Source organism: Sarcophilus harrisii, chromosome 3 (assembly GCF_902635505.1).
Source record: "Sarcophilus harrisii chromosome 3, mSarHar1.11, whole genome shotgun sequence".
Taxonomy (NCBI): Eukaryota; Metazoa; Chordata; class Mammalia; order Dasyuromorphia; family Dasyuridae; genus Sarcophilus; species Sarcophilus harrisii.
The window spans coordinates 310824943-311401658 of NC_045428.1; the positions used below are offsets into that span (position 1 = coordinate 310824943).

General features: G+C 34.7%; 6 protein-coding genes and 1 long non-coding RNA gene across 20 annotated transcripts; 3 read left to right on the forward strand and 4 right to left on the reverse strand.

The window, feature by feature from the left end:
* Window positions 1–236: 236 nt before the first annotated feature.
* On the reverse strand, window positions 237–24457 carry NME9 (NME/NM23 family member 9). The gene is made up of 9 exons (XM_031959799.1): window positions 24404–24457; window positions 21869–21969; window positions 15162–15233; window positions 12311–12427; window positions 10837–10912; window positions 7907–7989; window positions 2746–2838; window positions 1644–1798; window positions 237–481 (listed from the first exon to the last, which is right to left on the reverse strand). The coding sequence occupies exons 1-9, from the start codon at window positions 24426–24428 to the stop codon at window positions 346–348; spliced, it is 858 nt and encodes a 285-aa protein (XP_031815659.1). The 5' UTR covers window positions 24429–24457; the 3' UTR covers window positions 237–345.
* Window positions 24458–61259: 36802 nt separating this feature from the next.
* LOC116422068 lies at window positions 61260–64219 on the reverse strand. The gene is made up of 3 exons (XR_004232655.1): window positions 64162–64219; window positions 62900–63051; window positions 61260–61709 (listed from the first exon to the last, which is right to left on the reverse strand). It is a non-coding gene; the product is annotated as an uncharacterized LOC116422068 (long non-coding RNA).
* Window positions 64220–69619: 5400 nt separating this feature from the next.
* MRAS (muscle RAS oncogene homolog) lies at window positions 69620–179839 on the forward strand. Its single transcript, XM_003763723.4, has 7 exons — window positions 69620–70149; window positions 70749–70877; window positions 132494–132704; window positions 156935–157088; window positions 166490–166589; window positions 170314–170393; window positions 175822–179839. Exons 3-7 carry the CDS (start codon window positions 132512–132514, stop codon window positions 175919–175921), a joined length of 627 nt encoding a protein of 208 aa, XP_003763771.1. The 5' UTR covers window positions 69620–70149; window positions 70749–70877; window positions 132494–132511; the 3' UTR covers window positions 175922–179839.
* Window positions 179840–214008: 34169 nt separating this feature from the next.
* Window positions 214009–290550, forward strand: ESYT3 (extended synaptotagmin 3). The gene is made up of 23 exons (XM_031959800.1): window positions 214009–214639; window positions 232078–232119; window positions 235549–235683; window positions 238982–239058; window positions 249873–249939; window positions 250871–250960; window positions 253424–253479; window positions 257715–257835; window positions 262379–262549; window positions 266216–266298; window positions 267959–268007; window positions 269498–269587; window positions 272211–272273; window positions 272363–272425; window positions 274171–274239; window positions 275437–275523; window positions 275744–275893; window positions 283354–283823; window positions 285940–286035; window positions 286999–287130; window positions 287828–287933; window positions 289050–289099; window positions 290476–290550. The coding sequence occupies exons 1-23, from the start codon at window positions 214337–214339 to the stop codon at window positions 290510–290512; spliced, it is 2607 nt and encodes an 868-aa protein (XP_031815660.1). The 5' UTR covers window positions 214009–214336; the 3' UTR covers window positions 290513–290550.
* A 1150-nt stretch (window positions 290551–291700) lies between these two features.
* Window positions 291701–327647, reverse strand: CEP70 (centrosomal protein 70). Of its 9 annotated transcripts, none has more exons than XM_031959802.1 (18): window positions 327533–327647; window positions 323623–323737; window positions 322579–322689; window positions 318534–318633; window positions 318146–318269; window positions 317626–317806; window positions 314770–314939; window positions 312620–312679; window positions 308723–308813; window positions 308547–308635; window positions 307907–307981; window positions 305764–305875; window positions 302339–302509; window positions 300203–300352; window positions 299861–300026; window positions 299121–299235; window positions 297924–298003; window positions 291701–296855 (listed from the first exon to the last, which is right to left on the reverse strand). In XM_031959802.1, the coding sequence occupies exons 2-18, from the start codon at window positions 323683–323685 to the stop codon at window positions 296794–296796; spliced, it is 1920 nt and encodes a 639-aa protein (XP_031815662.1). In that variant the 5' UTR covers window positions 323686–323737; window positions 327533–327647; the 3' UTR covers window positions 291701–296793. The 9 variants fall into 9 exon arrangements, with proteins under 9 accessions (XP_031815662.1, XP_031815661.1, XP_031815666.1 ...); XM_031959801.1 differs by having other exon boundaries at window positions 327403–327599; XM_031959806.1 differs by lacking the exon at window positions 322579–322689.
* Window positions 327648–345216: 17569 nt separating this feature from the next.
* On the forward strand, window positions 345217–365282 carry FAIM (Fas apoptotic inhibitory molecule). Of its 3 annotated transcripts, XM_031959811.1 has the most exons (6): window positions 345306–345562; window positions 355308–355366; window positions 356251–356386; window positions 357252–357480; window positions 361200–361249; window positions 364846–365282. In XM_031959811.1, the coding sequence occupies exons 1-6, from the start codon at window positions 345392–345394 to the stop codon at window positions 364993–364995; spliced, it is 795 nt and encodes a 264-aa protein (XP_031815671.1). In that variant the 5' UTR covers window positions 345306–345391; the 3' UTR covers window positions 364996–365282. The 3 variants fall into 3 exon arrangements, with proteins under 3 accessions (XP_003766509.2, XP_031815671.1, XP_031815672.1); XM_003766461.4 differs by lacking the exon at window positions 355308–355366 and having other exon boundaries at window positions 345217–345562; XM_031959812.1 differs by lacking the exons at window positions 345306–345562; window positions 355308–355366 and adding an exon at window positions 345860–345955.
* Window positions 365283–400374: 35092 nt separating this feature from the next.
* Window positions 400375–549776, reverse strand: PIK3CB (phosphatidylinositol-4,5-bisphosphate 3-kinase catalytic subunit beta). Of its 4 annotated transcripts, XM_031959816.1 has the most exons (26): window positions 549589–549776; window positions 503818–503909; window positions 491136–491244; window positions 490880–490988; window positions 472574–472760; window positions 460486–460711; window positions 456391–456614; window positions 454273–454452; window positions 452223–452393; window positions 450212–450289; window positions 447493–447741; window positions 446638–446734; window positions 443094–443224; window positions 442546–442596; window positions 432484–432672; window positions 431462–431583; window positions 428458–428601; window positions 427536–427635; window positions 418505–418683; window positions 417016–417125; window positions 416172–416250; window positions 411557–411724; window positions 407980–408103; window positions 406536–406681; window positions 405079–405211; window positions 400375–401969 (listed from the first exon to the last, which is right to left on the reverse strand). In XM_031959816.1, exons 5-26 carry the CDS (start codon window positions 472742–472744, stop codon window positions 401832–401834), a joined length of 3210 nt encoding a protein of 1069 aa, XP_031815676.1. In that variant the 5' UTR covers window positions 472745–472760; window positions 490880–490988; window positions 491136–491244; window positions 503818–503909; window positions 549589–549776; the 3' UTR covers window positions 400375–401831. The 4 variants fall into 4 exon arrangements, with proteins under 4 accessions (XP_031815676.1, XP_031815675.1, XP_031815674.1 ...); XM_031959815.1 differs by lacking the exon at window positions 491136–491244 and having other exon boundaries at window positions 401832–401969; XM_031959814.1 differs by lacking the exons at window positions 491136–491244; window positions 503818–503909 and having other exon boundaries at window positions 401832–401969.
* Between the last annotated feature and the right edge of the window lie 26940 nt (window positions 549777–576716).

Genomic DNA, 576716 nt, shown 5'->3' on the forward strand with positions numbered 1-576716 from the left:
TTAATTGAAAGTCTACAGAAACATTTAATAGTTCCATTAGAATGTCTAATGTCAATTAGACATTCTTCTAATGTCTTCTCATGCCACAAGATAGGACTGTGGGATCTTTTTTTCCTAACTTGCAACTTAAATCTCCTTTATGTTTGTGTGAACTTCTTGAGAGCAAAGACTGTCTTCCTTCTATTTTCTAATAGCAAGGGTTCTTGCTTAGCACACTAAATTAATAAATACTTTTATCCATTCCTTCCTTCCTATACTTAAATTAGTTACTAGATATTTAATATTAGAACACCTGCTTTCTCTTTCACATTGACTAAAGGCAAAAGTTTTCTGCAATTAATTACTTTATACTGAATCTGTATCCTTACCTGAAATTTTAAAATTTGGGAAAAAAAATTCAATCTCTCTGTTTGCTTGTTCTCTGTTTTCACTGCCATGGACAGCATTAAATGGCATTATTGTGCCATACTGAGCCCGGAGACTGTAAACAGTAAAATTTTGTTATGTTAATTAAGATAAATCATATAATTTTACTTGAAAAAGTGCATCTGGCTAAATCTTGATCACCAATCAATTAACTCTGAATCCCTTATGGATTATATTTACTTTTTCATGAGCAACCAAAATGAAGGATTCAAAAAACAGAGGAAATGAACATTGTGTCATTAGCTCATAGAATCTCCGTAATTAATTCTCTCTGATTATAAACAAATTGATTATTTTCATAACTTTTTTTTTTCCATTTAGGAACCAAGTTCCCAGACTCTATATTTTAATTGAAGAGAACATGTAAAACTTTAATAAACCATTTAATGATTGCTAGGAGCCATCATGAGAACAAAAAGCAAAGTCATAATACAGACTTAGTTTCCAGTTTCAGCTCTTTTATTAACTAGCTATATAATCTAGACTAATTATTTCTTATTTGTAAAATTGAGACAGTAATGATTTGCCCAGTCTGTCTAACAGGGTTGCTGAATTTCAAATGAGAATATGGATGTGAAAGTTCTCTGAATATTCTACAAATGCAGAAAGCATATTCCCCTGAACTTAAGCTAACAATTTAATTGTTCCCTTTTGATTAAGATTCTTCTTATCTTGATGACCAAGTCTAGGATAAACAGAAAAGTATTATAAATGCCATAATTGTGATGATAAGCTGAACTTTCAGAAAAGAGTACCTATGGAAGCAATTAGAAATAAGTAACAATCAGTGACTTCCAATAATTATTCATTTTTACTATTTTCACTGAAAGGAGGGATTATTGGGGAGAGAGAGCAGAATGTTAATATTGCATATGCCTCTCTTTAAATGTATAAGCAACTTGTAAAGATTTTTGTCCACTAACAATTAACACTTTCAATTTAACCATTCTTATTCTTGAACAAGTCTAGAGGAACCCAAATCAGAAATATTTTAACTAAGATTTGAGAGCCTCATCACCTAGTTTTTTAAAGGTTAATTAATTTGGGGGTCACTGTCACTCACAAAGACTATCCACTAAGAAAAGGAAGAATTTCAATATATTCCTATCACTAAAATTAAGATCCTTGAAGAATTGAAGTATAAGATGACTGGCAAAGTGTTGACACGATTTTTCATTCTGGATGTAAGTTCTGAAAATGAAAGGCTGCATCATTACCTTTCAGGATTTTCCCTCTTGGCAACTTCAATATCACTTGGACCAATGAAGTCTCTCCAGGCAGCAACTACGTCTTTATCATTTTCAGGCCATGAGATTATGAGTAACCGGCATGGTCCATCGGACATGTGCTGAACTAGCTTTTCAAATATTTCCTAAAATACAATTATGCCAAATTTACCTACCAACTTAATGGTAGTGGCACTCATTCAAAGAAAACTAAAGAAGCTATAGTTTTCCCCTCCTTTTTCTATAAAGTAAAGAGAATCATGAAAGAATGGAGTGTCCCAAAAGTCTTGGAGCAATATTAAGTCATTAAAACAAATATAGCTCTGACAACTACAGTAATAAGAAAGCTATGTAACTCACTATTTCATCCAAAGTTTATTAAAACTCAGTGGTCAAATATGTCACTCTCCTTCTAGCTCATATATTGCTTAATTTTACACATTTATGGGTCCCTAAAATTTGTGATCACAAGTATTTCAAATTTAAATATAATGGAAGAAACTTAATTTGATGTTGGGAATTATGCAGAAAATATCTATTCTTTAGATAGAAACTGAAGTAGATTATCTGTACTATCTCTGTCAGATTATGGCTTTCTAAGTGTCCCCTCCTCTGTGAAACTTATTCCTTACCATCCAACATGTATGATTTCTTAATATTCTGAGTGCTTATGGCATTTACTATTACTAAAACTTATTAGACATATCATACATGTTACTTTATATTATAAGGTATCCTTTTACTTAAAGACAATGATTGTGATTTGTACTTTTATGTATACCAGGGTCAACCACAGTGCTTTGCAAACAGTAAGCAATGATGCAAATTGCAAGAATGATGCAAACCTCATTCTTGATGGCAATGAAACAGAAATCTATTGTCATAAAATATCATCTTTTCAATCTCATCACACCATGATATCCTTTAAGCTTAATAGATTTGAAATATGTTGGATATATGTCTAATAACCTATAAGTTATTACAGTTTACAACATATTTACAGCATATTTTCATAGTATTCATGCTAATCTAAATTGATCCAAACTTTATCAAAGAAGAAGAAAAGAGAGAAAAAGAAAGAAATAGAACTAACCTCTTCAGATCTTTTTTGGTATAGATATCTTGTTTCAGCCTCTGTCATGATTCGTTCTTCATTAGTTAAAATTTCAAACCCAGCTTCCTGAACCTATGGTTTGCAAAAGAAGGATAATTTATCTTGAGGCTATAAATAAAACATAAATACATGTTCATCACAGCAGAGCAGAACATCATGTAATCTAGAAAGTTCCCTCAAAGTAGGTTGCAGTTTTTCATTTTTGTTGTTGTCTCCCCAGCACATTATATATTGTCTCACATATAGAATTTTTGCCAAGTTGAATTCATTGTTAATATTTTGTAGGGCAAGGAAAATTGAATCAGGTAAATCCTAAAATATACTGAACCCTTTATACCAAGTGGGTATGCAAGTGGAAAAAAACAATAAATTTAACATGAATTGATTTATAATAGTCCATTATGACAGTTTAAAGTCTATGTATAATCTTTGAGAATTAAATCAAATCACCATGTTTTCCCCAAATTTACCTTAATATGCTAGTAAAGATAGGCAAGATGTCTTCATAGAATACTGGTTGGACACAAGATGCATTTCTTATGCTAAGGATTTAATGAAAATTATATTGCAAGAAACCCAATCCAAGTGGGCCATGATGACTTGAGTTAAAACATCTCAGCTTCTATTGCCCTCATTTGGCTTTCCAAACTAACAGAGATTTGTGTGTTTTCATCACAACTCTATGGCTCAGTAATTGATAAAGTTTTTTCCTCCATCTGAGAATAACAAGCTATAACATCTTTTGAAATCCTAGTCAGTGTCTCTATTGGGCTTGTATCTCAAAAAGATCATAAAAAAGGGGGAAAGACCCACATGTGCAAAAATTTTTGTGGTAGCCTTTTTGTAGTGGCAAGGAACTGGAAACTGAGTGGATGCCCATCAGTTGGGGAATGGCTGAATTAGTTATGGTATATGAATGTAATGGAACATTATTGTTCTATAAGAAATGATCAGCAAAATGATTTCAGAGAGGCTTGGAAAGACTTAGATGAACTGATGCTAAGTGAAGTGGGTAGAACCAAGAGAACATTATATAATTATATAAATATGTATGCATATATTGGATTTAATATATATTTCTACCATGTTTAACATATATTGGACTACTTGCCATGTAGGGGAGGGCGTGAGGGAAAATTGGAACACAAGGTTTTACAAGGGCTAATGTTAAAGAATTGTCCATGCATATGTTTTGAAAAATAAAAAGCTTTAATAAAAAATAAATAAAAAGAGAACATTGTACACGGCAACAACAAGATTATGTGATGATCAACTGTGATAGACTTGGCTCTCCTCAGCAATACATTGATCCAAGATAATTATATAGACAATCCATAGACTTAGGATAGAAAATGCCATCCACATCCAGAAAGAGAACTATGGAGACTGAATGCAGATCAAAGCATACTATTTTCACTGGAAGTTGTTTGCTTTTTCAATTTTGTTCTAATTTTTCTTTTACAAAATGACTAATATGTTTAAAATTATTATACATATATAACGTATATCATTATTTGCTGTCTTGAGAAGATGGAAAATAAGGAAGGGAGGGAGAAAAACATTTGGAACCCAAAATATTACAAAAATTAATGTTGAAATGTATTTTTACATGTAATTGGAAAAATAAAATACCATTGAATTCAAAAAAAAAAAAAGAAAGAAAGAAAAGGAAAGAAATTCCTAAGCAGTCAAAGAGGACCCTAATAGCTGTTAGTACTATAGTACTATAGAAGCCCCAAGTTATTCCTTCAGAATAACTCTTTTCAAGCATTTATTCTCCATATCATCAAGAGTCTAATTAATTTAGTTTCCAGTGAATTTTTAGAGGAAGTGTGGAAATAGCCTGACATAATGGTGCAGCTGACACATTTCCAGAGTTGTTAATTTAGTTCAAGAGTAGTGTGGCCTAAAGCTGATATTTCCTGAAGAGGCTAAGAAATTGTTGATATGTTTGTTAGTAATTAGGACATTTGATGCCATTTAGGTTTGATTCTTTAAGAGTAGCATTTCCAAGGTTGATATTTTTCCATTCCACACCTGCAATATATATATATATATACTATTGCCATATCAATGATAACTCTTCAATTAAATATGTTTTCTACAGATATGGTTAACTGAGGATTAGCATGCTTATACCACTTTTTTTGTATTTTTTAAGACTAAATATGTAACTTCAAACTAGAAAAACTAGATAGTGCTGATCAAGTAGAACTAATCAAGTTCCAACTATGTGCTAAGCACAACTTAGTAGGCATTAAATAAATTTTTTTCCTTCCCCCCTTTTCATTAGTCCTCAACTGTTATCAAACATTTCTTTGTCTATTCCAGTTACCACTCAACTACCAAAAAATTCACTCTGCCTCTTTTTCTTGTTTATCTGTCCATGACACTGTTGGGATTTGTCTATGGTGCTGAGATTCCTAACCAGCTTTGCTAGAGGTAAAAACTTTAGTAGGATGGCAGACTTCTGTTTATCCTAATCTTTACTCTATAAAGGAAAAAAATATTTCCTGTTTATAATTTATAAGGAAAAAGGTCATGTTTGCCTCCCAAATTCTATACTTTTGCATCATTCCTTCTTTCTTCTCCTAGTCAAACATAAAAAAGAAATAAAAATAACAACATTGGAATGGTCTTTTTTTTTCAATTGGTGGTTTCTCTGGCATTTAGTGTCTAAAATTGAACTTCTATTTCTATCTGGTCAAAAGTTCTCAAGCTTCCTCCCACTCCCACCTTTCTGACAGTGTTCTGACATAAATAGTGGATCTCTATTAATAGGCTTCAAGCACACATAGGCTTAGAGTACTTGATACTGACTATTCCATTTTAAAGGGTCCATTATTCCTCTCTCATAACTTTTAATAACATATCTATATAGAACATAAAAATGTAAAAGATATTTTCTTTGAGATTTTTCCACTATTTGACAAAAACTTCTGGGAAAACTGGATATTAGTATGGCAGAAACTAGGCATTGACCTATACCTAACACTGTATTCCAAGATAAGGTTGAAATGGGTTCATGATTTAGACATAAAGAATGATGTTATAAGCAAATTAGAAGAACAAAGGATAGTTTACTTCTCAGATCTGTGGAGAAGGAAGGTATTTGTGGCCAAAGAAGAACTGGAGCTCATTATTGAACATAAAATAAATAATTTTAATCATATTAACTTAAAAAAGGTTTTGTACAAACAAAATCAATGCAGACAAGATTAGAAAGGAAGCAAAAAACTAGGGCAAAATTACATTCAAGGGTTCTAATAAAGGCCTCATTTATAAAATATATAGAGAACTGATTCAAATTTATAAGAATAAAGGCCATTCTCCAATTGATAAATGGTCAAAGGATATGAAGAGACAATTTTCAAATGAAGAAATTGAAACCATTTTAGTCATATGAAAAGGTGCTCCAAATCATTATTGATGAGATAAATGCAAATTAAGACAACTCTGAGGTACCACTACATAGTTCTCCAATTGGCTAAGATGACAGGAAAAGATAATGATAAATGTTGGAGAGGATGTGGGAAAACTGGGAAACTAATACATTGTTGGTGGAATTGTGAACTGATCCAACCATTCTGAAGAGCAATTTGGAATTGTGCCCAAAGGGCTATCAAACTGCATATTCTTTTATCCAGCAGTGTTTTTACTGAGCTTGTATTTCAAAGAGATCATAATGGAGGGAAAGGGACCCACATGTGCAAAAATGTTTGTGGCAGCCCTCTTTGTAGTGACAAGAAACTGGAAACTGAGTGGTGCTCATCAGTTGGGGAATGGCTGAATAAGTTATGGTATATAATGTTATGGAATATTATTTTTCTATAGGAAGCGATCAGCAGGATGATTTCAGAGAGGCTTGGAGAGACTTGCATGAACTGATGCTAAATGAGCAGAACCAGGAGATCATTATACAAGGCAACAACAAGATAAAATGGTGAGAAATTCTGATGGACATGACTCTTTTCAACAATGACATAATCCAGGCCAGTTCCAATGATCTTGTGATGAAAAAAAGCCATCTACACTCAAAGAGAGGACTCTAAGAACTGAGTGTGGATCACAATATAGAATTTTCACTCTTTTTGTTGTTGTTTGCTTGCATTTTGTTTTCTTTCTCAGTTTTTTTCCCTTTTTGATCTGATTTTTCTTGTGCAGCAAGATAATTGTATAAATATGTATACATATATTGGATTTAATATATATCTTAACATGTTTAACAAAAAGAGATTTCTCCACAATCATAAATTCAGTATTCATGCTCTTATAGAATACTTTTTTACATTATTACAATTTTGATTTGTTGCAAATTTAAACTGGAAACTGAAAACATTAGGCTAAGAGTCTCTTTAGGGAAGGGACTGTCTTTTGTCTTTCCTTTTTTCTCAGTCACTTAGCATAGTGCCTGGTGCTTAATAAATGTTTGTTGCCTGACTCACCCCTTAAAAAGAAGATCCTTTCAATAGAACTGAAGACTTTCAAAGCTTTGCTGGACCTTCAACATAATAAAATCATATTCTTAGAGTTGGATTTTTATATGTGGGGAAAATAAGACCCAGAAAAGTAGAATAACTTACCCAAGATCACACAAATGGGCATTACTAACTGTTTAGTCATTTTGTCAGTCATGTCCAATTCTTCATGATACATTTGGTGTTTTCTTGGCAAAGATACTGGAGTTGTTTATCATTTCCTCCCCCCACCTTATTTTACAGATAAGGAAACTAAGGGGAAATAGGGTTAAGTAACTTGCCTAGATTCCAGGACTAGAGTTCTATCTAGTATACCACCTAACTTCCCCAGGAAATATTAGTGCCAGACTTCAAACCTTGATCAATCAACTTATTCCAAATCTAGTCTTTTTTTTAAACCATACTACACTACTATTTTATCTAAAATATATGCTCATTTTACAGAAAATTAAACTAAAACCCTCAATGAACAGCGCAAAATCAAGCTGTCAGCAAGTTAAGTAATCAGTTAAGTAGTTAATTATCAGGTTAATATCCAGGTACTAGTTTTGGGGCCAATACTCTTTAAAGTATACCAATTGTCTCTCTATAAGATGGTTATAAGATTCTGATTTACCAAAGAAAATATTGCTACATTTCTAGTGGATATTTATTAGTCTTACCTTCAGGATGATGTCGTCCACCTTCCCATGGGCCACAGCATCTGGTTTTATAATTGCCAGTGTGCAGGATTTTTCAAGTAACACTAAAAATAATTTTTAAAACCCTGCACTTTAGTAAGGATTTTATGCTCTAGAATTTCAATATATTTAACAAGTGGTTATTATTCTTTTACTTGAAGACCTTGAGACACAGGGAACTCATTACCTCTTGAGGTACCTTATTCTATATTTTTTAAGAGAGCTCCTTGTTAGGAAGGATTTTTCATTCTAAGTCAATATCTACTTTCCTGCTGTTTCTACCTATTACTACTAGTTTCAGTCCCTGGTGTTTAAAATAGCAAGACTAATTTCTTTAAGGATATCCTGATGGCACAATGGATAGAGTATTCCTGGAGTCAGGAAGACCTAAAATCAAATCCTGTCTGTATGCTGTATGCTGCTGATCCTGGGCAAGTCATTTCGCCCTGTTTGGCTCAGTTTCTTTATCTGTTGAATGAACTGGAGAAGAAAATGGCAAACCACCCCAGTATCTTTGCCAAAAAAAAGCCTCAAAATGGAATCATGAAGAATTGGACATGACTGAAATAACTCAACAACAAAAATGTCTTTATATATGCCAATCCATCAAATATTTGAAGATCAACCCTCCTATTGAAAAGAAAACCCCAAAACTCTGAAAAATCTTTAAAGGAGAAAACCTTCTTCAACTCTGCCTCAGTGAGGGGATTTTACCCCAAGCACAAACAGTTTCATCTTTGTTATCTGGGTGGCAGTCGACTCAGTCTCAAAACCTATTGAATTCAATTCAAACTCTAACCCTAGCTGAAACCCAGTGAGGAACCGACTTGGGACTCCACCCACAAGCACCCTTCGCTTATAGCCAAAACCCCTGCTTATAAAAGAACCTAACTAAAGCCCTCTCTTTGCAGAGGTTCCAAATATGCCAGCTGTATTAGGCTTGGCATCCCAAGGAGCTTCTGCCCACTGGAATACTGTTTCCAGTGCCAACCTCTCTTTACCTATTTCCTTAACTAGACTTTAACCTTACTTCCAATCCCCATAATAAACTTCTTTTATCAATCTAGGTTTTTGGGTCTGTAAATTCCTTTATAGGGGACTCTTGCACGGCCAGAAGGGAATCCCAGAACTCCCTATCCTTGCGCCACCACTAGACCTCATTTAGACCTTATTTAACTCCCTGACCACCAGAAACCCTAAATTCATTTGGGTACCCAAATTTAAACCTCATCACTATATCTCTTCTAAATGTTCTTTTCTTTAAGCAGTACTCATATAGTACATGTCAGTCTATCAGCTATCATTTAGTAAGTTTATACTATGAGCTAAGCACTGAGCTAGGTTCTGGATATTAAAAAGACAATAGTCTATACCCTCAAGAAACTTACATTCTATCAAGGCAGACAACATCTTATCACTTTATCAGGAATCCTACTTACCAATCCAGTCACCTTCCTCTGAATGTAATCTTGTTTGCCAAAGTCTTTATTAAAATATCATGCCCAGAACTAAAAATAATATTATAGATATGGCAGAATTCAGCAGAACTATGACCTCTCTTGTTCTAGACACTATGCCTATCAGTGTAGCCTAAGGTGGAGTTTGGCAGTCTTTTGGTGTTTTGCTTGGTTTTGATTTTGATTCTCATGTCCTATTGTTGATTAATATTGTTTGCTAATAGGTTCAGGTGTTTTGCAATGTACTATTGTCTTTAGCTGCCCTTACTTTGCAAATAAGAAAAAATACCCAAGAAACAAAATAACTTTCCCAAGATCCCACAGAAGATTAGTGGAAAAAGAATTAGAATGAACAGTTCTAGAAACCCATGGCTTTCACTCTGTAAACAAAATGATTCATGCACATGAAAAACTGTGTGCTAATTTTATTCTATCCTTTGACTTGAATTTTCTCTCTCTTTTATCAAACTCTCTTTTCTGATCTTACCTCTGTCCTTCCAATCTAACCCAAACAGTCTTTCACTTTCTAGGAATAGGGACTTTACCTGTGATTTCATTGACATAAGAAACTTCTTAGTGAGGAAACTCCACCTTCTCTGGGAGGAAAACCACCCAACTTTACAATCTCAGAAAACTGCTAAGAGTTTAAGTGGTTTACCCAAGAACACATAGCTAGTTTTCATCAGAGGTAGTATGTGAACCTATTTCTTCTTTACTCCTAGGCAAGCTATCTATTTTTTCAACTGTTGAATAAGGGGGTTGGACTAGATAAGCTCTAAATTCCTGTCCAGCACTATATAACTCTAATTCTCTGTGCTAAAATAAATGCTAATTAAACGCAATATAGGATGAGCCAATAAATGACAAGTTTTGGCAACAACTCAGAGGAATCATGTAGATGTTCAGAGAACCTAATCCTAGAAGTATGTAATACTGTGCAGTAGAGGGACCTCATCTGGGACAAACATTGAATCTTTCAAATTTTCAGAAAAGCACTGGAAAGATTATCTATCCCAGATTCTCTTTATTGTATCTTCTGTTTTATTTAAGTAATTCATAAGACAAGTTTTTTTTCCTTTGTTTTTGATTATAAGTGTGCAGTAGGGGTGTTAATCACAATCACTTAATATTGAAGACAACCACACTAAGATGGGAATGTGATCCTATTGCATTAGAAAAGTCCTGCTGCCCTTCATGGTTTCCTAGGACCTTGAAGGGAAGAATTAGCCAGCTAAGCTATTATTTTAAATTTATTATTTCCTTTAGGATATGTGTGTTTTATCATATTATTACATTATCATATATTATGTTATATTTTTGTAATAATATATAGATTGCATAAATACATTACACACGCGCACGCATACACACACACTCACACACACACACACACACACACACACACACATGCTTTCCCAATTTCTGTTAAACCTATTGGAATTGTATTTTACTTACCTACTTCATCTTCCTCTCCATACTCCTGATCTTGGGAAACACTTTCTTCTTCAATGGAAAGAGCTGCATCTTTAATCTAATATAAATCTTTTATTTAAGCAAGTAATCAGATAAATTATACTAAATCTATCTGGTACAAGAGCAAAGATGCCCATTTCCTTAGCTTTGTTCTAAGGAAAAGAAAATTACTAAGAAAAACAAAATACAGAGTGAATAACCTAAAATTTGGACATCTGGTTTTGTGAGAATATTAAAAGGCTTTTACTAACTAGCTAATGGGGGGATTATCTTGGTTATCTTACATATTGTGTATTATCTGTTTTTTAATCAATGGGAGTAAAGAATCAATAGAATTAAAAATAAGGAAAAACAGAAGTAAAAAGTTTAGAAGATATCAAATATTCCAAAAGAAAATAATTTAAAATTTAGATAAAAATTAAGCTGATGGCTAGTTATGGCAGAAGGCAATAAAGTAAAAAATTCTTCCTTCTTGTGTTATAGAATTTGGGACACAATGGGAATTCAAGTTTCTTTCTCGACCTTATAGTATTTTCATCAAAGCAAACACCAATTTCTTTTTGGGGGATGAATTTCCTTTTTGAACGTAGTATTTTATTTTATCCTGTTCCACTAAAATAGTATGGTAATTAAATGCTTTTGAAAACTCAATATCCAATTTTAAAATGTTTTGATTTGTTGTCACAAATGTCATCAACAGCCATATGCTTTCTAATTTATAAATCATAATGAATTCAACTTAACAAAAAAAAGTTCTTGTTATTTTGAGGATTTGAAGGGTACAATTTCTAAATAAAATTATCTCTCAGTTGGATTAAATAGACACTTGAAAAATTTGGAAATTAAGCCCAGCATTCTATGGATCTACTACAAATTTCTTATTTGAAAATCTTCATTTCAAGCTTTTTTGAGTATACCTCAATATTTTGGAGTCTTCCTCTTAAAGATACTTGATTCTATAATTTTATATCCCATACTGAATTTATTAACTGTTCCAGAAATAGTTCTGATTTTTGAGGTTTAATTGGGTAAAGGGAGTTGGAACCCTATTGAATTGAAGGGAGTGGAATGATATCAGGTCCAACTGAATGGATAGAATTTTGTTGAATTAAGGATGAAAGGAAAGTTTTAAATATATGCTATGGGCACTAAGCAAGAGTCCTTCTTGATCTACTTGCTACAGCATATGCCATGGAGCACTGGGTCTGTGCCCAAGATACTTCTGAAGAAACATATAACTTCACTCCAAAAGAACTTGTTGCTTTGGTATGATGCAGCAAACATTCTATTCCAATTAGAAAATTCTAATCACTCTGAATGACTGGATTGCATGTTTTCCCATTTAAAGCTTTAAGAAAAGCAGAAAAGGAGATCATTATGTTAGAGTACATTATTGTATAATGTATTGTATAATACATAGAGTTTAGAGTTTCAAAAGTAAAAATCTTCCAATTACCACTTTCCGTTCAATGCCTTGTTCCAAAACCTTATTCTCTGCATCCAGCTGATCTAGAATAGTTTTGTGCAGTAATGGTCCATTTGCTCCTCTTACCACAGCCACTAATTCTCCACCCTAGAATAGATGGTAAAATTACTGATTGAAATAGTTAAATCATTAATGAAATAAAATGCCTTTCACTTTATTTTTATTAGCCAATTTTACATTGTTAATGCTCATTACTTTCACTTAGAATAAAACAATGTATAAGGTAAGGAACAACCTTAGGATAAATCATGAAGTTGGAGAGATACTCCTTTGGTGCGTCTTTTAGTTTCTACCCCTTTAGCTGTTGCCACTCTGCCTAGCTCCACATGTGGAGATTTATGTCACTATGAGTTCCCTATACTTGAGGCACCCTTAGCCAGAATAACTTCATGCTTTATAGTTCCCTCTCATAATAATGATTTAGGTCACTGTAGATTTTCTTGAGGCAACAACAACAAATTCTAAAGGGAAAAAAAGAGCAAAAAAGAAAAATGTCTATCTGATGAGCCTTTACAAATACATAATGAAAGAAGGAAAGCGAAAAGGAAAGTAAAAAGGGAAAGATATGCCCAAATGAATACAGAATTCCAGCAAACATCAAGGAGAAATGAAGAGATTTTCTTATATGAGAAATTCAATAAAATTAAAGAAAACAATACAATGGAAAAGATAAGAGATCTCTTCAAGAAAATTAGGGATATCAAGCAAAAGTTTTATACAAAAATGAGCATTAAAATGATTTTTAAAAATAATAGGAATTTAACGAAGTAGGAGAGATTAAGAGCTGGCAAGAATACAAAAGAATTATACAAGAAAGATTTTACCATTACTAATAACCACAATGGTATGGTTATTGATCTAGAGCCAAACATTCTGGAAATGTCAAATGGGCCTTAGGAAGCATTGATAATATTAAGGATAGTGGAAATGATAGAATTCCATCTCAACCATTTAAAACCCTAAGAGATGATGCTATTAAAGTGCTGCCCTCAATATATCAGCCAATTTGGAAAACTCAGCTGTGGCCACTGAATTAGAAATGATCATTTTCTGTCCCAGTTCTAAAAAAGGGCAATGCCAAAGAACGTTCAAATTACCAAACAATTTCACTCCATTCACATGCCAGCAAGGTTATTTTAAAGATTCTTCAGGCTAATTAAACTTAGTGTAGCATCACCATTTCCCCATCCACCACCGCCATTATCACCCTGGCTTTCTTACTCTGATATGCAAATAGTAGGACTAAATAAGATAAATACTATATAAAATATATGTGTCAGTCTAATAAACCTTTCATAAAATGCAAAAAAAACAGTAACAACAAAAAAAGATTCTGCCGGCTAGACTTCAGCAATATGTGACCTGAGAATTACCAAAAGAGCAAGTTGGTTTTCAAAGAGGAAAAGGAACTAGAGATCAAATTGCCAACTTTCTCTGAATTACACAGAAAACAATAGAGTTCCAGAAAAAAAAAAAAAAAACTCTACTTAGGCTTCATTAACTACTTTGATTATGTGGATCACAACAAAGTGTAGCAAGTCCTCACAGAAATGGTAAAACCAGATCATCTTACTTGTCTCCTGGAAACCTGTATAGAGGTCAAGAAACAACAGAACTAAACATGAAACAACTAATTAGTTTAGAATTGGAAAATATGTCTGACAAGGCTACATATTAACACCTTATTTATTTAATTTAAATGCCAGGCTGGATGAATATAAAGTTGGAATTAAGGTTACCAGGAAAAAATATCAACAATTTCAGATATGCAGATGATATCCCTTTGATGGCAGAAAGTGGAGAGGAATTAAAAAGCCTCTTGATAAAGGTAAAAGAAGAGAATGTAAAAGCTGATTTGAAATTTAACTTTAATAAAACTAAGAACTTGGCAACAGGTCCCATCATTTCCTGGCAAATAGAAGGAAATGGAAGCAGTGTCAGATTTTATATTCTTGGGCTCAAAGATCACTGTAAATGGTAATTACAGCCATGAAATTAAAAGATACAATCTATTTGGAAGGAAAGCTGTGGCAAATCTAGATAGTACTAAAAAAGCAGAGATACCACCTTACTGACAAAGGTCCAGTCAAAACTATGGTTTTTCCAGTAGAAATATATGGCTAATGAGAATTGGACCCTATATAGGGAAAGCTACAGCAGATGATGCTTTCAATTTGTGATGCTGGAGAAGACTTTTGAGATTCTCTTGGACAACAAGAAGGTCAGATCAGTCAATACTTAAAAGAAATTAATTCAGACTATTCGTTAAAAAGTCAAATACTGAAACTAAAGCTTAAATACTTTGGCCACATAATGAAAAGATAGAACTCATTGGAAAAGGCTCCAATATTGGGAAAAATGGAAGGCCAAATGAAGAGATGGCAGAGAAGATGGATAGATAATATCATGGAGACAATGAACATGAACTTGGATAGACTTTGAGAAATAGTAAAGGTTGAAAGGGCCTTGGGTACTCTGGTCTATGGAGTCATTAAGAGTTGGATACAGCTTAATAACTGAACAACAACATTTTTTTGTTGTTCAAACCATTACCATTAATAAAGAATTGTGAATTTAATTTATTCTTTAAAACAGCTTACTGAGAAAACCAATAGAGTTATTATTTTTCTATTGTGTGTATATGTGTTTATCAAACACTTGACTGAAGCTTTTATTTTTTAATCATGTTTTGTTGTCATAGCTATAGCATAAAAATGTGATTCCTATCCAAAAGAAATGTGCAAAATTCAATAGACCTTTTTTGAATCTGAATATTTCTAACTACATATAATACTGATTCTTGCTTTAAAAAAATACTCACTGCATAAAAAAGAAAGGTAGGTTCACACTTTCCCCGGTATTTCTCCAAAATATCAAGAGAGTCTGCTTCTGCCTAAATAAAAAAAGCAAAAACAAATTATCTGATGTATTTTTAGCTTTTTATTTTCAAAATATATGCATAGATAATCTTCAATATTCACCCCTGCAAAACCCTGTGTTCTAAATTTTTTTCTCCCTTTCTTTCCCCTACCCTCTCCCTTAGACTGCAAATAATCCAATATGTGCAATTGTTTAATACACATACCCATAATTATCATGCTGCAGAAGAAAAAGCAGATCAAAAAGGAGAAAGAATGAGAAAGAAAACAAAAAAGAAACAAACAATAAAAATGTGAAAATACTACATTGTGGTCCACATTCAGTCCCCATAGACCTCTTTCGAGATACAAATGGCTTTCTCCATCACAAATCCATTGGAACTGGCCTGAATCACCTCATTATTGAAAACAGTCCTATCCATCAGAATTTATCGTGGTATAATCTTCTTGTTGCTGATCTCCTGATTCTGCTCATTTCACTTAGCATCAGTTCATGTAAGTTTATTTAGGCCTCGCTGTAATAATCATCCTGCTGATCATTTCTTACAGAACAATAATATTCCATAACATTCATATACCACAACTTATTCAGCCGTTCTCCAACTGATGGGCATCCACTTAGTTTCCAGTTTTTTGCCATTACAAAAAGAGCTGCCACAAACATTCGTGCACATACAGGTCCCTTTCCCCCCTTTAAGATCTCTTTGGGATACAAGCCCAGTAGAAACACTGCTGGGTCAAAGGGTATGCACATTTTGATAGCCTTTTGGGCATTGTTCCATTTTGCTCTTCAGAATGGTTGGATCAGTTCACAATTCCACCACCAATATATTAGTGCCCCAGTTTTCCCACATACCCTCTAACATTCATCATTATCTTTTCCTGTCATTTTAGCCAATCTGAGAAGTGTACAGTAAGTAGTACCTCAGAGTTGTCTTAATTTGCATTTCTGTGATCAATAGTGATGTAGAGCTTTTTCATATGACTGAAATGGTTTCAATTTCATCTTAAAATTGCCTGTTCACATGCTTTGACCACTTATCAATTGGAGAATGGCCTTTATTCTTATACATTTTAATTAATTCTCTATATATTTTAGAAATGAGGCTTTTATCAGAACCCTTGAATGTAAAATTTTTGTTTTATTTCTCATTTTTATAGCAACTTCTCTGATAAAAATCCAACATCCAAAATATATGGGAAAATTCATTTAAATATGTCAGAATAAGAGCTATTTTCTCAATGATAATTGGCCTAAATATATGAACAGCCTGTTCATATATTAAGAAAATATACAAACTATCAACCATCACATGAGAAAAAATATTCAAATCCACTAATAATAAGAGAAATACAAATAAAAGAAACTTGAGGTTCCACTTTATAGTCATCAGATTCACAAAAATGATTAATCCTTCCTAGGGTCTTTTAATTCTTAGTTAAATATTCCTCTTTTTTTATTTCTCTAATTTTTAACATCTTTTTTATAATTCTTTTAAGTTTATTTGTTGGCTTTCTAATACCTCCTTTTATTCAATTCACTAATCTTTTCTTTTTCTATTTTGTTAATATATATTTACAGATAAATTATTTTTCTCCTGAGAACTGCTTTAGCTGTACCCCAGAAATTTTGCTATTTTTTTTATCATTATCATTTTCTTTCATGTAATCATTGTTCCTATGATTTGTAATTATGCCCAAAGGACTATAAAATCATATATACCCTTTGATCTAACAACACCACTACTAGGCATGTATCCCAAAAGAGAATTTAAAAATGGGGGGAGGATCTATATGTACAAAAACAATTATAGCAGGTCTTTTTTCAGGGCAAAGAATTGAAATTGAGAAGATATCCATCAATTGGGTAATGGCTGAATAAATTGTGGTATGTGATTATAATGGAATACTATTATGCTATAAAAATGATGAGCAGAATGTCCTCATAAGAACTCGTAAAGACTTCCATGAGCTCATGCAAAGTGAAATGTACTGTGTACAAGTAAAAGCAATATTATAAGATGACTCGCTGTGAATGACTTTACTGTTCTCAGCAACATAATGATCCAAGACAGCTATGAAGGAGTTATCAGAAAGAACTGATTGTGCATGAATATATATTGAAATACATGTTTTTTGCTTTATTTTTCTTGAGATTTTTTTTGGGGGGAGCAGAAAATCAATGTTTTCTTTTGCAATATGACTTTTATGGAAATAGATTTTGCAGAATTTGACACGTAACTTCTCTTAGTTGTGGGGGGACATTTGGGGGGAGAGGAAAGGAGAGAATCTGGAACTCAAACTTTTAAAAACAAATGTTTAAAAATGTTTAACATGTAACTAGGAGAAAATAAAATATGATTTATCCTTTGACCCACTGATAATTTGAAATTTTGTTGTTAATATCTCCCTTTGAATCAGTTTCTTTTGTTTCTGGTTCTTAAACTAATAACTATCTTTATTGTGTTATGGTCTCTAAGAAATATATTTATTATTTGTGCCTTTTTACATTTGTTTGCATTATCCCTGTGTTCCAATATATGGTCAATTTATATCAAGATTCCATGTAATGCTGAGATATAAGTATATTCTTTATCAGTTCAATTAAAAAAATTCCTTAAGTCTTTTAGCATTTTTCTTCAACAATTTGTTCAGCTCCACATTTTCATTTTTAATCTTTTAGTTAGACTTATCCAAAACTGAAAGAAGGATAATGAAATCTCTTGTAATGATTATGTTGCTGTCTTTGTTTCTTGTAGATCATGTAACATTTGTTTTATGAATTTGGATGCAAAAGCACTTAGCACTTATGTAAGTTTATTGGCTTTTTATCTAGTTAAGCTTGCTGTTTTATCTTTTTTATTTTTGAATGTTTTTGCTTTGTGAAATAACATGATTGATTTTTGGTTTTAATTGAAACATTGCAAATTCTTTTCATCCCCTCACTTTTACTTTGTGCAGGTCTTTGTTTTTAAACATGTTTAAAAGGTTTTGTTTTCTTACCCAATCTATAACCCTTTTTCATTTTATTGGATATTTTTGAGTTATGATTTTCTCTCTTCTAGAAACACAGTACTATATTATCTCTTCAATTACTTTAGCTTAATCCTTTTTTATAATGTTTCCATTTATTTATTTCTAACATTCTTTTACTATTTTTATTTATAAGACATATGCATGGGTAATTTTTCAGCATTGACCCTTGCAAAACCTTCTGTTCCAACTTTTCCCCTCCTTCTCCCTTACCCCCTTCCCTAAATGACAGGTAGACCAATACATGTTAAATGTGTTAAAGTTAAATACAATATATGTATACATATTTATACAGTTATCTTACTGAACAAGAAAAATTGGATTTAGAAACAAGGTAAAAATAACCTGAGAATAAAAACAAAAATGCAAGTGGGCAATAACAGAAGGAGTGTAAATGATAATTTGTGGTCCACACTCATTTCCTATAGTTCTTTCACTGGGTGTAGCTGGTTCTCTTCACTACTGAGCAATTTGAACTTATTTGGTTCATCTTATTGTTGAAGAGAGCCACGACCATCAGGATTGATCATCATGTATTGTGGTGGTCTTTTTCTTTTCTATAAAATATAATGGTTCTCTGTGGGAAGGTTTCTTGGGGAGGTTTCTGGAGGCAGCCTTAGTTTCAGTTCAACATAATAATCACCCCAAATGCAGCCAGCTGATAAAATCTAAACGTTTATTTTCTCCTTCCAAGTTTTGTCTCTTTCCTTGGGCCCGATTAGCTTTCTTAGAGGCCTCTTTCCCTCCTTGGCTCCAAGAGCTATTGCAGCTTGTCTGCCAGCTTCTGCCTCCAGCTCTCTCTGAATCTTCTCAACTGACACCTCCACTCACTCCTGACTCTCAGTCTCCCAGAGTGCTCTTTGGCCCTGAGAGCTTCTTGCTTATATGCTGTACACTGAGTACACACCAATCATTATATCACTAGGAAACCATTATTTGTTGTAGGATTAAATCAATGCTAAACTAGATTTAACCATCATCTCCTCAATTCCACTTAGTATCTTGTTTCAAGTTCTGGCCCATAACATCTCCTTGTAGGATCAGATCAATCTTACTGAACCATGCTAAATTAGATAATTATTGTTTCTATCGATTCTAATAACTTAACACTTTGTAAGGATTACATCAATATATTATTGTTGTTGAAATATAGTATGATCTCCTCATTCTGCTCATTTCACTTAGCATCAATTCATGTAAATCTCTACAGGACTATCTGAAATCATCCTGCTGATCGTTTCTTACAGAACAATAATATTCCATAACATCCATATACCACAATTTATTCAGCCATTCTCCAATTGATGGGCATCCATTCAATTTCCAGTTTCTAGCCACTACAAAAAGGGCTGCCACCAAACATTTTGGCACATACAGGTCCCCTTCCCTTCTCTAAGATCTCTTTGGGATATAAGCCCAGTAGTAACACTGCTGGATCAAAGGGTATGCACAATTTGATAACTTGTTGAACTTAGTTCCAAATTGCTCTACAGAATGGCTGGATGTATTCACAATTCCACCAACAATGTATCAGTGTCCCAGTTTTCCCACATCCCCTCCAAGCTTAATCCTTTTTAAAGGTGATCCTAATTGTCACTGGCTCCTTTCCCAGTCTCCTCTTCCTTTTGGCACCTTTTTCTCTTTGGAGTTTAGCTCATTGTTTCTTTTTTCTGTTCCAATTTTATCTAATTATTTCATTCTTTTCCTCTTTTTTTCTTCTTGGTTAGTCATGAAGATTCCCTCTTTCTTTCCTTCTTTTCAAATTTTCTTTTCACTAGTTATTAAATTTTCACTTTTGTGTTCTTTTCCAGAGGATTTCCTCTACTCTTTTTATAAACAAATCTTCCCTGTCTATTCTAGACTTTCATTCTCTGGTTGATGACCTCTATAATTATCTTGTCTTCTGTTTTATGTAATTCTCATAGAATTTCCAAGGTATCTATTTTAGTCTCTCCCTCTAGGCAGTTTCCACCACTCCCTTATAGAGCTTTCCTTGTGGATTCCATTTTTCTTTTTGGCTTACTCACAGAACAGTGACAATTTCTATGTATAAATAAGATTTATACCCTTCTCCTGATTATCTTTTTTCCCCATTTGCCTCAAAATCTCACACACACACACACCCCTCCCGGTCCATGCCTTCAACTTCCAATTTCCCCAAATGCTCCCCTCCTAGCAAGGTAGTAAAATAGTCTTTCCAAGTACAAAAGCCCTCAAGCAATACCCAGAATAATGTATATCTGGTATCATGTCCCTTCACAGAACATTTCTCTCCACTTATGGGAGCATTCATCAGTGGAGCTCCCTTCCCTCAAACAAAACAAGTTCTTTCATCATTGTCCCCTTGCTATCCTTGATCCATCTTCTTCACTTTTCTTCAGACTCTTCTCTTCCTAGGAGACCACAGAGATTGTCTTCTCATTGCTAGAACTTAATTTGGCCTGATACATAACATACTCCCTTCTATATCCCTGATATCTTCGCTCTTTTCATGTGTCCTCTCTTTTTGTCATGTAGTCTCTCTCTCTCTCTCTCTCTCACACACACACACACACACACACACACACATACACACACACACACACACACACACACACACACACACTAACAACATTGATTTAGCTATAGGTAGGGTGTCACATAATGCTCCACAGTCCCCTTCCACTGTTAGTTTCACCTTTACTCTTGTCTCCTTGGATTGATTTAGAAATAAGGATGTTACTTTGCTGTTACTCTGTTATTTCTGTCCTGGCTGCTACATTGATTCACTTTTCCTGCATTTCTGCTGTCTGCGGTGTTCAGGAAGCAAATAATTTCTTCTGATATGGTTTTCTTTTTAAGAATGACCCAGATGAATCTGTATTACTAGAAGTCTGTCTTTTCTTTTTTTAAATTTATGGATAAGCTCAGATTTGAAGGATTGATTGCTCTGGTCTGCATCCTGAACTTTATTGCTCTTTAAAACACATTGTTCTATTCTGTCTTGGATTTTCTGGTGTACGTAGAATAATCTTCTGTTGTTCAAATTTCCTTTCCTTTGTTTTGAAAGTCTTTCTCCTACTCACTAGCAAAATTTCATGTTTCTGGACTGAATTGTAAATGTCTGGGACCTAAACCCTCATCAGTTTATTCCCATTGCCCCTTACAGATAATAGCAAATTAAAGAATAAAATTAAGGATCCAAGTGAACATCTTTTTTTTTTTTAATGAAATATTATACAAAATCTTAAGCTATTCTCGCAAAAATGCTAGTATGTGTTGTGGTATAGTGTGGCTCTTGCAAACACTTAAAGAATTTATATGTTCATTTGAGACACTATATAGTGTATGAGACACTATAAATGCATATCACCTGTTCAATGGAGAAAATCCCTCTAAGATTAGGCAAGTGTGGAGCATCCCAGTAATTAAAGGAAGAATCTAGATATGGGCTTTCATTAGCATATGGAATTTTGATGGAAGAAACTCCTCTTCCAATAGAGTGAATATCAATTTGAAAATAAAAAAATTTTTAACTTAGTTACATGAGCAAAGGCCTCCTTTTTACACTTCGTATCCTTCATTATTTTTTATTTTCTTATGTTGAAATCTTACTTTTCCCAAGATACAATCTTACCGTGGCAAAGTGAAGGTCATCTCCAACTTCAAGTTTTATTTTCCTGAAAAGACTGACCACAGGTTTACAAGGTCCACACCAGTTTTGGTAGACATCAACCACTATATAGTAAAATATAGCCAAAAGATCACAGACAACAATATGGAATGTCAGCAGCAATATATGGAAATTATATACTTTGTATAACATATAATTATAAAATTACATAAAGGATAGGTATATTTTAATTAACTTATTAAAGGGTATTAAGTGATTATATATGCACACACAAAGAGATATGTATATAGATGAATATGGATATATATTCCAAATTTTGTATGAACAACAATAAAAATACAGATTTCTCTCATTAATTTAAAATTTAAGACATTGAATAAATTATTTTTTAAATTAATCTTTATCATAAATTTGATAACTTTCAAAAAACTACAAACCTTCAAATCATAAGTCAACTGTGTGAATACAGAACAGGACTTGGAATCAAAAAGACCAAAATTCAAATCCTCCCTCAGACTCTTGCTATGTGACCTTGGGCAAATTATTTTACCTCTTTGAACCTGTTTCCTCATCCCTAAAGTGAGAGTAAGAAAAGTACTTATCTCACAAGTTACTGTAAAAATCAAATGATTTAACATATAAGAAGCATTTTGAAAACCTTAAAGAATTACAGAAATGATAACTAATATTATAAACACAATAAGAAAAGGTTTTGAATAAAGTAATAAAAACTATTTGTAGTCTGTTCAAAAAATACTTGACTTTAACAAATGCATTGTAGCTTTAGAACTTAAATTAAAGAAAAAAATATTTTACCTTTATCTCTAGCAAATTTTATCTTAGATTTTGATCTATGGCCTACTAAGATCTTTTTGGATTGTGGCTTTGTTGTCCAACATATTAGCAATACATTTTAACCTTGATGGTTGCCTGCTTTAGTCTCTTCAACTGTAAAATGGACATCTTAATAGTACTTACTCCCAGATTTGTTATAATAACATGAGATAATATCTGTAAAGCACTCAGAACTGTGCTTGACATATAGCTATTGTTCAGTTGTTCAGTCATGTCCAGCTCCCTGTGACCCATTTGACACATAGTAATTGCTTAATAATTGTTTCCTTCATCCCTTCTCTTCTCCAGTCTCCATTCCCAACATCTCTATTGTGTCATCTGAAAATTTGATAAATATGCCAAATATGCAAGTTATTGTTAAAAATGAGGTGCAGAACCAATCACAAAACCATACGTACTGTAGTATAGACTACTTTCCAAAATAACATTAATGGCAATGAATAATACATTTTAGGTCCAATCTTTCAACTATTCCAATTCCAAATTACCAAATTCATCTAAATTCACTGTTGCCTAGCCCACATCTTTTTATCCTTTCTACAATCAAAACTGAGAAATGTTGCCAAGTGTTCTACTAACAATAAAGGTGGGTTTTTTTTACATGCTATATATACACCCGTAGATGCATATATGAAAAACATCCCCGGACAAAATTATATTTATAGTAAACCTGTCAAAAAAGTAAATGAGCTTAGTCTGGTATGACCTATTCTTGATCAAGTCATCCCGGCTTATTGTGATCAATGCTTCCTTTTCTATTGTTAAGGTCCCACCAATCATTAATAGAGATCAAATTAAGTCTGATCTTGATATTAAGTAAATATTATTGGACAATAATCCTCTGAAAATCAATAATTCATATGATAACTCTATTTTTTTTTAATATTAGGTGTCCCTATCTCATCCAGGTTAGAGATGTAGGGGCTCCTCAATGACCTGGTCCCACTCTGATTGGCTCATACTCTGATTGTGTTATGAGCCTTGATCTGTTCCTGTCTGGTCCAGTTTGCCCTTCCATAGGTTTCCTAGTTCCAGCACCCTGCCTTCTGGAGAGGTCAAAATATTAATACAGGCTTAGCTCACTGTAGCTTGGAACTTTCATAAGCTCAAGAAATCTAACATCTTTGCACTTGTATGTAGTAGGAATTGCAGTTCTGCTCTATCATACCCAGAAATATCTCTTTATTAAGCATTAAATATGACTAACTAGACAACTCAATTCTTAACTTTCCAGAGAGTAGAGAGTTCAATATTTTAGTAAATCCTTACAGTAATCACAATAGTAGGCTAATTAAAATAGAGACAATTTAGAATAATTTTTTTAAAAAGTCAATCCAAGTATTGAAGTGAATTCATTTCTTGGCTGATTAAATAGTTGATTAATCCCTAGAAATCATATGCCATAGGTAGCTAGGTGTTACACCACATATCTCTGCCAGAAAAACTACAAAAAGGGTCACAAGGATAAGACACAACTGAAAAACAAATGAATCATATGTTAAATAAGTAGCCTATTCTTATATTATGAGGTTTGAGATAATATTAAATGGCACATACTAAGCCCAACAAGTAATGCTTCAAATATAAGCACTAAATTTTGGGGGAAGGATATAAAATATTAAAAATGTTTAAGTACATATATTAGAAAAAATAAACTTACGAGTTTTTTGGTAAGTTCCTTACCTGTTAATCCTTTGGAGTTGAGCATTTCCTCCCAAAGCTCCTGGTTGTTGATATTGATCTATTTTAACAAAATGAATCAGAACAAAATAGAATTTTTTCTAATAATGATTTATATAGACTACATTGATATAAAAATCAGAAGGGATAAAATAATGGTATTTTAAGTAAAAAGCAGCATAATCATAAAGAAAGAAACTATGTCATCTACAAAAAAATGTGTCATGTTAATGAAAATGCATAATACAGTGGTTATAAGCTCAGCTCATGGCATCATTCACAAGCACATGCAGAAAAATGGCAGAAAAAATAATTTGCATAATGATTATATTTCCCAAAACAAATCTCATTAGGTAAAACAAAAGTCACTGGACTACAGAAGTTACTGTTAGCCTTTTATTAAAGTAATAGAAATCATAATAAATATGATAGTCTTAGATATGTCAACATAATTCCCCTGTCTTTGAAATAAAGTATAATTGCTTACTAAAGTAATTTTAATAATAGAAAATTTAATTGTGTTAAGTTTTGGGGTGAAAAAATTCTGAAATCACTAGTGTTTCTAAGAAATATAAGTATATATATCTATGCATATTTTTGTTGTTTAGTTGTTTTTCAGTCAAATCCACTCTTCATGACTCATTTGGAGTTTTCTTGGCAAACATATTGGAATAATTTGCCATTTTTTCTCCAGCTCATTTAATAGATGAGGAACTCATGAAGCAAATTGGCTAAGTGACTTGCTCAGGAACACATTGCTAGTAAGTATCTGAGGCCAGATTTGAACTCATGAAGATGAATTTTCCTAATTCCAAGTCCAGTGCTCTATCCACAGGTCCATCTACCAATGCATGTATGTATATACATGTGTATAATTATAATTACACATAATTGTAATATATGGTAATACAATGTAATTATTAATATATTGCTTGCACATGTATAATAATAACTACCATTAACACCCCCAAATATCCTAGATTATATTCATTGCATAGCAAGAAAAATAGTATTGACTGCAATGATATTTTCTTTAAAAATAATGTATACACATTAATCAATAAGCTGGAATATTTTTTACAAATCCAGTCGAGAGACAGAGCAATAGAGACAGAGAGAGACAGAGACACAGAGGGAGAGACAGAGAAAGAGAGACTCAGACAGAGACAGAAACAGCAAGACAGAGAGACAGAGAGATAAAGACAGAAACAGGGAGTGACACAGAGAAAGGAAGGAAGGAAGGAAGGAAGGAAGGAAGGAAGGAAGGAAGGAAGGAAGGAAGGAAGGAAGGAAGGAAGGAAGGAAGGAAGGAAGGAAGGAAGGAAGGAAGGAAGGAAGGAGCATTGTGATAAAAATGAAAAGAACATTGTATTAAGAGGCAAGGAATCAAAGTGAAGCTCTTCTTCTGGTGTTCCCTAGCAGCATTATCTTCACTAGTCTCTGGATCTTATATATGCTTCTCATATATAAATGAAGAGGGATTTGACCCAGAACACCTCCAAAACATACTTGAACACTTTGATGGATCCATGATATCTGTCTTGGAGGAGAACCTTCAGGCCAGCATTTTACTCTCCTCAAATATTTTTTAGTTAACAAATAATGAGCACAGTGGGACCTTTATTTTCTGTACTTTTCAACAAATATCATCCCTGTAATGATGTAGTCTGCTGTAGAATATTGTTTGTGAAAGCCCAACTGTTTCTTTCTCATTATATCTTTCTCAAGTATATCATTAATGTATGTCAATATTATTTTCATTTTGCATTTCTCTTCCACATAGCTTTCTTTGTAAGACATCCATTCATACCTCTTCTAGTTTAAGGTATAACAATATTGTTTCTAGCATTTTTCCTGCTTAAATGCTATCCTGGTATTGGTGGAATTTTTCAGGGCAGTTCCTGTCATTCAATAGCACTGGGTTAGATCTGTATTCAAATCTTTTTACTGCAAACTAAGGTATATGATGAAAACAATTCAACCATTCTCCATTCATTGCTCAGTTCCAAAGAAGCAATACGACCTTTAATGAGATAGACCAAATTAATAAAACCATACATTTACATAGTATATCTTTTTTTTTTTCAATACTTGATTCCTACTGCAAAATTTTGTAAGGTAGGTAGAACTAGGGATATTTTTATTTTATGGAATGTAACCTGGTCTCAAACTTAGATCATTTACATAAAATTACCCTTTTTAGTAGAGAGAATGATTGGATGCTGAATGCCTATGTGGGAAATGGAGTTGACTGTAGAACTTTTAAGAGGAAAAATTGTTTATTGATCCAGAGAGGATACCTGGATCCATGCTCTCTTTAGGGAAAGACACATGAATAAATAAAAGAAATTTTGAAAGATAGACATATTAGGGAGCAAGTTTTCCCCTTTATGTTTGCCTTTTAAAGTCTATTCTTTTTCTCCACCAGAGAGTCTAGAATTGGGTATTTGTCTCTTTAAGCAGGAAAGAAGTAGGTCTCCTCTTTACATTTCTAGAACAAACTTTTCCCTCGCACACAAAGTCATTCAGTTATCATTCTCTTCCTATTCAAATGATTCAGGCTTGAGATCTTGGTGTGCCTATAAAGAAGAAGTAGCACAAAAAAAGCCTATAGCATAATCAGATTTCCATACTCTCCAACAGACTATGCTGCCTCCTACTGGGGTAAAGAAGAAAGATTAGGAAAATAAAAAAGAAGCACTAGATAAAAACTAAACTTCATTAGAATGTACCACAAGAGAATTAAGCCGTTCTGTTTAAATGTGTTATGTATATATCTGGTAGTAAGTGATAGAGAGAGAGGATTTGATACCAAAAGAGAATCTTTTGATATTCCTTAACTCTCTACTAAGAAGCAATTACCATTTGCTAAGAACAGTAACATCAACATGATTAAAATTCTGTTAATGAAATGTCCACTAAGAGAAGCACAGATTTTTTTTAAAGGAAACCAATACTTCAATTCAACAAGCTGGAATATTTCCCACAAATCCAGTCAAGAGAGAAACAGAGACAGCAAGACAGAAAAAGAGATAGAGACAGAAACAGAGAGAGACGGAGACAGACAGGGACAGACAGGAGAGAGAGTGACAAAAGCAAGAAGGAAGGAAGGAAGGAGAGAGAGAGGGAAGGAGGGAGAGAAGGAGGGAAGAAGGAAGCAAGGAAGGATATAAATACATATAATATTTTGATGACATGCACAAAGTTTAAAGCAATAAATTCACTGGAATATAAATGGCTTTTTTTAAGCTAAATTAACTTATATTTTTAATATTGGAAACTATTTCTTTGTGTGTAGATTTTCATTTTTGATACCTTTGGAACTCAAGAATTTAATATTCTTATTTTGCTAATTTTTATTGCACATTTTAAAATGAAGTTTTTTCCCTTGTATAATTCCCATACAACCAGTCACTCGATTCAATAGGCTATTCTGCTTCTCCCAAGACTTCTCTCCTAAGGATCCCAAAACTTCAATCCAGCCAAGTTGGGATCCAGGAGTGTGGTACCTTCTACAGGATTCTTGTCTCTATCATTTCCATTGTTTTTCTGCATTCCCCAAACTCTGAAGTCTTGCTGAGGAAAACTGTAGGTTTCCCCTTTGTTTCCCCTGAAAGTAACATACAACACGTTTGGGTGTTTTCTAAAGAGTTATAAAAGCAGTGAACTTAAGGATACAACTATAGAAGAAGCATGAAGATGTGGAGGTTTACAAAATGCATAATTTTTGTCCTTTAATCCAGGAATTCTTAACTGTTTATGTCAAAGACCCCTTTGGGGATCAGGTGAAATGCATGGATCTCTTCTCAGAATGTTTTATCCTATATTAATTCTATGTTTAGTTTATTCTGTATTTATTCTATGCTTATTTTCAAAAATAAACTACATAGGATTCCAAAAGAAATAAAATTGAAATAATTAAGAAAATGTGTATTTATTTTTATACACATATAAACATTCATACACACACACACACACACACACACACACAAGCTCATACACCTCCCAGATGAGAATTTTTGTTGTAGTCAGTATACTAAAGCACTAGGTGTAGGAGAACAAGGTCTACTCTTCTTAGGTTTCTCTTTCTTCTCCTGTCCTGATAGGTCTTGATCTTGATCTTGATGTTAGCACACTTCTAACCTTGCTGTAGATTTGTCCAGTCAGGCCGTTTTACCAAGGACTTAAGTTTATTTCTCCAGACTTCATCTATGAGTTTCAATTCTTAGAAGTGAATGGGAATTTTAAGCTTCTCAAATTAGCTATTTCTCAGAAATTTCTCCATCAACATACTCATCCTGGTCTACCTCTTACTACAGATGGGAAAAAAAAAAAACTTCTCTAAATGGGTCCCAAACTTATCTTCTCTCAAATTTCAGGTTTTGCTGTCTCCTTCATTCATTTTTCTGAATATTTCCATGGTTTAATATCCCCCAATTTTTAAAAAATTTTCATTAGTATTTTATTTTCCAAATATATGTAACGATAGTTTTCAATATTCATTTTTGGAAGACTTTGCATTTAAAATTTTTTCTTTTCTCCCTTACCTTCCTCCAAGACAGCAAATAATCTGATATGGCTTAAATATGTGCGATTCTTTAAAACATATTTCCATATTTTTCACATTGTGCAAGAAAAATCAGACCTAAAGGGGAAAAAACCATGAGAAATTTTTAAAAAATGAAAATACTATGCTTTGATCCATATTCATTCACTGTAGTTCTCTCTCTGGATGTAGTTGCCACTTTCTATCACAGGTCTTGGAATTGCCTTGAATGTTCTCACTGATCATCATTTAATCTTATTGCTGTATACAATGTTCTCTTGGTTCTAAGCATAGGTTTATGTCAGTCTCTCTTGGCTTTTCTAAAATCACCTTGCTCATCATTTCTTTTTTTCTTTCCCCTGAGGCAATTGGGGTTAAGTGACTTGCCCAGGATCACACAGCTAGGAAGTGTTAAGTGTCTGAGGCCAGATTTGAACTCAGGTCCTCCTGATTTCAGAGCTGGTGCTCTATCCACTGCGCTACTTAGCTGCCCCTCATCATTTCTTATAGAACAATGATATTCCATTACATTCATATGCTATGATTATTTGCCTATTCCCCAACTGATGGACATCCACTCGATTTCTAGTTTCTTGCTACTACAAAAATGGGCTGCTACAAACATTTTTGCACATGTGGGTCCTTTTCTCTTTTTTATGATATCTTTGGGATACAGACCTAGTAATGACACTACTGGATCAAAAGTTATATATAGTTTTATAGCCCTTTTTTGCATAGTTCCAAATTGCTCTCCAGAATAGTTGGATCTGAATGTTTGTTATCTTACCTTATTGCAGTTTCCTTTCTTAAGCTAATCTAGCTAAAGTCAATATTTCAATATAATTCGTTTTCTTTGTAGTCTTAAGTATTTCACTTTATATATTTAAAAGCATTAAGTTTTTAAGGAGTTCTTAAGTTTCACCTAACTGCCAAAAGAGTCCATGACACACACACACAAAAGTCAAGAATCCCTGTCTTAAAGGGTTGCCTACGGTGATTAAATGATTTTCCCAAGGTTACTCAGCCAAAGAATGCCAGAGCAAGATTTGAACCCAAATTTTCCTGGCTCTGAGGCTTATTCTCTCTATATCCATTATACCACACTGCCCTTCTATTAATTTGCATGATAATTTGCGTCTAGATGCCATGTTTCCTGGAAGGTATGAAACATACCTTGCTTCTACATAAGTTAATAAATATCAAATTGAATTATACTTCCTCTTCCTACGATCCCAGGTTTTCTGGGTAGAGTCTGACTCACTCCAGATATCTGTTCAGTGAATAATCTACTATATATGCCATTTCAGACTAAATTATTCTTCCAATCTCATGACACAGGTCTTTATTCCCATTCAATCCAATTCGATGCAGCTATGGTCACAAATATGCACTGTAGCTATCATCTTCTTCTCCCTCCTACAAGAACGTTAAACTGTGCTCTCTTGAAAGCTTTTGTTGTTGTGTCATTTCCGTTCTGTCCAACTCCATGATCCCATCTGGGATTTTCTTAGCAAAGATACTAGAGGCTTTTATAGTAGTTGAGTTAGAAAGTAATGTAGGCCTGGATTAGAGTAGTGTTCATGTGAATGAGGAAAAGGAGGTGAATGTCATGAAAGTAGAATTAGTAAGGCCTGGCAACTCATTGGATACAGAAAGCTATGCTCATCTAAATAGCTAGGGGACCAAAAGCCTTTGAAAAGAAGAAATGCAGACTAAGAGAAGCAACAGAGCAAGGGAGTGCCCAGCTGGAGAGAGAGTCTGCAACAGACACTGGACTATCTCTAGGATAATCAAGTTATCCAGCAAGGATATGACTACTTGGTGCCCTGAGTCTTGATTGGAGTTATTAATAAACTTCTGGAGGATGGGAGAAAAGGAAACAGCATTCCCTGTAAGTTGGGCTATGACTCTTCCCTTGTTAAGTGAGCTAAGAAGTTTCAAGTTATTTACATGTCTTTTAATAAATATGTTCTATGTTTAAATGTTTATTGTCAGCCTGATGCTTTTAGGTGAACTAAAGATCCCTAATGAATAGATATGAAACAAATTCAGAAGTTCCCAGTTCCTCAAGAGCAAGCTAAACTCTCAAGATTGAACCCATATATGTAAATCTAGAACTATGGGCACTGAGCCAGTAGTTACAATAGTATAGTCTATCTTTTGTGCATTGCCTATTTGACTCATCAAAATTTATTGCTTTGTTCCTTGAAAGAATTATATGAATTGTTACAAACCGAAATGAGAGGAGCCAGGAGATCACTGTTCACAGCAAAAGGAGCCACAGTCAGGATTACCCAGGACCTAGAAGCTTCCACTTTAAAAGGATCAAAGGGCATGGAATATGATATTCTGAAAGGCAAAGGAATTTGAATTGCAGCCAAGATTCAACTATCCAGCAAAACTGAGCATTACCTTTCAGGGGAAAAGATTGATATTCAATGAAACAGGTGAATTTCATTTATTTTTGATGAAAAGACCAGGGCTGAATAGAAAATCTGATCTTCAAATGAAGAACTCAAGAAACATAAAAAGGTAAAAGAAGAAAGAAAAAAAACTTTCTTTTAAAAGTTAAAAAGCTTATATCCCTATACGGGAAGATGATATGTTTAACTCTTGAGAGCTGCATCTCTGTTGTGGGTATATTTAGAAGATGCAGATATAATCTGATTTTATTGTGGTGATATAAAAAAAGAAACTAGAGGAGGAAATGTGATCATACTGGAAGAAGAGAAAAATGGAGTTAAAATGGGGTAAATTACATCTCATGTAGAGGCAAAAAAAAAAAAAGACCTCTTTCAATTGAGGGAAAAAAGGGAGGGGGATGAGCATTGTGTGAATCATTTAGCTTCACAGAGAAGCTTGTATTTCTCTGTGGGGAAGTAGTAAGGGAAGGGGGAAAAGAAAATGGGAGGATAATAGAAAGGAATGCAGAAGTAGGAGGGGAAATGTATAAGAAAGGAGGAAGGGCTGTTTGAGAGAGGAGGTGGTCAAAAGCAAAATACTGGGGAAGAGAGAAAGGAGAAAAGGAAAGAGTAAAGTATAACTGGGGGGAAACAAGATGGCAGGAAATACAGTTAGTAATTTTAATTGTGAATGTGAATGGGATGAACTCTCCCATAAAACGGAAGCAGATGACAGACTGGATTAAAAGAATCCTACAATTTCTTGTTTACAAGAAACACATTTCAAGCAGAGTGATACATTCAAAGTAAAGATAAAATACTGGAGCAGAATCTATTATGCTTCAGCTGAAGTAAAAGTAACGGTAGTAATCCTGATCTCATGCCAAGCAAAAGCAAAAATAGATCTGAGTAAAAGAGATAAGGAAGGAAAACTACATCTTACTTAAAGATACCATAGATAATGAAGTAATATCAATTCTAAACTATATGTACCAAATGGTATAGCATCCAAATTCCTCGAGGAGAAGTTAAGAGAGCTACAAGAAAAATTAGACATTAAAACTATATAAGTTTTAGGGATCTCAACCTTGCTCTCTCAGAATTAGATAAATTGAACCACAAAATAAATAAGAAAGAAGTTAAAGAGGTAAATAGAATTCTAGAAAAATTGGGTATGATAGACCTTTGGAGAAAATTGAATGAAGACAAAAAAGAATATACCTTTTTCTTGGCAGTTCATGGAATATATATATATAAATATATATAGCCATGTATTAGGGCATAAAAACCTCAAAATATAATGCAGAAAGGCAGAAATAGTAAGTACACTTTTTTCAGATTCACAATGCAATAAAAGGCCAGGGGGAAAAAGACCAAAAATTATTTGGAAACTAAATAATCTAATCCTAAGGAATGAATGTTTGAAATAACAAATCATAGATACAATTGATAATTTCATCCAAGAAAATGACAATAATGAGACAACGTACCAAAGCTTGTGGGATGCAGCCAAAGTGGTTATTGCTTACTTGCATAAATAAGTAGTTGCTTACTTGCATAAAATAGAGAAAGAGAAGATCAATGAATTGGACTTACAATTTTAAAAAGCTAAAACAAAGAACAAATTAAAAAACCCCAATTAAATACCAAATTTGAAATTCTGAAAATAAAAGGGGAGATTAATAAAATTGAAATTAAGGAAATTATTGAGTTAATAAACAAAACTAAGAGTTGGTTTTATGAAAAAAAAAACAAGGAAATAGATAAATCTTTAGTTAATTTCATTAGAAAAAAGAAAGAAGAAAATCAAATTGTTATTATCAAAAATGAAAAGGAGAGCTTTCCACCAATGAAGAAGAGATTTGAGAAATAATTAGGAATTATTTTGCCCAACTATATGTCAATAAATTGATAATCTAGATGAAATGGAGAAATACTTATAAAAATATAGATTGCCCAGATTAACAGAAAAGGAAATAAATTACTTAAATAGTCCCATTTTAGAAAAAAAAAATGAATAAGCTATTAATCAACTCCATAAGAAAAAATCTCCAGGGCCAGATGGATTTACATGTGAATACTACAAACATTTGAATACTACAAACATTGATTTACATGTGAGTACTACAAACTACTACAAATCATTTGAAATGATTAATTCCCATACTATGAAGACTATTTGAAAAAATAGAGAAAGAAGGAGTCCTGCCAAATTCCTTTCATGAGACAGATATGATGCTGATACCAAAATCAGGTAGGGTCAAAACAGAAAAAGAAAATTATAGACCAATTTCCCTAATAAATATTGATGCAAAAGTCTTAAATAAAATATTATCAAAGATATTATAGCAAGTCATCCCCAGGACAATACATTATTACCAAGTAAGATTTATTTCAGGCATATAGAGTTGGTTCAATATTAGGAAAACTATTATCATAATTGACTATATCAATAACCAAACTAACAAAAAACTACTAGAAACAATTTATAACTTTAGCAAAGTTGCAAGATACAAAATAAATCCATCAGCATTTTTATATATCATCAACAAAGTCCAGCAGCAAGAAATTCAAAGAGAAATTGCACTTAAAATAACTTTAAAAATATTAAATATTTGGGAATCTATCTGCCAAGACAAAGTCAGAAAGTATATGAACACAATTGCAAAACACTTTCCACACAAATAAAGTCAGATCTAATCAACGGAAAAAATATCAAGTACTCATGGGTAGGCCGAATGAATATAATAAAAATGATAATAATACCTAAATTAATCTACTTATTCAGTGTCATGCCAATCAAACTCTTGAGAAGTTATTTTATAGAGCTAGAAAAAGTAATAACAAAGTTCATCCGGAAGACCAAAAGGTCAACAATTTCAAGAGAATTAAAGAAAAAAATGCAAATTAAGGTAGTCTAGCTGTACCAGACCTAAAACTATATTATAAAGCAGTGGTTATCAAAACCATTTGGTGCTGGCTAAGAAATAGAGTAGTTGATCCGTGGAATAGGTTATATTCACAGGACAAAATTCACAGGACAGCTAATGACTATAGGAATCTAGTGTTTGACAAACCCAAAGACCCCAACTTTTGGTATAAGAAATCACAATTTGACAAAAACTGCTGGGAAAATTAGAAATTAGTATGGCAAAAACTAAGCATTAATCCACACCTAACACCATATACCAAGATAAGATAGAAATGGGTTCATGATTTAGACATAAAGAGTGATGTTATAAAGAAATTAGAAGAACAAAGGATAGTTTACCTCTCAGATCTGTGGAGAAGGAAGGAATTTGTGGCCAAAGAAGAATTGGAATACATTATTGAATACAAAATAGATAATTTTGATTAAATCATGTTAAAAGTTTTTGTACAAACAAAACCAAAGCAGACAAGATTAGAAGGGAAGCAATAAACTTGGAAAAAATTTTTTATATTCAAGACCTCATTTCTAAAATATCAAATTTATAAGAATAAAGGCCATTCTCCAATTGATAATGAATGGTCAAAGGATATGAACAGACAATTTTCAGATGAAGACATTGAAAACATTTCTAGTCATATGAAAAGGTGCTCTAAATCACTATTGATCAGACAAATGCAAATTAAGACAACTCTGAGGTACCATTACATACCTCTCAGATTGTCTAAGATGACAGGGAAAGATAATAATGAATGTTGGGGGGGATGCGGGAAAACTGAGACACTAATACATCATTGGTGGAATTGTGAATGGATCCAACCATTCTGGAGAGCAATTTGGAACTATGCCCAAAGGACTATGCCCAAACTGTACATACCCTTTGATCCAGCAGTATTTCTACTGGGCTTATATCCCAAAGAGATCTTAAAGAAGGGAAAGGGACCCACATGTGCAAAAGTATTTGTGGCAGCCCCTTTTGTAGTGGCAAGAAGCTGGAAACTGAGTGGATGCCCATCAACTGGAGAGTGGCTGAATAAGTTATGGTATATCAATGTTATGGAATATTATTGTTCTGTAAGAAACGATCAGCAGGATGATTATTACAGCGAAACCTGGAGAAACTAACATGAACTGATGCTAAGTGAAATGAGCAGAATCAGGAGATCAGCAACAAGATTATACCAAGATCAATTCTGATGAATGTAACTCTTTTCAACAATGAGATGATTGAGGCTAGTTCCAATGATCTTATGAAGAGAGCCATCGACACCCAGAAAGAGAACTGTGGGAACCAAGTGTGGACAACACAGCGTTTTCACTCTTTTTGTTGTTTGCTTGCATTTTGTTTTCTCTCATTTTTTTCCTTTTTTGATCTGATTTTTCTTGTGCAGCATAATTGTGTAAACATATATATATATATATATGATTTAATATATTTAACATGTTTAACATATATTGGATTACTTACCACCTAGGGAAGAAGGTGGAGGAAAGGGAAGTAAAATTTGGAACACAAGGTTTTGCAATAGTTAATGTTGAAAAATTATCCATGCATATGTTTTGACAATAAAAAGCTTTAATTTTAAAAAATAAAATAAATTAAAAACGAATATTGACCAATTGTGAAAGACCCAGCACTTAAATCAAGACATGATCTAAGACAATTCCAAAGGACCCATGATGAAAATGCTATGCTCTTCCAAAGAGAAAACTGATAAACTCTGAGTACAAATTGAAGTATTTTTTAAACTTTCTTTATTTTTCTTTCTCTTTGTGTATATTTGCAACATGGATGACATAGAATTATGTTTTGCATGATTTCACATATGCAATTGATATTACACATGTGATTGCCTTCTCAATTGATGGGGGAGAGGTGAGGAGGAGAGAGAATTATGGACTTGACATTTTTTAAAATGAAGCTAATTTTACATGCAATTGGGAAATGTTTAACAAAATAAGTTAAAATATAATTTTTGAAATGTTTTGATTTGTAAACAGACTTACTTAGACTGATATTGTAAAAACATATATATATATATATATATATATATAGTCATGGAAAATTACTGAGGAATAATATCAGGCATGGAAATCTTAAGAAAACCAAAGAACTGGAGGCTTGTATCATAAATGAAAACCATTTATGTAATTGCTTTTGAATATTCTAGACTTTTAAGATAATCAATAAGTACTCATTAAGTGATTACTTTGTGGGTGCCAGGCACTTTCCCAAATGCTAAGAATATAAATGCAAGGAAGGAAACCATCCCTGCTCCCAAGGAGTTTGTTTTAATAAAAGAGACAAGTACATATGTAAATATATAAGGCATCAATAAAAATTAATATATACATCCCAAAGAGTTAAATATAGGAAAATTTGAGAGAGGACTCTAGAAGTTAAGGAATCAGGAAAGGCTTCATACAAAGAATAATACTTGAACTGTGTCTTAGAGGAAGAGAGCAATTGTGAGGCAAAAGTAAGAAGGAGGTACATTCCAGGCAGTGGGATACTCAATGTAAAGTTATAAAGATGTAAGATGGAGTATATCATGTGTGAAGAATGGAAAGAAAGCAAGTTTGACTGGATCACAGGGAATGAGATGGGGAGTAAATATAATATGGCCAAAAAATTGGTTGGGACTAGATTGTATAGGGCTTTAAAAGAAAAAAGAGAAGGCTGTGTTTTATTTTAGAGGAAAATGAAAGTTACTGAGTCATTTGAATAGGGAAGTGATTTGGTCAGATCTTTGCTCAAGAAAAAAAATTACTTTAGACTAGTAGTGGATGGAATGAATTGCAGTGAAGAAAAGATTTGATGCAGGAAGACCAACTAAGAGGCTGTTGAAATAAGATAAACAAGAACCAAGGGGGTAGCTGACCGAACAAGAGAAGAAATCATTTGCAAGCAATTTTATGGAGGTAACAGCACAATTTTGCAAGGATATGTGATGCAAGAAATTGAAAAGATGAGGATAATAATGAAGTTACAAGCCTGAGATATAGGAAGGATGATGATACTTCTTCAGAAACAGGGGGAGGCAGAGCCAATTTGGGCAGACTGACAGGAAACAATACTGTGATCTTGTCTCCACAAAATCCTCCTAACAGATCTAGGAAATACACTAGACCGGATCCTGATGATAAAATCAAGAAAAAGCCATAGTGACCCACTTGTCCAGCCTAGCTAAGCATACAAACAGAATGATCTGGAAACACTGGAGAAAGGGTAATATTCAGAATCCAGGGAGAAGTTGAACACAAAAACCAGAGAGTCATACAGAGCATTCCCAAACTCATACCAGGACACTGTCAAGACAAGTGTCAACAGGCAGTTTTGTTGTCCACTTCCTACTCCCAGGTCACAGATCTAAGGTGAAATTAATAGGGGACACAAACAGAGTAATTGAAGTCCCAAAGGAGGAAGGCACTGATGAGTATAAACAGAAAGAAGTTTAAAAGCCAGAAGCTGTATTAACAGTGGTATTTCTCAGAGTTCAGGGATAATACAGGGTCTCACTTTCAACATCTAATTCATCCTGCAGAAAAATAACTAGGGCAGGAATCCCGAAACAAAAGAGTTACCTTCAATTGTGCTGCTTTGGGCCAATAGAGATTGCCAACTGGCTGATAGGGGTACAGTCCAGCAGCATCTCTTCTTGTTCACCAGGTTAAAAACTAGCTGTGCCCACACTGGCAAGCAGCAAACAAACTTTGTCTTGGACTAAGACCTCCTTTGCTTTAGGAGCAAAGAGTTTGCAGATATCCAGACTGTCCTTAAGTCCTGGAACAATATAATAATACCTGACAACTTCAAAAAGTAGCAACAGTACCTGTAATGGGCTGAGGTTTGAATTGATGCACTGAGGTCCCAAGTACGTGAGGCTAAATAGTAATTGGACTATACTCTATTAATATACATGATTGGATAAAGAATGGTCCCTGCCCACTCTCTGTGCAAGTCCTGATGTGTTGTATAAGAAATGACGATTTTGAGGGGTGGAGGCAGAGAGAGACAGGAAGAGAAGCTGGGAGAGATTGGCCTAGGTTCCATACTCCTAGCTGCTGGTCGTGTGGCTGCTGGTCTAGCTAGCTTCTTGACTCAGCTACACACATTGCTATTGCCCATTCTCTTCCACCTCCGATCTTTCTTCACTGAGAATAAAGACTGACGATTTTCCCCTAACCTGAATTCCTGACTCTGGCTGATTTTAAAATACACAGTCTTCACAAATACCAGCCCAGATATTCCATCTAGAAGTACCACAGAAGTACCCTAAAGCTAGGAAGAGAGAAGAATGAACAAACAAAGAACAATACCATAATGAGCATAATGGTGGTAGGGATGATCAAGACATCAAAAAAGAAAATGACTCCAAAATGTCTACAAGCAGTACCTCAAAGAAAATCACAGGTTGGCCACAAACTTAACAGAATTCCTGGAGGAAACAAAGCCAGAATTTTTTCAAAAGAAATTTTTTTTAAAATAAATGGAATGGAGAGCTTTTTGGGGAAAAGCAGGAAAGAAAAATATAGAAGAAAGAATTGAAAAGAGAATCAAAAGTTATGAACAAGAGTTACAAAACTTTGTCCAAGCAAGAACTCTCCCCAAAATAGACCAAATAGAAGCCAATGGGACAACATAAACATATTTTTAAAAGTAAAGGAGCTGGAAAATAGAAGAAAATGTAAAGTATCTCATAACAAAGACAACTAATCTGGGAAATAGATTGAGGGAAAATTTTAGAATTATTGGATCATCTAAATGCCATGGCCAAAATAAAAAAAGACAGAGAGAGAGAGAGAGAGAGAGAGAGAGAGAGAGAGAGAGAGAGAGAGAGAAGACAGAAACAGAGAGATAGAGACAGAAACAGAGACACACAGAGAAAGACAAAAACAGAGACAGAGGAACTAGAAGATGTATTTCAAAAAATCTTAAAAATAAAACTGCGTGGATCTTTCAGAACCAGAGAGCAAAGTAAAAATAGAAAAAAACCACTGATCATCTCCTGAAAGAAATTCCCAAATGAAAACTCTAAAGAACATCATATCCAGAATCCAGAGATTCCAGGTCAAAAAAAAAAAAAAAAAAAATACTGCAAGCAGCCAGAAAAAAAAAAATTCAAATTCAAGTACTGAGAAGCCAGTCAAGAACACACAGCAGTCATAACTACAAAGGGGGCAAAAAATTTGGAATATGATATTCTGGAAGCAAAGAAGCAGTGTTTACAGTCAAAAAGAACTTACTCAGCTAAATTGAGTATACAGTCTTTTGAGGTATGTATATGTGAACTTTTAATGAAATAAAGAACTTCTCAGTACTCTTTTCCCTGATTTTATATCTTTTCCCCAAATTATACAAGAAACAATTTTAACATTCATTTCTTTAAAGTTTCCAAATTCTTTCTCTCTCTCTCTCTTCTAAACCCAGGTCTCCTGACTCAAGTTCAAAATTCTACACGTGTCTGGATTGAAAGAGATCTTAGAAATGAGCTAGTGCAAATGCCTCATTTTAATGATTAGAAAAGTTTAGAGGTAAAAATATATGTCGCTGGTGGCAGAATCTGAATTTATACTTAGATGTTGATTCCAGAACTGGGACTCTTTCCATTAAATCCCATTATCTCTACCTATCTGCAAATATGTACAACACACACACACACACACACACACACACCATCCTATTTTTCTTCCCCAATAAAATGCTTGAAACAAACACTAATTGCACTTACCTGTAACTTTATTTCCTTCTTCTTGCTCACCATGTTGCTCCAAAAAAAAAAAAAAAAAAATAGAACCAACTTTCTACAGTACAATAACACAAGACTTTTAGCAGAGTACTCCTTATGTTAGGGTGATGCCATGGGAACAGTAGCCCGAGCTAGTTTGAACTTGATAGGATGGGGAAGTCCTTGACTACTAGTCCAACCCCCTAATTTTATTTTATTTTTCCTACAACCAACTCAAGTTTATATTATTAAATATGACAATTTCTTGTTGATATTAGTAACGTATGTAACGAAGTAAAACATCTGAGACATTTTCCCCACCCTATACACTTATTTTGCAGCTTGCAGAGCACAAAAAGTTTAAAAAATGGGAAGTCGTACCCAAAGACAACTGTTACCCATGAAATAAAATAAAACTTAAGAAGGACAGGCAGAGCGAAACAGAGCATCCACAAACCAGGGGGACTACAGTGATTGTAGCTCATTGCTTTGCATTTATTAAATGTTTTTTTTAGACTTGGGAACTGAAAAAAAGCAGTGAACTTTGACCTGAAAAAGTCAGATTTCCTTGTGGGCTGTGGAGTAAAGTTTTCCATTAAGCTACGTGAGGCGCTGTTATAACGAAAGCAAACGTTTTATTATTATTAAATTTCTACTCTGAATTCCTGGATTAAAAGGACACTAGAAAACATGGACATTCACGCTGCAGGTCTGAGAACTTGCGTTGTATAGGCAATTCGAAGCTGGTTGTCATGGCAACCCATTTGTTTCCTTCTCCTTTACTTAAGACTCCTCTCCGCTGACTCCGGGTTTTTAACTAGTTTCCTCAAATTGTAATTTATTCAGCTTCATTCCCGTAAGTCCGAAACACCTGAGTTCAAAGAAAGACACGGGAGGTACCTCCGAAATCCTTTAGGGTGGTCTTGTTGCTCGAGTACCCCTTTTCCTCTCCTTATCTATGGGAACCTGGTTTTGTTTCTTGTAAACATTTGCGACCATAAGCTGGAAGGGCTGTCAGTGTACTCGGACGGGTGTGGGACTAGGTGGTGGGAGCGGGGCATGCAAGGTAGAGGGCTTTTACTTAATAGAGAGGGACTGTCAATGTTGGTAGAGAGTAAAATGGCTGGAATCAGTGTTATCCGGAATATGTAAGATAAAAGGATGGGGGTGCTGGCAAAGAGCTTTGAGTCTTTTATCCATTGGCTGAAGAAGTTGTCAATATATTACTAGTAGGCTATGGGACGGGGAGGGCGGTGGGATACTAGGGAGAGAACTTGTGAATCTTTCCATTCATTGGCTGAACAGAGGTTATCAGTATTTTTGATAACAAAGAGATGGGAGCCTTGTGATCTTTTTACCGATTGAAGGAAGTGTCGGTGCAGGGAAATGGGACAGCTATTGCAGGTGAATCCTGGTTTTAGAATTGTGCTGGAACGTAATCACTTTTCATTCTAGCCGAGAACTATGGGTAAAGTGAGAGAAATGACTAAGTGACAAAGCTTGTTCTATAGATTGACAAGGGTGCCTCATACAGGACTGGGACACAGTTTGGAAGAATGAATGGCTCTCCAGTTCCGAGTTTTTGGTGAGATCATTAATTCTATTTCAAAAAGTGTAAATGTAAATAATACAACCACCTCATGGAATTCAGTATTAGTGCTAATCAATACCTAGCAAACAGTGTATTGCTGTGTCATAGTTTAGTAGCTTTTGCCATATAGTTTCACAACCTAATTATTTTCATAATTCCTTATTGCTTATTATTTTGACTTGTTCAATTTCTTTGCCTCTCCAAGGAGAACGTATAACCATCCTTTCATTTAGCTGGAACTTCCTTCTTCTAGAAGATTTCACTTATAAAGGTAAAATCAAGACTGATTCTATTCAATTTTTCCAGTACAATGTTCATTCTCCATCTCCAACTACAAAGAACATGATGCCCTATCCCCAGGTACTGGGATGTCCCTGGGATCTGCTCTTTCTTTCCAGTTTCCTTTTATGTGTTTTCTTTCCCAAATAGATTGTTAGCTCCTTGAGCACAGGCATTGTTCATTCTTTCTTTCTTTCTGTCTTTTTTTGTTTCTTTGTTTCTTTCTCTTTTCTTCCTTCCTTTCTTCTTTTTTCTTTTTCTCTTTCCTTCCTTCCTTTCTTTTTCTCTTTTTTTTCTTTCCTTCCTTCCTTTCTTAATTTTTCTTTCTTTTTTAATTTGTATCCCCAGAATCAAGCACAGTGTCCGACTCATTTTTGTTGTTGTTGTTCAACTCTTAGTGACCTTATTTGGGGTTTTCTTGGCAGAGATATGAAGTGGTTTGTTATTTACCTCTCCATCTCATTTTACAGAGAATAGGTTCATAATAAATGTTTATTGAATTAAATACTGGATGTGGATATCACAGACTTTCAAAACTGAGCCAGTCCATCTTGCCCACCACTCTCTGATATTCTTTTTAGCCATTTTAAATCTACTATGTCCAGTGAAGATTACAGTTCACCCACAGTGTAAGTGGCATGAACTTAACCAGTGAAAGGGAAAGTACTTTCTGTCCTCAGTTTTCTGATTTTACCCATGCTCTGAAAAAAATGGGTCTGGGGGTGTTTGTTTCTATTCTGTTTCGTTTGTCCTCCTCAGTTTCATGTGCTAAAGAGGATCCCCATGGAACCCATATGTTTAAGCCATGATAATCTTTGAGCCAGAATTCTAGGAGGGTATACCTATCCAACCATCCCCACATGGGGACTTTGAGAAACCAGGGTGCTTGGGACTTAAGTCTGAGTGGGATTTTGGACCCAGAACTAGGACTGATGCTCCATTGGAACTAAGCTAAATGTGAAACTCTCCCATTCTCCTCTCCAGAGACTGAGTTGCTTATAAAGGGGTAGGGATTATATCTCCTATGATTTGGGTAAGTAAGTGATTATACCTTTTGAAATCATTCTATGTTAAAGACTATTAATGGCTAAATAAACTGGGGTACTGGAAATTCCTTCTATACTTGGATGAACACCATTGATAGAACCTAGAACTAAAGATAGACCAATATTAGAGAACACTGAATGTAGGGAGAAGGGAAGATAAAATATAATCAATTGGTGTACAGGCAGTGGGGTACGCCTATATTATATATGCTCCAATGGCAAAATCTTCAAAGATATAAGGTCACCTCCATAGTGGGCTTTGTGGAAGATAGAGATTACATATTCCAGTTGTAATATTCTTCTCTAAAATATAATGTTCTCTGGAAGCAGGTCTCTTGGTTGGGGTTTCCTTGGAGTCTCTGGAGGCAGCCTTAGTTTCAGTTCAGTGTAATCATCCCAAATGCAGCCAGGAGTTGAAGTCCAAATCCTTTATGATTTCCTTCAAAGTCTTGTCTTTTTTCCTGGGGCCCAGTTAGCTTTCTTAGAGGCCTATCTCTCTCCTTGGTTCTGAGAGCTCCTGCCACTAGTCCTTTGCCTCTGCCAGCTTCAGCCTCCAGCCAGCACAAAGGTGGAAGATGGAATGAATCTGTCTCCTCCTCCGAGAGCTTCTAGTGGACTTCAGTGTCTGGCCCTGAGAGCTTCTTGCTTATATGCTGTACACTGAGTATACATCAATCATTATATCACTAGGAAACCATTATTTGTTGTAGGATTAAATCAATGCTAAACTAAATTTAACCACAGTCTCCTCAATTCCACTTACTTAGCACCTTGTAAGAATCCCAACATCCAGTAACATACAATCCCCCATCTTCCTTCTCATTGCCTCACTTCCTGCTCCACCAACAATTAAAAAAAAAAAAAAACCTACTCCTAATTATGCTTAATATTATTCTGGTGGAAAATATTTGGGATGCATAGCAATTGCTTAATTTCTTGTGTTGTCAAGAAGGTTCATACCATTGTTATGACTAATACAGCAGCTTAAGGTGGTTTGTCTTTCTGGTACAGTGTCCTTGGAATTTTAAGCTCACAGGATTAAGGTTGTAAAGCTGATTTACCACTGATTTAGCCAATGGCAAGGTTCAGGTCATCCAAGTCTAGTTTCATTTCCTCTCCCAAGATCCTCTAGATCAGGGATTCTTAGTCTTTTGTGTGTTATGAACCCTTTGACAATCCAGTGGAGCCTGTGGTTACCTTCTCAAAATAATGTATTTAAATGTAATCAATAAAATACATAGGTTTAGGGTCCAGAATTCCACAAGCAAGGGACCGAGCCTCTCCCTCATCCCTAAGAGGCAAGCTAGGTATATCAAAGAAAGATTATATGAGTGATTTAATGATCATAATTAATTACTTATGTAGGGGCTATCTGGTGTGGCAGCCAGACTATTCAGGGGATCCCAAAAAAACCCTCTCAAAGGACCCAAGGCAATTATAGAAATCAAACAAAGGGAGAAAAAGCTGCAAAGCATATGTCATTAAGGATTTGTATTATGCTTATCAAGTAGTTCTAACTTTGGGCCTGGGTCCCAAGGTTCGGTCAATAAGCCAATACCTTTGGGTGAGTGCCTAGCCACGCAAGGTTATATGGTAGACACAGTAAAAGTTATGTTTTGATTACTGTGTCTGTGTCCTTGTTATGTCTTGTGATATGTTGTATCTGGTTAGTATATCCTTGTTATGGTTTTCAACCCAATAGGATTCCACAAAGTCATGTACTGGTCAGTTTGAGTAAGTTCTCAGGCACACTCAAGGTTTTTTGCTAGGCACAATATTCTTGTAATAGCTTTCTCCCCCCACAAACTTTGGAATGGCTTTTACCCCCAATAGTATGTTTTTTTGTTGGAATCCTAGTGTCTACTCAGCTTGAAACAAGGTGAAAACTCAAGGGTGATGTCAGGGTCCTGGTGTTAACTCAATAGAATTGATACAGTGTTTGTTGGTTCACACCTTAGAGCAAATCCTTGCAGGGTGATGGGTTGCTTATACTGATAGACAATAATGCTTGTGTTCACACCTCCCTTGAAGTTCTTAAGAACAGAGAGCACTCTGGGAGATAACTCATAATCCCTGCCTCCAGAAGGAGGTGTTAACCTTTGGGAGATCATATATATAGAGGAAGCTCTTAGAGCTTAGAAGAATTTCTCCGGAACATTGACTGGGGTCGGAGAGGAGCACTCCGGGAGGAAGCCCACAAGCCCTCTCTGAGGCAAGAGAGATTCATTGCATCTTCCACCTTGGTGCTGGATGGAGGCTGAAGAAAGCAGAGGCAGAAGCCAAGGACAAAGCTGCAAGAGCTCTTGGAATCAAGCAGAGAGATAGGCCTGCGCTAACCGGGCTATATTGAAGGACACAATAAAAGATCTGAACTTTTATCAGCTGGCTGCGATTTTGGAGTAATTATTTACTTGTAACTGAAAATAAGGCTGCCTCCAGAAAACCTCCCCGAGAAACCTGCTTTCTCCCAGAGAGAACTATTATTATTATTTTAAAGAAGAAAAAAACACCAACAGTTTTTACTAATCAGAACCCCACACTAGATACAAAACAAATGAAAAAGAAATTAGAGTAGGTTTTAAGCCGATGGTCCATTTAAAAAAATTTTTGATAATTGTATCCCAATATATTTCCAATTGTATCCCAATCCAATCCAATCCAATACAAAACAAATGTTATCCCAAAAGTCTTAGTGCAATTCTCAATTTTAAAAGGCTGACTTTTGGGACACAATGTGTTTCATTGAAACACAGGCTTAAAACCTACTCTAATTTTTTTTTTTTTTTTAATTCTCAGGATCAAGAATGTTAGGTCAAGATTAGAGAATTTCAATTTAAGTCAATTCAACAAGAAATTTTAACTATCTACTATATTAAGTGAGGAAATAGTTTCCACCTTTTGGAATTTAAAGAATTTGCTTCAGGGAGCGACCACTCTTCCAAGACCCACACCTTCCTCCTTTCATCAATCTGCATTTCCCTTGGCCAACCCTTCTACTCCGACCCTCATTCCAAAGACTGAAAATTTCAGTGAAATAGGAGCCATTCTAAACCAGGGCTTAACTTTTTCCACTATGACCCCTTTTCACCCGAGAAATTTTTATGTGACCATTTGATTCTTTGAGGCAGCTTCTTAAGAGCATCATAGTCTGAGTCCTCTTGCCCTGCTACTCAAGGACTCTTCTGGTTTTTGGTTTTATCCTTTGCCCTCATCCTCCTCCTTCCCTCACTCCATCCCCTATGTCATTAAGTATCTCTAGTATGGCCAAATAAAATGGCCTTTTGCTTTCAGTTTTGACTGACTCCTCTTCTGGATTTAATTCCTTCTGCAAAGTCCCTTTAAGTGCTAGCATAGGACCAACAGGATGATTTCAGAAAGGCCTGAAGAGACTTACATGAACTGATGCTGAGTGAAATGAGCAGGACCAGGAGATCATTATATACTTCAATAACAATACTATATGATGATCAATTCTGATGGATGTGGATCTCTTCAACAATGAGATAAACCAAATCAGTTCTAATAGAGAAGTAATGAATTGAACCAGCTACACCTAGCGAAAGAACTCTGGGAAATGAGTATGAACCACTACATAGAATTCCCAATCCCTCTATTTTTGTTCACCTGCGTTTTGATTTCCTTCACAGGTTAATTGTACACACTATTTCAAAGTCCGATTCTTTCTGTACAGCAAAATAATTGTATGGACGTGTATACATATATTGTATTTAACATATACTTTAACATATATAACATGTATTGGTCAACCTGCCATCTGGGGGAAGAGCTGGGGGAAAGGAGGGGAAAAATTGTAACAAAAGGTTTTGCAATTGTCAGTGCTGAAAAATTGCCCATGCATATATCTTGTAAATAAAAAGCTATAATAAAAAACTTTTAAAAACATAGGTTCACCTTTGGACTTTAGAAATCATTTAGTATAGCAACCTCATTTTAAAGTTAGCAAACTGGAGTACATCAATAGCAACTACACTATCAAGTTCCAAGATAGGGGTATTATTCCATTAATATAGATGTTTTCTGGACTTCTATTTTAAAAAGTTAGGAATTTGCTCCTTTGAAAGAAAGAAAAGAAAGGAATTTCAAGAATGCTCTGCACATGTGGAATGAAGTTATATGAAGACAAAAGGTTCCAAAATTTGTTCATGGTCAAAATTTCTGATTTAACCATTAATACCCCAGAGCTAATTCTTAGTCTCTAATGATACTATAGTTATAGTAAACAAGTTTACCATTCATTACTTTTCAGTACTTCATGTTTCAAGGAATTTTCAAGGTACTTATCTTTGAGAGAGAATTCAGGAAGCAATTAAGCAGGTCTAGGAAATCTAATAGAATAAACAGAGCTATGAGACATGGCGTAAGAATTGGTTTGGGGACTGAAACAGTCCAGCACCCTGGAAAGCTCCATAAAAGTAGCTCTCTCTAAATCGAAGCTATTGACTCAGGATTTTCATTCTTCCCATAAACCAGAGGTGGGGAACATCCTACTATTGTCTGTAAAAGATTTGTGAAATCATTTGCTAAGGCAACTGCAGAGGATGGTAAGCTGAAAGCTAGGTACAACAACCTCCCACTGATTGAGTTTTATAAGCTGATAATTTTATAAATGGTTTTATAAATATCCAAATGGCCTATGGCAGAAAGTTACCCACCCCTGCTATAAACCTATGTATTAAAATCTTTAAAACTCAGCTTAAGATTCACCTCCATGAATATTTTCAGTTGCTAATTCATGTTAACCTGGACTTAATTTAAATACAAAGTATATCATCTAGTTGAGAGAGTTGGCAGGTATCAGAGATCATCTAATTCATATACTTTTATTGCCTGTAATTGTGTGTGTGTTTATTATAGATGTTAATGAAGATAATATACATATATGTCAAATATATAGATAAATCCCAATAAACCCTTCCATATATATATGCCTATATAATATCTCAAATTAAATTATAAAATACATAAGAGAAAGAGCTTTTTTATCTTTATACTTCTTCCCCTCTCCCCTCTAGAATCATGACCAATATAGATGCTTAGTGGATGAAAACAATACATGTACAGAGAATTCTTGATTTAAAGACTCACAATGTAGAGATGATCCTATCCATAGAGATGTTCCCTCATTCTCTAATCTTTGGAGCTTTCATTGTCAAGAATCCATTGGGGGAGGAGGGAAGAGAATTGATTCTTTTAGAGATCAGAAGTAAAAGGGAAGAAATTATGAAAAAATGAGAACCTCTTAAGGAAATTGATTGCTAGAACAATTTTCTTGATATGTCTGGCCTGTATTAATGGAGATTATTAGGCCTCAGAATGTCTCTATTCCCCTACAATCTATGTAATACTCTAAATCTTTCAGTTTGTTACTATTACTTGAAATTCTACCAATTAGAAATGTGGTTGGTTGACAGGCATCTATTGACACAAATACCTTTGTGTGCAAGACAAGGCATTTAAAGTATCATGAAGGCACTAGGCCCTAGGGGACTTGGGCAGGGAAACATTGGAAAGTAGGTGAGGAGTCAATAAAAGGAGATAGGAGAGGAAAGGAAAGATTTGAATATTAAAAAAAAAAATTCCTGGCATCTGGTGAATGCCTATAAATAGAAATTTCCTGCACCTTACATTAAACAACCCTGGAACTTGGTTTAGTTTGTTAGTTAATTGATTGCAGGTTAAATTCAGTTCAGCAAAAAGTTATTAAGTCCCTATTGCATATAGCATATTGTGCAATAGTTTAAGGTTAAAAAGACAATAAATAACAGTCTGCTTTCAAAGTGCTTTCAGTATAGTAGAAAGGATATGAGAAATACAAAAATAAAAGGAATCCATGATTACAAAGGACCACCTCCCAAAAGAATTTATATACTAGGAGAACATAGTTTTAATATACATATTGTGTATGCATAGGGGAGGGGGACAGACAGAATGATTCAGAGAGAACCAGCTAATGAAGGAATCTGTTTTGCTTGACTGCAAATTTGTTTTAAAAAAAATTTTGTTTTTCTATACTTTTTTCCCCAATATGGCCAAGACTCATAGAAAAAAATAGATTTCTGTTCATTTTAGATTGAATAGAGAGGTAGAATAGAAGTATAAATGTAAAATGTTATATGAATTTTCAGAAGAGGTTATATTATTAGATTTGTTCGATTATTTTAATTTGTTACAAGAGACTTCTTAAACAATAGGGATACTCTGTAAATGTCTCTAATGTTTTAACAAAATATATTAATAAAATTTATAAAATTAGAGGAAGACCACAATGTATGGCAGACAGAGCAATGGATTTAGATTTAGGAGATCAGGGTTTCAAATTGTAACTCTTCTGCCTTTTACCTGTTAACTTGGGCAAATCATTCAAATTCTTGGGCCTCAATTTTTGTTTTTTGTTTTTTTATAAAATAGAGGAGGATTAGGAATTATATAGATGATATATAGGGACCCTTCAACTCCAAATCTATTATTTTCATATTTGGTTAATTCTATTTTCTTTGTGTAAATATGTGATTTACAAGGGGACACCCACATTATTTTGTGACATGCTTGCACCAAATTCCCCCTAAAACTTTTAATGGTAGGATCCTTTCTTCTGGTATCATGTGAGACTTAGAAGGCAATATAGATATCTAATTAATCAGCTAATACAGGTGTAGTTCACACAAGTTTCCAATCAATGAAATTTTGCAATAATCCCTTTAATCCACACCTAAACAACCTACATTAATGTTATGAAACTATTGAAAAAATAGTTTTGTTGATTGCCTAATATGTTAATTAGATATTCCATGATTCATGACCAACTTGGGCTAGCTTGTAAACCACACTGGCATCAACTTCTCTGAATATCAGTCTTCCTGTTATCATGTTTGAAACCTTTTTTTTTACAATAATTTCTGTTGAGGACCACCTCTAAGTGAAGAAGCAGGTCAATTCTCTGAGAGCTTCCACAGCTGTGAATCATAAACTTGAAGGGGCTGAAAAGCAGCCTTTGCAGATGTTCCTTGTGGATTGGGAATGAAATAAATTGGAGGCAAGAGGGAAGAAGAGAGAGATCAGACAATGCAACTGCCTTTCAGTGGAGAGGTCAGAGAACAGCAACTGCCTCTCAGTCTCCTTGTATCATCATCATCCTCTCATGTGAAGAGATCCATTCTATAGGTCTGAGTTAGACCTCCAGCAGCCACTAGCAGGTGGCTCCCGTACCATAATAAATTAACTCTTATAACTTTCTTTCACCTAACATTAGGGTTTTTACAGAAACAACTAAAATATTTAGAAAGAATATGACTGTGTTGGGTGGGGATAATCCTGTATATTAAGAAAATACCTTCCTATACGGAAGTAGAGATGAGAGAACATAATGGAGAAGATTTGGGTGAAGGTCAAGGGAGAGAGAAACATTCTGTCACTAGAGTATACTACAAACTATCCAGACAGAAAGAGGAAATAAGTGAGAAGATTGGGAAACATCACAAACCTGGCACAGAGGCATGGTATAGTAGTAATGGTGTTCTTCAGTTATTTATACACTAAAAGCAGACTACCTAATAACATTTTAATTAGGGCTATATGTATAGATAAACTATTGATTCTTCTTTCATTAATGTCATAGTCATAACAAGTTGGGCAGAAAACTGGCCTCAGAATCAAGAAGATTCTGGGTTCTTGGGTGCAAAATCTACCCCTGATACATGCTGGCTAATCCAAGGACTTAACCTTTCAATGTCTCAGGCAATGCTCTAAGATTATAAATGGTATATAAAGTATTGATCCACAATGACAGAGTGAATTCCCTTTTGGAACTCCTCTATGATCCATAAAATCATATCCATAACGTGTCTCTTGTTCTTCTTGTGGTGAAAATCCCCTTCCTCAAAATGGATTGACTTGGTGTTTGATCTGTACAATGTCCTTCCCTTCCCCAAAATTTAAACAACTTGTACAAGACCTAAGTTGCTTTTTTCATCTCTCTATCTCTAGGTTGCTGGGCTGATGGGTTGGGAAAGGAGACAAATGTAGAAATTGAGGTAAATGCCCACCTTCCCCTCCTCCAAAGAATCTCAGTAATGGTATGTGCATATGCCATCATTTTATTCTTTCCATTTTTACCAGTTTCAAAAATCCCAGAGCCCCCAAAAGTCCTGACCAAAACAGCACTATTGGCACTCAACTCATTCACCAACCCCAACTTAGATTCCCTTCAAAACAACTGTCCAGGTTTCCCAGTGATATGTTTTATACATTAACCTAATATAACCTTGATCAAGGCACTTCCCTTTAGTGGACTTTAGCTTCCTCATCTGAGGAAGTTAAATTATCTGACATCTAAGATCTCTTCTAGTTTTAAATCTAAGATGTATTTTATGTGTATATACACATATATATGTGTGTGTTTGCTAGGATATATTATAAGTAGAGGGAATTTCCTCATTGAGAGATTTTTATAACACATTATAGATCTTGTCCAAAAGGGGGGGGAAAAAACTCTTATAAGAGATCATTTTACAAATAACAGATTACTCTAAATATGTCTTACTCCTAAAATTAGATCTTTGATAAGAAACACATTTCTTATATATACATATACTTCTTATATATTCATATATAAAATATACCTTTTAATATATTATGATATATTTTGTTATGTAATATATTATTCATATATGTTTTATATGTTGATATATATTATTCATATATAATAGATTATTCTAAATGTCATAGTCCTAAAATTATAGTTTTTATAATAAATGTATATTTCTTTTTTACATACATATAAGAAATATATGTCTAATTTTTATGTATGATTATGTGTATATATTACATAATATATTGTTTATACATAATATATTTATTCACAAATAGAAGATTAACCTAAGTATAAATCACTACCAAAATTAGAGCTCTGATGAATATATTTCTTACATATAAGAAATATTTATATTCCTCATGTTATTTAATTATATTTAATTTTTATTCACACATGTATATATGTTCTTATACACACATATATTTTTATTATCAATTATATAATTTTAGGAATATGACCTATATTTAGATTAATTTGTTATGTGAACTGATATAAAGGTTTGTTTTTTTTTTTCTTTTGGATGATACCTATAATTTCATTGGTATAAGCTTCTTCCTATGAGTAAATCCTTCTAATGATGTATCCTAACAAATGGCTCTACAATTTCAAGTCTAAAAATATTCTGAGACTTTTAGTCTAAGTGACCTGCATGGGTTCATACAGTCAATATGTCTTCTGTTAGAGGATGAACTTAAACTCAGGCCTTTCTAATTCTGTTTAATATACCATTCTGCTTCTTTTATGAAAGAGTTATCAAAGAGAAATTTAGATTTGGAGAATGCTAAGAAAACAATTATTTGAAAGGGAAGTGGACCAGAATTCCAAAGGACCAATAATGAAGCATTCTGACTAGGTAGTGATGAACTTAAAATGCAGAATAAGACATGTTTTTGGACAGGGCCAATGTGGTAGATTTTTTCAATATTTTATGCACATTTGTCATAAGGGTTTAGTTTTTCTTTTTCTTTTCTCCAATGGAGAGGGAAGTTAGAGAAAATGTAAAAGCATTCTAATTTGAAAAATTAATTTTAAAAAAAGGGACAAATCAAATAACCTACTTGACAAGTGTGCCAAGAGAGATTCAGATGTATAACATATAAGTAGACGAACAACACAAAGTTTAAAAGTGTAAATACTTAGGTATTTATTAATTTGCTGGAACTATATGGCATATGGATAAAGTTCTGGCCCTGAAATTAGGAGAAGCTGAGTTCCAATCTGGCCTCAGATATTTACTAATCATGTGACCCTGAGCAAGTGTGGGATTAATCTAGGTTCAAAATTTGCATTCAACAAAAATAGTCTTAAAGAGGGTGGGTACAAGTTTATTACTCCTCAGAACCTTGATTTAAACAAGATATAAGAAAAAGAAGAAACATAGCATAAAAGTAATGAGCAATTAACAGACAGTGAAAACCAAGACAATATAAAAAAACAGATAATAGACAACATACATCTTCACCTCTACGAGGAGGTACCAACATCTGAATTCCAAAAGCTGAGGAAACCCAGAGTCACAGCTATCCAGAGTCTGGAGTGAGAAATGATGTTATGCAAATGGTCCCAATCCTCCTAACTTAATTCTCAAAGTTTGTTTCCACTAAGGAGTTTTTATAGGCTGAGAACAAAGAAGGCACTACATTAAATATTCTCAGTTGATAAAAGAGGTCCCTCAAAGAGAATATTTGTGATAAAAGCTCCTGGAGGGTGAGCATTCCTCCAAATGCTTCCTGAGATTTATCAGATAGCTAGGAGTGCATTTCTAAGTTCTCAGCAAACAAATTTATACAAAGGCATGCCCGAGATTCACTGGGATTCTTCACTAGAATTCCCTACAACAAGCCATTTAACACTGCCTCAATTTCCTCATCTCTAAAATGAACCAGAGAAGGAAAATATAGGTTTGAGGAATGCTAAGGAAAGAAATTATCAGAGTTTTCTTCTTCCAAGTTTCAGTCATACCTATCAGATAAAATTTGTCTCCAGGATCTCTTCTCATTTGTTGAAGAGACTTTTGGCATTTTTGCATAGAAACTTCAGTCCTTGGATTTTATTTGTGTGATTGAGTTATTTTTCAGTTGTGTCCAACTATTTATGACACCAATTGGGGTTTTCTTGTCAAGGTTACTAGAATGATTTGCCTTTTCCTTCAGGTATACCCTATTCAAAAGAAACAAGACAGTTTAAAGTATAGGGTAAAGATAACATTTTATTCTAAGACACTATAAGGAAATCCAGGAATCAGGGGGAAAATATGATGAAGAATATTTGAATGAGATTCAAAGGAGGGTGAAAACATAATTTTGCCATTGACATAATCTAGAGAACCTGTAGACATAAAAAGGAAACAGAAGGGGAAACAGATCCCAAACCTGGCACCAAAGCAGGATATGGTAGTAAAAGTAAAATACATACATAGGTATGTAGACATCTACCCAAATGCCCTTTTTGTTTCTATTTGTGTCTCTCTGTCTCTGGGCCAAATTCAGATCACCTAATAACTTGTACATTTTGACTACCATGATATAAACAGCTTTGTTTTTGTTTGGTTTTTAAAATTCAATTTTATTTTAGTCCCCTTTTAATCATTGAGAAGGGAACAAAAACAAAACTCATTACAAATTTGTATAATCATATACAACAAATTTCCAGATATAAAAAAAAAAAAAAAAGCTAGAAGACCTGAGAATCAGAAGATGAAAAGAATAGTCAGTCATGATTCCAGACTACTGATGATGAGACATGTTTCTCATCCCTTGGTTAAGGGAGAGACAGGAGGCAGCAAGTGCTAAGTAGTCATATGGTTTAGTGGGTAGAGTGCTTGACCTGAAGTCAGAAAGCATTGATTTCAAATTCAGCTTCAATACTTACAAGTTGTATGAGCTTTGGTAAGTCATTTAATATCTGCCTTGGTTCTCTCATCTATATAAAAATGGAGATAATAGCATTCAACCCCTAAGGTTTTGAGGAGGATCAAATGAAATAATATTCAAAAATCACTTTGCAAGCCTAAAAGTACTATGTAAAGCTATTATTATTATTAGCTACTAATAAGTTAAATGATCATCTCCACTACTTTGACCACTGTTGCCCTTAGGTCCCCAACAGACAGCCCAGAACACTGAGCTCAATGGTATTGGGAATAGTATTTCTATTCTCATATATATAGTGCCCACTCATACAATATTGGAAAGCAATTCCAACAGAGAGGCAACCTGGTAATTGCTCCTATATACGCTCTAGCACAACCTCAGAAAAGACCCAGTAAAGAAAGTTTTTGCCACCAAAATCCTTGATATTGTCAAATAATTTAACATCAGAAATTAATATGATTATATCATTGGAAATAACATCAAAGATGAAGCCAAGCATTTTCTTTGCCCCTGCACTCTAAATGATGTGGAACTGGAAACTCACTTATTCTCTTCCCTCATCAGAAAGGACTCTATCCAGCCATTATAAGTTATAATCAAGTCCCAGATTGTCCAGTTTGTATAGTCATTGTCTAGAACGGGAATCTCTGAGATTATCTAGCATCTTTAAATAATCTTTGAGATCTTAATTAGCATATCAATAGTCAGGTCTAGGACCTGGTCAGCCAAATGGATTCCACTTAGTTCTTTTTTAATCCCTCCTTCCCAGTTACCAAACTCTTTGTTCCTCCTTTTCTTCCCTAGACCCTGCCCTCCCCCAAGTCTCCTCAGAGCTATAAAAGATGATTTCCCCAAATCAAATACTCATTCAATGCTATTTTCATATTTCACATAATATTCATATTCTAAAGCTATTTTCATATAAAATAAATAGGAACCTTTGCAACTTATGATGGTTGCCTATGACTTAATTTCCTTATGCCACAAACCAAATCTCTATTATACTATTTTTATATAATGCTACTTTATATGTTATTTTATAATCTATTGCTCTCCAGAATCTATTTACTACTACTGGTGCCTATTTTACCTCTTCATAAAACCATGGGACCCTTCCATCTAACTTAAAGCCAAAACCTTCCATATTTCTTATCTTCATTAGAATGTGAGCTCCTTGAGAGTAGGATTGCCTGTTTCTATTTCTATTCTTATATCCAGTGTTAAGGATAGTGCTTTGCTAATAGTAAGTGCTTAATAAATACATTTTCCATTTATTTGATAAAATAAATCTTCAGCCATGAGCAATGTGTGAATTTATTTTACGTGACTATGTTTATTTGTTGCATGGAGGAATTTTGTCAGGAACAGTAGAGCAGCTAGGCGGTGCAGTGGATAGAGCACCAGCCCTGTCAAGAGGACTGGAGTTCAAATCTGGTCTCAGACACTTAACACTTCCTATCTGTGTGACCCTGGGCAAGTCACTTAACCCCAATTGCCTCAGCAAAAAAAAAAAAAAAAAAAAAAAAAGATTAAAGGAAGAGTTAAGAGAATTGTCAAGAAAGAAAAGTTATCAAGGAAGAGTGATAGGAAGGAAATAAAAAGCAGTAAGTTCAGAAAAGGACACTAACAGAACAGGATTGTATTATAGATATAAATTTAATGTTCACTTAATAAGCTGCATGTAATAAAAATGGTTTTATAGAAAGACCTTTTACTGCTCTAAATGTATATAGAAACAATTACTCCATGGTGTTCATGAGGATCATGATGTTGAGGTTCAAAAGGTTGGGGGTGCAGAGTAATGTCACAAAGTGTCTCAAAAGAATTTTCAGACTTGAACCCATCTCCAAGGCAAGGGACAAAGTTTATTGTAATTGTAATGCCATTTGAAGTGGGCCAAGTTCCAAAAGGAACTAACAAAGAGCCAGGATCAAGAAGACAAATTTATAGGAAAAGAGAAGAGATCTGTTTCTTCATGTCACTGATGTGCTAATTTTATGGCCCAGAGGTAGACTTGAGGAGAAGTCTGGTGTACATCTCACCATTGTCTCACTGACCAGCAGATTGTTAGGACATTAGCACTCTAAGGTCAGGGGACTTCAGGATCACTACTATATTTCCCCTAGAAGCTATACCCCATTGATGATTTTTAAAAAGGTAATTTTTTTTAAAAATTGCTTTCATGATCTTTTTTCCTTTAAAAGGTAGAGGAACCAAATAAGAATAAATTGTATTTTCAACCTCTTTGAAATTATGTATGCAATCTAGTATCTAGTGGTTAAATGTTTAAAATAGTTCATTTAGTTACTAGAACCATTCACTTAATTATTTTAGAGAGGCACTTTTTTGATATAAGAATTACCTTCCCTCTTTCCATACTGACCAACATAATTATAATGATAGGCATCAATCAACAAGCATGTATTAATTAAGTGCCTGTTGTATGCCAGGTACTATGAACACAAAATTATTTTTTAAAAACACAAAAAATTTGGCACTCTGATAAACACTGGGCATTAAGATACAAAAGTGAGACTGCCCTAGTTGTTAAGAAGCTTACATTCCAATGGGGGAAACCACATAAACAAAGGAATAATTCCTAAGAGTTTGAGTCTGGAAAGTCAAGGGATATGCAGGAGAAATAGAAAACAGCATGCAAACAATCTGAAACAATGATGGCCAAAGTGCCTTGATGGTGGATCTGGGTTGAAACTAAATATAATGAATACTCAATCAGAAGCCCAGAAAAACAGGATAAAAGGTGACATGCCAGGTTGGAGGTTGAGAAAAGTACTGACACAGAAATTACACGAGTCAAGAGCATAATATATAAAGAGGCCAGAGATTCCTTCATCTCGGGAGCTCAGTGGCTAGAGCACCCAGCGTGGAGTCGTTAGTGAATTCAAATCTGACCTCAGATTATTGTTAAATATGTGACTCTGGGGAAGTCATTTAATCCCATTTGCTTCAATTTCCTTATCTGTCAAATGAACTGGAGAAAACATCAAGTCACTCCAATATCTTTGCTAAGAAAACCCCAAATGGGGTTATAAGAGTTGGACATAATTGAACAACAATTGGCACTCTGAAAGCCTTGGAAATGTCCAATGCCATTTCATTTCTGTTCTCTTTGCCTGGCCATCTCCCAAGAAACAAAATGTGTGGCTATAGGGCTATGCTGGCAAATGTTTAACCAGCTCTCTGTGGGGGAAATGTGCATGTCATATTTTAAAGTTTAATCTGCGTTATTAGCATTTTCTCTATCACTTTAAGTCTATGCAATCAGTGAAATAGTAAACCAAATCTTGATCTGTAGTGTTTGCCTTTTTTTGTTGTTTTTTTAATTTGTTTTTTCTAGTTATATGTAAAAATAATTTTTTTAAAATTTTGAGTTTCAAATTCACTTCTCCTTCCTCGTTAAGTAAACGTTACACATGTAACGTCATAAAACAGTTCCATATAATCATGTTGGAAAAGAAAACAAATTTAAAAAGAAAAGAAAAATAAAGGGAAAAAAAGTATGCTTCAATCTATATTCAGATTTTCTCTGGAGGTAGCAGTTTTTTTCATCATAAGTCTTCAAAATTATCTTCAATCACTAATGCCAAGCATAGCTAAATAATTCAGTTGATCAGTCTACAATTTTGCCATTTCATAATCCTGGTTTTGTTGCCTATTTCTGAAATATAAATTCTTATATTGAAATTTCAACAATCAGCTGTTAGGAAAGCCTCAAATGTAGCCCTGGTATATTCTCTGTGCATCCATGTACAATTCTCACTTAATTATGGTCAGAAAGGCCTGGCAGTTATACCAGAACCTGCCAGGTTTGCAGGCAAAGACCCTTGAGCTAATAATGACTATGCAATCAGGCAGTGCCTTATTTTCAGTTTAAAAATGTGTTTACATAATAGAGCAGAAGAAACAAAATGGTGCTAAGGGATGGTTTTCTGGTTTCTTACTATAAATGTTGCTTGGGGCAGAACTGTTTCCAGTAATCTGTTACTTGACTGCAAATCTGAGCTGTCTGCTCATAGAAATATTATCCATTGTTCATTTGCTTCAGTCGGTATCCCATATGAGGTTTTCTAGGTAGATACTGGGATAGTTTGCCATATCCTTTTCCAGCTCATTTTACAAATGAGGAAACTGAGGCAAAAGTTTTGTGACTTCCTCAGGGTCATAGAAGTATCTGAGTGTTTGAATTCAGGTCCTCCTGACTCCAAGACTGATGCTGTATCCCCTATACAGCCTAACTGCCGGAGATATATATTGCTTAAATTTTGCCCATAATTTATCTGAAATATTATATTTTATATTGTCTTTATGAGAAGTATTGTATCATCTATAGTAAGAGACAAAATATTGTCCTTTACTCTTTCATAAAAACTATGTAGTATTGCAGTTATTCTTTGTTAAGCAAGTTCTTGAACTAGCTCTAGAAAATCTAACATGTGACTTTTTCCCTATCTGAAGATGTTTTGAACTTAATTACCTGGCAGAGCTTCCAAGTTCTATTTTTTAAACAATAGCTTTTTATTTTCAAAACATGTAAAGATAACTTAACAAAAAGCCTTGCAAAATTTGTCTTACTCTCCCCTAGACAGCAAGTAATCCAATATGTTAAACACATGCAATTCTTCTATACATGTTTCCACATTTATCATTCTGCACAAGAAAAATCAGATTAAAAAGAAGAGAAAAAAATGCAAGCAAACAACAAAAAAGGGTTTGTGATCTACATTTAGTCACCACAGTCCTCTCTGGGTACAGGTAGCTCTCTCCATCACAAGCCTTTATTACAATAGAGTTGTCAATTTTTACACTAGGATGTTTAACTTATCTGTATAAACTAAGTACTCTGCTCATTTTGAAATGTTTTATTGGTAAGAATTTCTTTGTATTTTATTAACTAGCATAATTATAGCTATATAAAGTTCTAAGATTTACAAGGTATTTTCATGTCATTTCATTTAGTCCTGAACTTGTGAAAGGGATGCTATTATCCCAGTTTAATGTATGAGGAAACTGAGGTGTAGATGTATATAGCAAGTAAATTTGAGATAGGATTTGAACTTGGGTCTTACTAACTCCAAGTAAGCACTCCTATATCATTGATAAACTCAAATAGTAAACAAAAGATCCATGTGGACTGCATATTGACTTAGACAATATATTAAAATTACCTATTTTTGTATTTTTATTTATTTTGTTAAATTTTAACTTTAATTACATTTTAATCCGATTTAGTTAGCCCTTGAAAGTATTTCCAACAGACTTGGTATTTGCCACCTTTGCCCTGTATCACCTAAGCTTACAATAATCTCCCTCTCCCAGAATTCTTCCCTTATAGAAAGTATAGTCAAGAAAATAAACATATTGGGCAATTTTGTTGCTAATAAAAAAATTTAATAGATACTTTAAAAACTCAATATCTATAACCAACTAAATATTACAAAATAAAACTGGCAATAATGACTTTGAATGCCATACAACATAGTTATTCATAATAGAAAATATCACAAAACATGTTTTGAAAATATTCTCCACTTCATTCCTTTATCACCTGTCAGTTTCTTGGCTAATTCTGAAAGAATTCCATTCCTGTTCTAGGAGGGATAATTTGAACACGAGGTGGCAGTAAAGGGTAGGAAAGTTGATAGCAAAGGAGTTGGAACTGACTTAGACAAAGGAAATAAACCCACCTATTTTGGAATAGGTCATATGATTGATTTGAAAAGGATATGAAATGTTTGAAGGAGAAATGACATCCAGGAGAATAGAACGTAAACCTTTGTATGCTGCTTTTCATTTTTAATAGTCTTCTAGGGCTTTCCTAACTGGGAAATTTGACCTTTTATTCATGGACTTGGATTCCAAAGTAAGTTGAGGTTCCTAGGAGAGACTTGGTGATAGGATTGGAGTGGGGGGAGGAGGGAAGAGAAGGGAGAGGAAGGAGAAAGATTAAAAAAAAAAAAAAAAACACAACAAAAAGGTATACTTGCAGAAAGCATTATAGTTGCACTTTCAGTGGCAGCAAGAAAGTCCCATTATTCCTTTTGTCATACAGAGGAGGATCTGAGATCTTAAACCATAGAGTTTTATTTGCTTCTTGCATCAGTTTGATTTTTAAAATGACATCCAGATCTTATTCATAAGCATGAGTTTTCCATACTACAATTGAGCATCCAGGGGTGGAGAATGGGGAAATAACCACAGTGGAAAAGAACAGAACCTAACAAGCCTGGTTAAGCCCTAAGTATTTCACAGATAAGGACACTGAAACACACAAATTCAAATCTGAATAAAAAATCTTAAACAGAACATATACCCAGACCTCCCTCTTCCTGCCCCACCCCTCATATAATTTCTTAAATGTAACTAAAATTTTTAAACATTTAGAAGTTAAGTAGTAAACTCCATCCTTTTCTTCTTCCCTCCCTTCCTACTCCCTAGAAGGGAAGCAGTCAGATATAGATTATACATGTGCAATTAAATAAAACGTTTTCATACTAGTCATTTCATATACAACTAATTTTTTAAAAAATGAAAGTGAATGGCATGCTTCAATCTGTTTTCAAACAATATCTATTCTCTCTGGAAATAGTATGGTTTATTAGTCCCTTAGGATTGTCTTGGGTCATTGCATTGTTGAGACTATTCTCAAGTCATTCCTATTCTTCAAACAATATTGTTGTTAATATATACATTTTCCTGATTCTGTTCCTTTTACTATGCATCAGTTCATGCAAGTCTTTCCACCATCCTGCTTGTCATTTCTTATAGGAGTATAATATTACATTATATTTATATACCCTTTTATTTAGCCATTCCCCAATAGCCATTCCTTAACCACTGCAAAGAGTTGCTATAAATATTAAATATAAACAATTAATCATTTTAAGTTACATGTTATCATAAGGCTATCAAATTTAACTGATGAAAATACAAGGCTAAAGACAACGCATGTACCTAAGGGACGAAGTCCTTACTGCTGAGAAGTATATTTCCATTATCTAGTTCAATTTGTCTTCAGCACACACAAATGACATGTTGAATTTATATAGACAAGGGTAAGAGCAGAGCTGAAGGCTGTTTTGGAATCCTATATCTCCTGATTAAGAATACAGTTGATTATATTAAAATCTTTGGATATAGGTTTGATAAAATAATGTAGAGCCTTCATTGATTTTTTTGGGGGGGTGGGGGGACAGTCTGTATTCTGTACTCCATACTGTATAGATATTGTGCTAGTAGAAGCACGGGATTATAGTTTAGGTAAGTTGGGTTTGCTCTCTTGGATCTGGAAAAAAAAACAAAACAAAACATGTAAGTCAGCTATTAAAATTACTCAAGATGTTTCTGCTTTTCTGCACTTGTTTTTATGCTCTGGCATACGATCAATTTTTACAAAGATGCCATGTACTACTGAGAAAAAGATACATTTCTTTCAAATCTTAGAATTGTCTCCAGATGTCTATTATAGCTATATATATATCTATATATCTATATAGCTTATCTAAGATTCCATTTAACTCCTTGACTTTTTTTCTTAAATTTTTTGTTAAATTTATTTAGTTTGGAGAGAGTGAAGTTAAGATCTCCCACTATTATATTTTATTATTTCTATCTGTAATTCATTTACCTTGTCCTCTATAAATTTGGATTCTATAACACTGTGTACACATGTTTAGAATTAATATTACTTCATTACTTACGGTACCTTTAAATATCATAGTTTCCCTGCTTATGTTATAATTAAACTTTTTGGCTTTAACTTTATCCGAGACCATAGTTACTATTTTTAAAGATCAATTGAAGCATAATAAACAAAATAAAAATAGAGTAGAATTTATCTCATTTTAAAATTTATTTTCCATGAATAACTTATTGTCTGGTTCCAGGTTTTTTGTTTTGTTTTTGTTTTTGGTATTCATTCTGCTATTTCCATTTTATGGACATGTTCATGCCATTCACATTCAAAGTTATTATTGCTAGTTGTGTTATTTCCCCTTCCATTCCATTTTCTATTATTGTTAAACCTTCTCTTTAATCCTCTTCAGATCCATTTTACTTCTGACCCCTATCTTCCTATTCTGTATATTCTAAGGTCCCTTCTTTATCCTATCCTCTATTTCCCCTATTTCTCTGTAAGCAAAGAAGGCTTTTACATGCAACTAGATGTAATAGTATATGCATCTCAGTTCCAGTAAAAGTTTGTTTCCTTTAATGCTTACCTTCCATTTCAACCTCTCTTCATGGGAAAAGTTTTTTATTCATTTTTGTGTGAGATAATTGCTCCATTTTACCTCTCCCCAAGTATTTTTTTTTTTTTTTAAGGATCATCCCGTTGTCAACTCAAACCCAAATTTTCTATGTATATTTTTTTCCTAACCACCCTAACATTCTTAAGAATTATAAATATAATTTCCCCATATGACAGTAAACACTTTAACCTTATTAAATCCCCTATGACTACACTTTTATGTTTACCTTCTTATGTTTCTCCAGATTCTTGTACTCCATTCAAATTTTTTTTTTTCAGTTCTAGTCTCCTAAGGAATGTTTAAAAATCCTTTAATTAAATGGGGTCAGCTTCTAGAAGTATTCTGGGGTCCAAAACTTTTGCCAACTTCATTCTTTTCCTAGTTATGTTGAAGGAAAGGATAAAATGAAATGTAGATAACCAGTGCTTTATGGTTCCAGTTTTCTGGGGCAGCTGAATCCACAACAGTTTAGGGCAGATGGGGTAGAAGAAATAGGCAAACAACATTTTAAACCTGGAGGGGTTCCCTCAGCCTGTGTAAGACTTGAATCTTTAAGTACATGGACACGGGGCAGCTAGATGGCACAGTGAATAGAGCACCAGCCCTGAAATCAGCATGATCCAAGTTCAAATCTGATCTCAGACACTTAACACTTCCTGGCTGTGTGACCCTAGGCAAGTCACTTAACCTCAATTGCCTCAGACCAAAAAAATAAATAAATAAATAAAAGTATATGGGCACAAATATCTTAGGCAATACACCTCCTTGATTTTCTTGGACTAACTCCAACCAATCAGTGATCCATTTGATCACAGATTTAGATAAAGTTCTTAATGTAGCAACTGTGCAAACTTATCCTTAATATAAGCTATGAACTCATATCAGCAAATATTGATGACATGAAGCTAGATCCAAATATTTCACCTGAGCTTTTTCCCCCATTCTGGCCAAATCTGGCCTTTTCCCTAACATCAATTGTTTCTCTTCCAAGAAAAGGAAGAATTAGGTAAACATAAGCTTAATATCAAAAAATAAAAAAGAGATTTACCTGTCCTCTCTATGAAACAGATTTCCATGTAAGTCTAATAGGGAACTCTATTTGCGCGCTTCCCGCTTCCCCCCCTCCCCGCCCCCTTCCATTAACACATTCAGGCAATGGAAGAGCCACATCATTGGATTGGCAACCAGAAAGTCATTATGGTTTCAGAAAGCTTTCCAACATGTAGGGATTTCATCTCTGGTTTGTGACTAGAAGTCCAACCTGGATGACTAGGACCTAGTATTTAGGTCCTTAATATCTCCCATTCTGGATCTAATAGAAGAAAAAAAAAAGTGCTTTAGCATACTAGGGTTTGGGGGGCAGCAGTAAGCCAAGAAGGTTGAAAGGTACACTCTGAATATAAGAGCATGACCTACATAAAAGGAAGGAATTGATGAGTACTAAGTAAGAGTCCAAATGAATAATCAAAGATAAAAATACTTAAGTACCAGAAGGAAGAATAAGATGTCATGTCCAAGGTCCATGAAAACAGCAAACAGGGAGTTGAAGTAGCCAGGAAGTAGGTGAGCACTTACTCAATGAATCCTGAGATGGATTTTTTGGGGTCCTAACAAAATATCTTGTCAAGAGAAAAAAAAAAAAAAAACAGATAGTAGGGCTGGTAGCCAGGAATATAAAATAGGTGAACAAGAGACTAAAGACAGCACTGAAGAGAGGAACAACTACGTAACACCTATAACCACACTCATTATTTCACTAGGCTAACCTCATTTGTCTTTATACTCCTCTGATTTGGATGAGAACCAATCCAAAAAGAATCAGCCACTAAAAGTTTGCAGGTGATGATAACTATCTATAGCTGGTTGTAAATCTTGAGCTTGGAAGAAGCTGTCGTTCTAGGGAAGAGGCATTTTTCTGAGAGATTTTAAAAAGATATTTAAAGACTATCTCATATTCCCTCTAAGCCTTATCTTCTCTAGGTTAAGCATTTCCAGATCTTTCGATCAGTTTTTATATGGCAAACTTAAGACTCTTAACCACTCTCACCACCCACTTTTGGACTTTTTCTACCTTATCAATGTTCCTAAAATGTGATGCCCAGACTGAGCCCAATAATCCAAACTCTAAAACATCAAAACTTTTTGTGTGTGAGAAGATTACAATAGAAATTAATTATATTGAAATACAATTATTAGGATGTGGGAAAATTGGGACACTAATGCATTCCTGATAGAGTTGTGAACTGATCCAACCATTCTGGAGAGCAATTTAGAACTATGCCCAAACTGTTTATACCTTTTGATCCAGAAATGCAATACTACTACTAGGTCTGTATCCCAAAGATATCATAAAAACGGAAAAGAACTTACATGTACAAAATATTCATTGCAGTCCTTTTTTGTGGTGGCAAAATACTGGAAATTGAGGGGATGCCCATCAATTGAGGAATGACTAAAAAAGTTGTGGTATATGAATGTAATGAAATAATATTTGCAATGAGAAATGATGAACAGACAGATTTCAGAAAAACCTGGAAAGACTTGTATGAACTGTTACCAAGCGAAATGAGAACCATGAAAACATTGCACATAGTATCATGTGATGATCAACTTAGTTCTCAGCAACACAATGATCCAAGACAAGTACAAAGCTCTCGTGATGAAAAATGCTATCCATATCTGGATGAAGAACTGATAGACTCTGAATGCAGATCAAAGCATAATTTTTTTCATTGTATTTATTTTTTTTCTTTTTTCATAACTGTGACTAATATGGAAATATATTTTTCATAATTGAACACATCTAATCTATATCAAATTGCTTACCATTTTAGAACAAGGGTAGGGGAAGGAGGGAGAAAGAAAATTTGAAGCTCAGAATCTTATGAAAATGAACGCCAAAAATTATCTTGGCATATAATTGGGGAAAATAAAATAATATTAAAATAATAATAAAGATTTTGTAAATGTCATTTTTAGAACATCATGTATGTGTGTATATACAACCCCCCCCACATACACACATACACACACACATTAATTGCTTATACATTTTAGATAACAAACCCTTATTGTGAAAATTTGATTTCTCCCATTTGACTGTTTCCCTTTTTATCCTAGGTGCATTAATTTTGTTTACATAGAATTTTTCAGTTTCATATAAGGAAAGTGAATTTGATTTGTTGAACCAAGAATAAAACTACACATTTAAACATAATGAATTTTATCTTTTATGATTCAGCCTAATGTCCCCCCAAAGTCATTTTAATTCATAATTCTGTCATCCAGTGTATTATATATTCTTCCTAGCTTTGTTTCATTATACCATCTCTGCCTTTATCCATGTTATCGATAAAACTGTACAAGCAAGTGCAGATCCTGATTCTACTGATAACATCATTCCAAGTTGATGCAAAAATTCTTTGGGCCCAACCATTCAACCAATTCCAAATCCACATAACTATGTTATAATTTCCCTCATATCTCTACATTCTTTACACAAGAATAGCACAAGATAATTTATCAAAAGCTTTGTTAAAATCAAGGACACATAGTAACTGTCAAAAAAAAAAAGGAAAAAAAATTTAGTCTGGCCTTATCTTTTCTAGAAATCATGCAAGTTATTTTTCTCATCATCTTTTCCCTTTCTAGAAGTTAATTAACAAGTCATTCCTTCAGTTAACAAGCATTTATTTAGTATTTACTATGTGCCAGGCATTGAGCCACTTTGTCACCTCACTGCCCATACATATGAGATATATGGAAAGTAAATAAAGAGATCTCAGAGAAACGGGATGAAGAAAAGCTTTCTTTTTTTTTTTTTTTAACAAAATGATCCAGAATTTTGTCAGGAAAAACCAGTCTCATTGACCTATGGTTTTAGATAGTATTCTTTTAATATTTTGGAAAATCAAGACAATATTTATCCTAGGTGGTGAAGCAGATACAGTGCTGTGTCTGGAGGCAAGAAGACTTATCTTCCTGAGTTCAAAGTTGCCCTCAGACACTAAATAACTGTGAGACCCTGGGCAAATCACTTAATTCCATTTGCCTCAGTTTCCTCATCTGTAAAATGATCTAGGAAAGGAAACACTCTAGTATCTCTGCCAAGAAAACTGCATATGGAGTCATGAACAGTTGGCCATACCTAAAACAAATGAACAACAACAGTCTCTCTCATTTTTCTTTCCTCACCTGAAGATGTCATTCAGGCAGGGCAGATGACTTGAATTCATCAAGAACAGACAGAACCTCTCTTACTATCTTCTAATTTATCTTGAATATCACCTCCTCACTGGCTATTTTTGTGTTGTCCTTTCCATTCCAACAATCATTCTCCTTGGCAAACAAGATAGAAACAAAATAGGTTGTGGGGCAGTTCTGTCTTCTCTCTCTCATCAGTTATAGTCTTATTATCCACTCCCAAGAAACATTTCTATCCTTTTTAAAAAAATCCTCCTCTTTTCCTTAATATAGCTTTCCATTCACACCCCACCTACCACCTCCACTTTCTCATTGTCCTTAGCTTCCCTTGCCAGCATCAGCTTATTCTGAGCTTTAGCACTCTTAACATTATTTTCACAGTACTATTCCACAGTTCTGTACTTATTCTCTGTTCTCTGGCCTTGGTTCATCTTCTACATATGTCTTTTAAAAATCTAAATTGGTTAATGATTTCCCTGATCATTCTTATTGGTCTCTTTTAACAACTCTATTTCTTCCCCAAGACAAATTATTTCTTTTTGTGTCTCCAGAATGTAATTCTTGAGGACCTTCTATTCCTCCTAGCCAGGTTTACTCTTGAATTGTAGTGGGATAAATGTACACACTTAGAAGAACCATAGATAGAAACTTCCTATCTCTAATTCATCCTTTACTTAGCTATTCAAAATAAACTTACTAATGCATTTGTCTGACTCCTTTGCTCAAAAACCTTTAGTAATTATACATACACTCAAGGATGAAGCAAAAACCTTTCCACTTGGCAATCAATGAACATTTATTAAGCACCTGCTGTGTACTGGCCACAGTGCTAAGTGCTGGGGATACAGAAAAAGGCTAAAGACATCTCCTGACTAAAGAGTTTACAATCTAATGAGGGAGAAAACATGTAAACAAATATATACAAAGCAAGTTATATATAGGATAAATAAGAAATAACTCACAGATGGAAAGTGCTAGGAAAAAAAACTTCATGGAAAAAACAGCATTTAAGTTGGTTGTTAAAATCAGAAATCAGGAGTTAGAGTTGAAGGGGGAAAAGTATTACAGGCATGAGGCACAGTCAGATATAATATCAGGAGCAGAGAGATGCTGTCTTGTTCACTGGCATTTGAAACCTCCTGCAAACTGGGCTTCAACCTACCTCTCCATCCTCAGTTGATATAACTTCACTTTGATATGCTCTTAAGTTCCATCCACATATGATTATTAGACTGCTCCCCAAATTTGACATGCTGTCCCTTACCTTTATGCATTACTATATCCTCTCTTTTAAGACTGGAGTATACTCCTTTTCTATCTTCCCCTTTCTCAATTATTCTTTCCTTAAAGGCTCAGCTCAGATATCACTTTCATTGTGGAACTTTCTCTAAAAATGTTCTTAGAGTACATTGGGGGGGGGAGATATATTTTCACTATCACAATGTACCACATGTAATATTAATTTGTGTTTATGCTGTACTTACACTGCTGCCATTTCTGCACTTCCTTGAAGGGAAACAATATAATCTTTTTTTGATCCCAAGACCTAGTACCTACAGTAACTTAAACATACTGAGACACTTAGAAAATGTTTGTGGAACCTTGAATAGAATACAACAGTGAACATATATGTAATTTGGTAAGTAAAAGGTACTAACTAGTGAAAATAGATGGGTGAAAGTGATTGGTTTGACAGGTAAATGATTTAGAAGGTTGAATGAATAAAAGGAAAAGTAAGTCAGCAGCAGAAAAAAGATCCCAGGATGCTAACCACACTACATTTTCTAATGTAAAAAGAATAATGCTAAAGAAATATAAGGAGCCTACCAGATTAGACTCGTAGGTCTGAAAGAAGCAGGGGCCAGTCTAAAAGAAATAAAGCTTAAATAGACATTTTTACTAAAAAAAAAAAAAAAAATACACCGAACTTCTCCAGGTAACTGGTATTCATAGCAATAGATCCAAAACTGGAGGCATAGAACAAATTAAGATGTGTTTTCTATAAGTACAAAGCAATGTGTCCAGAGGGGTATAACGTGGAGTTCTAATTTGACAGGATGATATTTTTTGTTATGTCTTCAATATTGATGCAATTCAATAAATATTCATTGTCTGTTCTGTGCAGCTAGATAGCACCGTGGCAAACCTTGTGCCAAACCTTGGAATCAGGAAAAACTATTCTTCCCGAGTTAAAATCTGGCTTAAGACACTAGCTGTGTGACCCTGGACAAGTCACTTAACCCTGTTTGCCTCAATTTTGTCATCTGTCAAGTGAACTGGAGAAGGAAATGACAAACCACTCCAGTACCTTGGCCAAGAAAACCCTAAATGGGGTCACAGAGTCGGACTACTGAACAATTGTGCAAGATGCCACTGTTTACGATACTTGCAAATAAAAAAAAAGCTTTACTAAATCTGTAAAAAGTACCTTTTGAAGGGAGGGAAATGATCCTGAGGGTATGCAATTTAAATTTACAGCACTGACACTGAACTTTATTAGATTATGTTAATATTTGTTTTTTGATTCGGGAAGATGTGTGCTTCAAGTTCTGGCCGATTTACTTTCTCCTTCTAAGCGCCTGGGGGTGGGGGATTTAGAATTGAAGGTTCTCTAACACAAGCTTCCCTTAAGGTCCCCCGGACAAGTTTCCCACTTTTAGTCCACCTTAAAGCCAGCTCACTGGAGCTCCAATGGCCGGATTGGGCTATTTGTGAGAAGAAAAGCAGGGGGGCGGGAGTTGGGAGAACGAAACCAGCTGGAGGTCAGCGTCCTTTCCCCAGTCTCCCAGCTGGACCCGAGGGCTTGCTCAGGCATTCCGGCTCTGTGGCTCCTACGTCTCTACCGACCACTGGGGTGCAGAACTCCACGAAGGCCGAGGGGCAATGTTGAACTCCCCCCGCCATTTCCATGCAAGGCTATTTTTAGCCGCCGCTGTTGCAATATAAAGAATGTTTGGCGTGGGGAGCTCTTTGCAGCGAGGGTGCGTTGTCACTTTAAGGAGGAGCTGGACTTCAGGGGGTGGGGACAGTTAGTGGAGGGGCTGAGGTGGCCTGGGTTTCAACCACTACCTTGGGAAGACCGAGGCTGTGTTGTGTGTGTGAGTGTGTGTGTCTGTGTGCCTAAAGACTCCTTACTAAAAGGGTTTGCAGAAGACTCCGGGAAAGCGACCATGGATTTGTTACGGGAGGCCGATTGATTTTCCTAGCGCCAGTGTTAGGCAGTGATTTCACCCGAGAAGGACTGTGCGACAGCTGGCTGGCGTGGCTTTGGGGGTGAGTAGCCCTCAAGATGGGGGGGCGGGAGGGAGAAAACTGCGAAAAGCAGCGAGAAGAATCCTTTGATTTTTGTCCTTCCATAGCAAAAAGGATTCCGAATGAACAAGCCGCAGCATCCCTCTATGAAGAGAGCTTGTGCATTGTTCAAGGGCAGGATGGGCACCGTTCACCCTATCTCTTCCCCTCTCCCTGTGAGATTGTGGTCACGCGTTTCAATCAGTGTCCTCTTGTGTACATCAGACCACAGGATTTTGCTTTACTTCAAGCGCGTGTTATGATGCCTGATTTGAGAGAAAATAAGAGAGAGGAACTCATCCCTCTACCCCAGCCCGAAAGATGCTTCGGGAGAAGCTCTAAGTTGAAAACAGCCCTAGTAGTCCTTTGCCCAAGCTGTGGGGAAGGGTGTATGTATCAGGGAGAAGTGCTGAACTTGGGAGCTCTTTTAGTGGACTGGAAGGATGAAATGGCAAAGTGCTCTGCTTTTTATTCTCTCTTTTGAAAGTGAAAATAATGATAAAAATAATAGCTGTAATTAGCCATTCCTCAGAGCAATTAACCAAAGCAATACTTTTTTTTTTTTTTTTTAAACCCTATAGCTCTGCTCGTTTTCAAGCCAGAGAAGCATGTGGCTGGCTTTTGGATCGGCTCTTTGGATTAGTGGAGCTGGTTTCCTTGTCAATCTCAAGGCCTAGGTTATATCCACGTTTTGAAGGAACCAGTCAGAGGTGAGATTCTGTCATTCTAGAATTGTTCCTTCCTTTCCCCCTTTCTTCCCAACATCAATGGGAATTTCTCCTCCAGAATCCACAGGCTTTTATTGACAATGCCAAAAAATTGGGGCTTGGAGAGGGGTTTTCCATGAAGTCACTGGAAAGAACTTTCTACCAAAGGATGCTTTAAAAAACAAACAAATGAAAAACCGCCAATGCTTCAAATAAAGGGGAGGAAAGGAGCTGCTTTTGGAGTGAATGGAACATTCCAAGTCTGGGGAAGATTAGTTGTTTGAGTTTCTAAATGGTAAATCATCTGTGGGTTAAAGCCTAAAGTTCATAGTAGTCTCCCTACTAAAGAAACCCTTAGCTAGTGAAATCTTGAAATTCTTTTTCCTTAAAATGTCTTCTGCTACCTATTCTGCCTGAATATATAGCTTGAATCTAGTTTTTTCCTATCACTTTTCAGTGTGGTATGTTTTTTACTTGAAGTGATCCAATAGATTTCATTTTTTGCTCAGACAATTATTTATTCTGGTTTGTAACATGAAGTTCTAGAACTCTACTAATGATTTTTTTTTTTATCAAGTTCTTTATTTTTCAAGATGATTCAACTTGAGAGTAGATTATGAATTGTGGAAGCAGGTCTGGCTGAAAAAGGGAAAATTAGGATCAATGGCTCCTTCTGGACAGATTGCTTAGGAAATCTCTTCTTGTATTCACAATAACAATTCTAATAGATTGTATTTATGTGGCACCATGAGTCAGGAGGCTTGGGATTTTTTTTCTTAGCCTAAGTTATTTATCCTTTCTAAAGGTTCCACTTTCTTATCTATAAAGTGATAAGACTAGAGGTCCTTCACTGTTTTATGCTTTGTCTTACTTGATCTCTGTGATGACTCTGCAAGGTAGACAGTATCAGCGATGACTCCCCATTTTATAGAGAAAACTTAGCGACTTGCTCAAGATCCTGTAAGGAAGAACCTTGCCTAAAAGCCCAGGTCTTTTGAAACTAAGCAAGTTGCTCTTCCCACTATACTGCTGCAGCTTTTCTCTTAGGTGACTGTTACTATTTGAGGTGCAGCTGAACCAGGAGGCAGAAAGAACTGAGTTCATATACTACCTCTGATTCTTTGTTATTATGGCTATGCACTCTTAGTTTCCTTATATGTAAAATATTGCTTACAAAGTGCTCTGCTTTTTATTCTTCTCTCTTTTGAAAGTGAAAATAATGATGATAAAAATAATAGGTATAATTAGCCATTCTTGTAATTTTACATATATAAAATATATAAAAGCAGAATGTAAAATGTGAAATAATGCCTAAAATAATACCTGTAGTGACCCATGAGCTAATGAGTGAAAAATGTTTTCAAAACTTTAAAGCACCACAAAGATACCATTTATTATCATTATAAATCCCTAAATCCCAATGAGACCAAAAAAAAAAAAAAAAAAAAGAAAGAAAAAAAAGGAAAAAAGACTTAACTCAGAGCAACTTCATTTCTCATGGGTACCTCCCAGCAACTCAAGGAAGAAGAGACCAATAACAACCAGGGAGATCACTGTCTATGGTTAACCCACTTCAGCTTACTGTACTTAAGTTGCTTAGACATCTGAGCTGTTCTTTTTATAAGCCCAGCCCTGTTGTGGGTGTGTTATGATGAATGTGGTTTCAGAACGAACGGACTGGATATTTTCCAGGGCCTTCTTGTTGGTGAGCTTACTTGTCTAGTCACTGAATATTCAGTATGGCTCATAGGTGGCAATGGTGCAGCTATCCAAGAAACCAAGATGTATTTTCTGCAGAAGGTTTAGATCTTGTAATCATAAATGAAGGTTGAAATCATTTCTGCTTTAGTGACCTTAAGAGCTTGATGCCATGCTTAGTTCGCTAGTGGAATAGAAAGGATTAAGCCTCTATAAATGTGCCTGATATTGTTCTAAATACTGGAGATTCAAATAAAAAATCAAGGCAACACCTTCCTGTTAAATAACTCACATTCTGATTGGGAGTTCATATTTGTTATGTTCAATTCAGGGCAGATGGAAAGCCCAGGTGGCACTCGATTTCTTGTAGGTAGAGTAACAGCTCTCATATCTTCCTAAAGGACTTGAATTTTATCAAAGATTCAAAGCTGTAAGATTAACTTTACAAATCTCATTTTACAGATAAAGAAACTGAGACTGAGAAAAACTAAGTGAAATTCCTAAAATCATTATGGCTAATACGTAATAGAGCTAGGATTAAAACCCAGGGCCTCTAAACACAAAACCAGTGATCTTTCTATGACAGCATATAATCAGTGAGTCATTGTAAATGTGTTGCCTGGAGAACCAAATTCACTCATATTTTCAGTTCTACATTTCTAGTGAAAATCTTATCCTGTGCTGCAATATATTTGCTTTGGCTTTAGAAATCACACATTCTTCTCCTTTCTACCTTTCCCCCACCTCCTACAAGTTAGGAGCCTGATTAATTTTGTTTTGTTTTGTTTTGGAGAGAAAGAAATATAAAGAACATTCACTTGTTTGTTTATCTAAAGATAGCATATTGGTTGAGGGCACTTAATTCCAGTTTCATTAAAACCATAAGGATCCACAGAACAGTTTTAAAAGATTGAGAAAGGTTCATAGCAGGGCTTTTTGCCTCTGAGATGGTTATTCCCTGGGTCATGCCCATTGGACCTTTCCTTACCTGGCCCTGTCCTCTTTTGACTTCTATTATGTTTGTAGGAACTAAAGCTGAGTGATCACTAGAGAGCCTTCAGGTGTGCCCTTTCTGGCTCTATTTTTGTAATGTGGCATTGCCCAGTGTTCCAGACTTACTCTTTCAAGTTATAGTTGTTATAAACATTGAAGATTTTTGTCCCAACTCCCACTGATCGGTTGGGTTCCCAGAGTTAGACTGGCTATATCATCCTCTTGGGATTTTTAGGAATAGCTTGAGATATCAGAACGTATCTTCTAATGCCATTGGCTCAAGTCACCACAGGTGTTCTTCCTTCCAAGATTATCAATTCAGAATCAATTTAGTCAGTTGGCCTTTAAGTACCTCTTAGAAAGGAATATTTATCAAAATGTACAATATGAAAAATTGGTCCATAATCTCCCACAAATGCATAGAGTAGGAAAATGAGGAAGCATATAAATGTGGGCAACTCCTTGCTGCTATAGACCCTTTTCTCCCATTCTTGAGGGTCTCAGAAAGGTCTCCTTGGGCATGAAGTAGTCTTATTGCTCCTGGTAGAGCTTTGAATCTAGGCTGTCTTTGATGCCAGTCAAATTCCACTAACCTGTCCCCCCAAAATCATGATTCTCATGTAGCATCATTCTTGTCAAATGCTTTTTTCACACTTAATTGAAGATCTTTTTATTGATTGAGACATGATCTTATCTGATTATTATATTAGAGTCTAAATGGAGTATAGTAACTTTAAAAACTTACCCTCTTTACAAAGTTATCATGTAGTATTTTTTTAAGGATAAAGTAGGCATGGAACTTGCCTAGAGGGATGGTGATGGAATGGAAATATACTTGAAGAGGAAAAACGAGTACAGCTATGTAATTTTAAGTAAGATTACACTGACTATAACAACTGGTACAGTGAAATGCTAAGCACCTAGTAACTTAGGGGCCAGAATTTGTTGAGTCCTTCATAAATCTATGTATAAGGTATGTTGTCAGTCCAAAGTACTTTGCTTATAAGATTCTGTATGAGTTTCAAGAGCACAATTATCCGGCCAAGACATAGTCTACATGCCTTTGTCTTTGATGAACCTATAGAATATAAGCCCCGTTGAAACAATTTATTTCCCTTTTCACTATCTCTGTTGTCTTGAATATAGTAGATATTTAATAAATCCCTATTGAATTAAATCATAAATGCACATTGAATTGAATGTTTAAAGCTTATTTAATTCTCTACATATCCCAAAATATATCCTGACTTTAACTTCCTGGTCCTATCTTCTCTATTGCATGTGTCAATTTGTACACAGGAAAGGTAGAATAAGACTTGGTCTAATACCCACCTGTTTTGATCCACTGACGAGGAGGAATGACAGTATTCAGTCTGAGACTAATCATATCCTGCAATTGTTTTAGAAAGTTAGCAGATTTCTTAAGAGCAGCCTAGTTTGCTTAATTCATTCTGTCCATAATGTCAAATTATTATTTGAAGCTGATCAAACACAATTTGGACATCTTGATCTTGTTCTCTATACATTTGCTGTGTTAGAAGTACAAAGCATGTTTACCATATTATAATCTAAAGCTAGAGTTCACTGATCCCAGAGGGATTCAAAGATAGTCTTAACTACTTCACAGACCCCAAAGAGGATTTGTCAACTTGGATAAGAAGCAATCTATTTTTATTTTCCACTAACTTCCAACCGAAATTCAGCATTTTCTCCAATTATTGAAAAAGATTCTGAAAAAGGAAGCCAGAGGTTTCACTAGGTATGCAAAAGAGTCAATGATATATATTGATATATATATATATATATATATATATATATATATATATATTTTTTTTTTTTTTTTTTAAAGTGAAGAAAGGAGAAAAAGAGGGAGGGAAGGAAGGAGGAAAATAGGAAAGGAGGGAGGGAAAGAGGGAAGACTGAGAATCCCTGGTCCAAAGCAACATTGTAGTTCTGAAGTGCCTGCTTGATACTAGAGAATTCCAGTATCTGGCTACCAATGGAGTTCTGAAAGAAGCAACACTGTTTCTCATTGAAGCTGTGGAGTTCCTTGAAATCTTACAGCATTTCTTCAGTGTTTTGTATGTTTAGAGGCATGTCTCACTAGGGTTTAAGCACAATACCTGGTGCTTAATAAGCAACTGTTAATAGTTGCTTATTGACTTGACTTGTGAGTCTATTGTCTCCTGTATTATACTTTACCTCTCTAGGGATAGATCCATGTCAAAGTCCATCTGAACTCCTTTCCAATAAATTGGCCTTGACTTCTAATTTCCTATTTTCTAGCTTTCTCCATTACCATAGAAAGAACTAGTAGGAAAGAAAAGAAAGACACAGAGTTTCCTTTTTCCTGCTTATCTTGTTCTTTCTTCTGTGCAAGAGAAAAAAAAAATCAGTTAATACAAATATCTTTGTTCAGAATATAAAATCCCCATGACATTGTTCCCCTAACAAGGAGACAATTTTCTACTTCATCCTTTATAATTTCCTGCCTTCCTATAGTTTTTTGCTTTGTAGTTGAAGTCGGGTATAACTTAATTGATATCCAAGAATTGTACATTTTTTCTTTTAAAAGTTTTTAATTTATATATATATATAATATATATATATATATATATAGTTTTTGTTGTGTCACCTTTATTTCTGAGGATACCTTTGTTCCCTATCTAGAAAACCATCCTTTCTAGTAAAGATTTTAAAAAGGAGAGGAAAAATAAGCAATAAAGCAAAACTAAACATTATATAAACAGCATGTGCAATATTTTACTTCCATAATATCCTGCTTTTTCAAAGAAGGGAGAGATATGTATTTTCTTATCTCTCCTGTAAGGGTTCATTTTTATTATTATAATTAGTAAGTATGAAATTTTTATTTTTTTGTGTTGTTCCAATTACATTGTTTTTTTATATTTTTGGGGTGTTCTGCATATTTCACTTTGCAACAATTCATGAGTCTTCTGATGTTTCTCTGAATTCTTTGTATTCATCACTTTTTATGTCACAGTAATTTTCCATTCACAGGCCACAATTTGTTTGGCCATTCCCTAATAGATGGGCATCTACTTTGTTTTCAATTCTTTGCTAATGTAAAACATGTTGCTGTGAAAATTTTGGTGTGTGGAGGACCTCTCTATCTTTGACTTCCTATTTGCTCTTTTTTTGAATAGTTCTTCCTTCTTAAACTTTATAAGAAACTTTCAACAATAACATCTGTTAAAAAAAAAATTAAAATCAGAACCAGTTATCTCACAGGCCCTCTGAGGCAGAAAAGAACTTTGGGGACAAAATCTAAATAAGATTTTTCAATAAACATTTACTCTGGTTTCATAATAGCCTCGGTTAATGAAACCCACATACACAGGTTTAGCTAGATAGCTATAAGAAATTGCGACTACCTTTTCCCAGAGCTACCAATAAGATGCAAAGCTACTAGATCTGACTATATCTTTTTTTCCATTTCCTGAGCTTTTCTTTCTTCTATGCCTTCATGAAGGTGTTGATGAGCAATGAAATAAGGAAAGGCAGAGAGAATTAAAGCACAGACTTGGAGAATTGAGACTTGCCTCTCTTTGGAAAATGTTCTGAGATTGATTTGTCAGAGATTATTTCCCGTTCATTAATATTGAATTATAGAGATTTATACAACTACCCTCTGCTAATATTTAAAAACTAGATTTTTCCTTTTCTTTAAAAAAAAGTGAACCAGTCAAATAGCATTTATTAAGCACTGACACTGTGCTAAACCGTGATATACAAAGAAAGGTAACAGACTACCCTAAATACTATTATGTTTTTGTTTTTCTTTTAAAAGGACAAGTAGGAGGATTTCAAAAACACCTGGAAAGACATGCAATCTGATGCAAAGTGAAGTGAGCAGGACCAGCAGAGGATTGTACACACTAACAGCAACATTGTGTGATGATCAACTATGATTGACTTAGCTATTCTCAGTATTACAGTGATCCAAAATAATTCCAAAGATCCCATGTTAAAAATACTAACCACATCTAGAGAAAGAACTAATAGAGTATGAATGGATTTAAGTATACTATTTTCCTTTCATATTTTGTTTTTTCCTTTTGTTTTGTTTTGTTATTTCACATCACAAGTAACATGAGAATGTTCTAAGTGATTGCACATATACAACATATAAAATTACTTACCATCTTAGGGAAAGAGGAGGAGGAGCAAGGAGGGAGGGAGAAAAAAAATGGAACTCAAAATTTTATTTTAAAAAATGAATGTTAAAAATTATCTTTATGTGTAACTGGAAATTGGAAAGTATTTTAAAAGGGGAAAAAAGACTGCTCCTTCTCACCAAGAGCTCATAGTCTAATGAGGTGGGAAGGAAAGGAGATGGGCAATGCTAACAACATGTAAATAATTTTTAAAATTATTTATATAAGTATATAAGTTGCATATAGACAAGAGATATGCAGAATAAAGTGGAAGTAAACTCAGAGAAAAGACACAAGGATTCTGGAGGACTGAAAGATTTCATGAAAAAGGTGGGACTTTGGCTGAGATTTGAAGGAGAAAAGAGAAGCCAGAAAGCAAAGATAAAGTAGGAATAAGTTCTACACCTGGAAAATCCTTTGAGTAGAGTCATGTATGAGAAACTTCAAGGAAGCAAATGTCATTGGAGGTCAGAACATCTGGGAGGGTGGATAATGTGAGAGAAGACTAAAGGAAGATGCCCCAGAAATGAAGGACTTTGAAAGCCAAACAGAAGATTTTATATTTGATCCTGGAGGTAATAGGGAGTCATAGGAGTTGATTAAATGGGGGAGTTATATTGTCAGACCTGTATTTTAGGAAGCTCAATTTGACATCTGAGTGGAAGATGGACCAGAGCAGAAATATTAAAATAGGTACACCAATAGCAGTAGTTTAGGTTGCAAAATAATGAGGACCAGGGTGGTTGAAGTGTTAAGAGAAGAGGGAGTGTCAAAATGTTGATGTTGAGAAGGAGACTCCAAAAGTTTGGGGTCACAGACAGGTGGTGGGAGGCAAAATATTTGCAGGCTCAAACTCATTTCCTTGTCAAAGGGCAAAGTTTATTGTAATTGTAAGGCCAATTACAAGCAGACTAAATTCCAAGAGAATTTAGCAGAGAAACAGAAGCAAGGGGACACATTTATCCAGCTTTGTATCACTGACATGCTAATTCTGTGGCCCAGAGGAGGGGTCTCCGGAATTTGATTATCACTGACCAGATTATCAGTTAGCAATGAATTGAGGAGTAGTCTACTCAGAATTAGACAGATTGGGCATGGGAGTTTCCTGAGGCAGACTCTAAAGCCTGAACCAAAGCCAGAAGATTTAGAATTACTGATTTATTGTTAGAACAGAAGCCCCCCTAAAATAAGGGGACCACAAAATCATTGTTATATTACATCAATAACACAAATCACCCAGGTTAGAAACGAAAAATCTTTCCACATATTTGGTCTTGTGTTTACAAAGCATTTGAACAGATTATGGAATTTTTTCCTTTCTTTGGTAGGGTGGGGGGTGGGATTGAGAGTGGTGGCAGGGGGCATTACTTTCCAGCTTTTTTGAAATTATGATAGCTCATTGTTTTTGGTTTGGGAGTTGTGCCCTTGTTTCTCAGAACATTTTTCAATTATAATTTTAAATCTTCTTAAAGCTTCTACATCTTCAGAATTTCATAATACCCTCCAGATCATTTGAGATAGCCTAAATGTCTTAAATAGAGACTGGGGAAGTTTTGGTATAGATAGCAGTAAAATGTGTGTGTAACTATAGTTTGACTTTTTAAAGCTATCTTGTTAGTTTTCTTTTTATGTCTTATTCCCTCTGGGGTCCCACGACCTGGTGAAAGCTAACTCCTGTTTCTGCACAGAACTATTCATTTAACCTTCTGTTCTGCAACATTAAATTTCATCTTTCAAGGTCTTCTCTCAATGCTGGCTTTATTATAACCAGAATGATGGAGGAAGGGTGGAGTTAATGTGCCAAAGCCTCAGGGCCTTAGTTAAAAAGCAATTTCTGTAAGATGTTTCTTCTTAGTCCTTCCTCATTGACTTTTTATCTAGTTCATCCTCCTCATTTTATGGATAGGATATTGAGGCCCAGAGAGGTTAATACCTTGCCTGAGGCACACAGCAGATTAGTGGCAGAAGTACTGATCCTAGATCCCAGCATTCCTGAGTATTAACCAGTCCAATGTTCTTTCTACCACTCTATATTGCTTTTTTTGTTGTTGTTGTTTTTTTCTTTCCTGGTTTCCAGCTGAGTACATGGAATTCTCCTTTCCCACCCCCTCTCCTCTCAATCAGTACAGACTGTGTATCTTGCTGGGATAGCAAGAAAGTCCGAGTCTACTTATCTAGGGAATGGGTGGGTGTTTCCTGCATGTTTAAAATTTTACTGAGGAAATCAAAATAAGCTTTCATTTTACCTCTGGACTCTATAAACAAGGGAGGGACCAAACAATAGAAAGGCAGGAGGAGGGAACTGATCATTTGGCAGCTCAGCAAAATAACTGTGCTAATAAAATGCCTGAATACAAAGGCTGATACCTGGAAAGTGAGGTGAGGTAGTTAGCATGTATAGGAGAGGTGTTATCATGTGCATTGGGGAAAGTTTTGGTTGCTGGGATGTTTTGATTTTAGTTTCTGCTCCCATGCTAACTAATTGTGTAATTTGGGTTAAATCACTGCTGTCAGTAAAGTGAGGTGGGGGTTCTTTCTAGCTCAAAAATTCTATGAGATTCTATAGAATTGCCTTTTTATTTGAAGGAGCATAAAGCTGCAAATTGGAGGTATATGAAGAAATTACTCCTGCTGCTCTGTGCGTTAAAAATATATAGATTCAAGTTCATTATCTGACTTTTCCTAGCTTCTGTTTATATGTTTAAAAAAAAAAAAAAAAGCAGGGGAAGGGTGGATAATAATACTTGTATTGCTCATATTTCTGAGTTGATTTGAAAAAAAAAAAAACAAACCTTTAACAGAAAGTTAAATCTCTTTGACCTTATTGTGGCTTTTCACACTGTTGGGAGAAAAAAAAGACCCTTTCTTCCAAGCCATTCTCCTCTTTGGGTTTTTGTGATGCTAGTTCTCCCGGTTCTTTTTCTACCTTCAGGGTCATGTGCAGCTCCTTTGGAGAATCATCTTTATGATTCAAATTTGGCCTCAGACTGTTATTAGCTGTGTGACCCTGAGCAAGTCACTTAACCCTGTTTGCCTCACTTTCCCACCTATAAAGTGAGCTGAAGAAGAAAATGTCAAATCACTCTAGTATCTTTGCCAAGAAAATCCCAAATGGGGTCAAAGACAGTTGGACATTCCTGAACCAAATGAACAACAAAATTTCATGTCACCCCTTATGCACGGACACACTTCTGGGTTTTGTCCCAGGCCCTCTTCATCTGTCTATAGGACAGCTTATCAACTGCCAAGAGCCATATTATCTCTATGCAAATAATTCCCATTTCTCAGTATTCAATCCTGACCTCCCTGTGTGCTGGTATTATATAGGCTTCTCAAACACAACATATCCAAAACAATTTATCTTATGCCCCTAAAGCCAGACCTTTTCCTCTTCTCCATTTCTTTTGAAGGCACCATCATCCTTCATTCATTTACGTTCAAAACTCCAAGGTTATCTTATATATTTCACTCTATTTCATCTAATATATTTAATCAGTTACCAGTTCCCTTCAATTCAGTTTTGGTGAAAACTCAAGTCGGTCACCTTCTGGCCATCCACAAAACTACTATCCTGGTTCCAAAGCCTCTTACTTCTAGTGTGACCTGCATTATCATAGCCTCTGTCTTGGCCTTCCTCATTCCAACCCCTCCCCTCTCCAATCCACCCTCTGTACAGCTGCCAAATTGATATTCCTAAAGCTTCAGTGATTTTCCTTTTCTTTAGGATAAAATCAAACTCCTTTTTTTTTTTTTTTTTTTTTTTTCTGAAATAAAGTCTTTTGCAATCTGGTTCCAATCTCTCTTTGCAGACTCGAATTACTCATCCTCACTCATGCTGCATTTCACCCAAATTGCCCTATGTGCTATTCCTTGTATATATATAAAAGTCATCTTCCACCTCCGTACCTTTTGTCCAAAATGCTCTCTCCTCTTCCTTATAGGATTCCTTTGCTTTGGTCAAATTCCATTTCAAGTACTGCTTCCTAAAAGAGGTTTTTCCTCATCTTCCCTATTCTAAGTGCTCTTCTTCTCACCCCATCATCCCCGCACAAATACACTGTACTTATTCCGTTCGTATTTTGCACATATTTATGTGCTCCTACTGTATTCTCTAGTAGAATATAAACTTGAAGGCAGAGTCCTCTTCATTTTTATATTTCTCTCTCACACCCAGCATATGCCTATCAAACAGCATCATTCACATCCAACTCTTCTTCATGACCCCATTTAAGGTTTTCTTGGCAAAGATACTTGAATGGTTTGCCTATTCCTTCTCCAGCTCATTTTACAAATGAGGAAACTGAAGCAAATAGGATACGTGATTGGCCCAGGGTCATATACCTAGTGAGTATCTGAGGTCAGATTTGAACTCAGATTCCCCTGACTCTAGGGTTGGTGCTCTATCCACTGTACTACCAAGCTGCCCTTCAATAAATGCTAGTTGAGTTAAATTGAAAGCTATTGCTGGGGTGAGGGTTATTTACATGTCAGTAAAGCCTATGACTTAAGTGGAAACCTTGAGTTGGTGAATGATTATAAAACTGACACTTCTAACTAGGTTTCCTAAGAATGTCAATCCCAATACAGAAACGGGAGGGTACATACTGGCAACTAGGAGCATCTTTCAGCCTTGGCTTGCTCTTGAGTGACTTAATGGAGAATTCCAAAAGTTGGTTAGTCCTGGCTGGTAGAAAAGAAAGGAAGGAAAAAGGAAGGAAGGAAAGGAGGGAAAAAGAAAGGGAGGGAGGAAGGGAAGAAAGAAAGAGGGAAGAAAGGAAAGAAGGAAGGGAAAGAGGGAAGGAAGAGAGAAGGAGGAAAGGAAAGAAGGGAGGGAGGAAGGAGAGAGGGAAAGGGAGGAAAGAAGGGAGGGAGGGAGGAAGCAAAGAGAGGGAGGGAAGGAAGAAGGAAGAGAGGGAAGGAAGAAGGAGACAGGGAAGGAAGAAGGAAAGAGGGAGGGAGGGAGAAGAGGAGGGAGGAAAGAAGAAGGGGAAGAGGGAAGGAGGGAGTAAGAGAGGGATGAGAGATGAAGAAAAAGGGGAGGTAGGGAAGAAGGAGAGAGGGGAAGGGAAGAAAGAGGGAAAGAGAGAGAGAGAAAAAGAGAGAATAGGAAACAGTAGAAATGAGCCACTGAGTTTAAGACTGCTTACCAAAAAGGAGTGGGGGGGAAAAAGGACAAGAATCAGCCATCTCCACAAACTCACTTGAATTGCCTGGGACTTATAAACAGACCTACAAAAACAAGTCCAAACTGCTCAGCAGCTGGGTTTCCAGTGACAGGTTACATAGCTACTTGAAGTCAAGAGCTGTGACCCAGCCCTGGCCCATTCTCTAGATAGCTCTAGCACAAGCAGTACCTCAACCTCCAGGCTATCCTGCCCAGCCCACATTAGTGGGAACAAACTGGTCTTCATGTAAAATGTTATGAAAATTGAACCAGAGACTATTGGAGAATTCAAAAAATTAAACATGAGTACCACAGAGAGCAGGGGGGTTAGTGGTATGAACAGATTGCAAAATATAAAAAATAAAGAAACTTGAAGAATTGGGAGAAGGAAAAGATGCCATCAGAGGAATTTATGAACAAAAATGATAAAATAGATTGAGGGACAACCTAGGGGAGAGGAGGCTTTTTGGGATTCTCTCCACGGCAGGAACAATGAAAAAAAGGCCTCTAGCACTTTGGGTAGAGTCCTTTGGCAAACTTATAGGATACGATGTACAGGGTTTTCACAGTTGGGCAGGCATGGAGGGATTGCAATCTGCACTATGGGGTAGAATATTCAAATGACAGATTCATTTAACTATTTTTAGAGGAAGATAGGGAAGGAGGGAGAGAAGGAAGAAGAGAAGAAAAGAGGAAGGGAAAGAGGAGAGATGAAGGAACCAACCAGGCAATTTATTAAGGACCTACTATGTTCCAGGCATTACACTAAAGACTTCACAAATATCTCAAATGAGATTGTTGTAAATGTAAATGATTCCTTACAACAATCCTGGAAGGTAGGAGCTATTATTATCCCCATTTTATAGTTGAGGAAACTGAGGTAGACAGAAATCAAGTGATTTCTCCAGGGCCACAAAGCTAGTAAATATCTGAATTCAGATCTTCCTGATTCCAGGTCCAGCTCTCTATCCACTGTTCCATTTAGCCACCTGAGAATATTAAAGAACTAGAATCTTAAGGACCATCTATCTAGTCCAGAGGTTCTTAGCTTTTTGTGTGTGTGTTATAAACTCCTTTTTCTCTCTGTTGAAGCCAGTCTTTCTCAGAATCATTGTTTTTAATTCATAATTGAAGTAAATGCTAACTTTCAGTTAGCAGTTAGCCAATCAAAAAGTATTATTAAGCACCTACTATGTGCCAGCCACATCTACTAAATGCTGATTGGGCAAAAAATACATATTTTATTTTTATCATTCAAGTTTTAATGGACCCCTGTTTTTCAAATAAGAAAACTGAGGCTTAGGTAAAATGACTCATGCAAGAGAATAGAAAGAGTAGAGCTGTGATTTGAACCCGTCTTCTATTTCCAAATTAAATACTATTTCTTTTCTATTTTAGCTGCCTCTGGGTCATACCACCCCATGTAGAAGATATTGCCAGGATAGAGATTACTGTTCTGATCAATCTATCCTATAAGCAGGTTATAGAACTTTTTTTTTTCCTTACCAAAGGGTTAGAACAAGTGAGGTAACTTATTGAACATTGTATTTTGGCTGCAGAAAGGCTCTAAATCCCTACTGCCAGCTTGGAATTTAGCAAATGGGAGGTTATAAAAGCCACTCAGCCTGAATGAGATGGTGCTCAGGATAACAATTGCAGACCTGAGACTGAAAGGGCTATGTCACTAGGAAGATAAATGGGAAAAAATGAACTCCTTGCCAGCAATAAATGCTCTCACTTCCAACTGTGTTGAGAAATGAGGGGGAAGGAGTTATACTGAAAGAAGTTGAAATTGCAAACCATCTCGAAATAGCTTTTTTTTTTTTTTAATTGCTCAATTTGGAAAGGGGAAGGCCAGGAAGACAGTATTGCTTAGTAATCTCCACAATCAAGAAAGACCTTGTTTGGGAGAGGAGCTAGAGAAAGAGATTCTGCCTAAAAGTAAGGTCAAGTCCACTCAGCCCTAATCAAATGGAATTAGCGTGATGAAATGGTATGAACTCATCACTCGGAGTCAGAAGAGCTGGCTGAGTTGTATGATCATGCAGAAGGCTGTCTCTAAGTCTCTTTTCTCATCTGCAAAATGGAGATATTTATGATGATTCAGAGTTTAAGGAAATTGCTTTGGAAATCTTAAAATGCTATGTGAATGTATTTTTTTTATTTTATTATTTTGAATACATATTTTATTCTCTTGATCCATATTGAGTCATTTTGAAATTGTAAAATTATAGATTTGAAAGGACCCCTGGAGAAATCTTTTATGCCCCTTTTGTTGAGATATAACCATATTTAAAACATCCCAGACCAATGAGAATTTGTTTAAAAAAAATACACACATTAAAAAAAGGCTGCCAAGAAAGATGTGCCAAAGCCTTTCTTGGCATCCTATTAGGATACTTAATTCTTTGTTTCATTTGACCTAAACTCCCCTTTTGTCTGTTTACCTGTATTTACTTAGTGAGAGAGCAATTCATTACCAACTTCAAGGGCAGTTAGGTTGCTTATTGGATTGAGTACTTGAAAACCAGAATTCAAATCCTACTTTAAACAGTTGCTCACTGGATGGTTAAGTGAGTGGAGCACTGGACCTAGAACTGGACCTAGAGTCAGAAAGGCTTCATGAGTTCAAATCTAGCCTCAGAGAACAGCTATGTGATCTTGGTCAAGTTATTTAACCCTCTTTGTTTCAATTTCTTCAGTGTAAAATGAACTGGAAGAGGAAATAGCAAACCACTACAGTATCTTTACCAAGAAAACTCTAAATGGAGTAATGAAAAATCAGACAAGAGTTAAAAAAAAATATAAACAATCCAACAATAAGCTGTGTGATACTAGGCAAGCCTCATCCCTCTGAGACTCAATTTCCCCATCTGCAAAATGGAATAATTATAGCACCTAATTTAGATAACATCTACAAGGGATTTTGCTAGATAGATACTTTAGCCATTGTTAATTCAACAAATATTTAATAAATACCCATTATATGCAATGGACCTTCCCACCTGAGAAGCATTCCCATATTTGAAAACTTCTTGCAGATCCTCTTTTAAGAATTTTGTTCTTCAGACTGATTCTCTTTTGTTCCACTTAAATGGGTTTAGGAATATAAGATCATAGATTTAGTGCTAGATGGGATATTAGATCATGTCAACCAGTTTCCTCTTTTTACAAGTGAAAATAATAAGAACTAGAGAGATTAAGCAATTTGCCAGAGACCACACTAGCAGCAAGGGACAAATCAAGGATTTTATCATGGTTTGCTGGCTTCAAATCCATCACCTTTTCCTCTGCATTCAGATGCTTCTCTTTAGTTTAGTTTTCATATTCTTTAGTTAGTGCCAGAACTTAGAAAGGGAGGAGGATAGTCTTGTGTATATAAATAATGCTGTAGGAGTATAATATTAAAATTTATTACTTGTCAGAGGTCATAAGATCATGTGAATCAAGCCTTTTGTTGTTCAGTCATTTCAATCGTGCCCAATTTGGTGTTTTTTTGGCAAAGATATTGGCGTGATTTGCCATTTCCTTCTCCATATCATTTTTAAAATGAGGAAACCGAGGCAAACAGAGATAAGTGATTTGCCCAGTATCACCCAGCTAGTTAAGATTTGCCTTCAGAAAGATGAACCTCTTCTCAACAATTCAGTGATTAAAGACACTTCCATTAGACTTGGGATGGAAAATGCCACGTGTATCCAAAAAGAGAACTATGGAGGCAAAATATGGATTGAAACATATTATTTTCACCTCTTTATTTGTTTTTTCTTTCTCATGGTTTTTTCCCCTTTTGTTCTAATGTTTCTTGCACAGCATGACAAATATGGAAATATATTCCAGAGAATTGCACATATTTAATCTTAAAAAAAAAAAAAAAAGATGAGCATGATTTCAGGCAGAGCACTTTATTGCAACATGTAGTTGCCCTAAGGCAAGTAAACAAGCATTTATTAAGCACCTACTGTATTTCAGGCAAAGTGGTAAGGACCAGAGATGCAAAGAAAGGCAAAAACAGTCCCTGCCTTTTAGGGGCATACAATCTAGTGGGGGAGACAACATGCAATGAGATATGCACAAACTCTACATACAGGATAAAATGGAGATAAACTCAGAAGGAAGGCAGTAGTATTAAAGGGGGAGTGAGAAAAGCTTCTTTCAAAAGATAGGGTTTTAGCTGAAACTTGAAGGAGGTAAAAATGAAGAGGAGAGCATTCTAAGCACAAGAGACCTCCAATGACGTTACATAGATTCAGGAGATGGAACATTTTGTTCTAGGAAAAACAAGAAAGCCAGGGTCCCTGGAGAGTAGGGTCCCTGGAAGGCAATAAGGTGTAAGAGGAAGTGGGAAGAGCCAGGTTATGAAGAGTTTCAAAAGCCAACAGAGAATTTTATATTTAATTGTGGAGGTAATGGGGAACGACTAGAGTTTGAAATGTGTGTGTAGCATGGAGAGGGGGAATTGGGGAGAGAGGGTAGGAAAATGGTGATGGATCAGATCCCATTCTAGGAAGAACACTTTGCTCACTGAATGGAAGATGGGCTGGATGGGGAAAGACTTGAGGCAAAGAGAACCAAGGAATTTTGGAAATGATCTAATCTAGTCTTCTGGGATTTTTAATCTTGCTTTCATACTCAGAGCCATTTCTTCTAACAACAATTTAAAAAGAAAAAAAGTACTTTATCAAAATTAATATGTCAACTGAGTCATATGTTATATGCTATAGTGATTTGCCTCTTCAAGGAAGGGAGATTTATTTTCTCAGCTTTTCTCTTGATCACTTTAGGGAGTTTGTTTTGTTTTCATAATTACATTGTAATCATTATTTATATTGTTTTTGGTGCTACTCTATTCTGTAAGAGTCCGTGTGATTCCCATGTTTCTCTGAAATTTTCTCCTTTCTTCCCTTATTCCCCTTTCTCTCTCTGTTCCCTTTCTCCTTTTTCCTCTTCCCTTCTCTTTGGACCAAGCTTTCAATAATGCCTATGTAGCAAGCTCCATGAGCAACTTTCTCTACCAATGCAGATTAATATCTTCTCTGTTATTTATAATCTCAAGAGATATGCTTAAGGCACCAAAAGGTTATTCCCAGGGTCACACAGTCAATATCAAAGATAAGATTTGAATTCAAGTCTTCCTGACTATAAAACTGATTCTTTAGCAAATATGTCATGCTGCCTCCATCCTAATTTTTCTCAGCACAGTAATACTTTTTTCCATTCATATACTATAATTTATTTAACCATTCCTCTATCAGTGGGTAGATACTTTGTTTCCATTTCTTTACTATCATTAAAAAAAAGTGCTGCTGTGAATGTTTATGCAGATAATATATAGGACTTTTCTTTCTGTCTTCATCTTCCTGTGGGGAATATTCCTATTATCACTAGATTAGTAGCTAGATCAAAGGTTAGGAACATTTTAGTCCTTTTCTGAGCATGCTCCCAAATTGCTTTTTTGAACAGTTGCACCAATTCACAGCTCCTATGTTCTAGTCTTTCTATAGCCTTCCAACATGTATTTTTCTCATCTTCTGTCAGTCCTGCCAATTTGCTGGGTGTGAATTTAAATCCCAGAGTTGTTTTGATTTGCATTTCTCATCATAGTTATTTGGAACATTCTTTGGCATAGTTATTAATAGTTTGTGACTTCTTTTGAAAACTATTTGTTCATATCTTTTGATCACTTAACCAATTGCTCTTGTCATATCTTTGGGTTAGTTAAGTCTGGATATCAGAGCTTTATCAGAGATATTTGTTACAAAGACTTTTTTTCCCCTACAATTAACAGCTTTCCTTCTTGTCTGTTCTAATTGCATTAATTTTGTTAGCACAAAAACTTTTTAATTTCATGTAATCAAAATTATTTACTTCATCTTTTGTGATCATTTCTATCCCTTGCTTAAGAGCTCTTAATAGCAGTGAAAGGTAACCAATGTCCAGATTCTCATTGAGTTTTTGTTTTAGTACTATGGTATTTAATATTCAGGTCAGGTATTTATTTTGAGCTTATCTACTTTGGTATAAATAATATGGTAAAATATGATATAAAATCTATTCCCCTCATTTTACAGAAAATAATAGTAATGATTATAATTAGCAGCTGACATTTATATAGTGTTTGCCAGGCATTGGGCTAAATACTTATAATTATCTTATTTAATCCTTACAACAACCCTTGGGAGGTAAGTGCTATTATTATCCCCATTTTACAGATGAGGAAACTAAGACTGAGAGATGAGCAATGATTTGACCAAGATACACAGGAGTAAGTAACCGAGTAGGGAATCTGAACCCAGGATCACAGATTTCAAACCCTATTTATTTAGTAGTTTAGAATAAAAGTGTGAATACATTTTTTAAAAAGACATAGATAAACTTCTAGGTGTAGAAATTATGATGGAAACTTATCAATCAGCAGAATTGATTAAACCTTTACCATGTGCTATGCCAGCCATTGTGCTAAGTAGAAAAGATACAAAGACAAAAATGATAAGAGTTTTTGCCTTCAGGGAGCTTATATTTTTATTATAGAAAACAACATGTATACATATGTAGCCTTCACTAGGAGATCTCTTCATTACCTCAAGACATGTTATTTATACCTTTTTGTTTTTGTTGTTATTCAGTTACTATGTTATTTGTTATATCTGTTATTGAGATTCTGTTATATATCAGTTATTACTGAATAACTGATTATTCATAACTCTTTGTGACCTAGTAGACCATATCACACCAAATTTATGGAATTTTCTTGGCAAAGATAGGGGTGTTTGCCACTTCCTTCTCCAGTGAGTTAACACAGAGACTAAGTGACTTGTCCAGGGTCTCATAGATAAAATATTGTCTGAGATCACATTTGAACTCTGGTCTTCATGACTCTAGCAGGACCCTTCTCCCCCCACCCCCATCCATTGCTTCATATACCAATAAGTAGATGCACTTTTGTTGTTGCTTTTCAGTCAGGTCCAACTCTTTAGGACCCCATTTTGGGATTTTCTTGGGAGAGAGAGTGAAGGGGTTTGCCACTTCCTTCATTTTATAGTTTAGTGAGACTAACAGGGTTAAGTGCTGATGAGTGCCTGAGGCTGGCTTTGAACTCATGAAGATGAATCTTCCTGATTCTAAACCCAGTGCTCTATCCACTGCACCATTTATCTACCTTCTATAAGTAGATACAAAATGTATACATAGAAGAAATTGATATACCTTAGTTTCCTCATCTCCAAAACAGGAAAACTAGAAATCCCTTCCTAATGGGGATTTTTGATTCTATACTTTGATCTATGTCTCCTCTAGGAATTTGACATGGGAGATATGACCTCTCACTATTGCCATTCTTAGAAAAAGAATTGGGGGGAAAGGGTGGGAAAAAGGGAAAGGGAAATAAATTATGGATCTGATTCAGAATCACAATTCAGAATTCCCTCCTAACCCTTACCCTGACTTTCTGGACTTCAAAATCATGCTTGTACTGCTCTTTCATCCTGGAACTTCCCTCTACATGATCAGGGCCTGAGCACCCTGGACCATCCTGACACACAATAAATGCCCTTCTGCAAGGGCTGCCTCCCCATCTTCCATTTGTGGATTCCTTCTAAAGCCTCCATTTTGTAAAGGAACCCAAACCAGTCTTCCTTCATTTCCCTGCTGGCGATGTTCCTGACTTCCTGGACTTCAGAATCCTGAGCTCAGCATCTTCATTCTTTAACCCATTCCCCTCTCTTTTCAGCTTCTTTTTGTGGTTACCTTTTCCCATTAGAACATAAGCTCTTTGAGAGTAGGTACATCTTTTGATTCTATTGGTATTTCCAGAAATTACCATGTAGCCTAACATATAGTGAACCCTTACTAAATGCTTATTTCCTTCTTTTTTTTAAATAGATAAAGCTGGATGCCTTTTTACATGAAGGGAAACTGAGACCCAGAAAAATGAAAGAATCTCTTCTACCATTGTATATAATGTTTCCTATGGATTCACCCTTAGATCATCTGCTTCTGAAATTTCACACTCCAACCACTGTCAGCAGTCCAGCCCATGGTTTCATTACATTCTGCACCTTTTAAAATGATGTGGCTCTGGCCACAGCTGCTACATCCCAAAGAATAATTACCTATCTGGCAGTCTGCTATTGTATCTGAACTGTGAAGAGTAGTTCATCAACTAATTGATATTTCTAAGGGTTATTCAGAAGCCCTCAGGTGAACAGAAAAAACAATTTACCCCATGAGCAGTTAAACTCATGCTTCAAAACGTAGAGAACCTCTCTCATCTATTTTTGCTCACTATTTCCATTTCTGACCTTTCTTTTTACTCCCCTTTAACTGGCTATTACAGGGAACTGTGTGTGTGTGTGTGTGTGTGTATCTGAGGGACACACACACACACACACACACACATATGAGCACGCATATGTAAGTGCATGTGTTAAGTTAAGAATCTATGATTTTGTTGGGTCAGCATTTGCACAAGGTTTCAGATCACTTAGGAATAGCTCTGGCTATGATCCCATCTTAAAGTATTAAAAAGGCTAGCTTCCGAGATTATCTGTACTAGTCTCTTGTCTTCATGAAGGTTAGTATGGAGCCATTTGGGACATTAACCTGCATTTTTCTTTAAATAGATTTCTTTTCACATTCTTCTATTATGTAAATCTAAATTCTTATGTAAATGTATTATGTAACTCCCAGGAAATTTTCTCCAATGATTACCAGCACTGTTAAAGTATTAATAGGTGCCTAAAACTGAGAGGTGTTTTTTCTTTCTTTCTTTCTTTTTTTTTAAGTTGCCATTGGTTTGAGAGCCACATTCAGACCCAACCTAATTTCTTAGGCACTCTCTGATGTTGATGGGGGAAGATATGAGAATGTGGCATTCTGGATGGAAAAGATAAAGCTAAAAAAAAAAAAAAAAAAAAAAAAAAAAAAAAAAAAAAAACTGATGCAAATCTAGTAAGATTTAGTCTAAGAAAAAAACAGAAGATACTTTATCATTACTGACTAAAAAGACAGTGATTTAAAAGGATATGGGGGTAGAGAAATTAAGGAAGACAACAATGGCATTCAGTATAACCTTCTGCTGAGATATAGGTGTGACGACCACACATTTTAAAATCAGCTGGAGTCAGGAATTCAGGTTAAGGGAAAATCTTCAATCTTTATTCTCAGTAGAGGTGAAGAAGGATTAGACGTGAAGGGAGATCGGAGGTGAAGGGGGATCACAATTTCAATGTGTGCAGCTGCAACAGGAAGCCAGCCAGCAGTCTCTCCCTGCCTCTCTTCCTGCCTCTCTGCCTCCACCCACCAAAATTGTCATTTCCTATACAACACATGAGGACTTGCACAAAGAGTGGGCGGGGGCCATTCTTTCTCCAAGCATATATATTAATAGAGTATAATCCAATTACTATTTAGCCTCACATGCTTGGGACCTCAGTGCATCAACTCGAGCTTTCAGCCCATTACATCTCCTGCTTTCTTTTGTTTTAGAACACAGGTGGTCATGCCATCCCTGATTCCTCAGGGAGGTCAGAGACTCCAAGGGGGAGTGATCACACATTCCCTGACTTCTCAGGAAAGGAGGTGAAAGCACGGAAAAGGAGGTGATCACGACCCCCCTGACATCTCAGGAAGGGAGATGAAAAGCATCAAAGGGAAGTGGGGGTTGCTAGTGGGTTTCTGGGCTGAAAGGGTCTTATTATGCACAAACCCATCAGCATGGGAGGTATTACACAAGCACATAGCAATAACGCAGAGGCTATTAGGGATGACCCTCCCCTCAGTCAGTGCAGGCTCGATGTGGTGTAACAAACATGAATTGTACACACAAGTAGCAGAATAGCAAACAATATAAATCAACATGGTGTTGGAAAAGATCGCCAGAAGTCCTAGAAGGAGGGTATGTAAACAACAGTCACATATATGCCTTCTTCAGCAGCCAAGAGATAGTCCAAAACCAGTCTATTGTGCATTGCTTCACATGTCAGGGAATCCAATGATCCCCCTGAGTTTTTGAAGTCCTGCAAAAGTCCTTTTATGTGTTAGGGAATCCAATGATTCCAGCAGATTTTGAAGTCCCGTAACAGTCTTATCATTTCTCAGAGAATCCAATGATTCCTGAGGGTTTTGAAGTCCAACAACAATCTTATGTCTCAGAGAATCCAATGATTCCTGAGGGTTTTCAAGTCCTACAACAATCTTATCATGTCTCAGAGAATCCAATGATTCCTGAGGGTTTTGAAGTCCAACAATTTTCGATGTCCATGAGTCAAACGCCATAAATGCCACGCTCTTTCAATGGTGAGCACAATCAGCAACAGAACCACCCGATATTTCTTGGGTCTTCTCCTTCGTTTCAAGGGTCTGCTCCGTCTCTCTGTGATGGACAAAGCAAATACGGCTCTTGGCACCCATCTGATTCCTTCTCCACCTGTAGAGATACAAGCAAACCCTCTCCCCCAAGCAGTTAGCCTATCTGGTCCCTTCCATTCACCACTTTCTGGGTCTCTCCACATCACCTGGCGATTATCTAAAGATAGTGGAGCTGCTCGCACTGGACACTGACCTTCCGGTGGGTTATAAAACCTGTCTGCCGGAGCCAGTGCATCTTTGTCAAAAATCAAGAAGTTAATAGTATAAAGGGTTAGATTTAGAAGTTCTCTAGGGTTATCTGTGGCTTCCCCTTTCTTTTGTTTTTGGAGGAGCGTCTTAATGTCTCTGTTTCTCCTCTCTATTATTGCCTGTTCTTGAGGATTAAAAAGTATGCCAGTGGTGTGTAAAATCTAATACTGTGCACAAAAGTGTGCAAAATATTTGGAAGTATATGCAGGACCATTGTCTGTTTTTATTGCTTGTGGCACACCCATAATGGCAAATGCTTGTGTGAGGAATTCAGTGACCATTCGGACTGTCTCTTTTGCTGCTGGTATTGCAAAAGTGAACCCTGAAAAGGTGTCTACCACAACGTGGATAAAAAACAGACGACCAAAAGATTTATAATGGGTCACATCTATTTGCCAGATTTCATTGGGTCTCAAACCACGAGGGTTCTTTGCTGGAGGCAGTGTAGGAGTGTGGAAAGGAAGGCAAGCCATACAGGCTTTTACTATGCTCCTAATTTCCTCTCTTGTTGTTCCAAATTGTAAATGTAAAGCTCGAGCAGCCTGATGATACTTAGAATGAGATGCCTGGGCTTCTTGGAATAAAGGAGTATTGACCAACATAGTTAGAAGGCTATCTGCCTTTGAATTACCTTCAAAAATGGGACCTGGAAGTCTACTATGAGAGTGGATATGCAAGATATAAATCTTACCTGGATGCTTTCTCACTTGCTCTTGAAGTTTCTTGAAGAGCTGATATATATTAGAGGCTGCAAATTTTATTTTGGCTGTGGCAATTCTTTGTACCACACCTACTGAATAGGCCGAAAAAGATATTATATATATGTCTCCTGGATAATAAGTAAGAGCTAGAATGATCGCATACAATTCATTTTGCTGAGTGGACTGAAAAGGAGTTCTGACTACTCTCTTTATAGTTAAATCACGAGAGTATACAGCACAAATATTATGTTTGGATGCATCTGTGAAGATAGTTGGTCCTTTAAGAGGAACTTTAGAAACTTTTTCTTCAAGAATCCATTGCCAATTATGTAATAGTCTGGTTATCTTTAATGGAAACCCATGTGTAAAATTTGGAGCCATGGCTAATAAAATTTGCCACTCTGGGATGGTCTCACAGCACACATTAATTTGTGTATTCGTATAAAAGGTATATATCTTGTCAGGTCTTGTCCCAGATAATTGTACTGCTCGCTTAATGGCCTTTAATAAAATTCTAGCCACAAGCACTGGGTAAGGAGTAAGGCTTTGTTCTGGTTGTGCTGGGAGGTTCACCCACTCTATCACACTGTTTCCTTGATGAAGGACTGCTGTGGGTGCCTCTTGCGTGTCAAAAATTGATATTTCCAAGGGTTTTGAGTGATTCTTTCAACCACATTGGATAAAGCCTCTTGAGCTTCTTTTGTAGGCTGGTGTGGTGAATTTAAAGCCTCTCTCCCCTTAAAATGTCATATAATGGTTGCAATTGATAGGTAGTTAGGCCTAACACTGGTTGCATCTATTGGATATCTCCTATCAATTTCTGAAAATCATTCAATGTGTTTAGCTTCTCTGTTCTTAAGGACAGTTTTTGTACTATAAGCACCTTAGGGTATACTTCAAATCCTAAATATTGAAAAGGAGCATGTTTTGAATTTTTTCTGGCACTATGTATAATTTGTAATTCCTTAAGTGTTTCTATGGTCTTTTGTAGACATACTTCTAACATTTGTTCCTCAGGTGCACATCCCAATATATCATCCATATAATGTAATAGCATAACTTTTGGAAATGATTTTTTTACTGGAGCAAGAGCAGCAGCAACATACATTTGATACATAGTGGGGCTGTTTTTCATTCCTTGTAGCAAAACTGTCCATTCACATCTTTTATAAGGCTCAGCTAAGTTAACTCTGGGCATTGAAAAGGCAAATCTTTTGATATCCTCCTTATGCAGAGGGATAGAATAGAAACAATCCTTAATATCTATGACCCAAAGAGGCCATTCTCTAGACAATTGAATAGGAGATGGAAGTCCAGGCTGAAGAGTTCCCATATTTTCCATCTTTTCATTCACCTTTCTTAAATCTGTCAACATCCTCCATTTTCCAGATTTCTTTTTTACAACAAATACTGGGGAATTCTAAGAACTTAGAGAAGGTTGTAAGTGTCCTTGGTCAAGTTGCTCCTGTATTATATCTAATAAGGCCTGAATTTTATTGCTACCTAAGGGCCACTATTCTATCCACACTGTTGTATCAGTTTTCCATTGGGTAGGAACAGGTGAAAGTGTTGGCAGGCCTTCAACAGCAGCCCTGTTTAAAAAACTGAAGTACTCATTTTTAACCCTAATTGCTGTAAAATGTCTCTTCTCCACAGATTGATGGGGATTTTTTCAACTATAAAAGGAGTAAAAACTCCCGTTTTGTCTTCAAAAGTCCATCTTATAGGGGCAGCCCTAACTTCAGCTGCTATTGATTCTCTTACGCCAGACATGTAGGTGTCTGCTTTAATCTTTGGCCAGTGATTGGGCCAATTGGCACCTCTAATGATGATATGATCTTCACCTGTGTCTACCAATCCTTCTAATGGTAGGCCATTTATATAGATTATGAGCATAGTTCGGTCAGCTGTTACAGCTGCTGTCTAGTATATTCCTGGATTTTGTGGTCTGGAATCAGAATCTGGGTGACTATCACCAGGTTAGGATTATTAGGATTCTGTATGAGTAAACCTGATGCTACTACTTCTCCTGGGTAATACATTGTCTACTTGTATTAGTGACTGGGATATTATCTACACATTCCCCAGTTTCCCACATCAGTGTATGGATGGACACTGTTTTGTACAAACGAAGGAGGTGAAATGGTCAAGCCTACTGTACCTGGAGGCAAGGGATCCATAGGCTGGAGAGGAACAGATTTCACCTCTCCAGGGGGTATCTCAGTTGTCCCAGCTGCATACAACTCTATTCTCCCTAATTGTAATCCCTTTCTCCCATCAGGTTGCTTCCTGGCTGATTGATTGTGTAATCCCTTTCTCCCATCATATGGCTTCCTGGCTGATTGGTCATGTCTGGGTATTGGACTTCTAGGCACTCTCTGGGTGCACTATTGGCTGCCATCATGCCCCAAGTGTTTTTGCCTAGGGCCCTGGGGCTGGGTCCCTCATCCTGTTTCCTTGAACCTGTCTACATTCTGAGGCCCAATGGAAGCCTCTGTTGCATTTTGGATATGGGGTATTGGGTCTTGTTCTCCCACCCTGTTTTCTCACTCTGTCTCTATACCAACATTGAGCTTTCTAGATGTCCTACTTTACCACACTGAAAGCATTGATGAGTCTCTCTGGAAGTCCCTTGCCAGAAGGGACCCTGTCTTCCCATGTTGGGATCTTGGGAAGTCTGCCTCATAGCCTGGCTATAAAAGGTATTGGTGCCCACTGAGGCACAGCGTCTTATGAGCTCCTCTAAAAGAGCATCCTTGTGCAGTCCTAGTATAATTCTTCTGCAAACCTCATTAGCATTTTCCTTAGCAAGTTGCCTTATCAAAATGTCTGTTGCTGCATTTTCACCATTAGTTCTTGTGATAGCAGTCTGCAGATGTCCCACAAAGTCAGCAAAGGGTTCATTTGGCCCTTGCGCGATTTTTGTGAAAGCCTCACCCTTGCCGTCTTTATTGTGGAGAGAAGCCCACACTTTGATAGCATTAACAGCAATTTGCTCATATGCTACTATGGAATAATTAATCTGTACTGCAATGTCTGCATAGGAACCTACACCTGTTAGTAGGTCACAGGTGATTGCAGCATGAACTGCACTTTGATTATTTTGTTGGGCTTGTATCCTACAGAGCTCACTGTATTCAGAAAGCCACAAGTAGTTTTATGCAGGTTCTAGGCATACCCTTGCTATAGATTTCCAGTCATTAGGGGTCAAGATTTCAAAAGCCAAATTCTGTAATAACATCTTAACATAAGCTGATGTAGCCTCATAAAGAGTGCAAGCCTTTTTCAGGTCTTTGAGGATTTCTATATCAAAAGGAGCGTATTTTCTACTTTTTTGACCTGAAGAATTAAATTGTTGAATTACAGGAAAAATGTGATGTTGGAGTTCTGTTATATCTCTCCCTTCCGCTTTGACCTTAATTAGTCCCTTTTGCAATCTAGTCATAGGAGCAGCTGGATGTTGGGGGGGAGGTGCTGGTGCTGTCACTTCCCCTCCCCCCATTACTTCTCCTCCCTCCATCCCGGAGGGTGGAGTTGATGGAGGAGAGTCAATTACCTGCTCCTTAGGTGGGACTGAAGCTGCCTCCTGGGGTGGAAAGTTACCACACCCTTGAGCTCACTTAAGTCTCCATGCCCTGTGGGGATATGGTCATTAATCTCTTCATTGCCCTCCTCCTTTATCTCAGGCTTCCCCATTTGGCTATTTCTAGAGCTTTTTTTCTTCTAGAAATCATAGGGTTCTTTAAGGCCAACTGTATTATATTGTATAAATAGAATGCCTCGATGGAAATTGAATGAGGACCATTTTCGTTGTAATATGCAGAGAGCTGTTGCCCAATTTATGTCTATCTCCAGAGATTTGCTCTTCCTCTAAGAACCAAGGGGAGGTGTGTTTTAATGTACCTAGAAGTCTAGCTATCTGTTCCCAAGTAGCCCTTGTTCTTCTATCAGCTTAAGCATGCTTTCTATAGTGCCACTCCTGGGTGGGGATGGGGAGGTTGGCGGGAAGCGGGGAGGGGGAAGGAGGGGATGGGGAATCTTTAGCTAGCATCTGTCCCATTTCAGCCAAAAAAGGTTACTAGTTTAGTCTTTAAGAAAATAAGGTCCTTGTTTGTCTATTACAATACTCACCCAAGTTTCTGGTCATTGGAGACTTTTCAGTGAAAATAGAGTCCTTGGTTCCCATGCTTGGGCGCCAAATGTGATGACCACGTATTTTAAAATCAGCCGGAGTCAGGAATTCAGGTTAAGGGAAAATCTTCAATCTCTATTCTCAGTAGAGGTGAAGAAGGCTCGGAGGTGAGGGGGGGATCACTATCTCAATGTGTGCAGCTGCAACAGGAAGCCAGCCAGCAGTCTCTCCCTGCCTTTCTTCTTGCACCTCTGCCTCCACCCACCAAAATCATCATTTCCTGTACAACACATCAGGACTTGCACAAAGAGTGGGCGGGGGCTATTCTTTCTCTAAGCATATATATTAATAGAGTATGGTCCAATTACTATTTAGCCTTACATGCTTGGGACCTCAGCTCATCAACTCGAGCTTCAGCCCATTACATATAGGTCTTCTTTTGATCCTAGGCTCTGATTTTAAACTTTATGGTACTTAAGTTCTACCCATTCAACTTCATTATATTGTAAAAGTGGCCCTAAAAAAAAAAGTGGTCTCTGGATGAAGAACTTTGATAGGCCCCATCAAATTTGAAAGACTGAGTCTAAATTATGGTCACATTTTTGTAGCACTTCAGGTTTATCTATCTATCTATTTACTGAGGCAATTGGGGTGAATTGACTTGCCCAGGGTCACACAGTTAGGAAGTGTTAAGTGTCTGTGATCACATTTGAACTCAGGTCCTCCTGACTTCAGGGCTGCTGCTCTATCCACAGCACTTCAGATTTTACAAAGCACCTCATGTATATTGTTGTTATTCTTGTTATTGTTTAGTCATTAAATTGTGTCTGACTCTTGTGGTTCTCTTGACAAAGATATTGGAGTAGTTTGCTAATTCTTTCTTCAGCTGAGGAGATAGAAGAGAAAACTGAGGCAAAAAGGATTGAGTGACTTGTCAGGGTCACATAGCTAGTGAATGCAGAAAGCCAGATTTAAACACAGGAAAATAAGTCTTCCTGATTCTAAACCTGGTACTCTATCTATTTTGCCACTTGTATATCAATAGGGTAAAATTCAAATAAAAATAGGGGGCCCTAAATTGCCTATAAGGATTTGTTCAGGCTACATAATAACATTATTCATGTTCTATTGTATTTGGGTTTTTTTAAGTATTTCAAATATTTAAATATAAATTGTTAACTATTTGCCAGTTACTTTTTAGTTTAGTTTAAGCTGCACTTGGGGGTGTTACAGGCCAGATGATGTGTTTGACATCTCTAGTATATATTATTTCATTTGACCTTTACAATGATTCTTTAAGGAAGGTTACTCTGGGTATTATCTTCATTCAACAGATAAGGAAACAGGCTCAGAGAGCATCAGTATCTTACTCAAGCTCAATATTGAATGTGGTATTTGAACCCATATTTCTTCAGATTCCAAGTCCAGTATTCTACTTCTTCACACTCTATTGTGTGACTTTATCTCAGCTTATATGGATAGTAAGAGGTGAATCTAGAATTCAAACTTAAGCCTCTAAATCTCTAAATCAAACTCTAAATCTAAGGTTCTTTCTACTATAACATATTTTTTCCCCCATTTTGTAGATCAAGTCAACATCTCAGTGTAATTTTAGGTTATTAACACTAAAAGGATCCTGCAAATCATTTGCTATGCATGTATATATAGGTATATGTGTGTGTTGTATATGCAGATACATATACATATATGTAGGAAATTTTACTTTGAAATAAAAATTTTCATCCTGCCCTCTTTATTTTCTTTTCCTTAGAAATAAAAAAAAATGCATTGCATCAATTGGTATATTGCTTAGTTCTTCAAGGTATTTTAAAATTCTGATCCATCCAATGTTAAAGCTTAAACCTACACTAAAATATTGAGGATAATTGTATTGGAAATTGGTGGGATGACTGGACCTGTAAAGTAAAAAAGAACATAATTGTGAGTTTAGAAGGGATCTCAGAAATTATCTAGTATAAGCTTTCACTTTAGAGGAGAAACTGAGGTTGGAGAGATTAAATGACTTGCCCAAGAAGTAATAGGAAGTAATTAGTACACATGGGACTTGATCTTGGGTTGCTTGACTTAAAGTCAAGCACACTTTTCCACTGTGCTGTGTTGTTCTTGTGGAGTCTATCAAATTAGAAGGGCCATCTGTTGTGTTATTTGTCCTTTATATAATGACTGTCCCAAGGTACAATGTGTCACTGTACTGTGATAAACCAAGAGGAGCTTGGAAGGGTCTACTACAGTAGAGTCCATTTGAACATTTGGGATGGAGATGTCTCTAGATTTGTGTAGTTCATCTTTTATTTGTGCTACTGCAATTCTGCTTTGCTTATAGAGCATAGAGCCTTCCTTGTTACAGGCATGTCATACTGAATGGTTCTGTGCTAGCATCTCCCGTATTTCATAATTAATACTAAAATTCTGAAGGGGCTATCCTTGTACTGCTTCCCATGATTTCTGCGTGATTCTTGCTTTATGCTGGTTTTCCATAAAATAGTGTTTTAGGTAAATTCACACCCATGGCCAGCCCATTGGAGTTATGATGTTTGCAACAGAGTTAAAGATTGGGGCAGTTCAGCTCAAGAAAGGACTTCAGTGTCCTTACCAAATAGTCTTTCACGTAGAAAGCATCTGAGCCATTGTCCAGCATCCAAACAGGAGCCTATTTAAAGACAGGGAGTGTACATCAGTTTTGAGATCTTCAGTGAAAGAGACACTAAATAATAGATTTTGATATTTGACAGTTAAGATACATATTTACATTTAATATAAACATCCCCCCTTTTAAGTAAATTTAAATCAATTTGTATAGCTCTACCCTTAATGAAGATGGAAATGTCAGTCATTATATATATGTGTGTGTGTGTGTGTGTGTGTGTGTATAAAATAACTTGAGAGACATTTAATGATTAGCTTTTAAAACTCTTCTTAACTTGATTACAATCTGTCTTTGTTGTGCTCTATGGTCCAGCTAAGCTATAATTCTTTATATTCCCCCACATAGCCTTCTATCTCCTGTCCCTTTGCCTTTGTTCTATTATTTCCTATGTCTACAATATGTTCCCTTCCCATCTCTGCTTCCCAGATTCTCTGTTTTCAAGACATATTTCAAGCACCTCTTTCTACAAAACATCCTTCCAATCATCTCAATGCCTATGCTTTCCCTCCCTAACTACCTTGTATTTAAATCTTATATTTTGTATTTACTCTGTACAGATTTATTCTGTATACAGTATGTTTATATATGAACTCACTGTCTTCTCCAATAAAATCTAAGTTCTTTGAGGGAAAGGGCTAGTCTAATTTTTTTTTCATTGTATACTCAGAATAGTGCCTGGTAAATAATGGGCACTTAACAAATATTTATTGACGATTGCTGGGATGTCTTCTTGAATTTCAGGGCCTTCTAGTCTGGTCCCATTCTTTAGTCTAATTATGCATGTCTTCTCACTTTCACTGTCCCATGCACAGTTTCCTATTTAAGTGTTTTGCTTCATGTCTATTGTTATTATTTAGTCATGTCTGACTCTTCATGATGCCATTTTGGGATTTTTTTGCACAAAGACACTGCAATGTTTTCCATTCCCTTCTCCAGCTCATATGACATATTAGGAATTGAAACAAACAGAATTAAGTGACTTAGCCACTTTCACACAGCTAGTAAATGTCTGAGACACTATTTGAACTCATGAATGTGAGTCTTTCTGATTCAAAACCCAAAGCTCTAGCCTCTGTATCACCTAGCTGCTCTACACTAAAGTTTCTTAAACTGTGGGTCACAACCCCATATAGGGTCATATAATTGAATGTGAGGGTCATGAAATTATGATTTATTATCAGTAAATGTTTGATTTGTATATCTATCATATACCTCTGTACCTGGGGTGGCATAACAATTTCTTGGGCAACAAGGGATTGTGAGTGGAAGAAGTTTAAGCAGCCCTGCTCCACGTTATTCCTTCCCCAACTTCCTTTGATCCATACAAATCTTAATCTTTTTTTTCCCCTGAGAAATAGTGTTGGAAAGATTTATTCTGTATATGAAGTGATGAAAAGAATACTGGACTTGTAGTCAGGAGAAATCTGGGTTTGAATCTCAGATCTATTCATTTCAAGCTGAGAAACTAATGATCCCTGGAAAATCACTTAAGATCTCTGAATCTCAGTTTCTCCCTCTATTAAATGGTAGTTTAAGTAAATGAAGTAAAAGATAGCATGGCATATTGGATAAAGATCAGGTCCAAGAGTCAGGGGGAAAAAAAGGATTGAAATCCTGCCTTTGACACCTACTAGTTTATGACTTGTTACGGTTATATAACTTTCAGTGCCCTGGGCAACTCTTGAAGACTTTGGATAAATCACTTAACTTCCCTAGACTTCAGTTTCCTCATCTGTAATATGAGGATTAGAGAGTCTCTGAGGTCCCTTCCAACTCAAGATCTATGATGTATAATCCTATGAAGCTACCAAGAAGTTTCAGATGTGCACTGGTAGAAGGAGTTTCTTCAAATAAGAGTTTGTCATATAGGCAGCTGGACCAAAAAAATACTGAAACCTGTAAAAGTCTATTTATACTATTTTGTTTTATACTATTATGCCATATTACTATTCTGTTATATTGTTTATACTTTTTATGCTTATTTTTATTTATTTATTGCTGAAGCAATTGGAGTTAAATGACTTGCCCAGAGGCACATAGCCAGGAAGTATTAAGTGTCTGAGGTCAGATTTGAACCCTCCTAACTTCAAGGTTAGTGCTCTATCCACTGCGCCACCTAGCTGCCCCTTTTTTATACTTTTATAGAAAAAAAATAATTGACTATATTAGATTTATTGTTGCTTTCTTTCATTTATTCATGTTGAGAGTTGTATTATTTCTAGTCTATATAATGTGTCTCAAGGCATAATAATAGCAGTAGCCACGAATTCACTGCTCATCACAGATTGATAGACAATTAGAGCTGTTAAGGAGTTTAGGATAATGAAGCTATGTAGTCATTAGGTGGGGAGAACTCAAATCTTCTGACTTAAAGTCCAATCCTCTACTACTTTATGCCCTCACCAATACTCCCACACTCCCCAAAACAAAACAACCTCATACAAAATCTACTCCTTAAAATTTCTATGTCCATTGATGACATCATTATTTTCATTCGGGCTTGAAGCCTTAAAATCATTATTTTCCTTTTCTTTTTCCATATTTAAATAAGCTCCCAAATCCTGCTAACTTTTCCCCCCCAAAGCATTTCTGCATTTTCTTTCTTTCTCTATTCACACTATTATCATTTGAGTATGACTTTCATTGCCCATCACAACAACCACCATAATAGCTTCTTAACATTTCATGCTTCCAATCTTTCATCTCCAGCTTCTCCTTCACATTGATGCCAAAGTCATCTTCCTAATTCATTGGGGTAATTTTTTCACTTCTCTCCTCAGGAATATAGAGCACCTTTTTATTACCTTTCAGATTAAATACAAATTTTTCAGCTTGACATTTATGATTTTGTCTCCAACAAATGCCTTTCATAAGACTTCTGCCCCAGTCAAGCTAATCTATTCATTATCCTCCAAATGCATCTTGTACTTCTCCATCCCTGGGCTTTTGCTTCCTCCATTCTATCCACCTGAAATGTCTTCCTTCTCCTCCCTATCCAAATTTTATCATCCACCCTAAGATTCAGCTTAAAACCTACTTCTTCTGGAAAGTCTTTTCTGATTACCTGACCTTAAGTGTTCTCCTCATCCATTACACTTATATAGCAGAGTGTTGGCTACATTTCATTTGGCAATTAGATTATAGTATAATGGATTTATAGCTAGAAAGGATCTTAGAGACCATCAAGTCCAACCCCTCAGAAAACTGAGGCTAAATGACTAGTAGATTTCATTTACTCCTAATAGGCATCTAGGTGGGTCAGGATGATAGAGTTTTGGGCCTGGAGACAGGTAGAACTGAATTCAAATCTGGGTTTAGACACTTTGTGGACAAGTTACTTCTGTTTGCTTTAACCTACTGGAGAAGAAAATGACAAATCATACCAATTTTCTTTGCCAAGAAAATCCCATGGATATCATTAGTGTTATGGTCCCTGGAGTCATGAAGAGTTGAACGTGACTGAATGACTGAATAGCCACATTTATTAATACTCAGCTAATAAATGTCTAAGGCAGAATTTATAATTATAATAAATGTCTAAGACAGGTCATCTGTCTCCAAGGCCAGTGCCCTATCTATCATATGATATTGCCTCTCAATTATGTATTGAATCTTGACATCTCTTTAGTTAATGTCTTTGAGTTGTTCTTTAAATTTTTTATCTCATAACTTTTTCTGTATGTTCTTTGTCTCTCCTTAGCAGTTTTAACCATTTCTTACGCCCCTTTATGTTTCCCATGGTAACTGACACAGGGTTAGGGATTAGCTTAATAAATATCGTTGATTTCATATGGAATTTGGTCTCCTCTTGTCTTTCACATCCCTCATATTTATAATTATAAGCCAAAGAAAACATTTGTTCTTCCCAGTAAGAACAGAAAATGTTCTAGTTACTGAGTGAGCAATGGTGAGTGAGCAAATTGTTGCCTATGGATGTCCAGGGTTACTGCATGAAGTTCTTGTCAATTTGATCAAAACAACTACTGAAAAGAAAAGTATATTTCTGAGATGCATGCTTGCCATGTGGGCATAGATAACAAGGAAAATACCAATATGAAGGAAATGGCTTTGCATTCCAAGAGCTGCCCTTCCCCTTTGCACAATTACCAGAAATGGGCAGTTTCCCCACTTTGCCATTGGAAACAAGTTTATGTGCTCAGGAAATATGATCTCTTTGGCTCTACTAGGGGGTCTAGATCATTTGAAACCTATGTTAAAGTATCCTTGCTCCTATCCCTGAGGCTTTGTTCAAATGCTTTTTCCCCATCTCCATTTTAATCCACTTTCATCAAGTCATTCAAGACCAAATACAAGAATTGTTTTTTCATAAAAGCCTTGCCTACCTTGCTCTACCCCACGTGTATGTATATGGGTGTATATACATATATATAAATATATTTTTAACACACATACACACACACAGAGTATTTTATATATGTGTGTATGTGTGTCTGTGTGTATAAAAGGCAACCAAGAAAACATTAGCAACTACTAACTTGAATGCCTACTTCCCCAGATTTCCTTAAGAATAATTCACACACATACATAAAGGATATTCTTAATGAAGGCTGCTAATAATGTTCCATAGTAGACTTTGTCTTCACCATCACACAATTGACTAAAAGAGGTAGAGAATTTAATATCCTGCTACACAGCCCATCTCTTCCACTTGCATTGTGAAAATGTCAGAAGAAAGCAAAAATAAGGAAGTCTGGTAATTTGGTTCAATCTTGAACTTTTAGAAAGACATGAATAAAAGTCCCAAGTCTGGCAAACATGAATGGATTCAATATGCATCATTGGAGGGAGTATCTACATTGATGAAATCCTGAGTCCACTGGAGAAAAAAAATGGATTTCCTATAAATGATGAAATCTTTTCATTCTCTTTTCTACAAAGACACCTGTCTGGTTTCATCAAGTCCTGGGATATTGCAGAGGATCCCAAAAAAAAGATCCATAAATTTAAAAAGTTTTAATTATCCATACAGGAAAAAACCAAGTGAGTAAAGAATGTCTATTCTATTATGACAATTTATATGACATTTTTAATTCTGCAGATCCGCTTTACATGTATGATCACATTGTAGCTTTATACAAAACCTATAAGTTAAATAGAACAGGTATTATTATCAATTGGGAATAAAAGATAAACTCTTTCTGGGACTGGGAATTTTGGTTTATCTTCCCGATTAAGTGATGCCTTTCATCACAGCTTGGGTTATTGGTAAAACTTTTCAACTAAGCTAAGGGAAGAGAATAAAAAATCCAGCCTGACTAGGACCTCATCCATCATCACTGACTTTAAACCCAATCAGCATCTTCTTACTAAATAGCCAAGCCACTGATATCACTGTCCCACAGATGAATTGTTTTCATTTCTGCCTCTATCTTTTCTGGAATGCCCTCCTATGTCCCATTCAAAATCTTATCCATCAAGATCCAATTCAAGCCCTATTCCTTCCAAGAAATTTTTTAATAATTATACAAATTCTCACTCTTTGTCTTTTCTATAACCTACTACATCACTAAGAGCCAACACTGCAATATTCAGTTCAAGGAATCAATATTGAGCACTGGCTACATGCAAAGTGCTATTCGAGATACTGAGAAAAATTAGACAAAAATCTTTTTATGAATAAGTAACTTGAAACACTGAAGACAAACAGTTCCCAGGTGATTTTCTACTTGGGTACTTAAGGGAATTACACATGGCAAGTTTGATTACTAATAGTCATTAATTGGCTTACTACCTGAGAGCTCCATTTGAACAACAGCACAATATGGATATCTGGCAATAAACTAGACATCTTCCTGAAATTTTTTTCTTAAGAAAATCCACTTCCCCACTGACCTGCATCATACCAGGAGATATTTGTTTTAAGATTATCCAAACTACATACTCATAAAGTCATAGCAGGGGTATAGCATAAAGTACAGGGACAGGGACATGGGTGAGATGGGGGCATTTCTTCTTTCTATGAAGAGCCATTATTCAAATAAATAAAAATCTTCCTTGCATTCCCAAACTGTTATTCTCTTTAAGACTTACTGATAGTTTTTGTTTTTATATTATGGTTACTCCCAGGTATATCATCTTCCTTGCCCCTTCTTACAAAAAAAAAAAAAAATCAAGAAAGAACAACCAATAAATGATTCTCTCATATAGCATTCCATATTCAAGGTATTTCAGCTTTCTACTGAAAAAACATTCTTTTATTTTAAAAATGCATGCAATTGGCTGGCCTTTGGGTTCTCAAACCATGGCAACTTTTGAAAAAGACATATGTTGGGGCAGCTACGTGGCATAGTGGATAAAACACCAGTCCCGAAATCAGGAGGACCTGAGTTCAAATGTGATCTCAGACACAACACTTTCTAGCTGTGTGACCCTGGGCAAGTCACTTATCCCCAATTGGCTTCAGAAAAAAAAAAGCCATATTTTGTAGCTGATGCTTGGTGTTTATTTCTGTTTGCATCACAATGACTGAATTAATGAAAATTAATTAAACATTTACTTATATGCAAAGCACTATGGACTACAGGTAGAAATCAAGACAGTCCCTGTTCTTAAGGAACTCATGTCCTAATAGAACGAGAAAATGCCTCTAAGAGTTTCTAAGAGACTTCACCAGCAAGTCAGATAGAAAGGGACAGTAGTCTTTAGGACGCAGGGGCAAAGCCAATGGCAAGGCATCTTTTTTTAAAATGTGATTTACAGTGGGGAAAAAAAAAAAGAAAATAACATGTCTATTTCTGATTTTGAAACCATGTAACACTATATAGGATTTTAGTGTCAATAATTTTCTTTTCTGGGTTTTTTAGTAGTTGTGGCTACTGAAGAGGCAGGAACTTTGCCAAAGATTTAACTGATTTCTCTAAAGTCACAGATTGAATCAATGACAGAACAATGTCTACAATTATGTCTTTGGATTTATAACCTCAGTTGTCTTATTACTATACTACATACCCCAAGTAGGAGAGTTGGATCTAAAAGAAAGAAACAGGGTAACAAATAGGAGAATAAGGAAATACGAGGCATTGGGTAGTTGTATATTATCTAAAGGCCCTATTTCATAGATGCTGGGACAGCAGAAATTCAAATCTCCTCTTGGATAGTTTCTAGCTATGTAATCTTGGGCAAGCCACTTAATTTCTCTAATCTTCATTAGTTTCATGTGTAAAGTCGGGATAATAACAGCATTTAAGACCAAGGGTGATCATGAGAATGGAGTTAAGATCATAGAAATGCTGGCTATCATCATCATCATCATTAGTCTCTTGTGACTTTAGGCAAATCATTTCTTTAATTCTCAGTTTTCTTTTTAGTAAAAAGAGAATGGGGCCTGATGGCTTCTGTGGTCTAGATGTATGATCCTCTGGGGCATTGAATATTCTTAGGAAATGTGAATTCAATTCTAGCAATATGGTCATGACTTTTAGAAGCTTTTTGAAATTAATTTGCACAGATTTCATCCCTACATAGTACCTAGCATATAGTAGGCATTTGATTAATGCTTTCTTGATTGCTTGATTCAAAGTCTACTGCTCTGAGTTTTAGACAGATAATGTTAGCCCCAATTTTAGAGGGAAATAAAATTCAATCAAAATGTCAGAGGATGGTGTGAATCAGAGGAAACTGGATTCTGAGCTGGAAGGCATCAATTACCATTGATCAGGATCCAATAGATCACACATCCAACCTTCTCACTTTGCAAATAAGGAAATTTAAGAACCAGATTTGCCCAGGGCCACATCAGTCTAAAGGTGAGAGCTGGGAAAGACTTTAATTGTCCACTGGGTCTTCTTTCCCTGGCATGATTTGGGTTTGTTGAAAGCTCTAGTAGCAGTACCAGGAACTAATATTGATTTGTCACTGTTTTTCTGTCTACCTGTTCATCCATCCATCCATTCATTTGTTTATTTAGTTGAGCAATTAAAAGTTTACAGAAAAAAAATAGGATTAGAGACCTAGAGTTGGAAGAAACCTCACAGGCCTTCTACCTACCAAAAATGAGATCCCAATATTCCACAAGTAATAAACATCAGAAATAGGACTTGAATCCAGGCCCTCTGACTAAAGAACCATTTCTTCTGTCCAATTTTCTGCTTCCTTCATATAAGCTGATCCCTCTCATTAATGCTATTAAAGAATGGGCCCTTCTCATTTGAGAATATCAAATATTCTACATTTAAACCCCTCCCTTTTTTTCTGAAAAGAATCCATAGCAGAGGAGTGCTAGTCTTTCTGGTATAACATTTTCCACCAGATCAACTATGGCTGGGCCAACCTCACTGGGAAGAATGGGGAAAAAAAAAGCAGAGGATTAGGAGGAAAGAACACCAAAAATAGTGCCAAGAAGCCTGAGTAAAGATTCCAAAGAATTCAGATGACTTCATTGTAAAGGTGCAGTAGAGAAGAAACAGTCTGAAGAAGGCAAGAAACTGGCTTTGACTAAAGCAAAGAGAGCCGGTTACATTAAAAGATTTAAAAAAAAAAATGAAAATGTACACTGTGGATCTCAAGCAAATGTTGTACCATCTGCAGAAAGAGAAGGATCTCCTTTTCTCTTACATTTATATAAGATGTCAAGCAACAAAATTTGATAGAAAAAAAATCTTGTTTGTGATACAGAAAGGAGTAGCTGTACTTACTGGGGCTGGGTCCTTAGACACTCAGGAATTAATGGAGGAAGTGTTGGGTACAAGAAAATTGAATCTGGAGTTGTAATCTTAAACCGAGTTAATCTGGGTTTACCATTGGTGCCAACACCCAGGGCAGGAATCTTGTCTCCAAAGTGGGGGGAGGGATTGAGGAGGGTGGAGGAAGTGAAGAATGATGCAGGTGGAGAAAATGAGAAGATGGATTAGTGTGGGTGGAAAGCATGAGAAAATAAATTAGTGCTGGACAAGTCTGGGTCAGAATTCATCCAGGAAAGTACCACAAAGGAATGGGGTTGGAACCTGGCAATGGAAATAGGTTATAGGAAAGCAGAAATAGACTGGAGTTGTAAACAAAGACCATTATAATTTCTGAGATATATATTCATGGAAAAAAAAATTTGGACCCCAAAGTGAAATAAAAATCACACCTAAGCACTAACCTTCACAATAAGGAACAGTCTGTGTATCAGCATGTGGTCTGCTTATATTTTATTTTCCCATTTTCTCTTCAAGAAAATTTAGTCAAATGGATAAACAATCTGGATGATCTTTCACAGATCCATAAAAATTATTAAAAGAGAATTAAAAGGATTTTAGTAGCTCTTCATTGCTAACTACATAAAGTTTAATCTTCTGATTAATAAGTACACTCTCCACAATTAGGCATACTGAGTCTCATGCTGGTATATCTTCCACATATTCTGGGTACCTGTTTGACTGTATTATTTACTATTCCTTTTGCCTTTCCCTTGTTCTATGTCCATATGTATTCGAGACTGGAATAAATGGCTTTTCCATCTTTCAATAATCAACTTAGCTGTTGTCTTTTCTATGAAGCTTTGCCTGATTTCCTTCCTCTCTATTTTCCCACTGTTGGAATTGTTTCCCTTCTCAGACTTCTTATAGCACTTTGGACTTCTCCTTTGTACTTACCACATTCTTCTATCAAACTTATTTATATTCATGTCTTGAAGTATTGAAGGAGACATATAGTCTATAAGTGTGTGTATATTATAAAAATATATGATATATCTATATAGATATCTGTATATATTATATATGCTATATATGTGTATATTCTAATAATATTTGACATTTTTATAAGACAAGTCAATATTATATCTATGTGACATATTTCACGTATATAGTATATGCATATATGTTTGTGTGTGTATATAATGTCTATAAACATACATCTAATCCTCCAAATGAACTACACATTTTTTGAAGGCATCAACTATGCATTATTTATCATTATAATTCTACATTGCCTTGTATATGCTACATGATAATATTTGTTAATTTATATGCCATTATTGTTTAATCATTTTCCAGTTTTGCCCAACTTCTTGTGACCCCATTTGAGATTTTCTTGACAGAGATACTGGAGTGGTTTCCATTTCCTTCTCCAGTTCATTTAACAGATGAGAAAACTGGGACAGAGTTAAGTGACTTGTCCAGGGTCACACAACTGCTAAGGGTCTGTTGTTGGATTTGAATTTAGAAAGATGAGTCTTCCTGACTCAAGACTGATTACTCTATCCACTGTGCCACCTAGTTGCCCAATATTATGTGTATATAAATAAATGTGTTAAATCTTTAGAACACAGGATCAATTAATGGACAGCACTTATTAAGTGTTTGGTCTGCACTTAAGGATATAGGAGGGAGGAAGAGAAAATACTTGCATATGTAAATATATACATATATACAAAATAAATTCCAGGTAGTGGGGAAAGGAAAGGCATTAGTAGCTGGGAAGAATCAATAAAGGTCTTAAGCAGGGAGGAGGGGGGGAGATGAAATTGAACAAAAAGTGGTAATTTTTAAAAGGCAGAAGTGAAAATGGAGTATATTATAGGTATGTAGAACATCATTTCTATAGATAAGGAGCCATAAGGGAATTTAAAGGTTATCTAGCCCCCACCCCATCTCATATTATAGATGAGAATTCTGAGACCCAAGGAAGTTAAATAGTTGCCCTATATCATCCAGGTAGTATCAGAGCTAGGATCACTAACTCCTCTGATTCTATAACAGACACATTTACTGAAAATACCCTACAGTTAATTACCATTTCCTAAAGAATTTTTATTGATTCCACTAAATATGTGAGGGGTCCCAATGATTAGGCCATTATTCTAGTTCTTCAGAAGAACTCATCAGTTAAGAGTTACCCTATCAGGTTTTTTTCAGGAAGACTAAGACAGATGGTAAAGATGAATATGGTTTCTGTTCAAAAGCCTATGGAGAACTCAGGAAAAAATGTTATCATGATTTGATACACTAACTTCTTGTTATCAGTTATGTGCAACATTTCAACAAATCATTTATAGTATTTGATGGAGCTCTTAAAACAGAAATGGGAAAATTTTTAAAATATAGGGCCACCAATTAATAGAATGAAAAAAATCAATTGAGAATCAAATTTAAGTCACAAACAGCTTATAAGTAACTAAGATTTTTTTGCATTTCATAGAATAGAAAATATTATTCAAATTTGAAAAATAAGAATCATAGAATGTTAAAACTTGATAGGACTTTGAGACTTTGTTTTAATCCCTTTTTCTTATAGATGAGGAAATGGGAGTACTGGTCTAAGATGACACACATAATAATGACAGAATCTGAATTTGCATCCAGGTCTTTTGATTAAAATCCGGTGCTCAGGGTGGGTAGGTAGTACAGTGGATAGAGAGCTAACCTTGGAATCTGGGGGACCTAAATTCAAATCCAGCCTCAGATGTTTGACATGTACTAGTTGTGCGACCCTGGACAAGTCTCTTAATTCCAATTGCTTTACCACAAAAATAAATAAATAAAATTCAATGGTCTTTCCACTTGGCTCCTTTAAATACACTAAGTAGTTGTAGCTCCTGGTAGAGATACCAATGATCATTTCCAAACTTAACCTAGCTATTTCCCATAGCCCAGCCTGGCAGTAAAATTTCTAGGGAACCTCTTGCTTGACTGCTTCATGTGGTTTCCTCTTAGTTTCCTTCTGTCCCTTCATAGTATTCCCATTCACTCCACTAATGTTAGTTTCATTATGGTGAGGAAAGAGGCAATTGTCAGACTAGCTGATTTCATAGAATCATCGATTTTTGCAGATGGGGAGAATCTTAAAGATTATCTAATGTGATAATCCTCTCATTTTATAGATGCAGAAAGTGCAGACCAGAGACAAAAAGTCACTTGTCTTTTAATTTTATCCTGGGGTTCTCCTTCACCCCATTTGGGGCCTTGGCAGTGCTTTTTGAATCTTCCCCAAGGTAAGAATCCAAAGTTTGGATTGGGGAAAAGGAAGAGAGAAGGAAGGATAATTGGAAAAAATGAATGTATGTGAGATATTCCAGTAGCAAAAATGCAATGCTTTCCCAATTTATCAGGGTCTTGAGTTGGAAACTGACTTGAATCAAGGTTCAAAATGAAGTTGACCTTAATTTGGCAGCTGTTCTTAATGGTAGAAAGCTCTGAGAGTAGAGCTCAGTAAATCCAAAATAATAAAAATGTCAAGTCATTTAGTTATTGATGGAAAAGGCACATAAACTGAATTATCTTTAACAGCTTCTGACAGCCATTGTATTCACTTAACAAGACTCTGTCCCTCTTAACATTTAGCTCAGGAGATCTCTGGGGGTAGCTGAAATAACAGATTTTTCAATCATGACTGTCAATGAGGGTGTGGGTGGGAAGCTAATGACAACAATTTTAAATGCAGACTTAGTTGGGGTTTTGTTTCATTTTGTTTCATTTTTGATTGAAGAAGAAAAAAGAAGGTTAAATTTCAACCCTCCTTAATGGATTCAGACAGGAACAGTTTCTGGGCCTTATAATGACATTGGTATTTTAGTTAGGGTGAGAACCTGCCTACCTTGTAATTCGTGGAATCATAGACTCTTAGAGGTAAAAAAAAAAAAATCTTATGGACAATCTATTTGAGGAATTCTTAACTTTTGTGTGTGTAATGCTCTCCTTTGGCAGGCTAGTTGAGGCCTTTGATTCCCTTCTCCCTTTTCTTGCCCACATTCTCACCATATACTTACTCTCTCTGCTGCTGACTAACTGTAGGTTAGCCTGAGCAAATCCTGGTATTTGGGAGAATGTTAAATGATCATATGTCAGTTCCATTCCCTAGTTTAACTCCTAAATACTCTGATTATTTGCAACTCCTGGCAGAGGTACCAACACAATCATCTGCAAACTTATCTACTTCCCATGACCTAGCCTGCTTAATAAAATTTCTAGGGAACCTCTTGACTCCTTCATGAGGTATCCGCTAAATTTCCTTCTTTCCCTTCACTATAGTACTTTCATTCACCTCATTAACCTGTTAGTCTTCAATAATCTACAAGATTTCATTTTAATGGTTCTATATAGAAAACTAGTCTTACTACCAGTACATGAAATACTTGGCAGAGTATTTGCAGTGTTGTTGTAAATCAAATTTGAAAATGATTTTCAAAATCAGCAAAACCTTTAAGGATATGAATGAGATCACTATAATAATCTTTCTTATGGGCTTGTGGGGGAGGAGGTTGGGGAACGGTTCAAGCTGGGATGTGAAGATCACATAAAACAAACTTAATTGTACTAGCAATGGAAGAAAGAAGCAAAAAGAGAATGAAAATTTTTAGCAGTACCATCTTCTTTTGGGGAACACAAAAAAGTTTCAGAATCTACCCTCCAACAAATAAACACCTCACCCAGCAAATGTTCTAGTTCAAAGGAATTGCTAGTACAGGCAAAACCAGTCTAAAAGGCCTTCTTAGGATTCCTCTCACACAACACTCACTCTCCTGAATTAGTGACCTTTCACTGGCCATCTCCCATGCCCAGAATATTCTCCCCATCTTACCTCTCCCTCTTGGCTTCCTTGAAGAATTAGTTCAACCCTCCCCCAATCCCCAACCTAATGGTTTTGAGGGGAGGAGGGGAAGAGAAGGGAAGAATACTGTTTATTTTGCTCAGACTAGAAGTAAGCAGCTATTCACAGGCCCAGTCTCACTGCTGATTAGGTCCAGCAAGTCAGAGTTTAGGAGCCAATGTGAAATGCTGATACTCAATCAGTTTTAGCCCCATCCTACATCTCTGAACTCCTGAGTTTTATACCAGAAGTAAGGTGAAACATCATTTTCTACATGAGACATTTCCCAGCCTGCCTGGCAAGTGAACCCAGTTCCCCTTGCCCCCAAGTAATTCTCAGTCATCCCAGTCCAACTCTTTATGGCCTCTTGTGAGGTTTTCCTGAGAAAGACATTACTATTTCCTTCTCTAGCTCATTTGACAGATGAGGAAACTGAGGCAAACAGGGATAAGTGATTTGCCCAGTCATACAACTAGTATGTGTCTGAAGCTAGATTTGGACTTAGAATGTTATATAATATATACTTACATTGAATGTGAGCCCATAGAGAAGAGGGGCTATATCTCCTTTGAATTTCCAGTACTTGGTATAATGCCTAGCACCTAGCAAGTGTTTAACAAATCCCTCTAGAATTCAGGGGTCCTCAAACTACGGCCATGGGCCAGATGCAGCAGCTGAGGACATTTATCCCCCTCACCCAGGGCTGTGAAGTTTCTTTATTTAAAGGCCCACAAAACAAAGTTTTTGTTTTTACTATAGTCTGGCCCTCCAACAGTCTGAGGGACAGTGAACTGGCCCCCTATTTAAAAAGTTTGAGGACCCCTGTGTCTAGATTAATTGACTCCAGAAAAATAAAATGTTTGGCAAACAATATAAAAGGATCATAGGATCACAAGAGTCAGAACTGGAAGATGCCTTAGAGGTTGGCTCATCCACCTTGCTCATTTTACAGAAAAATCTTTATCCAGAGCTTTACCCAAAGCATTTGACTTCACGTGTGCTCAATAAAATGATTGATGAACTGAATAGCAGAAATTGGTATTAATGGGCAATCAATTGAATGGCATTTCAGTTCTGTTTTTTGACTTCATGTGGGTTTTAGTTATAATGTGCTAATGATGATGTTAGAAAACAGTAAAATATAAGCTTCTTGAGAGCAATGACTATTTGGGGGGAAGGTGTTTGTGTAACTCCAGAACCTGATGAATTGCCTTTCACAAAGCTGGTACTTAATGTCCCTTGAATTAATTTGAAATTTATATGTACTAATTTATATTATATTATAATTTCATATATTATATAATGTGTTCATATGTATATATAGATGTGTATATTTTTGTATATCTGTATGTATAGGAAGCAACTAGGTGATTCAGTAGATATTAGGTAGAACACTAGTAGAATTCTAGGTCTGATAACAAGAGGGCGAGGTCAAATTTGACCTCAGATACTTCTTAGCTGTGTAATGGTGGGCAAGTCACTTAAGTTTTGTTTGCCTTAATCCACTGGAGAAGGAAATGAAGGTATCTTTGCCAAAAAAATTGCATGAACAGTGTGTCACAAAGAGTCAGATTCAACTGAATGACTAAACAACAACAACAAATATATGTGTATATATTTTTTCACTTAATAGGCTACAAATTCCTTTTTAGAAAAGATTATATAATTTCTGACTCATTATCCCTAGTACAGTACTTAGCACATGTAGGGTATCAAAAAGCATTTTCTTGACATCAAAAGGAGTCAGAGTAAGGGCAAATACTGAAAAAAGCTTCAAGTCAGGGATGATCCCAAAGGATGATCCTATTTGGAATCATAAAATTCTAGGACCAGGAGGTCTTTCAGTCTCTGGAGATCACTTACCCCGTCCTCCTGATTTTGGGCAAAGGAGGGAGGAGAATAGCAGAACTATTCAATACATCTTTTCTTTTATTCTAGTAGACATATTTATTAAATGCTTACAGATTGCCTGATTGCTATCCCTTCAGTTAAATGCTCAACCCTGTGCTGGACTTTCTCACTGCCAAAATAATGCCATACTGCTTTCAGATAAGGAGAGTTCAGGGTCTAGTTGAGGAGACAAGACATAACAATATGCACAGCAAGGTAGTCTAGTAAATAGAGCACCAGGCCTGGAGTCAGGAAGGGCTGAGTTTAAATCCAGTCTCAGACACTTACTAGCTATGGACCCTAGGCAAGTCATTTAACCTTGTTTGCCTCAGTTTTCTTATCTAAAAAATGAGCTGGAGATGGAAATGGCAAACCATGCCAGTATCTTTGTCAAGAAAATCCCAAATAGGGTCATGAAGAACCAGACATGACTGAATCACAACACCATCATGCTCTGCAAAAGTAAACAATACAAAAAGGCCAAAACCTGTGGTTTGCTGGAGCCAGCTCTGCAATATGAATATTTATTTACACCTTGGAAATATGCTACCAGTCTGGGTTTGATTTATTGTTTTGTTTATAGACCAGATCTAAGAAAGCAATGAAACATTGATAATGGTAAATAAATATAAAAAAAAATCTTGTATATATTCATTTTTTTTGGAAAGCTATTTGTTAAACATTTACCAGTATACCACTGACTATCACTATATGTCAAATTGTTGGATGTTATGGTCAATCCACCTATTTTTCTGAAGTTTTCTATGGAGATTTTTTAAAAAATGGTTTATTCTGGAAGTAAGGTTGGCCCTTTTAAAAAACAGTTTCTGTTGCTAGGACAATATCAGAAGTAGGATGGAAAAGAAAGTAAGATACTAAGGATCAGTTATACAGTGTTCCAAAAATTCACTTTTGTTTATCTTTTAGAAATAATTTGTATTATAAACTTAATAACAAGCATAACAAACATGTATTATATAAACAAAATGAGGAATAAAATCCCAAATAAAACAAACCAAAAAAGCCGACCATGAACTCTTTCATTTGATTAAAGAAAAAGATAAAAATGGTTACAAAGTAAGCATAACATAACTCAGTGTCTTCTGGTCTCTTGTCAATTCATGTACTTGTAAAATTTGCTTGTTATTGTAGTTTATAATTATGTGGGGTATTGACCATTTTTATTAGTTGTAGTTCACTGTGTGTGTATGACCTCGTAATTCTGATTTCTTTTCTCTTTATCACTTTGTCTTTTGATGTTTCTATGTATTCTTCCATATTTATCATTTTAAGGTCAGGTTCTGTTACAGTGATAAACACCAACACATTCTGTTATTCCCTAATAATTGGATATTGAGATTGGTTCTAAAATTTTTGCTACTAATAATAAGTCAGGTGTGAGTATTTTTGCCAGATAGTTCATAGCTTTGGAGCTGAAAGGATCTTAAAGGTCATCTGGTTCAATTCCTTCCTTGACAGGTTAGGAAATTAAAACCTAAAAAAAAAAATTAAATATGTTTAAGGTAACACAGAAAGTAAGCAAAAGAAGCAGGCACTGAACCAGGGTCCAAATCCAGAGTTCTTTTCATTGTTGTATGTTGTTTTTATCCTTTTAATAACATGCTTAGAATATAATACTATCAATGGATGTTCAATCATGTCCAGTTCTCCATGATCATCTTTTCTTCAAAATCTGCCCATCATCTAAATTTCTTTATCTTTGTTCTTGGCAATAGCATTTTTCAAGTTGGAGTTTTCTTGACAAAAATACTGGAGTGGTTCGCCATTTCCTTCTCTAGCTCATTTGACAGATAAGGAAACCTTGGCACACAGGGAAAAGTGATTTGTCCAGGATCATACAACTATTAAGTGTCTGAAGCCAGATTTTAACTTAGGTCCTCCTAACTCCAAGATTGGTATTCTATCCACTGTGCCACATAGCTGCTGTAGCTATGTTAAATGAGTACATCAAGTTGAAAGGTATATTCAGTTTATAACCCTTATTCCATATTATTAGTTTGTTCCCATAAATGATTGCAGTAGTTTAAATTTCTACTAATCAATCAATAACCATATATTAAGCATTCAGTACTTCCTCATCATGGACTCTATTACCTGCCAATGGCATGTGGGCTACTGGTGGAATTTTAGTCCCTTGATGGGGATGGGACTTCCAGTACAGCAGCAGTTTGGAGAGGGATGAGGGGGATAAAAAGAGAAGAAGAGAAGAGGAAGAGGGAAGAAAGAAAAGGCTACTGTGGAAACAGGTAACAGCAAAGCACAGAGCTTTGTAATTCAGATCAACTTGTACCAGTAGTCATCCTCAATAATGATGATGCCTAAGGCACAAAGCATTGTTTATCATTATTTATCACGTTCACTCTATTTTCAGTGATTTCTCAATGTTCTCAAATACGTAGGGGTCCTCAAACTGCAGCCTGCGAGCCAGATGTGGCAGCTGAAGACAATTATCCTCCTCATCCAGGGCTATGAAATTCCTTTATTTAAAGGCCCAAAAAACAAAGTTTTTGTTTTTACTATAGTCCGGCCCTCCAACAGTCTGAGGGACAGTGAACTGGCCCCCTATTTAGAAAGTTTGAGGACCCCTGATTAGAGTATAAGACTCATGAGGTATTGTGAGATTCAAATAAGATATTATACAATGTGTTGCAAAAATCTTAGTGCATTTTAAAGCTATTAAAAGTTTGCTAAAGACTTTTGAAACTCCCTCTAAATAGAATCTTTCATAAACCTTAAAGGACTATATATGTCAGTTATTAATATAAAAGGCAACAAGACACAGAGGAAACGTACAGTGTTTAATCAGAAGAAATCTGAGTTCTAATCTTGCCTCTCACACTTACTGTGTGATTTGTAGAAGCCATTTCTCTCAACAATGGTTTTCACATCCATAAAATGAGACAATATTTACTACAAGTCATGGGATGTTAAAAGGATCCAATTAGATAATGTATGTAAAGAGCTTTGTAAATTTTAGATCATTGTATAAGTCAGTTCTTGTTAGTAGTAATTATAATCACAAATGTTTATTTTGTTGTTTTCAGTCATGTTGGATTCTTTGTGACCCCATTTGGGGTTTTCTTGGCAAAGATACTGGAATGGTTTGCAATTTCCTTCTCCATCTCATTTTACAGATGAGGAAACTGAGGCAAATTGGGTTAAGTGACTTGCCCAGAGTCCAATAACTACTGTTTGAGACTAGATTTGAATTCAGGTCTTCCTTACTCCAGATACTATCCACTATGCTATCTGACTGCCTTAAATATTTTCAAATACCATCTACTGTGGACATACCACCATGCTAGATGCTACTCATATACAGCTTTCTAGCTGATTCAGACCATCTCTTTTGGATGCTAGTGGAAGTTAGCATCTAAATAGAAATACCATGATAAGATGGGCAAACATTGTTGCAAAAGAGAGGTGAGGATACTTTAGGAGGGTCCACTTTCAGCTGATAGAGCTGATGGTAAAGCTTTCAAGAAGAAGGGAACACCTAAGTTGGACCTTTTAAGGAAAAGGGACTTCAGCATTCAGAGTAAGTTACAAGGAGACTGTGTGAAGAGGAGTCCATTCCAGGCATGAGTTTTGGCTTGAGTTAATACATGAAAACTGATAAAGCTGGGTTATTAGTAGGAACAGAACAGTCCAATTTAGCACAGTCCTGAAAGGAAAAGCAACAGAAAATAAAGCTAGAAGGGAAGATTAGAGCCATTCTTGAAACCATTCAAGGAAGACCTTGAATTCCAGGATCTAAATTTTATATCATCTTTGGCAATGGGGAGCCATGGAAAGGTTTTCAGTGGAGGAGTGTTGTGATCAGAATAGTACATCAGTAAAAAGTAATTGACCAGAAAAGTGAAGATTAGATTAGAGAGATGATAGCTTATGTATATGAGAACTAGTATAGAGGCCATTATAATAAGTGAGAGGAGCTGGAGATGTGAAGTAGTTTAGTGGGTATGGTAGTAGACATGAGAGCATGAATAAGAGACAGACATTGTGAAGTAGATCCATAGGACTTGGTAAAGGTTGATTAAAAGGATACAAGAGAGAGAAGAATCAAAAGGACTCCAGGTTATGAGTCTGGATAACTTGAAAAATGCTATTGCCAAGAACAAAGATAAAGAAATTTAGATGATGGGCAGATTTTGAAGAAAAGATGAGTTTTCATTTTGCATAAATTGAGTTTAAGGGACTGATAGGATGTACAAATGAAAAAAATCATCAGATATTTAATATTTTAATGATGTAGTACTTTCTAAAATTTTTATAAATACTTCCTTATCAAAAAATAATAGTTTCATTCACCATTGGATTAGAACACTATATCATTTAGTTATTTTAAAATATAATTTTTGTTGTTCAATTATTGTCATGTTTGATTCTATATTGACCTTATCGACCATATTGTTCAATATATATATACATGTATCAGCAACATAATACTGTGGTTATTTTTAATCACATTATAAAGGATCTAATCACTGGTTTATCATTTGAAAAATATCTAATATCTTAAATTCTAAGCTCTCTCTTATTTCTTTAGTTCTATTCTAAAGGCCCTTTAAAGATTTTTTTTTAATTCACAAATTCTTTAAGGTCTTTGTAGTTTGAATTGTTCATCCTGAATGCTTACATTGCTGGGAAATTGATTCTGGAATCTAGGACCATGTTTTTAATGTTTTCAAAGAAAAATCTTTGAGATGCTCTAATTGACATTTCTTTTTAATTGATGTCTTACTTCCTAGTGATTATTAGAAAGATCCCCTCCCTTTTCATTGTAAAATTTGCCAATTGTGTGCCTAGGTGAGATGAAATTTGAGTTTTTTCTTGTTAGTCTTCTGGGAATTTTTTGTACTCAGAAAGTACTACTTATTTTTGATAATTCTGGGAAATTTTCATGCAGTGTTTCCTGAAATATAGTCATCCAATTCTTTTCTTCCATGTAGAACAGTAGTAATTCAGAGGATTTTTCCTCTATGTTCTGCCCTATGCAGCCATCATTTTCAACAACATTGCTTTTAATTCTTTTTTCCAGTTATTTTTGAGCTTTTTATTTCAACTGTTTCAATTCTTATTTTGCTTCCATTCTATTCCCTCCTATATTAATCTGTTTTTGCTTTATCTGTTGACAGATTTTCTATAATAGTTTCCATTTCCTTGAGTTTTGCCATTAGCTAGTGAGGCATTTAAAAATATATTAAATTCTTTCATTTCTCTCTAATTTTCTTAAGTTAATTTCTTATTTTATCATATTTCATGATATTTTGCAGCTTTTCATCCATTAATTTCTTGGCTTTGTGTGTTTCCTACCTTAAATTCTCTCTGGATTTCAAACATATCTATTCTTCCTTTTTATGTTCTTTTGCTATGCTTTTGTATCATTTTTCATCTTGCTTTTTTACTTCACTTTTTTTTTCATTTTCTCAACAGGTGCCAGCTCTCAGTCAAAGCTGAAAGGAACCCTAGAGATAATCCATTCTGACATCTTCATTTTACAAATGAGGAGACTGATACTAACAAAAGAGGGAGCTTTTTTGAGATCATAATGGTGGCAGAACAGAGATTTGTACTCCAAATCCAATGCTCTTTCAGATACCCTCTTGGCCTCTTAAAAAACCCCAACCCTCTAATGAGCTAGGTAATTGAGCTTTCATAAATTTAGGGGATTTAGATGAATTGGCTATGACATTTAATTTGATGTTTGGTGGAACTTCTTACTCTGTTCTGTTCAGTTGTTTCAATTGTATCCAACTCTTCATGGCCCATTTGGGGTTTTCTTGGCAAAAATATCAGTCATTTGACATTTCTTTCTCCAGTTCATTTTGCACATCAGAAACTGAGACAAAGAGGATTAAGTGACTTGCCCAGAGTCATGCAGCTAGTAAGGGTCTGAAATTAGATTTGAACTCATAAAGATGATTCCAAGTCTCTTCTTGATTCCAAGCTATGCTTGGAATCCCTTGCTCTATCCATTGAACCAAGTAGCTGTATTTTAAGACTGTTCATATCCCTTCTAAAGGAGATAATTTTCAGTTCTGAATGTTAAGCAAGATGAGACTAAAAGATACTCTAAATGATCACTAGGGTGGTCTACTCTGTTATATTTTAAAGCTTCCCATAATTGAATGGTTGCCATTAAATATAGGATACTAGTGGAACAAGTTTCTTGAAACCAGAACTTAGCAATGCAAAACTGTTTTTGTAAAAGTGATCACAAATATGTTTTATGCTAGCCATTAATATGCTTTTGTTTTCTTGAGCCTTATGAACCAAGCATATCCTCATGTATAGCTAAGTCTCCTACTAGTCATTGAAACCTAGCTTATGAAGTCTTGCCAGCCCTACACTGACAGGTCTCTAAAATCTGTCTCCTTTCCCTTCACACAAACTTTATTCTAGTCCAAGCCTTCATCACCTCTTATTCGGATTGTGGCAATAGCTTCCCATATGGTCTCTCCCTGCTCTAGTCTCTTCCTTCTTAAATCTATCTTCTGCATATCTGCCAGACTGATATTCCTAAAACAGATCTGGCCAGGTCAGCTCCCTCCTAAAAAATCTTTAATGGCTCTCAATTTTTTCTAAGATAAAATGCAAACTGGAATCCTATCTACCTTTCCATGCTTATTTTGGATCATCCCTTTTCCACATACTGGCCTGATAAGTGTTAACATTCTCCAAGAGACAATTCATCTCTCACGTCTATGTCTTTGACAAAGTGTTCCCTTATGTATTATTGTTGTTCAGTCATTTCAATCATGTCTGATTTTTCATGATCTCATCTGGGATTTTCTTGGCAAAGATACTGGAAAGGTTTGCCATTTCTTTCTCCAGCTCATTAACAGGGTTAAGTGTCTTGCCCAGATTGCCATAGCTAGTAAGTGTCTGAGGCTGTAATCAGGAGATAAGTCTTCCTCAATCCAGGCCTGGCGCTCTGTCTATTAGTTACCATCTAGCTGCTTCCTCTCTTTTACAGGGGATGTACTTACTTGCCTCTACCTTACAGAATCCTTAACTTCTTTCAAAGCATAACTCAGGTATAACCTCCTATCAAAGGATTTTTTTGGATCTTATTCACTATTGTAGGTTGGGCCTGACTCAGGACAGTGTTTCATATTCAGAAACTAAAATGAACATCTAACAAGCAACAGAAGAAAGATTATTTACCTGTAACATGGAAAGAATATTCAGGCAGGATATAGCACTGAGTCCCTGCCTCTTTGTTGACCATATTGGTCTGCTGGCCAGAAACTTCACTCCACATGTGCTTCCTTTTGTGCTTCCTCCACCAGCAAGCTATATCAAAGGTTCAAGCCTTAGCCTCTTGAATAAATTAACCACCCAAAATGATTTTTAACACCTCTAAAGGAAAGGTTAGTCTAACTACCTTTGAGTTGGAACCTAGGAAATATTGCTACTATCCCTCTCTCCCCACCCCGCTTTCCTCACCAGAGCAGAGACTGTTCTTAGCATTTTATTCTCAGTTACCTAGCCTTGCACGTAGTAGGCACTAATTAGATTTTTGTTGAATTGCAGTGTATAGTATGTTTCTGTTAGTCTTCCTGGAAGTGGCTCAGAGAAAAACCACCAGCTGCTAAATTTTACCTCTTCACTCACTGCAGTTTCCGTTAGGTATCATTTATGATAAATTGGAAAACAGTGGCTGTAAAACAGTTTGCAGGCACTTTCCCTACAAAATGTTATAATAAATTAAAAAAGAAAATATAACATTAAAAACAAGAACAAAAAAGTTCACATGTTCTTTTTACCATTCCATTTTACTACGGAAATGTCCTGATTGTCATTGAAATCTCTCTCTGTTTACCAAGTCTCAGAAGCAGAGGGATGATTAATATACCCTGGATTTTTTTGTAGCATTGTCTCACAAATAAAATTTCTTATCTTGTAAGTAAAGGTCAAAGGAAATGTTTTTGGAGATCAAGAATTAACATGGAAATGGCCAATCTTTTTGTTACCCTTCAAAGGTTCCTGACTAATTTTTACCTTCCTTCTCATCTATACAGTCTTTCCTAACTCTTTCATTCTAACTAACCAGCACTATACCATACTTAGTAAATTGTAATATCACTCTCTCCTTTAGACCCTATTATATGAATTGTACCCTTTTTTAGTTGCTTTTCATGCTCCCTTGACACTTTTTTTTTTCCAGTTAGGACTACGTATCATATTTGCTTGTGTTTTTCTTCTCACACCAGTATGAGAAAAATAAAGGATGTTTTCTCTTCACCATTTCTTCCCATACACCATTTCTGTGGGATTGTAAGAATGGCAATCACTGTCAAAAGTAGAGGCAGAATACTGGGTACTGCACCTGTAGTCAAAAGGCATGAGTTCATAACAAAGGTTTGTTCCTTGCTACTTATTGTGAACATGTGAGATTAGGGAAACCAAGTTCTCTGGCTCCTTCCAACTTTTAAAGTAAACTTTTAGATTAAAAAAAAAAAAAAAAAAAAGGAGCCTATAGGGTTGTTCTTATTCTGTCTCAAAGGGAGGCCTCTTATCTTAAACCTCTGATCTTATCTGGAACTTCTTCCCATCAGATGTTTAATTGTGATTAACAACAAAAAAAATGTATTTACCAGAATAAACCTGATCTAGGGCAACTGGTGAGACTATATGACTACTAAATTATATAAAGGTAGAAACCCTCCCCTCCAAAAGCACCTAATGTCCTCTTGCTAATATTCAATCTTCCAACTAAGGAAAACCCTAGAATTTGGCCACCTGATAGGCTAATTTGAATATTCCCCTTTTGCCACATTTGCTACAAGAACCTCTACATATACTATAACTGTATAACATACATACTCATGTATATATGTATATATAAATTTACACACATACACACATATATACAGATGTACATGTGTATGCATATACATATATATTATATGTGCACCACACACACTTATCTTTTCCTCTGTTGGTTGCCTTTATCATCCACCTGGCAGCAACCCACTAGATGGTGATTATTAAAACTCTTTATTACCTTCTAGCCTTGCTTCCTGATTTATTGACCATTAATCATATGGACCAAAGTAGGAGTAATTATTCCCTGCATGGATCTTTTGGACTTTGAGTTGAAAAATTCCCTAATATAATCTGCCTGATCTCTTGGGGCAAATCACTTCCCTTCCTCTTCATCTGTAAAACTGAGGAGGTCAGTGAGGGATAGAAGGAGGATGAGGGGGAAGGTCAGTAATTTAAAGGCATAACAAGAGGATTATGGATGCTTACTTTGCTCCCATTGAGGGGATCATGGATAAATATCAATCTTTTTGTTGGTAGAAACAGCAATTCTTCCTTTTCTTTCCTGTATTTTTTTCTCACAAACCCAACATTACATCTTTTTTTTTTAAGTTTTTTTATTTTCAAAACATACATATGCATAGTTTTCAACATTCACCCCTGCAAAACTTTGTTTCAATTTTTCTCCTCTCTCCCTTTCCCCTACCACCTCCTCTAGATGGCAAGTAATCCAATATATATTAAACATGTATTATTCTTCTATACATATTTCCACAATTATCATGCTACACAAGAAAAATCAGATCAGGAAGGGAAAAAAATGAGAAAGAAAACAAAAGGCAAACAAACAACAAAATAAAAAGTGAAAATATTCTGTTGTGATCCACACTCAGCCCCCACAGTACTCTCTCTAACTGTAAATAGCTCTCTCCATCACAAGTCTATTGGAACTGGCTTGAATCACCTTGCCCCAAAATACATCTTACAAAGAGAATATTCCTAAAATGCTAGAAGCATCATTATAGAATTATAAACATTTCCTGAATATGAGTATAGTGGAGCTACCCATTCTTCTTGGATTCATTTTTCTTCCTTTTTCACTGCCTGTTTTTTGGGGGGATAACATTTTCTTAACCATGGATTTTTATGTCCTAGGTGAAAGTTCTTCAGGTTTCATTCATTTGATTTGTCTGTTTTCTGGACTACAACACCATTTTTTTTTCTGAGTGGCATTGAATCCCATTAAGGAGATGCTTTATCCAATTAGAGAATTATGGAGAATGATTATGGGATTGCGATTTTTACTTTTTTTATCTATTTGCTTTTTTTCCCTCATGGCTTTTCCCTTTTGTTCTGATTTTTCCTTCACAACATGACTAACATAGAAATATGTTTAAAATTATTTTACATGTATAATCTATGTTGGATTGCTTCCTGTCATTAGGAAGGGGAAGGTAAGAAAGGGAGGGAAAAATTAGAACTCAAAATCTTAAAGAGATGAAAATTGAATATTGTCTTTACATGTAATTAGAAAAATAAAATACTATTGAAAAATTAAAAAAGAAGATGCTTAAATGTTTTATCAACCAGACAATAAAACCATTTAAAGGTCTGCTAAGTTCCAGGTACTGTGTTTGTTGTTGGGTATATAAAGGCAAAAATGAAATAGTCCCTACCTTTAAGGAGCTTACATGCTAGTAAGGGAACATATCATATAAATAAGCAATTATGCCCAAAATATAGACAATTAGTAATACTAGCATTTCTATAGCATTTTAAGGTTTGTAAAGTATATTACAGGTTACTTCATTTGAAATCTGCTAATTTGAAGGGAAGGCACTCCAGTAGGAAGTTGTTTGCTTAAGATCACAAAGAAAAGATCATTTAACTCATACTCACTTCGAGACTCAGATGAGGTAGAAGCCCAACTATTAGAACTGAAAAGCACTCAGAGACCATCTTGAACAACTACCTCATTTTACTGAGAAGGAAATGGGCTGAGAGTTAGTGTCAGGTCAGGAAATAGCACTCGGGTCTCTTGATTCCTAACCAGATTACAAAAAATTGACCTTGTTTGGAGTTTGTCTTTTCAGGGGCACTCTGAAAAATGCCTTCTCTTCCTCTCCTCTGCCCTTACTCAATCACATTCCACATTGGGAAAAATTGAGTAGTTTGAGAAGTCAAAATTTAGAAAGAAGCAGAGGCGTGCCCCTTTCTTTCCAGGTCTTGCTGAAAATGTATAGTCTTGGGGAGGGAAATATTTTCCTCTTTCCTAGACATCCTAGTTCTGTTTCTTTCAATTCACAGGATAGTGAACCATACTTTCAACCTGGTTTTTATACCCACCCTATTACACTGAGCATCAGAAAAGTATGAGAGGCAAGGGAAGACAAAAGTTTGAGGAAAGAAAAGTCTCCTGCAATGAGGGAGGCAAAGCACTTCAGCAGGGACTGAGATCTTCTTTCCCCAGTTTTGCCCCATCTTAAGGGCCTCCCTTCCCAACTACCAATTGTAGTCCTTGGACTATGGTAGTTCTGCTGCCTCCTTTACTAGGCTAATTGTACTTTAAGGTGAGTCCATGGGAAAAAATAAAGAAAAAAGAAGTAAGGTCAGAAAGAATAACAGAATAGATTCATTATATAACTGTCAAAGCTGTTTAAAGTGAAAAGGCTATACATTCACATTTTGTATACAATTCTCTTTTTTTTCCTGTTCTATTATTTACATGGAAATGCCCTTTTATTTCATTTGGCATTCAGGATTTTAAAAATCAAAATCTACAAATAAATAAGTTGATGAATAAATAGATGAACAAACAAAACAAATAAATAAATAGATTAAGACAAGTAGGAAAGGAAATTAAAAAAAAAAAAAAAACCCACAAAGTGGGCTTTGTGCTGAAGGGACTTGCTTATAGGAGCAAGATTGGATTTCTTTCCCCATCCCTAAACCAGGCTTTGATCTGCTGCAGCGTCTGGCCTTTTTGGCCTCTGAGTACCTTAATTCCAGCCCTTAAAGAACTCTGGGAAACTGGGAAACCCTGGAAGCAGGAAATGCAGCATCAGGAGTTTACTTTTATCCTCCACCCCAATCCCACTTCTCATCCTATCATCTTCTTCATTTCACCATAACTTCACCTAGCCATTAGGTTCCACCTCCTACCTTCTTCCTTTCTTGTATTCTTGTATAAGTTTTGTAATCAGTCCTCTAAATAGTCTTGAACAGATTCCAACCCAGGACAAAGCTGTAGTTTCCTTTCCCTAGTTGTAGCTGATAAAGGGGAGATTCAAAGACCTAAGTAAGATGGAAAGATTGAAGAGTCTATCTACAAGAGTCACCATAAAAATAATAGAGACAAAGGAAAGGGAGGCTTAAGTTTCAAAGGAGAAGTTGTTGAATAACAGTGGGAAACCAGGAGTCTGGTAGTAGAAAGGAGGGAACAAAGGGAACACTGATTCCTCCTCCCCACCCTTTAAGATAGGAATGAGAAATGTAATAGCTACTATTGCAGGGAAATTTGCTGGAGAAAGTTGTTTAGTGACTGTGAGGAAGTAAAATAAATGTAAAATAATCAAGAATGAAGGAAGGCAAAGTTGTTAATAATGAAATGGGATCCTGAAAGACATAATGGAAGGGGTGGGTGATGGAAAACTGACCCAGGGTTAGTAGACATGGATGAGAGAGCAAAAGGAAATAGAAATATGGCAGGTTTGGTATATAAAATGGTGAATCTGGGTGAGAGAAATTATAGAAAGAAGGTTGGGCCAGTAGATGGAAAGGTGTGTTAATCATGAAGGAAGTGTAATTCTGAGCAGAAAGAGATTCTGAATGGAAAGTAGGTAGGTTTTTATGGGATCCCATAGTTTCCTTTAGAATGTTGGTGAGATGATTCTCTCACTAGATGATCTTACTGAAAATAGCACTATTAGAAGTATAAAGGAAAAGCTGGATGGATGCTTATACAGCCTAGGTCCTTCCAGGGGCACAGCTTATCAAATGTTAAATGTTGAGTTTAAAAGAGTATTATCCTTTTTTTAAAAAGGCATTTCATGGTTTGACTTTAATCAGTTTTCAAACACATCTTGGTTAAATATCCATTAGTGAGCCATTTCTTAGAAATTTATTTGCTTATTGTTTTTCAGTGAGTCTGAATATAAGCTTGTTAGTAATACCTTATGACAAAACTGCCCTATAAGTTTTGTGAATCCTGATGTATCTTGGTTCTTTGGCATCTACTTTTACTCCCCCATTGGTGAACAATGACCAATCTGTCACTATTTGGCAAAAACTGCAGGAAAAACTGAAAAGGAGTCTGATAGAAATTAGTTTTGACTACCACCTCATACCATAGACCAAGATGTGCTCCAAATAGATACATATAGGTATATCTTAGATATAAAAAGTCACATCAGAAATAAATTAGAAGAGCAAGTGAGAAGTTAACTTTTATAACTCTAAATAGGGAAACAGTTCATGACCAAAGAAGATATAGAAAGGATCACAGAAGGCAAACTGGACAGTTTTTATTACATAAAATTTAAAAAAAAAAAATTTGCACAAGGGGCAGCTAGGTGGCACAGTAGAGTACCAGACTTGAAGTCAGGAGGACCTGAGTTCAAAGCTCTTCTCAGACACTTAACACTTCCTAGCTGTGTGACCCTGGGCAAATCATTTAACCCCACTTGCCTCAGAAAAAAAAAAAAAAAAAAAAAAAAAAAAAAAAAAATTTTTGCACAAGCAAGACCATTGCAGCTGTAATTAGAAGGGAAATACCTGGGGGAGTAGGAGGTAGGAAATGTTTGCAACAAATTTTTCTGAAAAAAGTTTAATTTCTAAGATAAGGAAATGATTCAAATTTACAAAAATCAGATCCATTCCCCAGTTGATACATTGTCAAAATATGTGAACAGGCAGTTTTCAAAGGAAGAAATGCATGTTATCAATGAACAAATAAATACATTCTCCAAATAATTAATGATGAAAGAAATGTAAATTAAAGCAACTCTACAATTCTATCTCATACTCATTAGATTGTTAGAGTTGACCCCTCAAAAAGGGAAAACGAGAAATATTAAGAGGAGCTTCAGCAAACCAGGTACATTAATACACTCTTGGAAGAACTGATCCAGCTTTTGTTTCTGGAAAGCAATTTTGAATTATGTCCCCCAAATTGCTAAACTGATCCTTTGATCTATCTGTAACCCCCTGGAGCTTATGTCCACAAGAGAACAAAGAAAAAGAAAAGGTTCCAGTTCAACAATAACAAAAAAATTGTTTATAATAGTTCTTTTTATTTAGTGGCAAAAAAGTGGAACCCCAGCTGATATTCATCAATTGAATAACTAAGCAAATAATGATACTTAAATATAATGAAAAACTATTGTGCCATAAGAAATGATGAAAGAAACAAGTTGCAAAAAATCTTAGAAGATTTGTATGAGTAAATGCAGAGTGAATTGAGCAGCACCAGGCAAATGATTTCTACAAAAACAATATTGTAAAGACAACTTTAAAAGATTTTAAAACTTTCATGCAATGATCAACTGTAATTCCAGAGAACAAATGATAAAGCTTGTTATTCTCCTCCTGACAAAAAAGTCATGCACTAAAACTATGGAAAAAGATCATAAATATAAATATATATATAGAAAAAAAATACACATACACACACACACACACATATATATATATATATGTAACTAAATATATTCACACATATACATATATATTTTCAGATACAGGAAATTTGTTTAGTGTGACTATGCTATGTTAGCAAATCACAAAAGGTGCTGAGGAGGGGAAGATAGTGCTACTTGTTTTCCCAGAGTCACCTTTTACTACAATCTTTGGCCCCAAATATGCAACTAGAACCAAGCAGTTGTGTGGGAAGAGAGAACACACAGGTGAGTATTGCAAATCACTTTCTTTTAACTTTCCAGGACTGGCTTGCTATCTGGAGTGAATGTGAACAACTGAAGGGAAAGTAACTGTGAGAATATAATTGTGATTTGGAGGATAGCACCTATGATTCCTTTTTTCCCCCAAATACAGGGAAAGAAGGAAATAAAGGAGGAAGTAGGACTGAATTTATCATTATAAAATTTACTTAATTTTGTTCCTCTGTACCTATTTGAAGTTTTTATAGTTTGAGTTTTTATCATGCAATAATGTACTTCCTATTATAACACTGTTGCTGTGAAACAAATTGCTCCCATATCATCCATGAATTGTTGTTTTTTCCCTCCTGAAACCAATTAATGTGTCATTAAATTCTCTATATCAGTTTAAATAAATTTTTGTCAAAGGTAGACACTCCCATGGTTAGCTATCCCAAAGCTATTCTCTCCATTAACTTTAAAATCACTTAGAAACAATTCTCTGTAGCTTTATAGCTTGTATTTAGGAATAGTTTTCCTTTTGATATGTTCTTTTTGTAAGTATTGGCCCTGTTTCCTCCAAAGAGCCTCAATAGCTAAAAGACAAGCATCATGTTAATTATTAATTTCTTATGCATTTCCTCAGTTTCTAGTATAGTCAACATGAGAGCCCTGGAGCAAATTTCATTGTAAAGCAAAAGATTCTGTCATAAAGAAAGTAATTAATTCAGTATGTGTGTGTGTGTGTGTGTGTGTATAGTGAATCTTGGTTTATTATATATTGAGTTTGCTTAAAGTAGAATTCCCTTTCATTGCAGTAGTACCTTAATTTTTTTTCTCACCAATGTCAAGCAGAAATTGCAAAATAAGCAAGTGGAGGTTTGTATGTATGTGATCATTTAAACCTTTCTGAATCTGTTCTTTTTCATATCCAGTGCTCTATTAATTGTACTTACCAATGTTACTGTGCCAAGTAATAGTTAAATGTATCATCTTATACAATCTTAAAGAACATACTAGGGAGAGCAGAGAGAATATACTGTCTACCAGTAACTCAATCAAATCTGCTGAGAATGGAGATTGTGAATTTTATACTCTGGCAGATTTTTAAAATCAAATGAAACTAAAATTGTTGTCAAAGTGGATGATTGCAATCATGTTCACTGTAGGTATTTAATTTCTTTGTACTCGCTGTCAAGTGCTATGCCTTGAATATAGTAAGTGCCCAATAAACCTTGATTCAGGGGCTGGTGCCATCCTTGCAAGTTGTCTGGCTACCTGGGCCAATTAGGGGAATGGTAACCAAATCCCTGTAGTAGATTGGGAATGTTGTAAAAATTGAGATTGTGGGTCTCATTCGCCATGTCTTTCCTCTCCAGGTCTGACTTACTAGAAACATGGCTACCAGTGCTGTACCAAGTGACAATCTCCCCACATACAAGCTGGTGGTTGTTGGAGATGGTGGTGTGGGCAAGAGTGCCTTGACCATCCAGTTTTTCCAGAAGATCTTTGTGCCAGACTATGACCCTACCATTGAAGATTCTTACCTGAAGCACACAGAAATTGACAACCAGTGGGCCATCCTTGATGGTAAGGCTTGGGAATTTTCATGAGTTCTCCTGGGAATGGGGGGAGTGAGGTTGGTTTTGAATGCTTTGGAGTCAAACTGGGAGAAATAATGAATGAGAGAGCATATAAACAATAGCATTTCATGGCACATGGTTTGATTATATTGTTCTCATTGTATTTGGGCTCAAAAATCTTGAGTTCAGATCCTGGATATGTCATTTATCATTTATGTAAATCAATTCTCTAACATCTCATTTTCTTTTTTCTACTGCAAATTTTATTTGCTTTAGAACCTTTAAAATTTGATGATCGGTTATTCTGATTTCTCTTCCCCCATCTTTTTTTGTTGTTGTCCTTAAAAACCACTATTTGTTTTATGAATTAGTTATCTAAGAGGGAAAGAGAAAAAAGTATATTCAGGGAAACTATTGTGCTAAAAAAGATATCAATAAAAACATATTAAAAATTGTAAAGAAACTTACAAATTTTAGATATTACCACTTTAAGAAATACATTCATCAAACATTCAATAAAAAGTTCACCAAATTTCTTATTTATGTTATCTTACTGTCTAAAACACAACCAGTTAGGGCCTCAGTTATCTCATTTGTCAAATGAGGGAATTGGACTTGATGACATCTAAATCTCTTTCAATTCTAAAGATATGATACCATAAATGCACTCTTTTTTTTTTTTTATAAGAGTGAGGAAAATCTCGGGGGCTTGGTTAAGATTAAAACCTTCATGGGATGGTGGAAAGAATTCTTGGAGTCAAGGGAGCCAGATTCAAAATCTGGTTCTATTGCCTTTATGACCTAGTTCAAGTTATTTCATAGCTCTCTGCCTCAGTTTCCTCATCTATAAAATGAGGAGATTGGGGATCTCATCTCAAATGATCCATCCAGAAATTCCTTCTCAAGGCTGTAAAAGCTGCCTGATTTTGTACTCTTTCAAAATTCTACGAACTTTCTAGGCTACCTATGATTTTTATTTTGTGTATCCCCTAGTCTCAAATAATACACATCTCTTTTCTACTGTACCACTCTTCTTCCTTTTCCAGAAGTTAATAATAATAGTTAACATTTCTATAGTGCTTACTTTGGGCCATAAAATAAGCTATAGAAGGAAATGGCAAACCTCTCCAGTATCGTTGCCAAAAAAAAAAAAAAAACACTCTCAAATGGTGTCACAAAGAGTCAGATATGACTGAATCGATTTGATAACAACAAATACTATCTTTCCAAGCACTGTACTAAGTATTTTGCAATCATTATCTCACTTGATTCTCACCAGCACCAAATCTGGAAGATAGATGTTTTTATTATCCCCATTTCACAAATGAGGAAACTGAGGCAAAGGGCTGAGTAATTTACTCAGGGTCATTTGGCTAGAATCATAAAATCTCATCTGAGCTGATAGGGATTTTAAAGAATATTTTGTTTAAACCCTTCATTTTAAAAATTTTAATTGATACCTTTCATTTTTTTATATCACTTTTGTTTCCAAACATATTCCTTTGCCACAGAATAAAAAAGAAAGAGGGGGACCATTCAGCAAAACTTCATCTAAACCTGGCAGTATATTCAGTGTTCCATACCCTAAACCTGACAGTATATTCAGTGTTCCATACCCATAATCCCTTACTTCTATAAAGAAACTGAGCTGGGGGTTGGGTGGGTGGGAGAGGAAATGCTAAACTTGGTCATATGGCATTCACTTTGGGGATTTGTTGGTTCTTCTACCTATTTTGTTGAGATTGGTTTGCATATTATTTCTCCAGTTATCTTGTTTCTCTCTGCATCATCTCCACCCTCCAAATGTTTCTCAAATTCTTTATAATCAGTTTCTCACAGCACTATGATATTCCATTACATTGTTGCACTATAGTTAACTTAGATATTCCTTAGCAGATACAATTGTATTTAATCAGTTCTTTTCAGTAGAGATCAGTAGGATCTCTAGGTCAAAGAGTATGGACATTTTAGTCATCTTAGGCATCATTTCAAATTGCTTTCCAGAAAGGTTGAAATAATTTACTCCTTCACAAGTAGTGTGTTAGTTTGCCTGTTTTTGTTTTGTTTCTACAGTCCCTGCAACATAGACTTTTTTCACCTTTTGTCATTTTTGTCACTTTGTTGGGAATGCCATGAAACATCTTTTGATTTGCGTTTTTTGTCTTATAATCTAGGGCAGTTTTTCATAAGATATTTAGAGGTTGCCATTCTTCTTTTGAGACCTATTTTGTTCGTATTCTTTAACCACTTATCCACTGGAAAATAGCTCTAGGACTTACATATCTTTATCCCTATATATCTTAAATATGATGTTTTATGCAAAGATTTTTTTTTTTTTTTTTTACCAATGTACTTTCTCTTCTCATAGGACCACTGATTTAGAATTTGAAAAGATCTTTGAGGTTAATCCAGAAAAGTGAAACCATAGTATTTCAAGGCTGGAGGGAACCTCAGAATCCATCTAAAGCAATTCATACTGAAACATGAATCCTTACTACAACTCCAGATAAGAAGTCACCTAGCCTGAATTGTGCAAAATCAAACAACTAAGCATCTAATTGGTGACTTTCTCATTCCTAGCTCCCACCCCCCAAATATTACTATTCCTTCTCCATTACTTTTATCCACTTGCTTTACTACAGATTATAATGAAACAAGCATTTGCAGTGCAGTTCAATATATTCCCAAATCCCCACCAAAGAACCTTCCCCTGAAGAGCTATAGAGAGCAGAGTTGTGACTTATTAAATTTTCCACCCACCTTTCAACTTTGTTTCAGGTCTTGGGTACATGATTATTTGTGTAGCAGTAGAGAATAGATGACATTTTGGTTACTCATGAGTACTAAGGTGGGAGGGATGTCTCCCAGGAGACTATGCACAAATGATTCCTTACTTAACAGCCTAATCTATGTGTTCTCAGGAGCCAGAGCAAAGGGATTCATATCGTAGATAATGTTTCTCCTTCATTTCTCCTCAAACTACAATTCCTACAGAATCGTGCCTAATGGTACTAAAATGTGGAGGAATTATTAGTCAGATAGATGTGATCTCATGCTAATTAAAGGGCTCTGTCAAAAGATCCTCATTTCATTGCTTGGAAACCATTTCAATCCTTTTTTTTTTTTTTTTTTTCTTTTTTTTTGGTGCCTGACAACTGGCAAAATCCTTGTCTTCAATGTGCCCCATGTTCATGGTGACTTAGCCTCCATTGTTCATTTTTTTGTTTTGTTTTGTTTTTGTTTTAGTACTTAACAAAGGAGAAAAGAGATAGACATTTTTTGTTAAGTTTAAATAAGGTTTTGTGGTTTTAAAGGAAAGCAGTCATAAAGAGACAGATATTATGTGAACAATAAGAATTCAGAGCAGGGGTGGGCTGTCAAAAAATAAGGCTGTTGCCCAAGACAGGCCTACTCACTCTTTTTCCTCCTCTGAAGAATGATATAATGAAAATGGTGCAACTGTCAAACAGTAATGATTACTTCAGAATAAAAAAAAATCTCAAAGTTATTAGAAAATCAGAATAAAAATCATATCAACTTTTATATTCACAGTGGGAAGAGTTGGGCTGTTAGTGAGATACTACTGTGAGAACATTGTATGGTGCTGACTTTACTAATTAGCAAAAGGCTAAGATCCATCCCTATTTTTCCTAGAGATATCATTCTAAAGCCTCTCCTCCCATTTATCAGGTCAGTTTCATGTACATGTGAAGGCAGCCAGTTGCATATATGGAGGTCAAAGTATCCTTCCCAGGCAAGTAAGTTTTAATTAAATTTTTAAGTCCAGTAACTTTTTTTAAAAGGGAAAAAATAGGCCTGAACATTGGCTTATTTCCTGGGCGGGGGGAAGGGGAGAGTAAAATCTTTTTAAGGTACTTAGTGGAGAAGGGTAGAATTATTAAATAGTCTCATAGAATGTTAAAGATGGCTGGGTCCTCTGGTTCAGTCCCCTTTTCTCACGGATAAAAATATTGAGGCCCAGAAAGGTGAAATCTTTTGCTCAAAGTCACCAAGCTGATAAATGTTAGAGCTAAGACCTGAATACCGATTTTCTGATTCCAAACCAAGTATTCTCTCTATGATACCACATTGTTATATAATGTCTCTTAAGTACAATTTCTTTTTCCCAGGTTTTTTTCTTTTCATTTTGTTTGCAATTGAATCTAAGTAGATTAAATAATAAAAAGCTATACCTTTGAGGAAAGTAAAGAGAAAGATATGTGATGTTCATCATCTTTCTATAGGGCTGGGTTTACCAAGCCCAGCATTATTTCTTCTTAGGAACTCCATTTTTTAATTTCAGTAATTTTTCACCAGAGAGGTAATGACATCTGAATTATAATCTCATGCCATTTTTAAAAAACTACAGCTTGTTTTTTTTTAAGTACATAATCAATTCAACATGTTACTTTTATGTAATGTTTATTTTACCTTTTTGAAATTATCAGGATTTTTTTCTCTTACTTCTACCTCCCTTTTTCATTCTATAATTTTCATGTCGTTGTTGTTTTTGTTTGTCTATCATTCTCAAAAAATGACTTCAGGAAGATGGATGCCATGATATGCAAATGAATTAGATTTAAATCAGAGAGATCTATGCAAGGTGCACTCACTTTCTCCTCTAGAGCCATCTGGGTCCAGTGGCAAGATATTGACCAGAACAACTGGAGATGGTCCTGGATGCAGTGCAAAATGAGCACACTTTCTTATTCAGTTATGCTTTTTTTCCTATGGGGAAAAAAGAACATTTTATCAAAACACAAACCTTACTCACTATAGTAAACTATAGTTGACAAGGTGATTCTTGATTTAGAAAAAGGCTTGGGAAAATAGAATTGGGATATTGTTAAAAGTACAGTTGACACAGTGAATCAGTGCTGGCATTAGTGTTACAGGAGCAAGGTCAAATCCTGGCTTTGCTATTTACTAGCTAAGTGACATTAAATGTCACTCCACTTCTCTGAGGCTCAATTTCCTCATTAGTAAAATGAGAGTTGGATTAGGTGACAGATCTCTCTAAATCTATAATTCTGTGGTCAGCATTCATGAAACTTCACCACTTTTCAAGTACTGCTTAATCTAATTTTGGTTTTATCTTTGGCTTGAACAAACCACAAAAACTTCCCTTGAATTTTTCTAGACTTTGTATCTTCCCAAGTCTTAGTTTCTGCACTGAGACTTTCAGAAGTTTTTTTTAAGATATCAAAACCCTTGTAATTTTCCCTATTTTTTAATTTGTCTGTAGTCAGTCAATAGATATACATTTATTCAACACTAATTATCCAAATGCTGTGCTAAAGTGCTGGAGATACCCAAAAAAAAAAAAAAAAAAAAAAAAATCTAATGAAAGAGACTCCATGTAAAGACTCATGATGGAAAATGCTATCCACATCTAGAGAAAGATCTGATGGCATCTGAATACCAATTGAAGTATACTATTTTTCATTTCATTTTTGTGAGTTTTTTTTCCTTTGGGTCTGTGTCTTTCACAACAATACTAATATGGAAATATGTTTTACATGATTGCACATATATAACATATCAAATTGCTTATTATCTTAGGTGGGGGGAAATTAGGGAAGAAGGAGGAAAATTTGAAACTCACAAAATTTTTAAATGAATGTTTAAAATTTTCTTTACATGTAATTAAAAAAACACATTCAAACCAGATAAAGATAAGATAAGTTGGAGATAATCAATAGAAGTGAACTTTTAATAGAAGTGCCCTAGAGAGAATCTTTTCTAGGATTAATCTAGGACAGTCAAAGATAACAAGCTAATTTGCCATGCACTGCACCTCTGGAGTTCTTTGACCTCAAGGTTGAGTTTCAGATGTTCTCTTTGATGAGTAGAAGTACAAAAAATGAGTACTTTGTCCTCTTGTGTCTCTTTTGCCCAATCAGTAGAAAATTCTTATTCACGGTGGCATCACTTCTCTGATATCATAGGTATCTTAAAGAATGAAGGACAAATAACAACAGCAACAGAAGAGTCTTATTCACTAAGAAACTAAGTGTTTATTAAGTGTCTTCTATTTTCCTTTCACTGTGCTAGATTTTGTGAGGAATACAATAAAAGATATAGTCTTTCCCCCTAAAAAAGTTTACAATCTAATTGAGGGGAAAGACTCTCACTTATGAAATGAGTAAATAAAAAGTTTGTGTATCATGTGTGGGTTGGCATGTAAAAGTGCCCTTCATACAAGTCAAAGATAGGTATTGGTAAGACATGGCATTTAAAGATTGCTCAGATACAATCCCTGCCATGGAGGAATTTATACTGTTTATTATGAGTCATAAGCGATGATCAAATATAATAAAAACTAGAATGAAGGTAGTTACAAAGGAAATACTATAAGAATTCAGAGGAGGAGAGATCAATAAAAATCCCTTACTTCACTGGCTACAATTTTCACATTTAGCCCTCAGTCAAGACATTTATTAAGCATTACTATATACTCTGATTCCAAGACCAATGCTCTTTGCATTTAAGCATGCTGCTTCTTAAAATCTAGTATTGAGTAGTCAGAAAAAAGAGACATGAATCCAGGATGGAGCAGTTGAAAGTAGCTTTTTTTTTTTCCTTCTATGTAACTATTTTTATTTGACTCATCTATCTTGTTCATTCTACTCCTTCTAATCCAGAGCAAAGATTTAAGTTTACTCTTTACTCTTCTGCTGATTCCTTTAATAATGACCCTGGTAAGTTTTCCACTGAGCATTTAGGTATTACAGTGTATAGAGTGCCTGGCTTAGAGTCAGTAAGATCTGAATTCAAATAGCCGTATGACACTGGGCAAGTAACTTAATATGGTTTGTCTCAATTTCCTCATCTATAAAATGAACTGGAGAAGAAAATGGTAAATTACTTCATTATCTTTGCAAGAAAATCCCAAATGGGATCATGAAAAGTTGGACACAATTGAACAAGAAAAGGTTTTCATTTGCTTATAAACCTATTCATTTATTTTCTCTTTAATGTATTTTCTTGTCATAGATCCCTTTCTCTGACTAATGAATCCTATGGATTCCTTCTCAAAATAAAGTTTTTTATAATATGTTGGATTTAAAAAGGAAACAATTAGATTGAAATCAAGATGCTATTTTTCTCCTATCCAGTTTACAGATATCCCCAAATTTATCCATGAACCCTTTCCCTGGACCCCAGAATCCCTGCTTAAAACTATACCCCTTTCCTCCATAATGTACAATAATTTCAACAGTCAAGGGATTTCAGAAGTTTTATCAAAGTATAACATGGTTCTTTTCACACACTGTTATATTTTATTCATGTGAATTGATTGCCCCATGATGTTTTATAAAGTCTTGGCTGTGAAGAACTGATTATTAAAAGAAGACAAGTTGAGGGGGTTTCATGAGCACCCTTGGTGCTGTTGCTAAAATAACTAAACTGACACTCTTTAATCACACACACACACACACACACTTCTTCTTCTTCTTCCATATCCCCCAAATAATCCTAGTCTTACAGCATCTTAAAACTCAAAAGGGTCCTTAGAGATAATCTAACCTAACGTCATTTTTTTAAAGATGAGAAAACTGGGTAGCTAGATGGTATAGTGGATAGAGCACTAGTCCTGGAGCACTTACTGAGTTCAAATCTAACCTTAGATACCTAACACTCACTAGCTGGGTGACTCTGGGCAAGTAACTTATCACCAATTGCTTTGATACCACAAAAAAAAAATTAATAAATATGAGGAAACTAAGACTTAGGTTGTAACTTTCCCAAGGTCATACAAGTAGCAAGTATCAGAGCTGAAACAATAATCTAAGTCTCTTGACTTAATAGTCCAGACCATTAGCACTCACTCAGTGCTGCACAAAGGATGCACTCTGAATCATCCATGGTATTGGAGAGAACACACACACACACACACTGGGATGGGGGGAAAAGCCAAAAATCTACCCCATCAAATGAGAGTTGCTAAATAAAAGTAAATATTTTAAAGTTTCTTTCAAAATTAAGTATTTTACTCTTTTGTTATATTTGCAACTACTTTCTTGATTTTAGGTTACAGGATTTTTACTTCAAATAATTTTAAAAGGGTTAGCCAATGAACATTGTGCTTAGACCTTGGTTGGATATCAACAACACTGAATTCCTCACCAATCATCTTGACTTTTATCTTGCCACTGGAATCGAGAGTGAGGCTGACAACTTTGTGCACTGCTATCTTAAATCCAATTCACACATGAGTCAAGACATCATCCCATGATGTCGTTGGTCCACTTCAAAAATGAAGAATGAACAACAACTTCAAATAATGGTGCTGACATTTATGTATTTCAAAATTTGTAGAAAATTTAATGTGCATTTTCTCATTTGGCTCTCAGGGACTATGTGAAATGAGCACTAGGGGTATCAAACTTCCTATTTTATCAACAAGGAAAATGAGACTCAGAGAGTTAAATAACTTGCTAATGGTAGCACAGCTAACAAAGAACAGAGGAAGGATTTGAATCAATGTCTGCCTGACTAGTTTAGAGATCTAGCCTGCTCCCTGATTCTGCAGTTTAAGTTGTTGCCACCAAATGAATGGTAATCACTGGAGATAAGGCTTCATCAACCAACCAACTAGCTAAACTTTCCCCAAATGAGGATAACCTGAAAAAGCATAGTTTAACACATCATGCAATAAATTTGTGTGATAAAGTAAAGGGTCAATTCAATTTAACTATAATTTTTTTTTTATTTAATAGCCTTTTATTTACAGGATATATACATGGGTAACTTTACAGCATTAACAATTGCCAAACCTCTTGTTCCAATTTTTCACCTCTTACCCCACCCCCACCCCCTCCCCTAGATGGCAGGATGACCAGTAGATAATTTAACTATAATTTTTAAACTACCCTTCTATGTACTAGACTTTAGGGAAATGAGCTCAAATCGTACATATTCTCTGCAAATATAGAAATTTATGTAACCAATATGTGTTTAATTGATAATTTTAAAACATAGTATAAAATTTAGATCAAGATTTAAATGAATACAGACACTAGGTACTGTCAAATGTCTTCCTAACTTCTTAACATCAAATGTTACCTATCACTGCTAATATAATCCTGACTTAATTTTCCTTTAAAGAGGAATTACTTGACCTTTACTTCTCAATTTCTTTGCTGAATCATCATGGGACCTCTACTTTTCTCTCTATAGTGATCTGAACAGCTACTGTAGAATTAATTATCCTCTCCATGTATTTGGATCCCCAATCTACTAACTTAACTTCCTCCTAAACAATCTTTGCATCACTTGCTGTACATCTGAAGCACAATATGTTCAAAGATGAATTCACAATTTTTACCTGGTTAACCCTTCTTCTGCTTTTATCAAGGGTACTATTATTTTTCCTGTCATCTTTGAGTCTTCCTCAACACTTCTCTCTCCCACTGCTCTAATATCCAAACAAATAGCTAGCTCTCATTGATTGATATTCTTCCTAGCATCTCTCATATCCATCTCTTTTTTTCCACTCACATAGCCAATACCTTTCTAGTTCAAGCCTATAGCACTTCTAGACAATTGCAATAGCCTCCAAATTAGTCTTCTAAACTCTAGCCTTTCCCCTTTCCAATATACCCCCTACTCAGCTGCCAATTTGATATTTCTAAAGCCCAGGTCTGACCATGTTATTCTTATATCTGAGAAACGTCCAGTAGCTCTCTCTCATCTTTAGGATACCATACAAATAATTACCTTTGTCTAGAATGGAAAGCAATTCAAAATCTGGCTCCAACCTTTATTTCCAGATTGATTTCATACTTCTTCTCTTCAAGCACTTAGATCTGCAATATAATTATTATTATTATTTTTTACGTCTTTGCCTTTGCTTTTTGAGATCCCTAGCTTCCTTCAAGGTACAACTTGGTGTACTCTCCCACAGGAGGTTTTTTCTGACTCACCTAATTATTAGTTTGCTCCTTTCCTGATTTTACTTTGATGATTTTTACTTGCTATTTTGTATTTACTTTTGTGGTGGTTGTTGTTAAGTCGTTTTCAGTTCTATTTGATTTCTAATAACCCCTTTTGGATTCTTGGCAAAGATACTGGAATGGTTTGCCATTTCCCTCTCAGTTTATTTTACAAATGAGGAACTGAGGATTAAGTGACATGTCCACAGTCACACAGCTAAGTAAGTATCTGAGGCCAGATTTAAACTCAGAAAGATGGATCTTACTGAGTCTGGATTTGGTACTCTATCCACTATGCTACCCAGCTGCACTCAAAATGCACTTATCTTTGTACATGTTGCTTCTCTTCTCCTCTCCCCATTAGAATATAAGCTCTACAAAGGTGGAGACTTATATTTTTGTATCCTTGACATCTAGTATGGTGCCTGGCAGGTAACAGGCACTTACTAATGCATCATGAATTGACTTAACCTATAACGTTCTCTCAGCAATTGTGCTTGAAAAATTATCAGATCATGTTTAATTTTAGAGGCTCTTGTCAAATTATCTGTTCACCCTTAGCTATCAAAGACAGGAAAGCCAGATAGTATTTCCTAAAATTTAATTACCTTCTTATAGCTGTTCAGAGAAAAGGTGTTAATACACCTCTGTAGCAGTCCTTGGAATGCTAACAGAACTCCTAACCTCAGAGAAGTGCTAACACAATGAATATTGCTTAGCTTTTGGCACACTGGTTCTATCTGACTCTCCAGTTCCTTTCTCTCTCTACATCTGTTTCCCCTGTGGCAAGTGGTAAGCATTCATCCATCCAACAAACATTTATTAAACACTTTTAAACATTTATTAAGAACAAAGAGAAAAGGGAGATCACTCCAGTAATCAACATGTCTGCTGTCCCTTTTATTGCCCTTTTCTAATCAACCATCTTCCTGGCAGTTAGTCTAACTAACACATGCTCCTCTTTACCCTCCCCTCCCTTTCTTCCTGCTGAAGACTAAATCTCTATTGAAAAAGACTGCACTTTTACTCTTTGTTTTAAACTAAACCAGCAGTTTAATATCAGATTTTGCTTGGCTATTATTTTGGTTCAACAGTAGACAGGGAAAAAATGCAGATTTCAGGCCCCAGGATCTCAGTCCCTAATACTTAGTCTAGCACTTTTCCAAATACTACCTTTGGTTCTTTAGAGTAGTTTCCTATTTGTTCTTTGTTGCAACTTGATCTTCTATATTGTCCACTTATTGATATTAATTTTTAATTCTTTCGAGACTTTGGCGTTTCCTGATTCACACCCCTACCCCTACAACTGTTTTTGAGCATATTTTTCTCATTTAAAAATTTTTTTTCCAAAGGCCATGAAGGCTAATGAAGCAAGCAGGTGGACCACTTAGAGTTTGGTTAGGTATTGAGACACCAAGGTCATTCACTACATCCTGCATCATTACATACAAAACGTCACCAGTTTTCTTGATTTTTTGTTTTACTGCTGGACATCAATGACTCAGGAAGAGAGAGTAAAAAAGCTGGCTTTATACAACTCTGCCTCACTTCCAATTCAATCACAAGTCGTTACCCATGACATTATTGGTCCTCTTCAAAAAAAAAGTGAAGGACAAGAAAGTTCAGGCAAAACCCAATTTTTTCAGTTGATTATTTAATCATTTTTAAGATTATTTTTCAAAATTTTGAGTTGCAAATTTCTTCCTTCCCTCCCATTGCTCCCCTACCCAATTTGATATCAATTATACATGTGAATATACAAAATATATTTCCATATTAGTCATGTTGCCAAAAAAGCAAGAAAAATAAAGAAAATTTTAAAATTATATTTCAATTTTCACTCAATATTCCTTCAAGTTCTCTTTCTGTAGGTGGATCAAAGCCCAAATTCTAAGTGACTTGGCCCCTGAGATCACATTAGCTACTGAGATCCTAGCCAAGTGCATCTGGATACTGCAAGACTACTTATTTATCTCTTTAGATTTCATATCTTGGTCCACAGGCACACATAGGAACAAGTAGTTCTGACTCTGCTCCCACTTTTTTTCACACTCTCAGGGCCTTTATTCACAAATAAAAAAGGATGTATCCACAATCTTAGTCATCTGGAAAAACATCAAGATTGTCTTTCCAAATTTTCATAGATAAAATGGTTAACAAAATATCCTCAAAAGGACAGATAGCCTGGTATCCCTTCTTCATGAAAAAATATAGGGATACTCCACTCTCTTCCTTTTCTGCATCAGTGTTCAGGATCTGCAAGTTGTTGGTCTTTCATTTGTCATGGCTAAAGGTCTCTTGGCAAGATTGGAGAATGCTTTAGCAGATTAAATTGGCCTTCAGCATTCTGTTTTTTCTTGGTTTCAAATAAATATGTCGGTAGATTTTTTTTTTTTTGGCTTAGTTATCCGATTTCTGAAACACTCTTTGTTTTAATAGCATCTACTCAGCATAATTATTTGTCATTTCTATATTGTTTACTTAGCATGGACTTTTAAGGGAGAAGCCTACTGAAACCCAAATCAAATGATGTCCTTGAGTTCAGAGAATGTTTGAAAAAACAGAATTATGATTAAGCTGGTGCTTTGCTAGAGGGTGGAAAAATATGTTCTCCTCCCTCCATGCTGCCCTCTAGTATAGATTAGAGAAAAGTAAAATAGGATATTAAAAAAAATCTAGAAAGTTTAGAGAAACCTAGGACTGGTGTGTCCATTATACTGTATCTTTCTAATGAGGATCCATTTTTGTGTGCATAACATTAGGCACACCCATAGTAAAATATAAGGACCAAGATCACAGAGCCACATTCAAATATTTTTTGGATTACTAATCATGTTGAGTTTTACATTATTCATTAGAGCAGGTAATGGAAACTTGGGCTTCTCAGTGCATCAGGAAGGCATGTGCTTTTTTTGCCACTAGTCTTTGAAATATAAACTCCAACAATAGGAAAGCATCTTGACCTCTCCTGAGACAGTCTTTTCCAGGAGAACTGTTAGTACCATTACCACCTTTTTCCTATAGGAGAAGGGCATTTTTTCTTCCTGACCAACATGGGCAGGAAGTAGAACACAATTTTAGGCAGTTAGTTCATTATATTTATTCATTCATTTTGAGCATAGTGCTTGGTTTTCAAAAAGTGAGTGCCTCGTTTATAGATTTCAATACCAAAGGATTTAAAGATTGAAAGAGCTGTGGCCTGGGAGGTTAGTGTAATGGATAGAGTACCAGCCCTAAAGTCAGGAGGACCCCAGTTCAAATCTGGTCTCAAACACTTATGGCTTCCTGACTATATGACCCTGGGCAAGTCACTTAACTCCAATTGCCTCAGCAAAAAGAAAGAAAGGAAGGAAGGAAGAACGGATTGTGGGATCAACTTGCCTAAAATCTCTTTATTTTAACAGACAAGGAAACAGAAGGTCCAGAAAAGCAAAATGATTAGTCTGAGATCCTACAGTTAGTTTGTGGCAGACAGGACTAGAACCCAGAGGATCGAGCCTTTTCCTTCCTTTTTTTTCTTTCTATCTTTCTTTTGGATGTTTTCAGTACTATCTTGAAGAGAAAAGAAAATTAAAATAGAGTCTTTTGTTCCTTGTCAGCTGCTCTGGAGGAAAAAAAATGTTTGCTGAAGTTAAATCTAATGGTAAAATGAGTTTGATGAACATAATCTCTCTTCCCCATGGGACTGTAAAGAGAAGTATTTTTTCCATGCCTGATATAGGGAGAGTAGGAGGATTTAAGACTGAGAAAACATTAGTCACCCTAGAAGAGGAGAGGTGTTCTTATGATGCCAGACTTTAAGGGAAGAGAAAAGAAGAGAGACAGTGAGCATATGTGTGTGTGTGTCTGTCTCCTTTGGTACATTGTGGGTGCTCTGTGAAATGGATGGTTTATATTGGCAGCGAGCCCCCCTCGGCACCCTCCCCACTGTGAAACTCATCCCTGAGCCCAGATATTTGTTGCACTAATGTTGGCAGTACTAACCTCCTTTTTTCCAGCAATGTTCCTGAAACAGATTTAAATTGAAAAATTGGCTCTATGCCGACATCATTTTGACTCCAACAGAAAAAAGCACACATCCAGGCTCCTGTTTCTATTCTGCTGTTGACTGACATCAACACTAGCCTCACACATGAAGTTTTGAAGCTCTGAGAGGTATATTAAATATTCACTTTGGCACAGGCAAGGGCATAGAGTACATCATTTTGAAGAGAGGGCCTATAGTCTAACGTGACCCTATTTTCACCCTTCTAACAGACTTTATGGTGCTGATGCTTAACATTTTAAGCACTGCACGTTGCAGTGAACAAAGAAATTCCACAGATGTCATTTTGTTTGATCCCTTATAGCAATTATTGATTATTAGGCAGGTAAGCTTTTATTTTCCTTGATGAGAAAATGAAAGCTAAAAAATGAAGTACCTTGTTCAAAATCAGTAAGTAGCTGACCCCAGAGTAGATTTTCCTAGTCCAAGTCCTCTTTTCTTACTATTCTACCACACTGTTGTCATGGGCTGGGTATTTTAGGAGCTCATCTCTTGAAGAGTCGAGTCCTTTAATGATATTATGCATTAGTAATATGACTGATACTCTGTATTAGCACATGCTACTTTAGGCCTAGTAATTGCTGAAGGATGTTTTCCTTAGCATTCCTACCAAAAATAGCAGAACTAACTACTCCCTGCCTACAGAATCAATTAACCAATTGACAAACATTTACTATTATGCTTAAGCTCTGAGTATACAAAATAAAAATCAAAACCAGTCTCTGTTCTCAAAGAATTTAGATTTTAATGGAGAAAGAATGTACATAAACATATTCACATGCTTATTTGTACCGAACACTTGGAAAATGGCAGGTTTATCTGGAAACCTTTTTCCCCCATCACTTTCTTAAGTTTAGTCCAGGGGTCCTCAAACTTCAGCCCAAGGGCTAGATGTGACAGCTGAGGATGATTATCCCCTTCACTCAGAACTATGAAGTTCATTTAAAGGCCCACAAAACAAAATTTTCATTTTTACTATAGTCCGGCCTTCCAACAGTCTGAGGGACAATGAACTGGCCCCCTATTTAAAAAGTTTGAGGACCCCTGGAATCAAAAAAAAAAAACCAATAAATCAAACCCTACAAACCTTGGTTCATAGCATCTGCCCATTTCAAAGGTGTAAATGCTCATGATGAACATTTTACCAGTTAGCTTGACTGGCTCCAGTACATTCCTGATAAAAGAGCAAGACCATATCCCCTGAGGGGAGGACAGGGAGCATGCAGGGGAAGATGGGAAGGACCTAGAACTAGGAAAAGTCTACTGCAGAATGTGCAGTTTGTGCTGAATCTTGAAGATATCAGATATAAATTCTTTGAAATCTTTTTCAATCCAGCTCTAGCTCCCTTTCTATAGTTCTCCCACAGAAGCCTTCACTTCTAAACATCTTGGCCTCCTTCCTCTCTCTGGAAAAAGCACTGCTTAGTTTTGACTTCAAGATCTAGGTTACTCTCAAGTGTGCAGTGTAACCCCCACCACTATTAGATTTTTAGCAAATTCTCTGGAATTTATAAACTTAGAGATTTTCTTGGGATCCTGAAAAATTAGATAAGTTTGGCAAGTTCATGCAATCAATATGTACCATCTACTCTGATGTCTTTGAATGAATAATAGCTCATGGGCCATATAATTCTCTAGAGTTAACAAAGTGCCTTCCTCACAACAATCCTGAGGGGTAGATATTGCTCTAGGAGCTCCTACATTGAATTTGTCTTTGCACTAAGTACTGGTATTTTTATGTTTCCCAAAATACCATACTATGCTTTACTTATACTAAATAAATATTTAATTAATGAATAAGTATCTTTCTCTAAAGAATGACTTATACCTAATAGGTATTTTAACCTTGTTAAAACTCCCTGTTAAAATTCCATTTCAGCTTTGAGGTTAAAAGCAATAATTCTAGATTTGTGGTTAAATTACCACATTACTAAAACAAAATAAAAAAACAATACTAATTGTATGCAGAACATTCTGGCATGGAAAAGAGGACTGAATGTCATAATTATTGGTTAAAATTGAAAAATCAATGTATTTCATTAGTTTAAGCATAAATAGTGATTAGGTTTTAAAGGGGAGGTAAGGGTAGGAGCAAATGGTTCTACACAGTGAAACAATTCCAGAAGAAAAGAATTTATTCTGACATAGAACAGGAAATAATGAAAGCTGGAATAGTCCAAAGAAATCCAAGACCAGAAGGCAAAACCTCTGAATAGAGAGAGAAGTAGAATCTAGCCTACACTGGTCTTTACTTGATTCTCTCTGGTACAAAAAGAGGAAAATGTCCTAGCTCTCAAATATTGGATGAATTCCAATTAAAAAAAAAAAAAACTAGTTAGACAAACACTGGTAGGATAGGAGGCATCTTATTAATTAATGGCAATAAATCAGTAATTTGTAGTTGGTCAGTAGAAAACAAATGAGAACTACTGAATGAAACACTAGAATTTGTTAGCCATTCAGTTAGCCAATGAGCCTATAAGAAATGTTTATTATGTACCAGGTATTGTGCTAAGTGCCAAGAATACTAAGGTGAAAAGCAAAACAGTAATTGCCTTCCAAAAGCTTATATTCTGTTAAGATACAGTGTCACCAATACAAAGAGACAAACAAGTATAGTCACACTGAGACATAATACCCAATATTATGTACCCTTGAGAAGACTGTCTCTACCAATGAAGAAAGGAATATTAATTCTCTTTTTAAAAGCAGGTTTTGTATAACTTAGGCCAGATCTGTGTACATTTGGAAAAAGAGAATGAATTCCTAGAAGGACATAAAATGAAAGATACTAGAGAAAATGGGTAGGTAGGGTAGAAAAAGGGGTGATTGTAGGACTGAGATGATTCCAGAGGAGGTACTAAGGTCTAGAGTATAGGAAAAGATATTAGCTTTACGAGAAAAGATAGAAATTTTTTTCCTCTAAGACTGGAGGAAAGTATGGAATGTAGATATAGATGTAGTCATATATTTGTTGTTTTGGAGGTGAAGAAAAAATCATATTCAACTTGTATATCAACCTACACAGTAAAAGAGAATGTGAATGCATTTTCAAAGGAGATATCAAACATAAAGGGAGATATTGATACTGCATAAAGGTGGCCATAGAGTTGGGAAATGTATGGAATTTTATCCATTCTCTTCCTCTTTACCTCATTTTCTTCTTCCTTTCCTTATTCCTTCTTTCTTCCTTCCCCCTTATCCCATCCTTATTTATCTTTTCACCTTCTTTTCTCTTTTCATGTTTTTCTCTTTATTTCTACCTTTTTAATCTATATTTCAGTGTCTGTTTCTCTCTTTCTTCCTCTCTTCTCTGTAATTCCTCTCCATCTTTCTTTTCTGTCTTTTTCCTCTTTATCTCTATCTCTTTGTGTCCGTCTTCTTCCCTGTCCCCTTAGTTGAACATACTATAAAACTTTTTAAAATGTATTTTTTGTTTTCTTCTTAATTTAAAGAAAGCATGAATGAAAAGATTTATATTTATTTCAAAAGAAAAACCATACTCAAGTTTTCATTTTTAAAAAAATTTGAGTGTAGTTATGACTGACTTACCTTTTTCTCTCATTCAGTCACATTCAAATAAAAAAAAAGGAGTTGTCCCTCCTTTATTCTAACTTCACCTCCTTAATTGGGCACAAAATGCTGCCTCTTATGTTGACCTCATACTTACTTTTGTACAGGCTACAAGGAAGGAAGGTAGCCTTTCCAAAATCCAACTTTCTTCTTATACCATGACATTTGTATCCATTGGAGTTATATAACAATTTTTTTGTTTTTGCTTTGTTTTACAGTGTTAAATCATAGATTCTCTGACTTAGAAGAGGTCACCTAATCAGCCTATACCTGAGGAGAAACATTTGTATAACACAATGGTCTGACTACCTGAAAAATAGTCTGACTACTTCATAAGGCAGGAAATTCTACTTTTAGTCAGAAACTCTTCTTCAAATCAAATAGAAATCTCCTTTTCAGGAGTTTCTACCCATTGCTTCTATTTCTGCTCCCTGGGGCCAACTAAAATAAATTAAATTAGATGGTGTCTGGGACCTTTTTCAGCTCTATGTTCTGTGACATTAAATCTTTCTATAAAATAGCTCTTCTGACACCTAAAGGCAATTGTCATATCCCTGACCAAGTCTTTCCTTTAAACTAAACAGCTAAATGGCACAATAGATCGATCCCCTGGCCTGAAGTTCAGTAAGACTGTCTTCCTGAGTTCAAATCTGAACTCAGATAGGAACTAGCTGTGGGACCCCAAGCAAGTCTCACTTTCCTCATCTGTAAAATAAACTGGTGAAGAAATAGAAATGGCAAACCATTCCGGTATCTTTGCCAAGAAAACCCCAAATAGGTTCACTAAGAGTCATATATGATTGAATAACAATAATACAACATCCCCAGTTCCTTTATTTGAGTCTCCTCAATTATCCCGGTCACTGACCTCTGAAACATTTGTACCAGAAATGAATACACTATTCCAAAGGCAGAACACAACAAAGATGTTAATGTAGCCTAAAATGTTTTGGCTACCAAATCACATATTTACTCTTACTGAGCTTGCAATCCATTAAAACCTCCATGCCTTTTCTACATGAACTACATCTCTTCATCTTGTGCTGTGCAAGTGGTTTTTGTGATTCAGTGTGCCAGGATTTGCATTTATCTCTTAAATTTAATCTTATTTTAAAATGTTTAATTGTCTTGTTAGGCTACCTTATCTGGATCCTGATTCCTCTAGTATATTAACTCTCCTAATTTAATGCCTTCTGTATATTTGATTAGCTTGTCAGTTCTTTTATCCCCAAACTCATTTGATAAAAATGTTTAATGGAATAGGGCCAAAGACAGAACCATGTGGCATTCCATTAGAGATATCTCTTCAAGTTTACATTCACTTATTAATCACCACTTGTTGTATATAGTAATTCAATCAGCTCCACATCTACCTATCAGCTAGCCCCCATTTTTGTCTCTTCTACAAGAAAGTCAGCAGAATCTTTTTCAGATACCTTGCTAGCATCCAGGTATAGTATGTCCTTGGCATTCCTTTTATCTATGAGTTATCTTATTTTGTTTTGTTTTTGCCAGATAATTGAGATTAAATAACTTGTCCAGGGTCACACAGTTAGAAAATGTTAAGTGTCTGAGGCTGGATTTGAAGTCAGGTCCTCTTGACTTTAGAGGTGGTATTCTGTCTACTGTGCCTGCCATCTAGTTACTCCTATAAGCTACCTCAAAAAGAAATAAAATCATTTTTAAATTTTATTTTTATCCTGCATTTTAAAAAAAACTAATAAACATGAAAAATTAAGTATACAAAGGACAAAAAAGTGAATTGTATATGAAATTGAACTATTCTTACATAATTTTAAAATGTCATTATTACTACTATTACTACTACTACATTCTCTCCTACGCTCCAAAAAAAAAAAAGCCCTGTCCCACCCCTTACCTCCCCCCACCCCCCATAAAAATAGGTCTAGACAAGCAAAACAACTTACATTGATCATGTTCTGAAAGGCATGACATGCTATGGGTGCATCTATACTGACTCATATGGTCACAAACTGTCCTTTTAATATTATACTTTAGAATTTTACCAGGATTCAAAGTCAAACTCACTGACCTGTAGTTTCAAGAAAGCATATTATTTCTTTATTGAAAATACTAACAATATTTGCCAATCTCTAGATTCTTAGTCTTCTCATTATCAAAGGTCAGTGACAAATAGGTTAGCAAACACATCCCAATGTTCTTTCAGGCCTCAGAGTGCAAATTCATCCATACCTGCTGACTTGAAGTCATTGGGGAATCTAGGTGTTTTCTTATCATTCTTGTCCTTTGGGGTCTCATTTCCCTGTTAACCATTTTTGTCCAAACCTTCTCAGTTCCCAGGTCTCTTCCTTGGTAGAAAATACAGAAGCATAGCAGGCACCAAATAGTTTTGCCTTCTCTTTGTCATCTGCTTTCATCCATCCCATTTGCCCTAAGCAGTCCCATTCCTTCTCTGCTCTTTTTGTTCCCAACCTAACTTTAAAATATCCTTTGTGTATTTATTATACACAGTGTTCTAAGAGGGATGTAGCCTTGACAACCATTATAATTAAGCAGCCTAAGTTACAAAATTGCTGCAATTTTTATAGGGCATATTTAAAACTACAATTAATTGCTCACCATGAAATGAAAGAAGTCAAAAGGTTAGTGGAACCTTTGGGATAAGAATTAGACCTAAAAGCAAAAGCACACTTAATTTCAGACAATTTGCTTATTTTTTTAAGACAGGTGAGATTTGTATCATGGAGGTTTTAGTTTAAGGTTTTCCATTTGGTTTTATTACCTGGCAAATATATTTTTCCTTTATTGGCATCTATACCATCAGTGATGCCCAGGAATCTTACCACAGTGGTTTATTGGAAAGAGAACTGAACCAAGAGTCAAGGTTACTATAGCCCCAATTAGCTTTGTGACAATAAGATATGTCTGTACCATAGCTTCCCCAGCTGTACAATGAAGGAATCCAACTATACGTGTTAAAATAATGAAAGAACCTGTCTGCTCTAAAATTTCAAGATTCTCTAGTCTCATTTAGAATCTTGAAGGTAATAGCATAATTTATTAGTTGTTCAGTCATTCAGTCATGTCCAACTCTTCACGATTTCATGGACCATAGCACACCAGGGCCTGATACTGTCCATGTGATTTTTTTGGCAAAGACACTAGAGTGATTTTCCACTTCTCCAGTGGATCACCTTTTGTCAGAATTCTCCTCTATAACTTGTCCATCTTGGGTAATGCTTCATGACACAGCTCATATATTCATTGAGCTATGCAAGGCTCTCTGCTATGACAAAACAGTTATCCAGGAGAGGTAGCATATTAGGATGATCCAGAGAGATTTTGGAAACCATTAAGTGTTATACAAAAGTAGAACATCACAATGAACAATGCTATGAATATGGCTAAAGGACTAGGGGTCAAATCCCAGCTGTGCTCATGACTTTAGGAATCTCATGGCACTTATATCATTTCTTTAAAAAATATATTAAAGACTTTTTTCAAGAAAACAAAGTCAGGTTCACTAATTTCTAGACTCAGTAACATAGGAATCTTTTCCCCATTTTTGAAAATCCTAGCCACTTCTGCCTTTTCCCAGTCCTGCCATATTTCTCTTCTTCATCACTATTTTTCAAAGTCAACAATAGTGCCACAAATCTTCTTATAATTCTGGTGTTAATATAACACAGAGACATAAACATATGTCTTCAAGATATACAGGGAATATTAATATAGAATTACCACCGTAACCATCAGTGGGAATAAGACTTTGGTGCAATGGATAGAGCACTGGGCTTAGAATCAGGAAGAACTGGATTCAAATCCAGCCTCAGACCTTACTAGCTGGGTGATCCTGGGCAAGCCATTTAAGCCTATTTGCCTCAGTTTTCTCATCTGTAAAGTCATCTGGGAAAGGAAATGGCAAACTATCTCAGAATCTTTTCCAAGGAAACCTCAAATGATGTCCCAAAAAGTCATAAACAACTGAACAATTATAACAACAAAAAAATGTTGAACTAAGGCAATAAATCAGCAAAGTGCATTAATTGTCCCAAACTTCATCTTTTTTTGACTGGTGGTCTTGATATGAAGCATAGTCTCCTGAAAGAAAATCCTGGAACAGATCAGAGATAAACAGTACATTATGATTAACTAAAGAGATCCATCTCTGAAGAAATATTTGGCCTTGTGGCCTATACTCAGGAAGCTTCTAGCTGGGGCTAACTGAGACAAAGGAGATTGGAGGGAGGGAAGGATGGAAGTACTTACATAAGTTTGTGGGCAGCATCTATCAGTATATAATATTTCTGTGGGCACCCACAGACTTGAACTAGACCCAGAGGTATTCATAGACTGGCAAATTAAGCTATACCAAATATTTATATTACAAAGTATACTATTTGCTCTGTATCTCCCAGGACCAAAGCTACAGAAATAGGTTTTTAACAAGAGCTAATCCCTTCCCCATTCTGACCCTTGTCAATTAATCTGCTATTTTCCATTTGATACCCTGAGGTAGCCAAGTAACAGAGTGGATGAGTGCTAGACTTAGGATCAGGAGCACCTGAGTTCAAATGTTCCTCAGAAATGTGTCTGATCTCTGTAACTCTGAGCTCTCTTACTCTCAGTTTCTTCACCTGTAAAATGGGGATAATATTAACACTTACCCACAGGGTTTTGTGAGGGTCAAATATAATAACAAATACATAGATTTTTTTTGATAACCCTTAAAGCTACCCAAACAAAATTATCTGTTTATTTTAATTTTGAAAATTATTCCTTTTTTGCACTTTTCCTCCCCTCTTTTCTGTCTTCTCTGTCTCTCTAGTCACACACACACAAAAGTACTAGGAATAAATGTCTATTACAAGGGTTTTTAACCTTTGCTTTTTGTGTCATAAACCTTCTTGGAAGTCTGATGAAGCCAAAACACTTTTAAGAATAATAGTTTTAAATGCAGAAAATAAAATACATAGGTTTAGAGAGGAAACAGGTGAGCTAAAACCTAGTCTTTGTCCTCACCAACCTTATGGTCTAAAATGAAAATGATATCAACACAAATTTGTATAATTTCATAATACCACATGATAAGAGCATTAGCAAATAAACAAACAAAATTACCAAACAAAAACTCAGCCCTACAACCTCATAAAATTATCATATACTCATATACTTTGACACTTTTCTTTCAGAAAAGTCTGTTGGGTAAACTCCAAAGAAAGAAGTTTCTTATGGGTAAAATAATTCACTTATGGCCAAAAGCTGTATTTCCAGTATCTCCATGTCATCCACCAAATATTTGTTAATGGCATAGTATCACTATGTGAATGACAGCATGGCACAGTGGAGAGAGTCTGGATGTCCTAGGTTCAAGTTCTGCTTCAGATAATCTGTGTAGTACTGGGCAAATAGCTTAACCATCCCTATCCCCAAACAACTCTAAAAGATTAGAATAGTTGCTAGTTGACTTTTGTATCCTCATCAGGTCCCTGCAGGTCAAACAGATACTATGTACAAGGAAATGCTAGGTGCTGTGGATACAAAAGCAAAAATGGAATCCGTTTCTGACCTCAAGAAGTTTACACAGATAAGTCACAAAGCAATTTGAAGAAGGAAGGTACATTAACAAGGGAGGGAGGAGAATCATAAAAACTCTTTAGCTCTCCCTACTTATTGTCCCTATTAATATACTTAAATTTTAACCTATATATGTCTGCGTGGTTTTCTTTCAAATAGTAGTTTTATAAATGCTTTCTGATTGCTCATTCAGTGGTTTGGACAATTGAAATTGAACTGAGTTTTGGGATCAAACCTCCTCACTGAACTGAACTGTTCACAGGGAAATGTATGGATCCTTATTAGAAATTGGAGTGTATTATGTAAATATAAGGGCCAGTTCTTTCTAGCAATATCTGGGTCAATTAGCACACTAGATAGAAACATGTTGCAGACAAGGCCAAGATCTGGAGTCTGATTTCCCCCAAAATTAGCTTCATCTTTACTAAAACAGACAAACAAACTCTTTTATTCATGGTTCAAGTCTATATTCCTTTTTCACCTTAGTCCATGTTCCAAGTTAGCATTATCCCTGGTAAAGAGTAGAGAGGTAGGAAACGTGGATAGTTCAATTCAATTCAACTGTGCATTGCAAAAATTCAGCTTTAGAAGGGATCTCAGCAGCAGCCTCAGAAGTACCTTAGAGGAATTCTTACTATTACACAGCCAACAAGGGATCACTCAGATTTTACTTGAAGACTTCCAATGAAAATAAACCCATCATGCCCATGGGCAGCATATACTACTTTGGGACAGTTATAATAGTTTGGAAGTTTTGGGGGACATCAAACCTAAAGTGTTCCTAATTTAGCCCTCTAAAGACAAAGAGAATCAGGTTTGATTCTGCATGATAGCCCCATAAACTATTTGAAGAAAGTATTCAGGTTCTCCCCCCAGCCTTTTCAGAACTAAATATTCCCACATTTCTCCAAGCAATTGTCATATGACATGGATTCAAGGTCTATTGGATCAATCACAATACCTTCATTTTTGAAGGATAGCATTATTTTTGTTGCTTGGTAATACATTCTATTATGGTGCCAGAAAATATGTCCATTCCTTTTTTGTTTGGTTTTGAGGTTTATAGTAATTGCAGCATGAACTAACAGTGACTTCTTTCCTCCTTATGTTTTTGTTTTCCAGTTTTGGATACTGCTGGGCAAGAGGAATTCAGTGCAATGAGAGAACAATACATGAGGACAGGAGATGGCTTTCTCATTGTCTTCTCTGTCACAGATAAAGCCAGCTTTGAGCATGTAGACCGGTTTCACCAGCTCATCCTAAGAGTCAAAGACAGGTGAGTCATGACCAAAGTTGGGAGTTGGATAGGGAACAAGTATTTGTTAACTAATTTATTGGGCTAAATTGAAGGGATGAAACAACCTGAGGGTTTACTAGGATCCTCTCATTGTTAGGAGAAATGGAAGAAGGCCCCCATGAGATAGCTGGATGGTGCAGTGGATAAAGAACAGGGTTTGGAGTCAGAAAGATTCATCTTCCTCGGTTCAAATCCAGCTCCAGAAACTTTCTACAAACAGGAAGATTCATCTTTGTGAATTCAAATCTGGCCTTAGACACTTCCTAGCTGTGTGACTCTGGGCAAGTTATTCGATCCAGTTTGCCTCAGTTTCCTCATCTGTAAAATGAGCTGGAGAAGGAAATGCCAAAGCACTAAAATACCTTTGTCAACAAATTCCAAATGATGTCATGAAGAGTTGACACAACTCAATAACAACAAAAAAAAGAAAGCCCCTAGTTCTTTGGGTAGAGTCCTTTTTGGCCAACTTGGAGGAGGACACAGACATGATTTGTAGAGTATGAGCAGACGTGGATGGATTGCAACCTGTACTGTTGGAGGAAATATCTAACTAACATATTCATCTATTTGAGAAAAGCAAAGAAAGGAAACGTGTATTTGTTAAGCACTTACCATATGCCAGGCACAGTGCTAAGAACTTTACAATTATTATCTTATTGGATCATCACAACTCTGGAAAATAGGTGCAATTATTATCCATATTTTACAGTTGAGGATATTGAGGCACACAGATTGAGTAACTTGTCCAGGATTACATATCTGAGTAAATATCTAAGATGGGATTTGAACTCAGTCTTCCTGATTCCAGGCTTAATATTTTCTAGTCAATGCAGCATCTAGTTGCCTAGGCTTTCAAATGGGCCACCTGGGATGAAAAGATTTAGATTTTTCTTCTGCCAGAGCTCAGTGTAATCAACATCAAATTGAAACTGAAAGCATTTGTTATTGAGGGAAGCAAATATTCTCTAAGCATATTTTGCTCTAAGTTGAAGAAGTAAGGAAATGAAAGTGGCTGCAAAACAGTGGGGATAAAGCGGTAGACTTTTAGATATGGAAGGAAACATATTATCAAATATAATGTCAAATATGGCCAACATGTTGATTTGTTTTCCTGTTTATTCTTCTCTATTTCAAGAAAAGATGTTCTCATTGAGGCATGAGTAGGGTAGATCTAATTCATTTTAAAATATATTCTTGCCTCTTCCTATCCATTAAAAACCATTAAAAAAAAAAAAAACTTTAAAAAAAACAGCAAGTCAGCAAACCTGATCAATACATCAGCTTTATCTGAGAGTATATGCAGTAGTCCACACTCTCACCTCTGCAAAGAGGGAAGGGAGATTCATTTTCTCAATTCTGCTCTGGGGTCAAGCTTGTCATTATAATTGCACAATATTTAGTTTCATCAATAAAATATTTTTTTAAAAAAAAGAAGCAGTATAAATAAGATGAAATTGTTTTCTGTTATGGTAATTTTTTTCTTTAAAAAAATTTTTTATTGATGACTTTTGCTCTAATTTCACAGAAATTTCTGTATATACTCTTCCCCCCAGATTGAACTCTTCCTCCTAATAAACAAAAACACTGAGATTCTGTCACTGTATCTGTCTTTTTTTTTTTTTTTTTTTTGCCATATCAGATAAGGTTGAACCATTGATGAAGTAATAGTGAATAAAGGAAAGTATTCGTAAATAATAGTCAATACCATTTTGTTCCCCTAGTTCCCCACATTTCTGCCAAAAGGAAGAAGGTATATTTTGTTATCTGTTCTTCATGTGATAGGATTTACTTTTAAGACAGGACAAGGCCAACCAGTATGTAAAGTTTGTCTGATCATCGACCTCATCCATATCTTGACCTTCCTAAACACTGTAGACTCATACTACTCCTTTAAAACCAGGACTTATTACTACGTTTCCCATTCTTTCACCTGTCTCCCACCTACATTGCTTCCCACTCATCCCTCACAACTAAAATGTATCTGTCTGCATCAGATCCTTAGTTCAGGAAGATGAATGTGACATCCCATTTATCCACATGCCTACAGAAGGAAGCCAAATTCTAAGTAGCCCATAAATCTACTTAATGTGCTGAACTATAGACAGCTAGAAATGAATAAAGCATACATACTTTCAGGGGTCAAAAAAGTCACTCACTATAAAATATCACCTTATCTAATAAAGAGATCTCTATCTGAAAGAACAGTAAGGAGACAAAGGAAGTTTTCAGCCACTCTCCAAACAGCATGTTTACTCATCCACTCCTTAGATTTGGAGCCTATTATTTACAGTTCTGACTTCATCCCTAGAGAAGATTAATGGCTACAAAGAGCTATGGGTTTGACTCTTACTGTAGTCAGCAGAGTTCCCTGGAGTTTTCTTTTGGCAACAAAACAAAGCTTTTTATCTAGCTCTTTTTAGGTAAAATCTCTTAGGAACCAAAGATAGGAAAAGGACCAAACTTCTTGATAGAGATTTTTCCTCTATTGAATTTTTCCCTAAACTTGAAAATATCAGATGGAAAAAAAATCCTTAGGTATAAATAGGCTCTAAGCTATTAAATTATATTCAAAGAATAGATTATGAACCATTCAAAATATAATCTTGAAAGTTTTGAATTCACATTCCAATGAAAACATTTCCAACCAATGATCCATTTGCTTTGAGCAATATTTGACATAATGAAAATAATCTGGAGGTCTCTGCATTTCAGGATTTGAACAGTATCTTTTTGGGGGAAAAAAACACAATAGAATTTCAAAATATTGTCTTGAAATTGGTCACTGGAGAAAATACACAAAGACAAACTAAGGAAAAGCAACCAATCATGTACAATACTAGCAAAATTAGTAAGAGACAAAAACTTGGGAATAGTGAATTGCCTACAGTGACAAGACTAGTGGCAAGACTGGGGTGAGAATTCATGTCTCATGATTTTTCCCAGGCCATTGTTTTTTTTCACCTTCATCTCATTCAGCCACACTTTGCTTTTGACATTTGATTGATACTATTGATTAGCAGGCATTAAGTTAATATATATCCTTCTGTTCTTACATTTAATTTTAATTTGCCAGTTGAGGAGGCATTCATTTGGAATTCCAACTAGACAAAAAAAATAAAAATAAAAATCTATTAACCAAAGCCCAACTTACCTTCCCTTTTTCCACCTCCTCACCAAGGAGGGAATGCAACATAGTGGAAAGAGTACTGAGCTTGGACTTATGTGACCCAAGATAGAATCAATTCTAGATCAATGATCCCATAATTAATAGAAAAGCCGATAATGTAATTTGGGTCTATAGACCTGAGCAAAATAGGAAACCCCAAATTTCCACAAGAGCTGAGTTAATGATTAGTAGGTACAAAGCAAACTTGCATTATATGCAGTTTCTCTGTAATGTTGCTAGGAATTTTAATTGTAGCAGTGAAGGTAAAGAGGTTTATAATGTATAATGCATAATGGAAAGAGTACTAGCCCTAGAATCTTGGTCCTGAAGTCAAATTTCATCTTAGAAAAGTCATTTAACTTCCTCGCCTCCATTTTCTCAACTATAAAAATGAGGGTATAGGTCTGGACTAGATACTTCTGGGTACCTTCCCAGCTCTGGATTTAGACTATATGATCCCATCTCTCTCTGAATGGCATTTCTGGATGAGTCAAAATTAGCTCTTAAATTTGCAGATGACACAAGGAAGAGTCATGTAGCTAGGCAGATTCACGATCCCAAAAGAATTTAACAGATTACAATGATGGCTACATTGAGTAAGATGAAATTTAATAGGAATAAATATATGAGCAGCAGCTAGGTGGTACAATGGATAGAGCAATGGGCCAAGAAGACTTGAGGTCAAATCCTGCTTCAGACACTGAATGTGGGATCCTGGGCAAATCACTTAATCCTATTTCCCTCAGCTTCTGCATTTGTAAAATAAGCTGGAGAAGGCCCCAGTTCTTTTGCCAAGAAAACCGCAAATAGAGTCACAAAGAGTCAAGTACAACAAACTATAAAGAGCTAATGTCATACAAAAGTTAGATTAGTATTAGTATATATTTGAGAGGTGACAAAATATGATAATTAGAGAGTTAGATGCTTCTAAGTAGGACCCTAGTCCAAATTTTGTCTCTGGCATATGCTAGCTATATGACATTAAGGCAACCTCTCAATGTGTTTCCAAGCAGATTTCTGAGATTTAAGATGCTAATTTTAATTGATAGAAAGAATCATTTTCAATGGGAGCTCTATACAATTGCAAAATAACAAGCCTTGATTTGAGAAATGTCTTTAAATGTTAAGAAGATTAGTATCTGGGTATATACTTAGAATTCAAATACTTGTTGATTCAGCTTTGACTTTTAAAAACAGAAAGCACTTCTTTTATATTCTACAGCGAATATTTGATAATTAAATACAGGCTGAATTCTATCTGGAAAAGCATTGTCATGTGGCTTTTCCTTTTTAAATGCTGTGAATTCCACTGAATCCTGGCACATCAGTTGAACCTGGCATGATTAGCATTTATCTATATTTAAGGGCAATAGAATCCCTGAGAAGTACTTTAAAAAAATCATTTAAAGTCAACATGTTTTTTTGAGAAGATATCTGTAAAATTATAAGGGGAGTCATTAGACTATATAGAAGAGTTATGAGTTTATAGAAAATAATTTCATCTTTTGCTCTACTGTTTTGGAATGCTTATAATAACTGAAATAATACCCTTGGAAACAGCTTGGGAAGAAATGGAGAGTCACTGGGTGTCTCCATGTTCTGTTCTAAGCTAAGGAGACAAGTTTGAAGTTAGAAGTACAAAAAGTCTGAGATGAAAGTTCTTTGATAGCTGTTTTTCCCCCATAATAGGTAATAGTGGGTACTGCAAGTTTGCCATTTTGACTGTTTTGAGCCAAGAACTCCCTGAAAATACTTATATTATAGTGTGAGAACTGGAAGGGACTTTAGAGATGATTTGGTCCAACTTCTTTATTTTTAGAGATGAACAAACTGAGGGAGAGGTGAAAAAAGACAAAAAAAAAAAATCTCAAAATATTCTCAAATGAGACTACAGTTATATTTTTCGCATCTCTTACACCTTAACATAGAACTTGCTTCTCAAGTCTGAGCCCTCTCCAGCCAGAACAAGACTCAAGTTTTTGAATACTTTTTTAGCTTATTTTACTTTTCATGTGCCCCATTGTATCATTTTTGGATATGAGAAGCCACCAGAGGGAATATAGCAAAGGGGATATTTTTCAGGTATGGATTGAACTGGCTAGCCATTGGGTACCGTTTCAACTCTGAATTTCTATAATTCTGTGATTGGATCTATGTGTTTCCTGTTCTAGAAACATCATATTGTTCTCCTTCTTTTTCTTTCCATCCCTTTATTCCTAGTATCCAATTTTATGATCATGCTCCCTTACTCTTCTCTACAAGAAAGCACGTAGGGAGAGACATTTATAAAGGAGAGATAGATAATGAGGGGTAGAGAGGTAAAAGAGAAAGGAAGAGAGGGGGAGGGCATGGGAAGGTGAAGGGAAAGAGAAAAAAGTTGGAGGAGGGGAAGGGTTGGTGAAAACACTTAAGAGAATTAGAAAAGCTTAAGTCAGAGAGAGGAATAAAGAAAAAAGCAAGAGGGTAGTGGGTGGTAAGAATAGGAGGGGGGAGGGTAAGAAGGACTAGTTTGAACCATTTTCACTTGGTAGGAAAAAGTGGGTTGAAATGAAAGCCTTTCCAAAATATTTATTTTGCTTTATTTCCCATCCTCTAAGGCTTACTAATGGTAATGTACTATGCTTCAGATTGACTCCCCCACCACTTCTAGTGATGATGTCTTGCTTTTTAATATAACACAAAAGAGAAAGAATTTTTGGAGTACAGAAGGCAAGAATGTTTCCGGAGCTAGGGGTTGGAAGGAAGGGAATAATATAGTTTGCCTGGGAGTTAAAAGTTAAAGTTCTATTGCTACTGTAGGGATACTGATTAATGCATTTACAAAATTCCAAGCCTTTTGAGCCTCATAAATTCAAATTATCAGACTCTAGAATAATAAGTTTAGAATTAGAAGAGACCTTACAGTTGATCTAGTCTAGCTCCTATTTTTTTATAATTGAGGAAACTGAGGCAAAGAGAGAAAAGAGAATTTGGTCAGGATCTCCCACTAACATCAACTAGATAAGAATTCAAGTTCTCTGACTCCAATCTAGAATTTGTCCCATTACACATGTATCTGATTCCTCATAACTCCATGAACCTCTATCTATAGGGTTTTCTTAGCAAAAAAACTGGAGTGGTTTTTCCATTTCCTTCTCAAGTGGCAAATAGCTATTAATTGACTTACCCAATGTCACATATCTAGAAAATTTCTGAGGTTGAATTTGAATTAAGGAAGATGAATCTTTTTTTCTCACCTGGGTCTTTATCCACTGCACCCCCTAGCTGCAGAACACTGCTTCATTTTATTTAAGAAATAAACAATTAAATTCATTAAATATGCCTTTAAAACCAAAAAGCATTTGTGACTCACTTATTGCTCAATTGGGTATTTTGCTCTTGAACTTAGCCCAGAATGAACTATACAAAGTTACCTGGATCAAAGTTGAAGACCCAACTCAAATTATATGTCTCATTTAGTAGCACTCACCTATTGGTGTTATTTCTAATCAAATATTTCCACTCATAGGCATGTTAATGACATATTCTACTGAATCAAGTTTTTGTTGCTATATTATCCCAGCCATTTTAGTTGTGTCCAAACCCCATTTGGGTTTTCTTGACAAAGATGTTGGCGCAGTTTGTTGTTTCCTTCTTCAGTTCATTTAACAAATGGGGAAACTGAGGGATGCAGAGTTAAGTGTTTTTGCCCTGGTTCATACACCTAGTAAGAGTCTGAGGTTGTATTTGAACTCAGGTTTTCCTGACTCCAACCTCGGCATCCTTATCCACTGCTGAGGATAAGCTGTCTCAATTAGTTTATCCCAGCTGCCTCAAACCAAATTTTGTACGTACATATATACTATGTCTATATTCACAAGTATAAATGTGTATTTATGCTTAATAAATGTGTATACATATGCCCACTTTGATAAAGGGAGTTTTCTCATCTCGGAGTTTCCTATATCAATAAAACCACAGTTTCAATCCATATCCCTGTTACATATAGACATACACATTCATGTCTATATACATCATAACTGTAAGCACATAATACATCTTATCTATAAATATGTGCATGTTGTATGCACATTGTATACATATAAATATGTTCTCATACATACATATGTACATATACCATATACACCTTAAGAAACTGATGGCAACTCAGTGGTGAATCTGAGATCATGGATCTAGATGTTACCTAAACCATCCCTGCTAGATGAGTATCAGCCTTCTGGAACTGGCAGGACCATTGGAGCTCTCTCGTTGTATGTTACAGAGACACCATTCTTACCCCTTGGAACAAAATCGCAGGATTCTCCTCCAGTCCTCACAAGAACGTGGAGCTGAAAACATTCTCATCCCAAGACACATGTTTTGCTGTAATATTTTTTAATGGCAGTAAAAATAGGGTGTTTCCATGGGAGCGTTCCTTTCTACTCCATGGACAACAGCACTTTAACAATGAGGACTGAGGAGGGAGGAAACAAGAAAAGAAACTAGTTTCAGTAGTTTTTATTCCTCTTGGCACATCAAAGGAAAATCTTAAATATTTCAAAAGAACCTAGCTCAGTAAATATTAGGAAAACTAGATCCAGCTCTATGGCAAGGGCTATGTTCACTGATCATCTAAAAGATGGAGTAAAGATGAAAGGAGCCTCTGAGAATGAAACACAAACAGTTGTTTCCCTTATGCCATTTTCTTCTCCATTTGGCTCAGGTAATAAAATGGTTTTGGCCAGTGTTGCAGCTAGCATCTGGCTTCACTTAGGATTTGTCACCAAGATCAATAGAAAATTTAAATGGTTATTTTAATCTTCCAGATTCAAGAACTCATTCCTATAAAATGAAAATGGGCTAGAAGTTCTCCTAGTTTCTTTCTAGTTCTATAATTCAAGTACAGATCAATTTTTCAGAATCCGATTATAAGGACCAGGCTTACATACAAGTTTACAAAACTTGCTTTTGTGGTTGTTGTTTAGTCCTATCTGACTCTTGTGACCCCATTTGGATTTTTCTTGACAAAGATACTAATAATGGTCTTTTTCTTTCTCTAGCCCATTTTATAGATGAGGAACTGAGACAAACAAGGTTAAGTGACTTGCCCATGGTCACACAGCTAGGAAGTATCTGAGGCTGTCTTTGAACTCATGAAGATAAATTTTCCTGATTCTAAGCTTCGTACTTTATCCGTTGGATCACCCAGCTGCCCCTATAAAACTTGCTGGCTGTTTTCTAAAAACCCCATTGTTTTAAGAGATAAGACAAAGTAAAAAGATTTCTTGCTTCCGTTTATACTGAGAAGCAAATCAAAGCATCTCAGAATTGGATGGAAATTTGGATGCCATCTGGTCTTAATGTTGCTGAGAATGGCATCTACAGCATACCTGACTTGTCTCATGTGGCCTTTGCTTGAAGACCTAACATGAGGAATAACCCACTACTTTCTGAGGCAACCTATTCTCTTTTAGACATTTAATCTTACCAGTAATGATTTACATAACATCCTTCAGATTCGCCATTGGGTTGCCATTGGTCTCTCTAGGTTAGCATATGCACATATTAATGCATACCTACATAGTGTATATGTAACATGCACATGTTTTCATCTAATTGTTAGGAAATTTGTTTTTATATGAAGCCAAAAATATTCCTGGTTCCTTTTTTTTGGGGGGGGGGGGAAGGGGTGGGCGGGATCAGAGAAAAGGATGAGATATGCTAATGATTTTTAAACTACAGTCCTAAATAAATTAAAATTTCTAGATTAATTTTGGATTTTTATTTCCCATATCCTCTCTGGCTCCCAACATCCTAGGTGTTTGACAGTTTGGTCCTGAAAATAGATTTTGAGGAATATGAATACCATCATCACAGTTTCTTGTGTCCAAATGTGGTTGCTTTGGGTGTGACTTTACCACTGTTAGTATTATGGCAGACTAACTAATCACTCAGACATTTACTAGTTGGGTGGCAGATAAGTCACTTAACCTTGTATGCCTCAGGTTCCTTATTTATAAAATGAGTTGGAGAAGGAAATGGCAAACCACTTCAGTATCTTTGCTGAGAAAACCCCAAATGGAATCAAAAAAAGTTGGACATGACTAAAATTGAACAACAAACTAATCCCTAAATATGTTTGTTGTTCCTTGTCTTTCTGAGGCCAGTAATAGATGGCATTTGACGCATCTGTCTTTAATTGTAATGATGATTTTCTTGTCCTTTTATTTCCCAGGGAGTCCTTTCCAATGATCTTGGTGGCCAACAAAGTTGATCTGATGCACTTGAGAAAAATCACCCGGGAGCAAGGAAAAGAAATGGCAACAAAACACAATGTAGGTTGCATTGGTATGTGTGTTTGGTAGGAAAAGGAGTAGTGTCTAATAATGGCTAAAGGAAAGAATCAAGATAGATAAATCCTTATCCTTCTTCAGGATATTAGAGATATGAAGATTCACTTTGTGAATAACAGAAATGAAACTCCAGACAACAATTCATCCTACTAAGGAAGAATTAGAAAGGAGAATGAGTGAAGGGATTTTCTGAAAAGTAGAATGATGATGATGATGATGATGATGGATGGTGATTAGCATTTATAAAGTAATTTAAAGTTATCAAAGTGCTTTACAAATATCTCCCTTTGTTCTCACAAAACCCCAGTAATTAGGTGCTTTATTTTATAGAAGAGCAAACTAAGGCAAACTGAGGTTAAGAGACTTGCCAGAGTTACATACTTATTAGGTAGTAGCATTTGAACTCAAATTTTTCTGATCTGACATGATCATATGTTTAAATGATGATGTTTATCCTATTTTTTTTAAATACTTCTTTCTGGAAGTTTAGAGTGCTTTTGTAATAGAATTGGAAAGTGAAATATTTTAACCTTGCTTTCATTTCTATTTTCATTTAAACCCAATATAGTTAAGGTGAGTCGGGGAAGGAATTATTATTCATTCTTCATGATAACATTGATATGCAGGGTCCTTCTTGGTGATCTTTTTAGTAGCTTTAGAGTCATTTTACTTTATAACATCTCAGCTCCTTCTTCAGAATTCACTTTTACTTGATTTATACAAATTGACTATCCTGATAATAGCAGATTTGGTATAAAATTGGAGAAGGGAGCATGATGCATGGTGCATTGGATGGAGAGAAGTTCAGGAAGGAAGAAAGCAAATTCACTTGCCAGAGAATTGGAATCACTGGGTTCACTAGATGTTTGATCCTAAGGAAATCACTTTACCTCTATACATTAGTTTATCTATAAAATGGGGAGAAATAATACTTGTACTACCTACTTCACAAGGCTGTTGTAAGGAAAGCATTTTATAAACCACAAAGCACTATGGAAATATGAGCTGATGTTATTGAGTTGACTGTGAGTGATTAGTATAGTTGGTTAGAGGGCATAGGTTCAAACCCTGTGTGGGCCAGTGTTTCTGTTCCTTAGCCAGACACAACACACCTTTAACCTAACTCTCTCCCCCAGCTAGCTACCTCATAAATGCATGCCTCAGCTCCTAGGGGAACCAAGTAAATAAGTAGATGGATCAGTTCAAAATCTTTCTGTTAGAAAAATGACTCAACATGTATACATTGATTTGCTAGGTTCTTCCTCTTAAAAACACACACACACACACACACACACACACACACACACAAACTAGTGCATTTTTAGTCAAATTTGCCTCTATATACCATATGTATTAGGAAAGGTAGAAATTTTAGTACTGGGTAATAATATTGAATATTATCTATTTGATATAATAATATTGCTATATTGAATATTGTCTCTGAAAATTAAACTTTTTATTTATTCCTATTACATTTCATTTCTTTATATATGGCCCATCATTCCAACCCATCCAAATCTTTTTGTGGATCTGGTTCCACTCATATAGCATATGATTCACTCATATAGTGGCCATCTCTGTCCCATCAGCTTTGTATCATTGGCAGATTTTATTGTCCTTTTTGAAAAGGAAAATATTGAGAATCTAGTATATCCCTAAGATCATTCATGTTAACCCCATTAGCAAATGGCAACCAGCTATCACTATTGAGGACACAAGCCCAAGAATCCCCAGAACAACAGCACTAGCCCAGGCCATTGGACCTCCTAATGACCCAGTTTCCACAGACAGGAACTGAGAAAGATAGGACCTGGTAATTGTCCTGCTTCTCTAGCTATGACTACTACTAAAGCTCCTGAAGACCCAGAAAATAAAGTTCTCATCATTCAAATCCTTAGCACTGCCAAGTCTTTAAATATAAGGAGGGGAAATGGTTTTATTAAAGGAAATGACAACAAAGAAGATACTTTACAATCTATCTTGCTGCTATATCCTAAGGACCAATAGACCTTCTATGTGTGTTGCAGTTGATATCTCCAGTCTGTATCTCCCTCCAGTCTGTTCTATGAGAGCAGGAACTGTCTTATTTTTCCATTTATAGCCTTATACTTAGAGCCATGTTTTCATAGAGTAAACTCTTGATAAATTCTTTTTCATTTATTCATTCACACAGGATGTCTTCAAAGTCAGCCAGCTTTATATCTATTAACTGAACAACCACACACATTTTTTCCATCTTTTCCGTAAGAAACATCATCAAAAGTCTTGTTGCAATCACAATTCACAGTGTCTACAAATATATCAGTCTCATTAACTGTGTCAAAAAAAGAAATAAAGGAAGCAGCATGAAAATTAAGGGATTTGACAAATAATCTGTCAAGCCCCTTTTAGTTAAAAGCCCAATAATCCATAACATTTCCTTAATGTATGAGCTAGCTCCTACTGGTCACTGCTTCCCCAAAGGCTCACAAATCATCTACTTAGAGAATTTTTTCCCAGGAAACTTCAGAGTAATCATGTTGTAGTATTCCCTTGCTTTTTCATCTTTTTGAAAATCAGGCTATATTTTCTCTTCTACAAGCGTCTACTATATGTTACTAATGGACAAAGAGTTCACTGGGCCTTTTTGCAAATGATGACATTGTCCTAAAATGTGATTGATTTGGACCAGGTAATCTGAACTAACCTTGAGAAGCTAGGTGTTGTCTTTGTCTCCTTCTCTATATAGGGTTCAGCTTTTCCATGACTAGGGTTTTTTTAAACCATTTCTGTCTTAGATATCAACATTTCTACTTCCCCAGGTGGTTCTTACTTGCTCAGAATTAAGTCCTCAATGTCATTTTCTCCTTGTTATTTCCTCAGACTTTTTACAGGCTGAAACCGTCAGTAAAGAAAATTTTGACTTTGTTATATGCTCTGATTTTAGCAGAATAAGGACTTTTAGTAGATAAGAAGTAAGGGAAGTCCCCCTCATCCCACCACCACTATATCTTGTCCCTGCACCAATTTTGTAATTTATATCATCATCTATATCTTCTATCTAGCTGGGTGATCCATAGTGAACTCGTATAAAATATCATTTTTGTTGCCATCCTATTTAGTAAAAGAGTACATTTAGATGACTAGTGTTACTTAAAAATATATATGTAAAGAAAGGAAGGGAAGAAAGAATAAGCACTTATAAAGTACCTATTATATACTAAGCACTATACAAAGAATTTTTTAAAAAATAAATATTATACCATTTGATCCTCACAATGACCCTGCAAAGTTTCATTATTATTCCCATGTTAAGGTTGAGAAAACCAAAGCAAAGAGAGCTCAAGAGATTTGCCCAGAGTCATACAACTAGCAAGTGTCTGAGGCTGAATTTGAATTTCAGATATCCAGATACCCAGGGGTGGCTTTCTCTGCATGGCACTTGTGCCATGCCTACTGGGAGCAAGGAGAAAGGTGGTGGGTGGTGGTGGGGATCAAAACTGTGATTTAATTGAACTCTAACTGGAGAAACAACCCCTACTCATACAGGTCAACTTATACTTTCAGAAAATGTACTGGATATGGAGAGGTTAAATGAGTTTTCCAGATAGTACATGATCCAAATGAATTTCTAATTATTGCTTATTAAAATCTAAGAATCTCTAAATTAGAAAAATTAATATATTTATACTTTTCATTTTTATAAAGTAGAATTTTTGTCTTACAGATTCCATATATAGAGACCAGTGCCAAGGATCCACCACTAAATGTTGACAAAGCTTTTCATGACCTTGTTAGAGTAATTAGGTAAGTTGTAATGTCTTTTTCTTTGTAAATGACAACATGTATAAAGTTCTTTGAAAATCTTATAGCTACATATAAATTTTTGCTATTATTATTACTGTGTCATTAATAAAGAAAGGCCTTGCTTTCAGATAACTACAGAACCAGGAATTAATAGAAAATTTGCTCAATACAGCATCTTGGTTTTTGTTTCACATGAGGTTGGTTATAGAATTACTTTTAAATTATATTAATTTTTAATATTTGAATGTTATTAGGTTGTATAGGGATGCATCTCTTAATTGACCATGAAAGGTAAATTAATAACTAAATAATTTATTATCCATTTATAGAATCACCATAAAGAATTCCACAGCATTGAATACTAGAGAATCCATCTTTCAGGATACATACAAAAAAGACTATTCTGCATACATGCAATACATGCAAAGATAGTTTACAACATCTACTTTTACAAAATCTTGAAAATTTTGTGTTCCAAATTTTTCTGCCTCTCCTCTGCTCTCTGTCCTCCCCAAGATAACAAACAATTCAAGGTTAAACATGTTAGGCAATTCTTTAAAGTGAAAAATTGCAGAGCAAGAGCTGATCTGCATTGGTAGAGGGAATTTCCTGCCCAGGGACTTCTCTACATCAGTGAAATCACAAGTCTAGTTTGCTAGTTCCCATGTCTAGTATGGTATAGAATATTATAGTAAACAGACTTGTGATTTCACTATCTTTGCATGTATTTGGAAAAATAAAATACTATTAATTTTTTTTAAAAGATACTGAGAAGTTAGGTGACTTGATTAGGGTCACAGGATCAGAATGTGTCAAAAACAAGATTTGACCATAGGTCTTTATGGCTTGTATCAAGTTCTATCTACAATGATGTCTCATTTATCACTGAAATCTGAGATCTCTAAATGGGCTTAAAAGAAACCATGAATGGAAAGTCCATTAGAAAGTACTATTTAAAAATCAGGTTTTGTTTTGTTTTTTTAATAAGATACTCTCACTGATCTTTTATAGATTATAGACTAGAGCAGCGGGGCTAATAATGTAAAGATATCTGTAATACACACTATTAGTAGTACAGAATAAAGTACATTATAAGGTCTCAAGAGAACAAGATTATCTTTTGATAAATTGAAGTGAAGCTACAAAGGGCTTTAAGGGCCTTCCCAGGACTAGACATTTCTGCTACTCACTGCCCTTAGTGGTAAATTGATTCTATTGGTTGGACTAACAAAGCAGTATAGGAATAGTCTTCTTGTTCTTGTTTCTCCTTTCTTCTGGAAGAAAATCATGACATCAGAGAAGTGATGACATGACATAAATGAATTGGATTTAAGTGAAGACGTAACATCAGGGAGGTGATGCCATGACATGCAAGTGAATTGGATTTAAGTGAGGGAGAGTCTTAGAGCTTAGAAGTAGACTCCAAAATCTATAGCAAGAAACTACCAAAGTAAGTATTATTTATATTTTTAAAAAAGATAAATATTTGTAGCCATAGAATTTTAGGCAGTTAGTTGACTTTATAAGCTTTAATTTTTAAAAGTTAAGTAATCGCAAAATTCAGATGAAAAAGAAACAAAGCTTAAATAAAAGCAGAAGAATTTGTCACAGATATATCTTAACCCAGTTCCAATAGATTCATGATGAAGAGAGCCATCTACATCCAGAGAGATGACTATAAATTTGGATCATAATATAGTTTTTTCACCTTTTTGTTGTTATTGTTTGCTCACTTGTTTTTTTTTCTTTCTTATTTTTCCCCTTTTGATCTAATTTTTCTTGTGCAGCATAATAAATGTGGAAATATGTTTAGAAGAATTTCATATTTTAATCTATATTGGATTACTTGCTGTCTAAGAGAAAGAGGAGGTGAAGAGGGAGAGAGAAAATTTTGGAATACAAGGGTGAATACTGAAAATTATCTTTGCATGTATTTTGAAAAATAAAAAATTATTATTTTTTAAAAATGTACCTTGACACATGCTCTCTCTCACATAGCCCATAAGCTAGTTTTTATAGTCATTAAACTCTTTCCCAAAACATTATGGTCATATATTTTACCTTTTTCTCTATAATGTTAACTGCTATTATTTTGAAGTATTATTTATAGAATATACATTTTAAGCCACCAGTATCTTGCAAAGTCGTGTAACTGGTGAAGTAAGGACCAGATTTGCAGTCAAAGACCTCAGTTCAAAACCAAGCTCTGCAACTTGTTGCTTTGGTCACTTTGAATAAAGTCACCTAATGTCTCTGGGTTTCCATTTACTTGTTTATAAAATTAAGAGATTGGATGAGATGATCCCTAAGCTCCACTGAACATCTAAATCCATATTTATTAATCAATGGACTGATCCTAACATGTAATCCTTACTTTAAGGATCCATGATTCCATGTAGTGCATCTATCTTATGTCCCCTGGTGCTGATCAGATGGTTCATTAGAAAAAGCCCTAGTTTTAGTCAGAAGAACTGTGATTTGACTTCTTAATGACATTGTTTACCCTGAAGAAGTCACTTAACTTTATTGGCTTTAGTTTCTCCTTTTGTAAACCGAGGCTTTGAACTAGATAATTTCAGACTGTTATGATCCAGGTTAAAACTGTTGAAATAGAAGTAGAATAAAAGTCAACTTGATAAAAGTTAAAGTTACTCCTATTCTAATTAATTCACTCATACAGTCATCTATTCCCATCACAATGAACTCTTTATGTTTAAATCATATGCTATTTTGACCTAATCTTGGTATATGGTGTAAGATATTGATTTGTGCCTAGTTTCTGCCATTTTATTTTCCCTTAGCAGTTTTAGTCAAATAATAAGTATTTATTCCCAAAGCTGTGTCTTTTGTCTTATCAAACATTGGATTATTCTGGTTATTTTCTACTGTGGTCTATCTATCTAATCAATCCCACTGATGCATCACTCTATTTCTTAGCTAGCACCAGATAGTTTTTATAATTACCTACAGCTTGAGATGTCTTGGGGTTAGGCTATTTTCCTTTTTAAAAAACAAATTACCTTGATATTCTTGAACTTCTGCTCTTTTAGATTAATTTTGTTATAATTTTTTTTCTAGCTCTGTAAAAATTTTTGGTAGTTTGATTGGTGTGGCACTGAATAAGTAAATCAATTTAGATAGAATTGTCATTTTTTAATATTGGCTCAGGCTACCAATAAGCAATTAATATTTTTTCAGTTGTTTACTTTATTTGTGTGAAAAGTGTTTTGCAATTGTGTTCATATAGTTCCAAATTTTGTCTTGATAGGTAGACTCCCAGGTATATTATATTGTCTACAATTATTTTAAAAAGATTTTCTCTGTCTCTTGTTTCTGGATTTTGTTGGTCATATATAGAAATGTTGATGATTTCTATTTATAAAATAAACACATAAAGGTCTGAAGTCCTTTTTAGCTCTAGATCTATACTCCTCTAATCATAGAAGGGCTTTGGCCAAGTCATCTTACATATTTGTGCTCTTGTAAAATGGATTAGAATAGACATTAATGAAAAAATCCTTTCCAGTGCTACTGTTGAAGGCAGGGGGAGAGTAGCTATGTAATTCTAAGACTTTCCCTAGTCCTTATGTAAATATTATGACTCTAATGGCAAGGAAAATCAGGATCCTAAATGAATAATGAAAGGATTTGTTATAGAAGATATTTTTCCCTTTTTAAATTTAATCATTTTTGTTGCTACTCTGATATTAAAAGGATAATTTCTAGCACTTGAATAATTAACTAATATCCTCCAACTAATAATTTAAACAGTTAACTAATACTGACCAATGCTAATACTTTGATTAGTTAGCTAGTATTTAATTAGTATTGATATTTAATTTTAGCTAATATTATTAGTTAAATATCTACCAACTTCAGATGAAGACATGCTCCATCTGACAAACAATGAAGCATTTCCCCCCATAGATAGACATAGTTCTCCTAATTATATTTTAGTGCTAACTGCTCTTGAATAAGTAACTAGGGAGTATAGTGGGTAGAACACTGGACTTGAAATCAGGAAAACCTGACTTTAAATCCTGCCTCAGACTCTACCTGTTAATCTCTGTCAATCTGAGTTTCCTCATCTATAAAATGGGGATAACAATAGCATATGCCTTACAGGGTCCTTGTGAGGATCATATGAGGTATAGCATAAAAGCACTTTGAAAAATCTAAAGCACTTTTATTATTTTATTAGCTGGTATTAGCAGTAAAAAAAACAAAAACAAAAAAACAACTGCCAAGGTCTTGACACTTATATATCCCTAACAATATTCATCCCTACAACAAATAATTATTACATTTCAGACAAAACTTTGCAATAAATTACTAAGGGAATTTATGAAATTTCATTTGTCTGTTTCTTTTTTCCTTTAGCTTCCTTATTACATAAGGATGGTTTAAGTATAGTTTTTCATCATAATAAGGGAATATAATTAATAATTGTAAGATAGAGGACCCATGTTCAAAGTATCTCCAAAATCTTGGAGGAGTTGTAAGATATTAAGTCTTAAGTATTTAAGCCTTAATAGCTTACAAGTGTTATTTGGGGGACACTTAAGCTTAAATATTGTCTTAATAATTTAAAACTGCATCAAGACTTTGGAGACATTTAAGCTTAAATGTTCTCAATAATTTAAAACTTCACTATGACTTTGAAGCACCCTAGACGAGAACATCAGAGGGACAAAGGACAGACTATTAGGTTGTTTCTTGACCTCTCTCTCTTCAGTCTCTGCCTGCCTTAGAATTCTTACATAGAATTCTAAGTCTTCTTAAAGTCTTCTTCTAACCTTAATAAAAACCAACATCAAATCTCTCTATCTCAGAGTACTAATTCCCTAAAAATAGCTGTTGGGGAATAAAAGTGAACTCAATAAGATTAGAGATAGGACCTGTGACACATAGGAAACCTCAGGTAAGAAAAGTCTATCAAAGCAAGCTGTCATCTTTTCTGCAACTTTATAATCCTAGAGAGTTGCTTGCTTAGAGCATTACAAGGTTAAGTGATCACATAGCCAGTATGTGTTGAGAATTCAAACTTGAATTCAAGTTTTCCTAGCTTCTTTCAGGCCAGCTTTCTGTCTAACATTTCTACCCTTAAGAAAGTTATTGTTTAGTCATTTTTCAATGTCCTGCTCTTTGTGACTTCGTTTGGGGTTTTCTTAGAAAACATACAGAAATGATTTGCCATTTCCTTTCCCAGCTCACTTTATAGATGAGGAAACTGGGGCAAACAAGGTTAAGTGACTTGTCCAGGGTCATACAGCTAGGATGTGTGTGAAGCCAGATTTGAACTCAGGAAGATAAGTTTTTCTGACTCCAAGGCAGGTGTTCTATTTACTTTGTCCAACATTTAACTGCTCTATGATCCATCAGAAAAGCCAACTTTTCTTTTCTTTGGCTGTTTCCTCTATTTCTATAGGCAACAGATTCCAGAGAAAAATCAGAAGAAAAAGAAGAAAACCAAATGGCGTGGGGACCGGGCCACGGGTGCTCACAAACTCCAGTGTGTGATATTGTGACAGGGCCTCAGGGCCCCTTTGCTGCTGTGAATGTGAACTAGAGAGACCTGGTGATGCACTCAACTGCCTAACTGCACTGACAGCTGCTTCTAACAGTGAACCTTGGCCAGAGATCTTGGCATGTAAAGGAAAAAGAAGAGGAGGGTGGGTGGGGTAGGGTGGGGAAGGAAGGAAGGAGGGCAGGGAAGGTGGAGGAAGAGAACCTGCCCTTTGTAGAAGACTTGGACTGTGGCCAATCTCTTTTGAAGGGAATAGGTGGGGAAGAAGAAGGATTTGGTCTGGTTTTGCCAAGAGTGACAAGCTTTCAGGTCATTCACAGGATAAGTGGAAATAGCAAGTAAACATAAGCAGCATCTAAGCCCCTTAAGTGTTGAAACAATCAAGTTCCCCTCTCCCTTCTTCCCTCTGTTAGTGGGTATTTTCTTTTAAAAAAAACAAAAAACTAAAAACTAAAACTAAAAACTAAATTGTGTCAGTTTGATGTGGACTTGTTTATCCACACTAAAGTATGAAGCATAACAGTTTATGAAATGGCTCTTTTTTTCTCCCAAACCCAATAACTCGTTGGTACTGAACATTGGGTTTTTCTTTTCTTTTTTGGTGTCTCAAAAAATATTGTTATTTTATTAAGGGAGCTAGTACCCACTGCCTAGTGAAATCTTTGGCACTCATCAGACTTATGTAATTCTGTCTGGAATTTTTTTAACTGAATTTTCCTAGCAGTGCCAAAACTAAATATAACATAAAATTATGGTGGTTTAGAGGTTGGAAATGGAACCTGGCTGTTGCTGGGAATTCCAAGCATTGTGTCAAACTTTGGAAGGGAGCCAACACCACAAACCATAAACTGGAAAAAAATATGATTCTTTTAGGAGTTTTTTCTGTTTGGGAAGACAGAGGATGAGAAAGAGCTGTTTTTTGTTGTTGTTGTTGTTGTTGTTGTTGTTTTTGCTTTTTTGAAAAGGGCAGAGGGTGGCATGTGCATGCCGAATTTAAACAGCATTTTCACTAAGCCTGGAAATGCTTAATGTCGGAGATAAGATTATTGACTTTTTAAGAGATGAATTAATTTATTTTTAGGGCAATAAATGCTAGGTTCAGAATATTCCCCAGGCATGTGAAAGTGGCCCTTAGTTTCTTGGACTTCTGAAACCCATCTCATGTTTCCTCATGCTTTCCTTTCATTGTCTGTAACTGACTGGAACTACATCAATTTAAACATCCTACCACATCTCTCCTCAAAGGAAAGACAGCTTGTCATATTGGAAAGATAGCTGATCTGAAAGGCAGGATGACCTAGGTTGAAGTCCTGCCTCTGACACATAATGGCTTTGTATCTCTAGGCAAGTCACTTAACTTTGAAATGAACTAGATAACTCTCTAAGACTTTAAATTGCAGAGAAATTGCTAATCTTCATTGGTAGAGTTCCCTTACCTGGGGTTTCCCTATACTGATGAACCAGTCTCTCTTCCCATCTATCTCCCTTCAAAAAAAAAGATGAATCTTCACTTAGCAATTTGTCTTCTGTCATACATAAATATCATCCAGGCAGTTCTGGCTAATGTTTAATCTTGGAAGAACAAATAAATGTGTAACAATTAATTAATTAAAATAACACTGTTAAAGAACAGCAAATTTAATCCCTTAAGGTTGTGTATGATAAGTTAAATACATGGAAAACATGCTTGGTTCTTCACAGATTTTAACATCAGCTAGATGTTTGGATTAAACTCTTAGACTGTAATATATGCCATTAGAGCAAAAATGACCATAAAATCAGTGGCGTGGCTATTATTGACACATTCCTAGAGGGAGTACATTCAAAACACTCCAAGATAATGACCAATTTCCATTTAGCCACTTCTAATAAGGCCTGGGTAATGGTTTGATCCAATGTGGGGAAAGGAAAGTCTAATACAAAATGGATAAGAAAGGGTAGAATGAATTGGAGGGGCTATGATTCTTCTCAGAGAGAGCAACATAAGATGAGGTCAGTTGCTTTTCGTCCCAAAACTTTAAAATCAGTTGTGGAGGAACTAGGTAATCCCCCAGGGTAGCCTGGCTATTCTTTGAGGAAACAGAACTGGCGTGAATGAAGACTAGACTAGAAGTCAGGAGATCTCCATTCCGTTTCTCATCTTGTTAGTCACATGAACTAACTCAACCCAATCACCAGCACCTAGGGACTTAATTCTGCCACCTAAAGAATCAAATGTGAGTAAAATATTGTTGTAATAGTCCCTACTTCTGAAATCTAAAAGGATCACAGAGAGCATTATATTTAATATTTTTAAATTTTTTCTTTAACATGACCTTTAAAAAAACTACATTAGATAATCAAGGTGCTTTTTAAAACTACGAGCCCCTTGGCTCTAAATACAATACAAAAAAAAAAAAAAAACCCTCTGGGTTTCTATGATAGAAAGAGGTGAAAGTGAAGACAATAAATTGACTTGTAATGAGGAAAAGATTTGAAGTGGAGAAAGAAAAGTTGAGTAGAAGTGAGAGTGAGTGAGATATGAAATAGAAAGAGCTGTAGGACCAGATGAGAGTCACTATACACAGATAATACCCAGCATAGGACTCTGCTATCAACCAGCAGCTTTGAGCAGGAATAATGATGATGAAAGTTTGTCAAGGTGCCAAGAATGAACTTTGTTGAGGAAAGGGAATAATTGTTTGCCTTTCCTGTTTAATGCTGGTGCTCTGGAAAGGTAGGGAGACAGGAGGTGAAGAACGCATTCCAACATTCCTAGTGGCAAATATGGGTACGCCCTGAGTCACAGTCTACTTCTTTCAGTTTCCATACTCTGGACTCCTAATACAACTCAAACCCACCATTGCCTGTGAGAGAAATTGGGTAAAAGACATTGTATTGATGAATTGGCTCACTTTATGGCCTTTTCATTTGCTCCAATACAGAATATATCGTGAGCTTGTACCTCCCTTTGCCTCACTTTCACCCATCTATGAAATGAGTAAATAACACCCTAAGGGATTCATTCTGCTCTGGAGACAATGCAGTGCCTTATTGAAAAGAAGTAACTATTTGGAGGGGGAAAAAAAAGGATAACATCCTATCACCTTTAGCTTAGAATTTTTTCAGCTTACCATAAGGACAAAGCGATGATACTGTTAGCACTGATTTTTTTTTTTTTTTAATCTGGCAAGATAATCCTTGATTAAATATATCATTTTGACTTTTATTTCTTAATTAATCCCTTGGTAGCTTCCCCTTTGGCACCTAATAACCCCTCTAGGTTTCTAGACTTCCTGTAGAACAGCCCTCAGCACCAATGACAGCTCCTTCTATGAAGCTGACTAATGTGGCCCATTCATTCCTTAGCTTCTATGTTTCTCCTCCCACTTCTGAGACTACTCCTTTAATAACTCTTGCCATCCTTTAATTGTGGGAATCCTCTGAGACATAGTCGTTGGCCTTCTTTATATATACTCATTCACTTCCTCAGGGAATTCATCCCCTCGCATGATCTCAGTGATCAAGCTGTAGGGGGATGATTTCCAGAACTTTGCTCTCCATGTTCTTTTTTCCTCCTTCCTATTCAGAATGTCCAATATAGCTGGGATGCACTACTGAACTTTGCCAGTAAGTGCTCCCACCTAATATGATATACTCTAGCCTGAAAAATCCTTTGAGTTTGAATCTTCAGGTTAATTGTAACAAAGAAGTCCCCCACTTTATCTGTTCTATAAGTTTAAAATTCTGTATATGAAGGATACTTGAATTATAGAAATAGAGTTCAATCCCATTTTTATGTAATACATTAACAAAAATGCCAGTTTTATGAAATGAACATGACTGCTAAAGAACATTCGAATGAAGCTTGAGCCTTTTATGTAATTTTTATTACGTTTTTGTGTATTCTTATTCATTAATAAAGGAAAAAGGAGACACATTTATATGGCTTTTCTCTTCATTATTCAGAAAGAATCTCATTTTCATTGTTTAAGGTAATATTCCAATGTTACTTTCATTACAAAAAAAAGAACTGTTTAAAATGACTTTCCATAACAGGATGTTATTGTAAATTAAAGAGTTCATATCCTTACTCAATTACTATATTTTGTAGGGTCCTATCATCTTTAGCAATAACCTTTTTCAGCTATAAATGTAAAGACTTGGAAAACATTTGAATCGTAGCCTAAGGGAGAAAGTGATAATCATAGATAGGAAGATCAAAAAGGAGACAGCTTTCTCTTATGATCCCTGTAAGGCTATCCAACATGTTCCTGTTTGTAGCACAAAGTGCTTAGATTTTCTGATCTTTCTTCATTCTCCCAATGGACAAACCCATTTCGTCCTCAATAATTAACCCATCTACAATGTCCACTACTTGTTTTCTCTAGCTACTCAAAGATCCAGGAACTTTATAAAATTCTTTCAGTTACACCACTCACATCTGAGAAAAAAAAAACATACATTTTAAAGACTTCTAGTCCCAATGCTATTTCCCACCATCCTCACATAGACATTTGGCCAGCTCTCTGCAATAAGCTGATTAAATGCCTTCATATTCTATTCATTTTAATAGCACTTTGCAAAGTAGTTTGCAAATGATATTGCACTGAGTATGACTCACTGCAAGGAACTATAGCCCTGATTCAGCAATCTATGCTGCTATCATTAGTCTTGATCTCAAGTGCTTATCAAGTGCTTTCCATCCCCACTATAAGTTCCTATTCTTCTTGCTTCATTAGAAATATGTGAATTGACCCTTTGCACCAGCCCAAAAGTTGAAGCTCCTTCCTTGGCAATAGTTAGAGACAGTAAATCACCAACACAACTGCAAATCCTTTTCTATTCCTGGGGGGAGAGGGGGGGGGGGGGGGGGAAGAGCTTCTGGAATACTAACTTTGCAAAACAATACATTTGCATCAAAGAAAACTTTTTACCATAGATAAAAGGATTTCTTACAATACAAGTTATTGCTAGGAAGGCAATTCTTGATGAACAAAAATAGCTATAGACCTCAGTTTATAGACCTTCCAAGGCATACTTGATTCTGGCTACATTTGTCCATTCACATATTAAATCAGTTTCTGCCTCCAGTCTTTCTGCCTGGCTGTAGAAATTTGCCCTTATTATTGAGAGGACACACAATCCCTACTTCAGTTGAGTTAATCAATTTACATCACCCTAACATGAGTAGTCCATTCTCTAAAGGAACTTGGTTGATAAACCCAAAATTGACTTCAGCTTCAACAAAAAGTCTAAAAGAGGTTTTGTCTGAGATGTGAGTTTTCTCCTTATAAAGTCTTCTTTCTAGTGGTTATGCTTATTTACCTTGTTGCTAATCCTCTAGAAGAATAACAGTGCTCCTTTCCTACTTTTTGTAACATCCGCCTTGCCCAAACCTCCAGCATCTATGTTCAAGAACATTTATCATTGCTATAACTTTCCAAACAAAATTACTTTTCCTTGGCCACCACCACCCTCTATGTTTTTCTCCCCTTAATGGAAAGTTCCTAGAGGGCAGAATATAGAAGATTAGGTTCACAGACTTAAAACTAGAAGGCACACCAGATCAATTGAGTTTAATCCTCTCATTTTATAACTGAAGAGGCTGAGGCTGAATTAGATTAAGGGATTTGCCTAGGGTCATAAAGCTACAAAGTGTATAAATCAGAATTTGAAGTCTTCCCAACGCCAAGTGCAGTACTCTATTTGCATCTCCAGTGCATAGGGCAGTGATTGACATATAGCAGAAGGAATAAGAGTCATGAGACCTTCCTCTGACCCAGAGCCTTCCATCTTCTCCAGTGTGTATCTCCTGAAGGAAGGTTGCTGAAGGCCAATAGAGTGACTTCCATCTGTACCAGAACAAGGCAACTTGTATCTCTTATTGACAGCTTGATCTCTCATTTGGGATGTAGAGAACCCTCAGTGCAAAGAGGAGCAATCTTCCCTTTGATTTTAGGCTTCTATCTCTTGCTGCACTGTTCCCCTGAGGGAAGAAGGGGAAAGTCAGTGGGGAGCTTGACATCTAACTCCTGCAGATTCAATTTACCTCTCCTGCTGAGAAGTTTCCTATAACCTTTGGAGAGAAAAGGAATAAGACTTCCTATCTGAGTGCCTGCTTTCCATCTCATGGTCTCCAGCTCAATCTCCAGCCTCCTCTGAGAAGAGGGGTGGTATCTTCTTCCACATAATGATAACCATGTTTACATCTGTTCATACCCTACACATACCAGTGATTTGAAACCCAATATATAGTTCACCTTCTAAACCCCATTTCCCATCCCTCACCATCTGATTCCTTATTCCTACACCCCTCAATCTTTCTATCCCAAAGTTCCAATCAAAGACCACCCACCCTATGCCCTCTGGAGTATTTGTTTTGTGGAACATAGACAAAAAACTTCTCTTTATCCTAAATCTCTGCCTCTTTCACTTGTTCCATCTTCTAATTATTATGGAAACTTCACCCCCTTTTGATGACACACCTTTCCTGGATACCCTTTTAAGTTCTGACTGTATCTTCTCTCATTCTCCTTAACTCATTTAGTCAAAGAAGGGAAATTAGAATATTCTTTGTTCCTTATTGATACTTTCTTTCTTTTTTTTTTCTTTTGAGGTGATTGGGGTTAAGTGACTTGCCCAGGGTCACACAGCTAGGAAGTGTCAAGTGTCTGAGGTCACATTTGAACTTATGTCCTCCTGAGTTCAGGGCTGGTGCTCTATCCACTGCACCACCTAGCTGCCCCCCTTATTGATACTTTCAGGGTCTCCCTCTGCCTCTATCACTTAGCAACATCTCCTTGAAGGTTTATGCAATCCATAGCTACTACCCAGTCAAAATTTGAGTAGTTATGATCTACACATCTCCAGGTCACTTCTCTTCCTTCCTCAATGAGTTTAGTACCTGTCTCACAACTTTTTTCTTCTCTTCAATTCCTGCCCTCATATGTAGGAATTTCAATATACATATTGATTCTCTCTCCAACACCCTAATCACACAATTCCTCAATTTCCACTACTTGTTCCTTCACTTTACCTCAGCCATACCCAAAGAAAGTCATATCCATGATCTTGCCATCACTCAAAAATGAACTACCTTTATTTCAAGTATTCAAAAATTCCCTTTTGATTGCTGTCTATTGCCTTTTCATTTCTCCCTCTATTTTCCCTACCAAAACTTGCTCTTCATCCACACTGTGACCTTCAGTCTCTTGATGCCTCAATTCTTTCTCAGGCTACCTTTCTTGAATTAGCCATTCTTTTGTCTTTTCCCCACATTGACTCCTGGATGAACCAGTTCAATTCTACAATATTTTTTTTGCTTGAGTCTCTAGCTTCCTTCTCATATCACCAGTTGTGCCCTGACATGCCTCAGTCTTGGATCATTCCCAGAATCTACCATTTTAGCTCCTAAATATATGCTGCTGAATCAAGTGAAGGAAAAAAAAATCATGAAATTCTTCTGATTGGGTCAGATTTATTTTATGAAACCCCAAAGGGTATTCACTGTTGCTAGGCAATCCTACTATACCTCCCTTATCAATTTTCCTCAGTTTCCTCAGTAAATCTTTCAAACTTTTCAACCCTCCTCAAATTTCCCATTGCTTCTCTTTTCTTTTTCCTCTCAGCTAAAAACCTTATTTCATATTTTACAGCAAAAGTATTCATCATTTACCATGAAATCCCTTTTCTTCTCTATTCCTCATATCTTATCACTCAGATGCCTTGTGTCCCTATCTTCTCCTTTACCCTTGTTTCACATGAAGAGGTGGCCCTCTCCTTTACACTTCAATCTCCATATACAATCCAATTCCATCCCATCTCATCCAACAGATTGCCTCCCCTGTCATCCTAATATTATAATTTATTGTCAATTGACTCCTCCCCATCTTACAAATATACCCATCTCTATCTCCTTGCAGCTTCAAAAAGCCCATGCTTGATCCTTTTTATCCCTATTATCCCATAGTTTTTCTGACCTTTGTGAGTAAATTACTTGAAAAGGCAATTTATATTAGGTAGCTTCACTTTCTCTCCTCCTTCTTTCTCAAATTATTACAATTCAGCCTGCAACCTCAACATTTAATCGAAATTGCTCTCTTCAAAGTTACCTGTAATCTCTTAATGGCCAAATCCAATGGTCTCTATTAAATGTTCTCTATAGACCATGTTATGTTTAATAGAGCCTCTCATGTTCTCTATAGACCAGTTTTCTTTTCTGGATTCTCATCCAAATCATTCCCTCTAACCATAGATATCCTACAAACCCCTTCTGTCCTTAAGCCATCTTCTTTTCTTTCTTTATACTACTTCACATAATGGATTTAATTATTATTTCAGTGTAATCATGCTCAACCTCAATCTTTCTGCTGACTTCTAATCTCACACCTCCAACTGCTTTTCCTACATTTTAAACTGAATATCTAGTCAATATCATAAACTCAACTTGTCCAAAACTGAACTCATTGTCTTTTCCCCTAAATCATCCCTCCTCCTAACTTCCTATTACTGTGGATGACAAAGCCATCCTCCCAGTCCCTCACAATTTAGGTCAAACTCAATTCCTTACTATTTCTGACCCTGCCATCATATATAATTTCTTCTAAAGATTTATTGACTCTACCTTTGCAACATCTCTCAAAAACATTCCCTTCTCTCTTCTGATACTGTCTCCAATCTGTTACGGGCCTTCGTCACCTTGCACCCAGAAGGTCTGTCTGTTTTGAATCTCTCCTCTTTATAACCCATCTTCCATTCAACCATCAAAGTGATTCTCCTAAGACATAAGTCTGATTGTTACCTACCTACTCAATAAACTCCCTTGACTCTCTAATACCCCAAGAAATAAAATACAAAAACCCTCTGTTTAACATTCAAAACCCTCCATAACCTAGATCTCTCCTGCTCCCCTCACACATACCTTTCTAGTCTTATACCTTACTCCCTGCTATACCAGCTATTCTTCAATATAGTACCACAGCCTCCTTCCTGTTCCTGAATAGACATCCATCCTTCAGCTCCAAGCATTTTCTCTAGTTGTTTTCCATGCCTTCCTCATTTGTCTGGCTTTTGCCTCTTTTCCTATTCCTGGTGCTTAGCATAGTGCGTGGTTTGTTTTAGGTGCTTACTAAATGTAATTGATTGATTTTATTAACTTGTTTAATAGATGCTTTTTTATACATTATTCACTTCTTTGTAAGCCAATGTTTGGGACAGCTTAATTCAAAAAGAAAGGTGACAAACTTAAATGAGCCCCAAGCATGTATAGAATTTCTAAAGGAGAGATTAAACACTTATGGTTAGTTTAAATCAGATCCTCAAAATTCAAATGACATTTTTCAAGCCGTAGGGCAGTTAGGGAACAGAGAGGGTAGAGCCATGGGCCTGAAATCAGGAAAACCTGAATTGAAATCCAGCCTCAGACATTTATTAGCTGTGTGACGCTGAATAAGCCACTTAACCTCAGTTTACTTTATTTTCTTCAACTATAAAATGGGAATAATGACATATATATAATAGGACCAAATGAAATATTTGTAAAGCACTTAGCACCGTGCCTGCCATAAAGGACGAGCTATATAAATATTTATTCCCTTACCTTCTTTCCCCACTTTCCACACATAACAGTAAGAAACTGCTGTTGGAACAAGGGGCTGTAGTATTTGGACCCAAATGTGTTCTCCAATTAAAATTCAATCTAGCCTCTAACGAGAGCTGTTAATCTCCTATTCCTATATTCTTTAACTTTTTAAAGCCCCATCTTGGTTCCTCGGACAAAAATTATTTAAAACTTAGGTTATAGCAAATATCTAGTTTTCCCCAAATGGTAAAGTAGAAAGATATTCAATCTTTAGTATAAATCAGATATATGCAAAAGTATCACTAAACATAAAAGATAGCCTGCATTGATAGAATAGCTTATAACGTGATTCAGGAACTTAATTTATAACTATTACTTAAATCAGCTAGGGTTCTGGTATGTAAATCTCATCAAAACATATAGCAGTTTACAGAAATGTTAATAAGACATTTTCTTTTTCCTTGAATCCTTGAAGTTTGGGTCTTCTGATAAGCAAAACTAGGTCATGGCTTCTTCCTCCTGTGAGTATTCATTTTCCCCGTTGATGAAATAAATACCTCTTGCTCTCAGTTGGCTTGATTCAACAAACTCTATACCTCTGAAACTTTCAAATCCATAAAGTCACCTCTAAATGAGAATACATCTACCTTAAATTTGATGGTTGTTCATCTACTCAGGAAAGAAAACACAAAATGGAAATGTCAGCCAGGGACCCATCACAAGAAGCTTCTATGGTGAAGTCTCCTTATTCTAATTGTTACATGTTAGAAGTTGCCAAGATTCTAGGATAGGGAAAAGCTAGTTCATCTCTTACTTCTCATATGGAAACCCCATGGTGCACCCTAAGTGAGTGCCAACCAGAAACTATTTTTCTTTTTAACAGGCCAAGCATCCTGTCCACTTACTATTGTATGGAGGCAGGGGAGGGAAATGGAAATCTCCCAACCATCTTACATCATACTAGAGCCATCATTTCTTTAATGCTAGACTATTATATGACTGGCAGGGATCATGGAGTTGTTCATCCTCCAAAGCTGCAAGTATTGAATCATCCTGTTCCTGAGATTCCCAAAAATTTCACAGAAAATTCCAGAGGTTGACTCCCTGAGATATCCCCTTATAGACAAATTCAACTCACACTAATGATATTGTGAGGTGGGAGTTTTCATTCTTAACTGCACCAAAGCTAGAAATAGTGAAACTTTGACAAAGGCTTGGAAGGACACTCAGAACAAAAGCATGTTTTGTTTGTCATCACATAATTTGTTTGGTTCCACTTTATTGAAAGCTATCAGTTTTTATATGATTTATGGTCATAATTTTTGTATGTTTATTTGATCATGTGTCTGTTGACTTCTTTTCCAAAAAAATGTCAATTAAATGGGTCTTTATATTCAGAAATATAAACTCTTTGTTTATATTTCTCCATTGCAAAACATTGCCCATTTCTTCTAATCCCCTTTTGTTCAGTTGTGTCTGATTCTTCATGACCCAATTTGGGGGATTTTTGTCAGAGATAATGAATGATTTGCCATTTCCTTCTCCAGCTCATTTTACAGATGAAGAAACTGTGATGTACTGGGTTAAATGGCTTGTCCAGGGTCACACAGCTAATAAGTATCTGAGGTCAGATTTGAACCCAAATCTTCCTAACTACAGGCCTAATGTTCTATCCATTGCACCACCTCATCACTCTAGTAATCTCCTACCAGTTTTTAAACCTATAATTCCATGAATTTTTTGTTTCTTACCTCTAAATCTGTTATGTAACATTTATAACATTGATTTTAAAAAAATTCTTCCTGACCCTATAGGAACTCAATTTTGTTTTTATAATAATTTTTGCTCTAGAACTTTTAAAAATTTTAATCACAATATGCTTATCTCTTGTTTGCCCTTTCTTTACCCATCTAGCTAGTATGTGTCTGAAGCCAGATTTGAACTCAGGAAGATGATCCTTTCCTGACTCTAGGGCAGGTGCATTACTCACTGTGGGTCAATTAACTGCATATATGAATGTGTGTGTCTATGAATATGTGTATGTGTGTATATGTATTTGTATCAACCTAGTCCTTGTTTTTCCACATGTCAAAAACTGAACCCATCTTCTTCCCACAAAATGAACCCCCATTCCCATCTTTCTCCTTTCTCTCAGAAACCCATATTTGAAACCAGAATGATTTTAACTATTCCCCTTTTCCTTTGCCCTGCAAATAATCAGGGCAAGTCTTTGCCTCAATGACATCTCCCTTTGCTCTAGGGAGAGGAAATTTGCTTGAGCAGGATATAGAGAAGTTGTTTGTTTGTTTGTTTTCCTCCAAACAACCGAGGGGGATTGACTTTGACCCTTTTATTAGTGACATTGTCAGGGAAAAAAATTTCTGGCTACCACAAAACATAATGCTCAAAGTTTGGGGTTTGGGTTTTTTTTTTAATCAGAGAATTGGATGGAAATTTCAGAGAGGCAGTTTAGGAATAAGAACTATGCAAAATGGAATGGATTGTTTTTGGAAGGAGTGGGCCCTTACTCACTACCCTGAACCTTCCCCAAATCAATAGTTATTAATAACCATTTCTCTCATTATCAATGATTCACTTAAAAAACAGCACTGAAATTGAAGACAGTCTTGGGAACAGTCACAGAATAATTATGTTATTTCTTAGATAATCTATATTTAGCAATAGGGACTAAATTTAAGATTGGTATCCTATACACTTGGATGAGGAGACTCCTTTCACAGATACATTTTCTCTTTTTAGTGAGGGGTTAAGTGATTTGCCTGGGGTCATACAGCCAGAAGAATGACTTAAATTCAGGTCTTCCTGACTCCAAAGTCCTAGTTCATAATGTATAAGTAAAATAAAGCTCTAAAATTACATCTTCTTTTTTAAAATAACATTTTTTTTCAATTACTTGTAAAGACAATTTTTAGCATTCACTATATTTTTAAAATAACTTTATTTTTAATTTATGGAATAAAACAAGTATTTCCAAAACATTTTAATAAAAAGATGATTGCACGTGATACTGCAAATCTATTGTGTATAACCTGCTATTCCTCTTTAAAATATTATAAAAGTTATCATGCAAATTTCTTTTTTCCTTTTAAATTCATTTTAATAGTATTTTATTTTTCCAAATACATGCAAAAATAGTTTTCAGCATTCAATTTTGAAAAACCTTGATTTCCATATTTTTCTCCCTCTGCCCCCTTCTCTGAAGACAGCAAGCAATCTGAAAAAATTGAAAATAATTTCCATATTCGTCATGCTGCACAAGAAAGATAAGATCAAAAGGGGGCAAAATGTAAGAAAGAAAAAATGTAACAACAATAAAAACTAACATTGAATTTTTTTTTAATTTTAAGTTCCAAATTTTTTCCCTTCTTTCCTTCTCCTTCCTAAATAACAGAAATATAAATATTTTCTTCCAACACTTTAGAAGCCCACTTTTCTCTTTATCACCTTGGTCCTTGAGAAGAGTAGAATCAGACAATGAAATTTTTACAAAACATTGATTCTACTAACAATCTTATGTCCTAATATGGCATTGATTATCAGGATGAACCTCATTTTGGCTACTCTTTGATTGGGTGTAAAGATTCTTTATTGTTCCTCATTCTCATCATCAATTGGACTCCTGAAGTTTATTTCAGGTCTTTTCCCTAACTTTTTGAAACTCCCATAGTAATCTCCTTTACCTATAATGAACTAATAAATGCTGAGCCAAAGATCCAAAGCCCGTATTCACATGTTGACACTGAAGAGAGGATCCAAGACTCTCCCCTTAAGCATCATCTCTATCTCTGAACCATTGTTAACCAGCAAAAAGAGCTGAAGCTTTGGTTGGCTAATATGTTATGAATCCATTAGCTAACCCACAATTATTCAAAAAGATTCTGTCTCACCCAGTGATTAGCACTTTATAGAATGTCACAAGTGATACAAAGTCTCTCCAAGGAATTTCTTTTAAAAATCAACAGATTTCTCCTGGAAGCAGGGTCCCCAGTCTGTCTAAGTGAGAGACTGTATCAGTGTCAATCTGTGCATTTCCAATAGTAGAATGTATGCTTCTTGAGGGCGGGAACCATTTATGAATTTTATTTTTGTATTCCTAACCTACCCCAGTAACTTGTACACAGTAAACAATTTTAATTGTATGGGATTCATACCTGGACGTCGCACATGTCTTCTTGGAGGAATTATTTAGGATTAAGATTTCAAATCCAAAACCCTTAAGTGAAGATTAAAAACAACATATAATAACCACTTACTATGTGTCAGGCACTATGTTAGTCTGTGATAATTGCCACAGATGAGGGGCAAGGTGAAGGATGAGCTTTAGAAAGCATCTCCTCTTGCTTTGACACTGAAAAGAAAGGGGAAAGTATAGGTGTAGAGAGAAAAAAATATATTAATGTGAAGATGAAACTACAGAAGTAATCCAGTCCCTGATAATGATAATGATTTTGACATAGCTAGGTGGCAGAGTAGATACAGTACTGTATTTGGACTCAGGAAAATCTAACTTCAAATCTTTCCTCAAATAATTGCTAGCTCTGTGGACTTGGCAAGTTACATAAACTAGCAGTTTCATTTTCTTCATCTGAAAAAAATGGGTTAATAATAGCATCTACCTACCAGGATCATTGTGAAAATTAAATAATGGGGTGATGTATGTAAAGAATGTTGTGAATATTAAAACACTATATGAATGTTAGTTATTGTTATTGTTCTATTATATATATATGTTTACACAAGACTTTAATATTTAATAAACATTTAATAGGAAAAGGACAGTAGCTAGCAATCCAGTGATATAATAGATGTAAAATAGTAGGTGAAGTCATCCCCAGAGTAAGAAAGGAGGAATTTGGAAACTTGAGAAAAAAAGTAAACAACTGGGAACAGCTATTTCAGGAAGTATGTTAACAATTTTTAAATTTATCATAGTGACAATCTGAATAGTTATTGAAGAAAAAACTGTTTAAAGTTGTTCAATACAAACATGTAATGTATCAACTTAGCATGGTGAAACAATCTTGACAAAGGTACAAAAGTGCAAAAGAATCTCCTGCAGTATAGCTAGAAGGAAGCTGGATGATCTGGGTAAGTGTCCTTTCTAACAAAATCAAAGAACAGATTCAGTATTTGGAGTGAGAGAGACACAATAGATTCAAGGAATTGTGTTTAGACATAGGAAACATCCAGTTTAGATCTTAAAACTATGGGGTTGTTGAAAGAAGGTCCAGAATATTTCCAGTTTTCCCTATACCTCACAGCCATTAACTATACTAAATTTCTTTACACTAATGAAGGAAGGTAGAAACTTCTATTTGTTTAAAACTTTAATATTTGTGAAGAAATTTATATACATCATTTTACCTGATGAGAAGAACCCTGCAAGACATATACGGCAAGTATTATTATCTTCATTTTACAGATGAAAAAAATGAGACTTTGAAGTTAAATGACTTGCCTATGGTTACAAAGGTTACAAAGGTAGTATTAGAAATGAGATCTGAAGTTAGGTCTTTCTAGTTCCAAGTCCAAAGTGAGAGAGAGGGAGTGGGGTAGGGGAGGGATATTTGCTAAATGGCAAGGCTATAATAATATAATAACTACCACAGATAGGATTTAGGACAAGGAGAAGAACTGCTTTTAGAGAACATCTCTTACACTGACACTAATGAAAAGAGAAAGGATATAAAAAGCAAAGCCAAAACATAATTATCAAAATAAAAAGCAGAAACAAAACACATTATGATTAGATTATTACAAAAAAGGAGAAGTTGCAATAGTGTTTTCAGACAAAGCAAAAATAAAAGTGCACAATTCTGAGATAAACAAGGACATTACATTATGCTTAAAGGAACCATAGAAAATGAATTAGTATCAATATTAAAATTATTCTCCAAAAACAAGTCATCTACCAGAATTTCAAAAAGATATAGATAATAATACAATAATAAAAGAATGCTTTAATTTTCCTCTCATTAAGAGAAATTCAACATAAACAGAAAAAAAGGGCAGAAAATCAAATCAACAAAATTTTAAAACCAAGATAAATATGACATCATAACCTACAGATAACATACATTAAGTAACTTAAAACAAAAAAGAAATAAAGGATTCCCTTAAAAATATAAAATATCCATCAAGAGAAGAACAAACAAAAAATTAAATAATTTGATCTCAAGAGAAGAAATATAACTAGTTATCAATAAAGGCCTGAGGATGGATTTAGAGAAAAATTCAATCAAACCTTCAAAAAATAATTATGCCTATACTCCACAAAGTATCCTAAAAAATTGATAAAATAAATGCTAAACTCTTTATAAGACAAATACAGTCCTGATATCTAACTCATTGCAAGATAAAACAAAGAGGACTATGGATGAATATAATTAATTGCAATTCAACATTTTTTTTTTAATTTAATAGCCTTTTATTTACAGGTTATATGTATGGGTAACTTTACAGCATTAACAATTGCCAAACTTCTTGTTCCAGTTTTTCACCCACCCCCACCCTCTCCCCCAGATGGCAGGATGACCAGTAGATGTTAAATATATTAAAATATAAATTAGATACACAATAAGTATACATGACCAAACCGTTATTTTGCTGTACAAAAAGAATCAGACTCTGAAATATTGTACAATTAGCTTGTGAAAGAAATCAAAAATGCAGGTGGGTATAAATATAGGGATTGGGAATTCAATGTAATGGTTTTTTAGTCATCTCCCAGAGTTCTTTTTCTGGGCATAGCTAGTTCAGTTCATTACTGCTCCATTAGAAATGATTTGGTTGATCTCGTTGCTGAGGATGGCCTGGTCCATCAGAACTGGTCATCATATAGTATTGTTGTTGAAGTATATAATGATCTCCTGGTCCTGCTCATTTCACTCAGCATCAGTTCGTGTAAGTCTCTCCAGGCCTTTCTGAAATCATCCTGTTGGTCATTTCTTACAGAACAGTAATATTCCATAATATTCATATACCACAATTTATTCAGCCATTCTCCAACTGATGGACATCCATTCAGTTTCCAGTTTTTAGCCACTACAAAAAGGGCTGCCACAAACATTCGTGCACATACAGGTCCCTTTCCCTTCTTTATAATCTCTTTGGGATATAATCCCAGTAGTAACACTGCTGGATCAAAGGGTATGCACAGTTTGATAACTTTTTGAGCATAGTTCCAAACTACTCTCCAAAATGGTTGGATTCGTTCACAACTCCACCAACAATGAATCAATGTCCCAGTTTTCCCACATCCCCTCCAACAATCATCATTATTTTTTCCTGTCATCTTAGCCAATCTGACAGGTGTGTAGTGGTATCTTAGAGTTGTCTTAATTTGCATTTCTCTGATTAATAATGACTTGGAGCATCTTTTCATATGACTAGAAATAGTTTCAATTTCTTCATCTGAGAATTGTCTGTTCATATCCTTTGACCATTTTTCAATTGGAGAATGGCTTGATTTTTTATAAATTAGAGTTAATTCTCTATATATTTTGGAAATGAGGCCTTTATCAGAACCTTTGACTGTAAAAATATTTTCCCAGTTTATTGCTTCCCTTCTAATCTTGTCTGCATTAGTTTTGTTTGTACAAAAACTTTTCAGTTTGGTATAATCGAAATTTTCTATTTTGTGATCAGTAATGATCTCTAGTTCTGCTTTGGTCATAAAGACCTTCCCCTTCCACAGGTCTGAGAGGTAAACTATCCTATGTTCCTCTAATTTATTAATAATTTCATTCTTTATGCCTAGGTCATGAACCCATTTTGACCTTATCTTGGTGTACGGCGTTAAGTATGGATCAATGCCTAGTTTCTGCCATATTAGTTTCCAATTTTCCCAGCAATTTTTATCAAACAGTAAGTTCTTATCCCAAAAGCTGGGATCTTTGGGTTTGTCAAAGACTAGGTTGCTATATTTGTTGACTGTTTTATCCCTTGAACCTAATCTATTCCACTGATCAACTAATCTATTCCTTAGCCAATACCAAATAGTTTTGGTAACTGCTGCTCTATAATATAATTTTAGATCTGGTACAGCTAAGCCACCATCATTTGATTTTTTTTTCATTAATTCCCTTGAAATTCTTGACCTTTTGTTTTTCCATATGAACTTTGTTGTTATTTTTTCTAGGTCATTAAAATAGTTTTTTGGGAGTCTGATTGGTATAGCGCTAAATAAATAGATTAGTTTAGGTAATATTGTCATCTTTATTATATTTGCTCGCCCTATCCAAGAGCATTTAATATTTTTCCAATTGGTTAGATCAGACTTAATTTGTGTGAAAAGTGGTCTGTAATTTTGCTCATAAAGTTTCTGATTTTCCCTTGGCAGATAGATTCCTAAATATTTTATATTATCAGTAGTTACTTTAAATGGAATTTCTCTTTGTAACTCTGACTGTTGGATTTTGTTAGTGATATATAAGAATGCTGATGACTTATGTGGGTTTATTTTATAACCAGCAACTTTGCTAAAGTTGTGGATTATTTCTAATAACTTTTTAGCAGAATCTCTGGGGTTCTCTAAGTATACCATCATGTCATCGGCAAAGAGTGATAATTTGGCTTCCTCATTGCCTATTCTTATTCCTTTAATCTCTTTCTCAGCTCTTATTGCTATAGCTAGCGTTTCTAATACAATATTAAATAGTAACGGTGATAGTGGGCAACCTTGTTTCACTCCAGATCTTATTGGGAATGGTTGCAGTTTGTCTCCATTACATATGATGCTTACTGATGGTTTTAAATAGATGCTGCTGATTATTTTAAGGAAAAGTCCATTTATTCCTATACTCTCAAGTGTTTTTAATAGGAATGGATGTTGGATTTTATCAAATGCTTTTTCTGCATCTATTGAGATGATCATATGGTTTTTGTTAATTTGGTTATTAACATGGCCAATTATATTGATAGTTTTCCTAATATTGAACCAGCCCTGCATTCCTGGTATAAATCCTACTTGATCATAGTGTATTATCCTGGGGATGATTTTCTGTAATCTTTTTGCTAATATCTTATTTAAGATTTTAGCATCAATATTCATTAGGGAGATTGGTCTATAATTTTCTTTCTCTGTTTTCAGCCTACCTGGTTTAGGTATCAGTACCATGTCTGTGTCATAGAAGGAATTTGGTAGGACTCCTTCATTCCCTATTTTATCAAATAATTTATGTAGCATTGGGGCCAATTGTTCTTTAAATGTTTGGTAGAATTCACATGTAAATCCATCTGGTCCTGGGGATTTTTTCTTAGGGAGTTGTTTAATGCAATTCAACATTTTAAAAATAAAATCCTGAAAAAAGACTACAGCAATTCATTTTTAAAAATAATGCATTATAATCTCCAACAATTTGATATAGTTTGAAAATGCTAGCAATATCAATAAGACAAAAGAAACTCAAAGCATAAGGATAGGCAAAAGGGAGACAAAATTATTTCTATTTGTTGATGACATAATGGTTTATTTAGAAAATCCTAGAAATCAGCCAAAAAACTTAAAATAATTAATAGGCTTAGGAAAATTACTACAATTGCTACAAAATAAACTTATAAAAATTATAGCGTTTCTAAATAATAACAAAATCCAACAGGCAATAATGGAAAAGCAAGTCTCATTCAAAATAACTATGCAATTCATAAAATAATCGACAATCAGTCTAACAAAATATTCTCAAAACCTATAAAGTTTTGATTACCTAATAGTCTCTAAAGAAATAAAAAGAATAACAAATAAATAGAGTAGTCAATGCTCATGGTTGGACCACATCATTAAAATAAAAATGACAACTTGCCAAAGTTAATTAACAAATCTAGTGATATAATAATCAATCTACCAAAATGATGCTTTACAGAGCTAGATAAATTAATAAAACTTATTTGGTAGAACAAAAGGTTTAGAGCAAGGTTTCTTTATCTGGGATTCATAAACTTTTAAAAAAATATTCTGATAACTGCATCATAATAAAATTGATTTCCCTTTTATTCTATGCATTTAAAAATATTATTCTGAGGAGTCAATAGACTTCACCAGACAATAAAAAAGGTCCATGATACCAAAAACATTAATAATGCCTGCTTAGCATGCCAAGGAAAATAACGAAAAAAGACAGGAATATAGGGAAATTTTTTTTAGTATTTCCAATCCTCAAGTTATATGATAAATTAGTAATCACCAACACCATTTGTAGTAGTTAAAAAATAGAAAAATAAATCTAATCAATAGAATAGACTAGATATGGAAGAATTAGAAATAATGGAACTCAATAACTCAATGTTTGTTCTCTGCCTCAAATCTCCTCAAGGAGCTCACAAATAAATATATAAAACATGCTATATAGGATAAATAGGAAATAATTATGAGAGGAAATACACTAGAATTAATGCATTTAGAAAAGACTTCCTGAAGAAGGGATATTAGTTGGGGCTTGAGGGAAGCCAGGAGGCTGAAATGAGCAGAAAGTGTATTTCAATTACAGGGGACAACAGAAATAATGTCCAGAATCAAAAAAAAAAAAAAAAAAAAAACGGAATGAAAAATGGAATGTCTCGTTCATGGAACAGTCAGGAGACGAGTGTCATTCATTGCTTCAAAAATTATATGCTGGGGAATAAAGAATAAGAAGAAGGGAAGGGTAGGGGGCTGCTGGTTATAAAGATTTTTGAATGCCAGACGATTTGTTATTTGATCTTAGAGGTGATAGGAAACTATTAGAGTATGTTGTAGAGCGGGGATGTTTGACACTATTAAACCTCTACTTTAGGAAAATCACTTTGGCAGCTCAACGGAGGATGGATTGGAGTGGGGAAAGACTTAAGGCAATCAGATGAGAACCTACACCAAAGTGGTGGTGGCAGTGTCAGAAGAAATAAAGGGGTATATTCAACAGATGTCAAAAAGGTGAAATTAATAGGTCTTCACATCAAAATGGATGCAGGTTTTAGAGAAACTGAGAATTTAGGATATCAACTAAGTTGTAAGCCTAGTTGTGAGAGAAAAGGAAATGAGTATTGCCCTCCACATTAATAGGAAAGTTGAGAGTGAAGGGAGAGAGTTTGGAGTAAAGAAAATGAGTTCCATTTTGGACATGAAATATTTTTTGGACATATAGTTCAAGAATATTTGAAAGAGATTTGGAGATGTGAGCCTAGGGGTCAGTTGAGAGATTAGGGTAGACTAGTTAGATTTGAGAATCATTAACCTAGAGATAGTAATTATATCCATGGGAGCTCATGAGATCACAAAGTGAAGCAGAATAGAAGTAGAGAAGAGGGCTTAAAATAGAACCGTATGGTACATCTATGATTAGAAGGTATGATCTAGCTGAGAATCTAGTAAAGGAGACGGAGAAGATCTAATAAATAGGAAAACAATCTGTAGAGAATGATGTCCTTAAAACCTACATAGAAGAGAGTTTCAAAGAAAAGAGGGTAGTCAACAGTGTCAAAAGTTGCAAAGAGACTGAGAAAAATGGATTTGGCAATGAAGAAATCATGAGTAACATCGGAGGGAGTAATTTCAGTGAAAGAATGAGGTTGAAAACCAGATTGTAAGGAAAGTTAAGAGAAGAGTAAAAGGAGAGAAAGGAGAAACATCTGATGAAGACTTTTTTTTTTCAAGGAGGTTTAGCCACAAAGGTAAGAAGGGTTCTGAGATGATACTTATTGCAGATGAAAGGATCAGATGCAAAGTTTTTGAAATTGAGGAAGTGTATGTTTGTAGACAATAGGGAAGAAGCCAATAGATAGGAAAAGATTGAAAACATATGATACAGTTAGGGAGCAATCTGTTGGATGAGATGGGATGGGATGAAATGGAATTACTTGTTCAGGTAGAGGGGTTAGCTTTGGTAAGGATTAAGGTTATGTCTTCATGTCAGATAGGAGGAGGATAATGGCAGAAAAAATCTGAGTGATATGAGATATAGAAAAGGGGAGAGGGAGTTTATGGTGAATGGTCTCAATTTTTTTCTGTAAAATATGAGGCAAAATCCTCAGTGAGAGGAATAAAATAGGTGGAACAAATAGAACATTGAATGGGTTGAGGTGGAATGGTAGGAACTTATTGCCACAGTGAAGGTAAAATAAGCAGGGTACTGTTTGACAATCAGAAAAAAGGAAGAACTTTTTGCTTTAGAAGCTGGAGAGAGGTAGTTCACTGATACCTTCTCCTCTGGGCTACATAATGAAAAATAATAGCAAGTTTCCTGACATGTTCACTAGCCTTTCCCTATGTCTTTTACACTTCCCTCATCTTTACCTTCTAACTTCCTTTGCTTCCTTCAAGTCTCAGCTAAAGTCTCACCCTTGCAAAATGCCTTTCCCATCTCCCTATAATTCTAGATCCTTTTCTCTCAGAATACCTCCAATTTGTCCCATATAAATCTGATTTTCACACAATTATTTTCATGTCTCCTTCATTCGACTAGGAGGTATTTGTAATCCCAGAACTTCATCTAGTGCATTATACACGCTCAATAAACGCTAGACTCCCAAAGGAATTAAGCCAAAATAAAGTATCTTTTCCCCAATTCCCATTTATACTGAATATGTAGAAGAACCTCCTAACAATTGAGTAGCATAAGCCAATCATAGTGTGGTGGGTAAGTTCCTAGACAAAGGGAACCAAATGACCAAGGGGGCCCCTCTGGCCAGGTTAAAATATGAATAATTGTAGTTTTAGGACTTGTGTCCTTCCCTAATGAAGAACACAGTGTTCCTTTCACCCACTAGATGGCACCAACATATCATCCAATAATGGGACAAATAGAGGGAAATAAGAAAACAGGAAAAGAATATATGAAAATTACTGAGAAGAAAAAGGCAAAAGGTCAAAAACAAAACAAAGCAATACCAAAAACCAAACCCAAAACTGAAATCTGTGTAGGAAGAATGACCAAGCTTTTCCTCCAAAAAATAGATAAGAAAATGTATATCTCTCCTTTCTTTGTAAAGTTGGGGTACTGGAGCCAAACAATGCGTATAATGTCAGACTGGGTAGATGTGTGGATTAATTTTGCTGAAATGCTTTTTTCCTCTTTTTAATTCTTTATTTCATGGGAAGCTTGCTCAATGTAAGAGACATTAAAGCTTTAAAGATGTAAAGCTGGAGGGGAACTTTAGTCACCTCATCCAACTTTTTCATTTTATAGATGAGGAACTGTGACCCACAGAAATTAGGAGAATTGTCCAAAGTCATTCAGGCAGATAATAGAGCCAGACTTTCAAACTGGGGTTGTGCTGGTAAATGTTTAACAACCAAACTTTTCGGGAGTGGGGAAGCATGAATGACATATTTTTAAGTTTAATCTGAATTTTAAAAAATGTTATTCTGAATTTAAGAAATAGAATACTGTCAATAAAAAGTTATTTAAAAAAAATAGAATAAGCATTTACATAACATAGTGAATAGAAAGAAACTGCACCTGAAATCAAGTCTATCATATATAACTTGTTATTCCTTTTAAATATGTAATAGTTATCATGTAATTTTTTTTCCTTTTTTTCTCTCTCCCCACCCTAGAGATGGCTGCCATTAGATACAAAAGTGTGTGTGTGTGTGTGTGTGTGTGTGTATGTGTTGAGTTTCTATTTACCCATTCTTTCTCTAGATGAATTAATGATCTGCATTAACATTTTCTGATCACTTTCTTAAATCTAGATGATAAAAAAATAATCCAAGCCCTGATTTGGAGCTTGCTCCTTCCCAAGTATAAATATTCACATTTAAAATTTAATTATTGAATTAATAATTTAATTATTGAATGTGGAGTTGGGCTCCACATACCTAGAAGAAGATAACTTCCTTCATCTATTATATAAAAAGAAGAAAGCCCATAAATACATTCACCAAAGAAAATTCTTCCAGCACATGTAAGCAAGTTGCAGTTTTCCCTTTTGTGATTGTTTTTTTTTTTTTTCCTTTTCAAAGCTTACTCTGCCATTCAGATTATCCACCATTATAAATGTATTATCTTTGTGAAAGTGGAATTGGAGTGTTCTGTTCGATGACTTACCCCAACTCTGTATGATCCTTCCCTTTTTTAGCTAATCTGGTAATATAAAAAGAAATAAGTGCTGACCTCAAATGCAATTCAGCAATTATTCTAAAAGATTTCTTTTATATTACAAATGCATACAAAAAGGGAAGTAAACCACTTTTTAAAAGCAGGTGAATAACTAGATATTCCGAGCCTATAAATTCAAATTTCTTATAGGTTGCTCCTTTTTTTTTTTTTTAGAAAGATAGATTCCCAAACCCTCTGCTATTGGGGTGGTAAATTTGAAAGAGGAGACAATTATTCAAAGATCTTTCTTTTTTGAATTTTGATTTATTTTTAAATTTTTTATTAAAGCTTTTTATCTACAAAACATATGCATAGGTAATTTTTCAACATTGACCCTTGCAAAACCTTCAGTTCCAACTTTTCCCCTTCTTCTCCCCACCTTCTCCCCTAGATGGCAAATAATCCAATACATGTTAAATATGTTAAAATATATGTTAATTCCAATATATGTATATATATTTATAGAATTATCTTGCTGTACAAGAAAAATTGGATCAAGAAGGGAAAAAAACTGAGAAAGAAAACAAAATGCAAGCAAACAACAAAAAAGAGTGAAAACGCTATGTGGTGGTCCACACTCAGTTCCCACTGTCCTCTTTCTGGATGTAGATGGCTCTCTTCATCACAAGATCATTGGAACTGGCCTCAATCATCTCATTGTTGAAAAGAGCCAAGTCAGAGCTCTTTCTTGCTCTCATTCATGTGGCCCAGATGTACCCATCATTCATAAGAGAGCTTCAGCTCTGGACTAACAAAGAACAAAGATTTATCCTGGGAGCAGTCTGATCCCAAAGGGAGGAATCTCTCAAACTTTGGCTCATTATTGTTATTCATCCTTTCCTTTTGAAGAGGAAGTGAGATAGAGTTGTACAAAGTCATTAGTCTCACTCTTCCAGGGTCATCAAAGTCCACAAGATGATTGGCGATGGTCTGGGAAGCAGAGGATGATCTTGGGGTCTGATATGTAACCAAGCTCCAAGTGTTCTACAATGCCTCCTTCAGCCACCTTCATGGCCACTGGAACAAGTGGTTCTTATCCAATGATTCCACTGGGAGAAGCTTTCAGATATTTTGGGTAGACATGCCCCTAACTCACTAATGAGCTTGAGATCCATTGGTTGCCCCCAAACCTGGTTTGGCTTATCTGACAAGATAGTTTAACTGGAGTGTGGCCACTGCAAATGCTACAGTCACAGGTGAGCTTTGAGTACCTGGTGGATACCAAAGATGAATGAGTAGCTCAAAAAGGGCTAAGCAAGTCTTCACACCAGAAGTGATGATGCTCCCTGAATATCCCCTTGGCTCATCATAACCCTACCCTGAAATACTTCAGGGAAAAGTTTGCCTCATTTTAAACTAGACTGCTTCCAAAAAAGTGTCCTAGAAAAGTACTGAGTACACACACACACACACACACACACACACACACACACACACACATTTACCTGTATATATAACTCATATCAAGTACAAGTAGTAGGTGCTGTTTACAAATACTTTAAACACAAAATAATACCTCCATTATACACTCCCAAGAGGTAAAGATACTTTTCAAGGCTTCCAAACAAACATATTGACCTCAGAGATTTACTATATGAACAGTTCACAAGGTTTAATTCTTTAGCCAACTTTGGGCATGGTTTTTTAGTCCTTTCAGATTAAAAATAATTCTATTGGTTGTCAACTACTCTGAAAATAAAACAAAGATTTGTTTTTCTTAGTTCTTGCTGCAAACTAAGTATGGATCTCTTACTAGTTTAGTCAGCACTCACCTTCAACATAACCTCCCAGTAACAGGGACCAAGGGACCAACTAGAAGCCATTGGGTCACACATATTCTTTAACAAGAGGGCACATCTAACCCAAAAGGTTCCACAGTATGTTAGGCTACATGAGAAATACTCCAGGGCAATGGATAACAAAAGGGAGATTGTCAATTGTCTTGAGGAACTTAGATTCTAATGAGAGAAATAATATAGATGGAGAAGTGGTGACCAGGAAAGCTAGTTATGGTTTGGAAGAACACAAAGATGATAAGAGGAGTCATAAGATAGTTCACTAACACAGCTTTCTAAGGGAATATTAGTTTTGGTTTAATTACAATTCTTAAAGCAAGAAGTAGAGAGTCCAGGTGGTAATTTTTTAAAAATGACTCCTCCCAAGCCTAGAGTCTGGTGGTCCAACTTAGATGGGGAGCAACATGTTATTTAGCTCTTCCCATCCCTTTTTTAAAATGGAAAACCAAAGTAAACAGGAAACTTAAATTCACTGTTCCTATTCTACCCTCTGTCACTAAAGATTTCCCCATTTGTCTCCATTCATTGACTTCCCTCTCTACAAGACTCAACTCATTTATCACCTCTTCTCTAATACTTCCCTACAATACTGGAAGCAGTTAATCAAACTAGAATCAAAATCCAGCAGGTCAGAAGTCTTACTACGTCCCAGGAGTACACTTTTTAGGAACAAAGTTTAAATTGAGTACCATGTTTAACTGCTTCCAATATTATAGGAAAGCTTTAATAGAAGAGGTGACAAATAAATTAGATTTTGGAGGGAAGGATGTCAATGAAAGGACTGGGTATTATTTAGTGACATGAAGTAGTTACCTTATACATTTGCATCAGCTAAAGCAGAGATAGAACTGAAGAGAATGAGAATACTGCACTACAGGTAGAGGAATTACAACTGTTTCTACAGGCCAAAGCACACTCAGAAGCCTAAATAGATAACAGCTTTATGAATTAACAGCAGAAAATGCTAATCCCTAAGAAGCTCATTCAGCACCTACCCTATTGGTGTTCCCAACTGTCAGGTCTCACATCTTAATCCATCTGTTTATATAGTAGTATCTATTTAGGAATTCTTTCCTCTTATCTTCACAGTCTCTTGCAATACATATTACTCCTATCCTAAGTCCTCCATACTGTGGCAACAAGTAGCAGATCTCAAATCTGTCTACCCTCTTGCAGAAGAACAGAACAAGGAGGAAAACAATTTTGTCAATATACAAAACAAAACAAAAAACTAATTAAAAGTATTTTTACAAAGACAGAATACTTTGAGGCATAAATATAAGTAAAGTGGAGATACAACTGTCCCTATTTGCTGACAACATGATGACTTGCTTGCTTGGAAAATCCTAGAGACTCAACAAAGATACCAATTGAGAAAATTTAAATAATTAAAAAGTGTCAGCTATAAGATAAATCCACAAAAATCAATACCATTTTCATATAATAAGAATAAAAAAACAGGAGACAATAGTAAAATCCTACTCTATAAATATTATATGTGTATATGTGCACATATTTATACATATATATATATATTTATTTTAAGAATTAATTTACATAAGCACAAAAAATTTTGTATAGATTTGACTAAAAAGTGCTTCTTAAGAAAGTATGCAGCTTTCTTAAGGAGGAAATATTCAATGTTCATGTCTAGGCCATGACAGTATGACAATACTATGACAAAATGACAATACTATCAAAGTTAATTTACAATTTTAATGTTATGCCTATTAAATTATCACAGGGATGCTTTACAGAACTTGATAAACTAATCCAATTCATTTTATATAATAAAGGAAAATCTTAAGTATGTTCAAACAGAGACTAATTTCTTTTATACACTGGAGAACATGAAGGGACTTGAAACAGACAAGATGCAAAAAAATTCAGAGGTCATGTGATATAACAGCCTTGCTACTTTGTCATAAAAGCGACATACTTATTGGAATACTATTATTTATTCCTGGGTCACATACTCATAAATATTCTTTATTTTGCAAGAAATGTTTGAAATTTTATTTCCAAAATTAAATTCTCAGTTTTCTCTTTGGTTTGTAATTCACATAAATGCAATGGCAATGTCTTCATATTAAAATGAATTAGTTGGCAACAATTTTTTTCCTATTTTAATATAAATTTATTTTGTTTCTGTAACTTTAAGAAAAGAGATTAATTTGTTATTGAGAAATTAGTATTTGGAAATTTTTTGTCTGAGCCCTTTCAAAGACTGATAAAAATCTTAAAGATTCAGTCTAGTCTGTCATCTAGGGGAGGGGATGAAGGGAGGTAAGGGAAAAGTTGGAACAGAAGTGATGCAAGGGACAATGCTGAAAAATTACCCATGCATATGTTCTGTCAATAAAAAGCTATAATGATTAAAAAAAAAAAAAAGATTCAGTCTAGGTCAACAACCTGACAATGTGACACTAAAGCTAATCCAGGAGAGAAATTTCTAATGGTTTTGGAGTTACAGCTTTTGTCCTCTTCAATACTTTTTAGATTGATGACTTTCAAAAAGATATGTTCAGCATATTTAACCCAAGGGGTTAATGAGGAATAAACCTTAACAGTTTGTTAAACTTATGGGAAGGTTGCATGCTGATGATTCTGAGTCTAGTTTTCTGTTCAGCTTAGCACCAAAGTTTTTACTTGTCTCACTTTTTCTCTTTGGAGACAATGCTTGAGTGATGGCAAAGGTGGTCTACATGGAGTGAAGAATCTAATAGCTGTGAAAAGGCAGACGCTGCTTTGGTGGATGCTTTCTATGAGCCAGCAGGGATACCAGGAACCATAATAACACTGCAAAGGCTTCAGTTATTCAAAAAACCATAAAAAAACTTTTGTGATCTAGCTAAGTGGCTGGGGATACTACCTATTAGCAATGACTAATTTCCATGTAGCTTTAATCCTACCAGCTCCACAACCTGTGTAGCTCTCTACTGAAATTCTATCTGCTCAAATCAGGTAATCTTGTACGTGCCTTTCCATGGTCTATCATATTCCACTCCTTGATTAGGGTCATGGGAAGCCAACTCATGATTACAATAATTCTTATTTAAATAGGACCTAGACCTCCATAGTGGAGTGAAATACTATGCTTTAGAATAGTTGTTGGATACAATGATCTGAACAAAATCAAAAAAAGACTACAAAGCTTATTTCTAAAACTAGTCTTTGAAATTCTATCTGCATTGTAAGACTTGCTCAAACCCAGATAATATGTACAGACCTGAAGATAGCCTCTTCCAGACATTACCTTAAAAATGTCTTTGCTATAAGCTAATTGGATCTTCTGGCTAACTATTAAAAACAGGAGTTCATAAGCTATGATTTTAGGAGTGCAAAGAATGGGGCTATTTTTGAATGAAGAGTCAAAGAGATTAACTAGTTAGAATGATGGGTTATAATTTTAAAATGTTAAATTTAATATGAATAAATATAAAGTTTTATTTAAAGTTTAAACAAATGCATAAGCACAGGAAAAAGTGACTTAAGATTTGGAAAAGATTGGGGTTTCTTTGAGTACAGACTTAAAGTAAATGGATGGTAATACATGTTTATGCAAAAACACCCCAAAAGTTCATACAATTTCAGGAACTTAATGTTTAGACTAAGGTAGTATAAACAATAGACTACCACTAAAGACAAAATTAGTGCTCATCAAAAGTGTTTACCAAAGGCAGTGATGCTTCCAACATCCTGTTGCATGCTCACGTCATGTCTGAAGCACTTTGTTCAGTTCCAGAATCCACATTTTAAGGGCAATATTGATTAACTGGAATTTGTCCAAAATAGGTCAACCAGAAAAAAAAAAAAACTTTGGAAACTATGTTTTGTGACAAACAGTTGAAGAAACTAAAAATGTCTAACCTTATGGAGAAAAAAAGGCTTGATAGGATTGAATACCTTCAAATATTTGATGGCTACTAAAAAGACTATAGGGGCAACTAGATGGCACAGTAGATAAAGCACTTATATGGAATTAGGAAGACTCATCTTCCTGAGTTCACTTAGACACTTACTAGTTGTGTGACCTTGGGCAAGTCATTCACTCCTATTTGCCTTACTTACCTCATCTATAAAATAAGCTGGAGAAAGAAATGGCAAACCATTCCAATATCTTTGCCACCAAAACAAAACAAAACAAAACAAAACAAAAAACCTAAAAACAAAAAGAGGTCAACATGATTGAAACGACTCCACATCAAATTGGCTATGGACTTATTTGCTGTAGCCTCAGAGAAAGAACAAGTACCAATGAGTGAAAGGTAAAGGAAAGAAGATGCCATCTCAATATAAGGGGAAATGGTTTAACAATAGGAACCGTACAACATGAAATGAATGTCCTGAGAGGCTTTAAACTTCAATAGGGCCTGGGGCAGGAATCTTATCTGTTGCTCTCTGAGCCTTCACCCAGGCTATCAAAGACATGTCCATGTTCTCTGCCAATTCTCAACACTGTTTTCTGATCCTTGCACATTCAAGTGGGCCCAGTCAAGGTCTCAGGACCTTATACCACTTGCTTGACCCACTGGTTCTCATGTTTGCCCACCTGAAATTCTTGGCAATGCACTGCTAGGCTCTTTCAAGGAGAACCAGAAACCTTTTGTTAGGACCAGCTAGGAGCTTTCCCAGTTTCACTCCTTAAGATTTCAGCAGCATGTAATTGGGAAGAAAAATAAAGTGCTTAGCAAAGTTTTAAAAATAGATTTTATATTCTTTATACTGTTAAGATGTGGTCTATTCAGAAGCTTACAATTCCTGAGAAGTCTAGGAAGATGGCAGAATAAGTCATAAAATTCCACTCTCCAGATTTCCTCCACAAACAAGACAAAATAGAACCTCTGGGTAAACATAAAGTAGTAAAAATAGACAAGAGTTGGAATAGAGCAGTGATCCTCCCAGGACAACTGGAGAAGACCTAAGGGTCAGAGGTCTCGCCTAAGTGCAAACACCTCCAGCCTATCTCCTTGTTGTTTTTGTCCTTCATTCTTAAAGAGGACCCTCACATCAGGGTGGTAATGACAATACTGTCTCCAAAGAAACAACGATGAACCCTGGGAGCAGCTGGATTGAGAGGTAGCCTCAGCCTCACCCACAGGAATTCTCATCTCACAGACAGTATGTGGGTCAGACATGCTCAAATATCTGGACTGAATGTTCCTCTACTGCTGAGGAACACCAGGCCTAGCTCTGTTGCCCAGACATGGTCATAGCTGTTGCTAAAGGAAAGAAGAAACTAATACACACAGTGGGTACAGAAGCAGTGATACAGAGACACAGCTGACTATGAACATTTAAAGGAGGGCTAAGTTCTTGGTTTTCAATTCCAGGTCAGAAAAAGGAATTGAAGGTTACAGTTAATGCAAGTCCTCAGAGAATAAGAGCATTTCCAGCACAGTATTAGCTAGAGTTCATATCTGTGGCTTGGAGGGGAAGAGGATTCCAAGGTTTGGCCTTGGGTAAAATTTAAAATTTTAAAATTTTAATTTAAATAATATATTTAATATTAATAAATATTAAAATTATATTTTATTATATTATTATTTTAATTATATATAATATATGTTATATTAAATTAATAAATAAAATTAATTAATATATGTTATTATTTAATTAAAATTATAAAAATAATAAATAAAATTTGAAATAAAAATTTAAATTAATTTTTTTAATTTAAATTTAAAAAATAAAATTTTTAAAAAGTAAGAAGGACCTGAGGCTAGAGACACCATTTCCCACACCTACTGATAATTATAAAAAACCTGCTGCTAGAATAAATAAATAAAAATGAAAAAGCAAAAGAGAAAGAATCCAAGCATAGACAGTTATTAGGGGGATAGAGAATACCTGGGTTCATATTCAGAAAAAGATATTGAAGATTTAAAAGAAAAGCCTCTCCTATCCCAAATAACAATGTCAAATGGTCATAAATATCAAAACAGATCTTGGAAGAACTTAAAAAGACTTCAAAAATCAAATAAGAGATATTGAGTAAAAATTAGGGGAAAAAAGAATAATCCAAGAAAAATTATGAAAAGAAAATCAACCATCTGGAAAAAGAAATCCAGAACCTTAAGAAAGAAAACAATTCCTTGAAAACTGAAATTGGCAAGGAGGAGCAAATGTCATAAGATACCAAAAAACAATAAAAACAAAATTAAAAGAATGAAAAAATAGAAGAGAATGTAGAACATCTTTTAAGAAAAATAATTGATCTGGAGAAGAGATCTAGAAGAAAAAAATATATAAGAATTTTTGGAGGACCTGAAAACTGATCCAAAAAAAAAAAAAAAAAGAATCTTGATACAAAATCACAAGAAAAAAAATTTTTTTTTAAATTTCCCTAAAGTTCTAGGACAAAGAAAAGTTAAAAAAAAAAAAAAATCCACTCTTCACTACTGTAAGAGATTCCAGGATGAAAACCTACAGGAATATCATAGATGAGTTTCAAAAACTTCACATTAAGGAAAAAATATCACAATCAACAAGAAAAAAAATTAAAATACTATGGAGTCACAATCAGAAAGACCTAGCAACTACTATACTAAAAAGCCACAGGTCTTGGAACACTATATTTAACAAAACAAAAGAGCTGGTATTGCAGGCAAAAATATCTTACCTAGCAAAGTTAGTTATACAGTTCTGAATTTAATAAAAAAAAAAAAAGGGTATTCAATGAATTGACCAACTTTTTGTCAAAAAATGCCAGAATTTAATTAAAATTTTGACATATAGATGCAGAATAAATATAGGATAACATCAAAGACTCTTTTCAAGGGACTCAATGAGATCAAATTGTTTACTTTTTTATATGCAGAAGTGTCAATATTCTTAAGACTGTCATTATTTGGGTAGTTTGAAAGAAAATTTGGAGCCGAGTTGAATATGATGGAGTGATCCTAAAAAGCAAAGTAGGAAAAAAGGTTACAAAAAGCAATCAGAGGAATTTAGAAGGATATAAAAATCTTCTAAATTTATAAGGAAATAAGAAAGTGAGGGAACAGGATGGGGGAGATTTTTTAGAAAAGTGTGTAAATTAAGATTTAGGAGGTTGGGGGTGAAAAGTAAAAGGAAAGACCCTAAGAGGAGTGGTTAGAATGAGGAACAGGAGGGTAGGGGAGAAGACAAGGAGAAAAGTTTTTAAAGGGAGATTGATGAGGTTCAGCACAGGGTAGGGAGTTGTGGGAACCCCTTTCTGGTCAGTGCAGGTCCTTTGTAAATGAATTCATGAACCCAAAAAGTTAAACTGGCAAAAGTTTATTATTAGAACTGAGAAGTCAGTTTTTGCAGGCTGACTTCCTTGGTGGCATGGTCCCGACAGAGAAGTAAATATCTAGCAGAGAAATCCCAACAGAGAGGTAAATAAGGTCCTGTTAAGAAAATAGGTGAGAGAGATAAAGAGGGAGTAATGCTGAAAAGACAGTGTGCCACTTATTCCTACAAGCAAAAGAGAGGAAACAGTATTTCCCAAAGGAATGGTAGTATCGTAACACTGGCCTCCCCTAGGGAGTGTAGAAAAAATTAATTAGGGCTTGCAAAATGACATGCTGGCTAAATGGCTAACAATGACAGCACTCCCTGGCATTGTCTCACACATTCCCCACCTATTGTTTCTGACTGACACTCCAGGTACACCCAGAAGCATTCAGGTCAGAAAACTAGCAGCTAAAACTTGAGGCTACATCATTTCCCAGTGACTAATGTGGCCTAGCCTTCATTGTGAGTGATAATGAAACTTGCCATTCAGCAGGTATCTTTGTCTGGGGCTTCAGAGAGAAGGCAAGAGATACTCTTACATCAAAAACATGGACTGACTAGGTGGTATGATTTGAGGAATTCCAAAAGGGCCATTCACTGGGGGAGAAAAATCTCCCTGACCAGCCTTCCAAGGTGTCTAATGCATCAACATGAACTTTTCAGAATTCCAGTAAATTTGAAAGGATTCTGTGCAACATGGAAAAGAGTGATATCCTTAGCAATCATCATATTGCAGGAATCTGTTTACCTGATAAGCTAGCTCTCACCTAGCATGACCCTAAAAGGACAGGGACACTGGATAACTAAGGTCTGATACAAAGGGGAAAAGAGAATCAGGAACTATTTGGAATCTGGGGCACTGTGAACAGGCTAAAGAATTGTGCTATGTCAGGGTTCTAAACTAAACTAACTAACCTAGTATGCTCATTTTGAAAAAGGAAGTCATGAAGGAGTATTCTACTTCTAAATGAATATCTCGTAGAGCCATCCTGGCTCCCTATGGATTTGTAACATCAGATTAAATGTTTAAATTTAGAAGATTTAAGGGTCAAAAACATTTTAACTAATTAACAAACATTTATTAAACCCTTATTTTATGCCAAGTACTATACAAAGTAAGGCAAGGAGCCTTCAAGGAGCTTATATTTTAACGATGGAGATTTACATAAATACAAAGGTACAAATATAATAAATACAAAGTAGATGGAAAATAACCTTAGAGAAAAGGGTTTTAGCAATTGGGGTTGGGGAAAAGGGAGGGAAACAAAAAAAGTCTCCTCTGGCAAGTGACATTTGAGTTATCCTAAGGGAATCACTAGAAGGTTGAGGGGAGAGGAGAGAGCATTTTAGGCATAGAAGATAGTATAAAATTAAAGAAATAGGAGATGGAGAATAGCATTTAAGAAATAGCAAATAGACAGTAAATTGTTTTACATATGGATGAAAGTAAAATATAGGAAGATTATAAAGGCCAGATAGTAAAAAGTTTTAAGTCCAAAGGACTTCTTTATATTTGCTCTTGGAAGTCACTGAGAACCACTGAAGTTTATGAAGTAGGAAGACAAAATGGTCAGTTCCAATATTAGGAAAATTACTTTGGTTGGAATATAGACTAGAGAGATGAGTCTGGGAAACTAATTAGAAAGGTATTTCAATACTAATGTGCTGGTGGTGAATTTGTGAATTGATCCAGCAATTTGGAACTATAAAAAGGACTATCAAATTGTGTATAACCTTTTACCCATTCAGTGATTAAGGCTACAACTAGGATCATCTTCATTTATCCTGATTTGGACTATATAGAGAGAGTCATTATAGATGGCTCTATAAGAGAAAATGAGGCTGGTGATCTTGCAAAGCCCTCCCTCCCTTAAATGCAATTTTATTAGCATGTCATGGTGCCACCTTCCTCATGTCCTGGTCCTCTTTGAGAATGAAGGACATACAACAACAATAAACACCCTTTGATCCAGCAATACCACTGCTAAATCTATATCCTAAAGAGATCAAAGAGGAAAAAAGGAAAAGGGCACATATGTACAAAAATATCTACAGCAGTTCTTTTTGTGGTCACGAAAAATTAGAAATTGATGGGATGTTCAGCAATTGGGGAATAACTGAACAAATTGTGTTACATATTGTGCTTTAAAAAAATTGATGAGAAGGATGCTTTCAGAAAAAACTGGAAAGACTGATACAAAATGAAATAAGCAGAACCAGAATACTGTACATATTAATAGCAATATTTTTACAATGATCAATTGTGAATAATATAGTTATTCCCAGCAATACAAAGATCCAAGACAATCCTGAAGGATCTGTGATGAAAAATGCTATCCACCTCTAGATAAGAACAGGAGCAATCTGAATGCAGCTCTTTTGTTTTTTGTTTTTTTTACTTTATTTTTCTTAGTATTATTTTTTTCTGATTTTTTTTTCACACTGTGACTAATATGGAAATGTTCTGCATGACTGAATATGTATAATTATCAAATTTCTTGCCTTCTCAATGATGGGAGAGGAGAGAAAAAAAGAATTTGGAATCAAAATGGCAAAAAAGTGTTTTTTTTTATATGTAATTGGTAAAAGAAAATTAAAATTTAAAAAAATGTAAAGGCTATTTCACAGAGGGAAAACTGAGGTTCCATGTTGGAGGAGGGGAACAGTCTAAAGGAAGATACTGGTCTAAGTGAAATTTAATTTCATCAAAAGTATTATCTTCCAAGGAAGGCTTTTATGGTCTTCTTGAATCTATAGGGTAGTGGGTAAAGTGAGGATAAGATGGAAGGTTATCCTGCTTCTTTTTGAAAGGGCCTGAAGCAATTCTTTAGCTTTTGCTTACTCTCCCTCATCCTCAATCCCCACATATTTCTTTATGTCTCCAAATGAAATGATTGAAACAATGCATAAAAGTTCTATTTGCTTCTTTTCCTTCCCTTTCTTACCTCACATTGCCAACTGACACCCCAAGTGTTCTCTTTGTATCTTGACGATAACAGCAGTATCTGGCCAAAATATAGGAGTTTAGATCTGTAATTTCACTGATACCTGGAAGTCCATAAAACAGTTCAGCTTGGCACAGTCTCTTTAATTGCAGAATTCTACAATCTGCAAAACAAAAAATCAAAGCTAAAGACCTTATTCATGATCACACAGATGATAGATTTCAGAGTTGGGACTTGAACCCAGATCCTTTTCACTTCAATGTCAATTCTCTATCCACTAAACCATGAGTATCTACAACAAAAACATGATGTATCTATAAGAGAGTGCCTGTGGACACTACCACAGCAGCTTAACAATCCTTCTAACTTGCAGGGGGATCAAAGAGTTGATTTTATCATATATCCCCAGGGAACAAGAAATATCATTTTGTCTCAGGTTTTATCATCTCCTCCTATAGTGGCTGAAATGAATATAAACAACCAAATCCCTATGAAGACAATTTCACCTTCGGTACCAACATCTATTGTAAGCAATGAAGCTCTTCACAAGATTTCCCTACTTCACAATATAATATAAATTAAACACACTCTAATATTCTAATGCGTGCTAATATCCAATTATTTCAACTCAAAAATGGGCATAGGATGGGGTAGTGAAGATTAATAGAGGATGAAAAAATGAAAGGGTAAAATCTTGTAGGTTACTTAGAAGCCTCATTCAGTAGGTAATTCTTTAACCAAAAAGTTGGAAGGTGCTAAAAATAGCAAGCATTTTGGCAATTAATTTTAAAATGAAATTCATTATATCTTAATAGGCCAGACAGGAATGGATATAGAAGTAGTTAGCAGGGTTGTTTTCCCCCACCCAAAATCAATTGTCTTTGTGAAATCAAGTGATGAATTGACTGAAGTAAAGGTCAAAGTAAATGCCAAATTAGAGGACTCCATAGAAATGAGACATCAAATCAATCTAGTTTTCCTTCTTTAGATACTCTCTAGCTGTCAGTGACAATTGTGGCCTCTAAATAGGATTTAATCAGTTCAGTGTTAAGAGTACAGTATCACCCTTGTACCTAATACACCTTATATTATCTATTTAGATAGATAAATAATGCATATCTTACATTATATATAATATATAACATGTGTATAACATATATACATATTTACACATATATTACATAAAACACAATCTTCTAAAGACTTACTTACTAAGCTTTGGATGGTTGTGATGGGCATAAGTAAAGTCCTCACAATGGGGAAATCTCACAGATCCTTGATTTATTGATATAAGATAATATTTTAATTTAACTTTTTTTTATCATAATAGTACATTGGGCCAGTACCTGCCAAAATATTTTTTTTAAATCCACAAGTTTCTAGTTTCCTTTACTGAATCATAATTGATAACTTAAAGACCAATATATCTAATGTATAATATGATTCCCTGGCCTCTCTCCCATGTATTATCCCCAATTTGTCAGCCCTTAGTCACTTATCATTTATCCACTTACTCATAAGCATATCTTGAGTAAGCATAAGCAATCTTCCTGTAGTTTATTCCTCTTGCTTTAGCATTTTGTTGAGAGCTTAACAAACTTGTATTGACTGAATACTTTGTAATCATAAATATCCTTTTCTTCATTGAACATTTATTTTTTAAAATTAAGGAAGATAGAACTATATTGATACAGTTTAGGGGTAACCGCCACATTCATGTCAACTTGGTGTCTGATTAAAATCCCTTAGTAACTTTGGGTGGGTTTTGTTTATTTTTAAATAGTGGTCTTGAATGTCACATGACCTTAAATTTAGGCAAATGAATACAACTGACACATTTGACACATGAGGAAATTGAAGTAAATAGATATTAAATGACTTGCTTAGTGTCACAGAGTATCTGAAGCAGGATTCAAATCCTACCTTCCTTATTCAAGTTCTTTATTTACAACATCCTTCAAGGTTCCTATTTGTCACTTTAATAAGGCTTTTTGAGAGTGTGAATAGATTATACTAACTGGATCACCTGTGTTCACAAATATATTTGTCTTCTTCGAAGAAAATAAAATGTTGGGGGTTTTTTTTGTTTGTTTGTTTTTTAACTTTAGAAACTTCCACTTCATTCATAGAAGAAGCTTCTGGTGAGGTTTTTCCTTTAATCAACTAATTTATTCAATTCTGATAAAGGAAGATGTCCTAAGAAAGGGTAGAAAAAATCTTTTCACCTTCTTTGGGAAAACAACATTAAGAGTAGTGGTGATCTGGGGACAGATAAGTCTTGAGTAATTAATGGACATAACTGATGTTTACTACTTGCCCTTTTCTATCCAAAGGCTACATTTCTGCTTGTTTCCTTGAAGTGAAGGAGTAACGCACCCCGCCCTTGCTACTCGGTGGTCCCCAGGTCAGTTCTTTAAGCTACCTCTCCTACTGGCACTTCTTTACAGGGCGGGCTCCGACAGGGCGGAGACACGATGCGGGCCCAACCACCTAGAAGAGAACACCCTCCTGCCTCTAGATGCTCTCCAGTCGGCCACTGAGAGCGCACAGAGAAGGCGGGTGGGAGGCGGCTTTGTGAAAACTGACTCTGAGGAGCCTTTGCAGCTCAGCGGGGATCTTCTCCAAGTCCTGGTCCTCACCTGTCGGAGGAGCAAATGTCCCCCTTCACCGGAGCGCGCGTCCCTTCCGCAGGGTGAGCGCCAGTAGGAAGAGCAGGAGACCCCGGCCAGGGGAGCACTCTGGAGACTAGTCGGTAAGGAGATGGAGACGCAAGGGGCAGCTCCGGGCGCGGAACCAGGAGTCAAGGGGCCGAAACTGCCCAACCAACTGCTACCCGAGCTGTACAGCTTCGTGGCTCGGGTGCTGCTATATCTGGCGCCCGTCTACCTGGCCGGCTATCTGGGGCTGAGTCTCACCTGGCTGATATTTGGAGCTTTCCTGTGGATGTGGTGGCGCAAGAACCGGCGCTGGAAGCACTCGCGCCTCGCCGCCGCCTTCGAGTTCTTGGATAATGAGCGTCAGTTCATCAGCAAGGAGCTCCGGGAACAGCAGCTACCTGCCTGGGTGAGTGAATGGGGCTGGAGCTGAAGGAGAATCGAGTTCCGGAGGAGAGAGAGAAGAGGGAAAGGAAAGAAAGAAGGGTGATAACCAGCCACCTCCCAGGAGAGTTTCATAGTGTGTTAGAACTGGAAACCAGTTTAGAATCCAGCTCTCTAAAGGATCTAAACTAAAACCAGCTCCCTCCTTTATTTTAATCAAGGAAGGAAACTGAGGCCCAGAAAATGGATGTGTCAAGAACGCAATCTAGTATAGAGAAGAATAGGAAATTGAACTTAGACGGAGAGAAAATGGAAAGAACCTGCCACAGCCGCCGGTTGTTTTGGCGTCCTTCCCACTCACATCTAACTAGTTTGTTTTGTTGTGTAAATTTAGTTAGCGTTATGTTCGGTTTGCTTTCTGAAAGGAAAAGCTTTCTCCCTTACAGAACATACATTTTCTTCATTCATTATGTTATTCATCAGGCACACAAAGATGTATGGAGCTATTCGAGTTCTCAAAGAGTTTTCAGCCCGAGAGAGAGGCAAGACACACAACAACTAACAGAAAGCAATTTCCACAAGATATCTGTGGTAAAAGGCAAAGTGTGCCGGGAAATGATGCCACGGGAAAGAGTGGCTCGTGAGTCGGCCACCGGATTCTCTTTAAGTCAAAGCTTTATTTCGCCAAAGCCGCAAGACCAAATAGCATCGGTAACTAAATTGGCAATTGGGTCAGGGGAAAAAAGTTTTTAATACCAAAATTTTGGCTCTAAGCCAAATACTTAAGATGCTAAAAACAGAATCTCTTTCAGACGGTACTCTAGCCATAAGGTCTGTTAAAAATAGTCTAAACAGCAACGTGATTGCCTGGGTTCGAGGAACATTTTATTAGGCAAGTAATACTTCTTAGGGTTCGGCAAGTCTGAACATACTTGTGTTAGTGATTTTAGAAAATATTTATGTTAGTAATTTTCATAAACTACTCTAGGGCTTAGGGTCAAGATCTCGCTTGTCCCCTGCAATAAAAGGAGGGACACACTCCTCTCCTCCCTTTCTAGGAGCAAACACTTTCTCTCACTTCTTTCAAATCTTAGGACTTATTCCCCGTTCCCTGATGATACTGATACTGCTGCTGATACTGGCTTCAGTGTTATTTTTTCCACCTTTAGTTCATTGAATCATATAGCATTTAGAATTTTAAAAAGATCTTAGAGTTCATTTAATACAAACCCTTCATTTTTAAGGATGAATAAACTGAGACCCAGAAGAGAAGAAACAACTTTCCTAAGATCATATAGGTAGTAAATAGAAGAGCTTGGATTTGAAAGTAAGCCTGACCTCAAATTTATTGGGTTTTTTTTTTTTTTTTTTTTTTTTTTTTTGCCTTACAGGCCTTATAAGGCATACTAGAAAACTTTTTTTTTTTTTTAATTGTGGGCCACTGGATCACAAGAGAAAAAAATCAGTATTGGGCAACACAGATAAAAACAACAGATTTCAACTAAAATTATTTTTTCTTCTTCTTGGAAAGGAAATCTGTAACATTTATATAACCCAAGTAATCAAAGGAAATAGACTTTTCATAAATATAACTCCCCAAAAATATCTATATCATGGTGTAGCCAGTTAGAAGACTGAGATAAAAATAAAGAAAGCAAAGATGTAGAGAAAAGGGATAAAGAGACCGCAATCCAAAATGGTTAAGCTTCCAATGTGTGGGTTTGTAGGGAAGAAGACAAGAAAGAAAGACAATGCATTTCCTTAAATGACTATCAAGTCCAACTTTGAGAGAGAGGTAGGGGATAAGTCCACATTCTATAATCCTGCTCTACCCAGCTACCCCAGCATTCCAGCTTCTTATCTGACACAACCTTACATTCTGTTGGGGTCCCACTGATACTGCTAACTCTTACTTCCCTCTCAAATCTTTCCCCTCAAAGTGCAAAGCAAAATTCTGAAGTAAGAATTATCCTTTTAAAGTCATCAGGACCTCTATTTTCTCACTGAGTTAATTGTCTTTACTGATGCTTACCATGGAGGTGGAGAAGCATCGAATAGATAAGTAATTTTATCCAGTCTCAGGCAAAGTATTCTAAAAGGTAAATCTCTTATAAAGTAACTCTTATAAGGTAACATCATAGCTACTGCCATCATCCAGTCAACTTTATTTTCTATTGCAGTCATCCTTTGTTTTGTGGAGTTTTCTCCCTAAACTGATGTCCTTCTGTTAGGCCCTGTGGTCATTAAAACCTTGTTCTTTGTGGTTGAATTGCTATCTGGATGGAACTGTATAACTCTGAGATGTTCCTTCTTGCTGGAATTAAAACAAATATCCAATTGGTATTATGACTGGAAAAGAAAGAATCCAGATGGCTAGGCACTAGAAGAATTATCCTAAGCTATAATGGCTCATGTCAGATCTATTTTTGGAACTATGGAGAAAAACACTAATTAATAAAAGACAAGCATTGATAAATGATAAGCAATGATACTTATTCATTACCTACTATGTACCAGGCACCTTGCTAAACTCTGAGAATACAAAAAGAAGCAACAGACAGTTCCTGCCCTGGGTAAGCTTGCAATCAAATAGGGGAGGTAACATGTAAACAAATATATATACAAAAAGCAATATATATACAGGATAAGTAGGAAATAATTAGCAGAGGGAAATCACTAGAATTAATTAAGGAGAGGGAGTCAGAGAAGACTTCCTGTAGAAGGTAAGATTTTAGTTAGGAAGGGAGGTACATAAGTAGTCATAATAGAAGGGGAAGAACAATATTCCAGATATGTAGGATAGCCAGAGAGAATGTCTGAAGCCTAGGGATGCTCCCAAATCTTTGCCTTTATCTATCTCATTAATATTCTTTTAGAGGATTATTGTTCTAAAGGAAATGAGCAGGATACTTTTAGAAAAACCTGGAAAATCCTTCATGAACTTATGCAAAGTGAAATTTACTGTTTTACAAATAACAATGTTAAGAGATGATCAGCTGTGAAGGACTTTGCTAGTAGTGCAATGATCCATGACTACTCTAAAGGATTTAAGATGAAAAATCCTACTTGGAGATAGAACTCATTGCGTCTGAATATAAATTAAAGCTTATTCTCTCTCTTTTTTACTTTATTTTTCTTGAGGGCATTTTTAGGGGAGGGGAGGAAGATCTATATTTTCTTTCACAAAATGTCTTCTATAGGGGGAAAATATTCTTCTAGAGGGAGATAAAGTAGCAAAAGATTAAGTGGCACCCTGGATACCCTGAGTCCTGTATGATGTGATCATAGATGAAGAGTTCAATGAACTCATCTTCCTGAATTCAAATATAGCCACAGACACTTAGTTGAGTGATCCTGAGCAAGTCATTAAATCCCTGTTTGCCTCAGTTTCCTCATATGTAAAATGATCTAGAGAAGGAAATGGCAAATCACTGCAGTACCTTAGCCAAAAAAAAATGGGGTCACCAAGAGTTAGGCATGAATGAACAACAAAAGGGTATCCTTAAGAAGGCCTTAAATTTTAAGGCCTTACTGTTACAGAGGGTGACTGATTGATTACTTTTACTGCTTTCTGTGATAGTACTGGGGTAATTATTGTCTTTCAACCTTTAATTATATGTTTGAATCAGAGAATTTTAGAACTGAAAGGGCTCATCCAAGCCTCATACAATGTGGGAATCCTTTCTGCAACTGACATCTCTTACAAGAGATCATTCTGCTTTTCCTTAGACCATCTATCTGTGCCTGTCTAGATAGATAGACAGATATGTTGGATGGGAAATCTATCCATTTATCTTCTTTCTTGGTTTGCTCAGGCTATTGGCATTCCTGGTGCAGTATATTATGATTTAGCTGGGGAGGCTGAACACACACATGTGAAAAGTAAAAATAATGATATAAGGCAGTAACTGGATGTCAAAGGAGTGGTGCTCTGACTGAGCTGGCAGCAAGCAGGGGAAGGCTTCAGGCTTAGAGCAGGTGGGATTTGAAAGATGACTGGGATTTGGTTTGACCCAGAATGATGTTTTTGCTCATATGTCAGTCTCGTAAATAGTAAGGAGTTACCCAGCTAGTTATTTTAATTTGGGAGTTCACAGGGGAGAAAACAATAATAGCATATATATGTATACACACACACACACACACACACACACACACACAATGCTTTTAAAGCAACAGTTCTTAACCTGGGGTCTATGGAACTCCAAGGAGTCCATGAACCTGGATGGGGGATAAATACATCTTTATTTCAATATAAATGGTTTCCTTTGTAATCCAATGCATTTTATTTTTGCATTTAAAGCATTATTCTGAGAAGAGATTCTTAACCTTCTGATTACCAAAGGGTTTCATGACATAAAGAAGATTAAGAATGCAGTGCTTTTCAATGCAGTGATTCAAGATAATTCCAATAGACTTGGGATGGAAAATGCTATCCACATTCAAAGAGAGAATTGTAGAGACTTAAATGTGGATCGAAACAAAACATAGTGTTTTCACCTTTTTTTATTTGCTTGCTTTTTCTTTCTCGTGGTTTTCTCCCTTTTGACTTTGTCTCTCTTAGTCTGACATGACAAATGTAGAAATATATTTTAAAGGATTGCATATATTTAATCCATATCAGATTGCTTGCTGTCTTGGGGAGGAAGGAGGGAAGAAAGAAAGGAAAAAATTTGGAAAACAAGTCTTACAAAAATGAATGTTAAAAACTATCTTTACAGGTATTTGGAAAAATAAAATATTGTGAGAAAAAGATAAATGGTCCAAGAATATAAACAAATGGGTTCAAAAATAAAAATTAAATCTATCAACATCCATATGAAAGATGTTTCAAATCACTTGTAATGAAATGTAAATTTTTAAAAAACTCTTGCCTTTAAAGATTGCACATTAGTTCATTTGAATGTTAAAACAATCCCATGAGGTGATTATTATAGATATTAAACTCATTTTGTAGCTGAGAGAACTGAGATGGGAAGTGAATGGGTATAATATCTAAAACAAGATTTCCCCCTGCCTTTTTTTTCTCAAATGCTGAATCTATCATATCAAAGGTGAAACCTGAACCTTGATCTTCTTCCTTTCTTGGGTGCTTGCTCTCAACCTGCTGGGCTGCCTCTTATAAATATATGGTTGAGATTATTTTGGAGTATAACTATAGCTAATTTTCATTTAATGAAAAATTTTTTATAGGTGATGGGTAGAATGGACTATGAAGGGAAAGGTATAGGTACTTCATATTTATACTGCTCCATACTGACAGCTACTTGGATTCTTAATGGAAGCAGGAATCAGCCTCTAGCCTCCAAAGACCAAATGTTTAGAGCTCAGGTATGGACAGAGCATAAAACAGCAGGTGCTCTCTTCCCACTCCAGCATCATAGTGTTTCATCCCACAGGGCCCTGAAGCTGAACTAAGAAAGTTTCAACCACAATGAGATCATCTTTTTTTCAGACACAATGCTGTGGATTGAGGGTGGGAAAAGAGTCTGAATTAGGATGTAGAGCTGGGAACCAAGTGCTAATAAAAGAATTCATGTGTATAACCTATATTTGAGTAGCTTCAAAAAATCCCCAGTGTCTTGTACAAGGTTCATGCATAATAAGATACTTGATATATCGGAATATGAGAAGAGGAAAGCTTATAGTTAAGTTGTAGAAAGGGGATATTTGTACATGAACAGTGAAAGAAATCTCTCTTATGGGGATTGGGGAAAGAAGAAAAACTTTGAGAAATCTGAAAGAACATTAAGAAACTTGAATGATGCACAATTTGGAGAGATAAGATTAAGGAAGAAGCCATTGGAATAGTATTAAAAACAAAAAAGCAACTGTTAGAGGCAAAAAGTTAAAAGTCAGCTCTCAGGAGGAGGTAGGTGGTGCATTGGATATAATTCCTGGAGGACCTAAATTCAAATATTGCCCCCAGACCATGCTAGCTGAATCACCTTGTGCAAGTCACTTAACCTAGACTGCCAAGAAACAAACTAATTTCTTTATATGTTGATCTTAATTGAATTAAGTTCCAATCCATTTCTCCCAGGATTTGGGGTCCCTGAAGATCTGTTGAACGCTTCAGAAACCATCACCATTGACAATCAGCTGGCAATGTTTTGTGTTTTTTTGCCATGGATTCTCTGTCACTTTCTTTCTCTCTCCTTCCCTTCCCACATCTATATCTATCTCCAGAACATTATGACAGAAGGTGATGAAGTGAAACCTTTTAATTCAATAATCTGTACTTCTCTTCCTTCAAGAAATAAAATCCTAAGAGTCTTACTTTCCCCCTCATTGAGTCTGAGATTCTATAGGTCTGTATTTTTTTTTATCATAGACTTGTTTTTTTATTTCATTAATATTAAATGTCCTAATTCCATGGGAGATTAGTAACTATCTTACAATTTACAGCCCCTGAGTGTGACATTGACTGGTTGAGTACATTGTCTAGAAATACACAGCCAGGACATGTCAAAGGAGTGGGACTTGAACCTTGATGTTCCTTACTTGGGTGCTTACTCTCAATCTGTTGGGCTGCCTTTCGTACAATTAGATAGGATTAATTTGGAATCTAAATACAACTACCTTTTCTATATTGATACTTTTCTTAATTAAAGAGGAAGTAAAAATAATTATGGCTTTTTACTGGCCTGGTTGCTCAGCAATTAGATCATAAAGCTAGATGCTTAGAACTCTAGGGTCTGTTTTTAAAAGGCAACAACAAAAGACCTTTCTATTTGAGAAGGCTTAGAACAGGTGTGGCTCTGTTTGGAGTAAGGGAAGTGGACTTAGGTGACCTTTCAAGGTCTTTGAGAATTTATAATGAAAATCTAGTTTGCTTTTAGGCTGGGTCTGCCCTCTGGAAGGAAGAAGTAACATAAACATAGCAGCCTTTTAGTTATAGCATCATAGAACTTAGAGCTAAAAGGGGAGCTCAGAGATCATAGGAGGATAATGATGATGACTAACATTTATATAGCACTTTAAGATTAAAGATTTACAAAGCACTTTTACAAATCTTACTTTATTTAATCCTCACCATTTTGGTAGAAAGGTACTATTATTATCCTCATTTTTATAGATGAGGAAAGTAAAGCAGGCAGAGGTTAAGTGCCTTGCCCAGCATCACACAGCTAGTAAGTGTCTGAGGCTGTTTTCAAGTGCAGAAAGATGACTCTTTGTGCTTCCAGGGTTGATACTCTATCCACTGTGCCACATAGTTGCCCAAGATCTTACAGAAAGTAAGTAGCAAGCTGGGATTTGAATTCAGGTCCTTTGATTACAAAACCATTGTTGTCACCACTATCCAATCCTCTCGTTTTAAAAATTGGGAGACAGAAACTCAGAGATCCATACAGGTTCAAGTTCTCATTCTCCTACTTAAAACCCCAAATCTTCTTACTCCCAAGTCTAGTGCTAGTTTCCCTATACTAGTCATACAACTTTGAGTCTTGTTCCTCCACATCTCAGTGATGCCTCATGAAATAATCAGTACTAAGATGTGCATTTGGCAATCGGTGTGATGGAATACGGAATTCCATTCCTCTGATGTCAATACCCAAGTGATTGAGGCTCCTTGTGGCTGAGGAATGTAACTTTGCTTATGACTTCTATTATAGTAAGGCACTACTGTTGAGTAAAATTCTCTTATATGAACCAATGCTACTAGTAATATTAGCTACAGTTTATGTAGCTATTTAGGAATGGTAAAGAGCTTCACAAATGCATCATTTTTCCCTTACACTTGAGGAAATGGAGGTGGAGAGACTTGTTATAGCTTATTATAGTAATCCAGGTGGGTGGCTGTGAGTTTTAATGAGTGCCTGTCCTAGGGTAGTGATAGTGGAGCCAGAGAGGAAGGTATGATTGTGAGAAATGTTGCAGAGGTAGAATCAATAACTCCTGCTGATTGCATATAAGAGGTAAGGGAGAGGGAAGAGTCAGAGATTACACCAAGCTTATGAATATGGGAAACCAAGTATATAGTAATGTCACCGACAGAAGGAAGAACAGGTTTAGTTGGAAAAAATAATGAGCTTATGTTTAAATGTGATCTCTTTGAGGTGTTGATGGGGCATCCAAGAAGAAAGAGACATTCCTTATTTCTATTTCATTTTATATACTCTGATCCAAAATAGATTACTTAAATACACATTATCCTTATTTTTGTCCTGCCTTTTCTCATATCCCTGCTTTTTCTCACACTTGAAACAGAAAGGACCCTCTTTCCCCCATTCCTCAACCCATTTTGGCCTGATCTATTTAGGAAAAGGCAGACTTTTTTAAAAAGATCCAACTCAGGTGCCATCTCCTCCATGAAGTCTTCTTATCCCCGAATCCAAATTACCTTTCCCAGGTGAAAGTAATCTCATTTTCTTCAAATTTCTGCATAACATTTTGCCTAGAGTTCTCTTCACTGTTTTGTTTGTAGAAAGTGTTTGTGAATTGGGGAAGAAATGTGCACACTTTTGAGACCCTCTACACTTAGTTCAGTCATTCCTTAAATGTCCAGCCAAGCCAGTACACAAAGCCTTTCTAAATTGGAAGGACATGCCTAAACTACATAACTATGATCTTTTGAGACCTCAGAGTCATCTTCAGACTATAATAGGATATAAGAGAAAGAAGTTATGAGATTATATCTTGGCATTCCCACCTATTTATTAATGTGGCATTAGGCAAGTAATTTAAACTCTCTGGCCTTTATTTTCCTCATCTATGAATTAAGGGGGTAGCCAAGATGACTTAAGGTTCCTTTTAGCTCTAAATACATGATGACCTACGACATTCATGAAGATCCATTGTTCAAATGTCACACAAAAAGTTCTTGTCAGGAAGTCATGTTAGCCCATGTGAAAGAAATGTTTATGATAATGACTTATTACCTGGGTTATAATGCTCATCACATTGGTCTTATGCACCTATGTATTATGTACCAGTCCATTAAGAGTATTGTCACCAAGACAAAGAGAGCCTTTGTTATAAAATCTTAGGCTGATTTAAAGATGAAAAGATCTCTGAGTATGTATGTTTTATAGATTGCACTTTAGTATATTAATGTGATCTTTGTCAGAGATGACTTTTTTACATTAGTATTTTGAGAAGTAACCCATAAGATTGGATGGGAATTAGTCCAGGAAAAACTGGATTCAAATCCTGCTTCTGACTTCTAATAGCTATATGATCTTCCTACAGTCATTTAATCTATCAGTGTTGCAAGCAACTATAAGACTCTTAATTTAGAAAAGAGTAGTTGATGTGAATAATCAATGAAATTGCTGGGCTAAACTCCCTTCATTACTCCCATCCCTACTGCCAAAATTTTAGATATTAAGTTCTAGTACAATTAAGGTATACCTTTTCTTAGGCTCTAGAATAGGGATCCCCAATCTTTTTCACTCCTACCCTTTAGCTTTCTGTAATACTTCTTGTATCCTCTATGCAATAGAAAATAAAATGAATTTCTTGAGTTTTCCATGCATACAAGAAATAAAATAACAATTCTGATTAATTTCCATAGAATGATATCATAATATAGAATAATATTCACCATACTCCTGAAAAAGCATCTCATCCACCTTGGAAGTGTAGGTACTCAAAGATGGATACCTTTAATCTAGAATGAGGAATAGAAAATAATTGAACTAGATAAACTGTTTTCATTTGTCAACAATTTTTCCATGATCTTTAATTTTGCTTGGTATAGTTTTTTTTTTTTTAAAGAAAGAAGTAATTAGGTGGTATCTACTTTTTCCCACTTAAAATACTTCTTATAAGGGAAACTAACACAATCAGAGGAGGAAAAAGGCAATCTTTTTTTTTTCAAGTATTCAAGGGGGTCTTATTAGGACATGCTTTGATTCTTATTAGGACAATATGCTTAGATTGAAGGGAAGATTTTCACTGAGATTTAACAATGAATAGCTTACATTCCCAGGTAAAAAAAAAGCAAAGAAACAGATTTTTTTTTTTTGAAAACAGATTTGTAAGAGAAACTTGGGGTTTCTGTTTCTAAAGATTTTCAAAAATAAGGAATACTAATGGTATAGTAAAAAGAACACAATATTTGGATATCCCATCTCTATTACTAACTGTGTAATCTTGGGCCAGACCCCTTCCTTTTGTGGCCTTTTATTTTGCATTTGTAAAGCAAGGGATCTAAACTAGCTAATGCTTGACTCTACTCTAGACTGATTTTTAATCTTGGATCCATGAACTCAAGGTTTCCTTCATAATTCTGTGTATTTTCCTTTATGCATTTTAATACCTTATTCTGAGAAAGAAGAGGTTCCATAGATTTCACCAGATTCCTAAAGGGGGACATGACATACAAGGCTGAGAGCTCCTATTCAAGGTCCCAGTAGCAAGTGTTCCCACTGATGTTTTTGTTATTATTCAGTCATTTTTCATTTATGTCCAACTCTTCATGATACCATTTGAGGTTTTCTTGGACAAGATACTGGAGTATATGTCATTTCTTTTTCCACTTCATTTTATTGATGAAGAAACTGAGATAGACAGCGTTAAATGGTTTGCTCAGGGCAAGATTTGAACTAAGGTTTTCCTAATTCCAGACCTGATTGTCTATCAGCTGTTCTACCTATCTGCCCTTCTCATGGAGGTTGTGTGCCATGAATTCAAAGGAGGTTAAAAAAAAAATCAGTTTTCTTGACTTTGCCTGGCTGTGTTCAGCAATGTGGAATAGGTACTTAAAAGTAGTGATGGGGGTTAGTTATGCAGGCATAGTAATACACAAATAAGGAACTGGATGGTGGGAAGAAGAAGGGATAGAATCATGTTAGAGCTCATTCTGTACCTTTCCTTCATCACCACCAGTACCACACCCCAACTCTCCATTAAGGTGCTCAGTGCCTAAGTGTGTCCTTCATCATCTGTAAAAACAAGGAAGATGCTGAGAACTAGCCATTGACACTTGTCTGACTATACTTTAAGCTTTAAAACTTAAAAATGTAAAGGAACTCATTCAAATAGAAGGATTTGAATTTTAAACCTTTTCACTTTTATTTTTGAGTTTGTTTGCAAGGCAATGCTGTTAAGTGACTTGCCAGAAATCACAGCAAGTGTCTGAGTTCATATTTTGACTCAGGTCCTCTTGACTCCAGGCTGATGCTCTATCCACTCACCACCTAGCTGCCTCTGCCCCTGTCCTTTTACTTTTGCTACAGGAATTTTTGTCATACATTGGCAAGTCAGGAGAGAGGGGCTGTCTGTTGAGAAAAGACCAAAAACCACATTGGGTCTGACTTCATTCTTGTAGGGATACTTTTGTTTTGTATTAATCTTTTTAGAGCTTTTATGGTTTTCTCCATTTTCTGAAAATTCTTAACGTTACAAACATAGACTAAAATAAGCATTTCTATATATACAGTAGAACAGAAAGAGGACTGTATATTAAGCTACAAATGTTCATTATGTGTCCAGCTCACTTTTCTTTTCAGTGTAATAAATTCAACATGGAATTTTCAAAACTGTTGTCCTTGTCTCAAATTCCTTCTGCTCTTTTCTGGGCAATCCAGAAACATGTTTCAATGACCCTAATTTTCTTTCCATTTTAAAAAGCAACCCTATCCCTCTTGCTCCATAGTCTCTCCACCTTCAGAAAAGAAGAAAAACAAAACCTTTGGAAGTAATATACATGGTCAAGAAAATCAAATTTCCTCATTGGTTGTCTCCAAAAATGTGTTTCTCATTCTCCAGCTTGAGTCCATTATCTCTATGTCAAGAATTGGGTATTTTGTTTATCATTGGTCCTCTGAGATAGAGTCACAAACTGGAGCTTAGTTGTGGAAGATATTAAATGCCATGTTAGAGAATTTTTAGCAGGAAACTGATATGGTCAGATCTGCACATGAGGAAGATGATTTTGCTAGCTGTGTAAAGAACAGATTGGAGAATGGAGAAATTGGAGGCAAGAATACTGATCAGTCAGGAAGCTATAAATAATAATCTGGGGAGAAGGTAATGAATGCCTAAACTAAAGTGGTGGCAAAATAAGAGTCATCGAAGGAGACAATTTCTATTACTGTTGTTGTTATTAAGTCATTATAATCATGTGTAACTCTTTGTGAGACCCCATTTGGGTTTTCTTGGCAAAGATACTAGAGTGGTTTGCCATTTCCTTCGCTAGGTCATTTTGCAAGTGAAGAAACTGAGGCAAACAGGGGTAAGTGACTTGCAGGATCACACAGGTACTAAGTACCTGAGGCCAGATTTAAATTTAGTTTTCCTGACTCCAGGTCTGGTGCTCTGAGCACTGGAACCACCTGGCTGCTCATTTCTAGGATAATACTAAAAAGTTATAATATGCAGATTTCTAGAAAGACCAAACATAGCTATTTTCCTGATAGAAATGGGAAGTTCTTTTGAAAAGAGACTGTTAAATGACTACCTTGTAACTAGGAAAAGTCAACCACATGGAGAGTTCATTTGTCATAGAGAAATACTTAAGGCAATGTGGTAGAATGAGCAGAGTTCTAGTCTTAGAGTTGAGTCAAGACTCCTATACTTAGTTGTGTGACTCTAAGCAAGGCACTTACATCTTACTGAGCCTATTTCTTTGCTATTAAATGAGGATAATATTTGCATCATTCACCTCACAGGATTGCCAGTGTTTGGTAAATCTTTTTTTAAATGTTTTCTATTCACATTTTCTATTTCTTATTCCACAATAGTATCTCAAGTGTTTCTCCCCTTCTTCCTCCCAAACAGCCATCCCATATGACAAATAATATTTATCTGAGAGGGGAAAAAAGTGAGCACAACTAACTGATACATTAAAAAAAATCTAAAAAATATGTATTATATGTAACATATGTGAGCTTTCTATTTACACAAAGGAGTAGATTGGGGGTATCTTTTCACATGTGTCTTCATTCAAATCCCTTTTATTGTTACATTTACCTTTTTTTGGTGTATTATTGTTGTAACTTTTTAGATCTCAAAGCACCATATAAATGTGAACTATTATGACTTCTCACTTCCTACCATGTGCAAAGAATCATGAATGAAAAGCTAGGCAGGGACATTTAGAACCATCAGACTTATAGGCTCTTCTTGATTTGGGGATAGAGCTAAAAAAAAAAAAAGACACCCTCTTTTAGGAGAAGTTAAAGCTACTATTTGAAAAAGAAGAAAATGGGAAGAACCTTTGATGCTGGCAAAGCTGCAGAAGCCTCAGAGTTGGGCATATGTCCTGGAAAAAACTTCAACTCTCTATTATAATAAGCAAAATGAGTCATAAATTGATATCCACCTCTTCATTTTCAGTTTCCTTCTAGATACCTCCACCATATATCCTTACAGCACCTTAAACTCAACATGTCCAAGACCAACCTACCAGCTTTCCCATTTCTGTTGTTCCTATGACCATTGTCCTCATTCCGCTGGGCTTGAAACCTCAGTCATCTGATTCTTCCTTTTTTGTCACCTCCTATGGTGGATCAGGAACCAAGTACTACTCATTCTGTCCTAGCAGCATCTCTTATTTTATCACCACCTTAGTATAAAAGTCCATTGTCTCTTTCTAGGATTATTGTTTAACAGCTTCCTGATTGACCAGTATGCTTGCCTCTAAATACTCCTTTCTCCAGTCTGTCCTTTACATAATCGGCAAAATCATCTTATTTTAAATTATTATAGCTTTTTCTTGGCATAACATATGCATGGGCTTTACAAATTTTACTTTATTTGATCTTCATTACAACCCAAGGAGATGGATGCTATTATTACTCTCATTTTAGACTTGAGGAAACTGAAGCAACAGAAGGGAATTGCCCAAGATCACACACTAATAACCAACTGAAACTGGATTTGAACTCAGGTTTTCCTGACCTAGAAATCTTATCCATTTACTGCCTCACTGCCTTAGATGACTTCAGAGGTCCTTCCCAATTCTCAAATTCTGTGACCCAATTTTTCTGATTTTCTTTCATTCTACTTCTCTTTCATATACTGGAGTTTAGTTGTGGAAGATAGTTAAATAGTTAAATTGGATTTCTCACAATTCCATAATTGCATCCTGCATTCTCTTACTTCTGTGTGCTCATGTACTCTCTGCCTCTCTCTCGGTTGGTCTGTCTATCTGTCTGTCTCTGTTTTTCTCCCTCCCTCTCCTACATACACACCTAAAAATGATGTCTCCCCCTTAGCATTTTATAATATAATTTTGTAATGTTTTTACATTAAGAAAAAGCAATAGAATAAGACTCCTCACAAAAAGAAGTAGGTGGACCACTAACATAGAAAAATTAAGCATTTATTAACACTTACTATATTCTAGGTATAGTACTAGGAACTAGGGAAAGAAAAAGCAAAAACAGAATGTTGTTAATGTCAAGTGTGGCAAATTTATCAGATGTTTTTGTTTAACTGTTTTTCTTTGTTAGTCAGAAAGGTTCTTTTTTGGGGGGAGATAAATTTCAAAAAAATCATTCATATTAAAATGAGAGGGAAAAGTACAATGTTTTCTAAAAATAAATTATTACAGGAGTTCAAAAATATGAGTGCTAGAGTTAAAATTGAAAATATGTACTCCTTTTTTAGTTCTAGTTTTAATATTTGTAATTAGTTTTTTTGTTCAGTCGTGTCTGACTCTTCTACATGACCCCATTTGGAGTTTTCCTGGCAAAGATACTGGAATGGTTTGATATTTCCTTCTCCAGTTCATTTTACAGATGAAGAAACTGAGGCAAACAAGGTTAAATGTCAGCTAGTAAATGTCTGCGGTCAGATTTGAACTCAGGAAAATGATTCTTCCTAACTTTAGATTTGGCACTGTGATATCTAACTGCCCTTGTACTGAACTAAGGGAATCTTATTATATTAATTAGAATTTCAGTGAATTGGCAATAAAACTTAAAACATGTAAAAAATACTCCAAAAGAAAGATTAAAGAAAGTCATCCATTTTATTCCTTTAAGTAAAAAACCTAACTAAGATAGTTCAGAGAAGAGGAGTTAGAAAAGCATACGACTTTTTTCTTCTTCTGTATTTTGTTGCTTTTACACCCCTTATCTTTCAAGAAGAATTAATCTTTTTTAACGCCCTTCTAATTCACCTGAATTTAACTGCTTTGGAATTGTTTCAGTATGGCGTTCTTTGTAGGCAGCTGTAGCTGTCAAAGAAACATCCTCCCCAGGAGCATTGATTATGTTGACAAGTATGAGCCTGTTCCTCAGAGAATGAGTCCTTTTTTAATTATAGTACTTGTTTTCAAGGGGTGTGGCTCTTCTCTAACTGTGGGCCCTCAGCCAACCCTGTTTTTGGAACCCAAATGAAGTAATTTCCAATATGCTAATAGGAAGTAGTATCGATACATATAATAACAATAACTTAAAATCAACTGTTGTGGAATCACTATATTTGGACTCCATCATTTAGCCTTATGTGCTGGATGAGGAAGTAGAAATTAAAGGAAATAAACAGGGGAAAGCAGATGAACTAGACTTAGCAGAGACAGAGAAGATTTGGACACCCAATTGGATGTCCAATTTTGAGGACATTGAGGACCTGGTTCTCAAGACAGCTGAAAGAGAGGAAGATATGAGAAGAATATTAAACATTATCATAACCAAAAGGCAATCTGGAAGATGTCGAGAACTACTCATCCATGTATCTACTTTCTCATTTCAGAAAATCTTTGTGAGGATAATTTGTTCATGGAATAAGGATATCCTGGGAATAAGGAAACAAAGCAGCCTTTATCAAAATGATATGCCACAGTAGAACATACCATAGGTGAATCTGGCCTTAACTCTTTTCATGATTCCATGGATTCTGTAACTTCTCAATTCCCTTTTTGTTATGTGATGAAGTGGAGATGGTACTGAAGAAATGAAAACAGGAAGACTAGCTAGACCAGCTAGGTGTATATAGCTAACATATAGCTTACTGTGTGCTAAGAACTGTGTAAAGCACTTAACAGTTCTTATCTCATTTGATTCTCAGAACAACCCTACGAGGTAAGTGCTATTATTATTCCCATTTACAAGTGAGGAAACTGAGGCAAACAGAAATTAAAGTGACCTACCTAAGGTCACACAGCTAATGTCTTGATATATAGTTTGAACTCAGGTCTTCCTAACTTCAGATTTGTTGCTTTATCTACTGTACCATCTAGTTAAAGAAGAAGGGAGGGAGAGAGGGAAGAGAAAAATTGCTCCTCATCTTCAAAAAACTTACATTTTAACAAGTACTTGTATAAGTAAATAATACAAGATACATACAAAGTATTACATACTTTTTCTTGAAACTTCTGTTTCAAGAAACAGAAAACAGACCAAAGACATTTGTCACTGTCTTGGAGGTTGTCCATTGCAAAGTCCAGATGGGATTCTCTATAGGTTGGAGAATCATAGATTTAAAAACCAGAAAAGACCTTATAGATGAGGGGGTTGAATGCAATCCCCTCATTTTGCAGATGAGGAAACAGAAGTTATGTGGCTTATTTAGCATCACATATCAGCTAGGTTGCTTTTAGGAAACTGTATCATGTTTTCCTCGATCTTAGGCTTCTCTGTGAAATAAAATCCCCCTCCTTTTTTTTTTTTTTTTTTTTTTTTTTTTTTTTGCTGAGGCAATTTGTATTAAGTGACTTGCCCAGGGTCACACAGCTAGGAAGTGTTAAGAGTCTGAGATAAGAGTTGAACTCGGGTCCTCCTGAATTCAGGGCACCACTGCACCACCTCCCTGCCCCAAAGCCCATATTTTTAACAATGGTATTGTTCTCATCATGCTCTTTGCCTGAATCATTGCAGCTTTAGAATTTTCAAGTAACAGAACTGCAGATGAATCCAAATATGTAAATAGGCTAATAAACAAATGATGAATTTGATTCATTTTGAATCTATGCTGGACTCCCTTCATAAAAGTGCAAACCCCTTGTCAAACATGTTGACAAAGGCTTTATACTTCACTTGATATTAATTATCAGAGGATTTTCATAAAATTTTCTCTCATCTATCATATTATGGGAAACATCTTTTTTTTTTTTTACCAGAGAAGGCTCATTTCAAAAAGTAAATTGATATCTTTTGTTTCAATATCATTTCCTAGTATTATCACCAAAAGATCACTCTGTAATAATTTTTTATAAAAGAGTAAAAAAAAAGCAGCTCAACAGAAATAACCAATATATCAACCAAATCTGGTATTATATGCAATATTCTATTCTCAAAGCCCTCCACTTCTGCAGAGGGAGACATTCTCATCTCTTTGAAGGAGTGGAAAGAGGGGGACCAAGGTTGGTCATTATAAAATTGGTCAATGGTCAATATAAAAATGTACTACAGAGAAGTCTTTGAGGCTACCAAAACTTGTAGGCACTGCTATTGAATACCATTGGTCATTGTAGAAGTATACTTCCTTTATCTGCTTATATTACTTTACATGTTCTATCTGTGAGATGATCTTTTTGAAACCATATTTTCTCTTTTTTTTTTCCCTTAGATTCACTTTCCAGATGTGGAACGGGTTGAATGGGTCAACAAGGTAAGAATAAATTTAGATTCAAGATGGGGAAGCTGGAGTTGAGGAACTGGCTAAGGCTGCTCCAACTACTTTCTGACCTCCAAATCAGATCTATAATTATTTTTTGGCTTCACTCATCTCTCATATAGGGCAGGCTGAGTCATACAGACTGTAACTGGAGGGGGGGCAAAAAAAGGGGTTCACCTGTAAAATCAACTGGGAAAAGAACTGTATTGAAGAGGCAGTTGGTAGGTGTCTTAAGTACCCAAAGCACAAGCTTTTGTAACTTACATATTTTCTGTAATTAGTACTCTGACTTTAGTGATGTCTTTAAGATGAAAAAATTAGCACCCTCTCCTTAAAGGATAAATTTTTCTAATTGTTAGAGGCATTATGGTACAGTGGAAACAATATGATATTTGCAGTCAGGGGACTTGACTTCAGGTAACTTAACACCTATGAGCCTCAATTTCCTCATCTGTAAAATGAGGAAGCTGTCCTTGATGATCTCTGAAATCCCTTCCAGCTGTAAATCTAAGACTCTGTAAACTACACACCCAGCTGTCATCTCTTCCCCAGTTTCATAAGAATATGTTTGTTTTCATCTTCCAGAGTCCTCAAGTTAATTCACAGATTTTTGTGTGTGGGATTTCTGTAGCCTGTGACAAACACAAAAGACTAGTGTTTGAGGTCCTTGAGGAGGGGGAAAAATCTAGTTTCTACCTGGGGACAAACACCATAGCAATTAAAAATCCTTCTTAAGCTTTTCAGAAAAGGTGGGTCAAGAATCCTGTGTTCAATCAATAGTGTTTTTCTGGGGCTCTAAATGAGAGAAACTAAGGGAGTAATTCATCAGCCAAGATATTAGGTCTCCTTGGCTTTTTTATTGTCATCATTAAGTAACTACTGCAGTATCTCAATTCTTCAGGGAGTCTGTGCTAGTGGAATCTTTATATGTATTTTATATAGTCATAGATACATACATAAGCTATTTTCTTTGTGTGTGTGTGTGTGTATTACTTTTATAAGCTATTTTCCCAAGTTGAATATAAGCTTCTTGAGGATAGAGACTATTTCTTTCATATCCTAGTATTTATAATACCTAGCACCCAACTTATAGTGGTCACTTAACAAATGCTTGTTGATGGCTATTTGTGCCAAAAAAATACAGGCTACAGGCTCTCCATGCCTGCCTATATTACCTAACTCTTGGTCATGTCCTCTTTTAAGATTATCATAAGGGATTCAATGTATGAGAGCCTTTCTTGGTTTTTTTCTTACTTTGTAAGAATAATCAAGCATTTGTTGAGCACCTACTGGGTGCTCCACTCAGAACTCAGATTTTGAGAATTGGAATAGGTCTAGAGAGCCTCATTTTATAAAGAAAATGAGGTAATGATAATTAGAGGCCTTGCCCAGGATCACACAGATGACAGATAAGAAAGCTATCTTCAACCTCAAGTTTTCTGACTTCAAAGTAGCTTTTCTTTCCCCTATTCCATATTATACATTCTCACTTGGCCACTTCTGCTAGTCAGTAGGTCCCTGACATGACTATCTTATTCCCTCTTCCCTTTTTCTTTTTCTTTTCCCTTTCATCTATCTCATGTTACTTTTTAGTCCAATTCTACAGGGTAGCTCTTGTCAGGAAGAGTCACATAAGATAGAGACTCCCACCTCTCAACCTGTGCTTTTCAGAGATAATCTTCCATGAAGTTCTCTGTTTCCACTGAACACACACATACACACACACACACACACACACACACACACACACACACACACATACACGCTCACACCAGATAAGTAAACCAAATATTTTGTTTTTCTGTTGTATTGTTTAGCTTCATAGTTTTCTAAGTGTTTCCTATCCATTACCTTATTTGAATCTCATCACCTCTCTGTATTGTAGGTAGGAAAAGTGTTATTATTTCTTTTAATGGTGAGAAAATTAAATTCCAGAATGATTGAGACTTGCCTAAGGTGACAAAGTAATTAATGATAGAATCTCTATCCAGGGCACTTGGCTTAATGCCTATATGTGGTTAAGAGACTGAAAGCATTTATGTTTCAGAGTGTGAGATGAAAGTTAAAAATAAAGAGGAGTGTTCTAGATAGTTATTAGGCATTCTAGCTTGTGTTTTATCTCAAACTCTACTTACCTAATTTCTTGGTAACTCCAGGAGAAAGTAGATTTAAGTATTGAATATTTTGATTTGTTTTCTGATATATTAGCCCTAAAACATTTTTAATGACCATATGGGGAATGTAAAAGTTGTCGTTTATTGTATTGATAGGACTATTGTTTAATGAAAGAAAAACAATATGTTAATAAAAGATTCCTAGAGGCACTTTTCAAGAGGGACAAGAAATTAGTGTCTAAGACTTTCCTTAAATTGGATAATCTTAAGGAAGATTGGCAATACTGACTTCATAAATGGAAGTAGCTCTGGATTTGAAAATCAGAAAACATGGATTCTAATCTTGATTTTGCCCTTTGCTAGCTGTGTAACCTTTGCTCAAACTCTCTTGGTTTCCTCATTTTAAAAATAGTGGCTGGAAGGAGTGAAACTCCTAAATTCCCTTCCAAGTCTAAATCTATAATCCTTAAAAATTAAATCTTCTCATTTTCCTATTGCACCAAAGATAGGTTTTAGGGAGAATTAAGTGAAGAGACTGATATATGGACAGTAAAATGGTTTCCAAAAGGAAATGCAAGATCATTAATCTTGCTAAAAGTTTGGAGGTCCTGGAAAGACTTCATACAATTGCTAGCTGTATGACTTTTGACAAGGCACTTAACCTCTGCCTGCTTCAGTTTTTTCAATTGAATTATTTGGGGGAGTGGGGGGAGGAAAGCAAGATTCTTATAAGGATCAAGTGAGATAATATTTGCAAAGTACTTATAAGGCACAATGGCTGGCACATACTTTACACTATGTAAAAATTAACTAATATTTTGTTGATGATAATGATCTAAATAATATTTATTATATATATATTAGTCCTAGAGCAGAAGAAACCTTTGCCATCGTAGAGCTCAACTCTCTTGACTAACACATGAAGCAACAAGTCAGGGAGAGATCAAATAGCTCACTGAAGGCATGCAGCCAATGAGTCAGAACTAGATCTGTCTCTTGAATCTCAGACTAGTATTATTTCTGTTCAATCTTGAATTAGAATATGAACAGGGAAGACTCTTTCCTGCTATTCAGAAATGAAAGTCTTGTAGATCTGTCTGTGTTCCCTAGTAAGACATGACAGAGTGTGTGAGTTGCTCTGGAGATTTAAAAGTAATAAGATTGTTTCTGTCAATTCAAGAGACAATAAAGTGACTAATATTGATTGGATTATTAAGAACAAGGATTTAAATATCCCTTGACTACCAGTTAGTATGATGGAGATCTTATTCTGTGTTTGTGTGTGTGTGTGGACTTCTCTCCCATGTAGATCATATCACAAACCTGGCCCTACCTTGGCATACTCATGGAAAAGAAATTTCGAGAAAAACTTGAGCCAAAGATCAGAGAAAAAAGCATCCATCTGAAAACTTTCACCTTCACCAAGCTGTGCTTTGGACAAAAGGTTGGTAACTTAGCTTGTTTAAATACTTGATTTTTTTCAGCCCTCCTACCTTCCCTCTCTCCTTCTCACTCTCACTTGCACCTTCCCACTGATAACCAACACTTCCAGGTTTCCATTTGGTCCCAAATGCACATTTGATTATGGTGACTTGTCCAAGCATCACTATCCCCTTCCCATCTCCTCAGTGCCAGGCTCGGAGTCCCTCAGTGTCTGCCTGCTTCAAATGTACCTAATTTTGCCATGACACTGAATCCCAAAGAAAGAAAATACACCACAGAGAACAAAAGAAAGAGATGGAGAACATCGCATCTATCTTCTTTGATACTATATGATTTGCTAATTTTTTTTTACTATGTGCATTATACTGTGGAAAACCTATATTGGACATGTAATCTATTTGGCAACTCAAGATCATAAACTGATATTTTAGTTAGAGGATAAAACTGGACTGGCTAGAAAGATATAAATAAATAAAATAAAATCAACATACAATGCAGCATATGATTTCTAGCTAAAAGTGTTCTTTTTCTACTCCATCTCTTAGAGCATTTTGTCTGACATCTCCTTTGTCCCATCAGATTTACAAGTAAAAGGGACTCTAGAGATCAAAGATCACATAGGATCACAGAGCCAGAGCTGGAAGAGACCTCAGAAACCATTTAACTCAGTCTCTCATTGAACAGATGAGAAAATTGAAGCCTGGTAAGGACTAAGTGACCTGCTCAGATTCACACCTGTCAATAAGTAGAGGAGCAAGTATTTAAACCAATTCTTCTGAATCCAAATTCAAAATTCTTCCCACTCTGCTGTCTCCAGCCTTATATTATACTTTATCTATATACCTATTAATCTCCCTCTCTAGAAGTTGTTTCTCAAAGGCAGGGGCCATTAGTTTTCATTTTTAAATCCCTTAATACTTCACCTACAGTATATATTTTTAATTGACCCAAATTGTCAAATGTGTGGTCCAAATAATAAGCTTGCTTAGATATTCAGAGGATAGATACAGCTCTATGTACTGGCATTATCAGAGGAAGAATGATTCCCAGAGGGAAAATAGAACAGGGAGCTAAGTTTTGAAAGGTTTAGTTTAGGAAACTGATCAAAAGATAACAGAATCCAATCCCTGCCCTACTTGTAGGTGACAGCATTGCAGGTGTGGCTAACACAAATAAATGTAAAAGTATTGAGATGGGAGCATTCATTCCATAATCTAGCCCCATTTTACCTTTTTAATCTTATAAATGAACATTTATATGATGACATATTGCTATATGTTATATTACACATATAAAATATAATATTTTATAACATTATTTAACATGAATGTCTTATTTCTGGATGGTCCCTTCATTTATCTCCAAATACACCTTTCTGAACTTCTCTCCCTTTCTTAAGGTACCATCCCTCTCCCTTAAGTCTGTAGAAAGTGGTAGAAACACAGGGAGATATATATATATATATATATATATATATATATATATATATATATATACTGCCTCTCCTTCCATTTTCTACAAATTACATATATGGATTTGTGTTACCTCAGAACCTATTTTCAGTTAAATTACTTTTCTATCATTTTACATTTTTCTGGGTTTACAGACTATTTTCAACAATTTTATTTTATGCTGGCTATTTTCTGATACTTTATGGATAAACCCATTAAGAAAATTACTCTGAATGAAGAACTTTTAGAAAACTGGAGAGTAATATCTGACCATTTTTTTTTGTTGTTGTTGTTCACTCATTCAATCATGTCCAATTCTTTATAACTTATATCAGTTAAACTAGACTGAATAATGGCTTTATTTTATTCCCTACTCCTTCCACCCTACTCTCAACTCATGTTATTCTTATAATTAGATCTTTTGTATAGTAAACATCTTGAAGAGAACCAAGGATAGACATAGCAAAAGTGAAAGAAGGCAAAGGAAACAAGTGAAGGAGATAAATGAAGAATGGGAGTTCTGATACTCTAAACCCTCCCTAGAAGCAAATATGGCTCGGTCCTGCCATGCCAGAGAGTAAGAAAAAGTTAGGGGAGAGTAAATTGTGGAGCAAGGGGTAAGATTTTGAGCAAAGAGACCTTGGTTCAAATCTTGAGCACTTTAATTTATGTGAGCATGGGCACAAGCCTCTCTGACCTTAATTTTCTTCAACTGTAAAATGAGGTAATAATCATACTTTTATATCACATAGTGAAAAAAGCACTAGATTTCAAATCAGGGGATCTGGATTCAAATCCCAACTTTGTCCTTTACTGATTGACACACAAATAAGTTCACACACACACACACACACACACACACACACACACAAACACCCTTCTTCATTTTCATCATCTGTTAAATAAAGGTATTAGAATAGACCTCTAAGATTCCTTCCAACTCTGAATTCTGTGACTTTATTGTCTATAAGAAATAAAGAATCATAGGAATGTAGGAGGAGAAAAAGGTAGAACACTGAAGACAAATACATCTATTTGTACTTTACCTGTGTTGTCAGGGACTTAGGATCATTACTTTTATTGCATTTTCCAATAAAATGAGCTTTGCGTTCTGATGGTGTGAATAAGACTCCTCCTACATTTCAAGAGGCAAAGATTCTATTATCCTATAGATAGTGGGCTAATTTCCACATGGGATTTTTCAGGAAAGATGAGGGCTAAGTTCCCTAGTGAAACTTGACTTTAACAAGGGGGAAGATGTCATTAAGGCAGGTTAGGTTCCTGAAGAACTAGTAGCACTGTTATAGAGGAAAAATTAACCTCAAGGGTTGACATCATAATTTGGCCTTCTGATTAGAGACTTAATTGTGGGTTCATGTCAACACAAAGAATTGGACAAGGAATTATACCAAGGCCTACTGCAAAAAAGTTCAATTTAAGGACCACTTAAGGTCAGGGATAATCCTCTCAATAGTCCCCTGGTTGCTTCAGGGAGTAGCTTGCATAGTACAATTCAGGCTCTCCCCTGTCAATTGACCCTCCCTATGGCTCACTTAGCTATCTAAAGGATAATAGAATCTTTGCCTCTTGATTTGGAGAAGATGTAAACCTACAAATTCTTTTGAAACACTTCATGACACCGACCTGAAACTTCAGTATATTTTTGAGGTCCAACCTCCACTCCATTCCTCAACATTTGGTGTAGCATATAGGGAGAGTTCTGAAACCCCAATATATTTTGGGAGGTTTAATGCTTCCACTCCCATATCCCATCAATTCCATGTAGTAACTATAGGAAGTACATCTCAGACACCAAAGCAACAGTTACCTCTCCATTTTATTTTTCAGTGTCCCAAAGTCAATGGTGTCAAGGCCCATACCAGTCAGTGTAACCGACGACGGATTATCTTAGATCTTCAGATATGGTAATATAACTGGGGGCTGTTGGGAAGATGCTGTTGTTATTTCATTTCAATTGTGATTTCATTTGGGGTTTTCTTGGCAAAGGTACTAGGATGGTTTACTATTTCCTTTTCCAGTTCATTTTACACGTAAGAAAATGAGGCAAACAGAGTTAGGCGACTTGCTAAGGGCCTCACAGCTAGTAAGCGTCTCATGCCGGATTTGAATTTAAGAAGACGACTCTTCTTCACTCCAGGGCCAGCACTCTATCATTTAATGCCTCAATACCATATAGCATAGTATTTTATACCAGGTTTAACATCACATGTTTTGCTTTGGTACTAGGAACCCAATAAGATGATTGATACACTTAAAAGAAGGCATATCTGCCTTTATCCAGAACACAGTCTTTGAGGATTAAGGAAAGTGCTTGATCAGAATTGGCATAGAGATAAATGACTCTTCCTAGTGGGTAGTTGCTGAAAAAAGGAGACAACTCTCTCTGACTCCTAGAATCAGATTCTGACCCTAAAACAATAACTCTTCTTCCAAAAAAAACAAATATTTAAGAGCAATCATGATGTAGTTGCTAGAGATGTGGCCTTGAAGAGAGGAAAACGTGTTCAGAGGGAATATTCTGGCTATATAACTAGCTGAGCAACTTACTTATATACTCAGTGCCCCCAGGCAACTATATTCTGCAACTGTTAAGTTACAGAACAATCTAAATTGCATTATAACTAGGAGTTTCCTCACCAGTACTTCCCAATAGCAATGAAATCACTTGTACAATTTAAAGTATCAAAACAAAACAAGTCATTCAGCCATGTGTTGGGCATTTAGCAATGGAAAGCAGAGCATTGGGAGAAAGGATTGAAGGACATCCAAGGAGATCTTGTGCCAGTGGGAAAAGAAACAATAATTTCAAGATCTGAAATGGAATAAAGAAACGAAAAAAAAATGAGGGATCTATGGTAGTTGTAGGGGAGAAAGGCATCTTGGAAAATGACAACAACAACAAATACCTCTTCTTCTTTCCTCATATGGTTGAAGGTTCAAATGACAAAAGTGATGGATGGTGTGTTTGTCAGACTTTTGTGTTTGTTGGATTTTTAAATGTGTGTACCCTAGGACAGTGGAAACCTACAAAAATTCTAAAGAGTATGTCATCTTTTGTTGTTTATACTCCCCTACGATCTGTATTCATTTAAGTCCTATGAGCTATTATGGCAATGTGACTGGCAGAGTAATTATCAAGAGTAGTTGCTATGACTGTTAGCTTTGTCATCCAAGCTAGCAATGTTGTCTCAAGAATGACTAAAAAGGGGCATTCATTTGAATTAATAAGATTTGCATATGTTATAGTAAGTGTCCACTAAGGTGTTGTATTTTTAAAAGAAGAAGTAGAAGAGGATGAGGAGAAGGAATGCAGCATAGTGGGCTACATGTAAAAGATGGCAGTTGAATAGGATGTCTGGCTACCTGATTTCACAAATCAGAAGATTAAATCCCAAAATGTGAAGTGATTTGTCCAAGGTCACAAGTAGTTCTAAAATCATAGTTTCCCCTCTCCACCCCCATCCCCCACTGGAGGATCTGGTACAACCCACACCTGAAAAAGAATGTGCTCTATAACATATTTTAAAAGGAGTCTTATGATCCTTCATAAGGAATCTTATGGGCTAAGATATTTTAATGGATAAGGTATCTTATGAGCCTTAGCCCCAAGATCTACTGAATAGAACTCTCAAGGTAAAGTCTTCCATTATGAGACAACAGTAATCATCAGGAAGTAATTCCTTACATCAAGCTTAAATTTGCTTTTTTATAATTTCTACCCATTTCTCTTTTGTCTAAGCCTGAAATAAACCATCTGATCCCTCTTCTGGATTATAACTTTTCAAATCCCCAATGATAGGATAACTGTATGTCTCTCCTAAATCTTCTCTTAGCCAAACATTCCCAGGCCTTCAATTTTTTCTTATGTGGGATGAAGTTGAAGCCCTTCCACTGTCATGGTTGTCTCTGAGAGCTTGCTAGTTTACCACTGTCTTTCCCAAAAGGAGGTACTCTGAACTGGATATACGGTAGTCTGGCTAAGGCAGAAGACAATAGGACTGCTGCCTCCTTAGTTTTAGAAGTTATGCCTCTTTTAATGCAGTTTAAATGCATAAATGCCAGCTAGGTGGCACAGTGGATAGACTGCGAAGCCTAAAATCAGCAAGACTGGCCTTCCTGAGTTCAGATCTGGCCTCCAATACTTTAGCTGTGTGACCCTAGATAAATCATTTAACCCTGTTTTCCTCAGTTCCTCATCTGTAAAATGAGCTGGAGAAGGAAATAGTCAACCACTCCAGTATTTTTCCAAGAAAACCTCAAATATACAGAGTCAGATGTGATTGAAACAATTGTAAAACAATAAATTCACTTTAACTCATGCTTGCCTCAAATTGAATGTGCAGTCTTAGATCTTTTTAAAATTACATTCTAGCCATGTCTCTGCTACTTTATACTAGTGGAATTGATTTTTTGAACTATGTGTAAAAATTTGCATTTATTACTATCAAATTTAACCTTATTGGACTTGACCCAATGTTGTATTTTTTGTTTAGGCAAATGATAGTTTAAAAGCCAAATCCAGGTTTCTGCTTGGTTTGTTTGTTTGGTTTCGTTTTTTGGCATACCCTAAGAGCTAAGAATATTTGTGATATTTTAAAATACAATTTGAAAATTATTTTGAAATTTATAAACAATTTTTAGCGCCTAGATTTATAAAATTGTATAGACCATGGGCTGGATTTATTTGTTTGTTTGTTTGTTTGTTTATATGCAATCCAATCTCTGCATTAAGCTATCAAGATCTTTTGGGATTTGTAGACATACAGATGGATAGATAGAGTTTTGAACCCTGATCCTCTAATTCTAAATCCAGGGGTGTTTTCTTTGTACTTAAATTGATTTATGATATGAGGCTTCATTCCTTCTTCCTCTGTTTGGGTCACTAACTTATACCTTTTCAAAAAGGATAAGTCAGAGGTTATCTCCTTTCTTTCATTTTTATTTTTTCCCTTAGCATGAAATAGAGTTCAGTCCAAAATATTAATTCCAAAATCTTAATCAGTTATCATTCCTTTAACATCAGAAATCCCAGGTCTGGAATTGTAAGAATTGGCATCCCCTTGTATAACTTGGTATGTAGATATTAAAAACAAGAATATATTATCATACATAATGAATGGAGTCAGTGGATTATGTAAGTTATTGTGGCAAACAAGGCTAGAAATAAACTATGAGAAGGTTAAATCCAGGAAGTCTTCCTAGAAGGGATAAGATCTGAATTATCCTTCAATGAAAAAAAAAATGCCAGAGGTTCCTAAAACTAACCACTCCCTCAATGGGTGTCACATTTCCTGTTTTTAGCCTAGGTTACTGAATTGAGATCACTTTGGTGGGTGGAAGGAACCAAACTCCTAGAACATGCATACAGAATAATATGTTTGCTTATTAAACACATGAGAATGTATGGCAGGTTGGGAATTTCTGATTCCTGACTACATGGGTGGGGAAGCCATAAACTATTAACATAATAGAATTTGTAGTTTGATGTAGAAGTTGTCTTACCCAATTCCCATAGACAGCTCCAGTTAGAAAAGTTTATTTAAAGGAAATAAAATTTTCCTCCTTTGTAAAGTATATTTTTCCTCATTTCTTTTTGAATATATATAGAATAAAATATAAGAAATTTTAACATAAGATTAAATATGATCATATAACAATAGTTATTCAGATAGTTTAAAACAGATACTATATTTCCCTTTGATTTTCTCTTTTAGTTAAATATACTTGCCTAGTTTAGATAGTTCATGGTTCACTGGAAAAAGTGCTGAGCCTAGAGTCAGGAAAACTTGAGTTCAGATTTGTTCTTAAATGAATGCTAGCTGTGTGCTAAACAAATCACTTAAACTCTTCCTATTTCAGTTTTTCCAACTTTAAAAATAGGAGTAATAATAGCACCTGTCTCCCAAGGTTCTTATGAGGATCAGATGAGATAATAATTGTAAAGCACTTGCTTTACATAGTACATAGTAGGAGATTAATACCTGCTTGTTTCTTTCCTTCCTTCCTGCCTTCCTAGTTATTTCAGCTATTTCTTGTGTACTGTGGTCTGCAGATCTCTCACTATCTCTTTCCTTCAGAGAATCTCTTGGCCATCATATTCAGATATAACATAGACCAGGGCTGTCTTTCAGCTGATAGATAGATATACACATATATTTATACATACATATGTAAATTTACACACACACATATATATATATATATATAATATATATAGTACATGTTATATATCAATATATATTTCTGTTTCTATATTATACAATCTAGACTATTTCTATAAAATATATGTATATATACATACATATATGTGCATATTTATTGTCTCTTATTCCAGACTGTAGTGTATCTGTGTATATACATATATACATCTATATACACATATCTGTACACATACATGTATACATTTATATTATACATACATATATGGATGTGAATATATGTGTATAGATGCATTCATATTTTTAACCCTACCTAACACATGTTACTTTGTTAACTTTGAACTTGATCATTTGGATTTAGGCTTCTCATTTCTTGAGTTAATTTTATTTCTATTACTCATCATATTGTTTACTGCTTTGCAGATTTAATAAAGATGCTTTCTGTATCTTCATAGGATCATAGGAGGTAAAAGGCACGTTAGAGGCCATCCAATGCACTTGATTTTATAGTTGAAGAAAATGAGGTCAGAGAAGCTAATGCCTTCTCGCAAGATCACACAGGCTGTAGAGATAGGACTTGAACACAAGTCTTTTGCCTCTAAATCTAGCACCTTTAATCTAAGTTTTTCATAAAAATTTTAAATAAGACAAGTTGAAAGATAGATTCTTGTTATTGTTCAATTGTGTGGCCCTATTTGGAGTTTTCTTAGCAAAGATACTGGAGTGGTTTCCCATTTCCTTCTCCAGCTAATTTGCAGATTGAGGAACTGAGGCAAACAAGTGACTTAACTAGTCTCAACTAGATAAGTCTAGACTTAACTAGCTCACTTAATTAGTAAGTATCTGAGGCCAGATGAGCCTTCCTGACTCCAGGCCCAGTGCTCTTTGCATTGTGGAACCACCTAACTGCCCAAAGATAGATTCTCTTGGAACTATGCTAGGGACTGAGTGATACCACACAAGTAATAAGTATTGTTTGGAATTCCATCAGCTAGGGGTCCACCTACTAGTTTAATCACCTAATCTATATTTCACTATCTTATTTAAAAATTATGAAGGCCCGTGAACTACTTTGTTGAAATCAAGCTATATTATGTCTATAATACTCCACTGAGTTTTAGTACTTAAGGGATTTATGACTTTAATGATAAGGATATACCCCTCATAGAAGCAGACTTCAAGCTTCTTCATCTTTATAGACAGTTATCAAACTTTTGATGATGAACATCTCCAAATTTAGCTGGGCTAATTTTTAGCAGAGTAAATATACAGTCTATTACCAGACCCGTTCTTGAAGCCTTTGCAGTTTTGTAGGATCCACTAAGTTTGTGTTCTTCAAGAACCAAAGTCACCTCTATACCATGATGAGGTAATAAGGTAGGATTTTAATGGAGTACAAATTTATTAACAATGCCTCTTAATTGATTTGCTTTTAGTGAACCTGTGTCAGTACCTGATGACCAATTCAGTTGTTTGGGTTTTTTTTTTTTTCTCTAAAAGTTCATATTCTCTTCTTCTTCTAGATTCTTACTAAGGATCAAAGTGCCAAGTTTACTACTATATGGTTTCTGAGCACCACTTCTTTTCTCCTTTTAACAACTAACTTAGAACTATACTACCTTTCAGGTCTTCTAACATCACTCCAATTCTCCACAAAACACCAAAAATTATAAATAGTTCCTTCAATAAACTAAGATGCATATTTTATCTGAACCTTGAGCCTCTAATTCCTTTAGAGTTGAATGAATTTTCATTATCCTTCCTATGCTAGACTTAAGTTCTCTCTTTATGGCATTTCTTCTTCCATCACAGGATGATAAAAAAGATGGAAAACAAATTAGAAGTTAAGTAATTCTCTCTTCTTGTCATTGTTAGCTTTCTATCTTCTTCCTCAAGGACCAAATATTTACCTTGCTAGCTTCTTTTTAAAACAAAGTTTTGACCAATCCAGAAGCATTTATTTTTTTTTTCTGTTTTTGTTTTGTTTTGTTTTGTTTTTATTTAATAGCCTTTTATTTACAGGTTATATGCATGGGTAACTTTACAGCATTAACAATTGCCAAACCTCTTGTTCCAATTTTTCACCTCTTACCCCCCCACCCCCTCCCCTAGATGGCAGGATGACCAGTAGATGTTAAATACATTAAAATATAAATTAGATACACAATGAGTATACATGACCAAAACGTTATTTTGCTGTACAAAAAGAATCAGACTCTGAAATATTGTACAATTAGCTTGTGAAGGAAATCAAAAATGCAGGTGGGCATAAATATAGGGATTGGGAATTCAATGTAATGGTTTTTAGTCATCTCCCAGAGTTCTCAGAAGCATTTATTAAGCACTTTCTATGTGCCAGGCTCTGTACTAAGTGTTGAGGATACAAAGAAAAGGGAACAAACAGTCTTTAATTTCAAAGAACTTCCCCTGACCTCCCCCTTTTTTCTTTTCTTTAGCTTTTTGCATATCTCAATCCATTTTGGAATTTAGGTCAGTGATAGGTCACTCCATTTCCATCTCACATTGACATACATTTTCATATATATATGTCTACTTTCTTGTGTTAGCTTATTTTCCCCATCAAAAAGAATATCACCTGAAACCAAGAGGTATCTCCTCAATTAGACCCAGAACTTTCTGAGCTTTTAGCTTTGCTGCTGATTCTTAAAGATGAATGTATGAGTGAAGGCTGAGTTAGACAATTAAAAAAAATAAAAGATAATGAAATTATCATGAAATGACAGAGAAGAAAGGGCTGCTCTCATAAAAATGAGTGGATATTGGAAAACAAAATACATACACCCTGGTCTATAATAATGATGTGAAATAGGTATTGCAAGTATTAATCTTATTTTACAGATGAGAAACTGAGGCTTCAGAGAGGCTAACGATCAAGTTGGGATTTGAACCAGATCTGTTGACCTATATTGTTACTGATTGGATCTATTATTTGCTACTCTCATTTGCTTTTCAAAGAAGTGGGATTTTATTCTGTGTAATATTCTATCTTTGAACTTTAGGACTGAATGAGACTTCAGAAGTTATCTAGGAACCAGATTCTTAAAGTATGATTTGCAACTCCATATAAAGACTCATGACTGAATATGGGAGTCATGAAATTATGATTTATTATCAGTAAATATTTTACTTATATATCTATTTTACATATTATATACTGAGGGTCATATAAAAAAATTCTTGGGCAAAAGGGTATCATGAGTGGAGAAAGTTTAAGAAGCTGTGATCTAGAGCTACTGCCTTTTATGGCATTTCTGACAGATGGGCTTCATTCAACGTAGGCAGACTCAGTGATAAGGACTTCTTGACTTTCATGAAAATCATAGGGTTTGCAAGCCCCTTTAAAAATCTTATCTTTGAGGAACATGATCCATTTAATTATATCACAGACTCACTTGTGAATTGGTCATTGAAAAATGGGTCATTTTCCCATGTTTCCCTGACTGAGAAGGGAACATAATATAGGAACAATAAGTTTTAGACTGTCATCATTATAAACTCCAAATGCCTTTTAATAGGAGTCTAAGTATGTGGCAGTAGGTAGAACTATACAAAGCCAGATTCACTGAGAAGCCATACTCTAAATATAAAAACATTGACAAAGAGAGGAAAATTTAGGTCATGCATTAAATACATATATAAGCAATCCAAGTGCTTTTATTGAATGTTAGTCAGGGTGAGAGTGCACTGAAGCAAAAGAAAATAGGTCCTTGAAAGCAGGTACCATATCTCTTTGTTGGAAAATAATCATTTTATTTTGATATATTTTCATTTTTACATCATCATCATTTCTGACAATATTTCTCCATCCTCTTCCTCTCTATCAAGCCATCCTTTATAATAAAAAATTAAAAAGAAAAAGGAATAGAAAACAGTTTGGCAAAACTAACCAAAATATCCTTTGAGCCAAACAATGTTCTATATCCTAATTCCCCATCATTGGAAAGAAGGGAGGGAGATAACATTTTCATTCACCATTCAAAGAAGTGGGATTTTATTTTATGTAATATTTTATCATTGAATGTTAGAGCTGGTGGCACTTCAGAGACCTCGTCAATGTTTCTTGTAAAGCAAGAGAGTCTTTTCTGCTAGTTCCCCTATGATACACAAAGGCCTCATTTAGGCCAGACATACAACCCCTTGAATTATATCCCCAGAGTTTCCTTCTCATTATTTAATTTCCCTCCTTGATAAAACAACTCACCCTACTTCATTTAAACTGTCTGGGATAGCTAGATGGAGCAGTAGATAGACTACCAATCCTAGAGTCAGGAGAATCTGAGTTCAAATTTAGTCTCAGACACTTAACATTGACTAGCTGTGTGACCCTAAGCAAGTCATTTAACCCCAATTGCCTCAAAAAAATAAAATAATAAAATAAAAATAAATTACTTTCTGTTGGAAAGTTTTGAGGTGTTTTGGTTCCTAGAATTCATTTGTACTAATAATGGGCAAGGAACATCCATGTTCATTATGGCCTAAAAATCTAATTAGTATTCCTCTTGGTTTCATATATATTCTGTTGAATATTTTTTTGAGAGTTTTGCCTAGCACTTCAATCCTGGTGTAAGATATCAAGTGGTGCTAGGTTGAATGAGTCCTAAGGCAGACTAGTGTAGTCTTGGGTTGACCATTAATTGTCTAATACACTTACAACATTATAATTATAAGAATGGTGGACTTGATTTCCTGTACAAATATTGACATAGTATCTTTGTAATTGGGAAATGTAGTTCATATTTTTTTATGTAATAGCATAACTATTTTTACATAACTTTGAAATATGGCCTATTCTGTATTAATTTTCCTTCCTGATTTTAGGGTTTTTTATAAATAGAACTTGTCCTATCTGGATCTTATCATGACTTAATCATTTCACTGGCTCTCTAATGCTGAGTAAAGGCCCCCTTCTCAGAATGGTTCTTTGCTGACACTAATGAAGTTAATAAATTCATTTTACTGGGTCCTATATGTGCAGTCTCTCATTTACCAGTTTTCTTGCTTTCCCAAGTTGCCCATGAATCTTTAAAGCCCAGTACCGAGAGACTCTCTCAGTGGTCATTGTACAGTTTTGTTGTGTATCATGATAGTCAATTGAGGAGAATGGGAAGCCCAGGAAAAAAAAAGGAAAGGAAAGAAGAGACTGGAAGGGACAGAAACATTATACTGTGCTAAAGACTAAAGACATAAATACAAGCTATCAAGACAGTCTCTGCCCTCAAGAAATCTTTATCCTAATGACAAAAGACAACACCTAAATGGAAACTGGCAAGGTAAGGGGAGGGAGATATATGGAAGGTGGTATGGAACGAGGAATATGCTAGACCCAGTTCATACTGTCTTATGAGAGCTGGTGGTTAAATTTTCAGTACAAGAATTTCTACCTTACAAATCAGCAAATGCCATAAATTAAGCCTTGATTTATTGTTTTGTTAATTGTCTAATCTTAAGAAAATGATGAAGGAAATTTTAATAATGCAGATTAAACTTAGAATTATGCCATGTATTTTCTCTCCCAGAGAGTTAGTTATTAAACATTTATCAGTACACTAATGCATGGAGCCTGAGTCTCAGCAAGATAAAGCAAACTTCACCTATCAAAGCAAAAGGGCCCAGTAGCAGAACCTAAGTTACTTGTGAGTAGAAGGAGGTGGAAGTGATGGTCTGAGCAGAGAAGGCATAGTTAATGCCATGGAGACCAAAGTCCCAGGAGATAAAGGTAAAAACTTGCCTATCAGAACTAAGGGACCTGTGGCAAAGTTTAAAGTTCCAGTGGGAATGAGGTGAAGAACTGTAAGTAGAAAAAACATAAGAATAAAATCTTGGACCAAAAAAGAAGAAAAACCTGGAGGGATGTAATAGGGATTCTGGAACTTAACAGTTATCCTCTACTATCTGAAGACCTGTCATATAAAATAAAACTTCTTAAACTTTTTTTACTTGCGATCTCTTTTTGCCCAAGAAATTTTTATGAGATCCTGTATATATAAATATATAAAATAGGTATATAAATTAAACATTTACTGATCATATATCATAAAGAAATTTATTTTAAAACAATTCTTTGCTACACATATGTTTTTACCATTTATTAAAGACATCTGCATACAGATGGATGTGCTTGTTTATTTCTATGTGGAGAATTAAATCTTGTTAGAATATTTGATACTTTTACTATTGTCAATTTTCCATGATCCCTACATTCAATCACCCCATATGAGGATCAAACCCACAGTTTAAGAGGCTTTGCTATGGAAGAGGGATTGAACTTGTTTTGCTTAATACCACAGGGCAGAAATTGAAACTATAGCTGGAAGACTCAGAGAGGCAGGTTTGGGCCTGATATAGGGAAAACCTTCTTAAAATTAGAATCTATGAGTATCCTATCACAGGAGATTTTCAAGCAAGAGACTAGCAGAGCACTGGGATCCCTTATCTGAAATCCTTTCCCAGTTCTGGGATTTCATGGATGAAACTAAAACAAAAGTCTGTCTATTTACTGGGGTTAATGCTATGTGTTCTTCCATATGTTCCTCTTTCAGCTATATAGGAGACTGTGAGATCAGTGTGGAGATACAAAAAATGCCTGCTGGGGTGAATGGTATACAGGTAGGTATTTTCTTTGGGGACAAGGGAGGGAGTAAAAGAGGAGAGAAGGAAGCAGAGAAGGACTCAAGTTAAAGATGAGAGAGAGAGAGAAAGAGAGAAACAGAAAGAGAGAGAGAGAGAGAGAGAGAGAGAGAGAGAGAGAGAGAGAGAGAGAGAGGGAGGGAGGTATGGTTATATAGAGAGAGACAAGACATGTTCTGAGGATTATTCTGGATTTGGAGCAGAGAAAATGTTCATAATCCAACTGAGAATGAGGAAATGTTCTCATTTGTTGAGGTCTGATAAATTCCTAATTAAAAAAAACAACTTTTAAAAAGTCCACTTAGGAAAAGTACTCACTATCCATGGAATTTGTAGGGGGAAATCCTTTTGGAGGGGAAATGATAGATTGTTAGAAATGAAGGTAAGAGAAGGAGAATTCATGAAAACTCAATACAAGAAGTGAAAGAAACTTTCAAAAGCATGGACCTAATCTCGAGTCAATGGATTAAAAAACAAAGGCTAGTTTTGTAATTTTTTAAATGTCTTTGTCAAGTTCCGGGTTGAGGCTGCTACCCTAGATCATTAGGATCCAGGGAAGGACATGAGTATCAGAAGTAGGGAGAAGAATGGGAGAGGAATAGATGCTACTTGATAAAAATTCTGCACCTTTCTTTCACTTGATGGCCTCATGTGACTCAGAGTGAACATTCATCCATTCATGGACATAATTCATAAGATAGGAGGCAAATGGCTTTAGATGAGTTTATGTAGTGAGAGAAGCAATAATTATGACCATATGAGGCTGGTAGAGAGAGATAGAGGATAAGACTGGCTAAGTCTACAAAGAATGATGGGTAACAGCTGGAGACTATGATGCCCTAAGGTGAGAGGCTAGGACCAGGGCCAGGTTCTTATCTCACTAGAGTTTTGTTTTTTGTGTGTGTCACAGTTACAGGGCACTCTACGTGTGATCCTTGAGCCTCTTCTTTTTGATAAGCCATTTATAGGAGCTGTGACTGTATTTTTCCTTCAAAAGCCTGTAAGTTGGGGTTGGGAGTTGGAGAAGGGATGGATAACTGAACAATGGAAAAAGACATCACAATTATCCTAAAATGCTGTATTTGTTGTGCTAGATGTTGGATAATGCAAATAGAAAAATTACATTAATAAGTAGGGCTTCATTTTTTTACTGCTAAAATGAATGAATAAGGCATTTATCTAGTATTTACTATGTGCCAAACATATGCCAAGCATTGGGAGCACATGTAGAAAAAGCAAGCATTCCTTGTTCTCAGGGAGCTCACATTCTAATTGGAAAAGATAACACATCAAAAAAAGCTAATCTGTAGAGCAGAGGGAAGGACCCATAATTTCTAAGAGTGCATCATGGGGTGAATGGCAAAGCCCAGAGATCCTTAGCATTTATCAGTAGTTCAGATGACATTGCTGGGAGGCCATAAAGCATAAAGAAAGAGCAGACAATAAACCCTGGTGGTCCTCCCTCTCATCAAAAGAGATGGAATTGTTGATCCATCTCATCTAAGTCCTATGAGTATTGAAGCAGCCAGCACAAAGTGGGGAGACAAGAGTTTACATTTCCCTTCATGACAGCAGTTTTTCTACTATCTGGAAGGAAAGCCCAGAAGATTATGCTGGTTAGACCACATCGACAGTATTACATTATGGATATCACTTTGTGGACACTGAAAAGGTCAAGTAGGTGCAGAGGAAGGCAATCAGAACAATGAAGAATTTTATAGTCACATTGCACAAGAATTGCTCAAAGCAGCTGGGCATAATTAGCCTCAAAAAAAAAAAAAGAGAGAATCTGTCCTTTGGGTGGGTATCATGTGAAAGAGATGGTAAACTTGTTCTGTATTGCTATAGGTTACAGAATTGGGACAGGTGCAGATAGAGAGAAATTGCAGTGAAGCAGATATCAACATAAGGGATAGAGTCATAATAAAGATGTTAAAAATGGAATCTCCTTCTTGGGAACTGCCTTCTGAAGAAATAAGTTCCTTGTCATTAGAAATGTCCGAGCAGGGACCGTATGACTTCCTGTCCAAGATAGAGTAGAAGAGTAAATAGATGAGGTATCAAATGAGACAATATTTGTAAAGCATTTAACACACAGTGTCTGGCACATAGATGCTACATAAATTCTTAACTGTATATTATTGTCATTATGGAATTGGGCAAGTCCTTTTCAACTCTGAGATTCTATTACATTAGGTATAACATGTTTTGTCCTGGAGAACTATATAAAATTAAAGAAAATGAAGCATGTTCAACTTGTCCTGTCTTTTCCCTATGCTTGTGGAGGGGAGTGTGCTGATGGAGTCTAATGCTAGAGGATTAAACTCAGAGTATTGAGAGTATGAATAAAATAGTAAGGGAGAAATATGGTTTGGGCCTAGGAAGCATGTTGATTTTGAATATCACAGGTTTAACAGGAGCATGATCAAAGTTATCCTCCAGATTTTGGAAAAGGGAAGGGGGAATGTGGTCCCCCATAACCATCAACTCAGTTGATATAGTCTCAGAATTCAGTCACTCCCTTTAAAGCATCTACTGAATCACCAACAATTTCTGCTCAGCAGCCAATAGCTGTTTCATCATTTCAAAGTGCCAGACCTCTTTAGCACTGAATCACATGTGGTCTGAATCAGAGAGGTAGTTTATCATCTCTGATTTGCCCAAGTGCCGAGTCACACATCTGGTCAGCTACAAGGAGGATGGCCACTTTTCTGACAGGTGTCAATGCCTGTTACATGCATGTTGGAATGTTTTAAGTCTCCCTATCATGGGACATGCTTCTAATAATGTGGGATCTCATGTTTTAAAGTATTCTTCTTACCCTCACACCCCTTTGATATCTACTTACTTTTTTCCTATGTGTGATAGATAGTGTCAAACAAGAGCTAAACCTATTGATTCTATTTACTATAAAAGATAGAGTTATCCAGGAAGAGAGAGCTATAGAAAAGGAATGATCAGGACAGAGAATAATCAGAAAAGACTAATGGGAGCAGGAAATGGTTATTCTAGCCTATTCCCAGAAGAGTAAAAATTGGAAGAAATTTAGAGAGTGGGGAAGAAACTAAAGAGATTGACTTCATATGACACACCTTCATGTAAAAATACAGCAACTCTATCACATGTTGACACTATCCACTCTTAATGGAGAGTGAATGGCTAAAAAAAAAAAACCACATCTATGAAGTGTCTGCTGTGTGTTGTGCACCATGCTAAGGACTGGGGATAGAATACAGTGTCAGCACATAAGATGAGCCTTCCCTCCCTCCTCACACACATTTAACACTGAGACTCTATCCTTTTAAGATCCAAGGATATAGTTTGATAAATTAAAGTTCTGTATTTGTTGTTCTGGTTTTTTCCCCAAGGTGATTTTTTAAAAAGATATTTCTCCTCAGCTTATTGGATAGTTTTTTCTCTTCATTCTCTAATTTGACTGGTTTCTTCTCTGGTCCTCTTACAGCACCTGCAGATAAATTGGACTGGCCTAATGAACCTCCTTGATGCTCCAGGTATCAAGTAAGTACTGATGTTCTCTTAGAGAACCACTTTTCCCAAGGTCAGAAGGAAACAACATAGTTCTGCAGCCACACAATAGTTGTCACCATTCAGTCTAGTTGTACAAAGTAATGTTCCACCCTCATGCCCCCATTGCCACCTCACATTCTCCCTTGTGCCAACTTTCAGCATTAGGGTGATATGACTTGGGTCAAGTCCAACTGTTGGCTCTTATAGCATCTTGATATTTTATCTTCAAGTCAACACTGATTGCCCTAGTCTTGCCCCTGAAGGAAGCAAGGTGTCTGGCTAGTTCTTACAGATATCTTCCCATATAGCCAGCCAGCAGTTTTATTCTTTTCCCCTCATGGGGAGCAGTGTAAGCCCCATACTGAGGAGTCAAAGAACCACAGATAATGCCAAGTCTAGAATCAGGAGGACTCAAACCCAGCCTCAGATGCTTACTAGTTAGGTGACTCTGGGCAAGTCACTCAACCTTGTTTGCCTCAGTTTCTCATCTGTAAAATAAATTGAAGAAGGAAATGGCAAACCATTCCAGAATCTTTGTCAAGAAAACTCCAAAATGGCTCATGAAGAGAGAGATATGACCTGAAACTTCTGAACAGCAATAAACCATAGAATGATAGATTTAGAATAGGAAGAGACCTCCTTGGTCTTTGATCATTCTGAAAATTAAGAAATTTAAGAAACTAAAACAAAGAGAGATTGAGTTATTTGCCTGGATTCATTCAGCTAATAAGCTCTCAGAGAGGATTCAAAGAAAGGTTTTCCTAACCTAAATCCAAGACTGAATTCACTACCATATATTGTTTTATAGTCCAATTTAGGTTTTTGCTTAATGAAACTTCCTTTGAGTACTTTTGGATGTCTGATTAGAAATAACTTTTTTTTTAACTACTGGTATTCAAAGAAAAAAGCACAGAATTTAGTATAAAAATACGTTGGTTCAAGTCAGTGAGCATTTATTAAGTACCTACTGTGTGTCAATGCTGTACAAAGCACTGTGCTCCGGTCCTAGCTTTATATTCTTATCTGTAAAATGAGGGACTTGATTGAGATGAGCTTGTATTTTGTTGCCAACTCGCTATCCTATGATTTCTTGAGTTTATAGATTTTTAAATATGGATGAAGAGTTCTCATCTGTGCTGTTCCATAAGAGAGCTGCATGATTGATCTTTGGGGGTCACTTCTACCTCTGATTCTGTGACTGATTCTCCTGATGTTGAGAAAAGTCAGAGTGAAAAATAAGCCCCTAATTCCCCTTTTAAGTTCATATGAGAGATAAAATACAAATAATCACTCCCTCCCCCATCCCCATTCATAAATCAGTCCTAGCATCCACTATATATGTGAGCAGTATAATATTGGATATCATGAAAGGATATAGAAAAAGGAAGACACATGGACCTTGCTCAAGAATCTTCAAGTCTAATTGAAGAGATGTGGTCTCTGTTTTCAGCCCATAGCTTACTCACCACAAACAAATGTCAGGACATGAGGGATCTAACTAGAGTGGGCTGGTGGGGCAGAGAAATTCTGGAATGATGGCATCCCTAGGAGACTGCCAGTATAGAAAATGCCAGTTGAATAGCTGCTACTCTCACACTCTCCCTTGGTAGCTAAATAGAAATTTATAGGCTTCTTTATAGAAGCTGAGTAACCAATTAATATAAGCATGCCTCTCTGGGAAATACAGGTTAGACCAGAATAGGTAGAAATTTGCTTACCCAGTACTGGCTACAAATTCTAACCGTCCCATGGGCTGGTTCCCTAGTTCTCTACTCTGGCTTAGGAAGCACCTTGATTGGTCAGTTAGAATAAGAGGGATTTGGGTCTGCACTGGCACTTTAACTTTTTAAATCCATGGAAACAGTGGGAAATGTAGTATTGTGTATGGTGTATCTTGTAAACCACAGTTCATAGTGACCAGAATTTCTTAGATCTGAGTAACTCTACCATATAACTCATATTTACAGGGCAGTCCCTGAATGCCATTCTGTTTCTTCAGAGATCCTGTTCTGGGTCAACATGCCTCATAAGCCTGTTTCCGTATCCTGATTTGTTCAACTTTGCCCTGTGATTTCCTGATTTTACCTCCTCATTAGTGTGTTCTTTGGAGCCTAATAGGGTGGGGTTGGGAAGAAAGAGGGTTAGAGGGTCTGATGAGAGATGCTTATTCAAGGCAGTGAGTAAAGTCCCATCATCCTTACTCTTTCAGTGAGAATAAGTTGAGATAGTTCAGGTAGGAGGGGAGCCACAGCTACCTACCTTATAGAGAAGATTGTCTCCTCTAGAGTCTATGAGTTGGAAGATGTGAATGAGACTTTTTTTAAAAAGTCCAAATTGTTTTATTTTGCTAAAAACAAAAATAAAAGTATAAAGAGGAAAAATGGAGAAATAGAATTAGATATGTACCTTCATGTTAACCATGAAAAACTCTGGGAATTTGTTAGATTTGAAAACTGTATAATTTTAGACAGAGCAGTGGAAACCACTTGCTTAAATTTCTGTAACTTTCTCAGTTATTCTAATAGATTTATGATATATTGATTTGGATGTTTCTTTAAATGATGCTTACAATCCATCCATGTATGCCCATACCATGAAATTCTTTTTCATTCCCTACTTTGCCAAAAGAAATGCAGTAAGCAACATGCTGGGCTTTTACCTCTCTTAGGGTTTAAAAAAATTTCCCTTGCTCCCCTTTTATTCTTTTTTAAAATATTGTTTTATTTTTTCCATACACATGTAAAAATAGTTTTTAACATTTATTTTTGTAAGACTTTGTGTTCTAAATTGTTTTCCTCCCTTCCTTTTGGCCCCTCACCTCAAGACAGCAAGAAATCTGATATAGTGCAGGTCTTTTAATCATATTTTCATATTTGTTACGTTGTTCAAGAAAAACCAGACAAAAAGGGAAAAAAACACAAGAAAAGGAAAAAAAAATAAAAGATGAAAATATATGCCATACCATATTCAATGAGAGGGAAGATACCTACTATTTCAGGGAGTCTAGGTATAGAAAAAAGAAAGAAAATCAAACTGTTTTAAGTACTCCATTGCTTCCCAATTCTGCCTGCCCTTGCAGATGCCACCCTTCTCTCTATTATCATCTTCCTTTCCCCCATAAAAACCCACTTATTGGATACATTCTCTAAATTCTTCTGTTTTGCCTAGTTCAGTGGGGAAAATGCCAGATTTGAACATAGGTTTTAATCCTGATCCTAATTTTCACTGCCTGAATGAACCTAGGCAAATTATTTCTCCTCCTGGGCTTCCATTTCCTCACCTATAGAATAAAAGAGTTGGAGTGAATGACTCCAGAAGTCCTTCTAACCCTAAGTTTGTGATCTTATGATTCTATGCCCAGTATAAAACTCCTTTAGTCATATTACCCTCAGCCTTGAAGGTGGAACTAAGTTGTAGCAAAGTTCTGAGCCCTCTAAACTTAACTTTGCTCCTAGGGGTTACCATAATGCTTGACTACTATGTATGCATGTTCACACATGTGTGTGAAAACATGCACATATGCAGATATACATATTTGGATGTATGTGTGTATATATATATTTTTTTCATTAAAAGCATACATAAATATATACACTGTGCCAAGGACCTCTGTAATCCTTATTCATTCTTCTACTCTTTTGGCATGCAGTAGACCAATTTTTTAAAAATTGGATGAAACTTTCAAGATTATTGAGTTTTTCAAGTTAAAAAATCAAGGCCTACCCAGAAAGATTAAATTACTATCTGAGGTCACATGGCTAATATATAGTCCTAGATGTTAAGAGTAAATTTTCCTAAGGTATATGTCTTAATGTTGAACTTCTTCCTAAAACTACTTTGGTTTAAATTGCTTTTTCAACTATCTCTGATATAACTTTCATATTCTAAAAATCAAACAATATGAATATAAATAGTTCATCTAGGGGAAGTCGAGGGAACAAATTGGAAAAATTCAAAAGATTATTTTATGTGCCGTAATTTCCTCCTTTGTCTGGCCCTGTTGAGAGGGCAGCTGGCTGTGCCCTATTGGGCTAAGAGGTCACAGGGCACTATGGATAATCCATAATTGCATATAAGTGCAAATCAATTTTATAATCATGACAGCAATGATTATATTTTGTTCATAATTCAGAGGGCCAGAGAATTTGGGATGTGCAAATAAAAGTATATCATCTGTGATGGGCATAACCATCAGCATCACAGCTTATATTCCTATTGCCCCCCAGTGACGTGTCGGACAGCATATTTGAAGACCTCATTGCTGCACACCTTGTGTTGCCAAACAGAGTGACAGTCCCCGTGAAGAAAGGGCTGAACATAACCAACCTCCGGTTCCCACTACCTTGCGTGAGTGTCCAATTCAGGCCTTTACAGAGAGAGGGGGAGGAGAAATTAGGCCAAACCACATTTGGCACAGAGGTATTCAGTTCATGATGTAGTCTGGCCTAGTGCTAGGAGAAGCTGGACATGATTTCATCATATGTAAGACTCCTTTTTTTGTTCTTTCATGGGAAGAATGTTGTAATTTATATAAAACAATGGAGGAGAAAAGCTCTTTCACAGGAAAGGAAAAAATCCTTTTTTTTCTATTTCTATTTTATTTTTGCTCTTATATCACCTTTATTCCCCAGATATATACTTCCATTCTTTCCTACATAGAAAGCATATATATAGTAATGAAAAATGGATATTAAAAAAGAAAGAAAGAAAAGAAAAGCAATGGAACAAAATTAACCAAACACATTTACTGAATCTAATAATGCATGCAGTGTTCCCCAACCATAGTTCCCCACTTTAGCCAACTATGGAGGGAGCTGGATTTTCACTTCTTTTCTTTTTGAGGCCAGTCTTAATCACTGCAATTACAGAATTCATTTTTTTTTTTACATTGTTATAGTCGTGTATGTGGCTTTCCTGGTTCTACTTCCTTCATTTGCATCAGTCAGTTCATCTGAGTTCTATGCTTCTATGGATCAGAAGCTATCCTTTAACGTAGAAGTTTTTTTTATTATTATTATATAACCACAAAGAGATCTTTCTTTGTGTAGTTATTTGTTGTTGTTCAGCTGTTTACAATTGTAACTCTTTGTGACTTTTTGAGGGTTTTTTTGGCAAAGATACTGGAAAGATTTTCCATTTCCTTCTCCAGTTCCTCTCCAGAGATGAGGAAACTTGAAGCAAATAAGGTTGAATGAGTTGCCCAGGGTCATGCAGCTAGTAAGTAGCAGAGGCTGGAATTTGAATTCAGTTGTTCTTGACTCAATCTGACACTGCACCTTGCTGCCCCTCCTCCCCTTGTGTAGTAGTGGTATAGAAACCTGTCCTTTTCTGGCCCCTCTGATCCACCAGCAGACATACCTGGGGAGAGAATCTAGTGGCTTCCCAGTTAAAGGGACTGTTTGGTTCACTACCTTGTCAGATTTTATTAAGTAAGAAGCACAGCACACCTGCGGGCAGGAAAGGAATGAGGAAATGTCTTCCTGGGTTTTAAGTTCAATCTCATCTTTCTTCTCTTTGTCCACTGTACCTCCTTGTAGAGAGGTTATGAGTTCTGACCCTTAGAGTTAATTAACAATCCTTTCACATTATCAGATTTACTTATTTTAGTTCAGCTGAAGTCTTCTCATTTTCATTCTCACCTATCCCTTGGCAAATATCTTTTAATCTTTCTTGCCACTCTAAAACTACTGTTTATTTATTTTAAGACTTTATTTACTTTTTCTCAGTCTTGATAACTGCTTTATTTGTTCTTCTCAGTGAATTTCCTTCTAGTGGTATCTGAATTCTTATTGGGCAGCCTTCTTGTTTATACCATCTTGTACACATTCAATGTTCATATTTGGGTACCATCTTGCTCACTTTAAAACATCTTATTGAAATATTTCTCCCTCCTCTCAGATCTCCCAGTATAAAGCTCAAGGATGTGGACACATAATGGAAAGAACCTAGATTTGTTGCAAATCTGGTTTTAAATCATGCCATTTGCTGGCTATCCTCAACAACTAGCATCACCTTTTTGGACCTCAGTTTTCTTATTGGTGATGAAGGAGACTAAGTAATCTTTAATGTCTTTTCCTATTTGAACATTTCTTGAATATTTATGAATATGGTTGAAGTTAAAGGGCTACCTAGGTGAGATGCAATCTCTAAATTGAAAGAGGGATTTGGTCCAACTGCCTTAGAAGAGGTTTTGTTACCTCCTAACCTAATGAAATCATCCAATCACATTCACTTAAGCCAGAGAAATTCAACAGCTGTTAATATATAATTGCTTATTTAAACATTATGATACCACTACTTGTTATCATGTAGCAGACATAAAAAAAATGATAACTCATTAAAAAACTTGAGGAAGTTTTCAAAACATTAATAGACTTAAATTAAAAGTGCTACTTTACAACAGTTCTAACTATTGCACTTATAATTCAATACTTCGATTTATTCTTGGGATTATATGTCTAAAACTCTTCTCTAGGTCCTCATTCTATGTAACTTTCTAAATATACATATTTAACATTTTGTTCTTTTCCAATTATATATAGAAACAATTTTTAACATTCATTTCTTTTAAGTTTTGAGTTACAAATTCTTACCCTTCTCCCTTTCTTCTACCTTCATTGAGAAAACAACCAATTAACAATCAAGAAACAAGCTAAATTTTTAATATTCAATATAAGGTGGCAACTTAGTGTCCCACTCACAATGAAAAATCATTTTAGGCAGAGAAGTATCACAATGGATAAAGTATCAGGCCTAGAAGCAGGAAGATTTATCTTTCTGACTTCAAATCTGACCAAGGAAACTTACTAGCTGTGTGAACTGAGCATGCTACTTAACCTTGATTGCCTCAGTTTCCTCATCTGTAAAATGAGATGGAGAAGGAAATGGCAAATCCCTCCAGTATCTTGGTCAAGAAAATCATAGCTATAGTTACAAAAAGTTGGATGAAACTGAATAACAACAAATTTCCTGCTTCACTGTCCATCTTACCTATCCAAGTGCTGATTTTCATTCATCTGTGACATGCCACAGTCAATCATGCATTACATGAGCAGTGACCTTACTGTATTTGATTCAACATATAAGCATGGAAGAAGACACTATAATAATAACCCTCCCTTCCTGAACTGAAATCCAGCCCTACATAACCACAAATAAATTAACTATGCCTGCCTCTTTTAAAGTTAAATTTTATCTTTTTCAAGTAGCAAAAATCTGTGTTCTTTTCCTCCTACCCACTCATTCCAGTTGAGAAAGAAAGCAAAGCAAAATTACTGTGCCAAACATGTATAGTCAACAAAACAAATTACCACTTGTCATTTTTTCCTTGTGGATAGAGGAATAGCCATGGATGTGTGACTTATTCCACCTCCTTTCCTATAAGAAAAAAAACCAATCCTGCCTTTGATTTGCTAAGTGATTATAGGCAAGATACTCTGAACCAATTAGGAATATTCAAAAAAGATTATATCCTTGGACCCAATGAAAGGTGTTCTTTATGTTACTGTGTTTATCCATTTTAAACAAAGATTTCTCTTTATTTAAAAAGATAATAAAGGCCATAGTTCTGGTCTGTATTTTAAAAGACTGATCTTTTTGGAACCATGTGACAGAAGCATCACTGCCACCTTATTGCAGTTTATTCTTACTTCAGGCAAAAGTATCTAAGAAAAAACAAATCAACACTGGCCAAGCAATGTTATAATAAAGGTCTCCTAACTAAATCAGCCTTTGGATATTGCTTCTTCAGTGTACTTCTACTTGGAAGGACAAATAAGGAAACATAAGTAGAATTGGCTGATTTTAAAAAATTGTTTGGTTAGAAAAGTGTTGGGGGAAATAGGCAGTCAGGACTATTGCTAGCCAAATAATCCAGTTGGTGGGGTTTCCTTCACTCAAATAATAGACATGTTACCTGAAAGCAATAGAAAAGTCTGCAGCCCCTTCTCCGTTCTTGTAGCCACTCTTACTACTAGACTGGTCAGGGAATGTTTCATAAAAGAGAGGGAATTTGATTAAAATAAAAAAAATCGTTTGGCATCACCTATTTAGAAGGCACTGGACTTGAACTGTATCTTGGATAGGAAGTATTTAGATAAGTATAGAAAATGACAAAAATCACTTTAAGGAGAAAAAGTAGAACAAGAACATACCATGTAATGGTTCAGTAATGTTAACAGATGTATATAGCCCTTAAAAATAAAAAATAAAAAAACAACTATGCTTTTTAAAAATTTTTGCTAGGCAGCTAAGTAGTATATTAGGTAGAATGTTGGGCCTGGAATCAAGAAAACTCATCTCCCTGAGTTTAAATCTGGACCCAGACCTTTATTAGCTGGTCATTTAACCCTGTTTACTTCAGTTCCTCATCTGGAACTGATCTGGAAAGGAAACAGCAAACAACTCCACTATCTTTGCCACAACTGAAAAACAACTGAATAACATTTGATTTGTTGCTCACAACCCTGTGAATTTAGCTACTACAAGTATTAATCCCATTTTCCAGAGGAGACTGAGTCTCTCTCAGATTAATTGCTTCACCCAGCTACTCTAAGGTAGAATTTGAACCCAGACTCTCCCCATCCCCTACTTCATAATTCTTTCCACTGCAGCAAATTGCATTTTAGTATCACTTTCTTTCTTTTGCTAGTTACATTTAAATTAGTACTGCAAGGTGCCCCAGATAACAGCAGGGGTATGTTAAAGGTGCTGGGAAAAAAGGCAATTGAGTTTAAAATTTTGCTGTTTTAGTCACCTGCAGATATTTGAGAATTGGCTGTCAGAAGAATCAAATGCTGGCACATACTTCCTAATAGTTTGGAGGGGTTTTTAAGAGATATTCTGTCAACTTGGCATATATGTGTGTATGTATGTGGGGGGTGTTTTTCAGGGAGTTATCAGAGTTTACTTGTTGGAGGCTGAAAAATTAGAACGAAAAGATGGTTTCCTGGGGTTAAAAGGAAAGTCAGATCCATATGCTCAGGTGACTATTGGCCTCCAAAATTTCCGGAGCAAGACTGTCTACAGGAATTTGAACCCTACCTGGAATGAAGTTTTTGAGGTAAGAATCTCATCTTTTAATCTAACTCTTTAATCTTCTGAATATATCTTTCTAGCTCTCTGTATCCTTCTGCCTCTTAAAGTCCAATCTTACTCTATGTTCCATGGGAACACCAACCCCTTAGAAACAGTATGGGTTAAGGTTGCTTAGTATTCCTCCTTTCTCTCTCAACTCTCCTATGTTCCTGATGCCTTTATGTGATTTCCCTACCTAATAATTATAATAATAACCAACATTTATATAGTATCTACTATGATCCAGGCACTGTGCTAAATGCTGTTCAAATATTATTTCAATTGATCCTCATAACAACTCTGGGAGATAAAGGCTATTATCACTCCCATTTTACAAATGAGGAAATTGAGGTTAGCAAAGGTTAAATGACTTATGAAATATCACCCAACTAGTAAGTGTCCAAGGATGTATTTGAACTCAGGTCTTCTTGACTTCAGATTTGGTGCTGTACCCCCTTAGCTACCCAATTTTCCAGAGGACTGCCCTTTCTGAGTTCCATTTCATATTCTAAATCATTCCCAGACTTTCTTTACTTTTATTTTTGGAAGTCCCTAACCCTGTCCCTATCCTGCTATCCTCATAACTTTCCTAATCTTTTATATTTAATAGCCTCAGGATTCTGACCTCTGCTTTTCAATGTCATGACTAGCTAATTTGATTAGTCCTAGTATATTAATAGGGGAGGGCTGTCCTCCTGCAACATTTGTACTTTACAATGATTTCATGCAGATAAGTCCTTCATTTATTACCTAACCCAGAACACTAAATCTTTGAATTTATATTAGGAATTTCTGACCACAAAGAAAGAAGGTGGTGGCAAGTAGGTCAGGGACAACCCTGAACAGAATTGTGAAATAGACAAAATTTGCTTTCATTGTCTTCTGTCTCTCACTTTTTATTTTTATTAACTCCTTGGACCCTCTTGGTTCCACCTGCTTTTAATACTTTTATATTTTTATATCCTTTGATGGATATAAAACCTACAATCCGGAACTTATAGCATGACTTACATAGAGATCCACAGAGCAAAAAGCAGCATTGAGAGTCTATCTGGTCCTATCCTGTCCTGTCTTAAAGCTGATTGTCCCAACCGTTCAAGAAAAAGCTAGCCATTCTCTTCTAGAAGAGACTCACCACCTCCCTCAGCCATCCAAGCCAGTTTCAAGCTGGCTAAGAGTTAAGGAGTTCTTTCATGATAATCCCAAAGCTTTTCTGCCTAAAAGGAGCTTCACTCAGTAGGAGATCCAGGAGGATTTCCTGGTATCAAGACTTTATTACATTACATGAATAGGGCTGCTGGCTGGCCTTTGCTCAGTCTGACCAAAGCTGTATTATCTTTTCCTAGGGCAGGAGCAAGACAATATATCATGAAATAGTGACATAGGGCCAATGTATTAAGGTGCTTTTCAACCAATATTTGGAGGGTCACTGAAAGTTGGCACAAGGGAGAATGTGCGGTTGGGATTCATTGCACAATACTGGGGTTGGTGTTGACAGAGCTATTGAATAGACAGAGATTTGGCTTTATTTCTTCCTCTTACCCTGTGGGAATATCAAACTTCTAGAGGATACCAGCACTTGTCCCTTAAATCTCTTTGTTCTTTCTCCCAGGTTTTTTTTTTTTTTTTTTTTTTGCATTCTAAGCCTCTTCTCTTATTATGGAATGAGAATGGTTATTCCTTGTCTAAGGAATGACAAACATAAGTCAATTATTTGTTTATGTATGTGACTGGTGGGGAAACCATCAATATTTTATGAAGCAGAGATCCCTCTCTGATTGAAATCAAAGCTCAGGGCCTTGTTCAGTTCAACAAACATTCAAATGCCTACTACATTCCAGGCACTAAACTAGTTCATGGGGATACCAAGTTGAAAATCAATAGTCCTCCACTCTCAAAAAGTATATAAATGAGGACAGGAAACATAAACATGATACAAAATACAATGCGTGTGGGGCTGAGCATAGATTCAGACAAGTCAACAAGCATTAGAAATCCAAGCAGAAACAAGACAGCCCCTGCCTTTAAGGTGCTTATATTTTAGGGGGGAAAATACATAAAAGGAAGCTGAAAAATACAGAAAGTGGGAATGGTAGAGAAATTATAGAGGATCAAGACTAGAACCTAGAGAGAGAAAAAGAGACAGCTTATCTGATTGTTTTCCATAACATGGTTGAGAGCTAATTAATCAGGGTCTATAGGGGAGTGTGGACTTCTACCATGAGAAGTCCAAGGGTAGAGTGAATTCCCAGGGTGTGATATATTAAAGTTAAAAGAGTCAAGAATGGGGCTCTTTTTATAAAGAACAAGTTACTTTGAGATGACTGGAGGGAAGGGGGCAGGATTTAGATACATGAGGAATCTGGGGCTTCTATTAGATATGCTATTGGAGTTCTTCATTCTTGAAGAACCTCTGTGAGTAGTAGTGCCCCATTGGGGAGCCAACTGGACCTGACCAGTTGGGCAACACATCTCCTTTCTTTTTTTACTTTTTTCTTCTTTCTTCTTTCCCTTCCCTTCCCTCTGTCTACATAGGGTCAATCTGTGGGTTCTCTGCCCAAAAGAATGTAAATTTTGGTCACTGAATCTCACAAGATATTTTACATCTATTTTAATTTCTATTTTATTTATATTTATAACCAGGTTTAAGGCCTAGATTTCTATCTTGAGGATCATGCCTTAAACCCAAATCACTTGACTCTCATTGGTTGACCAACATTGGTTGTCCCAAACAAGCTCTACTTGGTTATTGTATAAGCCCTGATTGGTTAAAAATCAAGATTTTAAGGCTGGAAGGAACTTGAGACATCATAAGATCACAGAGTAAGAGCTGAGAGGTCACCTAAGGTCCCTTTACCCTCATTTTACAGAAAAAATTGAGACCCAGAGAAGAGGTCAATGTCCCAAGGTCAAGTAGCTAGCTGGTGCCTGTCCTTCCTCCTTGTTATAATGACTATGACTATTTCAGGTATTCTCCCTTGGCAAAAATAACTTAGAGAGAAAGCAAGTCCCAATTCTCTCTTTCTGCCCATATCCTACATTCTTCAAAAATAGAAACCCTTGTTTTCTTTCTCCCTGTCTTTGAGATTTCTCCTCTTTTCCCACCCCCAACAAGAATGGAAGTCTCCCACAGAGCAATGAGACATGGACATAGGGACCTGAGAGAAAATTTTCTCTGGCTGTATATTAAAGAAAATCATTTTGCTTCTTGGCCAGTTTCTTCATCTGGATAATGAAAAGGTTGAACTAGCTGATCCCTAAGGCCTAACCAGCTTTATATCATATGATCTCACTTTTCTGGGGGGAAGTTACCTGATAGCAGTTACCTGAGTTCTAGACATCCTGACCAGTGCCTGGCATTAGATATCAGGCACGACAGTTTTGGGCAAAGCTTCTTGGTTGTCCTCAGCTCTTTCCAAGAAGAGATTATCTCCCTATATCTTGTAAAGCATGCAAATCTTTTATGAAATAACCGTGTCACATAAACCAAAATTATGTATGTATGAGTGATGGGAACAGCTATTAAGCACGTGGGTAGGGGTGGAGGAAGGCGAAATCTATTTTCCTTCCACTTACCAGGAAAGTTGCTGTAACTCCTCAGGATATACTTCTACAAATTTCACTGTCAAGGAAACCTTTTCTCTTTCTGAAGTTTATAGTTTATGAAGTCCCGGGGCAGGACCTGGAAGTGGATTTGTATGATGAAGATACAGATAAAGATGACTTTCTGGGCAGGTAAGGATAACTCTAGAGTGGGTCCACAATGGAAGACTTTCTTTAATCAGGTTAACTACCACTTCAGGGGGACCAGGACCCTGAACAAGGAATTCAGGGATTTGGATTTTGGTTGTTCCTTTCCCCATTAGAAAACTATCATTTCTGGGGCAGCTAGATGGTGCAATGGATAGAGCACCAGCCTTGAAATCAGGAGAACCTGAGTTCAAATTTGACCTCAGACACCTAACATTTCCTAGTTGTGTGATCCTGAGTAAGTACTTAACCTCAATTGCCTCAGGAAAGAAAGAAAAAAGAAAAGAAAAGAAAACTGTCATTTCTGAAGCCTGATGATTTATTTCTAATCTCAGCTATTAGAAAAGCTAAGGCTGGTGAATTGAGTCTGGGAGTTCTGGAATGCATAAGGGCTAAAGCCAATCAGGTGTCTATGCTAAATCTAGCATCAATATGATAAACCAGTAGAAGGAAAGAGACTATCAGACTGCCTAAGAAAGAACAGATTGACCCAGCTTGGAAGTAGGATAGTTCAGAATTTCCATCACAATCAGCAGTGGGGTCAGGTTCTTGAGGGGCCTGCACTCTTATTCTGGACAAGATAAGAAGATCTAATCTTTTCTTTAATATTATTATTATTAAATTATTGGGCTTTTTTCTGATTACACATCTAAAATACACATTTCTTTATGAATCATGTTGGGAAAAGATGTAATCTCAAATAAATAAACAAATGAAAATTCAACCCTATATCCTTCAACTCCTGAGATATTTTATTCATCTCCAGCATCCTTTTCTTTATCTCCAAAGTGCCTTGACTCAAAAACAAAATACAAAACACAAAAATCACCCAAAAAATCCAAAGGTAATTATCCCCTAATTTCCTAGACCTCAGTTTCCTCATCTTCAAAATGAGGGAAGATAAAGGTCTTCTAAGCTTCCTTTTAGCTCTTAGTCGATGATTCCACCCCCCTACCCATATGCATCCCTGCTACTTGAGGGACTCTAGGTTAGTTCAAATAAATGGTGCTTCTGGCCTCCTCCAAAAACTGCTTCCTTAATGCCTGTGGTCTTAGGACTGCAGCCAACTGAGCAATTCTTTGCCAAGCCCACTTGTACATGAGGACTACTGTGTGAATTTACATGAATATTTGCATGAAACTTATCTGAGCTTTTATTTTAGACGTACTTGGAGATAAAATGTGACCACTTTGCAAAACTACTTTAGCATAAGTCTTTTTACCTTCTTACCTTTCCCTCATTTTTTTTTTTATTTGTTCAGTTGCTTTTAAGTCATGTCCAACTCTTCATGACCCCATTTGGGGTTTTCTTGGCAAAAATACTGGAATTGTTTGTCATTTCCTTCTCCAGTTGATTTTAGAAATGAGGAACTGAGGCAAACAGGGTTAAATGATTTGTCCAGTGTCATGCAGCAATTAAGTTTCTTAAGCTAAATTTGAACTCCTGAAGATAAGTGTTTCTGATTCCAATCCTAGTGCTCTATCTGCTGCACCACCTAACTGCATCCTTCCCTCTCTATTATTAGCCAAAGGCAGAAAGTGAAGAAGAGATTTGTGGTGAAAAGAAACTAGCAGTTTAAGGGGAAAATAGCCAAGACCCTCTAGGAACCTGAAATAGATCATCAAAGTTCCTTTTTGTCTTCCAGCCTGCAGATCAACCTTGGAGATGTCATGAAGAACAGTGTGGTGGATGAGGTAAAAACTTTGGCCTGGAACCCATGACTCAGAATCAGAACAGGTCAACAGCTCAGACACCCTTTCCCCTTCAACCTGACAGTGAGTGTAGTTTTACAACTGAATTATGAGGATGGACCCCAGTTACCTCAGTTTAACTGACATGACCCTTTTCTTCTGAGACAGATAGACATGATGAGCCTATGTCTTATAAGGACAACACTGTTATAGACAGGTACAAGTGGTTCTTTACACAAACTTCAAAAAAAAAAGTTTTGCTAAGTATTTTTCAATATAATTGGGTTCCTTGATAAGCTTATGTATTTTATTTTACGTATTTAAAAGCATTTTGGGGAGTCAGAAGGTTGTCAAAGGGGTACATAGCATAAAAAGATTGAACTCAGATTTAGCAGAAATTTCATTGGTAAAATTGTCAGGAACAAAAACTATTCTCTTTCTCTGTTTTTCTGTTTCTCTTTCTTCTCTCTCTCTCTCTCTCCGCTCTACCAGTCTCTCTTCTCTACCCATCTCTAACTTTTTTTTTTAAACTTTAATTTATTTTATTTGGTGAGGCAAGTAGGGTTAAGTGACTTGTCTAGCTAGTAAGTATTAAGTGTCTTGAGTCTGGATTTGAGCTCATGTTCTCCTGACTCCAGAGCTGATGCTTTGTCCACAAAGCCATCCAGTTGCCATCTCTAACTTCTTTTTTAATTGAGTTCTCATTTTTTTCTCTTCTCCTGTCTCTTCCTTCACCCTGTACCATTGAGAAGGCAAGTAATATGATATCAAATAAAGATGTGAAATCATGCAAAATATATTTCCATATCATCTATGTTTTATGAAAAATAAAGTGAGAATTATATTTCAAACTTGATCAATTCTCACTTTGGAAGTGGATATCATTTCCCATCATGAATCCTTTGGAATTGTCTTGGGTCACTACTTTATTGATCAAAGTAGCCAAGTAAACAGGGACCATTCTTGAGTGTTGGGAAATTCTGTATTGAATGCTAAACATAAGACAACCCTAGAGACATTCAAGTAGTTGTCATTATATGGGGAAACTGAGACTTAAAGAAATGATTTGCCTAAGGTCACACTGGTAAATGGCTGAGGCAGGCCCTCTGACTGTCAATCCAGTTCTCATTGCACTGACTGTGTACAGAGAGCTAAAAAGAGGACCTCTTAGGCATGGGAAGGAAAGGAGAGAACTTTTAAATTATTTGGTTGCTTTCCTGAGTAAGAAAAGAATCCCAACCCATAGGAGATTCTTTTCTTTCTTTGAATCACAACTCCAAATCACTGAGTCAAAAGCTCTTTCTTCTCATAAGGAACATCTTGTTCTCTTTCCCAAGATATTCTAGCATATATCAAGGACCTCTGCCTGAGATGCAGTGGTCAGTATATTCTATCAGATTGGGGAGGGCTCCCAACATCTATCTAGTTTTAGGAGGATTCCTGAGGTGATGTATCTTTTACCCTCTTTTTATATTTCCCTTCTCTTTTTGCAGTGGTTTGTTTTGAACAACACTAGAAGTGGCCGGCTACACCTGAAGGTTGAGTGGCTTTCTTTGACTACCTACCAGGAGGTTATGGCTGAGGTGAGTGTGTCAGGTCTGATGGATCCACTGTCTGAGCTCCTAATCCCTTCGCTGCTATACTTACCCAAGCTCCAAAACAAAAAAATCCCATGAAAAATTCAGATTTGCAAAATGTGAAAGGCTATTATCCTGGGTCATTCATCAACTAGGTAAGCTTCTGAATTTGAATCAGCCCAGCTAGACAAATTGGAACTGCCATGAATAAGGTAAAAGAATTATTAAATCCTCTAAACATAACTTAAATTTGTAGAATTTAGAAATGGAAGGAATTTTATAGATTAATTCAGAGTAGAACCAAGAGAACATTGTACACAGCAAGAACATTAGGTATGATCAACTGTGATAGAATTGGCTCTTTTCAATAATGAGCTGATTCAAAGCAATTGCAACAGATTTGTGATAGAAAGAGCCATCTGCACCTAGAGAGAGAACTATAGAGACTGAATGTGGATTAAAGCATGGTATTTTCACCTTTTTTTGTCATTGCTGCTTTTGTTTGTTTGCTTGTGTTTTTTTATCCTTTTTGATCTGATTTTTCTTGTACAGCATGACAAATATGGAAATATGTTATACTGGATTACTTGCCATCTAGGGGAGGGGGGGAAAGGATGATAGAAAGAAATAAAAATTTGAAATACAAAGTTTTGCAAGGGTGAATGTTGAAAACTATCTTTGCATGTGTTTTGAAAAATAAAAAGCTATGAGAGAGAGAGAGATTGTTTATGCAATCCTGTCCCTTATTGCTTGTCATCTACTAACATTCAAATCACACTACCAAATATTCTTAATAACTACAGTATTTGCTATTGAGATAGATATCCTTCCATCTTCGTTGGAGGCTTCAGTTGTTCATGGTGACTATGCCTCTCGCCATCCATTTCTTCAACTGCGCAAGTCTCTACCCCATCCCATTGTGGTCATCTACTAATCTGATTATTTCTTAAGCTTTGTCATCTGTTGAAATTTCTCTGTTTTCCAGAACTGAAAATTTGAAAATCTTCTCTGACCAGACCTACCTTTCCTTCCAATTCTTGAATTCTCTCACTCACATTGACCTTCTTTTTGTCTTTATTATATACTTTCGATCCTTTGACATCCCTCTCCCCCAATCTCCCTGGTCATCTCTCCCAGTGACTTCTCTTAATTTTTTTAATTCTAGCAGGCTAGGTCCTAATCAGATTAAGGGGATTAAACTCTTCCCTGTTCTTTTAAACATCTTCTACTGTATCTCTCCCTACCCTTTCCAGGAAGCTATCCCCCAAAATAGTAATAATAATTTTTAAAGAGGGCTAAACTAACCAACACATCAACTGGGTCTTCTAGAAGATGTAATATTTCACATTCTTATTCTTTCATGTCTGCAAGGAAGGAAGCAAGTTGCATTTTAGCATCTGTTCTCCAGGGGTTAAATTTGATCACTGTAGTTATAGAGTTCAATTTCATTTTTTTGCATTAGTAGTCTTTGTGTGTATATACATATACTGTTGAGGGGGGAGAGATAGAGACAGAGACAAAGAAGCATTTTCCTCGTTCTGCTTACTTAATTCTGTATTACTTCACATAAATCTTACTCTACTTTTCTGAATTTTTATTCTTTTAAGACAATAGTATTCCATTTCATTTATGTAACACAAACTGTTTAGCTATTCTCTAATCAGATTTGCCCCTAATCTTTAAAAAAAAAAATAAAACTTTTAATATATTGTTTTGACAAGTACATTTTTCTCTTCCCCTCCCAGAGAACCATAACTTATAACAAAGAATAAAAAAGGGTTGAGGAACAATTAAGGAGAACTATGTTGTTATTTTTCATTCATGACCAACCCTTGGTGACCCCATTGGGGTTTTCTTGACAAAGATACTGCAATGTTTGCCATTTCCTTCTTTATCTCATTTTATCAATGAGGAAACTGAGGCAAACAGAGTTAAATGACTTGCCCAGGATCTCATAGATATTAAGTTCAAGTCTGCTTGACTCCAGGCCTAGAGCTCTATGCACCACCTACCTGTTACCAACACATTAAAAAGAAAAACAAAACTGACATTATATACGGTGTTCCACACCCATAGTCATCATCCAAAGAAGTGGAAGAACACTTTCTCATATCTCTTCTTTGGCTAAGCTCTGTAATTATAATTTCACAACATTCAGTTTTGATTGTTTTATTGTTGTTTCTGTTTACAGTATTGTAGACATTACATATGCTGTCATCCTGGTTCTGTTCTATTGTTAAGTTCTCCCCATGTTTCTCTATTCATCAGACAGTATGGCTTAAAGTGCTGTATGACATCATATTACACTCATGTATTATCATCTGATTAGTTGTTCTCAAATCTCATTCATCCCAATGCCACAATTTCCCCTCAATAGTCTGTCTCAATTCTTCATAGTACTGACTATTGGGAAATTCTTCCTGAGTCTAACTTAACTTTTTTCATGCTTTAATCCCCCCTACACAGAGAGAGAGTAGTTGGTTTATAAAATATCAGATACCTAAATCTTTTTGATCCAGGACCCCAGTACTAGATTTCTGCCCCTTTGCAGAGGTAGCATTCTCTAGGATCATTTTTTGTCCTGTTTCTTCAGTAGTTTTTTAAGATTTGCTATTTGCATTGTTCACAGGATCCCAATGGCCTCTCCACTGCCATCCTTGTTGTCTTCCTAGAAGGTGCCTGCAATTTACCAGTGAGTAATAAAAGAAACTAAGTTCCTTCTTTTAATGTATTTTTTACATATCCATGATGGTAATGCATATTTTTCTACCTTTACTGTAGAGAAATCCTTTTGAGTATATAAATGGTGAATACAGAGCCAAGAAATTATCCAGGTGTGCCAGGGTAAGTATTGGGATTCAACTCTTCATTTGAAAATGTATAAGTTGTGGATGCTTTTTTTTTTACTTTTCAGCCACAGTAAGACTAAGCTCCACATCTGATAAAGTCTTTGTTTGTTTAACCATTAAGAAAATATTTATTAAGTATCCACTGTGTCCTCTACAATTCAATTCAACAAACAAACATTTATGTTTGTTATAAAGAGGACTACTTCAGGTCCTGAGAAGATACCGAATTTTGATAAGGTTCAGTCCTGCCCTCCTAGGACATGTTTTCTAATAGAAAGATAAAATACATGAATAGGTAAATATAAAATACAGTAATACATGATAAGTACATTAGAAGTATATTCAAGATAGATTGTGTTATGAGATCAGAAGGGGAAAGTCATTATCAACAGGATGGGTGGGGAAGAGGGAAAATCAAGGAAGGTTTCACAGAGAAGGCTATGTTTGAATTGGGCTTTAAGAATGGGTAAGAGTTAAACAGATAAGGAGGAAGGACACTCGAGGCCAGGAAGCAACATGAAAAAGAGCACAAATACCAGAGAATACAGGATGTGTTTAGAAATAAGAGTACATAATATTGTTTGTGGTATGGAATATGTTAAAGGGAGTAGTATATATCCAGGATACCTTGTCTAACCATCTTCAGCTTTGCTTTCCAAAACTCCAAATATTGCCTGTCTCCAACTCTTCTTAAGAGTCCTAGAATTCTAACTTGTCTTCAGACTCAATAACAATATTTGCCAGAAGATTTTTAAGAGTGAAAGTATTGTTTACTTAACTGAGTTTTTGAGGAAGAAAAGATTGGAAAGTGAGATAAGTCAGAGCAAAAGCAGTGAAGGTTGCCTCACAGTATTAAGTGATGATTAGTTATCAGCTCCAGGGATGTTCCATATAGAATTAGACCTCAAAGATTATCATTGACAAATCACCTTTACTTTCCCTTTTGATTTAAAAAAAAATATTAAAAATATGTAAATGATTTTATATTGAGGGGCAGTAGTTGGGAAAAAACATGCATTCTACTTCCAGATTGACCCCTTTCTTTTCACAAAGAATAGCTGTTAAAACAATATCATTCAGGGATTGTATCTGAAAGTGTACACATTTCATCCAATGTATTCTTAGTTTTAATGCTACAAAAAGGGATATATATATTTAATTACTTATTTATTCTCTGAGATCTTCCTTGGTTTTTAAATTACTCAGAGTTTAATTTCCTTTTTAGTAATCATTCACACTGTTGTAGTCATTGTGTATTGAATATTTTCATTATCCAGTTATCATATTGTCTGGCATTATAACTTCTGATAATATAAATTTGAAAACATACAACTACTTTTTGCACTAATCAAGTCTAGCTGTATTATTCTTCTGGTTCTCTTTATTTCACTAGTGTCAATTCATAAAAGTCTTCCCATGTTTCTCTGAATTCCTTATTTTGCTTCTTCCCTCTATATAGTAATATTCTATTACATTTATATGCCCTAGTTTCTTAAGCTATTCCCTGATCTAAGGGTGCTTTGTTTCTAATATCTTACTACTTTGAAAAGTACTCATTAGGTATATATTAGATCTTTGTTTTGTCTAACTTCTATAAGGTCTATGTTTAAGAATGGGTTTATCATATTGGATAACTTAGTCACTTCTCCTGAATGATTCCAAATTGATCTCCTGAATGTTGAAACAGTTCACAACTCAATCCATGTATTTTAGAAATCCTTTTGATTCTTTTATTCACAGAATAAGATGGACAGAGAACCCTCTGCCTACGTCAAAATGTGTGTGGGTCGGACAACTCAGACAAGTAAGGTAGGACTATGCCATAGTAATTGATATCTGTGCTGAGAGAACAGAGGGGAAAAGTCCATCATTTTATACTATTCTGTCACCCAAGAATTTTTATTATATGGTGGGACTCTCCTGAATTCTTTGCCTGAAAAGAAATTTTTGGCACAGTTAGGTGAATTCCATCTTAACTTCAAGGTGATTTAAAGTACTATTTTTTCTTTTTACTTTCCTTTTTTTTTTTTTTTCAATTTTTAACATTTTTTAAAAAGTTTTAATTCTAACCCTTTCTCCTTCCTATACTCCCTCTTCCCTAAGATGGTAAATACCAGATATAGGTTATACATGTGTAATTATATAAAACATTTCCATATTAGTCATTTTTTACAAGAAGATTCAAATAGAAGAAAAAAATAAAGTGAACAGCAGTATATTTTAGTCTTTATTCAAATAATATCAGTTCTTTCTTTGGAGACAGTATGCTTCATCATTGGTCTTTTTGGATTGTCTTGGATCATTATATTGCTGAGAATAGTTAAGTCATTGAACAATATTCTTGATACTATATACAACATTCTCCTGATTGTATTCACTTCACTATGCATTGATCATTTCATTTACGTCTTTCCAGGTTTTTCTGAAATGATCCTGCTTATCATTTCTTATAACACAATAATATTCCAATCACATATCACAGCTTGTTTAGCCATTCCTCAATTGATAGGTGTACATTGTTTCTAATTCTTAGCCACCACAAAAAGACCTGCTATAAACATTTTTGTACAAATTTGTCCTTTTCCCTTTTTTTGGGGGGGGGGGTGTCTTTGGAACATAAAACTAGCAATGATATATTGCCCTTGAGACGTTGGCTTGAAACACTTTTGAAATAAGATCCACATTAATCAGTCTGTCCCAGTGTCTGCTTGCCAGACATAGGCAATAGTAGAAGCCAGAAGGAGCAACTTGATAGATTTGTTTCCTAGAACAGTTGTTGAAGATCATATTTAGGATAGACTTGAAGAGAAGAGGAACAGGCCAGAGGGATGCTGCTGGCAAGGGATCCCACTTCCCACCTTCTGACCTCACCAGACACTTTGTGCCTCAAATCTATGATAGTTTCAAGAGTAACTAGTTGTGCATCTGAGAGTGGATAAGCTAGAAATGGATAACAAAACACCTGAGTATGCAGGGTTGGCTTGATTAGGTTTTCTTTGTTCACAGACATGTGCCAACAGCAAAGATCCCATTTGGAGCCAGACCTTCACGTTCTTTGTTTACAGTGTGGCCACAGAACAGTTACATCTAAAGGTTTGCTTGGGCTTGGGCTTATACTCTTCCTAAACAAAATCAAGATGCTGTTAATGGCATGTTTTCTGACGGCATTCTGAGAAGGGCCAAAATATTAATCCTCATTTGTTGTTGTTATTCTGTGTTGGGTCGAGAAGACAGACTTGATTTGGGGATTCACTGAGGGAAACAGTTCCAAATCTAGTCCTGGCTACTTTGTTCTGACTGCTGTTTCCTCCAGGTGATTGATGATGACCAAGAGTGTGCCCTGGGCATTCTGGAGCTTCCTTTGGGCCAGATCCTCACCTACTCAGACATGACCATTGAACAGCGATTTCAACTGGACTGCTCTGGCCTGGATAGCCTCATTTCTATGAAGCTAGTACTTCGGGTAAATTTCCATTTTCAGCTTCCTCTGGTATAACACCCTGTCTGTGTGTGGAAGCTTTCACTGAGTATCTGGGCACATCTCCCACTGAATAGAACCCAGGGAGATACAAAGAAAAGAAGATAGAAATTGCCTGTTTTCAGAGACCTCCTCCTGGTTTAGGAAAGCAAAATGGTCCTATAGCAGCAGTAATCCAAGTATAATTCAAAAATCAAAGAGTCAAAGCTATTTTTGATTGTCTTTATTTTTTTCTTTTATTTTTGCAAGGCAATTGGGATTAAGTGACTTGCCCAGGATCACACAGATAGTGTGATCTCAGACACTGAGATCAGATTCAAATTCAGAGCCTCCTGAACCCAGGGCCAGTGCTCCATCCACTGTGCCTTGTATCTGCCCCATCAAAGCTATTTTTGTAATAATTCTAAGATTATTTAATTTGTAATTATTTAAGTTTTTGTTTCTGGTGTGATAAATATAAATAGATATAACTCATGTAAACAAAAATCCTTGATGGGGAGGATAGACTGCGAAAAAAGATTCTCAATAATTTTTAGGAGTGTTAAGGGCCCTCAGATGAAAAGGTTTGTAAATTAGTGGTGTGGTAGAAAGGATTTGGGTATGAGAAATCAGGATATCCCAGGTTCTAGTTCTGGCTCTATTCTACCACTATCTGCCAATGGGTCATAGTTTATTTTTTTTTACCTCAGTTCATCTATAAAATAAATCCGATAATACTATTTTCATGAAGTCTATCTAAAATATATTTTTTAGAAGTTGAGTTTTATATAAACAGAGCATGTATGGCATGATCCCTACTTTCATAGCTCTCCTGGTTGATTGGTTGTTGTCCTTTGTTCTTGAAGAGGATCAAAATGGCATCAGTATGTTAGAGTCGAGTTGCAGCGTATCCAACTGTGGCTGATCAGACTGATATGATCTTGGATTGCTCTGCCACAAATTAGACACAAATAGTCCATATGAACATTTGAGTAGCTTCTCTAATTTTGTGCATCTTGCATCTCTTCTAAGCTAATCCAATTCTTCAGTGGATCTCCTAGCCTGATAGGGAAGACAGTACTTTCTGCTTCTGGGGAAGATTTCAGATCTAAATAGGAAAAAAGTCTAGACACAGGAAAAACAAATGCCATTATTGTCTTTAAACTACAGTTATTTGTATTTGTTTCCAAGTTCCTATGTAAGGTTTTGGGTTTTGTTCTTTGTTTTTTGGCTGAAGCAACTGGGATTAAGAGACTTACCCAGGGTCACACAGTTAGGCAGTATTAAATGTCTGAGGTCAAATATGAACCCAGGTCCTCTTGACTTCAGGGCCAGTACTCTATTCGCTATGCTATCTATCTGCCTCTTAAGTATTCTTAAATGCTAAGAAGCATCTTATTAACCTAAGTGCATATGGCCTTTGGGGATAGAGAAGACACTGTCTCCATTTTTCTAAAAGAAGTTAAAGGAGTGCTTCTAACTTTAATCTGTAATTTTGCACAGATCGTGTTTCTTTCAGGCTAATTCAGTTCTTCAGTGGATCTCCTAACCTGATGAGGAAGACACTCTCTGTTCTTGGGGAGATTTTGAATCTAAATAGAAAAAAAATAGACTAGACACAGGAAAAACAAGTGTCGTTATTATCCTTAAACTATAATTATTTGTATTTGTTTCCAAGTTCCTATGTAAGTATTCTCTAATGCTAAGAAGCATCCTATTAACTTAAGTGCATATGGCCTTTGGGAGCAGAGAAGACACTGCCTCCATTTTTCTAAAAGAAATTAGAGGAGTGCTTCTAACTTTATTTTGTATAAGTGTATTTCTTCCACCATTGCTATCTTTATAATGATAAACTGTATGAAATTGCAAAATTGTATGCAAATGGGGTTTGCTCCCCAGCAATGAGCAAAGGGATGCTTAACAAGTTGAGCCTTGCTAAATAGAGAAATTGTTAGAGAGAAAAACAAATGATGAAACTAGCAGGCACACAGATTTTGGAGGAAATTTTTAGTTCCATAACAAACATACAAATTCATCAAAATGACTTCTATTGAAAATGAAATGAAATGAAAAAATGAATGAAAAATATAATTCTTAATAACCTTGAAATATAAGACATACAACCAAGCAGGAACTATGTTACAGAAGAAAGAATGTAAATGCAGGATCATGTTCAAATCCCTAGATTCTGATACTTCTTATGTGTATGACCTTCCTGAATCCCAGTTTCCTCATCTGTAACAGGATAGAACTGGGCTAAAAATATTCTGAAGTCTCTTCCAGTTCTATATCTGTGATCCTTTTTAGAAATAAAATTATCAATCTCAGCCACTGCAGAGGAGCAGAAGAACCTGGTATATAACAGGAATGAGGCCCAGAAAAGAAGTCAAGAAGGGGTGCTCTCTGATATTATTTTCTCCAGTGAAAAAGAACTGCTGTTCTGCCTCTCAGGAGAAAGAAGACAGAGAGAACCAAGATTAGAGCTTCAAAGCACCGATTTCTGCTCCTTTGCCCATGAGGAAGGAGCCAGAAAAGTTTCCACAGAAGATTCCTGTCTTTAAGCCCCGTCTTCTCCTATCAATCAGGTCAAGTCACATACTCCAAATCCTGTTCTTTCTTGCTGTGTCTGTTCCTCAGCGGTACTGAAGATTAGAGGCAATGCCTCTGCATTCCAAGCTTTACAGCAGATACAAGGCTTGGTTACTTTGTCCTTTGTCCTTCAGGGACAAATCAGTTTTGAATAAAGGGGCTCCTGTCCTGTTAACAATAGAAAGCCACCTCTTGCTGCCAGTCATGGGTAACTAGAATCTATCTATTAAGAATATCGATCATGCCTTCAGTTCTGAAAAGCTGGAAAGTAATAAATGTCTATTGTAATTATGTATAGTAATGCCAAGGATGGCAGATGCCCAACAATCATTCCAAGTTGTGAATGAGGTTTTGAACAGGAAGGGTCTCATATCAAAGTAGAAAGATGACAATAGTCCAGATAAGAACAATCATCTGTATAAGGGCCCATCTGCTCTAGATAGAGTTGCTTTCATGCCTAAGCATGGTACCACCAATCAGAGAGTCTCAGATATGGTCAGGGATATCAGAAATCTAGTTCAACTCTTATATTTTGTAAAGAGAAAACCAAATCTGAGACATGAAGTGACAAGCCCTAGAGACAGAATTTCATTTAATGACTCCATTTAGATAGCATTTTAAATCCTTTGGAGGGCATGTCATAATACTAGTTGGCACAGAAAATAAAGTATTGGTCTTGGAGTCAGAATGACCTGAGTTTTAGTGATCGTTCAGCCATTTACAACTTATGTGATCTTGGGGAAATCATTTAACCTCTCTTGACTTCAGTTTCCTCATCTGTAAAATGGGAATAACAGTAGCACCTACATCACAAGGTCGTCATAAGGATCAAATGAAATAACATATGTAAAGCACTTGGAAAACCTTAAAATGCTATATAAGCATATCATTATTATAATGGGGCTTTCTCTACAAATTGGACTAGATGGCTATTGTCCCTTCCAGACTCTCAAATTCTGTGAGGACCTTCAATATTTTGACATAACTTGCATCCTTACTGTTGCAATTTGTCCAACATAAACAAATCTATTGTCTTCAATAGTTTACGAGTTGTCATCACTGTCTCTCTCTTTCTGTCTCTCTGTGTGTCTTTGTCTCTCTCCATCCTTTCTTCCCTCCCCTTTTCCCTTTTTAAATCTAAATCCTCAGTCTTTTCTTCTATGTACATAGTCAGTGGCACAAGTAGGAATGCAAGAAAAATATAAGACAGTGATTGTTCCTAAGGAATAGTGCAAACAATATGTTTTGTGGGAATTAAGAAGAGGAAGAGATTCTCATGAGCTGATTACTCACCAGTAATCAAGGAAAGCTTCATGGAGGAGGCCAACATGAGAACCAAGCCTTTTACATTGGGTAGGTGTTAGACATGTGAAGAGATCTGACTCCATAAGATCCTTCCAGGTAAAATGGAAGCTATTTGAAAGCAGGAGTGATTTGGGTGATGTATTCTATTTCTAGTACCTACATACTGGGCAATATGATGCAACACAGTGAGGTCAAACTCAAATAGAAACAGATCCCAACAGGGGATATGTTGCCTTAGAACACCACAAATTAACATAGTCTATATTGTATTTTTTGTTGTTGTTAAATGTTTTCTAATTACCTTTTCATGATTCTGCTTGTACTGGGAGGTTTTGCTGGACTGCTTGCAGCTTACCAACTGGGAATCTTGACACCTCTGATTTGGCTGACATAGTCAGGCAGATCTGGGGTCAAGTCACAGTTACGACCTATACTGGCCATGTAACCCTGGGCAAGTACCTTAATCTCTCAGCTCCCTATTCTGTTCTCTAAAATTATAGTTGCAGGACAGCAGCAGATATGCACTGGTGAAGGAATTTGCTCACTGAGAATTCCCTCCTCTGAGGAAATCACAGGACCCCTCAAAAAACAAAACAAAACAAATGCAGAAAATCAGTGCCTGGACAAAATGGGGTTTTAGAAATATTTGTTGGAACTGAATTGAATTGAAATGAATTAAATTGGCAATGATATGGTATGGTAGAAAGGATACTTTCAAATTAGAAAAGAGTAAATTCTGCCTTTGACATTGAGTGTGACCATGGACATGTAATTTAATTTCTCTGAGCCTCACTTTTCCCATTTTCAAAGTAGATGCAGTAATACTTGTGGTCTATATAAAGTTGTCTTGAGAATTGAATGAGATCAAATATGAAAAGTGTTTTGTAAATCTTAAAATACTATGTAAACATTAATGACTATAATTGCAAAGAAGGGAATTCTAGGCAGGGGGAATTCCTAAGCAGTAGTGAAGAGGTAGGAATGTGCCTGATATATTTGGGGTTCGGTGAAAAGACCAGTCTAACTGGAATGGAGCATTCTTCTAGTGAAACAATGAGAAAGATAAAGATGGAAAAGTGGGTTGGTGGTTGTAGGTAGATGGTTCTTGCACTTTGTAAACTGGAATCTTTCACTTCAAGTAACAATTTTTGGTCCCAATTAGATTATTTTTTTTGAGATACTAGTAATGATGCCAGGTAGCTAAAGGCTAATTTTTAAAATAATAATAATAAAAGCAAGCCATAATTATTTTCAAATCTTTTAATTCCAAATGTATCTGTTGGGTGTGAATGTTTGCTATCTGTTTTATAATAGGGAATGATGAAATTATCATGAAATGTTTCATGATCTTCATTTTCCCCTTGACTTAAAAAATAGAATTGTAGGTTTACAGCTAGAAAGGATCCTAGGAGTCATCTAGCCAATCTCCCTCCTTTTATAGATGAGAAAACTAAGTTCCATATAAGTTAGAAGAAGAGCCCCACATCATTATTAACAGCAACTACATTTCCAGATTTGAACTCAGGTCTTCCTGAAGTAACTTACAAACTAACCAAATGGTTATTGTGGAAGATAGCTATTTCTAGCTTTCACAACTGGATTCAAATCCAGCATTTCTTCCTCAGAGAACTGTCCCCTTTTTGTAATCCTTTATTTGGCAAAGCCAATTTGTTTTTTTGTCAGGGATATTTCACTTAAAGACCACAAAGCCTGAGAGTTAGAAAAGATCATTTCTACCAACCCATACCTGAATAAGAATTCCTTCTGCCACATAATCAAGAAACAGTCATCCATCCCTTGCTTACAGATGTCTGGTAAAGGGGAACTGCTCCCTCCTGAAGTATTCCATTCTACTTTCTGGATATTCCTAATTACTAGGACTTTGTCCCTTTATATTAAACCCAAACTCTTTTTGCTTACTGCTCTTAGTCCTTAGCCCTATGTAGGTAAACCATCTTCTATATTACAGTGCTCCAGATACTTTAAGACAACTTCACTTTTGAATTTTTTATTTTCCAAGCTGACATCCTCAGTTCTTTCAATAGATCCTCACTATCTGGTTACTCTGCCTCCTTGCCAGTTTACCAATGCCCTTTCTAAAACAAGGACCCCTTGATCACAACATAGTATTTTCACCTTTTTGTTATTGCTTGCTTGCTTTTTGTTTTCTCCTTTTTGATCTGATTTTTGTTATGCAGGATGATAATTGTGGAAATATGTATAGAACAATTGTACATTTAACCTCTATTGGATTGCTTGCTATCTAAGAGAGGAGATGGGGGAAAGGAGGGAGAAAAAAAATTGGGAACACAAGGTTTTACAAGGGTAAATGTTGAAAATTATCTATACAAGTATTTTGAAAAAAAAAAGCTAAAAAAATAAAATAATAAAATAAGGACCTCAAAATAAACACAATGACTGATAAATAGATATCATTTTCCTTTCTGTCTGTGCTGTCTGTGCAACTTACAAATCTGGATCTCCTGGAAAACAAGGGTATCATTTGGGAATTTTTTAGTCCTCCTGACAGTTTCTCCTGGTAGTAATTCATCTTCTCTTCTGAGAAACAGTGTATTTGCAAGAAGCACCTCCCATTAGGTCACTGAATCAAGAACTCAGGAACTCAAACTCACAATATAGTTTTGAAGGCTAGAAATCTCTCTCCTTTGGCATCACTGTCTGGGTACCTATAGCTAGATGGCACATTGGCTAGACTTCCAGGCCTAGAGTCAGAAAGATCTGAGGCATTTATTAGCTGTGTGATCCTGGGAAAGTCACTTAATCCCGTTACCTCAGTTTCCTCATCTGTAAAATGAGCTACAGAAGGAAATGGCAAACAATTCCAGTATCTTGGCTATGACAATCTAAAATGGGATTACAAAAAATCAGATGTACAACTGAGATGTAAAGAAAGAAATACAAGCAGAAGACACAGGAAATTGGGCTAAGGCTGATTTGGGCAATCTTTCTTCAAACTAATTTTACTCTTCACTACTTTGTCAATAAATGCTCGTTAAAAATCTACTATGTGCCATTCACTGTGCTAAGTACCAGGAATATAAAAAGAGGCATAAAACAGTTCCTGACCTCAAGGAACTCAAAATCTAATGGGGCAGACAAGCATACCAATATGTACAAAGTATATACAAGATAAATAGCAGTTAATAGGAGGAAGGCACTAGAATTAAGAGGGGTTGGAAAAAACTTGCTGTAAAAGACAGAATTTTAGTTAAAACTTAGGGGAAGACAATAGGTAGAAATAGGGAAGGGAGAACATTTTAGGTATGGAAGATACCTAGGGAAAAATATGCATTTTATCAAGCAATACTTGATAAAATTTTTTGATATTATCTTGACATCCTTCTTCATATGATGATGATGGAGAATAAAGACTGAGAAAGGTCCTTTGGATCTTATAGAAACAAAGTTATTCTTTGAGAAGGCAGGCATGGTGGGGCTCAAGACCAGATTTTAAAGGGTCAAAGAGCGATGGGTGATAAGATAGGTAATGGATGTCCAAGGTTGAGGCAGCACAATTCCATGGATGATCCTGTGGTTTGTTTTGTTTACAGTTTCTACATATGGAGGATCGAGAACCAGGCACACCATACACGGGCCCAGAAGTCCTGAAAAAAGGACCTGTGTTTATCAAAAGACCTGAAGTCAACCAGGAGTCAAAAACCCCATCCCAGGAACATGATTGCACACTTCCACTTCAGTCCCAGACCTCTGGAACTTCCGACACCGAGCAGGCCAACAAAAATACCTCAGTTACACTCATTCCTCAGGAGAAGGGCTCAGAATCCAAAGGCAAGGGCAGTGACAGCAGACCCCAAGAACAAATGGGGATCAAAAGCACAACCACCATGTTCTTGACTGTCCCTGGCTCCCATTCTCCAGGACCCATCAAGTCACCTAGACCTATGAAATGCCATGCCACCCCATTTTCTTGGCCACATAAAAAGATGTCTCCCAGCATGTCTTCACTCAACTCCATGGCCTCCTCATGCTTTGACATGACAGGGAGCAGCCTAACCATTGAGTATGCTTCTCTCTTCTTGAATATCATTTTTCATCATAATAGCCTGAAAGAAATGTGAAAAGTTTTCACACAACTGAAGAAAAACATATGAACACATATTTCCTTATAATTGATTATTTCTAGGAAATATGTCCCTTGGGTATTTTGGTGGAGAGAGGATTGATCCCAGAAGTTAGATAATATAAGTTTTTGTCCCATTTATATCCATTAATTCTCTTGTCATTTTGGGCTATTCACTTACCTTCAGATTCTTCATTTGTAAAATGAGAAAACTGAACTATTTAATTTCTAGTGTCAATTATGCTTGAAGATTATGTAAAATAGAAGCCATAGCCCTGGGATTGTATCTAAAAGCTAGAATGATAGGGCTGCAAGGTTTTATTGGGGAAACTTTCAAATCAGACTTGCTCTGTCCAAGAATTTAACCAAATCACCTCCAAAAAAATTCTATTCCACATAGTTGATTCTTGTTCTCAAAGGAAGACCATCTGGTGCCTATTTTAGTTATACATACATACATATACACACAAATATATATGTATAATATGATGCATTTTGTCTTAGAATATACATATATGTGTGTGTGTGTATATATATACATATATATATATATATACATATATATATGAAATCTAATATTAAGCTCAAGACATAGCTGTTTGATTGGCTGGTAACTCAGGTAGCTAACAACAATCTTCCCATTTTATGGATGGGAAAACAAGAAGCCACAAGTGATGGCCAAAAAGCATTAACCAAACATTTACTATGCATCAGGCACTGTGTCACTACAGGTACACAAAAACATGGACTCAGTCCTCAAGGGGCTCACATTCTAATGGGGCAGACAACACACAAAGAACAGCAACAGACAAGATGTATACGGAATAGATGGAAGGTAATATCTGAGGTAAAGCACTAATGGAGATGGAAGAGAGGGGGGGAAGTCTCTCAAAAATGGGAACATTTGAGCTGAGCCCTCAAGGAAGCCTGAGACACAAAGGAAGAGGAAGACAAGCACTCTAGGCCTGGGAGACAACCAGTGAAAAGGAAAAGTTAGGGGATGGAGTGTTGTTATGAGTGAGGAACCTTGAGCAAGGATCCCTGGAAGGGAGTAAATGGTGAGAAAACTGGAAAGATAGATTGGGGCCAGGTGCTAAAGGCCTTTACAAGCCAAAAAGCAGATTTTATATTTGATCCTGGAGGTAATGGAGAGCCACTGGAGTTTATTGAGTAGGAAGGTGATCTTACCAGATTTGCACTCTAGGAGAATCTTTTTTTTTGGCAGCCAAGTGAAGAATGGCTTCCTTGATTCACTCTACATTCTGGTTCAAGAAGAATGAACCAGAATGTAGAGTGAATCAAGGAAGAGACACATTGAGACTATTGCAATAGTCCAGGTACCAAGAGAATGAGAGATCCCAATTTGACTAGGAGCTCCATCTGCTGGTGTAATGTAGCTGAAAATGCTGTCCCAGCATACTTCCATTCTTTAAAAATAATAATTATGATAACAGAAATTTTTTTTAAAAAGTTTATTTAAATAAGATGTATAACTTGAAGAGAAAATTCCCTTGGAGAAATTTCATTAGAGATTTACCTCTGCTAAAAAACAGTTATTGCTCCAAATATACTTCTATACAAAAACATTATAAAATGTTTTATAGTACTATAAGAAAAACTTTTAAATTATGCAAACATGATCTTCAAAGATATTTTTGCAGATTTTTAAAAAAGGTTGTGTGTGACCTAAACGTTTGTAAATTAATTTATGTCATATTTGCCGAGCATTTTGAATTGTTTCTTCTGGGTATTCTTCAAATGGCAGTGGCTCATAAGCCTTTTAAATTTTCTTTTCACCTTTATTATCTCATTTTTAACCATTTAAGTTCACTATGAATTTATCTTTAAAGAAATCCTCTGTGAATCCTCTTGTAAAGCTGAGTCATTTTGTAAATGTACATATGTAATAAGTAGATAAATGAGGGGGTATTTGTCTGTTCATCTTTTTTTACCCAGTTCATTTTCTTAAGAGTCTAGCACAATAATATCATGTGTCTTGGGAAGGTCTCCATTGTTTAATAAAAGGCAGAGAAATGAAAAATCTTTGTTTTTGCAGTACTGATGAGAACTGCCAACCACTTGGAGAGATTCAGCTCACTATCCGCTACATGTCCCTTCGACATAACCTTGTGGTTCTCATTAATGGCTGCAGGTAAAATATTTCTACTATGGGGATTTCTTATCTCTTCCTTGAGAATCAGATCATTGGAGATCACTTTAGGGAAGGTGGCTTGGAGGAGAGAAAGATAAACTAAGAAATACTCATATACACAGTCTACAAAACAAATGCTCTATGAAGGGATTACAGGAACACAGTTATCTAATCTAACCAACTAATCAAGCCTTTTCATTTTACAGATGAAAAAACTGAGGTTCAGAGACGTTAGATCCCATACTTATACTAATATAAGCATCCAAGGTGAAATTTGAACCATTTTTTCTGACCGGTTGGTTTGTTTGAACTGTCCTATGTTTCCTCTATAATAATGAGTGGACAGATAGATGTTAAATGCCTGCAAAATGCAATTTACCATGTTCAAAAATATCCTACTTAGTAGATTCTTTCCACTGGTGCCTATGGAACCCATGGCCAGGATTTCTGATCCCCAGGTTTTAATCAAATATAACTCCAATAAGAATTGTTGGGTCAGCTGGTAAGAAACAGCCTTTGTTCCCAAATGGAAAAATCTCACTTCCCATGGACCAAAAATGTTTTAGCTCCACCAAATACAAATACACCTTTTGGAAAAACCATTGTTATGTTTCTTGCCTACTTACTTTAATTATATTAAACCCTATAGAAATGGGAGTTACATTAAAAGGCATACAAACAGCAAAATATACTGTTAAGTTTAGAGTAAGAGAAGCTAAGTTCAAAACCCCACCTTGGTTATTTGTTCTCTGTATGACCTTGAACAAATCACATAATTAATGTAAACCTCAGTTTCATCTATAAAATGGGGGAAAGGAGAATCCTTTCCAGCTCTCAGTCTATATGCATATGATGTCTCCCCATAAACCAATAAATCTAATGTTGAAGAAATAGTTATTGACTTAATATATTTCTATTTTGTGTTTATTACTAATGGGCTCAATTACTTTGAAATTGAACTAGGAATTTGAGACCCTGTTGTAGCAGTGGAGTTGATCCTTATGTCCGAATATACTTGTTGCCTGAAAGGAAGTGGACAAGTCGGAAGAAGACATCAGTAAAGCGGAAAACCCTAAATCCCCAGTATGATGAAAAGTAAGTAGGTTAGCTGAGTTGCAGAGAATTCTTTGAGAGATTTATACAACTAAAGAAAGTGGCTAATATTTGAAGCCTTCTGTGGATTGTTGTTCGGTCATTTTTAGTCATGTCTTACTCTTCATCACCCCATTTGGGCTTTTCTTGGCAAAGATACCAGAGTGCCTTGCCATTTCCATCTCCAACTCATTTTATAGATGAGGAAACTGAGGTACCAGAGTTAAGTGACTTGTTCAGTCACCCAGCTAGTGTCTGTTATATCTGAACTCAGGAAAAGGAGTCTTACTGACTCCTGGCCCAGTACTCTACTTTGCCACTTAGCTGCTCATTCTCGGCATAATTCCCTATTGTTTCACCTACCCAAGAGTTAAAATCTTCTTCCAGTAGCTTTGCCAAGAAAACCTCAAATGGGGTCACAGTTGGACACAACTGAAAACAACTGAACACATTATTCTAGCTCTAAATCTATGGTATGTGGTAGTCAAAAAAGTGGATTCAAATCCTGTCTCTGACACATTTTGGTTGTGTGATCTTGGCCAAATCACTTAATTTCCATGTGTGTCAAGCAATTTCCTAGTATTTATCTGCTAAGTGAGAGTTTGGGACATAATTTGTAGATCTGCAACACATGAAAAAAATTGATTTCTATTTTCTTTGAGGGTTTACCTGCTGACTCGATTATTTTATATTCTTAAAGATTTGAATTTTGTGTCCCTATGGAAGAAGTGAAGAAAAGAGCACTGGATATTGCAGTTAAAAATCACAGGCCATTTGGTTCACACAAAAGAAAAGAACTGGGCAAAGTAAGTATGTGAAAACTCAATAGGATTTAGAACTGAAAGGGTATTTAGAGATCTCATTTTACAGAGGAATCAACATGTATTAAAGAATATTTAGAATTTAGTTGTTTACCTATAACTATAGTTGCAATCTACTACTTAAGTCTCATCAAGGCATAAGACAGTTTGGCTATTCCGCTTATTAGCCATTTCAGATTTTATCTTTGCCCACTGGACATTCTCCAGTCATAAAGCCAACCATACATGATTTTTCTGGTGGCCTCTTCCTAATGACAATTCTTTGGAACTAGTCCACTCCCTCTACTATATATTTTTTCCCTACTATTTCTTGAGAAGACTCCGCTGTAAGCTCAAAGGGTCCATACTAAAGAAAGGAAACACACACACACACACACACACACACACACACACACAAAGCAAAGGCAGCATAATCCCCTACTAAAAGCCCAATTAGTTGAATCACTACTCCAGGTGTCAACCAGAACGTTTCATCCAAGATGACTCCTAACCAGAAGGTATTTCTTTTTTAACTGTGGCACCCAACATCATCAATGATTCTGCTTTAGCAGTTAATCAGGAAGCTCAGCAAATGAATCACACATGACCCAAAGTTAATTCTGAGAGTTCAGTGGTCTGCAGAAGTGATGAGAAAGAGAAGGGGACCTAATATAATTATAATGGGACTTTATCCACAGTACAGGTTAGAAACATTAATATTGAGGGAACACCATGGAGAGGAATGAATAATAATTTTATAAGTTACTTATGTTTTTCCATATTTTCCATAACTATACCCAAATGAAGCAAAGGAATACTTTATAAATATAGACTGCTGAACTGCCTTTGCTCCCATCATCAGCATTTTTCCTGTGGTTAGACTGAAGTTACTGGTCTCCTGGCTAACATTTTTAAATTGAAAGTACAAAAAGGTTAACAATCACACCTACAACCTGCAAAGTTGCATTTTTATAACTACAATATTTTAATTTAAAAGTTTCATTCAACCAATCTAAATTACTTAATGAATACCTACCAATATTTACTGAATACCTCCTCTCATTAAGTATTATTTTGTTGTCTAAGTAATTGATACTCATAATGTGATTGCTATCCTTACAGGTATTGATTGACTTATCAAAGAAAGATCTAATCAAGGGTTTTACACAATGGTGAGTATATTTTTTCATTTGATCATGAATGTTAATTTCTGTAATTATGTAATCAAATTTTTTAAAAATTGGCTGGTGCTGGTTTGTAAGATAACTTGATATTGGTGTAGCTTAAATTTTAAGGACTTCCATAGGATATAGTAATATTTAATCTTTTCAATCTCATAATATTGAATGGGCAAGTTTTATGGCTCAATTTTACTGAAAGTTGAGTTGCTAGAAAGTTGTTAAAGGTCTTTCATAACCCCTAGTACCTTTCACTCTATGAAGAAGTTAGACTTTAGAGGTCTCTTTCACCAGAGAAAAATACTACTATGCTTCTGACCATTTAGCACTCATACTGGGCCACCCTTTTTGCTTCTCCCTTACAAAGCGCAGAGATTTTCAGCCTAGGATTCACAGAAGTTTCTCCAGTTTTTGTTTTTAAATTATTTGTATTTAAGGAAGTGCTTTTTTTTTTCTTTGGGGAATGGAAGGGAGGAAGGGTGGTTTAATTATGAGAGGGAAGATAGTAGTAGTGATACCAAAAAGAGAAAAGAACATCAGTGAAACATTTAAAAAGATAAAGTTCAAAAGGGGACAGAGACAAGTCAGGGCAGTGCTAAAATTATGTTAAACTGATAATTGTTCAAAAATGAAGCATATATATAATCCATATGAATCATATATATATACATATATAATCCATTTTTTCTGTTCTCTATAGAAAGAAATGTTGACATTTGTCATGTTAATTTTACAGTAAAAAGGAAAAACTAAAGAAATAATCTTGTCTTCCATTTCTTTTCACTGTTCGTTTTTTCTATTCTTTCAGTTCTCATTTTTATCAGAGTTGCTTTTATATATATATATATATATAATCAATTGTGTCCAACTCTTCATGATGCCATTTGGAGTTTTCTTTGCCATTTCCATCTCCAGATCATTTCACAGATGAGGAAACTGAAGCAAATAGGGTTAAGTGGCTTGCCAGTAAGTGCCTGAGGCTAGATTTGAATTCAGGTCCTCCTGATTCCAGGTTCAGCACTCTATCCACTGTGATTAGATATTGATATTATCTAATAGTTTCTCTTTTATAAGGAATCCTTAAATTCCTAACTTTGAATCCTGGCTTTTCTCACTTATTACCCATGTTGTCACTTGGGCAAGCATTTAACATCTCTGAGATCATGTCCTCTGTAAAATGACATTGGTTTAGATCTAAGCTCTGTCCCATTCTAACTCTATGATGTTATGAACTGCACTCTTCACCCTATTCAACCAACTTGTAAATAGATAGGATTGATTACAAGGTCCCAAACTATTACAGCATTTTAAAAAATCAAATATAGGTTCATTGTCAAGTTTATAACTCCTTAATTTGTCCTTCTTTGTAGGTACGAACTAACAGCAAATGGCCAACCAAGAAGATGATATAGAATGTTCAGATTACTACTTACCAAAGAACAAGCATGCTTTCCTTTATATTAAAATGTATATATGTATATTCTATATTTAATAACTAAGAATATGTGGGAAATGCATACATTCTGGTATGAAATTTATACTTTTTTCAGTGTCTGATTAACATTTACAAAAGAAAAAAATCTATGAAAAATTGAAATTTCCTGAGGCCAGATTTAATGTTTAAATCCTGTACTAAGGAAAGTGGGGTACTGTAAATATTAAGTTCTATATTCACAAAGTGGATTTTTTCCAATTTTTAGGTAATTATAAGTAGTCCCTGGCTTGCAAATATATACAAAGGAATAAGTATGATTGAGTTGAGGTAGGGAGCTTCTGAATTTCCCTTTCCTTGAAGGGACAATCATTTCCTTGAATTTGGAACACTAAAACAGCTCATCTTATCCTGAGCAAATGTAGCAATTAGCAAAGTGATCAAAGTGCCAAATTCTAAATCCCCCTCAGCCCCATACAACAGTATAAGTATTCTTCCTCTCCTCTAGATTTTTTTTGGCTGAGGCAGTTGGGGTTAAGTGACTTACCCAAGGTCACATAGCCAGGAATTAAGTGTTTTGATTTGAACTCTGGTCGTCCTGACTTCAGGGTTGGTGCACCCTCTTAGATTTAAAAAAAAAAAATAAATGGTTACAGGTGATGCTCACAGAACTTAACTTCAGTACATTATCTTATTTTGGACCTTATGTTCTCATCCTTGCAAGTAGCTTATTAGAATAGTAAACTGAGGAGCATGACACCAGACTGTCCTCTTTATTTTTGCCATTCCCCAGTACACTGAACATAGCTCAATAAATCTGGGTTTTTTTAACTGAACCTTATGATATTGAACTGGATTGAATTAGATGAAATATCCTTTTTTGGACTGACCAGGGAGCCATTTATAATATTTCTAAGAGGAAATACACTCATTCAAAATTAAACTGTAAAATCAGGCTATTTATATTATATTAAGAATGGCAGTTATGGTGTAAAGTTATGCTGTAGGAACTTGGGGTCTGTTTCCCTTTCCAAAAGATTATTTTGGTCACCAAAGTAACCTTATGCTGCTTTAAAAACAAAATATGTAAATTATTTGTATATACAATAAGTGAGGTTTTTTTGCATTTTCTTTTTTTAAAGTCTTTGTAATTCATTATATTATATATATACATATATATACGTATATATATATATATATATAAATTATAAAACCTGGTTTCTGCCCCATTGCTTCCCCATTTGTTAGGATTATCACATTAAACACCACCATAAACTTCACTCCTTTAATCCCATAACCCAAAAGAAATCAAATCTACTTGATCTTTTTCTTATCACTATCCCCATTTCATTCAAGGTTCAATTATATCTACTGCTTCCTCATGGGTCTTTCCGCTTCCACCTTTGCTCCTTTCCCAATTCACCTTATAGATTAACTTTACTAAAACATCCCTTTCATCATGGCACCTCCCACTCTAAATCACCTGAATAATGGTTTCCCATTATATACAGCATATAAATTCTGGGGCCCTCCATATGCTAAAATCACTACATCTCTCATCCCACTCCCTTCTCACTATTATAAAATCTGAAATGCTTTCTTTCCTTCAACCATTCAGAACCTACATACTTTTCAAGGTCCAGGTTAACTATTATCCTTTCAGCAAAGTTTTCCTTGACAACTCCAATTCATCATGACCTCTTCTTTCAATTCCTACAATCCTTAACATCTTTCCATTCATTTGGCATCTATGTACTTATTTGACATCTCTTACACAGCTTAATTTTATTTGACATGTATTTATCTTGTCTGCTCAACCAGTGTAATTTCATTGAAGGCAAGGTTTATATACTTCTTATATTCCTCAATATGTAACAATACTGTATACCTCACAAATATGCAATAAAATTGTCATTTATATCCAAATTTTGTGTTGGTTTTGGATGGTAACAGTGCAGTAATATTTCCCCTCATTATGAAGTTTAGAAACTTTTAATAAGCCTATGGATGAGAGAGAGAGAGCAGCCACAGGAGAGCTAGTAAAGACCTGGAATGGATTCTGGACTCCTACATATATTAACTTGTGTGATTTCTGGCATTTAAATTCTTAAATAGCCTCAATTTCACCTATATAAAATCAAGATAATATTTGCCCTAATGACACAATCTAGCCTAGTGGTCAAGTTAGTCCCTTTCTAACATTTTACTAAGTAGGTATACTGAAGGACTTTCTCACTTTCTCCTGACATCAGGAAGAAAACAGTGGAGCATCCTACCCATCATTTGTCATTCTTCACTCTTTCCACATGACCAGGCCATCTCTATCACACCATGTCTTGATGACATGTTTTATTTCTGCTCTTCAGAGTTCCTCACTGGAGATATACTGCAGCCTGTCACACCCTCCCTCGTGATCATACTATATCCAATACAGATCTCTCTACATATAATAGGTCCAATCTGTCTACTTTCCTCATTTTGTTCCCCTCAGTGTTGTTTCTAACTGCTCCACAAACACTGAGATCCTGCTGTTAGAATCCAAATCTAAAAACTAAATGGCATTTCTTATATTGTTGATAAGAAAAATTTGTTTGAAAGGTTTTTGCAAGTCATTCCATGACTTGTAGTCTTTTGTTTGTAGTCTTTTCATTTTCATCCTTAAATGCCCTTGATTCTGCCTGGTTGAGTATCTTGCAAAGCATTCTTTAAACTAGTTTTACTATTTAAGCTATAAAGGAGCTTTTTACAAAAAATAAAACAATTTCAGTTACACAAAGTTAAAAAGCTTTTTTTACAAACAAAATTAATGCAACAAGGAAAAAGAAGCTGTTAACAAGAAAAAAAAAAGCTTTGTAGCAAATATCTGTAAGAGCCTGTTATATAAGATATGTATATAACAAATACATCATAAGGCCAAAAACCATTTCACAATGGATTGGATTGTGGCCAAAGAATATAAACCAATAGTCTCCAAAAAATTGGAAACTACAAATCACATAAGATTGTTTCAAATCACTAGTAAGAGAAATCAAATCAAAACTAGTCTGAATGTTTTAGTTCATATTCAGGAAATTGGCAAAGATGGAAAAAGCAAATATTGGAGAGATTATTGAAAAATGAACATGTTAAATTGCTGTTAGTGGAGCTGTGAATTGTTCCAAATCATTCTGGAAAATAATTTGCATGCTTTAAAGAAAAAAAGTAAAATTTCCTTATCTTTTGATCCAAAGGTCCTACTGCATATTCAACAAGTCAAGGAAAAAGGCCTCGTATATAACAAAATATTCACAGCAGCACTTTTTGTGGCAGCAATGAAAGCAAAGTAGATGCCTATGAATTGAGTAGGGAATACTAAATAAATTGTGGTACATGACTAAAATGGAATAGCACTGTTTCATAAAAATGATAAATATAAAAAATTCAGAGAAGCAGGAGATTTATATGATACAAGGATTTCTAAAATATTAACCATACTTAAATCTTCCTCAAATTTTTCTTGTCTTCTTAAACTGAAGAGTCAGAATAAAATCATTTTAAATAATGTTTAAAGACTGAAAATTACCTTAGTCAAAGAACTTCAGTATTTGCTGCTGAATTCATTTAAACCTAAATACCTTAAACATAGTGCTAGGTAATCATGAATTTTTAAATGCTATCAGTTAAGAGTTATAACGAACTAATAATATTGTTTGTTTTTCTTTTCTCTCAGTTTTTAAATACGGTCTTGATATGTTAACTGCATTAGTTACAAGCTGATTTTGAACTAGTGTAACTACAGTTTTAACTTTCATAGAACACAGGTACACACACACACACACACACACACACACACAATTAAGAACACATTCAATGATGGAAATCAGATATTATTTCTACCCTAAATTAATACACAACCCAACAAAAAATCAGCCCTACTTTATTCCCTTCCAGATAATCTCTATTGCCAAAGAGTGATGTCACAGTCAAATATCCTTAAGCCATGATGATGCACTTAATTGTGGTTGTTCAGTTGTTTCAGTCAACAGGTCCAATTATTCATGACCCCAACTGGAATGTTTTTGGCAAAGACACTGAAATGGTTTGCCATTTTCTTCTCCATCTCATTTTACGGATTAAGAACTGAGGCAAACAGGCTTAAGGGATTTGCTCAGGGTTAATTACTCAGCTAGTTAAGTGTCTGAGGCCAGTTTTGAACTCGGGAAGATGATCCTTTCTGATTCCAGGATCAATACTCTATCCACTACCCCAACAGATGAGCTAAAATAGTGTCATAAGTCTCCTGCTTCCCTTGCTCCCATCAATATTTTCCAAAATGACTTCTGATGTTGGAAGAACAGCACATTTGTGAACGAGAACATAAATCTTACACTTAACTGATAAATATTAGAAAAAAATTTTAGGGAATGAACACTGAGCTTTAACATTAATTAGATCCCTTTTAACCCAACATAAAAAGACCCCTAGACTGTCTGGGGACCTAGAGTCTAGTCTTAGTTGTCAAGATATGTGCTTTTAAATTTTATTTAAAGACAATCTATTGTAGTGGGTAGAGAGCTGGCTTTGGAGTCAGGAAGACCTGGATTCAAGTCTGATAACATATCTGCTTTGCAACTATGGGCAAGTCACTTAATTTCTCAGTGCTCTAAGCAACGTTCTTAAGACTAAATTGCAAAGATGATTTGCAATTTTCTACCTTGGTAGGAGGAGTTTCCTCATTCAAGAAGAGTTCTACAGCAATAAAATCAAGTACAATTCCTGTTCCTATCCCTAGCCTTAATTCACTATTGGAATTAATGTAGTGCTTTGTATTGTACTGGTGTTATTATTTTTAACAAATATAATTTCAAGGACAGAAAACAGTGATTCAATCTTTTAAAGTTTTATCTACAAAGATAAATTACACTACACTATTTCAAAATCTATCCTAAATACAAAGCTGTTATGAAGGTGTTTACCTGGTCTTTCTGTAAAAAACATTCTGGCTTGAGGTCAATTAAAAAACATTTCAGCTTATTACTAGAAGACCACAGAAAATAATATCTAAGCAAGACTGAAACAAGCATGATGCTTCATAATATTCAGCATAATGCTGCAATAAAAAAATCCTGTAGATTAGTTTTAGGTGACAATTAATCTATGTCTTGACTTGAATTCCAAAACTAAAGTTTCTTGATTTTTTTAAAAGTCTCTTCCAAAACCTGGGAGATTTTCAAGGCATTGTATTTGGAGATTCTTACAAGGTCATTTTATCTGATGAGTAGACACTCACATTTTACAGCTTGCCAAAGAAAATCACTTAACCTGAAAGTTGGAGACTAATTATAAGTACAATTACAAACAAGAGAAAACAAAACTCATCAGAACATATTTTTATAAATATGTTCTGACATACTTTATAAAATATTTATTTCCAGTCTCATGTTCTAAAAATATATATATTACAATTGAGCTCTTAAAAACACCCTTTCTTGAGGTAGTTATCATCCTATTTATTCACCTCTTTCATCCCATCATGGGGAAGAAAATTTTTAAAATGTTTTTTACCTATGATCCCTGACCTTTACCCTCCAATATGAAACTGTAATTGGTTCTGCCAACAATAGATTATCTAAATTCAATGTTTTGTCCTTGGCATGGCATATTCAAAAGATTAAATTCAAGAGACAGTTTGTCACTGATAGGGTTAAAGAAAAGAATTAGACAGCATTACACTTCTACCTTCTCCTAGCTTTTTTTGGAAAACTCTTTCCTTTTCTTTCCTCTCCTGAGATATGGAATTGTTTGCTCCTCAAATTTGCTAGAGAAGTGATGTCTTCAACAAGTGCAGTACTGCTTCCCTTAGGCCAAAGGTACTAAGAGTTCTAAATTTCAAATCTCAAAGGAAATCTTAAAAGGCAAATACCCCCATGCCAATACTTAACACATCATTATCCCCTATTTCTAAAACATAAGCAGCTTTCCATAAATGTTGTAAGCCAAGAACTGCTAAAGAAAAATTAGAACGCTCAGAGTCCAATTATTCAATCCCACAAATGATGCTGCATAAATCTGAGAGAATTGGTAAATATGGATTAAAAATATCCAACTAAAATAGACTAACTTTGCAAAGAGTGAAGATTGACCATGCTACCAGGGTTCATTCAGGATGGGAAAAAGAGGTGAATCATGCAAGTAAATATAACCCTTGTCAGACCAATCATAAAGGAACTATATTACAAATAAAATTTACATAGTAAAAAGGAAGGTTTCATTTTCTTCAGTTTGTAATTAGTTTTAATTTCTTTACTTCAGGAATAATGGCATCCAAGTTATTGACTTCTAAGTAAAAAAAAAAAAGAAAAAAAGAAAAAGGTTATCAACATTAAAAATACAATTAATAGAAGTATCATAACTATTAAGGCTCAATGTAAACTAATAAAATTGTAGCATTCTCGATGGTCTACTTTCATGTACTATGTTTAAGATCTTATACAACTGCAAAATAGCCAGTCAGAATTTGGAACATAACCTGTGGCCTTGGGATCCAGGGAACCTATAAGATCCAAAGAGTGACTTGGTCTAAGACCCTGATTGACCTGTTTAGCAGGGTGCTTTTTATCAATTGAACTATTTAGCCTCAATAAGGAAAATGTGATAGGCTCTTTCTGAAGCACTGGATGAGAAGCCTCTTCTGACAGGACACTGGGCATATAAACTGTCCTCTCTGAGCCACCAGCAAGAGTTAAGAGTTAAAGACATACTTCTAATGCAGACTCTATAATTGATGTGGTACTCAAAATATTGCTATTACTTTTTTTTTTTTTTAAATAATTATAACTTTTTCTTGACAGAACCCATGCCTGGGTAATTTTTTACAACAATATCCCTTGTACTCACTTATGTTCCGACTTTTCCCCTCCCTCCCTCCAGTCCTATACATGTTAAATATGTTACAATATATCCTAGATACAATAAAATATTGCTATTTCACAACAGAGATTTAAACAGCTGATAATTTTTAAAACATGATGCCTGTTCATATAATACAATCTAACATAGACCACAAGAGATTTCTTCACACTTAATAAGAAACAACAAAATAGCTAAAATTTCCTGAAAGCATAGTTCCTTTTAAAGATATCATCAGAGAAGAAATAGTAAAGACATAATGAAAAAATACACTTAATTCACCATTCCTTGTGGAAGTCCCCAGCCCCTTTTTCATAGAGATCTATACTGTTCTACAGAATAACCTAAAGGAACATGGATTTCAATCTATACACATGTTGCCAATGGACTAGGAGAGGTGAAGTTTTGAAAAATGACTGTGGAGGGCAATAAACAATGACCATGAGACATTACTAGTCCATAAATGTTATCCTCACCAGGTTTAATGCACAATCTTACCTAAAATCTGAAGGAGATCCTGCATAAAAGCCTGAAAAGCTGGGAAAAATTCATCATATTCTTCTAATTTATTGATAATGCTAGAAGGAAAAATTACAGTTAATTAAAACTTAGGATGACTGGATTTGATAAAGTACATAAGGAATTTTTAAAACAGGAAAAGAAAAAGAAATCCTAAATGATCATCTATTAATTTAAATATAAATTCAACTTTTATTTACTGTAGCCATTCTTATGTCTAGATCCTGCTCTATGTGGCATTTTTCTAAATCAAAATGCTTGTATTATCAGGTTGGCAACAGGTTACAAAACTAAATTTATTTATATTCCGAAATAGAAAACTTCTATTTATCCATGTCCTATAATTTTCCTTTTTCTCTACTGAGATTTAAAGTAATTTTTTTTAATATGCTTTAAGAATTTTATAAAAATAAGTTCCACTTGTATTTTAGCATCCTAGCATAAGTATGGTATGCAAATATTACTAATCAGTAAAAAGAACACAAAGGATAAAATAATAAGAATGGGATTTGGGGGAGTCTAATGATTAAAAATTTCAGTTAGTGCAAGAGATCTTTTAAGTGTCATTTATAGTGACAGCAGTTGCAACATTAAAAAGGAAAATGGGAAAATAGCTACAAAATGTCAGTGTTAAAATACTTTTTAATAATATGTTCTAGTCATTAGTCATCAATAACTTAGTTAATAATTATTTGTTATAGGTTCTGAAATAACTGGAACTAGACAGTTTGCAATAGTTTTTACTAGAAATAGGTTAAAAACAACCACCATGAAAGGCAATTTTCACCTACTCTACACAAAAAAACAGGCTCCTGAAACCAACATCTAGTTTATAAATGCTTTGCATTCTCCTGATTTTTAAGGATATGAGTTTCTTAGGTTTTCAAATGGACCTCTTTAAAATAAGGGATTCCAAGAACTGATGAGCTCTTAAATGCAAATTGAAGCATAGTTTTTTTTTCCACTTTACTTTTCTTTTGGATTTTTTGTGTTTTCTTTTGCAATATGGCTAATATGGAAATATGTTTTACATGACTTCACATGTATAGCTAATAGACTGCTTATCTTCCAAGAAAATAGGGCATTCCAAATAAGGAATACATGTGTTTAGAGAATTTAAAAATTCCCTCTCAAAGCAGTTTTACTGCTATTTTAGTGAACATTTAAAATAAATACCTTTGGATGTCCTGGGTCCCCAAGATTTGTTGAACATGTTTGCCCACATCTTCATTAATTATTTCATACAATTTTCCAACTGTATTCACAAGGACACTTAGTGACGATGAATTATCTAGAAAGAGGACCAAATGGAACTATTGTTTTTGAAAAGGATTTTCCAAACTACAGTATATAACAATTTACCTTCCATGTGGTACAATGGCTAAGGTATTAAGCTAGGAAACAAGAAGATCTGTTATTCTTATCTGACTTCAGATACTTATTAGCTGTGAGACCCTGGGAAAATCACTTAAAAGTCTGTTTATGTCAGTTTCTTTGTCTATAAAATGGGGATAATAATAGCACCTTACCTCCTAGGGTTGTTAAATGAGATGATAATTGCTTAGCACAGTACTAGCACATAGTAAATGTCTTATAAATGTTAGTGATTATTTTATGTTATTATTATTATTTTCACTGCCATTTTCTTTTCCATACCACCAGCTTACCTACTTCTTGTCACTGTTCTATCATTAATTCCTAAATGGGACAAAATTAATGCCAAAGGGTCATAGAATTTGAAGCTGAAAGGGGACCTAAAGGTTAGCTAGTTCAATCCCTTCCCCCGAGGACCTAGGAATTAAGTAATTTGACGAAGTACAATACAAGGTATTAAGCATTACCCTCCAACTCTTCTAACTACAAATGCAGGGTTCTTTGTACTAAAACATACTATTATTATAAGTAAATATCCTCACCTAGTTCTAGAATCTCATAGATATTTCTCATAGCATTATTCATTTCTCCAAGCCTGGTGTAAACTTCATTCATTCGAGGATAGATTCCAGACACAGATGTTACATCAAATAGCTTTTGAAAGTGATTAACAATTGCTTGTAAAGTTTCAGGGCATGGCACATCATCCTGCCAAAAAATAAATAAATAAATAAAACAAAACAAAAACAAGAACTAAAAAACTCCAAGAAATATTTCATCTAAAATATGAATATAACATAAACCCAGCAAATGTTATACTAGGTAATGCTCATGATACGTTTTGATATAGTTATCTTGTGTTCTAAATATGTATTAATGGTTACCTTTTTCTTATGTTCAACTTCTTCCAAAATGGTATCAACAATAAATAGAAGATCTTCCACTTTAATGCCATCTTCACTCTTTTCATATTGTTTCATATTATGCCAAGGCAACAATACCTCAGATAGTTTTTCCAGGGATCTATACAAGTCCTTTACAATAGAAGAAACTACACAATATTATCTATTTGAAAAATGATTAGTATGCTTCCAAAAAACTTAATCCTAGATAATTAACAAGCCAAATTTCCACATGAATATACTGTACTTTGATTACAGACTATATTTAAAAAAAAAAAAAAAAAGAATGACAGTAGGGCTTTCAGAAACTCCAAATCACTCAGGGGTTAATGTTATTTTAAAATATAAATATATATATATGATTTCCTACTTTTACTAAAATAATACTCTTCAAGTGGATTGAAAATAACTGCATTCTTGCATATTATGTGTACAGAACTCAATCTTTGGCTTATCTTTATCTGTAAAGAACTCAATTATGAGCCTAGTAATGAATTCTGTAAGACCAGTTTAACAATTTAGAGAACCTCACCAATTAAAGATTGACCAAGGATGATTTAATTTTTTTAATTTAAGATTCATTAATTGATCTACTAAGCTATAAGGGAAGTATTGATCCTCATTAATGAAGTGTAGCAATATGATATATATATATATATATATATATATATATATATAGTAAGTACATATATGAAAAAATCTGGCTTTAAATAATTACAAAATTATAGTTCATTTTCTTTTTTCTTCACATCCTATGGTTTATAAAGTTCATAAAAAGCATACAATTAATACTCAATAGTTTACAACAAATCTTAGCCTGTAAAAGAACTAGTTAACAAGATAACCTATAGTTATTTGAATCGTGAAATACAATCTTCATTTATTGTATCTTTAGGCATAAAATTTAGAAGTGTAGGACTTGCTAATTACCCAAAATGATTAATAACCTAAAGACATTGTATTATTATTGATCAATGACCAAATATTTATTAAGCATCTACATACAATGGATACTATGAGTGATGCAAAAAAGACAGTTGCCACCTTCTCCAATTTTCCTTTACTCTTCCTGAGATCTTCAAGGTAAGACTGGATGGGCAATAGTTGGGCATAATGTAGGGGAATTCCTGATCAGGTATGATTTAAGACTAAATGGTGTCTGTGATTCTGCTAAATTCAAATTCAATTATTCTACAAACCTCACCTTTCAGAGACTTTATCCCTTTTATCTTCCTCACTTTTTAAGAAATAGAATAGCTGAAAGATAAGAGATTTAATGACTTGACTAAAATGGCTAGAACAACAGAGCTACTAATATAATGTACTACCTTGTGGATTGTGGATTCTCCGAAATTATAATGATGGCAATTCATTCAACAATTACAAATTGTGTGATAATGTATAAAACACTGTACTAGGCAGTAGGAAAAATACTAAGATTAAAAAAAACTCTTGCCCTAAAGGACCTTACAATCTATTCTTTCTCTTTATTATATTGAGAGAGGAGAGAAAAAAAAGAGAAGAGAGACTACAGCCAGCAATTTTATCCTTTAAACTTTTGTTAAAAATTTTTTTAAACTTAAACTTTTAAACTTAAAAAAAAACATACAACTTTATAGACATGAAGGGCATCTGAATTTCATATGGGAAGATGCATCAGAAATGGTGGGTTTTGATTAGAAGAAAATAAAGTAATTTGGAGAACAGAGAAGAAAATTTCAAAGTGTAATGAATGGCTGGGGCTAAAAGATAAGATAAATGGAGCAAAGGAATATATGGAAGACAAAGAAAAGATCTTTGGCCTTTGCATAGAAGGGAATACAATATTAATCAGGACAATCCAAGTCCTGAAAGCCTTCAATCTTTGCAGAGTTTCATCAAGCAGGATGGCATGTGTACAGAGTAAATAATAAAGGAGCTAATAAGGCTAGCATTAAGGAAGGCATAAACTAGTTAAAAAGAATAGATGACAGAAATGTTAAAGATAAAAGATTAGGATCTGAGGTTTTCAGCTTTATAAAAAATGCAGTAAATTAAGTGTTTCTCTTATTGAAATCTCTCTATCAAAACTCAGCAGCTCTGATTTTCAAAGGTTGAAAAGAACACATACTTCCTTACCGTTAGAGATCTTAGCTGGTCCCTCCACATTTCTATTGTGGGAAGAAGATGCTCAAATTCACATTCTTGACTTTTAGCTTTATTATAAGTCTGAAAGCATCCCTTGCTCTGTTTGTATATTACTATTGGAGCTCTTGGATTACTTATAATTGAGTCGATACTGGTCAAGACCTTCAAAGCAATAGTAAGAGAATATAGTCAAGGAATTTAGGAAATTTTTATTCATGTTATTAAAAATGTAAAAAGTTCAGTTACTCAATGTGTCTTTTTCATAGTTACTATAAAATTTCATAGTTACCATAAAATATAAGTATATCTTAATAAAATCACCACTTATAAGCCTTTTGTTTTTATTTTCTCAACAATAAGAACAAAAGTGAGAATAATAAACAAGGATACTCTTCACAGAACCTAAAAGTAAACAGAATTTGAAATTATTTATGATTTGCTATATCATGTTTAAAAAGGTTTTATAAATTTAGTAACACTCAAAGGATACAAAAAAATGACAAAAAAATAATAAAAGATCAAACTCATGATTTTACATTTAAGTTGTGTTTTGGGTTTTTTTGTCATTGTTTGATACAGTTATAGTCAAAGTTCATGTTCTTTCCCTGTTCACCTCATTTTGCATCCCACATAGCACTGAGTAAATGATTAGCTCAATTGGCCAAGTGCTCAATTAGCATAAGAAAAATATGGGAACTATGTTTGAGGCTTCCAGCTTTTGAAAGGCAGCATGTAGTAGTAACTCAGAAGACCAGATTAGAGTCTTACTGACATATACTTGCTGTGCAACTGACTCATCTCAATATTCAAGGCAATTCTATAAGACTATAAGTTATAGAGATGTCAACCTGTATTAATAGAAGGAGTTTCCTTATTTTAGGAATTCCTTTTTGCCAATGAAAATCCCAAGTCCACATCCTAACCCTATATAAAATTTCCAAATTATTAAGAATTTTTGTACAAGAGTATTGTATCCCTTTTTTTTTTATCTGAAATTCTGATTCTATAGTTGTGAATCTCGTAGTAAAAAATACCCTCTTCCAATTTGAATGGCCTATGTATATAATCATACATGTATGTTATATAGTTATCTTATATCTACACAGAATAATCTACTCAGCCAATACCCAACTGTTGAGATATATAAAAAGATATATAATTTCAGTCTTAAGCCATTATGCTACAACAACTATGAATATTTTTGTTCAGATGTCTTTTTTCCCCATTATTATCAGACAGCCCCAACAGTAGAATTTCTGGGTCAAAAGTTATGATATTTTATTAATTTTATAATATGCAGTCAAATTACTTTCTAGAAAACTCTACTGTCTAGAAAAACATCTACTGTCCTGCCAACAATATAAGAGAATGTTTGCTTTTCCTTTGCCCTTGACAACACAATGAAATTCTTTAATTATTTTATCGGTTGGTTTGATTTGTAATTCTTCTAATACTGGGAAAACATAAACTGCTTTTTAACTGATTATCAACATGTATTCTCATATTCAAAAATCCTTTAACCACATCCTCATTAGTGAATAAATATTGCTCCTATTCCTTACAGAATCTGCACATCAGATTGTTTTACTCCAAATATTTTTTCCACAATATATTTCTTTGCTTTTTACTTTAAAGTCAATCCCATTTGTAATCCTGTAATTTTTTTATTCCAATGAAGCATCTATTTCATCTTTAATAATTTCTTTTTGAAAAACATCTATCTTCACCTCAACTGAAAAGAAATATGCTATTTTCCCTCAGGTTTTAAAAAAAGTATATATTTAGATCACTAATTCAAATGAAATCTGTTGTAAATAGACAGTTTAAGGTTCTGAGTTAAAACTTATTTTTTTCCTTCTACAATACATTTTTCCCTTCTTTTCACAGAATAATGATTCTTTTTCTCGGTGTTTTTGAGTTTTGGACTAATCAACTTTAATCTGTTAAGTGAGAGGCAAAGTAGTATATTATCAATCAGCTAGCTAACATTTATTAAACACCTACAATATGCCAAGTACTGTGCTTCTAGTTGGGGAACACAAAGAAAGACCAAAAAAGCCCAGTCTCTGTCCTCAAGAAATTCAGAGTCTCATAACAGAGACAATATGCAAATAACAATATACAAACAAGATATATGCAGGATAGAGCACATTAAGTCTCTGATGAAAGACACTAAAGTGAAGAACAGGAAGAGGCTTCTTTCAGGAAAGAAGAATTTTAGATGAGTCCTGAAGGAAGCCAGAGAAGTTAGGAGATAGAGTTTAGAGAAGAGAGCATGACAGATAGCATGACAGATAGCAAGTGAAAACTCTTAAGTTGGATAGTGGATAAAATCCTTGTCTAGAACCAAAACAAATAGTGCTCAAATCTGACATACGCTGACTTCATCCTAAGCAAGTCATTTAATCTCTCAGTGCTTCCAGGAATCTCTCTGAGGCTGGAAGTTGCAAGGAAGTGCCAACCTGTATTTGACAAAGGGAATTTACTACCTGATAGTTCCTTATACCAATGAAATCATAAGGATGGTCCAGTCTATTAAATACTATTGCTGTGTTTTCTCTTTTTTAATCCAGTCTCTATTTTTCTAATTTACAATGGTACAATTCATTTTAAAATCTTCATTTTATCCATTTTATTTTTCATGGGTCCTCCTGATATTCTTGGTGGCAGGAACCACATCTGTCTGGAAAAACATTTTTATGAAAATGTTCCCACTATGAAAGCAACTCACAAGCTCTAACAATCCATAAATCCATATTCATCCTCTTGCATAGCTAAGCATCCAGAGACTCTTACTTAAAATGAATTAATATAATTTAACAATGGAGTAGAAATTGTGGTAAAATCTGTTTGTGACCTGTTTTTTTATTAGTTATGATCCCTACCTTTGTGTTTATTTTAAGTATCATCTCTCAAATTATTTTCATATGCTTACTAAAAAGCCAGGTTTATGGTATGGTAGTAAAAATGACTTGCTTTAAAACTATCTATTCTTATCTGATTTGAAATATTAAGTATCTCTTTATAAAAGGTAAAATGGCTGTCCAGGATATAAAGATATATAAAATACTGTCCAAGTCTCAAAGGATTTAAGAATCAAATTTTTGTGTTCAGTCATTTAAGTCATATCCAATTCTTTTTGGCCCTGTAATTGACTATTGATTGATTTTAAACTTTTCTGTTAAACTGAATAAGAGAAGCTACTAAGACTAAATAAGATGTGAAAGATAAGCTTTCTTAATTTTGCAGCCTAAGATTAAACTATTAAAAGGAAAGGGATAAAGAGAGAAAATTTAGGAGTTCCTGTAAAGGAAAAACAGATACAGATATTTCACAAGCTCTAAGTTCAGATTGTTAATTATACAATTGTTATCAATTCATTGAAAACCCAAATGTATTTACTCCCTTGTTAGTACCTTGAAGTATTTCTGGTCAAGCAGGGCATGGCGCTGGCTTTCTATTTTGCTCATCTCAGAAACTCTGTTGTCTAAGCCCTCAGATTTGTCTTCCCCGAGGAGTTCCTGTAATCTTTATCATACCACCCCCCCAAAAAAAAACAAAAAAATCAGTATATATAAAACTATTCTAAAGGACAATTAGCTATAAAATACAAGATCTGTAGGAAATAAAATGATAATCAAATTAAATTTTTATTCATTTAGACTGACTTAAAATAAAATTTTGCACCCAAAATATGAGTCTCACCACCAGTCATGTCACTTTTAGACATTTCTTTAAATCAATAGATAGGTTGGACAACTTGATTTGGAATCACGAATCTTAAGAATTAGAAGGACAGGGAAGCTAGGTTGCACAGTGGATAAAGCACCAGCCTGAAGTCAGGAGGACCCGAGTTCAAATCTAACCTCAGACACTTAACACTTCCTGGCTGTGTGGGCAAATCACTTAACCCCAATTGCTTCAACAAAAAAAAAAAAAGAAAAAGAAAAAAAGAATTAGGACATTTGATAAGTCATCTACTTCAATCCCTTCCATCTAACACAGGAATAACCTCTACTAATCTCAAAAAAATGTTCATTGCAACTCTGCTTAAAAATTAAGTGACATGTCACTCCATTGTTGAAAGCTCTTAAAATTCATGTTCTTATTTTTATTGTTCTGAGCATATTTTTTCTTCTTAAAAAATTTAAGTTTTATTGCTGTCTTTAGTTTTTACATCAGTCATTTCCCAATATCCCCCCTTATACATATACACCAAATGAACCCTGTCTTATAACAAAGACAAACAGAAACATGGGACATTGGAACAATGTCTGATGATTTTTTTTTTTTGACATTTTGCATCCACTCTAACAGATAGAGGAAGATGTGTTTCCTCATCTGACTGTTCTATGGGATTGGTCAGTACAATTACTATGCTTCCTTTTTAACATATTTTCCATTTATATCACAAGAATATAAATTCTCCCAATTTTGCTTACTTGACTCTGTATCTATTCATACAAATATACCTATATTTCTCTGAATTCTTCATATTCATCACTTAGAATGTGATGATACAAAAAGTATTTGTAAAAAGAAAGGAATATTATTGTGCTCATTACTTAGAGCACAATAATATTCCTTTCTTTTTACAAAATTTTTTATTTTTTATTAAAGTTGTTTATTTTCAAAACATATGCATAGATAATTTTCAACATTCACCTTTGTAAAACTTTGTTTTCCATTTTTTTCCCCTTCCCTTTCTCCCATCCTTTCCCCTAGACAGCAAGTAATCCAATATGCTAAATATGGAGCACAATAATATTCCATCACATTTATAGACCATGATTTGTTCAACCTTTTCAATGTTAGGCACACATTCATTGCCAGTTTTTGACTATTACAAAAAGTGCCAAGCAATATTTTTTGATATTTAAAAGACTCAGAATATTTCTTTAATTTCTTAACTATTTTAGCAAGAATAATTAGAAATGTTTCCTGGGAATGGAATTTATGTTGGGCATTGGAGGAACTATATGCCAGGTAGCACTGGGGATACAAAGGCAAAAATAAAGTCCTGCCCTTAAGTAGGTCATGTACTGGGGAGACAACATGTAAGTAATTATGTATATACAGAATATATACAGAGTAGAGGGAGGGTAATCTCAGAAAAAAGGCACTACTAGGGGTTGGTAATGAAAAAAATCTTTTTGCAGAGGGTGGGATTTAAATCAACTACTAATGTAAACTAGAAAGCTAAGAGGTGGGTGGACATGTTGCAGGAGAATATTCCAGGCATGTGCTACAACCAGAATAAAGAGATAAGAGTTGGGAAACAGAATGTCATATTCAAGCAAGCATACTTAAAAAGAGAATATGGGTTTTTTTAAATAACTATAATTACCATTTCTGATACCACCAAATTTAACTAAAATAAATTCTGTGGCTAGTATAACCTCTATTTAATATCATTTGTAACCCATCTACTTATTTGATATCTAACCTAGTGTATCTAATAAGAAATTGTGTAGCTGCATTAAATAAATAGATAAATAATGCTAAGTAATAAAGCAAAACTAAAATAACAATAAATATATTTAAGTAAAATATAATTACTTTATATTTTTCTTAAGTGCTTTCTCCAGTTTCTTCACTTGTTGTTTATAAATTCTTAATTCATGTGATGAGGGCCTATTGAAAATAAATTGTTAAATACATTTAATTTTGCTAACTAAGATAACTTAAAAGATTGAGCCTAATATTTCCTAAATGCAACAGCTTAGATATTAATACAAATAATTTATAACAAAAATAAATTTACATTTATTCAAGATAGCATATCATGCTGATGTTCAGAAATGATCCAGAACAAAGATAAGAAGTCGTACCATGTAAATATTAGTAGCATCACAGCTGATGGGAATATATCTCAAATATCATCTTTCCAGTATCCATAATTCATCTCATTCATTTCCTCACATTTCCCACAATCAATCAATATGTAGTTATTAAACAACTATACCATGCCAGGCTCTGTGATAAGCACTAGAGATACAAGTACAAAGGTATACCTAATTTCTCTCTCTTTCTCCTCTTTGAATTCTGACTTCTTAAATTTGGATGTCTTTGTTCTTATTTTCCCTTCCCTAAATATGAACTCTTATTTCCCTGAGATACACCAGCAGGAACTAGGATTAAGATGACAGAAGAGGGAACATTCAAAGATTCCAAATTTGATCATTTACACTTTTCTCACCTGTTTTCTAAATCTTTGCGGAGATTCTGATTTTCACATGAAAGTTTATCATTCTTGGCTTTAATGTCTCTAAGTTGATTCTGGAATGACTATAATACATATCACAGAAACAATAAATCTGTAAATTATTACCTAACATTTAAAATAAATTTTCATTAGTCATGGAGTCCCCATACCATGAGAAGTTTTTTATAATGTGGTGTACCATCCAGATCTACAGAGTTTCCTTTTCCTCCTTCTTCAATATCTGTATCTTCTTTATAGTGCCTACAAAAGACATGCCTCTTCTGAAAATTCTTATGTAGCAAGATATAATTTAGCTAAAGAAAGCCAAACCAATTAAATAATAGTTACATATCTTAAATATAAATTAACATTAAATTTTCATAAAAAGTTATTTTCCAATTGCTTCTCTTTAGTAGTAAATTTACCTTCTAATGGAGAGTTGGTAGATAGTGAATTAAGAGGATGCAAAAAAATAACAAAGATAGAATTCTTCTTCTATCTGACCAATAGCATCCTCAAACTAAAGAGCTAAAGCTTGATCCACAAAAAAAAAAAAAATCAACTTAAATATCTGATAACATATTCTCATGTCTCAGGTCTCAAGATCCTTATAGCAATATTTTGTCAATTAAGATACATGCTAAGTAGTAATGTAGTAAGACATCAATTTCTTCAAATATATTCCTTCTAAACGTAATCTTCTATTTAGCTTTGCCAAAATCTTTATAAGTTCTCACAGAACAAGATTTTGATTCTAAGCAGAAGCTATGTCCCTTTGCTTCCAATATGATGTTACAGTTCAATCTTCTTCTACATTTTGCCTTTTTCCTCTACTGACATAGAAAGCACAGTAAGTACAACAACAATATTAGCACTTTTAACATGATAAGTTGCAATAAATCAGAGAAATTCTGCTTTAATTTCAACAAGGTTGATTATCCAATTTTTATTTGATCTATGTCCATGCTATTTTAGAATAAATTTTTCCTAACAGATATCCTATTTCCATGTTATTTTTTCAATAACCTAACTGGTTTCCCTAATTACTATTTCTCCCCAAACCCTATCTATTACTATCAGATAGTTTTGATACTTTTAACAGATCCATGATCATCATCAGTGTGAGTGTACCATCCATTGTTGCTGATTACAATACTTCCACACCTTCTGATTCTGTGCAATTTTTATCTATATCTTTCTATAAATTTCCTACAGAGAATCAATCTAATGTGCCAGAAAACTTCCTCTGGTAAAATCTTTTTGTTGTTGTTATTTAATTGTTTCAGTCAGTTGTGACTCTGTGATCCCATTTGGAGTTTTCTTGGCAAAGATAATGGAGTGGTTTTCCATTTCCTTCTCTTAACTAGTTTTTGCAGATGAGGAAATATTGCCCAGGATCACACAGCTAGCAATTATCTGAGGCTGGAGCTCAGATCTTCCTGACTTCAGGCCTGACACTCTATCCAATGTATCATCTAAATCTGAGATTGATCAACTCCTTTATACTCACATTTTCTTCATGATGACTCATGATACATCTCATAGAGAAGATGTATTTTTATGCCAACTGTGTGTTTTTCTTCTATTACTCTTTAGGTCAACTGATATCATGATTCTTCTGGGATTGCGAGATTTCATTATTCAGAGGTTATATGATATGACTGAGAGAATACTGGTGTTTAAAAGAAGAGCTTTTGCTGGAGATCACATAAAGCACTGTATTTTCCCAAATGCAATCTAGCCCAATTTGCTTTTCCTATTCAATTCTCAGTCCAGTTCATTATCTGTCTTTAGTGCCCCGCCCCCCCCACACAGACACACACACACACAGTCTTCCTAAAATTTTTTCTTATATTACTTATTCAGTTGTTTTCAGTCATATCAACTCTTCATGCAGTTTCCTGGGCAAAAACACTGGAGTAATTTGCCATTTCCTTTTCCAGCTCAATTTACAAATGAAGGAACTGAAGCAGTCGGGAGTAAGTGATTGCCCAAGTGCCCAAGGTCACACAATTAGTGTCTGAGGCCAAATTTGAACTGAGCAAAGTGAGTCTTCCTGACTCTAGACCTAGCACTTGGCCCCATGTTACTATACAAGAGTTTCTGACAATCGAGGCCTTAACCTCAAACTACATTTTTTGTCATCTCCCAGGTCTTTCCTTTATTCCAGTTTATGTGGTTTATTCCCTGCCTTTTGCTCTCTCATTCCATGCCTTGTCCTTTTGTGCTTATGACTATATTGTTCAAAGCCATCTCTTATAATGGATTTCCTCTCCAACTCTTTTTCCACACTTCAAGACCCAGTTCAAATCCTTATAAAACCTCTGTTGGCAATGAGATGATTCAGGCCAGTTCCAATGGACTTGTGATGAAGACAGCCATCTGCACCCAGAGAGAGGATTGTAGGGACTAAATGTAAACACAACATATTATTTTCACCTTTTTTATTATTGTTTTCTTTTTTCTCTCTTAGTTTTCCCCTTTTTGATCTGATTTTTCTTGTGCAGTATGGTAATTGTGGAAATATGGTTAGAAGAATTGCAGATTTAACCTATATTAGATTATTTGCTGTCTAGAGGAGAGGGGATGGGAAGAAGGGAGAAAAATATATACACAAGGTTTTGCAAGAATAAATACTGAAAACTATCTTTGGATGCAGCTAGATGGCACAGTGGCCCTAGAGTCAGGAGAACTTGAGTTTAAATCTGGTCTCAGACACTTAATACTTACTAGCTGTGTGACAATGGACAAATCATTTAACCCCAATTGCCTAAACAAAAAACAAAAACTATTTCTATAAGCATTTTGAAAATAAAAAGCTATTATTTTTAAAAAAATTATTCTCAAATCAAAAAAACAAAACAAAACAAAACAACCAAACAAACAACAACAAAACAGATACTCCACTGGCTACCCCAACATAGAATAACATTTCTCTCTGAATTTACTGGCTATGTCATTCAATTAACTATTGTGTGATATTTTTTCTGTTGTTTTTTAATTGTTTTTTAAATCTTGTATTGTTATTGTTTGGTTAAACATTTTTCACAGGTTTCTATCTTGCTTCCCTAAGTAGATTCTAATTCCCATGAGAATCTTATACTTCTTTATATCCACTGTCATCTTGTACATCACTATATACACACTAACTGTTCAATTTGAGATGAAAATCTAAACTAAATGCAAATGAAGATATATGCTATAACACGACTTCAGAAGTGACATCGTTTTTTTTGGTTAAACAATATAAGTTATGACCACCAGTTTTCCAAGTACTGAAAAAGTTGTCAACTGAAAACTGCCACTGGACAATTCAAACAAGTCACACTGTAATACTATAACTGTAATATTTATAAAAAACAGAAAATTATATCTATGGGTATATAATGCTTGTAAAGTACATTGATGTCCTCACATTATAGGTACTTTATAGCCCAGTTTCTTAAACTGTGGTCCAAGACCCCACATAGGTCACATTAAAAATTTCTGAAGCCAAAAGAGGTCGCTAGTGGAAAAAGTTTAAGAAGCCCTGATTATGTTATATTAGCCTCCAAACAGACATATCCATCTCTTTATATTATTTTTGCCTTGGATATGCTTTAGTTACTTTAAGTTGGCAAAAACATCTATTCTCTGGGCCCATTCATTAATCAGAAATAATAATTCTTCTTATCTGCAAACCTGATTTTTCATTTTCACTTTTGAATTTTATCTTTATATGATACCTATATCCTCATTAGGCATTTTGTTAAATACTCAGTTTAGTGCTATACATTAAGCACTAGATAGATAGATAGATAGATAGATAGATAGATAGATAGATGGGTGCAACTGTGATTAAATGCAACAAAAAAAATATCATTTTCACTATTAGGAATACACTAGCAATTTATCATGTAAACATAACTTAACATTACTGCATGAGGTCACTCTAAGAGTATCTTCAAGAATCTTATTTGTGTCAAATGTTGAACAATTTCCAAAACAAAATTTCAAAAGACACCATAAACATTTAAGCAACCATTTAATACCTAATCATTTTTTCTTAAAATTGGATTTAATTCTACCTTAGTTCCTTTTGAATTTTTCTAATTTTGGATTCATAATAATCAATCAGGATAAGCAACCTGGAAAAAATAAAATACAAAGTTTTCCCAAATGCTATATGATTTTTGGTATATGATTTCAAAATTCAGTAATAATTCTGTTAACAAAAGAGCATAACAGGTTGTTCTATTTCATACATTATTGCCAGAGCAATGTTATTAAATGACAATTTGTGGTTTATATATTAAAACCAAGAAAGAATTTTAAAACAACCAGAAGCCCTTTCTGGCTTAGAATTAGTCATGTTAACTTAAATCTTGAAGAAATTATGCCCATCACTTTTAATTTCTTGATTATTAATGTAATTTTTAGTGTAATTTTCTCTACTGAAGACATGAAATAGCATAATACTTCAGATACAGATTTTTGCTAAAATAAGCTCAGGAAAGTCATTTGCCTTGTTTTTTTCTTTTACAAAAGGTAAGCCCTTCTCAACTGTTCAAAAAATTTACCAGTTTTGTTAGCACAATATTCCCATTAAAGATTTTAAGAGATTTAAATAAATTGTCAAATAAACTTTCACTTGCCAATTTGTTAAAATACTTTAACAAACTCATAAATTTTATATAATTGTATATATAATATATATAACATTACATATATAATTATATTATATCATTTCCATTTTAAATGACTAATCTTTCTAAATTCATTAAGAAAAGATACATTAAAGATACATTAGTGTCCAAAAGTACATAAGGATACATTAAAAAAAGTACACTTCCATAATTTATCAATAAAAAGTAGCATCATTATTTCTAATCTAGGAATATAAAGTGATTTTAATGGAAAAATCTTACAGAAATCTCAAACCTTGATGACAGAGAGCTACGTTAGTTATTAATAAGACTGCAGATGCTTAACAATTATCCTTATCAATCTTGGTGCCAGAGAATAGATAATGAAACATTCTTCTTATTGGCATAAACACTGAGAACTATAGGTATGAAATATGCATATCTCATTGGTTTCAGGTTTTTCTTTGTTACAAGGAAGAGATCAGTGAGATGGGGATTAGAAATCAAGGTCATGGAAATTGAGTGAGGGAACATTTATTTGTAAATGATTATGATGAAAAATAAAAGGCACTTATAAAACTTATTTGAAATAAAAAAAATTAGATTTAGAATTCAAAAAATATATTCTGACCAAATTTACTATATAATATGGAGCTTAACTGTGTCAAAGTATTCTCTTTATTTTTTATCAAATCAAAACTTTTATTTTCATCTAAATTTTGGAAATTATAATGCTTTATATGAGAGATGAGAAACTTCTGATCAAAGCAGGAAATTTAATCCTCAATTCAGTTTCATTTATTACAATTTAAGGTCTACAAACTGCTAGCTAGATGTCTCACACCCACATATCCAGTTAAGGTCAAGCATTAAAAATTATATCAGAGAAGAAAAGGATTTTACAGAAATTTTTTTCCAAATGCAATACAACACAGAGCAGATTAGGAGAGGGTAAAAGGTAAGGGTAAGGGGGAAAGCTGTGACCAGTAAGAATTCATTGCACATCTGGCTGCCAGAATGGAGATGTGTGGCCTTCTCCAAGCAGGGAGAGAAGATGGCATCAAAAGAGCAGACCTTAAGAAAGTGGGGAACTGAACAATGAAGAAATGTTGGCCTTTCCCTAGAACTTAGGTACCCTCTCTCACTTTCTTCCTTTCTTGTTCTTATTGTCCTCGCCTTTACTTTCTTAGTGTTCCTTTATTTTTACTCATCTTTTTTTTCTTTCCTTTAATTTCTTTCTCCCTATATTATTTCATCTTGCTACTACTATTTTTGTTGTTTCTTTTGTTGAACAAAAAGCATTTCCTGTCATTACTTTAAAAGAAAGATGAGCTGAATATTTTATATTTCTCTCTTTAAAAAAGAAAATTTTCATTTCAAGTTTCATTTACAAGTAGTTTTGTCCTGATTTTTTTTTCCAGTGAGTCATGAAAGAGAAACTTCACTACTGTTCAAATACCAGGCAAACCAATTTACCTAATAGCTATCTGAAATTAAATTTTTTAAATCAAAATAGACCAAAACTCAAATTAAAGTGAATTTTTAAAATCATATTAAATGGGAATATGTATTAATTTAACTAGGAAACTTACTGTTTATCCACAACAGTCTGTGTTGCTTGTTTGCAAAGTCGATTAAAAACTCTTTTCTGAGAGGCAACACGAAGTTCTTCCTCTTTCCGTAATTTGTTAATTTCCTTCTGCAAGCAAGAAAGAGTTTTTTGTTGCTCCATCCATTTTTGTTCACATTGATGGTACTTTGCCTGTAAAATAAATTAAAAAAAAAAATAAAACAACCAATAGCATGTAGGTTACATAGTATTTGCAGAATGATGTTTCCCAAGAGATCATTTCCACAATTAATACCCATCTTCTCTGAAAATTCCTGTTGCTAACCTAAATATCACCCCTATTCTTCAGCCGCTTCAGTGCCAAAACCACAAAATAGTCAATTATGCATTCTTGTCAAAAATGTTTTTTTTTTTTTTTTTGGTTTAAAATATAAAGTAACAATGATAACAAGAAAAGACATGAAATATTTTACCAGAAAGAAGGACCAGGGAATAGGGATAGGGATATAGGAAGGATGCTTGGACAGAATTGCAAAAAATTAACTAACTTATTAACTTTCACTATTAAACTTTCACTTGCCAATTTGTTAAAATACATTAACAAACTCATAAATTTTATATAATTGAATATATAATATATATAATTATATTATATATATATATATATTATATCATTTCCATTTTAAATGACTAATCTTTCTAAATGCATTAAGAAAAGATACATTAAAGAAGATACATTAAAGAATTGTAAAGAAGGCCAGAAACTGAATTGGAGAAAATTTAAGGAAAAGCTGAAAAAACATGAGTTGATCTGAAGTAAGCAGAAAAAGGCTTAGTTTCAAAAATGGTTTAATATGAAAAAGAAAAACTGAAAAGAAGCTGAAGAAGAGAAAGACTTAATAAGGGGACTGATAAAACAGGGAAATTAATAAAAACTGGTAAGAAAAGAGGAAAGTAAGTTGTAACACTGCGGGGTACTTCTAAAGAGAATGCAAGATGTTAATAAGAAGAATTGTAATCATCCACAAGAAACTTAAAGGACAAAGAGTGATATCAGTTCCATTACATGTAGATAGGAGGAGATATTTTACAGTGTCTTGTAACGAGTGTACAATGTCTGTATTTCTGACATGGCCAGTAAGGCAGGGCAATCATTACTCTACAAACAAATTAGATTTTTTTAAAGACATATAGAAGATGGAACTAAGGACAGATAATAGATTATAAATATAAACTATGGAATATTACTATAAAAATAATGATGACAATAGGAGTGCTAAATCTCAGAATGAATTAAAGACAACAAAAAGAATTTTTTAAAAAGCTGTAATAGGGAAAAGAGAAGGTAACCACTGCTTGGGGTAGAAGAGACAACAATAACTAATCAGAAAGGTTCTGCAGAATTGCTCAATTCTTCTTTTATTTCTGTTTTCTTTGCCAAAGATATCTTTGGACAGAATAAAATGGCTAATTGGGATTAAAAAAAATATATACTGGGCAAATATGTATGAAAAACTCTATAGGACATCAGAACTCTTTTATGAAATGATAATGATGAGAGCAATTGTATATTAAGGCAAATATTTATCCAGCCTTTTCAAAAATGGGATATAATATGTAACTGACCAAATGAAGCCAATGTGAAAAAATAAAATAGGTAAGTCAAAAGCAGTTACTTCCATTTCATCTCAATACCAAAGAAAAACACAGTTGAGTACCTCCTCTTTAAAAAAATCCCTTTTTTCATTCAAAAGGTAAAAGCACCAGCCTTTTAATCTATATATGTTTAAAAATTTGTAGTAATAAAAATGACTGAAATTCAATTTTCTATATAGATCAACTTTGTAAATATTATTATAATTTATTTTTCAAATTCATTAAGTCTTACCTAAATTTTGGAAGTATATACATTTATTCTGAGACCCACTTTAATATTTATTTCATTTTCTAAAAGAGAAAACCCTAATTTCCCACTTTGAGGGGAGGGAAGAGATCTATCTCTATGAGAACTGGTTTTGCATGACTACATATTATAAATCTTTAGTTTATTTTTTTTGTTTTTTTCACTGACAGGAGAGGTAGGAGGGAGAGGAAAAAAAATGCTTATTAAGTGGCTATAAAAATTAGTGTATTATTAACCATGAAGCTCTACTTCATGTACCAAAATCCTTAACTGATATAAATTTTAAATTTTTGCCATGTAAAAACCTCTTAAAAGATGAGTAAGAGAAACAGCATAGCATAGAAAATAGAAAGCTGGCCCTTGAGCCAGGAAGGTATGAGATAAAAATCCCATCTGACATAAACTGGCTATATGACACTGAATCAAGTCTTTTATTAACTTCTCAGTGATCTAAGAATCCCTCCAAAATTTTAAGTTGCAGGGAAGGTGCAAACATTGATCAGTAAAAGAATATCTTCATCTAGAAGTTGTCTATATTAAAGAAATCATAATACAGTCCCCATAGTAAACACATGTAACCTTTTGTAAAGATTCCTTAAGTCTCCTCCCTACACTATTCCCCTTGAATAATATATTTTCATTCAATATATCAAGAACTTACTAAGCACCTACCCCATCGTAAACAATGGAGACATAAAGACAAAAAACAAAATCCTCAAGGATGTTATATAAACTAAGGATAAGATTTCAATAAATATTTGTTGAATTAAATGATACTCACTTTTTTATTTTTATCATGTTAATAAATACCAAAGTTAAATGGAACTTTTTGCCAGTTGATCTTTTTTAAAAAGCTTACATCCTTAATTCTAAACCCATCATTATTGATAATACATAAATTACAACAAAATGTCTAACATATTTATAAATCACTTTCTATTTGAAATCTTATGGAAATACATATAGTGCTCATACCTGTGTAGCCTTTTGATCTTTTTGAAACTCTTCTACTTGATTCTGTTGCTGGGATACCATGACTACAGATTCTTCTTCAAGTTCAATGATTTTGGATTTCACGCTATCCACAATTTGTTCTAAGTCATTAGCTCGTTTTTCTTCCTGCAAAGTTTGGATTTGTTCTTGCTGCAGTTCATCTCTGATTTAATAAATACACAATTCCTTCTCTTGGTTATAACATCAATCCATGTCAGACATAAGGTGAATTTTCTCAATTTTAGATTCAATAGTTTTTTTCCAAACTTTTAAGTCACTCTTAACATTTTGCCTGACATCACAAGCTAACAATGGTAGAAAAAGTTTCCTTTAACATGCAAATATTTTAAGCCCATAGAAGAAGCCTGATCTGTCAAAATCATAAAAGATAAAATAGAGTATTTTATTTTTTTAAAGTATGCTTATAAAAATATGTATTTATAGTCACAAAAATTCAGAGCAATTCAAAGTACAATTTTTTCCACTCAACAATAAATCTTACCTGAGCTGTTGATTTGCTTCAATGAGCTGATGGATCATATTCTGATTCCTTGCACTGTCATCCACCAACCTTTTTAAAGTCTGTCTAATCCTCTGTGATGACTGTTTGTCAAAAATGATTAAATCTGGAATCACACAAAATTTAAGTAACTTTAACTTGGAAAAAAATAAAATATAGATTGTATAGAATATGAATAAAATTTATAGTGTCACATTTTATATGTGCTGTATATGTATGTATATATATATATATATATACCATATTCTGTTTCACTCATAACATTATCGTATTTTATAGCTAATAATATATTTTTTACTTAATATATATAATTTGGAAAAGTGACCTTTTGTTTTTTAAATTTCAGAAACAAAGAGTAAAGTTTGATTACCGCCTGGGTTTTTTTCATGTGTCTTTTTGGCAAAAAACACTGGTTTTAAACCATTCTTCGTTAACAATGCATTAATGCTTTCCCATTCTGCTGCTTCTTGCTACACAGAAAAAGAGAAAGAAAATCACTGACAAGTTCTAAAGTAAAATTTACTGTCATTAGACTATAAATTGCTTTCTGCCTTTAGGTATTGAAATTTTGCTCTAAGTTTTGAAAAAAAAGAATAAGCAAGCTAAATAACTTTCTTAAAAAGATAAAAACTCAATGTTACTGTAAAGATTTTTAAAATTCTTTACATTGAATCTAAATCCCGGAGTGAATTAATTTTGTCTCTAAAGAAAAAATGTCCTGGAAGATCATCTTTATTTTAGAATAATGTTCAATGTCACAAAAATTACATTGTTTTCTTTACAAGTCAAGTTAAATAACATGAAACACCTTTAAATATATATGTGTTATGTATACACACAAGCATACATATTTTTTGTGTGTACACATACACACACACACACACATATATCTTTCAATTCAATAGGCATTGTAGCTATTGGAAAAAACAATACTAACTTATCAGCTAAATTCCCACAGTTAGCATTATATTAAAATGGAGCCCCAAAGCAAGGAAATTCAAATATATATATAATAATAATCCAGGAAAGGCAGGCGATCTACATCATAGATACCACTATGACAACACTTAAAAGCATCATTCTTCTCATCTGTAAGATGAAGAGATTGCCTAAGTATGAAGTAGCCTTCAAATTCTAAATTTTATAATTCTATAATGCTATTAGTAGCATTTTGTTATTTCTGTATTCAATATCTCCTTTTCTCTTTATCATTTTTATGATACTTTTTCTTCTTTATGCTGTAGGCCTAGTAGGTAAGCCTAAAAAAAACTATATAACCTCACTAAAATGCTATTTAAATTTAAGGGTCTCTTGCTCTATTGTAATACTTATTTTGGTTGTTCAACAAATAATAATGTTAACATAATTCAATTTGATTCCATTCAATAGACATTTACAAATGCTACTGAATTTATAAATACCTACTATGTGCTAAGCACTAGGGATATAAAAAGAGGCAAAAGACAGTCCCTATCCTCAAGGAATTTACAGTCTAATAGGGAAATGTCATTTTTTGACATAGCTAGTGATGGAATTTGTTTTGCAAGACTATGTCTGTTAAATAGGTTTTACTTAGTGGGAAAGAAAATAAATTTCTATCAATCAAAAAATGAAATTATAGGAAAAAAAATGCTCATTCTTTAAAAAACCGTAACAACCTTGCCAACTCTCAAGTTTCTCTTTTTTTATCCTTTCTTTTACTACCATAATCGTACAAAGTCTTCACATTCACTATATCTTCACATTTCTTAGTACTTGTTACTTCTCATTCCTTTACAATATGGCATCTCAAGTGCCCCTTTCTCCCCAATTTTATTGAAGCCATTTTCTCCAAGCTTACCAAAGATTGTCGATTTCTTTTAAATAAATTAATCTTGCTTCTTATACAAGTCACTTCTTACTACACAAGGTATTCTAATATTCTTAGTAGTTTTAAACTATGACAAGCTCAAAAGTAAAAGGGCTATACACTTAATACAGAAAAATCATTTGACAATTTATCTAAATTTCTTTTATTCTTATGTAATTTTGTGAATTTTTAAAAATAAATTTTAATGTTAATTTAATTTTCTAGATGACATTTTCAAACTGATGAAATTTTTTCTTATGAGGTCACATCAAAACTGTTGTGCAGACAGCAAAATCACAATCTTTGAATAATTTTAATGTTAGTATTTTAAATGTATTCTTTCAGTAACTGAGCAAGCAGCTGATCTGCAAAGTTCAAAAATCAACTACAGTGATATATTAAGAGACAGTTGTTACAATGGATTCTAATAACAAACATATCAATATTCCAATTGATCTTTTATTTAAAGCAGCTCTTTTTGAGGTGACAAAGAACTAGAAATGGAGAGGATGTCCATTAACTTGGGAAAGAATGAACAAATTATAGCATATGACTGTGAGAGAACTCTATTATGCTGTAAGAAATGATAAGAGGGATGTTTTCAGAAACATTTTTATGTTTCTAGATTTATATGGCTGATGCAAAATGAAGTAAACAGAACAAAGAGATCTTTGTTTAAGATAACAATATTGTAACAATGATCAACTGTGAAAAACTTAGCTATTCGGAAAAAGACAACTCTATCAAAGACAACTCCAAAAGACTCATAATGAAAAATGCTATCCACCTCCAAAGAAGTGATGAGTGCTTGAGTGCTAAGTGAAGTATAATTCTTATATTTTCTTGATTTTTCTTGATTTTCTTTTTTTACCGCAAAGATAACATGAAAATATGTTTTCCATGATTTCACATGCATAATTGATAAAATGTTTGCTCTCTCAGTGAGCAGGAAAAAGAAATAGAAAGGAATTTTGGACTCAAAATTTTAAGTTAAAAATAAACTTTAATTTACATATTTAATAAATTGATATTAAATTGTGGTGGACTTTTTAAGTTTATTTTTGTTAAGTTTGTTGCACTTTGCTTCTGAAATTATTCAAATTTTAAACTCCACTAATGCTTTTAGGACATCTTGTGCTCTCTTTCTATTGAACTTTATCTTAATCCTACTGAATCATCTTATACACAACAACAAAAACAGTTAAGCAAATCAGCTGACAAAACATCATACTTAACAACATTTTTATCATTCCATATCCCTAATTCCTCACCTCTCTAACAAGAAGAATAAAGATGATTTCATCATTTGTTCTCCAAAACCAAAAATGACCAATCCAATTAATCTGACTTAATTGCCTTTTAATGTTGTTTTCATTGACATCTCTATAGCTACTGTATGTAATAAAAATCCTCTAAAATCCGAATCCAACTATTATTCCCAATTTTATTTAATACTATTCCTTTGAAGAATTCCATTACACTTATAACTGCTCCCTGAACTCAACATTCTACCTCCTGCTTCTTCTGACTTTGCTTTACAACAGTGCACAAATTTTCCCATAATACTAATAAAATACTAATAAAATGTAAAATTGTGGAGGCCCAGAACTCCATGAATTCCTGGCTTTGTATCCCCTGTACCTAGTACAATAACTGGCCCATATTAGGTACTTAATAAATGAGTAATGATTATGAAGAGTTTAGAGGATTACCTAAGTTATCATTTGTTATGGTTCAATAGTATTCCAAAACATTCATGTACTACAATTTACTCAGGCATTTCCCAAATGATGGATTGTTTCTAATTAGACTTGTTTCTAATTCAACCACCAAAAAAATCCCTGATCAAATAATCTTCCTGAGGCGTGTTTTTTACTATGTCACCTCCTGCTTAATAACTTTCATTGACTCCCTACTGCTTCCAGAAGTAAAATCAAATGCCTTAGTCTTTAATTTAAGACCACCCACAATTTGGCTGCAGCCTACTTTTTCAGTCTTATTTCATACTACTATCCTGCACTAAGAGTTAATCTCCAAACTTAATATTTCTATCTACTGCACAATTCTTCCATGCCTAGAATTCACTCCTTCTTTCCCATCTCAGAATCCCTATCTTCCTTCAAGCAGTGCTATCTCCTCTGTTAAGCATTCCCTAATCTCCTCAGTTATGTGTTCTCTCCTTTAAGTTAGTTGATATTGCACTTATTTGCTTTAGTGATGTTATATTTACAGAAGAATATAATCTCCTTCAGGGCAAGAACTATTTTGTTTTTGTCATTGTATTCCCAAAGGCTAGCAAAGTACTTTGCAAATAGTAGGCATTTGATGAATATTTATAAAATGTTTTGCTGAGAACAACAACAAAAAAAGTTTTAAATAGAGTCTATAGAAGGAACCTATATAAAAATAACTTCAAAATGATGTAGTCTGGATTAAGGAAAGAAATAAACAATAGAGGAGTATCTTTTACTCATACAACTATAGTAAAAACATCAATACTTCCCAAGCCAACTCACAGGTGTTTTAAAAGTAAAAAGTTTTATAGTTTCTTAAAATATTTAAATACCTGACTTCTTTTCATAAGTATGTCTAATAATTCAATTGATGTAGGGGATGTCAATGGAATGACTGACTCTGTGTGATCAGATGAAGTAGGCAAAAAAAAATCTTGATTGACCTATGTAAGAAAATATACACATAAAAGTTTAACATCAGTTATGTTCTGAAGATCTTATTCTTCCCAAATAAGAGCAGGATATTCTCTCCTGACTCCATAAGCTGTTCTATTTTTCTAAATTATTCTTTTTACATGCTCTTATAATTTGTTCTATAAATGAAGCAAGTGATTTAACCTATATCTGCTTCTTCATCTATAAAATGGGGATTAATTGTTAACACCTATCTCCTACAACCGTTGATATAAAAGAGATAATGTGTGAAGTGCTTTGCTTAAATAGTGCTACATAAATGTTATTTATTATTTTTAAATAAACCATTAACCAGAGATAATTCAGAAATATTTTTAATTTTATTAGAAAAAACAGAATAAAACCAAAAACCCAATTATATTTTATTGCAATATAAATCACAAAATAATTAAAGCATAGTATAACTAGCCTAACACACATTGATAATAGCTTTATAAACTTTGAAAAGAAATATATTTAAAGAATTGGAAAATGAGTAGATGCCCATCAATTGGAGAATGGCTGAACAAGTTGTGGTAGATGAAGGTAATGGAATATTATTGTTCTATAAAAATGAAGAACAAGCTGATTTTAAAAAGACCTGGAAAGATTCACATGAACTGATGCTCAGCAAAACAAGCAGAACCAGGAACACACTGTACACAGTAACATCAATGAAATCCTTGGTTCTTTTTAGCGGTTCAGTGATTCAAAGCAATCCCACAGACTTTGGACAGAAAATGTCATCTGCATCCAGAAAAAGAACTAAGGAGACTGAATGTAAATCAACATATGCCGTGTTTACGTCTTTTTTGTTTTTTTATCTCTCCCATGCTATTTCCCTTTTGCTCTGATTTTTCTCTCTCAACATGATTCATAAAACAATGTGTATTTTAAAAAAAGAAGAAAGAAAAGAAATATACCTGACCCGAAGTCATATTCCAATCTAATAATTCATTAGCATCCTGGTTATCATTTGATGCCATTTTCCATACAGCCAAATGTAGCAGAAGCTATCAATGAAGAACTCCAACAGACCTGTATAACAAAAAATAGGTTTTTTACATCTGTTGTTCTGAGACATTTGCTCTAGTCATCCAAAACTTATCATTAAGACTTAAATCAATGTGACTGTGTGGAGCGTAATGTTAAATGCTGGAGAAAATACAAAGCAAACCACTAAAACTCTTAGAATGCTGCTGCGCTATTCCTGGGACTAGGGGAAACCATGTACCAAGAACATGAACCTGAAATAATTACTAGCACATTACCACTCCTTACCATCTGGCTTTTTGATCATTTTCTCCCACCCTTCCTTCTCTGACTTGTTCCCCACCCCCACCCCCTCTGCCTTTCTGGCACACTTTGCCTGTTCTAGTAGGTGTTGAATCATTTTATCCATTCTGATTTGACAAAAAAATGTACTCATATAATATTCTGAAATGGAATACTCTTTCCTACAAGACAAATCATCACAAAACAGAGAGTAAAATCATCTTTACTGGCCTGCCAAAAATAGAAATCTTTCTCAGATTTTTTCTATAATCATTAATGGCTGACCAACTATCAAAGTAGTTACCAAACTCTTCACAGGAATTTAAATGCATTTTGAGCTACAGTAAAATTCATATATAGTGATATGTCATCAATAAACTTTCTTGCTTCCTTATCGCATTTCATCAATAAACTTTCTTGCTTCCTTATCCCCATTTAAACTTCCATTTCAGCTGAATGAAGGTTGAATGCTCTCCATGGCTGAAAGCTTCTCTCCTCACTTGCACCTTATGGAATTCTCATCAGAGATCAGTTCAAGTTCTACCTTCTTCAAGAGTTCTCTCCTTCTCCTCCCCCTCTCCCCGACTTCCGCGCCTCCTTCCCCCCCCCCCCCGCCCCAGTTACTAGTGTACTAGTGCATCCCCCAAAATCAATGTGTATTTACTGTAATATGTCCTATGTATTCTGTGTTTACATATCTGTGAATGTGTTATAACCTCTGTCATCTGTAAGCTACCTGGGGGAAGGGCTATGGTATTTTATTGTTTGTATATTCAGTGCATAGCACGGTAGTTAGCACACTGGAAATAATAAATGCTTGCTTATTCTGTCTATAGGTCCTTTCCCATGCTTTCAGCTTGTCAGTAATTCACAATGGTATCATATGTGCTTTTATTAACTCCCTCAGATAGTTGTTGCAAAGATCAAATGAGATGACATTTATAAAAGTGTTTTTGTTAATTCTAAACTGCTAAAACAATATAAACTGTTTATTCCAACCTGAATAAGCTATTCCTTGTATATTCTAGTCTTGTGAAGAAGAATCAGGTTTTCACCTGGCTTTAAATTTTCAAAAAATCACAAATACTATGATGAAATTTCACATTTTGGACTGATTTGTAATCCAGCAAAATAAAAATTATTCAATGTCATAACAACAAACTGTCTACTAAAGTCATACTCTAAGGCCTGCCTCATCGTGGTAGTAGGCTTAGTGGGCCCTCAAAAATAAACTCTAGAAGATCCTTCAGATTTGATTTAGCATATACATATTATCTGATCTACCTTGTACATTCAAGGTCCTTTATTATTTGGTTCCAACCTGTTTCATACTACTCCCTCTCCAATACATACCCCAGTTATTTCTATCTCCATGTATCACTAATGACTAAAATGGACTATTCCCTTCCAGCTTCACCTCCATATTGAAGCTCTTCACTTTCCTCAGGATTCAACTCAGATTCTACTTATTTGCTTAAAGCCCTCCCCTAACTCTCTCTGTTCCCACAATATAAGTGAAAGTGACAAAGTACTTCCCCTGCACCTGTGTTTCTCTCACAATTCTAGAATATCACAATTACTGCTATTCTTGTCCTTCCTCAGCACCCTCTAATCTCCATTAGATTTAAAAACTCTTGAAATATTAAGATTGTGTCCTAGATTTTTTTTTTAATCCCTAATACTTAAACACTGCCTTGCAGTCTACAGAGACTTCACTTTTTTTGTAGATGCAGAATGAGGCATGTTTGGAAATATTGACAAAATACTTTCCCTGCACCTGTGTTTCTCTCACAATTCTAGAATATCACAATTACTACTATGCTTGTCCTTCCTCAGCACCCTCTAATCTCCTTTAGATTTAAAAACTCTTGAAATATTAAGATTGTGTCCTAGATTTTTTTTTTTAATCCCTAATACTTAAACACTATGCCTTGCAGTCAGTAGAGACTTGGCTTTTTTTGTAGATGCAGAATGAGGCATATGTTTGGAAATACTGACAATGTGGAAGTGGAAATTCGTTTTCCTTGACTATTCATATTTGTTATAAGTTTGTTTTCTTTATTGGGGGAAGGATGGTGGAAATAATTGTAAATTGTAAAAAATAAAATGTTTGTTGAATTACAAGGTAATGAGGATACAAATGATTGTGAAAACAGACACATTCCTTCTTTCTAAATTTAAAGCATTCTACAGGGGGTGTCCCGTGTATGTGATAGTTTTATATATATAGTTACACATAGATTTAGTTATATATAAATATAACTCTTAGACTTCTGTGACTCTATTCTTAGTTCTTATTATATTGCCCGACCGTGACTATACATATATGGTTTCTCCTTAAAGCTCATCTAAATCAAAAAGATTTTTAAAAAGGGAACATCTGAGACCTGTATGTGCAAGAATGTTTGTGGCAGCCCTTTTTGTAGTGACCAGAAACTGGAAACTGAGTGGATGCCCATCAACTGGAGAATGGCTGAATTGTGATATATGAATGTTATGGAATATTATTGGTCTGTAAGAAATGACCAGTAGGATGATTTCAGAAAGGCCTGGAGAGACTTACATGAACTGATGCTGAGTGAAATGAGCAGGACCAGGAGATCATTATATACTTCAACAACAATACTATATGATGACCAATTCTGATGGACCTGGCCATCTTTCGCAATGAGATGAACCAAATCAGTTCCAATGGAGCAGTAATGAACTGAACCAGCTACGCCCAGCGAAATAACACTGGGAGATTGGGAGAATTCCCAATCCCTCTATCTTTTTCCGCTGGCACTTTTGATTTCCTTCACAGACTAACTGTACACTATTTCAAAGTCCGATTCTTTTTGTAAAGCAAAATAACTGTATGGACATGTATACATATATCGTACTTAACCTATACAATTACAACTATGCTTGTCCTTCCTCAACACCCTCTAATCTCCATTAGATTTAAAAACTCTTGAGATATTAAGATTGTGTCCTAGATTTTTAACATATTTAACATGTATTGGTCAACCTGCCATCTAGGGGAGGGGAAAAGTTGGAACAAAAGGTTTGGCAACTGTCAATGCTGAAAATTTACCCATGCGTATAACCTGTAAATAAAAAAACTATAATAAAAAATAAATAAATAAAATAAAAGCTAACCTGGCTTGGTCAATCGAGCACAGTCTCTCAACAGCACAACAGCCATCAAGAGACAGAACTTTTCAGACCCTAATACAATAAGGGAATTACAACGGGGCATGGACGAGGGCCTGGAGAAATGATATTTGAAAATATCACGTCACAACTTTTAATGCCCGAAGGGCAGGTGAGAATGGCCTCGACCAAGGGATAAAGAACATCAAACGCTGGGCTGCCAGACAAGAACATCACTAAAACAAGGGGACCGGGACACCCTCCCCCCCCCCTGCAAAGGAAATAAAACCCACCAGCAGCAGCCGGGCTCGCGCTCCGGGGGTCCGCAGGGCGCTCCCACCCCAGCACTTCTCCCCGAAGCGGGGGGCGGCTTCTCGCCCCTCCTCCACCGCGCCTCGGAGAGCGCCTTTTTACCTCTCTCACCGAAAAGAAAAGTCCGCGGTGCCTGAGGCCCTCCAGCCCGGCGACTTCCAACTGTCGGCGGTTCTGCGCGCAGCTGCCCAGGAGACCGAGTCAGGGGAGCAAGGCTCAGGGAATCGATTACGAGCGAATAGATGGGCTCCCGCCACCTAAATCCATCCGTGCTTTCTGGTACGATTTCTCCGCTAATCTCCCCGGACGCCGCCTTGGCTCAAACAACTGGCGGAGATCTAAGCCCCGTTCTCTCTTTTCTCTCCTTCCTTCCTTCTCCAGAATAATTCCTCCAGTCCCCTTTTGCATTCACTTCCCCCCAACGATAAACCCACCCCTTCTTGCAGCTTACGGGACCTCTCCGTCCCTTGGGACCTGCCCTTGGAAGGAGGTCCTGCGTCCTCGCTTTGCCAACCTTACTGTTTGTCTCATCTTGGGCAAGTCCTTAACCTTTCTGAACCTCAGTTTACTCCTGTGTAAAATGGGTTGGAATAGGTACCATCTATATCTTCGTTTTTGGGGGATGGAGGAAGGATTTCTTTTCTTGCTACAAGGAAACGAGAGTGGGTGGAGTTTTCTGTCACTCAAGTAGTGTCAAGACTGAAATGTTGGAAGTCATTGACAGCAACTAAAGGCCAACTAAGTATGTATATTCAGTCGTTTTCAGTTATGGCTGACTGAGTTTTGAGGTTTTCTTGGTAAAGATGCTGAAGTGGTTCGCCATTTCTTTCAATTCATTTTTTAATAGAAAAAGAATAAAACCAGCTAGAGTGAAATAATGATAACTCATTTTAAAGCACTTTACAATTTACAAATTGCTTTTCAAATAATCCTCCACCCAAAAAGTTATCAAACTGTGCATACCCTTTGATCCAGGAGTGTTTCTACTGGGTTTATACCCCAAAGAGATACTAAAGAAGGGAAAGGGACCTGTATGTGCCAAAATGTTTGTGGCAGCCCTGTTTGTAGTGGCCAGAAGCTGGAAAATGAATGCTGAGTGAAATGAGCAGAACCAGGAGATCATTATATACTTCAACAACGATACTGTATGAGGATGTATTCTGATGGAAGTGGATTTCTTCAACAAAGAGAAGATCTAACTTTGTTTCAATTGATCAAGGATGGACAGAAGTAGCTAAACCCAAAGAAAGAATACTAGGAAATGAATGTAAACTGCTTGCATTTTTGTTCTCCTTCCTGGGTTATTTATACCTTCTAAATCCAATTCTCCCTGAGCAACAAGAGAACTGTTCGGTTCTGCACACATGTATTGTATCCAAGATCTACTGTAACCTATTTAACATGTATAGGACTGCTTTCCATCTGGGAGAGAGGGTGGAGGGAGGGAGGGGAAAAATCGGAACAGAAGTGAGTGCAAGGGATAATGCTGTAAAAAATTACCCTGCATGGGTTCTGTCAATAAAAAGTTATTTTAAAAAAATAAAATAAAATGAAAAAAAATTAATCCTCCAGATTAAGGAAGTTCAAGTATTATCTCCATTTTACAATTGGACAAGCTGAAGCCCAGAAAATTTAAGTAATTTTTTTTTTCACTGTCATAGACCCCAGCGATGCTATGTAGCAAATCAGGACCTGAACTCAGAACTTCTTTTTTTTTTTTATTTTTAATAATAGCTTTTAATTTTGAAAATACATGCCAAAATAATTTTCACCCCTCAAAAATTCTGTGTTCCAAATTTTTCTCCCTCCTTTCCCCCACCTCCCTCCCCTAGATAGCAAACAATCCAATATATGTTAAACATGTGCAATTCTTCTATATGTTTCCACATTTATCACATTGCACAAGAAAAATCAGATTAAAAAGGGAAAAAAAAGAAACAGAAAAAAAACAAGCAAACAACAATTTAAAAAGGTGAAAATACTATATTGTGATTCACACTTAGTCCCCACAGTCTTTTTTCTGGATGGAGAAGGCTCTCTCCATCACAAGTCCATTGGAATTGACCTGAATCACTTCATTGTTGAACAGAGCCAAGTCCATCACAGTTGATGATCACATACTCTTGTTGCTGTATACAATGTTCTCTTGGTTCTATTCACTTCATTTAACGTCAGTTCATATAAATTTCTCCAGATCTTTCTGAAATCATCCTGCTGATTGTTTCTTTTTTTTTTTTAATTTTATTAAAGCTTTTTCTTTACAAAACATATGCATAAATAATTTTTCAACATTGACCCTTACAAAACTTTCTGTTCCAAATTTTTCCTTCCTTCCCCCCATTCCCTTCTCTAGATGGCAGGTATTCCAATACATGTCACAGTTTAATAACTTTTTGAACATAGTTTCAAATTGCTCCCCAGAATGGTTGAATCCGTTCACAGATCCACCAACAATATATCAGTGTCCCAGTTTTCCCACATTCCCTCCAACATTCGTCATTAATTTTTCCTGTCATTTTAGCCAATCTGACAGGTGGTTAGTGGTGTCTCAGAGTTGTCTTAATTTGCATTTTTCTGATCATTAATGATTTGGGGCAACTTTTCATATGACTAGAAATAGTTTCAATTTTTTTTATCTGAAAATTGTATGTTCATATCCTTTGACCATTTATCAACTGGAAAATGGATATAAATCCAGTAGAGATATAGCTGGATCAAAGGGTATGTATGCACAGTTTGATAGTGATAGTACTTTGGGCATAGTTCCAAATTGCTCTCCAGAGTGGTTGGATCAGTTCACAACTTTACCAACAATGTATGTGTCCCAGCTTTCTCATATCTCCAACATTTATCATTATTTTTTCCTGTCATCTTAGCCAATCTAAAAAATATGTAATGGTTTGACAGAGTTGTCTTCATTTGCATTTCTCTAATCATTATTGATTATTGAAAATTGTGAACTCAGAATTTTTGATACCAGCATTCTTTATAAAAGGGAACAAGGAATAAGAGAATTCATGGTATAGTAGAAATGTCAACAAAGGATTTAGTATTGTGATTCTCCCTTTCCTCCTCCACCTCCCAATTTTTTGTAGGTACTTGACAATTATCTGTAATGTTCTCTCTAAAATGTAATGTTCTCTGTTGAGGTTTTCCTCAGGGAATAGCCTTTGTTTTGGTTCAGTAATCACCACAAGTGCATCCAGGTGTTAAAGTCCAAATCCTTTATTGTTTCTTTCAAAGTCCTATCTCCTTCACTTGGGGCTTGGCTAGTTTTCTGGAGACCTTCCTCTCTCCTTGGTTCGGTGAGCTTGAGCTACTGCCTCCTTCTATACCTTCTGAATCTCTCCGAATATCCAAAGGTTTGTGTTTCAGCCTCCACCTACCACAAAGGTGGATGATGGAATGATTCTGTCTCAGCCTCTAAGAGTTTAGTTGGCTCGTCTTTTTTGGCCCTGAGAGCTTCTGCTTTTATGCTGTACACTGAGTACAAACCAATCATTATATCACCAGGAAACCATTATTTGTTATAAGATTAAATCAATGCTAAACTAGATTTAAACATTGTCTCCTCAATTCCATTTAATACCTTGTTTCAAGTTCTGGTCCATAACATCTCCTTGTAGGATTAAATCAATCATACTGAATCATGCTAAATTAGATAACTATTGTCTCTATCAATTCCAATGACTTAGTACCTTGTAAGAATCCTGTTTCAAGTTCAGAGTTCTGGCCCATAACAGTTATCAAAGATTAAAAAAATATTTGGAAGGTCCCTAAAGTGAAAGGATCATCAGAAAAGGGTGTGTATGTTTATCTAAGAAAACTTAGTGTAAGGTATGAAAAGTATGAGGAATCTTTCCAGTTCTTTGAATTTTGAAAGAGATCAGAGAAGTCCTTTATATTAATAGAGGTAGGAATTAGGATGGGAAAGCTCTGTAGAGAAGATTATCTTGTGACAATTGCTTACAAACTGAAAGCAGGAGACAAGATAAATTTTTTAAAATGCTTTAATACTTTTCTCTTTTGGTGGTGTAGGGAGAGCTCTGTCCTTATTCCCCCCCCCCCCCCCCCACCGCCCCCCGCCCCCCCCCCCGCCCCCCCCCCCCCCCCCCCCCCCCCCGGACACACACACACACTTTTCACTTTCCCCTCACTGAAATAAAGAAAAACAAAATCTTTGTATTCCCACATTGGACATAATTTCTTTGATAAGAAGTGGTTCATAATTGGTCTTCTGGGATTATGGTTAGTCCTTAAATTTATTAAAATTAGAATTCTTTTTTTTTTCTTAGATATTGAAGCTGTTTTATTCCCAAGATAAAAAGCTTAATTTTCGATCAAAAAGAAATATTTTCATACTCAGTATGTTTTTTCTTTTACACATTCTATGCCTGCCTCCCCCCACCCTCATAAAAACTATTTCCTCCTCTTATCTATAATTAAGTTTTCTGTGTTCTAGAAACTGAAGTATATGTTGTCAGAATGAGTAACTGGTTTCCATAATAAGATTTCCTTGACCTGGATTTTTTAATGAAAGTAACCAAAAGGTTAGGAACAAAGTAACATTTTTGCTATGTAGCAAATGCTATGGAGTATTGCGTATTAATTTTTTAAGTATTTTTTAAATTTTTTAAAATAATTATAACTTTTTATTGACAGCCCATGCCTGGGTAAATTTTTACAACAATTATCCCTTGCACTCACTTCTGTTTGACTTTTCCCCTCCTTCCCTCTCCCCTCTCCCCCAGATGGCAAGCAGTCCTATACATGTCTATGTCACAGTATTTCCTAGATACAATATATGTGTGCAGAACTGAACAGTTCTCTCGTTGCACAGGAAGAATTGGATTCAGAAGGTAAAAATAACCCGGGAAGAAAAACCAAAATGCAAACAGTTTATATTCATTTCCCAGTGTTCTTTCTTTGGGTGTAGCTGCTTTTGTCCATCATTGATCTATTGAAACTGAGTTAGATTTTCTCTTTGTCGAAGAAATCTACTTCCATAAGAATATATCCTCATATATTATCATTGTTGAAGTATATAATGATCTCCTGGTTCTGCTTATTTCACTCAGCATCAGTTCATGTAAGTCTCTCCAAGCCTCTCTGTATTCATCCTGCTGGTCATTTTTTACAGAACAATAATATTCTATAACATTCATATACCACAATTTACCCAACCATTCTCCAATTGATGGGCATCCTTTCATTTTCCAGTTTCTAGCCACTATAAACAGGGCTGCCACAAACATTTTGGCACATACAGGTCCCTTTCCCTTTTTAAATATCTCTTTGGGGTATAAGCCTAGTAGTAGCACTGCTGAGTCAAAGGGTATGCACAGTTTGATAACTTTGGGGGCATAATTCCAGATTGCTCTCCAGAATGGTTGGAATAGTTCACAACTCCACCAACAATGCATCAGTGTCCCAGTTTCCCCTCCAAAATTCATCATGATTTCTTCCTGTCATCTTAGCCAATCTGACAAGTGTGTAGTAGTATCTCAGAGTTGTCTTAATTTGCATTTCTCTGATTAATAATGACTTGGAGCATCTTTTCATATGGCTAGAAATCATTTCAATAAAATTATAATTCTTAAGGGTTTAAAAGTTGTTTGCATAAATTGTTCTCTTGGTTCATCTTAGCTCACTCTGCATCAAAATTAACATTGTTTATAATTAAGCTAAAACTTTTTCCAAAGAAGGTCCAAAAATGATACATTATAAGTAGCATATTAAACTACTCTTTTGTTGTAAAAACAATACCTTCCATGGGCAATGTCTTGACAAGACTTTGCATAGCTACAACTTGAGCAACAAATAAAATAAAGGAAAATAAACTGTGACAATGTAATTAATTATACAATCTAAATTTTAGGAAGACAATATTGTGTAGTGGAAAGAATATCAAATTTAGAGTAAAAGGGCCTAGATTTGAATCCTATTTTGCCACTTAATAGCTACGTGATTTAAGTTGCTAAGTTTCTGAGTCTGTTTCCTTATTTACCCTCCCCTGGTCAAGATTACACCTGAAATGTCTGCTCTCCTCTTCCTTGCTTCCATCATGATTCTTTCTCAAAGATTTTATTGGAATGTCAAGCTTGCTCCAACCCCTCAATTTACTCTGAGCTAAATTTTGATAATTTATAAATGATTCCTGAAGTATGATCAGTTTTCTGTTCAATGTCACTCTAGTTTAAAATAATTTTTGCACTTATTCTAAAGCAGGAGTTATTAATATTATTTAGCTTATGTTTTAGACCCCTTTGGAAGTCTGATAAAACCTATGGACTCCTTAAAATAATATTTTAAAATAAAGAAATTTCATTTAGTAATGAAAATAACTTTTTTTTTTTTAACCAATGAATTTGCAGGTTAGGAGCTCAGAAATCCCATTTTTCCTTATCTGCTCTCATTCTGAACTATCTTCCAGATCTCATTACTAACGCACAGAAGGATAAGAGGAAAGTACTCAAAGTCCAATAGGCTAAGAACAGAATGACAGCTGGTGGTTGCCAGATGGCAATGAAAAAAATTAAAAGTTGTGGAAGAGGACAAAGAATTTAAGACTCATTTTCTCAGCCTTAACCCAGATTTGAGCACACCTGTCTGCTGACGTTATAATTGAAGTCATTCGTGTGGAAGAAGGACCAGAACAACTATAGAAAAACATTAAAAAAAAAAAAAGTTTTATTGCTTCCTCCTTTTTTAATAGTACATTAAATAACTTGACATGTTTCCATTCCCTTTACCTCTTATAACAAATACAAACCTGTTTAAGGGGGGAGGGGGCACATTTCATGTCAAATACATTTCATAACTAGTTTTCACCTCTGTACAGAGAAGAAAAAAATATTGTATTATTTCTGTAGGGTGGTAGATTTTGACTCAACATAAAGAACTCTCTAATACATATCTGTGTTAACAATGGGATGGGCAGCTTCATGAGTCAATGAGTTCCGGATCACAAAATGATTTTAAGCCTACACTGTTATAGTAAAGAGACTAAAGAGGAGGTTCATTCCCTTAATAGGGGTTGACTTGATGGCCTCTGGAATCCCTTCCAACTTTGAAATATTTTCCTGAAGATTCCAACCCAGAGTTCCCCCCTTCACCTGATGAGAAAATATTCTCATTTCTTGATAGCCTATCTCTAGGTGGGATGTGTGAAGGCTCTCTGCTATACTTTCTAGTTTCTATTTCCATACAAAGAAAATATAGATTGTACTTCAGTTAAGATCCTGAGTCATTAGTTGGGGTTAGCAGAGAAAACCTGAAGTACTGGTAAGATTATTCCCTGAGGCAAGCAGGAAAGGGCACAGATGGGGATCAGCTCAAATTTATAGTCCCACCTCTGTGGAAGTCTTCGGTAACCCCACCTTACTGAATCCAATTAGATGTCAAACCACAGAGATTAAATTTCCCCTATAAATCTGTCCATAGCTAGCTAGCCTTTATTACTGAATGGGTATGGCCTTAGTCAAACTTAGATCTGTTGAAGACCTTATTTTAAAAAGGCCAAAGTCTCCCATTTCATCCAGGGCCATCTTCTGATGTTCTGATCTCTATCTGGCTCCTGGACCCAGATATGGCTCTGGAGGGTAAAGTGAGGTAGATGATCTTGCACAGCTCTCCTTCACTTAAATCCAATTCACTTGCATGTCATGGCATCACCTCTGTGATGTCATGTTCTTCTTCAAGAATGAAAGACAAACAACAGCCTATATCATCTTTGCTGAATCCCTTTTGGGTTAACCTGCCACATATTTTACCTTATGGTATCTTTCCTTTCCTCTCCTTCCCCATACCTCATAATGTCTTTCTTCTTGCCATAGCTGACTCTTTTAGGGCGCTAAACTCTGTGGATTTAACCTACCAATCACCCACCTTATGGAATATTCCCTTTCTCCTAATTAATTGTGAATTCCACTAGGAAAGTTGTCTTTTCCATTTTTGAATGTTAAAATCACTTTCCTTGCTTAACCATATGCCCTCCCAAATCTGTTTCATATTTACCACTCCTGGTATCTATTTTACCCATTCATTTTATAACCTCATCTGATGAATAAAAATATCTTTTTGGCAAAGAGAAATGCCATTGTGAATTATTCACATGTGAATGCTCCTAAACCCCATTATTTGGTGCTATACCTAAATCTCATCATTTGGTGCCTATACTAAATCTCATCACTGCTATGCCTTTCAGTAGAAACCAATTGATTGATATCTGGAAGTCATTTTAGAGATCAGTCTTCTCATTTTATAGATGTGGAAACTGGGATCCAGAAGGGTTAAATGACTTGTCTATTATCACATAAGTAGGAAATAGTACAACCAGGTTTTCAAAACCAGGTACATTTCTCCAATCCAATACTCTTTTTTTTTTCTGCTATATGGATCAGGTGCTGATGTCAGGATGACTTGTATTCAAATATGGCCTTAGAACCTTGCTAGCTATTTGGCCAAGTCACTTAACTTTTGTCTGCCTCAGTATCATCATTTGTTAAAATAACTATAATACTATCACCTACAATCCAAGGTTGTTGTAAGGATAAAATAAAATAGTATCTATAAAGTGCTCTGTAAACCCTAAAATGCTGTAGGAATGTTAGCTATTATTATTATTATATATTATGCTATCATTAGTTAATAGCCCCTTCTATTTCCATGGCAAGGTAAACTTGGGATTCTCTGAATGGAAGAATACACAGCTAGATACCTAATACATTTTCCTTAAAACCCTATATATCTTTAAGGAAAGAAAAAACAAAAACAATTTTATGGTATGCATATTTCTGGCATTAAGTAACAGATCAATCAATGCATATTTCAAAAGTTTCCTGAAAAATTTCAGGAACTCAAGCTTCTCACTCCTTGCAATGGTCAACTTTATATACTCAGAGTCTAATTTCTGAAATTAAGATCTTCAAGACTTCTGGCCTGTTTCTAGATACCTCAGATATTAATCTGGTTTTTGAGCTGCATCTTGGTACATCCTGGTTTAAAGCCTAAAAATTACCCTTTGATCTGATGTGTAAAAAAGAAGAGGCTTTTCTCTCAAGATTTTATTCAAATAAAATTTATTTCTATTCTCATTTATTTTGTTTTTTATGGTGGATATTACATACATATATGCACATACCCACATACCTCTTTTCAATTTCAAAACAATCCAAAATACTTGCCAAACAATCCAACAATTGTCTGGTTTTTAAGTGCTTCTAAATTGATATGTGTTGTTAATATCCTTCCAGTTCAGTGCTTGATGTCAAGCTTGAGATTGCAATATCCATGACTGAGAGGGCTCTCTAAATAAGGAAAGGTTCAAAGCAAGTAAGTTCTAGTCATACTGATGAGTTGGAGGTTGAGTCCTAAATATTGGGGTTCAGTCATGTGATGAATTCACAATAGCCATTCTCTTTGTCAAAGGGGACATTTATTTAGAAGAGGTTCCAGACAAAATTAAGAGATACAATGAACACCAGGAATAATAAATATGAAATAGATTTAGGAGAGCATATAGGTAACAATGGAAGAGACAATTAGTGGAACTCACAATTAACCAAGAGAAAGACAACATGAGGCATGGGGGAAAGATGGGGTAAGGAGAAAGACACCATGAGGAAGAACAACATTTGGGTTACCAAAGGAGATTGAGCAAAAATGATGTGGCAGATTTATGGGGGAAATCTATCCTCAGAGATTTGATGTAATGTGGCTTTCTGATTGGACACAGTAAAATGGAGTTAGACTATCCCTTCAGGCATCAGTTTAAGCTGATCCCCATCAGTATCCTTCCGTGTTTGCCTCAGGGAATCTTATCAGTATTTCTGGCTTTCTTTGTCAAACCACCTAGTGACCCATGACCTTATCAAAGATGTAGGCAGATGTTCAGATGTTATAGCTTCTTACAGACCAAAGCTTAGAGTCAAATTCAGGAGGAATTCAAATTCAAATTGAAAACTGAAGAGGAAGAAGAGGTGGCTGGATTCAGGTCCCACAAACAAAAGTTAGTATCCCTGAAAGTTTCTTGTGGGAGATGGGTCTGAGAGAATTGCAGTTCAGATGTTGATTCAGGATCAACTTGGAGCCATCTGGAGAGTTATAGAGATTTTCTTTGTTAATGAAGTGTTGAGTTACATACCCTTGGGTAATAAGAAAGCTCCTACCATAGGCTGAGCTTTGTTATTGTTAGAGCAAGAGTTTCATTGAAAGGTTTGATAATTGGATCTTCAGAATCCAAAAAAATGAAGGACATATTATTTAGGAATGGGATGATTTCTGGGAACCTATAAAATGCTCAAACTCTATTATTTGGAATCTTCAGGAGTCCTTCCCAAGATATCTTGTGGTTAATGGGCTATATTTCTTTTTTAAGGACCCAGCCACAAACCCAAATAACTCTGGCTCTCATTGATTGACTAACATTAGATCTCAATTCAAGTCTCAATAGATGATTATTTGGACTCTATGACTGAAAGTGTAAAAAGCAATTTTTCTGTTTTGGCCAGAAACCCTCAAGTGTCTTTCGTGCTTTTGTTGTTATTATTGTTTTAACTAAGTAAAAGAGGCTATTTTTTGCCTCTTTTATTACCTAGCCTTAATCAGTGAATGGGCAGTGCCTCAGTCAAACCCAGATCTCGAAAAGACCAACATCTCCCACTGCCTCAAGGCCATTTCTGTAGTTCTGGTGTATATCTTGCCTTTGGATCCAGATGGCTCCAGGGTAGAGAGGGAGTGAGGTTAGTGACTTTGCACAGCCCTCCCTCACTAAAATACAATTCACTTGGAAGTCATGACAACACCTTCCTGTTTTTTTGGATCCTCTTCCAGAATAAAGGATAATTCAGGAGGCAGTAAATATTATACCAATATCAGCACATTGAGAAGGGTTAGATAACTAGGCTTGGCAGAATCCCCTGATTTTTGCCCTTTTTCTAATTGTTCTTTCAGCATCTTGAGTTCCTTTGGGGCCAATTGAACAGCTTTATTCGTGTTACTTGGGGTTGATATTCAGAGTAGGAAAACTGACATGGAGAGCCAAGTATTCATGTAGCATTGGTATTTCATGGGTAGGAAAAGATTTCTAATGTTCCTGATACATTTATCTTCTCTACATGCTACTTCTGGCCCTCAAGTCATTTTTGGTAACATGAAGAAACCTACTTAATACATTTACTACATGTCTCTTCAATGTTCTTTGAACTGGCTACCATTTTAACTTTATAAAATATCTTAGTATAAGTTCTCATGGGTTTTATAGCAAGATTTAATCAGAAGATGGACAAATTATAATCATCTCTGGGAATGCAGGAAATGGTCTAAAGTTTCTGCTGTAATGCAATGCAAAAGATCTGTTATTTGTAACTGCTTATTAATTTTAAAAGAAAATTTAAAGAATGCATGCATCTTCCAAAATTAGGATAAAAATTCCAAAAAAAGGAAGAAAGTGGTATTTCAAAGATTAGCATAATTGCATAATAGTAATGAGATACCAGTATCTCACAAGGGAATTTTGGATTAAATGTAAACAATCAAGTGTTTACAGTAAAATGTATTTTACTTATGAAGCAGAAACAGAAGAGTTTGAAAAAATAGGTGAATGGTCTTCTTCAGAATTCAGTAATTTTATAAATAATCTTGAAACTGTTAAAAAAAAACAAACCTAGTAAAAAGGATGTTTATCTAAACTGAATGAATGTTAGGTCTCTTTCAGCTCTAAAATGCTAGATGCCACTATGAATGTATGACTATGTTCTCTCTCCTTTTTTTTTTTTTTTTAATTTCTTCCTTTCCTTTATCTTTTCCATGAATTTAATGATCAGTAACAGCTTTACTGACCCAGAACACTTGAAACTGTAGTTCTGAAACAACAAACAAATCCTAGTTCTTTAATTTCCTTTTCTTTTTCCCCTTCTTGCGTCAGTAGATTCTTTATTGTTTACCAACATTTGGACAGGGCAGGTACCTGCCTCACAGAAGAGATCTGACTCCTTGATCTTGGACTGCTTCTGTAGCAAACCTCCTATTGTACACCAGATGCTTAACTACAAAACAGGGCCTTTGGGACCTAGAAATATGATAATATGTCCCTTATGTATTTTATGAGCTGCTTAGGTCTACTATCATCATTAGTTTTTGATCTCAGAAATTTACCTCAATTTTTTCAAACTCTAGTTTCTAAATTCACTACTTCCAAATAATGCCATGCCTAATGTTAGTCCCTAAAGGGAAGGGGCTCAGAGACAAGATTTCTGCTCACAGAGACTATTCATCTCATTTCTTTTTATCTCCCAGTTTTCATTTAAATGATCCATTATATAATCACTTTTTTGACATCCTAAAACAAAGTATATTCTCGTGTGTGAGTGAGTGTGTGTGTGTGTGTGTGTGTGTGTGAGAAAAATGTTTCTCTTGTCCCATTTTGCTTCTTTCAGATTTTTTTTTTTTTTTCATGGAAACTGCCAAGTCAGGGAAAAACAAATATTAGCAGCTGACTGACAGCATATTATCAATCTTATCATTAATAACTACATAATCTCAACAGTCTGATGCACAAAGTGATAAAGAATTGATATCTCATCTCATAGCATTTTGGGATTCCTCAGAATTTTCTGCCCACATCTTATTCATATACGATAAAACGTGTTATTTAGTGGGCATCGATCCAAATCAATCTTCCTGTCTTTGCTTTGGCTCTTCCCCATTACTGAAATGAACTCCTCTTAACATCTCTCCACTTGTTATTTTTAACTTCCTTCAAGATCCAGATTGAGCACCATTTTTTAAATAAAGCCTTTCCTGGCACCCTTCAAATGCTACTGATCTGACCTTCAAAATTATCCTATCTAGAAAGAGAAGTAGTATATAGTAAAATTGGAGGCCCAGGAAACATGGATTCATGAAATCTCTCAGTGCTCTGGATAAGTCTCTAAGATTATAAATTACAGAGAAGTGCCAACATGCTTTACTAGAAGGAACTCCTTCATCTGGGAGGTCCTTATACCAATGAAATATAGAGTTTTAGGATTTTTTATGTGAGACAATTGGGGATAAGTGACTTATCCAATGTCATGCATCTAATAAGTGTTAAATGGCTGTTGGCAGATTTGAAATCAAGTCCCACTGATTTCAGGGCTGATGCTTTATCTGCTGCACCTGGCTGGCCTTTAAAATGTAGTTTCATACAAAATCCCTTTGTATGAATGAATGAAAAAAATTATTTTATTATGTACAATGTGCTGTGCTGAACTCTATAGGATTTTAAAGTCAACTGGTGGTATTCCAGCTAGAACACTGGACCTAGAATCAGGAAGATCTGAAGCCACAAAATGGGAATTCTAGCAAATCAGAGGGTTGTTATAAGAATCAAATGAGATATATATAAAGTCCTTAGCCCAAACAAAATACACACACACTTATGAAACATGTGCATGTGTGTATTTATTTATTCCCTTCCCCTTATGAGTAGAAAATTAAGACAGTTCCTGCTCTCAATGAGTAGGGACTATTCATAGGAGGAGACAATAGGCAGTGTTAGATGGAAAGATGCTTAGGATATAATGAAAATGCATCCTCTTTAAAGCTATATCTCATGTTACATGGATAAAACTACATCCACTGCTGGCATTGAACCATTTGACAATCCCTAGGAGTTTGATGATAGAGAGCTTTCTTTTGCAGGTCTTCATTAGCTGTGGCTGCTGGGCAGGCAAGGGCTTTAGCACCTTTCCAGTGTGTTGCCAGGACATATCCTCACAGGTTGATTCCCTGAATGATGGCTGAGGAGCTGGGCCCAAGCAGGCTTTGGTGATATAAGAGCATTTCTTTTCCTTTGATCTCAGGGTTCTGGGTTGCATCCATTATTTCTATCATATTCTGAGGGGAGGTGGTAGTCAAATTGGTCATGGTTTGATCTGCTTGGTACATGTTACCTCCTGACTCTTCTGTAGAATGCCTTGCTAGTTCAAAATTAGAACTAGTTTGCCTGTACTGTTGGTAAAAATTGGTTGGGAATTGTATATACTTAATTTTTTTTTTTTCTGAGGCAACTGGGGTTAATGACTTGCCCAAGGTCACATAGCTAGGAAGTGTTAAGTGTCTGAGGTTAGATTTGAACTCAAGTCCTCCTGATTTCAGGGCTGGTGCTCTATCCACTGTACCAACTAGTTGCCCCTGTATATACTTATGTGCATGTGATCTCCTCCAAAAGAATCAGGGCAGGAACTATTTCATTTTAATCTTTGTATCATCCCCTGACACATATTATATAGTACCAGGCACACAGTAGGAGCTTAGCAAATGACTAATGATATATTAGTTGAAGTGAAGATAAAAATAATATCTAGATTTATAATTTATAAATAGATTTATGAATAGAAAAAAATGGCATTGTGCAAACTATAGTTGTAACCTAGTCTACTACTGTTGACTGGAAAAATGCATAAAATTAAAGACATTAACTCTGAATATTACCATTTTTTGAAACAAAAACCATCCAATGTAAAGCAAAAAAAAAAAAAAAAAAAAAAAAAAAACCAACCTAAAAACCATCCCTAATACTTGAATTCCCAAAGCAATCAAAAGGCAAAACTAATTTAAAGTACAAATTCATTTGCAATACATTTTGCTTTACAAAACCAGAAAAAGGAATAGAGGGAAAGACCAGATCAGACTATATAATGTTTGACATGAGTTTCAACTAAACCAGATAATTCTGAGAATGTTTGTAAATGAAATTACAAAGGGAATAATAAATCTCCCTAGTTTTCTAGTCTTAATTTATATTGCTCCTCTTCACGAACTTTGTGTTCCAGACAAACTGAATTACTAGAGAATCCTTGAACTTGAAGAGCCATTTCTCATCTCACTGCAATGCAATGCACAATCCTCTGAATATTTATGTCATGGATTAGGATAGGAAGTAAACCAATAATTTCTCTAACAAAGGGAAATTCCTTCCAGATAAGGAAACAGATTGGCACGTTCTCTGCAAGTCATTGCTTTAAACCATTATCTGGAAGGATAGTATCAAACTCAAATAGAAACAGGGACTATTAAACCATACATAAAGATTCCAATAGGTGTATATTGACTTGAAAAACCATACATTAAACATTATCTATATTTTGTTGTATTTTACTAAATTTCCCCCAATTATATTTTTAAAATATTCTATAAAATTTTATTTCTATTTTGTTTCTTACATCACCACAGTATCCCATGTATCCATCACTCTCCTCCTAGAGAAATATCTCATATAACAAACAGTTTTTTTATTATAGCTTTTTATTTACAAGATATATGCATGGGTAATTTTTCAGAATTGACCCTTGCAAAACCTTCTGTTCCAACTTTTCTCCTCCTTTCCTCCACCCCCTCCCCCAGATGGCAGGTAGACCAATACATGTTAAATATGATAAACAGTATTTTTTAGAAAAGAAAAAACTCTGAACAACTGATCAAAATATTGAAAAAGTCCAAAGACACGCAATGTGTTCCCATTTACATTTTGATCTGATTCATGCTGAACTAGGGAGTATTATAGGCAATTATATGAACCTAGGTCTTGGAGGCCAGTATTCAGTTTGAAGAGAGAAAGAAAGAGACAGAGAGATAGACATGGAGAGACAGAGAGACAGACAAAGGCAGAGAGAGACTGACTTTGGGAGGCTTCAGATATGTAAAGGAATCAGCATTTTAACATGTTCCTTATTTTCAGCTTGCCTCTATGAAGCTTTTTCACTCCCATTGGTAGAGTTTGTATATTTTCTAATATGTTCTAATCATTACTTTTCTGATTTCCGTTTCTTGTCTACTTGCATAAATGGATTTACTCACCATTTAGCATTTGCAGAATTAGTTTTTTTTGTAAAACTTTTTGTGTAAGCTTTTGATAGGAAGAAATCAAATCAGGCATAAGCTTGTTGATTTAGGTCTGAATCTCTGTGACTCCATGAACCATTGCACATCAGTGCTATCTATGGAGTTTTTTTTAGCAAGACACTAGACTGCTTTACATTTCTTTCTCCAGTGGATAAATTAAAACAGAGGTTAAGTGACTTATCAGCCCAGGATCACACAGCTAGTAGGAGTCTGTCAAATTTGAACTCAGATTTTCCTAACTCCAGGCTCAGCAGTCTTTCTACTAAGTCACGTATCTGCCAACCTTGAATTATTATTCTTCTGTGATACCAACCACTAATGTGGAGATATTTTGCATGACTTCTTATGTATAATTGTTGGAATACACGGGAGAGATGCTGAAATACATGGGAGTCACCTAACAGTGGCTGCTTGGATATCCAACCCAGAACGGATCTCCTCTTATGAGAGAATGATACAAGAAGAATGAGAGGCAGTTGTTCTCTGACCTCTCTCCTCTTCTCTCTGCCTCCAATTTATCTCATTTCTAGTCAGAAACACCTGCATCAGCAAAGGCTGCCCTGCAACTCCTTCAGATGTTATGATCCACAGCTCTTGGAGCTCTTGGAGCCCCAAGCCTCCAAATGTGGAGGCTCTTGGAGAATTGACATGTCCCTTAACATATAATAGCTATTCTATTTTTTGCCTCTGTTTTTGGGAGGTAGAGTGGAGGAAGAGATACAATTTGGAACTGACTGAAATTACACATTTCTACCTGTTCCTGGAGGTGAGGAGCTGACAGATAGTACACATTATACATGTTTTCAAGCTTTTTCAATGTCTTCATTAGTTGTGCTCATTTTTTTCCCTTTCCGAAAATATTATTTATCATAGGGAATGGCTTTCTGGGACAAATACTTGAGAATATGATGTTGTAAGAAACAAAATATTATAAAACAAAAGAAAAACTACAAGTTACTTGAAGAAAAAAAAAAAAAAAAGCCTGTAGACCAGCAATATTTAACTGGGGGAAGAAGACAGATAAAATTCTAGGCTAGTTTGTCAGAACAGCGCTGCCAGCCTCCAAGGATCCTTTCCTGCTCTCAGTCAGGAATTAAAGTCTTCCATTGAGAGGAATGGACAAGAATCCAGATACGTGTCCATTCTTCCCTCAAACTGCATTTAGACAACCAAATTTCAAATTTGAGACATCTCCATTCCAAATGTTCACACACATACCATTTGTCCCCGAGCTGTAATAGAGCCTTTTTTTTTTAAATAGCCTTTTATTTAGAGGTTATATGTATGGGTAACTTCACAGCATTAACAATCGTCAAACCTCTTGTTCCAATTTCTCACCTCTTACCCCCCACCCTCTCCCCCAGATGGCAGGATGACCAGTAGATGTTAAATATATTAAAATATAAATTAGATACACAATTAAGTATACATGACCAAACCGTTATTTTGGTGTATAAAAAGAATCAGACTAATAGAGCCTTTTCTGAGTCGGTATTGGTCTGATCAGTTACAGGCGGTCATGTTGGACTTTGACCAGAACATAGTGATGTCATTTTGGTCCTCTTTGAGCAGGGAAAACCATACAACTCACAAGGGCAGCAGAGTTTACTGCAGTAATTAGCAGCACCAGCTAAGAAGCGTTAAGAGCCTGAGGTCAAATTTGAATTCAGGTTCTCCCGACTTCAGCGCTGGTGCTCCATCCACTGCCCTTCCCCCTCCCCACTCTTCCCCGGACCCCCCGGCTCTTTTCTGCTACATTAAATTGTCCACGTCAATTTCTTCTGGCATAACATCCTTATAAATGTCACACTGTTTCTAGTACGATGTAAACTCTCTAAGGACTATACAGCTGGGGGAGAAGTTTCCTGTGCATCCCCGTGTCCCAGCACCATACATGCAGCAGATGCTTCACAGACGCGTGATGACTGGATTGACCCTGCAACCGCACATTACAATAGCAACAGAAAGCCATTGTGCCGTAAGAGACTGCTGCACTTGCCCGAGGCTGACTTGCCAAGTGTCACATAGAGACACTGACAGAGTTAATAGACGATCTGTTGCACCAGGTCACGTAAAGAACGGCTTATGTTGTGTTATTGCCCACAAGATATTAAAAAACCTGCAGAAAGAAGTTTGGAGCAAGAGGCAGCGATCAGCCATGGAAGACCTGTGGAAGAAACACTGGGAGACCTTTCACCATGGGACGAGAGAAACCTCGGACATACTGGAATGGGGCATGCATTCGGTCCTGTTCAGGTGCAGTGACAAGTTGCCTGTTCTGATGACGTCTCAGATCCATGCGGGGAACCTGGTGCTTTTAAGTGGTAGCATTTAACAAATGGGGAAACTGAGGCTTGAGGGAGCGATGACTCGGCCGGGGTCACCGAGGTGTATCCGCGCGACCCAGCGCGGAAACGAAAGTGACCAGGCCGGAAGCCCCCGGGCTCGGCCGAGCCCTCGCGCCGCGTTCGCTCGGGGCCACCGTAGTTGCCCGCGCCGTGCGCTCGGCGGCGAGTCCGCTCGGGCTCCTCCGAGGCGGCCGCCATTTTGGCACGGGGGCGGACACCGGGGCGGGAGCAAGGGGGAGAGGGGGAGGAGCGGCGTGGCGGGAGCCGGCGAGGAGCAGCGGAGGCCACGGAACCTAGCCGGGTGAGGGGGCTTTCTGGACTGGGCCACGGGCGGGGCCGGGCCGCTGGAGCGCGCCGGGGAGAAAGCCGTGAAAATCGGGGGGGAGAGAGAGGAGAACAGGCCGGGAGGCTGCGCGCGCGTGCTACGGGGCCGCCGCTTGACCGGTGCTCCCGTCCCTCCAGCCCCTTGGGCCCTGCGCGCTCCCGCCCCATTGGGTGCTCCCTCCTCTTCGCACCACCCTCCCCCGCCGGGGGCCGCGGGCCGACGAGAAGGCGGGCTAGGGAGACGGGGGCGAGAACTGCCGGGAAACGAGCTCGGTTCGCCCGTGCCCAGGGGCGGTGGGCGGGGCGCGCGGGGTCCGGCTGAGCCGGGCCCCTCCCGGTCCTTACATCGCTCCCGGGGATGCTGCGCGGCGGCGGACTCCTCCGGGATCCTCCGCCTCTACTTGGGTGCAGGCGGGGTATCCTAACGACGGCAAACAAACTTTGCTGCTGGCCACTGGTCTTTGGAGGCTTTGGCTAAATAAACAAGCAGATTCCCCTCCGCCTCCCAGTGGGTGTTGCTTTACCCGCTAACTCCCTCTAGGATTCGTTCATCCCTGGATTCGCCAAAAACAACATTAAAAAAAGTCTAATTTCAAATTCGGCTCAGTTTTGAAATCCACGCGACTAAAATCACAATAGATCGTTTAGTATTAAGCATATTTCTTGGAAATATGTATCTGATTGTGATAATGTAGCACATGTTGACAAAATTTAAATGTTTTTAAATTATGTTAGAAGTAACTGGATTGAAACAAAAGCATCGCTAGTTTTTTTTTTTTTTGTTTTTTTAACTGATATATGCAACTATAGATTTTTTCCTCCCTAATGCTATATCTATAAAAATCTATATCTATAAAAAATCTAAAAATTTAAAAATACATCTATAAAAATCTATAGTTGCATATAAGTTCACTGGGAATCTTGATAATATCATAAGCTTTTAGTCCAAATTGTGAAAAGAATCGATTTTGAAACTTGTGGGATTTAAGTTTGTCTTGCTTTGATGCATCTATAGGTGAAACTACAAATAAGGATTTGTAAAGTCTCAAAACTTACAAACACACACAATGAATTAGAAAGTTTACATTTTAAATTTTAAAATCTTCCTCCTGTCTTATACACAAATGAAATATTGTTTTCCTGTTAAAATGGAATGTTCTCTGTTGAGGTTTTCTTGGGGTCTCTGGGAGCAGCCTTTGTTTCAGATCAGTAATCACCACACAAGTAGCCAGGGATTAAAGTCCAAATCTTTTATTGTCTCCTTGCAAGTCTTGTCTCCTTCACTTGGGGCTTGGCTAGTTTTTCTGGAGGCCTTATCTCTCTTTGGTTTCGAGAGCTTGAGCTCCCATCTGCCTTCTCTGGCTTCTGAATCTCCCCAACTTCCAAGGGCTTGTGCTTCAGCCTCCAGCCACCACAAAGGTGCAAGATGGAATGAATCTGTCTCAGCCTCCCAGAGCTTCTAGTGGGGGTTTGTCTTTCCTGGCTCTGAGAGCTTCTTGCTTATATATTCCACACTGAGTATACACCAATCATTATATCACTAGGAAACCAATATTTGTTATAGGATTAAATCAATGCTAAACTAGATTTAACCATTGTCTCCTCAATTCCACTTAGTAATTCCACTTAGTACCTTGTTTCAAATTCTGGCCCATAACATCTCCTTGTAGGATTAACTGAATCATACTGAACCATGCTAAATTAGATAATTATTGTCTCTATCAAATCCACTAACTTAGTACCTTGTAAGAATCCTTTGTTTCAAGTTCAGAGTTCTGGCCCATAACACTTTCATTTGATTTTTTTTAAGTCCATCTGACTACAATTAAAATTGCTCATCTGTACTTGATGTACTACCTTGGATAAAGTATTGTTGCTGACATTTAAATGTTTTAAGCTAACTTAGAAATAACTAAATTGAAACCAAAATAAAAAGCTTTGTCCTATTAATTTTTTTTTAAAATATTTGTATTGGTATCTTTTGCTTTAACATCAGTTTCACTGCATTAATTCACCATTCATATTAAATAAAATGTTTACCCATCAGCTATCTCTTGGAACAAAAAATTTTTTCTAAGGGAAAGGAAAAGACGGTTCAGTAGAACCAACAGTAAACCAGCAGAGTCTGACAAGTGTATTCCATGTTACATCTCATTAGTTTTCAACATTTTCCTTGAAAACTTGGAGGAGATGGTTCAGTCTTATCCAACACTTTCCCACTCTATTTGGGGTTTTCTTGGCATATTGGAATGGTTTGCCATTTCCTTTTCCAATTTGTTTATCATCAAATCTTAATTGTAGATCAAATCCTGTTACTACAATCTCCAAAAGAATATTCAAAATCTCATACTATATACTTCTTTAATATCAGTATAAGTACTTTCTCAACTAATTGATGAGAAGACACAAGCCTTTTATTTTCATGATATTTTTTTGAGTCACTGCAGCCAAAAACATGTCTGGTGGTCACTATTATGATGATGAACCTCTCTGAATTTAAGGCTGCACTTGTTCTGGAACAATAAACTTTTGTCTCCTGGTTGGTATTTTGAATCCTTTCCAGCATGGTAGAAGCTGCCACAGGTAGATAGGACCTGCCATAACCTTTAAGAATTCAGTCATTTACATGGCAGCATGAGACATAAAGGAAAGAATATTAAATGTCTGTAAAGGTAGGTTAGAACCATATTGCAATTAAATTAAATGCCAAACAAAGGAGAGTAGAAAACTGCTGGAGTTGTTGAGCAGAGGACTGATATGATCAGAGCTGTAACTTAGGGGGTAGTTAAGTAGTGTAGAGGATAGAGTATCAGGCTTGGAGTTAGGAAGATCTGTATTCAAATGTGACCTCAGACATTTACTAGTTATGTGACCCTGGACAAATCACTTAACCCTGTTTGCTTCAATTTTCTCCCGTGTATAAGTTGGAGAAGGAAAGAGCAAATCACTCTAGAGTCTTGCCAAGAAAGCTCTAAATAGGGTCACAAAGAGTCACAACTGAACAAAAACAGCAACATGCAACACCAGACTGATACTCTGATACGCACAGACATATATAACTATACTTTTATACTTATATAGGGGAGGTCATACTGATTAGTGACTGTGGTTTAGTCACTTTGCTTTCCAATGCAATGGGCAACTTTCTGAGATTTATTTATAGATAAATTTCTCATCAGCCATCATTTTGAGGAATATCTATATTGGAAATTCCCTAACTGTACAGTTCTGGATCCTCCAAAATACTCTAATTTGAAATAAGTAAGAGTTAAAGCTAATCATAGTGGTAGATAATTGTGATATGTACAGTATGCAAAGCCTTTGTTTCACTTGGATGAAGTAGTTAATGCAAATAATAGTGTCCCCAGTGTATGGATGAAGAAATGTTGATAGTTTTAAGTGAAATGTCAATGGTCACAGATCATCCAACTACTTTATGTGTGAGATTAGATTCTAATTTTGTTACAGAGAAAATTTTGTTCATCCAGTATTATGCATTTATTATCTTAAAGGCATAAGACTCGTTATCTTTTAATAAGATTTGATATTATATATATGTTAATAAAACAGTAGGACTAATAATAAACTGAAATCATGTATAAAAGAAGCAAAATCATTTAAATTTGGTCTTTTAAGATGCCTTTTTATTGTTCTCATATGCCATACTCCATCTCGTACCATTATACCATCTGCTTTTTAAAATCCCTAATTACCTTAAGTTCAACTCCTGCCTCTTTCTACATGAAATCTTTCCTGACTGATACCACGCCTCCTGCTTATTGTATTTATTTACATAAAGACATATACATGCATATGATCTCCCATAGTAAAGGTTGTGAGTTTCTTGACTTTCTTGTGCCTAGCAAAGCAGGAGCCCTGGATACTTGTTGATTGACTGGTTAATCAATTTTGACTTTTTGCTGCAAATTAATCTCCCTGATTGTGTTCTGCTTGGATGAATGTTAAAATAGATTTTCATTCCCTGGAAATATAACAGTGGGGGAAGGTAGTTAGCTTCTTTGGAAAAGGAAGCTTACTTGCATTTTCTATAAAGTAGATTGATACAGATGTGAATAATTAGTGATGAATAATTTTTTAAACTGTTAGTTGTTTTCTAATTATGTTAAATTATTATTCTGTTCTTGTTATTTAGTTTTATGTGATTCTTTGAGAGACCCCATTTGGGGCTTTCTTGGCAGAGATACTGGAGTGGTGGAGCATTTCCATCTCAAAATTCATTTTTACAAATGAAGAAACTGAGGCAAATAGAATTAGGTGATTTGCTCTAGGGTCATACAACCAGCAAGTGTTTGAGGCCAGATTTAAATTCAGGAAGATGGATCTTTCTGACTCCAAGATGCGTATGCTATCCATGGTGCCATCTACCTGCTCCAAAAGAATTGTTACCTGTATGAAACCACTGCCCTATTTTTTAATCAAAAGAAATGACTGGTGTGGTGTTGTGGGGAACTTGAAGTATACTTAGGCTAATGAGTTTGTATTTTATTCCATAGGCAGTTGGGAACCACTGAAAAATTTTGAGCAAGGGAAGGCTAGATTAAAGAGAAACAAGGAGACTGGAGACTTTTAAAATAATCCAAATTAAAGTTGATGAGAGTATGAACTGTGGCAATGGCTATGTGAGTGTAGAAGAAAAAGATAAATGCAAGATAAATTTTGTATTTAGTATTGATAAGACTTTGTATCCATCTGAACGAGAGAGGAAGACGTGAAGGATGATGATACCCTCTACAGAAGTTGAGAAATTAGGGGAAATAAGAACTCTGAGAGATGACTAAAAACCATTACATTGAATTCCCAATCCCTATATTTATGCACACCTGCATTTTTGATTTCCTTCACAAGCTAATTGTACAATATTTCAGAGTCTGATTCTTTTTGTACAGCAAAATAACGTTTTGGTCAGGTATACTTATTGTGTATCTAATTTATATTTTAATATATTTAACATCTACTGGTCATCCTGCCATCTAGGGGAGGGGGTTGGGGGGTAAGAGGTGAAAAATTGGAACAAGAGGTTTGGCAATTGTTAATGCTGTAAAGTTACCCATGCATATATCCTGTAAATAAAAGGCTATTAAATTTAAAAAAAAAATTAGGGGAAAGGGAGAGTTGGGGGGAAATGAGTTCTGTTTTACATATATTAAATTTGAAATGACAGTAGAGCATGAAGGAGGATGTGATGGCCAAGTATTGCAGAAAGATGAAAAAAGAGGAGACATAAGATGATAATACTACCAGATTTATTAATTAAGTAAGCATTGTTGACCATTGAGAGAGCATATCATATTGGGTGTTATTGACAAAAATCATACTGCATGGAATTAAATATTGAATAGGTGGTAAGTACGTAGAGATAGGTAAGTAATAAAAATGTAGACTGCTGTCGATGAGAGACATAATGGGAGAATAATTTGAGGTTTTTTGTTGTTATCGTTGTTTTAAAAGAACTTTTTTATAGGCAGCAGAGAAGGAACTAGTAATAAGAGATGGAAAGGGATAGGAAACGATCAGTGGAACACATTCCTAGAGAAAGTGGGAGAGGATGGAATCAAAAATACAAATAGAAGAGTTAGCCTTGGAAAGAAAGGGAACCTCATCCTTTGTAATCAGATAAAAATAAAGAAGTGACAGCTGAGTCTTCATGGAAAGTTTTTAAAGTATATCCGGGCTTCTTAAACTTTTTTCATTTATAACCCAAGAAATTTTTATGTAACCCCAGGTTTATAGGTATATGAAATAGGTATGCAAGTCAAACATTTACTGATAATAAATCATAAAGAAATTTATTTTTAAAATTCTTTAGTATACATATATTTTTGCCATTTATTAAAGACAAAATGAGTATGATTGTTTATTTTTACATAAAGAATTAAATCTTGGTAGAATATTTGATACCTTTTCCTGTTACCAAATTTTTTGAGATTCCCACATTCAATTATAGGATCCCATATAGGGACATAACTCACTGTTTAAGAAGCTTTGGTATATAAAGGAGGAACTTTATGAAAGATGGCTTCAATTTTTTTTTTTAGTAAAAAAGGAGAGATAAGGTTTTCTATTAAGAGAAAGGAGAATAGAGAAGATGAAGTTGAGAAAAAAAGAAGTATTTGTATAGTTATTGTAAAGGCTTGATAGGAGGGAGTTAATCAGCAATCTATAAAAAGATTGTCTTGCAATAATCTTTTTTCCCCTGAGGCAATTGGGGTCAAGTGACTTGCCCCAGGATCACACAGCTAGGAAGTATTGTCTGAAGCTGCATTTGAACTCAGGTCCTCCTTCTGACTTCAAGGCCAGTGCTTTATCCACTGTGCCGTCTAATTGCCCTCTTGCAATAATAGTGAAAGCCCAATTGAGGATAGGGAACATGAATTTGCAGTGGACCTAGACAGTGCAAATTCATAATAATCTTCAGCAATATTCATTGACTCATTAGTAGAAGAAGAGAAGGCCACTGGTATGAGTAATTGAGGACTGAGGATAAGAAATTGGTGGAGAATAATGCCTTTATGTCACCATTGGTGGGAGAGGGTCAAGACTGAAAGCAAGACCAGAATATCAATAACAGATTGAGAAAATTGGAAGAGATTAAATCAATTAGTCACTGGATATTTAAGTACTATCCATGTACAACAACAATGAAACAGTTTCTGCCCTCAAGGACCTTGCATTCTAGTGAATGTCATATACTATGTTTACTACTAGTGTCTTCTTGAAGGAAGTAACGCTTAAATTAAGCCTGAAAGGTTCCGGAAGAAGTAAAGACTAGTATTTTTCCATCATTTAGACAAGAATATTCTCTCATTCTTGTCAGGATTACTACTTGATACCAACGTAAACATAAGATTAAAGATTTGGTTGATATCAGCTGCAAACTGATGAACCAAAGGTTGTGGTAATGATGAAGTTGAGAAAGGAGTGAGGCAGAAGAAATAAAAGGACATAGGTCTGTGATTAGTTAGAGGATTTCAGAGTTCAAAATCTTGGAGTACTTTCAGTAACCTAAATTCAACTTTTTATATTCTTGTGACTTAAACTCATTAAAGGTTGCTAAAATGTTTTGCCATATATTCATTTAAATTTCACTTTCCATTCTTTTGCTTCCATTCCAGTACAAATTAGTTGAGAAGTCATTTAGACATACATAACATAGACATTATATAGTGCAGCCTTCTTTCCATCATCTGCTGTTATTCCATTCTGAGGTTTCATGCTTAGTCCTTGATTATTCCTATCAAGGACCTTTTCTGTGCCTATTCTTGAACAGAATTTTAATTTTGATTAATTTTGATCTTTCTTCTCTATTAAGATAGCCATAAGAGCACTTTTGGTATTTATATAGCTTTGCAGTTATGATGAAAAACTAGTTAAATCATTCTGTTTTGAAAGTTCTATGATTTTCACAGAATATACTTAAAGCTATAATTCATTGCTCACCATGAAATGGAAGTTAAAAGATTAATAGAACTTTTGTCATAAGAAGTCCACTTGATAATATAGAAACATTTAATTTTAAACACTTTTCTTACCTGTTCAGATAGGTGAGATTTGTTTGATAGATATTTAATTGGGGGGCTTTCTTTTGTGCATCATCAGTGAAATCTGGTAATTTAATACGTATAGTGATTTTGTAAAGAGAATAGTTACCCAAGAGTTGGGAGGCATGCATTTGACTTACAGTTATGTTTGGCTTTAGTTGGACAATTGCTTAATCCCTCTCTTACTCCCTTTCCTCAATTGTGAAATCACTGGGTTAGATTAGATGAATTTTAAAAGCCCTTAGAACTCTTAAATTCCATGATTCCCTTAGGTTTGATTATTACTTAAGTCTAGTTTGTTATATAGAGTACAACAGGAGATAATATATGTTAATATATGTGAAAACATTTTTAACCTTGTAATGTTCTAAATGTTTGTAAAGTATATTAGTATTTGCATCAGTTATTACTACTATCTTGAGTTCAGATATTTCATTGAAAACACTTTTCACACATGCTCTGACACTGAAAACAGACAACTTGGTAATAATGACTTATAACATACAGTAGTTCTTTACTAAGGACCTACTAGGCAAAATTATAATAAGTTTTTAACCTTTTGCCATATTACAGATTCTAGAAATGAGAGGTGATAGTAGAAGGCAAAGTTCTTTAAACTTAACATTAGAATGTAAATGTCTTTAGAACAGGATCTGTGGTGTTGTGGATGTGGCTATGATCATAGTGGTAGCTGTGTTCCCAACACTGCCTTATTTTTTACCTGAGCCCCAAACAAAGAGAAGTAGCACTTTTCAGTGCCTTGCAATAGACATTGTTCAGTGTATACACAAAAATTAATACTGGCAGAATCATCCAAATTAACAATAGGGATTAGAGGTTTGTTGGCCATATATATATACATTCTGTGTACTTTTGTTTACAAGAAACCTTTCCCTATTTTGGGGGATGAGTTAAATTCCAGGAATAGAAAAGTTTCCTAGTCTACTTATTGACACAAAGATTTGTGAGCAAATGGGGATATATTTGCTTGCTGAGCAAAATATTTTGGACTTTGGTTTGCTTTTTTCTGAAGCTTTCCCTTTTCTTTACATTCTTCTTAGATGAAAAAAACCTCTTAGTTGCCATCTTCTTCTTAATATTTCTATTAAATACTTTGTAGTTTCTAGTTATCTCCAACCAAGCTGGGCAACTCATTTCCTTTGTTAAAAGAAAGGTATGGCCATAAAGGATATGGCAATGATTTCATCTTAGGGTGGCATAAAGGAATAAGTAGAAAACCGTTGAACCCATGCTGATTTGAGTATGTATACTACCAGTCCTGAATCTGTGAATCTGTAGAGTTTACTAAATTCTAATCTATACTGAAATAGAAATGGAACAATAACTCAGTTACTCCTCAGAAGATGAATTTCATCAAGGCCAGTCACCATTCTAGGTCCAGGTTCTGCTACTTTGCTTTGTAACATTAAATCACTTATCCTTTCTAAGCCCTGTTTACTTCCCTCTGAAATTAGAAGATTGGATTAGATAAAGTCTAAGGTCCCTTCTATATCTAAATAAATTATACTATTATGATACTTGAAAAAAAAATTTAATAAAAGTATAATTGGCCATATTTTGTTCAATTTAGATTATGGTCTAGGATTAGAAATGCCATTTCTATGATATGTAAAGGTTCTTTTTGTAAACTATCCAGGCCCAAATGGATGGATAATAAAAATATTCAATAGATTAGTGATCTTTGTTGCTCTCAATATTTCTTTGCTGCAATTCTGCTTTTCTCTTTCCTGGCTGCTAATTGGATTAAAGGCTGTTTTGATAACTATGGCATCCCAAGATGAGATTGCTCTCTTTGAAGATGAAGTAAGGTAAATAGCTTTCATTGCAATATAAACTAGGACATGAAAATAATAAGAATTTTTATGGGCATCCAAAAAAGATTTATGACTGTTATTGTGTTATTATAGTAATAAACACATTAATCAAATTATATGTTCTATTAAAATAAACACATTAATCAAAGTATATGTTCTATTAAAGAGATGTTTTATATAGCTACTTTTTCAATATTACATAGATCATATCTATAAATTTACTGTGAACATAAACTTTTGCCACAGGTCTAGGAGTAATGTCATACACATTCGCATATAGTATATCAGAAGTTTGTGGTAAATAACAGTTCATTTTTTAAAAATTGGCTGTAGATAACTATATGTTATTAATTGTTTGAATTTTGAATATAGCATTCATTTTCCTTGAGTTTGTTACTTCATTCTCACTCAGATGTAGGTAGATTAGCATCAGCATAATAAAACACTTTTAATAATAAATTTTGCCACTTTGAATTAGAAGATTTTTGTTATTTATAATAGTTGAGTCAATGTAGGAAAACATATAATTCAATACTACTTGTGTTTTAGTTTTAAAAGACTGACCTTATAGAGTTGTATCTTGGAGCAGGGTGTTCTATTCAAGAGTAATATTTTTAATCCTATTAAAATGAAGGAGGCTTTGTTTGGAATTAAAGATCTATAATCATGTATAGTAGTTTGTATCTTAAAGGAAGACTGGATGTGCTAGAAAAAAAGTTATATTTGGATAATTATTAGCTCTTAAATAAGCTCTCTTTTACATGCAATAATAACAGGTTCATTTTAAAATCAGGTATTTTCTTATGTGGAGAAATATTTTGTCCTTTTTCTACAATTATTTTTACTATCATAAAAATTGCTTTGTTTCATTTTCTTAGATCTTGTTACAGTCACTTAGAAGCAATGACAGATCTCGTAGCCGTTTGGGATGTTGCCTTAAGTGATGGTATTCACAAGATTGAATTTGAACATGGGACTACTTCAGGAAAACGTGTTGTATATGTAGATGGAAAGGTAGGAAGAAAGCCTATATCTTGTTTATAAATGTAATATGATATGTAGTTTATACTTATCTTGGATATAGACTAATTAGTGTGAACAATTAAAGCTGAATACAGAAAAAAATCTTTTTTTTTCCCTTCAGATTTCTGACTTTGTTTTATAGTTTACAGTTTTAAAGAGTTTGATAATAAGAGGATGATAGGAGTAAATTGTTTTCTAAAACAAGAATGGTGAAATAGTAATCCCTTATCCTATGGAAACTTGGAATGATACTTAAAACATTTTTCAGCTTTAATAAATCTGATTCTATGAATTTGAATTCATTCCATGATCTTGGAGCCAATAATTATTGACTAATTCACTTGACTAATTCTAACTAATAAGTAATGATAGCAGTAATTTAACTAAGCATTTGTCCATTCTAGTATTTTTCCCCCACTATTCATTTTTACTTGTCTTAGATTGTTCTATATTTATCACAGTTTCTGTTGAACAGTTTTTGTTTGTTCTTAAGTATTAGAAGTTTGTCTTTTCTCCTCTTAGTTCTCTGCCCTCATCTGTCCCACAACAGATCATCTGTGTTCTATAACTTTAGGAGAAAGAAAGACAAACAGAATAAGAGAGAGAGAGATTTTTGTGCAATTCTGTATAACAGGAAAAGACTTTTTAGAATAAGAGAAGTCATTGTCAGCCCTCAGAAGAAGGCCACCTCTGTTGGAAAAGTGAGTCTCCCTTCAAGCAAATGAAGTACTTTCAGTCATTTTCAAGGAGAATGAATGAAGATAGGCATTTATGTTAAAGCACATGCAAGAGATATGTAGAATTTAATTAATTATTCTAGTATTTTCTTATTCTGCTTTTATATTTTACTACTTAGGAAGAGATAAGAAAAGAATGGATGTTCAAACTGGTGGGCAAAGAAACATTTAATGTTGGAGTTGCAAAAACAAAAGCTACCATAAACATAGATGCTGTCAGTGGTTTTGCTTATGAATATACACTGGAAATTGATGGGAAAAGCCTCAAGAAATATATGGAGAACAGATCAAAAACAACAAATACTTGGGTTTTACGTTTGGATGGTGTGGATTTTAGAGTTGTGTTGGGTAAGTTTGTATTCCCTCTGTATTATATCCGTTAATCATACTCTTTCTTGAAATTACTGAATAGGAATGACCAAGATGGCCCAATTTTTATTTTCTTAGATTATTTCTAATGTGCCAATTCTAAAGGAAATTTTTTAATATGAATGGATGAGTATTTTTAACTTGAAGTCCAAGTTTGTGTACCAAATTGTTAAGAGTACTAGGAATTGTGATTTTAAGGGAAAAAATGTTATTAATAAGAGTGTTCTTTATTAATTCTATCTTGGCATTCTCTACCAGAACTGTTAGAAGTAGTTTTTCTATTAATGTATGCTATATTTACATGTTCCAAGAATCTTGTCAACCTGTAATCATCAGCTTTAGCAATAGTATATATTGTTTATATTGGTATTTTATCTCTACTAAGACTTACATAAAATGGAGATAACAGTAGCACCTACCTCACAGGGCTGATAAATATGATAACATATATAAACCTTATGAACCTAAAAGTGCTACATAAATTTAACTATTATTGTTGTTAATAGCCTCAAGGCCCTTCTTTGAAAATAGGGTAATTATCCAAACACATAAAAATTTATTATTTGTAGTTGAATTAAATTCTTTCTCTTTCAAGTTTTTTTTGAAAATGACTATTAATTAAGTATACAGAGTGATAACATATTTTCATTATATTAAGAAAATTTTAAGTCAAAGACAGATATGCCCTACATCTGAATGGGAAGCAACTAAATCACAAACTTACTTTAAAATTTTTTTTAATAATAGCTTTTTATTTTCAAAATTCACGCAAAGATAGTTTTCAACATTCCCCCTTGCAAAACTTTGGTTTTCAAATTTTTGTCCCCCCCTTCCAAGTAATCCAATATAGGTTAAACATGTGCAATTCTTTTAAACATATTTCCACATTTATCAAGCTGCATGAGAAAAATCTGATCAAAAAGGGGAAAAAAAGTGGAAAGCAAACTGCAACAAAAAAAAAAAGTTGCAAATTTTATATTATGATCACACTCAATCCCTATAAGTTCTCTCTCTGGATGCAAATGGCTTTCCTCATCACAAGTCTACTGGAATTGGCTTGAATCACCTCATTGTTGAAAAGAACCAAGACTTTGTTTATCGAATGTGGGTATGGGGGATTTTTTTTTTCTACATCTAAACTTGTTGTTTATGTAGTTATGTCTACATGTCAACATGCTTATGTCTAAGCATGTTGTGAGGAACAGATGAATTACTAATTAAAAGTACTTTGCAAATCTTAAAGCGTTATATAAATGTTAGCTTCTCTTGTTCTTGTTATCATTATATGTTGTACTAGGTATTAGAATATAAAGATGGAAACATAAATGTCCCTATTCTCAAAGCACTTGTTTTGTGTTTGGGGGCAATGGTTGGGATATAACAGAAGTTTGTTTTAAGAATGTATCAGGGGTCAAATTTTCTGCTAATAGATCAGATAGGGAAAAAGACTTTTAATCCTCAGACTTTGTTCTCTATTCAGAGACATTGTTGATTGAAATCTTGCAGTTTTTAAAAATTCTGATTCATAAATTTCATACCGATATTATCCAAATTTAAAGATACCACCTTTTCCCTCTTATCCTCATTTCCTCTTCCTTCACCTTCTTTAACTATTAGGCTGTAAGTATACAGATACTTGTTTGGAACAAGTATTCTTTGGGTACCCGCATAAACATGAAAATTCAGGACAGAAATATAAGTTATAAAGTTTGCAAATTTCTTTTTTAAACCACTGATTTTTTTTTTTTTTAAGGCTGTAACATGCAAGCCTGTGTTTATTTTTAATGGTTGATCTTCTATAATGACTTAATGAATATGAAGGAAATGTGAATCAGTTAACTGGAATAAAAATAGTCTTCCATAAAGAATAAATTACCAGTAAGAAGTATGCAGTTCTGAGAAAGGCTTTAAATCCTTAACATATTTAAGCAGTATTAGTTATTGAAGATTAGACATAGCATGTCCTTCTAAGTGGGATCTTAACCTATTTTTAAAGTATGTACTAGTGAAAATGAGACAAATTGTTTAAAAGAATCCCTACCATTTAATTAACGATTTTGTTATACATTGCAATAAAAACATTTGCAGTAAATAAGCAGGTTGGACTAGTCCTTTCCAACTCAAAATTTGACTTCTGTGATGTTTTATATTAGATGTCCTCACAAAATTATTAACATTAGATCTACTTTTAATTTTCCAGGGGTTTATCCAGTTGTAGATTATCTTTGTTCTTAGCGTTCCATTCCTTTCTTTTTACTTCTTTTTGAAATGTTAGTGTTCAGTGAACAACTTCACCAGAGTTTCAAAAAAGGAAGTAAAACACAAATCTGTCAATTCCCTTGTTTGTTGTTCTGGAAAAGAAGCTGTTAGATTAAAGGTTGAAGGGTTTTTAATTTAAGATGAGGTTTGATTTTTTTTTTTCCCTTGGATTTCTCTTATGTATGTTCTTTTTTCCTACAACTTATGCTAGAAAACCTGAAAAAGTTGAGTCTAAGACCTATGCTTTTGTAATGTCTTCTAGAAGATTTTTGAAAAATACTACTTGGCAAAAAAGGAATGATTTAGAGTATTATGGTATAAACTTTTAACATTTTGAGGCATCTGTTAGTAGCTGTAGTATTTAACATTTAATTTTGTGCATGGAAAAAAAAATGAAGATGATGCAAGGAAATCTTTATTTTTCAGTTCTTATAAACTAAGCACAACTAGCAGTATAATGAAATATTTATGATGGCAAAAGGAAAATCTTGATAGTACTATACTAATATTAAACAGGTCAGCTCAGAACTCCCCTTCTACAGTAGCCTTGACTAATGATTATATAGAGAAAGGGAATCTAGGGAAGGGGTAGAAATATAAAACCCTAAATAAAATGTTGTCTAGGCATCTCTCATTTATTGTAGAATGGCTTTGAGATCACTGTACTTAAAATGTTATTAGATGAGATAACAACATATATGCTTATATTTTAGATGGTAGTAGAATGCAATTAATTTAGATCTAGAATGTAAGTATTCTGAGTAAACCACTCATAATAAACTGTGATATCTTTCAACTATGTTTTCCAAATTGGGACATATAAACATATCACAAAGGTTCTTCTTTATATATTGTGACAAATTAAGCTTTCTTTAAGGCTTTCCTTCCTTCCTTCCTTGGTTCTCCCTCATTTTCCTACATCCCAAAATCAGTAAGCCTTACTCTCTAATCCTTTAATTTGGAATACTGTCTGAGATTCTTTTTAGGTATGATAGGTCTATGAATCTGAATATTAACCTTTAGACTGCTTCTATAATAGTTAATTATTGTTGCTTTGTGTTTATGTAAACATAAACAATTTTTACTTTTTCATTAGTATAGTTAGGTTGTATCCTGGCCTTTCCATTGATAAAACGGTATCTTTCCTTTCTTTGTATAGATAACAGTCTTCATGAGTTAAGTACCATAACTTTATTTATCTTGGTTTTTTTCTGTGAATAATGAATAAACACTTATAATTTCTTTAATAGTTAGATGAATGTCAAAGCTATCAAAGAATGGTAAGTCTCATAGTAAAAAAGATTTTTATTGTGAAAGGCATTTTTTAAAAGCAGCAAAATGTAATAATTTTTCTGAAATACTATTGTTAAAAATAATTCCCTCCTCAAAATACAGATTTCTAACATTAACTTATCAAAGTCTTTTCTTGTTGCTTACAGAGAAAGATACTATGGATGTTTGGTGCAATGGTAAAAAATTGGAGACAGCAGTAAGTAGTTCATTTGATATTGCCTAGATTTTTGCTTTGTATATAATTGGCATTAAAATATTATTGATATTTCAAAAATCAGGTTTTGCCAGACATAAATATTATGTAAATAATTAAGCCTCTATCAGGTTTTCTTTCTTTCTTTCTTTCTTTTTTTTTTTTTTTTTTGCTGAGGCAATTGGGGTTAAGTAAAGGCAAATGCCCAGGGTCACACAGCTAAGATGTTCAGTGTCTGAAACCAGATTTGACTTCAGGGCTGGTGCTCTATCCACTGCATCACCTAGCGGCCCCTCTTTTTTTTTTTTTTTTTTTTTTTTTAAGTGAAATCATTTTGATATTCAATTCAAGGTGTTTTTCCTTAGGCATTGACTAGAAAGATATGAATGTGAAAATAATATGTAATGGAAACAGCTTGGACTATCTGCTTGTTTTACTTAATGTACATTATTCTCACTTTTTCAAAAATAATTGCAAAGTTGTTTTAGTACAAATATACATATCACACCCTACAGAAGAAAAACAAAGACTTAGTTATGTCTTGACAAGGACTCTTGGAAATAGATGATACATAGGCGCAGAATAAAGCTTTTTAATAATAAAAATAGAGATCCTAGGATTTCAGGTTACAGCTGATGGGGACTTTAAAAGTCACTGCGTCTAACTCCCTCATTTTATAGACAAGGAAACTGAAACTAAGAGAAGATAAGTGACTTGCTTGTAAATATGAGACAATATATGTATTCGAATCTCCTTGACTCCAGATCCACTACACTGTAAGCTACTTGAGGGCTGCAAATTATAGTTGTACTCAAACTACAATTATAATTTTGTAATTGGGAGTGTAGTGTAAACAAGTCAACAAAAGAATCAGACATGAATTAACAGGGAAAAATCTGCAGAAAATGAATCTGAGAGTGACAAGGAAGATTGAAAAGAGAATGAGAGTAAAAGTCAAGTAGCTGAATGAAAATTTTTAAGCAGTCTCAAGTGTGCTAATGAGGAAATTTGTTTAGGCCCATTTTATTGTACCTATTACCTGCCTCTTTTAAGTCCCTAGATACTTAACCCTGCATTTGGAATGGGTAGAAATAAATGTCATAAATATTTAAAGGCAGGAGAGTGTCATTATTGAACATGTGCCATTTCTGTTTAAATTTTATTTGAATAGGTTTGGTATTTGGTATAAATATAAATTTGGTATAGTTGGTATATTTGGTATAAAAAATTTAACTAGAGTTTATTTATTTATTTGCCAGTGAGCTGATAAATAGGGAGTAGAGTGAATGATGTTGTAAGCATGGATCCAGAAATTGAGACGGATTTGTTAAAAAGCATCTCCTTATATCCAAATGGCAAACTCATTGGTTTACTCGTTTTCATCAGTATAGGGAACTCTGAGTGAAGAAACCCAGTAAAAATTCAAAAAAATTTAGTAATAATCTGAACAAGACAAATTATGAACTAATTTCCTTAACCTAATTTTTCTTTTGGACAGTTAGTTGCCAGTGGAATTACCAAGATGTGGTTTATGGAAAGTTAAAACATAAACAATAAACTAGTTTACATGCCTATTTGGTAGCCAGCAAATTTAATAGCACAATAAACTGAGATTCAATATTATACCCAAGGTTACATACTAAGGAAATAGACTAAAAATCCTCATACGTTTTATGTATATTATGATAAATACTAATATGATTATAATAAGATAAGCCAAAACAAAAAGATCAAATTCTATGGAAAAGGCTTAGTATAATCATCAGAGACTTGATTTATCTTTTCACAATATCTGTTTTCTAGCCACAATGGCAAAATTATCTGATAAATTGTAGATTCTTAAGATAAGTAGTCATAATGCTATAGAATCTTTATCAGACAATTTGAAATATAAATGAATATAGATTATATAAGTAGATTGTTCTTCCTTAACAATAAGAATATGCTTGCTTTGTTTATTAGATAAGGTGAAATTTATTGTTCTTTCTAATGCCATTGTTTTCCTAGATATGAGCATAAGCATACCCAAGCACCTGTATATTTTCATAACATTATAGCCAAAATTTCAAGTTATTTCTTATAATTTGATTGCTTATTAATTTCATAGGAGCAGCATATGGTTTGGGAGTTGGAGAGGCTTCAAAGAGCATCTAGTATAACCTTCATTTTATAGACTAGGGCTAATGTTATTTACTCAAGATAACAGAGGTTATAACTTTCAGAACTTGGGCTTGAAAATACAATCCTTGCATATAGAAAGTGCTTAATAATTATTTATTTAATTAGCATAGGTCCCCTGATTTGAAACCCACTTCTCTTACCATTTATTATCATCTTTCCTCCCCTTAACTCTGGTATTTGCTTTGATCTTTCATAGTGCCACTAGAAGCCAAGTCCAAAGGAAGCCTAAATAATGTCAGAGCAGCTACCTATTGCTTATATCCTCCTCTAACTTGCTCCCCCCTACTCTGGAAAACCAAATGTATGTTCACCCCATCTCCTTTCAGAGACATCAGCCTTTTCCATTCTTAGCAGGGTGGGCATAACTTTAAGATGGTGCGAAGATGGAAAGAATTCAGCCATGGAAGCATATGGATAAAAGGAAAAATTATAGCTTTAAATTTTTTAAAAAGAGTATAAGGAGTTTGCTGATGCCTTTATAAATTATAGGAAGAAGATAGAATAGATAGCTAATTTGTTAGATAATGGTAAATGGACTGGAAAAAAAAAAATCCTGAGAGGCTAGAATGATGAGCCAAATCTAATAGAATGAAACTATATTTGAAAGAGTGATTATTGGACTCCTTTGCTTGGCCACCAAGGGCAATTTTTAGCTTGCTATCAAATGGTATTGATATGAGTGGAATGGGGAATCTCATTAGAAGGTGTTCAGAACAGAAGATTAAACTTGTTGGAGATGTTTTAGAGAAGATTCACATTTCAGGGGACGAGGTGACCTTTAAGGTTCCTTCTTATTCTTATGATTCTTGGGTTTGTTTGGCTATTTTGATAGTCTAGTACAGGGGTCCTCAAACTTTTTAAATAGGGGGCCAGTTCACTATCCCTCAGACTGTTGGAGGGCCGGACTATAGTAAAAACAAAAACTTTGTTTTGTGGGCTTTTAAATAAAGAAACTTCATAGCCCTGCATGAGGGAGATAAATGTCCTCAGCTGCCGCATCTGGTCTGTAGGCCATAGTTTGAGGACCCCGGTCTAGAACTTCAGTAAAATCCATTACTTATTTACTTGAAAAATGATTTGTTATGTGTTAGGGGTACAATAATATTATCTCATTTTATAATCTCATAATACTGAATATTAATAAGCATGTAAGAGTACCTAATTTTAACTGATAATTGATTTCACTTGGACCTATTTAAAAGTATTTTTCCTTAGGGTTGAGAAATATATATATATATATATTGGAAGTATAGAAATGGTTAACTTAATTTTTGTTACAAAGTTAACAGGTCAACACACAGTGAACCTTTAATCTTACTGTTTTCAAATTTCTTGTTTTTATTAATAATTTCAATGTTTATGAATGAATACCAGAAAAAAATGAAAATTTTTTTATAACTTTTTTTTTTCTGTTTTAGGGTGAGTTTGTAGATGATGGAACTGAAACTCACTTCACTATTGATAATCATGAATGCTATATAAAGGCTGTCAGTAGTGGAAAACGAAAAGAAGGGATTATTCATACTCTAATAGTGGATGATAAAGAAATTGCAGAGACTTTTGAGTGACTACCTGTTTATGAATTTGACAGTTGCAAAGTAAAAAAAATCAGGGATTTTAAATTACTGTGGTAATTTTATTTGTATTTTCCCATATGTTAATCTGTGCTATACTTATTTTCTAGTTATATAAAATTAATGTTCATAGTTGAGGCACAGAGGAAAAAATTTGATTATGTATAATCTTAGATAATGCAAATTATTTTGTAAATAATGTAAAATGTTGAGTAAAAAAAAAGATGTAGACTAAAATAGCAAATGTTTTAAAGAGGGAAACTTACTATAATAAACTGTAATAAAATTGGTGCTGATTATTTTTTTAAAAAAACTGAAAGATGTCTTTTTCAGCTCTCGAATATAGGTACCATTTATTTAATTTTAAAACATTTGGAATATGCTGAAATTCTTTTCTCATTTTTAACCAGTTGAATCAACATTTTCTTAAGATTTCTCATAGCAGGGAATATCTAATGTTATTAATACCCGATTTTAATAAAAAAACTTTTTTGAAATTCAGTTGTAGTTTGCATGATGTGTAATGAAAACAGATGACATGACCTTAGACAGAAGTAAATTCCAAAATTGCTTATTTGGAACTGTGCTCATAAAGTTAATAAACTGTGCAACTGTGCATGTGATCCAGTAATACAGTACTATTAGATCTGCATCCCAGGGAGAACAAAGAAAAAGAAAAAAGACCCACACAACCAAGAAAAAATACAGCAACTCTTTTTGAGATGGCAAAGAAATTGGTAACTAAGGCAATATTTAATCAATTGGGGAAGAGCTGAACAAATTATGGTGTATGTATGTAATAGTGTGTTCTAAGAAATAATGAATTTCAGAGAAACTAGGGAAGACTTATATGAACTGATGCCTGTGTATATATGTGTGAGCACATTTTTCTGCCTAATATAACTGAAATAAGGTGTTCACCACTAATAATGGATGTTCCACAGACTCCAAACTGTGGGACAGGTGCTAGACCCCCTTATCCAAAGTGAATACTCAGAGGCATCTCCAGGTACAAAGAGGAAGCATTTATTCGGTCCTTGCAAGGAGAGGCCCAAGGACATCAGCTGAGCAGCCCAGCATGGTGTGTGGCCGGAAACAAGGAATGGATTATATAGCAGAAAAGACCAGTACACTGCCCCCTTCCTGTTGATTTTTAAATTCATTGGATGGACTGAAAAGGAAGTAACCATTGATCAGTAGTTGTCAGCAGTGTGGGTTACATGATTTCCTGAAGCTCAGACCTCTCCAAGACTCTCTGTATTCATCCTGCTGGTCATTTCTTACAGAACAATAATATTCCATAACATTCATATACCACAATTTACCCAACCATTGTCCAATTGATGGGCATCCATTCAATTTCCAGTTTCTAGCCACTACAAACAGGGCTGCCACAAACATTTTGGCACATACAGGTCCCTTTCCCTTCTTTCTGCCCTATAGACCCCTGAGAATGGGGTCACATGACTTTCTGAAATTTAGGTCTAAGGTTTGACCCACTCAATCCCACAGTGTTCTGAGAAATCTTCACTAGTCCCATTAGAAGGAAAGATGGCTTTTCATAGCAAGGTTTTCCAGATTTTTTTGTTTGCAAATTGCAACACACTGATTATTAAAGTTGCAGGCTAATACAAGTTTTCTTCACAATGAGATCCACAATCATTCAAAAAAGATAGGCCTGATAATGTACAGGAAAAAAAAAAGTGGATAAAGAGTTTATATTAAGCAGAATTCAGTGAAATTGATGGCTCACTTAGTGTATCTTCCCTATTGATTTGGTTGACTAATACTCCCACTCAAGTGAGGTCACTAATAAATTTATGTGTTCTAGCTACCCATTTTCTTTTGGAATTCATAAGTTTTCAAGGGATACTGATTAGGCTTTCAAGAAGAACAAGGACACTCAACACACTAATTCTCAATTTTTACAATACGTAAGAAGGTTTTGAGGTTGCAGGTTTCTACATTTCATAATCATGGAAGACAATGATCTCCAAAGGATCAGAATCCTGAATGACTCAAAACAAGGGAAAGATGCATGCTGAGTCTTTGTAATGATATATTGTTGATTTGTTCTTCCTTTCCTTTCCTCCTTTCTCTTCTGTCTACATAGAGTATTATATCCTTATCCTAGGGTGCTCTTCCCAAAGGAATTATAAATTTTGATAGCTGAAATCTCTTGGGATTTACAAGCCAGATTTCTTTCTTAAAGACTATGCCTTAAATAAAGCCAAATCACCGTGTTTTTTATTGATTGAGCAAGGATAGGTCCCAGCCCAACCCTGAATTGGTCATTATTTGGGCCCTGATTGGCTCAAAGTGAATATATATAGAACTCGTTTCTATTTTGGCCAGAAACCCTGAGGGTTTGCCTGACGGTCTTTCCCTCCAAGATTTTTATGCATACACATACATATATATGTATATGTGTATATACACACACACAGACATACATATATTTACATATATATTTTTTTTCTCCCCTCACTAGGTAGAAGAGACCACCTTTGTCTCATATCTTACCTAGCTTTAATCACGGATTAAATGCTATCTCAGTCAAACAGACCTGGGGAAAGACCTTAGCTTAAAACTGCCACTGTATCCAAAACCATCTCTAGTCATCTTGATCTAATTTGGCCACTGGACACAGATAGCTCAGTTCAATTCACTTGCAAGTCATAGCATCACCTCCCAGATATTATGGTCCTCAGGACAAACCACAATAGCACAAAGAAAAATAAATGGTGTGGATTATTTTGCCCATCTTTCCATTCAATAAGAATAGCCCAAAGTAATTTAAAATGGGAAATGTTAATTTGCTGATTCTCAGTTCTCACATGTGTCACCCCAGCCCATCTTCCACACAGCTATGAAATGAATCTTCCTGAAATGTAGGTCTGATCATGTCTTTCTACTCAATACTACTTCCAGGATCAAATATAAAATCTTCTGACATTCAAAGCCTTTTTACCTCCTCCCAACCTTTCCATTCTTATACCTAATAATGATGAGTTTTGGCTCCTCTCGATTCCTAGTCAGGGAGCCAAAAATTTTGAGGTTTGGCGTAGGGAAGGAAATTGTGGGAACCCCCTTCTGGTCGGCGCAGGTCCTTCATAAATGAATTTATGAACCCAAAAAGTTAAACTGGCAAAAGAAGTTTATTATTAGAACTGGGAAGTGCAGCTTCCTTAGTGGCAGGTCCGGACCAAGAAGCAAAGATCCGCAGAGAAATCCTGACAGAGGTAGAGGGATAGGATCCTGTTAAGGAAATAGGTGAGAGAAAGAGGGAGTAATGCTGAAAGAGAATGTCTTTTCAGCGGGCAGAGGGTTGCTGCTATGTCAAGGAGAGAGAGAGAGGTTCCTTGTCATGATTCCTGCTTTTTTGGCTCTCTTCAAGGAATTGGGCTGGAGGAAACTTGTTATATGGGTAGCAGTTTGAGTTGGAATCAGGATAGAGAATCTTCCAATTGAATGAGTGTCCCTGGACTAATTTCCAGCTCAATAGAGTTGGATAGAAATCTCTTATCTCCAGCTTGGGCTAAAGAGAAGTGGTCCTGGACTCAACTAGTCCCACCCAGATAACAATGAAACTATTTTATCTTGATTCCCTGTGGCAGGTCTCTCCCAGGAGAGCTTCTCTGAGGGAGTTTTCCAAGCTTTTCCCCCAAAGTCCGAGAGTTTTGGGACTCCCCTGTCATAACTCCACATAACCTTGTAATATTCTTGCTATTCCATGCATAAGAAACTTATCTTGACCAGTCATTTTCACTGGCCATCCATGCCTGGAACACTTCCCTTTTTGCTCGTGTTTCCCTGGCTTCTAAAAAGAATCTCAATTTTCCATGGCAAAGATTTTTAAATTGGGTCACAAACCCCATGTGGGAAACACATAAGTGAATGTGAGGGTCTTAAAAAAATTTGACAATAGTAAAAAGTATCAAATATTGCACCAAGATTTAATTGTTTATGTAAAAATAAGCAAGAACATTCATCTCATCTATATGCCAATTTATTTTTGTCTTTAATAGTAAAATTATATGTACATCAGAATTGTTTTAAAATAAATGTCTTTATGATTTATCAGTAAATGTTTGATTTGTATACCTGGATGAGGTCTAGATTTGAGGTACCTAAATGAAATTAGGGTTTAATTGAAGTCTAGTGGCAGGTTTGGGGTACAGGGAGTCAAATAGAGCTCCCCTGCAACCCCTTTGGATTCGGCGCAAGGATACAGAGTTAAATGAGGTCTAGTTATGGGGTGAGAGTCCCCTGCAAAGGAATTTACAGACCTGAAAATCTAGATTGATAAATAGGGTAGGATAGATGGGGTTTGGAAGCAAGGCTAAAGTATAGTTAAGGAAATAGCTGAAGATAAGAGAGGAGGGCACTGGAAACAGGATTCCAGTGGACAGAGGGTCCTTGGAGTGCCAGGAATGGTGCTGACATCCTTCAATCCTCTGTAAAGAGAGGGCTCCAGCTTGACTCTTTTATAAGGAGAGATTTAGCTAAAGGGGCCTGTGGGTGGAGTCCCAAGTTGGCTCCTTTTGGCTTTCAGTGGGGGCTTGAGTTTGCTTGGTGGGGGTTGGGAAACCTGAGCAGATCATTAGAATGGGGGCTGGGACAGCCCAAGTTGGCTCAGATCCCGGTGGGGGTTAGGGTAGGCCTGGATCTTCTATTGGAATTCAAAGGAGTGCTTTTGACCAGGATTTGTGAATCAAAGGTCCTGGCTTCCTGGATTGATAATGCATCAGCTAGGAGGGGCTAGGAATCAGAAATAAATCAATTCTTAAAGGGACCACAATCTGCATCATACCTATTTCATATACCTATATACCCAGGGTTACATAAAAATTTCTCAATTGAAAAGAGGTGAGTGGAAAAAGTTTTAAGAAGACCTGTTCTAGAGGAAGCTCTTCCTGATTTTCCTTAATTCTAGTGCCTTTTCTCTGTTGCTTATCTCCAATTTGTCCTGTATATATTTCATTTGTATATAGTCATTTGCATAATTCCTGCACTATGCTGCACCTTGAGAGCAGAGCCCTGTCTGTGCTTTGTATCTCCAGTGCCTGACATATAATAATTAGTAAATGCTCATTGATTGACCAAAGATCCATAAAGCTAGTTAAAGACTAGTCTAGTATAGAAGTATACCATTTTGTATTTATTTCTTGTCCTGCCCAGTTTCATCTGTTCTCAGGATAAAATTGTTTTGTTGGGATTCATGCTAAACTTTCTTGTTACATCCACTACTTGTCATTATTTTGTCAGACTATTGTTCAGAATCTTCCATTCTACTCTTCAACATTTTATAAAATATATTTTACAACTACTTAAATGTAATGTACACTTAGTTTTTGCTAAATACTGTAGTTCAGTTTTTGTGTATTGTCATTGAGGATTTGGAGACTTCTTGGATATTCACCCTCAACTTTGAAATGTGGTCTTCAACTCATCAGCTTCATCTGTACACTTATTCTTCCCACTCTTCATGACCTGTTCTCTAGTCACCACCTCAATTCAAAAAATGAGAGGTTTCTTTTCTTTTTGTGTGTGTGAGGCAATTGGGGTTAAGTGACTTACCCAAGCTCACACAGCTGGGAAATTATTAAAGGCTGAATTTGAATTCAGTTCTTCCTGGCTGGTGCTTTATTCACTGTGCCATCTGGCTGCCCCAGTAGGAGAGATTTCTTAGTGAATTTAGATAAAATAGAAGTAATGAATAAGTCATTTACTGTATATAGCAATAGTAATTAACTTCTTTGCTTTACCTGAGGTTAGATTCAGTACAGAGGAAGAGACCCACCTGAAGGTATAGTCACTAATTTCAAGTTCTCCTGAGTGAACAGGTTTTCTTGTCTCAATTACCAGTTCTCTTTGGTTCATACTTTTTTTAGGTCATGTGAGCAACAAGATGGAAGACCAGACATTTTCATAAACCTCTCCAAAACAGAAATTTGCACCAAAGATAAAGCAGCTTTAGCGTTTTTCATGGTCTAGGACACCCATAATCCTAAAAGTTTGTAAAGGAAAACTAAACTCATGAACTGATGTTTACTGAGAGCTGACTCAGTGGCCTCCCCACATTCCCCATGCTAGACCTCAAGGACACAAGGGTTTGCAGCAAAACCTAACTCAACACCATGTTCTATTGCCCTATTCCCCCTTCTCCAGTGCCTGAGAGAACCTGACTCCAGGCTTTCCGGCTGCAGTAGACTGCAGCCAAAGCCTTCAGGAACAAAAGTCTACTGGGGATGTGCAGGGCTGGGGGGTGGGAGATAACTTCTTAACACCAGAGAACTAGTGCCAGGGCCGACAGTCCTATTATACTAATACTGCAAAGCTCCAAACTTGTAAAGAATCATAAAACTAAAAAACATAAAAAAACACTTTGGGGAAAAAAAGGAAGGAATAAGGAATGAAGGAGGAGGACCCATGCAGCACTCCATTACACATGAGGAAAAGAGCACAGCATGGAGCTGGGGCTAGTTCTGACCACCCAAAAGTTACTTGGGGCAGAGACCTATACTGGTGGTATGGAAAGTGGCTAAAATTATTTTGTATCTAGCCCCTAAAGAAACTACAATCAGGAGAGTGAATCAAAGTGACTAATAGAGGAAAATAAAATGGGGAAAAAAAATTCATTTTGAAATTGCCAAAGATTTCAGAAAAAAAAAAACAAAAAATTGAACACAAGCAGATTGTTGTTGTTTGTCTTTCCATCTCTAAGAGAATCAGAAAAAAATTCATCTTCTAGATCCAGGAAACAAGTACAGATATTTATGAATAAATGCTGCAAAGGAAAGAAAAATAATTCAATACTTGAGACAGAGAACTCTGTGAAATCTAAGAACACAGACCACAACACACGTTCCTGAGTCGTTCAAAGGAGAAATAAGAATTATGAGAGCAGAATTTATAGCCTTCACAGCAAAAATAATGGGCAGAGTAGCAACACTGGCATTTTCAATGGCAAGTGTCTGATTCATCCCCCTTTCCCAGATGTCATCCCTTAGGCCAAGACATTACCATGTAATCCCAGAGTAGCAAGTCTTTCCACACTAAGGCAACACAGGTGATCTATTGGGAAAAATGCAAGTTCCTACAGATGGGGTAGGGATCTTATGTTTGTTTCCATTATAAGGGGATTACAAGTTATTAAACCCATTTTAAAACCCAACAATCTGAATCCATTTTTGGACTATATAAGTGCAACTTAACATTAAGTACTTCATGTGTAAGTCCCAGGATCTAAATGTAGATATGTGCAGTATCTACTCTCCACTTGAAAATCAAGTGTAGATAAACAACCCAGATGAAAGGTGGAAATGTAATGTCTACAAAAGAGAGGTCAAAAATAATATGCTCTATACAAGAAATGTGAAAAAGAGATTGTTTTCATCTGGGAGATAAAAGTCTCAGATGGTTGTGTTGAAAAGCCTGAACTGGGCTTTGGAGGAAGAGACTTCAATAGACATAAGGAGCATTCCATGGGTGATACTGTAATGCCAGAGAAACTGAGTAAGTCAGAAATTAGAGACCAATTCAATAGTTTATTAAATGGAGAGAGATACTGGGACTAATGGATCCACATTTGGTCCCAGGGCCAGGGCTGGATGAGACTCATCTCAAAGAGTCCAGCCCTTAAGTATCAGAGGGCAAGCTTTTTTATAAAATAACAAGAACAACAACACAATGGGGGAGGTACCTGGGTGGGGATAACCTAATGGGGGGGAGACCCCTAGGATGACACAATGGAGGGAGGGTACTGATATTCTAATGGTGTCTAAAATGGATAAACTTTTATCCTGTCAAACATTAAGAAGGAATGCTTATAACCTAAAGATATAAAACCTTTATCTCATCAACCATTTAAGAGGGAAAGCCTGGGGTTTTGGGGTAGAGCAACTGAGATAGACCTTTATCTCATCAAACATTAAGAGGGAAAGGTTATAACCTGAGGCAGAGTAACTAAATAGGACAATGGGGAAACTGGGTCAGGACATCAAAAGGGAACTGTGGCACAACAATACAAGGGTTCAAAGCATTGTGGCAGAAGGCACAGCATGAAAAAGATTTGAGAGTAATTCTTTTGAGACATAAAATATATGCTAGCAAGTCAAGTGAGGTAAGTTGGGAAAAGATTAGAGGTAGGCGGTAGAAAGCTTTGAATGCTAGGATTAGAGCTGCTTCTTTATTTGGAACTACTTACCATTTTTAAATTAAAGAGTGAAATGATTTGAACTTTGTATTACAAAAAATGTAGGATGGCTTGGAGAAAAGATTGACTGAATATGAGAATAATAAAGAAATTAATGGCAGTAAAGTCAAAAAAGATCCAGGATTGATAAGAAAAATTGTAGTGGGTGTGGAAAGGAGCCAAAACATATTTTGGAGATAGCATGAGCAGGACTTGACAACTGACTGGATGTGGGAGGTGAGGAAAAAGAAAGAATCAAAGATGTTTGCTGAGGTTATAAGCCTGGAAAACTGGGAGGTTTGTGACGTAGTGAGGAGGAACAGGTTTTTAATGATGGTAAGGACATACACATGACCTTAGTCTTCTGTGTATTCCATGAAGGTAAGCAATCTCCATCTCTATCCCCATCCCCAGTGCCATGAGCCTAAAACATAGAACTATCTTTGGGAGAAAAGCTGAGATCATGTTGGACAAACATTAGGACTTAAAAATACTATACATTTATTTGACTTAGCCCCTGAGGTTGAAACCACGAGCTATAGACAAAAGTGATGAAGAAGTAGATTTCCGTTTGGTATGTCAGGATCCCCATTGTTATGGGCCAGAACTCTGAACTTGAAACAAAGGATTCTTACAAGGTACTAAATCAGTGAAATGATAGAGACAATAGTTATCTAATTTAGCATGGTTCAGTATGATTGACTTAATCCTACAAGGAGATGTTATGGGCCAGAACTTGAAACAAGGTACTAAATGGAATTACTAAGTGGAATTGAGGAGACAGTGGTTAAATCTAGCTTAGCATTGATTTAATCCTACAACAAATACTGGTTTTCTAATGATAATAGTGATATAGTGATATATTCAGTGTGGAACATATAAGCAAGAAGCTCTCAGGGCCAAGAAAGACAAGGCCCCTAGAGAAGCTCTGGGAGGCTGAGACAGATTCATTCCATTGTCCACTTTTGTGGTGGCTGCAGGCTAAAGCACAAACCTTTGGAGTCAGGGAGATTCAGAGGGCAGAGAAGGAGGCAGGAGCTCAAGTTCTCAGAACCAAGAAGAAGAGGTAGGCCTCTAAGAAAACTAGCCGAGCCCCAAGTGAAGGAGATAGGACTTTTTTTTTTTAATAGCTTCTTATTTACAAGTTATATGCATGGGTAATTTTACAGCATTGATAATTGCCAAACCTTTTGTTCCAATTTTTCCCCTCCCCCAGATGGCAGGTTGACTAATACATGTTAAATATGTTAAATTATAAATTAAATACAATATAAATATACATATCCAAACAGTTATTTTGCTGTACAAAAAGAATCGGAGTTTGAAATAGTTTACAATTAACCTGTGAAGGAAATAAAAAATGCAGGCGGACAAAAAATATATATATATATAGGGATTGGGAATTATATGTAGTGGTTCATAGTCATCTCCTAGAGTTCTTTCGCTCTAAGTGGTTCAATTCATTACTGCTCTGGAACTGATTTGGTTCATTTCATTGTTGAAGAGGGCCATGTCCATAAGAATTGATCATCATACAGTATTGTTGAAGTATATAATGATCACCTGGTCATTTCATTCAGCATCAGTTCATGTAAATCTCCAGGCCTTTCTGAAATCCTCCTGTTGGTCATTTCTTACAGAACAATAATATTCCATAACATTCATATACCACAATTTATTCAGCTATTATCCAATTGATGGGCATCCACTCAGTTTCCAGTTTCTAATACAAACAGTGCTGCCACAAACATTTTGGCACATACAGGTCCCTTTCCCTTCTTTAGTATCTCTTTGAGATACAAGCCCAGTAGTAACACTGCTGGATCAAAGGGTATGCACAGTTTGATAACTTTTTGAGCATAGTTCCAAATTGCTCTCCAGAATGGCTGGATGTATTCACAATTCCACCAACAATGTCCCCTCCAACATTCTGCATTATCTTTCCCTGTCATTCTAATCAATCTGACAGGTATGTAGTGGTATCTCAGAGTTGTCTTAATTTGCATTTCTCTGATCAATAATGACTTGGAGCATCTTTTCATATGGCTAGAAATAGTTTTAATTTCTTCATCTGAGAATTGTCTGTTCATATCCTTTGACCATTTATCAATTGGAGAATGGCTTGATTTCTTATAAATTAGAGTCAATTATCTTTATATTTTGGAAATGAGGCCTTTAGAGAGATAGGACTCTGAAGGAGTCAATAAAGGGTTTGGACTTTAACTCCTGGTTACTCTCATGGTGATTACTGAAGTGAAACAAAGGCTGCTTCCAGAGACCCCAAGAAAACCCCAACAGAGAATATTACATTTTAACGAGAATATTACACCCCATGTCAAGACCACCCCTCTTTTTACTATTAGGAGATACCTTGTTTCCCCAAGAGTTAAAGTCTAGCAATCAAACTGTGCCTTGAGCTTAACATAATAACAATTCTTTGTCTTCCAACTTCTGGATATACTCTGCTGCAGCAAAATCCCAGGTGGTCCCATAAAACAAATACCTTTAAAATTACATTCTAGTCATAAAATCCTGCTATGAATCAAACATCTCATTGTTACCCCTCAATGTCAGAGCTCCAACTCATTGTACAGCTACTGCTATATGTATAAATTTGGACTCGCTGATGCAGGGCCCCCTTCTAAAGGAGGACCCAACATATGTGTCTACTTTCCCTTCTCCAACGGAATAAAGCTTTTTGTTTATAACCACTATAAATCTTTTTTCAAGGTTAACTGTGGTTACAATAATGAGCTCTTTAGTGTTTTCATAGTTAACAGTGGTTGTAAAACTGTTGTGACTCTTTGGTTATTTTTATTTATTTATTTGGTCAGAGCTAGCAGTTAAAGCCTGCCTTCTGTGAGCTCTCTGTTATTTTTTTTTTCCAAAGTGAGCAGTGGTTGCATAACCTCTCAAACTTTTTGCATATTTATTTTCAGAGTTGACAAGTATGAGGAAGAAATATCCATTAGAGCTGTCCAGAAGTGGAAGGGATTGCTTTGTAACAATGAGTTCTCTGTCACTACAGTGTTAAACATGTAATAGAGTTAATTCTTCCTCCAGGGAAACCAGGAAGAATCACAGATAGGTCATCTTTTAAAGTTAAATATTCATTAAATTGTATCTTTGAAAAGAAAATTATGCTGCATATAATAGATTCATAATTTCATGTACAATCTTTTTTCTATGTGTAGCCTGAGTTTCTAACAAGAGCCAACCTTGAAGGGCCTTTGAACATGCTCACTTTGTCTAACATGGGGCTTGCAAAGTCCTTGCGGGTATCTAAGATAGCCTCTTTTGATTGACTGCCAGAGTCTTTAAAATGTAAAATGGGTAGTACTTTTAAAATATTGGGTTCTAAAAAGTGAGAAACATGAGAAAGTCAGAGAAATATGGAAAAAATTGTAGAAATTAGTGCAGAATAAAATGAACCAATAGAACAATATATAAAATGACAACAGTAATGTAAATAAATTCAACTTCTGAGGTTGGTATCTAATGTTAGTCCTGAAGAACACAATATGAAACATGCCTTCCTCTCCTGGGTGAAAGAAATAGTAGGACAGGGAGCAAAATGTTACATATTTTGGAAGATGGAAGTTATCACATTGGTTCTTTTTGCTTAAACGTTTATTACATTGGTGAGGGGACAAAAAATTGTCAACTAAATCAGGAAATGACTAGGATAAAGGATCAATAAAACTCCTTTTAAAAATAAAATCATTTAGTAATTGAAATAACAAAAGCTATGGTCCATGGATTGGTGGGCATATTCTGGGATGCCTATGATTGGGGATGGGCCCTGAAGAGGGTGATGGTTGTATTCCCAAAAGGATCTTAGTGACTACTAACCCTTCAGAGCTGATTTCTTGGAGGAGAACAGCCTGGGCTTCCAGGAACATGGGTACTAGAAATCCCTAGAGGAGTTGGGCCCTATGTCTGACATGTGATGTAGCCCAAAACACAAGCTGAGCAGTTTCATCAGCTGAGGGTGGTACAATGGGAAGTGCTCATGCATCAGTGCTGGGCCCAGGACTCATGCACTAGAGTAATATTAATTGCTTCCTCCTCCTGATAAAAGAAATCCTGGGACAGGGAGCAAAATATTGAATATTTTGGAAGATGTAGCTCTCGTACAGGTTGTTTTTGCTTATTATCATGAAATGTTGTGAATGAATGGGGTTCATATGCCAAACATGAGGGTGGCCACTTTTTAAAGTATAAATTCTTTACTCAAATTCTAAAAAAACAATGCCCTAAATACGAAACAATAGTATAATGGAAAATTATCAATGAAACCATATATCCTCATTTAACAATGACTCCATAGTGTTTGAAAACTCCTTTAACCAATAACAAAAATGAATCCCATATATCAAAGGAGAAACCTATCCTGGGAACTGGCTGCTAGATTTGCAAAGAACTACTGCCATAGCAGATGAAAGGAAATGTTCTCCGGATTGCAAAGTAATACGGGTGGGAGGGCTGAAGAGGAATGAAACTTTTCCAGAATATTCCCTTGTAAGGGGTACTGTCAAGTAATAAAACTTATCTCGATAGTCTGGGAATAAGGTCTTAAGTTTTAAGTATTGTATATCCATTATGAAGACCTACATTAAAAAAAAAATAGACTGGAAAGAATCTGAACCTATTTTGATAGAATAATGTGCTTTGTTTTTATATCACTTGTGGGCCACAAACTATTACAATCAGGCTATTTGACCAGACAATTGATTATATTAAAACTAAAGTGATTACAAAAGTTGTATGTCTTCCCAAGAATAACTCTGTTTATACTGAATAGCCAGAATCTGGTCCCCTCACACAAATGTATCTAAGTGCAATTTACTCCACTTGTTACTGCCTAAACCAGGCTGAATGAAATAAAGAATTTAATAATATAAATAAATTCAATGGACTAATTGGGGAGAAGAAGATACTTTAGACATCGGGAAAAGCATTGAGCAAAGGCATAGAAATGGGAAAGAACAGGATTATTTAGGAGATAAAGAATATAGTCACAGAATTCTAGATTTAGATGTGGAAGAGATCCATGCAACCAACTGTGGCCCAAGGGTCAAGTGATTTGACCCTGGCCACAAAGAAAATGAATGACAGAGCTGAGATTCAAATTCAGGTCCTTTGACTCCAACTTCAGTTCTCTTTCCTTCATATAACACTAGTAGATTGTTTGGCTAGAACATTGAGTATGCCATAAAGCTGTAAAGTGAAGAGTACTGAATGTCAAAGAAAAGAAGTTGGATAAAAAAAATCATCCTAATCTCAGATTAATTGAAGCAAGTTCACCAAACTAGAAAGTAGGAATACATACATGCATGTGTACGTATGCATATATGAATACATACATATATGTATGCTACTCTTGTAATCCTGTCTACTTTTCAAATTTCTGAAGATATGAAAACTTTAATAGTTACTTAGATATTGTATGTTAGTAAAATACTAATTTGAAAAGGCATGATGGGTATATCCAAAGCTATGTCTTAGCAATAGAAAAAGCTAAAATATGGTCAGGTATACTTATTGTGTATCTAATTTATATTTTAATATATTTAACATCTACTGGTCATCCTGCCATCTAGGGGAGAGGGTGGGGGGGGGTAAGAGGTGAAAAATTGGAACAAGAGGTTTGGCAATTGTTAATGCTGTAAAGTTACCCATGTATATATCCTGTAAATAAAAGGCTATTAAATAAAAAAAAAAAAAGAAAAAGAAAAAGCTAAAATAAATAAAATTAAATAAAATTTAAAAACCCTAGGAGTATTTGGTCTGAAGAAATGACTTGAAGGGGTGGGAAACACAGATTTTTACACTTTTCAAGTACCCAAAAACCTTTCATTTGGAATAAGTATTATACTTTATTTTATCTCTCTCTAGAGAGAATAATTGGGACTAGTGGGTAGATGTTATAAAGAGGATTTCAACTCAATATAAAAAAGTACTTCTTAACAATCAGAAATCTTAATAATAAAGAAATGGAGAAATAAATTCCTCATTAATGACAGTATGATATCCTTCCTTCTTTTAAGATTTTTTGATTTAATCATTTTGAATGACAGTCATTTAAATCTTTTCCTAATGATTAACAGCTTAGAACAATTTGAAAAAAAAATTGAACATGCAGATAGAGAGAAGATAAATTTGGAGAGTAAACTGGAGCATATTTTCTTCTTTCTTTTTTTGCACATGGCCAATGAAGAATTTGTTTTTCATCATTATGCAAATCTTTTCATTGGATTGGAGAGGAGGGGGAAGAGATTCAAAGGAAAGAATTCAAAATTGAAAATAAAATAAAATTGAATTTTAAAAAGAAATACATGAAAGAGAAAGAAAACAAAATCCTATCTCTAATTCTGTCCTTAACTTGCACAAGAAATGATTATGATATATAATTAACTTCAAAATATTGTCTGCTGTCATAAAAATGATTGCATTAAAGGGGGAAATTATAATAGCACAGATTTGAATATATGCACATATATGTAAATATGTGTATATACATGTAAACATATATACATACATATAAAAAACACTGTGACCTTGCTGAATATGTCAGGATCATTAAATTAGATCTCCTATGAACTCAGCTTTTTAAATTTCTCAACTTTTATACTATTTTATGTTACAGAAGTTTACCTGATCTGTCTTATTAGAAGAGGCATCTAATAGTCTTTCTCATCAAAACCTCATCTCTTTGCAAAATAATAAATATCTTTGTCTTGCCATGTTGCCACAAGACAATAAACACATATACACTCTCATACAAGTGATATAGCCCATGATAAAAAATATTCTCACTGCAGAGAAATCAGAAAATGTAGACAAAGTAGTCACACCTTCCTGATAGCCTGGAGGCTTGCAAGCCAAAAATCAATCAATAAATAAAAATTGTCCAGTTTAATTAAGTGGCTAAGCTAAAAGTGACCCAGCAAGTTGTACAAGTGCATGACTGAAGAGGCAGGGTGGTTGGCCAAAGTATTCTTGGTACTGTCCACAATATCAGTGCTGAACCAGCTAGGCAGTTAGCTTCAGTACAATTATTGGATATGGTGCTGAACACTAGATAAGTTACCTAAAGAAATTGACCCATTGTATTAATCTTCTAATCTCTCCCTGGTCCTAGCACAGTGCCTTATACTTACTAAACATCTAATTTTGTTAAATGGATAGATCCATGCAAAGTCCATGAAAATTAATATATAATTTCTAGATAATTCCATTTTCAAAAAAATTATAATTAAGAAATTTTATAAAACTAATCTTTTGACCTATCCATAAACTCTTTATAAACAAAAGTATGGCTGGCTTAAAGGCTAAAATATCTCACAGTTTCTTAGTATGCATCTCCTTTAAATATTTCATAGCTTTTGAAATATATAGAAATGTTAGCAGCTCCATTTATCTACCTACCAAGGATATCAACCTCAAACCCAAGAGAATTCTACTGTATCTGTCAACTAGGCATAATTGTAGACTCTAGTCTGTATTTTCCATAGTATGTCCTCTACCTAAAGTTAAAAACACAACTTCCTTATAGGAATTGCTATCATTTCAATTCCAGGAAAACACAGGATGACATGGGGTGTTGTAGAGGTACCAGATGCCAATTATTTGCAAGAGTAACTGGTCTTCAGTAAATTCTTAATAGCTAATAATTCAGTTCATGTTTAAAATTCAAGAGGATAAAAGGACCAGGAGATACTGAAACTTAGCAACCCTATAGTTACTTAATCCATTTAAAAGTATCTCTTTAAAATCCAGTGGCACAGGTTCTTGAGGACAATGGGAATCCAAAAGTAGATCTGCTCTATGACTTATCCTAAGCTCATTTCCATGCAGGATGATTTAAGATGTTCTCTGCACATTTAATCAACTTTATAATAAAAAAGTTAATTTGCTCACATAGACATTAACTTGTCAATAATTACTGCTGTAAATTCTTGTGTTTATGATTGTACATTTTCTGTACCCCTATTTTTTATAATTCTCAATTCTAGTTCTTTTTTTCACTTAGCATTGTTTTAAGTAGATTTTTCCATATTTTAGGATATTTTTCATGTTCAGTATTCAGTAATATCAGTGCAAAATAGTATAATGTAGTGCTATAGTGTAGGAATTAGTTCAAATCCCATCCCTGACACTCCCTAACTCTTTCTGTAAGCAAATAATTTTGTATTTTGAACAATTTCTTAGGAGTTATCTACTATGTCACATGCCAAACAACCTTTATTTTCATGGAGGTTATTCTCTACTCTGAAGAAATCACAGATCTTTTGGGTATTTACATATGGTAATGTAGTAGTCCATTGCACTGATGTATTCTTGATCCATATGGCCATTTATTAAATTGGTGAGGTCATCTTTTCAGACTGATATGTGTCTCATTTGTTTTAAAGATTAGGGCAGAATCAGTGATTTCTTCCACAAAGAAGAAAGGAATATGCAAACATATTGACTAAATTAACCTTGTAAAAGGATTTAAAATCACTGTATATGAGTTCAAATCTGACCTCAGACACTTATTGTGTGATCCTGAACAGGTCACCTAACTCTATTTGCTTCAGTTCTTTTATCTGTAGAATTAACTGAAGAAGGAACTGGCAAACTACTCCAGGATCTTTGCCAAGAAAATACCAAATGGGGTCATGAAGAGTTGGACATAACTGAAAAACAACTCAATAACTACAACATCACTATGAGAATTCACAAAAAAAAAAAAAAAAAAAAATTAAAAAAAAAAAAGAGAATTCACAAACATTGGTCCTCTTTGAGATGAGCAATCCCTGAGGAAGAAGACAAAGTAGAAGATTAATTAAATGAGGGAATGGCATTGGAAATGGTATAACATAAAACACAATTCTTTTCTTCACATAAGGAAATTATACATGTCCATATGATGACAATTCACATTTCTATAGTACTTTAGGATCTGTGAAGTGATTTCCTTACAGCAACCCTATAATGCAGATAGTATAAGCATACATTCCCATCTTTTGAAAGGCAGCATGGGATTTTGATGTAGAGTTGGCTTTAGAGTTGGGAAAACATAGTGAAGGTCTCACCTTGGAGACAAACTGAGTGTTCAACCTTAGGCAAATTATTTAAATTCTCAATGATCTTAGAGGAGGAGTTTCCTTCTCTGGCACTTCCCTGAATCAGTGAAATCACAAATCAGGTTCCTATGTCACAGCTGAGGCAATCTAGGCTCAGGGAATTTAAGTGACTCCCCACAGTCAGACACAGGTAAGGGTCAGAATCACAATTTGAATCTAGGACTTCTGACATCAGGTTCAATGTTCTTTCCATTACACCACACTTCTTTATAAAGAAAGGAAGTAAAGTTCTTTTGTTTCTTTCCAGATTCTTATCTTACCTAGGCTTGAATAAAGATAAAGAGGACAATTAGCTTGCTATCTCTTATAATCTGATTCCAGTTATTAATTCTTTCCAAAACCAAAAAGTAACTCTACTTCATGATTTTACATTTTTTGCATATATGTGTACATATTCTTTCTTTCAATAGAATGTATTCTACTTAAAACTAGGGATTGTCTCATTTTTCGTCTTTTCAATCCCAGCTGCTAGGACAATGCCACTGTCCATAGAGGATTTCCTTTCCTCTCCTCTCCTCCACCACCACTTGCACACAGCAAACATTCATTTGCAAAGAAAATTCATCACAGAACTGATGGAGTACATAGCATTCACCCTTCCAGATCTCTCTCTACCTTGTGATTACACTCTCTTTAGTGAGAATTGCTTGTTGAAAGCTCCAAAAAAACAGAAAGCAGAAAGAACTTGACTCTGGAACCTGAAGACCTGCATTCAAATCTTGTCTTTGATGCTTGGTTTCTGTGTATCACTGGCCAAGTCACTCAACCTCTATGAACCTTATCTGTAAAATGAAAAATTTAGATTAGTTGACCTCTTGAAGAACCTTTCTTTTAATTTTCTTTTACAATATGCACTTGAGAGAAATTGATTTCCTGCACTTTCCTTCTTCCACAAGGGGGAGAAGTGAGCAAAGGGTTCTGAAAGCAGAGGAAGCCCACATATACTTTAAATCAATGCCATTTTTGTTTCCCTATTTGAAGGAAAAGGGTGAGAAAATAAACTAAAATCTCATCAATTACTTTGCAAATTTATTTTTAAGAAAATACAGAACATCCCAGATGTCTCGGATGCATCAAATACCTAGTTGCATAGAGCAGGAAGGGATTTTATACATGTAACCCATGTCCATTTTTAAGATGAAAAAACTGAGGGCAGATGACTTACCCAGAGTCCTGCAGGTAGTCAGCAGCACAGCTAGTATATGGATCAAAGTTATCTTAATGCCAAGTTCAGTATCCTTTCCACTGTTCTATTATTAGTTAAAATGGTATTACAGGAATCAATTAATTCCACGGGGGAAAAATGTTGTAATTGAGTTTCTGACTAAATAACATCAGAGTGAAGCTTTACAGTATCATGTTGAGATTGTTATATTACTAATGTTATTAAGAATTGACATTGGTCAGAGTAATATCATTATGTGCAATATGCCTGTGTTTTTTCGATATTTCCTATTTTATTGACTGGTGCCTCCATCCTTCCCCTCCTTCCCTATCTCTGAGTGCAGCAGTATTTTAAAATCTTTGACTTACTGAGCTGAAGGAATGTATTGACTGTGTTGTGGTTTATGGAAGGTTGTGGGTAATTTAAACACTTGTGTCCCTACTATAGAAGCTCCAGAATAAGCACAGCCTAGGAATCTACCTGTGTTTGTGCAAGTGACAAAGAAAGCCAGCATAGGGGATTTAAACGCACACATACACACAGAGTTTATATATTTAGAGAGAGATTGGAGAAATGGGACTTCAGTTCTCATCAGTCTATGGATGTTCTCCAATTGCTTAGACCTGACTGGAATAGCAAGGTGGCTTACAAATAGCTCTCAGGTTTGTCTAAAGTTAAGGGGACAAGAACACAATATGTGTACATAATCACAAAAGAAGTGGAGCCTGGGGAATGAAAACACAACCAAGCAGAAGCTAATTCAAAATCTGGAAGTTCCTTATTTTGACTAACTTAATCTCATTTTCATGAAATTCTTCCCCTCTCTTAGTTTTGTAAATTCCAGAATCATATCAACGAAAAGTTGATTGGATCTCATGTTTATTAGTGAGAAATCCCAAGTAGAAAGTCCTTGCTCATTACCAGCTAATAGCCTGGGAAACCTCTAAGTTTTTGCCCTCTCTATACCTGGAGGGGTTGGTGTGAGTTCTGAATGGGTCACAGGTTTGAATGTGTAAAATCTAGAAAATAAATGACCAAACAGTAACAGAAATTATGCAACTTTCTGTTAACTGAAAATTCCAAAGAGCTCACACGGGTTATCCTAACTACAGTTAACTATTAAAAAATAAAATAAAACCAAAGAGCTAATAATGGTTATAAACAAAAAGTTTTCTTTATTCCATTAGAAGAGGGAAATTGGATATATGTACTAGGGTCTCTTCTAGGAATAGATCTGTTTAAGGAAAGCCAAATTTTAATAGATATAGCAGTTACTATGTAGTAAGCTGTAGTCATGGCAATGAGGGGTAACAGCAACAATGAGACAAGTTTGATTCATAGCAGGCCTTCATCACCAGAGGGTGGTTCCTTTCAGGTGCTTGTCTGAACTCGGGGACCATCCTGGGCTGGTGTGGAAACAGTTCTGGGATTTTGCTGTGGCAGAGTTCATCCATAGGGTGAGTACAAAGGATTGTTGCTATATCAAGTTGAGGGCAGTTTACTTTGCTGTACCTTAATTCTGAAAAATAGGGCGTCCTCTAATATTATAAAGTGGGAAGTAAAAAGAGAGTCTTGGCATGGGGATCCTGACAATACTAACCTACTATAATTTATTTTGGTTATTTTGACCAAAGCCTTTATACTGTATTTTTGTAAGACACATTGAAGTTGAAACACATTGAGTTAAGGAACCAATTGAAGTGGCCACTGGCATAGTACCATATAATTTATGAAATCTGATTGGAAAATGAAGAAATATTTCATGAAATGAATTTGGAATTTGATACCCCCAAGGAGAAAAGCCAAAAGATGAGTAAACTGGACAGCTGCCTGTATGAAAGAAAAGTATAGGGGGCTTGGCTAATAGTTCAAACCATCCTCTCATGTTGGGTGGTATACATTACATAGTAGAAAAACAGAAATTTAAAATATTACATTTTTGGGAAAAAAGCAAAAGAAATCATGGATGGGAAGGTTCAGGTTGACATAGAATTGACTGTTTATTTTTTAACAATCTCAGAGGTTGTCAGATTATCAGTCACATGGAGTTAAATTAAGATCTTAGGCTTCAAGGAATTTACATGATAATCAAGGTAAAATGAGTTCACAGATTATTACAGGCATGGAGGGTTAACCTATGCAAAGGCACAGAGTATATAGATTGAATGTTCTGGTCAGGGAACAAGTAGGCCAGGTTGACTGGAATGTATTAAATGAAGAGAAATAATTTACAATCAGTCTGGAAAGATAGATACAAATCAGACTGTGAAAGGCAATAAATGCCAAGCAGATGAGTTTTGTGTTGTCTGCTAAAAGCAATGGGAACCCACTGAATCTTCTGGGGTAAGCAAGCAAGTAATATAGTTAGACCCATACTTGAAGTATTGGGAAAGTTAAGTCTGGAGAACACTCAGGGAGTGGGGGGAACATTATGTCTGTCCTTTAATGTTTGAAAGGTTGTCCACTATTAGGCAGCATTTAACAAATTTTTGCCCCTTAACCTGGGGAAAAAAAACATTTGAAGGATTGTCATGAAGAAGAGATATTTAATTTTCTCTGATTGGCCCCCAAAAAGATCATAAACAATGGGTAGAGTTTGCAAAGAAATAGATTTTGGTATGAGGTAATGGTATAGATCTTTACCATCTGTAACAAAGAGAATATCTTTTCACTGTCTTCATCACTTAACTGTAGAAGAATCAATCCATTGACAATATTTATTAAACACCTAAAAGATGCCAGGTATTATATGAGATGCTGTCTTTGATCAAGATAAAATTAAATAATCCTTGCCCTCAAGTGCCTTGAGGGGAAAGATGACTTGTTCTGTTTGTGCTCAGGTAGCAGAACTAGGAGAAATTACAGATATGTAAATTTAGGTTTGCTGTAAGAAAATATATCCTAATGATTAGAATGAGCTTGGACCTCTGATTTCCCTGGCATAGAGAATGGTCAGGTGAAGAAACTTATTCTACTCATGCTGATCATCACCTTCTCTATGATTTAAATTTAAGGAGTGGCCTATAACATTGTGATGTTAAATGACTCGTCCAGTGTTATAAAACCCATATATATCAAAAGCAAGACTCCTGATCTTGGCTGGCTTTCTAGCCAAAATGAAACACACTTCTAATTACAGCTTCCCCATTAGAATAGTCCAAAATGTATTTGCCACATGAATGTGGCAGTGGGATCTATCGAAGTAGAGGTCTTCAAAGAAGGGATAATTCTTCATCAATTGTAATAAATTGATAAATTACCTTTCTGTTCCAGTCAGCATCCTCATCTCCCAACCACCATATTAGCCTCTGCCCTTGGGATAGCAGGTTCTGATAGGGAAAATTTTGTCTTATTTTGGTAGAAACCAGTGTCACATCCACCTATCCCCCTTTTTAGATCTCCTTTCTGGTATATTCCCCTATTAGAATGTAAGCTCCTTGAGGACACTGTCTTGACTACTAGGCATATTTATATTCCTAAAACTTAGCACAATACTTGACACATAGAAGGACTTAATAAATGCTCAAATCTCTCATCTTTTTACCTAATATTTTTATTTAGATACTATAAGAACAAAATAGCATCTGAAGTCCCTTCCAATGCTTAAATTCTGTGATTTGAATAATTCTTCCTTGTTACTTAAGAAAGATTTCTTAAAATTTAAGAAAAAAGTGGGATGCTTTACTTGGCTTTTACCTTTTCTTGCAGTATTTTGTTTGTGATACATAAGAATGCAGATAATTTATGTAGACTTACTTTATATTCTGCTATTTTGCCAAAATTAATTTTTTCAACTAATTTTTTAGTTTAGTCTTTGGGATTTTCAAACTATATCATCATATAGCCTGCAAAAGAGAAAATTTGATTATTTTGTTCCTTATTTTGATTACTTTATTTTCTTCTCTTATTGCTATTGCTAGAAATTCTAATACAATATTGAATAATATTAATGTGTGGCCATCCTTGTTTCAAACCTGATCTTACAGGGAAAGCTTCTGGCTTATTACCATTATAAATAGTGCTTGCTGATGGTTTTAGATGAATGCTTTTTGTCAGTTTAAGAAAAAAACTATATCTATACTTTCAAATGTCTTTAATAGAAATGAGTGTTGTATTTAATCAAAAGTTTCTTATTATTGATATAATCAATTAATAGTGTCAAATTACTCCTGTATTCCTGATTTAATTCCCTTTGATTATAATGTATAATTTTTGTAATATATTACTGTAGTATTTTAATTAGTTTTTTTAGAATTTTTATATCCATATTTATTAACATTTGTCTATAATTTTGATTTTTTTGTTTTTATTCTTCCTGGTTTAGGTATCAGTGAAGGAGTTTTGGTAGGATCCTTTCTTTGTCTATTATTCCAAACATTTATTTATTTTGGGAATTGTTCTTTAAATGTTTGATAGAAATCACTTGTAAATCAGTCTGGTCCTGGTGTTTTTTTTTTTCTGAGAAAGCTCATTTATGATCTGTTTGATGTCTTTCCCCACTTCCTCCAACAGTATTTGTTTGATTTTTTAAAAAATAGGTCTATTTAAAACTTAAGCTCCTTGAAGGCAGTCTATTTTTTTGTTTGTATTTGAACCTTCTGTGCTTAGCACAGTACCTAGCACATAGCAAGCACTTAATAAATGCTTCTTGCCTTGTCTTACCAAGAATACCTACCCACTCTTCTTCACCCACTCTTCTTTCCATTCAGCACATCTCAAATATCACCTGAACCTCCATGTTATTCATAAAGCCTTTCTTGTACCACATGATCTACCATTTAGTTATAACTTTAGTTATAATCAATTTTGTATTTTTCAGTGTTTATTGATTTTATCTTCCTCATTCCACTAAAAATTCCTAAAGGGTAGGACCAGTATGTCCTTCTCTTTCCCCTACATATCAAGCAGAGTGATAAACACAGAGTGATAAAATTCAGTAAAGGATCACTGAATGAAACACAATCTCCTGCTTTGAGGTAAAGGTAAAACTGAAAGAATTGCAGGAATTTCAGAAATCAGGGTCTGGATTACCTGTTTTTACTATCTCACAGAGCTGTTTCTCTAGAAGAGCAAAATTTTGCTAAAACAATGACTTAAAAATAAGTACAAATATTCTTGACAAATGAAAAATAAAATAAAACAAAAAGAATTAGTGCTTTAAATTTCCATGTGCTTTCTTTATACCAATACAGCATGGTAGCTAAGGAACACAAGAGAGAAGAAAGGAAAGGGGTAGAAACTGTGTTTTTATAATGGTAAAATTTGTTTTCTGAAGATTTAAACATGTAATGACTAGGAAAATCTTCAGAAATTGGAGGTATTTCCATGGACATCAGAAAACTCTTATTCAGAAGAAACCATATAGAGTGTAATGAATATGGGAAGGGAATCCTTTGTGGTTCACCAGAAAATTCACACTAGAGAGAAACCCTATATATGTAATGAATATGACAAAGTTTTTACTCGGCTCAGAGACATTACCTTACTGAACATGAGAGAATCTATATTGGAAAGAGACTCTGTAATAAAAGTATAAAGTTCTTCAGGCAGAAGCAAACTTATAAGACTCATAAGAAAATTCATACTAGAGATAAATTGCTTAAGTATAGTTAATGAATGTTAGAAAGCCTTCAGTTGGAGGGAACACATCTAGGAACATCAGTGATTTCATCCTGTTGGGTAATGTAAATGTGACCAATGTAGAAAAGCTATCATCCTGTGAGGAAACCTATCATTTCAGAATTCATGACTATGCCTATAGAATGACTCTAGGATGTATATTTAATTTCTCATTACAAGCTTCTGTGGAGTTTTAGCATGGAAAACATGGAAAATGCTTCATAGGATCACAAGGTCATAGATTTAAAGCTGGAAAGAACTTTAAAAATATATAAAGTCCAATGGTGCCATTTTATAGATGAGGATACAAAGGAAACGAGTCATTATGTGACTTGCTCATGATCTTTTGTTGTTCAGTCATGTCCCACTTTTTATGACCCTATTTGGGGTTTTCTTGGCAAAGATACTGGAGTGGTTTGCTATTTCCCTTCTTTGGTTCATTTTACAAATGAGAAACTAGCAAACAGAGTTAAGTGATTTATCCAGGGTCACAGTGAGTTTCTGAGCCTGGAGTTGAACTCACAAAGATGAATTTGATTTCTGATTCAAGCTCTGTTCTCTGGGTCAACTGCACTGCCTAGCTGCTCAGTGTTACACAACCAGTAAGTGAGGCAGTATTTGAACCCCCAAGTACTTATGAATATGAAATGGAGGTTATAAATAGAGTTAAATAATTAGATCTGATCAAGTACTTGGATAATAATGGTTTGCAACATTGTACAAGAGTCGGCAACCAAAAAATATCTCAAAGTAAAAGAAAAGCAAGAAAGCAAGAGGGCTATTTGATGTGACTTTATAAATAGTTGATGAAAGAAGGAAAGGGAAAGATATATCCAACTAAATGCAGAATTCTTGATAACAGCAAGAAGAAATCAGGTTTTCCTAAATGAACAATAAAAAGAAATAGAAGAAAGCAATAATATGGGAAAGACGAGATCTTTTCAAGAAAAATTAGAGATACCAGGGAAAGTTTCATGCAAAATGGGCATAAGGAAGTAAAAAAAAAAAAAAAAAAAAAAAAAAAAAGGCAGGGATTTAATAGAAACAGAAGAAATCAAGAAGAGGTAACAAGAATATGCAAAAGAACAATATAAGAACTATATAAGAAAGATCTTGATACCAATGATAACCCCAATTGTGTGGTTAATCTAAGTAACATTCTGGAGATATCCAGACATTCTGGAGAATGAAATCAAATAGGTCTTAGAAATCATTGTTTACATATACTTTAACATATTTATGTTATTTATGGGACTATCTGCCATCTGGGGGGGGGGGGGGTGGAAGGAAGGAGGGGAAAAGTTGAAACAGAAGTTTTTGCAAGGGTCAATGTTGAAAAATTACCCATGCATATATTTTCCATGTAAAAAGCTATAATTAAAAAAAAGAGATCATTGTTTACAATAAGGCTGGGTGTGTGTGTGTATGATAGATCTGTAGCTGAGATATTTAAAATCTTAAAACATGAAAGTGCTATATTCAATATATTAGCAAATTCAGAAAACTCAATAGTGGCTACTGGATTGAGAAAAGATCAGTTTATGTTTCAAACCTACAAAAGAGCAATGCCAAAGAATGTTCAAATTATCAAACTACTGTACTTATTTCATGCACCAGGAAGGTAAGAATTACTAGAAGAGCAGATTACTTTTTGAAGAGGTAGAACAACTAAAAACCAATAGTCAATATTCACTGGATTATGGAGAAAGCAAAGGAGTTCAGATAAACATCTATTCTGCTTCTTTAACTACACTAAAACTTTTCACTGTGGATCACAAAAAATTGACAAATTCTCAAATATCATCTTACTTGTCTCCTGAAGAAACCATATTCAGACCAAGAAACATGGAACAATTAATGGGTTTAAAATTGAATATATAAGACGACAAGGCTGTATATTGTTACTTTATCTATTTAGCTTATGTGTAGAACACACAATGCCCAATGCCAGGTTGGATGAGTCAAAAGCTGGTAATTAAGATTAATTAAGATTACCAGGAGAAATATCAATAATTTCATATATGTAGATGATACCACTCTGGTGATGGAAACTGAAGAATTAAGAAACCTTTTGACACAGATGAAAAAAGAGAAAAAGCTGTTTTGAAACTTAACATCCCACCCACCCAAAATCCCCAACACTAGGCTCTTGGTGTCCCATCACCTCCTGAAAAATAGAGGAAGAAGAAATGGAGGTGTGTCGATTTTATATTCTTGGGTTCTAAGATTATCACAGACAGTAACTATAGTCATGAAATTAAGAGATACTTCCTCCTCAGAAGGAAAGCTATGGCAAATCTGGACAACATACTAAAAAGCAGACATCATTTTGCTGATAAAGGTCTATATAGTCAAGCCTATGGTTTTTTCAGTAGCAATGTATGGCTGTGAGAGTTGGACTATAAGGAAAACTGAATACTGCAAAATTGATACTTTTGAATAGTGGTACTAGAGTAGACTTTTGAGGATCCCTTGGACAGCATGAAGTAAAAATCAATTCATACTTAAAGATATTAATCCAGGCTATTCACTGGAAGGTCAAATTCTGAAGGAGAAATTTAAATGTATTGGTTACATCATGAGAAGATGGGATTCATTGGAAAAAAATAGAAAGCAAATAGAAAAGATAATGGCAGAGAATGAAATAGACAGTGTTATGGAAACAATGAGCATGAACTTGATTGACTTCAAAAGATTTAGTGGAGGAAAGAAAAGCCTGGCCTGATATGGTACATGGAATCATGGAGTTGATTTGAATGAACAGCAAAATCTTGACATAATGTCTAATGCTCCATCCACTAGTCTGTGCTTCCAGTCTTCTAGTCTTGTTGTTTGTTTGTTAAATACTTAAAGTCAAAGTATCCATTTACTCCCATAAGCCACAATATTGTCTAGGGATCTGAAAGGGAATATTGACAATTATAGTAATGATAAAATAATAAAAAACTAAATCTCTTTAAGAGGCAAGGATGTGGTAGGGTGGCTCACACAAGATACTCCTCACCACCAATACTTTAATTTCTGGTCCTGGCTGCACAGCAGAAGCTTATTGCCCAACCAAAGCAAAAAGAACTCTGACCACAGACAGCTTTTATGGAGAGAGAACAGATCTCAAAGCCTGAAGTGTTCCTAAAGGCAAATCAACTCCAGATGAAACCCCAAACGATGATATGAGTTGGTCCCCATTCCACAAGGGTTTCTTGGAAGATTTCAAAAAGGATCTTAAAAGTTAGAAGAAAAATGGGGAAAGGAAATCTTTGCAAGAGGATATGTGTTATGGGTTAGAATTTGAAACAAGGTACTAAGTGGAATTGAGGAGACAATGGTTAAATCTAGTTTAGCATTGATTTAATCTTACAGGAATAATGGTTTCCTAGTGATATGATGATTGGTGTATACTCAGTGTAGAGCATATAAGGGAGAATTTCTCAGGGCCAGAAGTACAAGTGCACTAGAAGCGCTTGGAGGCTGAGACAGATTCATTCCATCTCCTACCTTTGTGGTGGCTGGAGGCTGAAGCACAAACCTTTGAATTCAGAGACAGTCGGGGAGATTCAGAAACCAGAGAAGGCAGACAGGAACTCAAGTTTTCGGAACCAAGGAGATAGACCTCCAGAAAAACTAGCCAAGCCCCAAGTGAAGGAGACAAAGTATTTGGACTTGCCTGAACTGAAACGAAGGCCTCCTTTACTCGGTATTTTATGCAGGTGGTACTTTTATAATGAACAGGAAGGATATTGCTTAAGAGTAAAGGATAAGCAAGAAGTGCAGTTGCATCCTTCAACTACTCTGGACCACGAAGCCTGGAGGCTGCCTCCAGAGACCCCCAAGAAAACTTCAACAGAGAACATTACATTTTAGAGAAGAACATTACAGGTATGGAAAGGGAAAAACAAGTTTTGTGAAGAAAATTCCTTTAAAAATAGATATGATGAAATGGGAAAAGCATGTAATTTCCTACAAAATAGGTTTGATGAAATGGAAAAAGCATATAATTCCTTACAAAATAGATATGAAAAAGAAACCAATTAGTTGAAAAACAGAATTTGTGAAATGGAAAAATATGTAATGCTAATTTGGGTTCAGTAGCACTACAGTTGAAGAAACTTAGATAGGTGAGTTGGTACACTCGATTTAATAGATTTACTAGCTCCTGAAACTGATGAGAGCCCTGGAGATTTTGAATTCTTTCTTAGATGCTTTAAATGACAGAGATTGAATTAGGATCCATGATAGCCAAATTTCCATTGCATCTACATCTTATTAAAAAAGTTATTGCAAATTGTGACTACAACTGTTATAATGAAGTTCTATTATTGCTATGCTGTCAGTCCCAGTGTTATTTGTCCCATAGGGGACAAGAATGCAGCATATGAAGCCAAGATAACATTTACCCACTTAGATGGAGATCATCTGACCATACTGATCATTTGCTGCACTTTTAAATAAAATCATGAGTCAGTGATGTTATGACAATTTCATTAACTACAGGTCCTGATGTGTGTAGCCAATGTATGCCAGCAGCTGTCATGAATCATGGGAAGATTTAATTTGCCTTGTAGAAATATAAACTTCACAAGCAAAGCCTATTAGATATAATAGAAGCTTTGGTTACTCGGTATTTTATGCAGGTGGTACTTTTATAATGAACAGGAAGGATATTGCTTAAGAGTAAAGGATAAGCAAGAAGTGCAGTTGCATCCTTCAAACTACTCTGGACCACAAGCCAGAATGGATGGATGCTTTACAATGGCTTTGTCCTTGCAACAAAGAATTATATTCAGGTATATAGAGATTTCAGACCAGAATTGCCCTCAATATTGTGATATGAGCAATTTCCCAAGCAGATTCATTTGGACTGCATTATTGCTAAATTTCAGCCCAAGTCTATATTACTCATACTTAATTTAGTGCTTTGAGATGGTTATTCAAATTGCACTCTTTACATTGGTTCATTGATGTAATGATTCTTATTGGAAAGCTTAAAAATTTTTTTTACAAGAAATATTACATTCTGATTTCATAAATAAAACAAGTATGCTTTTTGTGTGTTAACACTGTAGCTCATACTGGAAAAAGGTAATCATGTTTCATAGTTGATTGAGAGTAGTTCTATACATAACATATACACACTTATATAAATAATGTTATAAATAATTGAAAATGCTTCTAAAATGTGTTTATGAGCCATGGTATACATGATTGTTATAACTGTTGATATTCCTTTTTTAAAAAATGTTTAATGTTACAACTTGTACTTATGTAGACACACTCTTTAGTCTCAACACAAAGGCAATGACTTCAATAAAGGCTATTTATACTAAACTGTAAGATCCTTTCCTCTTGCACTCATCACTGGTGTCTTGTGAATAAAGATTAGATCATATGTTGTCACCAGTTTAGGGAACTCTTGGATGACATTGGTCTTCCCACCAATGCAGATCAACACTTGGTGACTTACAGTTGAGAGCACAGATATTAAGTGATTGGTCCACAGTCACTATATGTCAAAACTTGGGACTTGTACTTCTTGATTTCAAGACCAGCTCTCAATATGCTGCCTCTTTCTTTCCTCAGTCATCCTAATTTACACCTTTCCACTGAATACAGATGGTTCTGGAGGAGTAAGTGAATTTGTTGACTTTGCAAATCCTTTCCTCACATAAATCCAATTTACTTGCATGTTATGGCATCACCTCTCTGATGTCATGGTCCTCTTCGAGAACGAAGGACAAACAACAAGGCTCTTAATAAGTGTTTTTTGAACTGAATTGAGAATATTTGATGAATTACCTGAATTTGTGGCCAGTCATGAATTTTTGAATTACTTGAATTTGTGGCCAGTCACTAGTTTTTATCATTTTCTTTGGAAAACCAGATTATTGCAGGCTTACAAATGGGCAGGATGCATAGACTTGCCTGCATGTTGACTATTATCAAGAGTGAACAAGGATCTATTGAAGAGGCAAGACAGATCCCCAAATGCAAACACAATTAGGAGCTTTGCTGCTGGAGGAAGAAGCTAATTGGATTACTCAGGGCAGCAGGAGGCTATTTCAAGAGAACATACCCTAGCACGGAAATGAAGATTAATCTAATGTTGTTCCTTAGAGAGAAGAAATTGTTTCCAAATGTTTAGCACTGTCGACTAGATCTCCTCCCTTCTATCACCTCATACTTCAGCTTGTGCAGGAAACAATCTCAGTTCTTAGAGAGAAAGAATTCTTTCCCCCCCCCTTTTTTTCCCTGTTGGATACTGGCTCCAAGGTCCTGCAGTAGTTTTCATTTAATGAGAAAACTTTGCTTTCTTGGTGCCTTCCTGGGTTTCTTAGAGGGCAATCAGAAGCAGTCCTTATTTCCCGGGTCTTAACTTGATGCTAACACTTCTATTCTGACCAAACGTAAGAACTTGTTCGGCCTGTCACTCAGTCTTCACTTGCTTGCCAAGATTGGAGTAAGGTAAGTGTGCATGATGCAACGGTCTGTTACCCTAGTAATTTGGCCCTATTCTTCACTATCCCTTTTTTTTGCTCACTGGAAATGTCCTCTCTACCACTTAATTCCTGTCCATCGTTTATCTTGTTTATCCTCGGCATGAAACTCTCCTAGCCCACCCTTCCCCTTTCATTGATTCTAGAGCACTTGCGTCAAACCATTTACCAAAAGGATGTATGTGTGAAAGACAAAGAGAAGGGAAGTAGAGAGGAAGACGGGGAGAAGAGTACCTTCTATCCCTTACTAGATTGTAAATTTCTAGAGGGCAGAGACTTCCCCCTCCCCTTGTATTCCTTAGCATCTATCAGAAACTTTATTTATGATCTGGCTGCTTCCTCTGGGATTTTATACTGGGATTGACTGATCATGTATCTTTTATCTTCCAGGTCGCTCAAGACCTAGCCTGCTTCCTTGTCCTGAGCTCTCTTAGGACTCCCTAAGGCACCATGAGCTGGAAGAAATGGAATCAGGAAAGCAAGGAAGGAGAGTTCCCTTTAGGAGAGTTCCACAGTAGTGGAAAAAGGAGAGAGCACCTGCTGAAGAGGCGGTTTCCTGCCCTGAGGTTCTTCTCTGAACCTGTTAAATGGAAAAAGTAAGAGATGGACGTGGGAGTAGAGAATAGGGAAACATGGAGAAAATAGTGGGCATGGTATCTTTTTATAACTTGTGAAACTCTGCAGTTTACAGTACTCTCTTCAAAGGGGTTTCCCATTAAGTGTACTCCACTATAGCAATGTGGTTGGCTACGGTGAATAGTTTTATCTTTGAGGAAACTTGAGGTCCAAGAACTAGGAGAAATGATAGATGACTTGCTCAAGGGCACCGGAGGCAACAGGACATTATGCAAACATTAGGACTGACTCTGCCACATTTCCAGTTAGGAAGCCCCAGGCAAGTTAGAGAAACAAAAGCTAAAATTTGGAAGGTGCCGTGTAGCCTTGTATAAAATGTGACCAAGAACCTACCTTTCACAATAGAAGGCCTCCATACAATGGTTCAAAAGACAGTCCTTTCCACTATTGCTTAGTTCAACTCGACCATGTACTTAGTCCTGGAGAATCAAAGAAATAAAATGGAAACAATTCCTACCTCCAAGTGGAAAATGTCCCTATCTACAAAGAGATTATACCCTGAAACTCAAAAGAATGCAACTGTAGAAAGAAAATGAAGAAGGTAATTTAATCAATACCAGGGAGTGTGGGTGCCATTTACTTGTTTTGGACAATTCTAATTATATCTCTGAGCCTGTTCCCTCATTTTTTTTTTTTTTTTAATGGAGAAAACACTAGTCTTATCTCCTTTACAGGATTGTGGGGAAAGTGCATTGCAGATATTAAAGTGACATGAGATGTCACATTTTGACCACAAACCTGACTCCATCATTTCCAGATGCTGCTGCAACTTAGAACAGACATAATTCTTCAATGCTGCCCTTTCCCTCTGCCCCCCAATAGGATCCCTTTATTTTTAGGCCCCTAAAATTCAATTACTTTTGATGATGCACATTAAATGGAAAACACAACTTACTAAATGTGAGATTATAAGAATTTAGAGGATAGAAAATAATCAAGAAAGGGTTCGAATATTGTCTGTTGTAATAGATGGGGTAACTCGGGCTTTAGTTTCCCTATTTTTAAAAGGAGAGGTTGGAGTTAAGTAACTCAATTCTCTTCTGGCTCCATTAGTGTCCTCATGCATTTAGGGTTAGAAAGAGAAATGATTATAAGTAAAGACATATCTTAGGAAAGCCTCTCACTTTCCTCAAGCCTGTTTCCTCATGTGTAAAATAGATTTCCAGTGTCTGTCAATTTTTGATCTTATGATGACCTCTAAGTGCACTTGAATCTATAGCTCGAATCCCAGTGCAAGTGAAAATGAGCCCTGTGCAATGCAAAGGACTAGAGATGAGAAAATGATTGAGGCCTGAATAATTAGGATTGTAGAGAAATTTGAATATCAACAACTGAACCCTGCTCCCTCACCTTCCTTCCTTCACAGGTGGAAATCACCAGTCTCAGGATCAGTTCCTTCAGTTCCTTCCAGTCCTCTGGTAAAAGGAAAACCTCAAGAAGGTGAAATTCAATGTCTTCATGGGACAAGCTCTAAAGAAGCCTTATTTCCCCAAGAGGGAGGTACTTGGCAGGGCATGCCCCTGAACAGTACATGTCCCCGGTGTGAGATCGTGAGTTGCAGGCAATGTGACACCCTGCATTCTGAACGAGACTTCATTGCTCATAGTGTTCTGGAGCACTATGATCAGGCTGGGAGCCAGAGAGCTGGCCAGTTGCACAGGGGTCATCAGAGGAGGAAGTGGAATTGATGGTTGGGATCCCATCCACAAAACTTGACAAGTGAGTGAAATTGTCTTCATTAGCTTCTGCCTCCTGTTTCTTTGTCCTTTTACCATTTTTAACAGCTTAGTCTCCTCTTTCCCATCCTTGTATTGTCCAGTCTACTTCCCTCACAGAAAAATCTGATAATAACCTAATTATGCTGTTAGGATTTAACCAGTTGACTTTTCCCAAGGGAATATTCTCATTTAACAAAGGAAATTGTTTTACTTTAAAGGAATACATATCTAATGGTATAATTCCAGGCAGTATTACAAACAATGAGTTTATAAGTAACTGGGGTCTACTTGAAGACTAAATATATACCAGGTAGGAAATTATCTATTCCTAGCCATGTTACTTATAAATCCCTGTAGAGGTTCCAATTTATTCCTATTCTATTTTCTTCCTTAGAATCTTGCATCTTAGAAAGAATATCCTGCAGTAGGCTGCTGGCAGACAGATTATCCATTAACATGCTATTGATATATAACATTACATGTTCATGCTTTATTCTGACCCCATAGTGGCAAATATCCCTTGTCTAATAGGTCTCAATTTGAAATAATAGAATGTTTTGCTTGGTATTCACAAAAAATTTGGGCAAGTAGGAAAGGTAGGTATTACCTCCATTTTACATACAAGGAAATTTAACTTGCTGAAATAGATACCAGGTCTCCTGACTCCTAGTAGAGTTCTCTCTCTCAAAAAATTACACACATACACACACATATGAACTTATTAGGTGGTTTTTGTTTTAAATATATATTAAACATTGTAATTACAAAAAAATGCCCTGCTCATCTGTCCCTTTTCTGTACTTCCCTCTACTTTAAAAAAGTTTTATTTTTTTGTTGTGTGCTTTTAAAATTTACAATAGTAACTTGCTTAATGCTTAATGCCAAAACACTAATTAACCATTTATGTGTTATGAGTAGTGATAAATGCTTCTTGTTCTAGAGTCTCTGATCAATGAAAGAACCTTCCAGTTCTCTGGACCTCTTTCCTTTCCTATATAATTTCCCTATCTGATAACCACGAGTGAACGAAAATGCGAGGATGAAATTTAAAAATCAGATTCCTTAGTTCCTCAGTGGTATTTTTAATTTCCTAGAAAATGTTAAAACTTAGAGGAAGTGTGGGTTAGTGTTTGTGGAGAGAATGTTCATTCACATTGATGAAAATCACACGTTCTTGAATTAGTGGAATTATGTGAAGAAACTATATTCAGCGGTTTTTAAAAATTAAAGAAAATCAGCATGTACAAGTTATAGCACAGAATAATAAATAGGCACTTATTAAAAAGAAATATAACACTGGAGAACATCAAAAGTCAGAAATGAAAGAAAGACTTTTTTCAGTTCCATAATTTTTTTTCTTCTGTTCTTTTTAGTTATCTTCAAGGGAACCAGGTATATATAGATAAAATATCCTCTATCTAGAGCTTATATCAAACTTTTTCTGAGTAACTTCCTCAGGTATATTATGACCCAGGGAAGAAGAACCAAAAAACTATTCCACATGAAGGATCAGAACTAAATTTCCAATGGACTGGTTAGCCCCAATAAATGTTCCTTATACATTTTTATCTTTGTATTTTCAATGGTTATACAATTCATGGCACATAATGTATGTTTTCTTGAATTAAAATCCATTGGGGGGGGAGGTAATAATAAAGTTCCCAAAAGGTAATATAATTACATCTACCTGCCCCTTATAGGTTTCAGGGCAGGTAGGTATGAGTATTTTGACTATATATAATGATAGTGGCTCCACAGGTCCTATCTAGAAATAATATTTCCCAAATTCTCAAAGACTGCAAATAAAGTGAAGGATGACTGGCATAGCACAAAAGCCACAGGACAAATATCTTCTACTTCAAAGGATCCCATCTTTGGATACTCCTTGGGCATAGTCTAGATGTGACATATGGGTAGGGGTACAGTCTGGCCTATGAGTGATAGGTATTCCATATTTGATTGCCCTACAGACTCAACAGTTAGACTGTATCAGTCTAACTTTTGCTGAGAAACACAGATTCTTAGCATTCACCTAGTTACTATGGCTGCTTCAAGAGTAAGGTGAACATGCAACCAATCAAACTTACAAGCTTCCACTGGAACCTGCAGAAGAGTTACTTAACTATATTTCTTCTCCCTCTTCCATCCCTCCCTCAAACAATGAAATAAAGAATTAAGGAGGAAGATGAGAGCCATTGTTCTTGGGAGCTAAGTAAGAAGAAAGGGTGTGGCTTTCAGAGAGTTCTTCAGATGGATGGCTTGGTCAGCTCTTCCATTTCTGAAAAGGCACTTCACTCAAACAAGGATGACCATGGGGAAAGAGGAATCCAAGGCAGGTCAGACTGCATTGTATTTAGGCTTGTCCACTGATTGGTTTGGACCCTCTAAAGAGACAAAGAAATTGTTCTCTGAAGAAAAGAAAATAACTTTTAATCAAACTTCAATGGAAAGCATGTTTAGTTGAAAAATAAACATATCTTGTTAATTTCCTTCCTCTGTCATTGTGGAATGAGAGTGACCTGTGTTGTTTGGAGAACAGGCAGCAGCTTCGATGGATCTCTTGATGCTTACTGGAGTACACATTTTACACACTCAAACCCGTAGTTCCTATTGCACATATCAAAACTGCTCTCCACTTAACACCCTAAAAATCTGGTACCTCGGCGAATAACTTTTTTAAAAAATCCAATTTATTATGCAACCAACTAAAAGCTGAACACACAATATTCTGCAAAAAATCATCATGTTAGAAGTTTTAATAAATACAGTAAGAACAGATCTGAGACTGTTCATTGGCATTTTCTAAAAAATACTGAATTTCAAGTTGGGAATTTACTTCATAAATAGTTTCCTTGTCTTTTGTTGCCTGTTTTTTTGTTTTTTTTTGGTACAATTGCTCAAGTATTATCCCATATAGCTCACCTTTCCTTATACATACAGTACATAAATCCTGTATCAACATACTTCATTAGGGAAGTGGCTGGAAGAACTGGATCAGGCAGTTAGTTACCAGAAAGGAACGTAGAGGAAAAAGAAGCCCTGCTTTTGGCAAAAACAAAAACCCTGGCTGAAGAAAACCAAAGGCAACATATCTGAGATACTTTTGCGCACGCGCACTCATGCGCGCGCGTGCACACACACACACACACACACACACTCACTCGCTCACATGTGGGCACATGCGCTTGAGCATGCAAACACATGTGTGTATATATACACACACATATCTGTGTGTATGAAGCATACATGTACACACAACCATGTCATATTTGCCATACCATTAGATTTTCAGCAAGTCCTGATGGAATGATACCATAGTATACAAACAACAACAAGAAAAATCAACAGCTTTCCACAGGTTTGATTAAAAAAAAATACATCAATTTTTAGTTTGCACAAAGACACCCTTTTTAAAAGTCCCATTCTGAACGTAAAAACAGCCACTGTTTTTACACTGTCCCATAATTGCTGTGTGTAAAGTTCTTGGCTGAGTTAGCATATGTTGTCACGACACAGAAAAATGAATATTTACATCACTGCTTAAAAGTACCAACTTTTAAAAAGAAAACATCTAGTAGCTTTCTGCGTGCAAAGTCAGCAAGAAGTGATTATCCATGATGTTGATTTTGTATTGGGTCTTTGTCAATCAATGAGAAGTAGAATGCAATCAATCATGAAGGATCATTCAGGTTAGGTTGGAGATTTTTTTTGTTTTTGTTTTAAACTTGGTGTTCCAGGATTTTGTTCCCTTTTTAATTAACACTTATTGTCAGGGCAGTGTTCAGTTTAGTGCAAATCCAAAATGAAAGCCAAACTAAACAAACCAAACAGCAAAAGAACAAAAAACACAGGGAAAAAAGCTGGCACTTGTTAAGACCGGTAATCTTTCCTCATGGTGTGTGCCATCCAGTTTACTTTAGTAGTCCAACTTTCCCTGAGAGCTTCATCAAATTTCTGCTTAAATTGCTTTAGTGCTTCTTCCTCACTCTTCCCCAAGGCCAAAGAGTCCTAAAACCAAAAATAAATAAGTGAATGAATGCTTGTGTGAAAAAATAAACCTACCCCATACTATAAAATTGTGTACATATACTACAAAGGTCAATTCCTATGAGTGTGTAAGCAGGATTACACTGAGTTATCAAAGGTTAAAATTGTACCAAGACTTTTGTGACAGGATGTGACATCCTGTGAAAGATCAAAGTTCTGCTCTCATGGAACATATTATTTAACAGCTCTTTCCTTAAAGATTTTGTATTTCTTTTCATAGCCTAATTTTTTTTTCTTTTTGCTAATGATATAGTAATGCAATTATGTAACAATAACAATTCTTATAAGTAATATTTGCGAGGCAAAAGCAACAATAAAAATGTATATTAAGTTGGAAGCTAACCACTTATTAAATTCTATTTAAAGAAATGTTAGAACATGTGGCTACTGTGGTGTAAATATGACTTGATCAATGTGTATTTATATGTATAAAATAAGAATTAACTAAAGATGTGGTAAGCAAGAATAATGTCCTAAGTGAAGGGACTGATAATCTTTCAAAAGTGGTATCAAACTGTTTGACTCCTACTCTTTGAGTGGGGAGAAAATGGGGGAAAGATAACAGAACAGCAAGAAAACTTGAATCCAGAATACAGAGAAATGACAATGAATAGAAAAAAAAGGAGGGGGAGGAGTATCAAAGGGGGTCACAGGTTCACATAAAAACTCTTTAACTATATGCCTTTTGCTGGCTGCTGATGCTTGGCCTAGGCTCTTGTAAATAAAAAAGAATGTATTTCTGTTTTGGTGATTTCTTACAAAGACACATTCTAGTGATCTCTCCAGTTCTCCATCTTAATTGGAAGGCTACATTTCCAAATATGCTCAAATTAGAGCTTGTTACTATCCAAGCCAGAGTGAATGTGTGTGTGTGTGTGTGTGTGTGTGTGTGTGTGTAAAATATTCATTAGAAGACAATGGACTGAAAAAAGAAACGAAATAAAATTAATTCATTTCAAGGTATTCAAATCTATTATGGTTTTGCCTCAGTTATGTACTTTACACATCTATTAACTGTAAATTAAAAACTGTAAAGTAGTTTGTCAGAAGAAGGTAGGAAAATGACCCATTAAGACCCTGGGACAATACTGGTGATGAGGGAGGAAGCACCTGCTAATTGCAGGGGAAGAAAACTGAATTCAAGGAAGAAAATTAACTACTGAATACTTAAGGTAGTGGGAACAGAGATGCTCAGAAAAGTCCTTAGGAAATATGAAACTCACCAATGAAATTTCCTAGTGGCAGATGAGGTTTTTTTTTTTTTTTTTTTTTTTTTTTTTTTGGTTCTTCATTCTCTGAGAGGACCATGACATCAGGGAAGTGATGCCATGACAGGTGAGTGAGTTGTACAATATGGTCAGGTGCACTGGAGAGTTGTGAAAGCAGGGCTAGCTTCTAAATAATTTACTTATTATGGAACTTAGCAAGCAACCATAAACAGAACATTTATTTAGTAAACAATGTAAGGAGGAAAACAATAAGTTGGGGTCAATGGAAGAAAGGGATTGCTTTTAAATTATCTGTTTCCAAAAACACATCAATAGTTTGATATTTTTTTAATGACAAGATTTTTTTCTATTTTAAACTTATCAGTGCATGATCTTTCTAGCAAGAGTTTAGAGGATCATGATTGTGAGGTCTTGGAATTATAATTAATCTGCTCATTGCTTATCAGTATTTTAATTTAAATGTAAATTTCAATTACTATCTTACTATCATTCAAACAAGCAACATTTATTAAGTGCCTCCTATTTCCAAGGAACAACATAAAAGTCCTGACCCCTTCAGTGGCCTGCATTCTACTGCTGAGAGTAAATAGCTACACAGCAAAAAAAAAAAAAAAAAAAAAAAAAAAAAAAAGCATAATAAAATTTTAGGGGGACAAACTGAAGTCACTCAGGAGATAAAGGTTTTCCAGTAAGAGGTGGAAATAGTGGTGAATTATGGAAGCTAATCAGAAGTGGCAGACGTTGCAGTGAGGGGGAGAGAAGGTAGGCAGGAGAATCTCTGTAGAGACCTTATGCTGGTTATGTAGGGAGGGAGGGAGTTCTGACAAACTGCAAATAGATCAGTCTGGCTAGAACTGAGTATGTCAAAGGAAGTTAGAAAGTAAATCTGGAAGGCAATAGTGAAAGATTTTAGATGCTACTCTTTGACAAATTTGTATTTCATTCCAGTGGTATTAAGAAGAGATTTTGCTTAATTTAGAACATCTTGGAAATGATAGCAATAACACAACATAATTAATTGTTAAAACTGCAGTCCATTTGGTCTAGTAAACACATCTATAAGACAAAAGACTCAACTACATGTTTTAATAGCTAAGCTATTTGCCTCTTCTACATTATTACAGGGAATAAAAAATCCTTCCAAAAGTATGAAGTTTTACCAAATGTCATAAATTGATTGTTTTAAAATTAATCTTTTTTTTAAAGGTTTCATTGAACTTGATTTTGTTCTGAATTCTAAATTCTCTCCCTCTCTTTTCTTTATCCTCTTCACTGAGAAGACAAGAAAAAAAAAAACTGCTGAAAATATGTATACACATACAAAACCAATGTCCACATTATCCATATTCCAAGGGGGAAAAAAAGAAGCAAGAAATAAAAGATAATATGCTTCAATCTACTAAGTGCATCAGTTCTTTATCTGGAGGTGTAGAGAACATGTTTCACCCATGAGTATTTTATAATTATGGTTGGTCATTGTGTTCAGTTTTACTAAGTTTTTCAAAGTTATTTGTATAATATTGCTTTTAATCTATAAATTGTTTTAATTCTGCTTATTTCATTTTCTAGTGGGGCATTGGGAAACCATTTCTTACAATGCAATAGTATTCTATCATATTCACACGCCATAATTTGTTCAGCCTTTTCCTAACACATAGGCAGCTCCTCAGAATTTCCAATTCTTTGCTACCACAATGAGATACAATAAATATTTTTGTACATATGGTCCCCTTTTTGCTTTTTTTGATTATTCTGGAGTTTTTATAATTAGCTACTACAACAGATTTCTTGTCAAGATTTAGGAATGGAATTCTGCATGTATTACAAAATCAAGTTCTTACCTTAAGATACTGTATATCCTTGACGGAGGTGAGCTCAGGAAGTCCTGCTGTCAACATCAGAGCAAACAGAGTGATAAAGAGATTCCCATGCCTTCGTAAAATCAAGTAAGCATCTTCACAACACTGACGAAATCTGCAAGCAGAAAATCACATAAATGTGGCAAAGGAGAGACGGCATGTTTCAGAAAAGAACTCTGACAGATAAATGGTTTTCTAATGACTTATAAATTACTATGCTATACTTTTACCAGAAACTTTCACTTTGTCAGGTAAATAAATCAGTCTAATAATCATACATGTGCTTACATGCTTTTCTCTAAATTGAAATTTTATATGTGGCAATATGGTAGCATAGTAGAAAAAGAGCTGAACCTAGAGTCAGAAAGATTTGAATTAAAATACATCTTCAGACTTGGACAAGTCATTTAACTTGTTTGTCTCAGTTTACTCAACTGAAACCTGGCAATAATAATAGAATCTATCTCCCAGGATCAAATGAGAATCAAATATAATAATACTAGTAAGGTGTTATGCACAATACTGGGCACGCTGCAAGTGCTTTATAATTGCAAGCTGTTATTACTGTTTTTATTAATGATAAGTAGTATAGTGAGTGCATGATGACTATCAAATTTGGAAGTGAATTAGATTTGAGTGGATAACAATACTTGGTTTCTTTACTTGGTGGAGAATTCTTCATGTTGTGTTACATACAGTGAGCTTGCAATTGATAAAAAGGATTATTAGCTGTATAATGTATATAACTGTTGTGTACATGTGTGTATGAAATCATTGTCATTCAAACCAATAGGAATTATTCGCTGTGATTTCAGATAAGCAGAATAAACTGATCCTAACCAAAGTGTTAACAAGTTCTATCTTTCTCACAAATTTCCAAAATCATGTCTATTTTTAATTTTTTATTATTAACCTAATCACCCCAAACCATGACAACATTGAGGACTGAATATGAAAACCGTGGACTTTTTTTCATAGGAGGTGGGTTTTTAAAAAGTGCTTATTAAATTTAACACAGTGAGAAACAAAGTTCCTGCTTGTGTCTCCTGAACTTTTTTCTTCTATATATTTTAGATGTTTAATGATCTTTTTTGCATCATTATCATCACCCATTAATTAAACTCTTAGAACAAAGTCAAGTTTGCAATGCTACAATCTTTCTCAAGTGCTATACACTATTATTCAATTTTTTTTTTCACAAAAATAAGTAATTTTACCAATAATGCTAAGAATTTTCTACACATTAAGCAAATAATGGACTTTAAGTTCTGGGTTTAAAGAGGTTGAATGGAAATAGTAAATTCATTCACTTTCAAGCAATGGACTCTAAAAAGATAACCTTTCCTCCAAATAGAAACACTGAATAGGAATTGCTAAATTCAGCTGGTGAGATGAGAAAGTGTTAGACGCATTTAACCTTGACATCAGGAATCACTTACCGGCCAAACTTTTCTGTGTTTCCTGTTTTTCCTTGCTGAATGACATGAATAAAATCATAGGTAAGAATGAAAGGCACTCGTTCCCGTTTAATGCCAAATTTAGATTTGAAGTTTCCAAGAATATGTCCAAAATCAATGTGGAAAAGCTAAGAAAACAAACGGAATTTCATTGTCCCAATGACTGGATTCTATTTTGCTGATGTGTTTAAACAAAAAGACAAATCTCTCAGAAGTTGCAGGCCTATGATATGGCTGCTTCGTCTTAGCACTTTATGTGCAAGGATTCCTTTTCCCTTGAGAAGGGATTTTTTTTTTTAAAACATTTCTAAGTTTCTTAAGAGCAATATATATATATATATATATATATATATATATATATATATATATATATATGACAACATGTATATAGTGGGAAGAAAAAATAGATTTTTATTAAAAAAACAACTTTCCATTTCTAGTTTTCAAGGAGCAATGCTAACTAAATTAGCAAAGGCTCTGTTTCATTAGGAGAACAGCGGTTGCTGGATTCTTCACTGACAGAAAGCATTTATATCACTCCAAAGCTTGTTTCATTTGTGAACATCAATTAGAAGAGATCTGCTCAAAGTTTCAGATTCTATAGGTTGATCCTTTCTGTAACTAAAATTAAAATAAGCTCATTCAATTTCAATAAGACCTTTTTTTTTTTTCCTGGTAAAGTCCTGAACCATTTTTATATTTCAGAAAATATACCAGGAGCAGGGAATTTAAGCGAAAATATTCTTACCTTATACATTTGATTAAAAAATGTTTTTATGTACAAACATGAATCACAGTGATTCATACCTGAGAAAAATTTCACATGCAAAGGAAGATATTTCATAAGAAACCACCTGGCCTAAATCTTTCTTCTCAATGATGAACATAAAAGTATTATAATGCTGAGATTGTCCAATCAGATTTCTCAAAATGAAGACAAGGATTCTAAAAAGTCAAAGGAGTACTGGAAGAAATGGGGAGCTGATTATGGCTCAACTAATACATCTCAGCACTGTCCTCTTCATCTTGCTCAGACTTCATAAGCACCCCAGTGTATGTTTGACTTTATGTCCTGTTATTTAGGAATCCACTCCTTTCCTATCATTTCTCCTCACCTTTATTCTGAATCAATGCTTCCAGATTATATTTATTTTAAATTCCCATGAAGTAGATAGATCCATGTAATTTTAATTAAAATGTCTCAGTGACATTTCTAAAAATGAACAGAAATCATGGCAAGTATGAAGCATAGAGATAGAGGAACAGTGATAGTTTTATCACAGAAAAGAAAATCTAGAATGAAATCTAAGGTTAAGAGTTTGTCTAGAATTTCTGTAAGGAAAGAAATTCATTTGGGGACATATGACAGCAGCAACAACCCAGTATTCTTGGACTTTCCATCGAAAGACTACAAATAGTAACTTACCTGTCCAGTCTTCCTGACCATGATATTGTCACTATGTCTATCACCAATTCCTAAGACATAAGAAGCTACACAGTAGCCAGCACAAGAGAGAGTGAACTCTTCAATGGCTCGATCTAAGTCATCCCTAAAACAAATCAAGAAACAAAAGGTAAATTTAGGCTACTTATGCTATCTAATATTAATTCAACTCAATAACAGTTAATGCCTTATATATGTAAAGAAGAAATTGGATTCAAAAGCCAAGAAAGAGAAGTATGTAAATATAACAAGTGAGGTAGGCTTTGAAGAAAGAGAAAGATTTGAACAGATTAAAGATGGAAGAACACGTAATTCATTGCAAGCATGAAGTAAAGTCTTATTTGACTATATCACTAGTATTTTATAGACTAAGCAAAGTCATAGAAAAAGAATAGAATGAATGTGGCTATAAGGTAGAGGACATGAAAGTAAATATCAAATAAGAATAAAACAAAAAGTAAAAATAGGAAATGGCTTTCAATGCCAGGTTTAGTCATTTGTACTTGGAGGTACTATCAAATAGTACAACTGATATGTATAGAACCTTTTAAGTTATTACCAATGAAAGTAGAAAGAAAGGAATAGGTATGAAAGCTATATTATTATACAGGTAATATTGCTAGCTTTTGGCAACTAATTGGATATAAGAGGTAAATCTTGAAGAGCAGTCCCTATTGGGGTCAAAAGAATTCAAGAGATGCTCAGAGAGAATAACAAATATTGAAGGGGATGTGAAAAAATGGGGGCACCTACATCACGGCGGAGTTGTGAATTGTCTATGTCCAAAGAGATATAGCTGTGCAGAAATACCACTATGATGTTTGTATTTCAAAGAATACAAGGAAAATGGAAAAGAACCTATATATACTAAAAATTCTATGTATAGTAACTTTTTTTTGTGGTGGTAAGAGAGGATGTCAATAATTTGGGGGAATGGCTGAACAAGTTATAACATATGACTGTGATAGACTACTACTGTGCTACAAAAAATAAGGGAGATGCTTTCAAAAAAACCTGGTAAGTTTTTTATATGAACTGATAAAAAGCAAAGCATGTAGAATTAGAAGAGTAAGCCAGGGGAAAATAGACCAAAAAATAATTGGAAATTAAATAATCTCATACTAAAGAATGATTGGTAAAACAGCAAATCATAGACAATAACTTCACCCAAGAAAATGACAATAATGAGACGTCATACCAAAATGTGTGGGATGCAGCCAGAGTGGTAATAAGGGGAAATTTTATATTCCTAGAGTCCTACTTGCATAAAATAGAAAAAGAAAAGGTCAATGAATTGGGCTTGCAACTAAAAATGCTGGAAAAGGAACAAATTAAAAACCCACAGTCAAACACTAAACTTGAAATTCTAAAAATAAAAGGAGAGATTAATAAAATTGAAAGAGTTGGTTCTATGAAAAAACCAACAAAATTGATAAATCCTTAGTAAATATGATTAAAAAAAGGAAAGAGGAAAATCAAATCGTTCTTAAAAATGAAAAGGGAGAACTTAACACTAATGAAGAGGAAATTAGAGCAAGAAATTTAATAAAAAATTAATTTGCCCAACTTTATGCCAATAAATTCGATAACTTAAATGAAATGGAAGAATACCTTCAAAAATATAGCTTGCTCAAATTAACAGAGGAAGAAATAAATTGATTAAACAGTCCCATCTTAGAAAAAGAAACAGAACAAGCTCTTAATCAATTCCCTAAGAAAAAATGGCCAGGAACAGATGGATTTACATGTGAATTCTACCAAACATTTAAAGAACAATTAACTCCAATGCTATATAAACTATTAAAAAAAATAGGGATTAAAAGAGTCCTACCAAATTCCTTTTATGACACAGACATGGTACTGATACCTAAACCAAGTAGGTTGAAAACAGAGAAAGAAAATTATAGACCAATCTCCCTAATGAATGTTGATGCTAAAATCTTAAATAAAATAGTAGAAAAAAGATTACAGAAAATCATCCTGAGGATAACATACTATGACCAAGTAGGATTTATACCAGGAATGCAGGGCTGGTTCAATATTAGGAAAATTATTAGCATAATTGACTATATCAATAACCAAATTAACAGAATTAGAAGAGTAAATTGTGTGAAGATAAAATGTGAAAGACTTAGCTATTTTGATTAATATAATGAAAAATGTTTATCTACAGAGAGAAGTGATAAAATCAAAAGCAAATTCAAGTAATCTTTTTTTACTGTATTTTGCTTGCTTTTTGGGAGGAGGGGGCAAAATGGCTAATATGGAAATAAGTTTTGGATCACTTCACATGTATAAGATATATTCCTTGCTTTCTCAATGATTAGAAGGGGATAGAAAAAAAGAAAGGAGTTTGGGACTCAACAAAAACTTTTAAATGAATTTTATAAATATATAAATGAATAAAAAGTGACACTGATAAAAAAAAAAGCCTTAGGATGGGTGATAGGTGGTGATAAGTTGTATAATGGAGACAAATTATATCTAAAGATGATTAGAAGTAGAAGCATTAAAAGATCATAAATAATTCTGCCACTTAATGGTGCTATTTCTAAGGAATGCTAAACAGTTTAGTGTGAAACAGACACATGCCCTAAAGCTAATAAAAAGAAAAAATACATGGTAAAGATAGATTTTGCTCATAGTAACTGGGAAAAGAATTTTGAAGCAAGTCTCTCTGATGAAGGCTTCATTTATCAAATGTACAGGGAACTGAGTCAAATTTATAACAACAAAAAAAGAGAAAAATATAGATTTTGCTTGATGATTAAATTTAGGGAGATAAAAGTGAGTTTTTGAATATTTTTAATCAACATGGAAATCAGGAAATTAATTATTAAATATTATAGTTCTATAGTCTTAAGTCATAGCGTTTAAAATGAATATAGACTCCTTGTAGAAGCTAAAAATTCCAGTTTCTTAGACCCTGCTTTTAATTAAAGCTTATTTTAAAAAAAGAAAAAAAATTATTAGACTCTGTGAAATCGTTTGTCAAGCTTTAGAACTTTGGTCCAGAAAGCATTGTCAAACATTCATTTTATGCTTACAACAATTTCATTATTATTGCCATTTCACAGATAAGAAAACTGAGAGATTAAGTAGCCCAGAGCCACACAGCCAAAAAGCATTTGAGGCTACATCTGAACAAAGGATTTTCTAATTCAAAGTTTAACATTCTACCTACTATGCTACTTACCTGTCTCTAATGAATATATAGATAGATAGTTCCATTGTGATCTAGTTAGATCAATAAAAATAAAGTATTTATTGAGTGCCAGCCATAAAGTTGGGTGAGACCTTAATAGACATCTAGTTTCAACTAATTTATAAAATAAATCCTTCTACAACATACAGAACAAGAAGTGATCCAGGCTACATATGAAGCCATTCAAATGAAAGAATATTCATCCATTTCTGAAGGTAGTCCCACTTCTTGTCTACTCTGATAAAAGACTTTATCAAACCTCCTTATGTCAATATAGTGATAAATTTTCTAAAGAGAGGTTACTGACAAAGCTAATTACAAAGTATGACGGTAATAAGAAAAAGAATAACTAACCCCGAATTGTATTCTTTAAGCCAGTTTAGAAGAGCATCTTTATTGAAGGCAGCTGTAGCAGCAACATTACTACTATTTAGCTGAATATCTGCAATTGTTTCAGAAGTACTGACAACTTCAATTAGGCCAGAACGGTCTCCTGTTGCTAAACAACCATATGGGAGCATTCTAAAAGAAAAACACATTAATATGTTATTAGGAAACATGAGAGATGTACATATTTAAATAACTTATTTTAAGATTAGGCCAATAAAATTTTGTATTTCTCCCTTAGTAGTGCAAAAAATAAACATGTTGGTTATATCCCCTTCTCCTACCTTCATTCATGATCTCAGGTTCACAAGGAAAATTATAATAGTTTTACTTTCTGCTAAGTAATTCACTTAGGAAGGTAATAAGCTAAACCAGCCCTGCTAATAGAATAAAAGGGAAATCTAAAAGACTGAGAGAGCAAACACTATTTTCAATTTAATTACTTTTTCTAAAAAAAAAAAAAAAAAAAAAAAAAAAAAAAAAAAAAAAAAAAAAGAAGCAACTCATTTCCTCAATGTTCTAAAGTCAGAACCAAGTCGACCAAAAGCTTTGTAAAAAGGAATTTTTATTGGGGCAGCTAGCTGGTATAGTGGATAGAGAACCAGCCCCAGGGGAAAAAAAAAAAGAACTTTTACTCTTTTAACCAAAATAAATGAAAGTTCATGTTTATATGGTTACCTAACTCTAAAAAACAGCAAGAGCATATGCACGTCACTGAGTTCACAAGATTGTTACTGCTTTCCCCCAAAGCAGTGTCCTCATGAGTTAGTCCCAGTAGATCCTGCTTGTCTTCATTTATGACCTGTTGAGGAACTGACTGTTTTCTTCTCTTCCCTGCTATGTTCTTATTCACATACTCTGAGGCCAGATTCTACCAAACTACTCTCTTCTACTTCTTAGATGATGCCACAAGTTTCAGTGAAAAAAAAAATCTATTATCTAGTATTTAACAATTATGATAGAAATACCTTTTTCTCTTCATCTCATCTCCCCAATCCCATGACAGGATAAAGAGACTGTTCTCCTTTCCATTTAGTTTTAACCATATTTCCTGGTCAGATCACATTTGAAGCTTTTTAGTTTTCTGGGCCTTGCATTTGAAGTAGGACACTAATAAGCTGGAGAAGGTACCCAAGATCACAGTTAAGATGAAGTGCTTTAAAATCATGCTATATGAAGATAAGTTTACAAAAGTAGGGATGTTAACCTGGAAACGACCTAACAGGGTGATATTATAATTAAAATATCTGAAGAGCTATCATGCATTAGATTTATTCTCTTTGGTTCTAAAGATCAGAAGGGATTGATGTAAGGAAAATTTCCAAAAAATGAGAAATCAAAGTAGGCTGCTTCAAGAAGTAAGTCCCTCCCTTTACTAGAGGTCTTCAACCAAAAGCTGGATGACCATTTGAAAGGTATGTTGAGGAGGGAGGAGGTGTATGTGTTGTTCAGGTACAGGTCTAATTAGATAGCTTCCTAAAATTCCTTTCTAGTCTGAAAATTGGTGCTTCAGATTTTTGGAGACGTGGTATGGGAAATTTCAAAAATCCCTTTGGCAAACTTGATTTCATTGTTTTAAAAACACTTGATTTTAATATTAAATGTTTAGAATCCATATTACCAAAAGTACTTCTAGGATGTAAAACAAGAAACCTTAAGATAGTTTAAGGATGAGCACGTTTAAATAGTTTTGATAATGGCACTATCTAGTCTTCTAAACTAGAAACCTTGGATTCTTCTCTTTCAATGAATCTGTCAATTTTTTATTAATTCATTCTCTTTTACTTCTTTTTCTTCATTTTCCCTGCTAATTTAATAATTTAGTCTCACATCATTTTATACCTTCCTGTCTTCAGCATTCTCCTAGGAAGTCTTCTCTCTATTTACTTTTCCTTCCCAAGCAAACCTGTGATGACCCTCTCAGAAGACAACTTTATCATCAAATTATTAATCTGTTCAATAATCTCCAATAAAGACAATTTTTTTTTTTTGCAATGCTGCATTTTATCTAATCATCCTTGTATTTTAGTACTGACTACATACCCTCCGATTAGTTAAATAAACCTCATTTCTCCACTATCATCCCACTCCTGGCCCCATACTATAGACATATATGGTACCTGGGAAAACACAATAGTTAATTAAAATAACATAACCTAATAATCATGGGGCTTAATATTATTGTGAAAGAAAACAAGAATATGGGATTATTACCTGAGTTTTTACTTGTTCTGGTTTCTATGCCTAAGTCATTCTCCTTTCCTGCCTCTTCCTGACTACTTATAAATATTACTCCTTCAATTATCAGTCTCAAAACTTCTTCCATGAAATCCTTGACTGCTCCATATTGATATCTCTTACATTTTAAATTTATTGTTCATAAAACTTGTTTTGGTATTTTAAAATTCTTACCTGATAGTATTGCTAGAATATTTCTCATCTTTTAATTATATTATAAATTCCTTGAGGGTAGCCATTGTGTTTTGTGGTTCTGTTGTTTTCCACATAGGAACTTATAATATTGAGGGATAACAATTGCTCAAAAAATAACGGTTAAATTTAAAATAAATGGTTGCAACAAATTTCTGGTTGCACATATTAAAGCACGAAGAAAATGTTCCTGACAAGTTACAAGTCAGTTAAGTAAATACCTGAGGATAAATGTCTTGTTTAGTATAGAACAGCCTATGATGGCTTGATTAAAAATATGGGTAAGATTCAGGAAGAATGCTAATAAAGAGCCAGGAATATGAACTAAAGTATGAACTTTGACTCTCAAATTTGTGAAAATCCCCACCTTTCCTGTAATACCTTTGCATCTAAATTTCCTTTTTATAAGTAAAAATAATGGTTTGTTCTCAATCTATGGCATAGTTTTGTTCTGGATAACAAAGAAAAGTTATGAATCATTTAAAAACACTAATAACCCATCAAATTATTCATCTAAATTCAAAGCTGAGTTTGAAGGAATTCAACCCCTGTAAAATATAACATACTTTAAATTGATCCTTTAGTCATGGTATTATTTAGAGAAAAATAACTATTTGTCTTGGAGAACAACATGCAAGTAAAAAGAGGGAATGTATCCCCTAAAGTTTCCATGTATATTACTAAGGAAAGAAAAGAAAGTCAAGTTACACTTCTCAGAAATTAAGGGCACTGATTTGTAGCTTAAGAAAATGGCCTTAATTCCTTTGTTTGAAATGACCCCAGTGTGAATACTAAGAAAAAAGAAATTAATCTCAGGCTGCCTGAATAGCCTCATGGCCCAACATGAAAATCAGGAAAACTGGATTTACATTTTACTGGAGGAAGACAACCTAATGTATGTTTTCTTAGTCAATGGAGGCTTAAAAAACAGGTACAACCTGAATGAGGTTATTTAGATCTATTTTATAAGTGATTATTCTTTATTTCATGTAGGGAGAACCTCAATAGCCCTGATTATGAACTCCTGGAATAATCAGATATTTCTTTTACATTCCCTCCCCTACTCTCCACCTTCCACATGACAGAACACATAAGTAGTCATCCAATGAACACTGTGTGGGTCAACTACAGATAATTCCATTCCTTTTCTAAATATACATTTAGTAAATACTCTTTTTGAAAAAAATATTCTCTGTATCAGTGACAGAGAACAACTGAGGAACATATCAGTTTTCCCAGTATCTCATTAATAAGTTTATCCACAAAGGTAATAAAAACTAAGCTCCAATATAGTTATTACTGGGTACTGCCAGCCCTTTCAAAAAGGGAGAAAGTCTATTTCTACAGATCTTATTCTAAAAGAATACAGTAAGATATAGTTCTATTAAATCATGTAGTGAATTCATATATATTACTTATCACTACATAGTCCATATGGATAGGGATATAACTTTAGAATATTGAACATGGAATTAATTAGCTTGAACGACTTATTGAAGTTTTAAAGAGAGGGGAAAAATATAAAATAGTACATTAATAAACAAGACTATAAAACTTCAATAAGTACAACTAATTCAAAATATCCTCAATTCTATTATTAGCTTTTCTCTTCTAGAAGATGTTTATCTAAGGTAAAGATAGAGCTATTCAGAGATAAGAATGGGAAGAGTCAAAACTATTGCTGCAATTTAAATTTTCCCACACTGTACTATCAGAGCCACTTGCTAGTTTTCAGCTCCAGTGCTAAGCAGGATAGTAGGACCTGAGATACACATTATACCACTGTACAATCAGAACTATGAATAAAATCTGTTGTTTTTTCAATTACCAACAACAAAACAACCTATTTTTCCCCCTCCTCTATCTTCTCCTTGGAGAAAAAAAAATACTTTTAACAATTATGAATAGTCAAGCAAAGCAAATTTCTGCATTAGTCATGTAAATGTGATGTTTTTACTAATAGAACCCTTCAGTTTTAGAAAACTTAGTGTACACAAGAAGAAATCAAACTGATGACTAGAATAAAGGTTCTCTCACTCTCCATGAAAAATTGAATTTTCAATTTTTGTATAGGTAAGAGCCTAAAAATGGCACAAATGAAAAAAGAGAATACATCATTGGGTCAAGAAATTGATCCATTACAATTCCTTACCGAAGATCCAATCCAGCCTCTTTCCAAAGTAAATCCATTAACCGCAACATTTGGAGAGTCAACATATCTTGCCGTAGATCTAAAGGAAAAGACTGTTTTATTTGTGTTTTTGATTTACTATGCTTAATAATTATTAAAAGTATGGAAGCAAAATGTGTCCGAGTATAAGGGAAAAAATTAACCAATTACAAAGGATTACAATACTATTACAAAATTCAAATGTTACATAACATATTAGTTTATAGTACCATTTCTTAGCTTTGTAACATCAAGCAACTCAATACCTCTCTTGGAAGCTCTAAATTTAAGAAATTAAATTGTGTGTAAGGTCTCTAGTTCTATTGTAATATAATCTCAAAAATGGCTATTTAAGTTGGCAGACCCTCACTTGTCTTTTTATGTCTTTTGAGCTCATTCATTCAATTATTAAGAATTACTAAGCACTAAATATTTACTAATTTACTAAAAAATACTAATTACTAAATACTAATGCCTAGTATTACTTCTAATTCAATGTATAGTTTTTGCTTGCCCTGCTAGTTATTTGCATATTTAGACTAGGTATTTCAACACAGCATCATTAAATAGGTAAATATCTTGAATATCTTTGTTAGTGTAACTGTCTTAAAAGTCCTTAATTTAAAAAATACCAAATTACACACTTTTATATGTTCAAATTTTTTTTTAAAAAATCATTTAAGAATCAAAAATTTCTCTATCTTGTTTTATCCCACAAATACTTGAATAGACATATGATGCATCTACCAAAAGATAACAATAGGCAATGATTTACAAACTTGAAGGAACTAAAAAAACAAAAACAAAAAACAAACAAAAATCTTACCATCCCCATTTTTAAAAATGACACCCAATGGATCTCCTCCAAATACTTTGTTATTGTATACTATTCTCAGAGGCTTCATTTTAGAATCCATGTACTTGCACTTTTCAACACTAATAAAAGAAAAGATCATTAGGAAAATTCCACTTTAAACAATGATAAGATAAGTTTACATAAGTTACTGGGTTCAGACAGTCCAAGCAACTTTTCACACTGGGTGAACCTGAAATCAGAGCTTAAAACATGGAAAAAGATTATTCTACCTCATCAATAAAGGTTCTATAAGAATGGTCTTGGTAAGCAGAATGCAGTATTTTTATCAATGGCATGGACTCACAAAATACAGATTTTTCTTAACACTATTCCAAATTGCTTTATACTCGGATCACTTTCCATAGTTGACATGGATTAAACTGAAATTTGAGACACTTTATTTTGTAATGTTTTCACCTTCCCCCTCCCCAATAATCCCTCAGAGTTTCCTCCATTTTTCTTCACTTAATCATCTTTCTGTAGTATTGTCAATCTGCATTATAGTGAATGATTTCAAAATCAGGGAAAAATATTCATTAGCTATATATCTAATCTAATCACAAAGGTAGTCTGACTTCTTGAGGAAGAAAGGATCCAATTCTGGATTTAAATAAATTTTTATTACTAGCATGTTTACATGAACTCATTTTTTCAAAATAAATATACAATTTTCTAGAGACTGTATTTTAAAGCACAGTAGGCAATGTATTAATTTTAAATGATTCCTAACATTCTAATTGCATTTCATTTTCAATTTTCAGGGAGAAACTACAACAAAATTTACTTACTAAGTGGAATTGAACATTTAAAAAATATCACTTTCCTAAAGCCATGAGTATATTTTATCAGAATTTAAATGTTGGTCATTCCACACTAAATATCACTGTCATTTATATTTTAATTTCATTCATTTATGTTGCAAAGCAATTGGGGTTAATTGACTTGCCCAGCATCACACAGTGTTAAGTATCTGAGGCTAAATTTGAACTCGGGTCCTCCTGACTTCAAGGTCAATGATCTACCTACTATGCTATCTAGCTGCCTCCATTTTTTATTTTAAATCCAAATTTAAGAATATGATCTTATATTCTATAAATATCTTAAGTTGGCAGAATCCAGATTTACATAAATAACTGATTTTATGCCATTTTAACTACCTCTTCAGAATCAGTAGAGAAAATTCTACTGAGCTAAAAGATTACTGTTAATATTTACATAAAAAGTAGGTAGTTTTTAACCTTTTTTGTGTTGTGGTCTTCTTTGGAAATCTAACTAAACCTACAGAACTGTTGTGAGAATAATATTTTTAAACCTTGAAAATAAACTACATATGATTACAGAGGGGGAAAATACATTGAAAATAGTTATTCAAATATAAGAAAATCAAGTTTTGAAATGCAAGAACCTATGATATATACAGTCCATTTTCTATTTAAGAGGAGAACAATGCATTACTTACTAAAGTTCTGAAAGGATGACACAGGGATTCAAAGGTGACTGAAGATCAGAAAGGGCTTCTCGGTAAGCATTTTGTTTTAAGCATGTATGCATTGCTTCTCTTCCTTTTGCTTTGTTTAACTTTACTGCATTCAATTTTATTAAACTATTTAAGGTCTTCAGCTTATTAAGAGCTTCAACCTGAAACATGTTTTAAGAGATTAATTACTAAGGAAAAAAGAAAAAATGTTTTCTGTAATCATCTTAATGATACTTTACCTGATTTTCTCCTCCCTCCTCCCCCCCCAAAACAAACAAACAAACAAACAAAACAAAACAAAAAACCTTGTAAAAATAATTCAGGAAGAATATTAAAACAAGAACAGAGGTGAAGACAACATAGCACAGTAGCAAGAAGTAGAGGAGCTCCTGTCAAAATTCCTCCAAAGAGATTTTAAAAATGTACCAGACTGAATCCTGATTAGGAAATGCAAGAAAAAAAAAAATCATAGTAAGTCGTTTCTTATTTATGACTGCATAGGGAGATAGAGAAAGAAGTATATGAGCACTGGGACAAGGTCTGGATAAGAATGCAGCATATACACCATTTCAAGCCCCACATATAAGTGCCAATTGACAGCTTTGTCATTTTCTACTTAGTTCCGGGTTCCAGATCTAGGATGGAGTGAAGAATGGACATGTATTGTAGGGTGGTATTTTGGGATAGAGAGCTGTCACAGGCTCTAAGCTGTAATCCAGAAAACAAGCAATAAGGTTATAGCTCAGATCCCACCAATAAAATGAAGTTTCAGTTATAGCTTCTAGCCCAATCTGAAACCTACAAAAGAATACAGATGGCTAAAAAATGATCTAAACACAGGTTAGGAACTTCAAGATCTCGGTCTAGGATAGCAATAATGAGACTTTTGCCCTGAATTTGGCGTTTTTGGTGCCACAAAAATTTCCGGTCTCTAGTTTGAGCTATCTCTGAAGTCCTAGAATAACAAAACAATAATAGAAGAAAAAAGCAATAGGACTGGCCCAGACCTTTGCTCCAGAATTATGCAGAGCTAACCTAATAAAGCACTTATAATGCTCAACAGCAACAACAGCAATATAAACAACAACAACCACATGGCATTTATTATGTGCCTAGTCAGAAAGCAAGTTGGGAAAATGAGCAAAAATCAGCAACAAAAACCCATCTTTAAAAAAAAAAAAAAGCTATTATGATTATGATGCCAGAGAAGTAAGAACAGAACACAAGAAAAGAATGACTCCCAAACACATATATACAAGTAAGGCCTAAAAGAAAAACAACATGATCACAAATTCAACTAAACTTTTTGGAAGAGACTGACAATTTAAAAAAGATAAAAATATATTTTCTAAATGAAATGAGAACCAGAGGAAAAAACTGGAAAATAAATGAGAGGTATGGAAGAAAAAAATAGAAAGGGAATTAATAGCTTTACATTATAAGTCATACAAAATCTTGTCCAAATACAAATTCCTTAAAAATCAGAATGGAACAAAAAGAAGACAAATTTGTTGAGGCAACAAAAAAATAGTCAAAATTTTAAAAAATGAAAGTGTAAAGGTATAAGTCTCATAACAATGACCCTGAAAACCCAGTGAGGAGAAAAAAAAAAAAGAATCATTAGATTTTCTGAATACTAAGACGACCACACTTTCCCCTCCTAAAGACACCTTGATATATTTCAAGAAATTTTAAGATAAAACTGCCCAGATCTTAGGATGGAAGGGGAAAATGAGAATAGAAAGAATCTATTGTTCACTTACTGAAACAAACTTCAAAATAAAAACTCCCAGAAATATGAGTCAAAATCCAGAGCTCCCATATCAAAGAATGAACACACTCATGATCACATACAATTTATCATCCACTACAAAAAAGAAACAGGGAGTCTGGAATACCTAATGTTCCAGCAGGATATAGGCTTAAAATCAAGAATAACTTACTAGCAAAAATAAGTAAAATATGACAGGGGGTAGGGATGGTGGATCTTTAATGAAATGGAGAACTTCCAAATATTCCTGATGTAAAAAAAGTTTGGAACTTCATAGAATCTCTGAAGTTCAAACACAGGAGTTGAGAAATATAAATAAGTAAACAAATAGAAAATGTATAAACTTCTTATATTCTAATATGGGAAGATGATATGTCCCATCTGAACTTTTTCACCATCAGAGATATTAAAGGGAATCTAATTAGGAATGTACAAAAATGATTCTGTTATGTTTTGATCTTAAAAGAAGAATGGATATGGGAGGGAAAAAGAATACACTAGGAGTAGGGCAGATGGGTGGCCCAGTGGATAGAATATCAGCCCTGAAGTCAGGAGGACCTGAGTTCAAATCTGGACCTCAGACACTTAACACTTCCTAGCTGTGTAACCCTGAGCAAGACACTTAACCCCAAATGCCTCCGCAAAAACAAAAACAAAACAAAACCCCACTAAGGGAAACGGTAGAAAAATTCTCATAATCAGAGAGCACAGACAACTACAAAAAAAAGGAGGAAACAGTGGGTGGAGTGGTTGACTTTTGAACTTACTTTTATCTGAACTGGTCAAAAGAGGGGAAAAAACACATACAGAGTTAGGTATAGAAATTTCACTTAACAGAGAGATAGGAAGGAAAGGGAAGGAGGAAGAATTAGAAGGAGAGTAGGTAAATGGAGGTATTAGTTCTAAGAAAAACAAACTTAAGGATGTACAAAAATATTTATAGTTCTTTTTGAAGTGGCAAAGAATTGAGATTTGAATTGCAATTCATTTGAGGAATGGCTGAACAAATTATAGTGTGAGAAGATGGAATAAAATTTTGCTGAAAGAGACAAAGGAGATTTTACTCAAAAGCATAAACCTAGCATTTGAATATTTCACATCTTGAATTATCTTTAAAAGTCCACAAAGTCTAACTTAGGTAAAGATGCTATCTAGGAGGAATGTTAATAATAATAACAACTTGCCCAAATAGCTGAAACTAAATTAGAATGAGGTCTTTTAAATTCTAGGTCTAGTGCTTTACCTGCTGTGCTTCCTAACTGGCCTAGATCACTAACTTATTCGAGATGGGCCAGAAGCAATGGTCAATAAAACTCATACTAGGCTTCTTCAGGGTACAGTAAATTCAGCAAAAACTTAAAAGGTGATAATATGTGCAATACATTGTGTCAGAGGTTGGCATAGATACAAAACTAAGTAACAAATACTCCTTGCTAAGGAGTAGACAATCTATTAGGCTAGATACATGTGTAGATAAATACATGCTAGGATAGGTCCGAATAATAACTAAATAGCCTTAAAAATGTTCATATTTTTATTTTTAGCACTCTGCTTATAAGGGAGGGGTGGACAGGATTGTGTAGGTAGGTGAATTAATCCTAAAGTTTCTATTGACATGACTAACCCAGCAGGCAAGATAGTATAGAAGTTTTAAGCTGCTTGATTACAAAACTGAAATAGTGGAGACGTGTCAGGTCAGCCCTATATCAAAACCCAGATCCCAGTGCTTTTCCACAGTCTCATGGTCTGTACAAACATGGGTAACAAAGGAGAAAAATGGAACCTCTACTGTACAAACAGGAACTTTCTGAAGTATTCCTACTTTTAATTTCTTCTGTTTGCACAGTTGGGAATCTCTTCTGTCCTATTTTTGGCTGGACTGACATTCACTTCCTGACAAGTGCAATGAAAACTTCAATGGTCTTCAACCAATTACTTTTAAGTAATTCATCACCTTGCCTTTTTTATAGGTTTCCAAATCTAACAAGAACTGACAGCTAAGAACTTTTTCTTCTACTTTTAGTCATAGAGAAGAATAAATACTTAAAAGTAGGAATTATGTCTTCTGTGTATATTACTACAAAAGAAAATGAGGTTCTTTGAAAATGGAAAAAACTTTTTCATAGAAAGTAATTATCTTTAAGAATTAATGAATTTTAAATGCATATTCTTCTTTTTCATTCTTGTTTTTGGGACCTAGCATTTGTTGTCTAGTTACATGTGTCTTGTCTCATAAAGTAAGCTCTAAGTTTCTTGAGATTATTTTTTTTCTTTGAATCTATACCATAGTATTGGAAATTATCAACAGTACTCATTAAATAAATGCTTGCTGAATACATGAATACATGTGATATTGCAACAAAAAATTTTTTTTCAAGTATGAATAATCCTGAGTTGGGACAGTTTCCAACTTTGGTCTCATTTAAGCCGCAAAATATGAAAATAATAAAAATACACACAAAATAATTATTACTCCCTCCTTCTTCTATAGGAGATGAAGCCATATGAGAGATCTAGGTAGGTGGGAAATCATTAATCATTTTTTCAGCACACACCATAGACTTTCAATAACTTAGTATATGTATTTTTTCAGGGTTGCTGTGGTAGAAAAATCAATTACCCTCAAAGCACATTGAAAAATTTTTATGACCTTAATCAGACTGGTCCTTAGATACAAACATAAAGGCTAATATTAAAAGTCTTCCCACTTTAGAAATGCTAATTCTTCAGGGTTCTGTAATTTTGAAGTCTGAAAAACCACCACCAGATCATCCTTTTCCTCCTCCTTCCCCAACAGAGAAAAAGACTAGGCCTGTTTTGGGAGAAAAGATTTAAATCATCAGAATTTTTCTAGATGTATGCAAACTGCATAAATTATTAAAACAAAGTGAAGTGGAGAGGAAGACCTTGATTTCTGTGAACTTTTTATAAATAAGAACAAGCCAATGGCAATTGTTATCAGATATCAACATCCAATAACAATATAATATATAAACTACATGAGTCCTCTGATTCAGTTCAATCCAAATGAAACACTGATTGAATGCCAATTATATTAAAGATACTATTCTAGATATTGAGTTGAATACGAATATAAATAAGATACTGCACTTATTCCTTAAAGTACTTAAATTAAATAGGAAAGACTTTTTGTACATGTACCAAGTGTTCGATACAAATACAAATAAAAGAAAAAAAGGTTAAAAAACAGTGGATCCAGAGGCAGGAGGTTTCGGGTCTGGATTTCAGGAGGGATATCTACATCAATTTTCATAAAGAAATTGACATTTGGGTTCATAAAAATGAAAAAAATTTAAACGAGAGGAAGAAGACGGTGAATAAATAAGAATTCCAAGCATATTAAACAAGAAGACTAGTCACAGAGGAGAAAGCGTATGAGATATGTTCAAGAAGAATGCATATAAACAGGTCTCACTAATTTAATGGAAAATATGCAGTGAAAAATATTAAAATGAATAAAGATTAGTATGAAGATTTACATCTGATGCAAAGTGAAATAAAGCAGGTAGACACACACACACACACACACACACACACACAAACACAGTATTAGAGCACTACATAAGAGCAATATAAATGGAAAAAAGCAACCATAAAACAATCAAAAGTGAATGCAGCAAATCAAAGAACAAGCATAGCTCCAACAAAGAGACAACAGAAAATGCCCACCTCACTCATTTGCAGAGATGGAAGGTCCATGGACATGGTATATTGCATATATTTTTGAACTTTTTGGATGCATTGATTGGTTTTACTGACTGTTGTTGGTCTATTCTTTCTCTCTCTTTAAAACATTACTTGTTATATGGTATGGATCTCTGGGAGGGGGTAAGGGGAGTAAGAATGATGGGAGAAATTTTGGAGATAATAAAAAAAAAGATAAAAATGTTTTAAATATATGTCTAAGAAAACAAATTCAGACAAATCTGGGGAAACCCTTAAGAATTGAATCAAGAAAACAATTTGTGCAATAACCAAAAAACTTACATGGGGGAAACAATTCTGAAAGAACAATCAATTCTAGAACATAGAAGATGAAACCTACCTTATGTACTAGAGTTAAGAATGAAATACATAATTTTTGACACAATGTGTAAATTTTTTGGCTTAAATTATATATTTTTTGAATTTTTATTGTTTAGGAGAAATTTTAAGGAGAGAAAGAATAACTGATACCAAAAAAGAGAATTAAGACAAATTAACAAAATATATAGAAGAGAGTACAAATCACAGAAAGAGATACAGACAAATCAAAAGTATTTAAATCAAACATACTACACAAATATAAATATACACATATCAGAAAGTATTCAGTTGACTTTTATGGCATATGTAATTCTTCTTTCTTTGTGCATAGCAATAATCCTATTTATTGATGTTTATTAATTAAGCTTATTCTAAAAAAAAAAAAAAAAATGAAAAGGAGAAAAAAAAATGAAGACTAAGGGTTAAAATTATCCAGATGTATAAAAACATGATGTGTACAGATGAAGTATATTCACTAAATTAAAAAAAAAAATTTCAGATTGGGGGAACTCTTTTTATCCTTAAAAGAAGTAAATCAGGAATAAGGAAGTGAAAATATGTATAAAAAATTAACAACTACATGCAATTCTTTATTCCAAAAGGATATGTATAAAACATAACTTTAAATACAGAATTCTTAGAAAATAGTACCTTTAGATGTAGAAGATGTACTTAATAAATGTTTAATTAAAAGAATAAAGAATTTTAGAGGATATTTTTTACCTTCTAAAATCATGCTATTCCCATAGTAAAGATACTTAATAACTTTTTTATGTTATAGACTTAGACCCCCTTGGTGAAGCCTATGGATCCCTTCTCAGAATAATGGACAAGTAGAGAACACAATGGATAGAGTACAAGGCCTGGCTAGAGTCAAGAAGATCTAGGTTCAAATCTAGATTTGGATATTTATTAGTTGTATGTCTTAGCATAGTGCCTCACACATAGTAATTAAATAAATGTTCACTGTTTTATTATTATTATCATCACTGACTTTGGGTAAGCCACTTATTCTCTTTACCTCAATTTCTTCAAATGCAAATGGAGACAATAATAACACCTAACTCCCAGAGTTGTTATGAGGATCAAATGAAATATCTGTAAAGTACACAGCACATTGTTTGGTATATAATATGTGCTATATAAATGATTTTTTATTATCACTGCCATTGTTTTTGTTGTATACATAAAATACATAGGATTATAAAGTAAGCAACAACAACCAAATGCATGGATCTCCTAAAATTTAGCCACAGAACCCAAGGGACTATATGACTAACAACCTTTTAACTAGAGATACAAGCATAGAGCCTTTTAGCAATCCTCAGTGTAATTGTTAAAAACAATACCATGATAATCTAAAAATATTTAGGTAAATTCTGACCTTAAAGAATGTTGCAGAAGGGATTATAACGCTGAAGAGAGATTAGCTTGGAAGGATGTTAAAATTAGAAGGAATTCTAAGATGATATGTATTATATAACAATAATTCACCATGAAAAAAAATCATTATGCAATACTAGGAACAGATACTAATTTAGTTATTAAATTAAGTTAAAGCATTTTGATCATTATATATCATAAAAAATATACCCATTAAAATTACAAAGCACCCAGCTATGTTTGGCTTCTACTTAGGTCTCATTATTACTGATAGTTTTTAATGTATTAATCCCTCAAGAGGTTAAAATCAGAAAGATCCTGAATATAACAAAAATATCAGCATTTTCTGGTAAAATATACATATCAGCAGTTTTTAATGGCTCTAAACATTCTGAAACAAAGTAGAGGCCCATTGAAAATGGCTGAGCAAACTGTTCCATGTGAATGGAACTGAAAACAAGATAGGAAATGGGGAATTCAGAGGAATATGGGAAGTTTATGTGAACTAAAGAAGCACAATAAAGAGAGCAGATCCAGTATAGCAGTGAACACAAAAGAAAATGTTAAAAAATAGTGACTCAAATTCATCTTGGCCTGGAGATGATGAAACAGACTTTCCATTTTCCAGTAGAAAGGAGACGAGGACACAGAATGCTGGATATATTCTCAAACATAATCCCCCTGCCTGTTCTCTTTTGTATGATTTCTTTTCCTTTGTTTTTACAAAATAGAGTTCAAATGGAGTTCAAAATAGACTTGATGAAATGATGTCAAAATGACAATGTTGGCTATAATAACTGACAGCATATTATCTTGAAAGGTCTTTGTCATACCAGGCATCTTTTATTTGGGGAAATGGTGAACATTTAGTCCACAGAAAGGATTGTGGAGCTAGAGATCTTTCCCACTGCTTACAATCAATTCCACCAAATATCTTCTGAATTTATTAAAGAATCTGCTACACTGGAGTGGTAGAAGAGATGTCAACTACATGTATACTGCATATGTATATATATATATATATATATAAAATCACTAACCTAGATATATATGCATTCACATCCATAGGCTTTTTTCAAAATTCTTCAGGCAACAGCTTCAAACTTTTTGAAGTTTTAAATTTAAACTAAATTTTTTATTAGTAAAGTTTTTATGTTTTAATAGTTTAAAACTAAATGAAGACTTTAGAGATACTCTGTATGTGTAAATAAAACAAAGAATTGTGTGGTATTTTTTAAGTTTATAAAATCCATTACTTCAGGCAAAGGAAGTTAGAGTGGCTCACAAATGAGAAAATAAACAAGAGTTATGACAGAAAATTAAAAAATTTTGACCCCCCAAATTTTTTATGCAGCTAAGCTGAAGAGGTAATTAAATGAGAAAGGATTTTTTGTTTGAAAACTCTTTGATAAAGATTTGATATATAAGATCTACAAAATCCTGATTCAAGTATATAGGAATGAAGCCCTTAATAGAAAAATGGTAAAAGGATATAGGCAATTTTCAAAGCTAAATTATATTAAGCAAGCCTGAGGGATATCTATTACATGTATAATAATACATAATAATTTCTACTTCCCAGATAAAGAAAAAATGGCCTATAGAGGATTAAGCTGATTTTCTCCTGTGCTATATTTGTTAAGAAGAATGAATTGACTGAATTTAGATTTCTTCTGAATACAAGTACCTCACACAATTTCTCTATAGCTAACCAAGTTTTGGGCAAAACCCTTGCATCTGGTGGGCTTCAAGGTTTGTCTCAGTTCCGATTTTCTTTGACCATGAATATTGAAATTCAAGAGATATTAATACCTGTTTAGAAAGCACTTTCATATAGCCCACACTTCCTCGACAGTAAGCTTCAAGTATTACACCAAACTGCACTGAAAAGGCAGGAATGTGCACCTCTGACCTAAAGAAATTCAATAAGAAAATGATTAATTTATCAACTTGCATATTAAGGTCAAAATAGGTGGTTTTATTATGATTCTAAATTGTAATGGTTGCATTTAGAGTAAAGTTAAAATATTTGCTATTGTTGACCAGAATCCTCTCCCCAATTTAATTTCCCCATTTGATTTCTGAGAATGTTTTAAATTTTTGACAAGAAAATATCAGGAATTTACAAAGCTCTTCAAGTGGTGGAGGTAAGGAGCAGAAATCAATTCTTTCCTCCACAAAACAATAGGAAAACAACTGATTCATACTCACATGGGCATCAAAGTTTAAAAAAAAAAGAAACCCAGCATATTTTAAAAATCATAAAAACTACAATGGTTGAACACTGAATATAACCTCATGTGCATAATCCCTTTTCAGCAAATTTTAACTTTGCATTAATCAAACATAAGAAGCATAGCTAAAAGACAAATAAAACAATTTTCTGACAGATACGCATTCATTTATTTTTAATGTGAACAACCTTATTACAAGAGTATAGAGAATTCAAATTAGTATAAATGGCTACAATTTGCAATTTTCATTAAAGGAGAGAAAAAATTGTATAGAATGATTGAAATATCTCAAATAGAATATGATGGATGCTAAAATGCTAAACAATTTTAAGCTACTAAAGATATTAAAGTTTAAGCTGCACTATGGAATCCCTTTTTCTTCCCAAATTAGTTAAATTTGCTCATTTATCATGTTGGATTATCATGCTGAATAATTTCACAGGAACACAAGCCACTTCCTTCTTCCCTCACCAAAAACTTTTTAACTAAAATCTACTTACCTAAGATGCCAAAATAGAAACTGCCCTATCCTCCTATTAGCAAGTGCTCTGTCTAACATAAATCTAGATAGGGCACAATCAAGAAAAGGTTCATATTTCAAAACTTGTACAAGTTGTAGAAGATACTGAGATAGTTCTTCATCACTGAAACAGAAGGAAGATCGAGTCAAATACAATATTAATGAACAACAGAAAAAGGCTTTTTAAAATAAAAATACAGGTTTTATAAGAATATAAAATTAATATATCAAAAATTAAAGGAACATTTTGAAATACATAAGTACATAAATAACATATATAGGGTTACTAAATATCCTATGATAGTTCTACCTGGCTAATCAATTATATCTACAATAAGTTATACAATTGCATAAATAATAATAAAGGAAAGAATATGCCACTACACATTTAATGAATGGTTCAGAATCAAAGCTAGATAGCAGGTAAAAATAATTTTATTACTTCTTTTCTTATAATTCCTTGACTTTCAAGTCAAACAGGATTGTTAACTCTCACTGTTCCCTGAAATCAACATACCATCTCTTGCTTCCCTGCCTGACCATACTTATCCGACAAAGCTACTAGAATATTATCTCCTAATCTTCCCCTTATGAAATCTCTATATTCTTTCGAGACTTACAACTAGCAAATCCCTGATTTCTAGATTATTAGCATTCTCTCCCTCCACAAATTATGATATGTAGTTATTTAACTGACTGTATATACTCTGTCTCCCTCTCCCTGGCAAATCAATAAACATTTTTTTTAAGTGATCAAGATGTGCCATGCACAATATAAGGCACTAAAGAGAAAAAGAAAGCATTCCCTGCCTTCAAGACTCTTAACATTTTATAGGGGAAGAAAACATTTATGTACCCCTCTCACCACATACACACAATATATAAGTGGAAAAGGGAGGGAGACACTATCTGGGAGGATCAAGGAAGGTTCATGTAAAACATGACATCTGAAGTAAACTTTGAAAGAAGTAGGCATTCTAAGCAGTGAAGATAAGGGAAGAATGTATTACAGGAATGGGCAACATTCAGTTCAAAGACTAGGAGATGGGATGGAGTATTCATGTACAATGAGCAAGAAGTCCAATTTGGTTGGAATGTAGAGTCTACAGTATGGAATAATATGAGCCTTGAAAAGTAGGCTTGGTCAGGTTACAAAGGGCTTTAGATGTTAAAGGATTTTATATTTGACTTAAAAGATACTAGGTAGTAAAAGGTAGTCACTAGGGATACTATATAGGGAAAAAAAGGAATAGAATTGAATTTTGTGAAAATCCACTTTGAAAGCTGTGTAAGGGACAATTAAGATGAGAAGAATTTAAGGCAAGGAAATCAGTTAAGAGGCTGAAACACTCAAGGAGGAAGGTGAAGTGGGATTGAATAGAGTAACAATTATACAAAAAGAAAGGGACAGAAATAAGAAATGTTGTAGAGATTAAAAATGACAAGATTTGTCATTTGTTTAAAAATAAAAGATTAAATGTGGGGATAGGTGAAAATGAAGAGTTGAGGCTTCAAACCTAGAAATTCTCTTTTGGACAAGTTAGATTTGATATGCCTACGGGACATGAATTCAAATTGTTCCATAGGCAGTTGGTGATCTGTGGCTAGATCTCAAGAGGATCAGGTATTAGAAAGACCAGCAATATACAGATTTAGAAGTCATCTACATGGAGATAATAATTAAACTCAAGAGGATTAATCCAGTCACTAAGAGAGAGGGGTTAAAAGAAAAACAAGATAATTTATAGTTGGGTATTCAACTGCATAATTTCAACACTGACCAAAAATAATTAATTTGGAATCAACTAATTGGCAATATGAGATAGGATGAGACAAGAATATAGTTTATAATTATTTAGCAAATCCTTTATTTAGATTTAACTTAAAGCAAATAAAAAATATAAGTAGAACTTCAAAGCAAAAGGTTAAAATATAAGAGACTATAACATTTTTTATAACAACTTTTTAAAAGATTAAGAATCTAGGAGATTTATGTAAACTTGGTATGCTTACTATAAATCATTAAAACAAATTCCTTAAAGATACTACCCTATATACTTCTTAGCACAGTTTGAATTACTAAATGCAAATGAAAGTAGTAAAATTTCATTTTTCTAAATTTAAATTTAGGTGGTGTTCCCTATCTCAAAATTTTTGATTATACATTACCAATTCACCTTGCATCTTTGAAAAACGAATTAATTAAACTAAAGTCAACAGTATATTCATGATAGGAAATTTTGACAACTTGTCTTTTTTTTAATTTCAGCAGTATTTACATTAAAAAAAGTATTCCAAGTGGATTCAGTTATCATTACTGAGACAAACTGAAAAACTATAGAATGTACATCTATATGTAGTTAGTGATTATAATGTCTAAAATTATCTAAATTTAGTGGTTAGCACTCAAAAATAAAGGATGACAAACATGGGGAAAGTGTAATGATATGGCAAGTAAAGTCAAATTTAATATGAGATTAAATCTACTAACAGAAGAGTAAAAACAGTGAAACATCAGATTAAGTATCTTATATTTATTGAATCAATATATTAATCCCTAATTGTACTATCTTGTAGAAATTACTTATTTCTATAACTATACTGATGAAAAGTTACAAACAAAAAATTTAATAAATTTTAGAAAATCAAGTTTAGTCATGGAAGAGGTCCATCAGAAGATAAATATAATAGATGTATATAAGTATAGAAGATAAGTACATTAGCTACATAAGCATTTGATCTGCTTTGTGACTCAACCAGCTTCTTTTCTCTTCTCCTTTTTGTTAGAGATCAAATATATGCTTAGCATATGTATAATGATTTAACTTAACAAAAAACTCTCCTGATTATACGAATAAATTAAAAAACTAAAAATGAACTAAAACCATTGCCTTGAAATCTGTTCTTTTCTCATAGAAGACTGACAAATAATATAAATGTTTTTATGTTGCCAATTACAACCCAAAAAGACAATAGAAAAGTACCTCATTTGTTTCAAGCAGCCCACTGCATACTCCCTTACATACTGGTCTGGATAATTAAAGTCTAATAATTCCAATGCTTCTCTAGGAGGCAGTTTAGGCCATATCTGAAGAAGAGCCTGTAGCTGTTAAAAAATAAAGAAACATTAAGATGTACTTATATATTTTAAAGCCATCACTGACCATTAAAAAAAAAACAAACTATAGAATCGACAAATTTAAAATATGGTTCTAGGAAAAAACTTACAAAGCTAATAAATTTTAGCCAGCCCAATTTTAAAAAGGGAAGAAGGGGAAGGAGTGGTGAGGGTGGGTAGGGAAAAGTAAAGAAGAGAGACCAAAAGCCATCCGCCAGTATAAAAGCATTTAAAGGAACTGGACAGTTCTCAAAAGACTGCTCAAAAAGTATAAACTATATCAGAGAATGCTCCAAATTACTAATGAAAAAGGAAATGCAAATCAAGAAAACTCCAAAATTTCACCTCACAGCCAGCAAACTAACAAAAATGTCAAAAAAAAAAAAAAATCGATGGGAATGGTCACTTTTGGAAGGTTGTGGAAAAATAGGGACACTATAGTGAAATTTAGAATAGTCAACCATACTGATGGCACACTTTCCCCTACCTGTAAGGGTAAATGTTTAGGCAACAATGTTTGCTAAATAATTAGTGATATCAGAATCAGCAAATAAATCTTTAAAAGAACTTCAATATTATTAATAAAGCACATAATAAAGAATATCTTCTAATTCTGCAAGACTGAGGTAAACTGATGTTTTGAATTATATTTTGTCAAAGCTAGAAATCTTACTATTTATTGCTGATTCTAATCAATCAATTAAACATTTACTAAGCATCTGTAATATGTAAAATACTGCACTAGGCCCTGGAATACAAAAGGAAGGATAAAAGAACTTCTACTCAGGGACAATCAATCTTACTTATTCAGCCCTTATGCTCTCAAAAATCAGAAAAGACAAAGATATTATTAAGAGACACTGATACTAGTGATTTGGTTGACCTTACCTGAGCAACATCTTCAAGTTTGTTCCATTTGACAGACAGCAGCAATTTTGGCAGTGACTGAGGAAAATTTTCTCTACAGTCTTGTCTCAAAGTCCAAATAAGATCCATTTCATTCTCACATAGTTGGGATAAGGGATCCCTCTCCATGATTTCTTTGAGCACAGCATGAAATTTTTTCCCACCTCGACTCTAATAAAGTAAAATTTATGAGATTAAAATAAAACTAATCTTTGCTGAATGCAAACTATTAAGGACATATTTTACTTTATTATTTTCTACTAAAATGAACAAATATTAATATTTACCAAAATTATTTTTAATGGGAGTGGGTACCTTGGTCTTCTTGATTGAGACTCAAACAAATAATATTAATTGATAAGCCATGGTATTTCAATAAAATAGCCTTTCAAATAAAATAGGCTCTGTTTAAAAAACAAAACAACTAACTCCATAGAGGAGCACTAGGTGGCAATGTTGTCATTTTCTTCAAAAATATTACATAAACAGTATGTTCTCTTCATACCTCTGTACCCCATTCTTGCACCATTTTCCATACCTAAAAAGCAAATAGTCAGAAGTTTCCTTTGTTTTTTAATAAAAAAGGATTAGTGAATGGGGCAAAAAGGGTAAATCCAAACAGGAGGCAGCCTCTTGGTCTGCTTCTTTATGTTTCAATACATAAAATATTTGTATGCACAGAATTCAAAATGTAACAGCATTAACATTTAAAACTAAACATTTTTTTCTTATTTTTATTCTCAAGATAATATATTAAATAAAATAGTACATTTGTTTTATGACTTACATTCTATGAAGTTTAGAATAAACAACAAAGGTTACTTTTAACATCTGTACATTTTTGGAAGATCTTGTTCTAGTCAAAACCTTTTTCTCTTAAATTCTCCTTCTGCCCAAAATATAAGGAGCTGTATTGCAGAAGAAGGCAGCTAGGTGGCATAGCTGATCAAGTACTGTACTTAAGTCAGGAGGATGAGTTCAAATTCTGCCTCAGACACAAAGTTGCAGTGGGATCCTGAACAAGTCCCTTAATTGCTCTCTCCCTTTCTTTCCTCATCTGTAAAATGGAGATAATAAAAGTATCTACCCAGAAAGATTATTGTAGAGCTAAAAATGAGATGATATTTGTAATCTTTTAAGCACTATATAAATGTGAGCTGCTATGATTTCGACCTGGGTTTCATATTGGCATGTTACTGATTTTTAAACTAATATGGCATCTATAATGACAGGGTTTATAAAAGCACATCAAAATTTACCTTGAAATGTTATTTTTTGTACTAATTATTTTTACTAATTTTATCTGTATTAGCCTGCTTTATTTTTTTAAAATTAACTTTAATTCAGCTATGCCTTCAGTGGAGTTAAAGCTCAATCAAAAAAGCTGGTGCCTCTGTACAACCTGCAATCTACAAAAGGGCTCAGATGTAAGCTCTCTTCTGGGATGGAACTGCTTTTTTTATACATCAAAAAAGTATGGAGAAGCATTACATTTTCTCATGTCCAAGTCCAATCCTTTCCCATTAAGCATAAGATTAATTATGGACATTTTCATTTTACTTTTGAAATAATTTATAAGTAGAAAGAAAAAAGTACTGAATCTGATGAATTTATGTTCCATGTTTGTGTTGGTTAAGGTATATGCATCATAAAAAAAGGTTAAGGTGGTAGGTTCTAGATAGTGAAATTATATAAAATCATTCTTGTATGAGACCAGGAAAAGCTCCTAGGTAGTTCAGTGGATAGAGCACCAGTCCTGAAGTCAGGAGGACCTGAGTTCAAATATGATCTCAGACACTTAACACATCCTAGCTGTGTAACCCTGAGCAAGTCATTTAACCCCAATTGCTTTAGCAAACACACACACACACACACACACACACACCAACAAATTCCTATTTTAAAAATTGTTATAAAGTTATAAAGGTTCATGGTCATAGGTTAACTTTGAGTGGAATAAAAGTAGTTAGTCCCACATTTTGTGGATTTCACAATAGCCAAATATGAGACATAAGTATCATTAATTTCAAGTTCTGTGCTATTAAGACTTACAATTTTGGTGCAAGTTGAGGTCAATATAAAAAAATACAAGATCTGAATTGCAGAATGTGATAATGGGAATTGTAATACAGGGCATAGGTAAACAAAAAGAGATTCTGTTCAAAGGTTAAAAAGTTCTTATCTGAGCCTTCAAGTAACTGGTTATTTGACAAATATGATGACTTAAATGTTCTTTCATAAAGAAATTTGTAGAGGAGTTTAAAAGTTTTATATGTTAAAAAAACAAACTTGGTTTGGTTAATAGAATTATTAATAGAATGAATAGGTGTCTTATGTCAGAATTACTGTTAGAAAATCCTTTTTAGAAGGAAGTGTTGAAACATACACCCTGAAAAAAATTTGATTAATTCCATACTTTAGAAACACCTCAGAAAGTAGGAGTCAACATGCAATCAATAAAGACACATTAAAATACTAAATACAACTATCACATATAAGGTCAACAAAAATCAAATGATTAAACGGAATAAGTAGGTTGTAATATTTCCAGATGAATTATCTGGAGTTAAAGCACATGTGATTTAACATCTGTGCATCTTATTCTAGTAGGCAGAAACAAATACCATTTGGACCTTTGGAACCTTACAAATTAACAGAGAAAGTTTGTAAATGAGGATTAATTAAGGATAGACAAGAAACTAAAAATTTGTAAAATTTATTGCTCTAAACACAATAGACAATTGGTGCATTCACAACCCTATCATCACCTACCAAATTAATCTAAGTTGTCTAGATTTAGCCTCATTCTTCTATTTTACTGTAATATAAAAATCCTCATTAGTATATATTATTTATAAACTTTTCCTGAGATCTGAGTTAACTGAGAGTTTCTAAGGGGCATGTAGGCATTATATATGTTCCAAGAAAAAAGTGAAAAGACAGACAGAAGTAAGCTAGTCAAGGAACTAAGGTAAGGTTGGGCAGGAAAAAAAAAATATGACAAAGCTGGCCTCAGCATCAGTGCTTTCAAAAGATTAAAGTAGTTTAAAAATAGTTATCCCCATTCAGGCTATGACGGAACCCACAGATAATAAAACTGGGGATAGGAACCAAGTATTTTAATTTTCCAAGATAACTCATTATTGCTTTATCTTTCATGGATTTATTATCCAAAATGGCAAAAATCTATTTACATTCTGTATAATTCTTTAAGTTTGTATATTCTTCCCTCAATACTTGAATAAAACTTTCTATTTATTTTTCCTAATTTTTTCATGGCAAACTTTTCAAAAGGTTTTAGAGGTAAATAAGATATAAGCAAAAATTTTCAGCTATTAAATATACCATTTGTGACTATGTTTCCCATTTCATAGCTAACAAGACAGTAATCAAATGTTTATGTAAGCACTGTCCTCAAATAGCTAAAATCATTTTTCTAATCTCTGATGTTGCATGTTGAATACAGCTGTTATAAATCAATATCATCTAAAGATTTCTTTTCCCCCAAGATTTTCTTTTGATTAGGAAGCAAATAATTTGATTCAGAAAAAAAAGGCAAGCTAAGAAGGCAGGGACGTGCTCTATCCAGCCACTCCTGCCTTTATTGTCCATTATTTGACTGCCTGGTGCTGTACTATAGCGAGATGGAAGGAAAGAGAAATAAAGAGCAACTCTCCATCCCTACATTGTAGTTGATGCTCTGTGGGTTGGCTTTATACTAGAGCTTTGTGGTGGGAGTTTTAAAGTAGAGTTCTAAGAAAGTAAACTAGGAAATAGTTATGGGTAAAAAATATAAAAGGTATCAAATATGCTAAATTTGGAACTATGCCCAAAGGGCTATAAAACTGCATATACCCTTTGATCTAGCAGTGTCACTACTGGGTATGTATCCCAAAGAGATCATAAGAAAAGGAAAAGTACCCACATGTACAAAAATGTTTATAGCAGCTCTTTTTGCAGGGACAAGGAATTGGAAATTGAGTGGATGCCCACCAATTGAGGAATGCCTGAATAAGATATTGTATATGAATGTAATGGGATATTATTGTTTTATAAGAAATGATGGGCAGGCAGATTTCAGAAATGCCTGGAAAGACTTACATAAACTGATGCTGAGTGAAATGAGCAGAACCAGGAAAACACTTTACACAGTAATAGCAAGATTATGTGATGATTCACTGTTACAATTAGCTCTTGTCAGCAATGCAGTGATCAAAGACAACTGTAATAGACTTGGAATGGAAAATGCCATCCAAATCCACAGAAAATGCCATTCATACTATGGAGACTGAATGGGGATCAAAACATAGTATTTTCACCTTTTTTTTTTTTTTTTTTTTTTAAATTGTTCTTTTTTCTTTCTTGTGGTTTTTCCCTTTTGGTCCGATTTTTCTTATACAACATGACAAACATGAAAATATGTTTAAAAGGAAATATGTTTTAAATAAACCTATATTAGATTCCTTACTGTCATGAGGAGGGGAAAGGTAACAGAGAAAAAATTAGAATGCAAAGTCTTACAAAAATGAATGTTGAAAATTATCTTTATATGTATTTGGAAAAACAAAATAGAGAAAAATAATCTGAGAAAAATAATCATGGCAAGCAAAAGTTGTTTTAGAGTGCTTAATAACATTATCAGACTAATTATGTCAGACATAATTTCAGCTAAAACTTATGTTGAATATGACCTAGGACATAAGAAAAAGATTTGAAGTCAGTGGACTTTGGAACATTTCTGGCCCCAACTCCCAGACTGCATATCACCACTTTCACATATAATTACCACTGCTCTGACCTGGGCCAAATCACTTCCATTTGCCCTTTGACCTCAGTTTTTTTAACTACTAAGTTTAACTTTTAAAATTCTCAAATACTCCTATCCAGTTCAAAATTCCTTTTAAAAAATAGCTAATATTTATATTGTACTTTAAAGATATTTTGCAAAGTCTTTGACATATGCGATCCTTACAACACCTCATTTTACAAAGGACAAAACTGAAGCTCGCAAGTGATTTGTCTGTTATCACACAACTAGTAATTGTGTTAGCCAGAATTTGAACTGAATTCTTATAGTTACTCTAAATTATATCACCCTAAGGCATAATTATTTTGCACTTGTTAAGAATGAAACTCAGTTACTACTTATAGGGGTTGAAAGATTTTCCTATTATATTTATTTATTTACTTTTGCACACTCCCTCTTTTAGATTACTTATGTAAAATAAAACTAGTTCTTGTTTTTGCTAGAATTCTGATAAATTACCCTACATTCTCATCTTAAACATACTTCCTTTTAGCTTCCATAAACCAGGCTAATGATACAACGTACTCTAAAAAAATCCTCAGCACCAGATAGAGTTACAAGTGAATTCTACTAAACTTTTTTTTTTTCCCTGAAGCAATTGGGGTTCTTAAGTGATTTGCTATGGGTCACACAGCTAGAAAGTGGTAAGTGTCTGAGGCCAGATTTAAATTCAAGTTCTCCTGACTTCAGGGCTGGTGCTCTATCCACTGAGCCACCTAGCTGCCCCTTCTACTAAACATTTAAAGAATAATTACTTGTAATACTATATAAACTAACTGAAAAAATGTATAAAGAAGGAAATATGCCAGATTCCTTCTGTGACACAAATATGGTTTTAATACCTAAACCAGAGAGGGAAAAAACAGAGGAAGAAATGATACACGAAGTTCTCTAAGGAATATAAAAAATTTAAATAAAATACTAGCAAGGATATTTAAAGCAATTTATTAGAAAAATTACATACTATGATCATTATGATTTTTATGTTCACTGTCACAATAAGCATAATTGACCATATCAATAACAAAACCCACAAAAATAATATCATTATATCAATAGATATAGAAAAATCTTTTTATAAAATACAATACCAATTCCTAGTAGCAAGACAAGAAAGAAGAGGAATCAGTTTAGTCTTTTTTCAAATGACCAGTACTATTTATTTAAAATAAAAAGCAAGCATTTGCTGTAATGGGGATAAACTAGAAAACATCTTCTCCAATATGTTCAGGGGAAAAAGCAAGGATGTCAGTTATCATCACTAATATTAATATTGTTGTTCATTGTGTCACGCTCTTTCCTCTGTTATCTCCCAAAATCTGTTCAGAAGCATGTTCATTGCTTGTCCTTCAATCTTTATCAGACTCTTTTACTTCAGAGTATTTAAACTTCAGCTTCAGTATTTATCATTTTAGGGAATAGTCTCAATTAATTTCTTATATAATGACTGATTTGATTGCCTTGCTAGCCAAAGGATTCTTCAAAATCTTCTCCAGCACAATTCAAAAGCATCAATCTTGCAGCATTAAACTTTCCTTGTAATCCAACTTTCGTAGCAATATGCTGCTACTACTAGAAAAACCAAAACCTTTGTCAACAAAGTGATGTCTCTGCTTTTTAATATGCTATCTAGATTTGCAATAGCTTTCCACAAACGGAACAAGTTTTTTAATTTCATGGCTGCAATTGCCACCTAAAGTGATCTTGGAACCTATGAGAATATAAAAGCTGACACTGCTTCCATTTGCCAGGAAGTGATGGGACCAGTGCTAAGAATATATTTCTCCAAGCAACCTTAAATTTTGGCTGTTGATTGCATCCAGCCTGATATTGCGCATGATGTCCCTTGTATATAAATAAATAAGTGGACATTATACAGCCTTGCCATACTTCTTTTCCACTGTTTAATCAATTGTTCCATGTTCAGTTTTAACTGTTGCTTCTTGACCCACATTCAGTTTCCTTGGAAGATAAACAAGATAATCTAGTACTCACATCTTGGGAAATTTGCAAAAATTTTTTTGACTTATGCAGTCAAAAGTTTTACTGTAGTTACTGTACTGAAGCAGAAGCAAATGTTTATCTGGAACTCCTTTGCTTTCTCCATAACTTAACAAATGTTGGCAATTTGATCTCTTACTTCCTCTGCCTCTTCAAAACCTAGTCTGCTCTTCTGGTAATTTTTTTTTTACATCTTGTTGAAGCCTAATTTCCAGAATTTTAAGTATAACTGCTGGCATGTGAAATGAGTGCAATTGTCCAGTAATCTGAATATTATTTGGCAGTGGCCTTCTTTAGAATTGTTATATAAACTGCGCTTTTCTAATACAGTGGTCATTGTTGAATTTTGCAAATTTGTTTGGCATATAGACTGCAACACTTTTAACAGCATCATCTTTTAGGATTTTGCTGGAATTCCATTATCTCCACTAATCTTATGTTTGCAATGCTTCCTACAATCCATTTGACTTCATTTTTCCATGATGTCTGGCTCTAGATCAGTAATTACACCATCTTGTTTATTGGTTATATTAGGACTTTTTGTGTATTCCTACCAACTCCTCTATTTTTGTTTTTGACTTTTATCATTCCCATTTTGGCACAAAACCTTCCCTTGATAACTCATTTTCTTGACAAGATCTCTTGTCCTTCCTATTCTAATTTTTTTTTTCTATTTCTTTGCATTGCTTATTTAAGAAAACCTTCTTATGTCTCCTTCCTATCTCCTAAAATTCTGCATTTCATTGGGAATATCCTTTCCTTTTCTCCTATCCCTTTTACTTTCCTTTTTTCCTCAGCTATTTTTAAAGCCCCATCAGACAACCATTTTGGGTTTTTGCTCTTCTTTTCCTTTGGAATGTTTTTTGCTTCTGTCTCTTGGACAATGTTGCAAAACTCTTTTCATAATTCTTCAGACATTATATTGGCCTAATCTAATCCCTTAATCTATTCATCACTTCCACTTCCTATTTATAAGGGATGTTATTAAGTCATACCTACACAGTCTGATGGTTTTTCCCTATTTTGTTCAACTTAAATATGAATTTTGCAATAAGAAGTTAATGATCAGCTCTTGGCCTTGTTTTAACTAATGCACAGAACTTCTCCACCTTTAGCTGTAAAGAATGTATAATTAATTTGAAGCCAATGTTGACCATTTGGTGATGTACATGTTTAGAGCTGCTTTTTGGGTTGCTGAAAAAGTTTTTGCCTGACTAGAGAATTATCTTCACAAATCTCAAATTAGTCTCTGTTCTACTTTATTTTGCACTACAAGGCCAAAGTTGCTTATTATTCCAGGGTTTTTTTGGTTTCCTACTTTGGCATTCCCCATGTTTAATGTGACATCTTTTTGAGGGTGGTGGGGGGTGAGGGGTGTTATTTCTAGAAGATGGTATAGATCTTCAGAGCACTGAGAAACTCTAGCCTTTTCAGCATCAGTAGTTGGAATAGACTTCTATTACTGTGATGTTGAATGATTTTCCTTCGATTCAAGAGATATCATTTTGTCATTTTTGAGATTCAATACCCATACTGCTTTTCTCATCTTTTTACTGACTATAAAGGCTATCTATATCTATCTCTAGATATAACTATCTCTATATAAGGAATAACAGTCTATAGCAGTATGCTTAATGATCACCTGAATTAAATTCACACATTCACATCCATTTAAGATCATTGACACATAAGATGTTAATATTTACTCTCTCCATCTCCAGTTTGACCACATCCAACTTACCTTGATTCGTAGTCCTTACCTTTCAGATTCATGTACAATAGTGATCAGCATCAGACTTTCCTTTTATCACCAAATATGAGCTTACTTTTATTTTTAGCTTTAGCCCAATTGCTTCATTCTTTCTAGAGCTACCTGTAATTGTCCTCCAATCTTTCTCAGCAATACATTGGACACCTTCCAACTTGAGAGACTCATTTTCCAGGAGTGAGCATACAAGCTTTATTCTTGTATTTACTGGGAAAGTTTCTAGTATATCTTATGTCCCCCTTGCTTCTGCCCTCCCACCCTCCACTCTTTCCAATTGCCTAATATTTGCTTATAGTTTTAGATAATTCTATACCCATGTTTTTTGTAGGGTTTTTAGGATGTGAGTATTGTACTTTGTTAAATGTTTTCTATATTAATTGAGATAATCATGTGACTTTTGAATATTTTTGTTAATGTGATTAATTATTTTGATCATTTTCCTAATGTTGAACCATCTTTATATCAATGGGATAAAGCCAACTTGACCATGATAAATATTATGGTTGAATTTCTGCAACTCCATTGATAGGATTCTATTTTAAAAATTAGAATCAATACTTATTAATTGTAGAGGATCACAGACAATGGGGGAAACACCAGGTGAGGTATAAGACCCTTCAGCCCAGAGGGAACCTGCTAACAATGTTTGGTCAGCTCCCCATCTCCCTTAAGGGCTCTTGGCTTTCCTGAGAAGTCAAGGGGCAGTGACAACTGTATTGTGATTGAAGCAGAGGGATACCATGTGGAAGAGTGATACTAGGTGGCAATCTACATATAACAGCAAGTTGTTTATGTGTTCCATGTGTGCAGTATATACTTAGTGCATGCTAGTGTTTTGTTACATAAGGGTATGAGGGTATAAAAAGGGGAAAGTCCTTGGAATAAATGGACTCCATTTTCCCACCATCTTCTGGAGTCCCGCCTCATCACTTCTCCACTAAAACAGTATGGAGGCTCTAGAAAGCACAGTATGTTTTGTCACCTCAGCTTGGGGGTTTTAGAAAGTAGGACACAATATTTTAATCACCCTGGTGTGGGTGCCTTAGAAAGCAGGACACAACAATTAATGATATTAGTCTATGATTCTTTTGTTACTTCATCCTTCCTTGTTTTATGTATGGAACTATTATTTTCTAGATATGAAACACACATTTTATCTTTCCTTAAATCAATAAAGCATAGTTCAGAAGCTACTATACAAGGTTTTTACTGATACTTCAGTCATCAGAACAATCCTTCAAGAAATTACTTTGGCTATGTTTATTTGTATACAGTTGGTATTTTCTAGTAAAATACAAGTTCTTTTAAGGACAAGAAATATTTAATTTTTTAAAAAATTTACATTACATGCAATAGGTAATATAGCAGAACCTTAAGAAATACTTGAAATGAATATGTCATCTAGACATTGAATAATACTCAGAAGTATAGTGACAAAAAACTTGCTATTTTTACCTTTGATACTTACAGATACATTACCACTGTCACTACTTGCAATTTCAGCTGCCTTTTCAATAATCTGTTTTTTAAAAAAATACAAACATAGCAAGATTAATTAAATTGAATAACTTAATGAATCAAAAGGCTTAATTATACTGCTATTATATAAAATTTATTATAAGTAAAATACTGATATATATCCTTTAACTTGGGAATTATCTAAAAGGCATTATGAAGAAATGAAAAACAGCATTTGGAGAACAGGGAAAATCCATGCTCCACCACTAATGAAATTTATGACCTCAGGCCTTCTGGTACTCAATTTCACATATAAATGAATAATTTAATGTATGTACTTGCAAAAGTAAACTGTTCAAAGGCCATCCAATTATAGCTCAAAGGGGTATAAATGACCATAATCCTGATCTCCCAATTTTCAGTTCAATGTTCTTTTTTCATTCTGCCATGTGAAGAATACCCATTATTTCAAGGTATATCATGGGAATAATTGAAAAATGCTATTAATTCACTACAAGTCAATTATGTGTATATTTTCTGTTTACCTTATCACCTTACCTTATCAAAAGGAGGGTAATAATAAGGCTGTTTTTTATTCTCAGGGAATTTAACATGTAAAGTTGTTGCATTTTCAAAATATGGATTTGTTTGAACAGTTCCCATTGGATTCAACATTTCTTCAAGTTCGTCTAAAACAAGAAAATATTTTTTAAAATTTTTAAAAAATAAAACAAATCCTTATTACTACCAAGCCTCAAAAGTCAAGTATATATACAAAGAAAATACTATCAAAATGCCTGTCTGTGCTAATGCTTAACACAAAGTTTTTAATACCACGTAACTTACCTTAAAAAAAATTTTGACTTTTAAAGTAGAAAATAAAGGAAAACATGAGGCCTATGCTGGAAATTGTATTTATACTTTACAATGCACTGGAATCTCTTTTTTATCTTCAGACACATAGCAGATTCTATTTCCTTAAAAACAACATCAAAAACACCTTCCCTAGACCTTGATACTTTTTCTAAATACCACACATAGAATTTCAAAGTTTTTAGTACAGTTTTGAGCTTAAAACTGCACTAACACATTTAAGTTACCCTACATTAACTTTTTTTCATTACCTAAGTTTTGAAACAAATAATACTAACCTATATGTTCACCTTAACACTCTACAATCTAGTTTTAATAGTCATACAATAACAGGAATCATGGAAAAGTCATTAACTTTCCCCTCCCTTCAAATCTAGTAGATTTTCACCATTTATCCCTCACTATCTTTGATTTCTTTTTTGTAGCTGACACTGGTAACCATGTTTTTCTTTAAAACTCTGAAAACTTTTTGCTTCAATGACACTAAATTAAGATGGTTTTCTTCTAACATCTTTTCAACTACTGTATCTTTGGCTACCATAATTGTTGCAATGTACTTTTCCCACTCATCTAGTTCAACCCGTTCCTTTGAAGACCAAAAGGTTTAGCAATATATTCAAGGCTACAGATCAAGTAAAAAACACAAAAAGGCTTAAAACTGGGGCATTTTTTGACTCCCAGAAGTGCTCATTTATCATAGTTTTTGTCTTCAATTTTACTCACAATTATTATCCCACAAAGATATAAAAGGTGGGTAAACATTTCATATCAAAAAGGGATCCAGCTACATAAGTTATTTGTCCAGAATCAAGGAAGCACTATCATATCAGTATTTGGTGCAGTTCTCTACTATTGAAGGCTGATAAGCTTAAAATAGAGATAAATGCCCTCATATAACAAATGTGAAAAAGACTAATACATCACCAAAAAAAAAAAAAAAAAAATCAAGAATGAATGTTTAAAAATCACAAAAAACAAGCATGGACCCAAAGAGGAAATGCACTCCCCTTTCTGGAAGATAGGAGAGCCATAAAGTATGTAACATTAAATGTAGTTTTAAATGTTTTTGAAATATTGTTGGGTTTGCTGATTTCTTTTTTTTTTTCCTTTAAAAAATATTCTCTGTCCTATGGCATAGATCTTAGGGAAAAAGAAGCATACTAGTAGAAATTTCGAAGATGCAAAATCAAAAAATATCAGTATGGAAATTTTGAAGAAATTGTGCATGGAAGTTTGATTACTTTTTTTTTTTAAATTAACTAAAGGATAAAAAAGTGTTGAATAAGGCTGACATTGGTTTGAAGATTTATAGTACCATATTATGTCATTTTGTTAACTTGTAAAAGCCCATACAATTCTTTGTAAGACATAGGTGAACAAAAAGGTCAATGTGAATAGGCAGAATTACAGATTTAGAATTGGAAGTTATTATAGAAGGTACATTTATCTCATTTTACAAATGAATTAACATCAATGAAAGAATAACTGACCTACCTAAGGACATAGGACTAAGTCTAAAGAACTTACAAAAATAGTATGCTATAAGACATATGATGTGGTATGTGGCAAAGGTTAGATTTGCAATTCTTCTGACTCCAAAGTCTATGTACTTTCCACCATGTCTCAAAATATAGAAAAAAATTAAAAACCAAAAGAGTACAAACATATTTTTGGAGTAGGAAGAGCTTAGAAAACATCACCTGACAACTGATTTTCCTGTAACAATTTCTAACTTGGTATTGGCTATTTACATGTAGGAGAATTCACAAGAACAGCAAAAATTTTAAGGTTAAAAAAATTAATGAAACATAGCTCTTTCCACAAGGCCCTACTAGTTTAGTCCTTCTATTCCATTAAAAAATTATTGTCTGAAAGTTAAAATAAATTAAGTCTGATTCTTTCTTCTTTTGTTACTTCTACCCTCCACAGCAAAATATCATGTGGCACTTTTTTTGGGCAGATCTTTAATACATTGCCATATAATAACTGTGTCTTAATTCCTACTAGATTGTAAACTTTATAAGAGCAGGGACTATAAAGAGCTGTTAAGTGGCACAGCAGATAAAGAACTGGCCCTGAAATCAGAAAGAAAAACAGACTAATCTTCTCGAGGTTAAATCTGGCCTCAGATCCTTATTAGCTTTGTGATTTTGGACAAATTACTTAAATCTGTCTGCATCAGTTTCCTCATTTGTAAAATGAGTTGGAGAAGAAAATGGCAAATCTCTCCAGTGTTTTTGCGAGAAAATCCTAAATGGGATCACGAAGAGTTGGACATGACTGAAATGAATGAACAGCAACAAAATAGGGCTATGCATCATTAAACAGGTACTGATATTTTATTAGATGTGAATTGAACATGACTAGGAATAATTAAGAAACAAATATTTAATTTTAGAAGTATATATTCACAATATTCATAAGAAAGGTTTCTACTATTTTGGTAACTCAAGATATATATGGAATTTAAGTTAACAGCGTTGTTTAGTTCTTTATGAAAGAGTAAAATAAATGTTTAGATTAGCATTGTTCTAAATATCACTTTACACACGAACAGAAATTTCATGAAAAAAAGATTCTGCATATAATATAAAATGATGTATGAACATAACTAAATATTATGCAATCTTGGCAGCAGACAACATCTAAGAAAACATATTACCCCCCTAATTCCACACACATTAATGAAAAGTAGGAAATAATGGGTACAGAGTACCACATTCGATACTGCTTTTTAGCTGTTTGTTGTTGTTGTTGTTGTTGAAAACCGAGCATCCACTGGGTGGTCTCTTCTACCAAGAACTAACTGAAAGTAAAGCCACCAAAAAACTTTTAAAATATGAATCAAGAATACTTAAAGCTGATCCCTCCAATCAAATGGAAATGGTCTACATAGCCTCTACTTTATTCCAAAATTTCAAAAAATTCCTTTTATATAAAAGAATATTCCATGGCCCAGGTACCTAAATGAGCATGTGTAAGTTTTCAATATATTTCAAGTCACAAAATGATCTGGAGATAAATTAGTATGTTTTAGAGAAGAAACATAAACATAAATATATTTGATACAGTACATAAAAAAATCTTTCCATTGATGGGATATACAATAATGATTTTAAGTGCTATTCATTTATTTGAACTGAATAAGGAGTTTTATTTGCAAAACTAGTGACTATACAATATAAACAAAGTTATTCTAAAAGCCTCAAAATTAGAGTATAATTCATACCAGGAAATGATGACCAGCTGTGCAATATGATGTCTCCACTTTTCAGCTGTCCTTTGAAGTCAAACACCATGGTGTTTACCCATGCCACAGGATAGTGCTATAGAAGAAAGGCATAACATATTAAAAATGCTAAAAATGAACCAGACACTAAAATACCATGGCAGACCAAGTTAAGAGGTTTGATTTGTTTTTTTAACTGACAATGCAAAGAAAAATCGTGTTACTTAACTGTAAGAAATTTTTAAATGTTTAACTAATACCTACCCTTAATAAATGTGCCAAATGTAAACAATAAATAAGCATACAAATGTCATCTTTTGGTAATAGAAAATAAACCACAATGATGCTAAGAAATCCTGCTTCAAATTGCTGTTATCTTAAAATATAAAATATGGTAATTGTTTTTATAGCTTTTTAACATTTAAATTAATAAAAATCAGGAGGGAAACAAATGAAATTAGATGTAAATTCTTACACAAGTAAGTTAAAAATCAGTGATGAGAATGAAATGTAGAATAAAACCAATAAAATTTTGATTCACCTATTTATAGTAAAATTGAATTGGCTAACAATGAAATTCTGAATGGTTTCAGTTTTCAGTACCTAGGTTATAATAATAACATTTTTCACTTGGGAGTAGTGAGGAGGTTGATCTCATGCTTCAAGATAACTATTCTTTTTGAAAGTGAAATGTATAAAAGCTCTAGAATATAAATTGGGGTGAATTTTCTTAGTCCTTAGTCCTATAATTATTTCCTATTCACTAGTGTATAACTTCCCTTATCATTTCAGCTAATATGATATTTTGCACTTGAAATCCAGCTCTTTTTTTTTAAATTGGAGAAAATAACTTACCACTTTTCCAGCTTTCCTGATAGTCTGATATTTGGAAGGATTAATTGTCTTAGTTGACTTTTTTGTTTTCACTTTATCCACAGCATAAACTGCAAAGCATAACCTAGCCATTCTTGGTAAATCACAGATGTTAATATCAAATTCCAGTGGTTCACTCCAAACATGGTCATTTCTCCCAGATATCTCTGAGCTTACAACTGGTTTACAAAGAAGTTCAGTTCCATGAAAAAGTCCAGCCCTGACATGAACCTGAAATATATAGAAATAATGCCTACTGCTAAATATATTAAGAAAATAATTGGAATAAAAAATAAATCATGTTAAAATAAAAAATTGGTTAGAGACTAAGGAAGAAACCCCTATCTCTCAAACCTACATGAATTTTGAGGAAGGAAAAAAAAGGATAATACCAGATGATAAAAGTAAGGGAGGACAATAGTGTTATGAGGTCAAATTGCCTTAGTAAACTAAAATAAGCTAGATTGAGATTTGAAACATATATATACACACACACACACTATACAATATCCTTAATATAAACAAGGGTTCATAAGTCTAATATTCAAAGGAAATAATGTAACTGGAAAACAAAACCTTCTTTTCTCTTCAATCTATGCTCACTCACTTAGCGATTTTGTTAGCTCCCAAGGGTTCAATTACCATTTCTACACATCTCTTTCATAGCTTCCATTCTTTCCACTAACAAAGACACCATACCCTCCTCTGGCCACTTAAAAATCTTGCCTTATTTACTATAAATTGGCAAAGGCCACAAAGCTAATGAGTATCTGAGGCAGGATTTGAACTCATGTTTTCCTATCTCCAAGCCATACACCCTATCTATTCTGTACCTTAACTGCCACAGTATATGATTCAAAATAAGCACATAACAAACATTTGTTGTTTAATTGATTGACATACTGCAAAAGAATGTGATGAGGGAAGAAATAGAAGTAGAGGATAAAAGTTGAAGAGAAGCAGTTTTAAATTCACTAAAAAAGAAAAACCTTACCACAGCTACCCAAAGTTTGAAAAGGATATCTTGTAATTAGTGGGATTTTTTTAATCTGGAAGTTTTCATGTGGAGGATAAATTACCAATTATAAGGGCTGGAGGAAAAGCAATTTATAGAGGGGTCAACCACCTCCAAACCTATGCCTCAAAGTACCTAACTGCTGAGCTTAAAACTAAGTCATTCTACATGGTGAAGAGCAATTCCCAGAAAAGTTTCATGACTGTCACCTTAGAATTAACTTCCAGAATTAGTCTGAAAGGCCATTCTGGAATTGACTGAATCATCATGTTCAACCTTTACAAGTTTGTCATCTCCCTTACCTCTAAAATTAAATTATTTAATTTAAAGTTGTACAAGTTAGTAAGCTGTTCACTCTTTTCACCAGTAATCCCATTAATGAAAAATTTTCTCAAAGAGGTGACTGTCAAAAGGAAAGGACCTCAATGTACAAAATTATTCATAAAAGCAATATTTATGATAAAAATACAAAAGTAAAATACAAGCCCAGTGATTATAAGTATGTCTACGAAATAACAGAATATGACCATTGCATCACAAATAAATAGCATTCAGGTAAACCAAGACTAATCTGAAATGAAAGTTAAAAAGGCAAAACCAATAAAATATCATATACAATAACTACAACAAATATAATGACAACTATAATAAAAATAATGACAAAAAATTGCTACCAAAGTTAAAAAGCACATTTTGCCTTCTGTTAACAAATAATAAATTACAAAGTGAAATCTGGAAAGTGAAATAGTCATTTATTCACAATCATTATTTTTAGACTCCTTCAGTTAATGGTTTTTAACGAATATACCTTGTGGATAGGAGAGAATAATTTGGTTATTTCTTGGAAGGTTGTTGTATATTCATGTATATGTACAGTGTGTGTGTGTATATGTATATATACATACATACACATACTAAAAAAAAAAAAGGAAATTCCATATGCATTAATAGAATCAAAATTTTGGTTTAGAATATGGGAGAAATCCATGAAATTTTAATTGCCACAAGACCTTTTTATATATATACTGGTTGGTTCTGGCAAGTGATCCTAAGTATACAATCATGCCAGAAAAATCATGGCCTAATTGAGTAGCTTTCCTACATTACAGTATTATTCTATTATCTGCCAAACAAAATAAGGGGAAATGCATACTTAATACTTTCAGAGATAAAATGCCTTGTAAGGTTTTTATGAAACTCTGTAGAATTACACAATAAATTCTCATGTGTTAACAGCTTGTGGCCTGGGATACAGTCATCTTTTTTTCTTCCAGGAAATGGTACATTTTCTGTGTTCAGCATGTTTTTTTTTTTTTTTCCTTTAATAAAATGGTGTGAATGAGATTGTAGGGGTGAATGGGTAAGAAGAGTTTAGGTTGCTTCATATAAGCATATGATCAATCCAGTCCAGTTTCTTCCTCTTTAATGCCTATAAAATATGATCCTCAGTGAAATTAATCTTTATAAATTGGATAAATGTTAAGTCTATTCCATGAAGTAAATCTAATTTTACCTGATCTTTGAAAAATGATTATTTTTAAATAAAACATTTCATCTCTACTCTTACTTAATTGTACAGAAATTGGGAAAATGCTAAACATACATGACAAAATTTAACAGATGCTAAATAAATTAGTTAAATGGCCCATTAAGTGACAGGTGAATTCTAATATTAAATAAACTTACTTTGACGCTTTCTTCTGTGTTCAGTTTAGTTCCTTTAACCAATATAACTTGGAAAGGCTGAGTATTATCCCAAACATTCTACAAAAGAAGAAAATTGTACCCATTTTATCAAATTGAAAAGGTTCTGCACAAAGCAAATCAATGTAACTAATAAGAGAAAGAAAGTAAGCTGACAATATGGAAAAAACAAAAACAAAAAATATTCCATCAAATATGTGAAGATCTGAAGTACAAGATATAGTAAAGTACCAAAAAAATATAAAAACTAAGAGCCATTTGATAAGGATTAAGAGTCACTGGATAAGTATTTAAAGGATATGAACAAACGATTCTCAAAACAAGAATTATAAACTATTACCAATAACAGGGAAGGTAGCTGCAAATCACTAATAAAGAGAAATGAAATAAAAAAAGCTCTTGGTATTTTCAAATACCCATCAAGCTGGTAGAAAAGAGAACCATGGAAACAGTCAATATTGCAGGGTTGTAGAAAGACAGGCATGTTCACACCTGTTTGATGGAATTATGAATTGTTACTCAAAAAAATTCTAGAAAATAATGTAGGAATTGTAATAGTTAACAACAACAACATCCAGAGTCTTTGACTCTTGATATTTTCTTTATAAGTACATATGTTCCATTTTCTTTATAAGTACATATGTTCCATTATTCATAGAATCACCTTTATAGTATCAGAGAACTAAGAAAGTAGGGCCCACTAATTGGAAATGAATAAACAAACTGTTATACAAATATAATGAAGCATATAAACAACATGTAAAATACATAAAGTCATCAGAAGAAAGACATATGAATTGATAATCATTCATAACTAGGAAAAGAAATTGTATAATTTTTATGACAATGAAAAGTTAAAAAATAACAAAAAATGAAACTGAACGCTTAATTAAGCCTGAGCTTGGTCTTAGTTTTGCTGACTTGCTTTTTTCTCTCTTTTTTATTATTTTTATTTTAATGAGTAACTTTCTGGGTAGAAGAGAAGGGAGGGCTATATTCAGAAATGAAGGGATATAAAAACAAAAGTTAAAAAAAACTGGCACCATTTAAAAATTAAGTGACAAAATATTCTGCACTGAATATGGAATAATCTTATCAGACATGATATCAACAAGATACTATCCAACATAAATTATGTTGGTATTTAAGGAAAATATGGCAACATATAGATACACGTGCAAAAGCATATATGAAATGTCCAGGGCTGGAGAGCCAGGAAAGAAAAGAAAACCAACCTATGACTCTAAGAAGAATGAAACATGATAGGGAATAAGGTTAATACCATCTGACTGATAGTTTTCATACTAGTTGGAATACTGAACAAGAATTATGAAACTTCCATATTCTTAAACTATAGAATGAATAAACATTTGCCTTTAAAAAAGATGTTATTGTGACAAAACAAAATTTCCTTTTGTTTTTAAGAGTAATACAAGATTCTGAAAACATGTTCCTATTATCAGGATCAATATATTTAAAAGAGAAATAGTTCATAGCAACTGTAGGTTAAAAAAAATATTTAAAAGGCACCTAGCACTTCTAGGGCAGAAATTGAAAACATCAGCACTATTAACATTTTAGCAGATGACATGTTAATTGTTGTGATTAGTACTGCGAATTCAACTTAATTTTTTAATCAGTTAACTTGGATTCCATATCATTAAATTTAACCTTAAACTCTGATGTCAAATTATCTTTCCTTTAAAAAATGTAAACATAGAATACCAAACATAACACTAATATCTTAAATGTAAAAGTAAACTGACTGAAATGCATTACAAGCAACTTAAAATAACAGATGGGAGGAAAATTAAAATAACCGTCTAAAGTTTTTTAATTTTTTTTTTTAAGAATTTAGAAAGACAATTTATTAGTAAGTGATAGTCTTTTGACTCTTAATGTGGCAAGAGAAGAAATGAGGAAGGAAAATGCCAAGAAAATCTGAAAAATCATACATTCTTTAGGGTCACCTAAAGATGAAGAGTAAACTCACAGAAATTAATCGTGTTTTTTTGGGGGGCAGTGGAAGAGGAAGGTTGGATGAATTTCGATTTATGGCCGCTTCTATGGCAATCATTTCCTGTTCAAACATCTTCTTTATATTGCAACATTCAACAAGAGTGAGTTTGGGAAGAGTTCTATTCATGACACAGTTCCGGATATACTGAAATAGAATAGAAGACAATTATTAATTACAAAATAAAAACTTATACTATCCTTTCAACACAGTCCTTCCACAAAATTTTAAAAACAAGAATGAAATTAGTCAGAAAACTGGAATCTGAAATTTGAATTATTATAAAACATTTGAAAAAAAATCTAACCTGGAATGGTAACATTCACTCAAGTCCATATAGTGCAAAATTTTAAGGATATTTTTCCTTTGAACACCAAGCAACTGAAATTTAAAATGATTCAATCAAGTCATTAATAATGACAATGATTAGGACAAAAGAATATGCCAAAGAATAACAAGAACACATTTATGGCATGGATTTTTTCCAAAATTAGTTAAAGAAAACTTTTGCTTAATTTGCTTCCAATTTTTTTTCTGGTTTAATCGTAGAATGAATTGACTCCCATTCTCTTTTAGCTCTGATTCTCTTTTAGCTATTCTACTGATGGTTCTTTCTATTTTTTAATCAAAATCAAATTATTTTGATGACTGGTAAACTATAGTACAATTTGAGGTCTGGAAATGCTATTTTACCTCTTTTTTTACTCTACTGTTTTTTCATTATTTATTCTTCCAAAGAAATTTTATTAGAATTTTATTTAGTTCTATAAAGTATCTTCCATCCCCGCTTTGATAATTTGAAAATGTAAATTACTTAGGAAAGAATTCCCTATTTCATAAAAACTGCTGGGGAAAACTGGAAAGCATTTTGACAGAAATTTGGCTGGAAGTAGGAACGCTGAATGATAGTTTGTTCAACTGTTGAAAAGTATTAATAGGATCTGTCATTTTAAGGGAATTTTTTTGGTATTACTTAACTGACTGAACCACAGTATGAATGTAAGTGAAACTTTTAATGAGAGAAGCAAAGATGACTGAAATGTAGTAACCAAACTAAACTCTTCTGGAGGATCAAAACTAAGATGAATACTTTGTATCTTCTGTTGCATTGTCTATTGCCTTACACAAAGTCCAAAGAATGGGCAAGAAAATCTGAACTATTAATGGTTACTGAAGAACCTATCAAAACAAAAAAGCTAGCATAATTCTATCCCTTTTAGATTAAAATCTCATAAGCAGAAGTTGCACTATGTTAATAAGAATAAATGTTAATCAGAAAGTCTACATTGTGCATGATATGCATGTATATACTAACAAAATGGCATAGAGTTATTTTTTTTTAACTCAATGGCATTAGGAAAAATACCGAAAAAATTGAAATAGAAAAATGTTATTTTATAGTATTACAAGCCTTATATTATCAAATTTAAGAACTCTGATCAACATAAGGACCAATCATAATTCTGGAACATTATTAAGATTCATGATATCTAGTTATTGAGAGAGAAATGATTGAGAGAGAAATGCAAGATATGTAGGCTAAAATATACATTTTTGGACTAGTTCAATGTAGTAATTTGTTTTCCTTGACTACAAATATTTGTTGCAAAAGATCTGTTTTTATTTCCTTCTTTTTTAGAAATGGTGGTGGCAAGGATAGGATAAAACATGAAGAGGGGAAGGGAAAAAAATGAAGGGAAGGAGGAGGTAATTAAAATATTTTCTTTAAAGAGACATACAAAAGACAACAGAAAGAAGACTAATAAAATACAGAAAAGTAGGACATAACTTGAAAATTACATATTGGGATTTTTTTATATATTTACCACCTTCCCTCCCCACCCCGTCCCAAGGATAGCAAGAAGCACATAAGAGTCCTGAAGTTTCATATAAAATACTTTTAGTATGTTATACCATGGCTATACATATGTTCATTTTATTTGCTATTTGTTAAGTTTATATGTAATAATTATAATAAATCTTAAAATGTTTAAGGAAAGATTTTAAATTATAACAATTTACATACCTGGAACTGAATTAAAGGGTGATCACCGAACACAAATTCTAGTCTCCCACTGACTTGCAGCACATAGTCATAGGGATCAACTTCATCTTCCTTTCCGTGGATAGTCAACCGTTTTCGGACTACCAACTCATTTAATTTGATGGGACTCATATTAGGAGATACTTGGAAACTAAATACATCCTTTTAAAAAGAGAAGCAAATTATTAAATAAAATACTGCATTTATAATATTAATTTTTTTTGCCACAATATCATTCAAAATTGAATATGCTGAGCTTTCAATTATTTTGATGCATTAAATTACCACAAAAAAGAAATGTCAGAGTTTAACCATAGAAAAATAGATATTATCTCTAATATAGCACTTCTCAACTAGAGTTAAAAATAGTAACTTCCAATTCATTGTGAATTTATAACTACAAAGTGTTCACATATAGGGAGACAATGGTTCCACTATACTTTCTACTATAAGTATAATAATTCTGAGTACTTTATTATATAAGTGGAACAAAGACAAAAATCAGAAGCTGAGGAGCCAAGATCTGGAAATCATGTCAAACAAAAAATAGGTGACAAGGCTGGGAATGTTTACATTAGAGAATGATTACATTATAAGCTTTAAATACAACATGGTTTGCATATCATGAAAGTGACAGATATAAGCTACAAAAGCTAGAACCAGAATTATTCAAAATAAAATTCACTAATCTTAGTATCTTAAGACACAATTTGTTAACAATTAGAATTGTCCAGCACTGCATGTTAAAGTTAAAAATTATTTATAATAAAATGCATTTAAGCAAGGCCTAGATGACCATATGTAAGGAATATTGTAAAAGTATTTCTTATAATGCATTAGGAGGTTGAATTAGATTGATCCCAGGGTTCTTAGTCCAATTGAGACGAGGTACAAAAAAGAAAATTTTATAATACTATACTACCAGGAAGACAAATTAAAAATAAGATGTGTAAAATACCTCTTTTAGGAGAGTAGGTTTCATCAGTATCTTTTTAGAACAAAGAAATCAAAGACTCAAACACTTCCTCCTTATGTTTCTATTCTATCAAAGTTTCTACTTATTGAGTATAAACTGAAAATTGATAGAAACTGGAGAACTGTTAAAGCCCATTTGATGAATTAGGGAAGGTAAGGAAGAGCAAGGGACAAAAATATGATTTCTAAGTCAATTTTTAGACTCCAAAGACTAAAAGTTAAATGACTTGTTTTCTTTTTGGTCTAAGAATTACAAAAATTGGTTTTACTTTTACTCAGCAATATAACTATTGTTTTACTATAAAACAGGAATTGCTGAAGTTGTTTTTCTACCATCAGTGAAATGGAATATAATTTCTCAAAGTCCCATTTCAAATTTTCCTAACTGTGATATAAACTGAAGCAAAGAAGTAGAGCAGGGGAAATCAAGATTACTCAATTAGGATGCTACTGAATTACTCCCACAAAAGAATGAAACTCACCTTAACAAATTATTCTCCTCTTAATTTTATTTAAATTTATGAATTTTTGTTTATTATCAAATCTTCCCTCTATTTTTATGATTCAAGTAATCCTTGAAAAGGAATTATTATAAAGCAAATCATCATAGTCCTTTTGCATTTATGTGCCTATTTGGCATCCTGGCAGAAATCAGCTGACTGGAAGTATTAAATTTTAAGCATTAAGTACCATGGAATAAGCAAAATGGCAAAGTCTAGTCTAGTGAAACAGAGAGAGAGAGAAGAGTACTCATAGACTGTTTTATCTTCTATGTGCATTATATTCCCTTCTTTGTTCAAAATCAAAAGGAAATCTTAAAAGAGTTTTCTTTTCTAAAAATCTTAACTCCCACATACCCCACAGCATACATTGTATAAAAATAGGAATTTTAAGGGAAACATTAATGAAAACATTAGCAATGAAGTCACAAACTACAAGTAGCTCAGTTAAGAAATGGCCTAAAATTCTTATTTTCTTCATTTGTAGGTCATTAGGGAACATAACATTAATTAATTTGATTTCAATGATAAAAATTCAACAAATGGGCTATCAACAACTTAAAAGACTAATACTAGAATCACAAGGGAAAATGCTAAAAACTGCATTAGAATCCTATGAACACACCTGGCAATTTTCAAAATGGACAGCAATCACAAGATTTCCACCATAAAGTTTATCTTCCAAATTTTCAGGAATGGAAGGTTCTTGTTCTGGTGGGTAAGTATGCTTTAACCATTCTATCCAAGATAATCCCACAAGGGACTGGATCTTTTCTTCACTGAACTGGCGCATCTTACTTCGGAATTCATTCACCTCAGGATCTTCCAGGGCATCAAACTCATGGAGACCTAAATGAATTCAAAATAGGATGATCACTTCACTAGTCAATCAAGTAAAAAGAATCGTATTGTATGATGGGAAGATAAATACACCTATGAAAGTTAAAGATTATCCCAAAGAAGTACATATAAAACCAGAGAGAAAAACAGTTATATCTTGAAAAGTATCAAGAGCAAATTATTAAAAATATCAAACTTCACATGATTAAAAAAAATTTAACCTTATTAAGGAATATACTTGTTATATATTCAAATACTGTACAACACAAAAACAACTCTTAGAAAGAAATGCTATTTTAATACCTATTTTGAGATAATGAGATCTTAGATTTATTGTAAACTGTATATCTCTACTATTTACAAACTTCAGTCATCACTGTGGAAGTTTCTATCAATATTTTAGGTTAATTTGTATGTATGAAGTTTCAAACAGCAGCAGCCATGCTTACATGGTAAAAATATTAACTAAGGAGCAGCTAGGTGGAACAATGTATACAAGACCAGCTCTGAATTCAGGAAAACCCAAGTTCAAATTTGGTCTCCAATATTTAACACTGTGTGATCCTGGGCAAGTCACTTAACCCCAATTGCCTCAGCAAAAAAAAAAAAAATTAAGTAAACAAATAAGTAAAATATTCTACTTTTCTGTACCTAATTAGGAATCACTTCCACTTCAAAAAGCACTAAAGTTTCTTTTAAGTCTGTGATTATTCTTATAAATCAGTTCAAAAAAATAATAAATATAATTAATTGAATATTAAAATTTGAATTTGGACAATGAAACAAAATTTGGGGAAGTCCTCTCTATATCAGTATAAGAAAGTCGACTATCAATAAATAGATTGTCCTTTTGAAATTAACATTAGAATCAAACTGTGTGTTCTTTCTACACCATTATCCAAATAACCATCAGCCATAAAATGGGATAAAACACCAGAATGCATGTGCGCATGCGTGTGTGTGTGTATGTATGTGTGCGTGTGTGTGTGTGCGCACGCTTGTGCATTTAAAATATTTTAAAACAGGGTCTGTTTTATTCATTCTATTTTTATTCTCAGTGCCTAGCAGACAGTATAAATTTAATATTTTACTAATAACATTAAAGATGGACGGGTCATCTGAGAATAAAATTTAGTCTGATCTAGTTTGAAAGATTAAAAATAGGGGCCCATCAAAGGGAAATAAAATATTTAGGAATATGTTGATAATTTTGTTGACAGCCCCACCAAGTCCTTTGGTTTAAGGGTTGCTTTTCAAATAAGAGGAAGACTCAATAAAAGAGATTTTTTAAACTCCCCATACAATCAGAAAACAATGAGAAGATCACTGAATTACATACTGTGTGATTTCATTTATTAATATATTTCTTATACAGGTACTGCAAGAGTTGGTTCAAACTGTTTTGTGAATTTAACTAGGTTTTTAAAAATTACCAATAAGTATTTCTTGACTAAAATTAATATCAATAAGTACACATTTCTTAACATATTATAGCAGGTATCATGATATGAGCTCAAGCAGAGCTTTTGTTTAACTATCAAACAAATAAAAACCCAAACCTTTTTTTTTAATTTATGAAAATGCTTTGATAAAGACCCTCATAGTATGTCTTCTGGAATGTACAGTGACACAGATTTTACCTAATCATAAAAAATAAGAAATCAAATAGTGGATTTAAAATAATACTGATCATAAAAAAAAGAAACTATCAGGCATATCAACTTTCAGGAAAGCATATTTTTAGACTAGTTAGTTCAGTTATATCAGTAAAGGTTTCATTGTCTTTTTGTGAGTTGAGGCAGAGGCAACAAGCTTAATCCTGAAGTTTAAACAGAAGTTACAGTCTCATCAATTGTTTATTGTTTTACCAGGAGGAATGACCTCATCAGTCCCCAATTGTGTTTATCTCATTACGTAATCTGCAACTGTAATGTCTGACTTATTAAGTATTTTTTGAATGAAAGCTCATTCTGGACTGCTTCTTAAATATATAGTCAATTTCTAAATATGCACATAACTTATCCATAAATTTTTTCCAAGATATGTTTAACACATATAACAACCTCCATTTCATTGATAACTATATGTATTATGATTAACTATTAAAAACTGTTATAACTATTGGATTTAATGAAATAAAGTGCTATAGCAAGTTATAAAAGTTCATTAGGAGATTTGAGGGTAGGGGAAAGCATTTAAATTTTAGTTCCCAAAAGTATTGAAAGAAATTATAAAATTATGTTTCTAAACTTAGGCTAGAGACTTAAACTTGAGGCTAAATTGTATATGCATTATAAAAGCTTATATTTAATTTTTGTATGTCTTAGATTCATATGCCTTAAAGAACAGCGGTTATATTTAAAACATAAAGTTATGGAAAGTAAGCAGATCCTAGAAAATCCTTTTTAGCTAAGTCTTAACATAGATCGGTCAATTTTCCAAATTCTCCACATTTGTTTAGGTCTTTGCCTAGCTTTCCCCTACATCCACTAGAGGTATTTAGGGAACACAAAATGATCCTAAAATTCAACCAAGAAGCACACAATTTATGAGGAAAAATCAAAGTCAACTAAACAAAAACTATATCCAAAATTCAAATACGAGTTTTTTAATAGTCCATTCAAAAACTGGAAAACACATGTTTTGTTCAATACCATAAATATTTAAAAGGTGACAATATTTCTCCACTACGGCACATAAAATCAATGAGATAGATTGAAATTTGATATAGAAACTTGAGAAAACTTACATAAACTGATTCAGAAGAAATTAAGCTAAACCAGAAGTACAATATACACAATAACTAGAGTGATATAAGTGAAAACAACAAGAAGTAATAGAACTCTGACTAAATGTTAACAGTCAGTCTCAATCCTGAAGAGTAAAGGATGAAATATACCTCCATTTCCAAGGAGAGGGGTAAGAGACCACAGAGGTAGAATGTGGCGTCGTGGAATACATGATCATTATGACCACTTTCCTTAAATACATTTTTTTTTGGTCTTAAGAAAGAATAATGTTGGGTGTTTAAGGGGAAATAAAGAGGACATGAATAAAACTTAAAAATAATTCAGGTAATACAATAGTAGCTCCAGAAAATATGGTAAGTTTTCTGGGTTCTGTGAATATTCTGTCCTAACTACAAAGCCAAGAAAGGTCTTCTGGTTTTGCTTATCACATTAATATCAAATATATTTTGCATCCCTACCTTATCCATTGAACCATACCTTAAAATATGGTTCTCTTATAATAAGAGAAAAGAGAGGAAAGATTATTTATTTAAAACCAAACACATCAACCAAGCCTAACAATGTGGTCGTTATTATATATCTCCCATTTTTTGCATCCCTTTTCCAAAAAGACTATTAATCCACACTGACACATCCTTCATGCCTCTACATCAGGCCCTCCTCCCCCAACATCAGGAAAGCTAAGACTTTACTCACTCTGAATTATCACACTGCTTTAATATTTAAATTATCACATTGATCAGAACATGAAGGTTTTTTCCAGTCTCCCATACAGAACAAAAAGCTATATGGTATGTCATGTTTCCATTGGCAATTACTTTGCCTAACTATAGAAACTAGAATACAACTTATGTGTTAAAATTAGAACAATATAAGTGAGAAATTTTGCCTGAGAAATAGAAAGCCAGTTTTATTAAAGTAATGATATTGTCAAAAAAAAAAAGAAATTGATGCTAAAAGCTTATTTCATAACTACCTGACTTAAAAAAATCCCAAATATCATATGAATTCACCTACATGTATATGTGTATATAAGAATACCTCTCTACATATTCATGATTTTAATCATTTCCCACATAACAAGAAAACAAACCAAAAAAAAATTATCCCAACATTGAGATTAACATTACCTTTTCCTATAAGAACTCCAATTTTGGAGTCTAATTTTTCCCCTGGGTCACAATTTCTTGTTATCACTTTGAGAACTGGAAGAAAAGGTCTGACATCACAGAGTCTTCTTGTTTCATCTTCAAGCTCCTCATAAACAGCAGTTTGATTCACACATGCAAACATATAAGATTCAATTTCCATAAGAAGGTTAAACATAGGGTAGTTGTGAGCTTGCTTCCATAGCATCTGCAAGTAATAATTAGACAAATATAGTTAGTTCTGCTATAACAGTTGCTTTGAAAATGTAAATTTGTCCCATAACTGAAACATAAAGAACAATTTGAACATAATAATTTGAGTTTGCATATGTACAATTCTTCCCTGCAACAAAGAGAATGCAGAAATCTGCAAAATTTCACAATAACTCACAAACTCTGATGCTTCCAAAGTCCATTTCCATCAGCAAATTTCAGGTCTTTTTTTTAAGGTAAAGCGCCATGTTTACAATAAATCTTCTGGTACAGTAGGAGATGTGATCAGAAGAATTGTCCATATAGTATCCCTTCTGCCTAGGCCCCTTCTCTCATACACAGAGCAATAATAGCCAGAAGCTTTTGAAATTTGCCACTATTTATTGTAGTACTTATATATTTCTTAATTAATGATTTATCACATATAAAATTGAACTACCATTATTACGTTCTTATCTTTTTGTTTTTAATGTCAGTGACAAAGTTTTTGAACACTGTGACCTTAACACCATTTTCCCATAAGCCCTAAAATTTCTAATTATGCAATTTTGCTTTTGGAGAATTCATATGTTGAGTTATAGCAAAACTGACTGTACAGCAAAGCAAAAACAAAATTATATTATATTCTCAAGTAAGTTACGTTTTTTATGGATGGAGGAAAAAACTAAAATTAATACAATCTAATGATTCAAAACTAGCAACAGTTAATTTCAGAAACCAAGAAAAAGAATAATTGGCTAAAACAGATATTTTTGAAAGAACTGAACCAAGAACAAGATACTACTAAGTAAGCAGCAACAGGGGCTTAATCTCATTTGGCTAATTCTTGCTAATGACTAAAAAAAAAAAAAAAAAAAAAAACACCAAACTCTACACAACATTTATATATTTTCTCCTGCTCATCAGAGTAAATAAATGCAGCATATAAAAAATAAATAAAATAAGTTAATTTTTTCAAGTCATAAGAAGCACAATTCAATAAATAGACAGTGTGCTATAAGAAGAGTGCTGGATTTGTAATCTCCATTAGACCAGGTGACCTCTATCTAAAGTACCTTCTAGCTCTCTAAGTTCAAAGAACTTATTGATACCCAAATAGGCACATCTTGTTTAAAGCAAGAAATCACATTATTTCAGGGATCCTTAGCTCCTTCTCTACTGTCTTGAATTTCTATCTATACTTCTTTTATCTGACCCCTTCTATTTACTCACAACCACAGCTCTAGCTTGGCCCCTTGTTATGCTTCCTTGGATTACATTCTCCTGTTGCTGAATAGAATCGAAGAAAATCACCAAACCTTGGCAACTAGTCCTCTACAATTACAAAATGTTACATTATCCCAACTTTGCCTTCACTAAAGTAAGGTTATCTTTTATACCTCTCTGATAAATTCATTATCTCATTCAACAAAATAACTTTACCCTCTCTTCTCAAACACTGCTTTTCCCCCAATACCCATACCCTCTTTAAGGTGAGGATTTTGCTTCAAACATCATCAGATGTCACTAAGAGCACCTTCTCCCTTCATTTCATGTCACTAAAACTTTCCCCACCATCTTCTCCTTTACTCTCTTTCAAATTACGAACTAACCTATCCCCTTGACAAGCGAAACCATCAGGTAATCCCTGATGTCATCCCCCTCTTATCTTGTACAGCAGACTGATCCTTCTACCATACCCACTTTCTCTCTAATCTTCAGTCTCCCCTTATCTATTGGTTCTTTCCCTGATACCTACAAAAACACCCAAGAAATTCCCATGCCAAAAAAAAAAAAAAAACCTCCATTACATCAGTCTATCTGTTATTTACTATTATGTCTCTAATCTCCTATTTCTGATAATCATTCATACTTGCCCTCACTTCTTCACCTCACTTATTCTTTGATCAGATTTCTGAACTCATTAATCAAGTAAAACTGTTCTCTCTAAACTTATCAATGAATTGTTAACCAACAAATGTGAAGGACTTTACTCAATCCTCATCTTTCTTGACCCATTTGCTGCCTTTAATACTGTTGATGTCCTTCCCTACTTGGGAATTTTACCTTTTCTAAGTTATTGTGACATTACTCTTTCTCCCAAGTTACCCTACTTGTCCAACCAATTTTCTGGGGTCTCTTTTCCTAGATCTTCACCTATAACACACTTGCTAAATGTGAGTCTCTTATCCCTAATGGGCTCCCCTAAGCCCTCTTCAGTCTCTTCTAATCAGCTTCCATGGACTCAATTATCATCTTTATGCATATACCAGCTCTATATACTGAATCCTACACTGTCTCCTGAATTCCAGTCTCCCATTACCAACTGCATTTGGATAACATTAAAGATTCTCAAACAATACATCAAAATGAGAACTCATTAACTTTGTATCCATACCCTTTTCCTCACTAAATTTCCTAATAGTAAAGGTATCATTTTCTCAGTCACTCACACTCACAATCTTAGTGTCTTCATACAAAACCCAAGTATGCTATCTAGTCCTGTCATTTCTGCTTTCACAATCTTTCTGTTGTATCCCTTTTTCTTTCTACTCAGTTACCATCTAAGTATAGGCATTCTTTGCTTAATGCCTGGACTATTGCACTAGACTTCTGGTTGATTTTCCTATCTCACTATTCCAAGTCAACATTCATTCAAGTATCAATATAATCTTCCCAAGCCACAGATATGACAATGTGACTTCATTAACTCAAAAATCTCCAGTGATTCTATTCCTTCTGGGATCAAATATAAATTCTTCTGTTCAGCATTTAAAAGCCTAACCAATATGGTTCTTTTTATATTTCCTTCTTCTCACATTTTACTTCCTTACATAAACAATACAGTGACATTGACCTATTTGTAAATGCCCCCACAGGACGCTATTACCTAACTCCATTCTAGCCATCTCCCATGCTTGGAATGCTTTCCTTCCTCCTGGATTCTCCCTACTTCAACACTCAGCTGAAACCTAATTTCTACAAGAAATCCTTCCTAAACTAATCTATTTTTTTTAGTGCTATACCAATCAAACTTCCAAGAAATTATTTTACTAAACTAGAAAAAAATAACAAAATTCATCTGGAAGAACAAAAGGTCAAGAATTTCAAAGGAATTAATGAAGAGAAAAGCAAATGAAGGTGGCTTACCTGTACTAGATCTAAAAGTATATTATAAAGCAGAGGTCATCAAAACCATTTGGTACAGGCTAAGAAATAGACTAGTTGATCAGTGGAATAGTTTAGGCTCACAGAACAAAATAGCCAATGACTATAACAATCTAATATTTAACAAACCAAAAAGCCCCAGCTATTTGACAAAAACTGCTGGGAAAATTGGAAACTAGTATGGCAGAAGTAGGAATAGACTCACACCTAACACCATATACCAAAATAAGGTCAAAATGGGTTCATGATCTAGACATAAAGAATGATACTTATAAACAAATTAGAATAACATAGGATAGTTTCTCTCTCAGATTTGTGGAGGAGGAAAGAAGTTGTGACCAAAGGAGAACTAGAGATCATTATTGATCATAAGATAGATAATTGTGATTAAGTTAAAAAGGTTTTGTACAAACAAAATTAATGCAGACAAGATTAGAAGGGAAGCAATAAACTGGGAAAACATTTTTACATCCAAAGAATAAAGGCCTCATTTCTAAAATATATAGAAAAATGACTCAAATTTATAATAGTTCAAGCCATTCTCCAATAGATAAATTGATCAAAGGATATAAAGAGACAATTTTCAGATAAAAAAATTGAAACTATTTATAGCCACATGAAGCAGTGCTCCAAATCACTAATGATCAGATAAATGCAAATCAAGAGAACTCTGAGATATCACTACACATCTGTCCGATTGGCTAAGATAATGATGAATGTTGGAGAGGACGTGGGAAAACTGGAACACTGATACATTGTTGGTGGAACTGTGAATGGATCCAACCATTCTGGAGAACAGTTTGAAACTACGCTCAAAAAGTTACCAAACTGTGCCTATGCTTTGATCCAGCAGTGTTTCTACTAGTATTATATCCCAAAGAGATCTTAAAAGAGGGAAAGGGATCCACATGTGCAAAAATGTTTGTGGCAGCCCTCTTTGTAGTGGCAAGAAATTGGAAACTGAGTGGATGCCCATCAATTGGAGAATGGCTGAATAAATTATGGTATATGAATGTTATGGAACACTATTGTTCTATAAGAAACAACCAACAGGATGATTTCAGTGAGCCTTGGAGAGACCTATATGAACTGATATAAAGTGAAATCAGCTGAACCAAGAGATCATTATACAAGGCAACAACAAGACTATATGATGACCAATTCTGACAAACATGGCTCTCTTCAACATTGAGATGATTCGGACCAGTTTTCACTTGTGTAGTGATGAAGAGAGCCATCTACACCTAGACAAAGAACCATGGAAACAGAGGGTGGAACACAGCATAGCATTCTCACTCTCTCTGTTGTTATTTGCAGCAGCATTTTGTCTTGTTTCTCAGTTTTTCTTTTTCTTTCTTCTTGATCTGATTTTTCTTATGCAACCGAATGGCTGTATGAATGTGTATACACATATTGGATCTGGCATGTATTTGGGCATATTTGGCATGTATTAGACTGCCTGCTGGGTGAGGGAGAGGATGGGGGGAAGAAGGAGAAAATTTGTGGCAGGGGGTTATGCAGAGGTCAATGTTGGAAAAATTACCCATGCATGTGCTTTGTGAATAAAAAGCTTTAATTAAAAAAAAAAAAAAAAATCCTTCCTCGGGGCAGTTAGGTGGCACAGTGTTTAGAGCACCAGCCCTGAAGTCAGGAGGACCCGAGTTCAAATTTGGTCTCAGACACTTAACACTTCCTAAATGTGTGACCCTGGGAAAGTCACTTAACCCCAATAGTCTCAGGAAAAGAAGAGAAGAAGAGAAGAAGAAGAGAAGAAGAGAAGAAGAAGAGAAGAAGAGAAGAAGAGAAGAAGAGAAGAAGAGAAGAAGAGAAGAAGAGAAGAGAAGAGAAGAGAAGAGAAGAGAAGAGAAGAGAAGAGAAGAGAAGAGAAGAGAAAAGAGAAGAAAAAGAAAGAAATCCTTCCTGGTCTTTCTCTTCATTGCTACTTCCTGAAATATTCCATATGTACATAGATATTTGCATTTTGTTTCTTCCATTAGAATGTGAGGTCTTTTGACTGTTAATATTTGTAAAATGCTTGGCTTTTTACAATTACATGGCTTAATAAAAGATTGTTGTTTCCATTTCCCTAAGGATATGGTAAATTCTTAATAAATACTTGACTGATCTCAGATTTGGGTTTTTTTTTTCCCCAGTTTCCACTGTCACAATCATTAACCTAGTTATTAACTGATTACTGAATTGCTATGAGAGCCTCTAAACTATGAAGACTGGTTCTGTTATTCTCCAAATTGATTTTCCTAAGACTTTATTTTACTGCTCCCCTCAAAACCTAAAAATGAAGAACTGAACATGCATATTTGGCATTCTGCAAAGCTATGACAGAGAATTAAATTGTTAGGAATGAGAATGTAGGGATAAAGTAGAAAGATCATAGAAAAGAATTTGAGAAGCACCTACTTTATATGGAAAGGAAAACAAAGAACAGGATAGTTGCATAAAGAAGAAAAGTATGGTTATTTCTGAAACAAAAGGAAGAAAATGTATATATATATATATATATATATATTTTGTTGTTGTTGTTGTTTTTTAAAGAAATGATTGCTATTTATTTATTTGGTTGGTTGGTTTTTTTGTGCTGAGGCAACTGGAGTTAAATGATTTGCCCAGGGTCACACAACTAGGAAGTATTAAGTGTCTGAGACCAGATTGGAACTCAGGTTGTCCTGATTTCAGGGCCGGTACTCTATCCACTGTACCACCTACATGCCTGAAGAAAGTATATTTCATCAGACTAAATGAGGTAGTCAAATGATACAGAGACATCAAGAATTAAAAGGAATCAAAACAACTAAGTTTGACAAGTAGGAGGGCAGTGATAACTTTCAGAGATCAGTTCTCTTAAAGGAGCAGAAGTTAATTGTAGAGTAGCAAGAACTGAGGAAGAGATAGTGTATTGGAGGGATCTATTTTTTTCTTGCTCATTTAAAAAATGAATGTCTAGTGCCTGACCTGCCTTTGTTTGGTAATTGAACAAAGAGGAATACATGTGGAAAAGAAGGGAAAAGTAGCAGTGGACTGCTATATGCTCTTTAATCTGTAAGTGATGTTGAGGACATTGAGGAATGTAAAGAGCAGGAATTTTGGAAAAATATAATTAAGGCTCAATATGATTAATTTAATCCTACAACAAGGTGTTAACTCAGTGGAATTGATAATACAATGGTTATCTAGTTTAGCATGTGAGTTCTCTAGTTCAGTATGCTTGATTTAATCTTATAATAAATAATGGTTCCCCAGTGATATAATGATTGGTTTATACTCAGTATACTGAAATGATGTAATTGTAATAAGAGTATATAAGCTGGAGACAAAATGAGCCAGACCCAGACTTCAAGATAGAGACTGTCCTGGTGGCTTCTCCTGCCTTCCCCACTGAAAGCAAGACCCATTCCGGAGGACCTCCAGAAAGCTAGCTGGCCCCAGGCAAAGTAGACAGACTGTGAAGGAGATAATAAAGACTTTGGACTTTATCCCTTAACTATTCTCATGGTGATTTCTCTGCTAAAAGGAAGGCTGGTCCCAAGACCTCCAGAAAACTAACCAGAACCTTACAGAGGAAGGCTTCTATTATGTTAAGTAAGGTCCCTGTAGAGGATTAAGTAGGGAGGCACAAAATGAGAAGTAATGAATGGGTTAATTCATTTATTCATTACTTACTAAAAAGAATACCAACTTAATACAATCACATAATTGCTTTATATCAGAGTTAAGTATTTTATAGAATAATATATTCTAGAATATCATATTCTAGAATAATAAATTATGAATTATGAGTAACCACAGAAATTGTCTATACCAATCCCCTCATTTTATAGATGAGGAAAGAAAAAAGTTAAATGTTTTGCCTGGGTCATACAGAAGGGCCAGGATTGAAACCTAAGTTGTACGATTCTAAATCTAATGTCAGACAAAAACTGGAATGTCAATAAAATCCATGTCCCCTTGTATCCTATGTAAAATATGTCTTGAGGATAATATTGATATAGATAGGTAAATAGATAGAGATAATTAGTTCTGTTAAACTGTAAGCTCCTTGAGGATAGAAACTATAATTTGTCTCTTCTGTATTCCTAATGCTTAGCAGAGTATCTGGCACATTTACATTTAAATGTTCACTGACTGACTGAGGTGAGATGACAGGCAATCTTGAACTTACAAATACATAAAAAAAAAAAAAAATTAAAAAAAAAAAAAAAAAAAACCAGTCAGCCTAAACCCGAAACCCTAAAAAAGTGACAGCATTTGGTAATCAATTCAGAAAATTTAAGAGTACAGCTTTCTGATAATCAACTCAGAACACCTGGATTGAAAGACCTAGAAGGCTGTCTACTTTTAAATATAGGCAGATATAAAAAGGTATCCATTTCTTTTATAAAATTACAAGTATAAAAGAAGTCTCTATTTTCATAAATATTAAGAGAATTAAGAAACTAATCAATCTTTTCTTTCTCCCTCCTATCTTGCCCATAATAGAGAAATTTTTGCTCAAATTGCTTGGTCAGGAGAGGTGTTGCTGTTGCAACTTGAAATTCATTTCCCCCTAACAGCAACAGTGTGATTAGATAAGAGGTTAAACAGCACCATTAGTATTACACATGACAAGTTAGTTGAGCTTTCTTGTGGGTAGAACTGACAGAGAAATCAAATGAATACAAAGGCACTCCAAATTTGAATAATCAGCTACTGCAAAATCGATTTTAGGCTCAGTATCTATCATACTCACCTTGGTATTATCACATCACTATGTTCCATTCTGGACATCATACTTTAAAAAATATATTGAGAAGCAGGAGGGGGTACAGAAGAGGATAAGTTAGTGAAAACTCTCAAGATCATGACATATGATATCTGGTTAAATTGGAGACTAGAAAACAAGAGGGAAAATGAAAGCTATTTTCAAGAATCTGATTATCTTCATGAGGAAGACATTCTATCAGAAATGCTTGACTCCAAAGCAAAATAAATAGATGGAAGAGGCAAGTTTACATTTGATATAAGTGAAACTCCACAACGATTAAAGATATATAAAACTAAAATGGGTTACATTGGGAAGTACTGAGTTCTACTTCATTAGGGGGTTTCAAACAAAGAAAGGCTAGATACCATGGCTGGGCATGCTGCATAAAAAATCTTATTCTGGATAAGATGGCTTCTGGGATTCTTTGCTAGTCTGGAATTCTGTGAAAAAAAGTGATGGCACTCATAGATTTGTACCATTTAGTCACATATTACCAAACATTTAACCAAATGCATCATAGTTTGAGTTCCCCCCAAAAATCAATTTCCTAAGTACAAAATAGAGGTAAGCCTGATTAAGAACAGTTGTGTGAAAATTATAGATATATATGAACAGAAATTTAAATGCTTTTTTTCTTAAAGTCAAGAGGTTTTAGTAGACTCCTAATACAATATTAGTTAATGATGGGACAGACATGGCAGGCAAAAAGATGTGATCATATATTTTATCAAAAGAGACCTGGTATGAGGGCAGCTAGGTGGCACAGTGGATAGAGCACCAGGTCTGAAATCAGGAGGACCTGAATTCAAATCTGGTCATAGACATTTAGTACTTCCTGGCTGTGTGACCCTGGGCAAATGACTTAACCCCAATTGCCTTTGGGGGGGGGGGGGGGGATTCAAAGAGAGATTTGGTATGCAGAACAAGGGAGGCAATAGTCCCACAATGCTCTGGCATTAGACTATATCTAAAATATTGGATAAAGTTTTAGGCAACATATTTTAGTAAAGATACTGAAAAGCTCTAAGATTCTTAATAAAATTAAAAGCAAGATGAACTATATTGGAGGTCTTTCATCAAAGACTGGATGTTGCTGAGCATGTTGTTCACCCAAGTAAGAAAATGACTATACAACCAGCCATTACTACTGTTTTGCTTAGATGATCCCTTTTCTTTTCTCTGCTCTACTCATGCTGATAATATAAAGTTTTGTAAACAATAAAAATTAGTCTTATATGAAATTTCTTTATTAACTTACAGAATACCTCATTGTCCTATGATACTAGATAAGTAACATTTTTTTTTTAAATAGCTTATAGTTATCAAAAACACCTTCATAAATGATGAATATAAAGTATATGAAAGGGAAAAAAGCCCCCAAAGCTGTTTTTAGTTAAAAATAGATTTAATAAATGAAATTTGAAATTAAATATTTGTTACTATTTACTAGAACTTTCAGAAACTGAAAAAAATGATCACATATGTATTAATATCAAAAATAAGCTATTTCATTACCCTTAATCAATGCTCTAAAATCCTATTTAAAGTAACAAAGTTTAAGAAATCATCAATCATTTAGTCCAAGGATAATACTCGTACAATATTTAGCAGTCCCATTGTTCATAATCTGGATACAAATAAAATATCAAATGTCTTTTTAAGTAGCAATATTTTAACTGACCTTTTCTTTTCTTTTTTTAAGATTTTTTTTCAATTAACAAGCATTTTTTAATTACTTTGTCCCTCTATTATCTTCAGCAAATTAAAAAAGGGGAAAGAAGAGGAAAAATGCAGTCCTCAGTTTTCCATCAATATGCAATCTCACATTAACCATATTCCTCCAAAAATATTATTCTTCCTGAATTTGAAGTTCATCACCTTTCTATCAGAAGAGTCATGTTTTATCTTCATTCTTTTAGATTCATGGTTTATGACTGCACTAATAAGAAAGTCTTTCCAAGTCATTTTTTACTTTTATCAGCTCAAAGTATTCTCACTAGTTTCCTCTATTTGCAAATATCCCTTTCTTCTGACACACTAACATTCCATTACATTCAGAAATAACAATTTGTTTAGTTATTTCTTAATGACAGGATGCCTCTACCTTTAGTTTACAATTCATCTACTATTAATAGACTTTGTATTAAATGGTGGTTTATAATGTTGTTCTAGCCCCTCCCCTTGTAAAAATGTGAGTTCTTAGAAGGTAGGGATTGTGTTTTGGCCTTTGAGTCGGATAATAGAGCACTAAATAAATTAATTTGGGAAACATTGTCATTTTTATCATACTGGTTTCATCTACTCATGAATAATTAACATTTCTTCAGTCATTTAGGTCTGTGATTGACCTCCTTAATCAGGTTATAATTAGGATCATTTAGGAATGCTTAAGCTTCCATGTGTAAAGTCATTGTTCTAATAAGAATAAAAAATTATTTACCATTCAATTTCAGCATAGGTTATTTTGTATTATTTTCTATGTTTCATTTGTATTACCTTTATCACTAAATTTCTTAAAAGTTGGGATAATATAAAATAATTATGATATAGTAAGTAGAAAATTGGTCCCTGGAACTTGAAGACCCATCCAAATAGCTTTGCTAATCACCATTCCAATGACATAAGTAAATCTCTCAACTTGCATGGTCTTGAAAAAGCTCATTTGAAAAATGAAATTGTTCCAGATGATTCTAAATATGACCTCCAGTCGCAAATTGTACAAATTCTTATTTCCAAATACTATCAATTATAAAACTGAGTAGAAAGCATAGTAGGTGCTCAATAACAATTTTATTGGAATGAATATCAAAAAAGCATATGACTATTTTGTTCTTTTCATTCATATTATCATTACTTATAATCGTCAATTTCAAATATCCATACTTTTGTTGTTTTACTTTTATTCTCTTTTTAAATCAATTTTAATATATTATATAAAAATGATGATTAGACCAGTCATTTCCTTGGCATAAGAAACTCACAAATGAGGAAGACATTTCTACCAATGGAGGTCAGGACCCTTTCTACAATTTATAGTCTTTTTGAGGATTGACCAATGAACTGATTAAATGACTTCTTCAGGTTTGCAGCGTCAACATGTGTCACGCTGATCTGTTTCTATCTCCCATCCCACAGTATTTCTCTTGAATAAAGTGTGTTATCACTTGAAATCTCAACACCTCAAAGGATGAATCATGTCCTGATACTCAACACTTTCTCAACTCAGCCTTGCTCCCCTTTGAGTGAAGGGCTAGGGAGGGAGCTTTCTATATATTTCCAAGGCCTTCTTTTATAATGGGCTAACAACTTTCCTGGGTATTCCAGAAAAGATGTACTCTTGTTTTTCTTCTTCCCTGATTTTCAGCTTCCTTGTCTGCATTATTTCCCCCCTTTAGATTGTAAGCTTCTTGAAGATAAGGTCTGTTTCTTTTTCTTATTTATAGCCCAGCGCAGTGCCTGATACATAGAGGCATTTAAAAAATGTTTGTTGAATTAAACCAAATTAAACAATAAGTAATTAAAGCAGAAAGGTCCTAGAATTAGCATCTGTTTGTAGAATTTTAGAACACACCTAAGAAATGAATTTGTTTTGCCTGGCAATTCATAATTATTTTAAGGACTTTGGTGGGATTTGGGGTTATTTTTTTCTCCAACTGAAAAGGGATGCGGGTTCAATGACAAAGTCAAAAAATTTAAGTAGAAGATAAGAAGGTTAAATGAGAATTTTGTTGTTGTTGTTGAAGGAACACCAGAAAGAAGTAGGACAACTAACAGGACACTTCTACAAGCTATAGACTGAATATATTATTTACTTTAAAAAGAAAAGCAAGCTGTATACAAGGAAGATATACAGTTTCATGTATAATCCTTTCTGTTTTACTGTGGATAAGAAATACTTTTTGGTGGTATTTAAGGTCAGAATAAATTATTTTTAACCATCTATTAACATACCTGTTTAATATTAGAAATAGTGGCCTCCCGAGGTACTTCCAATTGTATATAGATCCCCGTGGGCAATAAAAAATCCACGGGAATGGAGCCATCTGATGCTATCTGAGAATCCACAGCCCAAATGTCAAGGTTGTCTGCCATAGCAGGAGGCATTATAAAACTGAGGCACATTCATAACCACAGGGCCCTAAGGGGGAAAAAAAAGTAAGATTTAATAAGACTGATTATTACAAAAGTTCTGATAAAGCCCTCATTTCCAAAATATATAGAAAAGTGACTCTAATTTATAGGAAATCAAGCCATTCTCCAATTGATAAATGGTCAAAGGATATGAACAGACAATTCTCAGATGAAGAAATTGAAACTATTTCTAGCCATATGAAAATATGCTCCAAGTCATTATTAATCAGAGAAATGCAAATTAAGACAACTCTGAGATTCCACTACACACCTGTCAGATTGGCCTTGTGTAGTCCTAGTATAATTCTTTTCTACAATCCTCATTAACATTTTCTCTAGCAAGTTGTCCTATAATTTCTGTTGTTACAGTTTCACCATTAGTTCGTATGATAGCTGTCTGCAGATGTCCCATGAAATCAGCAAAGAGTTCATTTGGACCTTGCACTGTTTTTGTGAAAGCTTCCCCTCAATCTTGTCTTCCTGGGAGGATAACCCATGCTTTGATAGCCACAGAAGCAATTTGCTCATATGCTGCTATAGGGTAATTAATCTGGGTTAAAGTGTCTGTATAAGGACCTTTACCTGCTAGTTGGTCAAAGGTGTCTGGTATATTAATTCCAGGTTGCTTGGTATTGGTCTTGTATTCTACAGAGTTCACTATACTGAGAAAGTCACAAGTTTTGTCCAGGTTCTAAGCATGTCCCCGCTACAGATTCCCAATCACTGGGGGTTAAAATTTCATAAACCAAATTCTCTAATATCATCTTAACACAACACAAGTTAGAAGAGTGCAAGCCTTTTTCAGATCTTTGATAATTTCTAGATTAAAAGGAGTATATCTTCTCCTGTTTTGACCTGAAGAGTCGAACTCTTCAATCACACATTCGGTTCTATTCTCAAATCAGATGTATCCTATCCTTCCTCCTTAGCTTTAATTAGTGCCTTTTGAAATCATTTCATAAGGGGTGGACAAAACTGCTGCATGGGTAATGCTGATGGTGTCACTGCCCTTCCCACTCCTCCTCCTCCTCCCTCCACCCAGGAGGGCAAAATTGAGGGAGGAAGGTCAGGAGATGGGGAATGACCTAAGGAGCCTGCTCAGGTGTAGGTGGAAGTGAAACTGAGCTGTGAAAGTGAGAAGCACCATACTCTTTTAAGTTCATCAGCACTGTCCTTATGGAACTTAACTCCTTTCTTGTCCAATTCTTCATGCCTTTCAGCTGCTTTGTCAGTAGCCACCCCTTTCCTGCTCTTTCTCCTCACTTTTCCTTGTCTGGCTGTCCACATTAAAATTTTTCCTTGTTTTAGAACTTGTGGGATTCTTTAAAGCCAATTATATTATTTTGTATATAAGGAATGTTTCCGTAGGAATTGAATCAGGACCTGTAGCTTCATAATATTCAAATAGTTGCTCTCACACTATTTTCTACATATCTGGCTCTAAGTTTTCTTCCTTAGAGAGCCAAGGAGACATACACTAATACATCTAAGAACCCAGTGATCTACCTCTGAGTTACCAACAAACCCTGCTTCTCTATTAACCTAACTATGCATGCTACATACTTCCCTTGGGGTGGGGGAGGCTCTTTTTTTTTTTCTTTTTTTTTTTTAGTATTTGCCCCATTTCAACTGAAAAAAGAAAATGATTAGTTTAGCCCTCACCAAATCTTTCTGCTTGCTTATTTTTATACTTACTCTATTCCAGGTCACAGGACTTCTCCACTGAACTTGGACAACTATGTCAGTCGAGCTGATCTCTGTCCTGCTCTGCAAGGCCCTGCATTTCTCACACCCCATGTTTAGGCACCAAAATGTAGTGTCTGGACTAGCTTTCTAGAGGATCTCTAGATGGGCCTTGCAAGATCTTAGGAAAAGTGATGAAGGCAGGAGAGCTACCACAAGGATGGTCACAGATGGAATCCAGAATCTTCTTTATTTCAAGTCCTCTCAGCCCTTAAATACCTTAGTACGATTACATCACTACAACACACTGGGCATGTGCCAACTGTAGAACCATTACATCAGCATATCACACTGCACAAATGCTAACTAGAGTGCTTATATCATTACATCACACTAAGTATATGTGAACTAGAGAACCATTATCTCATCAATTACACTAAGTAAATACCCTGCTGTAAGAATCTTTGCTTAAAATATACCTTTCCCAGAGTTCTCCCACTATCTGTGGTCCTCTACAAACCTCAGTTAAGAACTACCAATAAACTGAGAGTAATTCTGGTCTAACAATCAGGAGTTCATCATTCCAGGAGAAATTTTTCCCTTGACCCCCCCCCTATTGTTTAAAAAAAAAAAAAAAAAAAGGAAATGTTCCTTCTGCATCAGAGATCAGAGGAGAAACACATATATGATAATGCCTATGTGACAGAGAACATGCAATAGGTTACAAGGAACTATGACAAAATAAGGTGAACGCCAATGAAGTAATTAGGAGTGGAGATTCCGGTGAGGGAATTAGGCTGTAACTTCTGTAGTACCTACCCAATGGGGAATAAAGGGAGGGACTTGTGTTTTGAGACACCTGTTATTACAAGATCACAAATAACAATCTTTTCCTAGCTTCATCAAAGTCTGCTGAGTTCTTAGTAAAAACTCTTATTTCGCAAAAAAAAAAAAAGGGGGGGGGAGGGTCTCCTTCATAGGAAAAACAAAGGTGGTCAAAAGATAAATAAAAAGTTCAAAAAAAAAGCTGCCTATTATTTAAAATAACTGATACATTATTAATAATGCTCCAAGCCACTAGCAATGAGAAATAAAAGATTTTTTACCTCACACTTGAAAAACTGGTGGAACTGTGGAATAATATTAGCATTCTAGAAAGCAATTTGCAATTATGCAAATAAAGTCTATACATCTTTAGACCTAGAGATTCCACTACTAGGTATACATCTCTAGGCCACAATTCATAAGAACAAAGTCTGTGTGTGTGTGTATTACACACCATGTTTGATGTAGCAAAGAACTGAAAACAAAATAAATGTCCACTGGTTCTAGAATAGTGAAAAAAAAATTCTTCGCATGAGTAATGGAATATTTGGAATATTGCCTTTAAAAAAAATGACAAATATGATGAATACAGAGAAGCATGAAAATGTTACATGAACTAATGGGAGACTGAAGTAAGCAAAAGCAAGAAAGCAAAATACACCATGATAATAATGCAAGGAGAAAAAGATATCACCAAAAAACAATCAAAAGTTACTGTTGCAGAATTACAAAGAATAAGCTTAATCCCAAAGAAAAGACAGGATAACAGAAACACTAAATAAAGTTATAGATATTTTCAAAACTTGATGTTTTTTTATTCTTTTCCCTTTCTTTTTCTTTTTCTATTCCTTTGAAAATACCATCTGTTACACAGAATAAAAATGTAGAGAGAAAAGAAAGAAATAAGAAAAATTGTAGCAGTTAAAAACAAAGTATATCTATAAAAACTTAAGTGAATATTAATTGAGAACACAAATAAGTTACTCATTATATTGTTACTAAACAGATTATTTTATTTTGAAATGCAATACAATCAATTTTAGTTCGTTTCAAATACAATGACATCAGGAATGACTTTTTAAACTGAAACAAAAACTCACAAGGAATTGCTGTGAGTCATTAGTCAAAATGTACAAGTGTGTGATGGTGCCGGTAAGTAACAACTGAAAAACCCCTACACATCTAGGAACTGAAATAATGCCAAAATATGTCATCTGAATGGCAAAAAATAACAAGAGGAATCTTTAATAGCTCAAAGTTAAAAAAAAAAAAAAGTATTATTTCTGGTTAATTTTTGACTTTGTTTATAGACATTATAAAAAAGCAACTTCCTTTATAAAAGGAGACTACTGAAAGAAATATGTTGTACTTGACCAGTACAATATTAGTATAATTTGTAGTTGTGATATCACAAATCACAAAAGATCTAGGTCAAGATCACTTAAGTCAGACCCATCTAAACCAGCAAAGATTGTTCCTTGATTGGTTCTCCAAATACTCTCTATTAAGTAGAGGACTGTATCTAGTATTGCTTAGATTTCTCTTCATCTATCACTAGTAAATAGAAAGGTTCAGGAAGGGTAAGAAGAGAATAACAATGACTTGTGTTTATATAGCCTATTTAAGATTTCAGAAATTATTTATTTATATGATCTAATTCAAAAATATCAAAATAAAATTTATTTTCACCTAAGCTGTTCCTAGATCTCCTTAAGTAGAAAAAAGATTTATGTTTTTTCCCCCCTTCATCAAAGACTAAAGAATAAAAGTTGTTTAATATCTTTGTGTAAATCTTTTATAAAACTAAGATCAGTTCAATCCTCTCCAACTTCATATACTAAAATTCTAATGCTTAATTATCAAAAACATCCAAACCTGATCTTTCTGAGCAGGAAGTAGGAATAGGGGGAAAAAAAAACAGCTATAGGTATACAAATCAAAATTTAGGTTAAAGGGATGGGAAGAGTCTTTAAGATAAGGACATTAAGAATTCTGAATACTGGAGGAACCAAATCCAGAACTCATGTTTGTTTTTAATGGTGACAGTGATAACAATACATGGGATCAAAGAAAGTTTTATTTGACCAGAACTTGTAATTCCTACCCATCATTTTTTAATCATCATACTTAATGTCAACCTTATAAATTGGCATCATTGGGAGAAAAGGATTAAGATTGTAAAATAGGATGACTTGTTTCATGCTCACAAAGCATATACTTTATTTTTAGTTGGCATATGCATAATATCATACATTCTCAAATAATTTCACACATACTGATATTTCAATTGACCTCTTGCAGATTCAAAATAGATTAGTTCTACTTTTATATGTTTACTAGGATATAAGGATTTAAGTGCATCTATCCAAATGGGATGGTATTAAAATTTATAAAGAAAAGGGTATATTTTATAAGCATTTGTATATATGAATGTATAATAAGGAAATTTTCAATTATATCATGCTATCATTTTCAGTTTGGCTCATATACTTGCTAGTAACATAAGATAAGGCTGGAAAATTATCTAGGGCCTTGAATACCAAAGGACTCACAAGGTGTTAATGAATGTTTCTAAGAAGTGTGGCAATAAATCTGTGATTAAGGGAAATTGAGGCACAAAACTCTGAGCATAATCCATTTATTGATAAAGTTAGCAATTATCAAAAATAGAGGTCAATACCTCAGTGATTTGAGACCCATCCATACAATCAGAGAATTCTTTTATACAGTTTGTTTATATAAGTTCTTTACATAATGTCAACTGGTGTCAACAAAACTAGGACTATGATTGGCCCATAATTTTGCTGGCCTAGAAAAGGGGTCTTCCAGAGTCCATGGTGACACAAAATTAATCAACCCTTTTGGAAAATCCCCAATTCAATTTGCCTGTGTTCTAGAGAAACCCAGTGCTAGGAAAAACATCTTCTGACCATTCCCCATTCTTCAAAAGTTACATAGTCTCCTATCAAGAACCATATTACTATGACCTATATAAAACAGTTCTAAATCTAAGTCTTTAGAAATTGCTAACTGTAGTTGATTAATAAAATTCTTAACATTAATCAATCAATAATCAATTTCAGAGAAGAGATAACAAAAACAGATGTGTAGATAAATAACACAATTTTGACATCAGAACTGAAGGACTGATTAGAGAAAAAGAGAACAAAACTGGAAAAATAAGTTTCACATATGGATAGGAACTCTGAAATATAAACAAATTTATTTGTACAATATATGATAATGTAGCACTAACATTCTAATGGGAAAGAAGAAACAAGTGATTCTTTTAAATGTGTACTTTTGGGGCTGCTGGGTGGCACAGTGGCTAGAGCACCAGCCCTGAAGTCAGGAGGACCCAAGTTCAAATATGGCCTCAGACACAATACTTCCTGGCTGTGTGACCTTGGGCAAGTCACTTAAGCCCAATTGCCTCAGCAAAAAAAAAAAAAAAAAAAAGAAAAAGAAAAAGAAAAAAAATTTTTCAAGTGATATGGAAATAGTTAAAATTTTAAAAGTACAGGAATGGGAAATAAATTAATTCTTCTCTGAAGGTTTTAAGAGGAGGAAAAAGAAAGGATAAAAGAATACAATGGTGTAGAAAAGGGAAAGGAAGCAGCAGAACTTGCTATTTCTCACACTTTATGTTCATGTGCAGAATATACAAACATAAAGGGAGGGATGGAGGATTTGTTGTTCAGTCATTTTAGTCCTGTCTAATTCTTCATGAGCATGAGAGGTTTTCTTGATAAAGATATTAGAGTGCTTTGCCATTTACTTCTCCAATTCATTTTATAAATGAGAAAAACTAAGAAAAACAGGGTTAAGTGACTTGTCCAGGGTTACATAGCTACTAAGTGTCTGAGGCCAGATTTGAATTCAGGATGATGAGTCTTCCTAACTTCAAGGCCAACAATCTATCCTCTGTACCATCTAGCTGTCCTAGTTCTGATCTCTTTCCAGTCTCTTCCTCTGTCTAGTCTACTTTTCTGGTAATTCTCAGTTCACATCTTGCTTAAAAACCTAGCTTTCAGTTTTAAGCATAACTTTGCTGGCATATGAAATGAATGCAAACGTTTGGTAATTTGAACTTCTTTGGCATTGCCCTTCTTTAAAACTGGGATATTAAAAACCTTTTCCAATCCAGTGGCCACTATTGAGTTTTCCAAATTTGTTAGCATACAGAGTATAACATCTTTTAAGATTTTAAATGGCTCAACTGGAATTCCATCACTTTCACTATACTTATTGTTTGCAATGCTTCCTACCCATGGTCCACTTGACTTTATTCTTTAGGATGTCTGGTTCTATATCAGAAACCATATCATCCTGGTTATCTAGTTATACGTGATGTTAAGATCTTTGTTACATAGTTCTTATATATATTTGCCACCCCTTCTTAATCTTTTACTTCTGTTAAATATCTGTCATTTTTTAGTCTTTCATCATGCCCTGATTTCCTACTTTAGCTTTCAAACCCATATGTTAAATGTGATATCTTTTTTAAAAATATTTTTAACTCTTCATGGAATTGAGAAACTTTGACTTCTTTGACATCAGTGATTAGAGCAGAGACTTGTTGTATCTGATGCTCAATTGTTTGCCTTTGATTTAAATGTGGATATTTAATCTTTCCATCTCTTGTCTGATCACATATAATGTACCTTGATTCACAGATCTTATATTCCAAGTTTCTATGCAGTACTGATCTTTATAACATTGGACTTTCCATTCATATCACTAGGCACATCCCCAGCTAAGCTTCCTTGTGACACTGGCCCAGCACAACTCTTACCCAGTAGTATTCTGGACACCTTCCAAACTGAGGAGTTCATCTTCCAGTCATATATTTCATCATATTTGGCAAAGACACAGGAGTGGTTTGCTAGTTCCTTCATCTTTATTCAGAACTCTTCAAATAACTTGCCCATGTTGGGTAATCCTGCATAATATACTCATAGTTTCATTTAGCTATGCAAGCCCCTTTATCAGGACAAGACAGTGATCTAGTAGGGGAGATTCCTTTTACTTGATCATATTTATTTGTTACAAATCTCTCCATGATTGTCTGTGATAATCATATTTGACATTTCTTATGACACAGTTAACATTATTCCCACAATCCCAATATTGACTATTCCCAATTTTTTCTATTTCCATTCTTACAAATTTTCTGGGTATGAGGTAAAACCTCAAGGTTAGTTTAGTTAAATTTGTGTTTTTCTTAGTATAAGTGATTTAAAACATTCTTAAACTGTTTATTGATAACCTTTGACAATAGTCGGTATTTATTATTTAGAAGTATGGCTTTTGATACTATAGATATTTATTAGTTGTCTATATATCTTTGATACCAGAAACCTTCCCTGAGAAATATGGAATATGGTCTTCTGGAGTGAATAAATTTCAGGAGGGGTGTTCACAGAAAGCTTTTCCTAAATTTAAGTGGGTCTCCCATTCTAAAACTGCACAAAGTCAGGGAACTAGACAAAACTCAAGAAAGACATGTATGTTATAAGAATCTTTCTACAAAGCCACCATGTATATAGGATTTCCCCAGAGAAAGAGCCCAGGATGACCAAAAGGGATGGGAGAAGTGAAGAATAACCTAATAAGTATGACTAAACTCAGATCAGATCATCACAAGTGATGACCTCTGTGATACCAAGTATTCTACTCTGAGGCACCAAAAAGGGAAGAGAAGATTCAGAATTCTAAACCTCAAAGATCTAGGGGAGTTCTAGGGAGTCAAAAGCAGAGTCAATCAATTCATCCAAAAGTACAGTGAAAGGCAGATTATATATACCATCGTCATTATAATGGCTATATTATAAAGCTTCAATTCAGGAATTAAAGTTGGAAAAATAAGTAAATCAAAGAAGTTTGAAATCTACTGACCTCCAAAAATAAGGAATAAGGAACTTCATTTAAAATTGTAAGAAGGGACTCAAATACATAAGGACTAAAATGAATATATGGAAAACGTAAAACAAAAACTAAAAAAATTATAATATATGTCTATGGAAGAAATAATTGGACTCCCTGAAAACCAGACTAAAAAAACAAAAAAAACTTGGATAACATATTTCAAGAAATCACAAATGAAAATGGTTTGAATATATGAAAATCAGAAGGAAAATTAAATTTAAAAGTATCTCCTAAATTAGTATGGCAGAAACTAGGCACTGGCCCACACTTTAACACTATACACCAAGATAAGGTCAAAATGGGTTCATGATGTAGGCATAAAGAATGAGATTATAAATTAGAAGAACATAGGATAGTTTACCTCTCAGACCTGTGGAAGAGGAGGAATTTATGACCAAAGAAGAACTAGAGATCATTATTAATCACAAAATAGAAAATTTTGATTATATCAAATTGAAAAGTTTTTGTACAAACAAAACAAATGCAAACAAGATGGGAAGTAATAAACTGGGAAAACATTTTTACAATCAAAGGTTCTGATAAAGGCCTCATTTCCAAAATATATAGAGAACTGACTCTAATTTATAAGAAAAAATTCTCCAATTGATAAATGGTCGAAGGATATGAACAAACAATTCTCAGATAAAGAAACTGAAATTATTTCTAGACATATGAAAAGAAGCTCCAAGTCATTATTAATCAGAGAATTGTAAATTAATACAACTCTGAGATACCACTACACACCTGTCAAGATTGGCTAGAATGACAGGGAAAGATAATGCGGAATATTGGAGGGCATGTGGGAAAACTGGGACATTGATAAATGTTGGTGGAACTGTGAATACATCCAGCCATTCTGGAGAGCAATTTAGAACTATGCTCAAAAAGTTATCAAACTGTGCATACCCTTTGATCCAGCAATGTTACTACTGGGCTTATATCCCAAAGAGATCATAAAGAAGGGAAAGGGACCTGTATGTGCAAGAATATTTATGGCAGGTCTCTTTGTAGTGGCCAGAAACTGGAAACTGAGTAGATGCCCATCAATTGGAGAATGGCTGAATAAATTGTGGTATATGAATGTTATGGAATATTATTGTTCTGTAAGAAATGACCAGCAGGATGATTTTAGAGAGGCCTGGAAAGATTTACATGATGCTAAGTGAAATGAGCAGAACCAGGAGATCATTATATACCTCAACAACGATACCATATGAGGATGTATTCTGATGGAAGTGGATTTCTTTGACAAAGAGAAGATTTAACTCAGTTTCAACTGATCAATGATGAACAGAAGCAGCTACACCCTACACCCAAAGAAAGAACACTGGAAATGAATGTAAATTGTTTGCATTTTTGTCTTTCTTCCCAGATTATTTTTACCTTCTGAATCCAATTCTTCCTGTGCAACAAGAGAACTGTTTGGTTCTGCACACATATATTGTATCTAAGATATACTGTGACATATTCAACATGTATAGCACTGTTTGCCATCTGGGGGAGGGGGTGGAGGGAGGGAGGGGAAAAGTTGAAACAGAAGTGAGTGTAAGGGATAATGTTGTAAAAAATTACCCAGGCATGGGTTCTGTCAATAAAATGTTATTAAAAAAAAAGAAAGAAAGAAAAAAGAAATGACCAGCAGGATGATTTCAGAAAGGCCTGGAGAGACTTACATGAACTGATGCTGAGCAGGACCACCAGAGCATTATATACTTCAACAACAATACTATATGATGATCAATTCTAATGGATGCGGCTCTCTTCAACAATGAGATGAACCAAATCAGTTCCAACAGTGCAGTAATGAATAGAACCAGCTACACCCAGCGAAAGAACTCTGGGAAATGAGTGTGAACCACTACACAGAATTCCCAATCCCTCTATTTTTGTCCGCCTGCATTTTTTATTTCCTTCGCAATTAATTGTACATTATTTCAAAGTCCAATTCTTCTTGTGCAGCAAAACAATTGTATGGACATGTATGCATATATTGTATTTAACATACTTTAACATATAACATGTATTGGTCAATCTGTCATCTGGGGGAGGGGAGAAGGAGGAGAAAAATTGGAACAAAAGTTTTGCAATTCTCAGTGCTGGAAAATTACCCATGCATATATCTTGTAAATAAAAATCTATAATAAAATATATATATATAAAGTATCTCCTAAACATATCCTGGAAAAAACTTCTAAGGAAAGAAATAGGAGGAAGAAGGGAAGGAATGCTAAGAAAAGAAACATATGCCCCATCCCTCTTCTCTAGACAGTCCCTCCCCTCATGTTGGGAGATAGGAGACAATATAAAAAAGCTTGCTGAACAGGGTGAGGGGAGGAAGTACTGGGGCAAAGATGATTGTTTAGAAAGTCAGCAGCAGAACTAGTAGAGAAGTGAACATAGACAGCCTTGGATTCCTGAAACAGTTTTCTTGGACAGGAAGTCAATAATCAAAGGAAAAATTAAAAAATGAGACATGTCAAAGGTGAGAAGGTAAAAGAGAAAATTATAGAGAGTCAGGAGAGAAGCTGCAAGAAAAGTGGTTCAAGTACCAAGAATCAATTCAACTGTTAATAATCCACATAGTTAGTCATCAACAAGCCTTGTAGCTTCTTCTAAATAGAAGGTTTTGTAACACAATATTACAAAAAGTACCATTACGACAAAAATAACTTAGCAAGAAAAGCAGATTATCATCCCACAAGGTCAAAAGTGATTTTAATATGGAATAAAGAAATTTCAAGTATTTATGATGAAAAGACCAGAACGCTACATAGGAACTCTGAAATGTCTCTAAAGTTTTATGCCTAGAGAAACCTAGAAAAGTAAATTTATTTGAGAAATTGAAGAGGGACATTTGATTATCCAAGTTTCCCTTAATTATTTTAATACCTTCCTTCTGTTTTGAGGGCAAAAAGAAAGGAAAGAAAAAGGATCATTCCTGTGTAGAAATGAAGAGGAAAGAGATTTAAAAACTCACCATCCTAGAATTGGAGTATGTGAGAAGAAAATTATAACAAAGGGCCCAAGCTAGGTGGCACAGAGAATAGAGCACCAGATCTGAATTCAAATCTGATCTCAAACACTTAACGCTTCATAGCTGTGTGACCCTGGGCAAGTCACTTAATCCCAATTGCCTCAACAACAACAACAACAAAAAAAAAAAAAGAAAAAAAGAAAACAGAAAAAAAGAAAGAAAGAAAGAAAATCATATCAAAGAATGAAAAGAACAGATAGAAGATAAACCACTCTAATCTGAAATGGACAAATCAAATCAAAGGGCATCATTAAATCCAACCAACTAGCAAAGTTGCAGAATATCAAATTAATCTGCATATATCAAATAGTTCTGTATGTTACAAATGAAACCCAGTTGGAAAAATAGAAAAAGAAGTTCCATTTAAAAGAACTAGAGAAAGCCCAAAAATAATTGGAAGCCTAACTATTAAAATACACAGGAACTATATGCAAACACTACAAATGAAATCTTTACACAAACACATAAATAAATGGAGAAACATGGTTCACAGGTAGATCAAGCTAATATAATAAAAATGTCAATAGCACCTAAATTCATTTACTTATTCAGTGTCATATAATCAAACTACCAAAGGATAACTTTTATAATGAAAAAAAAAAAATTACTATAAAACCAACTGGAAGGAGAAAGACTCAATCTTAAGGATAATTATAATTAGAAACTACTAAATCATACAATTTCAAAGGTAACAGTTACCTCAGCAATAATCTAGTTGAATTCTTCCTGCCAATTATCAGAAAAGGAAATTGTGGCTCTGCTTAGTTCAAGTCTCCACCTAACTATTCACTCTCAAAAATCTTCCAAATCAACAGTTTTCTATAACAAACTTTCTATTATTTTACCTCTTTCCCCTACTTCCTTTTAACAGAATTTTGCCTGAGACACTTAAACAATATACTTTCTGCCAGTCTATTATTCCCCTATTAGTTTTATTTGTCTGGATGTCACAATTAGTCATTTCATCTATGACCTTAGTAAATAACCCAGAATCCTTACTCCCTAGATTTTATGTCACATCTTCGTTACTAATCTACAAATATGAGTAAATTCAACTGATGCTTTATCTCTTCTGACCCTCAAACTCCAATATATTAAGGAAATAAATAGCAAATGTCACAAACAAACATGACGAGCAGTCACATAAAATTCTGGCCTTTAATAACTTATGTTCTTTTACTTATGAATAGTGTACTAAAACCAACATCAATAAATGTTGCTTCATTTACTACTTTATGTGTCATGTGGCAGTCAAAAGGAGACACTTGCAGCTATGAAAACTGTGTTAAAAGGGCATACTACATAAGGTTCTTTCACAATATTTGTATAAAGCAGAATTCATGACCATCTAACCACAGTTATTTTCTGAGACAAAGCAGGAGCATGCCATGTTGTCAAAGAACGCAAGACAGGCAGCATTACCACAAGATGATCTTTACAAACTTCTCTTAGTAACTGTGTAAATAGTTCATACTTTTACAGGAAGAAATCCCTGAGGCAGAAGCTAAACTAGAATTGGAAAACACAGGGGCATTTACAGAAATTGGGACTGCAGCTTTGAAACTACACTGCCCAATTCATACATGCTCGCATTACATTAAGAAGCCTCAAAAGCAAAAATGTTTTGCAGCTAAATTATTTCTTTTTCAAGTAAAAACATAAAACAAGATCAATGAGACCATTCTCTATTCAGAAATTTCTGTATCCTACCCTACTAGTCACTGTTTCAAAAGCTATGCTGTCATTAAGAATTCAACAATTTTATATTTTTATAAACAAGTTGTTTTAAAAAAATTTTCCTGATGGGTATCTCAGAAAACTAAATAATGTGATGATAAGGAATATGTTTTATACCTTTATCTTTTGCGTATGGTATTAATATTGCCACAAGAACACTGTTGGATTTTTCTTAGACTCTACTTACAAAGAAACTGAAATATTACCAGTCATATTTTCAATAAGAAGGTTGTCAGTTTCTTTAACAAATGCCTAAAGAGCATGTTTTACTGAAAAAGTGATAATTATTTTATTCCTACGTTCAACCATAATAAATACACTTTTCTTCTTGGCCAAGCAGAGCTATTTAGCATAAGACATTTTTCGCTAGTTAGGGTATATCCAATAATGATTTATTTTGACAAACTATTCCTGAAATCTATAAAAACAAATCAGAACAAAATAAAACATTGTAAAGAAAGAAAAAAATAGAACTTTCACAGTTTCTATATTATTTAACTGATATTATAGCAGCAATGCATTCTATTAGATAATACTACATATACATAATACTACAAGCTACATTGATAGTAATCTACATAACTGTTTATGGAATAAACTTGTGATAAACTGGAAACTAATGGTTGATATTAACTCATCTCTATTATCAGAAAAGAAACTAACTGCTTTTTCTTATATTAAAAAAAAAAAAAAAACAGCTATACTCTGTAACATATGAATTCCTTCACTTCATTCTCTCATAATAGTGAAAGGAACTGGTAGGCCATGACCAAAAATACATGATTGTTTTGGACATGAAACTTAACAGCAGTACATTTAGAGAGAAGCATCACAATGTTATCCTTTCCACAACCCACAGCACTATTAAACTATCCTTTATAGAAGATACTTTTAAGAAATATATTACAATAAAAAGTTTGGGGAGAGGAAGATGAAGAATCATGTCCTAAACACTGCTGAAATTCTTAACCACATCACACTGTTTTCTAGTTAATAATTAAGTCAACAACTGGAGGATGTTTTCTTTTGGCATTGTTAAGTACAAATGTTCTTAAATATATTATAAATTATTTATCTTAGTTTTGATAAACAGATTAGTCCACATAATCTCCTTTCCCCACCATAATATAATCCATAATGTATTTTGGAATACAATTGCATACAAATATTAAAATATTTGTGGAATGAAAGAGTTTTTCCAAGAATTAAAAATCTTTACTTTCTAAATATCCAATAATTTTTAAAAATAAAATACCTTTAAAACAGAAACTTAAAAATGTCAAAAATAATTTGACAAATATCTGCTATGGGAAGGTACATGAAAGGGAGAGAACAGAGGAGGTCAGAGAGGAATGTGTGATGACCCCAAATTCAAATGAAAAACAAGCACTGTGGTATCAGAAAGAAAACTTACTAGAGAGAGGTAAAGAAGGGAAATGTTTGAAAAGGGTGGGGTGGGGACAAAGAAAAAAATTCTTACTTGGTGGTGGGAGTGGGTTTCATTAATGAAAGCTCACATGGGTGAAAAGAGATGGTCTGTGAAAGGAGATGGGGACCTTAAGCTAAGTGTGCCCTGAGGGATCTAACACTTGAAAAATGCTCTTGTCCTACAAGAGGGAAGTTGGGAAGGATGGCAGGGAAATATGACCAAGGCTATGGTTACAAAGTAAAAGACTAAACTACATATGGTTGACACGTTGGCTCTAAGGAGAATTCCAAAAGAAGTACTCCAAAAATATTTTAATGAGGTTAATAAACGTAGAAACACCCAAGATGCAACTTTAAATGATAACACTTGTTTTGATATATAAATTCCGACATTTAGGGGATATGTTGTTTGCAAAATAAAACTGCCCTAATCTAAAGATTAACTAATTTGGCAGTTTTCAGATGAAGAAATTAAAGGTATCTATAGTTATATGAAAAAATGCTCCAAATCATTATTAATTAGAGAAATGCAAAATAAACAACTTTGAGGTAGCACTTCACACCTATCAGATTGACTAAAATGAGAAATGGAAAATGACAAATGTTGGAGAAGTTGTGGGAAAATTAGAAAGCTAATACAATGTTGGTAATTGTGAATTGATACAACTATTCTGGAAAGCACCTTGGAACTATGCACAAAAGATTATAAAACTGCATACTCTCTGATCCAGCAATACTCCTAATAAGTCTATATCCCAAATAGATCATAAAAAAGAGAAATGTACAAAAATATTCTTAGCAGCTCTTTTTTTAGTAGCAAAGAATTGAGCATTTAGGGGATATACACCAATTGGGGAACAGCTCAACAAACTGTGATATATTAATGTAATGAAATACTATTGTGCTATAAGAAATCATGAGCAGAATGATTTCAGAAAAGCCTGGAAAGACTTATATGAAATGCTGCTGAGTGAAGTGAGCAGAACTAGGAAAACACTGTACACAGTACAGCAACATGGTGAAATGATCAACTATGATAAGACTTATTTCTTTTCAAAAATACAATGATCCAAGGTAATTCCAAAAGACTCATGATGGAAAATGTTTTGCACATCCAGAAGAAAAACTAAAGTCTGCATGCATATCAAAGTATACTGTTTTCACTTTTTTTTTTTTCCTTTATGGTTTTTCCCTTTGTTCTGATTCTTGTGGAAATGATTAATATGATTGTATATATATCAAATCAGGTTTCAAAAAGAAGGAAAAGAGAAAAGGGAAAGAATTTGGAACTCAAAACTTTTTTTAACAAAGACTTGTATATTTACATAACTGAGGAAAACTAAAATATTAAAGATGAAAAAAATACGTCTCTTGTTTTATAGTGGAATCTATTACTAGATGAGGCCATCAGTTGGCAGTATATCTTCTTTTTCAAGTTAAAATCACCTATCCCATATTAAATGGAGCAGTGATTTGAAATCTTAATCAAGAACTTAAGTGGGTACTTGAGAAGTCCTTAAGGAACCAAAGCTCTTTTCTGAAAAACTATTTCTATTTACTATGCTAGCCGGTTTTTCTAAGCATGAATATAAAACCAATTTCTCAAATTTTCACAACAAAAAAAGCTCTCCAGTGATCCTGAAACACATTTTATTAATGATACCCTATTATAATATTTATATGACTGGCATTGCTAATAACTAATATGCAGCTATGTTTTAAAAAAGCACTTCATCCACTTTATACATGAGGTATCTCTGGTTCATCTACAAAGGGATAAGTGGGATAGCCACAACCCAAACCTACTAAATTTTGGAAAGCCCAGCATAAAGATCTTTGTATTACCAGTAAATCATCTCTGTTGAATTTTTATCACAATTGTTTTATATAATAATTTATTTGTACTTGTTCTTCAGCCTCATCATCATCAGCTGCCTTTAGGCTCTCTTTCTCTCAAATTAAATGTGTCTTAAAATGGAATTTACTATCTTTCCCTTTTTCACCCTCATCTCATTTCACCATTTCCCCAATTTCTGTTGAAGACACCAGTATGCTTCTCTTATGGGCCAAAACTCAGTACTTAAAATATGGATTCTTACAAGGTGTTAAGTCAGTGCTAGTTTAGCATGGTGATTAATAATAGTTCTCTAGTTCAGTACATGTACTTAGTACTTAATATAGTTCTACAAGATTAACACCTATTCTATTTACTTCTTACCTGGACGACTGCAAAAGCCTCCTAAAGCCACCTAATCAGTCTCCTTGGCTGCAGTATCTCCCCTTCTCCACTTCAATTTTCTCAGATGCCAAATTCCTAGTGCACATGTTTGACTATAGTATTCCTTTACCCAGGAAGATTCAGCAGCAATCTGCTACCTTTAAGATAAAATACTAATTGTTCTCTCTGCTGTGGAGAGCCAGAACTCTGGAAAAGTATACTTGAAACAAAGTGTTAACTCAAAGGAATTGATGAGACAATGGTTATCTAGTTTACATATACTTAGTACTTAGCATGGTGATGTGATAGCTCTCTAGTTCACATATATTCAGTATGCTGTAATGATGCAATTGTAATACAGTATATAAGAACTGGGGACATAAAGTCAGACTGGCAGAGTGGCAGACTGCTGGAGGAGACTGTGTCAGACTATGACAGACACAGACTGCTTAAGAGACAATAAAGACTTTGGACTCTATTTTTGTTCATTCTCCTGGCGTCTATCCTGCTGAGACCAAGGCCCTTCCAAAGGACCTCCAGAAAGCTAGCCCGAACATTATACTGCCATTTTAACCCTTTCACAATTTAGTTTCAATCTAACTTTTTAAGACTGAACTCTTGGAACTCTACCTTAGGTCTTCTACATTTTACCCCAAGAGGCTTATTAACAGCCAAATATTATTCCTATTACAGAACAATGCCTTATATTATATGCAAAATAATATGCCTGGAAACCTAACCCTTGACCTCTGCCCTTTTGCAACCTCAAACTCACAAGGTCTGACTTCTACATGAAGTCCTTTCTGGTGGCTCCACTGTTGGTGCTTCCATTTCCAGGAAACTACTTTAATGTTTATTTTGTATATATCTTGTATTTACTTATCTGTTTACAACATATAAGTTACTTGTGGGCAGGGAATATTTCACTTTGTCTTTCTATCTCCAGAACCCTAAGGCAGAATGTTTACATAATTGAATCAGTAATTTAAAATGTATTATATAAACTCTAATAATATAAAAAGTTAAAATACTTATTCTAAGAAGTTAAAAGATTAACTTATTTTTATTGAATACTTATTTATTGAATACCATATAGCCTATTATTCAAGTATTTCCATTATATCAATATTTTTAAAAATGAAGAATAAAGATATAAATTTTTTAAAAGATGAAAGCTAAAATAACCAATGTTTGTCCTTTTTCCCTACTTTAAATGCCGACTATAAAGGAAAAAAAAGATAAAATAAGCAAAATAAAAATATTAGGTACTTACTGAAGAAAGATAGCCCCCATTTCAGCTCTTTAGGATCTTAGGCAAACTTTAAACATTCAAAAAAATTTCTGTGCTTTTACTGATGGCTTCCTCAGATTTTGAAGATGATCTACAATAAAGAAAATTATTTCAAATGTTAATAATCCAAAATGGAAATCCATTGAATTTTTTGCTACTTATGAAAAAGCAATTTCAACTGTTCTTAACTATATTTTAGAAATGGAAATTGCTTAACTATGACCAATTTATCTCGTACCTCAATTTTCTCAACTCTCAAATCAATGAGTAAGGAATCACACAGGAAAATATTTTGTATACTTAAAAAGTTTTCTTTCTTGTTTTCTTTTCTTTTCTTTATAATAATCCTGAGGAGGGAGAAATGAAGAAAAAAAAATCAGGGTCAAAAATTAGTGGTGGTGAGGAATTTCATTATAGAAAATGTTTTTGTTGGTGTCTCTTGTTGTTCTGTTTGTTTTGCAAAACAACTATTAATTATGTTGTTTAGTCATTTCAGTTTTAACTTAATCTGAATGAGCTCATTTTGGGTTTTCTTTTCTTATCAGACCAGTTTTGCTATGTCCTTCTCTATTTCACTTTACAGATGTGGAAACAGAAACAAACAGGTTAAGTTACTTGCCCAGAGTGATACAACCACATTTGAATTTAGGTATTACCTATCCACTGTGCCACCTAGAAACCCATCTCTTAGATTATAAAGCAGGTTATCCTGCCTCTTCTAATTTTGCATTCAATATTTTACTTTATGGTTCTACAATTTCATATGTAGGCCCTTGCTTGGCCAAGTCAGATCACAATTCGCTTTGTCTTACTATATAAATTTCACAAGTTGCTGGGAACAATAACAACAAAAATTAATCCACCTTGATTCAATCAGTCTGGTAATGATTCTACACTTTGCTAGGCTGCATCACCAAAACCTAAGATATACTTTATCAGTAATTCCAGTCCCAACATCTCCATTTACTAATAAAACTTCCATGCAATTAACAATACGAGTAGTTTTGGCAGTCAGATAGCATAGTGGATAGCAAGATGGATCTGGAATCAAGAAGATATAGACTTGAGATTTGAGAAGGAAAGGAGGGAGAAAAGAGATAGAAAAAACAGAAAATGTCAGAAAAGGAGTTTTACACTGTTGATATCTTCATCTGTTATTTCTGATGTTGGTGAAAGACTTTTTCCTTTATAAAAATGAATTTTTATTGGGAAAAAGTAAGATGAATGGATTATACTATAATTTTCTCCAACTTTCCTTCGATTTATAAATTACTGTGATTTTATGAGTTAAACAGGATAGGGCAAATTTGTGATCTTTCATCTAAGTACAGGGATGCTCCAAAAATCTTAGTGGAATTTTAAGCTTTAGAGGCTTAAAATTTTATACTATGATTTTGGAGATACTTTTATGTTTCTTTATAATGACAAAAGATGGCTAAGGAAATAGATGTCTATCCTCCCTGGTGTTTATCTCAAATTATTTTAAATCTCCATCTATGAAATTCAATAAGCATTCTCTTTCTACCTGTAACATTAACAATGGCATGATGGCCTTATGTATAAAAAACCTGGCCTTAAAAAATCCAGGAAAATATGTGTGATCTTAGTGAAGTCACTTAAGACCTCAGTCTTCTAGATAATACTGTAAGATCATAAGAAGTAGAAAAGCTGCTGTGGAGCTTTCTCACTTGAAAGTCCTCTATATCGATGAAAATACAAGTCCTATGCTTATCCTTATTCATGTTTTAACTTCAATTGTCTTGTGTTTCCACAACATGATTATAAATTGCTCCTGCTAGAAGATCACCAAGATGCCTTGCCTTATATCTCAGGTAACAGTAAAGAATATATAGGAATGAAAAATGATAATACTGGATAATTATTCATAGGCAAATCTAGTAAAATACAAAACTCAATTACATAGCTCTTGTCTACTGAATCATCTATTCATTTGAATTCAAAATTAGAGGTTCAAATGAAAGTAATTTAAAATTATCACCTCATATCTCTTTTTAGAATAAAGTGCTATCAGTGCCTGCTACAAATATTTTTAGACCAGTATAGCTAAAATTAATAATTATGACTGAAGAGGTGTTGACAAGAAAATGCCAGAAGGTATTCATATTAAATTCAAATGCAGTGTTTAAATCAAGATTTTACTTTAGTTTTTTTTTTTTTTTTAATTTCATTGCAATCAGGAATCCAAAGGTGGTTCAATATAAAAACTATAAGCTATTACAATGAATCATATTAATAATCAAAATTACATAAATAGATTAAGATACAGAAGGCCTTAAGTCAAAATATTGAAATCATTTACAATAAAAACATTTAAAAGGATGAGGGATTTTTCCTTAAAGCAATCAAAAATGTCTTTCTAAAACTAAGAGGTAACATTTATTTCTATTGGCAAAACATTAGATTTTCCAATAAGAGGGTAAGTAATAGAGCTACAATCAGATATTATTAGAGATAGTGCAAAATTCTAGCAAAAACAAAAAAAAAGTGAAAGGAGTAAGTATAGAAAAATACAAAGGAAGCTAAATTACCTCTATTTTTGACAATATAATGAGTTACTTAAATGACAACACTACAGAGATTAATTCACAGAATTAGTATTAAATCAAACTACCATAGTGTTATTTTATAGGATTATTTTACTGGATCACATGAATAAGATGGAGGCTTAGCTATTGATCAGAGAAATGCAAATTAAGACAACTCTGAGATACCACTACACACCTGTCAGATTAGCTAAGCTGACAGAAAAAAATAATGATGAATGTTGGAGGGGATGCGGGAAAACTGGGACGCTGATGCCTTGTTGGTGGAGTTGTGAACGAATCCAACCATTCTGGAGAGCAATCTGGAACTATGCTCAAAGAGCTATAAAATTGTGCATACCCTTTGACCCAGCAGTGCTATTACTGGGCTTACACCCCAAGGAGATACTAAAGAAGGGAAAGGGACCAGTATGTGCCAAAATGTTTGTGGCAGCCCTGTTTGAGTGGCTAGAAACTGGAAAATGAATGGATGCCCATCAATTGGAGAATGGCTGAATAAATTGTGGTATATGAATGTTATGGAATATTAGTTCTGTAAGAAATGACCAGCAGGATGAATACAGAAAGGATTGGAGAGACTTACATGAACTGATGCTAAGTGAAATGAGCAGAACCAGGAGACCATTATATACTTCAACAACGATACTGTATGAGGATGTATTCTGATGAAGTGGATTTCTTCGACAAAGAAAAGATCTAACCCAGTTTCAATTGATCAATGATGGACAGAAGCAGCTACACCCAAAAAAGAATACTGGGAAATGAATGTAAACTGTTTGCATTTTTGTCTTTCTTCCCAGGTTATTTTTACCTTCTGAATCCAATTCTTCCTGTGCAACAAGAGAACTGTTCGATTCTACACACATATATTGTATCTAGGATATACTGTGACATATTTAACATGTATAGGACTGCTTGCCATCTGGGGGAGGGGGTGGAAGGAGGTAGGGAAAAAGTCGGAACAAAAGTGAGTGCAAGGGATAATGTTGGAAAGAAATTTTTTTCAAAATTAAAAAAAATAAATCACATAAACCTCAAGAAATGAAGAAAATCAGGAATATTAAATTCATATTTTATTGATCACAATGTAATAAAATATGTAAATAAAGGCATTTTGAAGTTAAAAAAAAAAAAAAGATAGAGGCTTAGACATTTTTTCTTAACCCTACAACTTCTCAAACCCCTGAAATTCAGAAATTATTCTCCAAGGGAGTACACCAGAACTATCAATGATCTCTTAATAACAAATTTAATGGTCTTTTCCCCTGTTCACAACTCTGGTATCATCCTCTATTCCTGTCACACTCACTTCACATATTCAATGGGCTTTAAGCCATACTAATTCTACTTTTACAGAATCTCACAAGTGTACCCTACATGCCATTCTCACATCCTGGTACACTGCCTTCATCACTTCATATTTCATGCAATAGATTTTTGAATACTTGCCTTGAATCTGTCCCTCCTGTAGTTCACTGTCCATCCTGCAGCTGAAGTGATCTTTCTACAACACAGTTCTGACTGTGTCAGTTTCTCCACTTCACTTCTTATTATCTTCAAAATCAAATACAATTCTGAGTTCTTCCCTTCTTTATGCATTTACTCTGGTGACTATGCTAATTCCTCTTTAAGTCATTCAGACAAGGAATGAATTCTAATTTATTATTCTTTAATAAATATTCTATTTTGAAAAAAGAATTGGTTCTTTTGAAGCATTCATATTAAGAAATTTTATATGGACTTAACTGATTTCTAATACTTTCCCTTTTTAATATTTTATTTTTTCCAAAATACATGTAAAGACAAGTTAACAGTCATTTTTTTAAAATGAGTTCCATATTTTCTTTCTATTCCTCCCTCACCTCTCCCTGCACTAAAATGGGTAAGCAATTTGATATAAGTTGTAAATGTCCAATCATGTAAAACATTTTCCTATTAATCAAGTTGTAAAAAAAGAAACAGGACAAAAGGAAGGGAAAAAAGGAAATTCATATTCCATTAGTTCTTTTTCTGGGATCTGGATAACATTTTTCATCATGAATGTTTTTGGATCACTATATTGCTGAAAATTGCTGTCTTTCAAGCTGATCATCATACAATATTGCTATTATGTTGACTACTAATATTTTTTTTAAAAATGACTTATAAAAACCTTGCCTTGGATAGTTGGGGGGGGTATGTTTATTTTCGACTTTTAAAAATAGGTAAAATAAAATAATATGCAGCTAGCATATTAGACAAGCATATTAAAATTAAATATAGAGACAGAGATGACAAAATTTAGGAGAAAATAAGTAGCCCTAAACTATATAGTTGGGAGTTCTCCAAGTGAATGATCCCAAGTAGCAATATTAAGACTTCTGGAGAATAAAATGAGATACTTATGACAGTAATGTGTCTAAAAGATAAGACAATTACTCCCAGATCTATTCCTCACTCTCCAGACATCCTAGCTCCTTCCCAACAGCCTTCTCACTGGGAGATTCTGATGGGCGAGTCCCATTATCACCAGATACCTAGACCACATTCACTTCATTCCAAGCTCTAATCCTGACTCAGTGGACTTCCTTAACTATTACTCAAAAACATTAATTTATCAGACTACCGTCCCTTACCCCCATCTCCCTTTCTATTTTTTAAATGCAGTCTTCTCCAATTAGAATTTAACTTCCTTGGCAATTAGGTAAAAAGGTAGATAGTGCAGAGCCTGGAGTCAGGAAGACTCTAGTTCAAATCTGGCAACAGACATTTACTAGTTACCTGACCCTGAGCAAGTCACTTAATCCTGTCTTAACTGCTTCATCTATAAAATAAGCGGGAGTAGGAAATGGCAAACCATTCCAGTATCTTGGTCAAGAAAAGCCCAAATGGAATCAGAAAGTGTCAGACACAACAGAAAACGCTCCAGTAGCTAGCATATAGTAAGTACTTAATAAATACTTTATTTCTCTATCTCAGATATGAAGATAACAATACTCTGATGGCAGAAAGTGAAAAGAAATAAGAAGCCTCTGGAGAGTTAAAGAGGAAAACAAAAGCTGACTTAAAGTTCAACATCAAAACATCTTGGATATATTAGCAACTGATCTCATCACTTTCTGGCAAACAGGGAGAAGAAGGAGCAGCAGTATCATATTTTATAAGGCTCAAAGATCACAGCAGACAGCAATTTAATGAAATTAAAAGACTTTTGCTCTTTGGAAAGTTATGACAAATCTGCATAGCATAGCATACCTATAGTCAAAGGTTTGGTTTTTCAGTAGCAAAGTATGGGTGTGAGAATGGGACTCCAAAGGAAAGTTGAGTGTCAAAAAAAACCATAATTTCAACCTGGAAAATAGATCTAGGAGAGACAATCTAAGGATTATTGGACTCTCTAAAAATCATGATAAAAAAAAAAGAGCCTAGACACTATTTTTCACTTAATCATCAAAGAGAATTGCCCTGATGCCATAGAATCAGAAGGGAAAATAGCTACTGAAAGAATTCACCGAATACCTCCTGAAAGAGACCCCAAAATTAAAACTCCAAGGAATTTCGTGGCTAAATTTCAAAACTATTGGAGCAAGGAAAAAATATTATAAGCAGCCAGAAAAAAACATTTCAAATACAAAGGAGCCACAATAAGGATTACTAGGAATCTAGCAACTTCCACCTTAAAGGATTGAAGGGCCTGGAATCTGATATTCTGAAAGGCAAAGAAACTTGGAATATAGTCAAGAATAAACTACCCCAATAAACTAAGCATTTTCTTCCAGGGAAGAAGATGGACATTCAAAAAACAGGTGAATTCCATTCATTTCTGATGAAAACACCAGAGCTAAAGAAAAAATTTGACCTCCAAATAAAAGCATAAAAAGGTTTAAAAAGAACTCTTGAGAACTGTTATTTCTGTTATGGGTATACATAGAGAGCACATGTACAATTTGATTTTACTGTTACAATATAAAAAAGAAACCAGAGGTGGAAAGGGGATTAAACCAGAAAAAGGGTAAAGTGAAGGTAAAATGAGGGAAATTATATCTCATGAAGGGACAAAGGAAAACTACTGTATATGAGAGAGAGAAAGAAGGAAGGCAGATGAACATTGTGTGAATCTTACTCTCATCAAATTTTGGGTCAAAGAGAAAAATAAGACATATTTGGTTTACAGAGAAACTTCTCTCACCTTATTGAAAAGCGGGAGGGAAAAGGTGAAAAGGAGTAGGCTAAAAAGAAGGGAACATAGAAATAGTAGGGCAAAGGTATAAAAAAGGGGGAGGGACTCTAAATGGGGAGGGCTGCTTGAGGCAAGTGGTGCTCATAAATTAAATATTAGGGAGGAGGGAAAGGTGAAAAGGAAAGAGAGAAGTATAATTTGCGGATAATAAGATGGCAGGAAATATAGAATTTCTAGTTTTAACCATAAATGTGAATGAGGTAAACTCCCCCATAAAGCGGAAGCAGATAGCAGACAGGATTAAAAGCCAGAATCCTACAACATGTTGTTTACAAGAAACAAATTTAAAGCACAGTGATACATACAGAGTAAAGATAAAAGAAAAGGCTGGAGCAGAATCTATCATGCTTCAAGTGAACTGTTAAGAAAAAAAAAAAGAAAAGAAAAGAAAAGGAAGGGTAGCCATCTTGATATCAGATCAAGCAAAAGTAAAAACTGATTTAATTAAAAGATATAAGGAAACTATATCTTGCTAAAAGGTACCATAGATGATGAAGCAATATCAATACTAAATATATATACACCAAGTGGTATAGCATGGAAATTCCTAAAGGAGAAGTTAAGAGAGCTGCAAGAAGAAATAGAGAGCAAAACTATAATAGTGTTTACTCTCTCAGAACTAAATAAATAAGAAATTAGTTAAAGAGGTAAACAGAATATTAGAAAAGTTAGATATGATAGATCTTTGGAGAAAATTGAATAGAGACAGAGAGGAGTACACGATCTTCTCAGTTCATGGAACCTATACAAAAATTGACCATATATTAGGATATAAAGACCTCAAAATCAAATGCAGAAAGGCAGAAATAGTAAATGCGGTTGTTTTTTTTCTGACTCACAATGCAATAAAAATTATATTCAATAAAAAGCCAGGGAAAAATAGACCAAAAAGTAATTGGAAAATAAATAATCTCATCCTAAAGAATGAATGGGTGAAACAGCAAATCATAAATCAATTAATAATTTCATCCAAGAGAATGAAATGAGATAACATATCAAAATGTGTGGGATGCAGCCAAAGCGGTAATAAGAAGAAATTCCAGATGCTTACTTGCATAAAATAGAAAAAGAGAAGATAAAGGAATTGGGCTTGCAACTTAAAAAGCTAGAAAAAGAACAAATTAAATACCAAACTTGAAATTCTAAAAATAAAAGGAGAGATTAATAAAATTGAAAGTAAAAAAAAATATTGTATTAACAAATAAAACTAAGAGTTAGTTTTATGAAAAAACCAACAAAATAAATAAACCTTTATTAAAATTTGATTAGAAAAAGGAAAGAGGAAAATCAAATTGTTAGTCTTAAAAATAAAAAAGGAGGACTTTCCAGCAATAAAGAGGAAATTAGAGCAATAATTAGGAGTTACTTTGCCCAACTTTATGCCAATAAATTTGATAAGCTAAGTGAAATGGAATAATACCTACAAAAATATAGATTACTCAGATTAACATAGGAAGTAAATTACTTAAATAGTCCCATTTTAGAAAAAGAAATACAACAAGCTATTAATCGACTCCCTAAGAAAATATCCTCAGGACCAAATGGATTTACATGTGAATTCTACCAAACATTTAAAGAACAATTGACTCCAATACTATATAAGCTATTTGAAAAAATAGGAAATGAAGGACTTCTAGCAATTCCTTTTATGACACAGATATGGTACTGAGGCCTAAACCAGGTAGGATGAAAACAAAGAAAATTATAGGCTAATCTCCCTAATGAATATTGATGCAAAAATCTTAAATAAAATATTAGCAAAGAGATTACAGAAATTCATCCCCAGGATAATACACCATGACCAAATAAGATTTATACTAGGAATTCAGGGCTGATTAACTTTAGCATAACTGACTATAACAATAACCAAATTAACAAAAACCATATGATTATTTCAATAGATTCAGAAAAAAATTTAGTAAAATCTAACACCCATTCCTATTAAAAACACAGGAGAGTATAATAGGAATAAATGGACTTTTTCTTAAAACAGTAGCATTTATTTAAAACCACCAACAAGCATCATATGTAATAGGGATAAACTGGAACCATTCCCAATAAGATCAGGGGGAAAACAAGGTTGCCCATTATCATCATTACTATTCAATATTGTATTAGAAATGCTAGCTTTGGCAATAAGAGGTGGAAAAAGAGAGTAAAGGAATTAAGAGTAAATAATGAGGAAACCAAATTATAACTCTGCAGATGATATGTGATGGTGTACTTAGAGAACCCCAGAGAATCAACTAAAAAGCTATTAGAAATAATCCACAACTTCAGCAAAGTTGCAGGATACAAAATAAATGCACACAAATCATCAGCATTTTTATACATCAGTATCAAAACTCAACAGCAAGAGATACAAAGAGAAATTCTATTTAAAATAACTGTCAATAGTATAAAATATTTGGGAATCTATCTGCCCGGGTAAAGTCAAGAACTACATGAGTAAAACTACAAAATACTTTCCACACAAATAAAGTCAGGTCTAAACAATTGGAAAAATATCAACTGCTCTCGGATGATCAATTCTGATGGATGCGGCTTTCTTCGACAATGAATTGATTCAGATCAGTTTCAATTGTTCAGAGAGCCATGGGGAGAAGATTGTGGGAACTGAGTGTGGACCACAACATAGCATTTTCACTCTCTCTGATGTTGTTTGTTTACATTTTTATTTTCCTTCTCAGGCTTTTTTTTTTTCTTTTTAGATCCAATTTTTCTTGTGCAGCAATACATATATTGTTTTTAACATATTTTAACATGTATTGGAATACCTGCCATCTAGGGGAGGGGATGGGGGGGAAAGAGGGTAAAATTTGGAACAGAAGGTTTTGCAAGGGTCAATGTTGAAAAATTACCCATGCATATGTTTTGTAAATAAAAAGCTATAATAATTTTTAAAAAAGGAAAAAAAAAAAAAAAGAAAGTAGGCATTGACCCACCCATCATCATATATCAAGATAAGGTCAAAATGGCTTCATCATCTAGACATAAAGAATGAGATTATAGATAAATTAGAAGAACATAGGATAGTTTACCTCTCAGACCTGTGGAGGAGGAAGGAATTTGTGACCAAAGAAGAATTAGAGATCATTATTGATCACAAAATAGATCATTTTGATTATTATATTAAGTTAAAAAGTTTTTGTACAAACAAAATTAATGCAAACAAGATTAGAAGGATAGCAATAACTTGTGAAAACATTTTTAAATTCAACAGTTCTGATAAAGGCCTCATTTCCAAAATATATAGAGAATTGCCTCAAATTTATAAGAAATCAAGTCATTTCTCCAGTTGATAAATGGTCAAAGGATATGAACAGACAATTTTCAGATGAAGAAATTGAAACTATTTCTAGTCATATGAAAAGGTGTTCCAAATCACTATTGATCAGAGAAATGCAAATTAAGACAATTCTGAGATACCATTACAGACCTCTCAGATTCGTTAAGATGACAGGAAAAGATAATGACAAATATTGGAGGGGATGTGGGACAACTGGGACACTGATACATTGTTGGTAGAACTGTGAATGAATCCAACCATTCTGGAGAGCAATTTGGAACTATGCCCAAAAAGTTATTAAATTGTGCAAATCTTTCGACCCAACAGTGTTACTACTAGGCTTATATACCAAAGATATCTTAGAGGAGGGAATGGGATCCACATGTGCAAAAAATGTTTGTGGCAACCCTTTTTGTAGTGGCTATTAACTGAAAACCGAATGGATGCCCATCAATTGGGAATGGCTGAATAAATTATGGTATATGATTGTTATGGAATATTAATTGATCTCTAAGAAATGACCAATAGGATGATTTCAGAGAGCCCTGGAGAGACTTACATGAACTGATGCTAAATGAAATGAGTAGATCTAGAAGATCATTATACACAGCAACAATAAGACTATACGATGAAGATCAATTATGATGGACTTTCTTCAACAATGAGATGATTCAAACCAATTCCGATTGTTCAGTGATGAAGAGAACCATATACACCCAGAGAGAGAACCATGGGAGCTGAGTGTGGACCACAACATAGCATTTTCACTCTGTCATTGCTTGCTTGCATTTTTGTTTTCCTTCTCAGATTTTTTTTTTCTTTCTAGATTCGATTTTTCTTGTGCAGCAAGATAATGGTATAAATATGTATATATATATTGGATTTAACATATATTTTAACATATTTAACCTATATTGGATTACCTGTCATCTAGAAAAGGGGGTGGGAGGAAGAAGGGGAAAATTTGGAACAGAGGGTTTTGTAAAGGTCAATGTTGAAAAAATCATCCATGCATGTTTTGTAAATAAAAAGCTATTATTAAAAAAAAAAAAAATTAACAGTTTAACAGTGAGCGATCTGGATTCTAACTCTTGTACTGATTATAAATACTTTCTTGAGTCTATTGGTAAAAAGGAAGGAAGAATGGAAAGAGAAATAGGTTTAAATTCAAACCCTACTTCAGTTCTAAATACATGATTTAATGATGCTAAAGGTTACTTAACTGTCCTCATTCTTAATTTGCTAATTTTAAAAATGGGGGAAGGAGCTGCATGATATGGCTTCTTAGGCCCCATCTTATATTAAATCTAAGTAAGATCTTAGTACCATAATCACTAAAATTTTTTCAAAGTCTAGGATTTTGTGATTATTTTTATTTCATTTCCTTTTCTTCCCAATTTTCTCTATGCTTAAGTTATTAAAATGTAATAAAATTATATAACTTAAGCTCAACACTAATTAAAAAATGCCATAGGTTTAAAAAAAAAGAGAGAGAGAGAGAGAGCTAGAAGGCAGAAGAGCCTGGCATACTATGGTCCATGGGCTTACAAAAAGGCAGAAACAACTGAACAACAAATATCTTTCTTTCTATTCAAGAAGTATTAGATTCTTTCCTCTTTTCTAAACTTCTAATGCAGCAATCTTTTGATTAAGCATTTGTGGTGTTTGTTATTATTTCAAGTCTGTTAGTTCTGTCTCTTCAATGAGATTATAAACTTCAACAACCATATTTTACTCCCTCCAAAACACAATAAAATTCAACCTAAAAAAATGAAAGGAAAAATTCAAGCAATAATTCAATCACAGTATGCTTTTGCAAAATTATTTAAATAAAGAATAATTTACCAAAATGTTGGAAAAGATAATTTATATTCACAAACTGTTACTATACTAGCACAAAGCAGATTTTACAATATAAGGAAAAAATATACTTGCAATCACTTGTTTTGATATGTAATTCCTCTTCAAATAGTGTTCATTTACACCAAAAAATTCATTTGTAAGAGCATAATAAACAAAGTGTAAAACAAGATCCAGGAGAGCAGCCAATGGGAAATTAAGTTAATGTCCTCGATGAAATGGTGAAAGATCTGAGAGGTGCTATCTCATATCCACCCTCTACCCTCTCCAAGCAGAGGGAGGGATTCCAGGCTATAGAAGCTGAGGGTATTTGGAAACCAACCATCTTTGGCTAAAGATAAAGAAACTCAGAAGGATTTCCTGATCCAATAGCTGGAGCATCTGGCTTCAGTTACTCATTTGTCACATTGGAAATAGAAATTGGGGAGTAATGTATGGACCAGAATGCAAGGCTGAATTGAGAGAACACTGATTTGGGGCCAGATGATCTAGCCTCTGCTACTTACACCTGTTTGACTTTAGGTTAATCAGTTAGACTATCAGTTTCCTCATCTGTAAAATGGGAAGTAGCTACTCACCAAAGTCCAAAAATCTACAATACTGTGAACAATTACATGGTACTCTCACTGTAATGTATTATATCTTTAGACACTGTTGCTATTTGTTTTAAAGATTGGGTCATATTATTATGAAAATAAATGTATATGCAGTGAACATATAAGTATGCTCCACAAGTGTAATAGGGACATAATAACTACATACACTCTGTAGCCCATATAAATTTTATATAGATACCTGAGATTTGACAATGGGTTTCAATCCAATAATACAAATGAATTTATATTTATTGATTGATTGATTGATTGAACTGAAATGAAATGAAACAATTACAAACAAACATCATGCACCTAATTTGCTGTTTTTGAGTTTGGTCCTTCATCTCCTGCCTTAGCACAAGCTCTCCTCCAAGCCTGAAATGCCTGCTTACCTCCATCTCTTCAGATGCCTGGACCTCTTCAAGTTTAGTTCTTGTCCCAGCTGCTCTGACAGAAGTCACTCTTCCCACCCCAACTTCCTTGGCTGGGAACAAGAAAAAGAAGAGAAGGGAGAAGTACAGTTTCCAGAATAAGAAAGTAATAGTCTTATTGTACTCTCCCCTCAGCAGATCTTATATGTCATGTTACATCAGTTCTGAGTGGTATGCTTAAGGGAAGAACTGAAGAACAAGAAGAGATATCAGAGGAAGGTAACCAGGATGAGATGGCTCTTGAGTCCATGCCATGTAAAATCACTTAAGAAGACTAGGTGTTTTGGCTTGGAGCAGACTCAAGGAGGAAATGAAATGTGCTTTCTGGTATCTGAAGCACTGTTGGTGAAGGAGCCAGCCAATAAACTCATTCTGTTTGACCCTTGGAGACAGAACCAAGAAGCTGAAAAGAAGCAAATTTAGGGTTGATATCAGGAAAAATTCTTAACAAGTAGAGCTATTCATAAATGGAATGGGCTATCCCTAGAAGTAATGGATTTTCCCTGTTTGGATGTTTTCAATCAGGGACTGGATGGCCATTTATCAGGTATGTAATAGTGGATATTTCTTAGATACATATCTTGTACTGGAAGATGGTCACTGGGATCCTTTAAAACTTTTAAATTCTCTGACTCTGTGGGTTCTATAAGGAGAGACAAAATATAGCCATCTAAATAAGGGGACAAGGTGATGTGGCAGTTTTGTGGAAAACACACAAGTAGCTGGGGAGTAGGGTCAGTAGAGGCCTTATAGAAAAAGAATATTGAAGAATATTGAGACTTCTAAAAGAGTTAAGGAGAAAATACATTCCAGACATAAAGATCAATTTGTACAAAGACAAAGAATAGAGTCTCCTTGTGTCATATGTGGACAGCAAGAGAACCAGTTTGAACCATACCATGCATAAAGCCTGGAAAAGTAAGACTGGACCAGGTGAAAAATGACTTTAAATTTAAACTTTAATAAACTATTGGAAGAACTATGAACTGGCCCAACTATTATGGAAAGTAAGTTGAAACTATACTCAGAAGCTATTAAATTGTTCATATTCTGACCCATGACACCATTACTATGTCTATATCACAAAGATTTCCAAAGAAAGAAAAAAAAAAGCCCATAAATACAAAAATATGTATAGCAGCTCTTTTTGTGGGAGCAAAGAATCATAAAATAAAGGGATGCCCATCAATCTGGGAAGAGATGAACAAGTTATTTATGGTATATGAATGCAATAGAATACTATTATGTTGTAAGACATGATAAAAGAGATGGTTTCAAAAAAATTTGGGAATGCCAGTATAAACTGATACAGAGCAAAATGAACAAAACCAGGAGCACAATGTATATATCAATAATATCATAAGGATGGTTAACACTGAAAAACTTAGGATCCACTCAAAGACCTATCACAATTCCTAAAGACGCATGATGAAAGATATACTATGCACTTCTATAAAGACTCAAAAATGCAGATAGAAGCATATGTTCTTTTCCTCCCCTACTTTTTTTTGGGGGAGGGGCACATTTAAATCAGGAATTTTGTTTTTCAGACTATACATTTGTGATGAGCTTTGTTTTTCTTGTTGTTCCTACCTATGGAGATGGAAGAAAATTAAAATGTTACTGAAAGTAAAATTTTTAAAAACTTTCCCTGTTCCTTCATTTTTAAAGAATCTTTCCACAATGTCTGCCATTATCAATGGACCAGGAATTGCAAAGGATTTGGACTATTCTTAATATTTTTTCCGAGTTTCTCAATGTTGAGGGGCTGCTCTTCCCTCTTCCTTTCTTCCCCCTTTGAAAGATGCCCAAAAGCCCTAGAATACCAGCTGAGAAAGGTTCCAATCACTTCTCTCTTCAGCTCAGGTTTTATATAGTAGAACCCAGAAGCATCAGTATACTGCTAATCCTTTGGCAAATTCAAAGCAACATAATGCATTCTTATAGTTGCTAAAAATAGCTTATAAAGAAATATAAAATTGTACTCTGGAAACAAAGGGTTATGGGGTCCAGGTGGCTTTGAAGGAGAAAGTGAGGCTACTGACTTTGCACAGCTCTCCCTTACTTCAATTCACTTGCAAGTCATGGCATCTCCTTTCTGATGCCATAGTCTTCTTCAAGAATGAAGGACAAACAAACAATGTCCTTCAAGAATGAAGGACAATATAAACAAACCAGAAAAATCACTGTCCTAAAGAATCTCATTTTCTATTGTGTATAGAAGAATTGCACATGTTTAACATATATTGGAGTACTTGCCATCTAGAGGAGGTGGGAGAAGGGAGAGAAAATTTTAGACCACAAAGTTTTGCAAGGGTGAATGTTGAAAATTATCTATTCATATGTTTTGAAAATAAAAAAAGCTTTAATAAAAAAAAAAAAAAAAAAAAAAAAAAAGAATCTCATTTTCTAATAGGAGAGGACAACACCTATTTGGAAGTTTAAGTTGAAAAATGGTATGGTATCTGGTAGATAGCTATCTGGCCTCAGAGTCAAGAAGACACAGATTCAACTCCCATGTCTGATACATACAGATGAGGGACCTTGGAGACACCATGTAATATCTCAGTATTTTACATAACTCTCAATTACTATAACTAGTATAAGATGCAGAGAGCATTGGTAGAGAGAATTTCCTCATGAAATCAGGTCCAATAACCTCACTATTCTCCCTAAGATGCCCTGCATTTTGGTGCTTTTGTTGTCTTCATTTACAATGCTGTAGTCATCGTATATACTTTTTTTTACTGGTTCTTCCTTCACTCTACATTAGAACTTGCAAGTTTTCCCATGTCTCTACAAATTCATCATTCTTGGAGTAAAATAGTATTTCATTATATCACAAAATCTTTCATTCAGCTACCACTCAACTATTAGCCATGTAGTTTACTTATAGTTTTTTCCCCCCTATTCCAAATAGTGTCACAAGAAACATTTTTGTTGTTTCTTCCTGGCACTGACTTCCCTGTGGTGTATATTTATACCCAGGAGTGAAAATATTGAATGGGTCAAAGGATATGAATTATATAGTAGCTTTCCTTTTTGCAATGTGATTTTTGCTCAGGGTGCCATTTCCTCATTAAAAAAAAATGTTTATCACATAAAAGATTTAGCTCTAGAAGGGCTTTCATTTTAGTGATGCAGAAACTGAGGGCTCAAAGTTAACTTCCCCAAAGTAATAAAGGCAATAAACACCAAGAAATACCAAGACAGGAGACAAAAACATAAAACAATTAACCAGCAAACTTTGCTTTTTGGAGGCTGTGCATTTTATATTTCTAATTGTTAAGAGACATCTGTGTCATTATATGGTTTTTCATTTTCCATTTCTTAGCAAAGTGCTAAAGTAAGTCATCTGTGCCTTTTTTTTTTCAACCCTCTTACATTCAGTGGCAACCTTCAGAATCACTGCCCTCTATTTTTATTGTACTTTGACCCTCATTACAAAACAAACCAAAAATACCAAGATTACTATTGTTTTAATGCAACAGAACCTCCATTTCTGCAATTTTTATCTATAAAAAATTACTGACAAAGTCCCTACCTTTGTAGTTCCTTCTTTCCACTGACTGTTGCTTACTGTAATTTCTTCATTTAACATGCTTTAAATTTAGTTGATTTAGTATTTACTCTTTATTTTAGCTTTTTAACTAATTTGTTTTGCTTTTGTGCTGTTTTACCTGATCTAACAAACTAAATGGACAATTTGAAACCATAAATGATTCTTTCTAAGGCTTGGAGGGACTTACATGAACTGATGTTAAGTGAAGTGAATAGAATCAAGAGAACATTGTAAACAGCAACAAGAAGATTATACAATAATAAATTCTGATAGACATGGCTCTTTTCAACAGCGAGATGATTCAGAGTAGTACAGATGGTATTGTGCTAAAGAGATGCACCCAGAGACAGAGGATGTGGGAACTCAATGTGGATCACAACATAATATTTGCACTTTTTATTGTTATTGTTTGCTTGTATTTTGTTTCCTTTCTCATTTTTTCCCTTTTTGATCTGATTTTTCTTGTGCATGATAAATGTGGAAATATGTATAAAAGAATTGCACATGTTTAATATATATTGGATTACATGCCATCTAAGACAGGGAATGGGAGAAGGGAAGGAGAAAAAAATTTTGGAACATAAGGTTTTTGCAAGGATGAATGTTGTAAACTATCTATGCATGTTTTGAAAATAAAAAGCTTTACAAAAGTAAAATAATAATTTTATCTTGTTTTCCTACTTCTTTCCCTACAAACTCTCATTCCTCTATTACAGTATCACACAAAGCAGTGGATTAACTGGGACTCTCCTATTTTCTGTTCATTTCTGTTATAGTACATTGTTTCACCTAACAATCACAAAGCTTTATTTTCTCAAATAGTGATTTTTCTTTCAGGAATATATTTTTTCTAGCCTCCTCAATTTTCAGCATATCACAAATGTAATAGTCATCTCTTCCTCCTTCCTATATTATATAACACACCTTTAAAAAAATATTAGGAGTTTGAGGAAGACTGAGTCCTCCTATCCCACCTAAACTAGAAGTGACCTCAATGTTGATCTGGAAGGAAGCCTTAACCTGCTCAGTTTTTCCAATGTAGCCTGGTTCATCTAGAGGCCTAAAAGCTTTATCCTAATAAGGCTCAGAGAATTTCCAGAACTCAAGGCATTTATCAGCCCCAGCCTCCTCCAGTAGTGGGATTACCAGTATGTGCCACCATACCTAGCAGGTCAGGTTTTTTTTTTTTTTTTTTGTCAATTTTTTGTTTTTTGTTTTTTTAAGAGCTGAATTGTGATAGAAGCAAAATCTGAAATAAAATCTGGAGAATTAGAAACCTAGCATTGGGTTTGGGGGGAGAATAAAAATTGTGCATACAAATATGAGGAATGTGTCCTGAAAAATCATGTACATTTTGTGCTATGTAGCAGAATAAGAGAATATCCAGTTCAATGCTATCATTTTATAGGTAGTGAAATGGAGGCAGAATTAGATAAATAAAATATTTAATAAGCCCTTCCCACATATTAGCTAAGCATTAGGAATGCAAATCCAAGGAAGGCAGTACCTACCCTCAAGTAGTTTCCTTCTGATAGGGGAAGACAACACAGAAAGGAACAGAAACACAAAAAGGGGAGTTGGAACAGGGAATAGGAAGAAGGCTGCGCGCTATGCAGCAGGGTAAACAGAAACCTGGAGGCTTGACCCTCTTCAAAAGCTCACCTATCAGAGGAGAATGACCCAGGAGCCGAGTTAAAGCTGGGTAGAGAAGGCATAGCATAAAGTCTGCTGGGAAATTACACGAAAATCTGAATCATGTATTATACAAGTAAGATTTGAACTTGGGTCTTCTCAATTAAAGTTCAGCACTCAATCACTCTCTCTCCTCTTCAATTTCTGAAAATGTATAACGAACATGCAGCATCATTTTTTATTTTTAAAATCATTAAATATTTATCGAAGACTATATACACAGTACTGAGTCAACAAGCTGTACTACACAAAAAGAATCACTAGATTGGGAAAGGAACTAGAAATCACGCAATACAAAAACTGAACTATTTGGCCTGGTTTACATTAGAAGTGGACATCTTCTCTTTAGGGCGTTTGCTTCACCAATTGAATTATTATGACACCCCCTCTCCCCCCCCAAAATAATAACAGTCACATCAAATATATTACATAAACATAATAAAAGTAAAAATGATTTTTCTCCCCCATTTTTCATTGTAGACATAATTTTACATATGAGCCAGAGAAAGACTTCCATTAGTAGATTATAATGGTTCCCTCATTCTCACTGTTTTTGCAAGTTAAATACTTATTTAGTTTGTGCAAGAAACCAAGGATATAAAGATGAAATAATTTTGAGGACTAGTATTGAATAAGTCTATGTACAGGAAAAGTCCAATTCAGGTATTACTTGTGACCTATTATCTGTAAGGGCAAACAATTTCAAGCATTAGCTCACTACCTCCCTTAATAATGAAACACTTATTCAAGATAAATTTAGGATAATCTTGGTGCAGATTGCATGTGACAGGAACAAAGCAGCACAACTATGCTATTTAAAACTCTGTTTTGACAAACATCTTGTTATTAGTAGTTACTGTTATTTACAACCCTGTTATGATAGACACCTTGTTATTGCTAGTTAAGGTAGTAACTGAAATGTCAAAGTATGGTCTATACATTAATCCTGGAAAGTGCATAGTGCCATCTGGAGGTAGCTGGTGTTAATGCAACCCTAACTTAAAGTATATAAACTGACTCTCAGATTAATAAACGAAAATTGCAAAGCAAATTTTTCTGCCTAGCTCGTGGTTATTCACATTGATTCATACTCTCAGTATTCACTGGAGCTGGACTCCAACGAAATAAGATGTAGATTATTTCCTCAAGAAAATTACAATCTAATGATGGAGGATATGTGGGCAAAATCATGTCCACCACAAAGAAGTACCCCAAAGTGTGAAATTTGGAAAGAGATGTTTCTCATTTGAAGAGACCTTGGGAGGCAGTGGCACTAAAGTTGAGAGTTGGGGGGAAAAAAAGAAGCATTTTAATAGGCAGAGAAGAAAATCAAGTCCATTTTCAGGCCGAGGGATAGGTTAGCAAAGGCACAGAGACAAGGGTAGTTTGATAATTTCAAATATTAACTAATCTATATGAGTTCAGGAAATGAAAAAATGCACCTATAGAAGAGTGAAATATGATACTGAAGAGTAGGCTACAATCATTAGGATACCAAGTGTGAACTACTTGGCAGGGAGCACAAAAAAAATAATGATCTAAGTCAAGAATGAAGTTTGGTCTGTTCAAGCACTTTCCAAGTGCTTTTCCACAGTTTAGGATACAGACACTTTTCAATAAGACCCAATTGTTGACCAAATTGTGTGCTGATTAAGATTTAACACTCATGTGACAAACTGCTGAGAAACTTTTTTGAACGATGGTCTAGAAATGGCACCAGGAAGTGTTGACAAAATGAGGTGATTATGTAAATTCTGTTTTTCTCCAAAGATTGTTTTCCAAGGCCACAAATAATGCCTCTAATCCAGCCAGTAGCTTACTGTACAGAAGTACATATGGCTGGTTACATAAGAGTTAAGAGGGAAAACATAGAAAATTAAGTGTAAATAATCATTTTGATTAATGCTCCTGACAAGATGTTTTTAGCCAAGTTCTATTTCCCTAATTGAAATGTTCCATTAGACAATTATATGGTAAAGTACAGTGTGTTAGCAGAAGTGGCACCAGTCCTGGAGTTAAAGAGCTCCATTCAGAGTCTTAACTGAACAACTTGCTTGTAGTAACACTAGACAAATTAATAGACCTCTCTGAGTTTTGATTTTCCCAGCTACAAAAGAGGGAGGAATGAGAATATTTCAAAATACAGTGTTTCTTCTACAACATCATATTATCTCCCAAGAACATATAATATTCTTTATCACTTCCATTGCTTTATGAGTATATCATATGAACCTAAAGAACCTGGCATAACAGATAAGATCTCTCATCTCCCTTTTAGATAACTGAGTAAATAAGAAAATGTTTGAGTCCCATAATTTCATCTCCTCCCTCAATAAATTACTGCATTCAAAAATTCTGAAGTATATATCTGGAAGCAGAGGTAGCAAATAATCTATTACTCTCCATCAATCACTATCCTGGAATGCCCCAAGAGGAGGGAACACACATCCTATACCAAGACAAAGTTGTTAAACACTTCTTGTAGCTGCTACACTACCCCAATTTGTGAAAGTGTCACATAAGCACTCCAATTTTAATATAAACTTGGAGTCTTAGAACATCTTACTCCGATTTCCAGACAAATTTTAAAATATAAATGGTAAAAATAATATGAACAAGTAGATTCCATGAGAAGAAATCAAGCTATAAACAATTATAAGAAAAAAGAATGCTCCAAATCACTAACAGTAAGCGAAATGAAAATTTAAATAACTCAAGTTCCACCTCAGACCAAACAAATGGTCGAAAATGACAAAATGGAAAACAACTGTTGGAGGGAGTTGATTCTGAAACTCTTGGTGGAATTGTGAATTGAACTATCTAGCTATTCTAAAAAAAAAAAAAATCAACTTAGAATTATAGCCCAAACATCACTGAATTGTACATTTGAATCAATATATGATATTATTACGAGGCATATACCCCAAAAAGAAAAAAGAAGAGGCAAAATGAGTCACATGAAAAAAAAAGTTAACCAGGAGATCATTATATACTTCAACAACAATACTAGATGATGACCAGTTCTGATGGATCAGGCCATCCTCAGCAACGAGATCAACCAAATCATTTCTAATGGAGCAGTAATGAACTGAACTAGCTATACCCAGAAAAAGAACTCTGGGAGATGACTAAAAACCATTACATTGAATTCCCAATCCCTATATTTATGCACACATGCATTTTTGATTTCCTTCACAAGCTAATTGTACAATAATTCAGAGTCTGATTCTTTTTGTACAGCAAAATAATGTTTTGGTCATGTATACTTATTGTGTATCTAAGTTATATTTTAATATATTTAACATCTACTGGTCATCCTGCCATCTAGGGGAGGGGGTGGGGGGGGTAAGAGGTGAAAAATTGGAACAAGAGGTTTGGCAATTGTTAATGCTGTAAAGTTACCCATGTATATATCCTGTAAATAAAAGGCTATTAAATAAAAAAAAAAGAAAAAAAAAAAGTTAAGATGGCACACTTTTCATTGTAGCAAATGACAAGAAACAAAAACTGAGTTCCAATAAATTAAGGAATGGCTGAACAAATTAAGGCCTATGAATATATGGAATATTACTGCTCCAGACAAAGAAAGGCAGCATAGGATAACGAAGCTTGCCTCAAAACCAAGAAGACAGGGAATCGTGTCCTGCTCCTGTAGATATGTTACTTGAATTAAGGCAATAAAATTTTAAAGTGCAAACCTAAATTTGTATACAAAGTATTTCCTTGCCTGGAATTTACTGATACCATTGAAATCACATGCCCAGTTCCTTATCCCTGGGCAAGGATTTAAAAAGAGCTTTAGGTTCATATATATGAAAATATATCTGAACTATGATTTAAAGGAGTTCATAGTTCCAAGTCGGATCATTAATGACCTCGTCACTGTTAATGAAAACAACTTTCAAAGACTTAACTGTTACCAATATAAACTACAGTTCCAGTGAACAAATAATGAAGTATGGGAAATGATGCTTAGAAAGAGGCACCTTTTCAGATACAACAAATAGAACAATTTGTTTTTGCTTGACTAGACTTATTTGTTATAAAGGTTTTTATAGAAAGGGGTATGGTATCTTAGAAAGTGTTCCAGGGAAAGTAAAGATTGTGATGTAAAAAGAATGAGAGAAGAGCATCAATGAAACATTTTTAAAAGAACGCAAATGAAAATGAAAATACAAACACAGGGCAATGGTACTATTACATTAAACTTAAATATGGATTTAAAAAAATTAAACTGTTACAAATTCAGAGTTTCATATACAAGCTTCTTTCTGGTCTTCTTTGTATATAGAAATGCTCATGATTCTCTAGAAAGAAAAGGGCATGGAGTAGATTGAGGGAGTGGGAGTTTGGGGAAAATAGTATCAGTATTATATAAGGTGAAATGTGCTACAAAGAAATTTTTTGAGCATGCCCTACTCTTCACTTGGAATGCGTGTATGCCTAAGAGTCAAGTTGTTACCTGATATCACTGCCCCCTTGAAAATGATTTAACAGTTTAAAAAAAATCCTTTTTGTACTAGGTCACAGCTTGTCTTCATTTATTAAAAAATTCCAATGTTTATCTTTGAAATACAGGCTTTTTTTGCTAGAGAATTGTAAAGATTTTGCACTTGTGGAAGAAATGGTTTTCCTCTGGAAATTTAGAAGTTTATCATTTCACTAGCTATAACTTGAAAACTCCTTTGATAGTCAGAAATGATACGATTGCATTATCTTTATTCTTTTATAGATTAAAGTTTATTTCACTGTGTCTGAAGGTTACATTTGGAGACTGGAAGCATTTCACTATTCAAAACATAAGAGGGAGTTGTTAACCCTTTTGGTGAACTAAAACGCTTGTTTTTTAATGCCTCCTCAAACTATTTTTAAATGCAAAAAGTACACTGGATTAAAAAGGAATTGAATACTACTCATCAATTTTTAAAAACATAACTCCCTGAAATCTATTCACAAATCCATTGTTCTAAACCTTATCTAAAAATTTGATTATTTGGTAAAAAATAAAATAAAATAAATTCCTATTCAAAATAATACATCATAGGAACCAGGAAAAAACAACAACTTTTTTTGAAGTTCAACTGATCTTATCAAACCCCTCATAAAGTACTCAAAGATGGTGACAAGAGTACACTAGCAAGGATGTTATTCTCTAGACTGTGATTTCTTTTGTATATAATAAAGCCAAAGGCCAAAATCTAGAGTTTTTTTTTAAACTTCTGGAGCAGCTAGATTGCGCAGTGGATAGAGCACTGGCCCTGGATTCAGGAGGACCTGAGTTCAAATTCAATCTCAGACATTTACTAGCTGTGTATCCTGAGCAAGTCTCTTAATCTCAACTGCCTCATAAAAAAAACCCAAATTATATAAGTTCTTTAATCTACTTAACCAGGTAGAGTTATGTTTTATTTTTTAATAACAAATCTGTTTGCTAGGAGGCAAAGGCTTGCTTATACTAAATTTTTTTGTGAGCAATACTAATTTTTTTCTTTTTCTTTAAATTTTTTTTTCTTTTTTTTGAGACAATTGGGGTTAAGTAACTTGCCCAGGATCACACAGCCATGAAGTGTTAGGTAACATTGCACTATCTAGTGTCCCTTAGTATTTTTTCCTTCAAACTATTTTATTTAAACTCATGATTAAATACACATTCTAGAGGTTTTTTGGTGACTTTTGAGACAGATTTAAGTAATGGAAGCAGCTAGGTAAAGCAGTAGATAGAGCACCAGCCCTGAAGTCAGGAGGACCGGAGTTCAAATCTGCTCTCAAGACACTTAATACTTCCTAGCTGTGTGACCCTGGGCAAGTCACTTAAACCCAATTGCCTCAAAAAAAAATTAAGTAAGGGATATCCTCTGATGGGCTGGGAAACTTTGAACTTCAAATGTTTTTCTCCTTTAAGCAATGATTAAAAAAAAAACAAAAAAAAAAACCTGAATGATTTTAGAGAGGCCTGGGGAGACTTACATGAACTGATGCTAAATGAAATGAGCAGAACCAGGAGATCACTGTACATGGCAACAGGATTATATGATCAATTCTGATGGACATGGCTCTGTTCAACAATGAGATGATTCTGGCCAGTTCCAATAATCTTGTGATGAAGAGAGCCATCTACACCCAGAGAGAGAACTGTGGGAACTGAGTGTGGACCACAACATAGCATATTTACTCTTTCTATTGTTGTTTGCTTACATTTTGTTTTCTTTCTCAGTTTTTTTTCCCTTCTTAATCCGATTTTTCTTGTGCAGGGAGATAATTGTATAAATATATACATATATTGGATTTCCTGCCATCTAGAGGAGGGGATGGGGGGAAGGAGGGAAAAATTTGGAACACAAGGTTTTGCAGGGGTCAATGTTGAAAAATTATCCATGCATATGTTTTGTAAATAAAAAGATTTAAAAAAAATTTTTTTTAAAAACCTGAAATTGACTATTGACCATACTGAGCTTAAATTCTCCCAAAATAAATATGCAGGCTTTATAGAAAATTTCTGTGAGCTCTTAATATTCTAGAAATAGAGCATTTACCTACCTATATTATGGTACCTATATTTGTTAAACTTTATCTAAGATATCCCACAATTGCAACTGATCATGATACAATGGCACTTTTTGAAACATATTTGGAGATACACGATACATCATTTACTTTGAAGTGGAAGTTAAGGGAGGAGAAATATAATTTAGCAGTCTTAAAAATAAACTTTATACAATACTATCCTTCATAATAATAAAGAAATATCCCAGGAAATTTGAGAATACCACTTGGGAAAGAAGTATCGTTTAAACAACCTTCACTGAAAAAATTGTCCAGGGCACTCAGTCATATTTGTAAAAAAGCCTCCAGTCCATAACCTTCAAATTCTGAAACAAAATCAGTTACAACAAAACAGAAATAGAAACATGCTCTTCCTAACCTTAACCTATCTCCTTTTTGTACCAGTTTCTCTAAATTTTTTCTTCTATTGGTCCCTAATGTAATTTCTTCTTAGATCCTCCTCCTTGCCTCATTATTAACAATCATTTAATTCCTATTACAATAGGGCCTGACCTTATGAGTCACTAAATGGTGCTCTAGAGTCCTGAAAGAGTTTATTCATCTCATATGAGTGAGCAGCTGACTCATTATAGGACTAGTCCATTAATAACATTACAGGGCATTACATCTACATAAAATCAGTCTTAAAAACAATCTGAACAAATCTAAACCATACAAACCTCTGAATTTGTCCTTCAGAGTAAACTAAGTCACCCAAAGTATGGAACATATCTTTGGCTATAAAAATAGTGAATTCCCATTCTCATTTTTCAAGACAATGAAATTAAATACCTCAAAGTACAAAGAGTTATTATTAACTTTAAGGATGAGATATATGGACTATTTCAAATTGAAAAAGTAATTTAGCAGCAGCAGATGACTTAATCCTTTCTTTACCTTCCAGACGATGTAAAGTACTTATCTAAGTACAATTAAACAGTATTACTTTGGATTCCACCAATTGTAGACAAAGTTAAAAAAAAAAAAAAATCTACCATTTGCAGGCAAAGATGATCTTGGTACAACCAACATAACTTCTTCTCTTTAATCTCCAATCAGCTTCCAACTTCTTTTATCAATTCCTTCTTTTCCATTATTACCACCCTTGTCTAGAGCCTCCCTTTGACTGCTGTACTAGACAACTGTAATAGATTCCTAACTGGTCTTCCTGTTTCTAATTTCTCCTTTTTCCAATTCATCCTCTACACAAGCGCCAAAATAAACTCTCCCAAGACAAGTCTAATCATCCTACTGCTTAGCTTAAAAGTCTTCAGTGAAAATAGAAAAACCAGAAATTCTTTAGTCTGGTATTTGAGGCCCTCTACATTGAATAACGTGTGCCTTTTTTTAACCTTTATTTTGTTATCATTCCCATTCACAAACTCTTCTTCAATGAGTATCACAAACCTGAAAGTTTCTCCAACCTTGAAATGCACTCTCACCTACCCTCTCAGAACTTATTAACTTAACTATTCCCTCCATGGCACAGTTCAAATGGCACCTCTTTCATGAAGCATTCCCTGACTCCCCATGTTCTTTGGAGTTGCTATTTTCTATCTAAATTTTCATTAGCATGTGACTGTGCACATATCTTACCTCTCTACCATGTCAGCTTTTTGAAAATAGGGATTCTTTTTTGTTATCTCCAGTCAATCAATAAATGCCTATTATGTGCTAGACACAGTGCTAAATATCAGGGATACAAAAAAGGGCAAAAGACAGTCTCTGCCCTTAAGAAATTCACAATCTCATTGAGGAGATAAGAAATACGTACAAATAAGCCATAAACAGGAAAACTGGATATAATTTACAGAGGGAAAACAGTAGAAATAAGAGGAATTTAAAAAGCTTTCAGCAGAAGGTAGAATTTTAACCAGGATTTGAAAGAAGCCAGGAGGTAGAAATGAGGAGGGATAACATTCCAAGCACTATAGATAGTCCAAGAAAAATGTCCAAAAAACGAAGTCTTGCTTGGGAAATAACAAGTATCACTCACTGGGTTGAAAGGTAGATGAGAAAGAGAAAGAGTTAAGATGTAGGAAGAATGGAAAAGTTAGATGGAGGTGCTAAATTTTAGAGGACTTTTAAGACAAACAGAAATTTTGTATTTTATTCTGGAGGTGATAAGGAACTACTGGAGTTTTTTGAGTCTGGGATATAACATGGTCTCCTAGGCTTATAAGACAAAGCACAATGTTGAACTGAATTCTAAACAATTATATTAAATGCTAAGAAAAATCCATACTAAAGGTGGTTTAAACAGTCCAATAAAATAAATAAAACAGTTTAGAATAAAAGGCAACATATAAGTCGAGCAGGTACAGTGAAAATAGCAAGACTTCTAGGGCCTGTGTTCAAATATTACTTCTAATAATTAAAATTTTGAGCAATCACTTACCCCTGGGTTCTATTTCCTCTTATATAAAACAAGGGCTTTGGACTAGATGGTCTGTGTGGTCCTTTCAAACTCTAGAGTTATGATTTTACAGTAAAGAAAGGTACAAACAAAAGAAGAAGCTATAGAAAATATGGTTGAAAATATTGCTTCTGTACAAGGGAGAGAGAGGATGCCTAAGTGATAATTCACTTGTAAATCCCTATGACAGAGAACATGCAGGGAAGGAGAAGAAAAGAGGAGAAGAAAGAGAAGCAAGTGTCAGATTTTATATTCTTGGACTCAAAGACCATTGCAAACAGCAAAATGCAGCTATGAAATTAAATGACTCTTGCTCTTTGGAAAACTATGGAATATCTAGATAGCATACTAAATAGCAAAGATATTCCCCTGCCAGTAAAGGTCTGTATAGTCAAAGGTATGGTTCTTCTGGTAGCAATGTATAATTGTGAGAATTGAACTGTAAGGAAAGCTGAGTGCCACAGAATTACCGGGAATGTACAAACAGGTTAAAGGGAACTATCTAAAAAAAGGTGACCGCCAATGGAAGATAGGAAGAGTGGGAACTTGTGCTCATGTTCAGGAATCAGGCATTCTAGATAGGTTGTAACCTCTGTAGTATTCAGCTAATGGGGAATTAGGGGAGAGACTTGAGTTTAGGGACAGGGTACAAAAAGTTATGCTTGAGCACTGGTTCTATCTATTCTTTTGGACACTCATTCTTGTAAGATCACAAAAAATTTTTTCTGACTTCATCAGCAAGTCTGCAGAATCTTGATAGGAGGCTTGTCTCTTACAGAAGCCAAATTCATTATGAAGAATAGTTTCCAAGAGGCATCATCTAGACAATTTGATAGATAAGAGTATCTCAGGTGTGGGGCACTTCTCAAGGAGTGATCCTAATTTAATCACCTAAGAGGATAAAGAAGAGATGGTCCTTTAATCCATTCATCTAATGAAAGCCCTTCCCCCCCTTTTGTTTGGACCCAGCATCTACCTTTCCAAGGAGCTTTCCCAAGAGCCTAGTAAAGGTTTTAGTTATTTCATTTTTAATTGTATTATAAATGAGGTTTTTAATAACAGCAAAGTTGTATTTTTTTTTTTGGCTGAGGCAGTTGGGGTTAAGTGACTTGCCCACGGTCACACAGCTCGGACATGTCTGAGGCCACATTTGAACTCAGGTCCTCCTGACTTCAGGGCTGGTACTCTATTCACTGTGCCACTTAGTTGCCCCAAAGTTGTATTTTTTTTTTTTAATTCTACAAAGTAAGTTTACTCATTCTTCAATTTTCATTTAAATCAGTTCCTTTTGTTATATTTCCTTCATTGATTAAAAGTCATACGGAAGAACAAAAGGTCAAAAATATCAAGGGAATTAACAACTATAACAGTAGTAAAGAGGTCTGGTGTTTTCAGATCTCTACTGTACAATTGTTGAGTCATTCAGTTGTGACTTGACTCTTCGACATCATGGACCAATAGCATTCTTCTATCCTTCACTATCAAAGCTTATCCAAGTTTGTGTTGATTGTTTCTATGCTACTATTTATACAACTCAAAGCTCTGTGATTCCCTTTTCCTTTGCTTTTCAGCTTTCCCAACATCAGATTTTTTCCAATGAGTCCTGTCTTCTCATCACATGGCAAAAGTATTTCAGCTTCAGTTTTTCAGTATTTGCCCTTCCAGTGAAGAGCCTGAATTAATTTCTTATACTGGCTGATCTGATTTCCTTGCTGTCTACAGACCACTTAAAAGTCTTCTCTGCACCATAATTTCAAAGTCTCAATTCTATAGCACTCAGTTTTCCTTACGGTTCAATATTCACAGTCATATATTGCTACTGGAAAAACCATAGCTTTGACTAAGGGGATATCTTTGCTATTTAGTATGCTATCCAGATACTCCATAGCTTTCCAAAGAGCAAGAGTAATTTAATTTCATAACTGCATTTTACTGTCTGCAGTGGTCTTTGAGCCCAACAATATAGAATCTGACACTGCTTCTCTTTCTTCTCCTTTATTTGCCATAAAATGATGAGATGGTACCATCTACATATCTGAGATTGTTGATGTTTCTGCCAGCATTCCTAATTATGGCTTTTGATTCATCCAGTTTGAGGGTATTCTTGTCCACAGTTGTATATGTAATTATTTTAATTGAATTCACCCATTCCCATTAATTTAAGTTCACTGATACTCAAAATGTTGATGCTTATTCTTTCCATCACTTTTTTTGACTATATCCAGCTCACTCGGGTTCTTAGATCTTATAGTCCAGTGTTTTATGCAATAATAATCTTTATAGGATCAGACTTTCCTTTCCAACACATCCACAACTGAGCTTCCTTTTGGCTTTAGCCCAGCTCCTTAATTCTATAATCAAATTTTATAAAAATCTTATGCCAATAGGTACATATTTCAGTTATTAAAAAATTGCAAAAAGTATATAAAATGTTTCTAATATTTTTTTTACTTTTACTTGCCTTTCTGTTAACTTTATCTAAGTCTGAAAGAGGCCCATACAAATGCCCAGCAATTATTGTCATACTACCTAGATGTTCTGTGATTCAGTTCACTTTTTTCAAGAACTTGGGGAGTTATACCAATTAGAATGCACACACACATATTAATACTGATTTTTGTTATACATGATGACTTAAGTATAATGTTTCTTTGATTGCCCTCCCTAACTCTATTTTAATACTGTTTTGTTTGAGATCATGACTACTATTCTGACTTGATTTGGCTATGGTGTAATCAATTCTAATATAACTTCTCATTTTCACTTTATGAATCTTTACATAAAGTTTCTGGTTTTGCTTTCTAATCCATCCTCTTCCTTTGTTTTATGAGCTAGTTCAGTTTGTGTATCCTCCAATGAAATCTTATTATAGTTCTTCAAACAATATGTTTCCTGAAAAATTTTGAAATTAAAAACTTGAAATTGTTTAAATCTTTTAATCCGAACACTCCCACCTTTGGGATTATATATTCTACCTACCCACCCACCCCACAAAAAGAGCCAAATATACAAAGGATATACAAAGGATCACAGCAAAAATATTTGTGATTAATGGCTGAAAACAAAATTTGTACCAAATTACTAAACAAATTAAGATATATTAAAGTAATATTACTGTGCCAATAAAAAATGAAGATAAAGAATTTAGAGAAATGTGGGAAGATATGAATTCTATTTAATTCAACAAGCATCAAATTACTACTATGTTCAAACACTGTGATAGAGATGAAGAAACTGATTTAGGCTGAAAAAAGCCAAGTACAACATACACAATAATCAGAGCAATGTAAATAAAGTCAATAAGAAAAACTAACAAAACTCTGTTCTCATGTAATGGTCAATAGAAACTAAAAGTAAATGAACACTGCAGCTCAGTGTTCAATATTCTCAAGAATATAAACTACTGTGGAAAAGATTCTATTCAAGAACTGCTAGGGAAAACCAAAAGGCAGTTTAGTCGGGGAAGTAAAGAAGGGAGAAATTTGTTTAGATCAGCAAAAGAATTGCACCAGGAATTTGCATCAAGAAATAGAATGACTATCTAGAATGAGGCTGGCCTTCTACATACCAAGTGAGGTAGGCTAATTTTGTTTTGTTTTTCCCTAAAGGGCCACAAACATCTTATATCACACACCAAGGAAAGTTCTAAATAAAGATCTTAGACAAAAAGTTTTTCCTCTAGTCACTTGTTTCCCTTATAATTTTAACTATAGACTTTTGGTTAATGATTTTTAATTTTATATAACCCAAACTGTCTATTTTATCTTCTATTAGTCAAAAGGGGTAATTTTTTTCCTTGATATTCTAATGTTTATGCAATGTCGCCTAAGACATTTATTAATTTAGAGATTTTGGTGCAACATGCTAGTCCTTATATTCATTTTTATCTGTTATTTGTTCATGTATATGTATATGTGTGTATATAAGCACCTTGAGGGCATTCATTTTTCCCTCTATCTCCAGTGTTTAGCACAATATCTGGATTATAGTGACTAATGTATGCTTGTTGATTGAATAGCTTGTTTAAACAGGCTGAATTAGAGCCACTATTATTTGGTAAGGATCACTTCATTTTAATTATTTCTTCTGATTTAGAAATGATTTGGATCTTTGCCCTAACCTATCAAGGAAATGACTCAATAGCATGAGATGATTATGAATGCCTCTATCTGTAATTTTTTATTTCCTATCTCTAAATTTTTTTGGTAATGTTTAATGCCCACCATGTCCAGAGGTTTCAAACTGTCTTCTAGAAGAAAATATTCCTAATATACAGGTATAAAAAGCTTCTGAGTATTCCTTTGGACTCCAATCCTCAAACATTTTATTTTATTATACTCTGCTATACTCACTTTTACATTGGAAGTCTCCTAGTATCTAAGCATATACACTGATAATAGTTTGGGAAATATTTTCAAGATCTTTATATTGTTTCAAATTATTTTTTAGATGTACATAAAAACTGTAATTATCTTCATGACAGTAAATTTGTCTGTAACAGCAGTACTAAATCAAAAAGACCAAATCTTCCACATAATGCTTTTTATTGCTTTCTAGTATGTGATAAAAATCAACTCTCTCAATTCCTTTACAGGCTTCTTCAAGGAGAACCCCAACACTTTTTCAATTAATTGCAACTTCTTAGTGTCATACGATTTTTCATCTATTTTAAGAAATTCAACATAAATATGGCTAATTGTTAGATACATTAAGTTGTTATACTTAAATCAAGAGCATTTAACTAAATTACTATTTGGAGATTGACAAAAAATTACTGGCTTCTTGGGTCCCATTAGTTCTTTTTTTCCCTCACTCTGAAGTGGCCATTTTGGATACATAAGGATGTAGGTTTTTGTTTTGTTTTTTTGGGGGGTGGAGGGGTGGAGAAATATAGGGGAGTTATTTTAGGGATCTTCATGATCAATCTTCTATCAATGAGTTTCTGTCTTTAGCTCAGCTGGTAATAGGACAGTTAACACAGTTTTCTACTAGACCCATAATCAAAGTCCTTTTAGCCCAACAGAAGGCTGTCTATCTGAGCATACATTCTGAAGGCATGGTCTACAGGATACCAGGCTCACCTCAAATCATTGGGCATTAGGGTAGGACATTTGTGTAGAAAGAACAAATAAATGTAAATGCTATTGTCACCATTTTAAAAATGGCACAGATAAGTTACCTGACTTGCTCATAGTCTTAGAGGTGGTCCCTATCAAGGCCAGGCTTTCCTGGCTCCATAAACACTAATATCCCAAAGACTTCTTGGAACCACATACCTTCTGATAGTGAAAAAATTTCAGGGATTCAATAAAGATTATTCAATTGAATTGAAATTAATATTGTAAATCTACTTGTGAAAAACAATTTTAAATATTCACTAATATATACAGTTTGCTTGATAAACTACTTTTGTTCAACCTTCTCATAAAAAAATATGCTAACATCAAATCTTTTATAAATTAAAGCTGTCATTTGAAGATTCCTGAAGATACCAAGCATGCATCTCTCTAAAATTAAAGAATATTTTAGTACTGTAATGTAAATTAGCTTTCCTTTAATTTAGTACATATTACTGCAGTTATCCTGCATTGCAATATTCCACATTTTAAACTTCACTATTGAAATGACTTCATATTTTATACTCAGAATATACTATATTTGCTGATGACATTGTTTTCTATATAAGTAAAATGACAAATATATTAAATCAATGTTGTACTGGCAAGTACAGCACTTAATTCATTTACTTTTTTCCATATTACAAAAAAATCTACTCCTTTGGTTTGCAGATTTATCTCTGACTCATTTTATCACTAAACTTCAGTGCAGCTAAGCTCCCACTGCTTTCGTTATGTTGTGAGGCATCTGACTTTTATCAGTCCAGTTTTTATCAGACTGAGTTATGATCCCAGTTTTGTTAACCATAGAACTGCTTTATTATATATATAAAATGTATGTATATTCAAGTTTTAACCTTGTAAACGCATTATATTTGTTCAGCCTTCTTTATAGGTATAAAACTAAATCTCCACAAAATCACACATCACCTTAAATGATCACACACACACACACTAATATGTTTGGCACTTTAAAAACTTCACAATCTGACTCCAACCTATCTTTCCAAGATTATAACTACTCCTCTTCATGCAGTTACTCAGTCAACAAGCATTTGCAGCATTCCAACAAAATGACAACTACTTACATGACTTTCCATCTATTGCTTTTGCATAGATTAAACCCCACAGCTGGAAAGTGGTCCCTCCTTGACCAGTACTACTTCCTTTTTTAAAAGGTTTTATTTTTTCATGTCTTAGGAGCATAATGGTTTTAAAATATAAATGGTATCTACTTCAAATTCTAATGTACTTCACATTTTTTCAATACTATTTTCCATTCATTCCCAATTACAGTAATAGGAATAGCAGTCCTACTCCTTTTCATTTGGGTAGTGTGGTTGGGTGCTTGAATTTAAATTAAAAGTAAAACCACTATACAACAATAAGAAGTTATACTAAGATCAATATAGCATCACAGAATAGTCTTTTAAAAAAAATAATAAATCTGTCCTATTACTGTCCTCCTACAAATAAAACAAACAAGCAAAACTTTTTAAAGCCCTCAAAACACTGAGACATAATCTGGAGAAAATAAATTCTCAAATTGGCTTTGTCCAAAAATACTTTTCCCTCATCTTAAGTTCATCACTTCCTCTGTCAGGAGATGACATGATTTATCTTTAACCTTTTATACTTGTGGTTTATCATTCCATTGATCAGAATTCTAAAGCCTTTCAAAGTTATTTTTCTTAATAGTACTATAATTTTTCACCCGATTCTGCTCAATTCATTCTATAGAAGTTATAGATCTTCCCAGTTTCCTCTGCATCTGTTTATAATCATTCCTTAAGGTATGATGATATTCCATGACATTTATATATCATAATTTGGCCATATCCCAATAGGACATTCTATTATTTCTAATTTTTGTCCACCAAGAAAGTAGTTGTTATAAATATATTTGTACCTAAAGGTCCTTGTTTTCTTTCTTTAGAAGTAACAAGTGTTAATAGGAGACTACTACTAATTGGTAAAGGCAGCTTTCAGTAAGGAAATCCCCCCTCTCACCAATGCAGGCTAGATGCTGCTCTGAAGCTTAGTCTTAAAGAGATCCTCAGGACAGAGAGGTTAAAAGACATATATAGTCGCATAGCCATTTTGTTTGAGGCAAGATTGGAACCCAAGTCTTCCATCTTTGCCTCTGTCCCACACAACAAAGGTAGTTTAATAATGTGTGATGAATAAATGACAAAGCATCAAGACTTCATCAATAAAAACTCAAAAGCTCCTTCCAGTTATAAATTGCTAAATCCAATGGTTCTCTGCACATTATTAAGTACATATTATCAAATTACAAATATTTCCAAAAATGAATTCTCAGATCAAACTCCTGAAGTCTTATTAGTTTCACCTGCTTGTCATAGCCACTAAGAAAAAAAACAAAACTGAAGTTTCACCTTTTTTTTTCTCTCATCAAAAGAAATAAAAAATAATGAAGCAAAGTAGAAATAACCAACTATTAGGTATATTACACTAATAAAAAAGTGAGATACAAAGGAAAATAGTAAAAAAAAAAAAAAAAAAAACCCAAAATTGTTAAGTATATATTTAACATTTTTCTCATAAACATAAAGCAACTGAGATGCAAATCACAAGCTAGTAAAAAAAAAATGGAAGAGAGGAAGAAATATGACTTGTGCCTTTATATAGGTTTATAGGTTTGACTTATATAACCTACAATACTTAACTCATTATGCAACAAGTTTAAACCTTAATAAATATAACCTTTCTTAAGCATGGCATTACAGATTTAACTCAAGTATGAACCAAGTTTATGAGTCTTTACAGATCACATAAATTATTCCTTCCACCTTGGGGGTAATGGGTAGGTCCAGGGGTACAGTACACCTTTTTGCCCTCCCTTTGTACCAGAGAAGAAGTCTGAATTGTTTTTCTTTTCCCTTTACGGGATGTTTATATAGTAGCTTATTATAAAATTTGGGTTAAGTATTGGATCGTTGTGTCTATGCCATCTGCTGGCTTTTGTGTGTCATTTATGGCTTCTACAAAACTCCCCCCAAATTCCCATTTAATTTTTTATGCCAACCTTTATATGTTGAAACCATGATGGAGAAAGTTGAGATGTATATTATGTTCAATAAAGGCAAGGCAGACACCTGGAATTTTTAATTTTATAATCATAATAAATTGAGAAAAATAAAAGATTTCCTATTTACGTGAAGATATATGCACACTACTTTATAAGGTCAGCAAAATTAGTACTGACATGAAAACTGAGCTCCATGTATTTAACTGTGGATAGGTTTAAAGACAAATAAGGATAATATTCCTAATTTTAGAAATAAACTAAGAAAATTTCTATTTTCAGATTACCTGTACATTCTGATGATTTTCAGTTAGGTTTCTTAACTGTTATAAAAATTCCTTTAAAACTTCAAAAGTTCTTTAATTTCATCAATATGGATGTTCCCTTCACCTAAACAAATCCTCTCCCTTTGTAGTTTTAATATAGCAAGAAAAGGAAAAAAACTGAGGGGCAACCTTCTGATAAAAGATTCCCTCTGAACTCAGCTAGATTGGTAATCTATACAAAAACAGTACTTTATCAAGTCATGCTTCAAACCCTTCAAGTTTGTTAGAGCATTCCAGAACGATACAGCTCTGGAATACCAACAATATCATCTATTTAATAACAAGCCATCCTTGTAGGACTTTAGTGAAGACTAACCAAATTAACTACAGATAGGATGACAGAAACTTTGACTTGAAGAAATGTTAGAAGTTACCTCATGCAACTTTTCACATAAATCAGAAACTTTAAATCATGTATTCTCTGCTTGAAGATTTAGTTATTTGAATCTCAATACTGAATAGCTCATTCCAAGCTGAGAGAATATTAGTTTTTCCTCAACTTAATTCAGTTTTCCTCAACTGTCTTCTAATAATTTCAGTGCATTAGTCTCGCCTTTTTCTTAGTAAATAAACAAAATTTAATTCAGTTTTTATATTGGCATTTCAAATACTTTGAGATTATTATCATTTCATTTCAACTGCCAATTTTCTTTCTTTAGGGCAAAAATTCCAAGCTTCTTAGATAGTATTAGTATTCTAAATGCTTAACATATTGGTTACTACCTTTTTGGATTAACAAATGGTTAATTTCCTATTTTAAAAGCCATACCCAGAACTGAACAAAAAATTATTCGCTATGGTCCAACCAGTTTAGAATAAGGAGTGTTTATTGGGAACACCATCTTTTTATGAATAAGCGTTAGTGCTCTTAGTCTGGTACTGTCTTACCTTTCACATTACATTCCTCCTTTATACTGTGAGTTTCAAGTCAACTTAAACCACACTATTTTTGTATTTGAACTGTTAGTTGAGATTTCCAATAATTTGTCCTTTCTTCCCCCCATTATATCTTCTACCCATTTCATGAAAAAGTGGCCTTCTCAGACCTTTTTGTAATAGCAAGTAATAGGAAACTGAGTGGATGTCCATCAGTTAGGGAATGGCTGAATAAGTTATAGTATATGAATGCTATGGAATATTATTGTTCTATAAGAAACAATCAGCAGGATGATTTCAGAAAGGTCTGGAGAGATTTACATGAATTGATGCTAAGTGAAGTGAGTAGAACTAAGAGAACACTGTACATAGCAACAACAAGATTAGGTGATGATCAACTCTGATGGATGTGGCTCTTTTCAACAATAAGGTGATTCGGGCCAATTCCAATAGACTTATTATGGAGAAAGCTGTTTGCACCCAGAAAGAGGGACGGTGGAGACTAATGTGGATCACAACATAGTATTTTCACCTTTTTTTTTGTTGTTTGCTTGCTTTTTTGCCTCATTCCCCTTCCCCTTTTGATCTGATTTTTCCATGATAAATATGGAAATATGTATGAAAGAATTGCAAATGTTTAACATATTGTATTATTCTGAGAAGTTGCCAGTGAATGATCTTGACTGGCATGTCTAATAGCTTTTTGTCAATCTTTGTCCTATTTGACCTTTCTGTAATCACTGACATTTGATAATTTTCCTCTCTCTAGGTTTTCACAAAAGTACTCTCTCCTATTTCCCTTATTACTTGTCTAGTCACTCAATTTCCTTTGCAGTAGTTTTATCCAGGTCATACCCACTAAATGTTGGTGTCCTACAAAACCTCTTTTTACTTGATAACTTCATCAATTCCATTATTCAATTTTCCTACCTACATATATGATTCTCAGATCTACTTTTCTAGCCCAAATCTCAATACTGACTTCCAGACTTCTATCACCAATTACCTATTGGAAATCTTAAACAAGACGCTTCCATAGTCATACATTCAACATGTCTAAAACTGAACTCTTCTGCCTAAAACTCTATTTCCCAATCTCCCTACCTTGAAATCTCAGTGTCATACACTTTTCATTCTTTTTTACTCCCCAATATATCTATTATCTTGTCAGGTCCTTGCTATCCTAACTTCATGACATCTCTTGTATATGTATGTCCTTTTCTCTGCTCTATCTGCTAACCGAGGTGCAGATACTCCACTTCATGACTAGACTTTTGTAATAAAAATACCTGCTTGTGGGTCCTTCTTCCTCTCCCACCCACTCAAAATCTTTCTCCACTCCAAACCCATCTTCTACTTAGCTGTCAAAGTCATCTTCTAACCATGCTACCACCCTTATTCAAGCAATTCGTGACTCCAGGATAAAAAATAAAATCCTGTTTGGCACTTAAAATTTCTTCATTATTTAACCTCTTCTATCTTTCCAGTCTTCTTATACTTTACTCCTTAATAATGATTTCCTTGCAATTCCCCACACAAAACATTCCATTTTCTGACTCTGGATGTTTTCATCGGTTGTCCCTTATTCTTGGAATTCTCCCTGTCTTCTCTAGCTTCAGAATTCCCTGGCTTCCTTCAAGTCTTTTTTTTTTTTTTTTTGTCCCTCTCCACGTGTATTTTTTTTAAAATAGCCTTTTATTTACAGGTTATATGCATGGGTAACTTTACAGCGTTAACAATTGCCAAACCTCTTGTTCCAATTTTTCACCTCTTACCCCCCACCCCCTCCCCTAGATGGCAGGATGACCAGTAGATGTTAAATACATTAAAATATAAATTAGATACACAATTAAGTATACACGACCAAAACGTTATTTTGCTGTATAAAAAGAATCAGACTCTGAAATATTGTACAATTAGCTTGTGAAGGAAATCAAAAATGCAAGTGGGCATGAATATAGGGATTGGGAATTCAATGTAATGGTTTTTAGTCATCTCCCAGAGTTCTTTCTCTGGGCATAGCTGGTTCAGTTCATTACTGCTCCTTTGGAAATGATTTGGTTGATCTCGCTGCTGAGGATGGCCAGGTCCATCAGAACTGGTCATCAAATAGTATTGTTATTGAAGTATATAATGATCTCTTGGTCCTGCTCATTTCACTCAGCATCAGTTCGTGTAAGTCTCTCCAGGCCTTTCTGAAATCACCCTGTTGGTCATTTCTTACAGAACAGTAATATTCCATAATATTCATATACCACAGTTTATTCAGCCATTCTCCAACTGATGGACATCCACTCAGTTTCCAGTTTCTAGCTACCACAAAAAGGGCTGCCACAAACATTCGTGCACATACAGGTCCCCCTTCTCTTCCTTATAATCTCCTTGGGATATAAGCCCAGTAGTAACACTGCTGGATCAAAGGGTATTCACAGTTTGATAACTTTTTGAGCATAGTTCCAAACCACTCTCCAAAATGGTTGGATTCGTTCACAACTCCACCAACAATGCATCAATGTCCCAGTTTTCCCACATCCCCTCCAACAATCATCATTATTTTTTCCTGTCATCTTAGCCAATCTGACAGGTGTGTAGTGGTATCTTAGAGTTGTCTTAATTTGCATTTCTCTGATTAATAATGACTTGCTTCCTTCAAGTCTTAGCCAAAATACTAACTTCAGTTGAATTGGTCAGTTAATGAATAACTATGAAGTTTTCTTCTCTGGACTCAGACTGCACCTGAAGCCTAGGATAAAACCAGGTATATTTCATGAACTTTTCTTAAAAGTTTTAACTGCTTCTTTTGAGTGTCTTTGAATTGAACTTCATTACTCTTGTCTTCTCCCTTCTTCCTTGGGCCTGAAAGTTCAGCTGCCACCAAACTCACTGTCAAAAAAAATTTTTAGTTCCTAAGCCTTGGCCATGCCCTCTAGCTGAGATAAACATCACCAGGGTTCTACTTCCTCAAATAGAAACAGGATTGACACATAATTAAGAAACAGAGCTATGTCTGCCTAGCAAACCATAGGGTCCATGCAAATAACAATGCCTATACTGATTATATAATTCTGGAAGGTTGTTGACCTTTATACCACTTCTCCCAATAACAACTTGCTTCCATCAGCCCTTTCTACATTAAAAAAGAAAAATTAGCCTGTCATTTAAATCTCTCTGCAATTTGACTTCTATTTACCCATCCATTCTTACTTCATATGAATTCATCTTTATTCATTCTAATTTTCTCTCTTCCAAACTTATACCAGAGAATATTCTGCATGACATTCTATATTCTGTCACCATACTTTTGACACAATGATCCCCCATATTCTGAACATACTTATTCTCTCCTTACTTTCTCATCCCTGGATTCCTTCAAAATATAGTTTTAGTGCCAACTAAAGGAGACCCTTTGTGATCCCCACAGCCATGAGCATTCCCTCCCTCTTTAAATTATTTTTAAATACTTTGTTTTGATGTACACACGTACAAGAAACACACAAAATTCCTGAAGGCGGGAACTGTTTGCTACATTTTTTGTCTCTATATCCCTAGTGCCTTGCAAATAGTAGGCACTTAATGCGTTTGAGTAATTTCCTCTTACACCTGCTACCTGCTCCTCCTTCTGCCTTAAACTACTTTAGCTTCTGTCACCATCTTAAAAGTGTCATTATATATATTTATAAATATATTTATATATAATATATATTCCAAATATTTAAATAAATAATATATATTATGTATAAATATAAAAGCTTCTTAGAGGTGTGGAATCATTTTTTGTTCTCTTTTCTTTGTTCCCAGTGCCTAACAAAATGCTTTGTACATAACAGTTTTCAAGATGAATTGAATTGACTCTTTCCTCTTTCCTTCACTTGTCATATTCAATTAATTACCATTCTGTCAATTCTATTTGTAGACATCTGTTTCTCCTCTCTTCCCACTGCCAACACCCTAGCACAGGCCTTCACTATCAACTAGATGAATTACAGCAATAGTCTAAGTCTCTCATTGCCACTCTTCTCCCCCTCCAATCTGTTCATACTAGAATATTTCTTATGCATAGATTAAGTCATGTCAATCTTGTGATTCCCAACTGCTTCCCATACAAGTTCCTAGCATTAGACCCTCCATTAATCTAATGCTTTTATTTCCTGTTTCATTTCATCTTTGCCCTCTCTATTCTTCTCCCAAAAAGAGACTGTACTTTCCCCTCTTTCTGTGTTCATGCTACTTTCCTATACCTAAAATGATTTCAGTTAGCTTGCTGAATTCCTCCCAATTTTTTAAAGTCAAAATCAAATACCACCTTTGATTTAAAGCCTTTGCTGATGAGCATTCTCTTCCTTTATTGGTTCCTCTACAATATCTGATATTGAAACTATTTATTGTATCATCGTGTGTAATATATGCGAGTGCATTGTGTGTATTATATATATATAAAACATGTGTATACATATGTGTGTGTATGACTTATACGTGTCACTTCAAAATCAAGGATTGACAAGAAGGAACCTAAATCATTCTGGTTCTCATTGATTGACAAATAATGAATTTTAGGTCAAGCTTCACAAGTCATTATTTGGGCCCTGATATCTCTGCCTCATTTCTTTTTCTTTTTTCTTTTTTTTTTTTTTGACAGTCTGTAAAGGATTTTATTTTCCCTCTTTTTTTTTTTTTTTTTTAAATTAAATAACTTTTTATTGACAGAACCTATGCCAGGGTAATTTTTTACAACATTATCCCTTGCACTCACTTCTGTTCCGATTTTTCCCCTCCCTCCCTCCACCCTCTCCCCAAAAATGGCAAGCAGTCCTATACATGTTAAATAGATTACAGTAGATCTTGGATACAATATATGTGTGCAGAACGGAACAGTTTTCTTGTTGCTCAGGGAGAATTGGACTTAGAAGGTATAAATAACCTGAGAAGAAGAACAAAAATGAAAGCAGTTTACATTCATTTCCTAGTGTTCTTTCTTTGGGTGTAGCTGCTTCTGTCCATCCTTGATCAATTGAAACTAAGTTAGATCTTGTCTTTGTTGAAGAAATCCACTTCCATCAGAATACATCCTCATACAGTATCGCTGTTTTGTATATATATATATATATATTGATTTCCTGGTTCTGCTCATTTCGCTCAGCATCAGTTCATGTAAGTCTCACCAATCCTCTCTGTATTCGTCCTGCTGGTCATTTCTTACAGAACAATAATATTCCACAACATTCATATACCACAATTGACTCAACCATTCTCCAATTGATGGGCATCCATTCATTTCCCAGCTTCTGGCCACTACAAACAGGGCTGCCACAAACATTTTCTCTGCCTCATTTCTTACCTAGTCTTAATCACTTGGGAATTGCCTCAATCAAACTGAGAACTGTTAAAGACCTTAGTTTAAAAGGGTCAAGGTCTGCCACAACATCCAGAATCATCTCCAGTTATCCTGATCTATATCTTGCCACTGGACTCAAATAGCTCAAGGAGAAAGTAAGGCTGGTGACTTTGCACAGCCCTCCCTCACTTCAATCCAATTCACTTGTATGTCATGGCATCAGCTCCATGATATCATGGTCCTCTTTAAGAATGAAGGACTGGGCAGCTAAGTGAGGAACTAGATAGAGAACCAGCCCTGAAGTCAGGAGGACCCCAGTTTAAATATCTGGTCTCACACACTTAACACTTTCTTTGGCTGAGTAACCCTGGGCAAGTCACTTAACCCCAATTGCTCAGCAAGAAAGATTGAAAAGCAAACAACAAAAGTAAACTTGAATACAGATTAAGACCAAGTTAAAAGAAGAATTCTATGTGTTATTCTTATAATTTATAATATAGACTAATTCCTCTTCGACTATGATCTATCTCCATGTGAGGAAGGACTCAGGTTTTAACTTTCATTAACTAATCTACTATTCTGCACATAATAGATTTTTAAACTTTTATTCAATTAAAAAATGAAGAAAATGTTACAAGATAAGAAATGTCATCATTGGAAAATGAATTTTCAGGCAGAGATAAGTAGCAGAATAAGAATTGTGGGAAAAGTTATGTATGTATGTATGTAAAGTGGGTTTATTTTCCGTAAAATGAGCATTCTATAAAGGCTAAAAAATAAGCATAATGGAAGCAAAGACTAATAGAATGAACTAATGCAACAAAATAAAGCAAAAGATTGGGAGAATGAGAGTGATGCAATCTCTTTCCTTTCCTCCTAAAGGAACTTCAGTTCCTCATGGATGGAACACTCTTCCCTCCTCTACTAAGACTAACATCACCAACTTCTCTTAATTCCCAACTAAAATCCCATTTTCTACAGGAGCCATTCCCCAATTCCTCATATTTTGAGTGTTTTCCCTTTATTAATTTCTATTATTCTGTATATAGTTTGTTTTATATTTATTGGCATCCGACCCACTCCCCCACCTCCATTAGATTGTGAGCTCCTTTGTATCCTAGGAGCTTAGCACAGTGTTCAACATACAATAGCACTTAAAAGATTACTGACTGATTCTCTATACAATCTCTTGATGAAATCAATTATCATCTCTAGGCAGATGACTTCCAGAGCCACATGTCCAGTCTTATTCTCACTCCTATATTCTAGTTCCAAATAACCATCTACCCAACTCAACATTTTGAACAACATTTAGACAATGTTTGTTGACATTTGGTAAGCAGTATCAAGCATATGGTAGGAATTTAAATGTTTATTGATTTCTTTTCTTTTTTGCTGAGGCAATTGGAGTTAAGTGACTTGCCTAAGATCACACAGTTAGGAAGTGTTAAGTGTCTGAGGCCAAATTTGAATTCAGGTCCTCCTGACTTCAGGGCCAGTGCTCTATTTACTGTGCCGTCTAGTTGCCCCATACTGATTTCAAACTCAAGTTTTAAAAAGAACTTATCTTTCACCCCAAATTTCACTATTCTGTCAACAAAGCAGGCTGAGACAGGTGGGCCTCCTCAGACTTGAAGGGCCAATCTGGTAGAAGGTTGCTGGAGGTCCAAAGTGAGTTGTAAAGCTTTGGGACCCGGCTACTGGTATCTAGCCAGATACCTGGATTAGCAGCACCACATAGTCAGCAAGTTTTGTTCATTTTATCTCTACATCACATGTAATGTCTGTCTAAAAAGCACCCTGCTTGGAATCCTGGGAACCCTAGGAAGGGCTGAGTTCCTACAGATGTTTACTGTATGAGGATAGGCAAGTAACTTAACTGCTCTGGATCTCAGTTTTCTCATCCATAAAATTAAGGGGTTGAGAGGGCAGGTAGGTGGCGCAGTAGACAGAGCACTAGCCCTGAAGTCTGAAGGACCTGAGTTCAAACAGATTTGAACTTAACTCAGACACTTAACACTTCCTAGCTATGTGACCGTGGGCAAGTCACTTAACCTTAACTACCTCAGGGGGAAAAAAAAATTAAAGGATTGAACTCAAAGGCCTCTAAAGTTCCTTTCTGGCTCCAAATTCTATGAACCTTTCTCTTGACTCACATGGCAACATCACCAGTGCACTGGACTACAATAGCCTCAACCAGTATCCCTATCTCAAGATTCTTCCTTTCAATTTTAAAATACAAATATGACCATAATGAATCAACTCTAATGGCTTCCTCTTAACTCTAGAATCAAATAACTTCTCTGGCATTTAAAATCTTCTCCACTCTCCTCTTCAATTTTCATATTCATCTGTCTTCTTCCATTAGACTGCAAACTCATTGAGGGCAGGAGGGGCCTTCCTTTTTCAGCTGAGCCATCAGTATATCAAAGCAGCTAAAAAAAATTAACAAATTATCTGAAACAACTATAAAATTAAGGTGAGAAAGGCTGGGGTGGTGGTGAAAGGGAGTGGTAAGAATCCTACAGGGAAATCTTCAAAGCTAAAATCAATTCTACAATTAGAATTCAAGGTAAGATGGGTTACAAGAACTCCAAAAACAGGTCTAAGAAATACTTTTAAAAGAAATAATAAAATAGAAAAAAAAAGAATAAATCTAAGATATTTTAATTAGGAAAAACTCTTATAGAAAAACAGAAGCTAGAAACAATTAACAAAATAACAGGTTCCTGATAAAAAGACTGGATAAAACAATTCAAAGATACAAGACATCAAATGATAGAAAAATCAGAACAAATACAACATAAAACTAACCAAGAAAACAGAACTTAGGAAAGATAATATAAACATAAAACCATGATGAAACAAAAATCTGAATACTGTATTTCATGAAATTATTTTAAAACTGTCTAGAAGTACAGTCAAAGGTTCTGACAAAGGCCTCATTTCCAAAATATATAGAGAAGTGACTCAAATATATAATAGTTCAAGCCATTCTCCAATTGATAAATGGTCAAAGGATATGAACAATTTTCAGATGAAGAAATTGAAACTATTTCTAGTCATATGAAAAGGTGTTCCAAATCACTATTGATCAGAAAAATGCAAATTAAAGACAACTCTGAGATACCACTACACACCTCTCAGATTGGCTAAAATGACAGGAAAAGAAAATGAGGAATATTGGAGGGGATGTGGGACAACTGGGACACTGATACATTGCTGGTGGAACTGTGAATGAATCCAAGCATTCTGGAGAGCAATTTGGAACTATGCTCAAAAAGTTATTAAATGTAGGCATACCTTTCGACCCAACAGTGTTACTAACTGGCTTATATCCCAAAGATATCTTAAGAGGAGGGAAAGGGACCCACATGTGCAAAAAATGTTTGTGGCGGCTCTTTTTGGAGTGGCCAGAAACTGGAAACTGAGTGGATGCCCATCAATTGGAGAATGGCTGAATAAATTATGGTATATGATTGTTATGGAATATTATTGTTCTGTAAGAAATGACCAACAAGATGATTTCAGAGAGGCCTAGAGGGCCTTACATGAATTCATGCCAAATAAAATGAGCAGAACCAGGAGATCATTATACACGGCAACAGTAAGACTATACAATGATCAATTCTGATGGGTGTGGTTCTCTTCAACAACGAGATGGCTCAAACCAGTTCTAATTGTTCAGTGATGAAGAGAGTCATCTACACCCAGTGAGAGGACTATGGAAATGAGTGTGGATTACAAGATATCATTTTCACTTTCTGTTGTTTGCTTGCATTTTTGTTTTCCTTCTCAGGATTTTTATTTTTTTCTAGATCCAATTTTTCTTGTGCAGCAAGATAACTGTATAAATATATTGGATTTAACATATATTTTAACATACTTAACATGTATTGGACCACCTGCCATCTAGGGGAGGGGGTAGGGGAAAAGAGGGGAAAATTTGGAACAGAAGGTTTTGCAAGGGCCAATGTTGAAAAATTATCCATACATATGTTTTGCAAATAAAAAGCTATTTTAAAAAAACTGTCTAATTGTTGGTGGAATTATGAATACATGCAGCCATTCTGGAGAGCAATTTGGAACTATGCTCAAAAAGTTATCAAACTGTGCATATCCTTTGATCCAGCAGTGTTACTACTGGACTTATATCCCAAAGAGATCATAAAGAAGGGAAAGGGATCTATATGTGCACGAATGTTTGTGGCAGCTCTCTTTTTAGTGGCCAGAAACTGGAAACTGAGTGGATGCTCATCAATTGGAGAATGGCTGAATAAATCATGGTATATGAATATTACGGAATATTATTATTCGGTAAGAAATGACCAAAAGGATGATTTCAGAAAGGCCTGGAGAGACTTATATGAACTGATGCTGAGTGAAACGAGCAGGGCCAGGAGATCCTTTTATACTTCAACAACAATACTATATGATGATCGATTCTGATGGACGTGGACCCCTTCAGCAATGAGATGAACCATATCAGTTCCAATGGAGCAGTAATGAACTGAACCAGCTACACCCAGCAAAAGAATTCTGGGAGATGACTAAGAACCATTACATTGAATTCCCAATCCCTATATTTTTGCCTGCTAGCATTTTGGATTTCCTTCACAGGCAAATTGTACAATATTTCAGAGTCCGATTCTTTTTGTAAGCAAAATAACGGTTTGGTCATGTATACTTATTGTGTATCTAATTTATACTTTAATATATTTAACATCTACTGGTCATCCTGCCATCTAGGGGAAGAGGGTGGAAGGAAGGAGGGGGAAAATTGGAACAAAAGGTTTGGCAATCGTCAATGCTGTAAAATTACCCATACATATAACTTGTAATTAAAAAGCTATTAAATAAATAAAAGTAGTTTGCCATTTCTTCTCCGGCTCATTTTACAGAGGAAGAAAATAGGGGTAAGTGACTTGTCCAGGATCACAAAGCTAGGAAGTAAAAATTTGAACTTCGGTTCTTCCTGATTTCCAAGCCTGGCATTTTATCCATTACACCATCTACCTGCCCTAATCAGCATCATAAACAATATTTTTTAAAAATTTTAAATTCATGTTTGTATAAAAAAAAAATGTATCAAAGAGTAAAAAACTGTGCATCCCCTTTGATCCAGCAGTGCCACTACTGGATATGTCTCCCAAAGAAATCAAAATCGAGGGAAAAGAATCCACACGTGCAAATTTTTTTTTGTAGCAGCTCTTTTTGTGGTGGCAAAGAAATGGAAAATGAGTGGATGCCCATCAAATGAGGAATGATTGAATAAGTTATGGTATATAAACAGAGTAATTTTTAAAAAGCTTGGAAAGATTTGCATAAACTCTGATGCTGAGTGAAGGAAATAGAACCAGGAAAAATATTGTACATAGCAATAGCAAAATTGTCCGATGATCAATTTTGATAAATTTGGCTCTTCTCAGCAATTCAGTTATTCAAGGCAATTCCAATAAATTTTGGATGGAAAATGCCACTAGCATCAAGAGAAAATTATGGAGACTGAATGAAAATCAAAGCATTTTTTTCTCTTTTGTATTTTTTTTCTCATAGTTTTTCCCTTTTGTTCTGATTTTTCTCTCCCAACATGACCCATGTGGAAATGTTAAAAAAAAAAAAAAATCAATGTACATGTGTAACTTTAAAAAAAGAAGAAGAAATGGTCTTTATCTGGTTTTACCAGATCTAAAATTACACTACAAAGTGTTAAGTAACAAAACTAATAATACATTCTAAAAAATAGAAAAGGAGACCAGTGGAATAGAAAGATAAGCAAGTTATAAAACACTACATGGTAATCTAAAGTTCAATATCACTAAGAAGTCAAACTGCTACAAATGAGGACCCTTTATTTGAGAACCACTAGGAAAACTGGAAAGCAGCTTGAAAAAAAAAATAGGTTCATTAATGTCACTATCTTCTACCACAACAACTTTCAAGTGAATAAACAATCTAAATATTAAGATGTAACATCATTTAAAAATTTGGAAGAAGATAATGTACAAAGTTCCCTATTTCACAATTATAGAAGGGATGTGACTATGCAAGAGACTTTTAAAAGCCATAAAAAATAAAACAGACAGCTGGTTATTTAGAGTAAAAAAGCTTCAGAAACTCCCATTCTCTCCCCACCTCTACCTCCATCCCCCAAATCAATGCCTCTGTTATCATAAAAGATACATTGGGGAAAATATCTTTGTATCAAATGTCTCCAACAAAAAGCCAACATGGAAAATTTAAGGAGATTTGGCAATTTATAAGATCAAAAATTAGATTTTTCCATTAGACAAAATAATACTGGTTTTCAAAAGAATTACAATCAAAAGTCACCTGAAAAAAGTAGTCACTAATAATCAAAGAAATAAAAATTAAAATAACCATGGGACATTACTACATGCATTAAATAAACCAAGATACTAAAAACTAGGGGAAATGTATTACTAGAGTAATCTTGAGCAGACAGAAATGCTAATTTACTGTAGGTTGAAGGTGAATTGGTTGAACTGCTGTGGAAGTCAATTGGAAATCATGGGTCAAAAAATTTTGTAATTTCTCTGTAGTGTGCAAGTTACAAAATTGTTCATATCCTTTGACTCAGAAATTATAGTACTTGGATTCTATCCCAAAGAAGTCTTTGACAACAAGACCTATGTGTGCAAAAATTATCTTACTGCTTTTTTTTCGTGAGTGATAACAAAAAGTTAAAAAGAAAATCTGTGCCCAATGATTGGGGAATATCTAAATAAATTGTGGCATGAATATAACACAATATTAATGTACTATAAGAAATAAACAACAGATTCCCTGAAAACCAGAGAACAACAAACTAATCCCATAATGGGAACAAAATCAGAAGAGTGGGGGGGGGGGGGGGGGGGAGGGAGAGAAGAAAATGTTAGGTAGCTGAATATCTGTCCTGAAAAAGTGGTCAAGAGGAGACAAATTTAGGAATCACTGGACCCACCCCCAAAAAAATAATTAAAAAAAAAACATCCTTAATACTTACTTAATACTATATTTCAAGAAATCATAAATGAAAATTTCAGATTATAAAGAGAGCAAAGTGAAGACAATACTGACAAAGAGAAAGCTCAAAAAGAAAAGTGCTAGGAATGTCACAACCTAAAACCAAAGTTTCCACTTCAAACAGGAAAAAATATTTCAATTACCAGAAAGAAGCAATTCAATTACCAAGGAATTACTTTCATCATCACATAAGACTTGATGTAATATAATAATCCAAAAGGTAAAAGACAAAGATTTATAACCAAAATTAATTTGTCCTGCAAAGAAAATAAGTGAAAAAATGATAAATCTAAGTGACTGAGGACTATGCAAAGTTACTAGTCTCTCCTCCAAATCAGGAATCTATTGTTTGAATAATTATTTTAATTATGTCTATATGTCTTTATGGATGATACTGAATAGAATGAGATCTGCTCTTCCTGGTAAACTGATTGGGGCCAGCAACTCAATATTTCATTTTCAATGTAATGGAGTATCTGATAAATTTTTATTTTCCTGACTATGCTCTCTTCAATTAAATAAATACTATTTTCGTAATTTCGTATAATTTCATAACTTGAATAAAATTTTGGAAATGTAATATAACATGCATAATAACAACTTAATTATAGATTTTCTATTTCCTACTTGTCCAGTAGGACTTTTTAATGTTTGGTAGGACATGATAGAATATCATCAAAATATCATTTGTGAACAGTATATTTACATGTCAAAAAGAAAGATTTTTTTGAGGTAGAAAAGTGATTTTTTTACATCTTTCTCTCATCCTAAACCAGTTACTGGTTCTTTACTAAATGAGTATTCAAGTGCTAAGGAGAGGAAAATTAACTAGTGATATTTAAAGAGAGCTTTGAAGTTTGTGAAGCATTTAACATACACTAGTTCACTGGAGTTTCAAAAGAACACTGTGAGGCAAATACTAAATTACCACTATTTTACAAATGATAAAAATAGAGGATCAGAAAGATAAGTACGTGACTTGCTTGTGATCACCCACCAAGTAATGATGGAGATGGGATTTGAATTTTCTAACTCTGAAACCAAGATTATGATTATTTCTTGTAGTTTTATGCAGATATATAAAAGTCAACTAGTCTGAAGTTTAAATATTAATACCTAAATAATTTGCACACATTGAAATCTGAATTATGGATTAGGTTAAATTGCATTGCTAATCAGCAAAATAATGTATTCTTTCTCTGTTCAATAATAATAACAATGTCCATTTACTGCTATGGTATTGTGTTACTTATTCAAAATAGAGCTGGTTTTCCTTTGTTCTTGACACTGAATAAAAATAGAGGTAGCAAATCACATCAAAATTTAGAATCAAACCTTATCTGCAATTAAGCCACAAGCTCTTTTCTGCTTAAATGTCTTAATTATGCTTTAGGCAATCTTATTAGGTCATTTTCTTACAGGTGAAAGATGCCAATCACAAAACAATTTTCATTCAATACTTACAAGCTAAGGTATAAGAAATAATAAAGTATCACTGACTTAAAAGGACATTAAATATTACATGATGATGAATGTTCATGTACTATCCTAAACCATTCCCACATAAACTAAAAGAAAATGTTAAATTTCAAATTTCAAAAAATTGGGAATATAAATGCCCATGATTTGTAAAATATCTTCATTGAAACCACAAATCCTTTCAAAAATTATAAAAGATTTAATTTTTTTATGTAATCAAGATAATATCTTAAATTTAAATATTATCTTTCCTTCAAGCAAACTAAAGTATTATTGTCACCATTACCTGCAATCTAACCCAAAGGTTTTTAATTGATGACTAAGCATTTATTAAGCATCTATTATGTGAAAGGCATGCTAAAGTTCTGGAGATACAAAGGCAGAATCAGAATAGTTCTTTTAAAGAGATTTGTGAGGGAGAGAACATATATATGCAATATTTTTTTTAAAAAATAACTTTAAAATAGGTTTATTATTGGGGAGATTGGATGGGAGGATTTTATATACTTAATAGTTTCAGGTGGCAACAAGATATTTAAAAGGAAGACTGGCTACATAAAATAAATACAAAGCTGAATGGGGGGGTATGAATGGGAGAAGTTCAATCAAATGGGGAGAATAAAAAAAAGGGAAATTTATAGCACCTATTACATACTAGGCACTGTGCCAAACACTTTTACAAACATATTTGATTCTCAAAAAGATTATAATTATCAATCATTATACCTAACAACTTTGTAACTAATAATGTAGAAGCTAAAGTTGATTAATTGGAGACATTTTCACATTTACTATATTTTTGTTTGGAATGTTGGTACTTGGCGATTTGTAACAAAGTCTAGAAAGCCCATGTACCAAATAACGTATTTATAAAGAATAGATCTATATAAGTATGCAGGAGTCTAACTAGAGAGCAAAAAAAATTTAATACTCAGTAATAACAATTTTTCAATTACTACACACCTACTTCTAACAATCATTTCTTACATGGCTGTCAAATGATTAAACTATTCAGAAATTTTATGTTGTAGTTGTTCAGTCACTTCAATTGTGTCTGAGCCTTTGTGATCCCATTTCTGTGAAAAATTATCTCATGGTTTCGAAGATTTTTAAGGAATTAAATCTATATGGGAACTATAAATATTTTCAACTTCCTTAAAAAATGGCTAAATCTTTAATTTATATAAAGATCTTAGCTACAGAATTTCAGCTAGGAAAATGCAAATTAACTGTTAAATCATCTCTTCCAAACTGAACATTCCTATCCTGGCTCAACAGGTAAAGAATTCATGGAATTTAGGTATTCCGGTTCTAGTTAAGCATTGTCCAAATAGTCAACTTTAAAAACTTCCAAGGTGCAATTGTTTATTAATTGCCCTGACTCCCCTAGACTACTATAACAATTTCCTTTGCCTATTCTATCCTAAACTGGTCTACTTCATTACTGTGTTCCCTAATAATGGACAAAGGGCAAAGAAAAGGATATAAAAGTCTAATTTTCTTGTTTTATAAATTGGTTATTGGTAGTAAAATATAAAAGATATGGTCAGGAATGTGGTTAAAACCACAATCCAAATAAAGCTTCTAGTTTACTTATGGATTACTTTTTTAATCCATGTAATCCCTCTTTCCAGGATTCACTATCAGGTTTCTCTTGAAGAAATTTTGCCAGGTGGTCTACAAATCAGGCAGCACCCCAGAAGCTAGTCAAAGCAATGTCAAGAAATATTGGTCCCAAGGCAAAGTGTTCTCAGTGGTTCCACCTGAGTCTCACACAACCCCCTCCCCATTCTTGTCACCACTACCTCTTAAAAGTTAATTGTCCTTTATCCCAAAATAGCTGTCAGAGCTAACTGTCAATTAATCTTTGCTAAGGTGTTAAATAATGACTAATTTTAGGTCAAGGGTTTAAACTATGAGTTACAGGTTCCAATGGGTAGAATGAGGTGCAAGCATTTAATTTGCATCTCCCTCCAAGAAAGAGAAAAATGAAGACAGAACACTGAACTTATTATTTTATTGCCCCTGCTATTTGCTTTTTTTCTTGAGGCAAGTGGGAAGATGAGAAAACAAGAAAGTTCTGAATAAATTAGGCAAGAAGTAACTGCTAAACTTTTACTTTTCTCTTATTGTAACCCTCTAAAACCACAGATCCTGCTTCCAAGACTGACTCTTTGAAGAACCTACCATCCCAGAAAATAATTCCTGAGAAGAAGGGACTAGCTGTCCTCACCCAAATACCATAAACACTGGGCAGGCAATTCACCCTAGCTAAAGCAACAAGATACCCTAAGATAGATGTGAGAGGTAATATGTGCCAGGTAAATAAAGCAAACCACCATTTCCCCTCAGATCCTGATGGAAAAAGCACAGGACCCCGAGTCTAAGAACCTTAGGAATAGCAATGCTTCCAGCCAACTACTTTCCAGTCATGATCCTGAGATTGTAGAGAGACAGCTCAACAACAATTGCTATAGAAAAGAACTAGAAAAGTTCTTACTACACGAGTCCTTGGTGCTCTCAAACAGTTCAACATCAGAAATGAGTGTCATTTGATCAGGGGAAATGACATGGGACTGCCCTGGGACTTTTCCATCTGAATTGAAGCTTAAACCTTCCATTTGTGTTGTCTCACCCATTAAAATGAACTCATGAGAATTCTGTTCAATCATAACTGATTCTCTGAGAGTCTATTTGGGATTTTCTTGGCAGATACTGGAATAGTTTGACATTTCCCTATCTAGCTCATCTTATAAATGAGAAGCTGAGGCAAATAGAAGTAAATGATTTGTCCAGGGTCACACTACTACTAAGTGTCTCACGCTGAATTTCACTCAGGTCTCCTTGACTCAGCAACCAGTGCTCTATGCACTGAGTCTCCTAGCTATCCTTCCTTGAGATTAAGATCTTTTCCATTTGTAAACCCAAGTTAGCATAGTGCTTAGCACATACTTCATTCATTTTTAAGGAGTCATAAATTGCCAGCAGCCTCACCTTTGAAAACTTGTGGCTGACTGATTCATCCACCACACCCCTCCAAATTCCTGTAAATTTATATACGAATTTACCCCCAGCAAAATGTAGAGAGGCAAAATAGCACTAATCTTGAAAAAAGTTGTGAACTGAATCTGGCCTCTACATTTTACTATCGTGGAACCTAACAAAAATTAATTAACCTAAGCCTCAGTTATCATACATGTTTAAAAAAAAAAAAAAAGATTATTTCCCTTGACTACATCCCTAGGTATTATAATAAAATGTATAATATGATGATGGCGATGATGATAATGATAAAAATGATAGAGGCAGAAGTATATTATTTTTATATATTTTGTTTGGTATGTTGTAATATATTTGGAAGAAACAAGGTTAATTTTAACATGAAAACCCCCTAAGGTAATATAAGGTTAGACTAACACTTACTCCACACATTCACAGACATACATCATTTTATTGTGCTTTGCTTTATTCACAGATTTTCATAAAATGGTTTGTGGAATGTCTGCCTCAAGCAAGTCTATTGGTATTGGTATTGCTATTTTTCTAATAGCATGTGCTCATATTATGTTTCTGTCAAATTTTAGTAATTCTCATAATATTTCTAACTTTTTCATTATTATGATATTTGTTCTGGTGATCTGTAATCAGTGATCTTTGATGTTACCACTGTAATTGGGGGTGGGGAGAGGTACCAAAAATCAACCGACTCTTCCTCATCTCTCTCCCTCTTCTTAGGCCTCCCTATTTTCTGAGACACAACATTATTGTTAGGCCATTATTAGGACAATTATTAACATTAATTACAATGGTTTCTAAATGTTCGAGGAAAAGGAAAAGTCAACTGAGGCAGCAAACTTTATTGTTGTCTTATTTTAAGAAAGTGCCATACCCATTCCAATCTTCAGCAACCACCAACCTTCATCAGTTAATAACCAAAGACACCAAAGCAAAAGGCTCTTCCAGTAAAAAGATTATAACCCACTGAAAGTTAAGATGGTGGTTAGCTCTTTTTTTTTTTTAATAATACAGTGTTTTTTAACTTGACATAATACTAATACACACCTAATAGAATATAGTATAATGAAAACATTATATGCATAAATTTTATATGCACTGGAAAACCAAAATTCCATGTGACTTGCTTTACTGAGTTATTCATTCACTTAATTTGGTGGTCTGGAATTGAACCTACACTATCTCTTAGGTATGCCTTTATACTTCCTTTAAGGTTTACAAAGAACTCTCATGAATAATGTACTTTATGAAAATAAACTTAAAAGTGATTGTATTTTGTTTTAAGGACATCTCAAATTTTCCTCTGACTGTAGTTAAAATTTTATCATACAATTCAACTATTTAGATATACTAAAACTAAGTGAACAGACTGGGGGAAATAAATGGGTACTGCCAGGAATCTAGGGGAAGGCTGGGAACATGGTCTTTGATAATCTTAATCCTGGGTGGTGGTAATGATGAAGAAGGGAGAAAATGAAGTCTGATGAGATAAGCAGCATTTTCTTATCTAGGAGCCTAGACTATTCCAATGGCCTCAGATTCTCCCCATTCTCCTCAGTAGCCAAAATTATCTTAAAGTACAGGTCTAACCATTTCTACCATTAGCTCCCTCTTCATCTCTGCCTCCTGGTTTCCTTCAAGTCTCAACCAAAATCTCACCTAAAAGAAAATTTTCCTTAGCCCCTTTTATGCTAATGCCTTCCCACTGAGATTATCTCCAATTTGTCAGGTAAGTGTATATATGTACATATGTATGAACATACCCACACATATAATATGTACATAGTGGTTTGCATGCTGTCTCCCACATTAGAACAAGAGCTCTTTGAGGTCAGGGGCTATTTGCTTTTCTTTTTCTCCCCAGGGCCCAGCAGAGTGCTAAACTAATAGGAAACACTTAATAAAATGCATGATGACTTGTTTGTTGACTTAGAAGTTTTCCTTAGGGATCTAACATATGTCTAGACTGATAATCAACAAGCTTAAAACTCCTATTATAGGTCATGTGCTATTCAAAGTAAGACAATAATCTTTAAAACAAAATTATGTTGAAGACTTTTTCAGTAAGATTAAAGAAAGAGTATATAATCTAACAGAGGTATGAAAGTATGTATAAACTTATTAATACAAAAGAGGCACAAAAGAAATAAAAGAATTGGGGGGGGGGAGGGGAGCACCAGTGGGATGTGGGGATGGAACTGGAATCATAATTCTACATCAGAGAATTGAGAAGCCATTTATTCAAACCCCTTCCTTCTACTAGTGAGGAAACTGAGGTCCAGGATGTTTAATTTCTCCAAGTTCATTCAGGTAACAAGTATAAAATGCAGAATTTGAAATTAAAATTATCCAATATGAACATCAGTACTCTTTCTATTGTAATACAAGTCAGCTAAAAAAGGAACAATTTAAATTTTTAAAATATCCTTTAGTTAATTTATCTTTCTATAAAATTCCTTTTCACCAAGGTACTTCTACTATTTCCTGGTCCCAAACATAACCTATTTTCTTTTCTTTTTTTTTTTTTAATTTAATAGCCTTTTATTTACAGGATATATACATGGGTAACTTTACAGCATTAACAATTGCCAAACCTCTTGTTCCAATTTTTCACCTCTTACTCCCCCCCCACCCTGCCCCTCCGTTCCCCGCCCCCTCCCCTAAATGGCAGGATGACCAGTAGATGCATAACCTATTTTCTTCCCAGACTTTATCCTCCCCAATTCTCAAATTACTGTCACTAATCGTCCATAACTTTCCCCTGTGCCTTTTTCTACTTAGCCTAAATCTTAACCTAGCTTAGTTAAATGAGGAGACATTAAGACTAACAAACTCAAGGATTCTTGTCCTATAATGAATATCTAAGGCAAAAAAGACCAAGAAACATAAAAAAAGAAATTCTTTATACACAATAACAAAGATCTCATTTCCACTTTTAGTAGTTAACAGTAATCAATTGAGAACAATTGGTCAAAATATAACATCTAAATTAGATAATTTGAGATCTTGATACCAAATTAAAATATTTACACAATTATTTTCCAAACTCAAAGGTTTTGTTGTGTAATAAAAACAAATAAATCACTATCTTTTCAGAGAATCCTATACACTCAAGTAAAAAAAAAAAAATTAAATCTTTTAAGCCTCCAAATCCGACCTAGCCAAATTTAAATTTTTAAAATATGATCAAAACTCTACATGGCAATATAAGGTAAAGCTTGTTTAAAGCTGAATGATGATGCATATGCTAAAATAACCAGTTAAATCTTTAGCACTAAGACACCATTCAAGTAAAAGTTTGGCAGGATGTATTTTTAAAATTCAAGCTCTTCTCATCATCTACTTTTCATTCATTAACATTTTTAAAGTCTGAGCATATGCAGCATCATTAAGTGCACAACATAGGTCGTCTGGAGTAGAGGATACAGAGAATGGATAAAGTTGATCTAAAATAAAAAGCAGTGACATAAAATGCTGGGTCTAGAAACCTTCAAAATAATCTACTCCACCAACCCATTTTAGATGGGTTAAATGATAGAACAGGAAGCAGAGTAGCAAAGGTAACACTAAAATTGAAGTCTCCTAAATAGCCTACCTCAAATATCTTTCAACCCAAGATTCGTGTAGAGAGTTGTTAACATTTAAGACTAAGCAACATAAAATGTTGCTGAAAGAGAACACAATCTAATCTTTCTATAACTTAACAAGAAATTGGGTCAGAGAAGTTAAGTGATTTGACCATCATCCCAAAGTTGTTGGTGGCAGTCTTTTTTAAAGCAGTCTTCCTAAACTTTGAAGTCCAAACATTGTATCCACTACACTAAAACTGCCTTTCATAATTAAATTTAAAAAGAATTTCCAAACTAAATTTTTTTATATGGCTGCCAAAGTTCTATCTTTAAGAACTACAAGTGATAAAAACCTATTAAAAAAATAAGAAGCGAAGCATAAAAGATCTCTAATTTTTCTTCATTTGACTTGAGTGCTACATTTATTCCTGGGAATCATTTCTAAATAATGGCATGGTGCGTCTAAAAAGTACTAAACCTAATTATGACTCCATTGTAAACCTTGCCCATAACCATTTACAAAACCACTTGTTACTTACTTCAAATGTAGCAATCTAGAGGAGGCCTGTTTCCATATTCTTGCACATTTGTACGATGTAACAAATGACAATAAATAATTGTCACTAGGCTTCGTAAAATAATTTTACCTCATGAAACTGAAACATTTCAAATTTTGTGTCCCACCAAGAACAATCTTAAAATTATTTAACTTAACTTTTTAACCTTCCCCTCAGCCACATACTTAATTAAACAGGCATTATTACCAAGTTTTCTTCTGGACCGCTAAAAATATCAGGCAAACCACATTCAACTGTAGCTCTTTAGCAACTCGTTCAAGTGTTGCAACTAGAAAACACCTCAGAAATCAATTTGCCTCTAACAGTACGTCCGCAGTCATCAATTAGCAGCAGATACCAAAGGCCGAGTCCCCTCAGCATCCCAGACTTAAATGTAACCCAATGATAAAAGGCAACCTAAGCTAAACATGGGAAACTGTAGAGATAAGAGATTTGTTGTAAATCATCTTCTCTAAAAGCAGTAAATATCTTCTTTATTTTCGTTTTCTTCTCCGCCCCCAGCACTCCGTCTTTCCCTTTTTTACTAGTTCGGACCAGCTGCTTTCTACCGTCCCACAGAAAGGAGGCAAAACATCTGGCAGGAGCTCGCGGGGAGTTTCCTCTCCACCTTTCAGGAAACTAATCCGAGACTAAGAGCCCGGGGTCGCTACCAGACGCAGCACCTAGAGAAGCCACCGAGCCTTTCGGACGCTCTTCCGCACCCGCTCCGGAGCTCTCCGAGAAGTCGCAAACCGTGACGTGTCTCTGGCAGGCAATCCGACAAAAGCCATCACTATCGCGACATGTCACACACGCACACACACACACATTCCTCCTCCCCCGCAGCTGCGGGCGCCCCGGGGCGCGCGAACGGCCCCCCCTCGCCGCCCCCCCCCCCCCCCGCTGGGGGCCGCCGCAGGTTGCGGATGGTGCGGACCCAGGGTCGGAAACGCGGAGGAGCCCCGGCTCTGCGGGCCTCGGCTGCGCTGATGCCCGGCCCCCCACGCCCCTAGCACCCCACACACAGCGCCTCACGATCTGTGCGCGCGCGCGTGCACACACACTCACACACTCACACACACACTCACACGACGCCGGGGGAGACCGCGCAGCCACGGCCGCATCCGGGTTCTCCCCCTCCTCCCCATCGGGGCCCGCCGGGGCACTCACCTGCCCCGCACGCTCAGCAGCAGCAGCAGCCGTCGCGGGCCCCGAGCTCTCGTGCCCCCATCCCGTCCCGGGCCAGAGCAGCCCCCAGCGCCAGGAGCAGCCGCGCGCTACGCCAGCCGTCCGGCAACTGCCATTTCCAGCGCCGCCGCCGCGGCACCCCCAGACGCGCGCGCGCGCGCGCCCCCGCGGCGGCCGCCGTGCATGTGCCCGCGCTCACTTCCCCTCAGCCCCGCCCGCCCGCGGCCTGGCAGCTTCCCCCGCGCTCTGCCTTCCTCCTCTCCTCGCGCCGAGGGGCGGAGGGAGCGGTGTCTCCGGCGCGTAGCGGCCAAACTGAGGCGGCGGGGAAAATGCATAAAAGCCTTTCTTTGATGTGTGTTAGATTGGGGGGGAGCCGGGAGAGAGGCAGAGGAGGAGGGAAAGGAAGGAGGTTTGTTCCTCCAACCCAGAGAGGTGTGAAATTAATGCAAAGCATCCCCCTACTCCCACCTCCTCCCTGTCTCCTTGTCTCTGCGTGTGTCTGTCTCTGTCTCCGTATGTGTGTGTGTGTCTGTCTCTGTGTGTCTGCAATGCCTCTTGTCTCTTTGTGTGTATATCTGTGTCTCTGTGTCTGTCTGTCTCTGTATGTGTGTGTGTGTCTGTCTCTGTGTGTCTGCAATGCCTCCTGTCTCTTTGTGTGTGTATCTGTGTCTCTGTGTCTGTCTGTCTCTGTATGTGTGTGTGTCTGTCTCTGTGTGTCTGCAATGCCTCTTGTCTCTTTGTGTGTGTATCTGTGTCTCTGTGTCTGTCTGTCTCTGTATGTGTGTGTGTCTGTCTCTGTGTGTCTGCAATGCCTCTTGTCTCTTTGTGTGTATATCTGTGTCTCTGTGTCTGTCTGTCTCTGTATGTGTGTGTGTCTGTCTCTGTGTGTCTGCAATGCCTCCTGTCTCTTTGCGTGTATATCTGTGTCTGTCTCTCTATGTGTGTGTGTCTGTCTCTGTGTGTCTGCAATGCCTCCTGTCTCTTTGTGTGTATATCTGTGTCTCTGTGTCTGTCTGTCTCTCTATGTGTGTGTGTCTGTCTCTGTGTGTCTGCAATGCCTCTTGTCTCTTTGTGTGTATATCTGTGTCTCTGTGTCTGTCTGTCTCTGTATGTGTGTGTGTCTGTCTCTGTGTGTCTGCAATGCCTCTTGTCTCTTTGTGTGTATATCTGTGTCTCTGTGTCTGTCTGTCTCTGTATGTGTGTGTGTCTGTCTCTGTGTGTCTGCAATGCCTCTTGTCTCTTTGTGTGTGTATCTGTGTCTCTGTGTCTGTCTGTCTCTGTATGTGTGTGTGTCTGTCTCTGTGTGTCTGCAATGCCTCTTGTCTCTTTGTGTGTATATCTGTGTCTCTGTGTCTGTCTGTCTCTGTATGTGTGTGTGTCTGTCTCTGTGTGTCTGCAATGCCTCTTGTCTCTTTGTGTGTATATCTGTGTCTCTGTGTCTGTCTGTCTCTGTATGTGTGTGTGTCTGTCTCTGTCTCTGTATGTGTGTGTGTGTGTGTGTCTGTCTCTGTGTGTCTGCAATGCCTCTTGTCTCTTTGTGTGTATATCTGTGTCTCTGTGTCTGTCTGTCTCTGTATGTGTGTGTGTCTGTCTCTGTGTGTCTGCAATGCCTCTTGTCTCTTTGTGTGTATATCTGTGTCTCTGTGTCTGTCTGTCTCTGTATGTGTGTGTGTGTGTATCTGTGTCTCTGTGTCTGTCTGTCTCTGTATGTGTGTGTGTCTGTCTCTGTCACTGTATGTGTGTGTGTGTCTGTGTGTCTGCAATGCCTCCTGTCTCTTTGTGTGTGTATCTGTGTCTCTGTGTCTGTCTGTCTCTGTATGTGTGTGTGTCTGTCTCTGTCACTGTATGTGTGTGTGTGTGTCTGTCTCTGTGTGTCTGCAATGCCTCTTGTCTCTTTGTGTGTATCTGTGTCTCTGTGTCTGTCTGTCTCTCTATGTGTGTGTCTGTCTCTGTGTGTCTGCAATGCCTCTTGTCTCTTTCTGTGTCTCTGTGTCTGTCTCTGTATGTGTGTGTCTGTCTGTATGTCTGCAATGCTTCCTGTCTCTTTGTGTGTATATCTGTGTCTCTGTGTCTGTCTCTATATGTATATGTCTCTGTGTGTGTATCTATGTCACTGTGTGGGTCTGGTCTGTCTCTGTCTTTGTGTGTGTCTCACTCTCTGTATGTGTATGTCTATGTGTCTGTCTCATCTGTGTGTGTCTGCCTGTCTGCTTTCTCTCTGCATCTATCTCTTACCCCCTCTCTCCTCTGCACCCCACTCCTTTTTTTGTCCTCCCCCCTCTGAGCTCCCATTCTATTCCTCTGTTTCCTCTCCTCTGCCAGTTTCTGAGAGAGACTTGGATATTCATTGCTGGGGGTCAGTTCTCACCAAATGGGCACTTATCAGGCAAACAGGTCCTCTTTGCCTTCAAATGGAGACTGGGAAAAGAGTCTTTATCAAAACTATGTTTCTGTATTTTTGAATCATTCAGGTTTAAATTTTAATTTCTAAACCAAATAGTATTTTGGTCCTACTTCTTACTTTAATGACTATTTTATTTATGCTGTTACTTGTTGACCAGGAACCAGTTGTTCAGAATTGCTTGTTTAGATGACCACCAAAATTTCAAATAGCCAAAACACAGGAATTTAGTTGAGCAACTTCACTTCGTTTCCCCTTAAAAACCTTGAGTCTAGGTTCTATTTTTATTGTATATTGAAGGAGTTTCCTGTTTTACCCTTTCCACATAGCCTAACCTTTCTGAATACTGATGATCTTAAGATCATTTAGTGGGTCATTTAGTTCATTTTACTATAGAGGTAACTGAGGCCCAAAAAGATTGATTAATTTGCCCAAAATAAAACAATTTTTCTTCCGTGGAGTATGGGGAGAGATGGACCCATACTGTTGGTTCCAATAGAGTCCAAGGCATAGACCACAAGCATCCTGTCCCTGACCACAATCATTAGTATGTTTCCTAGCCTGTCTCCCTCCTTTCCATCTCCCTTCAAAAGATAAGCACATATATTTAGGGACATAATACATAGGGATGGGGATCTATTTTATTTTATTTTATACTTTTGCACTTTGGGTAGGAAGAGAACTGTAATGGATATATGTATGTATGTATGTATGTATAAACCATGGAATAGACTAAGGAGTAGAGGTGAATAAAGCTTGAGGGAACAGAGCAAGAATCCCAAGAGATGCTGGCCAAGAAGGCAAAGAATGGTAGATTTTCAGGACAGGAAACAACAGATTTCTTACCTCTGAACAATCCCAGAGGCCAAAGGCACAGGTGAAAAAGACTCCACTTCCCAAATCAAACCTAATAAGTTTCTCCTCCTCCCCTCTCCCTTAATACAATTTCCAATCCAGCACATGAAATGCTCTCATCATGGACTCTGAGAAGCTCCCTCCTTCTTTTCATTCAATTAGTGCTGCTTGGGTAGCAGCCAGGCTTATGTAAGCCAAGATTCATCCCTAGAAGGAAAGGCTGAAACTCTCAATGAACGTTGAGGGGGCCCTCTCATCACTTAGAAGGCTAATAGAGAAGTAAGGCATCGAGACTGTGAAAAAAAAATACAGAAGCTAAGAAAAAAGGCACTATCTTTTACCTCTTGTATTCCTCTTTCAGGGAGTAACAGAAGCAGCCAGACTGAAGTTGAGAGGCTAAGACTTAGAAACAAGTTTTCAAGGCTTCTTAAATCAAGAGGATGTTCACTATTAAGACAGACTTTTCCTGAACACCTCCTGCTCTGTTTCATTTCCTTTTTGCCATACGGACATATAAGGAACCAATCTTTGTGTTGTGTTCACATTTTTAGTCCCTAGTATTTTAATAGTGTCCAGATTTCCTGGACCTTTAAGACTATCCACTCTTTTTCTTTCAGTGACCTTGTGACCTTGCTCCATCTATCATTCCCTTTTCACATATATTATCTTCTTCTATATTAACTTCTTTCTTTTACCATGTTCACATCTCCTCTTAGACAGAATAACCTTCTCTTGACCCTGTCCCCTAAGATATCCTTTTTCTCTCCCTTTTTCCATGCCAAACTAAGAGAAAAAGTAATCTACATTCCTTGCCTCCTCTTCATCATATATTCAGTCTTCATGAGTTTCTACAACTGCTCAAATGTCTCTTAAAGATCTCAAAAATACTCAAATCCTCAAAAGGATCCGTCATCTCATCAATATGAATATTTACTCAGGAGAGCAAATTGTGACTCATTCATGTCTGTCCATATATTGCCTGTTGTCCCTGTCTTCCCACAAACTCTCCACAGGTAGTCTGCTCCAAAATGCCATAGACCTTCCTCACTTTATACTGACATCTCAAAGATAGATAGCAATGGAACACTGAGGCATGGACCCTGTGATTCTTTTGCTCATGCTACATGACCAGCCCATTTTTTCTTTTCTTTTTTTTTTAATTTTAAATTTAAATATAACCTGGGGGGAAAAAATTGCCACATAGCAGAATATAAGAGAAGATTCTATATAGAAAAATAAATTTCCATTTTAAGAAAATCTAGATAATAAAAACCACACATTGTTTTCAAAGCTGCCCACTTTTTTCTCTTTCTTGTAGATTTTTCTTTTCTTCTCTGCTGTGTTCATTTTACTTTGTTTTTTTCCCTCTTCCTCCCACCCTAAAGAAGGGCTGAAGATATATATGGACATAGAAATCTATAAGCATGCATATCATATTATATATACTCATTCAAGTATATGTAAGACTGTACTATGTTTATTTCCTCTTGACTTCTGTTTCTCTGAAAGTTTCTAGCATCTTTCTTCCTAAATCCAAGTCTTTCCATGTTTTTCTCAATCAACCAGCTAATCATTGCTTATACTACACTAACATCACATTCTAGCTGAGAGATCTTTGAAAGTTTTCTCCCAAATTTCTACAATCCTTTTCTGGGCTGCATAGATTTTATTTATACAAGATAAGTTTAATTTAAGATAATCAAAATTATCCATTTTATACTTCAATAATACTTTCACCTTATAAGATAGTTTAAGGTCTAATAGTACTGAATCTACTTCTTTTATATCTTTTTTCCCTTGCTTCTTTGAAGTTCCTGACCTTTTTTTGTTCTCCCAAATGGACTTTCTTATTTTTTTCTAACTCAATAAAATAATTTTTTAGTAATTTAATTGGGATGACATTTAATAGATTAATTGATTAAAATTGTAATTTTGAAAATTGTTTTGGTTTTACTTACCATGAGCAATAAATATTACTTCAATTAGTTAGATCTGATTTTATTGATATAAAAATTATTTTATGTTTATACTCATATCCTGTTGTGATACAGGAGCCACCTGCAGGTCTAACTCAGATCTATAGATTGGATCTCTTCATGTGAGCAGATGATGATGATGATGATGATGATGATGATGATGATGATGATGATGATGATGATGATGATGATGATGATGATGATACAAGAAGACTGAGAGGCAACTGCCTCTGTTCTCTGATCTCTCCGCTGAGAGGTAGTTGCATTGTCTGACCCCTCTCCTCTTCCCTCTGCCTTCAATTTATTTCATTCCCAGTCCACAAGCAACACCTGTGTCAGTAAAGGCTGCTTTACAATTCCCTCAGATATGATTCACAGTTGTGGAGGCTTTTGGAGAATTGACCTGCCCCTTCACCTAGGCATGGTCCTTAACAGTATCCTGTGTCTGTTTTGGCAGGTATATGCTCAGGTATAAAATACTGTTTAGCTGTTTTATTTATTTATGATACACATTGCTTTATGACTCACGTTGGGAGAGAAAAATCAAAACAGAAATGAAAAATCATGGAAGCAAGGGAAAAAAAAACAGAAAAAAGAAGTGAACAAAGCAATTATTGACTTGCATTCAATCTCCATAGTTCTTTTTTCTGGATGCAAATAGAAATTTCTATCCAAAGTCTATTGAGATTGCCTTAGATCACTGAATCACTGAGAAGAACCAAGACTTTCATAGTTGATCATCACACATTCTTGCTGTTATTCTTGCCATATTCCTGGCTCTGCCTGTTTTGCTCAGCATCAGTTCATGTAAATTTTTCCAGACCTTTCTAAAATCAGCTTGTTCATCATTTTTTATAGAACAATAATATTTCATTACCTTCATGTAACACAATTTCTTCCGCTATTCTTTGATTGATGGGTATCTACTTATTTTCCAATTCTTGCTACCACCAAAAGAACTGCTACAAACATTTTTGCACATGTGGGTCCTTTTCCCTCCTTTATGATTTCCTTGGGATACAGACTCGGTAGTAGCACTGCTAAGTCAAAAGATATGTACGGTTTCATAGCCTTTGGGCATAGTTCCAAATTGTTCACTAGAATGATTGGATCATTTCACAACTCCATCAACAATGTATCAGTGTCCCAATTTTCCCACATCCCCTCCAACATTTGTCATTATCTTTTCCTGTTATTTTAACCAATCTGAGAGGTGTGAGGTGGTATCTCAAAGTTGTTTTAATTTACATTTCTCTAGTAAATAGCGATTTAGAGTATTTTTATATGACTATAGATAGCTTTAATTTCATCATCTGAAAATTGTCTGATCATATCTTTTGACCATTTATCAATTGGAGAATGAGTTATGTTTTTATAAATTTGACATAGTTCTTTATGTATTTTAGAAATGAGACCTTTATCAGAAACACTGGCTGTTTCTGATAATTTTTTTTTCCCAGCTTTGTACTTCTCTTTTAATCTTGTTTCTGTTGGTTTTGTTAGCAAAAAAAATTTTTTTAATTTAATGTAATCAAAGTTGTCCATTTTACCTTTCATAATGTTCTGTAGTTCTTCTTTGGTCATAAATTCTTCAAAGATCTGTTGGTAAATTGTCCTTTGCTTTCCTAATATGCTTATGATATCACCTCTTATGCCTAATCCTATACCAATTTTAACCTTATTTTATATGTGTGAGATGTAGCTCTATACTGAGTTTCTGACATATTATTTTCTAGTTTTCCCAGCAATTTTTGTGAATAGGTGACTTCTGGGGCAGCTAGATGCTGCAGTGGATAGAGCAGTGCCTCAGCAAAAAAAAAAAAAAAAAAAAAATAGTGAGTTTTTATACCAGAAGCAAGAGTTTGGGCATTTATCAAGTACTAGATTATGTTAAGCCTTGATTATTTTGTCCTTTGTATCTAATCTAGTCTATTGATCCACCACTCTATTTCTTTTTTTTTTATGTGATTCTTTTATTATTATTATTGTTATTATTATAGCTTTTTATTTACAAGATATATGCATGGGTAATTTTTCAGCATTGACAATTGCCAAACCTTTTGTTCCAGTTTTTGCCCTCCTTCCCCCCATTCCCTCCCCAAGATGGCAGATTGACCAATACATGTTAAATATGTTAAAGTATAAGTTAAATACAATATATGTATACATGTGTCCATACAGTTATTTTGCTGTACAAAAAGAATCAGACTTTGAATTAGTGTACAATTAACCTGTGAAGGAAATAAAAAATGCAGCTGGACAAAAATAGAGGGATTGGGAGTTTTTTGTAGTGTTCATACTCATTTACCACTTCTTTCTCTGGGTGTAGCTGGTTCAATTCATTACTGCTCTATTGGAACTGATTTGGTTCATCTCATTGTTGAACAGAGCTACGTCCATCAGAATTGATCATCATATAGTATTGCTATTGAAGTATATAATGATCTCCTGGTCCCGCTCATTTCACTAAGCATCAGTTCATGTTAAGTCTTTCCAAGCCTTTCTAAAATCATCCCGCTGGTCATTTCTTTTTTTTTTTTTTTTTTTTTTTTTTTTTTAATTTTTTTTTTTTTTTATTTAATAGCCTTTAATTTACAGGATATATACATGGGTAACTTTACAGCATTAACAATTGCCAAACCTCTTGTTCCAATTTTTCACCTCTTACCCCCCCCCCACCCCCTCCCCTAGATCCGCTGGTCATTTCTTACAGAACAATAATATTCTATAATATTCATATACCACAATTTATTCAACCATTGTCCAATTGATGGGCATCCATTCAGTTTCCAGTTTCTGGCCACTACAAAGAAGGCTGCCACAAATATACTTGCACATACAGGTTCCTTTCCCTTCTGTAAGATCTCTTTGGGATATAAGCCCAGTAGTAACACTGCTGGATCAAAGAGTATGCACAGTTTGATAACTTTTTGAGCATAGTTCCCAAATGCTCTCCAGAATGGCTGGATGTATTCACAATTCCACCAACAATGTATCAGTGTCCTAGTTTTCCCACATCCCCTCCAACATTTCGCATTTTCTTTCCCTGTCATTCTAGCCAATCTGACAGGTCAATCTGACCTCTCTATTTCTTAACCAGTACCAAATGGTTTTGATGACTGCTGCTTTATAATATAGTTTTAAGTCTGATATTGCTAAGTCACCATCCTCTATATTTTTTCTATTAATTCCTTTGTTATTTTTGACCTTTTGTTCTTCCAGATGAATTTTGTTATTATTTTTTCCAGTTCTATAAAATAATTTTTTGGCAGTTTGGTTTTCTAATTATTTTAAATGATCTTAATATTAAATAATATTGCTAACACAGAGTATAGTTCCTTTATTTTTCTCTTTTGATTAAATCTATTTTAACTTTAACTTTGAGACCATGATTATTATCCTCATTTAAAAAAAAAATAACAAATTCTATTCCTGCCCCTTATTTTATCATTGTGTGTATCTCATTTTTATAATGTTTCTTGAAAGTAACATTGTTGAATTCAAATTTTTAATCAGATTCCATTTCTACTTTATGGGTAAAATTCATCCCATTCACATTCTAAGATACAATTACTTGCATATTTTTCTCTATTTTCTTCACTATCTTTCTAATTTTATTTAACCTATCCCTCCTCAATCCTCTGCTTTACTTCTACCTGCTATCTGGTCCTCATATTTCTTAATCCACCCACCTCTCCAAGAGATCCTCCTTTATCCTCACCCCCATCCTTTGTCCTTGACTCCCATCCTTTCTCCTTGTCTTTTTATTTCTTTCTAAATTTAGAAGACTTTAATACCCTTCTATATGTGTACACACACACACACACACACACACACACTGCACTCCTTATTTTCCCCCCTTTCAACTTATTCTATATCAGTTGTTTTTTTTTTTCCTTTTAGGCCTAATTTATATGAAATAATTATTCCTTTTTATGTCCCTTTACACAATTTTATTTTCTTAGAATCATCCCATCATACTCAGTTCAGCCTACACCTTTTTTTTTTTTTATCAAACTACCCAACTAATGATAACAATCATATGAGCACTATTACTATTTTCTCATATATGAAGTAAATAATTTGATCTTAATGAGTTCCCTTATAATTGGTCTTTAATGCTTACCTTATATTTTTCCTGGATGTTAAATGTTGAATTTTCCTTTAAATTCACAGGGAGGGGGGAATGGTCACAAAAAATCTAAAAATCTTCAAGTTCATTAAATATTCTTTTTTTTCTCCCTCCATTCAGGATTAGACTACACTTTTCTGGATAAGATTACCTCTGACTGTAATCCCAGCTCTTTTGCTCAGTGGAATATAGCATTCCAAGAGCCATGGTCCTTCAATGTATTAGCTGCCAAGTTTTGTGAAATCCTTATTTAGCTACATGATATTTAAGGGTTTTTTTCTTATTTCCAATATTTTCTCCTTAATCTGAGAGCTTTAAAACATGGTTCTGTAAGCTTTCTTCCTGGGATGTTTTTCAAGTGATAAGCAATGGATTTTTTTCTATTTCTGCTTTGCTGTCGCCTTCTAGAAATTCAGGGTAATTTTCCTTGATGATTTGATATAATATTGTATCAAGATTTTTTAAAATCATAATTGTCAGGTAGTATTTTTCCTCTATCTGTTCTCTAGATCAGTTCTTTTTTTGTTTGTTTTTGTTTTTTGAGATGCAATTGGGGTTAAGTGACTTGCCCAAGGTCACAGAGCTGATAAATGTGAAGTGCCCAGATCAGTTCTGATGTTTCACTTTCTCTTCTATTTTTTTCTTCTTTTGATTTTGTTTTATGATTTATTCATGTGTTAGAATTTTATTAGCTTACCTTTGCCCAATTCTTGTTTTCAAGGAATTTTCTTTCTTAAATTTTTGATTCTCTATTACATTTGTTATAATTGTCTTCATTTTCTTGGATTGATCTTATTTTTTTTTCTAATTTTTCCTCAATCTCTCTTATTTGATTTTTAAGTCCTTTTAAAATTCTTTTAAAATCTTTTTTTTTTTTTGTTCTGGGAACCATTTGATATTTCTCATTGAAAAAGAAATGGCTTTTTTAGCTTCATTATCTTCCTCTGAATACGAACACAGATCTTCTCTATCCCCATAATAGCTATTTATAGTTGTTTTTTTCCTCCTTTGCTTACTCATTATTTATTTGTTTATTTTCTTTTTTAGCAGCTATTAGTGTAATTAAGTTCTAGTCCTGAGGTATGGGAAACCTTAGGTCCTTCTTTACTGTTATATTTGGAGGTCTATCCCAGAGTTCAACCTTGTTCTCTTTTCTCCATTCCTAAGCTATGGCTAATGATCCCAGCCACACAATTTCACAAATTATCTTGCTCTCTCTGGTCCCTCCAGTGCATGACACTACATCTGTTCTCTCTGCCCTGGAACTAAAACCAGGGACTCTGCTCTTCTGCAAATGGCCACAGCCAGCAGAGTCCCTGACCCTCTACTACATTATTCATCAGGTATGCACTGGATCCTTCTCCCCACAACCACAGCCCAGAAAGCCTCCAGTCATCCCAGCTGTGCTTAGTATCCCTCAACAGTAGAAGTTCCTTTAATCTTCTACTCACTCTCAGAGTCCCACATGGTCTAGTCTGTATAAGATGAAAATTTCTAAGGCTGAAACTGCCCCTCAATTCAGCTATCCCGAGGACTTGTTGTTTATTGATTCTTCAGAGTCAGACTAAAGTGTTTTCACTTCAGTTACACCAAACCCAAGCCCCTGGGGGTCAGGTCTTTCTTGGGGTCTTTTCAAACTGTCTTGGGAAGACAACTACTTTCCCTTATGTTTATTTCTGTCACTCTAAGGCAATATGGAGAGGGGAAGAGGGACAGCTGAAAGTTTTCTGATTATTCCACCATCTTTCCAGAACCCTCTCCCAACCTATATTTTCTTACTGTTATATATTCTTTCCCTTAAAGATAACTTGTACTCCTATTCTTCTTCCAAGTTCCTCTTTGCCAACTAATCACATTCATTACGTGCATTTGTCTTATCTCCTGTATGACATTTGTTTCCAATTTTCTGGAGATCCTTATGTTCCAAATCTCACATTCATACAACAGCAGCAGTAGAATGTTGGTATTAAAACAGCACCCCTTTGTTTTCTTAAGAAGTTTAGGATCATTAAAGAAGCATTGTAATCTCCAGCCAGCTCTTCTTTCATTCTGTGTGATGCTGAATATATTCCACATATCATCCTAGAAAAGATACATAACTAATCATAAGAGTTTAGACTGATCAGCCACATAGGAAAGATCAAATGGATGAAAATTGTCTATTGACAAATTATGACATGGGATTTGGAAAGGGCAACCTATATATTCTCCCCATAAATAGATATAAGGACAGACAATTGAACTGTCTTAGTAGGGTCCAGGTTTGAACAAGAGAACTTGGATTGCTTTTACCAAACTCAAAGATGGTTCAGCAAAATCATTTAGTATTTTTTTTTTTGATTCATATATTTAACATCATTGAAAAATTTGATACTATTGTTCACCTCCTTTTGGGGAAAAAAATATTGATATTTTGCCACATTAATTACTTTCCAATTGACATCATCTTTAAAAGTTAAGTGGGGGCAGCTAGGTGGTGCAGTGGCTAGAGTACCAGCCCTGAAATCAGGAGGACCTGAGTTCAAATTTGGTCTCAGACACTTAATACTTCCTAGCGATGTGACCCTGTGCATGTCACTCAACCCCAATTGCCTTAGCAAAAATAAATAAAAAAACTTTTAAAAGTTAAGCAAAACTTCCAAATACAGTGATTGCAACTTATAGTGAACATGCTTTCACTTACACAGTTTACCATTTGTTAACAATACTTTTTGTCACTCTTTCCTCCTTTGATTTACACTGTTTTCTCATTCCTAGTTTTCTTCCTACTTGTGTCTTAATCACTACTCTGAATTCTCCTCTCAAAAGGAGGAGGTGCTTTAAGTTTCTTCAAGCTGAAAAATCACCAAAACATTGTTCTAGGCCCTCTTGTCTCTACATTCCTTCCCTTAATGATCTCATGGATAATCTAATGGAATGGCTTCCATTATCACCAATATGCTAATGAAGTTTCAATCTATGTTTGTATCTCCACATTCTCCCCAGAGTTCAGGTCACATATTTCCAAAGATCTAATAAACATATCCATCTTGATCAGCTCCCCACCATCTCAAAATAAGACATCTCAAATTCAAAATATTTAAAACAGAACTCTTTGCTGAAGGAAAGGTGGGAAAATAGGTATGTTAGATTTAAGTATTGTTGATGTTACTATGAACTCAGCCATTCTAGAAAACAATTTGGAACTATGCAAAAAAGTTATTAAACTGTGCATATGCCTTTTGACCAAGTGATACCACTATTAAATCTGTATAGACAGAGAGATCAAAGAAAATGGCAAAAGATCTATGTATACAAAAAAAAAAATTATAAAAGCTCTTTTTGTGGTGGCAAAGAATTGGAAACTTAAAAAGTTACCTATCAATTTGGGATGGCTAAACAAGTTATAATTGTTTTGTTATTTGTCCTTTGTTCTTGAAGAGAGTCATGACACCAGGGAGATGGTAACACAACATGCAAGTGAATTGGATTTAAGTAATGGAGGGCTGTGCAAAATCACCAACCTCACTTTCTCCTCCAGAGCCAAATTATGATGTATTAATATGATAGAATACTATTGTGCTGTAAGAAACGATGAAGGAGATGGTCTTAGAGAAATCTAGGAAAAACTTGTATGAACAGATGGAAAGTGAAGAGAACAGAGTCAGGAGAAAAATTTATGATAAAAAAAAACCAACAACTACATTTTATGTTTGTGGCAGTTCTTTTTGTAGTGACAAAGAACTGAAAACTGAGTGGATGCCCATCAATTGGAGAATGGCTGAATAAGTTATGGATATGAATATAATGGAGGATACTTACATGAATTGATGCTAAGTGAAATAAGTAGAACCAAAAGAATATTGTATACAGCAACAACAAGATTATGTGATGATCAACTCTAATGGACTTGGCTCTTTTCAACAATAAGGTGATTCAGAATTCCAATAGTAGTGTAATGAAGAGTCATCCACATTCAGAGAAAGGACTAGGTACATTGAATGTGGATCACAATATAGTATTTTCACCTTTTTTGTTGTTGTTTGCTTGCTTGTTTTTTTTTCTCATTCCTTTTGACTGAATTTGGAATGCAAGGTTTTGCAAGGGTGAATATTGAAAACATCTTTGCATGAATTTTGTAGAATAAAAATCTATTATTAAAAAAAAAAAAAACCTACATCATAACAATGAACAACTCTGAAAGACTTAGGAACTCTAATTAACTCAACCATAATTCCAAAGAACTTGTGATGAGACATACTACCAGATGTAGTAGTCTCCAGAGTGAGATGGAAGCTTATATTTTTGTTGTTCTTATTGCTTGTTTTGTTTTGTTTGTTTTTGACATGTATAAGGATTTATTTTGCCTGACAATCTATGTTTATAAAACGATCTTTTATTTTTTTACTTTCTCAGTGGGAGTGGGGGAGGTAGGAAGGAGAAAATTCAGAGCTGAACTGAATTAAAATCTAAAAATAAAAGTAAAACAGAATTCATGTTATATCTAAAATATGCATTTCCCCTTACCATCTCAACTTCTGTGCAAATGACTACATAATTTATGATATGTAGATGTCATGTAACATCCCTGCAAAAGGATATAACAAATATAAGTAATTCATAGAAACATGGGATTATTTATATGAACTATAGGAAAGCGAAGCAAATAGAACTATATACCCAATAACTACAATGATGCAAATGTAAAGAACAATAACATGAAAATGAATTCTGTGTAATTATGATGACCAGTCTTAGAACGAGAGGGGAAAAAAAAAGATGGATAAATTTATCTCCCTAGTACAGTGGAAAGAGCACTTAAAATGAAGTAAAAGAATCAGAATTCATATCCTGCCTCTAATATATAATAGTTGTTGACCTTAAACGAGTCATTTCATTTCTCTGGGCCTTAGATTTCTTTGTAAAATATGAGGGTCTGAACTAGATGATCACTGAAGTCTTTTCTTTTTTGGAGGGAAAGGTACCAGACTATGGGCATAAAATAATGCCACATAACATACTGTCATTCATTGTCAATGTATTCAGTTGATCTTGCACACCATTTTTATTTTTTGGTTTCAGAAAAAATTCAAAAGTACCACAACCAAGGTAGAATTGTTTTTGGTAAAAACAAAAGACATCAATAAAACAAATTAAAAACAAGCCTGGAAGAATATACTTATTATATATTATATTATAGATATAACAAATAACTTTATATTTTTTAATAACTTACCCTGAAGGACAAATAACATTTGTAAGTGTCAAGGTGATTTAATATCAGAATAATCAATGTGATAAATTTTGATAAGAGAAAAATGTAAAGACAATATAATAATATCATTAAGTACCTAGAAAGTCTTCAGTGAAATGTAGTACTCATTTGTGTTTTAAAGAATACCGCAAATATATATTTATATAGAAATATAAATAAGCAGAATATTTAAAACTTTGAGCCAAAATTGTATTCAAAGAGAAGCATTAGAGACATTTCTGTTTTTTGTTTTTTGTTTTGTTTTTTTTTAAAGGTATGGAATAGGGATTTCTACTCCTGCTGATCCTGAGTAACTAGGTGGAGTTGACATAGAAAGCCTGAAGTATTGATGGAATTAATTCCTGAGGCAAGCAGGGAAGGGCACTGATAGGGATCAGTTTAATTTTATAGTTCCACTGTCTGTGGAGGTGCATAACTCCACTTTGTTGTGTCCAGCCAGAAATCCAAATTATGTAAACCCCTTGAAGTTAGATCTCCTCTATAAATCTGTCCACAGCCCACACCATCTTTGCTGAATCCCTTTTGAGTCAGTCTGACATGGCATTCTGCCTCATGGTATCTGTCCTCTCATTCCCCCACCATGTTTCATGGTGTTTTTCTACTTCTTATAGTCAACTAATACTTTTAGAGTGCTCTATGGATTTAGACTGCCAGTGAAGGGCATACTCCAACTGCATGGGATATTCCCTTTCTCCTGGATAATTGTGAGTTCCACTAAGGAATTGTCTTTTCCATTGTTAAGTGTCAAAATCCCTTTCCTCACATAACCAAATGCCAACATTTAATGCCAACATTAGTCTCATCATTTGATGCTGAACCCCAAACAGATCATTTGGTGCCAAAATAACTCTTCTAAATCACACCATTGCCATTCCTTTTTAATGTAGCTTTAGAAATTTTGGATTATTATTAAGCTGAGAAGTAAGCAGAACAAGAAAAAATATATACAGTATATACAACAATGGAAATGGAGAGAACCATAAAAATCTGAATAGTATAATTATGACTAAAACTGACCCAGAAGAAATGATAAAAGGCATGTTTTTCTTATTGTTGCAGTGATGAGGGCCTATAGGTATGGAATTTTGCATATGCCTTCTGACAAAGTAGCTATCCCAGTTGATTTTGCTGAATGACTTTTTTCTTTGAATTTTTCAGTGTTAGTTATTAGGGAACCCTCAATGGGTGTGGTCATGGAAAAAATTATATGTTTGGAAATTAACATAACATAAAAACAGAAGACACCAATTTTTAAAAAAAGTAATAAAGCAGAAAAAATAACATTAATAAGTAAGAACAAGGAAGAAATTTAAGTGCTTATTTTGCAAATAATAAGACAATCAGTAATGAAAGAAATGGATGCAGTTAAATTAGCTTAATAAAATAACTGAATATAAGAAAAATCATCTAAAAGTATTAGCATTTCTATATGCCACTACCATGAATAAAGAGAAAATGAAAGGTGAAATATTCTTTGAAACAAAATATATCAAATTCATGAGCAATAACTTGTTAAGATTACACATGAAATCTATACAAAGAAAATTTACACAGGATTTTGACAACTAGGGAAAACTGAATAAATGGAGTTGTATATCTTCTGCTCTTTTGTAAAGTGAGTAAATATGATAAAGAAGGCAATACATGTCAAACTAATTTACAGTTTTAATGCCATTCCTATTGAAATACCAATAGATAATTTTACAGAATCATGGTTATACAAACATGACTGTAGTTCCCTGTGCTAAAAGTGTTTTAAGACTAATCTTCATGAGTTCAAATCTAATCTCAGACTTAGCTATGGGATCTGGACAAATTATTTAACCTTGTTTGCCTTAATTTCTCATCTGTAAAATTAGCTAGGAATGGTAAGTCACTCCAATATCTTTGCCAAGAAAATCCCAAATGGGGTCACAAAGAGTTGGACATGATTGAAAAACAATTCAACAGCAATTTATATGAGCTGGGCTGGTTTCCTTTTAAGAAAGCGAAAAAGTCATTCTTGGGACTTGATTAATCCAGAAGGCTAGAAGTATGAAAAATCCAGACTTTATGAGTTTTAGAGGAATTTTGTTTGCTCTGTGAAGGACATATTTTAGACTAAGTATTTTTGATTGCTGTGGAGAACTCCAGGCAAAGATGGGGGTAATTTAATTATGAATTTCATACTTTTAAATTTCATTAGTAAAGTTATTTTTTGTTGCATTGTATGGTCCTCGATTATCTCATAGCCTACAAACTCCAAGCCTAAATCATAAACTGACCTGAGTTAGACCTGGCCCAGAATAGTTAGTAGGACTGGGAAAAGTTATTTGTAATTCATTGCTGGATGAGAATGGTGGAACAGAACAAAGAGAAGCTTAGGTGACTGGATAACCAAACATAGGACCCTGGTATCTTGAACCTTCAGTCCAGAATAAACAAGGAATACTTTTACTTAAGAAGCTCCTCTTCACCAGATAGAATTAGCTCTATAGATACTTAAGGATCTTGACAGGGAAAATAGAAAAATAGCAGGAAAATTCATTTTTGATAATTAGACAGTGGTAAGTATGCTTCTTTTTAAGATTGTACCTTTCATACAAGAGGAATAACTTATAAATCAGTAAATACACAATCAACTCATGCCAGTAAGCATTTTTAAATACCTACCAATACTATTCTAAGTGTTAAGGATATAAAGAAAGGAAAAAAATTGTCTCTATACTCATGAAGCATATAATTTAACGGGAAACAATGGGCAAACAATTACGTAAAAGATGTAATAAAGAAAGAACTAATGGAGTCTAAATGCAAATTGAAGCATAGTTTTTTCTTTAGTTGGTTTTTTTTTAGTTGGTTTTTTTTTTGATCTAATTTTTTTTCATAACATAACTAATAAAGAAATATGTTATGAATGACTGAACATGTATAATCTATATCAAATTACTTGTTTTCTCAATAAGGAGGGAGGAGAAGAAAGGAGGGAGAGAATTTGAAACTCAAAATATTTTTTAAAAATCTATTGAAATTTGTTTTTATACACAATTGGAACAAAATTAAAATATTTTTAAATGAGTTCTATTTTGGACAAGTTTAAGATGTCTATGAGGCATCAATTCTAAATATTCAATAGGCAATTGGAGAAGTGAGATGGGAGATCAAGATAGAGAAAGATAAATAGATAAATAGATCTGGAATTATTGGTATAGAGATAATAATTGAATCCATGGGACTTAATAACATTACCAAATAAAATAGTACAGAGAAAGAAGAGAACACAAAGCTTTAGGGGACACCCATGGTTAGTGGGAATTACCCGGATGAAGACCCAGCAATCTATGTAGTGTTCCAAGATTAGGAGAACCAAAAGAGAACAGTGTCAAAAAACAAAAACAAAAACAAAAAAACAAGTATAGAGGAGAGTATCAAGGGGAATAGAGTGATTGACATAATCAGTGACTACAAAGAGATCAAGAAGCATAAGACTATTAAATAAGACTATAAATATGTCAATAGTACACAGGTGAAAGGAGGCAATACTAATGAAGGTGGGATTAATAATATATGGATGGGAAAGCATGATCTCTAACCCAGAGAATATGTTAAATATTGCCCAGATTAGCTCAATAAGGGAATAAAAGAGGAGCAGAAAAATGAGCACAATAGAGCTATAATCTATCATGTATGTGATATATGTGTATATATATATGAATGCTCTATTAATAACTGTGTGTATACATAATCCTTTTTAAAAATAATTATATTTTTATTGTTTTTTTCTGATTATACATGTACATTAATTTTTAATATACATTTATGAATCATGTGGGGTAATCCTTCTGTGTGTGTATATATATATATATATATATATATATAAACATAATAATTTATATGAGGCTTACTGTGTACCAGGCACTTTACTAAGTGCTTTATAATTTTTATCTCATTTGATTTTCACAACTCTCAGAAATAGGTGCTATTATTATCCCCATTTTCCAGATGAAGAAATTTATTCAGAAAAAAATTGAGTGACTTAACCAGAGTCACAGAGTCTAGTAAACAGAGTCTAGTAAATGTCTAAGGTCATATTTAACTTCGGGTTTTCCCCACTCCAGGACTAACACTCTATTCACTGTGCCACATGGCTTATTCTATTATTACCCCTAGGATAGTACCTCTTCAGGAGTGACTTCTTCTTCAGGTGAGTCAGAAGGTGGGTGGACTCTTACTTCCAAGAAACCAAGAGACTTGCAGAAGTTTAAGCAGAGTGAATGAATCATGGGAACTATGTCTAATAAGGGTGTGTGTGGAATAATGGAGGCAACTCAAGAGTTTTTGTCAGTTTCATAGGCTTAGAGAGCTTACAAAGGATTTACTCTAGGTAAAGTTAGTTGAACTCTAGGTAAAGTTAGTTATAGTCTCAAATGAGTATTGTCCTTTGGCCCTTTTTAGGTGGCTAAAATGGGGAATTCTATATAAGAGGTTCCACAAAAATGAATTTCCTTTACATCAAGTTCCCAGACTGGCGAAAGCAAGGGAAAGTATGAAATTTTAAAAAGAAAATGGTTTGAGGACCTGAATTTGTACCCCATCCCCATAATATCTTACTCCCATTTTACTTATGGTGTTATTAGATCTTAGCTTTTCAATTGACTTCTGTCTAGCAACAGGATTTGCTATGGGCTTTCTCCACCAGAAAACTACTATGTGGCAGATCAACAGGCAAGCTCTGAGCAGGAGATTGAGATAGCAAATAGAGCTTTTCACAAATAGGGCTCTGGGAATGATGGAAAGAGGTATCGTACCCACTTTCAAGTAAAATGGGCAGAAAGTGATGATATCCTTTATATAAAGAACATTAGATTTAGTTTTTGAAACATAGAGTTAGACAAGAAAATGATTGATAATCAGCAGATGGAAATGTTACTAAAATTATATTAATGGATCTGTAGCCAGAACAAGCAAGGGTTTTTTCTTTTCTGCCCAAATTTAAATATCCCAGAAAGTCCCTACTCTACTTGGTCATTCCCCCCAACCCTCCTGACAGTTTAGAGCTCTCCAAATCTTTGAAGCCAAAATTGAGGGGACTGTTGGGAAAAGCCTCAGTTAGACAAGGTTCCATTGAGACAGTTCTTCTAACTATAGGGGACCAGAAGGCGTATTGCTAAGTCACTGTGGCTTAGCAAGAGAGGGAGGAGGCTGTCAACAAGACACTAGAAACCAGGTTACAAATACGTCACAGATCCTTTCCAGTTGGGGCAAAATTCAGTTTACTAGTAAGAAACAGAAGATTATATTACTATGTTTGTGAAAATACAGACAAAGAAAGAGGAAGTTGAAGAAAGCTAAACTTTTCTTGGAATTTCCCTCAGCTTGAGTCTTTTGCTCTGAGACACCTTTGGGAAAATCTACTTCCATATCTCTTTTTTCAGCAATAGCTCAGTTTTCCTTTGCTCTGTACAAATGGCCAAAAACTGGAAACTGAGTAGATGCCCATCAATTGGAGAATGGCTGAATAAATTATGGAATATTATTGTTTGGTAAGAAATGACCAACAGGATGATTTCAGAAAGGCCTGGAGAGACTTGCACGAACTGATGCTGAGTGAAACGAACAGGGCCAGGAGATCATTATATACTTCAACAACAACACTATATGATGATCATTCTGATGGACCTGGCCATCCTCAGCAATGAGATCAACCAAATCAGTTCCAATGGAGCAGTAATGAACTGAATCAGCTACACCCAGCGAAAGAACTCTGGGAGATGACTAAGAGCCATTACATTGAATTCCCAATCCCTATATTTTTGTCTGTCTGCATTTTGGATTTCCTTCACAGGCTAATTGTACAATATTTCAGAGTCTGATTCTTTTTGTACAGCAAAATAACGGTTTGGTCATGTATACTTATTGTGTATCTAATTTATACTTTAATATATTTAACATCTACTGGTCATCCTGCCATCTAGAGGAGGGGGTAGGGGGAAGGAGGGGAAAAATTGGAACAAAAGGTCTGGCCAGTTGTCAATGCTGTAAAATTACCCATACATATAACTTGTAAATAAAAAGCTATTAAAAAAAAAACAAAAACAAAAACAAATGAATTAGAATGTTCTGTTTGCTCCAGCCTTTCAAATCTATAACTTCAGAATCTTTCCTCTTGTTTCTGAGATAGTCTTTTCCTCACCTACAAATTTCTGTGGGGCATGACTTAGATCTTCACAAAATGGATTTGACCCATTCAAGGAAGCTCGATAGGCCCAGTTCACATTAAGTTCAGATTGTTTGATTCAGGTTTAGTTATGTCATAACAGTAATTACTTTTAAATAGCAGGATAATCAATGGAGCCACACCCTTAGAATGAAGAAGAATTCAAGTTAATCTTCCTTTATACCTCCTGGTTGCACAGTTTGATGGACTGAATCCTGAATCTCTACTTCCTGAGAGTATTAATTTCTATCCCTAAATAAGTGACATAATGATTGGACCTAATAAAGTCCTGATGGTAGAGGCTCTAGTTTGAATGGGAGTTTATATGAGAGACAAGAACATAAACCATGTGAAAATTTTAGATTCAATTCACTCAATTAGGTTTCTGAGAATATACTAAACAAGAAGAAAATCTGATAATTCCAGAGAGTCTCCACAGTTATTCTCCACAGTCTAAAAATGAAACTCAGAGACTTTGTGGGTTCTAGAAAACCCTTATTTCTCCCCTAGGTGTTTTGATATTTCCCCTATCCCCTATTTACCTAGTCTCTTGTAAGTTTGCCTTTTTTTTGGAGCAGGCTTTAAAAGACTGAAGCAGGTTATCTACTATTACTACAACTATCTACTAGATAGATGACATAGGGTCATCATCCTGAGTTGCCCATTTTAAATTAGGTCATCCCTCTGATAAGATGGATAGGGCAAAGAATGCTTACATTGTTCTTTGAAAATAGTACATTCAAGAGAGTGCTTACTTGGGCATTAGTATTCAATGTCAGTGCCCTTCATGAGAGGTTGTGATTTAACAGTAAGTTAATACCTTCAGTCCTAGACCTAATGCTTTACATGTTTCTCCAATCCACTGAGCTTCTGCTTGTAAGAGCTCAGTTTTTGAGGTATACCCTTTTGTTTGGTTCACTGATGGCTCTGTTGATATGAGAGAAATATGTATCTTATGATATGGATCTTAAGAGCCATTAATCTAGTAATGGACTAAGGGATGAGTATCCTTCAATTCTTTCCAGTAGGCTATGCAATGAAGTATACAATTGATGCTCAAGAGTTGGAACAGATAAGAATTTTATTTATATTGATTCTTAGGTCATAGCCATAGATCTGTCTGAGTGATTTGGAGCATGGAAAGAATAGAATTAATTGTATGATTAAAAGCTTTTTTCTTTAGGTCAGGAGTATTTTGATGATGTTTCTCACCACATGCATTTTCACCACATGCATTGTTTGTAGGGTGTTAGTGTTCATCAAAAATATTACATACTTTTTTTTTTACACAATAATAATACAGAATAATCAGAGCAATGCGTTTATTTTTTTTTTAATTTAATAGCCTTTTATTTACAGGATATATGCATGGGTAACTTTACAGCATTAACAATTGCCAAACCTCTTGTTCCAATTTTTTACCTCTTACGCCCCCACCCCCTCCCCTAGATGGCAGGATGACCAGTAGATGTTAAATATATTAAAATATAAATTAGATACACAATAAGTATACATGACCAAAACGTTATTTTAGAGCAATGCGTTTATGAGAATAGTAGAGATCAGGAACTGAATTGTTAGGGGCAAGCCTGATTCAGATTAGTATTCTGCCAGTTCAGGTTCAATGCTTTGATAAAATTAGCAAATTGACTAATGGAAGTTTACTTAGTCATATCATAGAACTACAGAACTTAGATTGGTAAAAATGACCCTCCTTATCTACATATGATATGTAATCAGCAGAACAGGGTGTGGTTCGAGATATCCTCCAAACCTGAAGAAGCCAACTACACAAGTGAATGATTTTAAGCCATAATGGCTAGAGACCATCATGAAACTGCATAAGTAGAGGGAACACCTTAAGCATTAGTCCCTGAACCAATCAAGATCTAGGAATAGCTCTGCCACTTTTTAGGTTAAAACAAAAACAAAAAAAAACCTAGTTTAATTCCTGTTGCAGGAGGAGGAGAACTTATCATATAGGATCTATCATCAGATCAGATAAGGGGGCCATGATATTATGTTATGGTTAATGTAGATCCTCTTAAGTTAGGATGAAATAATTCTATTCAGCAATACCTTTTGAGTCAACTGAAGCCTTTCTTCTTAACAAATTAGTATGGTAAGAACCAATGTGGTTTTAAAATTACTTCTGATTGGCATATTTATTATACTAGATCCCTTCTTTCATTTCAGGGTAAGATATTGATCCTCATTGAAGCTGACATTTATTCATGATTGGAGATTGCCTTACTGTAAAGTCTATCTTAAAAACTACCATTAAGTCAAAAAATATTTATTAAGTACTTATTATGTTCCAAACACTGTGCTAAGTCCTGGGCATGCAAATACAAGCAAAAAGAAAGACCTTACCAGATCTCAAATAGGGAAGACAAAGCATGAAAGAATGCACAAAAAGGAGAGGAGGTGAAGATGCTTATTGGGTTCATGATAGAGAAAGTCTAAAGAGTCAGTAGCAAAGTCTATAGAGAATTGAAGACATGGCTGACCTAGGTATTTTTCTTAAATGGAGGCTCTGAGAAGAACTAGCCAATCAGAGGAAAGGACCAGAGGAGTGGAGTATACTTTCAATGGGAGAAGTCTAGTTATGAAGTGAATTTCTAGGGTGAGGAGACTTGTATTACATAACAGAAAAAGACCAGCAAATCAGGAAGAGAGCCTGAAGAGGAATGAAGTATCAATGTTCTAGTTAAATATATCCTTTCTTTTTATAAGGATTATGCTCCAGTGTTGCCTCTGAATAGGGCCTCCATTTTACTGTGAAGAAGAGCTGAGGTTGAGGCTTTCATTTGTTGGTATTCTCATCTTTCATACCAACCTTGGGATGCTGGTGTCTTTAATTACTGGAATCAACTTTTAAAACAATAGTTTTGTTAATCTCCCCTTCTCCCCATTAAAGAAGTTGTATCTTTGATAAATCAGCACTACCTCCAAGAAAGGGTAGGAATCTCTATTTCATCAGTTTCTTGAATCAAGTTTTCAGGAAGATTCATTTGATGAATTACTTTTGGGTATAGTCTCAGTTAACCCTTCTCAATCCTTCTTTATTCCCTTCTTTTGTGGAATAGTCTAAGCTTTAAGGGTTCTTCTCCCCCAATGAATTATATACAATTTATGGAAATAGTTCCTAATCCATTTAGTAAATAAGTTTTTCTGAATTCAAGGGATTGTACCTGTTTATTTTCCCCTTCCCAATTGGGAAAGTCCTTAATCTTTCCTCCATTAAAAAAGCAGATTACCTTGTATTGTATTGTTTCCTGTCAATTATTTGGCCTTATTTGATTAATTGTTTTTAATGTATGAAAGTCTGTTTCCCTCTGTATTTGGAGTCAAACTCTAAACTCAGGAAGAAGTTTGGTCCTGATTTGTTGGACAATTTTCATACACTGCTTAATAAATTGAGCTGTTTGGAAGATTGATCCTTTGTTTCTTTAGTCATTTCATTTTTCCACCCATTACATTACTTTTTTTTTTTTCTTTTCTAAAGGGATAGTTAGGTTAAACTTTTATGAACTATTATGGATTTCTTTTTTTTTTATTAAAGTTTTTAATTTACAAAACATATATGCATGGGTAATTTTTCAAAATTGACCCTTGCAAAACTTTCTGTTCCAAATTTTCCCCTGCTTCCCCCCAACCCCTCCCCTAGATGGCAGGTAGTCTATTACATGTTAATATGTTAAAATATATGTTAAATGCAATATATGTATACAAATTTATGCAGCCATCTTGCTACACAAGAAAAATCAGATCATGAAGGAAAAAACTGAGAAAAAAAACTAAAATGAAAGCAAACAAAAACAGAAAGAATGAGAATGTTATGTTGTGGTACATACTCAGTTCCCATGGTCCACTCTCTTGGTGGTTCTCTTCATCACTGAACAATTAGAACTGGTTTGAATCATCTTGTTGTTCAGGATGATTTCAGAAAGGCCTGGAGAGACTTACACGAACTGATGCTGAGTGAAATGAGCAGGACCAGGAGATCATTATATACTTCAACAACAATACTAGATGATGACCAGTTCTGATGGATCAGGCCATCCTCAGCAACGAGATCAACCAAATCATTTCTAATGGAGCAGTAATGAACTGAACTAGCTATACCCAGAAAAAGAACTCTGGGAGATGACTAAAACCATTACATTGAATTCCCCAATCCCTATATTTATGCACATCTGCATTTTTGATTTCCTTCACAAGCTAATTGTACAATAATTCAGAGTCTGATTCTTTTTGTACAGCAAAATAATGTTTTGGTCATGTATACTTATTGTGTATCTAAGTTATATTTTAATATATTTAACATCTACTGGTCATCCTGCCATTTAGGGGAGGGGGGGGGGGGGTAAGAGGTGAAAAATTGGAACAAGAGGATTGGCAATTGTTAATGCTGTAAAGTTACCCATGTATATATCCTGTAAATAAAAGGCTATTAAATTAAAAAAAAAAAAAAAAAGAATCATCTTGTTGTTGAAGAGAGCCACACCCATAAGAATTGATCATTGTATAGTCTTGATGTTGCGGTGTATAATGATTTCCTAGTTCTGCTCATTTCACTTAGCATCAATCAGTTCATGTAAATCTCTCCAAGCCTCTCTGAAATCATCCTGATCATTTCTTACAGAACAATAGTATTCCATAACATTCATATACCACAACTTATTCAGCCATTCTCCAACTGAGGGGCATACATTCAGTTTCCAGTTTCTAGCCACTACAAAGAGGGCTGGCACAAACATTTTTGCTCTCCTTTAGGATCTCTTTGGGAATAAGCCCAGTAGCAACACTGGTGGGTCAAAGGGTATGCACAGTTTGATAACTTTTTGAACATAGTTCCAAATTGCTCTCCAGAATGGTTGGATCTGTTCATAGTTATGGATTTCTTTTAGAAGACTCCAGGGTGTTCCAGGACTTGGTATGATTAGGACAATGCCTTTCACTTAAGTGTACATACAAACAGAAGACCTTACCATCAAAAGTAAATCCTTTTTTTGACATTATACTGGGCTTCCAGTATAATGGCAAATACAAACATATATTCTACTTTTTTATTTGATATTAACTATCAGAAAATCCACTCAAAAATTTCAAGAAAGAGATTAGGAATATGGGAATCATTTGCATTGAAATGACTACTTTTATTTAAATTACTCTATGTTCCAGGCAAAATGAACTAGTCTATTCATGTTTTATTTCTATCCTGCCTTCTAATATCTCCAGTGACTGAAATGGACTCGACTCTCTTCCTATCTCTCTCTGAAGGAAAAGATGATCTCTCTCCTTTTCTTAGGACTGAAGTTTGTTTCACTGCCTCCTTGACACCTCCTCTTCTATTTCTTTGCCTAGACTTCACTTCTTCATTTATTTCACTCTACATATAGGCATATACCTTTTCCTCCCTCAAGAACCCTTACAAATAGGGATATTTTTCCTTTTTCCCTCAGTACCAAGTATAATGAATTTCATATTATAGGTTCTTAATAAATGTTTGTGGAATAAAATAGAATATTAAGTTATGATTTTCTTGGGAGCATGTTCCATTTCCTAGAACAATGCCAATGTCAAGACCTAAATGAATCTTTGATCTCATTAATTTAGATTCTCACTCCATTAATATAGATCAGTCATGCCTTTTCATTCTGTGAGACTCCTAACCACATCTTTCTAACAGACCACCATACATGGTTCAATTAATGCACTATGAGCTTTTCTTCTTTTTTTTTTTTTTTAAATATTTTCATGGACAAAAGGGAACAGTAAGACTGATCATATGATAACTCTTACTCTATAAGACAAAACCATATCCTTTTCAGCTCACATATATTTTGCCAATGGCCTTTTGACTCACCAAAATTGAGAAACTGAGGAATGCCAATATTGACATATATGTGTATAAACATACACACACATATGGTATTACTGGAAAACTATTGCATTAAAAAAGATGGTCATTTGTAGATCAAATTCTTCTGTTGGTGTCAAACTTCTCCTTTAGGTTATTCTCTTCTGGCAGTGATATAGCTTTCTAAGGTAAGTGCTTTTCCTGCTCTCAATCACTACTATTCAAGGAGATACTATTGCGTTTACCCTGGCAGTGAAGGTTCCACAAGTTTTCAGAAGGTCTTGTAACAAAGGAAAGAAGTAGTTCCATCTCTGTCACTGGCTTGCATAGGCAGAACATAGGCTGTGAGCACACAGTAACTGCTGAAGAATTGCAAGATCAAAACTCTTATTTGGACAAAAGCAAAATGAAAATGGGAGTATTTGATACA

Coding starts and splice junctions, on each gene's coding strand:
- NME9 (XM_031959799.1), bottom strand. CDS start 24,428: ATGCTCAACTCCAAAGGATTAACAG. Junction 7,990..10,836: donor TGGAGAGGAAGATGAAGTAG/GTAAGTAAAATA, acceptor AATTATTTTTAG/TGTTACTTGAAAAATCCTGC. Junction 2,839..7,906: donor TGGACGACATCATCCTGAAG/GTAAGACTAATA, acceptor TGCAAACCATAG/GTTCAGGAAGCTGGGTTTGA.
- FAIM (XM_003766461.4), top strand. CDS start 345,228: ATGACTGGATTGACCCTGCAACCGCACATTACAATAGCAACAGAAAGC. Junction 345,563..356,250: donor ATGCATTCGGTCCTGTTCAG/GTGCAGTGACAA, acceptor TCATTTTCTTAG/ATCTTGTTACAGTCACTTAG. Junction 357,481..361,199: donor GGATTTTAGAGTTGTGTTGG/GTAAGTTTGTAT, acceptor TGTTGCTTACAG/AGAAAGATACTATGGATGTT.
- CEP70 (XM_031959802.1), bottom strand. CDS start 323,685: ATGGCATCAAATGATAACCAGGATGCTAATGAATTATTAGATTGGAAT. Junction 312,680..314,769: donor CAGACTGTTGTGGATAAACA/GTAAGTTTCCTA, acceptor TATTTTTTCCAG/GTTGCTTATCCTGATTGATT. Junction 307,982..308,546: donor CGCAAAGATTTAGAAAACAG/GTGAGAAAAGTG, acceptor TATTTTCAATAG/GCCCTCATCACATGAATTAA.
- MRAS (XM_003763723.4), top strand. CDS start 132,512: ATGGCTACCAGTGCTGTACCAAGTGACAATCTCCCCACATACAAGCTG. Junction 132,705..156,934: donor CCAGTGGGCCATCCTTGATG/GTAAGGCTTGGG, acceptor TTTGTTTTCCAG/TTTTGGATACTGCTGGGCAA. Junction 170,394..175,821: donor GACCTTGTTAGAGTAATTAG/GTAAGTTGTAAT, acceptor CTATTTCTATAG/GCAACAGATTCCAGAGAAAA.
- ESYT3 (XM_031959800.1), top strand. CDS start 214,337: ATGGAGACGCAAGGGGCAGCTCCGGGCGCGGAACCAGGAGTCAAGGGG. Junction 269,588..272,210: donor ACCAGGAGGTTATGGCTGAG/GTGAGTGTGTCA, acceptor CATTGTTCACAG/GATCCCAATGGCCTCTCCAC. Junction 289,100..290,475: donor ATCAAGGGTTTTACACAATG/GTGAGTATATTT, acceptor CCTTCTTTGTAG/GTACGAACTAACAGCAAATG.
- PIK3CB (XM_031959816.1), bottom strand. CDS start 472,744: ATGTGCCTCAGTTTTATAATGCCTCCTGCTATGGCAGACAACCTTGAC. Junction 411,725..416,171: donor GAGGCTGGATTGGATCTTCG/GTAAGGAATTGT, acceptor TTTTTCTTTTAG/AATGCTCCCATATGGTTGTT. Junction 406,682..407,979: donor TGGTCAGGAAGACTGGACAG/GTAAGTTACTAT, acceptor TTGTTTTCTTAG/CTTTTCCACATTGATTTTGG.